Source organism: Protopterus annectens, chromosome 8.part0 (assembly GCF_019279795.1).
Source record: "Protopterus annectens isolate FY-2018-M chromosome 8.part0, PAN1.0, whole genome shotgun sequence".
NCBI lineage: Eukaryota > Metazoa > Chordata > Ceratodontiformes > Protopteridae > Protopterus > Protopterus annectens.
In genome coordinates this window covers 655235196-655780467 of record NC_056741.1, presented here as the reverse complement: position 1 = coordinate 655780467, position 545272 = coordinate 655235196, and the positions used below count along the sequence as shown (strand labels likewise).

Here is a 545272-nt window from a genome sequence, read left to right as displayed (position 1 = left end):
AAAATGGAAATATCAAAGGTGTGTGTGTTTTAAAGACTGCCACAAAGATACAAAGAGAGGTCTCACAAAAATGTAATTTGTTAAATGCCTATCCTTTTTAACCTACTGCCTCAGTCTAGGTAAGTGCACATAATTTGCAGTATGTATGGTGTAGGTATGCACACTCCCTCCCCTTGTCATTCTGATACACTTCTTGCATGCCTATATTGTTTAACTTACCCCCTCAGTATAGATAAGTGCATGTGATGTGCACTGGACTTGTGTATGGTGTAGGAATGCACTCTCCCTACCATGCCATTCTGAGATGCTTGCTGTTATACACTGCTGTTGCAAAAAGAACCCCAGGAGCAAAGTCTCAGCCAGCAGAAGTAGACATACCCCAAAATTGGGAATCTCCCAGATGCTTTGTCAAATGAAGGCAGGAAGGCATCAGCATTTCATTGACCTCCACAGAGCAGCACCCCCAGTACCTCTGCTGGTAACTAAATTTGAGTCATCAAAAGCACAGACAGGCACCTTATTCTAGTAGGATGGCTCTCTAAATGCCCAACTTAAGCAAGTTTCTTATTTTTCTATGTTTTTGTATACCTTAAAGGTTACTGATACCTCTATGTTGACAAGTATTGTATTGAAAGTGAAGATAGTGGAAGAAGTGTGAATGAAAGTTCAAGTTGCATAATGTGCTTCAGTGATAAGCACTCATCTTACATTATGTGCAACCCTGGAGATGATAATATATAATACAAGGAGTGGGCAGTAAAGCCATCTCTCATTATCCTGCATCATGTGTCATTAGGTTATTTTAATTACTCAATTATTTATTTCTTTGACTTTAGTAATAACAGAAGTAAACTGGTCCAAAGACTGTCTTCAGCCACAACCTGGGCTAAGAAGCAGTAATAACTTTTCAAATCAACATTTACAAAACAGATTACCTTGCATGTTATATTTCAAACCAACATTTGCATTCAGGCATCTGGTGCCCTATGCAGTTTCTCCAACTGGTGTCAATTCACCTCAAAGTTGAGGACCAAGAAAAGGTCCTCCAAGACTGAGGACCAAAAAAAGGCTTCTGACCTTCAGTAACTGTAGCAAGATGCTTGTTACAGCTACATCAAATATGTTGTTACAGTGAATAGCGCACACTGTGCTTCACTGCAAGCAGGAATGCTGTATACAAATTCATTAATGAAACCTCACTATTCTCACAGCTTCATAAATGAATGCTGGTGCTGTAATTTTGTCCCCTCATCAGCTATTGACAATGCCCCCAGCAGCTTCTTACCAGGGCAGCTGTTCTAAACTATTAAAGAGTAATAAATTAACAATTGCTAAAATTCATTTATTGACAGGGGTAATTGATTTGATTTTATCAAATTTTTGTTTTTGACACTATCTGCAGGTAAAATGTGAAAGTAGTAACAGGTGCTGCAATGGCAGCAAGTTTTGCAAATTTAATGCTGGCCTTTTGGGAAGAAATATTTTATAAAGTTTTATGGGTGTTTTATTGATGATAGTGGGGAAATTGGAATTGATCATATAATATTGGGAAACAATCACATCCTTTTTTAAAAAAAAAACTTACTAGTCTAACAAGTAAGTATTTAAGTATTTAAATGCATTTATATATAAAAATGTAAAAGATTCATTTCTAAGATCTATAAAAAAAAACAATAGTAATATTTTATTTCATTACAGTATTTTGCATCCATATTTATGAAAAACAATGTGATTTATGGGCAGATGTGTACAGTAGAAAGATATACTACAGATGAATCATTTCTGGAGAAAGAAATAGAAGTGACAAAACAGAATTTTAAAGTCAGAAGTTATCTAGATACAATATTACTAACATCTTCTAATGATGTTTTAAACAAAAGGTTAACACTTGGATAATGAGTCAGTAGTGATGAAAGCTTTGCTGCGGTTGTTAGATGTAATGAGAGAGAAAGAGACAGACCAGTAGATGATAACAGACGGTAAGTAATGAATAGATATAAAGAAATGTTGCTGTCCTGTACTGTACATTTGGGCAGGATTAAATATGTTTTGAAGGAACATTGGAAAATATTCCACATCATCCAGAGGTAATGTAAATGACAGAGTTTTTCAGTAAAGGAGTTTAAATCTGAAAGATTTATTTTAGCAAAAAAAAATAAGAATTGCATTAGCTAATAAAAAGTGATCAGTACGTGCTTTACAGTTGTGGCTATTGTAGGATCTTTTTTTAGATGGTCCCTCTGTATTAATTATTTCAGTAAAAAAATATATGCTATTCCAGGATACGTTGACTACAGTTTTAGAAATGTATTTTATTTGCACAATTGGTTTTATATTAGAAAAACTACAAGAAAGCTTAAAAATAGGATTTACTAGCATGAATAAATGAATATGCTATGATGACATGTCAAAATGCTGTAGAAAAGCATCAACTGATATTTTTTATTAGACATGGTTGATACGGGCTTGAAAATGAGACACGTAAAAGCCTTACTTGAGGTAAAAATGAAGTGGGAAATGTTATTAAATGCCTATATTGAGCTAGGAACTTATAGGGCAGTTAACTATTAATGTGTTTTAAAATCAACAAAACTGAAACACTGATGTTAGTGGGAAAATCAGGTCATATTATTTTGAGAAAAGTGTTGTGTATTTTATTTATTCATTTTGTTAAGTAGTGTTTGTTAGTCTGATGAAGCTTTGGTTTACTGAAAAATAAAATACTTACTGTATTCATTTTATTAAAGTAGTATAAATAATGAAAAGGAAGTGCATGCCTCCGCAGATTAAAGCAAAACAGATTTTGTCAAGATGATTTCTGTGAACTGTTGTCAGTGTAAGGGTTGTTAACCATGTTTGTTGGCAGATGTTTATCAGTCTCTTTTTATCATTTTCTTGAATGATTATACATTCTACAAGATCAATTAAATCCAATTTAAAAATATTTCTTCTCAGACAAGTGCATTTAACAACAGTTCAGTTTCTCATAAATGCAGTAGGTAAATAATTTTGCTTTCCTGCATTCTCTAAACAATCTTATGATTTTTCCATACCAAACATAATACTCGGTATGTGCTTCAAGCGGGACTTAAACAATTTTAAATGGCAATTTATTTCTTGTTTTACTGCACACAATGTCAAAATATGCTACTTTTAGTTTGGGCATCCTGAGTATAAATTAATTTGCGAAATGCAGTGAAACAGCATGAGTACATCCTTCCAAAAGTCTGCAACAAATACATGCTTTTCACTCTTTTGTACCTTTAACACGCTTTTTGATTCTCAAACTATTAAGGAGAAAATTAAATAAATTTAAGATAACAGTCACAGCAACACACAGTGACAGTGTTTCACAGTGGCAGCATGCTATTGTGATGGTATCTGACTCTTACTGTGATTCAGAATTAAGCCAAATACCAAGGGCTGTCTAAGTGAAATGGCCTTTGTACTGCAGAACTTCTCTTCTGGCAGTGATAGTAGCTCATTGTAAATATATAAGTAGGAGGAGTAACTAGAGAACTAGTTGGGTTGTCTACCGTATTAGAATATCAAGATTACAGCAATCTTCCCAACTGCTCTGTTTTGTTAACAAGTTATTTTATCAAGAGAATAAAAAAAAGAAAAGCCAGCTGTTGATCAGCCTTGTACTTGATAACTTCCTACACATGACCTAAACTTCCTTCCAGAACTCGAGCCACCAGTAAGTTCTAAAGAAAAGCAAAATTTGAACAAATGTGTGGTAAGATGGGAGTCCAGAGGATAACAAGATACAGAAAGAAAAAGGAATAAAGTTGGAGGAAGAAGACAAAGAAACTTGAGCATTATGATAATATAGTATGAGCTGAAAGCATTTTATAAGTTGTGATGAAATATTAAACTGTACATTAAATGAGGTTTTGATTTTTGCAGATTGTTATCCTATCATAATGTGCTGCGCAGGTTATGCACATCAAATGCTGACAGAGGGTTCCAGGAAGAAGAATTTCCTTTGCAAATGTCATTGTAGTACTTCTCCTGGTGTTATAATTTTTCTTCGATGTAACATGAAGGAAGCATCAGTGAAATTAAAGAGTTTCCTTTTTCTTTTTCATGGAAGCCATCATTTGTTTCAAAATTCTCAATATTTTGCTTTTTTGTACACTGCTTCACAAATAACAGCTAAAGAAAGAAAATAGAAACTCTCATCTAGTGACAAGAAAAACAAAAAAAAACAGCTCACCTCTAAGTTTATTGTAATGTTATGTCAGACATGGTTTATGGGAATATATTCAAAATAGCTAATGACCAAAACAACGAAGGACAAAATATCAACAACAGAAGGTCAAACAGAAAAAATCAAATACACTACAGACATGTTCTATGCAGGAGGAGACCCTGCACCTCCACACCCCCTAGGGAAAACACAGCATCCTCTGTACTGCAATCTCGTACAACAATATACCGGCTTTTGGATTGGTTTTTTAGTAGTAAAACAGTCAGTAGCAAATGGAATCAACTTTATGTGCTTCAACCTTCAGTCATGCATCATATGGCCACTGACATCTTGGTCAGTCAATATTTTAAATCTATCCTTATCTGTGAGTACTAGGGGCCTGAGACTAGCCAAGCAACTTATTTGCCTCCAATCGGCAATCCTCTGTATCATGGGTGAGACTATTTCTTCTTCATTCTGAATATCTGACACTTGCCTATGAAACCTGTGAATCTGAAAACATGATATGGCATTAGTAATTTCATTAGACACAGCAGGTGTATATCCTAGTTATCTTTCCAATTATGTGTTGTGCTGTAGTTCTTAAAGCAATGGGTGCTTGATAAGCTAATCTATTCTCTGTTTCCCTCACCCCACTCAAAAAGCATGTCAAACTATGCCCATTTGTCATGTTAATTGGAGTGTTATCTAATGCCTCACTCCTGAAACACTAATATCCAAATGACCATCAGTTCCAGAAAAGGGACACCTTTTAGATGTCCCATCTTACTCTACTCTTGTGGCCAAAATCTAACAAACCACAAGTTCTTGAAGAACCCTTGCATTCTAATTCATCTACCTGCATTTGTCTAACTATTGTGAGAGTCGTGACTACCCAGCCAGTATAGCAGCCAGTCTGAAACCAAAAAGGTATACCAGGAGCTTCTGACATTATTTATAGTTGCTTTTAATGTTCACTGTAATTTATATCCATAATATTAGGGTTGCTACCTTTTCAAATGCCCAAAGTGGGACATTTATTTTGGAAACATGATGTTTTACAGTGCATACTACACTCATATCCAATGTAAATGTTTAGTTATTCCTGTAGAATTTGGGTTGTTTATACCAGTGCATACAATATTTAGGTATATCAGATACAAAACAATTGCTTTCTGCAATTATTAAAGGAAACTTAGGAAGTAATGTTATCCTAAAATCACATGACATTGCCATTGTTCATGTTTCTGCACAGGACACAGCTACCTAAATAAGCATTGCCCTGCATAAACAGGGACAGGAGTAGCCCTATGGCCATTAATGCACCTTACTACGTCTGCCTTTACTGAAGGTATTCCCTAGTTTAATTACCCTAGGAAAAAAGGGGGGAAAATGGCCTAATAATCTATGAATGTCTTTAATCAAAATTTTATTCCCTGTTGGTACCTTAAATACAAGTGTGGGCTAAAGCATAGGTTCCTGCTGTGGAAACCTGAAACAGGCTTCTACCAAAGCAAAGTGATCCCGAAAAATTCCAGAGACATGACCAAACACACCTGCATGTCTTTCCAAAGTGGGATGAATATCCTGACAAAAGATGCTGAAATATGACTGTCCCTTCATGGATTCATTCACTGGATTTGCTTAGAAAAAAGAAGTCACCATTGTAATGTAGTATTCAGATTTCTGCGTTATCAACCACCTATACTTTCCATGTGCATTTCTGACTCTTCTTCTTTTTAAATGTGTCCATCATTGACCAATCAACATTACCCAATGTAGTAGTCTAGAGAAGTAAAAAAGACCCAATGAGACAAATCTTCACTTCTGGTTGGGACCAGATTAAATGCAAACTCTGAACAGTTATTTCTCCTAGAAAGGCACCATTTGCCTCTTATAATAGGTACTGTATAATCCAGAGAAGCAGACTTCAGCTCTCTCGCATGTACTTACTGACACAAGCTCTTTCAGGAACAAATAAAGGTTGAATTACCTGAATCATGTTGGTCCCTTTCTCAGAGGCCTAATCCAACAGGAAAACATGAAAATCAGCATTTGTCAGCATTTGGTAGGTTAGCAAAGGTGGCATATTTCCCTACAAATTCTTTTTTTAAATTAACTGCCTCAAGAAACACATTTTATTTTTCTTGGACCAATTTCAAATAAACATATTTATTTTTCTAGATGCTTTTCTGACCTCTTCCTGCCAATCATCAAGCCTTACTCATTGAACTTCAGACCATTTCTCTTTAGTGGTGGGGATTCCCCAGTTCTACTATGGTAGAATCCATCTGGAAGGGCCATCAGTCAGGCAGATACAGGGGAGTTTGTCTTTTCACTAGCACCCCATGCAGTAAAATAACTTGTGTAAGTCCCCAACCCAGTCTTCAACCTCATCCCTGGGTTTGGTGTTGTGCTACCAGTATCACTGTTGGGACCGAAAATGCCCTCCCTGTATGTCTACATGCTCTCATGCACTCACTAATGATGGCTATTATCTGGCATGTTTTGGTAAGTTGTATATCCCCCCCAGCTTTTCCAGGGGTCTATATCACAACATCAAAGTGTCAGAACTTCGAATGTTATAACATCGAACCCAAAACCACGAAAGCTGAAAACCTCGAAGACTGAGAACAGAGATTTTTTTTTCCCGTGGGAATAAAAATCGCTGTTCCAGTGCAAAACATGAAACTCATGAACACTACAAACTATTTCTAATGTGGGGGGCTTTGCTCCACACACACCCCCTACTTAAATATACCAACTCCGAGATTGCACCACAGTGGAGGAAATAGTGAAGCCATGGAAATGGCCCACCAAATTCTTTCCCTGGGAAAGAATTCGATGTTCCGCGGCTTTGATATTTTCAGTCTTTGAACTTTCAAGTTCGAGGTTTTGGCATTTAAACTTTTGATATACACCCTTTTCCAGGACCTTCAATAAAGTACACCCCAGGATGGAGTCACTCATCTTCTCCAACCTACACTAACTGAACTTGGGTCACCTAAGCCACAATCAGGACTTTATTTTTTATGCCACTGGTGCCAACACATATTTTATACATGTTCTCACTGTTCCAGCTATTGAGGTGAATAATAGGAATACAGGTAGGAAATAATTCCACTAGGTCCTTTCACAACTCACTAAGGCCATCCCTGCCCAAATTCCCAAAAGAATGAAGAACATGTGTTTTCTATGAGTGCCCCATCCCCTAGTCAATACTGCATGCTTGCCACTTATGTTCCTTATCTTTCTTTCTTATTTTTACCTTACAGAATGCATTGTCCTTTCATTCCCAACACTTAATTCTCAGTGCTCCAATCAGAAGTGATTATTAAACCAAGGCAAGTATCCCTTTTCTCTGGAAAGCTCTTTGCAATGTCATAGCAATCTCTTGAAGACATTTCCTAAAAAAAAAAAAAGAAAAAAAAAAAAAAAAAAAAACTTGATAAAACATATTGACAGTAGCCATGACCAACTTAAAAGCTGTCTATATGCAAACATGTATCTTGGTGATATACTTGTGCTTTCCCTGCCATCCTCTGGGAACTGTTGTATGTTTCAAATTGATTTCTGCCAAGAAAACCTGAGTCAGTCACAGTGGATTATTAAATGCCCACATTTCAGGTGTCCCACATCAGGCTCTTGCATTTCCCTTTCATTTCCATTAATCTCTGCCATATTCCAGTCAGTCAGTACATAAACTGACACTCGATCTTTGCATGATTCCTTTGTATCCCAGCACTAGGAGTCCACATCAGAAGTCTGTCAACCAACAATGCCACAAAACACCAAAAAGCATCAACACGCATATCCCAGGTTTTCGCCTTTTGCCTTTTTCTTTTCCTTACAGCATACATATTTGCCAGCACAACACTTTTCAAAGAGAGCAAAGATAGCAAAGTATTTCCCTTTTCATAATATTTTCATTGAAGGCTACCAGATATGACCACATGTTTTTTTTCCCATTCCAGCAAAATATGTTGATTCTTCTTCAAATTTCTAGTGACATGTGTTGCCCTTTTACATCCCCTTGTGACCTCATTTACTGTGTCCTAGTAAACAGGATCAATTACCACTGTATGGCTGTTATCTCAGTCAGTGTGGCTCAGCAAAAGAGGATCAATTATCACAGCTTTCCTTGGCCTGGAAAAAGCTTTGTCGGTGTATCTACATCAAGCACAGATGAAATGAGAACAATTAAACCATGGACAACAGAGATATGACTGCTGAATCCTATACAATTGCACTTTATAAGCACTTACACGAGTGCATGGATCGTGCAATCCCTAACAGAACCAAGATGCTATCCTCCAAAAAAAAAGGAAGCCAATCTGGTGGTCCCCTGCTATAAACAAACTCTACAACAGAAGAAAGAAACTGTTGCAAAAAAGAGTAAAATCCCATGATTGGAGGAACTCCATGGTCAGCCTCAGTAAGAAGTTGAGATCCCTCATAAAATCTTCCAAAGCTAGTTACGAAAACAAAATCACCACTGATTCTAAAGGCAACCACAAAGCATTCTATAGCTATGTCAAGAATCTCAATGACAACACTCAGATCTGCTCTGAGTTACAGCACAATGGCACTAAATATACAGAGCCAACTGATATTGCCAACATCCTGGCAGATAAACTTTACCCCTCTCTCATCCCCTAAAGGGCCCATCTCTATACTGGAAGAATGGAAAGTACCTGTAATCACGGCTGCACAGGTAAAAAACACACTCTCCAAAGCCAAGAACATAGCATCCATGGGACCTGACAACATCCCAGGCTGCGTTCTACATGAAGTACAGAACGAACTGGCACCCTACCTAAGTACCATGTTCAATCATAGTGTCACCTCAGGCTTTGTGCCCACTGAATGGCGCACAGCAACAGTTATCCCACTCCACAAAGGGAGAGCCACCACGGACCCCGGGAACTACCACCCCATTAGCCTGACGAGCCTGGTTTACAAGACTATGGAGCATATCATCATGGAACTTATAAACAATGACATTGGTAACCTCCAAACTCTGGACCCTATCCAGTTCGGGTTTGTAAAAGGCAGATCATGTCTCCTAAACCTGATAGACTTCTTTGAAGTGGTCACCAAAGTTGTAGATGAGGGTAAGGTGGCACACACAGCCTATCTAGATCTCGCCAAGGCTTTCAACACCATCCACCACTCTGGAATTAATGACAAACTCACTAAACTAGGTATAAATCCCTATGTTACAAGATGGGTTGCCAACTGGCTCACTGACCGAACCCACACTGTGAAAGTAGCAGAGTCTAAATCAACTTCAGTCCAGTGACAAGTGGAGTACCACAGGGTTCAGTCCTAGGACCTCTCCTGTTTGGTATCTACTTCTCTGAAGTACAGGCTAACACAGAAGGTCTTTGGCTAACAAAGTTCGCAGATGACTGCAAACTAGGAGCCATAATCAAATCTCCTAACGATGTGGACATCCTACAAAAGGGCCTCACTGAGACAGATGCCTGGTGTCAAAGCCATGGCCTCAAGCTCAATGCCAAAAAGTACATTGTCATCCCTTTTGGTAAAAACTCTGTACCCATGAACTACCACAAAGGTGGTAGTCTACTTAACACCGAAAGTGTGATAAGAGATCTTGGGAGACAGGTGGACAGTAGTCTCTCCTTTGATAATCACATCACCACAGTAGTCAGGAAATTCTTCTATGTGGCACACCTCATCACAAAAGGTTTCTCATCCAGGAAAAAAGAGGTCATTGTTCCCCTCTACTCATCACTCATTAGACCCATTATAGAGTACAACGCCCCTTTTGGTATGTGCCTCACAAGACATCTACAACAATTGGACACGCCACAGAAATACCTCACAAAGAGGATTACCGGCCTGAAACAGATGCCCTATGCAGACCGTCTCAAAAAACTCTAGCTTTACTCTGTCGCATATCGCCTACTCAGAGGCGATCTCTGCCTAACATACAAAGCTATGTCAAACCCAGAGCTGTTGGACATGCTCCACATAAAGAAATCCCAATCCCTCCAAGCTACACGCTCTAGGGACCTAAACCTTGTCACCACAATAAAAAGAACATGCTGGAGGGATAGATTCCTATCTCAGAGACTTCCCATACTCTGGAACAAACTACCTATCTATATCAAACAAAGCTCCTCATTAGCACTCTTCAAGAAAAATCTTGATGATTGGATGGGAGATAGGAAATTCACCCCGGGGATCACTTCAAAGGCACAGGAAAATACATTTCTTGGGTGGCAAAAGCCAGGGTACCATTTGGCTAGGCTTATATAGGCCCTAGGGCCAATCGCCTAGTACCTACCTATGAACCTATGAACCTATAAAATAATCAAAATAATCAGCTGCCTCAGTTTTTGTCTTTCACATTCCAAATCCTTACGCTGAGAGAGAATAATTTCCTGAGGCAGTTATTCAGGTGATGTCCTTTGACCAGGCCTCCTCCCAACCAATTTGTATGGGTCTATATCAGAACATCATAGTATTAAAACTCTGAATGTTCTGATATCGAACACTATTCAGTGAATGCTAAGAATAGCGAAGCTGCAGAACAGATAATTATTTCCTTGGAAAAGAATTCGGTTGGCCGTTTCTGTGGCTTCGCTATTCTTAGCACTGTGGTGGAAAGTTACGGGTTGGGTTCAGGTAAGTGTGTGATTGTTTGTACATTAGGGTTAGGGGCAGATTAAGTGAGTTAGGGATAGAGGAGCGGTTTAAGTGAGTTAGGGTTAGGGCGCGGGTTAGGTGAGTGTGCGATAGTGACAGACCTTAGGGTTAGGGTTTGGGTTAAGGTAAGTGGGTAGATAGTACTGAATGTTTAGCTTAGTGTAGCGTTAGATGTAGGAATTTAAGTGTATGTGTGTGGTTGCTGTTTGTTTGATGTGCTTGTGTTGTGTTTATGTATTTCGGAGCAGCGAATTTTTTCCATGGGAAAAAATTTGCTGTTCTGAATGTTTGATATTTTGTGTTTAGAAGTTTTGGGGACGCTGAAATAGCGTTCGCTATTTTCATCTTTCGATAATGTGATATAAATGCGTTTGTACAGTGTGATTGGGTCACCTCATTACCTGTTACTGGCACATTCATTCAGACTCTTCCCCATACCATTTTCTTGCCTAGGTACAGGAATTTCTTCACCTGTGGCCACAGGTCTTAGGCTTCATAGGCTATCCTGGTCTGTTGCCATAAAATTGCCATGTTGGTGTTACCATTAGATTGCCAGTTGTGTGCTTCCATTAGAAGGTTGCAGTTACTCAGTTTCCTAACTAATCAGGAGGTACATTCTGTTCGTTATAGTTTCAGTCGTTCAATTTTACTCTGTAAGCATACACTGTTATATTGCTAGGGGCAAGAGGTTGATAGGCATGACATTGCAGAAGCCATATGAAATCAGGAAAACAGGCATAACATTTTAAAAGCACTGCTTATATAAGCTACTACATCATCTTCATGGTCAATATACTGATATGTTACTGCCCACAAACTGCATCAACAGCCTGAGTAATAAACAGTCCTTTCTTGATATCCTTATTTTTTTTGAACAGTCCTGTTTGCATAATGCCTACCTGCCAGCTCCTCACTGTTGTGATATCTTCAATAAGAACTGGGTTGTTCACATTGCTTCACTGAATCATTCCATCTAGCTGCTTTCTCTTGAACATTTATTTATTTAAATTCTCTCCATCTCTCTTAAAGAAGGCAGATATCATATAATTTCATTATAGCAGTATTTTTATCTAGACTTGTTTTGCTTTGACCTTTCTTAGATGGTACTCTTATTTCAGATTATTCCATTGTTCTACTTTATTTTCCTTACTTTATTACATTGCACAGTTATGTTCTACTGATCTACATTTAAAGTCTACAGTCTTTATCAAGCATGATATTGTACTGTATGCAGTCTCTGTTACATTGGTTTATATTGATCTCTGCTTTCTTTTATTGCTACATATTCTCTAAAGCAGTTTCAAAACTATTTCCTTCGCCATGACTCAGATTGGTCCTTTTGTATATGTACATTTTCCCAATAAACAAATTAAAATCCAAACAGAGAAACAGCTAGATAGACAGACATAGAGATAGACAATATATAGTCTGAGAGAGATACATGTAGGAATCCTACTCTTTAACCTATGACCCTTCAACAAATGAGCTAGCAAAATATGTACTTCCTGCAAGGGAGTAGTAGAGAAGAGCTGAGTGGCCTAGTGGGCTAATGCACTGTGCTGTACATCTGTGTAATAATCATTGCGAGTGCTCTGAGCTTTCTTCATGAACATTTTTCAATCACTGTCTACTTGATTTAACCACTTAACTACTGGAAGATAGGTCTGCAGCTTGACATGATGAAATCCTCCTGGCTCTGAAAATAACGAAGATGCACACATATACCATGAGTCATTATCAATTCACTTTCAATTATAATCACTTTTACTCTGTCAATATGCCATTTGTTGCAATAATAAATTCACAATAAATGTTGATATACATTTTAAATATCATTAAAAACATCATATTAAAATCTGGGAGGGCGTTGAACCTACAACTAGAAGGCAATTTGCAATAAATAAGCTGGCATGTATATGTTAAAACAAGAATATTTTACTTAAAGTTTTTAATGCTACAATGAAAATGCATGGAGATGTAGAATATATATGGTTTATAAGGCAAAGACATCCAAGATGCTATAAATCCATAATGTCACATTACCTGTGACAAGTGTATATTGCAAGTTCTCTATAACATATTAATAATTTGAGATAAGAACTCACATCTAATGTTCAAGTGCATGTTAACAGCCAAGTCAGACCACAGACAAAAGCAAACCTCATACATATGTAAGAAGGAACATTGGCACATGACCTAAGAATAGTGCAGCTCTCCATAATAACCACTTAGAATGAACACAAATTTAGTTAACTAAGTGATGCACAAGCTCAAACACTAGGAATGGAAGTGGGACATCAAAGCTTTTCTGGGACCTTCACCAGAATACTCAATATAATGGGAAGGTTTTAAGGGCTTTTTTTAAAACTTTCAAACTGTTAATCAAACTAGTGCATCGATTTCTGCAAATATTCAAGATGAGTAAGGACTTCAGTACTTTACATCATTGTTTGAACATTTAACTATCTTGAATTTGCCAGGGCACCATGAAACCTGCCTTAAAGTTAACTATATGTAAATTATGTCAATCCATTTGGCATAATATTTCTTGCAATTTTTAAATAAGTATTTTTGAGTAATATGGGTCTTCAGGTTTTTTGTTTGTTTGTTTGTTTGTTGAGGAGGAATACATCTGGCACCATTTTGTCGATGAAGACAGTCATGGATTGATTTAGATTGGGGTCATATATGCAATTTTCCCTAATAAAAATACAAATGTTGGCAAGTATAGAAGCAGTGTTATATCTTTGTGTTTTATAAATCATGCTCTGGAATCCATTAGAGCATTGTGCTTTCCCCCACATTCAGCCTACCAGCTATTGCCATTACTTCCTCTGTACTTATATGTTGGTTTGACTTACTTCTCTTTCCAGGCTGGCTGGAACTACAAAACCAACTGATAGTATCCCAACTCATCATTGCCCACAAGATCTTCTACCAACCCAACAACACTCCTATACTCTCCAATCTCATCCTCCAGTACAAAAATCTTAACTCCCTGCGCTCTTCCAACAAACTCCTTGCCTGCATATGCAAGTCTAACAACCTGGCTGGAGACTCTCTTTTTTCTAACACAGTGGGAAAAAACTGGAACCTACTGCCAAGTGAACTAACATTACTTTCTTCCTTGCCTCTATTTAAACACAACCTCAAAAAACACCTAAATTCTCACTGGCTATGCCCCTGCAGTGATCCTGACTAATCTTCTTCCTCTCTTCTTCTTCTTTTTCTAATCTCACCTCCTGCTACTTCTTATTTCTACTACTCTTACTTCAACTACTTATACTCTAAATGGATTGTTACATGCTCACTCCTTGTTAGACTTACTAACTGTTGTTCCTAATTTGATATGCCTAAAGAGTAATTCCTACTCTATATTATTACTACTTCCTACAAGGCATACTTTTTAATTTTAAACATTATTTACTTGTAATTTTTAATTTTAATTTTTATTTTTATTTAATCCCTGTGGATGATTTTCTAAGTTGTATAACTGCCGGAGCTTTTCTTCCCGGGCCTCTACTGAAAATGGAAATATATCCAGTTAGACTAGCCCGGTTAACAAATATAAAATAAATAAACATTAGAAGGGCCATTTAAAATCTACCAAGAAACTTAATAATTTTATCATTAACAGATGGCTTATTTATTTGTTTAACATTTGCTTACCAGGAAAGTCCGACTGGGACAGAGCCCATTTTCAGCAGAGGCCCCAGGAGAAACATTCCAGGTGTATGCCTTTGGAATGTGGGAGGAAACCAGAGCATGTGGAGAAAACCCACACAAATGCAGGGAGGTCATGCAGACTCCACACAAAAGGCACCTCAGCTGAGCATCGAACCAGAGAACCTCTTGCTGTAAGGCAACAACACTAACCACTGCATCACCATCTGAACCCAAGCCAGTGTATATCTTCATGAAATGGGATAGGATTGAATTTAGATCAGTGTGGCATATATTGCTCTTTACTTCTTTGCTATGTGGTTTTTGACCAATAATTTAATTTTTGGGCAATGGCAAACAGTGTTAATGGGTCTGACGTTGGTGAACATGCTCCTCCAACATTCTTTATTCATAGAAAAAAGATGCGTTTCTCCTGAATCTCAGTGAGTTTATTATTTAATTGTTTTAGGATATCTTATTTTAGTAAACTTCCACTGCATTTACTGTTCAGGTTTAGAAATGGTCATATCTGTTAAATTTAATTCACTTCACAAACAATGACTTTTCTAGACAGTTATTCCCTAGAATAAGAAACATCCATCCAGTCCCCCATTTTCTGGAAAAAAAATTCACCATACACAAGAGAAAGACAGATGAGTCACTTCTATCAAGTGGTAGGCTTGGAAGTTCATAGGTAGTTACTAGGCAAAAAGTCCAGTAGACCAGTGAGGATCTTGGCCCAAATTCTAGGTTGCCTAAAGTACCATCTGATTAAGTGGTTTCCTCAAGCTCGCAAATCAGGCAAATGGAAGCAGAAGGAATCAAACCCTGTACCACAGGAAATAGCCCAATAACAGCACACTGCCTTAATATTCTGAACTGACAGAATGTGAAATTGAAAATACCTCATTATTGTATAAATATATTTTATCTGATTTATAAACACAGTATATAATATCAAGTATAAGTGTACACAAACAGGCATGGAAACTTCCTGTAAGAAATTTAAACCATTTATTTCAAATTTTATAGCACAAACACTGATAGACATTTGTTAAATAAAACACAGTCACACAATGAAAACAGACTTAACACTAACAGTAAATGTCTCTGGCCTTGAAACTCACATTCATTGAAATGGCATTGTAACCCACATTCAAAGAAAATGCATCTGGCCAAGGGCAGATTAAGTTTACCTTTGCATTGTTTTCAAACCATAGGCCCCTTGCACACATTTTTAGGACCTTGAATACATGATTCACCAACCTGATTGTATTAAATTACAAGCTTTGTGTAATACAACATCACTTGTTAACAGTGTGTTTTAAATTTGTAGTTTTGAACATTTTTTCCAGTAAACAATAAAACATATGAACCACACATGACAAAACTGCCCATTTCAGAACATTTCAATCATAAAAGAGCACTCGAACTTTTATCATTACAATCCACTGATATCAGTTAATATGCACAATCTCTGCAGAAGTAAAAGTCGTCTGAATAATTCCATATTAAAGAGATCTGTAACTAATGAACAGGTTGCTCCTAGCAAGCAACTTTATATTTCAGTGTTTTATTTACAAATTCAGTTCATACTGCCCTTGAATAATAATTTGCCTATGTCACATTAAAAAAAGAAAAAAAATGGTAAGCTGTTAATATTACACTACGGGAATTGATAGTGAACCAACAACAAGTTCATATTTATTACGAATTATTCAGGAGTGCTGCAAATCCAACACCCCTTAAAGTACAACCCAGTATCAGAAATCTATCTACATGGTGTGGGACTAGAACCCACAGCCTTCTGCATCAAAATAAGCTACTTATTGTCTATTAACACTGCTTTCAAATTCTATAGCACAGTACAAAACAATTGCACATTGAAAACAGACTTAACATGAGCAGCAGTAAACTTCTCTTTACTTAAAGCTCACTGTTCCATGAAAATGCATTGAAAAACTCACAATTCCATGAAAATGCACTGAAACTCACAATTCCTTAAAAATGCACTGAAACTCACAATTCCTTGAAAATGCACTGAGGCAGTTGGTCTCATACCACTCATCTGTCCAGATTTTCATAAAATGTCCAGATTTTTTTGCCTCATATTTTTGGTCTTCTTCTCTTACAATTTGTGTTTTTCTGGCCAAGTACAGAGAGTTGAAGTCACCAAACAATAACACACATTTGAATTTCAGACCTATATTTTTTAGAAAATGCACGCAAACACAAAACCTGTTATTCTAATAACATTCTAAGTTTATAAGAGCAATATTTAAAATCTGTCCTTATTTTTCGGTCTTTCTCTCCCCATTAATCAAGTCTTTGTCCAGATTTTGTGTGTTAGAAAATTAAGATGTATGGCTGCTGTAGAGGATTCAGGCTCTTGTCTCTTGTAACCAAGGTACATGGTTTGAGCCTAGTTAAATTACCTAACCTTCCATTTCTAACTAACTGGGGCATTTCACACACAAAACTCCTCCCTTTTGCTCCTAATAGGAAGAACCTTACTGATACATTCCTCATTTCACACCGCAGACAACACCCCTTTTATTTGTAATGGGAAGAACCTTACCAATACATTTATCATTTCGCTCCATGGGCAGGAACTTTGTGTATTTAAATTTTGCAGGTGAACTCGGAAAGGAAAAAAAAGAAGCAAGTAACAGCAAGTATGCAGGGATGTAAATTAGCAATGCAGAGGAAATTCTTAAAAAAGAACACCCTTAAAGAAGACATGTAATTAATTTTTCTTTAAATTAAAAAGAAATGTTGTAGCAGTCCCACTGCCCAGCAGGCCACCTGCCAGCCAGCGGAGTTTATGCAACTACTTACATGGCCTAGTGCAGGATCCAGGTGTGTATGTGTGGGTACACACACACACACACACACACACACACACACACACACACACACACACACACACACACACACACACACACACACACACACACACACACACACACACACACACACACGTGTGTGTGTATATATATATACACACACACACACACACACACACACACACATATATATTATATATATATATATATATACACTTCATATGTATATATATATATATATATATATATATATATATATAAAATACATATATATATATATATATATATATATATATAAAATACATATATATATATATATATATATATATATATATATATATATATATATATATATATATATATATAGATATCTAGATCTACTTTGAAACATTGCAGCCCATATCATTGAATTTCAGTTTGCCAAAATGAAAATTGTAAAAACTTAAAAACTCAAATGGCAAAGTTTTCCTTGGGTAAATAGACACGTGCCCTAACTTATACATAACACAAACCGAGGTAAGTAAAACCCACCCCTCCAATTATACATACCAGCTCCGGGATCTCACTACAGTGGGAGAAAGGGCATGTTGGGCAAATATTCACTTACTCTAGGAAAACTTTGCATTTCAGGTTTTTAGTTTTTGCAATTTTTATCTCAAGTAAATGCCATTCGATGATATTGGCTACAATGCTTCAAAGCAGACCCAGATATATATATATATATATATATATATATATATATATATATATATATATATATATATATATATATATATATATATATATATATATATATATAGATATAGATATAGATATATATGTATATATATATATAGATATATATATATATATATATATATATATATATATATATATATAAAAGCACTAGCCTTTATAAATAATGTTGATGATTGGCATAATGGTGAAGTTGTTTAATTCACAGACAAGAGGTAAAGGTTTGATCCCCACCAAGGGAAATTGGAAAGGCTTAAAATAGTCCACAAATGCAGCTAGCCTTGTACTAACCTATTCATAAATAACACAGGGTTTGGAGGTTGACATAATGGTTAAGATGTTTATCTCACTGTACAAGGTACAGGGTTTGATTCTTGGCAAGTATGGCTAGGCTTAAAAATGACCAAGGGGTCATTAGCCTAGTAATCACCTATGAACCTATAATATGAGTCATGTATTTAATTTCCTGCATGGTCTGTGAATTTTGATTGGGGTTCATCTTCCATGGCTCAATGGCATTTCTGGCATTGCCTGCGACATAGAAGTCAAAATATTATATTGGGCTTGCTTCCAGTATGCATGGCAGTTGTCTGCAGAGCCCAATCTGTCTAATGTGTCTACACCTGGCCCTGTGTAAAGTCCTTATGCAGAAATCATTGGCATAGTCAAAGAAAAGTGTTAAACATGTGAATTGCATAAACTTCATAGATGGCACATAAACACATTGCAGATATTTCTAGAACATTAAAAATCACCTGGCAGTTCACAAAGTAGTAGGCCTTCCTATTATGCATCTCTGTGCATCTTGAACAGATGTGGCCTTAATATTAGCATTTGTACAATTTATGGTAACAAGGACTTCAGGGAAGCATGCAGTCTCAGAGAATCTGCACAAAGCATTGGTTTTCTGGACTGGTGTCCTTGGAAACTAGACATGTGCCTCCATATATTACAGTATTATTTTGAAGAATTAGTTAAGTACTCATGAGATGGAAAACTTGTATATACCTTGTGTGCCCCCTGTATGTTGTTGGAAGGTCCCTGTAGCTAGGATGGTCTTAACTACATATAACTTTGTGTCCACAGAAATGGACATACCACACATACTTTCCCAGTCTACTTGTCAGCTACACAGTTCAGTTAGGTTCTGTAGTACATCCTTGTACACTTTGAATTTTTCATTTATATGCTGGTGTGTGTGATTTTTAGTATGTGAGTCATTGACTTTTTAGTTTTCATTAGTGTGGTTAGCTGCAACATGCACTACTACCAATGCATACTGTTGAGATCCTGTTAATGCCATGCCTGACATAGGTCCCATTATATATTTTGTAAATCATTACATTTAAAATGTGTGAGTGAAGGCACAGAGCACCACCATTTAATATGTCTGTGAATCGGTCCATCATCTTGTCTTACTACCTTTGCACACACCATGTTGCTCATTTGCAATAGTTTTCTGTTTTGATGAACAGAAATGCACAAATGATCAATATCCAATGAGAGTTTTAGTTGTTACTATAGACAGAAAGACAAAAAGCAATGTATTTTTTTCTGAAAATGATCCATATGAATCTGAAATATTGAGACAAGAATGCAAACCAGAATGATCTAAGAAATGTCAATTAATGAAAAGATCTTTGAACTTAAACTATACATAAATACATAGTATGTGATTTTGTCTGTAGATGCCCTTAAAGCTTTAGGACTATCCGAACAATGAACTGCATTCATACTGTTAACCTCTTTTGGACAATATATAGAATTGTTGACATGAGTATAAAATTAATTCAATGAGTAAAAGCAAATACTACATGTGTATAGAATCAGCCATGAAACCGTACGGACCTCTCAAATACTGTGTATAGCCATATCAATGTTATCATGCATGAATGTATTGATTTGTAAACAGATTTAAGAATCTCATCAAGAGAATACTGAACATAAATAAATCTTGATGCTTTTCCAATTAAACATATGCCAAGGAAATTGTGAGTAGCTTTCAGAGGCAATGCTGATCAGGAGCTAGAGTGAATAGAAAGCTTAGATGTCATTAGGGATAACACAATTTCTGAATACTGTAGTTACTGTTGGACAAAAAAGAAAGAAAGAAAAAGGAAAGAAAAAAAGAAAATAAATAAATAAAATGAATTCACATTTATACTGAACTAAAATATCTGTAATAAATTACATATTGATTACAGCTTAAAAAGTGGTCCAAACATGCCAAATGCTGTTTCTTAAGTACCAGATTTAAATCCAGAGTTTTGGTACTAAAAAACTTTGTATATATTTAATACTTAATATACCATTAGGAAAGTAGAGATTCCTTCAACTTTTATTTAGTATTTCTTCAGCACCAGAGGTGTTTCAAAGAGCTCTTACACATGCAAATAAAGGTTTAAAGGACATTATAAATATAATTGTATAATCGATTATCTATTACTATGGCATCAAAGCCAAGAACAGCATTACAGGAGACTAAGGCAACTCCTAAACAGATTGACAGCCTAATTTCAACCTAAATAAATAATATAAAATAACTGAGACACATTTGAAATGCATGGGTCATATTTTAAGTTTGAAGGACTGAAGCCAAATGTAGAAAAAAGTACAAGCAATTGTGCACAGACCAAAGTTAGGATATAAGATATTGCAGAAGTTTCTATGAATGATGTAGTATCCTACAAAAATTGCACCTAATGTGTCTGAGATAACTATTCCTCTGAGAAAGTCAATGCAGAATGGTATAGCCTTGGAATAGAGCTATGAAGAAATAAGTTGCATTCAGGGCTTAATGTTCAAAGCTCAGAAAAATAATAGTTCTCAATGGTAGGAAGACAAATGTTTGAAATGATGCTTGAATCTTATCTGGGGATACTAAAATACAAAGAAACACCAAGAGCTTCAATATATGATCAAGGAATGCCAACCAGAAAAAAGCAAGTACTGCAGAGTTGTAGCATCTGCATTGCTTATCATAACAAAAATCCAAAAAGAGCTGTCAGCATAGCCAGTTCCACATCACCCTACAGTGGATGTGGTATGCAGCATGGATATATATATATATATATATATATATATATATATATATATATATATATATATGTGTGTGTGTGTGTGTGTGTGTGTGTAAATATATATATAAATTTTATATATATATATATATATATATATATATATATATATATATACATACATACACACACAGATATATAGATATTTTAATTCAAAGAAATCAAGTATTTCATATGTGTGGAGCAAATTCTCTAAACTAATTGAACACTGACAAACTCACATGTGATCTGTGCATTAAAAAGTATAATATTGAGATAGGTGATGCCTAATATTGTTTTATTTCACAATGGTACACAAAACAAGAATCAGCCATTTAGAAGATGTACTCATGACTGGGAATTCAGAAAATAAAGTCTATTACATACTATTGATGATTTATGTCTTTTGGCTTTTCCCGGTTAGGAGTCGCCACAGCGGAACTCCGGTCCGCTAATGATTGGCAGTGGATTTTTTACGATGCTGAGTTGCCAGCCTGTCGACCAACCTTCAAAGAAGGCACACCCATTCACGCAAGCACCTACCTGCATGTCTTTAAACATCACTCGACTGTGGGGAGGACATGCAGACTCCACACAGAAGGCGCCCCAGCAGAGAATCGAACGGGAGAACCTCTTGCTGTGAGGTGTAAATGTAAAATACAGAAACCTGATCTCACCACGATGTAGTCAGTTAACAAGCTGAAATGCAGATACTGTTCCAAGATACAATCAGCAGCCGTAATAAAAGTATATAAAACTCTTCTTTAATATAGATACAATGGGTAAGTGGTCACAGCCACGCTTCTTCAGACAATGAAAACCCTACACAAAAATGCTTAAATAGTGCATTATTTGAAAGCCAAACCCTATATAATTAAGTACTTCAATCATTATTTAAAACGGCATTGCCATCAAGCAATTATAGGCATTTCGTTCACTGTGGGTAACTATAAAGTCTAAAATATATGGCTGATACGTAACTCATAATACAACCTATGAACAAAAATGTTTAACATTCAGATAATTAATAGGCTTAGTGCATTTCATAGGTGATTCTATGTCTAAACAAACAAACAAATCCTTGCTAGTCTAAACTCTAGCGAATATTTCACAATGGAAATTTTTTTGTAGTTACTATCGTAACTGAAATCACAGTTCATCGGACAGGAAGTAGTTATAAGTGTCTGTGATACAATTAAACAAGAAGAAACTTTTCTAAACTTTTCCTATCTATGGGAATAGCATAAATGCACAATTGCTATAGGCAGTATTTGTGTTTTTAAAAGACATAATAAAATCAGTTAAATTTATAAAAGTAAGCTAAATCTTACTGTGGAAATACGGATAATTGTAGTAAAAGACTACTTGATTAAAACTAAATAACATATTACATTTAAAGTATGTATAAGGACAAAAAACAAAAGATACATATCCTCATAGATGAAAATACAAATCAAAGTCATCTAAGATGTACAAGTGCCTTGAAATGTAAAGGCATCCAATGAACTTAACTTTATAAAATAAAAAGTTACGTGAGTAGTGAGACAATGAAGCTGACTATTTTATGTTAGATTAAAAGTCAGATATATAATGCTAAAAGAGCATGGGGTACCAGTGATGCGTGAATATGGAAATAAAGGCATAAACAACAAAGAATATATGTATATATATAAATAAAATATGTAAATCAATATGTATATGTAGTTGTATGTCTATATTGGTACCTACAGTTAATACAATAATAATTATATTAATAAAGTATATTTCTTTAAATAAAGCCAAATGCCATAAGATATAAAAATTGTGGTAGTGCTATTTCTAGAAAGGTTTTTACTTTAACATAAAATATAAACCTACAGAAACATGTAGATCATATAGATCATATGTGAATGAATAATCAAATCCATTTATTACTCTAATTCCATAAGCTACTAGAGTCTACATATCTATAAACTACTAAGGTTTTTTAAAAATTTTTTGTTATAAAAACCAATTTATTTAAAGGGGTTATCAGAAAATGATTAATAAACACTAAATAGATAAATAATCAATTACTATATAAACCACAGTTTTAGTGGGAATATGTACTTCTTTACAATATAGGTAGATATGTTAAAGATTTTAAAAATCAGAGTAAATTATATCGTTGACATTAATATTATCATTACAACAATGGACTAGATGTTTCTTATATCTTGAAACTGAAGAAATATAATAGTTTAAATTGATTTAATTTGAAACATGTATATATATAAATATGTATATATATAAATATATAAAAATATTAATTTAACTATAGATGCTAATTACCCATGAAATATAAATAGTGAGTGAAAAAATAAACTGATATTATAACCAGAATGCTAAGTTATGTATCTTGTAACAGAGTTTAAAAATTTTTTTTAACTATAAAACATATATCAGAACTTGGTCATAGTATTTAACACTTTCTATTCTTTAAAATAGGTTTAATGGAAACTGAAGTATTCAGTCCAGGATAACTATGAGCATTGAATTTTAAAATCCACCTTAATTCTGCCAGGGCTAGATTATTAATATTATCGCCGCCCCTAGGATTCAGAGTTACTTTTTCAAGTACCCTGAATAAAAAAGTATGTTCTTTAAATTTTACTATATGTTGAGCTAGTGCGTTAGTGTCTATTTCTCTCTTTATCTCATACAAGTGGTCATAAATACGATCAGTTAATCTTCTTTTAGTCAGTCCTATATAGAATGCAGTACATTTTGTGCAAGTTGCTAGGTATACCAAGTTTTTAGTCTGACATGTAGCTGAAACATTAACATAGTGAGTAAAATCTAGTGTAGGATGAGTGAAAGTCAAGTCAGAGCAAGTAAATTTAGACAGTACAATTACCACATGGAATAGTCCCCATATTTGGGGTAGATTTCTTAACATTTGATACATAATCTTTGCATAAAATTTGTTTTAAATTAGAACAATTCTTGTACAAAAAAGAGGGATAGTTACCCACCAAATTAGTTACTAAAGTATCAGTCAGCAATATATTCCAATTGTTCCGTATAATGTTTTCTAAACACTTCACATCACTAGTGTATTTTATAATGTATGGCATTCTTATATTGTCATTGGCTTTTTTAGATATAAAAGAAATAGGTTTCTTAAACATATGTGATGTGGACTCTATGGGATGTATAGTACTGTTTTTAGTGGAGTTAACTAGCTCAGTATCATAGCCTCTATCCAAAAAGAATTGCTCTAATAAGTCAGCTTCTTTTTCCAAAGTTACATTATCTTGACAAAGTCTGGTTAATCTAGTGAACTGGCTCTTAACTATTCCTGGGAACATATGCCTAGGGTGCATACTGCTGAAATGAAGTAGTGTGTTAGTCCATGTTGGTTTCCTGAAGATGGAAGATGTAATTTTTCCATATTCGTTAAGTGTTAGAGAGACATTCAAAAATTCTACTTGTTTCATAGAGGCTTCCACTGTAAATTTTAAATAAGTGGTAGTAGTTTCTAAATGATGTAAGAAATGTGTAAATTCCTCTAGGGTACCCTGCCATATTAAAAGAACATCGTCTACAAAACGTTTGTAGAACTTGATTTTATCAAAAGCAGGATTATTAAACAGATGTTCCTTTTCCCAATTCAGAACTACTAAATTTGCATATTTATGGGGTGCCCATGGCTACACCCCATGTCTGCAAATACGTAATGCCATCAAACATGAAGATGTTATTATTGAGCACTAAATCCAGTAGTTGACAAATTAGAATAACTTTCTCAGTCGAGAAGTGCTCTTGCTGTGAGGTGACAATGCTAACCACTACATCACCGCGGCTCTACTATTACATACTATTGATGATTATATGTTTAAATGGACTGAACAAACAATAGAATCTCATGCAAAATAGCTGTAGTAAAATGTATGGGGATTTTGATCTTCCATTTTTGGACTACAGGAATACTCATCTCCAGGGATTCAACTGCACATGTTTTTTGGCAAAAGGTTGACAAGCAAAATATCTACAGCTACATTGCTAATGTTGGAAATCAACAGAAAGCAAATAAAATGCTTGTATTTATCGGGCTGTGGATTGTGATTCATTACTGAGACTAAACAGAAATTCCTTAAGATTCCAAGAGCAGGATAAGTTATTTTTTACACTTATTTCATTGAATTGCACTTCTGTAACACTTATAATTGTGTTATACAGTTAATCTACTACATTTTGCATTGTTATAAAGCTTTTGTTACTATTTCACTGCATTTATGTACTGTTTTATACTGTTTAAACTGTATTTTTCATTGCTAGATACTGTTTCATTATTCTAGTTACATGTTTACTGAATTACTTAACTGTAAACTGCTTTTTTATACTGAGAGTTGTATTTTCTGTTTGTGAGTGCTCTATCAGTGCTTTTCTGTGAATTTTTGATTTTTTGAGGTTTCTGTGTTCTAGTCAGGTATCATATAACTGATTTGTTTGCAGTTAAAAGCATTCTCTAGAGTCTCCTTGCTCCTTTATCTGTTTAAAACTTTCATTTAGTGGCTACAGCTAGTAGCTGTAATAGTTTGTCATCCCCCTTCCTACTGTTGTCTTGTTCTTATACTTGGTAGCTTTGCAATTGCCCGCCCACAGTGTATATTTGACACTCCTCCCAGTCTAGTGTCATTAGTTCATTCTACCTAACAGAGAAAGAACATTTGTGAAGGCAAACCCACTTAGATTCTTAACCTTGAATTAACTTCTATTCCAGCTTTCTCCTTTTCCACTTTACAAAAAAAAAAAATTCTAAGCTTGTTTCCCCCTTTCCTATAACAAGTCTAGTCCAGATACAGATTTGCTGTATCCAGGACAGTTTGTAAACTCCTGAGCCCCCAAGCCTTTCTGTGCTAGAGGGAAGCCTTCTAGCTTATCAGTGGGAGTGGTAAGCACTGGGTAACCTATCTACCACATAAGGAGTGATTTCTGGCCCAGAAATTGTAGTTATTGACTGCTTGGGCAGTTTTTCCATCTCTCTCAACTTTCTGATTTAAAAGCCCACATGTGCACTTGTTTCCTCCCTTTCCTGTAACTATAGTCCGGATACAGATTTGCTGTATCCAGGACTGTTTGTAAGCTCCTGAGCCCCCCCCCAAGCCTTTCTGTGTTGGAGGGAAGCCTTCTAGCTTATCAGTGGAAGTGGTAAGTACTTGGTAGTCCATCTACCACAAGAGGAGTGGTTTCTGGTCCAGATATGTGGTTTATTGGCCTTTTGGGCAGTTTCTTCCATCTCTTTCAACTTTCTGGCTTAAAAGCCTGTATTTGCACTTGTTTTCCCCCTTTTCTGTAACTAGACTAGTCCAGATACAGATTTGCTGTGTCCAAGACTGTAAGCTTCTGAGCCCCCTTAGCCTTTCTGTGTTAGAGGGAAGCCTTCTAGCTTATCAGTGGGAGTGCTAAGCACTGGGTAGCCTATCTACCACAAGAGGAGTGGTTCCTGGCCCAGAAATTGTAGTTTATTGGCCGTTTGGGCAGTTTTTCCATCTCTCTCAACTTTCCGGTTTAAAAGCCCACATTTGCTCTTGTTTCCCACCTTTCCTGTAACTATAGTCCGGATACAGATTTGTTGTATCCAGGACTGTTTGCAAGCTCCTGAGCCCCCCCAAGCCTTTCTGTATCAGAGGAAAGCCTTCTAGCTTATCAGTGGGAGTGGTAAGTACAAGGTAGTCCATCTACCACAAGAGGAGTGGTTCCTGGCCCAGAAATTGTAGTTTATTGGCCGTTTGGGCAGTTTTTCCATCTCTCTCAACTTTCTGGTTTAAAAGCCCGCGTTTGCTCTTGTTTCCCACCTTTCCTATAACTAGTCTAGTCCAGATACAGACTTGCTGTATCCATGACTGTTTGCAAGCTTCTGAGTGGTGTCGGAGCCTCCTCTTCAATTTTTCCATTAGATCTACTAGTTCTCTCCTCTCCTGCACTTATACTAGCTTATTAGTCTAGCACTTTACCAGACTTCTTGCAGCAATTATTGTAGCACACAAGTGCTACCAGCACTAAACATTCTACAAGGAAACAGATCTAGTACTCATTATCAATGCTCACCCCATCAGGCCTGTCTAAAGGTCAGTTCCCTGTGCTTTCTCCTATTAACCTGGTGAATTTGGGCATCCTGAGGCAATGTAGCAACTACCTCATGTACACAGACAACCCTCTCCTCTTACCTTCCAACACTCAGACTTGACAGAGAGATGCACTTATATATCTAAATTGGAAGCCACCCAGTCTCCAGCCAAGACCAGAATAGCTGGTCAGGAGGAGAAGGTCAACACTTGCACCACACCACAAGGAACACATAGCCCTCTGAAACACACACCAACACTGCCTTCACATAAAAACATTAACCACACACCCACCTTCGCGGAAGCTCTCAATAAAAATCTACCCAAGCAGCAGAGCCCTCCAAGGCAGAAAAGCACTCGACCACCACAACACTAATCACGGGACACATAAATCTCCTAAACAGTGTGCCACTCAACCAAAGCCCCTAAGGCAAATCAGCATGCCCAGCACACTAGTCATAGGTGACTCAATAGTGAGGCACACTGATGCCCCACTCAATAGGTTGAATAAGGAGAAAGTAACAGTCAGCTGCCTGTCAGGTGCCAGGATCCGACACATAATGCATGCACTCAACAACAGGTACAAATATGACTCTCTCATTGTACATGTGGGTGTGAATGACCTGAGACGTACCTCCCTAGACTACATGAAAAGAGACATGGAGGAGCTCTTGGATTATGTAGCCCAGGTGGGTATGACCCTAGCCCTGAGCAGCATCCTACCATCACCCAGAATGATACCATAGTACAGGCAGAAAATGACTGATTTCAACAATTGGTTAGGTTTCTGGTGTCATTCTAAGGGGATCCTGTATCTGTCTGCCTGGAATGACATGATTGACAGACCTCGAGGCTTTGCCAGATATGACCTGCATCTGTCACCCCTGGGCTTCCGGATAATGGCCAAGGCTCTTGCCACCCCTATAGTGCCATTTTTAGGCAGTGTTCCAAAGACAAAATTACCACCATAACAGCTACAAACAAATGCAATCTGAGGGTCATGTTGCTCAATGCTTGAAGTCTAAATCTCAAAATGCACTCGCTCAAGGCACTCCTTAAAATGGAGAACATCGACATTTGTGCCATAACAGAGACCTGGTTCAAGGCAGCAGAAAGCATCCCTGCACTAACAGGCTATAACTCATTGCACACATTTTGGCCCCAGAACTTAGACTGAAGCTCCAAAGGCGGTGGTGTCTCCATATTCATAAAGGATGCACACACCTCCAGACTGGTAGCCCAATATAACGCATCAGAGATACTTCAGTTGCAGCTAGCACTGGGTAAGACAGCAATTCAGGTTGTAGCCTGCTATAGGTCCCCAACCATGTCCCAAGACTCACACTCCACATTCCTAAGCACCCTGGAGAATATTAGGGTCCAACCTAACACTCTCTTACTAGGCGACTTCAACTACCCCTCCATTAACTGGGTAAACTACTCACCAATACACTTGTCCAACATTTCCTGGAGTTCATTTATTCCAGTGCCCTGGACCAGCTCGTTCTTACCCCAACTAGAGGTAGCAACATCCTTGACCTGGTCATTGCTAACATGGATGACCGTTGCTCTACACTAATAGTCAGCACCTCCCTGGTTAGATCCAACCACAAACTAATCACCTTGGAAATCCACATCCCTCCCACCCCCCAGCAAAGGTAACCACCATGAAAAACTTCTCCAAAGCTAACTCTGGGATCCTAAAAACAGAGGTGGCTAACTTCACGGCACCCATGCAAATGGAGAATAGTTGTGTGACTGCAGAATCATATACCAATGCACTGTACGAACACGTACACAAATGCATGGATATCACCATACCCAATTGAACCAAGACACTCTCCTCCAAAAAAAGGAAGCCAATCTGGTGGTCCCCTGCCATAAACAAACTCTACAATAGGAGGAGGATAGTGATGTGGAATAAGGTGAAGTCCCAAGACTGGAAAAACTCCCTTATCTGCCTCAACAAAAAGTTGAGATCCCTCATCAAATCCTCTAAAGCTAGGTATGAAAACAGAATTGCAGCAGATATTAAAGACAACCACAAGGCCTTCTATAGTTATGTAAAGAATCTCCACAGCAATACCCAGATTTGCTCTGAGCTACTGCACAATGGTACCTCCTATACCGAGCCAACAGATACTGCTAGTATACTGGCCGACAGATTCAGTGGCAACCTTACTCCCCTCCCCACACAAGGACCAATCACAATACCAGCAAATTGCCAGGCACCCAGTATTACTGCTGTACAGGTTAAAACAGCACTGTCCAAGGTCAAGAATACAGCTTCTATGGGACCTGACATTATCCCTGGTTGTGTTCTACATGAGCTACAGAGTGAACTGGCACATCACCTGTGTGCTCTGTTCAATCACAGCCTCACCTCAGGCTTTGTCCCTGCTGAATGGCACACTGCTAGAATTATCCCTCTCCACAAAGGAGGAGCAACTACAGACCCTGGTAACTAACGCCCCATTAGCCTGATGAGTCTGATATGCAAAGCTATGGAATGCATCATCATGGACCAAATAAACAAGGATACAGGGAATCTCCAAACTCTGGATCCCACACAGTTTGGTTTTGTGAATGGTAGATCATGCCTGCTCAACTTGGTTGACTTCTTTGAGTCAGTCACCAGAGCACTGGATGAAGGCAAGGTGGTTCATACAGCCTACCTTGATCTGGCCAAGGCTTTTGATACCATTCCCCACTCAGGAATCATACAAAAACTCACTAAGCTTGGCATCAACCCCTATATCACTAGGTGGGTTGCAAACTGGCTCACAGATGGAACCCACAGTGTGAAAGTAGCTGACTCCAAGTCAGACTGCCGATTAGTCACGAGTGGAATCTCACAGTGTTCGGTCCTGGATCCTCTCCTGTTTGGTATCTACTTCTCTGAAGTCCAGGACAACATGAAGGGACTCTGGCTGACAAAGTTCACAGACGATTGCAAGTTGGGAGCTATTATTAACTCCCCAAGTGATGTTGACATCCTACAGAATCGCCTCACTGTGCCCAATGACTGCTGTCAAAACCATGGCCTTAAGCTCAATGCCAAAAAATATGTCATCATCCCCTTTGGGAAAAACCCGGTTCCCATGAATTACCACATTGATGGTAGTCCACTGAACACAGAAGATGTTATAAGAGATCAGGGAACTCAGGTTAACAGCAACCTCTCTTTTGATCATCACATTGCCACTGTGGTCAGAAAGCCCTTCTATGTGGCACATCTCATTACTAAGGGTTTTGCATCCAGGAATAAAGAGGTCATTGTCTCCCTCTACTCTTACCTCATTAAGCCAATCTTTGAGTACAATGCCCCATTTGGCATGTACCTTCCTAGACACCTGCAACAACTGGAGAGGCCACAAAAGTACCTCACAAACAGGATCCTAGGCCTTAAACACTTGTCCTATATGGACAGACTCAAAAAACTCTAACTATTCTCTGTCTCATATCGCCTACATAGAGGCGATCTCTGCTTGACTTACAAAGCCATGCCTGACCCAGCTCTGTTAGAAATGCTACATCTAAATAAATCCCAATCCCTCAGCAGCACATGCTACAGAGACCTCAACCTCATTATCATAATTAACAGAATATGCTGGAGGGACAGCTTCATAACCCAGAGGCTGCCCATGCCATGGAACCTACTTCCCATTAATGTCAAGCAGAGCACCTCGATGACACTCTTCAACAGAAATCTTGATAAGTGGATGGGAAACAGAAAATTCACCCCGGGGATAACACCAGTAGCTCTACTCAACACAGGCACTGGGAACTAAGGTCAGCTGGCACTATGCCAGAGTAATCCTATGGCTAAGCTTGTAAAGGTCCCAGGACCATTAGCCTAGTACACACCTATGAACCTATGAAAGAAATCCATAGAAGTAGAAATACTGCTATGATAGAACCCACAAATGGCTGCCAATTTACAAATTGGAAAAAAGAGTAAGAATGTAAAAATCTATGTCAAAACCCACAAGTGTGAAAATGAAGTTATTCATAAAGAGAATGAACCAAAGTCCTGTGCTATCCTTTACTGTCTGTGAGGAGGAGATGGAAGGGTCTATTGAAATGGTCATAGACATCAGTACATGATGAATACATAGAAAAAAGAAGTTATGTACTCACCATAACATTCCATCTGAGTAGTTGTACTTCATTTGTCTTCAACCTGTGAGAATACAGATCCATACTGGATCTGAGCTGGCAAACGTTACTAGCATCAGTTCCAAGCTCCAGACTTCTCCCCTTACCCATAATACACCTCCACTGCCTTCCGTCCCCAGATCGAGTTTGCTGAACTAATACTTAGAACCCGACCTGATAACATACTTGTGACCTATACTACAGCCTGTAGGCTGAACATGCGCCAAGGTCCAGGGGAAGGAGGGAGGGACGGTTGAAGACAAATGAAGTACAACTATTCAGATAGAACATTATAGTGAGTACATAACTTCTTTATCTGAAGTAGTTTACTTCATTTAGTCTTCAACCTGTGGGACAGAGTCCCCAGCTACTAAATTCCTGGGAGGCCCTCATGGAAGGATATTCTGGAGCATTGCGGAGCCAAAGGATGCACTCCTTCTAAATGTCAAATCCAATTTGTAATGGGAAATAAATGTATGAGATGAGGACCAAGTAGCTGCAGAGCAAATGTCATCCAAAGACACCCTAGACCAGAAATCTGCAGATGTAGCCTTGGACCTAGTGGAATGAACTTTAACCTGACCTGGAGGAGATATGTCTTTGTCCTTATAGACCTGCAGGATGCATGAAGAAATCCATCTAGCTATAGTGCCCTTGGAAATAGGTTTGCCCAAAAAGGGTCTATAGAATAAAACAAACAATTGATCAGATTTATAAAAGTTCTTTGTCCTGTGTAAATAGAATCATAACTGTCTGTGAGCATCCAACATGTGTAGCTTGTATTCCATCCTGTTGGTAAAATTCGGAAAGAACACAGGCAAATTTATAGTCTGATTGATATTGACTGGTGATGCCACCTTAGGAAGAAAAGATGGGTTGGTTCAAAGGGAAACTCCATCTTTATGAAAAATCATGTATGGGAATTTTATGGACAAGGCCTGTAATTCTGAAACCCTTCTAGTAGAGATAATAGCGACCAGAAAAGCTGTTTTCCATGATAGAAATTTTGATCTGCAGTTGCGACAGACTCGAAAGGTGGGGCAACCAGAGCTTGGAGAACCATAGTAAGGTCCCAAAGGGGAACAGGATCTTTGACTGGGGGGTGTAGCAAAAAAGTCCCTTTAATAAAGGCTTTACACATTCTAGAACATGCCAAGGATACAGAATTCTCGCCCACATGAAAATGAGAAATGGTAGCCAACTGAACTTTGACAGTAGAAGAACTAGCTCCATGCTGAAAAATATCAGCTAGAAAATCAAGAGTGGAGGAAATAGGATCTAAACTCCTCTGTGAGGCCCAGAAAGAAAAACATTTTCCACTTGCTGCGATAAACCTTTCTGGTTGAAGACTTATGAGCAGCTACCAAAATAGACTTAACTGAGAAAGAAAGTCCGGGAGTCCTAGCAATCACGGGAACTGGAGCAGCCAAGCTGTGAGCTTCAGGCTGTCCAGACTAAGATCAGGCACCCCTGATGGGTGTGAGATCAGATCCTTAATGGGATCTAGGATCCAAGGTGGAGCCAGAAGGTGAGGCCAGAGGAAGGGAAACCATACCTGGTGAGGCCAGAATGGGGCAATGAGGATCACCTTGCTCCCCAGTCGACAAGCTTTCTGCAGAAACCTTGGGATGAGAGGAACTGGTGGGTAAGCATACAGAAGACTGGAAGGCCAAGCATGAACTAGAGCATCTCTGGGGGACTTCCCCGGCCAGGGGTTCAGAGTGAAAAACCTGCTGCACTTCACATTGGAAGGAGAAGTGAAGAGATCACAGCAAGGTTGACCCCACTCACTGAAGATCTGTTCTGCTACTGATAGATTCAGAGATCACTCGTAAGGCATCAGAATGGTCCAACTTAGCCTGTCCATTAGAATGTTGGACCGCTCCAGAATATGCGTTGTGATGAGAAATCGACCGGTGGAGATCGTCCATTCACACACTCTCATGGCCTCGCGACAAAGGGAGTAAGATCTGGTCCCTCCCTGTTTGTTGATATACCAGACTACTCACATGTCGTCTGACTGAATGGCAATCTTCCCCAGAGGAAGAAAGGCATGAAGGGCCTGCAACTCTAGAAGGACTGACCTCATCTCTAGGACACTGATATGCAAGCTGGTCTCTATGGGGGACCACAGGCCTTGACTGTCCTGCCCAAACAATGCCCCCCCACTCGGGTTGGGAGGCATCCATGGTCACTGTGGTTTGGGCCAGGGCTGAAACAAAGGGTCATCCCTCCAAAATGTCCGGAGAGCTCATCCACCATTTGAGGGACGACCGACACACTTGACTTAGGTGGATAGGATAGGTTAGTGGTACATCCAACAGGGACCACTGAACTGCTAGAGTCCACTGAAGAATCCGCATGTGTAGCCGAGCACATGGTAGAAGAGTTATGGTCACTGCCATCAAGCCTAGAGCCCTCAACACTGATTCTGCTGTTGGAAGGTGAGAACGGTAAATTAGTGAGACATGCATCCTGAGGTTTGAACTCACTCCGAGGTCAGGAGCACTTTGCAATGGAGTGTGTCTATCCTGGCATCAATGTAGTCTATCACTTGTACAGGCTCTAGTAGAGATTTGGATGTGCTGATTGTGATATCCAAATTCAGGGCAAGTGTCAGAAGGTAATCCCTGGCTTGGGAAAGTAGACACCTGGTGGGAAAAGTGAGGAGCCAGTCGTCCAGGTATGGATAGACTTGAATCCCCTGAAGCCTCAGGTGATCCGCCACAACCGCCATCCCTTTGGTAAACACCCTGGAGCTGTGGTGAGACCAAAAGGTAGGGCTAGAAATTGATAATGATTGGCCCCTAGCCAGAAGTGGAGGAACCTCTTGGAGCTTCTGTGCATCTTTATATGATAGTAAGCATCCTGGAGATCTAACAAGCACATGCAGTCGCTCTCTTGCAGGTACGATATGATGGACTGTAGTGTGACCATCTGGAACATTTCTTTGGCAACTGACAGGTGCAGGGTAGAGAGGTCCAGAATAGGCCTTAAGTCCCCCATTTTCTTTGGCACCAAAAAGAACCTGGAGTAAAACCCCGATCCAGACCGAACTGGGGAGAATGATTTTGATGGCTCATTTTCCTAGCAGCATGGAAATTTCTTGTGTTGCTGCCGCCTTTTGTGTGGGTGGAATGTCCGGGAGGTGTTTGGGAGATATGTGGGAATGTACGAAGGGGATAGAATATCCTCTGGATATGATTTGAAGCACCCAGCAGTCCGTTGTTATGGACTCCCATGCCGCTGGGTGCAAGGACAATCATCCTCTGACTGCCTCCAGAGTAGAGCAGTCGGGCAACTCATCAGGGTTGCTTCCTGGGTCTGTCCAAGAATCGACCTCTAGACCCATAGTTTCATGGACCCCCTCGGCCTCTAGGCCAGCATCCATTCTGTCCCCCTCTGCCTCTAGGGGAAGAAGGGGCCTGATTGTCCCAGGAATACTGAGACTTCTGGAACCACATATTCTTTTGCCCTCTGTGGTTCTGGGAAAAGGACCTTTGAGGGTTAGAGAAGCAGACCCCAACAGCAGACAGTGTCTTCCCATCCTTCTCACTGTGGACTAGTGTCTCCTTGATGGTCTTACCGAAAAGAGTCAAGCCATCATAAGCGGCATTGGCAAAGGACGCCTTAAAAGTGTTCGGTAAACTGTCACAACCTGAGCCAGGCGTTATGCCTCATGGACACGCCGGACCCAGCCACCCTAGCCGCTCCTTCCATAGCATGGGAGAGGAGTCGCATGGATGTATTTGATACTGCTCTAAGAGTGGCCATTTTCACGGAGAATGAAGCCTTGTCCTCCTGCGACATGGACTTGGGTGGAGACTCCTCCGGCTCCTTCATAAGGTAGCTTTGGAGTCTCGTGACATGGGCCAAGTAATTCAGCCATAGAAAAAACACTTTTTTTAATCCACAGACATCTAACATGCATAGTGTGCATAGTTCTAATACATCAGGTGGTGAGATCAGACTGTCTCTTTAAACTCAAGAGCTACTGAAAGCATAAATGAGACTGCAGTATCATGTGACAGAGCTCATGTAGAGAGTAATGGAGGCCCAGGAACTTCTGAACGTACTAATGCTCAAAAGTTTAAAGACTTGCCAAGTTTGGTTAACAATAATGCTGGTTTAGTACAAGAATTTGATAGAATGACCACTCATTCAGCTAATAGTAATTTTTTGAGACAGAGGAGCCAGAGTTACAACACCAGGAGTCGAGGGAGAAGCCGCAACAAGAAGTGCTGAGAGAAAACATCAAAAAATAATTACAAAGACTTTTGGAAATGTTTACAATTTGTCTATTGTTTGTTTGTAAGATGTTCATTACAAAATTTTAAACTTAGGCTTGAACTTTGCTCCTAGTCAATGTGCTAATGAAACTAGAACAATTGTTGACTTTAAAAGAATGTTAGGAAGCTGAAATTAAGTTTTATTTTGAATGGCATCAGTTCTAAGATTAAGTCCTGTAAACCTTCCAGTTATAACCCAATTTTATATCACACTATCAAGGTATTTGAAAGAAGTTGTGAAGAAGAAATATGTCAGTGTTGTAAGAATAAATCTAAAAATATGTTTTTTAATTTAAGTTAGAGTGAAATTAGAGCACTACATGATTTAAGGAGTTTTAAACATCTTAGATATATGAAGGCAGATGGGGGGTTGTCATAATGACACAACAGAGTTATGATAATGCAATTGAACAAATGCTCAGTAATGAATTAGAATACACAGAGGTTACAACATGTGATATGTTGAAAAGTCATAGGAATGTATATGACAACTTTTATGAGCTATTAAAGAATGCTGACATTAATTTGGAATTATTAAATTTTTTGCATATTGATGATTCAAAAATAGGTGTACTGTTTGGTATCCTTAAATTACACAAAAACTTTCATAATCCCCCCTTTAGACCAATAGTTTCTATACCTAGATGTAGTACAGAGAATATTTCTCTGTTTCTTGATTGTGGGCTGGATTCATGAAGGCTTGCACGGAGTCTAAGAGTAGAGTAAGACTCCAACAAGCCGACATGTCTGCCGAGCGATCCAGGAACAGCCGGCAGGGGCGTGCAAGAGAGCTCCTAAAATGACTCTTGCACGGACAGGGTTAGTTTATGCAAATTACCTCATTTGCTGCTGAAAGCTATGCAAATGAGGTAAATTTGTGATCCAGGAAACACTAACCTGTCCGAGTAAGAGTAGTGTTATTTGCAGAAATGTACTCGGTTGGTAACTGAGTACCGTTCTGCAAATAGCAAAACGGAGCAATGACAGCTCCAAATAAAGGATGCATCCAGTTGAGGAAGCATGCCAATGGCCAAATATAAGGCCATTGGCATTTACATGTGTTGCAAAAATTTTTAAAAATTAAAATATTTTTTTCCCTGATCCCAGATGTTTAAGCATAGTGCAGCGTTGCACAAACTTGTGGCGCTCTAAAAAACAAACAAAAAAAAAACTAAAAGGCAAAAATAGGGATTTTATTCAAAATATTCACCTGCCATGCAGGTCAATGGCAGGCTGAAGACAACATGGCTACTGAGTAGTGGTTGCTAAGGGGGGAAGCTCAGTCTGAGAGATGTAACCAAGCATTAGTAGGCAATCATATGCAAATGAGCATAAGGATAGTGAATCCCAAATTTCCCTGCCATGTGAACCATGTCCGTAGAGTGTAAGAGTAGGATTAGGGGAATAACAGAGTAGAAGATAGGTGACATCATGAGGGGGTATGTATCAAAAAGACTTTAAGCTTATTGGAGCAGAGTGGCATGTGGTTGCTGTGAGTTACTCAGGACTGGAAGAGGCATGTCTACAGCTGTCTAAACTGAAACACAGAAATCGAAGGTGTACGCCGTGGCTATCACTGAAGTTTCTTGCAAAGCTGCTAACAATGGGTGCGCACGTGTGCGCGCCTGTAAACCGTACTAAGCCTTTGTGCACGTGTGTGGGCCCATGTAAGCCTGTGTAAGGCTGTCTAAGCATGTATGCATGATTGTGCACCCACCTAAGCCAGTGTAAGCATGTGTAAGCCTGTGTGTGCGCGTGTGCACTCATGTGCACGTGTTTGTGCTTGTTTGCATGGCACTGCCCCCTGTGGAAACAGAAATGGGAAAATGAAGGAAAGGAAGTCGTAGGAAGTTAACCAAGGAGAACTAGCAGAGCTGCCAGGTGAAATCAATCAGAATCAGCCAATTACACAGCCAGTACACTAGCCTAGCCCAGCCCAGCACTTAAAACTCTGCAAACAACATTCCCCCATGTATTTCTCAGAAACACTGCAACACTGCAGTCTACAAAGAGAAGTGAAAACTTAAAAAGCTTAATTGAGACAAAAGAATGTTAGGGGCTGCCATTGCTATTATAAGGCGACATGTGCAAGATGCTGAGGGTGGTGCCATTGTGAATGCTGCTGAGCAACTCACAGTGAGGAGATGGAGAAGAGTGTACAGACCCAGGGTAACCTACCAGGGGCTACATGAGCTGGAAATAGTGGAGTACTATAGAGTGGGCAGAGAGCTCCTGCAGCAAATTGTTGAGCTGTGCAAGCCATGCCTTACACACAAAACCAACAGAGTCGAACCCATCCCAGTGGAAACCAAGGTATGTGTTGGCCTAAGAATACTAGCAACAGGTACCTTCCAGAGACCAACTGGTGATATGATGGGGATTTCACAGGCATCAGCATCCAGGGTACTGCACCAGTTCCTGAATGCCATGTCAGCACATGTCAGTGATCATGTATATTTCCCCAATTCCCATGAGGTATTGGCCAGCAATATGCATCTCTTCCAGCAAATAGCGGAATACCCTGAGGTAGTGGGTGCAATTGACTGCGTGCACATACACATCAAAGCACCAGCCGGTGAGCGGGGTAGGGCCTACATCAACTGCAAGGGCTTCCACTCCATCAACTGCCAGGTCGTGTGCAATGCCCAGGGCATAATACTGAATGTGTGTGCTGGTTGCCCTGGAAGCTACCACGACTCCCATATCTGACATCTGATGCAGCTGTACCAGACATTTGCCAATGGGGACATCCCTGACGGTCATCTAGTGGGGGATGCCGGATACGCACTGGAGCCGTGGCTGATGGCACCCATCAAAAATGCACACACACCTGAACAAGAACTCCATAATGAGGCACACGCACAAACATGAAATATAATCGAGCATGTGTTTGGGATGCTCAAGTCACGGTTCCGGTGCCTGGACACATCTGGTGGAGCCTTGCAGTACTCACCAACTACATGTACCCAAATTGTCATGATATGTGCCATGCTACACAATATGATCCTGTGAAAAGAGCTGCAGCAGAAACAGCATGGGGCAGGGCCAAACAGCCCTCCACCATTGCCAAGGCCTGCACAGGCATAGCGTGACTCGGAGGAGGAACAACCTGAGCCTTCCCCAGTAGGCAGAAGGAGGCATGCCCAGTATGCCTTGGCCTTGGCAAAGAGGCAACACATACCACATACACTGGCTCAGTAGGAACCCTGGAAATGATACCTCCCTCTGACTCACACATAAAATAATAGGGATGCCTAACATGACACTACCTGTTTCCAAACATGTATAGAGAGTGTAATATGCGCATCTGACATAGGCAGCCCTGCAGCACCACCTGAGGCATGATTGCCATGTTTTAAGCAATATAAAGCAGTGCTAAGCAGCTTTTACCAATATCTAGTATATGTAAACAAAATTGCTCGTGCCAACTAGCGCAACATCGGGCAACGTTGGGCAAGGTTGGCCAAAGTTGAGCAAAGTCAGTTAAACATGCTCATATCTGCTGTACTATTCCTTAAGCAGTCTGGTCTGCCCAGCATGGCAATAAAAAGCAATGACAGGGCTCGAACCCATAATACTTTGCACTATAGTCACAGTACTGAACCACTAAGCCATGATAGCATTTCAATGGCACAGACACAACAGAACAATTGTACACTAATGCAAACACAAAGAAATGCATGATCATGCCCCTAAAGAGGCAAATGGGTAACCTCCCCCACATGCCTATGCAGACCAAGAACATCAGGCTAGGCGGTGTGATGTGGGTTGTGTAGGCTATGAAGTAGCAGTGTAATATACGTGACATTGGATGCCAACATCTGTAGTACAGTAGTATGCCTCAAGCCACTACGATAGGCAACAGTACAGACTGAAATGGTGTCCTCTACATAGCAGTGCAGGCATAGCAAATGTGTATAAATGTCAGGTGAAACCCACATCCTATGTACACCCACAGTAACAATCAGGTTTGCCCCCGGGTAGAAATGTACAAAGAATAGCTGTTCCCCCTGTATGTAGAAATGTTGGTAAGTCTATGCAAAGTGTTGCATGGAAGCCCTGCAGGCACAGCATGATCCCTGTTGATCTATGACACAAAGGTGAGCCCTGCTGTAAAAATACAACTTGATTTTCCATACACATATAGTATAAATGTCTATACTGGGCATGCTCACACACTCCAACAAATGTAGTGGATTCCATTCAGCATCACACTGAAAGGTCATACTGGGCATGCTCACACACTTAAAGAAACTAACCAAATGTCAGGCAGGAACATACTGAAAGCTCATGCTGGGCATGCTCACACACTTAGGCTAAATACGGATGTGATAATTAGGTATCTATGGACAAATGTGGATAGTGATCTCTACTTCCAGAAACACATTCACAAAGTGATTGGAAAACCATGCTATGTGTTCACACAAACTGCCAAGGTCTGTGCACATAGGTCAAATGAGGTTCCCACTACTCAGCAGTCATCAGACCTGTCAGAGAGTACCACAACACACTTATGATGAATCTGACTAGGCACATTCAGCAGCTAGAAAGACCAATGAAGTACCTCAACAAGAGGATTTCTGGCCTCAAATAGCGACCCCATGTAACAAGACTGAATGTAACCCAATCTGTACTCTGTGGCATACTGTCTACTCAGGAGATCTCTGCCCAACAGACAGGTTCATGTCATGGTTACAGTCAGCTCTGTTCCAAGTTACAGCTCAATGGCAGTAAATGTACAGAGCCAACTGATATTGCCAACATCCTGGCAGATAGGATCACTGTTAACTGTACCCCCCTCACACCCATGAAAGAGCACATCTCCATAATGGAAGACTGCAACGTTGCTGTCATCATGGCTGCACAGGTAATAAACCCTCTCCAAAGCCAGTATCACAGCAGCCATGGGACCAGATAACTTCCCAGGCTGTGTAGTATCTACTTCCCTGAAGTAAACATTAACATGGCAGGTCTGTGGCAGCTGAATTTACCAGAGGACTGCAAACCAAGAGCCATAATGGTAAACACAAAAGATGTGGACATCCTGCAAAAGGGTCTCACTGGGACAGATGGCTGTTGTCAAAGCCATGGGCTCTAGCTCAATGCCAAAAGGTGCATTGTCATTCCCTATGTTAAAAACTCTGTAGCCAAGAACTACAACAGAGGTGGTAGTATACTTTACACTGAAAGTGTGACAAGGGACCTTGGGTCACAGGTGGACAGTGGATACAACTGTGCTAATCACATTCCCACAGTAGTCAGGAAACCCTCCTATGTGGCACACCTCATCACAAAATGTGTCTCATGCAGAATGGAAGAGGACAATGTTCCCATCCACTCATCACTCACTAGAACTATAATAGAGTACAACGCCACTGTTGCTATGTACCTCACAAGACAACTACAACAACTGGAAAGCCAGCAGCAATACCATACAAAGAGCATTAGCGGCCTGAAATACATGCCATACACAGACCATCTCAAAATGTTCCATACGTACTCCCTTGCATATCGCCCACTCAGAGGTGTTCACTGCCTAACATACAAAGCAATGTCAAACACAGAGCTGTTGGATATGGTCCATGTAAAACACTCACAATCCCTCTGACCTTTAGACCCAAAACCACGAGTGAAATACAAAAGGAAGGGGTGTACCCATTTACCCTATGGATACCCACACCTTCAGGTTAGTGGCACAGCATGAGGCCTTGTAGACCATGCAAGTGCAAGTAACATTGGCCAAAGCTGCTCATCAGATTGTAGCCTGCTACAGATCATGCATCTTGTCTCAGAAACCTCACTCAGTATTCCGGAGAACAGTGGAAAGTATAAAGGTCCTATCCAACACCATTATATGAGGAGATTACAACTACCCAAACGGTGATTGGTGGAATTACTCGTGTACAACGTCCTTTACCCAATGTTTCCTAGAGTTTAAAAACCCTACGACCCTGGAACAGCTGGTCACCACATCCACTAGAGGTGACAACATACTGGACATGATCATCACCAACATGGGGTACCAGTGTTCCACTACAGAGATAAACCCCTTGCTGGTAATATCAGATCATGAAGTAATCACACTGGACATCCACATCTGGCCCCCCCACCCAGTCAATGAAACCACTGTGAAGACATTTGCAAAAGCAAACTGCACACTTCCCAAGACCAAAGTGGAGCGTTCCAAAGCCCTCTTGCTATAGGATAATGGTATACAAACCGCAGAATCATTTACAAGTGCATCCTATGAGCATCTACAGGGATGCATGGATTGAGACATCACAAATAAAACCAAGATGCACACCTCCAAAAATAAGACAACAATCAGGTGATTGTTGCCCATAAATAAGCTAGACAACAGAAGGAGGAAATGAACACATGATAGAGACAACTTCACTAAAGGAAACGCATCACTGATCATTATCAGGATGAAACAATGATCGCTCATAAAATAATCCAAGGACAGTTTCTAAAGACAAATAGGAATGTAAGAATGACAACCACAAAGCCTATGGTAGCTATACCAGACATGTAGGTGTCAACCTCCAAATATGCTGTCAGCTACTGAAAAAACAAAAGAAATACACCAAACCAACTATCATTGCCCACATCCAGGGGGACACGTTCAGTGTAAATACCCCCCATCACCCCCAAAAGGGCCTGTGTCCTGCACAGAAGGATGCAGAGCCCCAGACATCATAGACATGCATGTAAAGACAGCCCATACCAAAGCTGAGAACACAGCATCAATGTGTCTGGATGGTGTCCCAGGCTGTGTCATACACTAGGCCCATGAGGAACTGGATCCTCACTCACATTCACTGTCCAGACACAAGTGTACCACAGGCTATGTACCCAAAGAATGGCATACACAAACAGTCATCCAGCTCCACAAAGGGGGTGCCACAACAGAACATGGACACCCATGCCCAATATGTCTACTCAGCCTGGTCTACAGACCTATTGAGCAAATTGTCAAGGAACCCATAAACAGAGGCATTGGAGACCTCCAGACACTGTACTCTCCAAAACTTCACCTTGTTAAAGTCAGATCCTGGCTCCCAAACCTGGTTGACTTATTTCAAACTGTTACCAAGGACACAGATGGAGGTGAAAGTAGTCCACATAGCCCACCCGGACCTCAGGAAGGACTTTCCACACCATTCCTCACTCTGTCATTATGGAAAAGCATACCAGCTAGAACATTAACAGCTACGTCACAGGATGGGTGGCCTTGTGGCTCACAGTTGGGAGGGTGGCCTAATGGTTAAAGTGTTTGCCTTACAAACACAAGGTGCAGGGTTCGAGTCTCACAAGGGATAATTGGCTAGGCTTAAAATGGCTCGCAAGGGCAGTTAGCTTAGTACTAATCTATGAACCTATGAACATGTTCAGAGTTGCTGGTGCCATGCCCAACTCTAAGCCAGTCACAAATGGCATCCCACAGGTCTTGGTCCTGGGACCCCACCTGCTCAGTAGATACTGCTCAGAGGTAGAGGCAAGCATGGGAGGTGTATGGCTGAACAGGTCTGCAGATGAATGGTAGCTGTGGTCCATAACCGACTGCACGGCTAACACAGACATCCTCTAGAAGTGTCTTACAGAGACAGATACCTGGTGTCAAAACAATGGGCTCAAGCTGAATGCCAAAGAATGCATAGTCATCACCTTTGGGTACAGCAAAGTGCACACAAATTACCACATAGGTGGTAATCCAGTATGTACTGAGAAAGTCATTATGGCCCTGGGGACACAGGTAGATAGTACACACCCCTTTGATGATGACATGGCCAAAGTGTGTAGACATTCCATCAATGTAGCCCACCTAATGTCACCTAATGTAACCCACTTTGTATAGTCTGATGATGTCACCATCCTACAAATAACCTGTGGAAAGGATAACTCACAGTAATGTGTATAGCACAGCGTGTAAATGCGTACCTCTGTAGTATCATAAAGTAATTAGGTAGTGGTTTGAATCCTGCACTTGACAAGTGTGTGCATTTGTGTGTGGTCTCCTTGGGAAGGAGCAACCTTTTAGGAGAGTAGTAAAACACCTTAAAAGTGGTAAACCAATCTTTGTCAAGTCTGATGATGTCACCATCCTACAAATATACCTGTGGAAAAAAGAGCCCCCAGTAATGTGTATAGCGTGTCGTGCTAATGTGTACTCCACTAGTATCATGAAGTAGTTAGGTAGGGGTTTGAATCCTGCAACTGACAAGTGTGTATGTGTGTGTGTGTGTCATCTCCTTGCAGAGGAGCAACCTTTCTGGAGAGTAGTAAAACACCTTAAAAGTGGTATACACATCTTTGTCAAGTCTGATGATGTCACCATCCTACAAATATACCCATGGAAAAGAGAACCCCCAGTAATGTGTATAGCACATCGTGTTAATGCATACTCTAATAGTATCATGATGTAGTTAGGTAGGGGTTTGAATCCTGCACTTGGTGAGTGTTTGTGCTCCATGTGTGTGACAGTGTTGGTCAATATGTTGGAGGTTTTGCTTTACTACCGTATGACATATCAGTAGGCATTGCACATGTGAGGTAGCTATGAGGCAAATACATATATGTACATGTCACCTCAAGTACTGCATGTGTGGGAACTCTGCTTTATCCAAGTACACAGTTGGCATCTTTGCCAAACTGTGCTGCTGCTTCACAGACCTTAGTTCACATCTGTATGCTTGTGACAAGGCCGGCCACTGCAGTGATGCCTGGCCTAGGTCATCCGTGTCACACACAGTCATTACGGTTTCTATTGAATTGTGTGTGTGAGGGTTTATGGCCGAGGTATATGTCAGACCTGTTCAAACACAGCAGAGTCTGTCAATGATGACTATTCATTACAGGTGTACAACAACCTTTGTGGACATGCATGCAGACCCCTGATTACTTATGTGATCCACTGAGGGATTCCAAAATACCTTAGGGAATGTGATTATAAAAGGAGAGATGACGTAACACTAGGTTGCATGTACACATCGGTACCTGTTCATGATGTTGGTGGCTATCACCTATGTGGTACTGTGGGGATACTATGTTCTGAAAAGGTGGATGACTACACTTAGTTTCGCCTATAGCTTTACAGCATGGGTTTGACAACAGGTATCTGCTGTACGAAACCCTTGCGGAGGATGTGTGTGTCACCTGGAGAATGCAGTATAGGCCACAGTATACATTAGCACACATGGACAGACATATCCCTACTGTGATTGATTGTACCTAAGAGAGCCATATGCCGAACAGGAGTGGTCTCAGTAATGGGTGCAGCTGAATACCACTGGTTACTGGCATTGTATAGTACCTGAAGGATCCAAATGTTGCTGTGTGTCCTACATCTGTGTGTCAGTCGTTAGGACATCAGCTAATGATCGGTTATGGTCAGGCTGTTGCAGTCATGTATACTAGCAGAATGCGAAACAATGAAGATAGTAACAGTATCACCCACAGCATAGTGTCAAACCATGTCATACACACATGTGTAGTCAGGTTCCAAAATGTGTGTAATAGAATGCATACTGGCCACCAATAGAAACTATGGAGTGTTACTGTGTGATACAGAGCATGTCACCCTGCCCATGTGTCCACTATGCACGTACATGCAGACAGTGCACCTCCACCATTTCCACAACTGTACACCTGCAGATATGTGCTACACACATCCCACATATACTGTCCACTCTCTAACACATGCTGCCAATACAGCACACATCAGCCAAGTGGCACGTGGGCAGACAATATACAGTTGGAACTAACACTGGTGTGAACAACACTACAATGACAATCATAGCTTTAATGCATCATGCGTGCTCAGCTACACTTCAAGCATATCATTATACTCTACTGCTGACAACATGCTAAAATTGCTATACTGCTATAAAGAAACCCTGTGCATCAGCACCATGGTAACTTGTTCCTGCATCGATGTTACAGATGACAGGAGGTGGCACAGGTTTCATCATATGCACAGAGTGTGTTGTTGGTCTGCCAGAGGCCTACAGTGAGCCATCCAATCAACATGTATGTGTGTGTGTGTGTGTGTGTGTGTGTGTGTGTGTGTGTGTGTGTGTGTGTGTGTGTGTCAGGGGCAAGAATAATGGTATGGGCCAATGTTGATGTAATGTGTGTGTGTATGTGTTAGCCCTAGGTGTCTGGATTATGTGTGTGTGTCTGCATGCACACAGTTCCACCATGTGGCTGCCACATATGGGTACTTGTGGGACAGCCACAGATTGTACCTGCGAGGCTTTACAGATCACTGTCTCTGGCCATGGATACGGTACCTGTGCCTGGCAGGGGTGCTACTGACACTATCAGGTACCAAGCCAGACTGGGTACTATCCCCAGAGGTAGATGGATGTACACTGGACCCAGGTCACTGCTGGGACTGTCCAGAGCCACGTGGTCTTTTAGGACATCTTATGGATAGCCCACTCCCAACATTGCTGAGACTGGTACTGGCACTACGGGAGCAGCTGTTGCTTGAGGGGTGTCCGCGGCGACTGCCAGCTGCTGATGTTGCTGGCATACATCCACATCGATGACTCAACCATCCCACACTGTCCTGATACATGGACATGACATTGCAGAGGACATCTAGTGTCTCTCCCCTATGGTGAGTGTAGGACATATTGTGGACATGCCAGTGCCAGCCATGACATGGCATGCTACCACACAACTGCAACATGAAACATCACACATACGCAATGTGTGTCATGTGACCTATACACCCCATAGCATTACAAGACATATGTGTGTCACTTTCTACAAATGGGGATTGCTATGCATATTGCATATAGGTGGATATGTCTGCACACACACAACATTGAGGTGCATAGCAATTCATGATATGTGTAATACTGTGGCCACTGTAACTGGATGGGGTGTAGTACCATGAGCCATCATCATGCAGCACCATGTGATCAATCAAGGCTACTAATGTGTGCCAGACTGGCACATAGCATGCTGTACCTGAACTACAGTACCATGGCTACAGTCACCATTTCACGGCCAGCTGTTACATGGGTTTGTGATGTGCCCAATAGGGGGCATTGCCTAATATGAATGTGTTATGTGTTGAAGAGTGTTGCACAGCCACATGTGAGGCATCTACCCCTCAGGTATATTAAGTGTGCTGTGTGGATGAGGTTTGGGATACTGTAGTGTGACCTTACAGTGGGTGTCTGAATAAGCCATGTGTAGCACATTAACGTGTACTGCGTATGACAAAGGTGTGTATGTTGTGTGCATGTGTATTGACTCTGCCTATCCGATGTCCACTACAGTGTTGCCACAATTATGTGGTATGCTCTGTGTATTGTATGTGTTTTAGGCAGCTACCCACGTTACTAGGATGTGCACAGTCTCACAGCAAACATGCACAGCATGCATTATGCGTAGGTGTATTACGTGTACATAGCCTACACCTCACCTATGACATACACATTTAATTATCAATATGAAAGGTATAACACACTCACCAGCATGGCTCTGCTGCCTTGCTGTCACACCAGAGGGACCTACAAGGATATCAGACACTTTGTTAGTGGCAACAACTGTGGCATTGCTACTGTGTGTTTGCAATCTTACAGTAGTACAACGGTGGACAGTCACAGGCCTACAGATTATATTCCTAATTATTAGTATTGCACAACACTAGGCACCACATTGTCTAACTACACTGTACACATCTCACATAAGCATGCTCTACCAATAGAGGTAACAGTATTCTACAGCTATGCCATGTTACCTGCACGCTCCATGTCAACTTGCTGGGTGGCTCCGGCCTCCATGATGATACATGTTCATTGTTGTGGTTGTGGTTGGCCAGGAGCCACCTGGCTCAGGAGCAGCTCCTCCACTCTGGTGAGGGGGGGGTGGATGGCTACCCCCCCACACCTGTGGCAAGCTGTTGTCTGTGCATATTAGACGCACGCTGCCGGACATGTCTAATTAAATCACTGCAGTGATGGCGAACCTGCTCATATGTCCCATTATGCATGCCTATGTCATTTACCCTACGGACAAGTTCTTGCCACAGCGCAGCCTGCTCATGCTGGTCCTGGCTGGTTCTGGAGAACAGCAGTGCATAGTGCTGCACCAGGCTCGCTGTGATGGCTTCCTCCTCGGCCGTGCTATATGCCGGGTTACGATGGTGGGACATTACCCTGGAAGACAATTAAACAATATGTGTGAGCAAGTCATGTGGCACACGTAACATTCTAAAGTACAGATATAAATTAACTGCCATATATAGCAACCTATTGGCTGTCAAAAGATACATACTTTCAACACCACATATCAGTTCTCAACACACAGATACCTGACAGTGCCTAGCACACTGTATATATCAAACCATGTTTTGCACAGCAACAAAGTTATAACAGTATGTAAGACTATACAACAGTATATGGCACACTGTATGTGACACAATGCACTACCTAGCCACAGGAGGTATATATCATGCTAATGCATCATGAAATACGTAATCCATTGCAATGAATGTAAAGTCCACTGACACTATTACCAGTATACCGCACTAGTCATTGATGGCAGACCCCTGCCTAACATATGTGCACATTCATTAATATAGGTGGCATACTTCTGTACTAGACTATACATGTTGCTAGATATGCAGTTACAACCTGTAACACACATATGACCGAGGCCATGGTACAGGCATAGCCACACACACAGCAGACATACATGACAGACACAAAGGTATGGCAACCCAGGTGACCTTTACCTGTGTGCCTTACAGTACTGTGTGTCAGTAGTTACCAGACCTTATGCCTGAGGTATGTAATCTGTGAGGACTACAGGGAACACACATAACAGTGGTTCCAATAAATGTGCATGTACACCATACTGTGCTGTTTAGGCATACAGCATCAGGTAGTACTACAGTTCATACAGGAGTTGGATTCACAAGTAGTAACACCCAATATGCATACATGTACTGCTTTAGCCCACGATGGGACACCCCAGTCGACAACAAAGGACTACGTCAGACCATATGGCATACTGGTTTTTCTGCCTAACAATTGCATACACATCTTTTGCTGGGATCACAGCTAGGACACATAATACCATGACTGAGACAGTTTCCCACTAAGCTATCACACATATACCGAACTCTGACACATTCACCAACACATTCACCATCACACTCAGTCAACCTCACATATCGATTATTGCAACATGTACATGTGGGTGTGTATCTCTACATAGGTAGGTAAGAGGCTATTGGCCCTAGGGCCTATAGTACTCTAGCCATATGCTACCCTGGCCTCTGACACACAGGTATTTAAATTACACGTGGCCCAGTCAAGCAGAGACACTGAGGTGATTGCCTGGGTGTATTCACTGTCTCCCATACAATCTCCATGATTATTTATGACGACTGCTAATTAGGAGTTTTGTTTGCTATGAATAGTTGGTTAGTTCCAGAGTATGGGATGTCTCTGAGATAGGAATCTATCCCTCCAGCATGTGCTGTTTATTGTGGTCAAAGGGTTTGGGTCCCTAGAGTGTGTAGATCATACAGATTGTGATCTGTTTACATGGAGCATGTTCAACAGATCTGGGTTTGACATAGCTTAGTATGTCAGTCAGAGGTCACCTCTGGGTAGGCGGCATGTGACACAGTCTAGTTTTGGGTTTGTGTGACGGTCTTCATAGGACATCTGTTTGACGCCGGTATCACTGTTTGTGAGGTATGTCTGTGTCCTTTCCACTTGCTGTAGATGTCTTGTGAGGTACATACCACATGGGGCACTGTACTCTATACCAGGTTTTATGTGCGTGGAGTAGAGGGGAACACTGACCTATTTTTCCCTGGATGACACACCTTTTGTGATGACGTGTGCCACGTAGACAGATTACATGACTAGTGTGGCACTGTGACTATTGAAGGGGAGACAACTTTCCACCTGTGTCCCATGGTCTCTTATCACACCTTCAGTGTTGAGTAGACTACCACCTATGTGGTAGTTCATGGGTACTGAGTCTTTGCAAGGAGGGATGCCAATACAGTGTCAACATTGAGCTTGAGTCCAAGGCTTTGTCACCAGGCATCTGTTGCAGTAATTATGACCCTGCCTCTCTCTCTCTCTCTCTATATATATATATGTATGTATATATATATATATATATATATATATATGTGTGTGTGTGTGTGTGTGTGTGTGTGTGTGTGTGTGTGTGTGTGTATGTATATATATATATATATATATATATATATATATATATATGTATATATATATATATATATATATATATATATATACACATACATATGAACATCCATTGCTGTACATATAGATATAGATATAGGCACATATACAGTCCACCTGTCATGGCGGGTATATCAAGTATGGGAAGGTTGTGACATATACAGTTATGTCATAACATTGCACAGTGTTGTGCAGAATGTGTTGAAGGTGTTCTCAGCCCATGTAGCTTTAGCAGGCCTCACTGGCTGCAACACTGTAAACCTGATGAACCATACCGACAGCGTTTAACCACCACATGTCATATACCAGCACTGTATGCTGTCTGGTCTGCCACACACTACAACCTACATAGATATATGCACATAACAACCTTCAACAACATATATATATATATATATATATATATATATATATATATATATATATATCTCCACCTTTCACAAACAGTTGCAGTATGTCCCTTGCTCAATGCACATGTACAGATGCTAATATATCTGACATGGACAGATCTCTCTGTATGTGTGTGCCATACACACACAAGAACCACACTGTTGTAAGTACATGTACCTCACGGCTGACCTGTTGGGCCTTGCTGCAACATGAACAGGTGTCACATGTGAGCACACAGTAATATTAGAGAGTATATACATAGCTGCTAATGCTGAATTAGCATACTAGCCTGATACAGCTGTTGCCAATGCTAAGCTACACATTAATATGACTATCATGCATTTGTTACTCTGTCACATCCATGTTTGCATGACCGTATGGGCTACTACCCCAAACAGACATTGTACACACTACTGTACAGAACACAGATAACATGGATCAGATGTTTGACATTTAATGCTGAACTACATATGTCACTGTCACATCCCACTGCACACAGCAACACACTCATTTCCCCATGCCAGTGGTTATGCAGGGCATCTGTGCATCGATACGTACTGCTGCCACATATGGATGATTCAAACTATACAGAGTACTCTTCATAAACATCTACTACATTCCAGTAAATACATAGCTGTTACATACCTTCCTTTGTATGTGTTCGTATTTGTTGCTGTATATCCTGGTATTCTTTTTTTACCAATATACGTTTAGCTTTCAGTATCTCTTTTACTGTTCAAGATTTTTGTTAAATAGATGTAGATTTCAGAATATATTGTTTTCAATATTTTCTTTTTTCAATAGTTTTTTTTCTATATATTTTCTTTCAAATTTTTTTCCAATATATTTTATTTCAATGATTTTTTTCAATATAGTTTATTTTCAATATATTTTTTTCAATATTATTTCTGTTGTCAGTATACTGTTTTTTTTCAATATATTCTTTTTGTTATATTTCTTAACTTTACATCACCTTTTCTTTTCTTTTTTTTTTTCTGTCTCTCTCTCTCTCCCTCCGTACCTGCAATGGAATGATTGCATGTGTGGACAGCAAGTACAGACTGCTTTTATAGGTATCTGCACATGTGCATGTGATGGCCTCTGTACCAATTAGTGGCCACCATTTGGCAATTGCATGCAGCCTGCTGTGTGCAACTTGCAGTACTCACTGTCATAGCAACCCAGTGCTATAAATTGCTAGGTCAGGTAGGCGTAGCCCTTTCAGAATCCCAGAGTGGGGACCATGCTTGTTTGCTGTGGACACCGTTGTGTAACTCAGAAGGTTGGTATACTTCTTCTAACTGTTGCTAAGGGTGTAGCCAGTTATTTGTATGTTGTACTCAGACCTGAATGTTGCATCTTCCAGTATAGAATTGTACTCACCCCTAGAAATGCTAACACAAGATACATGGGAGTATGGAGTTTCTTTACAACATCCGCAATTAGCTGCCATGAATATGTACTTATTGCGATGTTTTCATTTGGCACATGAACGGTTTGGGAACAGCTATACTGTGGATATTAATGTACTCACTTCTGCACTGTTTGTGCTTTTTATTTTGTTGACATTATCAAAGGATGCTCATGAAACTGGACAATTCCAGTACTGAGTATGCCTACCTACATCCTTGCTGTACCTTGAACACACCGGTATTTTGTACATTTGGGTGGGGATTGTCCTGCTATGATACTGTGTGGGGGTTGTGAAGTGCTGCTGTAACAGTATTTACTGCTAGAATGTCTGGTTCTCTTATTACAGTCATGTAATGCAATTCCACAACTGCTGGTAAAGTTCCACAGAACAGGTTTTATGTTATGGCATTCCTATCTTTCCTTTAGATTCACACATTCTGATGCATGATATATATATTTCAGCAACATCCTTATGTATATCTACTGTGGCCTAGTGGTACTTCATGCAGTCTAGTGTGTCCAAGGTCTGGGGTTCGAGACTGACAGTGGTGTTTTATTTTGTTGCTGAGCAGAACAAGGCCTCTCATATGCAGGATAACTAAGGCACTTTTAAGCAGTTGTAAGTGGGTTTGCATGGGTTTGCGTGATGCTTAGCAATACTTAGCTAAGCACACACATGCGCACACTCGCTCAAACCCGCTTACTGCTGCTTAAAAGTGCTTAGTCCTGCTAACCCCCATGCTCATTTCTTTGAAAGAAAAGAAAATGGGGAGGTAGGAAAGTGGTGAAAAAGGGGCACAAAGAGGGAAAGACAGTAGGGAAAACAGCTCAGGATGTGCAGGACAGGTGTAGGGAAGGTCCATAGCTGCCCATTTCTTTAACAGCAACAGCTGTGCATATACTAGTAATTTGGAGGGAATTTTGAAACCTTCTACCCCTGAGAGAGGGATGAGGACAACAAAGTATGTTGTACTGCCAATTGAGTTTCAGTTTCTGTGTCCAGCGGACATCCGTGCAAAATGGGCAGCTATGTATGGGGTGTAATTTTTTTTTGGGAGCAGATTGCCCATTTTTTTTCTTCAGGTGAGAGTGGAATGTGGGATAGAGGAATTAGGTATGTTTTGGGAGGTAGGTTGGGGAGGTAAACAGACAAGACAAACAAGATGCATACAGGGGCGGAATATGACACATGGGGTAGGTGAACACAATTGATGGGGAAGGATGTTTGGAAATCACAAGCCCATGAGCCCACAGATCGTAACAGTGGAACTGAGATCCCCACCCATGGGCAGTCACCACTGCACCTTCACAGCCCGGAGGGTAGCTGTGCTGGGGGCTGCGTAGGAGGTTCAGGCTCACCCTTGAGTCGCACCACTCTTGTCTCAAGCTGGCGTAGGGGATCAGCGACTGAACACTGGAGGGTGACAGGTGTCCCTCCTCCAGCCATGCTTGCATGGGGGGGGGCCCATCCCCTGCAGCGCTTCCACCCAAAGGTGACACAGGGCCAATGGAGAAGGAGGTCCCGGGCTGGGCACTGGACCTGCTGGTGCCAGGTGCCATTGCCAGCTGAGGTGGGACAGGTGGGTCCGCTGGGACCGGCCTTCCCATACATTCTGTGTTTAGGTGAATTTAATGACATTATAGCCAACAGCATTCCAAATTAGTTGTAACAGCATGCAGTAATATTCCCATTAACTCAACACACCAGAGTTCCTACAGTTGAACAGCAAGCATTACACATGCATATATTGAACGACAGTGGACATTCCAACAGCATGCAGGAATGAATGGTGGAAACAGGCCACCAAGACTGTGGTGTTTGAACAGGGCACATGCATCAAAGTTATGCAGATATTTATAAACCAATAGGACATATGTCCCAACAAATGTTTTGAGATTATACATACCCATTGAGGTGTGGAATTGCATTGTTTATGCACATACAGTAGGGTGTAAAAAGATACCTCCATTAACAACTTATATGAACTTATATTTTACACTACATTCCTATTGACTGCAGGTATATATTCCCCTACATGTATTATTACACTAGGCAATGTCCATTATGTTGTGGGATGTGTTTTGCTAGTTCCTTATGTACCTGACCTGGATCTGTTATACAAACTGTCCAGGATGCAGATCGTACTGCTACATATTTATATATTTTATTTATATTCATATGTCTACATATCTGGATGTGTTCAGGTGACATTATCAGTTATATTTTAACAGCCCCCTACATTTCTGGCAGCACGCTGACATTTCCAGTGCACACAACTACAAGCTACTCATGTGTCAGATTTACCTATACATGCAAGGCTTGAAACTACAGTTGAGGACTGTATATATGCTTAAGAGATACTGGCACTCACTTCGTTCTCTTTCTATGGGCCTACACAAGTGTGGGCTGACAGCGCTTAATACAACACTACTATTTCTGTACTGCAAGAGTACATCAACATTTCAAAGAAAGTGACACGGACACACTACAGGTGTTATACCTTTATTAATTACATTACACACTTTTCTAGTGGCTCTCTCATTTATTTGTTATTACAGTGCATGCAGACATCTTATTCAGGATGTATTATACCTTCATTTATGGTTTACAACACTCTTTTTCTGGCTCTCTCACTTATTCTTTATAACAATGCATGCAGAGAGATAATTCAGGACTTATTATACCTTTACTAATGGGTTACAACACTCTTTTTCAGGCTCTCTCACTTATTTTACATAACAGTTTATGCAGACAAGTTATTCAAGCCTTATTATACCTTTATTATTGGGCTGAGACACTTTTAGCCAAGTTCTCTCACTTATTTTATATAACAGTACATGCAGAAAAATTGCTAACCTGCCTGATGGTGCAGCCTTAGCAGCCTATCTGCATAGGCTTGCTGATTCGTAGCATGGACACCTGCAGCTGTGAAGTAAATGAAGTGATATTGAGACATATACCTATCCATACTACCGACTACACTAGCAATCTTTACATACTTCAGTCCATGGCTACCTACTCAGTAGTGGGGCATTTTGCATCCCACGGGCCTCCTGTAACCATTGGTTCAGTAGGTCCTGCTTGCGTCTCTTCAGGTCTGCATGGTGATGTCTAACCTGCTCACCAGTCCGAGGGACGCCTGTGGCACTGGTGAGTTCATGTGCGAGACGGTTCCAGGCCTCCACTTTGTATTCCGTGCCCTGGAACTGGCCCTGCAGGAGTCTAGCATCATGACGATGGACGAGGAGCCAAACCATCAGTTTTGACTCCTCAATGTCCCACCGTTGCACTCAGAAGTGACAGCCCTCTCCGACACCTGCCATTGCTGCCTGCAGATGGAAGTTGCAACCAGTTATGGCAAGTATTCCCGCCTATGGAGCTTAAATATGCCTCATTTCCCGCACTTATTTGTGATTGGCTAGATTTGAAAGTTCTCAACTGAGTGCACACCTGCTTAGCACTGGGTAAACTTTGATTCATATGTATATGTGTGTTGACAGTCCATGAACATCAAATGCTGTCAAGGCTTAGTGGATTAGTACTGCGATTATGGTGCACACTATCCCGGGTTCGAGACCTGTCATTGCGTTTTTATTTTACAACTGGCATGACCGGTAGTGGGTGTGGCTGGGTTTAGTCGACTTTGCTCAACTTTGCCCAACGTTGCTCGACGTTGCTCTACGTTGCCCGACAGTGCCCAACATTGCGCTAGTTAGCATGGTGTGCACCTCCGCGCAAACATGTTTAGTTTTCACTGGCTGGCGCAATGCGCAGCTCCACGCAAAGCTATTGTGCTAGTTAAAGCAGTGCTTAGCTATGGGCAATTATTCTTAAATGTGTTTAATACTGGTAAACGTTGCTTAGCAGTGCTTCACATTGCTTAAGATAGGTTACTTATGAATTCATTATTATGCATGACTGTTTCACTTTCTTATATATATTTAAAATATCGTTCACTACTACATAGGCCATTTCAATGCATTTTAATGTGATTTAAAAGGTAAATGTCAGGAATTATTTTATGCACGGATTTCCTACAGAAAATGGAAAGGGGAGTGGTGGGACTCGAACAGGGAATGCCTCCTCTTTGTGCGAAGGCTCTACCACTTCACTATTGCTATTTGGCTTAATTTGCATATAAGTGGTTTATTATCCTCTTCGATGTCTAAACTGATAACTGTAGCTAAGCAATGGGCACACCCGCATACACGCGCAAATACGGGCAGCTATATGGTGAATAATAAAAAAAAATTTGTTTTACATTTTATTTCATTTGTACAGGGCTTTTTAATGTTGGGGAGTGTAGTGCTGGGGGTATACACATTTGAGCGGAGTCGCTCATATCTGCTGACATTTGCAGAGTTAGGCACTTGCAGGGGTGTGGATAGTTGGACTGCTCAGCAGTCTGACATGCCCCCTGCACTCCTACATGCTCCGTGTTAGCCTGGGAGTTGAGACAGCACACCCTCATGCATATGCATGATGCACTGACATCTAACTCTTACACGGCAGTCTCCGAGTAGGACTTTGTTCGTCCTACACGGAGGATTACTGAATCTCCCCCTATGTTTTAACCCATTGGTTAAGAAACTGGAATTGCATATCAGTGACTCATGGGATTTCCCTAACCAAATTAGAGAATTTTATGTGAGGACAGAAATTTCTGACAATGCTCCTTCTTTTACCATGATTACAGTGTATACTTTTTCCCTTTATACATCGATTCCTGTAGAAGAAGGGTTAGAATTTTTAAGCAATTTTTTACAAAAATACGGGCATTATGATGCACATCAAGTATATCTATACAGAACTTTAATGGATATAGTGTTAGTGAACAATTATTTTATTTTTAATACTAAGTTTTACAAATAAAAGAAGAGGGTAGCAATGGGGATGAAGTAGCCCCCTCTTTTCCTAACTTAGTTTTAGGATGGTGGGAGAAAGAATTGTTACCACACATTTTTATGTATGACAAGATTTTGATGTACTGCCGTTTTGTCGATTTATTTTTTATTGTTTTAGAAGTTGATTTTGATTTGAATAATTTTATGCTAAAATTGAATAACAGTTGTACTTTTCTAGACTTTATAACTGGAAACTTTGGTCATTGTGTGCATTTTTTGGACATGTATTTAAAGTGGGATGGTGCCAAATTTATTTCTAGAATTCACAAAAAAGAAACTTTTAGTAATAGCTATGTCCACTTTAAAAGTGGGCATCCTATGTACATTAAAAGGAACATTCCATGTGGCCAATATTAGAGCCTCCAGGATGTTCATTGATGACCAAGAATTTTTGAATGAAATAGAATTTATCAAGAAGTTATTCTTGGAAAGAGGTTATAGCTTGGACATAGTAAACAATACAGCGGATGAAATTATTAGTGTTAGAACCAATACATTCCCACCCATTATTATACATGGTTTCACTAGTAAACAGATTACCAATGAAGCAAGAGATGAATCTTTCAACTCCCATTTTGCTTCAAGGTTTTGCTTGGACGTGACAGTGGATTCTATGACCATTAAAAATATTGTCAAAAACAATTGGAAAATTTTGCTAGGACATGAGGACCTGGCAAAAGTAGTGGGGAATACACCCCAGTTTGTGGAAAAGAAAAATGGCAACATCAAACAACTGTTAGAATTTTCAGGGACAAAAATGATAACACCTTGTACTAATAAGGTCTTTGGTATTTATAAATGTTTGAACTATAGGATGTGTAGGTTTATTTCTGAGGGTCACTTCATAGACTTATCACATTGTAACAGAACTATAAAAGTGCCAGGTAGATTTGATTTTTCCTCTACTGGGGTTGTTTATGTTGATTTATGTATGTCATGCACAGTGTTTTATGTTGACATGACTATCAGAAGTCTGGGTGAAAGAATTAGAGAACATGTATATGCTATTATGACATGATGAGAACAATGCACTGTACAAGCATTCTGTAAAATATTCCAGTTTTAAGAAATTAATTTTTCTGTTCTGGATGTGTTACACATGGACTTGAGGGGAGGATATTTTAAGAACAAAGTTGAAAAGAAGGAAGTTGAGTGGCAGATTCGGCTGGCTGCTCACCTTCCTCCTGGTTTAAATGAAGCTGTAAACATTACATTTTTTTTAAAGTATAGAAAATCTGTCATTTATTCTGTTTGATGCATCAAGGGTTAACATCAGTGTTTTCCTATTGGTTAACTGTGCAACAAATTTGGTTTAAATATGGCTGCATTATTATGTGGTTGTTTGTTTCTAAGTCTTTGGACGATTAGCGGATTAATAAATTTGGTTTATGTTAAGAATCATGTTGAGCACCTGTTTCCACCAGTGTACTTTACTGTTTTGGTTGCTTCTCTCTGGTTCCTGGTTGATTCGGTTTTTCGTTGTTAATCTTGCCTCTTGCTTGTTGTCATGCCCATGATGTGAAAATAACCCAAGTATGGCCTTTAATTTAAGGTTCACCTCAAGGATAGACTGTGAGCCTTGAAAAGGGAGAGGCCCTACCTCATTGCCCTGCAAAGAATGCAGCCTAGTTTATTTTAACCACTAGGTTTGCTTTTTTGTATATAGTTTGTGTGATGGCTGAAAGATAAGGTTTTGTTTGGAGGAGGATTTTGTGTGTGCATAACTTTTAAACTGAATAAGATTTCTTCATGACCTATCAATAGTGGGTATATTAACCACTGTTGTGCTTTCAACTTGTTCAACAGAGAATCTGCATTTTAGGACATTGCATACGTAGATTCTCCTGTCTCACTGCTTTCTACACTACAGTGCTGATTAGCAGTGGGAGCTATGGCTCCCTTATGGAGTCACCAGAGTTTTACACCTGTATGTATACAAATACTTAAGATATCAGCAAATTTCAGTATTATCTAGCATAAAAACTTCAATATGAAGCTAAACACTTTTTGTATTTTTTCGTCTTTTCCCGGTTAGGGGTCGCCACAGCGGAACTCCGGTCCGCTAATGATTGACAGTCGATTTTTATGGTGCCGAGTTGCCAGCCCGATGCCCAACCTTCAGTGAAGGCATGCCCATTCACGCATGTCTTTTGGAGGCCACTCAACCGCGGGGAGGACATGCAGACTCCACACAGAAGGCACTCCCCGCACACTAGCTGAGAATCAAACGGGAGAACCTCTTGCTGTGAGGCAGCAATGCAACCGCTGTACCCCCACGGCTTCCAATATGAAGCTAAACACTAAATTAGCTAAACAGGGTGCTGAGGCAAAAAAGCTAAAGTAGGTCAAATGGTCTTAAATGCATACCAGAATGTTCTGCATTGGTTGATGTCTGGAGATAGCATCCTACGATGGTGAGAGAAGCATTTTTTCTGACTTGTACATATCTCTGTAGTTGTTTATGTTATTAGTTATGCCTTTCAATTCGTACTCACACACCAGGGCGTGAGTAAGTGCATCAATCTGTTTACTCAATGTTTCTTAATTTGGGGTTGCATTAATTTTTACTCACTATGGGGTTTGTAGGATATTCCCTGTGTTGTTTAGCAAGAAAAGTTTCAGGAGAAGTTTCTAAGAAAGATAAATAATTTAGTGGATCTGCACCTTAAACTGCACACCTACCTTTATTCTATTGGTAAACATTTAAAGTGGTGATGAGTGTTTCATTAATGTGTGAAGCTGCAATGGAGGGCAACTGACATAATTTAAATTAGGAAAATGGAGGATGAAATCTGACTTGACAAGTCAGATCTACATACTGTTAAGGCCTTGCACATGAGGTGTATTGCAGAATGAAAATTCTTAAGACCAGTCTAGATGATGTTAATACTGACATGCCTGTGAGTAGAATGGACATGGTATAACAAATGTTTGGAGTCCTAGTAATTAAGAAGAATGAATTGCTGGCATGATACTTGACCAAGAAGAAAACAGAAGAGGCACGTCCTGGCCTTGCAGACAGTGACAGGCTTCTAATCCATGATTAGAGTATGATTTGTGGCATGTTCATCTTTTACTCTGTGCAGTTGTCTATTTCAAAGGTGCCATGGGGGAGGTGTAACTTGGAACAAGTGTCAGTGTTTAGAGGGCCTGTCAGTAGCCTCAGTAGAAAGGATGACGTTCTTAGAAGCCCCAATCATGTTGACTGAGATTGATTTAGAAGTTCTGTAGGGAAGGAGAACAAATAGCTGTGACTGGTTAATTGCTCAAATGAAATTTTCAAGCTTTTCCTTCTGCTGGTTTAGTTCATGATCTTTGATGCTTAAGTAGGACCTACTGCCAATGGCTGATTTCCCAAGGTGATGGTAGAATCAAGTATTTTAATTCCAAACCCAATAAGGGTCCCATGATATGTAAAACATTTAGTCTAATCTCTCTGAATAAGTAGAATGCTAAGATACTGGCAAAAGGTCTGCCTAACAAATACCAACCTTAAAATTGTAATAGTAACACCAACAGGTCCTTTGCATCTGGCTTATATAATAGGCACACACCACCATATGATGGTGAGGTACTTGCTAAATAGTATGCCAGTGTATTGCTGACTAATTGTTTTCAAAAAGACTTTGCTAATGTTTTTGATTTCATTATCAGATTTCAAGTGCAAGATACTAGATACTTTTGGCTTGTTTTGTTCATGAGTGGGTGTCTTCCAACAGAAGAAGATGACTCTGCTGCACTAATCTCTTAAGCAACTGAAAAGTTTGATATTCTAGGTGACATAAACAGGGACGCTTGTTCTCCCTCTGCTTTTATCTTGGTGGCACACCTTTTTAATAGAATCCTTAATTCAATCACTTCATATGACCCTGCTGGAGGTAGGTATCCCAATGATCATTTTATGCTAACACATTGTAACTCACCTTGCTAATTTAATCCATGATATTCAGACAATGTTTTCAGGATTCTCTGGTATGGAGCTAAAGTGGGACAGTTCCAACTTTTCTTCTGCAGTGAGACAAAGAATGTCCCTAGCAGTGCTGGCCTATCTTTTACATTTATAATCCAAACAACATAACAAGGTTTTCATGCTACAAAGAAAAAAAATCCAAAATACTTCTGCTTTATGTAACTTTAAAGTAGTGTAAAATTAAACAAGCAGATCCAGCATGGTAAATGTTTTATCCCTCTTACTAGACCAGTAATGATCCATGTGATGTGCATCCCCTATATCTTTAAAGTAATGCAGCAACTGATCATTCCTTACCATATACCTGTTATACTATTCCTCCAGTGCAAAATGCTTGAGCTTCAGCGGCTGAAAATGCCACTTGTGGTTAGTAAGGCTACATTGTCCCTGTCAAAAATGAGATTGGGTGACTAAGCATCATACAGCAGACATAGGTTTATTGGTGTATACTTGGCTAATGACCACTAATGCCATTAAAAGCCTATCCATGCAACCCAAATGTAACTCACAAATTTGACTTATGAGGGTGATTTACTGACTGCCTCAGTCCATCAGATACATAGGAGGCAGACGGGGTGAATTTCGATTATCCATCCATTGGTCCAAGTTGTGCTTAAATAGGGATAGGGAGGAACTCTACTTTTCATGGATGGGAAGCCTATTCCAGAAAACAGAAATTCTCTAAGAAACATATCTACCTCTCCAACATGTCCTATTTGTGTTGCAAGCAAAATTTAGATCTTTTAATCTAGTAGTTCTGATGTTGTTTGGTTTGTGGATGTGAAAAGGATTCATCAATAAATGTTCCAGGGATGCCTTGTATGTCAGGCATAGATCACCTCTCAGAAGACTGTATGATACCAAGGAAAGAGACAGGGCTTTGAGGTGATCAGCATAGGATATTCTGTTTACTCCCTGTATTCTTTTTGTAAGGAACCTTTGTGAACATTCCAGTTGCTGCATGTGTCTGGTCAACTGCACACCGAAGGGGGAATTATACTTTATGACTGACCTGATGAGGGCAAAGTACAGTGATATGATGACCTATCTGGACCCAGATACCATGCTCTTGCTTATAAGTTGAGCATCATAGAATGATTTTCTTACTACCTTGGACACATGTTAGTCGAAAGCTAGGTTACTGTCTACATGAGTTCCTAGATCCCTAACTACTGAATCAACTTTATGGGTGTTTTATTGATGACATAGTTACCCAGGGTGGCAGCCTTCCAAAAGGGTACTATAATGCATTTCTTGGTATTGAGTTTTAAGTCATGGCTTTGCCACCAAGTGTCAATCTGTATTACACCTTACTGAAGGGTGTTCTCATCTCGGGGTGATTCAATGACTACTCCCAGTTTGCAATTATCTTCAAACCTGGTTAGCTAGAGGCTTTTGACACTGGCTTTGACATCCAAGAATTAGATGCCAAAGAGGAGTGGGCCTAGCACACAGCCTTGGGGGCCTCCACAGGTGACCAGCCTTTGTGGAGGTGACCTCCTGGGTCTCATCAGTGAGCCTGCTAGCTATCCAGCATGTTATAAAGGGATTTATACCTAGATCTGCAAGTTTGTTTGCAACGCTTGGGTGGAATAATATATAAAAATGCTTTAGCCAGATCTAGGTAGGCAGTATGCACAGTTTTCCCCCTCACCCATTGCCTTACTGACTTTTTCAAAGACGTCTACCAGATTCAGTATGCATGACCTTCCTTTGACAAACTTAAACTGGGATGGAACCATTGTCTGGAGGTTCTTGTTGATCATTTCCATGATAATTCTTTCCATGGCTTTGCAAATGAGACTAGTCAGACTAATAGGTCTGTAGTTTCCAGAATCTGTTGAAGGTCCTCCCTTATGAAAGGGGATGACAATTGTAGCCCTCAATTCATGTAGCACAAAGCATGTTTAAAGACTATATTTAAATAATCATTCCAGGGGTCCTGGTAAGTCATACTTTAGACTATTCAGGAGGCATCCTGGGATGCCATTGCAGCCTAAAGAGGCTGTGTTCTTGACTTTACTGAGTGCTGCCAGTACATGCTCCTTAGTTATAGCTGTAGGGGTTATACTTAAGGGTATTATTGGGAGATGGTTGGGGGTGAGAGGTGGGAAATGTTGAAAGTGTATTTGTCCTCTAACAGGTTTGCTATATCACCAGGCTTGGTGAATGTGGCGCCATTAACCCCAGCTCAGCACATTGCTGTGTGCTGCTCTTGAAGTTTCTGACATATCTGTAGAAGGCCTTATGGTCATCTTTCACCTGAGAAGATATCTTAACCTCAAAATTGGCTTTGCTTGACCTAATTAGCCCTCTTAGTTGTCTATTTACTTTGATGAGAGAGTTTTTATCTTTATGGGAATTACCCTTCCGGATTTTTGACATAATTTTTTTGCTTTAGTTGTATATCCTATTTAATTTAGGATGCCACCAGGGTGGTTTGTTGCTGCGGCTATTTTTGGGTTTACTTCTGGTAGGTACTCTGGTAGGTACAACAACCTCTATGCAGCCATTGACATGGTATTACAGAGTTTCTGAGAGCAATTCAGCATAGGTGGGTGGGTTCTCAGGGTGTGGAGGGGCATTGAATTTTGACAAACCATAATTTAATAACAGGTAATTTGCCTTGGAATAGTTTCTAACTGTTACTGATTTTAATGGGACTACGGAGATGATTTTGATTGAGACAGCTTTATGGTTGGACCTTACCAGGGAGGATGAGACATGGGTTATGCAGCATTCTCACATATTTGTGAGCACAAGGCCCAGTATGTTGGACCCTCTAGTGGGATGTTTGACCACCGTAGAGGTATGCTTGTTATTGACATATATTGACAGAACTCCACCTTTAGCCCTTGTCTGTAAAGCTAAAAGTGTGGAAGGCACTAAAACCTTTCACTGTCGGGGTATTCTCTACCACTTTCAAGCATGTTTACATAACTGCACAGATATCTATATTCTCAGGGGAGAGGAGGGCTTGGAGGAAGTATATATTTTTTTATTTATGCTCCTGGCATTGAGCAACAATTTGGCATTGACTAAAAAGGCATTATGGAGTGGATAAAGCCTTAGCCAGTATTCAAAAGCCTAGAGGGGGAAAGGCAAGCCATCCTTGGCAAAGTGGTGTGGTCTGTTGACCCTGTCTTCCCAAGCTGACAAATATCAGATCCCTTTAGAATGACACTAGACAGACAGCCAGTTGTTGAAATTAATCATTGATTGCTCATATTGTGGCATTATCTCGGTGATGGCAATATGCTGCTCAGTAACAAGCTCATACCAGCACAAGACACATGATCTGAAAGCTCCATAATGCTAATTGTTTTTTTCTGTAAAGATAGCTGAGTGGTATTCTTTGCAACTACATGGGCTGCTGGGGCCAGATTTTATATACCAAACTTATGCCTCATCTCATTGTGAATGGCCCCAACTCCCACCCAATCTTCATAAAAGAGGAGAGACAAGGCTGTTCCCTCTCACCACTGTTGTTTAAATCATGACATCTCTGTGGACAAAGTGGGTGACTTGTTATTGAAGTTATGACCCTGATTCCTCTGCCTGCAAGCAACTTTGTTGGTGACTGAGTTATATGATTAAAACACCCATGAGAAAACCTGAGTCTTGTGATTGGTCTAATGAAGCAATTTTGCTCCAATTCAGGAATGAGAGTTAATTATGGTAAGTCTTATATCTTTTCTCTAAATGATACTTAAATGACAGAAGTCCTTTCCATTCACCTAATCCTGGTGCCATACAAGCAAAATATATAGGGCATATACTCATCATGAATAAAATAAATTAGCAAAAGAAAACTGATTTCCCTTCCATGAGTTAGCTGAGTATCATTTGGAAAGTTGGAACCCCTTGAAACTGCCCTTACTAACTAACATAAGGGTGGTTAAAATTGTCATATTGCTAAAATACTGCTTGCTCTGCAGGAATGTTCCATATCTTTTTTTCTGAGTAAGCAAGTAAATAAGTTAAAAATATTGAATTACAGCTGAGGAAACAAAGAGCCTAGACTTTCCTGTCATAATTTAATAAAGCTCTTCAGTGCTGGAAGTCATGTAGTACTAAATATTTACTTTGTATGTTCTGTCTGCTTAAATGTCAAATCTTGTCAGATGCCAAAACAAATCTGGCTAGTGACTACCAATGTGATACAGGATGACTGATACTCATAGGAAAAGTAATGTGAGAGATCCAGTAGATAATGAACATGAAGCAATATCTATGACTGGCAAGCTTATAGACATCAGCCTGGCTATGAATAGTGGGATAGGATTTGGGCCGCCACCACAGTAAAAATAGACAGCATACCCATTTAATGGCAGAACTAGATTCACATGAGGATTTTTTGCTAAATCTCTTGCTCCTGGATCTTCTAAGTTTAGTCATCATTCTAAACTCCCTAAAAAGCTGCTCAACTCAAGATATTCACTTATAAAGAAAAGGAACCAAAGACTCCTTTAATGTAACAAAAACTTCTATACTGTTTCTACCATTTCCATTTATAATGCCATGTTGCCATGTCAGCTTGCCTCTTTCAAAGATTAAAGGCTGATTAGTAGTTGCAATTAGGGAAGAAGTGGACTAAAGAGAAATGCGAAGAAACACTTGTGTAATAGTTGGAATAAGAGTTTATTCCCCTTACAACCTGGCATTTACTTGCTTTAGCTTAATTTACCAATAGCAGTTGACTCTTTTAAAGCTGTATAGATTACCTACGACTGTTGCTGAAGATGTTGAACACTGGAAGAATGTTATCTTCATTTCATACAGGATTGCTCTGCTATGAAATGTATATGAGTTTGTATATAATGACTTCCATTCCTTTAGATAGCTGTATTCTGTTATTATTGAAAATATATGACAATAATGAGTTTGGATGTGATGTATTCTATTATAGCAATAACCCACGCCTGGGTGTGGGTAATGCTGGATTTACCCACGGTTGGCGTGGTTTGGTCCTGAGGGCAAAGCCCAAGGGACCAAACAAAGACAACCGTGGGTAAATCCAACATTACCCACACCCAGAAGTGGTTATTATTATTAATGACATTATTTAAGAAAAGAAATAATTACTTTTCTTAAATAATGGCATTGTATAATGCCTCTTTGCTGCCCTTCCGCAACTGTCTGGTGTTCACAGTTCTGATGTAGCGCATGCCTACGCAGTACATCAGAGTGTGGGCAAAAGCAACGGAGAACGCAAGATCTCCGTTGCTTTTATCTCGCTATGTTAAATGGGTTTAACATAGGGACACAGCTTTAAAATAAGCAACGGAGATCTCCGTTGCTTATTTTAAAGCTGTCTCGCTATGCTAAACTCATTTAACATAGCGAGACAGGTTTAAAAGCAACGGAGATCAAGATCTCCATTGCTTTTACACTGTGTCGCTATGTTAAAGGAGTTTAACATAGCGAGACAGCTTTAAAAAGCAACGGAGATCTGCGTTGCTTTTTAAACCTGTCGCTATGTTAAACTCTTTTAACATAGCGAGATAGTTTATAACGGAAAAGTCCGGGCGACCGGACCTTTTTCCGTTAGTATATTGAGGGATTTACAACGGGCATGCTGGTTGGGCTGGCCAATTAGCGTGCACGTTTTAGAGGAGGCATTGTATAATATGGTATTTATTAGTCTTTGATTAAAAATGCTCTGTGTTACACGTGTGAACAGTTTTCCTGCATTTCTAAACTTAAACTGTTGCAATGGTGTTTATGTTCTGTTTAATAATGAGTTGCTAAAAAATCAAGGTAGACATTTTCTTATCTCTTTATAGTGTAATGATTAATAAGGCATGCAGTTACAGGACTTCAAAAATCTGCGGAGCGAAAAAAAAATAAAGCCATAAATAAACTGGGATTGTTAAAATGAATCCTCTCAGAAATAGCATTTTACATTCTGAAGACTATGAGGAAATTCCTAAAGATTCACTATATTTTTCTTTCCTTAATTAATCTGCCCCTCACACAGAAAATAGACTTACTCATTCTGCGGTTACATTTTAGACAGTGCCCATCTGTGCAGTGATAGAGACCTGGTTCAAAGCTCCAGAGAACACCCCTGCATTACCAGGCTATAATTCATACCACACCTTTCGGCCACCAAATCTGTTTCAAACAAATTGTTAAGCTACTTGGTGTCCTCCATGATCATGGCAAACTTAGAACTAATGGGATTTTCCCCTTAGGTACTTAAAACTGAGCTACAAAACTAAAGAAAACAAGGCACAGAAACATGACTGAAAGCATAGCATGTTAAAAGTTTAATGAGGTAAGCGTTCAAACACTCAATATATAAGTTTTTACTCTTTGATGTTTATTGGCTGCTTTGAATCAGAGTGAATATATTAAAAGTGCTGATGTAGTTTTTTGTATGGTCTGATGATGCACTAGTATTTGGTGTGAAAGCGCTTACCTCATCAAACTTTTAACATTTTATGCTTTCAGTCGTGTTTCTGTGCCTTGTTTTCTTCAGTTACATTTGTTGTTGGCTTGCAGGCACAGTTTATTCTTTGGGGATTGCTTTCTTTGTTTTTGAGCAACAAAACTATTTTAACTTAATCCTTTATCAAAGTCCCTTTTTTTTACAAATGAAAATCTGCTTCAGTCTTTCCATTTCTAAAACATCTCTAGGTTCAAACCAACATCTCTCTTACACTTTTTGACTAAAATGATCTTCCTAAGCTCAAAATCTACCAAAATGAGCATATTGATGTGAAAGGGGAAAAGACTTGTCTAGATCTTATCCATGGATGTTTACCCTCTGCAGCAAGCTTATGATCATCTGAGCACTGTCTGTTGTAAACTTTCAGATTTACTACCCAAATCAAGAACATGCACTAGAGAAGGAACCCTGCAAATCCAAATCAATTCAGAATGACTTCTCCTAGTTTTAATACTTTCTCTAAAATTTTGACCTACAAGCCCTCTTAAATTCCATCTTCTGATTTTATAGCCTCTCTCTCAAGAATGGGCATTACTGTCTTACCCTCTGTAGACCCAGTTTTCAATAAAAATGCATTCTGACCTTCTCTTAACTGGACTTTTAAGGTTATGAAACACAGCCTATCCACAAAACTTATTGTCACTTATGGTCCTATAAAACATACCATGTTGCCTAACCTTAACAGAATATAAAAAACTGGACACTGATGTCTTGAACCATGACCAGTCAGTGCCCATCTGTGCAGTGACAGAGACCTGGTTTAAAGCTCCAAAGAGCACCCCTGCATTACCAGGCTATAATTCATACCACACCTTTCGGCCACCAAACCCGGACTGAAACACTAAAGGTGGAGGTGTATCCATATTCATTAAGGATATCCACACCTCCAAGCTAGTTGCTCAGCATAATGCATCCAAGATTATCCAAGTTCAACTAACTCTGGGCAAAACTGCAATCCAGATTGTAGCTTGCTACAGACCCCCACCATGCCCCAGGGTTCCCACTCCTCTTTTCTTGATACAGTGGTAAATATTAAGGTACAACCCAACACTCTAATAATGGGTGATTTCAACTACCCTACCATTAACTGGGAAAACTACTCACGTACCAACTCTTTTGCTCAACGTTTTCTGGAAATCATCAAATCCAACGCTTTGGATCAACTTATCCACACCCCCACCAGAGGCAGCAATATCCTAGACCTGGTCATCACCAACATGGGTGACCGGTGTTCCACACCAGAGGTCAGCTCCTCGTTGGTCAGATCTCACCACAAGCTAATCACCCTAGACATCCACATCCCGCTCCCACCCCCCATTAGGAAAACAACCGTAAAAAAATTCTCCAAAGCCAACTTCACGCTTCTTAAGACAGAAGTGGCAAACTTCATGACACCCATGCAGATGGACAATAGAGGTACGATTGCTGAATCCTACACAAATGCACTTTATAAGCACTTACACGAGTGCATGGATCGTGCTATCCCTAATAGAACCAAGATGCTATCCTCCAAAAAAAGGAAGCCAATCTGGTGGTCTTCTGCCATAAACAAACTCTACAACAGAAGAAAGGAACTGTTACAAAAAAAGAGTAAAATCCCAAGATTGGAGGAACTCCCTGGTCAGCCTCAGTAAGAAGCTGAGATCCCTCATAAAATCCTCCAAATCTAGTTATGAAAACAAAATTGCCACTGAATCTAAAGACAACCACAAAGCATTCTATAGCTATGTTAAAAATCTCAATGGCAACACTCAGATCTGCTCTGAGTTACAGCACAATGACACTAAATATACAGAACCAACTGATATTGCCAACATCCTGGCAGATAGGTTCAGCGCTAACTTTACCCCCCTCTCACCCGCTAAAGGGCCCATCTTTATACTGGAAGAATGCAAAGTTCCTGTAATCACGGCTGCACAGGTAAAAACTTCACTCACCAAAGCCAAGAACACAGCATCCATGGGACCTGACAACATCCCAGGCTGCCTTCTACATGAACTACAGAATGAACTGGCACCCCACCTAAGTACCATGTTCAATCATAGCCTCACCTCAGGCTTTGTGCCCATTGAATGGCGCACCGCGACAGTTATCCCACTCCACAAAGGGGGGGGCACAACAGACCCCCCGAGAACTACCGCCTCATTAGCCTGACGAGCCTCATCTGCAAGGCCATGGAACATATCATCATGGAACTCATAAACAAAGACATTGGAAATCTCCAAACCCTGGACCCTATGCAATGGTTCACACAGCCTATCTAGATCTCGCCAAGGCATTCAACACCATCCCCCACTCTGGAATTATAGATAAACTCACTAAACTAGATATAAATCCCTATGTCACAAGATGGGTTGCCAACTGGCTTACTGAAAGAACCCACACTGTGAAAGTAGCAGAGTCCAAATCAGACTTCAGACCAGTGACAAGTGGGGTACCACAGGGTTCAGTCTTGGGTCCTCTCCTGTTTGGTATCGACTTCTCTGAAGTACAGGCTAACACAGAAGGTCTTTGGCTAACTAAATTCGCAGATGACTGCAAACTAGGAGCCATAATTGAAACTCCTAACAATGTGGACATCCTACAAAAGGGCCTCACTGAGACAGATGCCTGGTGTCAAAGACATGGTCTCAAGCTCAATGCCAAAAAGTACATTGTCATCCCCTTTGGTAAAAATTCTGTACCCATGAACTACCACATAGGCGGTAGTCTACTTAACACCGAAAGTGTGATAAGAGATCTTGGGACACAGGTGGACAGTAGTCTCTCCTTTGATAATCACATCGCCAAAGTGGTCAGGAAATCCTTCTACATGGCACACCTCATCACAAAAGGTTTCTCATCCAGGAAAAAAAGAGGTCATTGTTCCCCTCTACTCATCACTCATTAGACCCATTATAGAGTACAACACCCCTTTTGGTATGTACCTCACAAGACATCTACAACAACTGAAAAGGCCGCAAAAATACCTCACAAAGAGGATTACTGGCCTCAAACAGATGCCTTACGCAGACCGTCTCAAAAAACTCCAGCTTTACTCCGTTGCATATCGCCTACTCAGAGACGATCTCTGCCTAACATACAAAGCTATGCTCCACTTAAAGAAATCCCAATCCCTCCGAGCTACACGCTCTAGGGACCTAAACCTTGTAACCACAATAAACAGAACATGCTGGAGGGATACATTCCTATTCCAGAGACTTCCCATACTCTGGAACAGACTACCTATCTATGTCAAACAGAGCTCCTCATTAGCACTCTTCAAGAAAAATCTTGATGATTGGATGGGTAATAGGAAATTCACCCCGGGGATCACTTCTGTGGTTCTGCTTGACAGGGGCACAGGAAAATAATTTTCTTGGGTGGCGAAAGCCAGGGTACATTTTTGGCTAGGCTTGTATAGGCCCTAGGGCCAATAGCCTAGTACCTACCTATGAACCTATGAACCCATGAACCAACACCAGCCAAACCCAAACCCAAACATTGCTCAAACTATATAAGTATAAAGCAGAGTTATGGGAATCAAATTCACCCACCTCACTCTCAGCCCAGTGACTTTTAGTGCTGTCTTACAAATTGTATGTTCATAATGGTTAAAGTGGCTTTAAATTCACACACTCTTGTACACACACACACACACACACACACACACACACACACACACACACACACACACACACACACACAGACACACACACACACACACACACACACACACACATACAAACTTCTATTCACAAAATAATTACATTATCCTGCTTTTACAGTAACACTCTGCCATCACACCAGCTAATCTGGCACACCAAGATAACAGCTACTACATAAATTTAAAATGTGTTAACTGCACCATTAACCTATGCTAGCTATAACTGAGTTGCCTAAATCTTCAAAAGCCCAATGCCAAAAGTTACAGTCCACCAGTATTGCGCAATTACTCTGCTCTCCATCACTAAGCAGACAATCACAAGCTTTAGCAAGTACATAAAGAAATTATTTACTTATAGATTTTAGGCAAAACATTTTGGAAAATGAACTATACAAATGTATACTTACACTCAGGAATGTAAAATAAAGATTGGATCAGACAAACAGGATAAGAAAATTTCTAGCAGTTAAGTGTTTTTACAGCTGACACTAATTGAAGATAACTATAATCTATACATACCCAAATTTTATGAACATTAGGTAGTATTTAGACCTTAACTATTTCTCATTGATATTCTGTAGAAATTTACAATTAGATTATTTTTACTGATATCAGTTAAACTACTGTCCTACCTCCTTTTCATCTGTACACTTGAATCTCTCACTATTGCTTTACTATAACTTATTATCCTTCTTCTTACCTCTCCACCCACCCAGAAAGCTAACCAGTACACTGCAAGAAGATACCAGCTGGGCTTCTAAGAACCCCCTGATCGCCTCTAAGCCGTGCCAAAGTGGACCATCCTTTGTTACCCAGTACTCTCACCTGTTTTGACAGAACTTACTAAGTATGTTTTCAATATTGACCCATATTGTAAGCTAAATTAAACTTATTATCCCATTATTTGATCTTGTATACTACTCTTGCCACTGAGTCAGGGTCACCAGCAGCCAGACTCCTCTCCTTTAATTAAACACCTCCTTGACAGATTATCCCTCGCCACTTATCTTAGTCTTCTTCTCTTACTTATCTTCAGTGTCACCTTCTGTAGTATCCATTTTGGCCCACTAGGTGGCAGTATATTCTACCTCCTATCCCTACTTGCTCCCCATAATCTAGTAGTCTTATTTCTCTGTACCCCACCCCCAATAGTCTACTAGTCCTTTCTCACTGTATTCCTCCTCTTATATTCTCTCGGACTATTCTCAGCCACCCTCTTTCCCCTCTCTACCCTTGCTCTGCTCATAGTCAACACCTTTCACTCTCACTGATACCTTTACTATTTATGGCTTCTTAATTTCCCCCGGCACTGTCCTCTCTTTTTACCTTCCTGCTTTTCTAGCTGCTACTTACCTCCTCATCTGTCTATCTCCTACTAAACAGTGCTTACTGATTGTCTCTGCTGAATCCTCCACTACTTGCTGTAGCCCGCTCTGTTCGCCCTGCGGGCTCACTCCGCTCCCCTACCCTACCCCCAAATTCCACCCACCCCAACACCTCTACCCTTATTCCCCCTAAACCACACCCACTACCAGTCTACACCAATCATTTTCCTAATACCTGTGACACACCCACTCCCCATCCCACCATAACTGGCACTCATTCTCCTCCCCAAGACTATCTCAACTAGCCAATAAGCTCCACTTTCTCTTTAACCCACTCCAAAACCACACCCCCTCCTAACATAAATTACTCTCCTTCCCTTCCCTACTATTTAACTACTTGCCAATTCCTATATACATATTTCCCCTGTTACACCCATAAATAACTCATCAACAACACTACACCTGTAAGTAAACCCATTTCATCATGCTCGTAAAACTCTCATTCATCCCCTTTCTATTACTACTACGTCTTAATTTATCCTATCTTTTCTACCTCACCCAACCTACTAACTCCTACCACTCACAATCCTTCCATGTAACCAACCATCTTAATACCCCTCTCTCATACTCACACACACCTATTTCTCCCCATCTATATCCTTTAAAAAACCTCCTACTCTTTCAGTACAAACTTATCACTTCTCTAAATCACTCTACCCCCATAATGCCTAATAAATCCTTCAGAATTACACTACAACCCAATATATTCACTAAACTGTCCAATTACCTATCCAACCCAATCCTACATCTGATAACCACTTTATTATCAGGTGATATCCATCCCAACCCAGGCCCCCTTACCTCATCCACTACAGACAAGTCCATATTACTTGCTTCTTTAAACTCCCAAAGTATAGTAAACAAAGTCCCTAACCTCCATGCTTGGCTAATACATAATAAACCAGACATCCTTTCCATCTCTGAAACATGGTTAAAACCCCACATAAAAGATTCTGAAATAACTCACCAAACTATTCTATCATTAGAAAAGACAGGTCCCACAAAAAAGGTAGAGGAGTAGCTCTCCTATACTCATCCGCCTTAACAGTTACTCCCTATAATAAACCTACACCACACTTTAACAACACTGAACTACTCCTCACACTACTGCAAATTAACAAACACAAACACATATGTATAGCCTCCCTCTACATCCCTCCAGGAGATAATATTTCTACTCTAGAAGATATCCTCTCCTGGCTCTCTAACATTAGCAATGAAACAATAATCTTAGGAGACATGAATATTAACTGGGCCACCATTCAGTCTTCTACAAACCCTCTTAACATCAACCTCTACAATTTTACACAGCTAATAAACTCTGTAACACGCCCATCAAAAAACCTCACTAGTGGCAGTATTCTAGATTGGATTCTAGTCTCTCATCCACATTATTTCTCCAACAGTGGCACTCTTCCTGAAGCCCTCAGTGATCACATACCCATTTTCACTCATCGAATCCCCCAACTTCTACAACACACCCATAACTATATTACTATCCGCAACCAAAAAAACTTCAACCCAGCAGTCTTCTCGAAATCTCTAAAAGCAATAAATTGGAATTGTCTAAAAACATTACCTCTTGATGAGGCAGTAGCCCACTTCAACTCAAAATTCTTGGAAGTACTAGACTCCCATGCTCCATTAAGGACAAAGAGAATAAAAATTAAAACTGCCCCTTGGCTTACCAAAATCACACTATCAACAATGCGGCTCAGAGACAAAGTCTGGGCACACTACCAGAAAAACAGGAGTACCCTAGTTCATAATGAATACAAAACACTTCGAAATAAAGTAAAAAAGCTCATCATATCTGATAGACAAAACTATTTCTCCATACTCCAAAATAATAATAAAACAAATCCTCAGAAATTCTGGAAAGGTATCTCTACTCTACTTAACCCCAGCAAACCAGATACCCCCACCCCAGACCCTAATGCTCCTGATTTAGACTTAGCTAACCAATTTAACTCTTTCTTCATTGATTCTATTTCTAAATTAACATCTACATTCTCTAACACCACCACATACTCCAATACTACACCACCCCACCCTACCTGCACTCTACACAACACTGCCACCACTCCCTCATTACCATCTAGTAACTCTCCACCCTCCACCTCATCTTCTACCCTGACCTCCTCAACATCTCCATCTCCCCTTAATAGCCCCCCTTCCCACTCCTCTCTATTCTCATTAAAACCTATACCCACTTCCACTATAAAGAAACTCCTTCAGAAACTGAAGCCATGCACTAATGCTCCAGATAACATCCCTTCTCACTTTCTTAGCATAGCTGCAGAAGCAATCACCTACCCCATTAGCATTCTAATCAACCACTCTATCCAAGAATATACAGTACCCCAAATCTGGAAAAAGGCCTTTATCATACCCTTACATAAAGGTGGCAACAATAACAATGTATCGAATTTCCACCCCATCGCCATCCTGTCTCCCATCTCCAAACTCCTAGAAAAGAGTATCCAACTACAACTCCTACCACATCTCTTAGATAATAACCTTCTAACTCCCATACAACATGGTTTCAGACCAAATCATAGCACTATGACAGCCCTCCTCTCCTTCCTTGAAATTGAAAATAAAGCCTGTGACTCTGGCCAAATGGTTTCTACCCTACTACTCGACCTTTCTAAGGCCTTCAACATTATCTCACACAGCCTTCTTTTAACTAAACTCTCAAAACTCAACCTATCTTCCTCTACATTAAACTGGTTCTCCGGTTACTTATCTAACAGATATCAGGCTACAAAATGGAAAAAGGCCACCTCCTCATTTCTTCATAACCTCACCGGAGTTCCCCAAGGATCCATACTGGGTCCCCTTCTCTTTAATATATTTATAAATGATTTCCACACTGCTATCCCATTCTCAAACATCATCCAATATGCAGATGACTCAACTATTATCTGCTCGGCCACAGCCCTCCCCACACTCCTAAAGATTACTCAAGATGCCTTTGCAATCACGGAGCAATGGATGAAAAGTAATCACCTAGCACTCAATGCCTCCAAAACCAAATTAATGTTATTCTCCCCCTCTAAAGTCTCTTCCATCAATATGAACACATTCTCTATTACTAGTCAAAACAACTCACCTCTGGAACTAGTGTCAGAGACCAAGCTACTTGGGGTCCAAATTGATAACCAGCTCAAATTTAACTCCCACCTACAACGTAATATCAAAAAAAACCATCAAAAACTAGGCATGCTCTACCGACAAAACCATTACCTTACACCTGCCACTAAGATCATAGTTTAGTACTAGGCTATCTGCCCTGGGGCATTTAAAAGCCTAGCCATAGTGATGTGGCTTTTGCCACCCCATGTAATGGTACAAAAGTGTACAGAATAGATTTAGAATACTGTGCCTCTGTCTAGTAGTGGCACAGTGAAGACCCCCTTACATAATAGAATTAGTTTACTGTGCCTCTGTCTAGTAGTGACACAGAGATAATCCCTGGGGTAAACCTACGATCTCCCATCCACTCGTCAAGATTTCTCTTGAAGAGAGTCAGTGAAGCGCTCTGCCTAACATGAACTGGGATTCTGTTCCAGAGTATGGGAAGCCTTTGAGTTATGAATCTGTCCCTCCAGCATGTCCTATTCATATTTGTGCTGAGGTTTAAATCTTTAGCTCTCGTGGTTCTGATGGATTTGGATTTTTTGAGGTGGAGCATGTCCATCAATTCCTGATTGGACATGGCCTTGTACGTCAGGCACAGATCACCTCTGAGTAGGCAGTATGCTACTGAATAGAGCTGGATTTTCTTTAGTCTGGCAGCATATGACATATGTTGGAGACCCTTGATCCTCTTGGTGAGGTACTTTTGGGGTCTCTCTAGCTGTTGCAAGTGCCGGGTGAGGTACATACCAAATGGGGCATTGTACTCAATCATGGGCCTGATAAGGGAGGAGTATAGGGGTACAATGACCTCCTTTGATCTGGATGTGAATCCCTTCATGATAAGGTGGGCAAGGTAGAAAGTCTTTCTAACCACTTTGGCAACGTGGGTGTCAAATGAGAGGTCACTATCGACTTGGGTCCCCAGGTCTCTGATTACTTTTTCTGTACTCAGTGGGTTACTGTCTATGTGATAATTTGTGGGTACTTTGTTTTTCCCAAAGGGGATGACTATACATTTTTTGGCATTTAGTTTAAGGACATGACTCCGGCACCAGTTGTCCATTTCAGTGAGGCCTTTCTGTAGGATGTATGTGTCAGCTGGTGTATCGACTATGGTGCCTAGTTTGCAGTCATCTGAAAACTTTGTCAGCCACAACCCTCCCATGTTTGCTTTCACATCTGAGAAATAAATGCCGAAAAAGAGGGGTCCCAGGACAGAGCCCTGTGGGACACCACTTGTGACTGGCTTTGAGTCTGACATGGCTCCAGCGATTTTGACTTTATGGGTTCTATCCTTTAGCCAGTTTGCAACCCATCTTGTGACATATGGATTTACATTTAAGCTGTTGAGCTTCTGTATGACGCCAGAGTGGGGTATTGTGTCGAAAGCTTTAGCCAAGTCCAGGTAGGCTGTATGGACTGCTTTGCCCTCATCAATGGATCTAGTGACTGTTTTGAAAAAGTCAACCAGGTTCAAAAGGCAGGATCTGCCCTTTACAAAGCCGAACTGGGTGGGATCAAGTGTCTGTAAGTCCCCAATGTCTCTGTTTATGAGTTCCATAATGATTCTTTCCATAGCTTTGCAGACCAGACTGGTTAAGCTTATGGGGCAGTAGTTACCAGGGTCTGTAGAGGTGCCTCTTTTGTGGAGTGGGACTACTGTTGCTGTACGCCAGTGTTCAGGTACATATCCTGTAGTAAGAATAAGGTTAAATATAATTTTTATGTGCGGGTTTAGCTCCTCTTGGAGTTCACATAGCACGCAACCCGGGATACCGTCAGGTCCCATTGATGCTGTGTTTTTAGCTTTGCTGAGGGCAGTTCTCACCTGGACATCTGAGATGACAGGGAGGTTACATTCAGCTGGGATAAGTATTTCTTCTTTTGGGGTGAGGGAGGGGAGAAATTTGCACTGAACCTGTCTGCCAGAATGTTGGCAATATCTGTGGGTTCAGTGTATTTTTTGTCATTGTGAACTAACTCTGAACATATCTGAGGGTTTCCGTCCAGGTTTCTAACATAGCAGAAGAAGGCCTTGTAGTTATCTTTAGTGTCCATAGCGATTTTTCTCTCAAAGTTGGCCTTGGATGTTTTTATGAGAGAACGTAGCTTTCTACTAGTGCTGATCAGAGATGCCTTCTCTTTATGGGATTTTGCTCTGTCATGCAGTAGCTTCCTTCTTTTGTTATACACTTTGTTTATGGCTGGGGTCCACCAGACAGGATGCCTGCCCTTGGTGGAGAGGGAATTGGTTTTATTTGGGATTGCATGATCCATGCATTCTTGGAGATGTCCGTAGAAAGCATTTGTGAAGGATTCTGCATTGTGGGATGTGGTTTCCACTGGCCCAGTGGGCTTAAAGGATACCATCTCAGTTTTAAGAAGTGTAAAGTCGGCTTTTGAGAAGTTTTTCTCTGTAGTCTTTTGTGTTAGGGGTGGAGGTGGGATATGTATATCCAGGGTAATTAGTTTGTGGTCAGATCTCACTAGTGAGGGGTATACTTCCGGTGTGGAGCACTTTGTCCCCATGTTTGTGATGATCAGGTCTAGTATATTATCTCCCCTTGTGGGAGAGGTGACTAGCTGTTCCATTGCATTTGAATTTATGAATTCCAGGAACCTTTGGGCTAGGGTGTTTGGGCTAGAATAATGCACCCAGTCTATATTAGGGTAGTTGAAGTCTCCCAATATGATGGTGTTTGGTGAGACATTCATATCCTCCAATGTCTTCAGGAAGGCTGAATGGGGTTCCTGAGATTGGGAGGGTGGTCTGTAACATGCTACCAGTTGTATAGCAGTTTTGCCTACGGTTAGTTGCATCTGGATAGTCTCTGATGCTTCATGTGTTGCCACTAACCTGGAGGTGTGGGTGTCCTTGATGAATATGGACACTCCCCCTCCCTTTTTGGTTTGGCCCGAGTTTTGGGGCCGAAAAGCATGATACGAGGTATAGCCTGGTAGCGCTGGGGTGCTCTCAGGAGCCTTGAACCAGGTTTCAGTTACTGCACAGACATCGATGTTCTCCATACTGAGGAGTGCTTCGAGAGCCTGCATCTTGAGATTTAGACTTCTGGCGTTGAGCAGCATTACCCTTAATTTTTTCCATTTTTGTTTTCTAAGGAGGTGGGTTTGTCTTTTGAGCCTTGCCTAAAAAGGCACTATGGGGTGGCAAGAGCCTTAGCCAATATCCGAAGCCCAGTGGTGACAGATGCAAGCCGTCCCTTGCGAAGCAGCGTGGCTTGTCCAGCATGTCATCCCAAGCAGACAGACATTGGATCCCCCTAGAATGACACCAGTATTTGAGCCAATTATTAAAGCTGATCATCTTGTCTTTGTATTGTGGCATCATTCTTGGTGAGGGCAAGATGCTGCTCAGGGTCAGGGTCATACCAGCCTTGGCTACATAATCAGAGAGCTCCTCTATGTCTCTTTTCATGTAGTCCAGGGAGGTACGTCTCAGGTCATTCACGCCGGCATGGACAATGACAGAGTCATATTTGTACTTGCTTTGGAGTGACCTGAGTGCGTGTGTTATGTGGCGGATCCTAGCTCCCGATAGGCAGCTCACCGTTACCCTCTCCTTGTTCAGCCTGGTAAGTGGAACGTCAGTGTGTCTGACTATAGAGTCACCTATTACTAGTGTATCAGGCATGGTGTTTGGCCTTAAGGGCTGTGATTGTTTGACACACTGATTTATTGAAGTATGTGTTGCATGTGTTATGTTTTGAGGTGGTGGATTTTTGGATGTCTGCTTTGGGACACTCTGTTGTTTTGGTAAGTTTTTTGTTAGAGCCTCCTAGTATGTCTTTTGTGTTATTATGTGTTTGGTTTGCAGTTGTGGTAGGTCTATGTAGGACTGTGTTTGTTGTGTGTGTGGTTACCTTCTCCTCCTGTCTGGTCTTGCCAGTCCTGAGTTGAGAGAGTTCAGCCTCCAGTTTGGCTATATAGTTGCATCTCTCACATGTATTTGTGTTTGTTGGGAGGAGGAGAGGGTTGTCTGTGTACATGAGACAATTGTAGCATTGTCTCAAGATTCCCAGATTAACCAGCTGAACCAGAGAGGATGCTAGTAATCTACCACTTGACATGCTAGAATATTATAAGGGAGTGCTGTGCCTTTAAGGGAAGTGGGTACTCACAGGGGTGGTAGGTGGATGTAGTGCTTACTTTAGTTAGCGAGTGCTTACTTAGAAGAAAGGTTTTGAGAACAAGTGCTAGGCTTATAATAAAGCAAGTAGACTGAATATTATAAGAGTAGAGCTTTCTTAAGGGAAAATTTGAAGAGCAGACTTGGCGGAGCCAGAAAAAGTTTAACCTTGTTTAACCGCTATGCGCACAAACGCACAAAGCCGTGCAAACGCGGATTTTAAACAGGGAACTTCAAAAGAGCTAGAAATGGTCCAAAACAACCAATTACTACAAGCTCTTGTGCTGAGGTCACTCCTTCAGGGACAGATAGGCTGCTCAAGGCTCCCCACTCCCACTGGTGAGCAAACAAACTTCCTTCTATCCAAGTAAGGCAATGGACAACACAGGAACTACACCACAGCCCAGAATACAGCAAAGCATGTATACTGGTCGAAACTAGTCGAGGAGAGGCGGGAAAACAAGGATTTTTTTTGGGGTTTGTTTGTTTTTGAGATAGAAAGCACACAGAAATGTGGGAAAGAGTAATAAATAAGTTACACAGGCTAGCACACTTTAGTGGGCAGCCTCAACAGTTAAATTTAACAAACAAACAAACAACTTTCGACCAATTTTCGACTAAATGAAACTTTAAGTGCAGATAATATATAATGCAACAAACAGCTAAAAAACAGTTTAAGCTTGTTCAAAGTAAGCAAGAGAAGGTATTTCAGGTAAAAACAGCAAAAAATACTTAAATCAGGAAAGTAGTCTCTTTTCTCAGTTCTCTGCTGCTAGGACCACTCTGCAGGACCACGAGGAGCTGTTTCTGAGTAGTATAGCCAGAAAAAAAACACTCAGAGGCGGATTTTAAACAGGGAACTTCAAAAGAGCTAGAAATGGCCCAAAACAACCAATTACTACAAGCTCTTGTGCTCAGGTCACTCCTTCAGGGACAGATAGGCTGCTCAAGGCTCCCCACTCCCACTGGTGAGCAAAGAAACTTCCTTCTATCCAAGTAAGGCAATGGACAACATAGGAACTACACCACAGCCCAGAATACAGCAAAGCCTGTATACTGGTCTAAACTAGTCGAGGAGAGGCGGGAAAACAAGGATTTTTTTTTTTTTGAGATAGAAAGCACACAGAAATGCAGGAAACAGTAATAAATCAGTTACATGGGCTAGCACACTTTAGTGGGCAGCCTCAACAGTTAAATTTAACAAACAAACAAACAACTTTCGACCAATTTTCGACTAAATGAAACTTTAAGTGCAGATAATATATAATGCAATAAACAGTTAAGAAAACAGTTTAAGCTTGTTCAAAGTAAGCAAGAGAAGGTATTTCAGGTAAAAAACAGCAAAAAGTAGTCACTTTTCTCAGTTCTCTGCTGCTAGGACCACTCTGCAGGACCACGAGGAGCTGTTTCTGAGTAGTATAGCCAGAAAAAAACGCTCACCTCCTTTCTTATCCCCTCCCTTCTCTATGGAGCTCTACTCCTATGTAATCTACAATCATCTCTAAAAAAACAACTTTCCTCTTGCTTCAACAAAATCGCTAAATTCGCTACCAGCCACAAGTCCTACACCCACCACTGTTCCTCTCTCCAAAAACTACAATGGTTAGAACTACCAAATCACCTAACCTACATTCAACTAAGTCTTGCACATAAGCTTATTTTTAACCCCTCCCTATGCCCCTCCCTTTCTACTACCTTTAAAATGCACCTACCAGATAGAGTATTAAGGACCAACAACCAAAATCTACTAGAAGTCCATAAACCAAACCGTCCCCCAGGTAAAAATCTTCTATCCTACGGCCTTGCATGCCTCTGGAGCTCCCTACCATCATCCATTCGCACAACCTGTAACCATTTCATTTTCAAAAAATCTCTTCATTCTCATCTAGTATCCCAGTGGGAATGCTCTTGCTCCCACCCCACATTACAAACACTAATAAAGTCCATCTTCCTCCTCACCAACAATTGCCCTATTTTCCCCCAACTCATACATTATTATTCTTATGGATCTTCCGTAAATGCACTAGGCTGCACCTCTTCATTTGTATGCTTCTAATACATTGACTTCTCAATATCTTTGCAATAGTCCACGTTGTCTGTATCTTCTACAAGTTTCATCTCCAGTCCGTACTACTCCTAATGTTTCTTAAACTAATGAAATTGTTGTCTGTTGTCTGTATCATCTGTAAGTTTCATCACAAGTCTGTATTACTCCTAATGTCTCATGTGCTATTTGAAATTGTATAGTGAATCTCAATTCTTTATATCTGTAAGTTTTATCACGACTTTGTACTACTCCTAATGATACATGTGCTATTTGAAATTGTTTAAGTGATTATTAATTTTTGTTTATCTATCATTAATAAGCTATTGTAACCTAGATTGTTTGGAGTTTTTCTCCCCAGGACTCCATTGAAAACGGGTTCATTTTGGCCCAATGGACTATCCTGGTAAACCAACTGCAAATAAATAAATAAATAAATAAATTTACCAGTGATAAAAGCAATCATTTATCAGTAGAAAAAGGCAGTCAGGTAGGACTATGGACAGTAGTTTGGCTTTTCAAGCTGTTTCACCTCTACAAAAATTAAAATGTTCTGCACAGGTTGTTGCATTTAGATATAGTATACATTCCTTATTGCTGGATCTTTTATTCATCCTGTTGCATATTGTCATTTCAGTATATGAGGCCTTTGTTAGTGTATATTATTGTTACTCTTCTTAATTAATTATATGGTACTGTGTGTCATATATTGCTGTTAATCATGTATTTAGTGACATGGCAATTATTTATTTTACTGCAATATCATCTCTTGGCAATGGTTCTAACAAGTTATTATGGATCAGTCAACCAAACTAGTTGACAAACATTAAATAAACTTAAATAAATGAATAAACAAAATGCTTCTCATATTTTTGATTTTGTGCTGAATAATATTTTGTACTTGTGATGCACTGCTATATACATTTTATTTTTGATAGTGTTCGCATTTGTTTGCATGTAAAATAAGAACATTATGTATTGGGGATATCATTGCCCATATACAAAGCAGCCTCTGAATTTAGTATTGTATTTATTTATTTATTTATGTATTTTACATTTGTTGACTGGGCTAGTCCAGCTGGATATATGTCCATTTTCAGCAGAGGCCCGGGGAGAAAAGCTCCTCGAAAACACAGTATAATTTACAATAAATGACAGTTTTTACAGATGCAGGTACATTACATATTTAAGCAATTCTTTAGACTTCATTACATTTCTGCTTACTGAATCCTAGTATATATCATATATGAATAGTTATAAGAAGATATTGATAATGAGATTCGATTAATATATAAAAGCACATTTTCTTTATGGTTAACAGAAAGCAACTAGTATATACAGGCGTAGTTATAGGTCTTTTGCAATAAATGGGGTAATTAATCAGGGTTCGCACAAGGACATAACCAATGTGATTTAAGGTATAGTTTCAGTTTGTTTTTAAATAGTGTTATTGAGGAAAAGGAGGTCAGGTCACTGGGGAGTGAGTTCCAGGTTTTGTCCATGGTATTACAGAACAAAAAGTCACCAGGCATATTGTTGGTTTTACCTATTTGTACTAGTATTTTATTAGATGAGCGTAGAGTCTTAAGGTTATTACAGAGGGTGATAAGGTTGGTAAGAATTGGTGTATTATTAGGCTGATACAGCATCTTGTGGGCAACTGTTAATTGATTAACTAGTAGTACATTTGGCAATTCTAGCCATCCTAGTTGTTCCAAATTAATACAATGATGGGTTCTGAACACGGATCCTATTGCAAATCTGGCAATATTATTGTAGGAGATAGCCAGCTTGTTTGGGTTATTTTTAGACAGGTTGGTATATATAGAGGAGGTGCAGAGGAGAGTAGAGATTAATTGGGTGTGGGTAATAGTAGCCCCCGCTAATAGGGTCAGAAAGGGTTTGATTCTATAGAGGGAGCCTAGTTTTTGCTGACTGTTTTTATAGTACTGTTAATGTGAGTATCAAAGTTAAGGTTATCAATTAGTACCCCTAGTAATTTTGTAGTTGTATCAGGAGATATGATAGTACCGTTGTTTGATGTAACAGTAAAGTTAAGTGGGGGGGCCCTATGGGTGGGAGTGAATAGTAGGAGTTTTGTTTTTTTTGGGATTTAAGATCAGGCAACAGTGTAGAAGCCATTTCTCGACTGTATTAAACACATTTTGGGTGAAGGTCTGATGGAGAGGTGGCTGAGCATATTAATGTGGAATCATCTCCGTATTGTATACAGGTAGCTTGAGGTATTACAGAATGTTGGTCATTGATAAAAACAGAAAATAGGAGAGGTCTTAATATAGAGCCTTGGGGGACACCGAGGGCAATGGGGAGGTGAGTAGATAAGTTGTTCTCCTACAGTACAGCCTGCTGCCTATTGTTTAAGTAGGATTGAAACCATTCTATAGCCAGCGCATCTAGTGACAGGTTTTTGAGTATGTTTATGAGAAATTGGTGGTTAACCATATCGAAGGCATCGAGAAAGAGGGCTGAGGATAGAGTGTTATTATTGCGATTTGTGTTAATATAGTCAGAAAAGGATAAAAGGGCAGTGGTGGTGCTAAGAAATGGCCTAAAGCCATGTTGGAAGTTAGCTAATAAGTTATCTATTAGGTGGTTTAACAGTTGTCTATGAATGCATTTCTCCATAATTTTTGCCAGTCAAGATAATATAGCAATAGGTCTATAGTCTGATAATTCATTGGAGTTACCATCTTTATGAAGGGGGATAATATGTGAGATTTTCCAGATAGTTCCCTCAGTGATAGTTCTGTTAATCAGGAAGGAGATGGTGTACGCTATGGCTTTTGCAGATTTTTGCAGATATTCTGCAGGTAGTAGATAAGCAGAGGGGGTGGTTGGTTTGAGTTTCTGAATAAGGGTACAAACAAGGGATGTAGGGACAGGTTTAAGGTGAAATGAGGGAGGTAAGCTGCCAGTAGAGGTAGTCAGAGATGAGCTGGCAGGAGATAGTTGATTGGCCAGAGACTGAATGGTCTCAGTGAAGAAATTGTTAAAGGTATTGGCAATTTGCTTGGAACTATCATGGTCAGAGCCTAATGGGGTGGGTGTGACAGAATTACCTAGGTGTAAAAGTGTATTAATCCCTGCCCAGAACTTTTGTGGTTTGTTGGATTTGAATGTAAAAGTTTATTTTATCTGACAGAATGGCTTTTCTTGTATCATTTCTTGGCTGTCTAAATTTTAAGTGATCTTCAGGGCTTTTAGTAGTACGCCACTTGGCCCAGACATTATTTCTAAGGAGCATTTTTTGTTTGATTTTTTTTGAGAGCCAAGGGGCAGGTTTAATCCTAGTTCTAGTGGTCCGTATTGGTGCATGGTAGTCTAAAATACTTAAAAATTTAGTATTAAAGTATTTTGCTGCTTCCTCCAGAGGAAGGTGTTTGAGGGCTGACCAACCACATGCCTTAAGTTCATTTTAGAAGATGTCTGGGTTAAAATTTTTGTTGCTCCGTATGGTCCTATAGGTGCTTGGGCTTGGAATATCACTCATATCTGATTATGAAGGTGAGTGAATGGTCGCTTATATCTTCAGTGAGGGTCCCTACTTTGTAAGTTTGGTGATGGCTATTTATAAGAATCCAGTCCAAGGTGTTTTCATTGTTATTGAGTTTGTTGGTACTTGTGGGGGAGGTACTGGTTTGAGTAAAACCATATAGGTTAATATGAGTAGTGGGCTGTTCAACTGTACAGCTTTTCCAGTTGATATTAAAGTCACCGAGTACTATCGTTTCTTGGGGATAGTTGGTGGAAAGCCAACTAAGGATATCTTCTAGGGTGTTAGAGTTATTCCCTGGGGGAAGATAAACACCGATAATATAGATGGATTTACATTTATTGAGTTGAATCTTGGAGATAAGGATTTCAGCATTACTAGTTAGAGGGGGTTTAGAGTCTACAGAGGTCACCTGTAATCCAGATTTATATAGGATAGCTACTCCACCACCCTTCTTAGCTTTAAGGTCTTATCTCAAGATATTGTACCCTGGTGGAATAACTTCATTGTCTTGTGTTGCTGGCTTGAGCCATGTTTCAGTGAGACACATGAATGTACATCCATGAGAGCATGTAGGTGGGCAACCTTATTATTTATGCTCCTGATGTTATGATGGGCTATCAAGAGTGAGTTGGCGGGTCTGGTAAGGAATTGGGTGTTAGAGGGGGTTGAAGTATGGGGCTCTGTGGTCTTGATAGAGTCTGAGCCGGGATTAGGATGTATATCTCCATCTATTAAGAAGTGGAATTGTATTCTAAGTGTAAGTTTTATAAGTTTACATGTTAGGTTCTGGAATTTCCTAGCTTTTGGGCTATAGTATCCGATGTGAGTCAGTCTATGATATTTTGCTGGTAGGTAGGTTGTTGTGCAGGGTGTGTTTGTATGACTTTGAGAAACTGCTAATGTTGGTGTGGAGGTTTGCTTTGTGGGATAATAAAATCTTAGGCAGTTAAGATGTTTATAGAATGTAAGTAGATAAGGTATAGACAGAATAGGTATGAGTGAAAATAGAAGTAAGATCTTAAGGTGTGGAGAGGTTGTTATGAATGGCATTGTGGCAGAGTTATATATAGTGAAAGATATAGGGGTAAGTTAGGTGGTTTACAATGATAAAGACTTGAGGAAGTAGGTTCTAGCACTTTAAGGACTTGGGACCTATGACTGGTTGTAAGGATGGGGGTGTAGTTAGGGTGTATAAATGTAGGAGCACTGGGGGTGAGTGGGAAATGGGTGCAGGGTAGGGGAGCAGAGTGAGTCTGCAGGGCTTTTTTTACTATTTGGTAACCAGGTAGATGGGCTGGTCCAGTGTCCTTCTTCAGCTGTGACCCAGTCTTAGTGGCAATAAACTGTGCAAACAAACTTAAGTTATACATTTCAAATACATAGCTGCAAAACATTAGAAAAGTTTAGATGCATCTATTATACAGTTTTTACAAAGTAAAATGGTATACAGTTCCTACGCATTTCTAATAAAGTAGCAGGTTTACATTTCATCAGTTTACGTGTATTGCAATAAAGTCAGGCTACATAAAATTACTTCTTAAAGGTTTAAAAGTGAATTTCCTTGAAAAAACTTCTCAAATGGAAGTGAGTAAAAAGTAGAGATTATATAGATAGGCCTTGTAGAATATATATGTGTGTGTGGTCCCTTTCAAAAATATGTCAAGGACTGGATGTGTATATAAATACCAGGCACATGCTATCTCCAGTGCCATTATGAGAGTGCAGCAAGAGCGTGAACATGAATGAGAAATAGTCTGTTTGTAAGTCTATCGAAGTTAAAGTTATTTACCTAATTTCTTGATTTGTTTGTACATAATAAAGCTGCTTGAGCATAACCCATGCCGGTTCGTCTCCTCCATCCTGACAAGACAAGTGAGACGAACGACATGGTGCCAGAACTGGGATACCAGAGACTGCTATTCAGAGATGCAAGGTGCAGAAGCAATGATAAAGGTAGAGTAAGAGAAACAAGAGTAGAAAAAAGGCCAGAAATAAATGGTAAGGAAAACTTGCATGGGCACTTATTTTGTGAAAAGAGGTAACACAGATCATTACAAGGGTACAGAATGCATTACTAAGCAAACGAACAGCACAGAAATGTTTATTAAGCAAACAAAAGGCATGAAAAGTTTGCTACCTAAGTGAAATGTTCAAAGTTAAGTTATTTGATAAAATGATTGCCAGAAAAGTACATAAGAGGTTCAGAGTTACTTTGGAATTGCTAAATGAGCATGTTTAGAGCAAAACAAGCACAAGAAAAGATATTACATGGGCAAAAGGAATATAATAAATGGGAAAATGGAATATTAAATGTAAATAAAGCAAGGCAACTGCATATTTTTTGGCAAATTACAGTGTATTGGCATAAACAGTTATTTTGCATTAATTAAAGCTCTGCATGCATTATTTGAAGGATCGCAAAGTGTGTAAAAGTGCTTACAGTGCGTGTTTATTACTGTGCATTTATTCCAAAGAGTTTATTGTGTACAAAGTACAACTATTTTGTGAGGTGCAGTCAATATACAGCCATTTCAAAAAGTTTCTTGTGCTGGGAGTGTCTGCTTGCAAAGGGGCCCGCCATTACAGAGTGTTTCTTGCACTTTAAAGAATTACTTAGCAAAGTACAGCCATTTTGGAAGTGTTTCAGTGTGTTATGTGCTGTTTATTCACAATGTGCAGTTACTTCGAAGTGTTTCTCATTCTGAGCTTCTTCTGCTGCCAAGTTTACTTTCTATGTGCAGTTACTTTGAAATGTTTCTTAAAATGACGATAAATGGCTTTATAGCACAATAATTTTGAGAATATCACAGTGTCCGGGAAAGTTATTTCAAAAAAGTATTTCACAGAATTCTGTTATTCAAAAGTATTTCACAGAGTTCAGTTACTCAAAACTCTTGTTGTGCTATTGGGCATAGTTACAAGTACTGGCATAAATTTCTGGCATGTGTGTGTGTGTGTGTGTGTGTGTGTGTGTATATATATATATATATATATATATATATATATATATGCACACATATGCATGTGTGTGTGTTCGCACAGTTACAAGTGGACTTAGATTGCATTGTGTTTTACTGTAAGTTGCTGACATGGCAGATAGATTTTGAAAACCCTCACCACTAATATTTGATCAGAAAAATGCAGAGAATTGGAGAATATTTGAGCAAGCGTACAATATTTTTATACAAGCAGCTTACTCAGATAAAGATGCATGCACCAAAGCATTAATTTTGCTAAACCTAGCTGGGTCAGAGGTCATTGATAGAGAGCATTCATTTGTGTATACACCAGCAGTGTATGAAGGTGAGGGTGAAAATCATCATATTGTTTTTCACGCTGAATCAAGGGAAGGTCCTGCATGTTTGAAGCACAAATTCAGAGAAATGTGTAACCCCCAAACCAATATTACATTAGAGAGGCATTTGTTTTACACAAGAGACCAAAGACCAGGAAAAACATTTGCAGCTTACATTACTGACTTGAGAAATAAGGCTAAAACATTCATGTTTGGTGATCTAAAAGATGAGTTAATAAAGGACAGGCTTGTATATGGTATCAATAATGCTGCTGTGAGAAAGAGACTTAACATTGAGCAAAGCTATTGAGATTTGTCAGATCCTGATGTTACAGAGACACACACAAGTATGCTTGCAAGTGAAAAGAGCATGGTTTCAACAAGACCTAGAGCAAATGTAGACAGTATGTAACACGTTGAAAGCAGAAACAGGAGTAGGCATGTGACACCTGCTACCCCTGCAGGCTCCCCAAGGAAAACCCAAAGTTTTCTAGCAAGTTCCAAGACCAGTTCAGTTAAAGGACCATGTTCAGTGCAGAACAAGTGCTGTTCAGTACAGCACCAGGGTGAATCAGCAAAACCCAAGTCAAGCTTTATTGTTAACTGTCACAATTGGGGTGCCAACCATGAGTCTAGAAGATAAAAGTGTTTATCATTTGGTCAGCAATGTCAGAAGTGTAAAAAATGGAATAATTTTCAAAGGTTTTGCATTCAAGTAAACCTCACTCAGTTACAAAGAAAGATCACTCAAAAAAGCAAATTGATCAAGTAGGGTTACAGACAGCTTTATACGTAGATGGTGTATCGGTAATTGGTGAAATGGTCGATGTAGTTGATTTATTAGCCAAGGGAGAAGTGTTTTGTACTATCCGAATCCATGGTAAACCCACTGAGCTCAAAGTAGATACTGGTTCAAAGTGTTATGTGATGTCAGCAGAAACATTTGCTAAAGTAAGAGCTGGTGAACAATTTAATGTGGAAAGTTGTGCGAGACTTGTTGCACATGGAGGTGAAAAAATTCAAACCGAAGCTCAGTGTTGCTTTCATGTTATTTGGTTGGAAACAGTTAGAAGTTGTTGTTTTGCATAGTTTGAAGACCTGTGCAGTCATTATTAGGTCTCAGAGGCAGTTTGAGAATGGACTTGCTTTTCTTTACTAAAGTTCATCATATAAGCACATGTCCCAGTTGCAGCTTCAATGATATATTTTCTCAGAATCTGCTGATGTTTTTGATGACAAGCTAGGCAAGATTCCTGTTGTGTATTCTATGAAGTTAGACCCAGAGGTTAGTACAGTGGTCAGACCAGCAAGAAGAATTCCAATAGTGATGCAGAACAAAGTTAAAGCCCAATTGGATAAAAAATTTAATTTGTCCAGTTACAGAACCAACTGAATGGGTATCGTCTATGGTAGTAACACACAAAAAAGGATTGGATGCAATCAGAGTATGCATTGACCCAAGAGACTTGAATAAGGCATTGAAATGACCTCATAATCCCATGTGAACAGTCAAAGAAGTCCCAGCTATAATATCAAATGCCACTATATTTTCTGTCCTCAATGCAAAGAGTCCATTTTGGTAAGTAATGCTTGATCACAAATCTTCACCTCTGACTACATTCAGTGCTCCATTTGGAAGATATAGATTTGTCAGGATGCCATTTGGAATAAATTCTGCAAGCGAAGTCTTCCAACATGCAATGGAACAGATCTTTTCGCATTATCCCTGTGCCATGTGCCATAATAGTAGACGATTTATTGGTCAGAGGCAATGGTGAATTACAGCATAACAGAAGCCTCAAGAAAGTTTTGGACAGAGCACGTTAAATGAATTTAAAGCTTGATCCTCTAAAGTGCAAATTCAGACTACTAGAAGTCACATATTTAGGTCATTTGTTTACTAGTACTGGGTTACGACCAGACCCATCTAAGCAAGCAGCTATTCTTGAGATGCCTGCTCCAGATAATGTTCAAGCTCTATAGGGTTTTCTTGGTATGGTTAATTATTTGGACAAGTTCATACCAGATTTTAATGAATTAACAGCACCTTTGAGAGGGCTAACATACAAGAATGTTGCATGGTCATGGCTACAACAGCACCAGAGAGCATTTGATGATCTTAAGCAGAAAACTGCCAACCCACCTACACTAAAGTGATGTCAATAGACCAGTTACTCTTTCCTGTGATGCCTCAGTTTTGTCAAGGTGCAGTTCTTCTTTAAGAGGGAAAAGACCAGTAGCATATGCATCTAGAACTCTTACTCAAACTGAAACGCAATATGTTCAGGTCAAGAAGGAACTTTTAGCAATTGTGTTTGCATGTTCCAAGTTTCATGATTATATTTATGGTCGAGATATCCAGGTTGAGATTGATCACCAACCTCCAGTTACTATCTTAAAGACTATGCATTCTGCTCCTGGAAGATTGCAAAGAATGATGCTTAAATTACAAAAGTACAACTTCAAAATGGTCTATATAAAAGGTAAAATTCATTATCTGGCTGATACCTTATCTGCAGTGCCCAGAAATACAACAGAACAGATTGATGTAGAAAATGTTGACTTCGATATCATGGAAGTGTGTAATTTTTCTATCACAAGACTTGATGAGCTGAGAGATCATACAAAAACTGAACCTGTTTTGCAAAAGCTCAACCACTGCAATAAGGTAGGATGGCCATGAAAGCAATCAATTGTGCTGCCCAAACTACAACCTTATTTTCCTTACAGAGATGAGTTGTTGATGAAAGATGACATTATTTACAAAGGTTCTAAAGCTGTTGCTCCTGCTTTCTTACAAGGCGAATATAACCAGATTTTGCATTGTGGTCATCCAGGGTCTGAATCTACTAAAAGAAGGGTCGAAGGACTGGTATTTTGGCCTTCTCTAGCAAAAGACATTGACAGAGTGCTTTCTACTTGTTCAGTATGCATTAGTACGAGACCACATTTGCAAAAAGAGCTGCATCAGCTATGTCAGGTTCCTGAACTTCCTTGGTCAACACTTGCCACTAACATATTCAAGTGGAACAATCAGCATTACTTAGTATCAGTCGATTCTTATTCAAACTGGTTCAGGATTGATTTGTTATCCAACCTAATGTTTATTTCAATAATTACCAAGCTGAGACATAATTTCTCAGTACATGGAAGTCCACATAAGCTGATATTTGACAATGGTCTTAATTTGCTAGTCAATTACTCCAGAGATTTGCAAGAGAATGGGACTTTGTACATATTACTAGTAGTCCTGAATATCCTTATTCAAATAGTCTATCTGAACAGGCAGTACACAGTGCAAAGCAATTACTAGAGAAGTCAAATTTTGAGCGTGACAATACTGATGTCTTTTTGAACTTACTAAATCTCAGAAACATACCCTGTGATGATATACTTGGCTCAACTGCTCAAAGACTTCTATCTAGGCAAACCAGAACAACACTGCCTATCAATTCTAGTTTATTGAGGCCTAAAGCTAAGAACAACAGAGCAATCAAAGCTTAACTACTTAGAAAACACTCTTTTCAGGAGTCCAGTTATAACATGAGCAGATTTCTTCATTCCTTGAAAAAAGGAGAGACAGTGAGGATACAAATGGTGAAAGGTTTCGACTGGATTGGTCAAGTGACAGGTATATGTGCCGAACCAAGATCCTATGTTGTGAAATCTGAGGGTGTGGAGTACAGGAGAAATCGCAGACATCTCCTTGTATCAGAACTGATATTGCAGCATTGTTCATGTGATACAGACTCTAAATCTCAGAGCATCCCAGATGATGTTCCTATTGCAGAACATGTCTTGACTCCAGTTTCCATTCCTGACAATGTTCCTGATATTCCTAAGACTAAACATTCAGCAGAGACAGTCCCAGCTGCTAACCCTGATTCCAGATTTTATATCACACGTTACGGTCGTATCTCTAAACCGAGTGTGAAATACCAGCAACTTGGATGCGATTGTCTATATGTCTTTAGTTTTGTATAACTTCGTGTCAGAGAAAATTATCCTGTATTTATTGCATGCCAGTCAATGTCATAATGATGCATAACTTATTTCTCAAAGAGGGAGGATGTAAATATATGTGTGTGTGGTACCTTTAAGAAATATTTAAAGGACTGAACGTATATATAAATACCAGGCACATGCTCTCTCCAGTGCTATTTTGAGAGTGCAGCCAGAGAGTGAACATGAATGAGAAATAGTCTGTTTGTAAGTCCACCTAAGTTAAAGTTATTTACCTCATTTCTTGATGTGTTTGTACATAATAAAGCTGCTTGAACATAACTAATGCTGGTTTGTCTCCTCCATCCTGACAAGGCAATTGAGACAAACGATAGGGCTGAAGACTAAGAATAGAACACAGGATTAAGAAGTATAAAATGGCAAAGACAGTCTTCATAAATTTATGATTTAGGACCTTGATTCTTTTAGGAAAAAAGAGTTATGGTTGTAACAGTTGTGACAAATTTTTGGACAGGTATACACCAAAAGGGATATTATATTCAATGATCAGCCTCACATGTGTCAAGTACAGTGGAACAATTACATCTCTGGATCTGGATGTAAAACTTAAGCTGTGTAATGAAACAACTTCATCCCTGAACAATTTACAAGCAGCTTATTATTTATTATTTATTTATATTTGTTTACCAGGAAATTCTGACTGGATGCATGTCTTTTTTTAGCGGATGCCCTGGGAGAAAAGCTCCACATCATGTACATGATAGAGATACAAAGGTGCAGCAAGAGTAAACAACATTACAGGTTGTTGGGTTTAATACAATAACAAAATATTGATTATCAACAGTATATACAGAAAATGTTGCAAGTTAAGATACTTTCTTGTCATTTATAATATTAGTAACAAAGTTGTCAGACAATATGTTAAAGTATGTAAAGACAACTAGCTATTTCTGACTGTGGTTAGTAGTGGCGGTAGTATAGTTGGGTTAAGAGTCTAGGTGGGGGAGTAAGGGGTGGGGTGTTAGTCTGGATTAGAACAAGGACAAAGCCATTGCAAATTTAAGTGGAATTTGAGTGCAGTCTTGAAAAGGCTGCTGGAAGGTAGAGTAGTCATAGAGGGTGGAAGATTGTTCCAAAGTTTAGATATGGTAGATGAAAATATGGCTTCTCCTGCTGAGTTTTTGGGTTTGATAACAGTGAGTTGATTTTTGTTGCTTAATCTTAGGGGCCTAGTGGGGTGATAGGGTTGGAAAAGGCTTTGAAGGGAAGGGATGTTAAGGGGGTGGTTAATAAGTTTATGAGCGAGGGCGAGTTGATTAAAGTGAAGGAGTCGTGGGAGTTCTAGCCAGTTTAATTCTTTAAGGGAGATACAATGATGGCTATGGAAGGAGGTTCCAGTGGCAAATTTAGCAATTTTGTTGTAACAAGCATCCAGCTTGTGTAGGTCTGTCTGACTAAGGTTGGTAAGTATCGGGGATGCATAGAGTAGGGTGGAGATTAGCTGGGAATTGGCTATGGAGATTCTAGCTGCCTTGGTTAGGAATTGGCAGCTTCGATATAATACACCAAGTTTCTTGTGAACTTTTTTTATTGAGAGAAATATGTGGGTGTCAAATCTAAGTTTGTTTTCTATTTCTACACCAAGTAATTTTGTATGTTCTGATGGACAGATGATGGTATTGTCTTTGGCAAGAATGTTGAAGTTGGGGGTGTTTTGGGTGGCTTTGGAAGGTTGGAACGGGAAATGTTTTGTCTTACTTGGGTTGAGTAGGAGCTGAGCATTAGATAGCCAGCTTTCTACAGAAGAGAATGATTCCTGTGTTATTTGTTGTAGCTCTGATAGAGTGGGGGCAGAGCAGATGAGAGTAGAGTCATCTGTGTTTGGAAATAAATAAAACACTTAACAAGACTGTCTTCCAGCTGTACCTCCCATCAATAATGTTCATAATAACTCTAACAGTAATGCATCAGAGGATAATTGAAACTTTAATATCTGTTTTATTGAAACCACCATTGACACATTTCTTACCCTAGCTGTAATCAACAAATTACTCAATGTAACCCTAACTAATACACACAGTAAAGTACAATTCCCCTTAAGTGCACACAGAGATCACAGTCAGCCTGGGGCTGGTTGCTCCCTTGCTGTCCAGATCCCCAATAACACTCCCCACTTGCACAGCTATAGGGTCCAGATCTCAGCCTAGCTGGCAAGCTAACCTCCAGTTCCCTCTCTGTCCAACCAGTGCTTCATGTCCCTGCCCAGATAACTGACACACCACACACACACTTTGAGAAGAGGTTATACAACCACACAGACCCTCCTGGGACAAATGCTGGCACAGGTTCTCCAGCTGTGCCCCTTTACCCAGGATATACGGTAGTAATTACTGCCACCACCAGCTAATAAATATCAGCTACTCAAAGGCCCTTAAAAGGCTGTCCAATTATTACTGTGCAATATTATTATCCAATGGTAGTATGACTAACAATCAAGACTTACTTTAGAGTGGCCTATTACAATAACCTCTATAAATATGCAATGTACTCTAGAGCTTACCTCTACACAGAGCAGCCACAGGTAGAAGGTTTTAAAATATTTAATAATAAATAATTAAAACACTAGACAAAACTACTACACCACAGAGATATCTAAGAGTTCAGAGATCACACAGAAACTTAAAATAATACAGTAGGACAGGTCTGATTTCAAAGAAAAATACCTAATTAATCTTTACTAGCTTTAACTATTCCTACAAGAAGTGCAAAAACTTACATGTGAGCATAAGGCAAAGGGCTGGTAAGTTGGATGTCCAAAGTTAAAATGCTTTCAGTCTCTTGTGAGAAATAGTATTTAAACATTACTAACAAACATGTTTGCTGGGTCCCTCCCTAAATTACATCATTTTTGACACTTGGGTTTTCCCAGGCAGACAAACTGCATCATCTTAAAACCTGGTCTGAGTTCTCAGGCCACAAACTACATTATTTAGCAATCTAACACCTACTCGGAAATTTACAACAATAGGCTTAAAAACCTCAGCTTTGACCGGCTAAGAACTTGCTGTATTCAACTGGACGTATAAGAGAATTTAAGTACCTTTATCTGCACTTTTTTTTCAAAAAAATACAGTATTTAAATTGATTTTAACTGTGTGTTGCATTTATATTACCTGAACTGGAAGTTAGTCAGTGTTTGCTGAATTTTGTTATTTGCTAGTAATTACAGGTGTGGGGGTAGCCACATTCTTTGATTTCCTGTCCTTGCCTATTTAAGTGGTACAGTGTGAAATATTTTCTGCTTAAAAACCTCAGCTTTGGCTGGCTAAGAACTTGCTGTATTCAACTGGACGTATAAGAGAATTTAAGTACCTTTATCTGCACTTTTTTTTCAAAAAATACAGTATTTAAATTGATTTTAACTGTGTATTGCAGGAATATTAACTGAACTGGAAGTTTTGACTCTGCTTTTCAGTTTGTCCCACGCACCCTCCCTGTTTTTGTTTTGGTGTTAATCTTAGTGGTCTTGAAACTGCCCGCCCCTCTTGTAAAGTTGTGTTTGGATACTCCTTCTGGGCCCATCTCATTTGCTCACTCAACTGAGTGCAGTGAGATCATATTCTGATTTCAGGCACTCCTACTGTGTACAAAGAGAGCATCTGGGAAACAGAAAAAAAAAATTAAGCTTGTTTCCTGCCTTTCCTGTTAAGTGGTATAGACTATTTGTAGGCTTCTGAGCCCCCAAGCCCTTCTGTGTTGGAGGGAAGCCTTCTAGCTTAGTTTTTCTTTTTTATAACTAGCCAGTTTTCTAGTTTCAGCACTCAAATCTGTTTCTTTGATCTCAGCACTTGTTCAGGAAAAAAAAAATCTGCTTTTACTGTACTTGTGTTTCTACCTACTTTATTTTACTTTTGCATCATCTTAAAAGTATTCAATTGTATTTATTACTGCTTGGTGTAACTCATTCTAAGCCTTTTGGTTTAAACACTTGGGCTTCGGACCAGTTGTTTTGCACTGAGAGGGGTTGTGGTCTGCACTGTAGTGGCAGAACAGGTAGCTAACATCCTTCTAGGTTGGGAACTGCTGATGGAGGGCTCAATGTCTGTTATTCTAAAAGTGTATTAATTCTGGTTTAAGCACTTGTGCTTTCAGGCCAGTTATTTTACATTAAGAGGGTTCGTGGTCTGCACTCTTGTGGGAAGAGAGGCTGGACTCTGCCCTTCTGAGCTGGGAATTTCTGGTTAAAGGCTTATAGTGCATGCTGTTCTGAACTGCTTCTTACTGAAGTTGGTGCACCTTGTTTGCTGTGGCATAGACTGGATTTGGGCCTGCTGGATCTAGCTTTGTTTGTGTAACTTGAGCACTAATCCAGGCATTCTCTAAAGTATTCAATTGTATTTATTACTGCTTGGTAGTAGCTTGATTAAAGTGTAGCTATCATTTTAAGTATTTTGGATTAAGCACTTGGGCTTCAGACCAGTTGTTTTACATTAGGAAGGTTTGTGGCATGCACTGTGGTGGCAGGACAGGTAGCTTTCATCCTTCTAAGTTGGGAACTGCTGATTGACAGCCCAGTGTCTGTTATTCTTAAAGTGTATTAGTTCTGGTTTAGGCACTTGGGCTTCAGGCCAGTTATTTTACATTAAGAAGGTTCGTGGTCTGCAGTCTTGTGGGAGAAGAGGCTGGATTCTGCCCTTCTGAGCTGGGAATTTCTGGTTAAAGGTTTATAGTGCCTGAATATTTGAACTGTATCTTACTGAAATTGGTACACCTTGTTTGCTGTAGCATAGACTAGATCCAGGCCTGCTGAATCTAGCTTTGTTTATATGCTTGTTGTTTGTTTGCTTGTTATTTCCCTGGAATGCTAATTCCACCTAATACGCGGCTTCTCAGCACTTCTGTGGATCACTAGTGATATCTGCATTGCTTACTGTACTTATTTCCTTGTTTCAATTGAAAGAATGTTACTGTTTGTCATTTTTGCATTTAAGTTACCTGTAACACATTGCACTTAAGTTACCTGGCACTTGCCCGCTAAAGCAATTATATAAGTCAGCACTAAAAATTAAAAGCACTACACCCTCACTCCCCACTGGCCACTGTTTTCAATTATTAAGGAATTCCCAATATTATTCTAGCATGTCCAAAGGTCAGTTGTCAATCTCCTCTCTGGTCCAGCTGGTGAATCTGGGCATCTTGAGGCAATGTTACAACTGCCTCATGTACACAGACAACCCTCTCCTCCTCCCAACAAATTCCAACACATGTGAGAGATGCAACCATATAGCCAAACTGGAGGCTAAGCTCTCTCAACTCAGTACTGGCATAACCAGTCAGGAGGAGAAGGAAACCACACTCACTACAATTCCAGTCTCACATAGACCTACCACGACAGCAAACCAAACACATAATCACACAAAAACATACTCGGAGGCTCTAAATAAAGATCTGCCTAAGCAGCAGAGAACTCCAAAGCAGACACCCAAGCAACCGCTACCCCAAAACAAAACACGTGCAACACATATCTCACAAAGCCAGTGTGCCGAACAGTCACAGCCCTTAAGACTAAACAACACACATGATACACTTGTAATAGGTGACTCTATCATCAGGCACACTGACGTCCCGCTCACCAGGCTGAACAAGGAGAGGGTCACAGTGAGCAGCCTGTCGGGCGCTAGGATCCGCCACATAACACAAGCACTCAGGTCACTCCAAGGCAAGTACAAATATGACTCAGTCATTGTCAATGCTGGTGTGAATGACCTGAGATGTACCTCCCTGGACTACATGAAAAGAGACATAAAGGAGCTCTCTGAGCATGTAGCCCAGGCCGGTATGACCCTGACCTTGAGTAGCATCTTACCCTCACCAAGAATGATGCCACAATATGAAGACAAGATGATCAATTTCAACAATTGGCTTAAGTACTGGTGTCATTCAAAGGGGATCCAATGCCTGTCAGCTTGGGATGATATGCTCGACAAGCCACGATGCTTCGCTAGGGGCGGCTTGCACCTGTCACCCCTGGGCTTTCGGATAATGGCAAAGGCTCTTGCTACCCCCATAGTGCCTTTTTTAGGCAAGGCTCAAAAGACAAACCCACCTCCATAGGTATCACAAGGGATAAGACACTAAGAGTAATGCTACTCAACGCCAGAAGTCTAAACCTCAAGATGCACGCACTCGAAACTCTCCTTAGCATGGAGAACATCGATATCTGTGCAGTAACAGAAACCTGGTTCAGGGCTCCCGAGAGCACCCCAGCACTACCAGGTTATACCTCATACCATGCTTTACGGCCCCAAAACTCGGACCGAACCACAAAAGGAGGGGGAGTATCGATATTCTTCAAAGATACCCACACCTCCAGGTTGGTGACAAAGCACAAAGCATCAGAGACTATCCATGTGCAACTAACAGTGGGTAAAACTGCCTTCCAGTTTATAGCCTGCTACAGACCACCCTCCCAAACCCAGGAACCCCACTTGGCCTTTCTGAGAACACTGGAAAATATGAAGGTCTCTCCAAACACCATTATATTGGGCGACTTCAACTACCCAAACATAGACTGGGAGCATTACTCTAGCTCCAACACCCTAGCCCAAAGGTTCCTAGAATTTATAAACTCAAATGCTATGGAACAACTTGTTACCACTCCCACAAGAGGGGAAAACATACTGGACCTGATCATCACCAACATGGGGACTCTATGCTCCAGACCAGAAGTGTATCCCTCACTGGTAAGATCAGACCATAAACTAATCTCTCTGGATATTCACATCCCGACCCCACGCCCTGCCCAGAAAACCACAGTGAAAAACTTCTCTAAAGCAAATTTCACACTCCTCAAAACCGAGGTGGAATCCTTTAAAGATCTCGGGCCTGTGGAAAATACGGCCCAGACTGCAGAATCCTTTATAAACGCATTCTATGAACACCTTCAGGAATGCATGGATCATGCGATCCCAAATAAAACCAAGACCCAATCCTCCAAAGGCAGACGTCCTGTCTGGTGGACCCCAGCCATAAACAAACTATACAATAGAAGGAGGAAGCTACTAAATGATAGAGCAAAATCCCAAAAAGGGAAGGCATCATTGATCAGTATTAGCAAAAAACTACGGGCACTCATAAAATTGTCTAAGGCCAGCTTCAAGAGAAAAATTGTACAGGACACTAAGGATAATCACAAGGCTTTCTTTAGTTATGTTAGGAACCTGGGTGGTAATTCCCAGATATGCTCAGAATTAGTCCAAAATGACAAAAATACACTGAACCCACAGACATTGCCAACATCATAGCTGACAGGTTCAGTGCAAACTCCCACCAAAAGGGCAAATATCTATCCCAGCAGGGTGCTGCCCCCCTGACATCTCAGATGCTCAGGTAAGAGCCGCCCTCTCCAAAGCAAAAAACACAGCATCAATGGGACCAGATGGTGCCCTGGGCTGCATCCTACATGAACTCCAAGAAGAGCTAAACCCAAACATAAAACTACTGTTCAATCTCAGCCTTACTACAGGATATGTGCCCAAAGAGTGGCGTACAGCAACAGTGGTCCCTCTCCATAAAGGTGGTGCCTCAATGGATCCTGGAAACTATCGCCCCATAAGCCTGACTAGCTTGGTCTGCAAAGCTATGGAAAGGATCATCATGGACCTCATAAATAAAGATATTGGGGACCTACAGACACTGGATCCTACCCAGTTCGGCTTTGTTAAGGGCAGATCTTGCCTCTTAAACCTGGTTGATTTCTTTGAAACAGTCACCAAGGCCATTGACGAGTGGAAGGTGGTCCACACAGCCTACCTGGACCTCGCAAAAGCCTTCGATACAATACCCCACTCGGGCATTATAGATAAGCTCACCAGCTTCAATATAAACCCCTATGTCACTAGATGGATTGCAAACTGGCTCAAGGACAGAACCCACATGGTTAGAATTGCTGGAGCCATGTCAGACTCCAAACCAGTTACAAGTGGTGTCACACAAGGCTCAGTCCTGGGACCTCTCTTGTTCGGTATAGGTACAGGCCAACACGGAAGGACTGTGGCTGACCAAGTTCGCAGATGACTGCAAACTGGGTGCCATAATCGACTCTCCAGCCGACACAAGCATCCTCCAAAAGGGCCTCATAGAAACAGACAACTGGTGCCAGAGCCATGGCCTCAAGCTAAATGCCAAAAAGTGTATAGTCATCCCCTTTGGCAAAAACAAAGTGCCCACAAATTACCACATAGGTGGTAATCCATTAAGTACAGAAGAAGTAATTAGGGACCTGGGGATCCAAGTTGATAGCAATCTCTCATTTGACAACCACGTGGCCAAAGTGGTTAGAAAAACATTTTATATAGCTCACCTAATCATGAAGGGATTCACATCTAGATCAGGGGAGGTCATCGTGCCTCTTTACTCATCCCTCATCAGGCCCATAATTGAGTACAATCCCCCTTTTGGGATGTACCTTACCAGACACCTGCAGCAACTGGAAAGACCCCAAAAGTACCTCACCAAGAGGATCAAAGGGCTCAAACAGATGCCATATGCTGCCCGGTTAAAGAAACTCCAGCTCTACTCAGTGGCATACTGTCTGTTCAGAGGCAATCTGTGCCTGATGTATAAAGCCATGTCCAACCCGGAATTAATGGACATGCTGCTACGCGCTCGAGAGACTTGAACCTCAGCACTGAAATAAATAGGACATGCTGGAGGGACAGATTCATAACCCAGAGGCTCCCTTCACTCTGGAATAAAATCCCAGTCCAGGTTAGGCAGAGTCCCTCATTGACTATCTTCAAGAGGAATCTTGATGAGTGGATGGGAGATCATAGGTTTACCCCGGGTATCACTTCTGTGTCACTGTTAGACAGAGGCACAGTATACTAACCTCGAAAAAGGGCATAGCAAAATAAATTTAAAATGGGTGGCGAAAGCCAAACACATTCTGGCTAGGCTTATAAATGCCCTAGGGCAGATAGCCTAGTATGAACCTATGAACCTATGAACAAGGCATTTCACATACAGATTCTAGCAGAAACTAGAGCAATAAAGCACCTTCCACATCTAAATTCTGGTCATAAACTTTAGCCTTAAAACAATGGGCATGAAACCTTCATTCAGCCACACTTGAGCCGAATGGTAAAACATTAAAGAGATTCATAAGATCTTTTCAACTTAAAAAGACACATTTGAAATACTTGGCTTGGTTTTCCTTAAAGAAAATGGCAATGTTGCAACAATCTTGAAGTTCATATTTTACAGTGTTTTCTTACATTTAAAAAACACAAGCCTGTATTTTAAATTTATTTATACATTTGACAGAATGATGTATCAAATTCTATTTGACTAGGCTGGCAGCCTTCGCCCATCTCTTCCCAATCGTCACATCTCTTCCCCCCTGGGGAACTCAAGCAAGTTTTGCAAGTTCCCCTTGAGAAACATCACTTGAGAGTGTCAGGTCTATCTAGGTGTACCTCACCCCATTCCCTGTCTTGAGAGCCCATCTGCATTGGCATTGCTACTCCCACTGTGGTGCTGCACTAACATATCATATGCTTGCAACCCCAGACTCCATCTTAGAAACTTAGCATTTTGCTGGATGGCTCTGTTTAACCATGTTAGAGGGTTGTGATCTGTCATCACAGTGAATTTTCTTCCATACAGATAAAGCTGAAGTTTTTGTAGTGCCCACACTATGGCTAGACATTCCTTTTCTACCGCTGCATAGCATTGCTCCCTGGGTTGGAGCCTATGACTGAGATAAACCACTGGGTGCCCTTCTCCCTCTGAAGAAATATGGCTAAGTACAGACCCACCCCATAGTTTGAAGCATCCACCTGCACAACAAAGTCTTTGCTGTAGTCTGAACTGGCTAACACAGGGGTTCCTCCCAATGCTTCCTTAAGCTTCTGAAATGCCTGCTCACATGCTGGGGTCCATACTACCTTATCTGGCCTGTTCTTCCTTGTCAGGACTGTGAGGGGAGCAGCTATGGTACTATAATTGGGAATGAACTTTCTGTAGTACCCTGCTGTCCCCAAGAATGCCCTCACCTGCTTTTTGGTAACAGGTGCACGCCATGCCTGAATAGCTTCCACTTTGGCAGGTTCTGTCCTTATCTTACCACTCCCCACTCTATGTCCTAGGTAGGAGACTTCTGCCATACCCATCTGAATTTGCTCGGTTTAATGGTCAACCCTGCCCTCTGTAGTCTGCCCAGCACCTCCCTGACATGCTGAAGGTGCTCTTGCCAGGAATGGCTGTAGATAGCAATATCATGCATGTAAGCAAGAGCAAAAACTCCTGCTAAGATATGATCTACCAGCCTCTGGAAAATCGCTGTGGCATTCTTCATCCCAAAGTGCATCTTTGTGAAGTCATACAAGCCAAAAGGAGTCACAAAGGCTGACTTCTCTCTAGCATTGGGAGTCAAGGGCACCTGCCAATAACCCTTGGTAAGATCAATGGCTGTAATATACTTACCCCACCCAGCTGCTCTAGGGCCTCATCTGTCCTAGGCATGGGGTAAGCATCTGCTTCTGTGTGACTATTTAATTTCCTGTAATCCACACTGAACCTGGTGCTGCCATCTTTTTTTGGCACCAGCACCACTGGTGAGGCCCAGGGACTGTTGGACTCTTGAATCACCCCTAGTTCCAACATCTCCTGTACCTCTTCTCTCAGAGTCTGTTTGACTCTCTCAGGCACCCTATAAGGGGCCTGCGTGATAGGCCTTTGGGGTCCTGTATACACCTGGTGCTGCACCAGGTGGGTGCTCCCTGGTTTCCCAGTGAACACGTCCCCAAATTCCTGCAACACTGCTTGGATTTCTTGAACCAGGGTAGGAGACAGCTGCTGGGACATTGCTACCCCTTCCACCGAGGTGTCAGCCCGAGCCTCACTGAGGAGATCAGTCACAAGATCTCTCTCAGATTCCTCCTGCAATCCACTGCAAATGCTCAGCACAAGGGCCTCCCTATCATGGTAAGTTTTCATCATGTTAACATGGTGCAATTTGTGGCCCTGCCATCTGCCTAGCACTTCCACCATGTAGTTAACATCACTTACCTTTCTTGCCACCTTGTAGGGTCCCTCCCAAGCTGCCTGCAACTTCTTTTGTCTGACAGGAATGAGAACCATCACCTGCTGCCCTACAGCATGCTCTCTAGCGCGAGCATTCTTGTCATACCACACCTTTTTCTGTTGTTGGGCTTCTGCCAGGTTCTCCTGGGCCAGGCCCATGAGTTCCCTGAGCCTTGTCCTGAGGTTCAGGACATATGCCACAACAGACTCCTTTGTGAGACTCACACTCACCTTCCCACTCATCTCGAATTAAATCTAGTGGTCCCCTCACCCTAGGCCCATACAGCAACTCAAAGGGTGAAAAACCTGTAGATTTCAGGGGAACCTCTCTGTAAGTAAACAGACGGGGCACATATTTGTCCCACTCCCTTTTCAACTGATCTGCAAATGCCTGTAGCATGGACTTGGATTGTAGAGTTTAACCTCTCAACAAGACCATTAGTCTGGGGATGGTAGGGGATGGTCTTCATGTGCTTCACCCCACAGGACTTTCACAGACAAGCCAGCAGGTCTGACATAAAATTGGCACCTCTGTCAGACAGTATTTCCTTTGGGAAACCTACCCTGCTGAAAATCTCTAGCAAAGCATTTGCCACATTCTCTGCCTCAATGGAGGACAAAGCCACTGCCTCAGGGTATCGTGTAGCATAATCCAGTACCACTAGGATATATTTTTCCCTGTGGAACCTGGGGTACTCAGAGGACCCACAATATCCACAGCTACCCTCTGAAATGGCTCCTCAATCACAGGCAAAGCCAACAAAGGAGCTCTTACCTTGTCTCCTGCCTGATCTACCTTTTGGCACTGCTCACAGGTCCTGCAGTACCCTGTTACATCTCTGGAAATTTCAGGCCAATAGAAGTTTTGCATAATATGCCCCTTTGTACGTTTTATGCCCATATGACCTGCAAAGGGAATATTGTGGGCTATGGCTTGAAGCGCCAGACGGTAAGCTCTAGGCACTACCAACTGCTGTACTTTCTCACCTTCTAGCCCTTCCTCAGGGGTCTACTCTTTGTACAGTAACCCTTTGTACCAGTATACAGATTCCCCCTTCCCTTGAGAATCAGGTGCCTACCTAGCTACTTGCCTCAGGCCTTGCAATGTAGGGTCTGAGAGCTGAGCCTGTCTCAAGTCTCTCCTTGTAACCCTTCCCAGCTCCCCTTCTACAGGAGGTCTAGCATTCTCTGACAGTGGTGCTTCACTATCAGCCTGGGTACTACTACTCACCTCTACCTTTGCAGTTACCCTGTCCAATGAAACATCAGTACTCACAAGTAGCTGTGGCTCACATTCAGTCTCACTGCTACAGCATAGCTCACTCCTTGAAGTATCCACCTCAGCAGTCCAGGCTGCAAGTATGCAGTCTGTCTGGGTCTCCCCAGGCTACCAGACCCACATGCTTCTCTCCTAGCCTCACTTCATGTAACTGTATAAGTACATAGTACTGCCACATCCAAATATTTCCCTCTCAGGGCATCTGCAGGATGGCAGTTCCATACCCCTGTTGTCTCAAGACAACCTACTATTGGCATTTCGTCTTTACCACTTACTGGCTCCCTCACCTTTGGTTCCCCACCTTGCCTCCGTGGACATCTGTATGCCACATGGCCCCACTGGTTGCATTCAAAACATTTAACCCTAGCTCCTGGATGTGTACCTGGACTAGTGGCTTTCCCTGCTACTGGCGGATTCTGTTGGGGCAGTCTGTGCTGCCCACCATGGGTTCCTTTAGTCCCATGAGCAGTACTGGGGGTCCCTTTCCTGTGCAGGGCTGCCCTGCTTGCTAGGTATAGGTCTCCCTTCTTCCCCACCTCCTCTGAAGTAGCAGATTGTCTATCAGCTAACCAGATCTTCATGTCCTCAGGCAAGCTGCTAAGGGCTTGTTCCCTTACCAAAAGGTCTGCCAGCCCTTCAAAAGTGGTGACCTGACATCCACTCACCCAGCTATGAAAATAAGTGCTCAGTTCAGCAACATATTTACATACATTTTCATCTGCCTTGCGTCTATGCTTACGAAACTTTTTCCTATACATTTCAGGTGTTAGCTTAAAACATTCTAACAAGTGTCTTTTTACAGCAGTATAATCAAAACAGTCAGTATCGTGCATTTTTGCTAAAAAAGTTACAGCATTACCATGGAGTAAGGGGGTCATGAACCGTACCCAGAGCCCTTGGTCAACTTTATACTGTTTACATACACGCTAAAACATATGAATGAAGCTATCAAATTTATCCCCCTTTTTAAACTGTGGAAGAAATTTACTGACATTTTGTGCTTCTGGGGTCCAGTTACTCCCTTCCCCATTATTTCCACGACTCTGGCGAAAAGTCAGCATTTCCCTCTCATGCCTCCTCTGCCGTTCATTTTCCACAGCTTGTAGACTCCTCATTTTCTCGGCTGCTTCTAGTTCCATACGCCTGGCCTCCAACTGAAGTTTCTTTAGCTCCAGCTGGATTTTTAATTCCACTGCAGAAAGATTGAGCTGTCCATTCTCTGAGGAATATTGTATCTCCACTGTCAATCTGATTGTCCTCCAGGCTGCTGTTTTCTGATGCAGCTGTAACCAAGGCTGCAATCAGGTCTGCTTTAGCCAAGTTTCCATGCACCAGTCCCCTAGCCTGGTACATCTCTGCCAGCTGGCTTCTTGTCAGCTTTTCATACTCTTCTGCTGACATGCTGCCTGCTCACCCTGACTAACACTAAGCTAACAAAAAGAAATAAAACAATTGTGATCTGAGCTCTGAGTATACACTGCGTGGCTGTTTTAGAGTGCAAAACACTTTTAGAGATCATTGTACATAAGCTACAGGAATTCACTCTACCCACACCACTACAAGCCAATTAGTATGTGAAGTAGATCCCACCACTGCCAAACACATGTGATGACCGTGCCCTGGCCCAGCAATCAAGGAGCCTCAATCCTCACCACTAACACCAGGAAGGTTGTCTCAGAGAAAAAGAAAGAATAACTAATACACACAGTAAAGTACAATTCCCCTTAAGTGCACACAGAGATCACAGTCAGCCTGGGGCTGGTTGCTCCCTTGCTGTCCAGATCCCCAATAACGCTCCCCACTGGCACAGCTATAGGGTCCAGATCTCAGCCTAGCTGGCAAGCTAACCTCCAGTTCCCTCTCTGTCCAACCAGTGCTTCATGTCCCTGCCCAGATAGCTGACACACCACACACACACTCTGAGAAGAGGTTATACAACCACACAGACCCTCCTGGGACAAATGCTGGCACAGGTTCTCCAGCTGTGCCCCTTTACCCAGGATATATGGTAGTAATTACTGCCACCACCAGCTAATAAATATCAGCTACTCAAAGGCCCTTAAAAGGCTGTCCAATTATTACTGTGCAATATTATTATCCAATGGTAGTATGACTAACAAGTGGTCTATTACAATAACCTCTATAAATATGCAATGTACTCTAGAGCTTACCTCTACACAGAGCAGCCACAGGTAGAAGGTTTTAAAATATTTAATAATAAATAATTAAAACACTAGACAAAACTACTACACCACAGAGATATCTAAGAGTTCAGAGATCACACAGAAACTTAAAATAATACAGTAGGACAGGTCTGATTTCAAAGAAAAATGCCTAATTAATCTTTACTAGCTTTTCCTACAAGAAATCACAGTGCAAAAACTTACATGTGAGCATAAGGCAAAGGGCTGGTAAGTTGGATGTCCAAAGTCAAAATGCTTTCAGTCTCTTGTGAGAAATAGTATTTAAACATTACTAACAAACATGTTTGCTGGGTCCCTCCCCAAATTACATCATTTTTGACACTTAGGTTTTCCCAGGCAAACAAACTGCATCATCTTAACACTTGGTCTGAGTTCTCAGGCCACAAACTGCATTATTTAGCAATCTAACACCTACTCAGAAACTTATAACAATACAAGGCATTTCACATATACATTCTAGCAGAAACTAGAGCAATAAAGTACCTTCCACATCTAAATTCCTGTCATAAACTTTAGCCTTAAACCAATAGGCATGAAACCTTCATCCAGCCGCACTGGAGCTGAAGGGTAAAACATTAAAGAAGTTCATAAGATCTTTTCAACTTAAAAAGACACATTTGAAATACTTGGCTTGGTTTTCCTTACAGCAGATGACAATGTTGCAACAATCTTGAAGTTCACATTTTACAGTGTTTTCATACATTTAAAAACACAAGCCTGTATTTTACATTTATTTATACAGTTGATAGACTTATGTATCGAATTCTATTTGACTAGGCTGGCAGCCTTTGTCTATCTCTCCCCAGTCGTCACAGGCACTTTCAGGATAATTACGCTGGAGAAGGGCAGCCCACCTGATAGAGGTCAGATGAGAATCAAGCACTGCATGTTTATGTGGAGGAAAAGGTGTCCGGCCACTATCTGAGGCATAGGTTTTGCAGCTTGGAAGAACCAGTAGGACAGCACTGGACAGTGTCATTTAGGAAGTTTGGAAGACATTCTGAGTTAATGCACTGATGTGCCAAGTTGGTAAAAATAAGATCAAGAGTAAAATGCTTTTGTGTTTTGAGGCTGGACCCGTGCGGCTGTTTTATAAGTTTTTCAAGTTTTTCAAGGTTAAGGTGTTGCAGCATGTTGTTTAGCTGCTTGGCATCATGACCATTATTATCCAAGTTAAACTCCACTAGAAAACAATTTTATTCCTACTATGTGGGAATACTTGGAAAAGTGAGTTGTGTATAGCAGAAACTGAGGAAGGTGGGGAAGTACAAACAGTGGTTATGTTAAGTTGAATATGGTCCCCTATGTGTAGGTTTGCTATCACCATTTGTGGGATTTATCATCAACCTGGCTGCCTTTTGAAAAGTCAGTTATCTGCAGGGAGATATGTTGCTTGATTAGAAGCATGACTCCACCACCAGTTCTTGAAATATGTCTAAAATCATACAGGATACTGCAATTGACTTGTATTTAAGGAGAAGACCAGAAGGAATCTTTAAGTGTATGTTTGAAAAAAATCACTAATTTTGTAGATAATATGTTGAGTAACTTTCATGTTCATGGTTATCTACATTTATTTCTTCTTTAAAAATTATTGACAATTTTTCAAGAAATGAAGTGCAATTTTTTGACATGTTTCTATATTTATAAAAAAGTAGAACATTTATTATATTGATGTTAGCACATGGAATACTATCTGAGCTCATGGCATCCTGTTGTCTTGATCAATATTTAAGCTATTTATGCATTTTAAAATGAAAAAGATTGCATTTTAATAACTTCTTTGCAATTTTACATTTGCTTCAAGAGTGTGTAAAAAATTTCACTGTCTATAAATGCTACCTTTTATTAAATAACATGATGGTTGTAGCATACTTCTCTGTAGAGAGTATACAGAGGAAGAGGCTGGCACAAAAGAAGTGGGATTGTCAGAGAGATGAAGAAAACAGGAGTATAAGGAGATGAGGAGCATGGCAAAGAGAGAGGTGGCAAAGGCTAAGGATAAGGCATATGGAGAGTTGTATAAAAGGCTGGACACTAAAGAGGGAGAAATGGACCTGTACCAATTGACTAGACAGAGGGACCAAGATGAGAAATTAGTGCATCAGGAAAGGGTGATAAAGGATAGTGAGGGAAACGTACTCACAAGCGAGGAGAGTGCGTTGAGCAGATGGAAAGAGTACTTTGAGGGGCTGATTTCTGAAGAGAATGAGAGAGAGAGAGAAGGTTGGATGATGTGGGGATAGTGAATCAGGAAGTGAAACAGATTAGCAAGGAGGAAGTAAGGACAGCTATGAAGAGGATGAAGAATGGAAAGGCTGTTGGTCCAGATGACATACCAGTGGAAGCATGGAGAAATGGCAGTGGAGTTTTTAACCAGATTGTTTAATGAAATCTTGGAAAGTCACATTACGCCTGAGGAGTGGAGAAAAAGCATTTTGGTACCTATTTTTAGGAATAAGGGTGATGTGCAGAGCTGTAGTAATGACAGATGGATAAAACTGATCAGTCACAGCTTGAAGTTATGGGAAAGAGTAGTGGAAGCTAGGTTAAGAAGGGATGAGATGATTAGTGATCAGCAGTATGGTTTCATGCCGGGAAAGAGCACTGCAGATGCAATGTTTGCTCTGAGAGTGTTAATGGAGAAATATAGTGAAGGTCAGAAGGAGTTGCATTGTGTCTTTGTGGACTTGGAGAAAGCATATGATAGGGTGCCTGGAGAGGAGTTGTGGTATTGTATGAGGAAGTCAGGAGTGGCAGAAAAGTATGTAAGAGTGGTACAGGATAAGTACGAGGGTAGTGTGACAGTGGTGAGGTCTGCAGTGGGAGTGACAGATGTGTTTAAGGTGGAGGTGGAATTACATCAAGGATCAGCTCTGAGCCCTTTCTTATTTGCAATGGTGATGGACAGGTTGACAGATGAGATCAGACAGGAGGCCCCATGGACTATGATGTTTGCAGATGACATTGTGATCTGTAGTGAGAGTAGAAAGGTCTGGTGCAAGGAAGATCTCCAAGATCACAGCACTACACTATTCAAACACATGGAAAGAAAGTAGAATAGCTTTGCTTCATATCACTGTGAACCATGGTGTGGCCTAGCTGTGCCAATAACAAGCAAATGTGGGGAACAGATTACAATACATTATGCACCAAGATACAGTTCCTGAGATGTGCAGTACAGTCTCAGACACATACCAATTACATGCAAAATTGTTCCAAAGGCAAATGAGTACGTTGCTAAAGTGATATCAATATATACAACTTGTAGTTCAGAATATTAAAAAAGGAATAGTGTACCCCTGTAGCAATCACCAGTATGTAACCAACCACAGAACTCTCAAAACTCACAATGTTGTGTGTTATCCAGAACAATCATAATATAAATTAATTCTGCAAGGTGCCAAAAAGGATAATATTCAATTATAAAGACGACAACTTCAAATCCAAAATGAGATGCAAATGAATGCTAGTGTGCATGCATGTAAAATGAAGTAGAAACCTTCTTGAATCTATTTTTACTTTTTTCCATCAAAAAACACCCCCACTAAACAGCAGTTGTAAAAAACAAAAACAAAACAACTTTAATTAGTTTAGTACAAACTATATTGAGTATGTGATTTTGTTCTAAATTGAACTTCATATGATTGAATCTCATTCAGCATTGCAGAAATATATCCTCTTCAAAACATATGACACGTTACTTGGTCAGTACTTAAGCTTCCTTTTTCTTTAAGAAAGCCACAAAATTCTCTTTATCATTAATAGTAGGACATCAACATGCATTCAATCTAAGCTGCCAAGAGTATTTTTTCATATCCAAACCTTCCTCAGTATCAAATCTAAAAGGAAAAATGTTAACTTAATCTAAGTCTGTAAACAAAAACATTCTATAGTTACATAATTTGGAATGCCTGAAGGAAATGTTCCTGTCATATCCTGTTTTGAGTACATACACATGTTCATAAATTCTTCTGTGCAACTCCCTAGTGGTTTTACCTATCATTATCATCCCTTTTGGCTTATCTCGCTTAGGGGTCACCACAGTGGAACAACAGTCCGCAGAACGATTGGCAATGGAATTTTACAGTGTAGAGTTGCCAGCCCGGTGCTCAACCTTCCACAGAAGCGCGTGCGCACACACACACACACACACACACACACACACACACACACACACACACACACACACACACACACACCTAGGGCCAATTTAGAGTGTCCAGTCCACCTACAGTATGTCTTTGGGCTGTGGGAGGAAACCGGAGCACCCAGAGGAAACTCACGCGACCACAAGGAGGACATTCAGACTCCGCACCGAAGGCACCCCAGCTGAGAATCAAACCAGAGAACGTCTTGCTGTGAGGTGGCAATGCTAAACCACTGCACCACCGAGGCTGCCCGTTTAACTATATAAAATGTATTGCATTCTGTAATCAAACAATGTAAACACAATTTGGATTTACAACTGAAGGTGCCAGGAATCTGTATTAACATGCTGTTTAATATCAGCTGTATGCAGCAAAATGTTTTTTCCCCATTCTAAGAGTAAGCTTTTGGCTGAAATGTTGAATGTGACTTCAACTTTTAATTTCTTCGAGTCTAACGTGTATTTTTTTCAAACAATGTAATGGCATTGCTACAACGGTGGTTATGGCTCCCAACTATGCTAATATATTTATAATGGGATAGAGAGAATTCAGGTATATTAAGAACAAAGCATTGTAAATATATGTTACTTTATGCTCATTTTATTTATGATATATTCAATATATGGAGAGGAGATCTATCACAGGTAACTAATATAATTAGTTATTTGAACAGTGTATGCAGTTATTTATTGTTTTAAATATGATCAGTTTGCCATTATTTTTTGGATTTGTGTCTTTACAAAAATAATGACTTGCTTTTAATTAAAGACTAGTAAAAAACAAGTGCAAAGCAATTCATACTTTACAGCAGCATGCATTCAATAAATGTGAAAAAGAATACGGTTAAGGGACAATTCCTTCGGGCAAGAAGATTGATGGATGAAAGCAATTTTTTGGGGAAGAAAGCAGAGCATTGTGTACTAAATTCTATCACAGATGCTATCCAGAAGGTCTAGTGGCAGAATCTTTCAAACACATATTCAAACCGCGAAATGTTAAGTATTAACCATGTAGCTTGTCTACATAGTACACCAGGGAAAGGAGAATAATAATTTTACTAAGGCGATGCTATTACAAGTCTCTATTGATGAACGAGATACAAGAAATATCATCTGAAGAAATAGAAAAATATTTGTGGGACTTCCACAGGCTATGAAGATGGTAAGGGACAATCTCATTTTTATTAGGTAAATTTTAAAGGAATGTTTAAAAGGACGACTGAATAATTTATCTAATGAAGTTGCCCCAAGGGAAGCAACTACTGGAAATATATTCATGGAGGTGTCTAGGAAATAATATTAAACAGCAAGTTAATAAAGGTTCCAGGCATCTTCAGTTGTAAACCCAAATTTTTGGTTTACATTGCTTGTTGCACAAAATGCAATGCATTTTATATTAGTAAAACCTCTAGGAAGTAGGACAAAAGAATTTATGAACATGGGTATACGGTTAAAACAGGAGATGACAGGAATGCTTTCTTCAAGCATTCCAAATTATGTAACAACAGAAAGTTGCCATTTATGGTCATGTGATTTCACCTGTGTTTTGAACAGGATATTTATTTGTGTAATATTGAATGAGCTACAGTCTGATATGTTTTATTAGAACGAAAGCTCTTACTCATCAGAGTTTGTACTGAACTAATTAAAGTTGTTTTGTTTTTTATCACTGGCATTTAGTTTTATTTCATCCATTTTTGTGGCATTGTTGGTTTGCTTGTTGAAGCTTTGGAAGTTAATTCTGTGCGTACCGGACCCTGACTAACTATGGTTCTGATCTGCTGCTGTGCTCTTTGTGTGTGTGCAACCTGCTATAGTTGTTATAGTAACACTGATAACACAAAGCACACAAAAGATGAAGACTTTACATCAAGTGTAGTGAGTTACAGAATGCACTCACAGTGTAATGTACACAGCATGCTATACTGTATGTTTATTTTGTCTGTATACCGGTATGAGGGACATCGTTCAATAATCTTGTAAACTGCAAAAACACACACAGATATATACAAACAGCTGTCTGTGTGTTTGTCTTTAGGATCATGGCTGTCATACAAAGCCAACCCTTGTGTATATTGAAAGCATTCTAAATCCCTTTAATGATAATCTACAACTCCCTTGTAGTTTTCATAAAACACACCCCACTCTTCTGATGCACATTGATATTGTATCCTTCTATAAACACAAACACAGAAAATATGGTACTTTTCTGTTATCGGGGCAACAGTTTGAAGGCCCTGGTACGCTCATGCACTGATCGCACAGCTGTTAGCCCTGAAGCGGTTGTTAAAGGGGTTTTTTTTGCATTACGATATCAAATGCTGACCATTTTGTATTTTGCTTCTCAGATCTCTTATTATTAAAATGCTTAACGTGAAATATAAATAAATAAAAATAAGCAATTGGTCCAAAGGCATTTATTTTGGTTATTTATTTATTGGCATGAGGTGTGCCTACATCTAAATATACTATACATAACACATACAAGTCTGAAAGCAAGAGTTTGGAAACATATCACTAATTGTGTGATTGTTAACATGTAAGGCCGCAAGCAATGTTTTAATATGACTTCCCACCCCAGACTGTATAATTCAAGTTCAAATAAGATGTCACTTGTACTGCCTGTTCTACTATGCACACTTAAAAAATAATTCTTGAAAAGCACATACAAATACAAAATCACAACAGCTATTATCTAAAACTCAAAAATCCTTAACAATACCGAGGCAACATCTGGAGGCAGTAAGTACATTTCAAATATTACAGAAGTGAGGGGCAATGCTATACGAGGCCGAAGCACAAAGCAGATTATTTCTGACATCCCTGTCTAAAGAGCATTGATACCCGAAAGCATACACGACTGTCAGTCTGCTAGGAAACAAGCAGATGTTGACAAATTACATCTGCAGTCATTCGGCTGGAATATTCAGTGAGTGCGGCGACCTGTTTCCCTGATAACAGAAAAGTACTGAAAATATATATGCATATTTTATTCATAGTATGTCATAACAGTCTAGCAGTTGTCACAGAGGATTAAGAAGCTGATAACGAGCCATGTCCAGTGGTCCTGGGTTTGATTCCCTCAGTCTCCACTGTGTAACTGTAACTCAGCATGTCACTTAACCAGACAGCACTCCAGGGCTGAGTCTGAAAAAATTCCATGGAAATGTATGCTCTACCCTGGCAAACAAACACAAATAAAATAAATACCATACACCTTGATGGTGTTCAGCAGGCATGCCACATTTGAGTAAGGGCTCAATATGAATGTATGGCATACTCAACATGGTGAGATCTGTATGCTGAAAATTTCCCCAAGGTGCCACAGAGTGTCTTCAATGTGATTCTGTTCATGAACTACATTAACAGCTCTGTGTGTGTGTGTGTGTGTGTGTGTGTGTGTGTGTGTGTGTGTGTGTGTGTGTGTGTGTGTGTGTGTGTTTGTGTGTGTGTGTTGGGTACAATGGTGCAATTTCCCATCAAGGATGGACTCATTGCCTTGCATCCATGGCTTGCTAGGACAGCTTCCAGTTCTCCTATGACACCACATAGGATAAAATGGGTATTGGAAAATGAATTAATAAACTCTGCAAGGCACACCACAGCAGAAGGAGAGCTGATTTTCAGTCTTCCAACACAATGTTTTTGTAAGCCTGCTGATAATGCATCAACCCGCTGCTCAGCCTAATTCCTATTTAATATACTTAAAATAAGGACCATGGATCATTCTTACTGGACTAGAAGTTTCTCTATGAAATAAAGCATAATGGCAAGTAATACTTTCTGAAGATTGCTATGTGATTACTATTTGGGTTTTAGGGCTAGAATTTTAGAATTTAGAGTCACAGCTGAGATTCAGGACTAGGTTCTGTGATTAGGGTCACATTTATAGAGCTAGGGGTAGAGTTTTAGAGTTAGGCTTAGACTTAGAATTTTTTGGTTAGGGATGGGATTTAGGGTAAGGGTTTTATGGTTAAGTTTAGGGTTCTTACCTCAACCTGTGAAAAGCTCTTACACACAGCTTGAAGGTATAAGTTTAACACAGATGCCTTCAGCCTTGAATATATTGAGCAAACCCATTCAGTCAAAGCAAACTGAAATTTTGGGTCTAGAGGTGTACTACTGTATGCAGGACTAGATAGGTATTCCTGCTCTTGACACTGCCTGACTGCCATGCAAGTAATCTTGGTTTTCATCACTTCTTCTCTCTTTTGCACCCAATAATGATCAGTTCTGGGTGTCTGTCCTTTTTCACCAAATGTTGTTGCTTGGGCCATATTACAATATACCAAGGGAGGACTGGTTGAAGTAACTCATATCTTCACATGAGCACCTCCCTCCTTTCCAGGGGACTCTTCCTTACCCAGTAAATCAAATATCCCCATGTCCTCCTGTTCAGATAGTCATAGAACTAGTGCCAGCCAAAAGGACAAAGGATTTAATTCAAATATTTTTCCAGTCTCCCATTCTCACTTCCTTCTCCTCTTCAATAAGTCACAACAAATGCTTTGTAGCTGGCATGGAGAGTGGTTTCCAAAGGTATGAAACTGCAAACATCTGTGGAACAAACAGGACAGACAAAAGCATATAAATGTCAAAGTGTCAAAGTGGTGATGGCAGTAATAAATGCTTTGAAAAAGGAACTTGCAGGTTTTCACAGACAACACCACAGTGATGTAGTACATAAACCTATTGGGGGTGGTGATACAAGATCTTACCCTCTGTGCAGACTTGCTATGACAGCTTGAGCGGTAGCAACTCAGCTCAGTTTGACACTTTAGGTTTCCTACCTTCTGTTAGAGCAAAACTTTGCATCAGACAAACTAAGCAGGAGCAGGGCAGATCACCAATGGAAACTTTACCCTGGAGTTTTCCAAGAACTGAACCAGTTGTGGGGATCACCTCAAGAAGATCTGTTTGCTTCCTGTCAAAACAGACAACTAAAAAAAAATATTCCTGGAATCCTTGCATACAAGCCCTCCTAATTCCCATGGATATGTTTTTTTTCTCTGTATTCTTCCACCCTTTCCACTGATAGCCAGCCTTCTTCTAAAGATCCAGAAGAAACCCCAAAGATTGTGGTGATGACTCTCATTTGGCCCAGGCAACAGTGATTCTCCCTTCTTTTAAAACTGGAAAAGGGTATCATCGAAGGCTTGCCTATTTATTTATTTATTTATATTATTTTTACTTACACTTTGTTGACCAGGTAAGTTCCTCCAGGCCAATGGCCTCTTTTCAGGGGAGACCCAAGGTGGTGTTAATCCTGACTAAGAGAAATTTGGCGAGGGCACCGTGAAACATCCCGTACTGTTTTTGATAAGCGCAGTTGGATCTTTTATATTCATCTGACCTTCCATCCACTCAGGTAGATGGATCTCTGGTTTAACATTTCAATGGTTTTTGGATACACCCCAGCCTGAAAACTCTTTAAGTGATTGCCTAGATGATAAAGTGTTGACACTTTTTAGGCAACTTTCTCCTGAGGACATGTGGCAGGTACTGAAGGAGGCTAAAAAACTTCTTCTGGGAAATCATATTTGTTGTAAGAGGAAAATATTTTGTAGCTGGTGGGCTTCTAAAGCCCAGGCTCCTTTCAAGGCACAGTTGCCTCTGCTTGATAATTATTTGTGTGAGTTAATATTCTCTGGCTTTTCTTACTTCTTTATCAAGACTCATTTGTCAGTCATTTTGGCTTGCTGCCCTTTGGTCCATCCTCCCCCCTTCTTCTGGTTTTACATATCTGTCCTCCTAGAAAACAGGTGGCCCCTCCTTGGAATCTTAACTTTTGTGTTTTGGAAATCATACACTGTTCCCAACTGAACCAGCTTATTAGGCTGATATGAGGTTTTTAACATTGAAGATTATTTTACTCATTGATCTGACTTCTGCTAGAAGAGTACCTAACTCAAAACCTAGTATGATGAGTCAACCCTACATCATTTTCCACGAAATAGGGTTTCTTTGAATACTAGTCCTAATGCTTAAAGTGGTCCCAGAGTTTACCTTGAGCCAGTCTAATCTCCCTGTCTGCTGTCCTAAGACTAACAACAAGGGAATTATTATCCTGATGTCTACAGGCAGCACAGATACTACCTATACAAAACTCAATACCTCAGGAAACTGAGCAGTTGTTTGTCTCCTATGAAGGTATGAAAAAAACACAGCCAGTATCAAAGAAGACAATTTCTAGATGGTTGTCTCATTATTATAATAGTTCGTTCTCCTATTGCCACCTTAACAATCCACTTCCAGGTAGAGGTGGTTCATATTCCTCCAAGGGTGCAGCCTTCTTCAGTAGCATTCTGGAAAGGGGCTGAGAGACAGCACTTGGTCCATTGTACATATCTCTACAGAGCATTAGAAAACTGGATTCCTTTTCTAGGTCCATAAGAGGTTTTGCTAGGACCATTCTCAATCAGCTCTTGGATTCTTAGCATTTTTCCTCAAACATCCCTTTTGTTCTAAGCTAGTACACCCATACAGCTCAGGATACTGTAATAGTGACTTAGTATAAAATACAGTTTTATAAGTAAACTTACCATAACAGTAGATGTTCAAATGATCACTGCTGCAGTAGCCTTAGCTATACTGGGTTATATCCTACCAAGGATATAACAGCTGTCCAGCTTCCAAGGCTTCAGGGCACCTTCTACTTGCCCAAATTGTCTGACAGCTCAGCGTGAGCTGACTAAAAGCCAAGTTTGATTACCAAGCCCTTCAGAGCTTTCCTGTTAACAGAGAGAGAGAGAGAGAGAGAGAGAGAGAAGGAGGAACACTGATCCCTGAAAGAGCAATGCTAGGAGGAACAAAAAATAAACAACCACACCTTAGCATAAACAACTCAAAGAAAAACATGGGTGTGGATGGGAGGGAGTGGCTAATGCAGCAATACTCTTAGCTGTATGGATAGATTACTCTATCTTACTACATTTGGGAGATGGAAGGAGAAGAGTCTAGAAGCCCCTTGTCAATGGTCTTTGCAAAGCATGATCTAGACTAGAGAAGGAATCAAGCTTAGAATACGTCGTAAACCATGTACAGAGGACCAATCAGTAGCTTCTAGAATACTTCTATAATCCAAACGTTTCCAAAACGCCATAGATGAAGTCAAGGGCTTGGCAGAGTGGGCCTTGACCCTACCTGGAGTAGTTTTGTTGTGGTGAGTGTAATAAAGGGTAACAGTCTTAGATGGCCATTTGGAAATAGTCTGTTTTGACACAGGTTGTCCCTTCGTCTTACCTTCAGAAGAAATGAGCAATTGATCCAAAGATCTGAAAGATATAGTTTTGTCAGAATAGTACTGGAGTTGTCTGTGGACATCCAAGGATCAGAGCAAGTATCTCTTTTATATTTATGTATTTGCATCTCTCCTTGGTGTCTCACATACTTTTATTCCCCCTGAAATTGCTTACTAAATAAAATCCAAGGCATATGTGGTGGCTGATTGCTTTGAAACAGAGAGGAGAATAGGAGACCTGGATTTAGGAATATCTGTTGTCTCCAATAGGTGATTTGCCTTCTGACGAACCCCAGTACTGGAATCTGAAAAAACAAGGGGCGTTGGTGCTGGGACCAAAGACACTTCAGCTACCACTGTATCTTGCTCATGTGGAGCCTTGCCAGGGGTACCATGAGAATCATAGAAGCTATAAGACCCAAAATCTTGAGATATTCCCTCACAGTGACCGAAGTCTGAGTGTAAAACCCTAAAAATTGATCTAGATGTAGATTTTTTTTCCTGTGAAAGAAAAGATCTTTGAACTGTGATGTTTAGTTGACATCCCAAAACACAATCCTGTGAGGAGTCAAGAAAGTCTTTTAAATGTTCTCTTGAAATCTCAGTTTGTGTAAGAGATCTCTCACCTGAGAGAGAGATTCCAGAATTTGAAAACACTCTGCAAAGATAAGCAAGTCTAAATATGGAACAATGTGGATACTCTGCAGCCTGCAATGAGCTATAACTGGAGCTATACACTTTGTGAACATTCTTCGTGTAGTGGACAGTCCAAGGGGTTAGGCAGGCAACTGATAATGTGATCCAGACACACAGAACCTTAAGAAGCACCTAGAGTCTGGATGAATAGGAATGTGATAATAAGCATCTTTTAAGTCTAATGTAACAAGGAAACTTGAAAGAGGAAGAAGCGGTAATAGGTTGTGAAGTGACATCATTTTGAATTTAGGCACTATCACAAACCGATTTAAGAAAGACAGATTCAGAACTAGTGTGCAACCATTTTTGTTCTTTCTTTGGCACTAAAAGCATCCTTGAATAAAATTCCTTTCCCACCTGGGAGTTGGAAACTGGTTTTATCACTCCATGGGAGAGCACTTTATGAAGGACATATAGGAAAAAAAGAGCCTGCTCTGGAAGATGAGGAAATACCCTCTGGAAAGATGAAATTTCCTACTACTGCCATCTGAAACCTCAACGAATGATCTTCAGAGCCAATTTGTCTGAAACTATCTGTTGCCAAAGAGAAAAGTGGGGATTCAGACTATCTGGCAGTAAAAAAGGGCCTGCCGTGGTGTGGGTGGGCAGGTGGGAAAAAAGTTTTATAAAATAGTCATTCTGAATTATTGGACTGTCCTTGGTTTTCAGTGTTTCCAGAATTCTCTTGGAACTCCCTTGCCACTTCCTTTTAATTGTCTGTTTAACTTCATTTTGTTAAGACTGTTTGTTTTGTTTTTTACCAAAACTAGATGAGGAGTTAGAGAACACCTTGGAAAACTTGGAAAAGCAGGCATGAAAAATCTTAGAGATTCCCTGTGTCAGCTTACTCATTTCATCATACTTTTTGATCACCCCTGCAGCACAGGGGCCAAAAGTTAAATCTCTCTCTAAAGGAGAATTTAAAATGTTATTTTAATATCATCCAGGAGGTTCTGAGAATGCAGGCCATGCAAACCTCCTCAAAACAATACCAGTGGTTATAGTCCTGATAGTATCAACAGAGTCATACACACACTGTATACAATTAGTAGTGGTTTGAATAAAAGAAATTTAATTATTTAAAGCAGTGTTTTCCCCACAAGAAGAAATTGCAGATAAAACATTCCTCATACTTTCACAATTATCTGGAACAAACCTTAACAAATGATCCTTACAGTTCAAAATTCTGAAAATCAGAGTTGCAGAAATATACACTTTTCCCATATTTATCAATAATCTTCCCATCCTTATCTGAAAGTGTAAGATTGGAATTAACTAAGTAGTTAGTAGCAGACTGATTAACTAAAGCTATAGTTGCTGGATCAGGGTTGGGAAGAATGTATAAAAAAATAAAAGGCTGAGGAATTTTATACACCCTACTTGCCTTTTTAGAGACAGCTGGTTGCCTTACAGGAAAATTGCAGGCAGCAACACACACACACACACACACACACACATATATATATATATATATTTTTTTAACATTTGTTTACCAGAAAGTCTGACTTGGAATGACTTGGAATGAGGCCAATTTTCAGCAGAAGCCCAGGGAAAAACACTCCAGACATATGTCTTTGTAATGTGGGAGGAAACCAGTGCACCGAGAGGAAACCTACATGAATGCAGGGAGGACATGCAGACTCCACATAGAAGGCACCTCAGCCGAGAATTGAACTGGAGAACCTCTTGCTGTGAGGCGACAACGCAACCGCTGCACCACTGCGCCATCCTCCATATCCTCTAAAGGGTCTGTATTACGAGATCAAAATCCCATTTCAGCGAACACCACAAGACCGACACGTATAGCGTGAACTACGGTAACGGCGAATGTTCAAAACCACGAAACACAAAATGTCGAAGTGTCATGGTTGGCCCTTCTCCGGTATAACTCCGTAAGGCAAGTGTGCGATACTTACAGACCTTAGGGGTAGCGTGCGGGTTAAGGTAAGTGCATAGATAGGTAATGTATGTAAGGTTTAGTGTAGGGTTAGAAGTATGTTTTTTTTAAGTGTATGTATGTGGATTATTTATTTTGTTTGGGCAGATGTCTGTATGGTAAGTGTGCGATAGTTATGGACCTTAGGGTTAGGGTGCGGGTTAAGGTAAGTGCATAGATAGTAATGTATGTAAGGTTTAGTTTAAGGTTAGAAGTAGGGTTTGGTTAGTGTATGTATGTGTTTTATTTATTATGTTTGGGTATGTAGTATGCAGGACGCGGTGGTGTTGGCCGACTATGACGGTTTGAGATTTGAAAATTTGCGGTTTAGGGGGTTCGGCGTATTTGCAGTTTAGGCTATGTGTGTCCGTGTTGTGGTGTTCGATGAAATGGGTTTTCAATTACGTAATATAGACCCCCTCCAAAGGTGACAGAAATGGAGGAAAGGGTGCAGTTTCTTGAAATTTCTTCTATAACAACTCATAGTATTTTGTGAGAGACTGAGTATCTTCAGCGTTCACTCACTGAAGACGCTGGCACATTCTACAAACAGTGTCAAAGAAAGAGACACCCTCCTCCAGGAAAAGTCAGAAACTGGGCACTCCTCTGAGTCTGAATCAGAAATCTGAGGAGAAAACCCTGTATCTGTTCCTTCATCTTCCTGCTCAGATTCAGAGTCTTGAATCTCTTGAAGAAAGAAGATATCCCACATTATTTTACCACAAACTACTGAATAAGAAGGATTAATAGCCTGAATGAATCCATGAACATGACAATAAACTACTCCTGTCTAAAGACATTTAACATGCTTAGTTTTCTGTTTCTTTTTGACAGGAAAATTTGGCCAACAGTGTTATTAATGGCAGCAACAGCTTTTTCAGGGATGGACACAACTTTCTGACACAACAGAGGGAGACCTTCCCTGCTCCCTCTCCTGGGACTGACAAGAGTGGCTCTCCCTTGCCCCGTGATGGGACCCCAACAGCCATAGAGGATGTGACTAACCCACTTTCCATAATGGCTGTAGGTGCTACCCCAGAGGGGTCCCTATTAAAAGATGAGTGGTCTGAGGTACAACTAATGGCCACAAAAGAGAGTTACCCAGATATGGACAAGACAGATTGCTAGCCTGCTGTGATGGCAAAATCTGTTTGCTTAACTTTTTCTTATTGTGGCTGGAAGGACCGACAGTGGAACCAACAGATTGCTCCATGAAAGCTCAAACTAGTGCCTCTTTCCTGGGAAAGCAAACAGCAAATGCTGGTAAAAAACAAACGTCTTTAAAATCACTTTTTTCACAGAGAAATGCAGTAAAAAGCACTTTAAAACACTGCCAGATCCACAAAGTAATATAAACACAATTCTCCACAGAAAAATGGCTTTCAGTTACTTTAAACAAGTTTTAAACTGACAGGAAAAAAGAGCACTCCCGTTAAAAAGTGCAGAACAATCTTGTGACAGTCAGCTAAAACACAAACTTGTAGCTTTAAAAAAACTTTCCTAAAGCAGAAAGTATTAATATTAAATTAAAAAATATTGAATGGAATGTTTTTTTTTTCCCCAAAGAGAACTTACCTTTACATACGTCTCAACTATCCAGATTTTCACAGGATGTCCAGATTTCTGCCTCACATGTTTGGTATGTTTCTCATAAAATTGTTATTTTCTGGTAAATCACTGGAAAATAATTGAGGACTGAAGTTAGAAAATAATGAAAGACATTTGAGTTTCAGACTTCATACCCTTCAGAAAATTCATGCTAATGCAAAACATGTTCTATCAATCTTCTAAGTTTGTATGAGCAATATTTAAAAATTGTCCCTATTTTTATTTATTTTATTTATGGTTTTGTCCAGATTCTTTGATCTAAGAGTTTGAGAGGTATGGCCCAGCAAAGGAACACCAAAAGCTGACAGTCGATCCTCAAAAGCCTCAGAGGTGCACACTCCTCACTGGCAGTATAGCTCTGAAGAGCTTGGTGCCTATACTTGTTATTTAGCTAGATCAACTCGAGCTGCCATATAGTTTGGGTGCATGGGAGGTACTCTGAAGCTTTGGTAGCCAGACATCTATTATATCCTTGTTAGAATATAACCTCATATAGCTAATGCTACTGCAGCAGGGATTAATATGATGAGTATCAGTAGATGTTCTAATAGATCACTGTTACAGTAACTGCAACATCATCCTTTTTGTACTAGTTGTTTTATATTGCCAGGATATGGATGTATTTATCATTACATATACAATTACTTTTGTTTTATTTTTCCTATGTTTAGATTTTGCAGAATGTTCAGATTTTTGTTTGAGATTTTTGGTCTGCTCCAAATAAAATTTGTGGTTTTCTGGCAACACATTTATGATAAAGTCAATAAATAACATGCATTTGAATTTCAGACTTTATATCCGTCAGAAAATGCATGATAACACAAATCCTTTTGTTATAGCAATTTTCTAAGTTATAGCAGTAATATTTAAAATCCGTCCAAATTTTTGGCCAGATTTCTTCCACTAAGAGGTTTAGACATATAGCATTTTCCTTTTAGGGCTATTACCTCCTTTCTTGGGACAAGAAAGCTCTGAAGCTTTTGATGTTCTAACTACTTTTATATGGAGTTGTGCTTGAACTCCTGGCAGTTAAGAGGGCTGGATGGTACCCTTAAGCTTTGAAACGCTGGCTTGTTGTTTCATATTCATGGCAAGATAAAATCTATGTGGCTCTGATACTGCATCTACTGTTATGTTAAGTTTACTTACACATTTGTAGTACTGTGGTCACCATTTTGCCTACTTGTTATTGAATATGCAAATACTCAGACTGTTCTTCATTGATGCCTGCTGTGATGGCAAAGGCTGCTCCTCAACAGAACCATTCCTCACAACTATCTCTGATTTTCAAGGACATCCCTAATGTTGACTCATATTTTAGCTCCAACCCTCTTAAAACTAGTGACACCTGGAGAAAAGATGGTGAATTACACTTTTGTTCTTGACTATTCCTGCTGATTCTCTTGCAATTTGACCCTCATTAGTTGAACGCTATGAACATAACAACACAAAGAATTAGAGCTATAAGCTCCTAGTAAGAAAATACTCATTTCATACATACTTCCCCTTCCAAGTACGATTCTTCCAATTTGATGTGGCATACTGTAAGAGTACAAGAAGGTCGGTAGACCAGGAAGTTATCCCAAGTCACCCTAGGAAACATTCAGTATTATATGACTGGGCCTCACCCTCATGACCAAAACACACCAGCCATGGGTAAATCCAGCATTATCCACACCCAACCATGGGTTGTTGCTTTAGTAACAACACTCGTTATAGAATGTCACTTGCAGAAACCTGCCCAGTAGGACATAACATCCTGCTCAGCTGGAGTGGACTTATCTCTAAGAGATAAAATGGGTTGCCACCTTTTCAGCGGGCCAAAGTGGGACATGGAGGTGTGGCCAGTATAACACTGGCCACACCCTCTACCATGACATCACCACAGCAGCGATGAAGGAGATGCTGTTATGGGTACGACGGATGGCTGCTGGAGTGGCTAGCTAGCTGGCTGCTGGAGTGGCTGGTTGGCTGGCTGCTGAAGTGGCTAGCTGGCCGGCTACTGGAGTAGCTAGCTGACTGGCTGGCCAGTTGCTGGAGTGGCTAGCTGGTTGGTGGGAGTAGCAGCTGGATGGATGAATGACTGGATGGATGGCTGGATGAATGGATAGATGGCTGGATGAATGGATAGATGGTTGGATGGATGGATGGATGGCTGGCTGGATGGCTGGAAGAATGGCTGGATGGCTGGCTGGCTGCATGAAGGGATGCATGGCTGACTGCATGAATGGATGGCTGGCTGAATGGATGGCTGGCTGCATGAATGGTTGGCTGGTTGAATGAATGGATGGATGAATAGATGGATGGTTGGCTGGTTGGAAGGATGGATGGATGGCTGTATGAATGGATGGCTGACTGACTGGCTCGTTAGAAAAAAAAATCTCGTTGCTTTTTTTTGTTTGTTTTGTTTTAGCGGCTGTAGAAGCACTTAAAACAAAGCGCTCCAACAGCCGCGATTTTTGCAGGGCTTTTCCTGCCCCAATCCCCACCCCTTTCATGAATTGCAGCCAATTGTTGCACGAATTACAGCAAACGGACCTAACAGGCAGCAGCTTTGCTGGCATGTCCGGGTTGGTGACGTAATTGAATTGCCGTGGAAAAGCCGGCAATGCAGTGCAATTGAAAAGCGGGACTTTTCAAGTCCCACTACTTTCCCAGCGGGCAACGGGATGAGCCCCCTCAACCTGTGAGTGCCTCGCTGTCACAACGGGACTGGTGGCAACTGTCCCTGATTTAGCTCTGTCCCTCTTAATCTCCTAAAAACGGTGACTTTGGGGGAAATGTGAATAGCAATTAATAAATAATGACAATAATTAGAGTTAGACTTATTTTACTTCAGAGAATGTATATTAACTCACGTTTTCTTATTTCGTCAATATCACAAGTAACAGTACTCGTATTTAAAAGTGTCCCTAATTATTTGGGCGTTTGTCCCTGATTCCGTTACAATTTGTCCCTAATTTGTTGAGAGTTACAGTGGACCACTAAAAGAATATTTCTTAAAATAAGTATTCTCAAGATGGAAGTTCATAAGTGTACTGTTAATTAGCCTAGGATATTATGAATATTAACAGCCGTGGGTTTGGCCCTGATTGTGTTTGAATACTAAGGCAGCACCCCTCGTCACAGCAAAGAGATTTTTCCATTTTACAAATGGGGGTGGAGTTCTCTAAATAACGCATACTTTCGCTTTTAACTAAACGTTTGGCACACAGTAACTACATTGTATGGATAATACATTGAAAACATAGTTTTCTTTGTAATGATTGTACTTTCTTGACGCTCTTTCTAATATTCTTTAATTGCTTGCCATATGTCTTTCATCTGGATTAATGGTACTTACCACGTGGCATGATTGTAGTCTGATCATGTAAAGTTGAGTTGTGGATGTAAGCTTTCCCATTCTCTAGAAAAGGAACTAGGAGTGCTTTTCTTGTGTATCTTGGCAGCGTGTCTGTTAATGGGTTCCCCGAAGCTGGTCCTTGTGGTTAGTGGCAAAAGGAAGTCGGGTAAAGATTTTGTGACAAACCTTATACAAGCAAGGTATAACATAACAGTGCACTCTTCAACTTTCAAAGTGTTTAGATTTGCAGTTTATGCAGATTGTTTTCAATTACGAAACGTTTCTGTATTTTAAATCACAACTTCGCATATCTACATATGGAATACTAATTCATCGCAGTATTGGTCTGGGGCTACTGTTAATGGAGAATGGTAGATTCAAAACAGTTGTTTTCATATAATGGTGAAATTCACAGCGAGTATTAAGTAATGGATTTATAATTCTGTGCTTTGCTGTCCACCTTGGAAAAAGTGAAATAGTGAAATAATTTATGCCCTGCCATAGCACTTTCATGTCAACTATGTAGGAGTGAATGAATGAATTCAAAATTTGCCTTTTTCTCCTTGAAGTGTAGTGACTCGTGTTGCATTTGCACCTATTTGTACTTGTAGTTTAATTGTACATGTTGGTTCTGTTTACCATTTCACTTTAGTAACCATGTTTAATGCAACTGTTTGTCATCACCCTATAACACACGTATATATGCATCTGTACATATATGTAGGTAGCAATGGGTTTTTCCCCCTGTAACATATTGCCTTGTATTTCATTATTTCATGTGAAAAAAGGCATAGCAAGGATTTTTGGAATTGGGTTTTTGTTTCCTGATTGTAGCTCTCCCCCAAGTGTAACCCCCAACCCCAGTCAGCATGACACTGCATGTGCACAATACATCTTTTCACTGTTTAACAAATAAAGATCCACCCATCCATAACCTTGTTTTTCTCATTTTTGCACATGGGGTCGGGATGTCACATTAACAGTGATTGTCATATAGAGAATATGTTCACACTGCTGGATGCAGAGCTTGGATCATGGGTTAAATGGGCCTTACGTACAGAAAAGGTCCTGCCCCCCCCCCCCCTTTCTGGCATCCCATTACTTTTCTCTCTCTCCCACTATTCCCATAAAATGCGTAAAACTGGCAGCTTGCATATTGTTTTCTTCTTTACTTTTGAAATAAAGGCAGAGATATGGATCTGATTTCAAACTTTTATTTTAAATATCCTTTTGAACAGGTTAGTCCAACTAGGCTAATAATGTCTTTTCAGGGGAGACCTTTGGTGTTATTTATAGTATTATGGAAAATTTGGCCAGGGCATTGAGGAACTCCTCCCTACTCTTTTTGATAGCTCAGGTGGATGTAAACGATCTCACAGTACCTACTATTAACAGAGATGCATGAGACCTCAGTTTAACATCTCATCCTAAGGATACATACATACATACAAATATTTCAAGTACGGGCATTAACACCCTTCTAGCTTGCCAATATATCAAAACAATTGTTCCCATAATAAGTGTCCAGGCTGTTCTTAAAAATATCTAAACTAGTATTTGCTTTAATGTAATTTGGTAGTCTATTCCGTGCAACAGCTACTGTGTCAGAGAACCAATTAGTGCACTTCTTATTCCTATAGAATCTTCTACATAGGTTGTCTGATGATACTCTAGTACTTTTTGATAGCCACAAACATTCCCAGAGGTAGTTGGCCCTAAATACCCTACATACATGAATAAGATCTCCTCTTAGATCTATCTGTAAGCAACAACTGCACAAGTTTAGATATTTTAGTCTTTCATAATAACTTAAATTTTCACATCCATGGATGCCCTTGGTATATTTCCACTGTACTCTTTCCAGTTTATTCATGCTTGTTTTCATATAGGGTTTCAGTATTGTTATTCCATACTCAAATTTGGGTCAAATGTAACTGAAAAACAATGACTTCTGTGATGCCCCTGCACTGGCCCAGTAATCAAGGAGCCTCAGCCCTAACCACTAACACCAATGAGGGACGTGCACATTGGGAAGATGACAAGTTCACACACAGTAAAGTACAATTTCCCTTAATTGGACACAGAGAGCACAGTAATTCTGGGGATGGTTTCTCCCTCTCTCTCCAGATCCCCAGTAAGACTCCCCACTGGCACAGCTGTATGGTTAAGATGTCAGCCAAGTGGTGAAGCCAAAACCACCATCACCCTCTCTATCCAACCAGTGCTTCATGTCCCTGCCCAAGTAGCTGACGCACACACTTTGAGATTTGATTTATATGCAAACACACAGACACTTCTGGAGAAGGATGGCATAGGTTCACTAGCTATGCCTCCTTCTCCCCAGACTATACGGTAGTACCACATGCCACCAACCACTATTTATCAGTTACCATAAGGCCCTTACAAAGGATGACCAATTCTACTGTGCAGTGTTACTAGTATCGAAATAGTAAGTGTATCCAAGACTTGAAGGTTATTTAGGAGTGGCCTGTACAGTGTTACCAAATACATATGCAAGTACTGTAAGAGCTTAACTATCTCTAAACAAAACCAGCCACAACTAAAAGGTTTAAATATATTTAATAATAATAATAATAATAATAATAATAATAATAATAAAAGCACAAGACAATACTCAATAACTCAGTACAGTGACAACAGAGTTCAGAATCACAGGAAATACTTTAAAACAACATTGCAGGACAGTCTCACATAAATACAGAAAACATCTAGACTGATCTTACTATTTTCCTATCTATGTCTAAGAGAGATACCATGATCTAAGTCGTACTTACAGAGCAAGGAAAAGTGCTGGTGAGAAGATGTTTACAGGTCCAGAACAAGATACAAAATGCACAGACTTTCTCTGAGATCTAGTTCTTAAATTAATAATGCACATTACTGCTGGGTTAGCTAGATAACATAATTCTTGTCACCTCTGCCTTAGTTCCCAGGCTAAGAGGAACCAACAGAATTTAACATATCTCTGCCAAAAATACTTATCTCTCAGATGTACAGCTGCTAGGAAGTCACAAAGCAATACAAAAACACTTTACATGTGAAACCTAGTAATTATCTCTGTCTCAAGACAATAGAAAGAACCTAGACATTCTGTCTCTTAGCTGAGATAAACTAACTTTATACACATTGTAAAACTCTTTACTTATGTTCTTAGAGTTTATAAGTTAACTCTGTATATTCCAGCCTTTAACATCAACATATACATTTGCATAGGCATGTAGTTTATACACATTTCTGCTCTTTTCCAGCAGGGTACACTGTGGTTACATTCTTGAAGCTCAGTGCAGAACATATAGTTTACTTACATTTGTAGAAAATCATGTGGATCATATTAATATTTAAAATTACATAACATTATTTACAAAATTCTAACTAGCTGGGCTGGCAGCTTTCACAACTTCATTATTTTTGATTTCCTAGACTTTATAAATCTTTCTATACAACCTATAGTTCTGTAACTATCATTAACCAATTGATTGATATGATTAGAAAAACTCATAGCTGAAGCTACCCATATACCAGGTCTTTAAATGAGTCTACTGTTTCAGTCACTGTGTGCTGTATTAAATGTTCACCTTTCAATTTATGTCTCCCAAGTCTCATATGCTTAGTTCTTGATGTATTTATCAGCATATTATTCTCCTGTGCCTAAATGGTCAATTTAGTCAAGTTATTTTGCAGACATGCCTTATCTGTAACACATGTAATCAGTTTACCCAATTTCAGGTTGTCTGCATATAGACTGTAGAACGGTTTACCGTCATATGTGTGTAATGCACATGGGCGATTGCAAGAAGGTTGAAAGGAGGTTCCCAAATATCCACAAAATCGAAAAAGAGTTGTCCGAATGTGCAATGAGCGAATGCACATTGGCATTTGCTCATTGCAGAGTTGGCATTTTGGCTGCAGATTGCACTATAGCGGGGACTGGGAAATGGTCCCTTTCCCCACTATAGTGTGTTCTTGGAGTTAGTATATTAAAGTAGGGGGATGCAAGGGGGCTTGTCCCCCTACATTATGATGCATATTCACATTTTTTGTTCGAAAATCATCAAATCTGGTTTTCCAGATTTTGATTTTCGAACTTTGGTGATGTTCAATGTTACTTTTTTCGCAGTTTTGAGTCACACAAGAGTGCATTCGCATATGTAATTTACGGTCATATGAAGGTAAACCCTGTAGAACACCTCAGATGAAATACATAGGTCTGAAAGATTCATTCTAAACAGGTGAGGGCCTAGGACAGAACCCTTTGGGACACCCTGACTGAAACCAAGTATTTTACCTGTCCATTTGCTGTATGATACTTGTCATGTCCTATTTGTAAGTTGTGCAGCTATCCATCTTATCAAGAGTACATCAATACCTAGTTGTACTAATTTATGGATAAGTGTTTGTGTATGACCCTGTCAAATGCTGAAGTTAAATCTATATACATTACATCACAGCACAATTCTTTCATTCATAGATGTTATTGTTATAGAACATTATATTACAGGTGGTAATAGATCTATTTTCAAAATATGCATACTGATATATGGTTTCAAGTCCCAACCTAACTTATCCAGTATTACCTTCTCCTTTATTTTCTACAACATGAAAGTAGACTTAAAGGTCTATATGACTCTGGGTTTGTCCTACTCCCCTTTCCTTAAAAACAGGTGTAATAAACGCATGTGTCCAGTCTTGAGGAATCTCCCCATATTTATATGACCTAGTGAATAGTAGATATAATGGTACTGTAAGTTCTTGCTGAAGTTCTCAGGTCACCATTGCTAATTCCATCTCCTCCTTGTGCTTTCTTTGGATCCAGTTTGCGCAGTTCTTTTTCATTATGATTTAATTTGATTCCAGTATCTGGGGTTACCTGGATGTCAAGAGGACAACTTATCACCCCTTTTGTGGAGCCAAACTGTTTTGCATAAGATTTTGTAAATATATCTATAATCTGTTATGTCTGAGAATAAATTTTAGAATCTGTTAGTTTTACATAGTGACTGTTTTGTTTCCATATAATCTGTAATTAACCTTCTGTGCCTTGGTTTAGATTTCAGTTTGGCAGAATTATCTAGTAACAAATTAACCTATATAACCCCATGATCACTGCACATCAATGGTGGTAAAACTTGACTTGAAGTTACAGTAATTTATTCGGCAACACAAACAATGTCTAGTATGTTCCATCCCCTGGTAGTTTTGTTAGTCTGAAGCAATTGTTGTTCCTGAATATATGCTGTGAATAATCTCCTTACTACCATTGTTAAATCAATATTATTCCAGTCGTTTCTGATAAATTTAAGTCCCCAGCTTATGTTATTCTTCCCACCTGTGTTTCTTGCAAGAAATGTATGAATTCTTCTAGGTTTTCTCAACTTGACTTTGGTGGTCTATACATTCCAACAATTGTTATATGTTCCCGTGTTGTCTTTATTGTCACAGTTACACAGTGTATAGTATTGGTGTTATCACCGAGTAAGTAATAATCACAGGTCTCATAACTATCTTTAATCCCTATTGTAACACCTCCACCTGATTTTTTTTGTTAGAATGTCTGTTACAGTAAAACATTTATACCCTGACAGAACTGGTTTCCAGTCATTGTTCTCAGGAGTGCAGTACTCCCCCCCCCCCCTACATTAAAGTGCACTGTATTATCAGCAGTCCATCTACATGTTATGGGAGCAGAACCCACACAGCCTTCTGCACTAAAGGCAAGTATGATACCTGTTGTACTGCCAACATTGCTTTCAAAATCTATAGCACAAATGCTAATGGCCATTTGCTAAACAAAACATTTGCACGTTAGAAACAGACGTAGCATGAGCAACAGTAAACTTCTCTTCCCTTGAAGCTCATATTCCTTGAAAATGCACTCTCATTCCTTGAAAATTTAAAACAAAATGTAAGAAACTGATAAAAGAGTAAAATTACCAATTTCCAATAAACTCTAATAACTAAGTGAATAATCTGGTTGTTGGTGTAGAGGATTAAGACTCTTGTCACTTGTAGCCAGGGTACAGGGTTTGAGCCTGAGTAAGCTAATTAACTATCCTGCCATTCCTAACTAGGGCATTTTACACACACCATCTCCTGAAGAAAGGGATGAATTATCTCCAAGTGTGTCCAAAAGGATGGTAGAAATGCATCATCTCCCTGTCTAGTGTGTGGTACGGTTGCAAAATATTAAAGGAGCTCTCTGGTTCATGCATCTGAGAAATGGAAGTAATCCTGTGTTGCTGTGAATGTATACTTGTCATAGAGAGTGTCCTTAAGGAAGAAATGCAGAGTGCATTTGGTAGTTCCAAAGTTTAAATGCCGTATTGCTGTATGTGAGTACAAAGCATGCATAAGATGTAGAGTGCGTCCTTAAAGAAGAAATTTATTTTTTAATTGTTTCATTTTAATTAAAAAATTAAATGTCATACCCCCCCCCCCCCCAAGCCAGTGGGCCCTAGGCATCTGCCTAGGTCACCTAGTGCTGGATCCAGCTCTGGCCAGGTGGCTAAAAATGTTTAACAAAAACTCTTGAAATGACAGCCCAAAAACCATGCAGTAAATTTAGGATACATACTCATAATTTCATAAATTGTGAAAAATATGCCAGTTAAAAAAATCCACAGAGTATCTCACTGCACAAAATAAATGAATTATTTTAATAAGTGTACACTGTATTGTGCATGGCGTGCGTCATGGTGTATGCCAGGCTGCATTTACACGTGGAGTTTTTCTGCATAGGCCTGTCCTGAAAATGGGCTATCCCTGGTCAGAATTATTGGCATCAAATGCCTGATATAGAGGAATTTAGAATTTAATCAAAACATTTGTTGGAAAAGAGGGGAAAGGGGAAAGAAAAAAAAAGAATGTTTAATTATTAGAAAATAATAAAAATAAAAATTAAAAGTTAATGTTTTTACTTGCATAAATTTTTTTTTTGAAACAAAGAGGGCATTATTTCTAAATTGAAATTAACATTACTGACATTATTGGCATTGACTGACTGTTTACCAGAAAAAATTTAAAAAACAAACAAAAAAGTGAAAGAAAAAAAAAGCAAAAAAGGGTAAAAAATGAAGGGGCAAATGAGGGATGAAATCAGCCTGAAAGGTATGAGTTGAAGCAAATGGCTTCAGAATTCATTCACTGGAGCATGAAATTCTGGTGCACATCTGTATGGGTGTGTAGGTAGGTACTAGTATGCAAGACTGACTAGGTATGTATAACATCTGAATATGATGCTCGATGCAGCCTTCTTCATTCTTCATCAGTCTTCCCTCGTTTGCATTGAATAATGGTCAGTCTTGGATGTCTGCCATTCTCCACCAGTGTTCAGTTTTTGAACCACCATATACATAGGAGGTTGTGACAAGTTCAAGTCTGTTTGTGGACTGTGACAGACTGTGTGTTGGACTGTCAGCCACATCACATTTTGTTTTTTCTCTTTTTATTTTTTTTTTTACTCTTAGTCCTTAAGAGGAAGGAAGACCTTACTTTTTAGCTTTTTTAAGCAGCATGTCAACTGGATTTTGGTCTTTTCTTTTTCTTTTTCTTTCTTTTCCTCCTTTTCCTTTGCCTCTGTATATCTCATAGCATCTCATCTGAGATTGATATATATGTGACTTGACTATGAAAACCAAAACCACATTGTTATTACCTGAACATCTGATGATTGCAAAATGTAAGTTTTTCTTTTCCTTTCCTTTTCTTGCCTTACATTTTCCTTCCTTTATTTCCTGTAACACTAATGTGGATCAGACTAACGTTACACTTCTGTTTCTTTGGTATACTTTTCTTTTGAAGTTACTTGGATGGGCCTGCCACCCTGCTGTCTTTGGATTTCCTTTTTGTCCTGACCAGTTTGGGGATTTCACTTGTAGATTATACATTGGGTGCCTTCCTTTCTTCTCTGCAGCCCTTGAATAAGATACAAAGGCCTTCTTTGAAACCCGCCTCTAGTACTACTGCTTCTCCTTCTACTTGATTACTATGGAACCAAGGTATTAAACACCCTTTGTTATGTGTATTGGTGAAGCTGTCCTGCTCAATAAAATGACTGTCCTATCTTTTGATCTTAGCCTCAGTTCTTATCACATGTCCTTTTATGGGCGGTTTGCCTTCCCAAATTTAAGCAGTTTTGGTTGAATTTGTTTTTTTCTGTCCTTACTGTTCCTCGAGGAAAGGATTCAAGTTGAAATTATGTTTTATCTTAAGGCCTTTTTAATTTTTTTTCATGGTAATTAATTTTATCTAGTTTCTTTGTTACCAGGAAGCTTGGGATCATCCTTCTGGTCCCATTGCCAATACTTTGACTGTTGGGGACAGAGGACAGTAACATTCATTAGGAGCAGACACATTTCACTAAAAATTATAAAGTTTTTGTTAAGATGAGGTTGTTTCATTTTTGTCATTGACAAAAGTATATGTGCAGCATTAAAACAGATGTAACAAGAAAACATGGAATGATAAAAGCAGCCCAAGCCATTAGAAAATATTTGGAGTGGGCAGCAGTGGATGATGGGGTGAGAGGCAGATGGGTAAAATATTTCAGGAAACTAAACAATTGTGCCTGAAATACTTATTATCTTTATTTAAAAAGGTATGTGTGTTACAAAGCTTGTGTTGGACAAAAACTGACTCTTTGACCAAACATTGTAGCGTCGCTTGTGTTGTATGTTTCTATAACACAATATTGTACATTTATATGCAGCAAGCCTAACTTCATATATTAAACTGTATGTTATTACTTGCTGCTTGCAAGAGTGCAATAATTCAGAACTTTTTTTAGCAATTTTTCTCTTGTGATAGAGGGTATCACAGTGTTCTGAGCTGTTATTTGCTGGAACTGTGCTCACATTGAGGGTTTTTTTTTGTCTGTTGCTTGCCTTTGCATTGTTTTAAATTCTACTGTTTTGCTCAGCCTTGTTCATGTTTGAGTAGAGTTGCTTGGAATTGCTCAATTTTCTGTGGCAAAGATGTAATTCACCGCAATTTAACTAATTTATAAATAATATTTAGACTTGTGTTATCTGCTAGTGTTTCTGAAGGCTAAAACAGTTTTAGTAAATTTTCGGTACTTAAGTATTATCGCAACCAGATTTTGCCAGAGGCATAGTTTATAATTTTTTCTGCGAAGCTATGTCTGTTTATGGAAGAAGGGTAGTATAAAGTGTTAAACAGTAGCACTTTTCAGGCTTGCTAGTTGTTGCCGAAGCACCTACCAAGGGGAGAAAACACTGAGTGAAGAAAAGGAGTCACTTTTGTGATATTAAGTATTTTCTTCTGATTTTTTGTTAAGTTTTACTGCTTTGCCGCCTATTTTTTGGCATTTTCCGGCTTGCTAAAGTTTATATCTGTAACAGTAACAGTAGCAGTACATGGAACACATCTAGAGCCTGTTTACTGCATTTCCTGTGTTGCACTTACTTTAAAATCGTTTTTTTTTTCTCTAAAAACTGCATTTTACCTGATATTGACCTAGCACTCAAGTGTGGGGTCATTTATTGCACTGTTGTGATTATTTTGCTGCTTGTGTATCTCTGCTACCTTTAAACTACAACAAAAAGAAAAAAAAAAACAAATCTTGCTTTTTTTCCCACTTTCTGAAAGTTGAGAAAGTTCATTTACAGATTTGCTGTTCTGAACTGTATGGAAGTTTCTAGAAGGCCAGTGCTTGCTTGGGCTAAAGGGAAGTCTGTGTGTTCACCAGTGGGAGTGGTTAACACTGAACAGCCTGCTTTACCCTGGAGGAGTGGTTAATACCTAGAAGCTGTAGTTTTATTGGCCATTTTGGGTCAATTCAAAACTCCTTGATCTCTCTCTCTTAAAACCCTACAACTCTGTTTTTGCGCGGTTTTGCTCTCTGAGCAGCGTCGGGCAGCTCTGCCTAAACAGGTTTAACCTATTCCAGGCTCCACAAAGTCTGCTCTTCACTTTTTCCCTTAGAACTGTTCAAACTCTCAAAGTAATCACTCTATTCTCTTTCTAAAGCCCTGCACTTGCTCAGCTCTTATAAGGAAACACTAACTAACTAAAGCACTACACCCTCCTTGACTTCTTATAAGTATTAGGCTCCCGATTGGTCCTTCCTGATCAAGTGAAAAATCAGTTCCCTTCCCTAATCTGATCAGTAAAGAACCAGTTCCCTATACTAATCTGGTAAGTCCAAGGGTCAGTTTCAAGGTTACTCTCCAGTCCAGCTGGTGAATCTGGGAATTTTGAGGCAATGTTACAATTGCCTTATGTACACAGACAACCCTCTCCTCCTTCCAACAAACTCTAATACATGTGAGAGATGCAGTTACACAGCCAAACTGGAGACAGAGCTCTCTCAACCCAAGACTGGCACAGTCAGTCAGGAGGAAAAGGTAACCACCCACACCACAAATCCAGTCTCACACAGACCTATTGCATCTGCATACCCAACACATAAACACACAAAAACATACTTGGAGGCTCTAAATAAAAATCTGCCTAAACAGCAAAGACCTCCTAAGCAGATATCCAAGCAACAGCCACCCCTCAACAATACCCATGAATCACATATCTCACAAAATCAGTGTGCCTCACAGTCACAGCCCTTAAGGCCAAACAACACACCAAATACACTTGTTATAGGGGACTCTATTTCCGGCACACTGACGTCCCACTCACCAGACTGAACAAGGAGAAGGCCACTCTAAGCTGCCTGTCGGGTGCCAGGATCCGCCACATAACGCAAGCACTCAGGTCACCCCAAAGCAAGTACAAGTATGACTCTGTCATTGTCCATGCTGGTGTGAATGACCTGAGGCGTACCTCCCTGGACTACATGAAAAGAGACATAGAGGAGCTCTCTGACCATGTAGCCCAGACTGGTATGACCCTGACCTTGAGTAGCATCTTGCCCTCACCAAGAATGATGCCACAGTATAAAGACAAAATGATCAGTTTCAACAATTGGCTAAAGTATTGGTGTCATTCAAAGGGGATCCAGTGTCTGTCTGCCTGGGGTGACATGCTCGACAAGCCACGTTGCTTCACTAGGGACAGCTTGCACCTGTCACCCTTAGGCTTTCGTATACTGGCCAAGGCTCTTGCCACCCCTATAGTGCCTTTTTTAGGCAAGGCTCAAAGGACAAACCCACCTCCATAGACAACCCAAGGATAAAAAAACTAAAGGTAATGCTACTCAGTGCCAGAAGTCTAAACCTCAAGATTCACGCACTCGAGGCTTTCCTCAGTATGGAGAAAATCGATGTCTGTGCAGTAACAGAAACCTGGTTCAAGGCTCCTGAGAGCACCTCAGCACTACCAGGTTATAACTCATACCATGCGTTTTGGCCCCAAAACTCGGACCGAAGCACAAAAGGAGGGGGAGTATCTATATTCATCAAAGATACCTACACCTCGAGGTTAGTGGCACTGCACGAAGCATCGGAAACCATCCATGTGCAACTAACAGCAGGCAAAACTGCCTTTCAGTTTGTAGCCTGCTACAGAACACCCTCCCTATTACAGGAACCCCACTTGGCATTCCTGAGAACACTGGAGAATATGAAGGTCTCTCCAAACACTATGTTATTGGGTGACTTCAACTACCCAAGCATTGACTGGGAAAACTACTAAAGCCCAAACACCCTCACCCAACGGTTCCTTGAATTTATAAACTCTAACGCAATGGAACAACTGGTCACCACTCCCACAAGAGGGAACAACATATTGGACCTGGTCATCACCAACATAGGGACTCTATGTTCCACACCAGAGGTAAACCCCTCATTGGTAAGATCAGACCATAAACAAATTTCCCTGGACATCCATATCCCGTCCCCACCCCCAGCCAAGGAAATCACTGTAAAGAATTTCTCAAAAGCCAACTTTGCACTTCTCAAGACTGAGGTGGAATCCTTCAAAGCCCCTGGGCCAGAGGATAATACAGCCCAATCCGCAGAATCCTTTACAAATGCATTCTATGAGCACCTGCAGGAATGCATGGATCGTGCTATCCCAAATAAAATCAAGACTCACTCCTCCAAAAACAGGAGACCGGTCTGGTGGACCCCGGCCATAAACAAGCTATACAACAGAAGGAGGAAGCTACTACATGACAGAGCAAAATCCCAAAAAGGGAAGGCATCTCTGATTAGTATTAGCAAGAAACTTCGATCCCTCATACAATCATCAAAAGCCAGCTTCGAAAGAAAAATTGCACTAGACACTAAAGGTAATCACAAGGCCTTCTTTAGTTATGTCAGGAGCATGGGCGGAAACTCCCAGATATGCTCTGAATTGTTGCATAACGGTACAAAATATACCAAACCTACAGACATAGCCAACATCCTGGCAGACAGATTTAGCGCAAACTCCCCCCCCTTCCCCCCCAAAGGAGCAAATGCCTATCCCAACTGAATGTAAACTCCCTGACATCACAGATGCACAGGTGAAAGCTGCCCTCTCCAAAGCAAAAAACACAGCATCTATGGGACCGGATGGTGTCCCAGGCTGTGTCTTACACAAGCTCCAAGAAGGACTGAACCCTCACATTAAGTCACTGTTTAAACTTAGCCTTACTACAGGATATGTACGCAAAGAATGGCATACAGCTACAGTGGTCCCACTCCACAAAGCCTGACTAGTCTGGTCTGTAAAGCTATGGAGCATATTATCATGGAACTCATAAACAAAGACATTGAGAGCCTCCAGACACTGGACCCTACCCAATTCGGCTTTGTTAAGGGCAGATCTTGCCTCTTAAACCTAGTTGATTTCTTTGAAACAGTTACCAAAGCCACAGATGAGGGTAAGGTATTCCACACAGCCTACCTGGACCTCGCAAAAGCCTTCGACACAATACCCCACTCAGGCATCATAAATAAGCTTACCAGCTTAAATATCAACCCCTATATCACAAGATGGGTTGCAAACTGGCTCGGAGATGGAACCCACATGGTCAGAATCGCGGGTGCCATGTCCGAATCCAAACCAGTTACAAGTGGCGTCCCACAGGGCTCAGTTCTGGGACCTCTCTTGTTCGGTATATACTTCTCTGAGGTTCAGGCTAACACGGGGGATTATGGCTGACAAAGTTCGCAGATGACTGCAAACTGGGGGCCATAATCGAATCTCCAGCTGATACAAGCATCCTCCAAAAGGGTCTCACAGAGACGGATGCTTGGTGCCAGAGCCATGGCCTCAAGCTAAATGCTAAAAAGTGCATAGTCATCCCCTTTGGGAAAAACAAGGTGCCCACAAATTACCACATAGGTGGTAATCCATTAAGTACGGAAGAAGTAATTAGAGATTTGGGGACCAACGTAGATAGTAATCTCTCCTTTGATAATCACGTTGCCAAAGTGGTTAGAAAGACCTTCTATATAGCCCACCTTATCACGAAAGGGTTCGTGATCTAGATCAAGAGAGGTCATTGTGCCCTGTACTGCCACTCATCAGGCCCATAATTGAATACAATGCCCCTTTTGGGATGTACCTTACCCGACACCTGCAGCAACTGGAAAGACCCCAAAAGTACCTCACCAAGAGGATCATGGGCTACAAACAGATGTCCTATGCAGCTCGACTAAAGAAACTCCAGCTCTACTCAGTTGCTTACCGCCTACTCAGAGGCAATCTATGCCTGACGTACAAAGCCATGTCAAACCCAGAATTAATGGACATGCTCCACTTCAAAATCCAAGTCCCTTAGAGCTACACGCTCCAGGGACCTAAACCTCAGCACAAAAAGTAAATAGGACATGCTGGAGGGACAGATTCATTTCCCAGAGGCTCCCCTCACTCTGGAATAGAATCCCAATTCATGTTAGACATAGCCCCTCGCTGACCCTCTTCAAGCGAAATCTGGACGCGTGGATGGGAAATCGCAAATTCACCCCTGGGATCTCTTCTGTGTCCCTGCTAGACAGAGGTACAGTAAACTAATCTTGAAAGGGTACCTTCTGTGACCTACTTTACAGAGGCACAGTAGGCTAATCTAATAGGGAGGCGGAAGCCAAATACACTCTGGCTAGGCTTATAAATGCCCTAGGGCAGATAGCCTAGTATCTACCTATGAACCTATTGGGTCACATTCTTTAACACATACAAACAGGAATAAAGGCAGTTTTACTCTTTGCAGGTAGCATTCTTGGCCGAAATAGACACATGACTGCTGCTTTACAGTGGTAGTTAATGTCACGACTCATCAAAGTGGACACATTCTCCAGAAGAGAACCGTTGCCTTTCAAAACATGTTCAATGTGTTACTTAGTAGTCCTTACAGTCAAGTTTCATTGTCATGATTTCTGCCGACTAAAAGTCACTGCATATATTCATCAGTAACTTTCCTTTCGTGAAATCTGAATCCGGGATGCATGACTTTTGATGCAGTCTAGCAGTGTGAATGAACGGTATACTGCTTACAGTCACAATGTAGAAAGTGTCATATGTTTGCATTACTTCCAAGTGTTTTGTGTCCAGCTTTTGGCATACTTCCTTTGCTGTATGAACTTGGGTTCCCAATCTGAATAGTAAGCATTTACCAAAAAGTTCCCCCAAAAAGAGCAGTCATTCTTTACCACACTGACAAGTAGCAGGCATCTTGATCGCTGAAATGATGAACTGATGTCGGAAAAGGACGTTACCCACAAAGAGGGTTTTTCCTGTTATTCCTCTACAAAGCCCATTAACCATATCCCAGAAGAGTAGTTAACACTTTACCCAACCATTGTACAGTTAACAGAGATAGTTTGACTGAAACCTGACGAATTACTGCATGTCCCAAATCTGGTTGCGATAATACGTAAGTACCAAATTTTCTATTGCAGGAGAAGGGGAACTTGCTGTACTCTGAGGTATTTGAAGGAAGTGGACTTGCAGTGTGAGTTTCTATTGACTTTTACTTCCTAGAGGATTGTTTCAAATTCTGCCGAGTTGCTCAACTTTGTCCTTCTTTGATTGGAGTTGTATAACATCGCATATTGTGCCCAGTGCCATTTTAGGTGTTTCATAATAGCCAGTGGGTGCTGTTTTTGGTGGCGGTTAGCAGTCAGTGGGTTGTTTTTTTAGTTTCTCATTCTAAGTGACTTGTCCAATGTTTTTTGTTTCTGCTGTTGGCTGGCATATTCACCTTAGCCTTTATTGTATAGTTTTGCTATAGGTTGGGCATATTTGTGTGGGTCTGATCCTTGCTGCCTTCTAGCTGCGCTCTGAACAGCCATGCATTTGTAGTTCTCTGTTGTTATTACTGTTGCTGTACCTGCCATATTATTTTCTCACATTTATTGCTATCAAATTAGCCCTGATGGTTGCTTTAACTGCACATAGACTTATATGTTTATTACTGACATCACTGATGCATTGATTATTGTAGTCTGTTTTACTTAAGTTTTTGTCCTGCTTGCTTAAACTTCTTCTAGGCTTCTTGCTTACTTCTGTCATTGCTACTGTTTTGGTTATTGTGACCTCTTGCACTTATGAGCTATGGTACCTGTTGACTATTGGCTTCTCTTCTGAGTATATTTGGTGTACTTCTCCTTAAGATTAGACATACATGGATGAAATGGATGACCAACTGATTTGTATCCCTTCTATCATTAACCTCATAGCATTTGCTATTCTTAAGCAGTGTAGAATCTACCAAAGCGCACAATCAATGAACTAGTACTTTACATTGATACTATCAGTGAGAGTTGTAACATGGAAGCCACCCTTTCTTCAAATAAGATAATCAGTGGCTTATTTATACTGCCATATATACCTCAGATAAATACCAAACCAGCATATACTAAGGTTGTCAGAATGTCACTTCCTCAGCCTCCTAGAACCAGGAAGATAAAGCCTCAGCAGAAATCTACAGGTAGAACATCACAACTCTCACATGTGGTAGAGAGTCACCAGGCTGTTGACTGTAAAACACTGACAACATTAAAACTACATGTGCAAATAGAAATACCATAGTGATTGGTGACTTTAATGCCAGGTACTCTGATTCCATGCTTACAGAGATGGGCAAGGAGAGGGTGTTAGCTACTTTTCTGTATGGCATCCAAATCTGTGATGTTACAATGACTCTTCATTCCTTAAAAATAACCAAATATGAATATGACCTTGTGGTTACCAATGTTGATGTGAGTGACTTGAGGTTTTTGACCGTGAAGGACATGGCAAAAGACATACTGGCTCTCACTACTCATGTCAAATTCAGGTAAGACATTACTCCTGCCTTCATGAAGATCGATGCCTCCATTCTGAGAAAAAATAATAAGCTTTAACAGTTGGTTAAGTAGTTTTGAGGCTGTCCATCCAATTACCTAGGTTTACCTTGAAGGTGGAAAGAGTGCTGCTGTGCTTGACATGTAGTGGAGGTTTGTTCTAGAGGCTAGAGCTGAGGAATATGTTGGGATATGAACCCATTGTGCCAAGATAACTTATTTATCTGCTGATGAAGATTTAGTTCCTTTATTTGAGTATTTGAGTACCATTAGTTCTGTGAAGGAATAGGAGGTGAAATAGGATTGGATTTTTCATGGCTCGAAAGGCTAGACATAGATCTCCATGGAGGAGTATAGAGTCCAGAGAAAAGACTGACAGTCTCTTGTGATAATTAAGATCTCCTGATATTTTATACTTTTGAGGCCAGTGTTCTTTTTTAGTTATGACTGTCTGAGGTCTCTCAAGTTGTGTGATATGTTTAGACAAATACGTTGTTCCCTTTTCTCTTTAGAAGTTGATAGCTCCAATATAAAACAAAGGAGGAAGAATGTAATGCTATCATGAAAGAGTGTCACAGGAGGCAAAGGATCGTCTCCCATAAGTGGGGTATTCATACTGTATATAGTACTGAACTGTGCATCTTTAATGGTATGTGTAAAATAAGTGGGTGTTCCTTCTGCAGTTCCAATTGTGATGACAGAGTAATAGTGGCAGTCACCTCAACCTTTGCTGGTCAGTGCCTCTGGTACTGAGTCACCAGTGTTCAACAGGCCTGCCTCTCAGCAGAGGGACAGAGGTCATCCTGCTGAATGTGACCTTGAGGACATCTGTGGCCACTACTCGAGAGTAGAGGAGGATGCTGTTCTGTTAATGGGCTGCATAGTTCTTGTGTGTTCTCCAAGTGACATCTGCATTTTCTGTCATCTTCTGGGTGTATTCCAACAGTTGAACACCTACCTCACAACTGTGGAACACCTTCTTGTACTGCTCCATGTGTTGTTTGACTGGCAGGCCCTGACTATCAAGATTGCACTTGACATCACCAAAATGCATCTGTCTGCACTGAGAATTTTATAATTAAGAATGATGAACTGTGAATATCTTTTGTACAGTTCAGACACTTTAAGTTATCAGAGTTTGCAGGGTGTCCATTTTTCCACTGTAATCAGAAATCAACGGAATGGATGGAGGCATGATTTGCAGTCCTGTGACGGAATGTCTGGTAGGGAGAAACTTAGAGACTTCTTAGAGGCTCTAGCTATAACATTTTTTTTTAAATGAAGATGAAATGACTTGTTTTGCTTCACTTCTGACATCATGTAACATTTGATATTTGAGGATATGAAAGAATGAGTTCAACATAAGTAAATGTACTACCAGTTCCTTTACCTTGACTTTTACTTTTAAACTGCCCGACAGTGCACAATAAACTAGACCATTTGATTCACACATTAGACCCCAAATACTGCTGAAATTACCACATATTTGGAAGCATTCTCATTATTTTACACACTATGGTGATAATTCTATCTGGTCTTGCCTTACCTTGTGCAGTGTTGGATCTCCTAACATCATGTCTCCTGCATTCCTTCTTACCCCTCCTGGCCAGCTAATGTCCCACACTGTTTTCCTAGTCTTGTACTTTTTGTTAATGCTATATTCAATGAAGTACCCCCTCCCTTTTTACTCTTCACATCTTCCCTAGGGGCTTCTTTGTAACTCTTTCACCCTGCACTAGAGTAATACTTCATTTCATTTAGTATCTTCCCTGTCTTATCTACTAACCTTCTATTTCATCCCTGAGGCACAGTCTCCTGCCTCACTCTCCCAGCATTAGTCTTTCTTTAGCTGAACCTCCTGTTCCATTTTATCCTTTACTAACCCATGCCCTGTACTTTCATCTCCTTACTTTCCATCCATTTTCTTTTTTCATTCCCTCCTGTTTACATCCCACACCTACCACTTATGCTTCCTAGCACTACAGGACCCATCCATGCATTCCTTCGAACACTGGCGGTCTCTTTCTGTATACCACCTGTACTTGACACCAATGCTTGTCTATGTTCCTTTATTTTATTATGCACCCACCTCCCATGGTAAGCTCCTCGTCAGTTTTCCATTCTGTTTTCCTTTTCCGCTTGCACTGCCATTCACTGCCAGCTTATACCTCATCCACCTGTTCCTTCCACCTCTCCTCCATCCCCCACAGTCATAGCCAAGGTTAGTAATCTGCATGACTGGCATTGGCACAATAAAGAAGAGCACATCTTGTATGGCCCAGCTGGGTTTACACTTAACCTCTCAACTACAGTAGATATGAAAAGTTTACGCACCCCTGTTAAAATGCCAGGTTTTTGTGATATAAAAACATGAGACCACAATAAATAATTTTAAAACTTTTACCACATTTAGTGTGACCTATAACCTGTACAATTTCATTGAAAAACAAACAAATTTGTTAGGGGAAAATATAAAAAATAAAAAAACATACAATACACTGGTTGCATAAGTGTGCACACCCTTAAACTAATACATTTGTTGTGTGTGCACACCCTTAAACTAATATTTTGTTGAAGCACCTTTTGATTTAATAACAGCATTCAGTCTTCTTGGGTAGGAGTCTGTCATCATGGCACATCTTGAGTTGGCAATATTCGCTCACTCTTCCTTGCAAAAGCGCTCCAAATATGTCAGATTGCGAAGGCATCTCTTGTGCACAGCCCTCTTCAGGTCACCCCACAGATTTTCTATTGGATTTAGATCTGGGCTCTGGCTGGGCCGTTCCAGAACTTTAATTTTCTTCTGGTGAAGCTATTCTTTTGTTGATTTGAATGTATGCTTGGGGTCATTGTCATGTTAAAAGGTGAAATTCCTCTTCATCTTCAGCTTTCTGGCAGACACCTGAAGGTTTTGGGCCGAAAAGTGACTGGTATTTGGAACTGTTCATAATTCCCCTCCACTTTGACTAAAGCTCCACTTCCAGCTGAAGAAAAGCAATCCCAAAGCATGATACTGCCACTACCATGCTTCGCCGTGGGGATGGTGTTGTTTTGGTGACGCAAAGTGTTGTTTTTGCCCCAAACGTACCTTTTGGAATTGTGGCCAAAGAGTTCAACCTTGGTCTCATCTGACCATAACACATTTTCCCACATGCATTAGGGAGTCTTGATGTATTGTTTTGCAAGTTTTAGCTGGGCCTGAATGTTTTTCTGTGCAAGAAAAGGCTTCCGTCTTGCACCCTTACCCCATAGTTCAGACATATGGAGAATACGGGAGATTGTTGTCACATGTAGTACACAACCAGTACTTGCCAGAAATTCCTGCAGCTCCTTCAGTGTTGCTCTAGGTCTCTTGGCAGCCTCCCTGACTAGTTTTTGTCTTGTCTTTTCATCAATTTTGGAAGAACGTCCAGTTCTTTGCAACGTCACTGTTGTCCCATATTTTCTCCACTTTTTGATGACTGTCTTCACTGTGTTCCATGGTATATTCATTGTTGTGGAAATTTTTTTGTACCCTTCTCCTGACTGATACCTTTCAACAATGAGATCCCGGTGATGCTTTGTAAGCTGTCTGCGAACCATGGCTTTTGCTGTAGCAGGCAACTGAGGAAATGTCAGGAAAATCCTACTAAGACAGCTGAACTGTATTTGGGGTTAATCAGAGTCTTTTTAATTGATGGCAGGTGTGTACCCAAGAATACTGAATACTGTAATTAAATCAAAAGGTGCATCTACAGAGTATTAGTTTAAGGGTGTGTGCACACAATGAAGTTATAGTTTGAAGATGTGCACAGTTATGTCACCAGTGTTTTGTATGTTTTTTTATTTTTTCCCCTAACAGATTTGTTTGTTTTTCAATTGAATTGTACAGGATATAGGTCACATTAAAGGTGGGAAAAGTTTTGAAATGATTTATTGTGGGCTCATTTTTTTATATCACAACAACCTGGCATTTTAACAGGGGTGTGTAAACTTTTTATATCCACTGTATATATCCTTTGTATACCAGCAGCTAACTCACTGGCCATTACTTGTGTAACCTGCACTAGAAAGGATTGTGGTCTTTTAGTTCTTGATATGTTTTGGTGTTTAAATGCTGGCTAATAGTATTTCTTGAGCCTGTTTAATTTCTGATAATATGGGCTGTTTCAGTGGGTTTAACGATTTTACATGACTATAATACATTGGTGCCAAATAGTGTGCAAAGGGTGGATTATGATTTAACTGGACCTTTTTGTACAGTAACATCCTTTGCTTTTTTTTCTATTTTTTATTTAATAATTTTGTTTCATTTTTGCCAACGCACACAGTACACTAATCTGTTTAACCTGGCCTTAAAGGACTTGACGTGGATCAAACTTTCACTAGTCTGGCTGTTCTGTTTAAATGTGATGTCACTGGCTTCTAGATCTCTTGAATGGGTGAGTAGGTCTGTCTACTGATAGGTGTTTTTCTGTACAAGAAGCTCACTGACTAGCTACACCTGCTTTACTTAGAGCTGTATCACTATTCTTCCCAGATGCACAGTAGCTTTAGATCCAAGGCTGAGCTTGTCCCACCTTTAGGGAATCTGGTCTCGGGTACTGGTGGACATTTTTATCTTGAAACTTGCGTTCCACCAAGGCCTTTGTTCCAGTACTGATTTGCACAGGCATGCAAATCTCTGGTTGTTTGGCTGCCTGGACCTCTGGCTTTCTTTATCTTTGTGGTACCTTGCTATACTACAGCCTCCTTTCTCATCTGTTCATTTATTCTGTTTGTTCTACTCTCTGCTGCTCCCTGCCAAGCTTCTTTCCAGTAGTTAGATCTGGTTAACCTGCCAGAGTAGTAGCATCCTACAAGAACAGCATAGCAGTATGTTGCTGGCCAGCAGAAATGTAGACAATAATTGTGTTTATAGGATTTGAGAGAGCTATGAATCCTTTGTCCCTGCAACCATAATGATGCTGCTCTGTGCAATCCTGTACTGAATGTTTTTATAACTTACTTTCTAATAGACATTAAGGATGAGTTGTGCACCACGACTGTGGAGGCCAGTTCCACAGACTTCATGTGCTGCGCGGTTCTCCTTTGATAAGGGTGGTATAATGTGTGGACATATTGTGCAGGGTACATTTACAGATCAAGACACTGATGAACACCTGCAGACGTAGATTTTAGATTGTACAGCAATCACTTGTGTAAATATGGCATGCTTTTAAGGCCTTTTAGTGTGTGTTGTGGTGTGGAGGTGGTAGTGAGTCCAGCTGCCTGAAATAAAACCCAAGTCTCATATTTGGTGGTAGGAGGCTAGAATATGAGGAATAGTTTCCTTATTACATGAATGGACATGGAACATTGTGCAGCTGCCTTTGTTCCAAAAGAGGGGAGTTGGAAGTGATAGTCAGGGCACTTCCAGTGTGACTCTGTAATTGTATATAAATGTGGAGGAGTTGCCATATAGACCAGTGTGCTAACCAGCTTGTAAAAAAACTAATCACATTTTTACAGTCTTCTGGAGTTGGTTCACTCTGAAGTTATGTAGCTTTCCCTCATTCTTAAAACACCATCTTGCTCCTTTCTTAGAAAGCTTTTGGTGACAGACATTCTGTTCAAGTAGAATGTGTGATATATTTTTATACTGTATATCTGTGCAGAATATTATATATGCACACCTTGGTGACTGCTTATGACAAAATCCAATCCTTAACTTCCTCCCATATACCAAAGAGCCAAAGGTAGTGTTGGAGAAGGTCACATGACCTTCTTAGTCACCCAGATTCCCTGTAAAGGTGACTAATCGCCTTTATCTGTCTGTCCCTTATTGGAACTACTATATTCCTGTGTCACTGATTTTTGAATCTACTGCCTTCTATAAGAAGCTGCTTCATGTAGTTACCTCTTTTTTTCTCTAGCTGTTTCTACTGCCTTAAAAAAATCTCTAAATTATGCTTCCTTTTCCTAAAGCATCTCCTTTCTAAAGAAAGATCACATGCATGACAAGTTTCAATCATGCCTCCTGCCATAATGGAATATACATATTTAGCTATTGTACTGTTTTTCTTTTTTTTTGTGTGTGTGTGTGTGTGGGGGGGGGCGGGGGTACACATTGCGTGTTCTGCCTTATATTAGTTGTCATCCTCTGGGCTCTGCATTTTATGGGTATTGTTTATAGGTTTTTACAGTCAGAATGTAAAAAAAAGGGTTCCTATCAGCATCTCGAACGTTGACAATGTCGAATGCGATATTGTCGATGCGAGAATGCCGAAAGTGCAGAACATCAAACGGGTAAACGGAAATCTCCGTAAGGGGAGATTTCCGTTTACTACAATGTAGTGCGGTCACAGAGTTGGTATATTTAAGTAGCGGGGGGTGTGGGGGTGCAGGGGGGCTTGCCCCCCTGCCTACACCCTTTAGTTTTTTTTTGTTTGTTTTTTTTTATATCGGCATTCGAAAATTTAATAGTGCGATCATTTCAGTTCGATATTTTGTGATTCGAACTATTACATTTTCGAAATGCTGATATAAACCCGTAAAAAAACATTTTAAAGGAGGTTCTGATGCAAACCAGTGTCAACCATCTCTCACAAAATGTGCTAGCTGTCTTTAGCATTCACTCTTGTATATCACAAATAGTCTTTCTTGTTTTAATGTGTAACTTGCATAGTGGAGCACTACATCTTAATATCTGTAAGCTCCTTCATGCCTAGACAAAATGCTATGTAATGACATTTAACTGGAATCAGTGTGGTGACCTGTCCTGCTCATGGCTGAGGTAGTAAATAAAAATGAAAGGTGTCACTTAGATGGATAGTGAGATAAGGTCATAAAATAATATTACAAGTTTAGAGTAAAAATCTGAACACTGCCTGCATTCTCCTAACTTGGACTAATGCCACCTCTGAATCACTGCAGTTTGTCCTTGGCCATGGACATTTGCTTTCTACAGTCACAATATTTTGTCATTTTGTGGTTTAGTTAAACTTATCCAGTATGCAGATGATGCATTCGTTTTTTTCTCAGCTCCATCCCTATCCGATTTAAATACTATTCTTCATTTGTGCTGATCTCCTTCACAGCTGGCTCAGCAACTGTAATCTTATATTTACTATGAACTAAAGTAATGCTCTTCTCCAACATTTCTGGTGAATCCACAAATACTAATCTTCAAATATGCTCAGATGACATTTCCTTGACTCAAATAGTGTCTTTCACCAAGTTTCTGGAGTTTGTAGTTGAGATGGTTTTGATGTCCTTTTCAAATATGTTGACTTATGTATATATATGCGTCCTTTAATAAGCTTGCAGTCCTCTAAGCTCTTGCTGTTAGAGTACAGATATCTAATATAAGATCTGGCCAGTGTATTTTATCCTCCCATATATTTTGTACTATCTTCAAAACATTGCACTGGCTATAATTTTTTTCAATATTTGAATGTTTGTTCTGTGATATGTTTTGTCTGTCCTCTTCTAGACAAATGGATATCCTATTATAAAGGCAGTAATCGAGTGGTACATATGTGCAAGCTAGAATGCAGCTAGAAAGCTTTTGTCAGAAAATCTGCATTTAAGTCTCCACTTCTGTAAGTCACTGTGATTCACTGCTTCCAGATGTAGACTCAAAATTATGGATGCCTTTTCCACTTGCTTTGCACTAAAGCCTTCTCACATTTAATTTTTGCTATGCACTTGGGGAATGTTTACAAACGGAATTTGTCCAAGTAATGTATAACTTAAATTTTGACACATTTTGTTTTTCACTACTCATCCTCACCACGCCTATGGTTTACTAGAGTCTGTATGGCTGTAATCACTTTTACTGTTTCATGTCTGCCATTGAATCTACCTAAATATTGTTTGTACAGCATTGCGTCTTAATAACATTTTCTTGTTTGTTTTTGTTTGTTTATTATACATTTTCAGGGTACTGATGTATAATATAACGTTCTTCTTTTTTTATCAGCTGTTGTCATAATTTTCCATTCTCTCTTTTGTATTTGTTGTGGAGCTTTTCTCACTGAACCTGTGCTAAACTGGATTATCTTGCCAGTACTTCATAGTAAAAATAAATGAACAAATTTAAAATTATTTTCGGTACATTTATCCCAACTCTGGAATGCACACATTCTTTCAGAGACCCTCATAAGTGTAATAACTGTCACTTTTCAAAAGCATATAACCAAAATCAGGATATTACTGATATATCACTGATATGACAATAAAACTGTTGGCCAGATATTTCAGTAAATAGTATAGTTTCAGCTAGTTTTTTGGCAACTGTGCATTTAAAACTATGGACAGAGACCGTAATGGTTGAAAAAAAATACAAGAAATCTGCATATTCGGAAATGTGTTTCTTTGATATCTAAACAGTTAAAGAATAAGTTATGTATAAAATTCTGTAAATTAAATAGAAAGTTTAGATAAAGTGTAGATAGTACTGTTTAATGTTATTCATCTGTCTCACCTCATTCCTGTTTGAGAAGTTTTATAATAGTTGTCTTTAAGCCCCTTTGAATATTGTTTGCTGAAGTGCAAGGAATTTTTACTGTGCCATATTACTAACGTGCTTTTTTTTCTGTATGCTGTATTGTGGCACTTACTAATTAAAAATAACTGGTTTTATTTCTAGGTTAGGAACAGAAACATGTGCCATTCTTCGTCTGTCTGGACCACTAAAACAGCAATATGCAAAGGTATTAACAATGCAATCATCGTTTTTAATTATTTCTACTATTTGTTGATCTCCAACAGGCTGGTTCTAGTTTGTCATCACTATTTTTAATTATTTCTTTCATCTGCTGATCTACAAGGTGCTGTTTCCAAATAAGATGCTTATCACCATTGTTTTTAATTATTTGTCCAGAAGATGCCATTTCTAACTAACGTGTTTATGTTGCAAAGACTGCATTTTCTGCTAGTGTCTTCAGGTTTGCTATAACTTGTACTGAGGTACATTGCCTCCTTTCCTGTAATATGCATGCCAGTCAGACACTGAAATTAAAGTTTATATGCATTAGCAAGAAAGTTGATTGATGACCAGTGACCTGAACTCCATCAACAAATCATTTCACATAGAATTGTCTGTATAAGAGTTTTTTATGTTTTGTTTTCTGTTCATGTTAGTAATGAAAGTGTTTTTTCAAATGGGTCCTGAGTGTGCAGGTGTTATCTGTTAGCAATGGTACAAATTTGATTGGGTGTCTTTCTTTCTTTCTCTCTCTCTCTCTCTCTTTTTTATGCATTTTTCCTAGACTATGCTCTTTTTCCTGTCATGGACGCACACATATGAATTTAAGTCTGCTATGAACACACTTTCATTCATATATGCCCATTTTTCAAATGTTTAGAGTTTAGGTGATAATGGAGAACACAGAATTGAACATAACTTTTGTCTGTGAATATGAATGTAAGTTATGCTAAGTCTAGTGTTTTCCATTATCGCTGTAATGTACTGTGTTGTAATAATAAACAAAGTGTGGCCTTTAAAACACTGACTATTTCCTCAAAGAAGGGAATTGACAGCACTTCAGGGGACAGGACCTAATAAATGGTGTTTTCAAAGGGAAACATCAACACTGTCTAACATATTGTACCAGCCTTCTCAATGCTTATTTTTTAATTTATGTCCCACATCAAACAACACTTGAGATGTGACGTGCCTCCTGGATATGAACTCCCCATCCCTAATGCTGTTTCACTAAATTTTGAAAGAAGGACCGATGGCTGTTTATCTAACTGCCTGAAAGAGGAGCTCACTTACAGAATGTAATTTTCAGTTGTTCCCTTAACTAAAAATAGCCTCACATGCTTCTTTACTGTTTATCAGTCACAATTGCAAGAGTCTTATGATTTAAAATGTTACGACAGCAGTGCACATGCATACTGCTATGTTTCTGCCGTAACACTTCAGCCGTCATGCAAAGACACTATTTCAGTCCAGTGTTCTCCATTATTGCCAGAGTGTCTAATACAGTGACTGGAATGGACCCCATTCCTGAATCAGGGTGCAGTTAAAGTTTATGAAATTAGTATTGCTTTAGTTTTTGATGTTTGCAAAAAGTGCTTATCTCAGCAACCATGATGTACCCAGAATTGCTTCCTTCTGCACATCATAAGGTGGTTACATGTACTGGAAGTATATTTAAGTATGCCTAAAAATCTTTTTTATTTGTCCTGTTGCTCCTACTACTGTTAGAACTGTTAGTGATGTTTATCCCACATTGCTGTAGTTTGTACTTACAAATCCTGGTATTTTATGACTTTGCGTCTCTCATTATATAAGACATTATAATTACTGGCTATAGCCGTATCCATGGTGAATGCTTCTTTTACCTTTTGTTTGTTAGATTACTATACCTGATTTTCTTGCATCTGTTTTCTGAACTGTTAGGATTGGGTGATCCCATACGATCCAAACTTAATTACTGACGTTAAAGCTATGTGGTTAAAAGTTTTCTGCCCTTCTCAGGTACTTGCGTATTGCAGTGTTTGCATAATTCCCTGTCTAGCTGACTTGTCACATTATTGTGTGTTTTGCTTTACAGACTCTCAGCCATTGAGTGTTTCACAACCAGCAATAAGATGTGTAACTTTTTCCTGTGTTTATGTCCTACTGTCATAGGCTACCATTATTAACCTTTCAACATTTGGTTTACATGCATCTTTCCTTAGACTACTGTGACAAATGTTGGCCAGTGTGTCATTGTCCTAGGAGCTCTCTGCACTTGCCAATATTCCTATAACCTTTCCAATTGTATTTTCTTATCTTCTGGATCTTTCTTTATAATCTTTCTTTTATTTTTGGCACTTTCTTTTGCTGTCTGATTCTCGTCTATTTCTGATTTGATTTCCCCTCTCACTCCTTTCCAAAATGGTACTGTTAAACTAAGCAAAGATGTCCTCTTAGACTCCATACTTTAGAGCTTTCACTACATTTGGATCTGATGAGCTCAACAAACGTTTATGCATTCCCACAATATGTAGACCTATTACTTGGAGTGAATTTCAAGGAAGCCCATACTTCTTTTGGACTGAGGGATTTATAATCTTGCGGTGCATTGCTTCTTGTATATCATTTGATAATTATGTGGAGCATTTTTCTTGTTTTCTTGTCCAAATGATTCATTGCTGTTTAAAGCCAGTCAATGATACCAAAGCTGAAAGTTAGAACAGGAAGAGCAATTTGATTTATAGCCTGGATTTTATTTCTTGATCCCAAAGTAGTTTAGTCTTCTGAAGTATTTATTTCATTCCTTTTTGTTCTCATATGTACATGCTGTATATGTACATTTATTGCCAACCCTGCATCTATTCCCAAATGTTTATATACCCCCCTCCTGTTCAAATTCCTTTGTATCACATTCCTGTCCCAGGGTGATATTTTCTTTTATTGGTGCTGCAACTTTCCTTTTACAACTGTTGTTTTCACATATTTATCAGGACAAAATGACATTCTTGTATCATCTGAGAATGTTTTAACCATTTGTACTTGTGCTTTCAGATCCTCATCTGATGAACTGTATAATTTTAAACTGACCACAAAAAAGCAGACAAGGTGTCTTTGAACAAGGACTATTTCAGGAAGTTATGCTGTAACCGTAGAGTAGTTTGTTAAGTAAGCAGCTTAATGGGTTACGGGCAAAACAAAACAGCAATGATGACAGACTCACCCTGGAATATCCCCCCTTTGAATTTTTATGCCTGGAATGATAATTTGCCCTTTGACATGATTTAGCTGCAAAGTGATTTGTTACTGTTTTATAGTCACTGCAGTGCAATTAATTGTTCAGTTTAGGTTGGTGCATCTTGTACATCTGTAAGGGTTCCATAATCTATGAATGGTGGAGTGCTGTTGAAATGTTTTTTTTTGTTTGTTTGTTTTAATCTATCCATGTTATATATAGAGCTGTTAAAAGGGGAAGAATCTCTTTTGCTTTATTAAGCAATCGATGTTCTTTTGTTCCACATAACTTTCTTTTGTTCAGGTTTTTGTTCGAGTGCCATGAATGAATTGTTATCATGTGGCTACAAACTGTTTCTGCATCAATTCCAGTATATAATGTATATGTTGTTGGAAGGCATATTATTGGTCTACAGTTTTTAGGATGGTTTGCAGGTTCAATTAAGGCTGAGTATGTTTTTTTCCTGGTATTAACCAGTTTGGTGCCTGTTCAGGATGTGCATATAAGTTCATTTTTATTTGGAGCTAAATTTTTGTGCAAAGATGTTAATACCTTTCATAAGTTCATATGTTTATACTAGGCTAATGACCTCCATGATCTTTATAAACCTAGTCACGCAACCCAACACAGTTTTCTCCCCATGTATGTTGGACACCTATATTGTGAGGTATATTAATTGGGAGGTAGTTGTGGGTTATGTGGAGGGGGGGGTTAGTTTGGGATTAGTTTACTTACTGCCAACCTATGTCCATCAGAGACAATGGGTCCATATTTGGGGGGGTGAATTTGTGATTTTTCATCAGATGATCAAGGTTTCATTTAAATAGTATCAGGGGTGAATTCTGCTTTACATGGACGAGGAGCTTATTCCATAATGCAGGCATCCTTTGAGATACATATTGGTCTGTCCAGCATGTTCTGTTAGTGTTGCAGGCAAAGTTCTGGTCCTTGGATGTAGTGTTCCTGGTACTGTTTGTTTTGTGGATGTATAAGAAATCAATCAGAACTGGATCTGAGGATGCCTTTTATGCCAGGCATAGATCGCCTGTCAGTGGCCTGTAGGAGAAGGAGTACAGAGACAGGACTTTAGGATAATCTGTGTAGGGCAGGGTATTTATTCCTGGTGAGGGGCCTTTGAGGGCAATCTAACTGTTGCATGTGCCTGGTTAAGTACATGCTGAAGGGATCATTTTACTAAATGATGGGCCTGATAAGGGCTGAGTAGAGTGGTACTACAGCTTCCTTGGACGTGGAGGCCATACTCTTGCTTATAAGCTGGGCAACATAGAATGATTATCTTACTAAATTGGATACTTGTTGGTCGAAGGCCAAATTGCTGTCTACATGTATTTCTATATCCCTAACTACCTTGTCAACTCTTAGGAGAGTTTTACTGATGGAGTAATTAGCTTGGTTGGAAGATTACCCAAAGGGCACTATAATGCCTTTCTTTGTGTTGAGCTTTAGTCTGTGGCTTTGCCACCAATTTGTCATATTCTCTTGTAGGATGTTGGTGTTGTGGGGTTATCTATGTTCACTCCCAATTTACAGTCATCTGCGAACGTAGACATCAAACAGGAGTGGGCCCACCACGGAGCCCTGGGGTACTCTGCTGGTGAACAGTCTCCTGGTAGAAGTGGTCTCACCACTACTGACTTCCTGGGTCCCATCTGCTTGCTAGGGAGCAATCTAGCATATTATGTAGAGATTTATAGCAAGTTCTGAGAGTTTGGCAACAATACCTGAGTCAAGTATTTTATTGAAAGCCTTGGCCAGGTCAAGATAGAGGGTGTGTGCCATTTTTCACTTGATCTATATCCTTGGTGACCCTCTCAAAGATGCCTACCAGGTTGAGTAGGCAAGACCTTCCCTTAACAAAGTCAAAGTGGGATACGTCCATTGTCTATAGGTTGCCAATGTCTTCACTGATCATTTGCATAAAAATTAATTACACAACTTTGTATGTTACACTTGTCAGACTGATGGGTAAAGCTAAATTAACTCTGTCTCATGCCTACCTCCTTCCTACACTAATGTATAGCTGTCACATCCTTACTAATCTAAATTCCTCTCTTAGCTAAACTTGAATCAACCTACAACAAGGTGGCCAGATTTGCTGCTAATCAATCTCATAGGTCCCACTACTATATCTCCTTAAGACTCTTAGAATGGTTAGAATTACCCCACCAGTTCCTCATCTCTCAACTACAGTTAATGCACTCTTTCTGTCCTAGACTCACTCCTATAATCTCTAAATACTCCCCAACTAGATCTCTATGCAGCTCTGAATAAGAGCTGCTACAGATATATAAACTCAAGACCAAAACTGGCTGCAACCTTTTCAGCCAGAACCCAGCCATATCATGGAACAAACTCTCCCTTGAAATTAGATCCCTCACGCACCCAAAAAAATTCAAAACCGCTACCAGAAAATACATTCAAGCTCACTGGTCCTGCCACTGCACTCACCCTCCTTAAACTGCTTCCCTAGGCTACTTATGCCCCCCATTTAAGGACTCCCCTCATACACACACTCTCTTCCTACTTAATCTCTCTAGCCCCTTTTTCTTGAGCTTTTATTCAAAACTGCCTCCTTTACCTTACTCTTGCTACCTTACTCTTCCTCTCAGTTCTTCTCCCTCCTTTTACCTCTACCTAATCTCCAGGACAATTTTTGACAACAGTTTATGTTTTGTAATTCAACAGCCTTGTATATATGTATATATTGTATTTCTTTTTGTTTCTCCGTCTGCAATTGTTTGCTTTATTATGATGCTTTATTATAACATCTCATTCCTTGAATATGTTGGATTTAATAACAGTATTGTTTTTCATACTAATATTATATTTCACTGTTGGATCTTTTCTCCCTGGGACTCCACTGAAAATGAGCCGCTCAGCTCAGTTGGACTAACCCGGTCAACAAATGTAAAATAAATTTAAAAAAAAAGGGTCTGTAGATCCTGAGGTTGGTTGATGGCCCAAGCTTATAGAGAGGGATCATCATTGAGGCCCTCTATTCTCCTTGAAAGTAAACTGTTTTCAGGCTGTAATTGAAGAGTGCCTCTAGTGGTACGTCTAGGTCATATTTTGTACTATTTAGGAGGCAACTTGGGACATTGTTGGAGCCCTTTGAAGCAGTGTTTTTGGCCTGAGCAAATGTAATCAAGACCTAAACCCTGTTGATAGTTGAGATATGTTAGAAGGGATTTTACATTGGGATGGTGGGGAGAATGGAGGGTTGTACCTAAATTTCTCAGCCAGAAAATTCGCTATGTCTTAGAGATTGTAAAGTAATGGAATGGGAAGGCCAAGAATTCATTTGGACTGCAGGCTGAAGATTGCCTTCCCTATCAAGGATTGATATCAGAGTATAGGCAAGGAGAAAATCATAGGGGACAGTAAGTGAAAAACCACTACTGGTAGGGTTTTTTGTAGAATCTAGAACAGAAGCTGATGTTAAAAAAGGGATAATTACCAGGACATTTAAAATATTGCATGATAATTATAGGAATCAATCGGAGGAGATTTGTAAGGATTGGGAAGAAAGATGTGACAGGCAGTTCATGAAGAAACATTGGGAGGATATATGTATGGCTCCCAAGTATACAACAAAGTCTAGAAGATTTTGGATCTTTGCTTGGAAGTGTTTGCGTAGGTATGTTTATACCCCAGGCAGATTCCAAAGAATTTTTCATCAGGTAGATTGTAAATGTTGGAGGTGTGATGGGGAAGAAAGAGGTAATTGGGGACATATTTTTTGGGAGGGTAATCAGTTGACAGACTTTAAAAATTCTCTGCAGACTACTCAGTTAGAAATACTCTTTGAGCATATTGGGTAACTAAGAGTGTTCTTTTTTACCAAGTCCATGAAACGTTGTGCTTGTGAGTTAGAGGCAGTGTGTATATTTCCCAGTCTATAGAAGGCAGTTAAAAATCTCCCATGAATAGGGTACCTGTTTGGATGTTGAGTGCCTCAAGTAGGTCTAGGTGCAAGTTGTGAGCTTCATTAGTCATACAGGTTGACGTGTAGCTGGCCAGGACATGGTAAGGAGCCTTGTGTATGGAGACTTGTATGTGGAGGAACTCCAGAGCATCATCCTGTTTAACGAGCCTGGAATTGTATTTGCTGCTAAAGTAGATTGAGACACCACCACCTTTAGTCCCATCTTTGTTGCTGTGGTCTAAATGTATGAAAGGCACTGGAGCCTTGCTCTGCCAGAGTATTTCCTGTGACTTTAACCCAAGTCTTGGTAACAGCACACATGTCTACATTCTCCAGGGTTATGAGAGCTTGTAGGGTGTGGAGTTTCTTGTTTAGGCTCCTAGAATTGTGCAGTAACACCGTAAGATTGCTATAAGTTTTCTTTGCTAAGTTGCTAGTTTTGTCATTTTGACATTGCCTAAAAAAGGCTCAAAGGGGGTGGATAAAGGTTTATGGAATTTCCAAAAGCCCGGGGTCACAGGCGCAGACCATCCTTGACAAAACACCGTGGTCTGTTAACCATGTCCTCCCATCCTGTGATAGATATAGGATCCCATTGCAGAGGCACCAGAAACTAAGACAATTTTTAAAATCAGTCATTTTGTCTGCATACTGTGTTATCATCCTTTGTAAAGGTAGAATGCTGCTTAATGCAAGATACGTACCTGTCTGTGACACACATACAGAGAGAGCCATAAAGTCTCTTTCCATAGTGCCCAGTGATGTACATCTCTGGTCATTTATACCCACATGGACTGTGATAGAATCCCCTTGGTACCTGTGGTGCAGTGACTTGAGGGCATGTGTGATTTTTGCGGATCCTAGTTACAGATAGGCTGTTAACCATTCTTTTCTGTTTGTCCATCCTGGTGAGAGGGACATCTGTGTCATACAGTTGAATCCCCTATGACATGAGTACTAGGTAAAGTGTTTATTTGCCTTATGTGCTTTGTTCTTTTGGGACAATTAGGTGTAAGTTTATGCATGTTTTTTGGCATTGCATTTGCTATGTGCTTAAGTGATTGCTGAGGATACGTGTTGCTATTTGATGGTTTAAGAAGTCTTTGAGGTTTGGGAAGGTGTCTTTTAATTGCCTCAGTGAAAGAAGTTCTGTGTTGTATGGTGAGCAGTATATGTAAATGTAGTGTGTGTGTCTTTCACAACCATGTAAGAAAGCGAGATATTTGCCTCCAAAGAAGTTATGTTTGTAGTCTCTTTAAGGAATAAAAGGTTGTCCAAGTACATGAGACAATTGCTACATTGTTTCAGGATGCCCATGTCTACCAACTGGCCACAGAGACATTAAGAAATTGCATATTCATGTTGTCAGGACCAGTATTAGGGTTTGGTTATTACAGTTCGGGGACTTGGTTTTACCAGAGCTAAACCCTGAGTTTTTCAGTTAAGAGCTTTTCTTAATTTTGCCTCAGTTTCTCCAGCAGTTAATTTCTTCCATGTCATATTCTCTGTTAGAACTTGTTACTGATGCTTTTAACTTTTCTATCCATTTGGCATCTTTGTTATGTATAAACAGGGACTTCAAAAATGTTTCTGAGACATGTACCTATCTCTTCTTCTTTTTTTTTTGTTTTTTTTTGTTTTTTTTTGTGAGTGTTTCTTTTGCTACCCATTTCTTTGCAAAACATTTTTGGGTCAAACATGAAATGCTTGTTTGTACTTTTCTATATGTTTATCTGCATATCTTCTAAGTTTTTTTCTGCTTGTGCTGATATATTTAGTTTATTGTTGTAAATAGTGTAAGATAGATCCTGTTCTGTTTTAATATTGTGCTGCTTTTACTTCAGCTATCTTTCTAAGAGTTTTGATGATCTGTCCTATTTTCTGAATTCGTCTAAAACAATTAAAACAAGGTATTAGTGTTAAACGATTTTTCTGTTCAGTGCTTCCGTGGTGGCATTCTACTTGGTTCCCTTACATTTCTTTGTTACTCTACATGTTTGTGGTAGCACTTCATCTGTTATTAGTCTGTTCGCACAGTAGTATATTCTGTTTATATCACATGCATGTTTTTTTCTCTTGGTAGTCCAAATTACTGTGTTTATCTGTCTTACCAGTCTTTTAACAAATTTGAATCTAATTTACTTTCTTTTATCTTTATCAGTCATTTATCTTACTACATCTGTCCTTCTGTATTAAAAGAAGCAGATCTTTCCTTAATTAACTTTCTTCTTGAATGAGAACATCTTCTTTTCTTTCTGTTTTGGGATCTGAATGGAGGGAATCTGCAAGAAAAATTGAGTTGTATTGCAGGAAATGAGTTCATCCTAAAGTCATGCCGAGCACATTAATGTGGTGAACCTTGGTTTTACAAAATATTACCAAGATTACACAGAAGTATTGACTGTACTTTCTATGTCAAAAGGAGATATGTCAAAAAATAAAAAAAAGATTATCCTTTTACCTGTGCAACCAAAGAAGTTCCCAATCCTAGTGTAGACATTAATGTCAGGACTGGACAAAGAACATGGAAAAATTCCTACCACAGGGTAACGTTAGGCCGAGTGTGAGGGTGACCCTCCCCCATACACTATAGAAGGAAGTAGTAAGTCACAAAAAAAAAAAAAAAAAAATGATAGACCACACAAGTGACAATAAAATGGACTATAGAGGATAAGGAAGAAATTATGTATATTATCTTCTTAATGTCTAGGCCTGTCTCTGTAAATCGTTTTTTCATTCACTTCCATTTGAGGATTTTTTTTGGGGGGGAGGGTGTGAGGAAATTCAATCATAAATCTTTTAAGAAGCAATTTCTTGTAGCCAAACTGTGCTGCAACACATATAAACTGATAAAACCTAATGTAAACATGCTACATGCTACTTTATTAGAAATGTATAAAAATGTGTAACATTCTATTTTAAAAGGTTCCTAAGCAGTTATTGTAGAATATGTGCATGTGTTGTACCTTTAATAAGCATTTCCAAGGATAGCACTTGCTAGCTTCAGTGCCATTTTGAGAGTGCAGCCAGTGTGTGAGCATGTATGAGAGGGATAGTCAGTTTGTTTATAAGTTTATCTAAGTTAACGGTACTAAGCCTCAATCCTGATGTGTTTGTACATAATAAAGCTGCTTGAACAGAACTCACATATGTTCGGCTGTTTTATCCTGACCAGACAAGCGACATGGTGTCAGAAGTAGGATTCCAGAGACTGCTCTACAGAGCTATGAGGTGCAGAGTTAACAGTGAAGGTAAATTAAGAAAACCGAGAGCAAAAAAGAGCCAGAAACAAGCTAAAGGTAATGAAAACTTGCACCAGAGATTACTTTATTAAAAAGATAAAACTGAGCATAACAAGGGTACAGGACACATTATTAAGGAAAAGAATAACACAGAAACATTTATTAAACAGACAAAAGGCACAAAAGTTTATTAATTAAACAAAATGTTTGAAGTTAAGATATTTGATAAAATAATCCAAAAAGCACATAGGAAATTCAGTCTCACCTCAGAATTGCAAAATGAGCATGTTTAAAGTAAAACAAGCACAAGAAAAGAGATTAAATGGGCCAAACTAATATAATAAAGGCAAGAGAGGACACAGTAAACAATAAAGCAAGGTGACTGGATGTTTTTTGGCAAATTACTGTGTTTTGGCGTAAACTGCTATTTTGTATTGAATGAAGCAATTCAGGGCATAACTAGAGTTGTTTGAAGTATTGCAAAGTGTGTAATGTTGCTTACAGTGAATGTTTATTACTATGCATTTATTCTGAAGAGTTTATTGTGTGCAAAGTGCAACTATTTTGTGAAGTGCAGTCAAAATACAGCTATTTCGAAAAGTTACTTGCGCTGGGTGTGTCTGCAAAGGGCTGCCATTACAGAGTGTTTCTTGCATGCAAAGAGTTATTTAGCAAAGTACAGCCATTTTGGAAGGGTTTCAGTGTACTGTGTGATGTTTATTTGCAATGTGCAGTAACTTTGAATTGTTGCTTATTCTGAACTTCTTCTGCTAGTGCAGTTATTTGAAATGTTTCTTACACTAATAAGAGGAGATTTCTCAAAGTACAGAAATTTCAAGAGTGATCTTGTACCACGGAGACTTATTTCACAAAGTGTTTCACAAAGTTCAGTTATTCAGAGGCTTATTGTGCTGTTGGGCATAGTTACAAGTACTGGCATAAATTTCTGGCATATGTGTGTGTGTGTGTGTGTGTGTGTGTGTGTGTGTGTGTTTGTGCAGACTTGCAAAAGCCTTAACTGATGTGGTAATATGGCAGTGGCATTTCGTAGACCAGGTCCACTTGTATTTGATCAAAATATTGCAGAGAATTGGAGAATATTTGAGCAAGAATACGATATTTTCATACAGGCAATTTATTCTGACAAAAATACACACACACCAAGACATTCATTTTGCTAAACCTACCTAGGTCAGAGGGCATTGAAAGAGAGCGTTCATTTGTTTTTGTACAAGCAGTATATTAGGAGAGGGTGAAAACCATCATATTGTTTTACAGGTTGAATCAAGGGAAGACCCTAAGTGTTTGAAATGCAAATTCAGAGAAATGTGCAACCCCCGAAATGTAAAATTAGAGCCAACTAACTGGTACACTGAAGACTTGAACAAAAAGCCAGTATATGAAGATACAAATCCACCATCAGAAAAACAGACTTTAATGCAGCAAATCTTTCAGTTAAACAACCTTTCTCAATGCTAAAACAGTACATATCACATTACAATACATTTAAATAAGATCCAAAAGGTAATGTGACCACAGCCAACAAATCACACTATACCATCAATTAAAACTTTTCTAAAACATCCTTAAAGGTGTACATTACAAATCTGCTGTTGTATTTTGACAAGCACAGGTTTAATACTGTCTACATTGTTTAAGCCAGGTTCAAAATCTGCATGGAACCTGACAATCCACTCATATTATTTATTCAGATCACCACCTCTAGGTCCCTTCTGTACACTATTTGTCACGCTAAATTTAAAACTATGATCCACACCATTGTACATGATGTGCTTAAACAGTGCATTATTCTCATTATTTCTTCTTATTTCTAACTTATGCTCTGTTATACGCTCTTTTAGTTTCCATGTGGTCTTTCCTATGTGAAATGAGTGACATTTTGCACATGTAGCAAGACAGACCTTGTTAACACTATTACAGGTAGCAACACAGTTAAAGTTAAACTGCTTATTGGACACTGTGTGGACAAATTTGTCACTGTTGTGCTTAATAATGTCATCACAACAACTACAGCGCATATACCCATATGTACCAGGTTTATTGCTCAACCTTACTTTTTTTATATCCTTGAAATCAACCCCCGAAATATGCAACCCCCAGACAAATGTTACATTGAAGAGGCATTTGTTTTACACAAGAGCTCAAGCCAGGAGAAACTTCTGCAGCTTATATTACTGATCTGAGAAACAAAGGTAAAATGTGCAGGCTTGGTGATTTAAAAGATGAGTTAATAAAGAACAGGCTTGTATGTGGTATTAATAGTGCTGCTGTGAGAAAGATTTTGCTTCATGACAGAGATTTAACGCTGAATAAAGCTATAAAGATTTGTCAAATCAATGAAGTTACCGAAAGGCACAGAGGTATGTTTGCAAGTGATAAGAGCATGATTTCAGCAGGTTCCAGAGCAAATGTAGACAGCATACAGCATGTGGCTAGCAGAAACAGGCCTATACACATGGCAGTTGCAGCCCCTGTGTGTGTTGCAAGGAAGACCAGTAGTCTTCCAGCAAGTTCTAATACTAGTTCAGTTAAAGGAGCATGCTCAGTGCAGTACAAGGGTAAGTTAGCAAAACCCAAATCCAGCTTTATTGTTAACTGTCACAATTGTGGTGCCAGCCATGAGTCTAAAAGAGAAAAGTGTTTAACATTTGGTCAACAATGCCACAAGTGCAAAAAATTGAACCATTTTCAAATGTTTTGCAAATCAAGTTGTTGTTGTTGTTATTGTGTCTTTCGGCTTTTCCCGGTTAGGGATCGCCACAGCAGAACTCCGGTCCGCTAATGATTGGCAGTAGATTTTTACATGCCGAGTTGCCAGCTCTGACATACAACCTTCAACGAAGGTACGCCCATTCACGCATGCCTCCACACAGAAGGTGCTTTAGCTGAGAATCGAACAGGACAACATCTTACTGTGAGGCGACAATGCTACCGCAGCACCACCATTGCAGTTGCTGTTTTGTAAATCAAGTAAACCTAACTTAAATAAATAAATATAAATTAATATATTTATTTATTTATAAATAAAGGTCACTTAAAAAGCAAATTGATCATATAGAAAGCTTCAACTACTTTCTGTACAGATGTTGGTGAAAAGATTAATGCAGTAGCTTTATTGGTAAGGATGAAGTGTTTTGTACTGTCCTGATCCATGGTAAACCCACCGAGCTCAAAGTAGAGACTGGTTCAAAGTGTAATGTTATGTCAGCCAAAACATTTGCTAAAGTGAGAGCTGTTGAGCAACTTAATGTGGCCAGTTGTGCGAAACTTGTTGCTTGTAGAGGTGAAGAAATTCAAACTGAAGGCTCAGTAGTGCTTTCATGTTATTTGGCTGGGAACAGTTACAAGATGTTCTTCGTCTTCCCTTGCTGCAGTCCTGCGCCATTTCAGTCTTTTCTTTTTTTGCATGGTCAGAAGCAATTTTGTGCAGTGCAGGTTGGGCGTGTTTTTTTTTTTTTTTCCGAATTTTTTTAGACCGACAGAGTTGAGAGTTATAAAACCCTGGGGAACATTTTTTTTTTTTTTTCTTGCCTCAGTATATACGGGATGTCGAAAAAGTGAATAACTGTATTTCATTGTGTATACCCTTGTTTAGGCCTGAGCACGACGTTGTAGGCTTGGATTGTGCTAGGTTAGTGTTTGGGACAAAACAGTGAAGTCTAGGGTGAGGAACCCTTCTGTTTCCAGAGCTTCTTTAGAGGAAGGCCAAGTTCAGCTGGCTGAAGATTTGATTACTCTGATTAGAGGTTCTATGCCCCCACCTGATAAGAGGCCTAGGGTGGAACAGGAGTTTGATAGTTTTGAACAGTGTTCACAGGCTTCAGAGTCTTCTGTGGAAGACTTGCAAGAGTTTCCTGCTTATTCTGATTCTGATGTGGATGATTCCACTCCTTCAGCTTCTCCTCCTGAGGATTTTTCATTTTCAGAGACTCTTCACTCCATGAGGGAGCACTTTAAATGGGAAGGCCAAGATTACTCTGACTCCAGAAAAGCTATTCCTCCTGTGTTGAATGTGGTGGAGGATGTTTTTGCAGAGGCTTCTCTGAACCCTGATTCCTTGCCTCCTGCTCCTGTTAAACCTGATAGGTATTATAGGGTGCCCGAAGCTCATAAGTATTTGTTTAAGAGTCCCAGGGCGGACCCAGAAACTGTTTCTCAGGGGCCTAAAGGTGTTAAAGCTTCTGTTGTTAAAAATCCTGTACCCTCTGATAAAGAGGCAAGGGCTTTGGATAGGTGGGGTAAGAAAGTATATACTTCTTCCACTCTAGCCATGAGGAATTGTCAATTTCATATGCTGAAATATCAGAATTATCTCCTTTCACAATTGAAATCTAAGGTGGATGCTAAGGTATTGAGTGTAAAGAATTGCTGGATTTGGTTCATGTGTCTGAACAAGTGGGTAAGCATTCTTTGCAGTGTGGTTTTGATGCTGTTCAGGCCTCCTCGAGGGTGGCTGCTACTAGTTCTGTTCTTCGCAGACATGCATGGTTGAAGGATCAGAATTTGGCTGAGCATGTTAAGACCAGGATTTTGGATGCTCCTTTACAGTCTGATGTGTTGTTTGGACCGCCTGTGGAAGCAGTTTTAAAGAAAATGGAGGACAAAGCTAAGTCTATGCAGACTGTTAAAGATTTTTGCAGGTGCAGCCTCCAAGTTTAGTAGAAATTGGCCTGCTAAGGGGTGGACATATCCTGCTTATGGTTCCCAGTCTAGGGGTAGATCTAGATCAGACAGTTCACCTGCTCAGACTTCTGGTGAGGGCAGAACCAATGACCTGCTTTTTCAGCTGCCAGTGGACTAGGAAGATTGTCTCTTTTCAAAGAAAATTGGGATTTAAAAACTCAAGACAGATGGGTGCTGGATATCATTCATCACGGTTACAGATTTTATTTCCACACAATGCCCCCTTTCAGAGGCATGCCAGATGTTCCTCCTCCACAGAGAAAAGAGGCTCACATGCAAATTTCTCAGTTACTCCAGATAGGGGCCATTCAGCCAGTCCCTGTATCAGAAAGGAGACCAATTTTGGATTTATCTATCCTCAACACTTATCTGGACATTCCCAAGTTCAAGATGTTGACGTTACAGCAACTGTTACCTCTGCTGGGCAAAGATCACTGGATGGTAACTTTGGATCTCAGGAAGCTTACCTTCATGTGCCTATAAGGCTAAGTTGCAGAAAGTATCTGAGGTTTCAACTGGAGATTTTCATTATCAGTTCTCTGCATTGCCTTTTTGCTTATCTACTGCGCCCAGAGTATTCACAAAGGTTCTGGCTCCAGTGATAGCTTACTTCAGGCTTCAAGGCATTCAAATCTATCCTTACTTGGACGACTGCCTGATTCTGGCTCAAGAAAAGGAACACCTTCTACAACATCTGGAATATGTCATAGCAGTGCTAAGATGCCTAGGAAATAAAGTCCAGTCTAGTACCCTCTCAAGACATGTGCTTTCTGGGTGTGAGACTGAATACAGCAGCCCAGATGGCCTTTTTAACCCCGGACAAACAAAAGAGTCTGTCACTTTACTTCCATCAACTATCTCATCAGTCTGACTGCAAGGACAGTCCTTCTAGCATTAGGGTTCATGGCATCTTGTATTCTGGTGCTTCCCAATGCCAAACTGCATATGAGGAAGCTGCAATGGTATCTCAAAATGTATGGACACAGCACTGCCAAGATTTGGACACTGTCATTCAAATAATACCTTGCCTTCAAAAGGAATTCTTGTGGTGGGCTCAGGAATGTCACCTAAACAAGGGACTCTCTGTGCCAGAGGCAGAGTTCAGATTTTAACGACATGATGCTCGACACACTGCTGGGAGCTCATCTAAATGGAAAGTGGATACAAGACAAGTGGCCTGCCAGACTACAGCATCTACATATCAATATGAAGGAGATGTTAGCAGTCCAGTTTGCATTGATCCAGGGCAGGTGTTGATTCTGACAGACAACACAACTGTCATGTGGTACATCAACAAGCAAGGGGAACACATTCTTATCCTCTATGCAGGCAAGCAATGATTTTATGGCAACTGACTCTTCAGGCAAGGTTTCTGCCAGGAGCACAGAACTCCTAGCAGATGTATTAAGCAGACAAATCATGGATCCCCACAGTGGAAACTGGATCTTCATGTATTTCAGAAATTGACAGTGTCCTGGGGGAACCAGAGATGATCTGTTTTCTTCTCCACTAAACCACCAGCTGCCAAAGTATTGCACAAAAGGGTTTCATCACACAGCTTGGAAAGTGGATGCTCTGTCTTTCAGTTGGAAAAACCTTCATGTCTATGCCTTTCCACCTCTACCTCTTCTTCCAAAGGTATTACTAAAGGTCAGACAAGACAGGCCAAGGATGATTTTGATAGCTCCAGATTGGCCTCAACACTGGTACCCACTTCTAAGGAGTCTTGTAAAGAAGCCTCCATGGCCTTTACCTCTGATTCCTCATCTGTTATCTCAGAAGGACGGTCATCTGCTCAATGTCAAGCTTCAATCTCTTCATCTCACAGCTTGGCATATTCTGTGTTGCAGCTTCCTCAACAAGTTTTAAATGTGATTATGGAAGCTAGAAGGCCTAGTACTAGGAGAGTGGAAGAGATTTTTATTTTGGACAGCAAAGAATTTGGAGATTTCAGAGCCTAATTTGAGTGTGGCTCTTCAATATCTTACTGAATTATTGGACAAAGGTTTGTCCTTCTCTTCCCTAAAGATTCATGCTGCAGCAATTTCAGCTCACTATGATTGTGACCCACCTTTGTTATCCTTTGTTCAAGCAGTTTCTTAGAGGGGCAAAGAATATAAGACCCCCGGAGCTCCTACTCCTGCTTGGGATCTCAATTTTGTGTTGGAAAAGAGCCTGCAGCTACTGCTGAATTGAAATATTTGTCATGGAAGACTGCTTTCTGTTGGCTATTACTTCTGCAAGAAGGGTGGTCTGAGTTGCAGCCCTTATGGCAGTAGAGGCCCTTTTGATTTTCCATAAGGACAGGGTATCAATCCTTCCTTTATGCCTAAGGTGGTTTCTAGTGTGGCTTTAAACCAAACTATTCATTTGGCAGATCCTCAAAATAAAGGGGAAAAGATTTTGCACACTTTAGATGTACACAGGCAATTCGTTATTATTTGAGCAGGACTAAAGATTTTAGGCAGTCTCAGCAGTTACTTGTTTCTTTTGCTTTGAGTTCACAGGGCAAGCCTGTGTCAAAACAAACTATTTCTAGGTGGATTGGCTTTTGCATTACATTTTGTTATTCCCATCATGGCAAACAGGTTCCAGCTGGGATTAGGCCTCATTCCACTAGGGGCTACCGCCACTTCAACAGCATTTCTAAGGGTGGCAACTAAGGATATCTGGAAGCAGCTACTTGGAGTTCAGTGCATACTTTCTCTAGGCATTATCACCTGCCTATATACTCTAAGTCTAGAGCTGGTTTTGCCACAGCTGTTTTACAAGGCATGTTGTCAGCTCCTGCTACTTTATAATTTGCCAGCCTCCTTTCCTCTGCTTTGATTCTACCCAATTGTGGGACTGCAGCAGGGAAGAGAAGAAACATAGTACAGTTTTGTACCTACCATAAATGTAGATGTTCTGTGTTTCAGGGGTTGTGTAGGTGAGTTTACATGTTTATATTTTTGTATATATTACTGTATATATTGTACATGTTTTTGGTGCAGGTTGTTTTGGGACTTGTCTTTTGGGTCTTCTGACATCTGGGGGACTATACCCAATTGTCAGGACTGCAGCAAGGGAATCCTCGAACATCTACATTTATGGTAGGTACAAAACTGTACTTTATTATTCTATGTAGTTTGAAGACCTTTCAGTCATTGTTAGGTCTCAGAGACAGTTTGAGAATGAATTTGCTTTCCTTTACCAAGGAAGTCCATCATATACTCACATCTCTCAGTTCCAGTTTTAGTGAAGCTATTTTCTCAGAATATGCTGATGTTTTCGAGGACAAGCAAGGCAAGCTTCCTGTTGTATATTCTATAAAGTTAGACCCAGAGGTCAGTCCAGTGGTCTGACCGGCAAGAAATCTTCCAATAGCTGTGCAGAGCAAGGTAAAAGCTCAGTTGGATAAAATGGTGTAGCAAGGTGTAATTTGTCTAGTTACAGAACCTACTGAATGGTTGTTGTCCATGGTTGCAGCTCATAAAAAAGGCTTAGACAAAATCAGAATATTCATTGACCCAAGAGATTTAAATAAAGCATTAAAGAGACCTCATCATCCCATGCGAACAGTCAAGGAAGTCGCAGCCTTAATACTGAATGCCACTGTTTTTTCCATCTTGGATGCAAAGAGTTAATTTTGGCAAGTGATGCTTGATCACAAATCTTCACTACTGACTACACTCACTATCCCATTTGGAAGATATAAATTCCTCAGGATGCTATTTGGAATAAATTCTGCAAGTGAAATCTTTCAGCATGCGATGGATCAAAAATTTTCAGATTTTCCATGTGCCATAATAATAGATGATTTATTGGTCAGAGGCAATGGTGAAGCAGAGCATGACAGAAACCTTAGGAAAGTTCTAGACAGAGCACATGAAGTGAACTTGAAGCTCAATCCTCCGAAGTGTAAATTCAGACTTTTAGAAGTTACATGTAGGTCATTTATTTATTAGAACTGGCTTATGACCAGACCCGTCTAAGCAAACAGCCATTCTTGAGATGCCAGCACCAGATAATGTTCAAGCTCTACATTGTTTTCTTGGTATGGTCAACTATTTGGGCATGTGCATATCAGACTTCAGTGAGTTTACAACATCTTTGAGAGCGCTTATGCACAAAAATGTTGCACAGTCTTGGCTGGAACAGCACCAGAGAGCATTTGAAGACCTAAAGCAGAAAATTGCCACTCCACCTACATTAAGATCCTATGATGTCAGTAAACCAGTCATTCTTACTTGTGATGCTTCAGAATTTGGCCTTGGTGCAGTTATTTTTCAAGAGGGCAGACCAGTAGCTTATGTATCTAGAACTCTTACCCAAATTGAAATGCAATATGCGCAGATTGAGAAAGAACTTTTGGCAAATGTATTTATATGCTTGAAATTTCATGATTATATTTATGGTCGAGTTATCAAGATTAAAACTGATCATCAACCTCTTGTCACTATTTTAAAGAAGCCTATGCATTCCACTCCAGCGAGATTACAAAGAGTGATGTTCAAATTGCAAAAGTACAACTTCAAAATGGTTTATACAAATGGCAAACTTCTTTATCTGGCTGATACCTTATCCAGATCACACAGAACTACAACAGAACAGCTTGATGCAGAAAATTTTGACTTTGATGTCATGGAAGTGCGCAATTTTTCTACCATGAGACTTGATGAGCTAAGAGATCATACAAAGACTGATCCAGTTTTACAAAAGCTCAATCACTACATCAATGTAGGATGGCCGTCAAAGCAATCCAGTGAACCGGCTGAAGTACAACCTTATATTCCTTACAGAGATGAGATGTTGATGGAAGATGGCATTATTTTTAAAGGTCCTAAAATTGTTGCTCCTACTTCCTTACAACGTGAATATATCCAGATTTTGCATCGTGGTCACCCAGGTACTGAATCTACCAAAAGGAGGGCGAGAGGAGCAGTATTTTGGCCTTCTCTAGCAAAAGACATTGCCAAAGTGCATTCATCTTGTTCAATATGCAATAGTACTAAACTGCATTTGTAAAGAGAACCACTTCAGCTAAGTCAAGTTTCTGATCTACCTTGGTCAACTGTAGCCACTGACATATTTGAGTGGAACAATCAGCATTACCTAGTGTTGGCAGACTCTTATTCAAACTGGTTTGAGAGTGATTGACTACCTAACCTAAAGTCCACTGCTGTTATCACCAAGTTGAAATGTCATTTCTCAGTCCTTGGAAGTCCACAGAAGCTTCTCTGACAATAGTACCCAATTTACCAGTCAGTTGTTTCAGAAATTTCCAAAAGAATGGGACTTTGTGCATGTTACTAGTAGTCCTGAAAACCCACAGTCAAATGGACTAGTGGAACATGCAGTGCAGAGTGCAAAACAATTACTAGAGAAGTCAAAGCATGACAATACCGATGTCTTTTTGAATTTACTCAATCTCAGAAACATACCCAGTGATGATATACTTAGCTTGCCTGCTCAGAGACTTCTGTCTAGGCAAACCAACAACCTTGCCTATCAGTTCCAGTTTGTTGCGGCCTTAAGCTAAAAACAACAGAGCAATCAAAGCTCAACTATTCAGAAAGCTGTCTTTGCAGAAGTCCAGCCATAATAAATTGAGCAGATTTCTTTATCCATTAAGAGAAAGAGTGACAGTAAGGAGACAAACAGTGAAGGTTTTAACTGGATTGGTCAAGTAACAGGTATATGTACTAAGCCGATATCGTACTTTGTAGAATCTGAGGGTGTGGAGTACAGGAGAATCCGCAGACATCTTCTTCCTGTATCAGAACTGATATCGCAGCATTGTTCTTGTGATGCAGTCTCTAGATCTTGGAGCAATCCAGACAATGTTCCTGTTGCAGAACATGTCTTAACTCCTACTTCCATTCCTAATGATGTTCCTGATGTCCCTAAAGTTGAACATTCAGCAGAAGCAGTCCCAGGTGCTAGAACTAATTCTAAATTCTATTTCACAGGATTTGGTCGTATCTCCAGACCTAGTGTGAAATACACAGCAACCTGGACATAACTGTCTGTATGTATTTCGTTCTATATAATTGCATCTCAGAGAATTATTTTGTATCAAATTGCATGTCAATCAATGTCATTAGTGGTGCATGACTCATTTCTCAAAGCGGGAGGATGCAGAATATGTGTGTATGTTGTACCTTTAAGAAGCGTTTCCAAGGGCAGCACGTGCATATAAATAGCAAGCACATGCTAGCTTCAGTGCCATTTTGAAAGTGCAGCCAGAGTGTGAGCATGTATAAGAGAGAGAGAGTCAGTTTGTTTACAAGTTTATGTAAGTTAAAGTTACTAAGCCTCAATCCTGATGTGTTTGTACATAATAAAGCTGCTTGAACAGAACCCACAAATGTTCATCTGTTTTATCCTGACCAGACGAATACATTGTAACTATGTAAGCTTAATGCTCTTATCATAACTGTGTAATTTAAGCTTGTGTGCACTTTATATTGCCTTTTAGCTACGGTCGTGAGTGAAATGAGTCTCTGACAATAAATTTACATTAAGCATTTTTTTACTCAGCCTAAAAAAGGCAGTGCGGGCAACAGATTTCTTATTCAACATGGATGACCCTTGAGAGTAGAGGTGAAACTCATCACTTACATAGCAGAATGGTGAACCACTCACCTCCATCCTGTCAGATAAACACTAAATGTTCATGGATGACCCTTGAGAGTAGAGGTGAAACTCATCACTTAGAAAGCAGAATGGTGAACCGCTCACCTCCATCCTGTCAGATAAACACTAAATGTTCTTTGACATGCAACGGCTATGTAGCTTTACATACAATTTAATTATCCTTTCTCTAAATTGCGGTATGACCGGTAAAGGAAGGATGCCATTCAATTTGCATGTATTTGAGTATGAAAAGGCCATGCAAGGGTATCATATCAGCACCCATCCTCAAAGTGGAAATGCCATACATCATTTTCTCCCATTTGAGCAGTGTTTAGGAGAAATTTGTCATAGTATCCTTGAATCATTTTAGTGTCATGAACACACTGAAAATTTTGACAGCACATAGGCAGATGACCACAACTCACTCTTTATCTAACTTAGTGTGATGTTCATGTTTTGGATTACTGAGCAAACAGTGATGATGTCATTATGTTGAGAAAAGATGCTGTCAGTCATACATCTTTGTGTAAAGATGTTAAGACCCTCAAGAGTCTTTATGTGCTGGCAATACCCCCTTAAATGTCAGACAAATATATCTGGTTGTTTATGAATGTCTTCAAATGCAGAATATTTTGGCCCTAGCATATTGATATATTTACTCTTCTTGAATATAGTCTCAATGTGAACAGTAAGCAAGCATGAGACAGTTTCTGTACTGACTCAAAAATGTCATTAAGATGATTGTGACAGAAAGGCTCATTAAGTGACTGCATCTCTCCTGCTTGAGTACTTAGTAACAATGGAAAAAAATGAGCCTTTTGATATAGGCTCATAGATATATACTAGGCTAACGACCACCAGGGCCTTTATAAGCCCAGGCATGCAAAACAACCCAGTTGCATCCACATGTAACATGTGCATCATAATTGTGTTTGTGGGGGGTATGTTTGTTAGGAGGTTGCTAAAAAGCTATGTGGGAGGGTATGTTGATAAAGGAATGTTTACTGTCATCCTGTATCTATAAGAGACATGAGGACAGTCTGGGGATGAAATTTATGATTACCCATCCAGTGTTACTTAGGGAATGTTTACTGTCAGCCTGTATCATAAGAGACATGGGGGCCAGCCCAGGGATGAAACTTTGGTTTCACATCCCTATATGGGATGCTTACTAGTTGTTTACAAGTTATTTATTTTAGAAATTAGGTTTCAGTAGTTTTATAATCCATTATATTGGATGTATTAAAACATCTTTGTTTAAAACAGAACTTCAAACATCATTTCACTACTTTTTCTAGTAAAGTCACTCTAAAAGAAGTTAAGAAGTCATATCTCGTGCTTTACTTATTTGTCCTCAACCATGTCAAAAATCTTTTTCAAAATGAAAAACATTGTACTGCTCTCAGCAGCTTAATTTTCTAGGGAGGACATCCTTGTCTATGCACACATTGTCACACTCGCTGTACTATACGTCATAAAGAAACCGTAAATGCATGCCAAATGCCTGTCAGGCATGGGTCATGGTGAAAATGGTCTGATGACCAGACCCCAACCCGATTAACAAATGTAATTAATTAATTATTAATTAAAAATTACCTAATTTAATTACTCATGATTTATAAAATCTTTGCTTCTGTCAAAATCAAGTGATGATGTAGTGATAGCTTCCATTAAAACTGATGCTAAACTTAACAACTTATTCTTTCTTTTCTTCTTTTTCCTTTCTTTTCTTCTGTTTAACGAGGCAGTGGTATTTTCATCAAAGCAAAGGCTAATCTCATGTGAGGTATTGTTTTATTCATTTTCTCTCTATTATTTTTTAGCCAGGAATATCCAGCTGAGGCTTCCTGTTTTTCAGTTGTCTCAGGCATGCAACCTCAGTTACAAAGAGCTACAATGATAATTTGATGAACTGTGAATAATATAATGAAGAGTACAGTGTATTACTTACCCTAGAGAAGGCAGTAGAGGGTCCCTATCAACATCTCAAATGCTGACAATATCAAATTTGATATTGTCGCATCGAGAATGCTAAAAGGGCAGAATGTCGAATGGGTAAACGGAAATCTCCGTAAGGGGAGATTTCCATTTACCTCAATTTAGTGCGGTCTCGGAGTTGGTATATTTAAGTAGCGGGGGTGAGGGAGGTGCAGGGGGGCTTGCCCCCTATCTACACCCTTTAGTTTTTTTTTTCTTTTTTTTCTCGGCATTCGAAAATTGGATAGTTCGATCATGTCAGTTCGACATTTAGTGATTTGAACTATTCAATTTTCGAAATGGTGATATAGATGTGGCAGTAGAATACTGTAAATGCTAGACAGTGAATTACTGAACTATTTCAATGTTAGACCTAAACCTCTCAGAGGAGATTATACATCAAAATTGTTTCATTATAGCAAGTGTATAGCATGTGTTAAATAGGCTGTTGAGGATAAACTGTAAACAGCAGAAGAGAGTTGCAGGTAAGAAACGTTGATTCTGGTTATAAAGTATGTTTGCTGAGTAGAGTTTTTTCATGATTACATTGGATTATTGATGTAGAATTGACAATGTTCTGATATGTAGCATGCAACAGTGTATGAATGCTTTACTATGATAGAATATCTCGGGAGATTATGAGTATGGAAGATAAAGAATGTTAACTTATGCAGTATGACACAGAGGAACATAATCCATCAACAGTTTGAATTTGAAGATAAGTGGCAGTAAGCGTAGCAGATTAAGGCTATGAGCTGTAGTTCCTGTAGTACAGGGTTCAATTTCCTCAGCCCTCATTTAGCTACTGTGTGACCTTGAGCAAGTTACTTAAGCAAACATTGCTCCAAAGTCGTCCCTGAAAAGAGACTGTGTGTCCAGTGTGCCTATCTATTTCACTAACTGGTATTATTATTAAGTGCATATCTGGAACAAATTAGGCTTTTTGGAATGACCTTAGCAGGTACTAAGTACTGACAGTTTCAGATCAACTGGAAAATGTTTAATTCAGACTAGAAAGCATTGTTTTCTTGGGGATGTACCTGACTTAATAGGGGAAATGATTCCAAACCTTTTCAATAAAAACAAAGTAGTAAGAATAACAATGTTGGTGTAGACAAATAAACCCAGGTAAGACTCAGACAAACCATGTTTGAGTAATGTCATGGGCGCCTGCTGGAGCTGGCTTAGGGAGCATGGATATTCTTAACTTGGGGGGGGGGTGTCAGAATGGTCCATCTATGCTTTCATTCCTCAAAGGAGGAGTGGTAACAGTTGGAGTATTTATAGGGCATGTATTTGGTTCACGAATAGTAGCCTTCCTCTGCAGGTGCACAAAATTATGCACATGCATGAGTAGGTATAGTGGCCATCACAGTTCATAGATAAATATTAGGTAATCAGTCTGAAGGCTATCACATGCCTAGTCAGTAACCAGATGGTGATCAAAGGCAAGAATCAAACCCTGGTGCCTTGTGTCTGTGAGGTAAACACCTAAACAATTATGCCAACCCAGTGGTGTGGGTCACATGTACTCTGCCCAAGTTGAGGGACTAGGACTCAGAAAATTATCCTCATTGTTAGGATACCAGCAAAGGCACAAGCAAACCCCGTGATGGTTTACCTACAAGTCAGTGACGCACTCTCCTTTGACCAAATGTTTTTTAAAAACTTAATATGAAAACAGACAAGTCAAAAACCCACTACAAGTCAGTGATGCACTCTCCTTTGACCAAATGTTTTTTTAAAAAATTAATATGAAAACAGACAAGTCAAAAACCCACTACAAGTCAGTGATGCACTCTCCTTTGACCAAATGTTTTTTAAAAAATTAATATGAAAACAGACAAGTCAAAAACCCACTACAAGTCAGTGATGCACTCTCCTTTGACCAAATGTTTTTTAAAAACTTAATATGAAAACAGACAAGTCAAAAACCCACTACAAGTCAGTGATGCATTCTCCTTTGACCAAATGTTTTTTAAAAACTTAATATGAAAACAGACAAGTCAAAAAACCACTACAAGTCAGTGATGCACTCTCCTTTGACCAAATGTTTTTTAAAAAATTAATATGAAAACAGACAAGTCAAAAACCCACTACAAGTCAGTGATGCACTCTCCTTTGACCAAATGTTTTTTAAAAACTTAATATGAAAACAGACAAGTCAAAAACCCACTACAAGTCAGTGACGCACTCTTCTTTGACCAAATGTTTTTTAAAAACTTAATATGAAAACAGACAAGTCAAAAACCTACTACAAGTCAGTGATGCACTCTCCTTTGACCAACTGTTTTTTAAAAACTTAATATGAAAACAGACAAGTCAAAAACCCACTACAAGTCAGTGATGCACTCTCCTTTGACCAAATGTTTTTTAAAAACTTAATATGAAAACAGACAAGTCAAAAACCCACTACAAGTCAGTGATGCACTCTCCTTTGACCAAATGTTTTTTAAAAACTTAATATGAAAACAGACAAGTCAAAAACCCACTACAAGTCAGTGATGCACTCTCCTTTGACCAAATGTTTTTTAAAAAATTAATATGAAAACAGACAAGTCAAAAACCCACTACAAGTCAGTGATGCACTCTCCTTTGACCAAATGTTTTTTAAAAACTTAATATGAAAACAGACAAGTCAAAAACCCACTACAAGTCAGTGACGCACTCTTCTTTGACCAAATGTTTTTTAAAAACTTAATATGAAAACAGACAAGTCAAAAACCCACTACAAGTCAGTGACGCACTCTCCTTTGACCAAATGTTTTTTAAAAACTTAATATGAAAACAGACAAGTCAAAAACCCACTACAAGTCAGTGATGCACTCTCCTTTGACCAAATGTTTTTTAAAAACTTAATATGAAAACAGACAAGTCAAAAACCCAGTACAAGTCAGTGATGCACTCTGCTTTGACCAAATGTTTTTTAAAACTTAATATGAAAACAGACAAGTCAAAACCCACTACAAGTCAGTGATGCACTCTCCTTTGACCAAATGTTTTTTAAAAACTTAATATGAAAACAGACAAGTCAAAAACCCACTACAAGTCAGTGATGCACTCTCCTTTGACCAAATGTTTTTTAAAAACTTAATATGAAAACAGACAAGTCAAAAACCCACTACAAGTCAGTGATGCACTCTCCTTTGACCAAATGTTTTTTAAAAAATTAATATGAAAACAGACAAGTCAAAAACCCAAAGAATTTTTTTTTGCACCCATGTGGAGGAGTCTGTCCTCTCAACACCCCTAAATTATATACACCAACTCCACAACTACATCACATTGGAGAACAGGGGAACACCCCCTGAAAAGTTCTGTGCCAGCTTACCAGTGCAACACACTATGTGAAACCCACTGCAACATTAAAGTTTTGAAGTAAAAACTCCTCATTAGAATCCTGTGGTTGACCTATACCATAGCCCCCTATGGCTACCTGGGGCTCTTCTAGTTTTGGGTAGGGCTTGATGTTTGGGACAGACAGGAGAAAAAAATGCATATAAAAAGTATATTATTAAAATAACCATATATTTTTTGTCTGTTGAAAACCATCAAGCCTGTCATGTTAACATTTTCAGGAAGGGGCGGTCAGAAGTCTATAGGAGTCTGAGTGACTTTCAGCTCTGACAAGAACAGTTGTTGCTTTAATTCATGCCAGTGTAAATGATGTAAAGTATAAACAGTGAGTCCTACTGTGGAGGGTTGGGAAGAAGAGAAACTGCACTAAGGTATAGTAGAGATGTAAGAAAATGTGTGTTATCTGTATAGAGCCTAGTTTTTTGTGTGAGAAATATTATTACTCGTACGCAATTTATGAAGTTTGATCGTGGTCCTCATATTGCCCTCATGCTTGTTATATTTGATTATATATCAGTGATAAATCCAAGGATCTTAAGATAACTCCATCAGTGAGAACAGACATTGTCAAACCAGGGCTGCTACTGATTCTAAATACCATCTGTAGTAATAGTAGAGCATTACAGAAGACTGTGGCTCACAAAGTTTGTCTATTCCCCCCACGCACAGTAGTCCAAATGAAGGGGTTGAAGTTATACCTGTGGCAGAAATAGTAGCATGGGATTCTGTGTTAACAAATTTAAGACAGAAATGTATGGAAAGTGGGTAATTCCTTCTACCTGCAGTACTTGTGTTGTGCTAGTGTGAATGTGTAGCTTACCTTTGACCTACATGTTGCCACTATAGTAAAAATGGTCTTCAGTTTGATGCTTATATGCTATTGTAGGGGGATTATTATCTGCTCCATGGAGGTCATCTTTCCAGTGTACATCTCACTCATCTGGCTGACATTTTTGACATATAATTCCCACTTTAGTCTTGTAACCAAACACCTAAATTAGCTTGAGGTTGTTCAGGAGCTCTTTAGAGGGTAAATGGACTTGATTATCCGAGTTACTGAGATGGACTTTAGAAACTGCCCTCACCAAGATATCAGACTGTACCTTGAGGGAATATCTATACTTTGTTTTCCGACACACAAAAGAGTTTCTCTTCTTTTAAGAGTGTCTCTGTGTAGAGTATCATTGTGAAGGCCAATTCACATATGTGTCAGCCTTAAAATATTCAAAAACATTTGTAGCAGACATGGCAGAGTTACCATTTAATTTTTTATTTTTTTTTTGGCATTCTGAACAAATTTCGCATGTCGTTAAAATCTCACTGCTTTCTTGCACAGATGGCACATTGATGGATACGTGAATATATGGATCCCTATCATGTGATAGAAACCTCATTTGACTGAAACTCATTTGACTGAGACCATAAGACTGAAATTTCAAAGGACTGTGAAACCCATAAGACTGAAACCCATAATACTTAATTTCAACATACTAAATTTTAAACTGGACCGTATAAAACCAGACTAGATGGGGGGCTACACCCCCTAACTATATATACTAACTCTAGGATTGCACTACTCTTGTATGAGATCTTTTGACTGTCTGAACCATGTGCTAGCTGCTATCAAGTGATTTGCCAGACAGAAGTCTAAAATGGGCTCGTCTTTATTCCTGTTGCCCCACCCATGTGGACCCAGACAATCCTCGTATCCTGTTTTGTCTATCCCGATATGTGCATTCAATTCACCTATTATTAACATCAATTCATGGTGTCCTACTTTATCTAGTAGGTCCTGCAACTGTTATCTGAATGCATTCTTTTCTTCATTATCACAACCCTGCCATTGGCCATAGGCTGAGATTATGAATACTGACCTATCATTGGGCTGGAATCTAATTGCCATGAGTCTCACTAATTCTTTTTACATCCCTTGCTGTCTTTTAAAGCCTCTCCCTCACCACAATTCCCACACCATTTCTAGCCTGTTGTGCTCCTGAATAGTAGACTGTGGATCCCCAGTGGCTTTGCTGCATTGCCCTTCAATCTTAGTACTTGGATGTATAGCATGTCCAGCCTCCTCCTTACCATCATGTCAGCCACTTACAAGCTCCATCCTGTCAGTAAACTTATATTGAATGCAGTAATTTTTAGTTCATGCTTAGCAGATTGATTGGTTTTACGTCCATCATTCACTCAAGAGAGCTATCACAAGTAGACCAAACTGGGAAACTGGACACAGTCCAGCAGCTTATTACTGTTGGGCTTTATGGCTGGCAAGTAAATTGGTAAATACTAATGCTTATTTAGCAACATTAGTCAACTCAACCAAATCACCTAGAACTATATCTTACACCACTGCGTGGTGAGCCTTGCCACAGCATGCAGTCGCAGTAGATGTCCAAAGTGGTTGGTATATACAACTCTTCCCCTTACATGGCACCATGTAGAGTCTGTGCAGCTGCTGCCTACAGCACCATTCATTTTGGCGAGTTTGAGATGGAAACACTCATCACCCAGTATACTTTACCCTTGCACACTAAATCTATACCTACTGATATTAGAATAGGATTGGGTAAAAATAGGGATATTAGTCCTCAACTTATCATACCAGTTTCCATCACCTCTTTACACCTCATTATCTTCATCCATATTCCCAACATCTCAAGCTACCCCACTTTAACAAACTACTAAACTGTGCAAATCGTTGTAATTTTCCTCACGGCTTTCAGTTTACTTCTACGCAGTGGAGGCATCCACCCAAACTCAGGGCCATCTCCCCAACAATCAGCACCTCATGGAAACACTCAACCTATGTACACTCATTAAAACTCTTTCATTTAAATGCTCAGATCATATGTAATGGGATCTCCTGTCTACACATCTGGATGGAGTCAAACAATCTTGACATTCTAGCTATAAATTAGCTAATTTTGCCATCTGGTTATAGCTTACTATGCCTTGAGCTCACAAACAACAAAGGGGGTAGCATTACACTCTTTTTAGAAAAGAAACCTCCAGCTTTCTCTATACTAGAAATCATTTTGATCTTCCTCAAAAGCAGAAATCCTGATCCCCCTCCAAAAGATTAACAGTGCCACATTTATTTGCATAAAGGGTCTCTATATCCTTCTTTCTTATGCCTCAGACTATAGCATATTGAAAGACATTTTGTCCTGGTTGTCCTTCAATATACCAGTTTAACTCGGTAACACCTATGTGGAATGTCATACCTCCAGCAGCCTACATGCATTTTGCATTCCACAACATTTTTAGAAAAATAAACTTAAAAAGGATAAGAAAAACAAATTAAATATTTTGTAAACAATAAAGGCTATTAAAACTTTACAAATTGCAATGTCATCAGAAAGATAATGGTCAGTACATTCATAGTTTTTCCTTAAAAACTATAATATATTATAATAAAGACAAACCAAAAATTATATTTTTTGCTAAACTTTCACAAACCGTTTATCATATCTTGGAAACTGTATCACCTAGGTAGTAACAGAAAGTACACCCCTGGGATCACTTCATTGGCTCTGCTTGACAGAGGCTCAGTTAATTAATCAATGGGGCGGCGAAAGCCGACACACTCTGACTAGGCTTATAAATGCCCTCGGGCAGATAGCCTAGTACCTACCTATGAACCTATATAGTATTTGAACATTTTTATTAATCAGACATAGGCTTCCATATGACAGCAATAAATTTCTCCGTGAGTGCATGTTTATTTACAAAAACATGAAAACATATGCTAAACTGTAATTAGCAGAATAAGTAATACTGAATATTTAACCACTCCAAAAGCTCTCCGACTCCAAACACCCACCAAAACCAAAATAAAGAAAAAAAGAAAAAAGTCAAGAAAAAAGTCTGCTGATCAGCACAATAAAGGTGTATCCTCCAATAAAGTCCAAAAAATGGCACCCTTAGCGTTTCAGGTAGTTCCGGTTTCGCCCATTACATCCAGTCAGGCCTGTGAGCATTGAGCAGTGGCACTGGCTCATTCAGGAGTTCTAACTCCTGAATGAGCCAGTGCCACAGCTCGATGCTCACAGGCCTGATTGGACGTACTGGGCAAAACTGGAACTACCTGAAATGCTAAGAGTGTCGTTTTTTGGACTTTATTGTGCTGATCAGCGGACTTTTTTCTTTAATACTGAATATTTCTCAAGATGTACAACTGCAAATTCGAAAGACAGTTTTCTTCAACAATATCTAAGGTTTCACCTGATGTCATGCAACAGTTTGTAAGTTACTTGTTTTTTTTCAGTATTAAGTACATATGAAAGTATTGTTTATTTTCATAACTGCTTAAAAAAACAACTAGCAATATGTCAGGTGTAGTGTAATATATAAGGACATTGACAGTGATTTTTTTATGTTTCCCACCATGGCATATCACATCATACCAATCAATAACATATAGGGCGGTCAGTTATGAAAATATGAATAATAAGCAATGACAAGCAGTGATTAATTTCTCTACTGCAGTGTTTCCTAGATTAACGAACTTAGTGTCATTTTGTTAAGTCCTTGCATTTTCTAATGTTATAATTGCTGATTAATTAATTAAAGAACCCAGACCCAAAAAAAGGTCTAGACACCATAAAGAGCTGTGGGTGTTAAGTGGAAATATACAGAAAGGTACTATAGGCTTAAATGAGTTAAGACAAAAAATATGACACCTGACAGATTGCCCAGTTTAAAGGAACAAAGAAGTAGTTAAACAAATATGGGCAAATGAAATTGTTTGCATGTTCCTTCTTAGATCATGTTGTGACTATTTTACAGGGTCAGTATATTGTTTCTTTGCAGAGTGGATTCCCTCAAAATATTTGATATGGTCAACAGAGGACATATTTTAAAGCTTCTTAGGAGTACTAAACTCCAAGGTCAAATATAGAGTATTGTACCATGACCCCCCCCCCCCCAAAACGTGCACGCTGATTGGCCAGCGTGCACATTGTAAATCGAGTTATACTAATGGAAAAAGGTCCGGTCGCCCGGACTTTTTTCCATTAGTATAACTCTACTTTTAAAACAGTCTTGCTATGTTAAATGGGTTTAACATAGCGAGACAGCTTTAAAATAAGCAACGGAGATCTCCGTTGCTTATTTTAGCTGTCTCATATGCTAAACCCATTTAACATAGCGAGACAGGTTTTAAAAAAAAAGCAACGGAGAAAGCAAGATCTCTGTTGCTTTATTTACTGTTTCGCTATGTTAAATGGGTTTAACATAGCGAGACAGTTTTAAAATAAGCAACGGACATCTCCGTTGCTTATTTTAAAACTGTCTCGCTATGTTAAACCCATTTAACATAGCGAAAACAGTAAAAAAAGCAACGGAGATCTTGCTTTCTCCGTTTCTTTTGCCCACAGCTCTAATGTACTGCGCAGGCGCGCAGTACATCAGAACTGCCGCGGATGCCAGACATCTGCGGAAGGGCAGTAAACAGGCATTATACTATGCCATTATTTAAGAAAAGTAATAGTTTCTTTTCTTAAATAATGTCATGGTATAATAGCAATAACCCACTTCTGGGTGTGGATAATGCTGTATTTACCCACGGTTGGCTTTGTTTGGTCCCTCGGGCTTTGCCCTCGGGACCAAACCACACCAACCGTGGGTAAATCCAGCATTACCCACACCCAGGCGTGGGTTATTGCTATATTATAGTCCGAGACTAGAGATAATTTCCAGGGGCATACCCTTTTCTTTGGATGTTGTCACTTCTGTGTTCAGTCTAATTTCTTGAACACACATCATTATTACAGCAAGCATTAATAAACAGAGTAGTGTAGTTAACTTTGTTTTTTGATCATTTGCTTATATTTCTATCAATGTGATGACAAGAATCCTTTTTAATTAAGGACTGAATATGTGTACTCAACTTTTATTAATTTTACTGATTTTTAAATTTGATTACATATTTGCAACATCTTAGTATATATAATTAGCTGTATAACTTGTATAGCATTTTATTTACAAAATAGTGTGGATGCTGACATGACCTTATGTTAATTTTTACATAATATTTTACTTTTCTAGTTGAATTGACTCGTGTAAGCAACACTTCTTTGGAAAGTTAAGAGCAGTCTTTGTGTTGGGTTTTCTATGTTAATTAATGCATTCATTTTCAAACTGTATCACTTGTCTTTTTATTTCTATTTTTTCATCATAGCAGTAATATTTAAGGATGAATTCTGGTTCTCCTTTGTCTTAATTGTTATTGTTAGTTTAAAATTATTTAGATGTATGATTTCAAATGTGTATGTGAAGTGTGGTTATTTTATGCATTAGTTATCACTGTTTCTCTGTCCTGCTGGCCCAAGCCTAATTGAAAATTAATTCCATTAAAAATTGTTTCGAAATTAATTTGCTTTAAGACTGGGTTCATTGTTATGGTATTATGGTTACTGGAGGAAAGGGGCACAGACTGGAAACTTATCCATCCAGCCATAACCCCTTTTACCCATTTTTGCACACGGTTTTGGGGTGTCACCTCAACAGTGACTATCATTTAAAGTCAAGGTTCACACTGTTGGATGGCTAGACTTCCCATGGTTATTCTTCCATACCACACACTTGCATGCACTCTCACACCTAGGCTAATTTAAAGTCTGCAGTCCAGCTGCTGCATATCTTTTGGAATGTGTGGGAAGAAACCCACAGAAACACAGAGAGGACATGCAGAGTCTGCCTAGAAGGCACCCCAGCCAAGAATCGAAGGTAACAATGCAATCTGCAGCATCACTATGCCACTTATTGATCCTGATGTTAAACATTTTTTTGTATTTTTTGCATTCAGACAATTTCTTTCAAAACTTTCAGCATTCCTTCTGCAGTTTTTCCATTGAACACATGGCTCCAGTTAGTTTTACATAGTGACTGTTTTGCTTCCATATAATTTATTAATCTTATGTGCATTAGTTTGGATTTCAATTTGGCAGAATTATCTAGCAAAAAATTAATTAAATTCTTTGTGATGCAATTTAAGCTGATTTCCAAGCTGAATCTTATATTTAGGGTATTGAACAGGGGCACATGGATTACAGTTACATTAGTGCCTGGTTCCACTAGGGGTCACCTGCTTTTCCATTTCTTGAGGAGTAATTGGAAGGAGGGGTCTAGGTGATCTGATGTTTTAAGCTGCTGATACAAAGAATTAAAACAGTAAGAGAGAACTTAGATGTTTAATGTAGTGGGAGTTCTATAGGCTGTGATATGTCATTCTAGTAAATTCTTGTTTTACTGTGACTCCCTGTATTTGGTTTAATTTCATGCACACATATGATTACTTTTTGCTGTAATAATGCACAGAATAGTATAATTAACTCATTTATTTATGCTTGCTCGTGTTTTTGTCAAGCATGTTTAACATTTTCCTTTGCAAAGAGGAGGTATTTAACAGTATTTGGTAGTTATTTATGAGGTGAGTATTCTTCAGCTTGAAGATGGCTGGAAAGATGGAACTCAAACTAAGTATTTGAAGTTTCATGAGACAATGGTACAGTCAAGGATTGTCTGCATAATGGGCAATGGAGGTATTGGATTAGAAGATATGACTCAGTTTTGCTCTGCTATATGCTTCTCCTTACATAATTAAGGTTATGCAGATTGGTCTTTATTTGGTGGCGATTAAGTTATTAATACTAGAAAATGTGTAGTATGTAGTTGCAAGATAGAATGGGGAGACAGAGGTAATAAAGTAATGTATTTGAAGTTATCATCCAAAAAATTAAGTGTGCAGTTTTAGATACACTGATGTGTCAATGACATTGACGATTACCAGTGACGAGAAGGTTATGAAAACTTAAATTTCCTAAAGTGATGATTATGGGGTTAAAATATTTGTGGTCAGTATAGAAGGGGAAGATTGTGTGTTTTTGGTAAAAGGTGATTGCATTTCTGTCACAGACTGCATTTCTAGAAAGTAAAGTAACATTTAATTTTAAAAGTTTTACCATTCAAAATATTAACTCGTTTGCTGTCATTGTTTATATTTTTAGTTTAGGGTGTATGACTGGAAAGCATGTGCACATTTTTGTTTACTGATGCAGGAAAAAAAATGTACTTGTTAACAGACTCCACACCCAAACACACAAGTAATTATATCATATTGGACTGCAACTTTGACTTTGGAACTTAAACCACAATAATAAACAATTAATTCAGTCATTTCTTATCTCGTGATCACATCAGATAATTGTTCTGGAATGCATGCATATGTATTTTTGCTTTGTTAAATTTGATTTGCGTAAAATAATGCTCACATAAAAAATTCTGTTTTCTCCCTACTTTGGCAGTCTTGTCCTTCAGTTCCTGCAGTTGTCAGTATGCTTCTGTTTAGCAGCCTTTCCCCCCCAGTTCCACTAATCTAGTCCAGTTTGCTATCTCTTATGCTTGCTTCCTTCCATGTGCTGTTCCTGATCTCTCTCACACTTCTGTTTTAGATTTTTCCCCGAAAAGCTCTAACCACTGTTTTTCATTTCTTAGGCTCTGTTCTCTTATTCCCCTCATTTAGCTCCGCTGTTCCTGTCCTTCCCCTCAGCCTTCTCCTGCTGATTCCTCCTTTCTTGTATATTTATTTTATTTTTTATTTGTTTTACATTTGTTTATCAGGAAAGTCCAACTGTGCAAGTTACCCTTTTTCAGCAGAGGCCCGGGGAGAAAAGTTCCATCATTAGTACAATATGTATTACATTGCCATCGATAAAAACAGAAACTGAGTAAGATAAGAAACAAAAACACAAAACATTATACATTAGTGATGTTCTATCTAAACACAGCTCTAGGTTTTGTACAAGATAATGTCAACATTTACGCAGGACTATTACAAGATTTAGGCAAGCGATCAATTACAGTGTAAGTACATTCTGAGTATATTTTAGTAAGATGCTAGAAGAGGAAAGAGGATAATTCCATGGTTTTAAAATGAAAGGGTTACAGAAAAGCTTGATGCACAATGATTGTGCAAAATCACATGAAGTATGAGCACCATAGAGAGAATACATTTTGTGTACAGAGTGATAGTACATTATGAAAATAGGTAATGCTTTAGTTTAGAGAGAAAAAGTAAGTTCAGCAACTGGCTAATGGCGTCAGATTTATGGGGTGTGAGAAGGTGGAGTGGAGAGCAGCTGGGGGGGGAATATTAGTTTGAGTTAAGTAATGGAGAAGAGAAAAGTGTTATGGTTAACCTTGATCGGTGCAGGTGCATAGCCAGAAATTGATGAGGTGGGCCTTGATGAGATGCTTGAAGTTTTTTAAGTTAGCTGTAGTTCTGATGTCAAAGGACACTGCATTCCACAATTTTGGAATGTAAGAGAAATATAGGGAATCTCCAGAGTTGTTTTTACTTCTGATTACTTCTATTAGTGCTTTGTTGTTGGACCTTAATAGTCGATAGTTTGTGTGAGGGATTAGGAAGCCTTGTAGGGCTGGTGTCTTTTCAGGTTCAGAAAACATTTGGTGGGCCATGGAGAGTTGCTTGAGGGTGAGCTGGTTGGGTAATTCCAACCAAGATAGTTGCTTTAGGGCCTGACAGTGGTGGGTTCTATAAGGGGTGTCTGTGGCAAATTTTGCTATCTTGTTGTAGCAGATGGATAGCTTGGCTAGGTCGGTGTTGCAAAGGTTAGTAAGAATAGGTGATGCATACAGTAGTGTTGATAGAAGATGGGTCCTAGCAGTGATGGTTTTGGAGTTATTGGTCAGGTAGTTTCTGCATCGGTATAAGGTGTTTAGTTTCGTATGGACATTTTTTATTGTTTGGGCAATGTGTAGGTCAAATCTCAGGTTTAGATTTATAATAACTTTGAGTAGCTTAGTGGATGAGACTGGTTCCATTATTGTATTGTTGCTAAACATAATTTAAAGCAAGAGGTGTGGTATTTGGTTTATTGGGGTGGTAAAGGATACGTTTAATTTTATTGAGGTTAAGGATTAACTGGGCATCAGCCAGCCATGTTTCAATGGTGTTAAAGGATTCTTGGGTTATGTTTTGAAGTTCTAGGAGGGTTGGAGCAGAGCAGATTAGTGTCAAATTGTCTACATACTGGATCAGTGTGGCTTGAGATTAGGCAGTGTGGAGGTTGTTGGTGAACAAGTTAAAAAGAAGAGGGCTGAGGATGGACTCCCGAGGGACACCCTGGGTTACTGGTAGTAGGGGTGATGAGACATTATTCCACCAGACAGCTTGTTGCCAATCAGTAAGGTAGTCCTGGAACCAGGTTAAGCTGGAGTAACTTTGATTAAGCTCAGTCATAGTGGTTAACCGTTTATTGTGGGAGACTGTATCGAAAGCTTTCAATAGATCTTAAAATGTAGATGACACCAGGTTGCCTTTGTTTCTATACTGATTGATAGTGTTTGTGAATCTAATTAGGGCTGTTGTGGTGCTATGGTTGAGTTGGAAGCCATGCTGGTTATTGGTATGGAGTTTATTATTTCGGAGATGGTTTTGTATTTGAGTGTGAATGTAACTTTCAAGGATTTTTGACAGTGGAAATAAGATTGCAATTGGTTAATAATTGGAAAAAAATCTGTGGAAAGTCTGCCTTTGTGAAGGGATATGATATGTGCAATTTTCCAGAGGGTTGGAATGTGTTGTTCAGGTGTGGAACTTTTGAATAGCAGGGAAACTGGGTAAGAGATGGTTTGGCTGTTATTTTTAGATATACAGTGGGGAGGTTGTCAGCTGCAAGAGTTGTGGGTTTTAGCTTGACTAAGTGTTTGAGGATGGTATGGGTTGGGACTGGTTGAAGGTGCTGTCTCTGTGGAGTAGGGGAGCAAGACTTGGTGGTAGTGTTGGGCAATTTTTGCTTGTAAGAACTTGTATGGATTCAGTGAGGTATTTGTTAAACTGGATGGCATTATTTTCAGAGGGGTTGGAAGAGGTTGGTTGGGAGAGTTTGTCCTGGTTTTAGTATTCTGCTGATTTGCAGTCCAGAATTTTTGAGAGCTGTATTAATACCTAGGTTGTATGTTGGTATAGTAATTGTTTCTGTCCAGTCTTATTTGGCTTTTTGATTTGTTTCTTAGTTGGAAGTATTTCTGGTGATTTACCATTGTTTTGTTTTGGGTCCATAGGTACCATACTTCGTCCCCTTCCTTTAGGAGTACTTTTGTTTGCTTGGAGAGCCAGGGGGAATAATTAGCCTTTGTTTGTATTATTCTGAGGGGGACCATGGTATTGAGGATGTTTATGAAGGTGGAGTTGAAGTAATTGACTGCGCTTTGTAAGGATAGTGTTTTGAGGGGTTTCCAATTGCAGGCTTTGAGATAGCCATGATGAACACTGCCTTCTAATCCCAGTTGCTCACTGTCCTTTCTGTGTGGTTGAATGTCTTTCTTTGTCCGTTTTTCTCATTCATTCAATGTAGTACTGGTTCTTACATGATCGCACTTGGGACTGACTCCATTTTGTCACTTGATGCTGCTGTCTGGCTCACTCCTTACACCTTGACGTCTTTCTCCTTGTCATCCTTTTCCTGGCTGCCTATCCCATATTTTTCCTTAATCTTGCTGTTTGCTGCTAAACTTGTCTGTACTCCTTTGACAACTCCTATCTGTGCTCCTCTTTTACCTATCTTTCTTCTTTCCTGTTTTGTAGCCTCCATTTGCCCCTTTCTGTACAGTCACACACTGCTGTTCTCAGATGATCAGTCATTCCATTACCAGCTCTCACGATTTCTTCTCTTCTGGGGCCCTCACACTCTCCTGAAGACCCCTTATTTTCAGCTCCTCCAAAATGCAATGAAACATATGCTGCTCAACAAACTGAACATCTCCCTCACCTCCATCCAAGCTATATTATTGCTTTCCTCATTGGCCTTTCTCTCTCAACTTTGTTCTAGGAGCTGCTTAACAAGTACTATGCACATTGACAAGTGCTTAAAAGATACCAGGTAGTCAGGCAGTTAATAGCAATTGTATATTTAAGAGTATCTAACCCAAAACAATATATAAATATACTTATTTCCAGATTTACAGGTCTTAAAGTTCCAGATAAGCAGCCAACACTTAATTCTATTTGGTTTCCTACCTTGCACCAAAAGAAAGATTACTTTATACTTTAAACCTGACTTCAGGAGTTAACCGAAATTAATGTGGAAGAATAGCATGTCTCTGTGTTGGGGTACACACACACACACACACACACACACACACACACACACACACACACACACACGTTTCTTTCTAAATCTTTATGCAAGCAGATGTGTAGATGTTGAGAGGACAACAACATCTAAATCCCTACCTTTGCAAACTAGCAATCATAACTGAGCTCTTCTTGATGTGGAATATATTTTGTACATTTAATTATTAAAAAAAAAAGTAAAAATATATATCTAAAAATAATATATTTTCAAATACTCTACATGACATTAAACATCTTAATTTGAATTACAAAATACCAGATTTAAACTGCAAGCCAGTATGCTGGGATTTAAAAAAAAAAAAAACACCATTTTGGTTTATTGAAAAAAAAAATTCATGGTGTGGAACAACCCAGTTCACACATCTTTCTGTGCCTGCTGCTCTTACCCTTGCCAGTATAATCTGTGTTTAGTCATATTTATGGCATTTTATTTATTTCCGTTTAATGTTTTTCTTTGTTTACTAGGCATGAGAGCTATACAACTTCTTTGATAGTCCTTTTACAGTGCTCTAGGAACCCTGGGTTTACTTAATCTCGGAGAACCATAACCCAGGGCAAATGAGTGATGGATAGTATACTATAAGATGCTATAACCCAGCTAATTAGTTCTTGTAAAATATTGATTAGTATTCAGAAGAATGTAGTACACAGCTGTAGATACATGACAACTCGTTTATTAAACAGAAACAATAAAATGCACTTCAAGCCTTAAGTAGTTTTATTCTTGAATTTATCAGAAGGTGTAAATGGACAAAGCATTCAGTTGCTTAAATGTCAGATTTTAAATTACATCTCCAATAATAAGACCATATGATTGGTGCTTTAAATACTTCACCAAATGTTTATTTTACAGAATCAGTAGAATACACACTGTTTCTTAAATGTTTTGTTAGTTGTCAATTTAAAAACACTTTTAAAATATGCTTCAATTCTTTTTATAAAACTATATTTCAACTTTATGGAAGAAAATGCTCTATTGTAATTTCAGCTAGTAGATGACATTGCTAAATACATATCTGGTAACTTTGCAGTGAGAAGAACCTGTGTGAGTAGATCTGTAACAATTTTACCAAATTTATATAAACACATCTATTTTAGTAAATATTTAAAAAAAATTAGCTACACTTTCTTTTGCTTTCTCTAGTTACTTTATTTCTACCATCTCATTTAGACAATATTCCCAGGTAACTTTCAGTTAAAAAAAAATCTACATACTTCTTTAAATTTATGTTGTTATCTAGGGCTTCCTGTCTTTGATTCTTATACATAGCTTTGAACATAAACTTACAATGAGTCATTGTACCAAATGTTTGTATAATGATATCCTGATAGTGACACCCATTATATCAGAAATGTGTTTAGTAACCCCAATTTTAAATGCTGTACCCGTCTTTATCTATGTGATGTTGCTCCAAAAGAGCAAGATGTCATACAGATCACCCACTTTGATTGCCAGATGATAAATGGATTAATGGCGAAAGTGATAAGTCTTTATTAACTGAAAAGACATAAAATGCTCCATGTTGTACATTAATTCACCCAGCACAATGCTGGCACATGTGACATCTTACTGTGTAACAAAATAAAATAAAACAAAGGTAAGTGAAGTACTCCAAAATAATCCTTTATATGAGTGTTTTCGTTCACTTCAGTGATATGAACTTCTTCAGACTGAAGAAGTTCATATCACTGAAGTGAACGAACGTGCTCATATAAAGGATTATTTTGGAGTACTTCACTTGCCTTTGTTTTACTTTTACTTTTTGCTTATCTTGCTGTGTCATCTTTATTTCTTCTCACATCTATTTCATGGCTCCTGATGGTTGCTGATGCAGTACGTATATTTTATAGTAGCAATAACCAACTCTGTCCTGCACTGTGTCTTGCATCCTTCATAAGTTCATTGCAGGTTATAATCTGTTTTCCTGAACTACTTCATAGACTGCACCTCAGATATGCTTTCAGTTAGGCCATATGTGCCTTATGGAATAAACAATGGATGTTCTACTTTTTAAACTTTTGCTATGCTTTATTCCTTCCCTAGAATAGTGTGTCTCAGCCCAAAGCCTGGAGAAACGCTTACTTTCACCTACTTTCCTCAGTTCATTCACTGATATCAGATACAGGGTCTGTTAGAGAATATTGTAGAAACATTTCCATATCAGTGTCCTTAAGCTTCAAGGTATGTTCTTAGCATTGCAGGTTCTCAGTCTGCACCTAAGGCCTGGGCCATTTCTGGTGAGATTAGATAGTTGTGTGGTGGTATGGTACCTGAACATGTGGGCTGTGGGAGACATATTCCTATTCCCTTTACAAAAGCTGCCCAGATGTGTCTGGGACTGGGGTGTCGGGTGTGGCATTATCCAGGTGGAGGTCTACACTCTGGCAGAATTTGATACCTTGTTGGAAATTCAGAGATCCAAGATTTGAGTTTTGTTGAGTAGGTTGAAGTCTGTATCTTCACTGCAGATGACAACAGAGATCTACTTCTTTTTGTTTTTCTTCTGCAGAGCACAGGTGAAGATGTTTTCATTCAATTGAAAATTCCTGTACTTGTTTTCCCATCATGTTTATTTTTTACTTGCTACTGAAATCCTGCTGGGAAAGATCATGACTTGGTTTCATTGAACTGTGGGGGCTGAGAATAGCAGAGTCCTAGGACCTTTAAATGTTGGCCTTATTGGGCATAATTTTGGTCCAAGTTCTAGGAGCTTGAATGTGATCTGGTGGGCTGACTGCATTTACTGGGATTCTTCTGGCTGCTTCAATAATTACTGTTTAGCTTGCAAATCTCCACAGGTAGACAGTGGAGGTTGACAAGAAGCCTTTTGGTCAGGTGGCTTTCATTGCCATTAGGAAAAGACTCTGAACTGAAATATATCGTGTTCCTCTTCAGTTTGCAAATCTTATAACCTTTCCCTCATGTGCTTGTCATTTGTTTGGTCTTGGCCTTAATAATTTCACCATCAAGGTACATCTATCAGCCATCTTGATATGTCATAGTTAGTAGGCATGTTGTTCAGTAATTGAATGTCTAGTCCCGAAATCCACATTCTGTAGTTTGGTCTCTTTGTACACATTTGGGACACTGGTTGGGACCCTGCTTCAGTGTTCCATCCCCTGCAGGTGTCTCATCAAAGTAAAAAGTAGCAGGTATACAAGTGCTCATCCTGTCAGCATGTTTCCCTTGTCCAGTACACTGCAGCTGCAATATAATAACAGCAGAACCTCCTGCAAATAGTTCTACAACCCTGACAGAATGTCTGCTTTCAGGTCTTTCCCTTGTTTTAGTATGTTGTAAACACTGGGGAACCCCAAGAACATGTATCTTACAACTCAGTTGCAGGAATGGCATATGAGGGCCAAAGGAAGTATGAAGAATTCATCTTGGGTGTCAGGGCACTAGTTAGAAGGAACCCAAGTGAAAGCAATACAATGGTGAACCCAAGTGTTATACCAACCACAGAGGTCTGACTCTGACAAAGGTCAGCCAATATGGTGAGTACTCTCATATCTGTTATTTGCTGAAAGTATGAAAAGAAAAATGGTTAAGAAGGATGGAGATGCAAAGTACCAGGATAAGAAGCAAGAAGTAGTGGAGAACAGAGCATAATGATGGATGTATGACTGTAGGATGGAGGAAAGCATAATAGGAAAGACTGTGATAAAATGCTTGTAATTGCACAGCTATGTGGTAATAAGTTTAGTAGAAACAAATCCAAGGGAATTAAGCTGGGTTATGACAGTACTGGGAGATTTATCAGCTAAGGAATATGTAATTAATTGTAGGAAATGCATAAAGTGATTTGGAGGTGATTATTGCACCTAGATTTGTTCATCAGGAGCAGACTGAATAAGCTGTTTTTTTTTTCCTTCCTGCTGCAGTGGCGTAGAGTGATAAAGCCTTAACTACAGCCCTGGCGACCCTGGTTCAATTAGCAGCTTATGTGACTGACGGATTGCCAAGGAGGGATGGTGTTACCATCCTGAAGGGGAGACTGGTGACATAAACATCTATTGCAAAGATCCCTGGTGGACTCCATCAATGTCCTGTGATAACATGTGGTCCAATGAAGAGGCGAAGGGTGGACATGGATGAACTGCTCTGGCATTGGGCTCGATGTCCCCAGTGCACACCTGTCCCTTAAATGTAACCATGGACACCAAGAAAGAGGAGGGTATAAGTAGGTGTCATGAAGACTCTCTTTGACTTGAACCAAGAAAGGTTAAGGGAGATTGTTTGAGTCTGTGACAATGTCAAGGAGATCTGATGGGATTGCTGTGCATAAGAAAGAAAGAACAAGGAGTAAGATGCAGGGGCTAACTTCTCTTTAGATTTGAGAAAACATTTCTTCACAGACTAAGTTGTGGAGTCCTGGAATAAGTTTGCAGAATATGTTGTGAAGAAGGAATCCTCACAGAGTTTCAAGATCACCCAGATTTTGTGGCCAAAGGGAAAAAAACACAGAAGGGTGTAGAAATAAATGAGCAGTCTTGAATAAGCTATTAGTAACTTTCAACAGATACAGAAATGCTGTTTGGTATCATAGGCAATGGCTGAAGTATTGGGAACATTATACCAAAATGAACAGAAGCATATATGTAATTCATACTAAAATCCCTAAGGAGTGGCAAAGAATGTAAGCAAGCTGTAATCACATGATGTTAGACTACAGTTGGCATAATATGTGGAAGAGAACAGGAGTAGGAATATTGAGTGAATATTATATATGATGACTTGTAGTAATTTGTACCAAATTAAAAGCAGAAGGCCACAATCTGTAGATGTGCTTACCATCTAGATTTCCTGTGGTAAGACCTGATGCTTTCTTTGAAGCAGTTTAATAAACAGTGTAAATGTTCAGAAGTCTCCTGTCATTAATTAAATGGGATGTGCATGCTTGTTTTTTGTGCAGTAGTTCAAGTTTGCATTGCTGAAGTCCTGGCCATCGAAAAATAGTATGTAGAAAGATGAATAATGTAGAATCACATTGCAAGTACTGAATAACTTCAAGAAGTTTTTCTGGAAACTGCACTTTGCTTAATTCAGGGTAGTGCCATCTGCACTATGTTATCCTAATGTAGACAATATCAGCTTAATCACTAGAGTATGTGATACTTGTAGTTAGGCAATAAGATTACTTTTATCCTGGTGCATCCTGCATTGGCCAAGCTGTAGAATTTTGCTTTAGTAACCATTCTTTCAGCATTTACCTTTTTGGTTTCGATTTTCTTTATACCCATTTAGTGTTGATCCTGTAAAGAAGCCTGTCTTGTCTTACCTTTTCAGTTGAGGCCACTGTGACAGAGGAGCACATTGATGCATAGTCTGCCTATTCCTATATTCCTACAGGTTGCAATGCCAATTATACTGGCCTGCAGTGCAAGTGTGCTAGTGACAGCAGTATATGTATTTCCTCTGCCGACTTGTGGTGCAGTATCACAAGCTGAAGGGCTTCCACATCACAAAACATCATATGTCCTTAGTGAGTTTGAAAATGTTTTTAATTTACTTTGTGTGTGCAGCAGAAAATCTATATGAGGTATACTGATCAAATTTCTTCCATGATGTTGCCATAAAAAGTGCGTTTCTCCTGCTTATCCCATCTTGGTTACCCCTTAAAGATGGGCTGAGCTCTAGTTCCAAATAAAGGCTAAGCTGAAGTATTGCTTTTTATTATATCCTCTAAGTGGTTAAGAAGAGTGATTCCTCTTGTGGTACTGTTGGATAAACTGGTCATGATTCTTTTCAACTATTCTGAAATGTCTGTTTTTTATGTAATTACAGAATTAATTTTCTGTGAGGTCTTGTATGAGCCTGGTAGAATGGATTTGATACATTGATCTGCTTGATATACTTGATCTCCTTGAAAGACTTGAAAGTGTTTTATTGTTTGAAGTGATTTAGTTTCATCTGTGTGTGAGCATGAACATGTGCATGCATATGGATGTATTTGTTTATAAAAAAAAAAACAAAAAAAAAAACACTGATTAGTGATGTAAAATTCCTGAAAGGTGAATGTCTTTAAGGGATGGTAGAGCTGAAGCCTACTAAAACCACAGCCTCTTGTGGACCCAGTGGTTAGAGGTGTTGCTTCAAAACACTGAAGGTCCTGCTCTCAAATTCCAGGAGTGACCACCTTTTCCTTTCATTTTCCATCTTGTTGTAAAGCTAATTTTTCATTTTATCTCTTGTACATAGTGTGCATTTACAGTTTTATTTGTATACCCTTTTTTGCATGCATGTGACCATTTTTTTTAGTTTATCTTCGTAGTACTATATGTAACTTTTTGAACCCTAATATCTTTTAAGTCACTGTACCTGTTCTAGCATGTTTTTTTTTTTCTGTTACAATTTTGTCATACCCATTAACTCTATAAATGTGTTTGTTGATTCTGTCATTTGATTACTTTTGTTACTTCCACAACTTGAAGCTTTTCTCCTTGGGTCTCTGCTAAAAAAGGGCTGCTGCCCAGTCGAACTAACCCGTTAACAAATATCAAATAAGTAAAATAACTAACAATTTTTCATAAATGTTGTTTGTCTTTTTGGCTTTTCCCGGTAAGGGGTCACCACAGCGGAACTCCGGTCCACTAATGATTGGCAGTAGATTTTTATGGTGCCGAGTTGCCAGCCCGATGCCCAACCTTCAACGAAGGCACACCCATTCACGCATGTCTGTCGAACGCCACTCGACCGCGGGGAGGACATGCAGACTCTACACAGAAGGCACTCCAGCCGAGAATCGAACAGGAGAACCTCTTGCTGTGAGGCAACAATGCTATCGCTGCACCACCACAGCTAAGATGTTACATTTTATCCTAATGTTAAACCCGAGACAGGGGTGCAACCAGTCTGTATCTATACCAAGGGTCTATATTAGATCACCAACCACTTAAAGAAGCGAACGGTGATTAATCGACCCTATGTAAGAGAAAGCTTACAATCTTGAACTGTCAGAACAGCGATTTTTTTTCCTAGGGGAAAAAAATCGCTGGTTCAAAACATATACACACAACACAAGCACACCAAGCAAACAGCAATCCACACACATGCACCCAAAATCTTACAACTAACCCTACACTAAACTATACACACACCACTAGCTATCCACTTACCTTAACCCAAACCCTAACCCTAAGGTCCGTCACTATCGCACACTCACCTCACCCGCTCCCTAACCCTAACTCACCTAACCCGCCCTAACCCTCATGTCCACACAATCGCAGACATACCTAACCCGCCCTAACCATCACATCCACATAATCGCACACTTACCTGAACCCGACCCATAACTTTCCACCACAGTGCAGAAAATACCGAAGCAACAGAAACAGACAACCAAAATCTTTCCCTAGGAAAGATTTTGGGTTTCTGTTGCTTCGATATTTTAACTTTAAACTCGTAGGTTCGATATTAGAACATTCGAAGGTTTTAAACCTCGATGTTCTAATATAGACCCCTGTACCAATCACTTTTTTTATCTATACTCCAGGCACATCATCAGAAGTTAATCTACATCCTAGCTGAATCATCAGTGCTTCTAAAATTCCTCCAAAACCTACCAAATATATATATATATATAACTCACTAAAAACTACATTCAAAGTTTATATATCACACATGAAAAATACTCTAGATGACCTATAACAACCCCAACCCAAATCTACATTTATTTTAAAAAACAGTAGCATAAAATTACATAATTTAAATCATATACTGCATTTCTCAGTCAGTTAAATGTTAAAAAATAACTTTACACTGCATATAAAACACATACCATAACCTCCAAAATAAAACACAGACACCTAAATCTATCCATAAAATCCATTTCTAAAATTTAAAAAAGTTAAAATACATATAAAACTATCATAACTATAAACTTAACAGATCCTAATAGAACTGTTATTCTGCACTACTAAAATATATTAAACATGAAATGACACCAAATAACAATATTTATTTATTTATTTATTTATTTAACATTTGTTGTCCAAGAAAGTCTGACTAGGACAGAGCCTATTTTCAGCAGAGGCCCGGGGAGAAATGCTCTAGATGCATGTCTTTGGAATGTGGGAAGAAACCGGAGTACCCAGAGGAAACCCACATGAACGCAGGGATAACTAAATAATAATTTTTCATTTTGTTTCAGGAGCATGGCTTGGATTTCCAGCTGCTGCTGGGGACATCAGAGTATAAGGAGAAGTATCGAACTGACATGATCCGATGGGGTGAGGAAAAACGTAATACTGACCCAGGATTTTTCTGCAGGATTATTGTACAGAATGTAGTAGAGCCGGTGTGGGTAAGCATGGACTTTTCACTCTTGCATCATTGCTATGCCTCTCAATTTCTTGCATCTAAATCTCAAGGCATAAAGAAAAGAAACAAAAGTGGGTATCTGACATTAAAATCAATTACCACTGTTTAAAGCACAGCTATCATAAAAGCAATGCTGACATTATGTTGACATTATACATTCTAGTTATCCAGAAACTTTCTGTGGGATTGACTGGTATCGCCCACCCAGAGAAAGAGGCTTGGCCTGAGGGATGGTCCTGGCAAGACCTACATGGTCATAAGACTTAATAGCCTTGGAATATCTTTTAATCTATTACTCTGTTCTGTGCAACAAAACAAGTCTGTAGGTTTACTTTTGCTATAGTTGTGTGACTGTAGTCGCACAGTTCTGTCACAGAAACTCCAATGTGGGGGACAGAACAAGTTTTGTAACAAAATCATTGATTTGTTCATTTATTTTTCCTGACAACCACTGTATCCATTTCAGGGTACAAGATAGCTGGAGCTTATCCCAGCCCTTTATTAGGGTGGGAGGAGAGAAACCAATTTTGGGTAGGAGGCCATTCCATAACAGTATTTAAACATACTCACCCTCATAGATTGATGGACTGTTGATTTACATGTGACATTTATTTGAGATATGGGAGGAAACTAGAGCACTTAGCAAAAACCCATATGGATACATGAAGTACATGTAGACTCCACACAGAAGGCAATATTACCAAGAAGAAAACATGTGCAATACTGTCAGTATCGCATGCTATGTTTGTATTCTGTAAATATACAGATGGAAAGATGAGCAGAAGGTCAAAAGGCTTAAACTTTGGTGGAAAAGTGGTATAGGTGACAAGTGCAGAGTACACATGCAGAGTTAGTGTATTTGACTATTTTAGCCTTAAAATAATTATGACTAAAGCAAAAATATGCAGTTGTGCAGGGTAAGTTTTTCTGATACCGCTTGCTTCCTCAGATGGTCAGTACATTTTCTTATTTGTGCCCCTTCATTCTGTACCTTTACATGTTAATGTGTCATTTTTTTTTTCTTTTTACTCCACTGTTGAGTGCATAACTACGTAGCCTTGAAGACTTCTTATCCTGATGTTCTTCCACATACTCACAAGAAACCCTTATTCTGGGGGATTTCAACCTAGATTGGTTCATCTGCATATCAGAACCACCTAGTAATCTAATAAATCTCCATGGCTACCAGCAGCTAGTCCAAATTCCAACTAGATGTGATAAAAAATCTAAAAGGGAATCCATCCTTGACTGGGTCCTAACAACCCCACATTGTACCCCCACACAGGCAGTCTATCAGACACCCTAAGTGACCACAACATGATATATTTCATACGTAGTAGAACAAGCATATGCAAAACCACTAACTATATATCCACTAGAAACACAAAAAAATTCTCTCCTGAGGTCCTCAACACTTTACTCTGTAACTGTGACTGGACCCCCCTAAAACTCTCCCACTTGACCAGGCTGTAGCATATTTCAAGAAAACATTTCTACAACACCTAGACACTGTCGCTCTATTGCTCAAAATCAAGGTTAGAACCTCTACAAACCCCTGGCTCAGTAAAGAAACCAAACAAATCCTCAAGTCCAGAGACACTGCATGGCGTTACTGTCAAAAAAAACAAAGAAACACAAAGCCTAACTAAGTACCAAGAACTGCGCAACCGTGCAAAAAATATGCATTAGGCTGGACAAAAAAAAATCCTACTTCACGACATTACAAACTAAATACCAACACAACCCCCAAAAAATTTGGAAAAATGTAAACCAGCTACTAAAACCCACCCAAAAGGCTACCCCCAAACCAACCACCCCTGACACTAAAGTTCCCATCGAAACACAATTCATCTCCCACTTTGTGAACTCAATTCTATCCTTAGTATCACAGGATAGTTCCTTCCTCACTATCCCCCCCAACACAAATAACACTAATACAAGCTTTACCCTCAAAACAGTTTCCACCACTTCAATCAAAGGCATGCTCTCCAAACTAAAAACCTCATCAACAGCAGCCAACCTACTCCCCAGCTATTTCTTGAAACTCACAGCAGATGCTATTGCTATCCCAATCTCCACTCTCATAAACAGATCAGTTGTTGAAAACTATGTGCCCAAACTCTGGAAAATATCCTATGTTACACCCATACATAAAGCCGGGACCTCCACTGAACTTAATAACTACAGACCCATTGCTTTACTCTCCCCCCTGGCCAAAATCCTAGAAAAATGCATCCATACCCAGATGCTAAAATATCTCCTAGGCACCAACATCCTGTCACCTACTCAGCATGGATTCAGACCTGCCCATAGTATCACTACAGCCCTCCTATGCTTCACAGACATAGTAAACTGTCTCAAAAATGAAGGCCTGCAGGTGTCAACTCTATTTTTGGATATGTCTAAAGCATTTGACACAGTTTCGCACCAAATCCGACTAAACAAACTAAACCAGTATCACCTATCAAATTCCACTCTTACCTGGTTACAAAGCTACTTAACTGACAGGTACCAAGCTGTGAAATGGGAAAATTCTCTCTCTCCTCAGCTGTCCCTAACTACAGGAGTCCCACAGGGTTCTATCTTAGGACCACTACTATTCACAGTCTTCACAAATGACCTCCATACCTCCACACAGCATGCATCTATCATTCAGTATGCAGATGACACTACCTTAATCTGTGCTGCACAAAACATTCCCACCCTCCTGCAAACAACTCAACTAGCATTCTCTGATGTGGAAAGCTACCTTACCAAAGCCCAACATATCCTCAGTCCAAAGAAAACTCAGCTTATGATTATAACCAGTTCTAACAAAAACAATGATAACAGTCAATTCACTATCTACTCCACAAATGCTACTCCAATTGCTCCAGTGGCACAGGCTAAGCTACTGGGAATAACCATAGACTCCCACCTAAAACTTGATAGTCATCTCAACTTAACTGTTAAAAAAGTACATGCCAAACTGGAATCACTCTACCGTATCAAACCATTTCTTACCAACAACACAAGATCAGCCATTGCTCGCTCCCAAATTCTATCCACCCTAATCTATGCATCTCCCATTCTGACTAATCTCAACAAAACTGAACTAAATAAAATGGAAGCCTGCTATAACAGAATTGCCTGCTTTGCTGCAAATTGCTCATATGGAACTCATCACTGTACTGCTTTGAGACATTTCCACTGGCTTGAACTGCCCAACCTCCTAACCTACAATCAGCTCTGCCTCTGTCATTCGATCTATTACCTCCCCAATAAGTGTCCTGCCCTCAAAAACCTAGTACAACATCACTCAGCCAAAAGGTCTCTTAGATCATCAAGCAAACTACTACTAGAAGTCACCAACAGCTACAATAGCTTAGGAGATGCACTATGTAGTAGTTCAGTGGCTAAACAATGGAACTCTGTCCCCACTAGCATTCAAAACACATCATGCAAAACCTCCTTTAAAGACTTCATCAGGCAACATCTCAAGCGAAGTTGGCAGTGCCATGATTGCTCCCCAGGCTAGTGAAAGCAGATAAGGTACACATACTAAACCTAGAGTACTTGATAATAGTTTTCAGTCTTACTCACAACAAACACTGGCTAATCTACAATATATGTACTGTACCTGTGTACTATGTATGTATTCTACCTCTGTTCCAAATTTCAGCTGTACACCACAGATCTATTAATTACCTTTATTTTTAAATTAATATTTTTTGTTTGTTCTCTCCACTGTAACTGTTGATGTGTTGCATACCACTGTAAAAACATGTCTTTTGTAATGTGTGTGTATATTGATCATATCTAAATAACTAAATATATCTAATATTTTTTCTATGTGGAGCTTTTCTCCCCGGGCCTCTGCTGCAAAAGGGCCTTTTCGGCTCAGTAAGACACCCCCGGTTAACAAATGTAAAATAAAATAAATAAAATAAAATAACCAATGACTTTCTTGCACAATTGAAACTCTGGCAAAATATCAAATCAGTTATCCCCCAAATCAAAGATGGCTATTGCCAAAATTGTATTAATCCCATCTAATCCCAAAGCTAGAGTATGTCCTGCTTATTATTGCCCTAATTCACTAATGTATCTTTACTACAACCACTAACAGTAGTATCTGCTACTTTATAATAGTAATACCTCTAAATTTATAGTACTATAGCCACTCCCCCACTTTCTAGATCCTATCTGCTTTCATCTGGGATAATTCCACCCACCCCTATTTTACTATCTACATTTAATAGCACCTATTAGCTTTCATCTGGCATTCTCCCATCCCACCTTCCAGTACCTTTACCTCACCACTCTATCTTCTGGTGTTGCATCACCAGGTAAAACAGTTCCTTCACTCACTAGCTGAATCACATATAATGATATACTCCTCTTTACTACCCCTCTTGTTCACACCCCTCTTGTTCACACCATACTTCCTTACCTTGTATGAAAACCAGTTTCTTATGGGATTTCAGGTCCCAAAAGGCCATACTATCACCCCAGCTGTAAATCCTTCCACCTTCAACCATACTTACAGTACCAGATCCTATCCAACATCTTGTTCAGTCTATCAACATCTCAACCCCAGGCACATTAGCTCTATATCCAAACACTACCACAAACTAATAAACAAATTCCTGAAGTTCATCACCAAGTATAGACTCAACCTAATACTTGGTGGTGATATTCACCCCAACCCTGGCCCACTCACTTCAGATACACATACCCCCTCTACTTGTAATCTAAGCTAAAAACCTACAATTAATAGGCCAACTAACTCTCTCCTAGTCTGTCATCTCAATATTAGAAGCATTAATAACAAGGTACATGAATTGCATGCACTTCTGGATGTCCACTCCCCTGAGATTCTCTGTTTATCTGAAACCAGGTTAAAACCTAACATTAAAGACAATGAAGTGTTACCACCTGGGTACAACATACACAGGCTGGATCCTGCTTCGAGGAAGGGGGGTGGCGTAGCTGTACTCTATAAATCTGAGTTGAATGTCACCATAGATGTAATACAACCACCTCAGATTAATAACTCTGAGATTCTTGCCACCAAATTGCAACTTAATAAAAATAAATGCATTAATATCATCTGTATGTACATTCCCCCAGGTAACAATATATATACATTTGAAGATATCCTGCACTGGTTATCATGTCACTACCCCCAAGAAACCCTACTACTTGGAGACTTTAACATAGACTGGGGCACCTGTTCCTCAGAATCCCCAACCACCCATATTAACCTGCATGCATTTACACAAATCATATCCACCACTACCAGGATAGGTAAACCCAACCAAAAAGAAAGCATACTTGACTGGGTACTCATAAATAGTCACCCCCAACTGTACACCTCTGGTACCCTCCTTAATGGCCTAAGCGATCACCTTCTCACATATGTAATTAAGCACAAAACCATTAATTCCCAACAACCCTTACTCAGAAAGGTTAGAAACAATAAAAACTTTGACCCTGCCAAATTCCAACAAGAACTGAACTCATGTAATTGGTCTATTCTAAAACACCTCCCCTTAGAGGAAGCAGTAGCATACTTTAACAACAAATTCCTTGAGATCCTTGATTTGCATGCACCTGTTCGTTCAAAGAGATCCAAGGCAAAAAGTGCACCATGGCTTTCTATAGAGTCTAAACTCTAAATTACCCTTAGAAACAAAGCATGGGCTTTATGGTGTTCTTCTAAAGACCCTCAAGATCACATTAAATGCAGGCAATCCAGGAACGAAATCAAAAAATCAATTTTACAAGACAAAAAACAATACTACTGTAATTTACAGACAGTAAATCAAAATAACCCTCAGAAGTTTTGGGCAGGTTTAAATAATCTACTACATCCTGGACAAACTTCAACCCCAATCCCTGCTGCTACTATTGATAAAACTCCTGAAGATGTTTCTGATAGTTTTAACCAATTCTTTACTGAGACAATTCAAGCCCTAGCTAGCCAACTACCTCCTAGCTCCCCTGGTCCTGAAAGTAGCACCCCTAGAAACCTACTTGAGTTCAGCTTCCAACCAGTCACCACTTCACTTATCCGTACCTTGATCAAAAAATTAAAACCCACTACACTTTCTGCTGATCAACTCCCTGCCGAGTACCTACAAAAATCAGCTAATGCTATTGCTTACCCCGTCTCAATACTAATCAATCGAACCATAGTAGAAGCTAAAATTCACACCATCTGGAAAATATCCTATGTAATCCCACTTCACAAAGGAGGCAGCTCTACTGAATTCTCCAATTATAGGCCAATAGCTATACTCTCTCCACTTGCAAAGATTATGGAAAAATGTATTCATAGACAATTCATGCACCACCTAATCCAAAATCGCCTTATGGCAGACACTCAGCATGGCTTCCGTCCTCATCACAGCACTACTTCAGCCCTCCTAGCCTTTACTAACACCATAAACCATAATCGCAACAATAATTATATATCCTCAGCCCTCTTTTTGGATCTTTCCAAGGCATTCGATATGGTTGATCACCAACGTTTAATCCACACCCTGCAAACATTCTGTCTAGATACTGGAGCCATCCAATGGTTTCAATCCTACCTGAATGGTCGACAGCAGGCTGTCCTCTGGCAGAACAAACTCTCTAACCTTCTACCTAACACCCTCTGAATACCACAAGGCTCTATACTAGGGCCCTTGCTGTTCTCCATCTTCATTAACGACCTTTATACTGTCATCCCAGAAGTCAGCTCTATCCAATATGCTGATGACTCTACTCTGATTTGCTCAGCCACATCTCCAGTAGAGTTATGGTCAACTACCCAGACCACCTTTAATACAATAGAAAACTGGCTTTCTGAATATCGTCTGATCCTAAATCCCAAAAAAACTAAAATGCTGTTATTTTCACCAACACGTAGGTCTACCGCTTTCATCTTTACCATAAAATCAAATGATGGCACAATAATCTCCCCTGACCCATCTACAAAACTATTAGGTGTCATCATAGACAATAATCTCAAATTTGACCTACATGTTAACCAAACTATCAAAACCATCAATAAAAACTAGGGTCACTTTACAGAATAAAAGCCTTCCTAACCCCTCCAGCTAAAATTGCCATAGCTCGCTCTCACCTTCTTTCAACCCTTCTGTATGCATCCCCTCTACTCTCTAATTTGAACAAGACTGTCCTTAACAAACTCTCAATTTGCTACAACCACATTGCCAGGTTTGCCACTGGGCTGCCTTTTAGGACACATCATTGCATCAATCTAAATCAGCTTGGTTGGCTTGAACTACCTAGCCTAATCCAGTATAACCAACTGATTATGGCCTATAAAATCCTCTATAATCCGGATAATACTCCTGCACTTAAAAATATTATCACCCTCTATAACAATCCTAGACCGCTTCAATCCTCTAACAAACTACTAATTCAGACTAGCAAAATTAATAACACAGCCGGTGATTCTCTCTTTGCAAACTCTGTAAGTAGATCCTGGAACTCACTTCCAGCTGATATTACCTTACTTTCCACCTTAGGTCAATTTAAAACTAGACTCAAACAACATTTGTCACTTAACTGGCTATGTCAATGTATCAAGCCTGGCTAACTCGAATGTGTAAAAATCTGTTAACCAGTTTACTGTGTAATTTAATTTAATCCTGACTTGTGCTCAGGACTAACTTTAACCTGTGGAACTTGTTTAACTTGCTTACTTATGTAATCTCTGTAAATAGTTTGTTTGTAATATGTAATGCTGGTATTATGTAATGCTGTATCTGCTTACCCTTGGAGCTTTTCTCCCTGGGCCTCCGCTGAAAATGGACATGCATCCAGTCGGACTATCCCGGTCAACAAATGTAAAATAAAAATAAAAATAAAATAAAATAATTATCTTGGATCCTAAAATTCATCACTACTCTGATGTAATAACTAAATGGTGTCCTGTAATAGCATGAGCCACATTCCCCTTGTTCACCTTTCTGTTCAGACTTCTTCTTCTTTCGACTTTTCCCGGTTAGGGGTCGCCACAGCTGATCACCTGTTCACTCATGATTGGCAGTGGAGTTTTACAGTGTCGAGTTGCCAGCCTGGCGCCCGACCTTCCACAGAAGGCACACACACACACACACACACACACACACACACACACACACACACACACACACACACACACACACACACACACACACACACACACACACACACACTCACACCTAGGGCCAATTTAGAGTGTCCAATCCACCTACAGCATGTCTTTGGGATGTGGGAGGAAACCGGAGCACCCAGAGGAAATCCACGTGACCACAGGGAGGACATGCAGACTCCACACAGAAGGTACCGCAGCTGAGGATCAAACCGGAGAACCTCTTGCTGTGAGGCAGCAATGCTAACCACTGCACCACCGTGTCCGCCCTACCTTTCTGTTCAGACTAGTTGTTAAAATTAAATGTGTCAAAGGAAAAACAACTTCAAAAAGATCAACACACGGCAGGTTCAGGTTAAGACATTTTAATCTTGCAGCAAGGAGACAAAAACGTGCTAATACAGAATTTGTCTAACTAGAATCAGGAAGTGAAGCTATTCTTATACATTTCTTACAAGACATTGCCTACTAAGCTGACGTAATAAATCACAAGTTCTTTCAATATTATTTTATAGCAGCTGTTTGTCCATGATTTTCTGCTGGCACATCAAGTTTACAAAAAAACTTCCTAAGAAAAACAACGTGGCCTTGATGACCACCGGTCAGATACAACTTCTCACTATGCAATGTTACCATTCAAGGTACTATGGCTAATTCGAGCACAAAGCAAGTACAGATTATAGTTCATTTCTTCAAGCAGTCTTTGTTCGATGTATCTTTCGTTTTTGCAGCTGTGCATGTTCTCATAAGACGAACAGAGCTGATTGTTCAATTTCAGTAACATTATAGAAAACAGTATTGTTCTATTCATTATTTTTCTGACCTAGCAGATAATCACCTGCTTCTCAGTAAATTTCCAAAAGGCATAAACATGAATTTTGCTGTGCTAGCAAATACTAGGTCAGAGAGCATATTGCAATTTCAGAAAGCATACTGCAGTTTGAAAAGCATCTTGTAGTTTCATACAGAATTAAGCTGTACACAAAATAGAATGAAATGTGTTAACCCTTTTAGCTTCTAATAAGCACTAAACATATACATTAATACATATTTTCTAACAAAATGTCTTCCCCTCTCTTCCTGACTAATAGTCAAAACCTATACCTACCAGTTTAGAGGCATTATTGAGGAAGTAATCTTTTTTAAAAGACCCCTCCCTTTAAATCTTCTGCTGAAGAAAAAACCTTCTTTAATACTGCATTCACATGCTGGAATAACCAACAATTGGCCGTAAGAAAGGAATAAACTTCTACCCCCCCCCCAAAAAAAAAGGAAAATGTCTTATCTGAAAATAAGTGCATATGATTTAGAGATACTGGATGGTAACATTTCAGATTAAAACTTTCACTGTAATATTTCTTTGTCCACTCCTTACAAAATATTCAAGTGTTCTGTATTACTAAGTACTCTAATTGTATTATTTGAATATTATGTATTGTATTAATATTACAATCCCTACATCTGTTTGTGATATTTTGTGTTATTGCTCTCTGAGCCCAGAATGTGGTCTAAAAGGACCTTTGGTCCAGCCACTTACCCAGTTAACAAATAAGTGAATAAAATTAAAGTAAAGGATGTTATTGCTAAGCCCCTCCTCTTAATCTTAAACTTTTTAATCTCACTTTCTCCTTTGGTTATTTGCTTGAGCTATGGAGAACAGTGATTATGGTGCTTCTTCATAGAAGCACTGTTGTAACTGACATTTGTTGTTATTGTCTCACTGGCGTTACTGTTATTATCTGTAAAACTGTAGAGCAGATTTTATTCTCACTAACAGCCAAGTTGAAAACATGCAAACATTCAGCCCTAGTCAGAATGGTTTTGTGAGGAGCAGAGTTTATTTGCTTAACTCGGATGGCTATTTTTGAGGGTGTGACTTAAGCCACTGATGAGGGCTATGCTGGCCATGCCTTTTATTCCAAGTTGGCCAATGAATTCTGTATAATTTTACATGCAAGCGCTGTTGATGAACTTGTTAGACTAAATATGAATCCCTGTATTATTTGATGGATTGCTGACTCTTTAATCCTCCACACAGGCGGGAATTGGGAGCTAGTATAATGGTTAAAATATTTACTCAGCAGACAAAAGGCACAAGGTTTGATTCTCACTTTGGAAAGGGAAATTCGCTAAGCTTATAATGGCCCAGAAGAGCAGCTAGCTAGTTCCTAGTCCTTGCCTATGAACCTGTGAAGTTGGGGCACTGTCTTATCCAGTGCATTTAGCATTAATGGAGTCACTCAAGGCTGTATGCTGGGTTGGCATTTACTTCTCTGATGTAAAGACAGAAGACCAAAAGTTGCCATTGACCACATTTTTAAGTGACCGTGAACTGGCTGTATTTATTGATTCTTCTACGGACACACGTATTCTCCAGACTGCCTAGATAACGAGGCAGCAGCTACTGTTCTAACTATGGCCTTGTTTCTAATGCACACATTTAGTGTAGCAGCTTTAAGAAACAAGCTGTTTCCTCTGACTGTCACTTAAATGGATCCTGTTTAATGATAATGCAGTCATTGGAGATCTAGGCACTTGCATTGACAGTGAACCATCTTTAGATAGTCAAGTATGTCTTACAATAAGGAAATCCTTTTTTTTTTTCATTGCCTAGCTAATTACCAAAGGTATATGATCAGAATCCAAAGATGTCTTACTCCCCTTATATTCCTCCCTTATTAGGCCAGTCATTGAGGATGATACTCCATTTGGAATGTTTTTGCTTATATGTATCCCAGCTTGAAAGACCTCAGAGAGAATCATGTAGTTTAGGCTGCATTAGTTATCTATATAAATTTAAAATGTTTTCAGTTTTTTGCCCTCTCGTAGAGGTACCTACATAAAAATGTCTGTCTTGCCTTTTGGGCTATGAAAGACCACTCTTTAGTAGAGCTTCTCCACCACAGAAACAGTGGTAATGTTAGAAGCACTTCCCCCACAACTTTCAACTTGTATTCCAATATAAATATGACTGTATGGAGGTATAAGTTCATTAATCACTGGGGTCTCTACCTATGGCTCAAACCTCCCTTGCATGGTAATCTATGTAACACTTTACCCTTCTTCAGGTTAAGTTGTGATGATTGTATGGGATCTCAGGTTTACCTGAGATTTTGTTATACTATGTCCATTATCAAATGTAGAGATAAATCTACTTGCTGTACTTGTTAGAGTGGTATGTATGGTTGTACCCCCTCCCAACTATCAGAGCCAGGTCTACCACATGGTGACCTAGCCAGCTGTCTATGACCCAGTGCTGCTGCTGGTGGGGGTGCAGCTTAGCTTTCAAAAAAAACTATCTCGGAAGCACTCAGAGAGAGAGAGAGAGAATGAAAGAGAGAGAGAGTTGTTTTTCAGGCCAGAAGACATCACAGTAATTGAGCAGAGGAAGATATCAGCTGGATGCAGAGGTTAGTATGCTGAGCACTGGAAAATGCCAGGTACATTGAACACAGGAATACATCAGCTATGTTAAACACAGATGCATGCTGATGTCAGAATGTTGAGCACAGCACAGGAAGATGTCATCTGGGCAGGAGAATTGAAACAGGAATTTGCTGGACTCTATCACCCAGAGGACTTTTTGTTTTAAAGCAGAGAAACTTCAAATTTGCTTCACAGGAAAGAGAGGTTTCGCTTTGCAGTGCACGGAGATAGTAGAGAATTAGAGAATCTCTATTTTCCTTTTTTGCAGACTGAGGAAGAACGCTTTTGCAAAAAGCATACAGATACACAGCAGTTTAGACCCTTTATCTGTGTAGTTCATGGGAGGGAATCTATGCATTGAGAGGCAGCACCATGTTGGAATTTCCAATTCAGCTAAGTAAACACATACACCTGTATTAAAGGGTAATGGGAGTGTATGTGTGTGTGTGTATGTGTGTGTGTATGTCTGCATCTGTGTGTGTGTGTGTGTGTGTTTGTTGTCTGCATTTGTGTGTGTGTGTGTGTGTGTGTGTGTGTGTGTGTGTGTGTGTGTGTGTGTGTGTGTGTGTGTGTGTGTCTGTGTATGTCTGCATCTGTGTGTGTGTGTCTGTATCTGTGTGTGTGTGTTTGTTGTCTTCATTTGTGTGTGTGTGTGTGTGTGTGTGTGTCTGCATCTCCATGTGTGTGTGTGTGTGTGTGTGTCTGCATCTGTGTGTGTGTGTGTGTGTGTGTGTGTGTGTGTGTGTGTGTGTGTGTCTGCATCTGTGTGTGTGTGTGTGTGTGTGTGTGTCTGTCTATGTCTGCATATGTGTGTGTGTGTCTGTGTATGTCTGCATCTCTGTGTGTGTGTGTCTGTGTGTGTGTGTTTGTTGTCTGCATTTGTGTGTGTGTCTGTGTATGTCTGCATCTGTGTGTGTGTGTCTGTGTATGTCTGCATCTGTGTGTGTGTGTGTGTGTGTGTGTGTGTGTGTGTGTTTGTTGTCTGCATTTGCGTGTGTGCGTGTGTGCGTGTGTGTGTGTGTGTGTGTGTGTGTGTGTGTGTGTGTGTGTGTGTGTGTGTGTGTGAGAGAGAGTGTGCACTTCAGTCCCGCCAGGGGGGATTTTGTACACTCAGATGAAGGGATATGGGATTCTGTACATTCAGATGACTGAGATGGAATATTGCATGACTGGAATGGAATATGATAGAAAACTCAGATGGATTTAAAACTGGGCTGGATTCACAGTTATGACTGGGTTGGATTTGCAGACAGACACAGAAAATTCAGATAAAGTAATTTACTGAGGATTACTGTTAGTCATTAGATTGATTAAGTAACATGTTTAAAGTCACGCAGTAAGCAATTAGAACTAGGAAAAATCAGACCCTGTATCCTTGATCGCTCATTAGGAACTTAGAGCCTTAATCCTCCACACTAACAGCCAGACCTTTCTTAACATCTTTGTATTCTGATAAATCATTTGGCATGATGGTCAGCCAATAATGCTAGCAGTTTCACAGCTGTTGCTCAAAAAATGCATTTCAGGTTAATTAGAGTCGTCTGACATTTCTGGCTCTGCAGTATTAACAAACTGCTTCCTGATTGGAAAGTATAAGGTTTGAATTATTTCACCTCCATTTGCCTATATGTCTTTGAGCAATTCACTCAGTGCCCCTGGGTCATCTCCAAGAAGGGGCACTTTGTACAGTAAGGTTACCTGGTCAGCAAATAGATAAAACAAAACTATATTAAAAATTTCATTTTGTCCAGAATTCTTGAGCAAAGACGTTGAGAGGTATTTTTTTTTTAAAAATGTGTTTTTCTGGCAAATTGTTGTGGACTGCAGTCACTAAATAATGGCAGGCATGAGTTTCAGACTTTTTGTATCTTTTAGAAAATCCTAATGCAAAATTTATATTATGGCAACTTTCTAAGTACACGAGAGAAACATTTCAAATCTATTACTGTTTTTTGGGGGTTTTGTCTCCTATTTGAGCTAATAAGTTGAGCAGGCAGAGTGGGTAGTAAGTGGGTCTCTTGCTCATTATTTATGAACGTATGCAAGTCACTTGCTATCAAGTAGATAGATGTACAGTCATGCAGATGTTTGTAACTGTTTGTGTGTATCAGTAATTGGTTCCTTCTACCTACACTAGTTATGGTGTAAAGGAAGGAATTGATTGTAGTAAACAGGAACACTATCTTGTGAGCCATCCTCTTTGGGGTACGATCCTTGTTTTTTTTTTCTTTAACTGTTGAGGATATGTTTATTATTTTGCTTTGAGTAAACTGGACAGCATAAAGTCTACAAGTTTAATGTTAATATTTTAACTATGAATACATTTTAATTAAGTTTGTTCTTTATTTGTTTATTTCTGCAAACATGCACAGGTGTGAAATGCACTCTTTTGGGCTTCAACATTGTTTGGTACTTAGTACAGATGAGTAAGGCTGTGAGCTTCTGTAATGCAGAGTTTTTTTGATGAGTCTTTGTTTATTGTATAACTCTGACCACTTCACCAGACAGTACTCCTATGCTGCCACTGAAAAGGGACATTTACATCCAGTGGAATGTTCCAAGCTGTTATCAGATTCATTGCACATTAGTCTTTTGAATTCCTGCACCTTTCACCGATGCTAATTAGTGCTTCTTTATATACTGTTTAACTATTAGTTCCAGCATATGTCTTGTAGGATAGTGGATTGCCAGATGCATTTTCAATAAATGTGAGCTTTAAGAGAGATCATAGGTTCATAGATTAGTACTAAGCTAACTGCCCTTGCGAGCCATTTGAAGCCTAGCCTATAATCCCTTGTGAGACTCAAACCCTGCACCTTGTGTTTGTAAGGTAAGCACCTTAACCATTAGGCCACCCTGTTCTTGTTGATCTTCATTCATTCCTTACTGATAGGTGTCTGTTCCATCCTCAGAACAGAGTCGGCCTTATACCAAGCTCTCACCAGCCAAAAACTCTCGAGCTAAGCTTTACCCATAGTGCCCTTCTCCCAGTTACCTATGATCTCATTTGCTGCATTGCCGAAAAGCTGTGTCAAGCCAGCTCTCAACTAAGCCTAGGTAAATAAATACATTTTTCTAACTTTCTGAAAATCCATTTCAACTGTCTTGTTAGTCGCTAGTTTACCCTCTTTCTTGGACAAAATTCCGGATGGTCACTGTTCAGTCTATTCTTCCATTCTTGGAAAAGGACGATTGGATGTGCTCAATGGACCTTCAGGATATGTATTACCACATAAAAATGGACAAGCGCTCCAAAAAGTTCCTTTACTTCTGGCTAGGAGCCAATCATTACCAATTCCGGGTTCTGCCCTTCGGACTCTGTACAGCCCCCAGAGTGTTCACAAAATGTATGGCAGTGGTTACAGCTCACTTGAGACTACAAGGATTCTGAGTGTTTCCATACTTAGATGATTGGCTTCTCACTGCCCCCACCAAGTGTCTCCTGGAAAAAGCCCTGAACTACACCCTGACATTGACAGAAGTCCTGGGGATCTCTATAAATTGGGGGAAAAGCAACCTGACCCCTACTCAGAGCTTAAATTTCATAGGAGCGGTTTTCAATACCCAGTCTTGCCAAGTGTCCCAGTCAAAGGGAATCAGCAGCTGTAGAGATAAAAAGCTGTGTCAAAAATGAGTCATCTAAACAATCCCACCAGATGAAATAGCATCCGGATTCTACTCAGGATTCTTTTTAGTGCCAAAAAGACAGGGGCTCTTCTGGATCACAGATTGCAAAAACTAAGGGCTCAACTCTGAGTGATACTCTGTCAGGATGTGACCTTGGCTCGAGAGGTCTTCTGATTTCTAAGTTCAGTGGCTGCAGCAATCAACATTGTCCCATTCGCAAGATTACACATGAGACTCCTTCAGTGGCTTCTTTTGTCTCAGTATTACCCGAATCATCATCCATTATCTTACCAAATACGGATAACAGAACAGGGCAAAACAGACCTTTGGTGGTGGATGAAGCCAGATGCAGATCTTTGGAGGCACCTTTTTCCCCTCCTCAGCCCACAGCCACTGTGACCACAGATGCTTCCCTGAATGGGTGGGGGTGGGGCACATTTTCAGGGTATGACTTTCCAAGGCACATGATCATCCATAGAGGCCAATCTGCATATAATTGTACTAGAACTGAGGGCAGTGCTTCTAGCATTGCAGGCATTTCACTCTGTCCTTCCATCTGGAACATTTGCCATTCAATCAGACAGCATGGCAGTTGTCTGGTGTATTAACAAACAACGGGGAACCAAGTCCTACCCGTTTTGTCGAGAGGCCATGAGAGTGTGGCAATAGGCGATAGCTCACAACCGTTTTCTGATTGCAACGCACATTCCTGGGGATCCTAATGTGATTGCAGATAAACGGAGCAGATGTATCCTTCTGCTTCACGAGTGGTCCCTGAACTTAACCATAACGGTGAAAATCTTCAGCCGTTGGGGCCAGCTTTGCTGTAGTCTTTTTGGCTCTCCAACAAACCAAAAGTACAGCAACTATTTTGCCCTAATCGCCCACAGGGGGAGTCCCCGAGGGATGCTCTGATTCACAATTGTCCCACAGGACTTCTATACGCTTACCCCGCTTACCCCCCTCTTCCCCTAATCCCAAAATTTCTGAAGAAAGCCCTCCAGTTGAAAAGCAAAGTGATCCTTATTGCACCCTTTTTGCCCGGCCAAGTATGGTTCTCCTTTCTTTGGCCTCACCTGCTAGACACAATATTGGATCCTGGATCCAACTCCAGATCTAATTCTCACCCCCAAGGGTTGATTCACCCAAACATAGCCAATCTCAGGCTGACAGCTTGGTTTTCCCACTTCCAGTATTGCCAGGCAGAACAATATTTCTTCCCCGCTCTGTGACATTATCCTAGCTTCACATAAACAATCCACTAGGAAAATTTACTGTAGTAAGTGGAAAATATTCTTAATATGGTCCGAGCAAAGAAAACTTGACCCTTGTTCAGCTGCAGTTAATACAGTTTTGAATTATTTGCCAAATTTCTTCAGAGCAGGAGCTGCAGCATCAACCATTTGTGTCCATCTAGCTGCCATCTCCAATTTTCATAATGGTTTCAAGGACTCTTCTTTAATCTCCCATTGTCTTTGCAAAACTTTCCTAAAAGGGATATCTCATATTAGACCACCCTTTAAGGAACCCACCAAACCATGGAATCTCACATTAGTTCTTCAAGCTTTAATGCAACCCCCCTTTGAACCTGCTGCTACCTGCAATATCAAATTCTTATCCTGGAAGTCCTTATTCCTAGTGGCCATTACCTTAGCTAGATGTATTTCCGAGCTTCAGGCCCAATGTATTAAACATCCTTATATAATCTTTCATAAGGACAGAGTGTCACTTCGGACAAATCCCTCCTTCCTACCCAAAGTTGTTTCAGATTTCACAGTAAACCAGTCTATTGATCTACCAGATTTCTTTCCCAATTTCTCAAACAAAGGAGAATATTGCCTCCACCTTTTAGATGTACATAGACAATTGAGATTTTATCTTGATAGAACAAATGAAACCCGCAAATTAGACCAATTATTTGTATCTTTTTCAGGCCCAAAGTATGGGAAAGCTGCCTCTAAAGTAACTCTATCCAAATGGCTAAGAGATTGTATACTCCTGGTGTATCAATGTTCAAAAACCCCTATACCAGGCAAAATCAAAGCACATTTCCACCAGATCTGTGTCAACTTCGATAGCTTTTCATTCAAGGGCATCCATGGATGATATCTGTGCAGCTGCAACATGGGCTTCTCCCCATACCTTTATTTCTCACTACAAATTGGATCTGGTCTCCAGGGGAAGAGCTTCCTTTGGTTCGATGGTGCTCAGGAATAGTCTTCCATAGGGGCCCCCCAGGACATTTAAGGTAGCTAGGGACTCTGTTCCATTAGTAAGGAATGAATGAAGATTAACAACATGAGATAAAGAAGTTATGTCTTACTATAATGTTCCATCTGTGTTGTTCATCTTCATTCATTCATTACTTCCCACCCTCCTTCCCCCTCCTAGAGGCTCCTGGGGGATTGTCTATGTCCAATGTCACTCTAGGGAACTTGCCCAGATATAGCCTCTGCTTTTCTTGTCATGGTCAAACTCGATCTGAGGTAACTGGGAGAAGGGCACTATGCGTAAGGCTTAGCTCGAGAGTTTTTTACTCGAGCAAGCTTGGTATAAGGTCGACTTGATTCCAAGGACGGAACCGACACCCATCAGTAATGAATGAATGAAGATGAACACCACAGATGGAACATTATGGTAAGACATAACTTCTTTTTTACTATTTTCATGCCAAGTACAGTTTCAGTGTGACTGTTTTGTTTAGCAAAGGGTTGTCTGTCTTTGCTGTAAAATCTGAAATAGTTTTAAATTAAATCCAAATCTCTGCGACTGTTGTAGAAGTAAAAAAAAAAAAAAAAGGAAATAGTACGTGCACTGGATATTTTGGTAATTGAGGAGAGACAGATAAGTAATGGGATAGTGCTATGGCTGCGGGGGGGGGGGGGCAGTGGGGTTCATTCCATTACCCTACCTAGGGCCCTGTTTGAATATGATCCAGCTCTGCTGACTAGTATTAACTGCCATCTAGTGGACTAGTGTCAAGTAGCTTTTACAGCTTGAGGTATACAGTGACTAATGCTAGAATGTTTTTCATTTGATGTAAAACTAAGTAAATTTATTGTCATTTAAAAGACTGTATTAAAATAACACAATAAAAGTACACTTTAATATTGAATTCATATATCAGTATTATTCAAGAGGTTGTAATTCAGAGTGAATGACCAGCTGAAAGATAATGCATATCACTTTTTGTTGTCTGCAGAAAATTAAAATGTATCCCAGTTCATTTATTTAAATTTTTTGAATGCTGATGTATGGATTAAAAGTGTATTAAAAATACACACCAGATCAAGTAAAATGTTTAGTACAAAAAAACACTTCATCACTTTAGCTGACCGTTATGTTCTACAGAGTAGCTGTGGCAAATCTATGTAATATAAAAATTGTGTTTCTTACAATTTCTCAGTAGAGCAACAATTCATCCAGGCTGTTTAGTTATCTTTTCTGATATTCAGCTTGGAACTGTTGTGGCAGAATCATTCATTCTGTTTGTTAGGGAGGTTACCCTGCTATAACTTAAATTAAATAACAGATTACTATAGGTGTGTTACAAATGCAGGTAAGACACAAGTCCTGAGTAGAATCCTTCTTTCACCAAGAATAATGCCTAGATATATGGAAAAGATGACTGGCTTCAATAGCTGGTTAAATACCAGGTCCCATTCCAGGGGAATTCAGTATGTGTCAGCATAGAATGAGATGTTTGATGGCCCAGTTTGCTTTGCTAAGGATGACGTGCACCTTTTAGGATTTTCCCATACTGGCTAAAGCCTTTGCTGCTTGTGAGCACCTTTTTTGGCAGAGTCCATTTGATATCAGTCCCCAAACCAGATTACAATTGCATTAAGGTGGTTCACCTTAATAACAGATGGATGTCCAAAGAAGAAATTGCCTGATCTTGAGGTACTCTGGCATTTAGAAAGCATCCATGTCAACAAAATTATTGAAACTTGGTTTAAATTTAAATCGGGCATTCCCTCTGTACCAGGGGTTTGTGCTTTTCATGCTTTTAGGACCAGTGGAAACTGTGATGAAGTTTTCGTATTTGTCAGTGAAGATGTTACATCCAGGCATATCCCTGGGTACTTCCAAAATGAATCCCTTGAACTACATATCACCCTAGATAGGATTAACTAGTAATTTGATGCAGGGCACCAGTTTTGTCCCATGATCACCATGTAAGATTTGTCAGTGTTCTAAATAATCTCCCTTTTAGAAAATAATTCTCTTATTTGGGTATCTTTAACTACCCTTCAATAAACTGGGATACCTATACATCCAGGGAAAGATATGCCCCAAAATTCCAATATTTAATAAACAAAAATTCCCTTGAGCAGCTGGTAAATAAGCCTACTTGAGGGCATATTAGTCTAGATCTAATTCTTACAAATATGGCTACCTCTTGCAGTACTCCTCTGGTGTCTCCTTTCCCAGTCAAGTCTGAATATAAATGCATGACCTCTTTTACATTCCCCAAAACTCATAAAGAAATTCCACTGAATTTAACAAATACACTGTATCCAGTACTGTTGGTAAGCTTCTGAGCCCCCCTAGCTTTTCTGTTTTGGAGGGAAGCCTTCTAGCTTATCAATGGGAGTGGTAAACACTAGGTAGCCTATCTACCACAAGAGGAGTGGGTTCTGGCCCAGAAATTATAGTTTATTGGCCGTTTGGGCAGTTTTTCCATATCTTTCAACTTTCTGGTTTAAAAGCCCACATTTGTGCTTGTTTTCCTCCCTTTCCTGTAACTAGTCTAGTCCAGATACAGATTTGCTGTACCCAGGACTGTTAGTAAGCTTCTGAGTCCCCCAAGCCTTTCTGTGTTGGAGGGAAGCCGTCTAGCTTAGCAGTGAGAGTGGTAAGCACTTGGTAGCCTATCCACCACAAGAGGAGTGTTTTTTTGGCCCATAAATTGTAGTTATTGGCTGTTTGGGCAGTTTTTCCATCTCTTTCAACTTCCTGGTTTAAAAGCCCATGTTTGCGCTTGTTCCCTGCCTTTCTTGTAACTAGTCTAGTCCAGGTACAGATTTGCTGTATCCAGGACTGTTGGTAAGTTTCTGAGCCCCCCAAGCCTTTCTGTGTTGGAGGAAATCCTTATAGCTTATCAGTGAGAGTGGTAAACACTAGGTAGCCTGTCTATCACAAGAGGAGTGGACTCTGGCCCAGAAATTGTAGATTATTGGCAGTTTGGGCAGTTTTTCCATCTCTTTCATCTTTCTGATTTAAAAGATCGAGATTGCGCTTGTTTCCTGCCTTTCCTGTAACTAGTCTAGCCCAGGTACAGATTTGCTGTATCCAGGTCTTTTTATAAGCTTCTGAGCCCCCAAGACTTTTTGTGCTGTAGGGAAGCCTTCTAGCTTTATCAGTGGGAGTGGTAAGCACTAGGTAGCCTATCTACCACAGGAGGAATGGTTTCTGGCCAAGAAATAGTAGCTTATTGGCCGTTTGGGCAGTTTTTTCCATCTCTTTCAACTTTCTGGATTAAAAGTCCACATCTGCGCTTGTTTCTCACCTTTCCTGTAACTAATCTAGTCCAGATACAGATTTGCTGTATCCAGGACTGTTTGTAAGCTTCTGAGCGATGCCAAAGTCTGCTCTTCAAATTTTCCCTTAGATCTGCTAGTTCTCTCATCTCCTGCACATTTACTAGCTTATTAGTTTAGCACTTTACCAGACTTCTTGTAGCAATTATTGTAGCACAATAAAGTGCTACCAGCACTAACTGTTCTACAAGGAAACCACTCCAGTATTTATTAATGCCAACCCCTCCAGGCATGTCTAAAGGTCAGTTCCCTGTGCTTTCCCCTATTAATCTGGTGAACTTGGGCATCCTGAGGCAATGTAGCAACTGCCTTATGTACACTGACAACCCTCTCCTCTTACCTCCCAACACTCACACTTGTGAGAGATGCACTTATATATCCAAACTGGAAGTCATGCACTCTCCAGCCTAGATCGGAATAGCTGGTCAAGAGGAGAAGGTCAACACTTGCACCACACTGCATGGAACACATAGCCCTCCAGAACATACACCAGCACTGTCTTCACATAAAAACCCAAACCACACACCCACCTTCATGGAGGCTCTCATTAAAAATCTACACAAACAGCAGAGACCTCCAAGGCAGAAGCGCACCTGATCAGCACAACACAACACTAATGACAAGACACATAACTCTCCTAAACAGTGTGTCACTCAACCAATCCCCCTAAGTCAAAACAGCATGCCCAACACACTAGTCATAGGTGACTCGATAGTGAGGCACATTGATGTCTCACTCACTAGGGTGAATAAGGATAAAGTAACAATCAGCTGCCTGTCAGGTGCCAGGATCCGCCACATAACACACGCACTCAGATCCCTCAACAACAGGTACAAATATGAATCTGTCATTGTACATGTGGGTGTGAATGACCTGAAACTTACCTCTCTGGACTACACGAAAAGAGGCATGGAGGAGCTCTTGGATTATGTAGCCCAGGCAGGTATGACCCTAGCCCTGAGCAGCATCCTACCATCACCCAGAATGATACAACAGTACAAGCAGAAAATGATTGATTTCAACAATTGGCTAAGTTTCTGGTGTCATTCTAAGGGGACCCAGTATCTGTATGACTGGGATGACATGACTGACAGACCTTGATACTTTGCCAGAGATGGCCTGCAACTGTCACCGCTGGGCTTCTGGATACTGGCCAAGGATCTTGTCACCCCTATAGTGCCTTTTTTAGGCAGTGTTCCAAAGACCAAATTATCACTATAACAGCTACAAACAAATGCAATCTGAGAGTCATGCTGCTCAACGCTAGAAGTCTAAATCTCAAAATGCACTCGCTTGAAGCACTCCTTAAAAGGGAGAACATTGACATATGTGCTGTAATTGAGACCTGGTTCAAGGCAGCAGAAAGCAACCCTGCAGTACCAAGTTATAACTTATTTCACACCTTTTGGCCCTAGAAATTGGACCAAAGCTCCAAAGGCTGTGGTGTTTCCATATTGATAAAGGATGCGCACACCTCCAGACTGGTAGCCCAACATAATGCATCTGAGATACTTCAGGTGCAGCTAACACTGAGTAAGACAGCAATTCAGGTCATAGCCAGCTATAGGTCTCCAGCCATGTCCCAAGACTCGCACTCCACGTTTCTAAGCACCCTGGAGAATATTAAGGTCCAACCTAACACTTTCATACTGGGCGACTTCAACTACCCCTTCATTAACTGGGAAGACTACTCATCTACCAATACACTTGCCCAGTGCTTTCTAGAATTCATTAACTCCAATGCTCTGGACCAGCTCGTTCTTACCCCCACTAGAGGTAGCAACATCCTTGACCTGGTCATTACTAACATGGGTGACCGTTGCTCAACACCAGTAGTCAACTTCTTTGAGTCAGTCACCAAAGCTGTGGATTAAGGCAAGGTGGTTCATACAGCGTACCTTGATCTGGCCAAGGCCGTTGATACCATTCCCCACTCAGGAATCATAGAAAAGCTCATTAAGCTAGGCATCACCACTAGGTGGGTTGCAAACTGGCTCACAGATAGAACCCATAGTGTCAAAGTAGCTAACTCCAAGTCAGACTGCCGACCAGTCACGCGTGGAGTCCCACAGGGTTCAGCCCTGGGTCCTCTCCTGTTTGGTATCTACTTCTCTGAAGTCCAGGCTAACACGAAGGGACTCTGGCTGACAAAGTTCACAGACGATTGCAAGTTGGGAGCTATTATTAACTCCCCAAGTGATGTTGACAGCCTACAGAAAGGCCTCAATGACACCAACGACTGGTGTCAAAACCATGGCTTTAAGCTTAATGTCAAAAAATGTGTCGTCATCCCCCTTGGGAAAAACCTGGTTCCTTTGAATTACCACATTGATAGCAGTCCACTGAACACAGAAGGCGTTATAAGAGATTTGGGAACACAGGTTGACAGCAACTTCTCTTTTGACCACCACATTGCCACTGTGGTCAGAATGTCCTTCTGTGTGGCACATCTCATTACTAAGGGTTTTGCATCCAGGAAGAAAGAGGTCATTGTCTCCCTCAACTCTTCCATCGTTAGGCCAGTCATCGAGTACAATGCCCCATTTGGCATGTACCTCACTAGACACCTGCAACAACTGGAGAGACCTTAAACACTTGTCCTATATGGACAGACTCAAAAAAACTCCAACTATTCTCTGTCGTGTCGCCTACTTAGAGGCGATCTCTGCTTGACTTACAAAACCATGTCTGACCCAGCTCTGTTAGAAATGCTACATCTAAAGAAATCCCAATCCCTCCGCACCACATGCTCCAGAGACCTCAACCTCATTACCACAATCAACAGAACAGGTTCATAACCCAGAGACTGCTCAATCTATGGAATAGACTTCCCATACATGTCAAGCAGAGCATCTCACTGGCCCTCTTCAAGAGAGCTCTTGATGAGTGGATGGGAAATAGAAAATTCACCCCGGAGATCACTCCAGTGGCTCTACTCGACAGAGGCACTAGGAACTAAGGTCGGGTGGCATGATGCCAGGGTAATCCTATGGGCTAGGCTTGTAAATGCTCCAGGGCCATTAGCCAAGTACACATCTATGAACCTGTGAACAATCATGCCAACCTTAACTATGTGATAAAATATCAAAATTCACCTATGACTGCACCTCTGCTGACCTTGATATAGCAGGAAGCTTCACTTAGGAATTCTGCACCCATTTAGCAAAATGCAGAGAGTTAGCAGTCACACTTCCAGAATCAAGTTTCATGGAAAATTCAGAATAAAATGATATCACGATCATGTTACACTTAACTACCAGCAGTTTGGTTTTGTGAAAGGACGATCCTTTCTATTTAATGTGGTGAATTAATTTGAAAGGTTTAGGGGAGGCTTCCGATAGTGGCAGTGCAGTGCATGCAGTGTATCTTGATATGGCTAACGCCTTTAACACCATTCCTCATGCTGGCATCACACTCCTTTATGTTTAGCATTGAGCAGACCAGTTACTGAGTACAATATCCCGGGGGGGGGGGGTCGTATCTCTCTAAACATCTTAAACAATTAGAAAAAAAACTTTCAGAGCCATAAATCACTTAGCGAGCACTAACAGAAAGGCAGTATAAAAGCCTGTTATGTGTACACTCAACTTGCTATGCCTCTAAACTGTCCAGATTTTCACAGAATGTCCAGGTTTTTGCCTCATTTGTTTGGTAGGTTCTCATAGTGTGTGGCTTTCAGACAAATCACTGAGGGCTGAAGTCACTGAATAGTGACATGCATTTGATTTTCCAAGTTTGTGTCCTTCAGAAAAAATGCAGGATAAGACGTATCCTGTTATTCAAGCTACTTTCTAAGTTTGTAAAAGGAAGGGACTCCTTGTCAGTACCAACAGCATGCAGAGCCAAATATTTTATTGTGCCACTGTCATTTGCTAGTCAGTATTGACAGATTTTACTGCCTAGTGTGAGACCCGAACTTAACATCTTAATCATGGGGTGCGTAGCATTTGTTAAGTTCAAGCCTTGTGCCACTGCAGTGCTAAACTAATTTGTCTTTTTCCAAATTTTGAGAGTAATTACCATTCTTCATGCAGTACGATTTTGTTATGATTTGAGATGTGACTGTAATCATCTGTTACTGATTATAATTTTGGCATATAATAGCTCTAAACTTTATTCTCTTGTATTGTAGATTTTATGTGATTTTACATTTTCCTGAAGACACGGCCAGCAGTGATAAAATGAGGAATGATAGAAATCTTGAACCAAGTTTCATTAACATTGTAGATTTCTTTGTCTGCCAGATCTCAGAAAGTTTGATTCCGTACATATTTTTTATAGTATTAATGCTACAACCACCCACTTATTCTGATTTAATAATGAATTTGGGTCTTTCATAAAGTTGGAAAACTCATAAATACACTACTTTGGTGGTACGTTCCTTGTTTGTTACCTGCACTCTGTGGAGACAAAGGTGCAGCCATTCAGATGCAAACAAAATCAAGCAAACTTACAGAACTACATGTGTTATCCATGCCAATAGGCACTGCATTTCCTGTTTGTGACTCCAACATATTAGCCACTAATTGAAGGCTAGAATATTGTTTTTATATTCTGGTACCATTTAAAGATGGGACAAGATTTTTGTAGGCAACTGGATTTTCCAGGGGTTCTGAGTACATTTGAAATTATTTCCACATTTTTTTCATTTCAGAGAAGGAGGATCTCTCGAGATTGTCTGTAACCACATAGATGATTTCCATGTCGGATGTTGTCATTCATAATTTTAGCACTTGGTAGGCAGGTAATACTGCCTTGCTCATTATGGAGACCTGTAGGTATACCTCTCAACCTCTTTGTGCAAGAAATCTGGACAAAGCCTAAAATAATGGGAGACAAAGTCCCAAAAACAGGGGCGGATTTTAAATATTACTCTTAACAGTTGTTAGAGTAACATGATTTGTGTTTGCATGCATTTTCTGTAGGATACAAACTCTGAAACTGAAGTGTATGTCAGTATTTTTTGACTCCAATCCTGAGTGATTTCCCAGAAAAACAGAAATTTTATGAGGAACAGACCAAAAATATGAGATGAAAATCTGGACAGTTGAGAGGTATGCCTATAGGTATAATATCAGATCTGAAGTAGGCAGACTTCATTCGTCTGCAACCTGTGGGTATCGGATCTAGCTCCTCCCTCTTACCCATAACCTGACTGACCTCAGATTTGGTTTGTTGCTTTTCAGAAAAACGGAATTCTAGAGCTCCTGGCGTGGTTTTGAGATAAGTGTAGTTTTCTGACAGGAAAATTGTTCAAATTCTCTTTTTTTGTTATAAATATAGTTAGAGTTGTGTGTGGTTAAGGCTTTCCTCCCTCTTTAGTTAATTTTTCGGTTTTAAGTAGTTTGTTTGTGTGTGTGTGTGTTTAGGCCTTAGGTGTAATGTCTGAAGCCCCTAAGGCTGTTTTTAAAATGTGCAGTGTGGCCATAAGCTGTCCCCAGCAGATGGCCACCGGTGCATTATAATCTTGGGGGTTGAACACCTGTCTTTGGTTGTACCATTTGTGCAGGGTTCAACGTTGGTGCTGTGGTCTTGGCCTCTGCCAGTCAGCAACTTGTTGCTGTGAGTTCTCCCCTCCGGCTGGGACTCAACCTCCCTTAAAGTTGCCGGAGGAAGGATTCTTCTAGGGAGAGAGAGAGAGGCACAGGAGAAGCACCACAAGAGGGAGGCAGGCTTCCAGCTCGGCTCCTCCATCAGCGGCTTCCCCTGTGCCTCCTCCTCCTCGGCTCCACTCCCTCGGTTCTCTCCTGGACCCGAGGAGGAGGCTAGCTACAGGAGAGGTCACCGAGCGGGCTCTCTGGGGTCGCCCGGTGGCCTCCTCTAGATCGACCTTTTCTATGGCGAAGCTGATATGGACGGATGATGAGGAAATTCATCCAGGCCCAAATGCAAAGCGGATGGGATGGATGTCGGGGTGGGGATCGATCGATTGGTCGCATCCCGATCATCCATCCCATCCTTGAGTGCTGCGGACCGCTCGGGCCCGACCGAGGGCGAGGCCGAGATCGAGGGGGATCCGTGTCTTCGGCTCCCGTCCAGGTCGGAGCACTGGTCTCTCGGATCCGGATCCGGCGCCCCTCCGACGATCCGTCGTCCGATCGAGGTGGGGGTCGGCGCTCGGCTTAGAGAAGCTGGCTCCCCTCGGCTTTCAACGTTATGGAACTCCATTGCAGTTGGGCCAGGCCCCACCAGCGGTCCAGGGACAGCCGCCTCGATGTCCCAAGTGGTTCCTTGGAACATCCATCTGCTGAGATGAAGTACGGGGCGCAAGTGCAAGAGGAGGCACATGGACTCCCTGAGTCCGTCACTGAAACACGGACTTGGATGAAGGATTTGGAGACATCATGGAGATGTTAAGGATCAGGGGGTCTGTGTTCTTGGAGGCATGGGGGGGCCCTTCTACCTCTTGGGTGTCCTGCTGACCCCTGGTAGATCTTATATCTATCAGGATTCTTTCTCCTCCATCAGACCGCACCAGTAGATGCCATGATGATGGCTGCAGTCCGTCATCCTCCGGGCAGAGGAGTCCGTGGATGGGGATCGCATTGGGTTGTTTAGTTCAGCGAGACCTTCTTCTTGAGAGCTGAAACTACATGCACATGTCATTAGGATGCAGCGAAATCTGATTAAAGAATTCCATCTCAGTGAGGATAAACAGGTTTAAGATCTGTATCCAATACATCTGTCTCATGCTACTGAGGGAGAGCAGGCCTTGTCATGAGAGGCCTCGCCATTGTGATTTTGCTGAGCCCTTCAAGCGAACGCTGAAACCTTTTCGATGGTTCTGCCTGCTCCCAGAGGTCCTTCTCTAAGAACCAAAAGGGACAGAAGAAACCTGCTCCGGATAACCAGTCCTTCGTGGCAGAGGAGAGCGGGGGAGTCGTCGTGCCAGAGGCAGGGGCTCCTGGCAATTTTCCAGGTCTCTGGAGGCAGTTGCACCTGACTTCTTGGGAGTCCATAACAACAGACAGTTGGGTGCTTGACTTATATCCAGAGGATATTCAATACCCTAATCAAGATTCCCAAATCGCCTCCCAGATGTTCCACCCCAAGGGCGGGGTAGCGGCTAATCGAAGAGCAGCTGCTAAAAAAACCATCCAGCGCATCCCCTCAGATCAAGCGGATTAGGGTTTTACTCCAGGTTCTTTTGGTGCCAAAGAGGGACTTAAGACCAATTTTAGACCTTTCCCTGTTGAACCTGTCAGTAAGTTCGGATGGTCACCCTGCAATCTATACTCCCCGACTGGATGTGTTCCATAGACCTCAAGGAGGATGGACAGGCGATCCAGGAGGTTTCTGGCTGGGAGCCAGTCATTATCAGTTCAGGGTCCTCCCTTTGGTCTCACCTCAGCCCCAGGGTGTTTACCAAGGTGTTAGCGGTGGTAGCGGCCCACCTGAGGCTCCAGGGATTACAGGTCTTTCGACTGGCTCCTGGCGGCATCATCAAGGCATCTTCTGTGCTCAGCCAGGGATTACTTCCTTCAACTAGCACCAAGGCTGGGCATCACGATCAACTGGGAGAAATCTTTTCTGAATCCAACTCAAATTATAGATTTCATAGGAGGAAGACTAGACACCAGATCAATGCGAGCCTTCCTCACCCCAGACCGTATCGTCAGCCTGAGGTGTCATGTGACAGCAATCCTTCAACCTTCACCAACTGGGTCCTGAGGGCCCTAGGTTCTATGGCGGCAGCTATCCGCTTCTAATTCATGCCCGTTACGCATGCGGGTTCTTCAATGGACCCTTCAAGTTCAGTGGTCTCCTCTTTTTTTCTCGTCTAGCGCTCCGATTGCGGTCAGCAGGCGTGCAGGGACTCCCTTCTGTGGTGGCTTCTTTCTCTGGAGCCCCTAGCAGGAAGACCTTGCTGCATTTCCCGAGCCACAGTGACCCTTCTTGCCTCGGGTGGGGAAAGATTGTCCAAGGCACGTGGAATCCCACAGAGGCGTCATTGCATATAAATGTCCTGGAAATGAGGCGGTGCCGTTCTTCCTACAGGGACTATTGCGATTCAGACAGACAATATGTCCGTAGTCTGGTATATCAACAAGCAGGGAGGAACCAGGTCTTACCGCCATGAGAGTCTGGGAATGGGCAATTTCCACCAAAAGTCCAACATCCTTGCGGACAAGCTCAGTCGCACCATCCTTTCTCCGTGGTCCCTCAATCTTCAAGTAGCGAAGAAGATTTTGGGGCAACCCTGTTGCGATCTTTTGCTTCTCCCTCATCTGCTTCCCCACAGGGGAGTTCGAGGATGCTCTGGTGCATGCTTGGCCTCGGTCTCCTTTATGCCTACCCTCCACTTCCTCTGATGCAGAGGTTTCTGCAGAAAGCCAACAGTTTGGGGAGCAGAATGATTCTCATTGCCCCATTCTGGCCTCGACAACCTTGGTTCCCATGGTCTCACAAAATCAATCCACCATGGATTCTGGATCGGATCTCATCTCTCACCCTCTGGGAATGCCAGTTCCCAATCTGCGAACCCTGAAGTTGACAGCTTGGCTGCTCCAATTCCAACCTTAATTAGGACTCGGTATCTCTTCACGGTCAAAGCCATTTTGGTGGCTGCTCATAAACCTTCCACCAGACAGGTTTATCGGAGTAAATGGAAGAGGTTCTCTATATGGGCAGGACAGAGAACTGTGGATCCTTTTCAGCACCTATCTCTGCGGTGCTAGATTTTCTAACAGACCTCTTTCATCAAGGGGCCAGTTCTTCCACGATTAAGGTACAATTGGCTATCTCGCATTATCACATTGGACAGGACACAGCTCCCTTATGACAGCGAAATTATGCAAAACCTTTCTCAAAGGAGTTTTTGTTAAGGCCTCCAGTCAAGGAGGTTGTACCGCCTTGGGACTTGTCTTTAGTCCTGCAGGCCTTACTGCTCCTCCCTTGAGCCTGCAGCTTCTGCTGATTTAAAATTCCTTTCCTGGAAGACTGTCTTTCTGGTAGCTATCACTTCAGCCAGAAGGGTGTCTGAGCTTCAGGCTCTTTGTGTCAAACCGCCTTATCTTTCTTTCTTCCCTGATAGGGTGTGCCTCAGGACCAATCCATCTTTTCTTCGAAGGTCTCTTCTGAATCAATATTAACCAGTCAATCAATTTGCCTGTCTTTTTCCCAAGTATTCAAACAAAGGGAATACAAATTGCATTCATTGGATGTTCATAGACAATTACGTTTTATATTAACAGGACAGCTGGCCACAGGAAATCGGATCAGCTGTTAAATTTGCTCTGGGTAAAGCAGTGTCTAAAGTCACTCTATCTAAATGGATTGCTAATTGCATTTTGCAGGCATATGACACTTCAGGCAGACCTGCTCCTCAGAGGCTCATTCTACTAGGGCAGTTTTCGTCAGCCGCTTTTAAGTAAGTATGTTTTTTGTTGGATGATATCTGAGGCGGCAGCTACTTGGGCCTCGCCTCATACTTTTATTTCTCATTACAAGGTGGATGTTGTTTCTAGAGGAAGAGCATCCTTTGGCTCAGCGGTGCTCGGAACATCCTTCCATAAGATTCAGGTAGCTAGGGACTCTGTCCCACAGGTAATGAAGTCTGCCTACTTTCAATTAGAAGTTATGTACTCACCATAGCGTTCCATCTGAGTGTTAGTGTTCGGTCACGGATCTACCCCTCCATCCCCCTGACCTTTTATAGCGAGTATTTATGCTGTTTTAGTATACTGTGGTCAGTATTTGAGGCAAACTCAATCTGAGGTCAGTCAGGGGATCCGATACCCACAGGTTGCATCCGAATGAAGTCACCTACTCAGATGGAACGTTATGGTGAGTACATAACTTCTAATTTTCCTAATCATGGAATCGCTGATTACCAAAACATTTTGAGAGTTTCCTGCTTTTGGATGGATGTTTCGAATGAAACTTTGTTTTGATATTAATGCTGGTTTCCCAGATATTGTTGCTAGGAGACACCTCCCTTTTCTTGTAGTAGCGGCTCTGTATGCACTTATTTACTAGAAGCCGAGGAGTTATTTGTTGTACATCCAGTTCATTCTGTCTAATTAGAGCTTATAGCTCTCATGATGGTATTATTTAAGTAGTGACTTATTACTCGTGTAAAGTCACAGATATCCCTGCCTTTTGATACTTTTGCCTTTAGGAATTCAGTGTGTTTACATCTCACAGTTTTTTTTTTCCATGTGGGGCTAGAACTCACAGAGAATTTGTTCATAGGTAAGTACTGGGCAAGCTGCCATTGTGAGCCATTTTAAACAGTTACCTTTTTTGTACTTAAATTAACCTAACCCATTTGTTGTTAAATTGGCCTATATTACCCCTGGTGAGAAAAATTGGAATCATAGCATAGATAATGTGCAGGGACCCAAACATGGGCTAAAGGATTTAGGAGATGCCTCTGTCCATTAGTTGTACTGGAGGGAGTCATGGGGTAATTCCTGATTTTTCCCATCTGCAGATTATAGCTGCACTTGAATATGGACATGGATGAGCTTTGTTTTACATGGATGGGGAACCTGTTGCAGAGCGACTGTATCCACTATAAGATAAATGTCTCTCTCCAAACCATTCTGTTGATGTTGCTGAAGAGATTTAGATCCCTAGACTGAGTATTTCTGATGTCATGTGACTTGGTGATGTAAATCCATTAACATTGGGTCAGAGGATGCCTTGGGTAACAAACACAGGTCACCTCTTAGCAATCTTTAGGATACAGGGTATAGCGGGAGGGCTTTGAGACTGTCCATATAGGACATATTATTTAGCCCTTTTTATTGTTTTAATAAGGTATCTCTGTGGAAGTTTCAGTTGTTGCATGTGTCTGGACAAATACATGCCAAAGGAAGCATTATACTCAATGATTGCCCTAACAAGGGCTGAGTAAAGGTGGAGAATGACATCTCTAGATCTAGACACAATCCCTTTGTTTCCAGGCTGTGCAATATAAAAGGACTTACTTATAATGATGGACACATGTTGGTTGAAAGTTACGCCACTCTCCACATAATTTCCCAAATCCCAAATAACTGGGTCTACTTTTTGGGGTGTATTGTCAATATGGTAGTTCCCCAAGTTATTGACTTACCAAAAAAATATGATGATGCATTTTTTTTTTGGTATTTAGTTTCAGTCCATTTTGGCACCAGTTGACATCATTGAAAGTGGAGAAACCTTCATGAACTGATCCCACAGTCAAATGGCCATGTGAGTTTATTCAGTCATATGAAGACAGTTGTTATGAAGACCCAAAACTAGATACCAACAAATAACTCAGGGCGAAACAGTTGGGTGGGAGGTAACTCAGCGGCACTCCTAGAAGATGACAAAAATGATCTGAACTCAGTTTCTAGTGAACCAACTCTTTGGTTGACAACATGCTGATGTGGAGTAAGAGTGATATCTGTGGTATCACTGCAGTGACGTTATGGCACATATTAATTTCCTGGCACTTGGTCCATGCCACAGTATCCACCTAAGTGCACTGTATAGCTGGTTGCATGCTGCATTGTCCACTTAGGTGCACTGTACAGATGGTTGTGTGCTGCATTGTCCACTTAGGTGCACTGTACAGATGGTTGTGTGCTGCACTGTCCACTTAGGTGCACTGTACAGATGGTTGTGTGCTGCATTGTCCACTTAGGTGCACTGTACAGCTGGTTGTGTGCTGCATTGTCCACTTAGGTGCACTGTACAGCTGGTTGTGTGCTGCATTGTCCACTTAGGTGCACTGTACAGCTGGTTGTGTGCTGCATTGTCCACTTTGGCACAATGTACTGTTGGTTCCATGCTCCACTATGATGCACTGTACAATAGAGATGCCCACCATGCTACTTTCAGCATACAGTGTCACTGCAGTGAAATGAGACTCTTACCTTCATTGACAGTTATGCCAAGTTATATTGTATTATCTATTGCTGCTGTACATCTCTCCAAGAGCTAGGTCTTCATGGTAGTTGCCTTTGCATGGCAGCATTTGTTAAAATGTCCATCTTGCTGTTCTGTTTCATTTCTAACTGATTTCTGCCCCAAGATTGTAGTCAACATGTTTTCCATCTTCTACCCCAGATCCATACTGTGTAATGTTAAGGCTTTCTGAATACTGCCTCAAATGTTCATGATATGTAACATCTTGGAAGGTTTACTTATGTAATAGCTGCATGTCTAGAGCTGATAACTTTGTTGCAGTAAGTATTATTTTGTTTTCTTTGGAACAGTTTAAGAGTAACTGTTCACCAGTTATTTTTGGACTTCATCTGATGGAATTGGTAGGACTTCTCCATCTGCAGATGTTTTAGACTGCTCAACAGTCAGAATTTTGCTAAGTTGTATAGCCTCTCCCCACATTATCCTATAATACTTGGTCTCTCCATTCCTTTCTGGTTATTGTCCTCTGTAGAATGATCTAACAAAATAAAATGTCTGCAGGCTGCATTTATCAGTCATTGGCAGGTTTTAAAGTAGTTTTCTATACCAGATACATTACCAGAGCTGCTTTGCTCAGGTGCGTACATTTTCCATGGTTGACGATCTTTCATTTAAATTTTGGGAGCTTTCTTTCCCTGACTTTAATAGATCTAACTCAGTCATAGTGTACTGTCTAGACAAGTATGCACACAGCAAGTAGATGCCGCTTGCTGACGGATACACCTATTGTGTTGTTTAGGTCCAGACCACAGCACTTGCTACTTTAAAAATTTGTTTAACATTCAATGATTCCAAAACAAAGTTTACAAAGCAAGAAGAAAAATACTTTACTGCAGAGACTCCAGTTTGTGATTCCAGCTGTAAACAATCTCAGAAAACACTCAAAAGCTGTTGACATGTTCACAGGCTTAGATGTTCTATTAATTCTGGTGATAGGCAGGACAAGTGTCTTCCCATTCTGTGCCATGTCCTAGCGAATCCACTTTTAGACATTTAGGATTCCCTGTCCAGGCCAATGTACTATGTGTGCAGAACTCCAGTTCTCTCATACAGCCCCTAACACTCCCCTGTACAGCAACTACTTCATTAGATTTGCCTTATATTCATTTTCCAGACTCCTTGGTCTCCTTTTTTGCCCAGACCCTAAGAGCTTAAAAAGTTTATGACAAAGATGAGATACCTAAAGCAGAAACCCAGAATAGAGTCATATTCAAAGACATGAAGGAGGAGAGCATTTTGTTTCTCCGTCCCCTACTGAAGGTACAGGTTCACTCAGGTCATGAAGCTAAGTCAGAAAAGTGGAGCTGGTATTCTGAATCCATTTCCTTCCCCTAAAGAAGGTAGAATAGGGTCTGTAATACCATATAGTTGATTGTCTGGCAGTTGTCTCTTATGGATATCCTTAAAGACATAAAAGAATGCACATGAGGACATCTGGCTCCACTGGGCTTGCACCCTTTCAAGTAGTACAGTTTGTGAGTAGATATTCTTAAGGTGGAATTGGCTGTCTTGACAGTACTCCTGAACAGGAGCCATTGTCCTTTTTCCTTAGCAGTCCTTACAGCTAGACAAGGAATACAAGATTCTGGACCTCTTCAGGAAGCATGCTTTAGCATCCTTCACCTTAACATTGAGATGAATTAAATTTATTTTATGTTCATGACTTTTTTTCCAGAAGATTATTCCTGACAAATTATATCATGACAAAAAGGAGTGTGTGAAGGTCCTTTGAGAAACTGTCAAATGCTACCTGTTTCATCAGCACCATGGTCAGTATGGCAGAATCTAGCATAGCTATTCACAAGTACATCTGACTGAGCCTCACTGTTGTTTTCAAGATCACTGCATCATACTTTAGTGATAACCTATTTAAAGACATACTGCTGATATATTCTGTTGAGATACCCTCAGTGCCATGAAGAAGAAGGAACAATACCTTTCCGCTGTCAGTGTAAAATGTGCAGCTTCATCAAGGCACAGCCGTGAAACTTGACTTGTTAATTTCACTAAAACCAGCAGACACAGCAACGCTGTGTGTGTGGCCTCTGTTTCACCAAATTACTGTGGCTTATTTGGATCAAAGTTGAGAGTATTTGGTGCTTCCAGAGAGGTCTCAGGCAGAACCGTTGGAACTTGTAGTACCACTGACTCTCAACTTGGCCATTCTCAGTCAGAAGTGGTTGGATGAAATTGTTACTTCTATGCCCCACAGTGGTTCAGAATCTCAGTAGAGGTATGAGCAAGGGTGGCTATAAATGAATGTTATCACTCCATGTTGTCTTCCCTTCTTATCCCCGGCATTCTTTTTCTTATGTTCTTTTTTATCAAAAAGATCTGCTAAGAAGGGAGAAGCTTGGACAAGCTGGGACTTCTAGTAAAAAAAAAATAGCCATCCAGGAGCCCCTGCCCTACTGTCTACCCAGGCCATCAAAGCCCATGATATTTCTGATTGTTTTTTTTGTGTAGAAGAAATCCAGGGAACTATGCCCATTCTAATACCTTACCAGCCTAATAGTCTTCATAACTAGAGATTCCTTTCATGTTCTTAGTCTTCAGTAGCTCCTACCATGCTTAGCCACAGGACACTGAATGTGTTGTTTGGATCTTCAGGATCCTTTCTTTACTCATAAAGATAAAAAAGTATTCCAGAATATTTTAGCTTTTTAGAAACCAGTCACTGCCTGTTTTGAATGTTCCTGTTTTGCCTCAGAAAAGCCAAAGTGGACCTTAAACAAACCAACGTATTTGGTAGTGGCTCATATCCTGTTAGTAGCATCCAGAGTCTTCTCCTGTCTGGATTCTTGCCTTCTAGTGGTTGGATTCCATGATAGACTGCTTCTGCTGGGAGAGTACCTCCTGCCAACTTTTACATCCTTTGGGGATCACCGAATTTTGGAGTCACGAGTAACTCCAGCATAGCTTCTGATCTTCATAGGCTGCACCCATGATGCCAAGACCTTTTGGGAGTTTTTTACCCCTTGAATTCTTCCTAAACAAGTGATCTAAAGTGTACCACCATATTGCTTGTTTTGTAATCTGAAAGTTCACTAGTTTAATAAATGGATTAACTGAGAGTCATGATTAGAAGAATTATGTGAGTATACAAAAACAGATTTGAATGCAGATGCCCTCCAAATAGCTAGTTGGAAGGCATTCATATATATACCTACACGTGGACTTGGTAACCGCAGATGCCTTATCCAAAGACACCACCAGGAGAATTCTGTGTAAGACATATGTTTTGAACAGAGTGAAAGGGCGCTTGAAGGAGAATTCTGTGCAAAGTGTGTGTCAGAAAAAGAGTCATAAGTGCATACTAATGATGTCTAGTTAGGAGGACACCTCCAGGAGAATTATGTGTATGGTCTGTGTTCAGAGCAAGAAATGCAGGTATATGTAAATGTTAGTGAGATGAGAGGACACCACCAGAATTTTTTGCAAGGTTTATGTTCAGAACAAAAGGTACCTGTACATATAAATGATCTCAAGATGGAAAGACACCTTCAGGAGAATTCCCTGTAGAGTCTGTATTTAGAAGCAGCAGCCCCATGACGTAGAAGGAAGAAGCCCCACCTATGACTCAGACGAGCAACATTTGATTAAAAACCTTGGCGCTGGAGAAGCTGACAACAGGAGGGAGCGGAATGAAGTGCTATGTCTTCTGTCTTTTGGGGTGAAAGAATGGAGATTGTGTGCCTTGGAAGAGTGTAGCTACTGTGTTGCTGGGGTTGCAAAGAGTACAATGGAGTACAAAGTATATTGATACAGAGAGGGGCTGCAAAAGGTGTGAGGTACATCTTTGGAGGTGGAGGGTGGCATTGTAGTGAAACACTGCGTACTTCTGGAGTGTGAGGCCCCAGATAGACATGTCACAACAGAGGTGGAAACATTCATTTCACAAGTCTGAAAGCCCAAAGATGAACCTGGTTCTAGCCTGCAGCAATTTGGTCTCTCTCTGCAGTCATCCTGACCCTTGAGCGTCCAGACAAGAAGTGCTGCTGGTCTGCTACAGGGAGAGGACAGGCAAGAAAAAACAAATCTTTGCTCAAAACAAGAGGCATGGGTACATATAAATCTTCTTGAGATGAAGGCAGTCCTGCTAGTGCTCCATTGGCTCCAGCATCTTCCCCCACAAAGGTACCATTCATACTGCTAATTTGGCAGAGATATTGTACGTAATAAGCAGAGAAAGACTTTGCTAATATCTCCTAGGCACAGGAACCTTTAGAGTGTTGGAATGTGCCTTTGAGAATAATCGTTTACTTTCTGCAGCCCACATTGGGGAGCTGTCTAATTTGCTACTCAACAAAAAGAGCATGCACATGATGATGCCTTCCTCAAGAAGAAAGATTCCCTAACAACACTACCTTCCTCAAGATTCTAAATTAAGAAACACCATTCCCCAAAAATCTCCAAGGAAACAAAACCAAACCATGGCTCTCAAAGGAAAACCAAACAATGCAAAATCTAGAACTCAACACAAACTCCCAAAAAACCTTCTAAAAAAATGAAATAAAAAACTACCTATCTAAAACCAACAAAAAAACCTTAATAACTTCCCACAAAAAAAAAAATAAAAATTTAACAATCTCAGGCAACCAACCCACCAAACACCTCACAAATCCACTAAAATTCAAACCACCACAAAAACAACTTGGTAGCAACCCACACCCCATAAACATTGCACAACACCACAACAAAAAAAACAACAACAAAAACAAACAACCTAACCACACAGAAACAAACAAAGTAACCACCCACTCCACTACCCACACCAGCAAACAACTACCATCCCAGCAGAATACTACAACTACATCAGATCATCTATCCTTTTCAGATCATCTCTTTACCAAAAAAACTACCCCCTCCTTTTAAAAGCTCTTCTCTTAATCCATAAAAAAAAACCCCTAGCTAATCATAAACTCTCTCCATCATCATCATCATAAATCCCCCATCGAAAAGTATCCATTATTATCCGTCTCCATAAACACTCAAGCCCACTCCTCTCCCATATATGGATCCTCTCACCCTAACCTTGGCACCCTGGCCCTCTCTCATCAAAATTATAATAACAAGCTAAACAAAAGAAAAAATAAAATTCTCTAAAACACCAAACATGGCTTCAAAAAAAAACCACAAACCAACATAAAACCTAGCCAAACTTCAAAATACCATCAGCCATCTACCACATCCAATAAACCTACTATCTGCTCCATCAATAATCCTTTCTCTCTAATACCATCAACTCATCTGCTCTTTCCTATCCATACATTTCTTTTTTGATATGGTTCCACCACATTCAACTCCTCAGCAATTTAAAAACTCTCAACCTTTCCAATCTATCTCTCTACAAACTTCCAGGCCTGAAAATGTTTACACAGGCTGCTCTCCCACAGGACCTATTCTATACATGGTTCCCCCTGTTCATTACACTCTTCCCCCCTTCTCTTCCACCCCTTCACCCTCTTCAATTCATGCCATTCCTCATAATATCATCCCATGCATCACATGAGGGCCCTCTATGCTGATGATTCAACCAACCACACAACCCTCCAACCTAGCAGACCTCACTGCTTCAACCAAGAAAAGCTTCAAAGACACAACAAAAAGTTCTTCTCAAACCTGACAACTCACAACAAACCCCAACAAACAAAACTAACACTTTCTCTACTTCCCCCCTCTACTTCTCTTCCCCTCTCACTACAGCTCATCCAAATCTATTAGGTGTTACCACCAGTCACTCACATTTACATTACATACTCAAAACAATCCTGATATCCTTAAATTTGACACCCATTAAAACTCTCAACAAACAAAAACTAGCTCTCTTGGCTCTCTCTATAAACACCTCTCACCTCTTCTACCCTCAGCTAACTCTCACACACCCACACACAAACTTTTCTATGCTCTCCCCCCTGCCTCCTCACCTAAACTAAACAAGACAACCAAAACTTGCTTCTTGTTACAATCAAATAACTAGATTTTGCCACAAATTCCATTTAGAACACCACTAACCACTGCACCAACCAGAAGGGTTAGAAGTTTCCAACCCAACTCCATCCATTTCAACTCACTCAAACTCACAGATACTGAAACACCCAGAGAAAACACCAGCTCTGAAAACATTAACAATTAATCCTATATTAACCTGCAATCCTCTCTCACTCAAACAATAAGAAACTAGCTCAAAAATAATTTTCTAATAATTGGGATTCTCTATTCTCAAACTTTGTAGGTAAAATGTGGAACCCCTACGACCTCACCTCACCTCAATTCCTCCTAAGCTCAAAAAAAAAAAACCCCATCTCAATGCTCTCCTGGCAATGTCCCTCCCTGTTCCTAACCTGACCTATCATTATTACCTCTCTATCCTCACTATCTTCTTAACAAGTTTAACAAGCCTGCTTGCTGTATAACTTTTTTTGTTTTTTTTATATTTTTTTTGTTTTTCCCAAGATGTTGATGATATTTTATATATTATTTTAACTCAAAACTTTCTTTTTTGCATTAACAATGTTATGTATGTGTGTATGTACTGAGCTTTTTTCTCCCGGGCCTGAAAAAAAACATGTATCCAGTCGGACTCTCCCGGTTAACAAATGTAAAATAAAATAAATAAAATAAATAAATAAAAGAGTGTTTCTTATATCCCACTATGGACATGTGCAGTCCTCCACTGCTGGGGCATCCGTTGTGTGACCTTTTTGCTTTCTCTATCAGTGCCAGATGCCCTCAGTACTTCTGCCTGACCTCATTAGGCAATGACTCCGACAGAGCTTCCTTGGTCAGTAAGTGTCTAAAATAAATTATGTATGCATTTTTTCTGTTTTTGTGATATCAGAGTGCCTTCTCATAGCCATAGTTGAATGCCAAGCTAACTTTTCTGGCAGTATGATAGCCACAATAAACACTGATGGGTTCAGAGCCGATCCATCGGCTCCAACACGGCAGTTTGCAAAGCTCAAGGTTTACCCGTAGCTCGAGACCAAGCCCCTTATCCCATGATGCACTGCTGGAGTTACCCCAGATCTAGTTTGCTACGGCACAGATCTCAGTGGTTCCAGTTTGCTCGAGCCTTTTTTGATCAAAAAAATCGCTTTTCGCAAGTTATTCCTTAACTTTTTTCTAATTCTAGTTAGATTAGTCTTATAATAGCTCCTGTAGTTTTTTTTCTATTAGACTTATTTCCCTTGATGCCTTTACTATTTAGTATAGTTGTAGTGGCCTCGTGTTGGGCCTAGTTACTTAGAGTGGGGACCTATTTTGGACCTCAGCAGACTCAACCAATTTGTGAAGAAAGAGAAATTCCGGATGGTCACGCTACAGTCTATACTTGCCTTTTTAGGGAGAGACAGTTGGATGTGCTTGATAGATCTCAAGGATGCATACTACCACATAAAAATGGCCAGGCCATCCAGAGATCATCTGCGTTTCCGGCTGGGAGCCAATCATTATCAATTTCGAGCCCTGCCTTTGGTCTCACTACAGCCCCCAGAGTGTTCACCAAATGCATGGCAGTGGTCATGGCTCATCTGAGGCATCTTGGATTCCAGGTGTTTCTGTACCTAGACAACTGGCTCCTTACCTCCGCCACCAGGCATCAACTGATTCAGGCAAGGGAATACACTCTGACACTCTGCCATCAATTAGGCATTACAGTCAACTCTGAAAAATCTGCGTTGTTGCCATCGCAGCATATCGTCTTTATAGGGGCAGAGTTAGACACTTCAACCACCACTCTACGACTACCAATCTAGAGGGTCTTTCTTCTTCGTCAGCATGTCAGTTCATTAGTGTCGAAGGATAGAGCACCAGCCGCAGAAGTCTTAAAAGTATTAGGTTTTATGGCTGCAGCGATCTTGGCCATACCATTAGCAAGGATGCATATGCGGATTCTTCAGTGACTGCTGTTCACTCAGTGGTCCTATCAGGAACTTCCAATGAGTCATATGATTTTAATTACAAACTCTTGCAAGAGAGATCTCCAGTGGTGGTTGACATCTCTTCATGTAACCATAGGACGCCCCTTTGTACTACCCCCTCCAGTAGCCACTGTGACCACAGACACTTCCCTGATAGGATGAGGGGGGCATTTTCAGGGAAAGACTGCCCAAGGCACATGGACGGATCAAGAGTCACATCTGCATATCAGTGTTCTGGAGATGAGAGCAGTACTTCTGGAGTTGCAGTACTTTCAAGACTCTCTTCCTCTAGGGACGATTGCAGTTCAGACAGACAATATGTTAGTAGTCTGGTACTTGAACAAGCAAGGCAGGACCAAGTCTTACCCCCTTTGCCGAGAAGCCCTCAGAGTTTGGCAGTGGGCTGCCTCATCCCAGCACTTCCTGTTGGCAACGCACATTCAGGGGAGATCCAACGTGACTGACAAACTGAGCAGGGCAATTTTGTTGCCGCACAAGTGGTCCCTCAAACAAGAGATTGCGGACAGAATTTTCTGCAAATGGGGCCAGCCTTGCTGCGATCCTTTTGCCAGTCACATCAACACAAAATGCAGAAGTTACTTTGCCCTGATTCCCCCTCCGGAAGAACCCCCGAAAGACACACTTGTACACGATTAGCCCCCGGGTCTCCTCTATGCATTCCCCCCAATCCCTCTAATACCCAGACTTCTACAGAAATCAATGTCGCTGGGAAGGATTATCATTCTTATAGCCCCTCATAGGCCTTGGCAGATTTGGTTCCCATTTCTTCATCATCATCTACTGGAGGATCCATGGTTTCTGGACCCAGTTCTGGACCTTCTGACACATCCGTCGGGGGACCTCCATCCTTCATTGCAGTCACTGAAGCTAACAGCTTGGCTGCTCCAGTTCCCCTCAGAGCCAGGCTTCATGACCTTTCTAATGAGACAAGGCAGATCCTCTTGTCTTCCCATAAGCTGTCCGCCAGAAGATTATATCTTAGTAAGTGGAAGAGATTTTCCATAAGGGCCTCTAAGCAGAATATTGATCCTTATCAAGCCCCTTTGACGTCCATTTTAGAATTCTTGACTATGATCTTTAATAAACAAGCTGCAGCTGCTACAGTGTGGGTCCAGTTGGCTGCTATATCTAACTTTCATCTCAGAGTGGACAGGCTAAACATAATGCCCCACAAGTTGTCCAAGGCCTTTCTCAAGGGACCTTTCACATGAGGCCTCCAGTGAAAACTCCTTATTCTCCTTGGAGTCTAAATTTTATTCTGTCTCATATAATTCTCCCCCTGTTTGAACCAACATCATCTTGTGATCTCAAATTTTTATCATGGAAAACCATATTTCTGGTGGCTATTACTTCCGCCCGCAGAGTGTCAGACCTTCAAGCTTTATCTATCAGCCCTCCTTATTTGTTTTTTCATGCTGACAGAGTATCTCTTAGGACAAACCCCTCCTTTTTGCCCAAAGTTTGTTCGGAATCTAATACCAACCAAGTCATTGAGTTGCCAGTCTTTTTCCCTAACCAGTCCAATAACCTTGAGTATATGCTGCACAAATTTGGCATTCACAGACAGCTCAGATATTATTTGGACAGAACAAAAGATGTCAGAAAATCAGACCAGCTTTTTGTATCATTCTCTGAAGTCAGAAAATGTAGACCAGTGGCTAAAACAACACTTTCGAAATGGCTATCTGATTGTATTACATTTGTTTATTCAGCTGCTAATATGCCCTTACTACACAAGATTAAAGCTCATTCTACCAGGGCAGTCTCTACATCTTCTGCATTCCAAGCCAAATTGCCCCTTAATAACATTTGTGCTGCAGCCACTTGGTCTAAACCTGATACTTTTATCACTCATTACAAAGTTGATAAGACCTCCAGGGACAGGGCTTCCTTTGGCTCTACGGTCCTGAAGAATGTACTCCCGTGAGCCACCCGAGATTGAGGGTGCTAGGAAAGCTACCCATCAGTGAAGAATGAACTGTGAGATTGAACAACTTCACATTAAGAAGTTATGTACTCACCATAACGTTCCATGCGAGTTGTTCCATCTCGCCTTCATTCTTACGTCCCTCCCTCCATCCCCACCTGGCTGATAGTTGACCTAGAGGCTGGTCTCATTCTGGTTACTCAATCCTTCTTCCTCTCTATTGGAAGGTAGTTCTCTTACATGGATATAGTACACGCAGCAAACAAGATCTGAGGTAATTCCAGCAGTGCATCATGGGATAAGGGGCTTGGTCTCGAGCTACTGGTAAACCTTGAGCTTTGCAAACAGCCATTGGCTCTGAACCCATCAGTGAAGAATGAAAACGAGATGGAACAACTCACATGGAACGTTATGGTGAGTACATAACTTCTTATTCCGTTAATAGCATAGTTATGAGTAGCCATTTATCTGAGACTGCCTCACAATCATCAACTCAAGGTCTTCTCAATAAGGCGGCTGTACACAGGCCTATACACTGCTAAGCTGTCTGCATGACTTCTCCATTTCTCTTGAATATATGTTTCCAGGAACTCCCTGGGTAGGTGGGGTGATGATCATCAGCTTTCCTAAGCTCGGCACCCCTCTACCCAAAAAAATGCCCAGGTACAGCTGGAAGCAGTTTTCCATCTCGGCAGCCAGCAAGGGTGAACTTGGTCCTTATTGCCATGGTCCTTTGTTCCCTCTCAGAAGTGTCTGTTTCTCTTCAGTCAGAGTACATGTGGCTACCATTTCAAATTTCCATAAAGGCCAGTCCTGTTAACACCAAGCATCACTCAAGGAGTCCCTCCTCCATATTATGACATCCTGTGCCTCCATGGAGCACATTCTTCGTGCTGAAAAAACACTGCTGCCATTTGGGCTGGCATAATTGGAAATGTATCTTGAGGTAAACTCTCTTACTGTTCACTGTCATTACAGCCACAACAAAATCAGAGCTGCAGGCCATGCTGGAATGTCTCTCCTGTCTCACCTCCTACAAGGACAGAGTCTCTTTCTGTATAGTCCTTTATGTCCAGAGTGACTGCAGAAACAGACTACTTCTTTTAGTTCGATTCGTTCGGCACTTCAATAAGGGGAGGGTGCCTGCTGTACTGCATGGTGTACATAAAGTTAGGTACTGGTATTTAGAAAAAACAGACTCCATTAAAAGGATGACTAGGCCTTTGTCTCATATGTCAAAGAGTAAAAGGGAAAGAAAGTCATCAGCATTAGTTCTTGATAAGGCTGTGTAGCTTCATCAGTTTTTGCTATCTAGAATATAAGTAGCTGTATGCCCCTCTGAAGGAGCACTCATCTAGGTGGTGTCTACATCCAAAGTCTCCTCAGTGCCTCCTTGGATGGCGTTAATAACATAATAAAACTGATCAACCCTATATGTGTTTACAAAGCAGTGTAAATTAGATGTGACCTCTAGATATCATCCTTTGAATCAACCATAATTATAGGACTATTCCTGTAAGAACCCACCAAATAGCTGTAGTTTGTGGATTCAGTCTCAATCTCTTCTGGCAGCTGGAGCTCTTCAGTATTGGATATGAAAGTTAGCTTGGTTAGGATGAAGGGGCCTTGTTGCAAGCTGACATGGGTCTGATCAGGTTGAAGTGCATTAGTGACATTCATTCATTCATTCCTTTGGAGGTGGGGGATGACTTAAAGGTTAAGGTGTTAACCTAGCAGACACGAGGTAAAGGGTTTGATTCTCAGTTTTGATCATTATCTGGTTATTGGCTAGGTATGTAATAGTCTGCAGACTGTCTAGTAGTTACCTATGAACCTAGAATAAGAAGTAAACTGTGCTTGAGGGAGGGGTTGTTATGGATTTTGACCTCACACATACAAGGTACAGGGTTTGATTCTGAAATCTGGTTTTTGGCTAGGCTTGTAATAATCTGCAGACTGACATGCTAGTATTTACTTATAAACCTATAAACAGTCATAACCCGGTGAAAATGTGCTAGAAAGGGCAACTTTTCACGTGTGATGTCTACACTTGACTGGCCATCCAGCCATTGGAAACATTTCAGAAACAAAATATGGGCAAAAACTAGGAAAGTTGAGTATTCTCAACATTACAGAATATTGCTGATTGTTCTGTGCATCCAAAGTGAGATCTGATAAAGTAACTTGCCTCAGTTTGTCTGCTGTGCTGCAGTTACACTGGCTGCCCTCCATGCATATCTTTTGAAAGATGTGCCTGAAAGCACAGCCAAAGAAAAGGCCATTAAGCTTCAAAAAGTGTGTTAACATGAAAATGACATTACGTGGGGTTAGCTGATTAAATGAAGTGGTCCTTTGTGGACTTTAGACCTGTAAGGCAGAATTCTTAAGCACTGATCTTGTCTGATTTCCTAATTAAGATGAGTAGGGAATGTAGCTGCAGACTTATCTGTGATCATCGACTCCTGTTGGAGTTCTGAAGTTGCCTTACAGCCCCAAGATCTGGGTTTCAGTTCTGACCTCTAGTTAGTTTGTGTGGAGTGTACCTGTTCTCTCACTGTCCTCAGTTTTCAGTAGGTAGTCTTGTTTTCTCCCATCTCACAAGCTGTATCTGCTTGATGACTACTGTAAGCTGTCTGTATAAAATAGCTACCTCATGACAAAAAAGGTCCAGTAAAGAGCAACTCATTTACCCAGTACAGCTAAAAGAAAAAAACGTAATGGAATGTTTTTGTTGAAAGTTCTATCTGAAGTATAAATATTTTTTTGTTAATGTTGTAACCATTTTTTTGTAATTATCAGATTGCAGATGTCAGTATGAACATTTGTATACCAATTATTAGTGGACCGGAGTTCCGCTGTGGCGACCCCTAACCGGGAAAAGCCAAAAGACACAAACAAGAGGGATAGCCAGTCACTCTACTAAAAATCACAACAGAAAAATATATACTTCAGTTGTTATTTGCTGTTTGTCAATGCATAGCCATCTGTGACCACCAGGTGGCAGTATTACAACAGAGATGATGGATTTTCACCATAGAATGTTCAGACCGTGAGAGCAGTGTTGTACCATTTTGTGAATCAGCAAATATAATTGTAAAAGAAAAAGAGAGCCTTAATCAGAAAGCCATTGTTTTTGGACCAAAGTATCTATGTAACCTGGAATTTATTGGATATTCTTTTATTTTTTCATGTTAGTCAATTGAAAGGTATCAGGAACTATAGCAGCAAAACATTTTGTTGCTTCCTGCTCAAAAGCCCATATTATCCTCAGGGGTGGTCTTTCATTTCCCCTTGCAAATTGATGACGCAAATCTCTTTCTCTATAGTAGTTGAAAACAATACATGATAGCTCTAGTGATGTGCTTATGACATCTTCATGATGAAGCAAGCGTAGATCTGGCAAGCCCAGTGCCTGAGAGGCTATGAATTAGTTAAAGGCAGTTTGACATAGCCAGATAAGATAACAAATACCATGCTTGCAGTACTTAATTGCTGTAATCGTGTATTCTGTACAGCACTGTGCACTGTACTATATCCTGATAAACATGTATGTTAACGTTGTGCGTCAGTTAGTCTTTCATGTCGGTTCCTTCACATGTGCCCTGTTCTATAAAAGTTCTCATGCACCTACAGATGGTGTCACCAACTCTGCCTCATAACTCCAGAGACAGAGCTGCATTTAATCTGTGAACTGTGTTTCACTGATCTGAACAAAATCATCAAAAATGCTCAGAAACAAGTTTCATCTAGAAGGAATAGTATAACCGGAGTTTGTAATTTAACTTATGAAAATATCATTTTATCACCGGTATTTTTCTTTCTAATAATGTTACCTTAGTAGCTCATTGTTGATTTCACCGCTCACTAGTTTACAGGCTCAAGATGCAGAGAAGGGGGATGTATTTTTTTGAATGGTGTCATACTTCCTATATGTAGAGAGTGCTGGATAAGTTTATCTACTGGAATCATTGCTCTTAAAGTGCTTGCATTGCTAAGCATGATTATCATTATTCTGCACTCTGCCTAACTGCATTGTCATAACAGAAATAGGAGGGTGGTTGGAGTGCAAGTACGAGTGGCAGGGAGTCCATCTACAAGTTGGCAGGCATCTTCATTGTTAAACATTCAGGCAAAACGGGTATACATTGAGGGACATCACAGTCAAAACAGAGGATTAGCAGTACATTTACAAAGTATCCATAACCATACAAGTAAATGGAACAGTGGTGCAGAGAGGGCAGCCATCTCTTTATATAATTATACAATAACGGTAGCCTTCCTAAATTTGAAGTTATATTCACATTGCATTAAACCAGTGAAAAGCTTCCAATCGGCATATATTCCCTGACTTGGTATATATTTTTTATGTGGGTTCTTTTGTGGCATGAGCTGGTACCACCTCTGAGTTGTGGCATTCTCTTACTTTTCTTGTTCCAGGCATTTTCTGTCTCTCACCAAACCAGCTGCGTCCTGCCATCCAAACATGTAGTGGCCCATATGTCCTGTAGAATTCCTAACATATTGGATACCCTGCCAATGATATCTGAATGTTGGCCAGCATACCAAAGCCATTACACCTTCCAGGAGCTGTATGTCAGACATATGTCCCATGTCCAAATCATAAGGTACATATGTGGCATACAAGTGCCTAATCCTCAGAACTTCTTTGCCACCAGTCCGAATGCTGTTTTGATTTCTGTCTGCAAGACGTTCGCTGAGTTGGTTCAGCTACTGAGCCTGCTAAAGATAAGTATGCCATTGGGGTTTCTTCCTTCCTGTTTCTTTCTTTCTTTCTTTGCCTTTTACATGTCATCCAGGAAGGGAAAATGTGACTGTGTGAAGCAGATTCCCCATAAAGATAGTCACGAGAAGTACCTTTTTTGTTTGGGTGCTACACATGATCATAACCAGTGTGAGATCTGTCAGGCAATTGTCCCTAAGACTTTCCACAATCATTTCTTATCTTTTTCCATGTAGTTCGAGAATCAGCATTTAAAACTCATGACTCAGAGTACCATGGCTTCCAAAAAAACACCCACCCTGATGTTCAACAGCAGTTGAAGAAAAAAGCCAAGAAGGCATATACTGAATCTGTGGTTGTTTAGCCTCTTCTGGATGTTTTCATCTGGTTGGATGAAGAACCCAAGGACTGCTCAGTGCTTATGTCAGCTCCCTCTGTCCAACCCAGTTGGAGGCTGACACAGAGATGTGGCACATTCGCCAAGGCTGTGCCTATCTCTGCTACAGATGTGGAGGGAGAACCACAGCTGATTATCTTCGAGGTGCATAGGGAGATTACCCATTTTCTTATTAGGGGAAGAGGTGCCTTATACCCATATTGAATGGGGTCATACTCTCCTAGACTGATTAAAGCTGATGTTCTATTAAAGAAAACACAGAAGACCAGCCATATGGCCCCTGTGGCTAAGGATCTTCTCCAAGAATACCAGGACTTTACTCAGGGACTGTTTAATGGCCTTATAGCTCTAGAGCCCTCAAGGATTATCTGTAATTGCTTCTGTTTGCTGGTCCTGTACTCCTTCAAGGTATCTCAGGGAATCTGTTTCCTCTGAAGATGAGGTTGATTTAGACTCTGGTGAGGAGTCATTGACCTGGTCCTCTCAGATCCACTTTCTTCTTGCCCAAGTTTCATTATTTCCTTATTCCCTTAAGGAAGAATTATCCTTTGAGGATACTGTGCCCTCTATGAGGGAGCATTTTAAGTAGGATTATTCCCAAGTGTCTGACATTTAGAAGACTTTAGAAAAAAGTATTACAGATTATTACAAGTAGATTATCGTAGGCCTTCTGCAGTCCCTCCAGTTTTGGATGCTGTTTTTGGATACTTTCCATTTGGCTTCTCAAGCCCCTGATTCCCAATGTCCTTCCCTTAAAAAAATATTGACAGGCTCTATAGGGTCTCTTGTGTCTCAGAAGGTTTTGTATAGAAACCCTTCCTCTTACCCTGCTGTTATTTCTATGGCTACTGATAAGCCATCTAAGTAATTGTCTTACTCTAAGATATTACCTTCAGATAAGGACAGTCACACTATGGACAGATATGAGAAAAGTATACCGTTCTGCTACACTAGCTTTCTGAGCCTTAACTGCCAAACCCATATAATTATGTACAGTGGATATAAAAAGTTTACACACTCCTGTTAAAATGCCAGGTTTTTGTGATGTAAAAAAAATGAGACCACAATAAATAACTTCAAAACTTTTTCCACCTTTAATGTGACCTATAACTTGTACAATTCAGTTTGAAAAACAAACAAATCTGTTAGGGGAAACAATATAAAAAAATAAAAAATGTACAATAAGCTGGTTGCATAAGTGTGCACACCCTTAAATTAATACTTTGCTGAAGCACCTTTTGATTTAATTACAGCATTCGGTCTTCTTGGGTACATGTCTATCAGCATGGCACATCTTGACTTGGCAATATTTGCCCACTCTTCCTTGCAAAAGCACTCCAAATCTGTCAGATTGCGAGGGTGTCTCTTGTGCACAGCCCTCTTCAGGTCACCCCACAGATTTTCTGTTGGATTTAGGTCTGGGCTCTGGCTGGGCCATTCCAAAACTTTAATTTCTTCTGGTGAAGTCATTCTTTTGCTGATTTGGATATATGCTCGGGGTCATTGTCGTGTCGAAAGGTGAAATTCCTATTCATCTTCAGCTTTCTAGCAGATGCCTGAAGGTTTTGGGCCAAAAGTGACTGGTATTTGGAACTGTTCATAATTCCCTCCACCTTGACTAAAGCCCCAGTTCCAGCTGAAGAAAAGCAATCCCAAAGCATGATACTGCCACCACCATGCTTTACTGTGGGGATGGTGTTCTTTTGGTGATGCAAAGTGTTTTTGTGCCAAATGTACCTTTTGGAATTGTGGCCAGAAAGTTCAACCTTGGTCGCATCAGACCGTAACACATTTTCCCACATGCTTTTGGAAGACTTGATGTATTGTTTTATAACTTTTAGCTGGGCCTGGATGTTTTTCTGTGTAAGAAAAGGCTTCCGTCTTGCAACCCTACCCTATAGCCCAGACATATGGAGAATACGGGAGATTGTTGTCACATGTAATATATGACCAGTACTTGCCAGAAATTCCTGCAGCTCCTTCAGTGTTGGTGTAAGTCTCTTGGCTGCCTCCCTGACCAGTTTTTGTCTTGTCTTTTCATCAGTTTTGGAGGGACGTCCAGTTCTTTTCAATGTCACTGTTGTCCCATATTTTCTCCACTTTTTGATGACTGTCTTCACTGTGTTCCATGGTATATCCAGTGCTTTGGAAATGTTTTTGTACCCTTCTCCTGACTGATACTGTTCAACAATGAGATCCCTTTGATGCTTTGTAAGCTGTCTGTGAACCATGGCTTTTGCTGTAGCAGTCACCTGAGTAAATGTCAGGAAAGTCCTACTAGGACAGCTGAACTTTATTTGGGGTTAATCAGAGTCTCTCTAATTGATGGCAGGTGTGTACCCAAGAAGACTGAATGCTTTAATTAAATTAAAAGGTGCTTCAACAAAATATTAGTTTAAGGGTGTGCACATTTATGCAACCAGCTTATTGTATGGTTTTTATTTTTTATATTTTCCCCTAACAGATTTGTTTTTCAATTGAATTGTACAGGTTATAGGTCACATTAAAGGTGGGAAAAGTTTTGAAATTATTTATTGTGGTCTCATTTTTGTATATCATTAAAAACTTGCATTTTAACAGGGGTATGTAAACTTTTATATCCACTGTATGTTCTGGATCTTCTAATCTTGGGGACACTCTGACTGCTATGCTTGATTCTGAGGCAAAGTCTGCTGTTTCCCTTCTGAGTACTGCTTCCTAGGTGGCTCATGTTAGGATCATAGGATGTTAGTAGGCTATTAGCCTTGAGGCCCTTATAATCCTAGCCAAGAATTTAGCCCATATTTAGACAAATCAACACCCGATGCCCCTGTCCAGCAGGGACACAGGTGGAATCCCAGGGGTATATTTTCTGTTTCCCATCCAGTTATCCAGGTTGTGCTTAAAAAGGGGTAAACAGGTTCTATGCTTGATGTGGAAATGGAGTATATTCCATATATAGGGGAGTCTCTGGGACACAAATATGTCCTGCCAACAATTCCTGTTGATATCACAGACCAGGTTGAGGCCGCGCGTGTGGGTTACTTGTGGAGCTTGACTTGCAGATATGCAGCAGTCCCATCAAGTTGGGGTCCGTGATCACCTTGTATGCCAGACAGAGGTCACCTCTGAAGAGTCTGTTTGAAACTGAGTAGAGGGATAGGGCTTCTTGCCTATCTCTGTATGGTAGATGATTGAGGCCCTAGATTCTCCTGGTGAGAAACCTCTGTGGTCTCTCCAACTGCTGCATGTGCTTTGCAAGGTACATGACGAAAGGGGCATTGTACTCAATAATGGGCTTTATAAGGGAAGACTACAGGGATGTTATGACCTCTTTGTCCCTGGATGAGATACCCTTACTTATGAGGTGGGCCATGTAGAGGACTTTCCGTACAGTGGAAGCAACATGGTGGTCAAAAGTCCTGTTGCTATCAACCTGGGTGCCCAAATGCCTCACGACTGATTGCGTGCTTAGGGTGTTGTTATTAATGTGATAGTTGGTGGGGACGTCACTCTCCCCAAAGGGGATGATGATGCATTTTTTAGTATTCAGCTTGAGGACATGTTTCTGGCAGCAGTCATTTATCTGAATGAGACCCTCTTGAAGGATGTCCACATCACCAGGGGAATTGATGACAGCACCCAGCTTGCAGTCATCTACAAACTTGGTCAGCCATAGCCCACTGGTTTTGGCCTGCACCTCAGAAAAGTATATCTCAAATAACAAAGGCCCAAAGACCGATCCCTGGGGGTACGCTGATTGTTACAGGTCTACTGCTTGAGGTGGCTTCCCCTATTTTGACTATGTGGGCTCTGTCAGTGAGCCAGTTTGCTACCCATCTGGTAACATATGGATTGACGCCTAGTTGACAGAGTTTATTTATTATGCCTGAGTAGGGAATAGTGTCAAATGCTTTGGCCAGGTCAAGGTAGGCGGTGTGCACAGTCTTCCCCTCATCCATGGCTTTGGAGACTGTCTCAAAGAAGTCAACCAGATTTAGCAGACACGACCTCCTCTTGACAAAGCCAAACTGCGTGGGATCAAGGGTTTGGAGGTCGCCAATGTCCTTGTTAATGAGATCCATGATAATCCGTTCCATGGCCTTGCAGATCAGGTTAGTTAGCCTGATGGGTCTATAATCTCCCGGATCGGTTTATGCTCCAACTTTGTGTAAGGGATGACAGTGGCTGTCCTTCACTCAGCTGGGATGAAGCCAGTACTCAGGCCTTGGTTGAATGGGGTGCCTAATGGTGCTGCAAGTTCCTGCCTGAGTTCACATAGGATGCAGCCTGGGATGTTATTTGGTCTCCTGGTGGCTGTATTTTTTGCCTTTAAGAGAACAGTGATGACCTGTTCCCTAGATATAATGGGAAGGGGGCAGGTACTGGGGATGACCTGATTTACTGATGTGGGGAGGGGGGGCAGAGGGGTAAAGTTTTCTCTGATTCTGTCAGCCAGCAAGTTTGCTATATCTACAGCATTTGTATATGTGGTGTCCTTGACCATCAGTTATGAACAGATTTGGGTGCTTCCTTTGAGGTTGTGGACATATGTGAAGCCGGCCTTAAGATTGTCTGTAGTAGATGTGGCCAGTTTGGACTTGAAGTTTGCTTTGGAGGATTTCACTAGTGCTCTTATTTGCTTGTTGAGGCTAAGGAGACACTGCTTCCAATTGGGCACCTGCTCCTTCTTGGTCTTGGACAGCAATTTTTTCCTTTTGTTATAGAGTTTATTTATTGCAGATGTCCACCAAACAGGCTTACTCTTCCTTGCGGAGGATGATTTAGTCCTGTTGAGTATTCTGGATTGTATGCATCATTATAAATTCTCGTATAGTGCTTCAGTGTAGTTTTGAATATTGTTGACATTTCCTACAGAGGGAAAGAGCTGTGAAGCTGTTTATACTCTCCCTCAGGAGGCTGTAATTAGGTTTGGAGAAGTTTTTAATGTCTGATCCTAGCTAGAGAAGGGTTGGGGGAGATGGTGACTTCAAAAGTGACCGCTTTGTGGTCTGATCTTACAATCAGAGAGGATGATACTATAGGGATGCTGCAGTGGTTACTCATGTTGGTTAATACCAAGTCCAAAATGTTATCACCTTTTGTGGGGTATCGACTAGCTGTTCCAAGGCATGTGCATTGACAAAATCAAGGAATCACTGGGCATTTGTGTTTTGGCATGAGTAGGTCCTTCCAATCTATGTTTGGGAAGTTAAGTCACCCAAGATCAGGGTAAAGAGTTGAATCTTGATAGATTCAAAAAGGTCCAAATAGGTGGATTGGGCATCTTGAGTCAGATTTGGGGACCAGTAGCTAGCTGTGATTTGAATAGGGGTCTTGTCAATGGTTAACTGCACCTGAAGTGTCTCCTGTGCATCATACTGTTTGAGCAGCCTGAAGGTGTGTATGTCTTTAATGTATATTGAAACTCCACCTCTTATGGCTTTACTGCCCAAAGTTTGGGGTTTGAATGTATGCCTGGATGAGTAATCAGGTAAGGCTGGGGTGCTCTCCGGAGCTTTGAACCAGGTTTCTGTGACTGCTCAAATGTCAGCATTTTCCAGGGTTAGGAATACTTGCAGTGAGTGCAGTTTCATGTTTAGACTCTTAGCGTTTAGCTGCATGACCTTTGATTTGTGTTTTCTTGAAATTTTTATGTTGGTAGTTTTAACCTCATCACTTTTCCTAAAAAGCAAGAGTCTTTGCCAGAAGCCTGAATCCCAGGTGAGACAGATGCAGGCCATCTCTGGCAAAGCATTGTGGTCTGTCGATCATATCTTCCCAGGCTGTCAGGTACTGGATCCCCCTGGAATAACAACATAAACTAAGCCGATTGTTAAAGTCAATCATTTTCTGTTTGTATTGAGGCATCATTCTGGGTGACGGCAGAATGCTGCTTAAGGCTAGGGACATACCTGCCTGGGACACATATTCAGTGAGCTCAATCATGTCTTTCTTCATATAGTCGAGAGAGGTACATCTCAAGTCATTCACGCCAGTATGGACTATGACAGAGTCATAACATTTCCTATTGTTGAGAGACTTGAGTGCATATGTGATCTGGTGGATTCTGGCACCTGACAAACAACTAACTGTAACTTTCTCCTTATCGTGCCTGGTAAGAGGCACATCTGTATGTCTCACAATGGAGTCTCATATGACTAATATGTCGGGTTTATGGTGAAGCCTTAGTGGCTGTGAGGCACAGATGTGTGGACTATACATAGTATGTGATGTGGAGGGCTGTGGAGATTGCATGTGTTTTTTAACTCAGAGGTCTACTTTGTTTGGGTATGTTTATGTGGAGGACCTTCACATATCTAGGTGTGTGTTGTGTAGGTGTGGGTGGTGTTTGAGGTGTAGTGATTGTGTTGAGAACCTTTTCAGTGCCAGATATACTGGCTTGAGGGAGAGAGAGCTTGGAATAAAGGTTCCTAATGTAATTGCATCTCTCACAAATTGTGTTCCTAGTTGGGAGTAGTAGATGGTTGTCCGTGTACATGAGGCAGTTGCTACACTGTCTCAGAATGCCCATATCAACCAGACTGGCAGGAGAAACTGTAGGAAATTGTCCATCCATATTTGTCAGAATCTAAGGGAGAAAGGTCAGGGAGAGCTAAGGGGTGGGCCTAAAGCCCAAGTGCTTAAACCAAAACCTAAGCACTTAGAATAACACTTAAGAATAACAGTTAATTCAGACAGGCTATAAGCAAGCAGGAATAAATGTAACAGAAAAGATGCAGTTGAACACTTTAGAGAATAGGCAGCAATTAGCAAGAAAAAGTAAAGCAAGATGAAGTAACAGAGTAGTAGGAAGAAACACAAATTAGAAAAATATAAGCAACTGAATAAAGTGTTTTTTTTATTTATAAAGTAAAAAGGGGAAAGCAGGAACAGAAGATAATTCAAAGCTAAGGGACTTGGCCTTCCCAAATGATCTCTGTATTAGGTAGAATGAGCTAAAGAGAGGGGACTGGGAGGAGTGTCCCAGATCAAATTTACAGTAGGTGCGGGCAACTGCAAAATCCACCAACTTTAAGAACACAACAGCAACAGGGTGGGATGGTGGGAGATAAAAAGTTTCAGCACAGATCAGAAAACAAAATTCTGCCAGGAAATATATAAATAATTCAGTCAAGCAAAAATAAAGACAGTGCAGAACTCTGAACAGTTAAAGTGCCAAAAAATATACTTATCAGCTGTATATTTCCAGATTGTTCGAGAAGCACTCTCAGTCAGAAAATAAGAAGATTCTAGCAATAATATGCAGGAATTTAAAAAAAGCAATATTTTTTATACCAGCAGACAAAAGCCAAGCCTTGAGACAATCAGGTAACACAAAAGCTGTTAGACCACTTTTACCAACTTTAAGAACACAACAGCAATAGGGTGGGAGAAAAAAAAGTTTTAGCACAGATCAGAAAACAAAATTCTGTCAGCAAGTACATAAATAATTCAGTCAAGCAAAAATAAAGACAGTGCAGAACTCTGAACAGTTAAAGTGACAAAAAATATACTTATCAGCTGTATATTTTCAGATTGTTTGAGAAACACTCTCAGTCAGAACACAAGGAGATTCTAGCAGTGATATGCAGGAATTTACAAAAAGGCAATATTTTTATACCAGCAAGACAAAAGCCAAGCCTTGAGACAATCAGACAGACAAAAAGCAAGCCTTGAGACAGTCAGATAACACAAAAAGCTGTTAGACCAGTTTTACCAAGGTTAAGAACAAAACAGCAATAGTTCAGCAGATCAGAAAACAAAATTATGCCAGCAAATATGTAAATAATTCAGTCAAGCAAAAATAAAAACAGTGCAGAACTCTGAACCGTTAAAGTGCCAAAAATATATTCATCAGCTCTATATTTCCATATTGTTTGAGAAACACTCTCAGTCAGAACACAAGGAGATTCTAGCAGTCATATGCAGGAAGTTACTAAAAGGCAATATTTTTATACCAGCAAGACAAAAGCCAAGCCTTGAGACAATCAAATAACACAAAAGCTGTTAGACCAGTTTTACCATACATTAGACCAGAGCTGTTGGACATGCTACACCTAAAGAAATCCCAATCCCTCTGAGCTACACGCTCTAGAGACCTAAACCTTGTCACCACAATAAACAGGACATGCTGGAAGGATAGAGTCCTATCCCAGAGACGTCCTATACTCAGGAACAAGCCACCCATCTATGTCAAGCAAAGTTCTTCATTAGCACTCTTCAAGAAAAATCTTGAGTTGATGGGAAATAGGAAATATACCCCGGGGATCACTTCTGTGTCTCTGCCCGACAGTGGCACAGGAAAATAACTTTCTTGGGTGGCATAAGCCATGGAACCTTGTTGGCTAAGCTTATGTAGGCCCTTGGGCTGATAGCCTAGTAACAACCTATGAACCAAGTTTAAGAACACAACAGCAATAGGGCAGCAGATCAGAAAACAAAATTATGCCAGCAAATATGTAAATTATTCAGTCAAGCAAACATAAAAACAGTGCAGAACTCTGAGCAGTTAAAGTGCCAAAAAATATACTTATCAGCTCTATATTTCCAGATTGTTTGAGAAGCAATCTCAGTCAGAACACAAGGAGATTGTAGCAATGATAGAGTGGATATAAAAAGTGTGCACACCCCTGTTAAAATGCCAGTTTTTTGTAATTTATAAAAAATGAGACCACAATAAATCATTTCAAAACTTTTTCCATCTTTAATGTGACCTATAACCTGTACAATTCAATTGAAAAACAAATCTGTTAGGGGGAAAATAAACAAAAAACATACAATATGTGGGTTGCATAAGTGTTCACACCCTTAAACTAATACTTTGTTGAAGCACCTTTTGCTTTAATTACAGCATTCAGTCGTCTTGGGTGCACACCTGCCATCAATTAAAGAGACTCTGATTTAGTATGATTTTCCTGACATTTACTCAGTTGCCTGCTACAGCAAAAGCCATTGTTCACAGATAGCTTACAAAGCATCAAAGGGATCACATTGTTGAAAGGCATCAGTCAGGAGAAGGGTGCAAAAAATTTTCCACAGCATTTGATATACCAAGGACCACAGTGAAGACAGTCATCAAAAAGTGGAGAAAATATGGGACAACAGTGATATTGCAAAGAACTGGATGTCCTTCCAAAATTGATGAAAAGAGAAGACAAAAACTGGTTAGGGAGGCGGCCAAGAGACCTACACCAACACTGAAGGAGCTGCAGGAATTTCCGGCAAGTGCTGGTTGTGTACTACATGTGACAACAATCTCCCTTATTCTCCATATGTCTAGCCTATGGGGTAGGGTTGCAAGACGGAAGCCTTTTCTTAAACAGAAAAACATCCAGGCTCAGCTACAATTTGCAACTCAATACATCAAGTCTCCCAAAAGCTTGTGGGAAAATGTGTTATGGTCTGATGAGACCAAGGTTGTACCTTTTGGCCACAATTCCAAAAAGGTGCATTTGGCACAAAAACAACACTTCATATCACCAAAAGAACACTTTCACCATGGTGAAGCATGGTGGTGGCAGTATCATGCTTTGGGGTTGCTTTTCTTCAGTTGGAACTGGAGCTTTAGTCAAGGTGGTGGGAATTATGAACAATTCCAAATACCAGTCACTTTTGGCCCAAAACTGTCAGGCGTCTGCTAGAAAGCTGAAGATGAAGAGGAATTTCACCTTTCAACATGACAATGACCCCACGCATACATCCAGATCAACAAAAGAATGGCTTCACCAGAAGAAAATTAAAGTTTTGGAATGGGCCAGCCAGGGCTCAGACCTAAATCCAATTGAAAATCTGTGGGGTGACCTGAAGAGGGCTGTGCACAAGAGATGCCCTCACAATCTGACAGATTTGGAGCGCTTTTGCAAGGAAGAGTGGGCAAATATTGTCAAGCCAAGATGTGCCATGCTGATAGACTCCTACTCAAGAAGACTGAATGCTGTAATTAAATCAAAAGGTGCTTTAACAAAGTATTAGTTTAAGGGTGTGCAACTTATGCAAGCAGCTCATTCTACATTTTTTATTTGATATATTTTTTCTCCTAACAGATTTGTTTGTTTTTCAATTGAATTGTACAGGTTATAGGTCACATTAAAGGTTTTGAAATGATTTATTGTGGTCTCATTTTTTATGTCACAAAACCTGGCATTTTAACAGGGGTGTGTACACTTTTTATATCCACTGTATTACATGCAGCTGTGATGCTGCTGATGCTTCTTCTAGGACAGCTACATCAGGTTCTATGATGAGGAGGTATTCTTGGTTGCGTCGACAGGCTGCTCCTGAAGACATCAAGGCTGAATTGCTTAATTCTCCTCTAGACAGCTAGAATCTTTTGGCACTGAAGCTGCCAAATTTTTTTAAGACTCTAAAGATAAGACTAAAGTAATGCATGTTCTGAAACAAATTTTTTTATCTCCTGTTCCTTGGTTTCATGAAAATTATCCTTCTTAGCCTGCTTTTTTCTGAAGGCTATCTAGACAGCCTTCTCATGGTAATTGAGCCTCCAAGAATGTTTTTCCTGACCAGCCTTCTCAGGGTTCTGATGGTCAAAAGCCTTCATTCCCTGCCAAATTTGCTTCTATTTGACATTCAGTCTTTTCTATCTCTTGGCCAGATTCCTCTGTCCCTCAGGTTGACCCTGTGTTTCGATTTTGGCAATAGATAACCACAAACTCTTGGGTTCTTTCCATTATCCAAAATGGTTACTTTAGTATTTGGAAGTCCCTTCCTCCCTTCTTAGACATTTCCTAGCTCTTTTTTGCCAGCTTCCTCATTTTCCTTTGGTCTGTTAGGATATTTTGACACAGGAAACAATCCAACCTGTTTTCCCTTCTCAGCAGGGCACAGGTTTCTATTCCAGGATAATTCTGGTTCCAAGGAAGGACAGGGCTTGGATGCCCATTCTGAATCTTTCTTTTCTCAACACCTCACCAAAGATCCCTTCCTCAGGATGTTGTCTTTCCAGATTATTTGCCTCTGTTGCTTCTTTAAGCTGCTTTTCTGGTATCCCTAGATTTGAAGGATGCTTACCTCCACATTCCTATTCATCCTCTTTTTGGAAGTTTTTATGTTTCTGTATTTCTTCCTCATGTTATCAGTTTTCTGCTTTGTCTTTTGGTCTTTCTACAGCCCTGAGGGTCTTTACCAAATGTCTGGTCCCAGGGGTAGCCTTCTGCAGGCTTCAGTAGATTCTGATATTCCCGTATTAGGATGAAGTATTGATTCAGGTGCCATATCAGCAGCCTCTTCTTCAAGGTCTTCACTTCACTATGGATCTTCCTTGCACTGTGGGCTCAGTCTAAATCTCAAAATGTCTATGCTGACCCCCTGTCAGGATAAAATCTTTCTGTAATGCAGGATTCTGACCCACCCATTGATTTCTTTCCTCCTGCCTTCCAAGGTTCTCTCTCTGTCCATTTATTTTCAGTCTCTTCTCCCTCTCCCAGTCCTTCCTGCAAGGGAATTTGGGCGAACTCTAGGGTCCACTGCATTCACTTTTCCCATGGATCCCTTTACCATGGTCCATATGAGAAAATTTCAGTGGTATCTCAAGACTGTCTGCCATCAGCATTGCCATCCTCTGGATTTTCCTATCTCCTTTTTGCTTTGTCTCAAGCTCAGGTTCCACTGGTGGGTTCATCAGATTTCCCTGGACCCAAACCTGTCTTTTCAGGTTCCTGTCTCCACTCAACTGCTGCATATGGATGCTTCTGATCAAGGTTGGGGAGCCTCATCCAACAACCTCAAATTCCAGTATCTCTGGTCCCCTCAACAGCTAACAGACCATATCAACATCAAGGAGATGATAGCTCTGCTTCTGGCTTTTTATTCTGTCCACTCCCTTTGGGTTCCAGGTCTTCTGGGGATCTTCAATGACAATACCACAGTCATGTGGTACATCGACATGCAGAGGGGCACAGACGCTTACCTACTTTGCAGGTTGGCTCTTCAGGCATGGGATTTTGCAGTCCACCATCAATCGTTTCTTCTGGTGGTTTATATTCCCTCCGAGCACAATCTTGTGGCAGATTCTCTGAATAGATCCGGGACAAACCTCATGAATAGATGCTTCACAGTGAGATGTTCTGGACATTGTACATCAGTGAGGTATTCCTCAAGTAGATCTATCTAACTCCATTCTGAGCAACTCCCCAAGATGTTCATCGTGCATTACAGCTGCAGTAATCACATATGGGTTTTCAGCCGGCAGGCGGTCCCTCGGTCGGCCGAATTCCAAAGTCTTGGTCCGGCGTCGGTTGTTGTCGCGTACTCTTCTTACGTCAGGAAGGCTGGAGTATAAAAGACACAGCCGACGCCATCTTCTTCAGTCTTTTTTGCCGCGCGGTGCCCGAAGCAGAAGCAGTTCGCAAGTGCCGGTCGGCCAGCTCCTGAATTACGAAAAAATTTGGAACCGAAGTCTTCATTAAAGCTAAGTACCCCATTGGGGAATCTTTTCTCGCCTCAGACCGATGTCAGAAAAAGTTAATAATTGTATTTCTTGTGGGAAGCAAATACCGCATAAGGATTTCCATTCCCTTTGCATACCTTGTTTGGGCCCAGACCACGACGTCTCGGGCTGCCGCTTTGTGCTACCTTCAATAAGCGCACTATCAAGGCGTGAGTTCGCCCAACACTATTTTGGTAAAGCGTTTAATTATAAAATGTCGCCGGATTCTCCGACTACCGCTATGTCTAAAAGAAAGAAAAGGACCGCCAGTCGAGAACCGCGGTCTCCACCGACACCACGCCGAAACAAGCTCCACGCGGTCTGGTTCTCAGTGAGACGCCTTTGCAGTCCCTGACTACCGACACTCCTCGGCGGGGTCTTCTGTACCGAGACCGCTGGTTCTTCGGCCCTTTCCCAGACTACAACCGAAGCCCCTGCTCATGCCGAGCCTACCAATGTGGATAGATCTACATCCACCCATGGTGTATTTAGGCCTTCATCATCTTTCTCTATCAAGGCCTTCACTAAAGCCAAATCAGCCAAGCAACTTACTAGGCCTGCTACACAAGGCCCAAGACCTGGGCCCACGCCTAAGCACATGCTTAAAATGGCTGAAGACCTTATCACTCTTATCAGAGGCTCCCAGGCCCCTCGGACAAGAGACCCAGAGTAGAGGAGGATTCTCCTACTTCTGACCAAGAATCCATTTTATCAGAACATTCTGATGCTGAAGAACACTCTTATTCCCCTTCGAGGATTGGATGCAGAGCAGTCTATTCCTTCTGTATCCCCTGAGGATTTTTCCTTTGGGGAAACCTTACACTCTTTGAGAGAGCACTTCCACTGGGAAGGCCAAGACTTTTCAGACTCCAAGAAAAGGCTTAGGGAATTTCTCTGGTTACCTCAGCATAGACCTTTGGCTATTCCTCCTGTTTTGGAGGTATTGGATGATGTCTACTCGGAGGCCTGCCTTAATCCTGATTCTCTGCCTCCTGCACCAGTTAAGCCGGATAGGTATTACAGAGTACCTAATTCTCATCAGTTCCTCTACAAAGGCCATAATGCAGACCCTGAAACTATTTCTCAAGGCCCTAAAGGAATTAAGGCCTCCACGGCCAAGAATCCACTTCCTGCGGAAAGGGAATCTAGATCTCTAGAAAGGTGGGGTAAGAAGGTCTACACCTCGGCCACCCTAGCCATGAGGGCCTTAAACTGCCAGTTTCATATGATTAAATATCAACAATTCCTGCTATCACAATTAAAGACCAAAATGTCACAGCCTGAACAACCAGATTTAAAAGAGTTGCAGGATATGATGCATAGTGCTGAACAAGTGGGTAAGCACACCTTACAATGTGGTTATGATGCCCTAGAGGCCTCCAGCAGATCGGCCGCTACCGGATCAGTCATTCGCAGACATGCATGGCTAAGGGAACAAAATCTGCCAGACCAGGTGAAAGCAAAAATTCTGGATGCACCTTTACATAAGGATGTTCTTTTTGGTGCTAATGCTGAGGATATATTACGTAAAATGGAAGAAAAAGCAAAATCTATGCAAACTGTCAAAGCTTTCTTACAGGTTCAGCCACCAAGGTTCAGCAGGAATTGCCTTCAAAAAACTGGTCCTTTCCAACCACTGACAAGACCCAAAGAGGCAGATACAGACGCGGAAGGGGCAGAGGACAACCCCAAGGGTCCTACAGAGGCAGACAATGGCAATCACCAGCACCAAGAGGTGGTGACGACAGTGCACAGCAGTTCAGAAAGCAGACTCAATGACTCCCTCATTTCCATGCCAAGCAAAATTCAACTGGCAGCACCTTTGGGAGGAAAACTGGCACTATTTGCAAACAATTGGCATATTGTCACAACAGACAAATGGATTCTGGACATAATAAACAGAGGCTACAAATTCCATTTTCACACTCTTCCAAAAATGAGAGGCATGCCAAACCTACCACAAAATCAAAGGGTAGAGGCACAACTACAAATTGCAAAGCTCCTAAACATGAGGGCTATACAAAAGGTACCCTCGCTACACCAACAAGCACAAGGTTTTTATTCAAGGCTTTTCTGGTGCCAAGAAAAGGCGACTGGAGACCCATACTGGACTTATCCATTCTAAACACATTTCTTCTCGTACCAAAATTCAAGATGCTCACATTACAGCAACTCCTTCCCATGCTGGGCAAGGGGTTTTGGCTGGTGACATTGGACCTCAAGGAGGCATACCTGCATGTCCCAATCAGACAAAGTTGCAGAAGATACCTCAGATTTCTTGCAAGTTCAAACCACTATCAATTCTCTGCATTGCCCTTTGGCTTATCTACTGCGCCCAGAGTATTCACCAAGTGCCTGGCATCAGTGATTGCATACTGCAGACTTCAAGGGATACAAATTTACCCTTATCTGGATGACTGCCTGATCCAAGCGGACAGCAAACACGTACTTCTGAAACACCTGGCATATGTGACACGCTTACTGCTTTCTCTGGGATACACCATCAACAAGGAGAAATCAAAGCTAACACCCTCTCAGAAAATTTCCCAAAAAAAATCCCAATCCCTCTGAGCTACATGCTCTAGAGACCTAAACCTTGTCACCACAATAAACAGGACATGCTGGAAGGATAGAGTCCTATCCCAGAGACGTCCTATACTCAGGAACAAGCTACCCATCTATGTCAAGCAAAGTTCTTCATTAGCACTCTTCAAGAAAAATCTTGAGTTGATGGGAAATAGGAAATATACCCCGGGGATCACTTCTGTGTCTCTGCCCGACAGTGGCACAGGAAAATAACTTTCGTGGGTGGCATAAGCCATGGAACCTTGTTGGCTAGGCTTATGTAGGCCCTTGGGCTAATAGCCTAGTAACAACCTATGAACCAAGTTTAAGAACACAACAGCAATAGGGCAGTAGATCAGAAAACAAAATTATGCCAGCAAATATGTAAATTATTCAGTCAAGCAAAAATAAAAACAGTGCAGAACTCTGAGCAGTTAAAGTGCCAAAAAAATATACTTATCAGCTCTATATTTCCAGATTGTTTGAGAAGCAATCTCAGTCAGAACACAAGGAGATTGTAGCAATGATAGAGTGGATATAAAAAGTGTGCACACCCCTGTTAAAATGTCAGATGTTAAGTTGTCTATCTCGCCTTCATTCTTGCTGGATGGGTTCGGAGCCGACCTCGGCTCCGACTCGGCCACTTCAAAAGCTCGAGAGTTGGTTCCACCGGCTCGAGGCTCCCCCTATATCCCACAATGCTAGGCGTGAGTTACCTCAGATCTCGTTTGCCGCTACAGCGATCGAGGTGTTGGTTTTCTACCGGCTTCTTGGTGAGTAAACTTTCAGTAAAGTTAGTATACTTAAACCCCTTTATTTTTAATTTTAACTCTTGTTTCCCTTAGTTTAGTGGAATTCTCTCCTTTTCTCTAAAATCCCGTTTCTTCCCCACAAGAACTTATAAGTTCTTCCCTCGGGCCTTCAGGCCTTCTTCTTCCATTCCCTAGTGGTGTGTGTGTGTGTTGTTTCTCTTAAATTAAAACCTTGATAGTTGTTTTATTTTTTGAGTTTAAAAATAAGATAGGGTGTAATCAGTGTGTTTGACTGGGTGTGTGTGATTACACTTTTTTTTCTAAGATGTCTAAAGACATAAAGGTCTCAGGCTTCAAGAAGTGTGATGCGTGCTGTCAGAAAATGTCTCTGACAGACGGTCACACTTCTTGTGTCTACTGCCTGGGGCCTTTGCACCTGCAGGACTCCTGTGCTGTATGCCACGGCTTCAGTCCCAGGGTCCTGCAGGAAAGAAAGAACAAATTGATCCTAAGAGGTTTACTCAAGCCTGAGGATTCCCTTTCTGTCTCTGGGAAGCCCTCCAAGGCTTCTAGGTCCTCGGCTCCAGCTACTGAGCCGAGACCTAAGGCTACTAAACCTCCGTCTACATCGGCTCCGGCTGGAGCCGATGAGTCTCAGTCTACAGTTTCTGGGTATTAGAAATTCCCTTGTCGGCTCCGACCAGACCTTCGGAGCCGACATCTAGGAAGAGATCTAGATCACCATCCCTTGGCTCCGTTCATTCGGCTCCAGCATCTCCTCTGCTGTCTGAACGGAGCCATAAATCTCACTCCTCTAGGTCATCGAGGCTGTCGGATCATGACCTTCAGAGGGTAGTGAGTCGACTTCTTAAGTCCGAGGCACTGGCCCAAATGCTTCAGAGCCCGACTCATCAGTCGATGCCTGCCCCTGTCCATCAATATGTTCCTCCTCCGACCGCTGAGCTCGGAGCCTGGTCGCTTCGAACCGAGACTGTGGTAGCATCGGAGCCGACACAATTGTCTTCGGCTCCATCGTCGGCTCCGATTTCTTCCTTGGAAGAATCTCGGCGCGGACTTCCATCGTCGGCCCGAGGGGTGAGTGGCATCGGACCCTTGTCGACCCTGCTCTCCCTCTCGGGGCTCGGCGCTGGTTCGGCTCCGACATCGGCCGGAGCCATCACTGTCGGTGCCGAGGAGGTTTTAGCTTTTGAGCGGGACCTCTGGCTCTGCCTGACAGGGGTGCTTCGAGGTCATGCGGAGTGTGTTAGAACCTGGTTCTACACCACAGTCGGCTCCGCCCCCCTCTTGTGCCTCAGGTCAAGTCGACTCACTCCCTCATCCCGGACCGCAGAGAGCCAGCTCCTCAGGAATCCCCTGTGGGGATCTCATCCTCTTCGAGGCCTCTCCTGTTTTGGCAGAAGAGCCCTCGAAGAGAAAGTAAGAGGAAACACATAGACTCACCTGAGTCCGTCACCTCTGACACAGATTTAGAGGATTCGAGGGTTCCCCCCTCCCCTTCTGAAGATGTCTCCTTTGCAGACATTCTGGAAATCCTTAAGCAGAGGGAAATTGGCCAGCCCTAACCCTTCGGAGGATGAATCTGTGTACCTTGAGGCATTTGGCTCTCGTCCTTTCCACCTCCTGGGTGTCTCCCCTTGACCCCCTCATGCAGGTGGCAGCAAAAGGCATGGACGGCTCCTGATTCGGTGGACCCCACTCCCAGGAGACCCTCAAAATTCATAACGGCACCAGCAGATAAACAGTTTTGACAAAAGGAGTTTCTGTGGATGCTATGGTGGTTGCTGCTGCCACTAAGAAGGAACTAGCTGATCCTTCAGTACCTGTCCATCCACCTAACAAGGAATCTAGGTCCATGGACAGGTGCGGAAGCGGATGTTCTCGTCAGCGACATTTGCAATGCGTTAGCTGAACTACCTATGCCATTTTACTCGTCTTCAAAGGGACTGGAGCAAAGAAGGGAGTTACATGTTGAAGGATCCTACAGCCGCGGGTTTTCAAGATAAGAAGAACAGTCAGCTGGCTATCCTGAACTCCATAGCCAACTCCTCCATGCGCCTCCTTTCTATGCGGCTGATGGAGCGAGCAGGGCAGGGACAGGTGTGGCCTTACGTAGGCATGCCTGGATGCGGCTATGCAATTTTATGGACCCCTTTAAACGCGTCTTTCACTAATTCCCCATTCGATGGATCATCTCTCTTTGGTCCTCAAGTGAAAGAAACCTTGACTAGGTGCGAGACTGATGGCAAGACTCTTTCTGCCGGAGTCCATTTTCTACTCCTTCTAGGCCTTACCCCAAAGGCCAGAAAAGTGGGAAAATGTGGTTCCGTAAACAATCTCAAGGGACTTCGCCTGACGCACAGAGTCGGTTCTCGCCAGAGGCAGAGGGGAACAACAATGGTAGACGCCGCCCTAGAGGCAGGGGGTCCAGAACCAGGGCAATCGAGAAACTTTCTCCGATAAGCCCTTTCAGCATCCCTGAGGTGTTGCCCGACTGTCCACCTTCGGAGGCAGTCGGGAAGATTGTCACTGTACCCAGAAGCCTGGCTATCCCTAACTCGAGACAAGTGGGTACAGTCCATCATTTCGAAGGCTATTCCATTCCCTTCGCTCAAGATTCCAAACCGATCAAAAAATCCCTTCCAGATGTTCCACCGCTCAAAGGGATCTTGCAGCTTTGGAAATTTCAAAGCTGCTTGCAAAAGAGCAATTCAGCCAGTTCCAGCAGACCAGCAAGGATCCGGAATCTACTCCAGGTTCTTTTAGTTCCAAAGAAAACAGGGGACTGGAGACCAATTTTGGATCTCAGTATCTTGAACAAGTCGGTCAAGAAAACAAGATTTCGGATGGTCACGCTGCAGTCCATCCTTCCCCTTTTGGGAAAAGGAAACTGGATGTGCTCTATAGACCTTCAGGATGCGTACTATCCCATAAAAATGAACAGACGCTCCAGAAGATTCCTCCGCTTCAGGCTGGGAACCAGTCATTTTCAATTCAGGGCCCTGCCCTTTGGTCTCACCACTGCCCCGGTGTTTACCAAATGCATGGCCGTGGTAGCTTCTCACCTGAGACGACAAGGATTCCAGGTGTTTCCATATTTGGACGACTGGCTCCTCACAGCTCCCACCAAGCATCTTCTTCTAATGGCCAGGATTACACCTTTCGCATTTGTCAAAAGTTAGGCATTTCAATAAATTGCGAAAAGTCTGTTTTGTCGCCTTGTCGTACTATTACCTTTATAGGCGCAAATCTAGACACAGTCGACATGTCTGCGAGACTAACAGATCAGAGAATAACAGACATACACAAACTGGTCTCACTCCTCTTCAGCAACAACAGAATCAAAGCCAGGTTAGTTCTGAAAGTGTTGGGAATTATGGCGGCTGCCATACCTCTGCTTCCATTAGCCAGATTCCACATGAGAATCCTTCAATGGATGCTCTTTGCACAATGGTCATACCAGCAACTTCCAATGTCCCACACCATTATGATCACGCAGGTGTGCAGAAATCATCTTCTGTGGTGGATGTCTTCCCCTCAGCTCTGGTTGGGAAGACCCTTTGTTCCTTCCCCTCCGGTTGCTACTCTGACAACGGACGCCTCCCTGATCGGGTGGGGGGGGCATTATCAGGGCAGGACTGTCCAGGGCACATGGCAACCAGACGAATGCCACTTGCACATAAATGTTCTGGAGATGAGAGCAGTGCTTTTAGCGTTGCAAGCCCTTCAAGACTCTCTTCCCTTGGGAACGATTGCAATCCAGACAGACAACATGTCTGTAGTGTGGTATATCAACAAACAAGGCGGAACCAGGTCCTACCCCCTGTGTCGAGAAGCACTCAGACTGTGGCAATGGGCGATTTCTTCTCAGCGGTTTCTGATAGCAACGCACATCCCGAAGTCCAATCAAATCAAGGACAAGTTGAGCAGAGCTATCCTCATGCCTCACGAGTGGTCTCTGAAAGACTCTGTTGTGAGAGAAATTTTCTCAAGTGGGGTCAGCCTTGCTGCGACCTTTTTGCTACTCCCCAAAACAGCAAGTGCAGAGATTTTTTTCACACTATTCCCTTTACCAGGCCAGCCCAGCAGAGACGCTGTAGTCCAAGTTTGGCCCCGGGGACTTCTGTATGCATTTCCTCCTTCCCACTAATCTCTCAAGTGATACAGAAAGCTATCGCTCAGAAGGCCTCGTTGATCCTCATTGCTCCTTACTGGCCTCGACAGGTGAGGTTCCCCTTTCTACATCATTTTCTATTGGAGCGACCTTGGCATCTGGACCTAGTTCCAGATCTTTTGATCCATCAGTCGGGTCAGTTTCATCGCTCCCTTCCCTCTCTGAACCTCACTGCTTGGTTCCTCCAGTTCCAACCTTAGCCAGGCTTCCTCAATTATCTCACTCTGTTCGAGATATTTTGATAGCTTCCCATAAATCTTCCACTCGAAAGATTTATTTGAGTAAGTGGAAACGCTTCACATATTGGGCTCAAGGAAGGGACATAGATCCTTTCACTGCTTCCATCCAAATGGCCCTTGATTTTCTAGCTGAACTCTTCCATGCGGGTTCATCTCCTTCTACTCTTAAAGTTCAATTGGCAGCTATTTCTAACTTTCATGTGGGTATTTCAGAGTCTGCCATAATGTCCCACAAGCTTTGTAAAGCCTTTTTGAGAGGAGTTTTTCTACTCAGACCTCCTATAAGAAATCCTCCTCCTCCTTGGGACCTAAATTTAGTTCTTACTTCTTTGATTCTTTCCCCTTTCAAACCTGCAGCCTCTTGTTCTTTAAAATTGCTATCATGGAAGACTCTCTTTCTGGTAGCTATTACTTCAGCTAGAAGAATTTCAGAACTTCATGCACTCAGCTGTCGACCTCCTTATCTGTTGTTCCATAAGGACAGGGTATCCTTACGAACCAACCCGTCCTTTTTGCCCAAGGTAGCCTCGACGTCTAACCTAAATCAAAGCATTGACCTCCCTGTATTTTTTCCAGAATATTCCAATAGGTCTGAACAAAAATTACACTGGCTAGATGTTCATCGTCAGTTAAGGTACTATTTGGATAGAACAAAACAATTCAGAAAATCTGACCAGCTGTTTGTCTCCTATGCAGAAGGCAGAAAGGGACTTTCAGTTTCAAAGGTATCATTATCTAGATGGCTAACATCTCTGATTTCCCTTGTTTATGAAATTAGACACCAAAAGCTGCCTAATAAACCTAAGGCCCATTCCACCAGAGCTTTGGCTACTTCTATAGCCTTCCAAGACAGACTGCCTATTGACACCATTTGTGCAGCGGCTACTTGGGCTACTCCTCACACTTTCATTTCTCATTATAAGTTGGATTTAGCTTCTAGACATAGAGCTAACTTTGGTTCCACTGTTCTCAGGAGTCTGTTCCGTTAGGCCACCGGGACAAGGTGCTAGGACCGGTCCCATACAGCAAGAATGAAGGCGAGATAGACAACTTAACATATAGAAGTTATGTTCTTACCATAACGTTCCATGTTAGTTGTCTTCTTCTCTTCTGGCCCCACCCTCCTTCCCCTGGCCTGGACAGACCTAGAGGAGTTGTGATTGTGACCTCTCTTTCTACCACCTCTTTTCTTAGGCATATGCTGTTGTGCATATTTCCTGGATCAGGATGTAGGTCACCCTTCTTTCTCCCTGGTTTTTAGAGGTGGACTTTGTTTATAGTTATTCTGATACTATTATAAGCTGGGGTTAGCTTACAAACGAGATCTGAGGTAACTCACGCCTAGCATTGTGGGATATAGGGGGAGCCTCGAGCCGGTGGAACCAACTCTCGAGCTTTTGAGGGAGTCGGAGCCGAGGTCGGCTCCGAACCCATCCAGCAAGAAGAAGGCGAGAAGAAGACAACTAACATGTAACGTTATGGTAAGAACATAACTTCTATTTTTTTGTAATATATAAAAAATGAGACCACAATAAATCATTTCAAAACTTTTTCCATCTTTAATGTGACCTATAACCTGTACAATTCAATTGAAAAACAAATCTGTTAGGGGGAAAATAAACAAAAAACATACAATATGCTGGTTGCATAAGTGTTCACACCCTTAAACTAATACTTTGTTGAAGCACCTTTTGCTTTAATTACAGCATTCAGTCGTCTTGGGTACACACCTGCCATCAATTAAAGAGAGACTGATTTAGTATGATTTTCCTGACATTTACTCAGTTGCCTGCTACAGCAAAAGCCATTGTTCACAGATAGCTTACAAAACATCAAAGGGATCACATTGTTGAAAGGCATCAGTCAGGAGAAGGGTGCAAAAAATTTTCCACAGCATTTGATATACCAAGGACCACAGTGAAGACAGTCATCAAAAAGTGGAGAAAATATGGGACAACAGTGATATTGCAAAGAACTGGATGTCCTTCCAAAATTGATGAAAAGAGAAGACAAAAACTGGTCAGGGAGGCGGCCAAGAGACCTACACCAACACTGAAGGAGCTGCAGGAATTTCCAGCAAGTGCTGGTTGTGTACTACATGTGACAACAATCTCCCTTATTCTCCATATGTCTAGCCTATGGGGTAGGGTTGCAAGACGGAAGCCTTTTCTTAAACAGAAAAACATCCAGGCTCAGCTACAATTTGCAACTCAATACATCAAGTCTCCCAAAAGCTTGTGGGAAAATGTGTTATGGTCTGATGAGACCAAGGTTGTACCTTTTGGCCACAATTCCAAAAAGGTGCATTTGGCACAAAAACAACACTTCATATCACCAAAAGAACACTTTCGCCATGGTGAAGCATGGTTGTGGCAGTATCGTGCTTTGGGGTTGCTTTTCTTCAGCTGGAACTGGAGCTTTAGTCAAGGTGGTGGGAATTATGAACAATTCCAAATACCAGTCACTTTTGACCCAAAACTGTCAGGCGTCTGCTAGAAAGCTGAAGATGAAGAGGAATTTCACCTTTCAACATGACAATGACCCCACGCATATATCCAGATCAACAAAAGAATGGCTTCACCAGAAGAAAATTAAAGTTTTGGAATGGGCCAGCCAGGGCTCATACCTAAATCCAATTGAAAATCTGTGGGGTGACCTGAAGAGGGCTGTGCACAAGAGATGTCCTCACAATCTGACAGATTTGGAGCACTTTTGCAAGGAAGAGTGGGCAAATATTGTCAAGCCAAGATGTGCCATGCTGATAGACTCCTACTCAAGAAGACTGAATGCTGCAATTAAATCAAAACGTGCTTTAACAAAGTATTAGTTTAAGGGTGTGCAACTTTTGCAACCAGCTCATTCTACATTTTTTATTTGATATATTTTTTCTCCCAACAGATTTGTTTGTTTTTCAATTGAATTGTACAGGTTATAGGTCACATTAAAGGTTTTGAAATTATTTATTGTGGTCTCATTTTTTATGTCACAAAACCTGGCATTTTAACAGGGGTGTGTACACTTTTTATATCCACTGTATTACATGCCGCTGTGATGCTGCTGATGCTTCTTCTAGGACAGCTACATCAGGTTCTATGATGAGGAGGTATTCTTGGTTGCGTCGACAGGCTGCTCCTGAAGACATCAAGGCTGAATTGCTTAATTCCCCTCTAGACAGCTAGAATCTTTTGGCACTGAAGCTGCCAAATTTTTAAGACTCTAAAGATAAGACTAAAGTAATGCATGTTCTGAAACAAATCTTTTTATCTCCTGTTCCTTGGTTTCATGAAAATTATCCTTAGCCTGCTTTTTTCTGAAGGCTATCTAGACAGCCTTCTCATGGAAATTGAGCCTCCAAGAATGTTTTTCCTGACCAATCTTCTCAGGGTTCTGATGGTCAAAAGCCTTCATTCCCTGCCAAATTTGCTTCTATTTAACATTCAGTCTTTTCTATCTCTTGGCCAGATTCCTCTGTCCCTCAGGTTGACCCTGTGTTTCGAGTTTGGCAATAGATAACCACAAACTATTGGGTTCTTTCCATTATCCAAAATGGTTACTTTAGTATTTGGAAGTCCCTTCCTCCCTTCTTAGACATTTCCTAGCTCTTTCTTGCCAGCTTCCTCATTTTCCTTTGCTCTGTTAGGATATTTTGACAGAGGAAACAATCCAACCTGTTTTCCCTTCTCAGCAGGGCACAGGTTTCTATTCCAGGATATTTCTGGTTCCAAGGAAGGACAGGGCTTGGATGCCTATTCTGAATCTTTCTTTTCTCAACACCTCACCAAAGATCCCTTCCTCAGGATGTTGTCTTTCCAGATTATTTGCCTCTGTTGCTTCTTTAAGCTGCTTTTCTGGTATCCCTAGATTTGAAGGATGCTTACCTCCACATTCCTATTCATCCTCTTTTTGGAAGTTTTTATGTTTCTGTGTTTCTTCCTCATGTTATCAGTTTTCTGCTTTGTCTTTTGGTCTTTCTACAGCCCTGAGGGTCTTTACCAAATGTCTGGTCCCAGGGGTAGCCTTCTGCAGGCTTCAGTAGATTCTGATATTCCCGTATTAGGATGAACTATTGATTCAGGTGCCATATCAGCAGCCTCTTCTTCAAGGTCTTCACTTCACTATGGATCTTCCTTGCACTGTGGGCTCAGTCTAAATCTCTAAATGTCTATGCTGACCCCGTCAGGATAAAATCTTTCTGTAATGCAGGATTCTGACCCACCCATTGATTTCTTTCCTCCTGCCTTCCAAGGTCCTCTCTCTGTCCATTTCTTTTCAGTCTCTTCTCCCTCTCCCAGTCCTTCCTGCAAGGGAATTTGGGCAAACTCTAGGGTCCACTGCATTCACTTTTCCCATGGATCCCTTTACCATGGTCCATATGAGAAAATTTCAGTGGTATCTCAAGACTGTCTGCCATCAGCATTGCCATCCTCTGGATTTTCCTATCTCCCTTTTGCTTTGTCTCAAGCTCAGGTTCCACTGGCGGGTTCATCAGATTTCCCTGGACCCAAACCTGTCTTTTCAGGTTCCTGTCTCCACTCAACTGCTGCATATGGATGCTTCTGATCAAGGTTGGGGAGCCTCATCCAACAACCTCAAATTCCAGTATCTCTGGTCCCCTCAACAGCTAACAGACCATATCAACATCAAGGAGATGATAGCTCTGCTTCTGGCTTTTTATTCTGTCCACTCCCTTTGGGTTCCAGGTCTTCTGGGGATCTTCAATGACAATACCACAATCATGTGGTACATTGACATGCAGAGGGGCACAGACGTTTACCTACTTTGCAGGTTAGCTCTTCAGGCATGGGATTTTGCAGTCCACCATCAATCGTTTCTTCTGGTGGCTTATATTCCCTCCGAGCACAATCTTGTGGCAGATTCTCTGAATAGATCCAGGACAAACCTCATGAATAGATGCTTCACAGTGAGATGTTCTGGACATTGTACATCAGTGAAGTATTCCTCAAGTAGATCTTTCTGACTCCATTCTGAGCAACTCCCCAAGTTCTGTTCCACAGTGCCAGATCCTTTGGATTGGAGAATAGATGCCATGTCTTTTTCCTGTAAGGGGATGTTTCTGAATTCCTATCCCCCTCTTCCTCTGCTACCAAAATTCCTGCACAAGATCATGTGGGACATTTTGCCACTGACTCCCTTTTGGCTCAGACAGCTGGTTCCCCTTCTGTTTCATTTGGCCAAGGTAGTCATCACAAGTTACCTCATAGGAAGGATCTTCCCACACTGGACAAGAGATTTCTCATTCACCGTTACTTGCCCACTCTTCAGTTGATGCTTTGGGTGCTAGGGTTTTGATTCCTTTAAGTTACCAATTTTCTGAGGATGAACTTTGGGTTTTGCAGGAGGTCAGAAAACCCACTACTATAAACTCTAAAGCATGACCTGGAGCCTTTTTCTGTGGGTATTGCTCAGTACTTTCTTACCTGCGTAAGTTTGCTCATTTCTGGTCTGACATTTCTGTTTGTCTGACTTTGAAATTATTCCTTGTTTCTTGTTTTGAAGTCAAACAATTTTTGAAAGGTGTCCTTCATATTAGGCTCCCAAGAAAGCTTATTCCTCTTTCTTGTGACTTTAATTTTGTTCTTTAGAAATTACTGTACTTGGAAACTGGTATTGTTTGATGGCTCTTACCTTTGCTAAGAGTGGCTAAGAACTGCAGACACTCATGGCAGTTCCTCTCTTATTTGGTTTTGATTTGTCCTTAAATCAAACAGTTTATTTTCCCTCTTTTCCCTCCTCCTCTCCACTGAATGCCAATAAGAAGATTCTTCGCACCTTAGAAGGTATTTCCTGTGCAAGACTAAACATATCAGGAAATGTGAGCAATTTTTTTGTTTGTTTTCATCCCAGGACATTGGGATTGATTGTTACTAAGCAAACAATTTCCTCCTGGATTTCTACTGCCATTTTTTTTTTTTTTTGCTACCACTTTCATGACAAGCAGCTTTCTTCTTCTGCTCGAGCTCATGCTACCAGGGCAGTAGCCTGTTATGTTTTTTTCAAGGGTATGGATAATAGATCCATTTTGGAAGCTGCTACGTGGTCTTCCATCCATGACTTTACTTAATATTACAAGTTGGATGCCATTTCTATGGCTAGTACAGGTTTTGCCAGGGCCATCCTTCATGGGTTTTTGGAGGGCTCCTGTGTGGCTTTCTCCTTCCATCCTCTTCTGTAGGTTTTGTAGTCTCCCAGATATTAGTAATACTGGAAGAGTGATAAGGAAAGGCCATAGTACAGTTGTGTAAAATATTACCATAACAGTTAATGTCCTGCTTCTCACTGTTGCAGCATTCTATCCCTCCCACCTTCCCTGTTTTTTTTTTTTTCTGCAGAGGGATTCTTCTTTCTTTCTTTCTTTTCTTATTTCCACTTGTACTGGGGCAGTTCAGTTCTGATTATTAGGTACTCGTATGTCATGCAATAGACCTAGGAATTATAGTGCCTGGAAGGTGTGTAAAAGCTTTGTTGTGCTGGCTGGATGTGTGGCTATCCTCAGCAGGATATCCCAGATGTTAACAATAATGCAACAGTGAGAAATAGGACACCCACTGATATAGTAAGATATTACGCAACTGTACTTTTTTTGTCTTCATGCTACACTTAACTCCTCCTGTTTTTCTGACACCCATCTATATGGGACTGAGTGAATGGCCTTGGTGAAGTCCATGTTCAAAACACCTACTTACACTCTTCTGCACATTTTTCTGTAACTAAGTCATAAAACTAGATCAGAATTGACTTACAGCTTCTTCTGGCCTTGAACTTATGTCACTGTCTTGAATATTGTTCCCCTCTAGAAAAATAATCATCCCTTTCCATAGGATTCTCTCCATGGTTTTCCCTGCCACTGATTTTAAAGTGTCAGGCATGTTTTCTTGCTGCCCCTAATATAAGGGTGTGACAGTTGCAGTCTTCCAGTCCTGAGGTCCTGGATCATTTGAAACCCTCCTTCAAGGGATATGTCAGCAAAGTCCCACAATTTTTATGACTGTGAGAGGCAACCCAACTGGTCATTGTGCCTAGCCTTCTCAAACAAGCTCCCTATCAAAATCCTCAACCTCTGTCCTGATGTTTGTCCGCTGTTCTTTCCACCGTGCCTTCCTTCCTTCACAGCATGGCATCATTTTGCTTTCTTTGATTGTATTTGTGGCTTGTGTAGCCAGTTTGTGTCTTCCTCCATCTTTCTGATACGGACCTAAAGAAGACATAGTTTCCCACATTTGACTCCTTCCGACAACTACTTTCCTGTGTATTTTTCCTGTTTTTGGTGCACTCCCTCTTAACTTTGATAAGCCTGTTCTGGTCTGTCCCTCTCTTTCTGCTGTATAGTTGCTGATCCCTTATTCCCATTTTGACTCTACTCAATGTGTTTTTGCACGTGATTGCTTCTTCAGCTCCTTTCATGCTTTCTGCTTGCGTTCTTGTACTGTGGCTCTTGCATTTCCCCATCCACTCCCATGTCTTGTATGCCTTGCCTTTTGCCCTAACCACTAGCCTTACTTCCTATATTATGACATTACCTTTCTTGTTCTTTTGCCTTTTCTTCAAACCCTTTTCCTGTGCCTGCAGTGAGGCATCCTTGACCCATTCTTAGAGTTTCTTTACCCCACACCCTTAGTTTGGCTAACTCCCTTAATCATCTTTGACCCTCCACCCTATCTCTTCATAACTCACTCCATTGGAATCGCACACCATTTTGTCTTTGTTTCTGATCCTCTGCCGGCTTCCCCCTTGTAAACCACATAGCACCAAGAGCAGTATTATCTGGAGGTATTTTTACCTGGACAGCTCTGACACCCCCTGGCCTTGCTATATACAGATGTTTTTAGGGTGCAGGCCAGCACTAGTCCACTAGACCCTTATGGTCCAAAAACTCACTGAGCTCTTTTTCCATGTCTTTCATATTACAAATAACCACCCAGCTTGTTTCTGGCAGATTTGAATCTCCCACACTATTTTCCGTTTCCTTCTACCCTATTCTTTGTCTCACCTGTAATCTGTCATCCTCCTTTGACTTCTTTGGGGGGGGGGGGGCATCCAACTACATTTCTCTTGTTCCTCTGCATTCACACCTCTGCTGCTTACATTAGTTTGTGATCCTGTCTACATCTTTGTCCCATTCTTGGGGTGACATGCCTCCTTCTTGTCTGGCCTCGCATTTATGTCCTCCTTTATGTAACTTGCTTATCTATCTCTATCCCTTTCTTCTCTGTCGTCCTGAGCATCTTGCACCTGACATCCCCATCCCCACATCCCAGCAAATATGTCAATGTCCCAGGTTTATGTGATATTGCCTCTGCCTACCCTTCCTGCATTCCTGCTTACCTTACATTGCATAGTAGTACTAGACAACAATGTTATGACTTAACGTTTGTTGGATCCTCTGCCATTTTCTTCTTTCTACTACTTTATACGTATCCCCTGATCTACATATTTGACTCCCTTTCCCCCTTTATGTTAATTTAGTGGTACAGTAATTAAAATATATCAGTCCCAAACCCTTTTTCCTTGTCCAGGCTTCCATCCAGCTACTATGCTCTTTAATCCTCCCCTTTCTTGGTGCTCTAGTTGCTGGCACCACATTTCTGTTTCAGAAAGTGATACTTTTTCGTTATTGCAATCTGTCAGTGTTATTTTTGTCTGCTTTGCTCCCTTCTCCGTTTCTATCCTTTCTTCCTTGAAACTACTACTTCAGAATTCACAGTTGTTTGGATTTAATATTCCTTCCTGTTTAATGGACGGCTGAAAGTTATTGTGGATGGAGTTGAATTCAGCTGAAGTCGGACATCTTTGCTGAGCTCACTAATTCTTCATCCACACTTATGAAGATATTAAATTACACTGGCTCAAAAATGGAAATGTGTGATACCTGCTGGCCAGGCTATCTCTGTATATAGCCCATTGGACTCCAGTCCCTAACATTCTACCCTCAAATTGCAATAAGGACCAGTATCTTATAATTATGGATCCTAGATTATTTCTTTTTAAGTCTGCAGTGTGGTGCTGTATTAAATGGCATGCCAAAATCCAAGGTGCTGTAAGCTGCGTTCACTGTTTTTCTCCATCTTCACTTTGGTAATTGTTTAGTTAAAGAAGTCTGTCAAAGCTGTAAATAACTCTTGACAACTGTACGAGTAAAAATATTCTGTAGCTCTTTCTCACATTTTGCATTTCTCCTGTTTACAGTAGCTTCCTTTTTAACTTATTCTGTCCTGTGGTTTTGGCTTAATTAATACAGTAGGTAGTCAATTATCCTAACAGTCAATTATCTGAACGCAGCCTTCCAAAGTTTTCGAGTAGGAAAAATCCTAAAATGTGAAAATGTAAACGTTATATGTATTCACTTGTGTATGGTTTTTGAGCTTGTAGCCTGCTTCTTTGTGAAAAAATATTCTTTATTGTCCACTGGAATCACTTAGTGGTTGAAAAGTGTAGTCCATGCGTGCAGAAAAAACGAGATTTTAGAAGTTTTTTATCTGGTTCGATGTACGTTTGTTTATCTGAACAGTCTGATTATCAGAACTACCCTAGGTCCCATTTAGTTCGGATAATCGACTCTCCACTGTACTGTACAAACCATATTTTGGAAAGGGAGTTACAATTGTGCATAATTAACATGAAGTAGAACTCCCAGTTGGGTAACAATTACTTTCAGTGAGATTAAAACATGGTCTGGCAACTTCCACTAGAATGGTCTGGAAGGGTCCAGGACCAGTCATATTGACACCCTTAATTTTTTAAAGCTGTAAAATAAAACATTGAAAATTTTCACAAGCAGAAACAGAACATTGTAAAGGTTTTTAAAACTACACTCTCACGGATCCTTAAAATTAAAATGTTCAACTGTTTACAATAAACCAGTGAAAGAGAAATAACACACTGTCTGCAGGTGGCTTGGAGATGGCTGGCATGTGTTTTGTGAGTCTTCTGTTAACGAGTGTTCTTCTCGTCATTACGGCATGCTGCCTTCTGGAGCAAACCATGCCTCTCAGTATTAACTCCCACCATACCCTGCACTCTTGCTGTAAATGATCGTTTGTCTTCAGAACCAAACCTTGGAAATAAGTAGCAAATTCCACACCTCTCCCCACAATGAAATGATATGATTGTGTCATTTTATTACTTAACTGTTTTTGGATCTGTGTTGCTCTGCTGACTTGGTTTGCATGGGTACTGTTGCTGTTATTATTAATTGTATTTGTTATGACTGGATCTCCTGGACTGCCCATTGTCAAAGCTCTGCCTCAGCAAGCCCAAAGGCACCAGTCCCTCTCAGTGGAACCTGAAACCTTAAGCTCCTAAGGCAAGGAAGCACACTTCTAAGGAATCTCATCATAGGAGACTACATGGTAAGATATACTGATGTCCCACTAACCAGGCGGAACAATGAGAAGGATAACTATTAGTTGCTTATCTGGAGCCAGGATCTGCCAGATCTCACACACACTCAAGTCATTACACCACAGATACTAGTATGATTCCTTCTTAGTCCATATAGGTATAAATTACCTTCAATGTACTTCCCTGGACTATGTGAAGAGAGACATTATGGAACTTTCAGTCTGTGTGTCTCAGGCTGATATGAGCCTAGCACTGAGCAGCATATTACCATCACCATGGATGATGCCACAATATGAGCAAACAATAATTGATTTCAACAACTGGCTGCCTTTCTGGTGTTATTCTAAGGGAATCCAGTATGTGTCAGCTCTGGGGGACATGGTTAACAGAACACATTGCTTTGCCAGGGAAGGTCTGCACCTTTCCCTTCTAGGCTTTCAAATATTGGCTAAAACTTTATCCACCCCAATAGTGCCTTTTTAGGCAATGCCAAAATGACAGCCCTATCAACAACATAGCAGAATCAGCTCAACTGAACCTCAAAGTATTGTTGCTCAGTGCTAGGAGCCTAAATAAAAAAATACACTCCCTGCAAGCCCTCCTCACACTGGAGCAGTTACTGAGGCATGGTTTAAAGAGGCAGAGAGTACCCCTGCAGTGCAAGGTTTCAGTGCGTTCCACACTTTTAGACCATTATCTGCAAAGACAAGGGATAAAGGTTCAAGTGTCTTGATATACATCAGTAGCAAGCATACCTCTAGGGTGGTCAAACAGGATGACGTGCTGGACTTTCTGTATGTGCAGATCAACCACCATAGACAAAATCCCCTACCATATCCTAGTCAACTATAGGTCACCCTCCATGTCCCAAGAAGCTCAAAATGCATATCTGGACTAACTGGAGACACTTATCATCCAACGTAATATATTAATCATGGGAGACTTTAATTACCCCTGTATAGACTGGAAATCCTACATGGCCTCAAACCAGCAGGCACAGATATTCCTGGACTTTGTAAATGCAAACACGCTTGACCAAATAATGAGTACTCCCATTAGAGACTCCCAACATACTAGACCTTGTGCTAAGAAATATAGGAGAACACTGCAGCCCCCCCCCCCCCCCATGTGTTGTCCTCCCTGGTAAGTTCTGACATTAAAGCTGTCTCCTTTGAAATCTAAATCAAATCTGTAATCCCATTAAAACCAGTAACACTTAGGAACTATTCCAAGGTAAATTACATTTTATTAAGTGATGTTATGTCAAATTCAGTGCCCTGCAAACCAGAGAACACAGCAGCCTATGCTGCAATGCTGTCAGAAACTGCATGCAACCATGTCAGTGGCTGCATAGAGGTTGCTTTACCTACTAGAAGTAAGCACAAGACTAGCACCAGAAACAAACCACCCTGGTGGAATCCCAAATTAAACAGAATGTACAACAAAAGGGAACAAAATATGGCAAACATCATGAAGGGTAGTTCCCATAAAGACAAAACCTCTCACAACTAAATAGGCAACTAAGAGGGTTGATTAGGTCAAGCAAAGCCTTCTTTGAGGTTAAAATATTCTCCCAGTTTATGGACAACCATAAGGCCTTCCTCAAACATATCAGAAACCTCAAGGGTAGCACACAGCAGTGTGCTGAACTGGTTGCTAATGATGCCACATTACCTGAGCCTGGCAATGTAGAAAACCTGTTAGCAGACAAATTAAGTATTACCTCCCTCTCACCCACAACCAGTCCCCAAAAAATACCCTGAAACATAACCCCTCCAACTGTAACTAGGGAGGATGTACTGTCTGTGCTTGCAGAAGCCAAGAACGAGCTTCAGATACCTCCCTGGAGTCGCAGTTTAACTATAGTCTTTAAACAGGCTTTGTGCCACTAGAATGGAGGACAGAGACTTTCATCCCCCTTCATAAGGGAAGGCTGTCATGAGATCCTGGAAACTACAGACACATTAGTCTGACTAGTCTTATTTGCAAAGTCATGGAAAGAATTATCATTGAATTTATCATCAAGGATCTAGGAGACCTCTGGACACTGGACTCACCCCAGTTTGGCTCTGTCAAAGGAAGGTCATACTTACTGACTCTGATGGACTTCCTTGAAAAGGTCACTAAGGAAATGGATGACGGCAAAACAGTGCATACTGCCTACTTCAATCTGGCTAAAGCATTTGATATAATGACTCACTCGGGCAGTGTCTCACTGATACGACCCAGGAGGTTAGAATTGGTGAGACCACTTTCACAAAGAGGCTGTTCACCAGTGGAGTCCCCCAGGGCTCTAAACTAGGCAGAGTCCTCTTTGGCATCTACTTGTCAGATGTCAAAAGTCAGTACTGAAGACCTCTGGCTAACCAAGTCTGCAGATGCTTGTGAACTAGGAACACTCATAGCAAATCTTCCCAAGATCAGAACACCTTACAGGAAGGTTTGACACAGACAAACACCTGGTGCCAAAGCCATGGCTTAAAACTCAATACTAAGAAATGCATTCTGGTACTTTTTGGGAAGTTGACCAATCCATATAACTACGTCATCAATAAAATACCCCTAAAAGTTGATTTAGTAGTCGGGAATCTGGGAATCCATATAGATAGCAATCTAGCCTTCAGCCAACATGTGTCCAAGATAATAAGAAAGTCTTGCTATGTTGCTCAGCTTATAAGCAAGGGCTTGGCATCTAGATCCAGAGAGTTCATCATACCATTATATTTTAGCCATCATCAGACCCATCACTGAGTATAAAGCTCCCTTCTGTATGCACCTGGCTAGACACATGGAGCAACTGGAACGTCCACAAAGGTTCTTTACAAAAAGAATAGAGGCAGTAAACAAAATGTCCTACGCTGATTGCATCAAAGCTCTGTCTCTTTACTCGGTATCATACAGATTTCTGTGTAGTGATCTTTGCCTGACATACAAAACATCCCTGGACCCTGTTTTGATGAACATTTTGCACATTCGCAAAATAAACATCAGAACTACTAGATTAAAAGATCTAAGCTTTGCTTACAACATAAAAGAGGACATGTTGGAGAGGCAGATATGTTTTCCAGAGAATTCTCATTCTCTGGAACAGAATCCCTATCCACGTGAAGCAGAGTTCCTCCCTATCCCTGTTTAAGCACAACTGGACTAATGGATGGATAATCGGAAATTCACCTCCTGGTCTGGCACCTATATCTCTGATGGACAGAAGCAGACAGTAAATCACCTCATATATAAATCAAATTTGTTGGCCACATTTAGGTTGCACGGCTAGGCTTATAAGGGCCCTAGCGGTTGTTAGTTTAGTACATACCTATGAACCTATGGATGATGTTAGTAGATTAATATTTTTCTTGCTGTTAGCAATACGTGAAGGATTCCACAGCAATATTTATATTTAACTGTAATGAAGTTTGTTATTGCTATAGCAAACTGAATTTTACTTCACTGTCCTAAAACTTTATTACTGTCTGTTAAATTTGTTTTTACTATATTTTAATTTTTATTCCTTTGAGAGCTGAAATTTGTGTTTAATTGTTGTTCCATTAAACACTGCATTTGTTCTCTGTTCATATTTATAATTACAATGGTAACATACGGTCACAATAGTACCCATATTCATATCGCTCAACTGTCCAGATTTTCACAGAAATTCCGGATTTTTGTCTCATATTTTTGCTCTGTTCCTCATACAAATTGTGGTTTTCTGACAAATCAGTGAGAATTGAGGGCACTGAATAATGTCATACATTTCATTTTCAAACTTCACATCCTTCAGAAAATGCATGCTAATGCAAATCCTTTTATTCTAGCAACAGCCTAAGTTTATAAAAGCAATATTTAAAACCTGTCCCTATTTTTAGGTCTTTCTACCCCCATTATTTTAGGCTTTGTACAGATTTCTTATGTTAAGAGGTTGGGAGGTAGGGCCATATTATAATTTTGTATGTACTGTCATGAATATTACCTATGATAGAGTTGTACTTTCTGTCTTTTATTGTACCTCTGACTTGAGCCATGACTGAAGTGTTTGTTTCTCCATCTACATATCTGTCAGATAAATAAACTTGTTTAATATACATCACAGTTTATTGGATCGGTAGTGACCTTTATTATTATTATTAGCATCATTCCATTCTATTCTTTCAGTGTTTCATTTTTTTTTATCATCAAACTTATAGCCTATACTAGGCCTTCAGAGATTTTGTTGCATATTAAATTGGGATCATAACTGTTGTACCTATCCAATTATCCAAATAATTTTTAAATGGTATAAGAAATTGCAATTTTCTAAGTTTGTGTTAATGCATCCTTCCATCTATTTGATCTGTGGTGAAATGTTTTGCTTAGGAGAGGAGATCTAGCCAACCTTTTGTCAAATAAGTTGTTTTTAGTCACCAATTTCTGTTTTTAATAGTAATCCCCATAGGTGCCCCATATGCCTCATTATGTATATATTTAAAATTGTAATGAGATCACCTGCAATGCATACTGTATGTATTTAATTGAATGCAAACTTAAATTCTGCATTTGATTCATATAACAGTTAATTTGTCTCATAAAACAGTTCTGAATTCTTTCTAATCTAATTGGGAACAACTATAACAAACTAAAGTTCCAAACTATAATTAGTCTGATCATTGACTTACAAATTAGAATTAGTACCAAACCATCCCTACTTGATATTTTCTGAAGGAAAATTTCCTTATAACATCCATTAGGTACTGACTAAAAGAAAACAGCTTATTGGTCATAATGAATAAATCCTGTTCACTAACCTTTTTAGTGCTTTGTAGCATAAGGATATGAATTCAGATTACCACAATAAATGGCATTTGATTTCTTAGTGTTAAGTGGTATATTACAAGAGACAGACAATCTCTGCAATCTGTCTTCCTGGCTTTGCATTATATGATGGTGTTTAACATTAACTACTGACCCACTCATCTGCAGATTTGCTTTTCTAAATTTATCTTATGAGGAAACTAGACATGAAGATAGTGAATAGCGTAAGCCCTAAAATGGACCCCTGAGTCACCCTGAGGTAACTCCCTTATTTTTAAAGTATGTCTTTCCAACTTTAGCTCTATATTTCCTATCCAGTAACAATTATTTAGTCTATCTTACAATATTCCTGTTAACGTTTTCTTCTAACATTATTTTAATATTTCCCACTATGACAGTGTGCCAAAGGCTTTTGCAAGGTCTAAATAGGTAATGCCACTGGAAGACCTTCATCCAAAGATTCCCCATACAGATTGGTGAAAATTCAGGAGATTAGTTTGACAAGAGCACCCCACTGTAAAGGCATGCTGATAAATGCCCAACATAGGTGATAATTGTATTAGAGATTAGTGAATTTATCACCCTCTTGAAGCTTTTGCCTAGGTTACTTAGGTTTAAAAGTCTGAAAATGTCCACTGATGTTTTATCTCCTCCCTTAGGAATTGTGCTCCTGGTGCTTCTAACCATATTTTTGGATCAAACCCAGATTTTGAGGTTTCCTGAAATAAAGAAATGTAAACACGGGATAATGGTGTTAATAACAAATCTGAAGTAGTTGACTTCATTTGGTCTTCAACCTGTGGGTATTCGGATCCGAGACAGATGCATCACTAGCATCTGATCCTATCTCCAAGCTCCTCCTCTTACCCATTATGCTGCCCTGTCTCTTTCCTTCCCTTAGATCTCGTTTGCCATTGAAAAGCTACGCATCATGGTCGCTGTGCTCCAGGCTTTTTTGGGTAAGTTTACTGCCTTTTCCTTTCAGGTGTGATTGTAGGTTCTTCCCTTTCTAAACTTTTAACCTCCCTATACCTGCATTATCTGTCAGTGTTTTCTAAGTAAAAAAAAAATAAGTAAATAAAATAAAAAAAGTAAAGTAAGTAGTAGTTTTCCCTTTGGCCTTCCTGTTTCCTCTCCTCCTTGAGCGAGTGTGTGTGTGTGTGATTGTCTGTGGAGCTTTGTTGTGTCCTAAGATGGCTGAGACCCCCAAGCCAGTCTTTAGGAAGTGCACGGAGTGTGGCCATAAGCTCTCCCCAGTTGATGGCCACACTCTGGGTGTAGTGTGTTTGGGTACAGCCCACTTACTTACCTCCTGCCTTATCTGCGCGGGCTTCAATCTGCGGGCCCAGAAGGACAAGAGGGCTAAGTTAATCATGAAGGGTTTGCTCCCTTCATTGGGGACAGCTCTACCCATAACTTCTGCTTCGGCGGCATCTCCCACTGCCGCATGTACTTCTGCTTCTCCCCAGACCTCTGGGACTCAAACTCCTGCCACTGGGTCTAGGGAGGGAGACAAACACAAGAAAGACAAATCTAGAAAAAGGTCTCCAGACCACTTGGCTCTGGGAGGGCCTCCAGCTAAAGTTAAGAACCCTCCTAGGCCTTGTTCTACTCAGCTTTGCTCACCCAGATTCTCCCCGGAGCTGGAGACATCTAGGCCACCCTCAAGGGCTTCCCCTCACCGGTACTCCCGGCTGGTGTCAGTGGCTTCATCTTCACGTTCAACCCGTAGTCGTAGTAGGCCGAGATGGACAGGATGATGCAGAAGTTCATCTGCACCCAGATCCAGATGTGAGTCTTGCTAGCTCCCTCTCCCTCTGGAGTGGGGAGCTCACAGCCTTTCTTCACCCCTATAACTCCTTCTCCAGTCCGACCATCCATTTTGTAGTCTTTGGATCCGAATTGGAGGGTCAGCGCTGAAGGAACCCTGTACCTCGACGCCGGCCATTGCCTTGAGTGTGTCAGATCTGACCGGATCAGATCCGAGCTGTTGGAGCTGTAGCCTCAGTGTCGGATACGAAGGGGTGCTCTTGGGTCCGAGCTTGTCGGAGCGTAGTCTCCCTCTTGGCATCTCGGCTCCCACAGTCTGGGATCTGACTCCCCCACCGGATCCAAGGGGAGCAGCTCCTTTGCTCATTTCTCAGGAAGTCTGCTCTCCCTCGGCCTTTGACATGGTAGAGAGGTCCTCTCGAGTGCATTGAGACCTCTGACCATCTCGTTCTTTGACTCTGTCCCGACTCCCTCGGCTCTGGGTACAACCCCAACTCTCCTGTCCTCTCAGGGACAGTCTGTGCTTGATTTGCTTGGGGAGCTCCCATTTGAGAACAACTTGTTTGCAGGTCCCATCCAGAGAGTCCCACTGAGGAGGCTTCTCGAAAACGGATGTGCAAAAGGAGGCACCTGGACTCCTCTCTAGAGTCCCTCACGGATGACACCAACTTGGAGGAAAGGAAAGGTTCCCTCAGCTCACCCCCGAAGATGCCTCCTTTGGAGACATCATGGAACTCCTTCACCAAAGGGAGGGGGGGGTGGTCCACCCAAAAACCAACCCCGGTGTTCCTAGAGGCATTCAGCATGGGCCCATCTACCTCCTGTGTGTCCTCTCCCATGGATCCACTTGTGGACCTGATAACATCTCGGGCATAGAAGGAACCAGACACCATGGAGCCTATTCCCAAGTGTCCAGATAAAATACTCAGTCTCCCACCAGACAGGACTAGCTGGAGTAAGGGGTCCCCAGTAGATGCTATGATGGTGGCAGCCGCCACAAAGAAAGAGCGCGCACAGGAGAACTCTGTGGTCCATCCTCCTGATGAGGAGTTGAGGATTATGGACCATTTGGGGAAGGGGGTGTATGCTTCAGCAACCTTTACCATAAGGGAGCTTAACTATATGGCACATGTCATCCGACTGCAGCGTGACCTGGTTAACAAATTCACTGAGTTGCCCCTTGAATCCATGTCGGCGGAGGGCAAGATGGCATTCTCTGCATGAATGGCCACTCTAAAGGCAAGGCATCCGTGTGCCTCCTTTCCCATGCTATGGAGGCAGCCGGTTCCTGCGTTGCTGTGAGGCACCACGCCTGGCTCCAGCTGTGTCAATTCTCGGAATCCTTTAAGGTGTCCTTTGCTATTGCCCCCTATGATGGTTCTTCCCTATTTGGGAAGTCTGTACATGAAACGCTGGTCCAGAGTGAGAAGGACAGGAAGACACTGTCTGCTGTCGGGATCTGCTTCTCTGCCCCTCAAAGATCCTTCCCTGGAATCAGCAAGGGGCAAAAAGGATGTGGCTCTGGAAATCTCAGTTCTCCCGGGGCACTCAGGACTCATCTTCCCCCAGAGGCAGAGGGGGTTATGATAGTATGATAGATGCCGGTCCAGAGGCAGAGGGGGTTCAAGAAATTTCGGGTCTGGAGAACCATTTTCAGACAGGCCCACTTAGCAGCCCTGAGGGGCTGCCCAACTGCTTGTCTCTGGAGGCAGTCGGGGGTCGCCTCTCACTACACCCAATGGAGTGGGAGTCCGTAACAACAGACCATTGGGTGTTGCAAATCATATCCAGAGGTTATTGTCTCCCATTCATAGAGCCATCTCTCGCACCAAAACACCTCCCAGCCATTCTACCCACGCAAAGGGGGGTAGCAGCACTGGAAAGAGACAAGCTGCTAAGAAAAAGTCATCCAAACTGTCCCCCCCAGACCAATCTGGACTGGGCATTTATTCCAGGTTCTTTTTAATGCCAAAGAAGACGGGGGAATTAAGAGCCATTCTGGATCTTTCCACCTTGAACCTTTTGGTAGCCAAGGAGAAATCCAGATGGTCACCCTTCAGTCCATCCTGCCCTACCTGCAGGAAAAGGATTGGATGTGCTCGATCGACCTCCAGGACGCGTACTATCATATCAGAATGAACAGTTGCTACCGCAGGTTTCTCCGCTTCTGGCTGGAGGCCAATCATCAGTTCAGGGCCCTCCCCTTTGGTCTCACCACAGCCCCCAGGGTGTTTACCAAAGTGATGGCAGTAGTAACAGCTCACCTGAGGCTTCAGGGAATTCAGGTCTTTCCTTACCTTGACAGTTGACTCCTTGCTGACCTCACCAAGCGTCCGCTGTGCCAAGCCAGGGACTATTTCGTGGTATTAGTGAACAGTCTGAGCATTACTGTAAACTTCAGCAAATCGTCACTGACTCCAGTCCAGATCCTAGACTTCATAGGAGCTCAGTTGGACACCATACAAATGGAGGTTTACCTCACCCCAGAAAGGATATACAATTTAAGACTTCATGGTTCTTACATTCTCCAGGCTCATCTTCCCTCAGTGGAGACAGTTCTGTGGGCTCTGGGTTCTATGGCAGCCACAATTAGTCTTCTGCCCTTTGCACGACTTCGCATGCGAGTTCTACTGTGGACGCTAACAGTTCAATGGTCTCTGCTAGATCTACCCTTGTCTCATCCAGTTTGGATTTCCTGGGCTTGCAGAGTCTCTTCACTGGTGGATTCTCTCCCAAGACATTGCCAAGGGACAAGGGACATCCTTTTGTTCCATCCTTTCCCACAACCACAGTGACCACAGACACTTCCCAGCTGGGGGGGGGGTATTGCTCAGGAAGAACTGTTCAAGGCACATTGTCCCCTTTCGAGACCAATTTGCATATAAATGTCCTGGAGATGAGGGCAGTTCTTCCAGCGTTGCAGGCCCTTCATGCCCATCTTCTTCTAGGGACTATTGCTGTTTAGTTAGACAACATGTCAGTAGTCTGGTACAGCAACAAAGAGGGCTGAACCTGATCTTAACCCCTTTGTCGCGAAGCCATGAGAGTGTGGGAATGGGCGATTTCCACCAGCAGGTTTCTGGTGGCAACGTACATTCTGGGAGGGTCCAACATTCTGGCGGACAGACTCAGCAGAACTATTCTGATGCCTTACGAGTGGTCTCTGAATTCTTCACTAGCAGAACAGATCTTCCTCAAGTGGGGTCGGCCTTGCTGCGATCTCTTTGTATCTCCTTCCAGTGCAAAATGGACTGAGTTCTTCGCTCTGAACCCCCCTCAGGGAGAAGCCCCCAGAGATGCACTGGTCCATGCTTGGCCTCCCAGTCTTCTTTGTGCTTACCCCCTGATACCTCTCATTCAGACGTTTCTTCAGAAACCTCGCAGGTTGGGGAGCATGCTAATCCTTATTGCCCCATTCTGGCCTGATCAAGTCTGGTTCCCTTCCCTTTGGTCTCACCTGGCAGTTCCACCATGGATCTTGGATCTGGTTCCGGATCTTATTTCGCATCCCTCGGGGATTCCTCACCCAGACCTGGACAGTCTGAAACTCACTGCTTCGCTGCTCCATTTCCATTCATGATTAGGAATCTTGGTTTATCCTCTCTGGTTAAAACCATTTTGGGGGCAGCTCACAAGTCTGCTACCAGAAAAATATATCGTAGCAAGTGGAAACAGTTCTCTATATAGGCCTGTCAACAGGACTTAGATCTGTTTACGGCTCCAGTTTTGGCTGTTCTGGAATTTCTAGTGGGTATCTTTCACACAGGTGCTAGATCTTTTACCGTTGAAGTCCAGCTGGCTGCCATCTGTCACTTCCATGTGGAGAACATCGATGTCTGTGCAGTGACTGAAACCTGGTTCAAGGCTCCTGAGAGCACCCCAGCACTATCAGGTTTTACCTCATATCATGCTTTCCGGCCCAAAACTTGGACCGAACCACAAAAGAAGGGGTAGTATCCCTTTTCATCAAGGATACCTACACCTCCAGGTTAGTGGCAACCAACGAAGCATCGGAGACTATCCAGGTGCAACTAACCATAGGCAAAACTGCCTTACAGTTTGTAGCATGCTACAGACCACCCTCTCAAACTCCGGAACCCCACACAGCCTTCTTGAAGACACTAGAGAGTATGAATGTCTCTCCAAATACCATCATTTTGGGAGATTTCAACTACCCAAACATAGACTGGGAACATTACTCAAGCCCCAACACCCTAGCCCAAAGGTTCCTAGAATTCATAAACTCAAATGCAATGGAACAACTAGTCACCATTCCCACAAGAGGAGACAATATACTAGACCTGATCATCACAAACATGGGGACAAAATGCTCCACACCGGAAGTACATCCCTCCTTGGTAAGATCAGACCATAAATTAATCTCACTGGAAATCCACATCCGCCCCACCCCATGCACAAAAGACCACAGTGAAGAACTTCTCAAAAGCAAACTTCACACTTCTTAAGACTGAAGTGGTATCTTTCAAGGCCCCTGGGCCAGTGGAAACCACAACCCACACTGCTGAATCCTTTGCAAATGCCTTCTATGGGCACCTTCAAGAATGCATGGATCATGCAATCCCAAATAAAACCAAGACCCATTCCCAGTCTGGTGGGCCCCAGCCATAAACAAACTTTACAACAGGAGGAGGAGGAAGCTACTACATGACAGAGCAAAATCCCTAAAAGGGAAGGCATCTCTGATCAGTACTAGCATAAAATCATCCAAGGCCAACTTTGAGAGAAAAATAAAAGACACAAAAACAATCACAAGGCCTTCTTTAGCTATGTTAGAAACCTGGGTGGAAACTCCCAGATATGCTCAGAGTTAGTCCAAAATGACACAAAATACACTGAACCCACTGACATTGCCAACATTCTGGCAGACAGGTTCAGTGCAAATTTCTCCTCCCAAAAGGAGAAATAACTATCCCAGCAGAGTGTAGCCTCCCTAACATCTCAGATGCCCAGGTGAGGCCCTCTCTAAAGCTAAAAACACAGCATCAATGGGACCGGATGGTGTCCCGGGCTGTGTGCTACATGAACTCCAAGAGGAACTAAACCCACACATAAGGCTGCTGTTTAATCTTAGCCTTACTACAGGATGTGCAAAGAGTGGCGTGCGGCAACAGTGGTCCCACTTCACATGCTTCTACGGACCCTGGAAATTACCGCCCCATAAGCAGCGAGCCTGGTCTGCAAAGCTATGGAGAGGATCATTATGGAACTCATAAACAAAGACATTGGGGACCTACAGACATTGGATCCTACCCAATTTGGCTTTGTCAAGGGCAGATCCTGCCTTTTGAACTTGGTCGACTTTTGAAACCATCACTAAGGCCATTGATGACAGTTCACACAGCCTACCTTGACCGCCTTTGACACAATACCCCACTCGGGCATCATAGACAAACTCACCAGCTTAAATGTAAACCCATATGTCACAAGATGGGTTGCAAACTGGCTCAAGGACAGAACCCACAGGGTCAGAGTTGCTGGAGCTATGTCAGACTCTAAGCCAGTCACAAGCGGTGTCCCACAGGCTCAGTCCTGGGACCCCCTTGTTCGGCATTTATTTTGTACAGGCAAACATAGGAGGATTGTGGCTGACAAAGTTCGCAGATGACTGCAAACTGGGTGCCATAATTGATACTCCAGCGGACACAAACATCCTTCAGAGAGGCCTCATAGAAACGGATAATTGGTGCCAGAGCCATGGCCTTAAGCTGAACGCCAAAAAATGTATAGTCATACCCTTTGGGAAAAACAAGGTACCGACAAATTACCACATAGGTTGTAATCCATTAAGTACGGAAGAGGTAATCAGGGACCTAGGGACCCAGGTTGACAGTAACCTCTCATTTGACACTCACATTGCCAAAGTGGTCAGGAAGACCTTCTATATTGCCCACCTTATCATGAAGGGTTTCACATCTAGATCAAGAGAGGTCATTGTGCCCCTGTACTCTTCTGTTATCAGGCCAATGATTGAGTACAATGCCCCATTTGGGATGTATCTCACCCGACACCTGCAGCAGTTGGAAAGACCCCAAAAGTTCCTCACCAAGAGGATAAAGGGTCTTAAACATATGTCATATGCTGCCCGACTGAAAAAACTCCAGCTCTATTCAGTCGCATACCGCCTACTCAGAGGTGATCTGTGCCTGACGTACAAGGCCATGTCCAATCCTAAATTAATGGACATGCTCCACCTCAGAAAATCCAAATCCATCAGAGCCACAAGAACAAGTGACTTAAACCTCAACACAGAAATAAATAGAACGTGCTGGAGGGACAGATTCATAACCCAGAGGCTCCCTACACTCTGGAACAGAATCCCAGTCCATGTTAGGCAGAGCCCCTCACTGACTCTATTCAAGGGAAATCTCGACGAGTGGATGGGAGATCGTAGGTTTACCCCGGGGGTCATCTCTGTGTCACTACTAGACAGAGGCATAGTAAACTAAACCCTAAAAGGGCGTAGTATTCTCATCCTAAGGGGTGGTGTAAGCCACATACACTCTGGCTAGGCTTATAAATGCCCTAGGGCAGATAGCCTAGTACGAACCTATGAACCTATGAACATATGAGAAAACATGGCTTCCCTAGCTTCTTCCAGACTTTGCAAGACCTTCCTTAAAGGTACCTTTCTTTTAAGATCCCCGACAAAAGATCCTACACCTCCATGGGACTTCACCTTTGTACTCTCCCCTCCCTTTGAGTCCACGGCATCAGTAGATTTACAATTCCTATCTTGGAAAACTGCCTTTTTGATGGCTATCATTTCTGCTAGGAGGGTATCAGAACTTCAGGCATTGTCCATTAAAGTTCCTTACATGGTTTTTCTTAAAGGCAGGGTTTCCCTCTGCACTAATCCTTCTTTTCTTCCCATGGTGGCTTCAGAAATCATTATCAATCAAACTATCAATCTTCCTGTTTTCGTTCCAAATTTCCAAAACAGGGGTGAATACAAGTTACACTTGTTGGATGCACATAGGCAACTGAGGTTTTATTTACACAGAACAAAATCTTTTCGCAAATCTGATCAGTTGTTTGTCTCCTATTCAAAACCATTTCTGGGCAAGCCAATTTCTAAAATGACTATTGCTCACTGGATTTCCCAGTGTATCATTCGAGCATATTCTGATAAAGGCATTTCCCCTCTTGGTCAGGTGAAAGCCCACTCCACCAGGTCCTGGCCACCTCAGCAGCTTTTTGGTCTAGGGTGTCGCTGGATGACATTTGTTCTGCAGCTACTTGGTCCTCATCTCATTACAAATTCGACATTGTATCCAGGAATAGGGCATCCTTTGGCTATGCGATGCTCCGAAATATCCTTCCATGAGGGCCACCCAGGTGTTGGTAGCTCGGTACTCTGTCACACAGGTTGAAGACCAAATGAAGTCAACTACTTCAGATAAAGAAGTTATGTACTTACCATAACATTCCATCTGAGCAGTTGTACTTCATTTATCTTCAACCACCCCCCTTCCCCTGACCTTGTCACTATTGTTCTAACCTTATATATGGGAGAGGAGCACTATAGTGGCTCTCCTACTTATGTTTGGCTTAGTTTTTGTGAGCCATGAGAGGTAAGGTCTGATTGGGTTGGGCTTATGTTTTCTTGAGCAGCAAACTCGATCTGAGGGAAGGAAGGAGACAGGGGAGCATTAGGAGTAAGGGGAGGAGCTTGGAGGTCAGATCATATGCTAGTGATGCGGCCGTCTCAAATCTGAGTCGGATCTGAATACCCAGAGGTTGAAGACAAATGAAGTACAACTACTCGGATGGAATGTTATGGTGAGTACATAACTTATTTTTATCCAGAAATACCCATTAATCCCATCAAGCCCATCTGCTGTTGTAGGTTTGATAGGCCTAATAGTCTCAGCTAGCATATTGTTACATATTAAAAGACATCATTTTTTGACAACTAATGATATCATCATAGTGTAAACACTCCATTAAACCATTAAGGTTAGTTAATTTATTTAACAAAAACTTCATCTGAAGAGCAGGGTCAAGTCACAGGACTGACATTAACTATAAGATGTATACCAAGCTGATTATCTTGTCTGTATTTTCTTAAGTGCTTAAAAAAGCGTTTCTATTATCTGCAGTGTGCATAGCTAAATTTTTCTCCTGTTGACTTCAGGTAGAATGTAATACTTTCCAAAGTCCCATGTGTTATTTAAATGGTCAAACCCAACAACACAGGCTCAATAGAACATCTTGCAACCAAGTAAAACTTCTTCACCCACACTGTATCTAGTAACTTTCCCATTCTGGTAGGCTCAGAGACTATAAGAAAATAGCCATGTTCATTACTAATACTAACTAGTTCTCTCAGGGATCCTATAGTCTTGGTGGAATAATCACAATTAACTTTGGCTCCATTTAAGTCTGCTGCAGTGGTATCAAAACTATTCTGAAAGTAAGTATTAATTTATAATCCCTGTTAACTAACCCTTACTTTGCTTAGCAGATCTCTAGAACAAAACAATCATCTATATATATTTTTTAAATCTGCTCAAAAGAATTATTTCAAAATCCTGGCTAACATGAATGTAGGATGAATGAAATAATTAACAAAATGGAGACATGCTTTCTTCTTCTTCTTCTTCTATTATTTTGGTACCTTTGATAATTTAACAGCAATATGTTTATATTCTGAAAACCAAGTTTTTGTAACTAAGATAACATCTAGTAACTCTTTCAAAATTCTACCTTCCAGTTCTGCAAGTTTATTATTTAAACTTCTGCCATTGCACATAAAGATTTCAATGTTTCAGTCTTATCTCAGGTGATCCATTTCCATACGTTACTCTAAAAAGTTTCATTGTCTTAGTTAATTTGCCTAGTAACAGAAATACTCATATTTAATTACCATCTCTTCCAATAGTGAGGAAAAACAAACCAAAGGCTGGCAAAGGTAGCTCAAGACAAAGTGCAGAAAGCAAACAGTATTTCATGAGCTTACCACCACAGATAGAGTCCTTTATCAGTGTTCAAACACACTTAAAAACTCTATTTATTAAAGACTTCTTGTATAAAAATCCACAATCAGAAACACAGAGCATGAAACGAGCCTGTTAACTTTAGTACGATAAGTGCTTTCGGCCTTCATCAGATCGTAAATCATTCAGCTCTTTCTCATGAATTAAAGTAAAATCCACAAATCATTGACCTTTTTCAGGGGTGACGCCTCCTTTCCAGCCAGTCATAAGATTAACCAGTAGAAACCCTTAAATAGAACCAAGCTGTCATCTCTATCTTATAGAGATATGTCTTCCTTTCAGAACGGGCTTAAGAGGTACTACCGCATTCAGACCAGGGCTGCGATCAGCTCTTAAATCGATAATCCAATCAATTTCAGCTTTCTCTGTGTGATTACAGATGTCGCTCCCCTCTGACCTGCTCAAACACCCATTCACTAGCTTTAATCCTAAAAGAATGTGATGGGTGTACTAAAATGTGATTTGCCAAATCATTCTGTTGATCTTTGTTATAAATGTCCCCTAAATGCCATAAAATTCTCTCTTTGAACTGACGGTCCGTTTTCCCTACATAATATGCAGGGCATTTCAATAAGTAGCCAGATATACCAAGTGTTTAGTATTACATGGGACATTACTGTTAAAATGAAATTCTGTACCAGTTAAATGATGTTGAAGAAGCTCATAGTATCAATATAGGAGCATGCTTTACATCGCCCACACTTAAAAAGGTCCCTTTTCTCTTTGAATCTATTCAATGCGTGTTACTAAATCCATCTTTGTTGCGTAACAATCTCTTGATGTTCTTATTTTTAAAAATAAAGCTTGGCTCCTTGCCTACAATATTTTTTATTGTCTCATCTTCTGTCAAGACCGGCCGATATTTGCAGATAACTTTAAAAATCATGGGTGTATCAGTACTGTAGGTAAGCATGCAACTCAAGGTTTGACGATTATCTATTTTGGGGATTCTATCCAAATCCATATCAGTTATTTTAGAAGAAAAATAAGGATGGCCTTTGCCTTTCCTAATCCTTTTCAACCATTCAGGATCAATAGATGTATCCTTCTCTGTGTATCCTCTGTCATGGAACAAGGACCATAGTCTCTCACTTTCCACTTCAAAATCTTCATCCTTGGTACAAAGTCTAGAAGCACATAATATTTGGTTCTCCATGATGTTGTTAAACATATATCTCGGATGCGTACTGCTTTTATGTAAATAGTTGTTCCTCTAGATATCCTTCCTGTACATCAAAGTCTTTATTCCATGAGTTGGATCCAGCATCAACTTGACATCCAGGAACTCTGTTTCTTCTTTTGAAGAATTAACAGTGAACCTTAAGAAAGTGGTTGTACCATTCAAATATTCTACAGAACTTGACAGATGCAAGCTATCACCTCTACAAAGAATAAAGATATCATTCACAAATCGCCCATAGAAAATCAAATTGTGCTCCCACAGATTGGTAGCACTGAAGATCTTGTCCAGTTCCCATTTAGCTAGGACTAGGTTAGAATAACTGTTAGTGCAGGGGGTCCCATGGCAACCCCCCCCCCACAGCATTGCCAGTATATATCATTACCATACACAAGGACGTTATTCTCCAATATCAGATCAAGTAGTGCACATACCAAATCTAAATTCATGTTATGTGAAGATGCAAAGCCTCTGATCGCTTCCATACCATACTGGTTGGGTATAATGGTAAATAAACTGTTAATGTCCATGGTGACAAGTAAGATATCAGAATAGTCATTTATTTCATTCACAACCAAATGTAAGCTCACTAGAAAACTGGCAGTGCCTTTTAAGATGGTAGCCACTTTAGGTAATAGTTTTGTTAGTTCCTTTTCTACAAACATGGATAGATGCTCAGTAATCCATCATTTACCTGAAACAGTAGGACACATCGGAGTGTCATCTTTATTTTTATAAATTTTAGGTAGACCACTGATGGATGGAATCATAGGATCAGACAATTCAAAAAAGTCAAACAATTCTTTGGACAACCATCTGTCCATTAACTTTCCATGTAAGGTATCGTGTACATTCATAGTCATCTTTTCAGCTACCTTTTTAGATACTTTTTGTATGTTTTTAAATCATTTAACATATTCTCCATTTTTGTCCAATGTCTCATTAAGTCCATTATCACAATCAGCTCCCCCTTTGTCAGCTGTTTTGATCACTATATCATCCCTTTCCCTCATCTGACTCAGGGCTCTTTTTTCACCAATGATTATATTATAAAAATGTCTATCCCCCTTTCCTTGTCTCATTTCAGCTACCTCATTTTCACTTAAACTTATGAAAAGTTCTACTGCAGGATGGTTCACTGGAACAAAGGTACTAGGCTTCTTATATACACTCTTCATCTGTGTTTGGTTTTGGCCAAAAATACTTTTCAAGGTAACATTTCTTCTAAAATATTTTACATCCAAAGTAAAGTCACTCCATCCTGAACGTACCGAGGGTATGAAAGTCAAACCTTTGCTTAATAGCTGTACATCTTCCTCACTCAAGGAAATCTCTGAAAGGTTAACAACCAATGTGTTAGGAGCCTTATCTACTAAGTAATTTTCTTTCTCTTCCTTTCACAGCTTAGTGATCTTGGTGTTCTGCCCTGATTCTGCTTGATAAAAATCTGAAGGTTCTGAAAGATGGGGCCGTGTACTGCTCCTTCTTTAGGTCTTGTACCTAAGGCTATGCAAAGCCCAGCTACATATTTTTCTTTACTACTATCAGATATGGAAAAACTCTTAGGGGGTATCAAAGAGGAAGTCATGGCTGCAATTACTTCTTTATCAATTCCTTCCTTCCTCTTTAAAACGTATGACGACATAGAGGGGAGATTCGGCCTGCCTGTATCCATATTAGATTCATTTTTATTCCTGTACAAGGGATTCATAGAGTTTGAGTGGCCTCTATGTTCTTTGGGTCAATCAAAAATTTGGTCTTATTTAAAATCCTGAAAGTCTCTCGTGAGTTTCGAGTTTTCTGTTCCTTTAGTTTGTTGTCATAGAAATTCAAATCCACTTGCAGAATCTCTAGTTTAATGCTGTCTTCCAACAGAGCCATTTGCTCCATCTCTGCTTGTTTATTCTTGATTACTTCTGCCACACTCATTTCTTCAGGCTTGAAAAAAAATCTATTAATAATCTTATGCACATGAAGCTAGTTTTGAGATTAATGGCTTGCCATTTCGCTAGTAATTCAGGAAAGCTATTCCCATAGCTCTGCATACATTTCACTCTCATGCCTCTAAGTATAACTTGATGGTAATAGCATGCTTCTAGGTGAAATCATTGCCACTGTAATCTCTTCAAGCGATAGGCAGCATTCTCAACTTCATTAAAAACTTTCTCAAATGATTTGGTATCTTTATGACAGTCCACAAAAGTATTCTTTTTCCTCTCTTTCCTCTCCTCCACTAGAGTGATTTATTTAAAGTTTACGCTGTAACTTTCCCATATAATAAGATTAGTAAGCATTCTTGCAACTTTCAACAACTTTTTGTTGAATCTTGGTACATGAAGTACATCACACATAACTATAAAGCTCTTAGTTTTTGCTCAACGTGATAATTTATTTTACATCATTTCCAAAGCTTAAAATGTTGATCTTACCTATATCATTTGCCCACAGATCACTACCACCGTTTTATATTTTTTATTTACAGAAAATATCCTTTGTAGGCACATAGGCTATTGTGCAGGCCTTTAATATTATTCCCCATGCCAGCAATTGTTGATAGATTTGTAAATCTGAATATAAATCATTATATTTTGCAATAGATAGCTAACTGGTTATCAGAAAAAAAAAATAATGTGGTTACAGTCGCAGGTGTCCCTTGCTAAAGCAAAACAGTTACCAGTGGTCCATGGTTAACTAAGTTTGCAGATGGCTGTAAATTGGATGTTGCTGTTTGATCTTCATCTGACTCACAATATGGCTTACACCATGTTAACAATTGGGGTTTGTCTCAAATTAAATGCGAAAAAAAAGTAGCATAGTTGATTTTGGTAAACAGAACAGTTTCACTTGCCATACAGGAGATGTACTACTCTAGTCAGGCACAGCTATAAGGGATCTGGGTACTCTTGTTGATAATTCCTTATCATTTGACCACAATGTCTCTACAGGAGTTCAGAAAGCCTTTTTATATGGCCCATCTAATTTCCAAAGGCATCTCCACTAGATTCAAAGAAGTCTTAATTCTCCTTTACTCGTATTTTATCAGACCCTTTATTGAACACAGAGTGCTTTTTGGGATGTGTTGATTTAAGCATATCACACAACTTGAGAGACCTCAGAGATTCATAACTAAAAAGATTAGTGGTCTCAAGCATCTTGGTTATCAGGAGAGTCCGGGACCCCTTTCTCTGTATTCTATCTCGTACAGACTCCTCTGTGGAGATCTGTGTCTAGCCTTTCGTGCCATGAAAGATCCAACCCTATTTGATCTCCTATTCCTTCCCAGAGCTAATGGTATATTAAATACTCAGTTTAAGGAACTGAACCTTCATCTGCAGATAAGTAAAACACATTGGCATAATAGGTTCATATCCCAACGTCTTCCTCAGATCTAGAACACACTTCCCTTACATGTCGAGCAGAGTAGAACCCTTGCGAATTGCATGGGTTGCCTCAAATTCTCTCCCAGTCTTGCTCTTCTTGAGGCTAGTGGAGAAATTTTGAGCACTTTTTTTGGCTGGGATTGAAAGGCAGACCATTTGCGTAGTACTTAACTATGAACCTATAAATTCACTTACCACTGAATAGCCCTCAGTTCAGATACAGCAGAGTACACATCCAGATTACTTTTATCAACTCTTCTTTCTAAATTATCAAATATAAACTGGAGGTTTGTTTGTTTTAGCCTGGTTTACTGCCGTATCCTCATTTTACAAGTGTTTAATTCTGATTCAAGATAAGACTTTTCTTAGAATGTAGAAAACAGAAGACATAAAGCCATCAAAAAACTTTAACAACCCCCATTAAGGGCAATATTAGGCAGTGTGCTAAGACATGTAAGTAATGGAAAAAAATAGATATTTAACATATGTAGATATTAACTACTTCTACCTCAAACCACGAGTAGCATAACTACAAATGTGACTAATTAATATTTTAGAGGTGTAACCAAATAATCTATTTAAGCCGACCAAAATGTTTTTTGTCTAGAGCTTTTATTGGTTTCCAAACCATCTTTCTCTGCTCTGACTCTAAAAACATTTAGGCACATGCACCTTAAATTATTTTAAGGACCTAACAGATGCAACATTTTTTCTTCCAGAATGTTTTCCTTCCCAACTACAGACCCATCTTCCCAGACCAGATAGAAAACCTTCCCTTTTACTTGAATTGTTTTCATCAGAAAAATGTACATGAGCATTTCATGAAGGAAATGCAACTTTAATTTTCTGTCCAAATACTGCATCACATATTTCTGAAGTTTTAGTCCTGCCCTATCAAAGCCTCTAGCACAATTGTTTTGTCTTTTTCTACCAAAAAGAGTCTCCACTTCACTTTTAAGCATGCACTAATCAGGCTTCTACTCAGTCCTTTGTCTATCAGACACTAGACTTTAGAACAATTGTTAAAATTTGTCTTTGCCTGAAGTATTAGAAATGTAGTCTTGTCAGTAAATTCTGGATTGTGTAAGCACATTTTATATATTATCCCAAAATCAGCATGGCTAAGTACAGTACACTGGCAGAGATATACTCTGTCACTGACCACATTTACTGAAATTTGGTGATGAGATTATTCACAGCAGCCCTTTTTGTTGATTTAAAATAAGTATTTGTATTCTTCTTCATAAAATGCCTTTTTATGGTTTTGCTGATGATGGCATTAATTTGGTGGAATGTTACCTTCACTGTAGGACATTGCAAACAATTTCCGGTGATGTAGGTCAGATGTCAGTTTAACTCTTGAGGTATTCCATAAGGTGTAACGTTGCACCTCTTGTCATTCTCCCTAGTATCAACAACTTAAAGTTTGATTTGCAAAACTGTAACTAGACTCTGTACAGATCATAGTAAAGACAGGTCAGACAATTAAAGGATTGCAAGCTACCTTTCAACACGACTTTAAGCTATTCTGGAATTGGTTAGTTATGAACAATCTAGTCAGTAACTGTTCTAAGGGTAATGTCATGCTCTTAGGGAAACCCCCTACAGCTGGCTGCAAGTCAGGGAGTATCAGTTAGAGACACAAGTCAGTCCTCTTTCTGTAGTTACATAACACATTTATCTTGGTATCTTGATTAGGACCTGTCTTTCCTTTACCATGCAGAAACCATGGTGGACAAGGTTTTAAACCATTTGCAATTCTCTAAGAAAGTCTCACCTGTTAAGAGAAGCGTGAAAAACTGTAGGTAAGCATTTTAATTCTTCATCTAGAATATGTAGTACTAATTATCATAATAAAACCCCCACATACCACATCACTTTCTAAGTAGCTGAAAACAGATTCATCCACTTTGCACTTCTTTGCAGATACAGGAATCATCTTTGCCAGTGTATATATAAAGCTTATTTCCTACCTATATCTGCTAGAGCTGCCTTTCTCCTAAACTACCACTTTGCTCAATAGTAAGTCCTATTCTCCTCTAGTTAGTGTGTTTAAGGCAAAAGTGTGTCATATTCCATATATAGGTAAAGCAGTGGACTTATAATCAGACATTTCTTTAATCTTTCAGTAGGTAAAAGATTGATTTGCAGTTACCCCTGCAAACTGGAATCCCCTACCTCAAAAATGTTGAGTACAGTGAATTTAGAGCGCTGTTAAAAAAGCCATTTTTTCGAAACTTATAAATGTACTCGCTTTCATAATTCAGCATAAACAACAGACCCTCATTCTAGTGTTATATTATCTAGTCCATTAATTGGGCTGACATTTGCAATATTAAGTTCCCAACATTTTTGAATACTGTACTCTGATTCTGCACATATAATATGAAGGCCTTGCATTTCATTATTGTGATGATGATGATGATGCACTAACCCTCTCTCTCTTTCTTTGGGTTGTGCAAACTATTAGTAACTGCAGCCCTGCAATGCTACTGATACTTCATATATGTATGAAACTGTAAAATTTGTAATTGCTGAAATATTTTGACGTCTATATGCAAACATCCTGTATATCTGTAATACTTGTATTGTTCGTTACTGATGCCTCTTGGTATTGGACATGACTGAAAAGGTTACTTGGATCAGTTTGCGTACCCTGTTAACAAATATGAATAATTACTTAAGCAAGCCTCTGGTTGCCATGACCACCTCACCCAGAAAGGTCTGTCACCCATAGACCACATGGGGTGATTAGCCTGTCTTCTTTGCGCCATGGTGACATGAGCACATGTCTTGGTCGTGATGTTCTTTGTGCATATATTTTGTTTATACATGCTTTGTCATAAGTGTTCTTTCTTTATTTCTGCATTTAATCTTTAATTGGTAATTGTGCATTATACTGGATGTAAGATGGGAACAACAGCTGTGTAAGACCGTTTCTCAGGGGCATTGTCCTGTAGTCCTTTATGTCACAAGCATTATTCTTGTGAAGTTATCACTTTGGCCGTCATGCGTTCACTATTGTTTCTGTTAAAAAAAGTGGAAAGGCAAAAAGAAATGCTTTGCCAGGCTGCACTCTGCTTGGCAAGGCCTCTGTCTGTAAGAATATATATATATTTTTTTCTGTCATGGGTGATTTCTACACAGAGTCTAAGAATTGGGCTTCTGTTGGAAGGTACAGATGTGTATAATTTTGTTAATGCCCCATAAATGTTTAAACTTTATCTGCAGATATGCAGTTTGATTTGCATGTTATAACTTCTGAAGTTCTTTATGGTGTATTTTGTGTCTGTCTTATTTAAGAACATGCCAGAACAGCCTAAGTTAAAGAACAGAGGAAGTTTGTGTGCATTTGTGTGCTCAAGAGTGTGCAGGATGAACACAGTACTGCAGCCTCTGACAGCCTGGATAAGGGCAGTGAGAATTCTAATATAAATAATGTGAATTTGAGTCACAAATCATGTTCCCCAGAAACTTAGAGCACTGTCCACTTTCTCTTCTTTCTTTAGCCAAGCCCACTTTGCCACAACTGAAACATTTGGTGGCATTTGGAAGCAAAATTGTAGGATGTCTAAGCAGTTGAGAATGTATTTTGACACATTTAAGGGTGCACATATTGTGCAGTGGGAAATTCAGGAATAGAATTTATCTTAAAAATGAACCAACAGCATATCCCTATGAGAGGTCTATATTAGAAACACGAAAATGCTTCTGAGCGAATATGGAAACAGCCACACATATTCATCGAATCGCATTTAAGCAATTCAATGAATATGTCATAGGGCAAGGAGATAGTTGGCCAACTTCACAGAGTTGCCCTTTCCTCCCCTATAGTGCGATCTCAGAGTTGGTATGTTTAGTTAGGGGGGCCACCTGTTTATGATGTTAATTTTTTTTTTAACGAACGGCCGCGTTAAGTTATTTCCCTAGGGAAAAATTTGCTTACGTGGCCTTTCGCTATTGTTAGGTTTCGTGCATTATGTGTCGACTTTTATGTATTCACACATATGCACTTTCGGTCTTATAATATAGACCCCCCCCCCATGAGGGCCAGCTGACCTCTGGTCAGGGCAGTTCCTCTGATAAAGTTTGTATTGAGAAAGAGAGGGTACAGAAAATAACCCCCTCTCCTTTTGAAGGAAAAATAAATATTATTGCAGATTATTTCTTGCGCCCAAGGTACAATTGATTGAAAACATACAACACAATTAAAACAGACTGAGAACCTTAAAAGTCACACCTGGCTAGTTAAGTAAACATTTTTTCAAGCTTTTCTCACCCCATGAACACTTGCTAACTCTATGGTCACACTACAGTGGGACAGGAGAAAGTATCCCCCCAAGAACCACACAGCTGTCTTGCAAAAATAGCAATTCTGCACAGGCTCAGTATTTAGCCTTCAATCTCAGCAGCTGGTCCGAGAATAGAAGAGAGCCGTTTGTGATCTGTTCAAACTCAATAACTTTTTAAGGGCAAGGAACTTCAGAAGTTTGCATTCCCTTTTGCCTGTATTTCCTTGAGACCACTGAATTTTGACTCTAGATTTGAAAGATTACTATTGGCAAATTCTGTATCGCACACCTTATAGAAGACTGATTAGGTTTCGGTAGGATAGTCAACATTTGTTGCTTTTAGGTCTTACTTTTTGTAATGACATTTGGTGCCAGGGTATTAACCTACAGTTAGAACAGCATTATAGCGAGTGTTTGGCTCAGTGGCACTTGCATTTTTCCACATCCTGACGACTGCCTGTTGCTTAAGCAGGGTCTGGGTCAGTGACTTGAAAAATAGAGGATGATGATTTCCTTCTGTACTTTCTGAGGTTTACAGTCATTGAGAAGATGTAAGGCATGTTGCCATATCGGTAGGTGGTCTTCCTAGGAAGTGTATTGGACACAGAGAGAGCAACATGTTCCTTCTCACCAAGGCAGGAACTGGCAGACTGTCCCAAACTTTGTGTATAGTGAAGCTGCTGTTTCTGTAGGCCAGGTCAATCCTCCTGTTTCTGTGTTATGTCAGAGAGCCCATTGATGTTTCAGAATGTCAGGTTATACATGAGAATAATTCAGAATTGTCTGTGATCCCTTGCGGACCTGTCCCTGCACTCTGTACATGTTATTGCCATTGGTGTCATGTTTAGTTTGGGAGATTCTTTTCCAAGTCTTAAATGTTGAAATTAACTTTTATAGATCCTTTAGTCTTCTCATGCCTGTTTACTTCTTGTGAGTAGATGCATTATGAGGAGGCTGGGAAAAGGGCTTGTCTTTAAAACTGCTCAGTGTGGAGTGTTTAGTTCCTTTTTCACAGAATACTGCACATTAAGAGTTAAAGATGTTGGTATTTCTTCTGGCCTTCAGAACAGTCTGCACAAGGGGTTGGGGTGTCTTCCAATGATTTTTGGACAATACCATAGCATTAAGTGCATAAAGAAGCAGATTGTACCTACACTTATCCCCTCCAAAGGTTTTTTTTGAAGACAGAAAAAATGCGAAGATTAATTCTGGCAATTCCATAATGGCCATTAGAGCTTTGTTTGCTTAATGAGAATAGGACATGAACCCTACGAATGATTCTTGAGGTAGACGTTTTTGCTGCAGCATCAGAACTGAGTTATATATTCCTCTATTTGCAGATTGCAGTAGAGCAAAGCTCTCTGCCCTTTCTTTCATTGTTTACACTAGAAAACAGTACTGACTTCTGTTATGTAATATGGGTCTGTTTACTTTTGAGGTTGGTTGGATCATGCAGTTGACAGAACGATGTCTGCTGAGTATATCTGTATGAATGAAAGAGTCTTTTTCCACACAGATGGAGTTTGATGAAATGTATGGTTTTCCTAAATAAAGAAAAAAAGATTCTGTATGTGTTGTTTTACCAGCTTGCTTGTCATGAGAACCTTATGGTAACTTGACCTTCTACAGTGATGCATTACATTAAGATGTAATTTGCATCTTAAGCCTTCAAGGAAGGTGATCAGTCCTTCTCCGATTCACATTTTGCTGTTGAAAAAATGACAACCACTTCTTAAACAGATTTATTAGATTCCATTCATGTTCATGTCTTTGAAAATAATACTTATGGGACTGTTTACCTTGGCAAGCAGAACATTTAGGATGTTTACTGTTTTTTGTTTTTTTTCACAAAGATGTGATATGGTGGTCATATCGACCAGCCAATCTCATATTGCTTTGAATCACAAGATTCAGTTGCTTTTTCTTTTGATACCCTTTTTCAGAGTATGGGCTAAAAGTTGTTCCTTTTTATGATCACGAGGAGCCTGCTTTGGATACCACAAGAGATGTATCAGATCCACTTTTTATTTCCCCTTGCCCTGAACAGACTGGACATTCTGGTAGAAAATGCAGAATTTCCAGGAGTCTGCCTGAAAGTATTTTGACTTGCTGTGATGATACCGAGAGGCTCATACTTGGTCTGATTTTGCCTCATTCCATTCTGTGCGTAAGTCAGGGGAGCTGCTTTGTAGGATTTTTACAAAGGTTTCTTCTTTTGCACATGCCATGTGCAAAATGGGAAAAAGGGGTAGGGGAAGAATGGATGGATGGATGGATGGATGGATGGATGGATGGATGGATGGTCTTCCTGTGCACTGATATGATCTTCTTTGTCACCTTGATGAGCTGTAATGTCAGGCTAAGACTAGGGACAGCTTTGCTGCAGCAATCCTTCAAGGAATGGTTAGATGACATCTCCTTTCATTTTATACATTCATGCCTTATTATCCTACACAGATGTAATGAATTCTGTAGACAAGAATAAGGGAACTATAGTATTCACTAAGTGTGTAGATAATTTTACATCGTCAGAACGCTTTCAGTTGACTGCCACTCATCTTTTCCGAGATATCTGTACGTGTTATACATTATCTGCTGCATATGCTATGGTCTTTGTTTTTTATTGATTTAATAGTTGGTTTATGGGTGTTGAGGGGATCAAACAGCTTCTCAGGTCCTGCATTTATGGAGGGCTGAGAATGGAAGCTACTACAGAAGGGTAGGGTTGACTTTGCATGTTTCTGCTGAAGTTTGGTTTTTGGGTATTTGTGAATACTTTTTGAAGAGAGAATATCTTGATATCCAAGACTGATTTGAGTGCACACTGTTAAGTTGAGCTGGGGGTGGTGGTGTGTGATACACAAGAGAACTGGTTGTTAGGATGAGGCTTTTGGTCCAAGTACTGAGAAAAGTCTCACTCTGCTTTCTGGTGAAAATCCTTTGTGTCAGGTGCAGTCTGAAGCTTGCAAGGAGGGATTCCCATTTTTTTACTTAAAACAAATCTGGAGCCAGTAAGTGCCCCTTTTAGCACCCAAAATGTGCTGAATTCTGGAGTTAGCTGAATAGCATGAAGTGTCAACTGTTATCATGATTGCCTCACACAGCTATATCTCTTTATTAAGCCCTTAAAAATCAAGTGCTTTTATTAGACCCTTAAACATCAAGTGCTGTGCAGCAAGAACATGTGATACTTGGGTCTTGAAATGTGTCATCAGAGTCATTCGTTGAATTTCCTTGTTAACTGGGACTGGCTGACTGAACCAGTTTTAGGCCTCTTCTCAGTGGCAGCATGCTCAGAAAATCTCCAGTCAATGAAGACATTCAAAACAAATTATATAACACATTGTAAAACATTCAGTAATACAGACAATCAAATGTAATATACATAGCAGCTTGCAGAAGTATAGATTCTTGAGTAGAGTTGCAGGACCTAAAGTGGTATTAACTCTTATGTTAACAATAATGTTTTAACAGTGATTGCTGCTGTCTTAGAGTTCAGTGTCTGCAACATTCATTGACCTCAGAATTAGAATAAGTAAGCCTGGGGATGAATTATAAAGGAGCTTTCAGTGTTTGATCATCAGTCCTCTGGATACCTGTGAATTCTGTTCATTGTATAGTCATCTGTTTAGCCATATTGTAAAGCTAATAAAGCACATTCTCGGTATTTCTGCTGTTACCTGTCCACATCCTGTTTCACAAAGTTATCTTAACGTAATATGTGGTAGAATAACAGAATCACCGTGCTGGGCTGTCATTAGTGGTTGTAGGTACAAGTATGTTGATACAAAAAAATGTACTTGCCGTTATACTGTAAAATACGATACAACATGACCATGCCTTTCCACTTCTCTGCTGCCGCAGTTTAGCATTAATACTTCTGTTCACAGAGAATATTTTATTATGGAATGACAATATTGTTTTGTTGTTTTATGTCATGAAATTAAATGCGACAAATAAAATAAAACTTTTAACTCAGAAACCCACCAAGTTGGAGCTTCATTCTATTTGAGACTATTAGGCAGAAAATGGAATACCACCTCATGGACAGAACTGATGAAAATTATTGAATTAATTGAATGGAGGCAGCTGAGAAATATGGTTGTAGTCATAAGAGTTTATGTACTGCCTGCTTTTAAAATGTACATTATGTAGGTAGTCATTACTTAACTTTGCCGCAGAAGCTCATATCAGTAAACAAATTATACTGCAGAATCTAAACAACCTTGAGAAATCTGTCTTAGTTTCAAAATCTAATATTTTGTAAAAGAGCACATGTAAATAAGTTCACAGTATTGTATATTACAGTGTATATTCAGGGGATATGCAACATCATATTGTAATATGTAATACATTTCATCACTGCTAGACTCTCAGTTGACCATGAAAATGAAGGAAAAGTAGCTTGAGGCACAAACATTAGTCAGAGATTCATAACTGAATGTTTATTCAATGGATAAGGTTGCATGCAAGGGAGTGCTGAAGAACAATTATGTTCTGCGGCTGTTGATAAATGTTTTTACAGAATGTAAGTGGAGTGCAAGGCTATATATCTACTCAAGAATGTAAATTTCAACTTCAGGACTGTAACTTGCAATAGCAACATAATATCAAGTTCATTGTTAAATATAAGTTTTTCATTGCATAACTCGTGTGTATTTGCTTATGTAGCCACCTTATTTCTAAACTAGCATGCAGTTTAGAGTTGAAAAGTAGTGTGTTTTATCATTCTCATGTTTAATAGTAAAATGCATAACAGATGAGTTCATCGTATCTTTTTAACATCACTCTTGTATGTGTCTGTATATGTACCTTGAGTTTGTATTAATTTGTCTATTAGTAATGCAAGCACTGGATCCCTTAGATACGTCATGGTATTATCGTTGCTATTTGAAAACTAGTAATACCAAGTTTTGATTCCTGTTCTGGTCCCTGTGTTATGTTTGCATACAGAGCAGTGTATCCACCTTGGAATGTGCCTGTCGGTGGTACCAGATTGACCATTGTAGTGAAAGTTTGGCATATTGACAACATTTAATTTCAACTTGGAATTCTGTGAATAGCTTCCAATTTAAAAGAAATATTTGCAAGGTTCATTAACAGCACTTTCAGACTTGGGTGTGTGGGAGGTGTTTACCTCTCAGTCCTAAGGTAGCTGGTTTGATTCTCACCTTTGAAAGGAAAATTGACTAGGTTTTAAACAGCCCACACGGACAGCTATTCTAGTACTTATCTATCAACCTATCAACAGTGACTGACCAGAATATCACTGTTGTTTGCACTCACTTTTACAAGTTACAATATCTGAATGGTATGCAAAAAAATACAACTCTTTGAAGACAGTTTATGTGAGAGGCAAAGCACTCCATACCATACTTACATGAGCATCATTTCTCTGACTCCTGTTTCAGTTTTCTGCAACTCGGAGGGAATAAGCCATCACAACCAACTCCATTAAGATTTTGTGGTTTTCCCAACCCTACTTAAAATCATCTGGAGGGGCAGTCCTTTTGAACAACATCAGTAGCAAAAACAATTCACATGTACAAGGATGTTTTGCACATGTCATGCTATGTTGGTGGTTCAAGAATCCTAGAGGTGACCCCCCCAAATATTACCTCAGCTAATAATGGCATATTAAGAGGAAGAGGGAGTCCCACAAGGAATGTAGGTTGTGGAGATACAGAATAAGGGGAATTGAACTGACATAGGAAGATGAGCGAGAGGCAAAGAAAAGGGGTGAAAAATATAAGAGAGGGGGATGAAATGTTCAGTCTGTTCACTTGGAGGAGGGGAAGTATAAAGGAGAGAACTCTGCTAAGATGAGAAGAGGAAGAAAGATACTGACTAGGATGAGCTTAGGGAGCTTGATTTTTTGGAAAAGAAGAGGAAGAAGTGTGTAGTAGATGGAGTGCTTTGAAAACCAGTATATGAGTAAGAAATGGAAATTGCAGAAGGAAAGAAGATTGGATCACACTGAACTGAGATACCACAGAAAGACATGCCAGTGACTAATGGAGTATGGTGGCAGGCTTTCTGTCTCTGTCAGGAGTTGCTATAGTTATTTGCCGATTTGGCTGTCTCCCTCTTTGTTGTTTTTATATGAGCTTTCTCACTGACCACTGGACAATTTTATCACATGAAATTAAGTTTGGGGAAAGAAAAGGCTTTTGTGAGGAGGAATAAAATCAGAATATAGATGGCAGCTGATCTTGAAATGGGTTAAAGAAGAAAATAACGTAGCCATACAAAATTTATATATTAAGCTATATTATACAATGACTGCCCCATTAATATGCTGAAATGTGCATGCTGATTGGCCAGCGTGCCCATTGTAAATCCCACAATATACCAATGGAAAAAGGTGTGGTCGCCCTAACTTTTTTTCTGTTGGTATAAAGTGTTCAAAACTTTTTTTTTTTAATAAATTAAAGGGAAAAAAGTGGAGCAACGGAGACTTTCTTTTCTCCGTTGCTTCCTTTTCAAAGCATTGATGTACTGGGTATGCATGGGAAAGCAAGCCCCATATGCATGCACAGTACATCAACACAAGGAAGCAGTATGCCACCACTGGCAGAAGAACAGTAATGTGCCATTATACAAAGACATTATTTAAGAAAAGTAAGTGGGTTTTTTCTTAAATAATGTCATAGTATAATAGCAATAACCAACTCCATGGTTGTGGCTTATTGAAGATTTAGCCACAGTTGGCTTTATGTAATCAGTCGAGTTTCGCCCTCGTGATTAAACCACTCCAACCATGGGTAAATTAAGCAATAACCCATAGATGGTGTGGGTAGTGCTGGATTTACCCAGGGTTGGTGTGGTTTGGTCACGAGGGTGAAGCCCAAGTGACCAAACAAAGGCAATCGTGGGTAAATCCATCATTGCCCACACCCAGCCGTGGGTTATTGCTATTATACAATGACATTATTTAAGAAAAAAATACTTACTTTTCTTAAATAATGTCATTGTATAATGACTCCGTGCTACCCTTCCGCAGGTATCCTGGGGCATTTCTGAAGTACTGCGCATGTGTGAGGGTCGTGTTCCCATGCTTACGCAGTACATCAGTGCTGTGCAGAGGTAGCAACAGAGAAAGGAAGATCTCCGTTGCTTTTTAAGTATCTCACTATGTTAAATGAGTTTAAGATAGTGAGATATCTTTAAAAAAATCAACCGAGAAAGGAAGACCTCCGTTGCTTTTCTTAAACTCGTTTAACATAGCGAAATTAAAGCAACAGAGACCTTCCTTTTTCTGTTGCTACCTCTGGACAAGAAAAAAAAAAAATCAGGGAATATACTAACAGAAAAAGTCTGGGTGACTGGACCTTTTTCCATTAGTATATTCTCGGATTTACAACGGGCACGCTGGTTGGGCTGGCCAATCAGCGTGCTCGTTTTTGAATGTTTAGGGCCAGTCATTGTATAATCTTCAGTACACCACACCACATCGTCGGTTATTCCTTAAATATTGTTATGGTTTTCATGGAATATAAACAATGTGATTACTAGGGGAAGATACGGGGGAGCTGAAAGTTAAACAGGTAAGGGTGCTATATATACAAGACATGTCAGGGAGCTAAGCTACTCAGAAACAGCTCCTCGTGGTCCTGCAGAGTGGTCCTAGTAACAGAGAACTGAGAAAAGCGACTACTTTCCTGATTTAAGTTTTTTTTTGCTGTTTTTTACCTAAAATACCTTCTCTTGCTTACTTTGAACAAGCTTAAACTGTTTTTTAGCTGTTTGTTGCATTATATATTATCTGCACTTAAAGTTACATTTGGTCGAACATTGGTCGAAAGTTTGTTTGTTTGTTTGTTAAATTTAACTGTTGAGGCTGCTCACTAAAGTGTACTAGCCTGTGTAACTGATTTATTAGTGTTCCCTGCATTTCTGCATACTTTCTATCACAAAAACAAAAAAAACCCCAAAAAATATCCTTGTTTTCCCGCCTTTCCACGACTAGTTTAGACCAGTATACAGGCTTTGCTGTATTCTGGGCTGTGGTGTAGTTCCTGTGTTGTCTATTGTCTTAACTTGGATAGAAGGAAGTTTCTTTGTTCACCAGTGGGAGTGGGGAGCCTTGAGCAGCCTATCTGTCCCTGAAGGAGTGACCTCAGCACAAGAGCTTGTAGTAATTGGTTGTTTTGGACCATTTCCAGCACTTTTGAAGTTCCCTGTTTAAAATCCGCTTCTGAGTGTTTTTTTCTGGCTATACTACTCAGAAACAGCTCCTCGTGGTCCTGAAGAGTGGTCCTAGCAACAGAGAACTGAGAAAAGCGACTACTTTCCTGATTTAAGTATTTTTTTGCTGTTTTTTACCTAAAATACCTTCTCTTGCTTACTTTGAACAAGCTTAAACTGTTTTTTTAGCTGTTTGTTGCATTATATATTATCTGCACTTAAAGTTACATTTGGTCGAAAATTGGTTGCATGTTTGTTTGTTAAATTTAACTGTTGAGGCTGCCCACTAAAATGTGCTAGCCTGTGTAACTGATTTATTACTGTTTCCTGCATTTCTGTGTACTTTCTATCACAAAAACAAAAAAAAAATATCCTTGTTTTCCCGCCTCTCCTCGACTAGTTTAGACCAGTATACAGGCTTTGCTGTATTCTGGGCTGTGGTGTAGTTCCTGTGTTGTCTATTGCCTTACTTGGATAGAAGGAAGTTTCTTTGCTCACCAGTGGGAGTGGGGAGCCTTGAGCAGCGTATCTGTCCCTGAAGGAGTGACCTCAGCACAAGAGCTTGTAGTAATTGGTTGTTTTGGACCATTTCCAGCTCTTTTGAAGTTCCCTGTTTAAAATCCGCTTCTGAGCGGTTTTTCTGGCTATACTACTCAGAAACAGCTCCTCGTGGTCCTGCAGAGTGGTCCTAGCAACAGAGCACTGAGAAAAGCGACTACTTTCCTGATTTTAGTATTTTTTGCTGTTTTTTTTACCTAAAATACCTTCTCTTGCTTACTTTGAACAAGATTAAACTGTTTTTTTAGCTGTTTGTTGCATTATATATTATCTGCACTTAAAGTTACATTTGGTCGAAAATTGGTCGAAAGTTTGTTTGTTTGTTAAATTTAACTGTTGAGGCTGGCCACTAAAGTGGGCTAGCCTGTGTAACTGATTTATTACTGTTTCCTGCATTTCTGTGTACTTTCTATCACAAAAACAAAAAACAATATCCTTGTTTTCCCGCCTCTCCTCGACTAGTTTAGACCAGTGTACAAGCTTTGCTGTATTCTGGGCTGTGGTGTAGTTCCTGTGTTGTCCATTGCCTTACTTGGATAGAAGGAAGTTTCTTTGCTCACCAGTGGGAGTGGGGAGCCTTGAGCAGTCTATCTGTCCCTGAAGGAATGACCTCAGCACAAGAGCTTGTAGTAATTGGTTATTTTGGACCATTTCCAGCTCTTTTGAAGTTCCCTGTTTAAAATCTGTGTTTGCGTGGCTTTGCGCGATTGTGCGCATAGTGCAGCGCCAGTTACACAGGGTTAAACTTTTTCTGGCTCCACCAAGTCTGCTCTTCAAAATTTCCCTTAAGTGAGCTCTACTCTTAGAATTATCAGTCTACTCGCTATATTATAAGCCTAGTACTTGTTCTCAAAACCTCTCTTCTAAGTAAGCACTCTCAAACCAAATTAAGCACTACATCCAACTACCACCGCTGTGAATACCCACTTCCTTTAAAGGCACAGCACTCCCTTATACTATTCTAGCATGTCGAGTGGTGGATCACTGGCATCCTCTCCAGTTCAGCTGGTTAATCTGGGAATCTTGAGACAATGCTACAATTGTCTCATGTACACAGACAACCCTCTCCTCCTCCCAACAAACACAAATACATGTGAGAGATGCATCTATATAGCCAAACTGGAGGCTGAACTCTCTCAACTCAGGACTGGCAAGACCAGACAGGAGGAGAAGGTAACCACACACACAGCAAACACAGTCCCACATAGACCTACCACAGTTGCAAACCAAACACATAATAACACAAAGACATACTAGGAGGCTCTAACAAAAAACTTACCAAAACAAGAGAGGCTCCCAAAGCAGACACCCAAAAATCCACCACCTCAAAACATAACACATGAAACACATACTTCAATAAAGCAGTGTGTCAAACAATCACAGCCCTTAAGGCCAAACACCATGCCTGATACACTAGTAATTGGTGACTATAGTCAGACACACTGATGTTCCGCTTACCAGGCTGAACAAGGAGAGGGTAACGGTGAGCTGCTTGTCGGGAGCTAGGATCCGCCACATAACACATGCACTCAGGTCACTCCAAAGCAAGTACAAATATGACTCTGTCATTGTCCATGCCGGCGTTAATGACCTGAGACATACCTCCCTGGACTGCATGAAAAGAGACATAGAGGAGCTCTCTGATTATGTAGCCCAGGCTGGTATGACCCTGAGCAGCATCTTGCCCTCACCAAGAATGATGCCACAATACAAGGACAAAATGATCAGCTTTAATAATTGGCTCAATTACTGGTGTCATTCTAGGGGGATCCAATGTCTGTCTGCTTGGGATGACATGCTGGACAAGCCACGCTGCTTTGCAAGGGACGGCTTGCACCTGTCACCACTGGGCTTCCGGATATTGGCCAAGGCTCTTGCCACCCCCATAGTGCCTTTTTTAGGCAATGCTCAAAAGACAAACCCAGCTCCTTAGAAAACAAAAATGGAAAAAAACTAAGGGTAATGCTGCTCAACGCCAGAAGTCTAAATCTCAAGATGCAGGCTCTTGAAGCACTCCTCAGTATGGAGAGCATCGATGTCTGTGCAGTAACTGAAACCTGGTTCAAGGCTCCTGAGAGCACCCCAGCTCTACCAGGCTATACCTCGTATCATGCTTTTCGGCCCCAGAGCTCAGGCCGAACCACAAAGGGAGGGGGAGTGTCCATATTCATCAAGGACACCCACACCTCCATGTTAGTGGCAACACATGAAGCATCGGAGACCATCCAGGTGCTACTAACCATAGGCAAAACTGCTATAAAACTGGTAGCATGTTACAGACCACCCTCCCAATCTCAGGAACCCCATTCAGACTTCCTGAAGACATTGGAGGATATGAATGTCTCACCAAATACCATCATATTGGGAGACTTCAACTACCCTAACATGGACTGGGTGCATTATTCTAGCCCTAACACCCTAGCCCAAAGGTTCCTGGAATTCATTAACTTGAATGCAGTGGAACAGCTAGTCATCTCTCCCACAAGGGGAGAAAATATACTAGACCTGATCATCGCAAACATGTTGACAAAATGCTCCGCACCGGAAGTATACCCCTCACTAGTGAGATCTGACCACAAACTAATCGCCCTGGATATTCATATCCCTCCTCCACCCCCAGCAAAAAAGACTACAGGGGGAAACTTCTCAAACGCCGACTTTACACTTCTCAAGACTGAGATGGTATCCTTTAAGCCCCCTGGGCCAGAGGAAACCACATCCCACAATGCTGAATCCTTCACAGATGCTTTCTACGGACATCTCCAAGAATGCATGGATCATGCAATCCCAAATAAAACCAAGACCCTCTCCACCAAGGGCAGGCGTCCTGTCTGGTGCACCCCAGCCATAAACAAACTGTATAACAAAAGAAGGAAGCTACTGCAAGACAGAGCAAAATCCCATAAAGGGAAGGCATCTCTGACCAGCACTAGCAAAAAACTACGTTCACTCATAAAAATATCCAAGGCCAACTTTGAGAGAAATATCGCTAAGGACACTAAAGATAACTATAAGGCCTTCTTCAGCTATGTTAGAAACCTGGGCGGAAACCCTCAGATATGCTCAGAGTTAGTTCATAACGACAAAAAATACACTGAACCCACAGATATTCCCAACATACTGGCAGACAGGTTCAGTGCAAACTTCTCCCCTCGCTCACCCCCAAAAGAAGAAATAGTTATCCAGATGAATGTAACCTCCCTGTCATCTCAGATGTCCAGGTGAGAGCCACTCTCAGCAAAGCTATAAACACAGCATCTATGGGACCAGACGGTATCCTGGGTTGCGTGCTACGTAATCTCCAAGAGGAGCAAAACCCGCACATAAAAATGCTGTTTAACCTTAGCCTTACTACAGGATATGTACCTGAACACTGGCATACAGCAACAGTGGTCCCACTCCGCAAAGGAGGCTCCTCTACAGACCCTGGAAACTACCGCCCCATAAGCTTAACCAGCCTGGTCTGCAAAGCTATGGAAAGAATCATTATGGAACTCATAAACAGAGACATCGGGGACCTAGAGACACTTGATCCTACCCAGTTCGGCTTTGTAAAGGGCAGATCCTGCCTTTTGAACCTGGTTGACTTTTTTGAAACAGTCACTAGAGCCATTGATGCGGGCAAAGCAGTCCATACAGCCTACCTGGACTTGGCTAAAGCCTTCGACACAATACCCCACTCAGGCATCATAGACAAGCTCAACAGCTTAAATGTAAACCCATATGTCACAAGATGGGTTGCAAACTGGCTAAAGGACAGAACCCATAAAGTCAAAATCGCTGGAGCTATGTCAGACTCAAAGCCAGTCACAAGTGGTGTCCCACAGGGCTCTGTCCAGGGACCCCTATTGTCCGTCATTTATTTCTCAGATGTGAAAGCAAACACAGGAGGGTTGTGGCTGACAAAGTCCGCAGATGACTGCAAACTAGGCGCCATAATCGATACACCAGCTGACACATGCATCCTACAGAAAGGCCTTACTGAGACGGACAACTGGTGCTGAAGTCATGGCCTTAAACTAAATGCCAAAAAATGTATAGTCATCCCCTTTGGGAAAAACAAAGTACCCACAAATTATCACATAGGCAGTAACCCATTGGGTACGGAAAAAGTAATCAGAGACCTGGGGACCGAAGTTGACAGTGACCTCTCATTCAACACCCACGTTGCCAAAGTGGTTAGAAAGACCTTCTACCTTGCCCACCTTATCATGAAGGGATTCACATCCAGATCAAAGGAGGTCATTGTACCACTATACTCCTCCCTTATCAGGCCCATGATTGAGTACAATGCCCCATTTGCTATGTACCTCACCCGGCACCTGCAGCAGCTGGAGAGACCCCAAAAGTACCTCACCAAGAGGATCAAGGGTCTCCAACATATTTCATATGCTGCCAGACTAAAGAAACTCCAGCTCTATTCAGTAGCATACCGCCTACTCAGAGGTGATCTATGCCTGACGTACAAGGCCATGTCCAATCAGGAATTGATGGACTTGCTCCATCTCAAAAAATCCAAATCCATCAGAACCACGAGAGCTGAAGATCTAAACCTCAGCACAAATATGAATAGGACATGCTGGAGGGACAGATTCATAACTCAGAGGCTTCCCACACTCTGGAACAGGATCCCAGTTCATGTTAGGCAGAGCCCCTCACTGACTCTCTTCAAGAGAAATCTTGACGAGTGGATGGGAGATCGTAGGTTTAGCCCAGGGGTCATCTCTGTGTCACTACTAGACAGAGGCACAGTAAACTAAATCTATACTTTTGTACCATTACATGGGGTGGCGAAAGCCACATACACTATGGCTAGGCTTATAAATGCCCTAGGGCAGATAGCCTAGTACTAAACTATGAAACTATGAAACTATAAGGATATTGAGAAATGTGAACTGGATTAATAGTAATGGCAGAGGAAAGTTGTGGTGCTAGGTTAGAGACTGAGTGAATAAGAATGATAACTGGTAAAGAGTTTTTTTATACTGAAATTCTCCTTGCTTGCTTTCTTTATTGAGGAACAGTGGAGGTATAAAATGAGCCAATGATTGGGGGAGTAACTGGATGCTTTATAAGATAATGCTGTAGTAGAAGAAATGATTCCAGATATAGAGTTCAAATCCTGGTTTCTTTACTTAATTGAATGCAATTGGATATTTTTTGGTGCTGATGTTCTATTTTACTGTATATTTTCACACCTGTATGTTTATGGGTTTTGCTACTTTAAAAAACTAATATAACTGATAAAAAGAAAACTCAAATTGTGGGTTAACTACTTAATTATATTTTCTGAAATGTTCTTTTTTCAATCCCTGGGAAAGTATTAACTGCTTGTGTAAAATTACTTGATTTTGCTATATTTCTGAGTTTTCCAAGCGCTGCATTTAACTTAATGCTGCAGATATAGCAACTCCATCACTGACTTACTATCAGTTATGTAACAAGACCCCCTTTTTCCTGATTCAACCATAAATGCTTACTATATGTGAGTGTTTCTTTCTTGTCTGTGGCCTTGATCGTGGCTAAATGGATCTTTATACTGAGAAACTTACTTGTCTATCAAATATATAAAGTAAATGAACTGTCATAATTACACACCTAGAGGGGAGTAAAATTAAGAATTTGAGAATACAGAGTAACTTTGCAGAACAATCACCATCCCACCATCACTGTTTCTGTCTATTCTCTAACACCTACATCCATAAAATTCGGCTATCTAAGAAACCACTCAAAGTTCAGTAGAGAATATTTTTGTGAATCTTTGCCTACACAACTGGAATATAATAAAAACTTTCCCACTCGACGATGCATTACATTTCAACCACACTTTTCTAAAAATTCTAAGTGCACTGTAGAAAATAGTCAAATCCAGCCCAGCCCCCTGGCGGACTTCGTCTACCAGACAACATATGAACAGCATGATAAAGCCTTGATTTCCTGGAAAGCCAACAAATTCCTCTCTTCTCTCCAAATAAAGGGTAAAAAAAAAAATTACACAGATGAACCATTCAATAAGAACTGCAAGAAAGATTCAGCCAAGCTAAAGTTTTCACTGTGTGGCCGCTAATCACCACCACCCCTCCCATCGTCATCATCATCCCCCCCCCTTTTCCCATTTTCTACATGGGATCAGGGTATCGTGTTACCTGTTGCTGTCTTTCTCGATTCAATGCCACACTCTTGCCTTCTTCAACACGCATGCTTGACTGTTGCAGATCTTCTATCACACAATCCATCCACGTCTTTGGTGGATGTCCTTGTCTCCTTTTACCTTTTGCCTGATTATCCCAAATCTTCTTTACCAACTTGTCTTCTGTTTTTCTGCATATGTGTCCAAACCACTGTAATCTGTTCTCTTTGAGCTTTTCTTCAGTTGGAGATACTTTGGCTTCTGCTCTTATGTCCTCATTTCTTTGTCTGTCCCACAGTCTGCATCCTACCACCCTTCTCAGACTCTTCATTTCCATCACCTTTAGCTTCCTCATCTGCTCTGTCTTTACTGCCCAGGTTTCTGTATTATACAGTAGTACTGGTCGCACCACTGTCTTGTGCACCTTACTTTTCAGCTTTTTTGGAATTATTCTGTCATAGACTACACCTGAGACTCTATGCCAGTTGACTGCAGCCCCTCTGATTCTAGCTTTAACCTCTTCATTCAGACTTCCATTCTCCTGAAACATCCCTCCCAGATACTTGAATCTATTTACCTCTTCCACTATCTTCCCTTCTATCTTAATTCTCAGCTTCTCCTGATTTCCCCAATTGTTGCCATTATCACTGTTTTATTCTGTGCTTAGTTTCATACCATGTGCCTTCAGTTTTGTATTCCATTCCCCTATCCTTTGCTGAAGTTTTTGCTCAGAGTCTACATGTAATGCCACATCTTCTGCATACAGCAACTTTGATGATGCGTCCCCTCCAAACTGTTTGCTAATGTAGTCCATCACCAATATGAACAGCAGTAGGCTCAGAGCTGAACCCTGGTGCACACCCACTCCCACTGACAGCCCCTCTGTGAGACCGAACACTGTTCGTTCTTGAGTCACTTAGTGCTTGTACATAGCCTGCACTAATTCTGCCAATGTTTGTGGGACTTTGAACCACTGTAGTACTACCTAAATCAGCTTTCTTGGGGCCTTGTCATATGCTTTCTCCAAGTCTAGGAATGTCCAGTTGGAATCGTCTCTAGCTTCTTCTCAATTATCTGTCTCCCTCCAAACATTGGGTCAGTTGTGCTGCATCCTGATCTAAATCTGAACTGCACATCTCCTTTCTTACATTCTACTACTCTGAGTATCCGTTTATCAATCACCATCTGCAGACCTTTCACACAATGTGACAGGAGTTTGATGCCCCTGTACCGCCTGCAATTATGGATATCCCATTTGTTCTTGTACACTGGCACAAATATGCTTATTCTACTGTCATTAGGGATACTCCCTTCTCTCCACACTGCTATGAGTACCCTCAGGAACCATTCTCCCCTGTCTCCCCCAACATCTTTATCATATCTGCTGTGACCTCATCTGAGCCTGCTGCATTCCCTGACTTCATTTTCCTTAGTGCTGTTCTTTTAAGGTAGGCTCCTCTTCTTCTCTTATCGAAGGCTGTTTCTAGGAAAATACAGCTTCTGTGGGGTTTTCTTCATTCAGAAGTTGCTGAAGATACTCCTTCCATCTGCCGTTGATGTCCTGTGGACTGGTGAGTAAGTTGTTGCTGGCATCCGTTATGAAGGGTGTCTGACTACCTTCTTTATCTTTTTGTCTTTGCCTTGTAACCTGATACAGTCTCTTTGTGCCACCTACTGAGTCACTTTCCAGAAGGTGGTAGAGTGCCTCCAATGCCCTGTTCTTTGCTATTGCAACTCCTTTCTTAACTTCTTTGTTAGCCAACCCATATTCCTTCCTAGCATGGTTGGTCTTTTCTATCTCCCACTTTTTCTTGCACTCCTTCTTTCTTTTGATGACTTCCTGGGCTTCTGCATTCCACTACCAGCTTTCCTTATGTACCTTATTTCCATATCTGGCTCAGCCACATATCAGTTCTGTAGTCCTCACACATGCTGTTTTGAGGTGCTGCCATTTTTCTTCATCTTCTTCACCTCCACTTATTTTCTCCTCCTCTTTGGGGTGCTAGAGCCCTGAGTAATTCCTTGAACTGTTGTACTTTTTCTCCAGTCAACTTCCAGATCTTCAGCGTGGTCTCTGATGACCTTTGAACCTTCTCTGACCACTGCTTGCAGCTGATTCTGGCAACCAGTAGTTTATGCTGTGGGTTGATTGTTCCACTGGGGATAACATTGCAATCATTTATTCTACCCCAGTATCCTTTCCGTACTAGGAGGAAGTCTGTCTGAGTTGCATGTTGGCCAGTCTTGTATGTGATCTTGTGACTGTCTCTCTTTCTGAACTATGTGTTGGCTACTGTCAAGCCATTTGGCAGACAGAAGTCTAGAATGGCCTCCCCCTCTTTATTCCTGTTGCCCCACCCATGTGGACCCAGACAGTCCTTATAGCCTGCCTGTCCTGATGTATGCATTCAAGAAACCCATTATCAACACCAATTTGTGTTGTCCTGATTTATCTAGTAGGCCCTGCATCTGATATATGAATGCACTCTTCTCCTCACTATCACAACCCCTTGGGGGCATAGGCTGAGTTTATGAATACAGCCCTAGCATTACACTTGAGTCTGATTGCCATGAGTCTGTTACTGATTCTGATGATATCCCTCACTGCCTTCTGAAACCTGTCACTCACCACAATTCCAACACCATTTCTAGACTGTCCTCCTCCTGAGTAGTAGACTGTGGATCCCAAACCAAGTGGCTTAACTGTACTGCCCTTCCATCTTGTCTCTTGGATACATAGGCTATCCACCCTCCTCCATTTCATCATGTTATCCACTTCTAAGGCGTGTCCTGTTAATTATAGCAGTTCTCAGTTCATGTTTGGCAGATTGATTGGTTTTATGACCAGGTATCCCTCAACAAAGCTATCCCAGGTAACCTTGGCTGGGCAGCTAGATACTGGCCGGCCAGTAACTTATTGACCAATGCCTGCTGGGCTTTATGATGGGCACACACTGGACAATAGGGCACATACACCCCTCCCACTGCATGTGTCCCTGCCACAGGTCAGAATAGGCTGGGTCCGCAACCCACTTATCACTGGTAACTACCCATGCCATTTTGTCGACATTAGTCAAAATGACTGAATCACCTAGAGACATATTTTTACACGTGGCTAACCCTGCCGTGATGCACAGTTGTGATGTGTTATCCTATCTTGAGGATACTATGCACCACAGTAAATGCACAAAGTGTTTGATCTGTACATCTTTTCCTCCTATAGGGCACCATATAGAGTCTGTGCTGCTGTCCACAGCTCCATTCATTGGTGAGATTGAGGTGGAAACATTCAGCATATTTTTTTTGGAGGTGGGAAGAGCCCCTCAGGGACAGGGACAGGGACAACATGCAAACTCCAAACAGGCATTGGCCTGAGGTCAAAATCAAACCTTGTTCCCTGTGTATAGGAGGTGAAGACCAAGACCTTAATCATTATGTATTTATTATTTATTTATTTGACATTTGTTGACCGGGTTAGTCTGACTGAGTCAAAGCCCTTTTTCAGCGGAGGCCTGGGGAGAAAAGCTCCACAAATAAGTATGAACATGTACAATGAGAAAAGTTTAACAAGAACACTGACAAAAGCTGAGATACATAATAATGGTAAAAGTGATTAAAGATCATATCTAATACATGGTTAAATCTCTTGAGTATTTACAGTCAACATTATTCATGATCTTCTGCACAGTAATTACAGAGGGTAGGACTTAGGTTCAATTCTTAGCTGCTTTACTAGTAAAGTATTAAAGTAGACTAGACCTAGTTAGGTCAATGTTGATGCACAGTTAGGAGTACAGAAAGGAGAAGAAAGGTTAGGAGAGAAAGAGAGGTGTATAGTAGGGGGAAGTCAGTTGAGGGTGGTTACAGTGATAGATCCAAGTTTTGTTTAGGTAGTTTTTAGTAGCTGTTTTGAAATGATGTCAATGATTGATATTTCAAATGTCCATTGGACGTTTATTCCATGATTGGGTCAGGGAGTAGCTGTAAACGTTTTGTCTTATTTTAGTTTTAGGCTTGTAGAGTGAAAGAAGGTTTTGTTCAGTGCTATGAAGAGATCTTGGTGGTGGGTAAGAGGAGATAAGAGGAAATGCTGGGACAGAAGGAGGGCAGCTACAGAATAGAATGTATTATTTGAAGCTGAGAGAGGAGTAGGCTGTGAGCAAGCTCTAGCCAGTTTGACTTTTTGATAGCTAGGCAGTAGTAGGGGTGGTCTGCAGCAAATTTAGACACTTTGTTGTAGGTGGATTCTAGTTTTGATAGGAGCGTGGTTTAAAGGTTAGTGAGGATTTGTGAGCCATAGAGTAGGCTGGAAAGAAGGTGAGTATGGGATAGGGCGATTCTAGCTTTATTGGATAAGAATTTTTTTATTCCTGTAAAGGAGTCCTAGTTTTTGGTGGGTTTTCTTAATGTTGTTGAGAATGTGCAGGTCAAATTTCAGTTGGTCATCAGTGATGACCCCAAGTAGTTTGGTATGCGACTCCATGGTGATAGGAGTGTTATTGTGGGATGTAAGTGAGAAGGAAGATTTAAGATGATTCATGGTTATAGCAATGAATAGCAGGAATTTTGTCTTTTTTGGATTTAGTATTAGCTGGTTCTTGGTGAGCTAGTTCTCAATATATAAGAAGAATGTCTGGATTGTAGAATTTAAGTCAGAGAGGGTATCTGCTATGGTAATAACAGTAAAGTCATCTGCGTATTGAACAAGAGATGACTGTGGGCAGGATGTAGACAACTGATTGGTGAAGATATTAAATAGTAATGAGCTAAAGATTGATCCTTGAGGAATACCCATCTTTACTGGTACAGCAGGAGAGATAGCAGAAATCCATTTAACAGATTGAAGTTGTTATGCAAACTGGTCTCTCTAAACACCCCCACCCCCCTCACAAAGTACTTTAACATTGGAACTGATATAATTGCCTACTCTGTAGATATCCTTATTAATAGATCCACACAAGAATGTAATTTTTGCAGTGCTGGAAACAGTCCTACATCCTTCTACTACACAATGGTGGATCATCTGAAGAAATTAATAACTTCAGGCCTATTGTTACCCTTTCACCATTGTCCAAGATCCTGGAAAAATGTATGCACACCCAACTTCTCGACTACTCATTAACATTCTATCCCCATCCCAGCTTGGTTTCTGTCCTGCTCATAGTGCCGGCACAGCTCTTCTATCCTTTTTGCACACAGTTCACCTGCTTAGAAATAACATTTTGGTACCTGCAATCTTTCTTGATTTCTCTAATTCTTGTGACACAAACCCTCAGCATAAACTTACTCAAAAACATTCACATTTCGGTCTCTCAGTTTCTTTCATCTCTTGGTTTAGCTCTTACCTGTACAACAGAATTTAAAAGGTTAAAGGGTTACATCCAGCTCCACTCCACTTGCTACTCTTAGAGGAGTTCCACAGGGATCCTGTTAGATCCCATCCTTTTCATCATTTTTATAAATGACCTTCCTCTTCTGTCCAGCAAGTCTGCCATTATTCAGTACCCATAAAACTCCACTATTATCTGCTTTGCCAAATCCATGCATGAATTACAGTTACTAACCCAATGGTCCTTCTCTTCTGTAGAATCTTAGTTCAGTGACTCCAACCTTGTTCTTAACCCCCCAAAAAAAAAAAAAAGTAAAACGCTGCTCACCCTCACTAAAGCCCAACAAAATTCTGCAACTACCTTCACTGTAACCTCTTCAAGCAGGGCCTCTATCAAACAGGTGAATTACATTAAACTGCTAGGACTAACCACAGATCAAAACATAAAATTTGACTTCCACAGCCAACAATCCCTCCCCTAAAAAAGAAACCTTTCAGACTGAATCCACTGGAAATTTTATTGCAACTGCTTTACTTCTCACAACACTACTCTCTGCTGCTTCCATTTTCTCCAACTTTCAAGGCTTTCAACTCTGTACACAGGAGCAAGCCTATAATAAATCAAATTCACATTCAAAGTACCTTTATACACCCATTATTGCACATACCTCATGCAGTTAATTATGTCTTATTAACTAAAACTCATAAAATAGAACACTTTCCCAACAAGTGTCTATCACTGTCTTTACTCATGTCATGATAATCCCCTTCCAGAGCCGTTAGATCCTCTGGCAAACTTCTGTCTAGCATCATCTTCTTCACTAACTCAGACAGGAACTTCCTGTTCTCCTCCAAAGTAGCTAAACTCTGGAACAATCTTCCTTCGTCTGTGCGGGAAACTACAGACCCTCACTATGTAAAGTCAAAATGAAAACATCACCTTTTCACTAAATGGATTTGTCACTGTGCATCTCCACCAGAGTGATCTCTCAATACATCTCTAAAAGTCCTTACCTCATCTTCTGCTACTTCGCTCAGTCATTCACAAACATAATCTCACAATTGCCATAAATATTTATTTGCAACCATCCCCTTAGTCCTGTTATATCCTCCATCTAACACCTGCTGTCTGTTCAACTGTCTCATCATTTTCACCTGAATCCTTTCAAACCCAACTATTTCTTCCATTGTCTCCTACTTCCACCAAAACTACCTTTTCAACTTTCTTAAATTTTTTCCATCAGAAGTACTAATTAATATACTTCTGATGCCTCATTTGCTGGAACACCTGCTGAACACTGCTCATATCATATGCATATTTCTTCTTTAATTATATTCTGTATTCTTTTTTCAAATCCTGTCGTGGCATGTTTTGCTAATCTGTGATTGTTTTATTTTGTTTTATTTATATTTGTTTTCAGTATTACTATTAATCTCTACTTGCATTCTCTGTTGGAGTTTCTCTCTGTGAGCATGTGCTGAAAGGATGCCTTTCCCAATCAGACTTTCATAGTAAAGAAGGAAAATAAACAAATATAAAATAAATAAATATACAGTTTTAGCAGCTGTTTTTCCTGACATTTTGACTAGGTGGATGTTACTGTTCATAGAGAGCAGAGTGACATGAGAATCTTTTTCTAATTATCATCTTAGATGTCTTGTTAGCCTTCTAAGTATAACATAGCATGTTTGTTTTTTGTGCACTACAGTTAGAACATTTATGTGCTTTTCAAATGCATGTAGTTGATTTAAAAGAAAGCTGTCCATCTGTTCTTTAGCCCCATCAGCATTAAAGTTATCTTTGAGTAGGTGCTTACAGGTGAGCAGTGACTATATTCTGCAGTTTTCTGACTTAAGGATAGCCACTTTTTTTGTGGCAATGTGGCTGTTGCTATGTACAATGAGATGTACAGTGTCCTCTAGGCTACCCTTAATATTGATTACTTTTGCTTGCATATTTCCAGCATGTATCATCAAACTGTGGCCTACACATGTATCGGAAGTTTTATTGTCATGTTTATCACTGTCATACAGCAGCAGCATTTGTGTCCCTCTTGCACAAGATGACTGATTTTTTTCTGCTATACCTGCAGCTGTTTCTAAGTTGATAGCCCCTGATAATAAGACAAGATGTCCAAGACATGATGTTAACATCAAAGTGCAACAGTAATGCAGTGGCCAAATTATCACTTTCTGGTTTGCTTATGTGCACACTATGGTCATTGTTGAAGAATGTTTTGACATTCGGCCATCACAGACAATGAAGTGGATCAGAAGGTGCTGCAGTTTGACTTAGAACACCAAGCCTTCCTCGACTAGTTTAGACCAGTATACAGGCATTGCTGTATTCTGGGCTGTGGTGTAGTTCCTGTGTTGTCCATTACCTTACTTGGATAGAAGGAAGTTTCTTTGCTCACCAGTGGGAGTGGGGAGCCTTGAGCAGCCTACCTGTCATTGGGGGAAGTGACCTCAGCACAAGAAGCTGTAGTAATTGGTTGTTTGGGACCATTCCTAGCTCTTTTGTAGTTCACTGCTTAAAATCCGCCTCTGGGCGTTTTTTTCTGGCTATACTGCTCAGACAAGCTCCACGTGGGTTTACAGAGTGGTACTAGCAGCAAGGAACTAATCAGCGAATACCTTCTGGATTTAAGTATCTTTGCTTTTTTTCACTGGAAATAGCTTCTGTAGCTTACTTTGAACTAGCCTGAACTGTTTTTTACTGATTACTGCATTTATTTTAAAAACTGCACTTAAAGTTATATTTAGTCGAATTTGATCGAAAGTTTGCTTGTTTGTTTGTTTAATTTAACCAGGAGGTGGGCTGCCCACTAAAGTGTGCTAGCCTGTGTAACTAATTTATCACTGTCTCTGCATTTTCTGTGTGTTTCTATCAAAAACAAAAAAAATAATCCTTGTTTTCCGCCTTTCTCGCCTAGTTTAGACCAGTATACAGGCATTGCTGTATTCTGGGCTGTGGTGTAGTTCCTGTGTTGTCCATTACCTTACTTGGATAGAAGGAAGTTTCTTTGCTCGCCAGTGGGAGTGGGGAGCCTTGAGCAGCCTACCTGTCCTTGGGGGAAGTGACCTCAGCACAAGAAGCTGTAGTAATTGGTTGTTTGGGACCATTCCTAGCTCTTTTGTAGTTCACTGCTTAAAATCCTCTGGCTTTTTTCTGGCTATACTGCTCAGACAAGCTCCACGTGGGTTTACAGAGTGGTCCTAGCAGCAAGGAACTCGAAAAAGCGACTGCCTTCTGGATTTAAGTATCTTTGCTTTTTTTCACTGGAAATAGCTTCTGTAGCTTACTTTGAACTAGCCTGAACTGTTTTTTTACTGATTACTGCATTTATTTTAAAAACTGCACTTAAAGTTACATTTAGTCGAATTTGATCGAAAGTTTGCTTGTTTGTTTGTTTAATTTAACTGTGGAGGCTGCCCACTAAAGTGTGCTAGCCTGTGTAACTAATTTATCACTGTCTCTGCATTTTCTGTGTGTTTCTATCAAAAAAACAAAAAAATAATCCTTGTTTTCCCGCCTTCCTCGACTAGTTTAGACCAGTATACAGGCATTGCTGTATTCTGGGCTGTGGTGTAGTTCCTGTGTTGTCCATTACCTTACTTGGATAGAAGGAAGTTTCTTTGCTCACCAGTGGGAGTGGGGAGCCTTGAGCAGCCTACCTGTCCTTGGGGGAAGTGACTTCAGCACAAGAAGCTGTAGTAATTGGTTGTTTGGGACCATTCCTAGCTCTTTTGTAGTTCACTGCTTAAAATCGCTTGCCGCCCGGCTTTAGAGTCGATGGTTAAACAAGGTTAAACTTTGTCTGGCTCCGCCAAGTCTGCTCTTCAATTTTTCCCTTAGAACTTTTCTACTTGCAATCTAAACAGCCTATACTCTATCTGAAAAGCTCAGCACTTGCTCCTAAAGCATTTTTTATATAGGTAAAGCACTCTTAAACAAAAGAAAGTACTTCATTCACCTAAATTCTGTTGAGTAGCCATTTCCCTATAGGTCCTTTCTGACTCAGTTACACAGCAATCTTTTTCACTATTTCTAGCATGTCGAAGGGTCAGTTGCTGGCATCCTCTCCATTTCAGCTGGTGAATCTGGGAATCTTGAGGCAATGTTACAATTGCCTCATGTACACAGACAACCCTCTCCTCCTCCCAACAAATACAAATATATGCGAGAGATGCAACTATACAGCCAAACTGGAGGCTGAGCTCTCTCAGTTCAGTACTGGCAAGACCAGTCAGGAGGAGAAGGTAACCACACACACACCAAAAACCCAGTCTCACATAGAACTATCACAACTGCAATCCAAACACATAAACACACAAAAACATACTCAGAGGCGCTGATTAAAAATCTACCAAAACAACAGAGGCCTCCAAAGCAGACACACAAGCAACCACCACCTCAAGACATAGCACATGCAACACATAGTTCACAAAGTCAAGGCCAAACAACATGCCAGCCACACTTGTAATAGGTGTCTCCATAGTCAGACACACTGGCGTCCCTCTCACCAGACACCAAAGGAAAAAAGGTCACAGTAAGCTGCCTGTCGTGAGCTAGAATCCGCCACATAACACAAGCACTCAGGTCACTCCACAGCAAGTACAAATATGACTCAGTCATTGTACATGCCGGTGTGACGACCTGAGGCGATACCTCCCTGGACTACATGAAAGAGACATAGAGAGAGGGCTCTTTATGTAGCCCAGGCCGGTATGACCCTGACCCTGAGCAGCATCTGACAAAATGAACAGTTTAATTACTGTGTCATTCTAAGGGGATCCAATGTCTGTCTGCTTGGGATGACATGCTTGACAAGCCGCTGCTAGCCAAAGGGATGGCTTGCACCTGTCACCCTGGGCGGATATTGGCCAAGGGCTCTGCCACCCCATAGTGCCTTTTTAGGCAAGGCTCAAATGACAAACCTACCTCCGCTGCTCAATGCCAGAGTCTAAATGCACAAGATGCACACCCTCCGAAGCCTCCTCAGTATGGGAGAACATCATGTCTTGCAGTGACTGAAAACCTGGTTCAGGCTCCTGAGAGCACCCCAGCACTATCAGGTTTTACCTAATATCATGCTTTCGGCCTTTGAAACTTGACGACAAACAAAAGGGGGAGTATCCATTTTCATCAAAGATACCCACACCTCCAGGGTTAGTGGCACACAAGAAAGCATGGAGACCATCCAGGTGCAACTAACCATAGGCAAAACTGCTTTACAGTTTGTAGCATGCTACAGACCACCCTCTCAAACTCAGGAACCCCACACAGCCTTCCTGAAGACACTGGAGAGTATGAATGTCTCTCCAAATACCATCATTTTGGGAGACTTCAACTACCCAAACATAGACTGGGAACATTACTCAAGCCCCAACACCCTAGCCCAAAGGTTCCTAGAATTCATAAACTCAAATGCAATGGAACAACTAGTCACCATTCCCACAAGAGGCGACAATATACTAGACCTGATCATCACAAACATGGGGACAAATGCTCCACACCGAAGTATATCCCTCTTTGGTAAGATCAGACCATAAATTAATCTCACTGAAATCCACATCCCACCCCACCCCTGCACAAAGACCACAGTGAAGAACTTCTCAAAAGCCAACTTCACACTTCTTAAGACTGAAGTGGTATCCTTCAAGGCCCCTGGGCCAGTAGAAACCACAACCCACACTGCTGAATCCTTTGCAAATGCCTTCTATGGGCACCTTCAAGAATGCATGGATCATACAATCCCAAATAAAACCAAGACCCATTCCCCCAAAGGCAGGTGCCCGGTCTGGTGGACCCCAGCCATAAACCAGCTTTACAACAGGAGGAGGAAGCTACTACATGACAGAACAAAATCCCTAAAAGGGAAGGCATCTCTGATCAGTACTAGTAAAAAACTACGATCACTCATAAAATCATCCAAGGCCAACTTTGAGAGAAAAATCGCAAAAGACACAAAAGACAATCACAAGGCCTTCTTTAGCTATGTTAGAAACCTGGGTGGAAACTCCCAGATATGCTCAGTGTTAGTCCAAAATGACACAAAATACACTGAACCCACCGACATTGCCAACATTCTGGCAGACAGGTTCAGTGCAAATTTCTCCTCCCTCCCCAAAGGAGAAAAACTATCCCAGCAGAGTGTAGCCTCCCTAACATCTCAGATGCCCAGGTGAGAGCCGCCCTCTCTAAAGCTAAAAATACAGCATCAATGGGACGGATGGTGTCGGGCTGTGTGCTACATGAACCCCAAGAGGAACTAAACCCACACATAAGGCTGCTGTTTAATCTTAGCCTTACTCCAGGATACATACCCAAAGAGTGGCGCACGGCAACAGTGGTCCCACTTCACAAAGGCGGTGCTTCTACAGACCCTGAAATTACGCCCCCATAAGCTTGACGAGCCTGGTCTGCAAAGCTATGGAGAGGATCATTATGGAACTCATAAACAAAGACATTGGGGACCTACAGACATTGGATCCTACCAATTTGGCTTTGTCAAGGGCAGATCCTGCCTTTTGAACTTGGTCGACTTTTTCGAAACAGTCACTAAGGCCATTGATGAGGGTAAGGCAGTTCACACAGCCTACCTTGACCTTGCAAAAGCCTTTGACACAATACCCCACTCGGGCATCATAGACAAACTCACCAGCTTAAATGTAAACCCATATGTCACAAGATGGGTTGCAAACTGGCTCAAAGACAGAACCCACAGGGTCAGAGTTGCTGGAGCTATGCCAGACTCTAAGCCAGTCACAAGCGGTGTCCCACAGGGCTCAGTCCTGGGACCCCTCTTGTTCAGCATTTATTTTTCCGAGGTACAGGCAAACATAGGAGGATTGTGGCTGACAAAGTTCGCAGATGACTGCAAACTGGGCCATAATTGATACTCCAGCGGACACAAACATCCTTCAGAGAGGCCTCATAGAAACGGATAATTGGTGCCAGAGCCATGGCCTTAAGCTGAACGCCAAAAAATGTATAGTCATACCCTTTGGGAAAAACAAGGTAGTGACAAATTACCACATAGGTGGTAATCCATTAAATACGGAAGAGGTAATCAGGGACCTAGGGACCCAGGTTGACAGTAACCTCTCATTTGACACTCACATTGCCAAAGTGGTTAGGAAGACCTTCTATATTGCCCACCTTATCATGAAGGGTTTCACATCTAGATCAAGAGAGGTCATTGTGCCCCTGTACTCTTCTCTTATCAGGCCAATGATTGAGTACAATGCCCCATTTGGGATGTATCTCACCCGACACCTGCAGCAGTTGGAAAGACCCCAAAAGTTCCTCACCAAGAGGATAAAGGGTCTTAAAAATATGTCATATGCTGCCCGACTGAAAAAACTCCAGCTCTATTCAGTCGCATACCGCCTACTCAGAGGTGATCTGTGCCTGACGTACAAGGCCATGTCCAATCCAGAATTAATGGACATGCTCCACCTCAGAAAATCCAAATCCATCAGAGCCATGAGAACAGGAGACTTAAACCTCAACACAGAAATTAATAGGACGTGCTGGAGGGACAGATTCATAACCCAGTGGCTCCCTACACTCTGGAACAGAATCCCAGTCCATGTTTGGCAGAGCCCCTCACTGACTCTATTCAAGAGAAATCTTGACGAGTGGATGGGAGATCGTAGGTTTACCCCAGGGGTCATCTCTGTGTCACTACTAGACAGAGGCACAGTAAACTAAACCCTAAAAGGGCGTAGTATTCTCATCCTAAGGGGTGGTGAAAGTCACACACACTCTGGCTAGGCTTATAAATGCCCTAGGGCAGATAGCCTAGTACGAACCTATGAACCTATGAACCTAAGACATAGATGAGCCCACCAGTATCACTGTTTTCCACAAATATAATCTCCTTCAAGAATTGCAAATAGTAGTTTGAGGCTGCATCAGACCCCACTGATAAGGTTAACTTTTACATTCTGGTTCCCAGTGGCATATTGCACTATACCTTAACTATGCTCTTTACCTCAATCCTGTTTGGCTGTTTGGGTGGTGCAGTTGTACAGCGGTTAACGTTGCTACCTCACAGCAAAAGATTCCCTTGTTCGATTCTCAGCTGCGATGCCTTTTGTGTGGAGTCTGCATGTCCTCCCTGCTTTTGCGTGGGTTACCTCCGGGTACTCCAGTATCCTCTGACATTCCAAATACATGCCTCTGGAGCGTTTCTCCCCGGGCCTCTGCTGAAAATAGGCTCTGTCCTAGTTACACTTTCCTGGTCAACAAATGTTAAATAAAATAAATAATAGTTTTTTGAATGCATGGTATGAGAGAAGTTTGAATGCTGCTAGTCATTAGTTTCCAAGACTTCCCATTTTTGAAGAGACTGCCATCAGAAAATATGCATGGTTGAATAGGCTTGATAATTGCATGATACAGCAGGACTGGAGAGTTCCCTTGGGGTAGGGATGGAAAATTTTTGAAATGGATAGATTTTGTGTGCTTGGAAATGAGGATGGCACACTGTCAGCAGTAGATTACTCAACACTACCACCATTTTCCAATTCCATTATCACTTTCATCACCAACCAGCCCTTCCTGTAAGTAGATATACACCAGCTTCAACAGTGTACCATATGGTGAATGATTGTACTTATTGATTTTCACTCTGCTGACAACAGACACTTAGTCATGTGCTTCTGGTTTTCAAAAGTTTTCAGACTACTGTTTTCTTCTCGTTAATCTAGTTTTGTAGAGTTTGCAAATACATTGAGTGCTTGTTGTGGTCAGAGAAACTCATTATTGTAATTTTTTTTTGGGGGGGTGGATTTGCATGTACTGCTTAGTGATGAGATACAAATTTGAAAATTCTAGCCCTGTGTTCAGCTGTGACAGCAGTGTAACCAGTAAGGATTGTAATGTTGACACGCTTTGTCTTCATGTTGAACCTGCTGTGTAAAAATGGGGCTTCTTGCTTTTTCCCGTGAACATCTCAACCCTTCCTTAAACCATTTTTGGGTGTTCAGAAGTTAGCTAACAGTGGTGATTTGACCTACTGTTTCTTCTTTAGTTTGTATGTCAATGTCTGCTTTAGCTGCTTTGTTGCTTGGTTTTGACATTTAAACAAATATATCAGCAGGCAACATTTGAAATTGCAGTATTATTGTTTAATGGAGATGGGGCCCTTCTTTGAGGTTGCTTCCCTAGCAGAAGCAGTAGACATGCCGTTGTTAATGTCCATTACATGCTAAATCCTTCAGTGTGTATGCGTATGGAACTGGGGAAGTGGTAGGTATATACCTAAAAGAAAAAAAAGATCAGCTGAGGCCTGAATTACAACTGCACAGCTATTGGCTTTAAAACTGGTTAAGAATTGAATAGGTGGAGTCCTGATGGTCAGTTAGAAGGTAAGCAGGTCTGGAGATACCAAAAACTATTTATTTAAAAAAAAATCCTCTCCATGCTGTATTTATTACGTTAAAATTCACAGAATATATGTTTATTTCATACATTCATATCAGATGCAGCAGCAACAGCAAACCATGCAGCTTATGATAACTAGCTGAATGCAGTCTCACTTATCCCAAGTCTATTAAAACACAAGTCCTGAATTCATTGGCTGCACTGTGAAATTCATAGGATCATAGGGGGTTACTAGGCTAATGACCCTGGAGCCCTTACAAGCCTAGCCAAGAGTTTTAACCCCCCCCAAAAAAAAACCTCAGTCAGCATCTGTCACCTCTTTCAATAATTGAACAGGTGGAACCCCTGGGACAAATTTGTGGTTTCCCAGCCACTCATCAAGGTTGTGCTTGACGATGGTCAGCGAGGCATTCTGTTTGATGTGTATGGGAAGTCTATTCCAGAAACGGGGCAGCCTCTGAGACACAAACCTGTCTCTCCAGCATGTTTAGTTAATGTCACATATTAGATTTAAGCCTTTTGAGCAGGTTATGCGTGTGGAGTTAGACTTATGGATATGGAGCATCTCTAGTAGGGCAGGGTCTTAGACTGCTTTGTAGGCGAGACACAGATCACCTCTGAGCAATCTGTGCAATACCCGAGTAGAGTGATAGTGATTTGAGCCTGTCTGCATAGGACAGGTGTTGGAGGCCATGGAGTCTCTTTGTGAGGTATTTCTGTGGCCTTACCATTTGGTGCAGATGTTTGGAGGGGTACATACCAAACAAGGTGTTATATTCAATTATTGGCCTAATGAGGGAGGACTACAGAAAGGTGGTAGCCTCCTTTTTTCTGGATGCAATCCCTTTACTTATGAGATGAACCAAATAAAAGGCTTTTCTGACCACTGCTGCTACATGATGGTCGAATGTGAGATTGTTGTCAACCTGGGTACCCAGGTCTTTCAGCACAGGTTGTATGCTTTGGAAGTTGACGTTGATGTGGTAATCAGCAGGGGCCGTGTTTTTGCTGAATGGTATGATATATTTTTTTGCATTTAACGTGAGGCCATGACTTTGGCACCAGTCATTTGTTGCTGTGAGACCCACTTGCAGTATGTTAACATCATTTCGGGAGTCAATGACAACACTCAACTTATAGTTGTCCACAAACCTGGTCAGCCACATGCCTTTTATCTTTGCCTGGTGGATGCCAAACAGTAGGGGTCCCAGGACAGATCTCTAGGGAACACCACTAGTGACAGGTCTGCTGTCAGAGGTGGAAGCACCTATTTTGACCTCATGGACCCTATTGGTGAGCCAGGTGGCCACCCACCTGATGAGACAGGGATTTACATCAAGTTGTATTAGCTTCTTAATGATGCCCGAGTGGGGGATTGTGTCAAAGGCCTTGACCAAGTCAAGATCAGCTGTATGTACTGACTTTCTTTCATCCAGGGCCTTGGTGACAGGCTCAAAGAAGTCAATCACATTCAAGAGGCAAGATCTGCCCTTGATGAATCTAAACTGGGTGGGGTCAAGTGCTTGGAGATTGCCTATGTCCTTGTTTATGAGATTCATAATAATATGGTCCATGACTTTACAGATCAGACGTATCAAGCTAATGGGGTGATAGTTTCCAGGTTCAGTAGCGGCACCACCTTTGTGCAAAGGGATGACAATGGCAGTTTTCCACTCTGCTGAAATGAAGCTTGTACTTAGGCTGTGGTTGAATAGGGTGCTCAATGGCAAAGCTATTTCTTGCTGGAGATGGTGCAGAATACAGCCTGGGACACTGTCAGGTCACATGGAAGCTGTATTCTTTGCCTTGGATAGGGCCTTTAACACTTGATCTACGGAGATGTGAGGTGTGGGACAAGTATTGGGGATGTTGAATGGGCCTTTGGGGAGACGGGGGGGTGAAGTTTGCACTGAACCTACCTGCTAGCAGGTTGGCTAAGTCAACAGGATCAGTGTAAGTGATACCATTAAGTAGTCATTCAGAAAAAAAACTGGGCTTTGCCATGGAGGTCCCTGATATAACTGAAGAAGGCTATGTGGTTTCCCTTTGTTTTGGAGGCTAGTTTTGATTCATGATTGACTTTAGAGGTTTTCACTAGTGATCTAATTTGCTTGTTGAGGCTAAGGAGGGAGTTTTTCCAATTTGGAATTTGTTCCTTTTTACCCTTGGACAGCAGTTTCTTCCTTTTGTTGTAAAGCCTGTTGCTAGAGGATATCCACCAGACAGGTTTGTGCTTCCTTGAGGAGCAGGTTTTAGTTTTGTTGGGTATGGCTGAGTCCATGCAGTTATACATGTGCTTGTATACTGCGCTGGCATACTGTTCAGCATAGTTGTCTGCATGCTCTGAGGGGGGCAGTGATGTGAAGCTACTGATACCCTCCCTTAGGAGGTTGTAGTCAGCTTTTGAGCACTTTTTTCGCCTGGTTATGGCTGGGGATGGGGGGTTGGGTGGGATAGAAACTTCGAATCAGAGAGACCCATGATCTGATCTCACCAGTGAAGAACATACTGTGGGAGTGGTGCAGTGGTCACCCATGTTGGTGAGAACTAAGCTCAGAATGTTATCTCCCCTTGTGGCGATGAGATGAGCTGGTCTAGTGTGTTAGAATTGACAAAGCCAAGGAATCATTGAGTAAGTGCATTAGTGCAGGAATAGTTGTAGTTGGGAAAGCTGTTTCTGACTATGGAGTGACTATATGGAGTACCACAGTATCATGGGGGGAGATATATATATGTATATATATATTTTTTTCTTTCTATCACCCTTAGTTTCAGCAGTTTCATCCAGTTTATTGTAAGTGGGTTATGTTTTCAATTCTTGTTGTGGGTTCAAATTATAGGTCTATGAATTCATAGATTACCATTACAGAGCCTAGCCCAGTTTCCTAATTGACCCTCTGCACCATCTGGTTAACTGACTTGCAAAGGGCTGTGTGGTAGGCAGATGGTGTTTGAGAGAATCTAATCCTGGATTACATGAAGCATCTTATTAACAGTTCATAGCTTTAGTCTTGTGCACTGCTAACTGTGCTAATTCAACTAGGTACAGTATGTGATTAGCACTTTGGTCAGCATACCATGATGGGAATATTTAAATGTATTTTCCCACAGTACTGCTGACTTTGAGCCACCAGTCTTTTTAATATCAGTATTTAGGTATATTCATTTCATCATGTAACATTTTCTCCAGAAAGGACAATAACTTAGGACATATTGGTATCACGCTATTTAACAAAGACTTGCTAATGAAGCATTAACGAGACTATTAATTCATCCTTGACAAGTAACAGGGGTCGTTGTCTGCACTGAAGGGATTTCTGGATTTTCTTGCAAAATTTCTCCATCCACAACTGTCTGAATAAGGAGTGTTTTTTAAGTGTCCTCTGTTATCTTGCAGTCTCTGTAACTCAATGGATAGCACATGATTTTGGTTCATAGGTGTTTACTAGGCTGACAACCACAAGGGCCTTTTTAAGTCTAGCCACACATTCCAAATCTCTGATACGTTCTGGTATCCTTGATAAGAGTGAACAGGGGCTTGAGAGATGAAACATTCACAAGCAGGGGCCTGGGAGATGAACCATTTGCAGACTGCCTGTGTCCATTACAGATGTAGGTGCCAAAGCAGGGATGACTTTACTGTTGCCCATCCAATTGTCCAAGTTGCACTTGAATTGGGTTAGGGAGGAGCTCTGTTTCACATGGATGGGGTGCCTATTCCAGAGAAGGGGTGGTCTCTAGGATACATAACTGTTTTTCCAGCAGGTCCTGTTTGTATCACAGGCAAGGTGCTAGAAGATCAGAAGATTGTGTGTTTTATTCCCACCTCAGGTGTTTGTTTTAATCTTCCAGTACTGATACTGCACTGCCCTTCAGATGAGAGATTAAACCAAGGCCCCATCTATCTGTGTTGCAGGTAGTTCATTTCAATGGCACTTATCAAAAAAAAGAGTAGGGGAAGTTGTTCTTCATATTGATCACTGCTACGTGGGTTATATCCTGAACAGAATATAACAGCCATCTATCTTCCAAAACTTCAGGGCACCTTCCATGCACACAGACAATTAATCAGCTCAAGCCAAGCTGACTAAAATGACAGGAGTGGTCACCAGGAACTTCAGAGCTTTCCTGCCACTGAGAGGGGTGCTTCTGTGTGGGCTTTCAAGAATAGACAGGCAGCTAACACTGTTCCATTGAAGGACAGATAAGTTCTCTTTGGGGAAAAAAACGTCCACATCATGTTTAATGTTTAAACTAACTTTTTGTGAGAAACAACTAATTTTAAGCTGGGAAAGAATATTGTCCTTGAGTGTACTTGTTTACTTTTGAGGTAAAAAGTTGTTAAAAGTTGTTTGGCTGTTTTTTTTTTTGTTTATTTTACTTTTGGGGGTTGGGGAAAATGCTTAAAGTGCTGAATTATGTGTTAGAGAAGCTAACTTTTGCTTTGTTTGAACCAGCTCATCTGGCTGACTTGATGCCCATAATATGGAAACTATTTTGCTGATTGCTCTGAACTCTGTAAGAAGGGTATCTTTGTTGCAAGCTCTAATGGTGGGTTAACCTTATCTCATTTTTTTACAGAGGCAGGGTTTATTTTGAGAACTAATTCTTCTTTTATGCCTAAAGTGGTATCTGAGTTAAGTTTAAGCCAATTTATCCATCTCCCTGTGTTATTTCCTGAAGAAAAAAATGAGAGACGAGGGATACTTCATACATTGGATGTCCACAGACAGCTCGGGTACTATCTTGACAGAACAAAATATTTCAGAACTTCTGATCAGATGTCCTTCAAGGATGCATCTGCAGTCCTAACATATGGGTTGTCCTGCCTCGGGCAGCCCTTCGGTCGGCCGGATTCCAAAGTCTGGGTCTGGCCTCGGCTGATGTCGCACTTCACCCGACGTCATAGCTGCTGTCAATTGGGTATAAAGGCATCAGCCGACGCCATTTTCCTCAGTCTTTCTTGCCGCGCGGTGCCCGAAGCAGAAGCTGTTCGCAAGTGGCGGTCGGTCAGATCCAGAGATTTCTACTACCGAAGACTTCTTAAAAGCTAAGTACCCCGTTGGGGACTCTTTCTTGCCTCAGCCGATGTCAGAAAAAGTAAATAATTGTTTAACTTGTGGGAAACAAATACCTCATAAGGATTTCCACTCTTACTGCCTTCCTTGCTTAGGCCCAGACCACGACGTAGCAGTTTGTCTAGCCTGTGCTTCCTTCAACCGACGGACACTTAGATGTCGGTCGGAGTTTGCGGAGGAGTTTTTTGGTCCCGCTTTTGCTTACAAAATGCCGTCGGAGACTCCGACTTCACAATTAGCTAAAAAGCATAAGGAAAAGGACCGACACTCGCGGTCCGCGGTTTCGGACGAAACCACGGTTAAGCCAACCGCAAGTGTCTCGGTTTCGGCTGAAACCGAGTCCTCGGTTCTTCCTTTGGCCGAAAGCATACCTCCGACAGCCGAGGCCTCACACAGCATGGCTGAATCTGCCACTGAAATTTCTCCTGCTGTAGCAGGCACCCAGGATTTATCCGATACTATTCCTTTAGACATATCTACTCCTGCACGTGGAGCTGCTAGGCCCCCTGCATCCATGTCTATCAAGGCTTTTTCTAGGGCTAAAGCAGCTAAATCTTCCAAGGCCTTACCTGCTAAAACCCCCTCACACAGGCCTAGCTCTAGTTCCCAAATGCTCAGCCTGGCAGAGGATCTCATTTCTTTGATCAGGGGATCCCATACTCAACCTGACAGGGCCTCTCATCCCCCTCCAGAGAAGAGGCCTAGAGCAGAGCCCCCTGAGCCAGTTTCTTCAGATTTTTCCTCTGATGATTCAGAAAACTCAAATCCTCCAGAAGGCCCTTATTCTCCTTATGAGGACTCTGACGCAGAAGACACCATTCCTTCTGCCTCTCCTCCTGAGGAATTTTCTTTTGGGGAAACCTTGCATGCTATGAGAGAGCATTTCCAATGGCAGGGCCAGGATTTTTCAGATTCTAGGAAGAGGCTAAGGACCTTTTTACACTTGCCACAGCATAGGCCTTTAGCCATTCCTCCAGTACTAACAGTTGTGGATGATGCATTTAATGATGCTTGTACTGCCCCTGATTCTCTTCCCCTGGCCCCTGCTAAGCCCGACAGATACTACAGGGTCCCGGACACACATTATCACTTGTATAAGGCTCCTATTGCAGATCCTGAAACTATTTCACAGGGCCCCAAAGCTGTAGCCACTGCCTCTGCCAAAAACCCCCTCCCCTCTGAAAGAGAATCTAGAGCATTAGAGAGATGGGGTAAAAAAAGTTTATACTTCTGCTACTCTTTCGGCTAGGGCCTTAAACTGTCAATTCCACATGATTCAATACCAGGAATTTTTGTTAGATCAGCTAAATAAAAAACTATCCTCTCCTGAACCTATAGACCATAAGTCCCTTCAGGATTTGGTACATAACACTCAGCAGGTCAGTAATCATTCTTTAAAATGCGGCTATGATGCACTGGAGGCTTCCTTTAGATCAGCTATGACTGGTACAGTGATCAGAAGGCATGCATGGTTAAAAGAGCAATCCTTACCAGACCATGTAAAGTCAAAGCTCCTAGATGCTCCCATGGAGAAACACAGTTTGTTTGGCTCCCCTGCACAGCAAGTGTTAAAGAAGGTGGAAGAACAAGCAAAATCTGTTCAAACAGTCAATGATTTCTTACAGGTCCAGCCTCGGAGGTTTAGTAGAAATTGGCCTTCGAAGAATTGGTCCTTTCCAGACACCACCAGAGCACAGAGAGGCAGAAATAGAGCCCAAGGGCAGAGGTCTATCCAGAGGTGCCTACAGGGGACGTCAGTGGCAGCCTAACAACCAGAGAAGTACTGCCACAGACCCAGCTACTACCACTACCACAGGACAGTCACAGTGACTTGGCTCTGATACCGCCTACCAGGGAACAACTGGAAGCACCCTTAGGCGGAAAGCTAGCCTTATTTTCAGTAAACTGGCATTACATTACAGGAGACAAATGGATTTTACAGACAATAGACAAAGGTTACAGGTTTCACTTCCATACTCTACCAAGGAAGAGAGGAATGCCAAACCTACCACCAAACCAAAACAAAGCTCTAGAACAAATCAACCACTTACTAAGGATGAGAGCTATAGAAAAAGTACCGCCTATGGAACAAGGACAAGGATTTTATTCCAGACTTTTCCTGGTGCCAAGAAAAGAAAACCAATGGAGACCTATTCTCGACCTGTCCGCTTTGAACACATATCTCATTGTTCCAAAATTCAAAATGCTGACCCTACAGCAACTTCTTCCCATGCTGGGCAAGGAGTCTTGGCTGGTGACTCTAGATCTCAAGGAGGCATACCTGCGTCCCTATCGACCAGATTGCAGAAGATACCTCAGATTTCTTGCAGGATCAGAGCATTATCAATTCTCAGCATTGCCCTTTGGCTTATCTACTGCGCCCAGAGTATTCACGAAATGCCTGGCATCAGTAATTGCTCATTGCAGGCTTCAGGGAATTCAAATGTATCCATACCTGGACGACTGCCTGATACAAGCGGACAACAAGGTCAAATTAACAAAAGATTTGGAAAAGGTTATTCACCTATTGCAAGCCCTGGGATACACAGTCAACATAAAAAAGTCAAGGCTGGTACCATCCCAAAGGATAACATTCTTGGGTGCAGAACTGGAGACATCACATCAAATGGCATTTCTCACAGCAGAAAAGCAAAAGCAACTACCACTCTATTTCAGGGCATTAACAACGCAGAACCAGCTTACAGCAAGGAAAGTCCTGCAAGCCCTGGGTTACATGGCATCCTGCATAATACTGATTCCACATGCCAGACTACATATGAGGAAGTTGCAATGGTACCTAAGGAATTTATGGTCTCAGCACAAGCACAGCCTAGAAACCCAAATTCCAATAATTCCATGCCTGAAGCAAGAATTCCTGTGGTGGGCTCAGGCCTGTCAGTTGAACAAAGGACTGCCTTTCCACAGCCCTCACCCAAGCCAGACTATCACCACGGATGCCTCAGACCTCGGTTGGGGGGCACACATGGTAGACAAGTGTATACAAGGCCTATGGACACAAGACCAGCTGAACCTACACATAAATCAAAAGAGATGCTGGCAGTGAAGCGGCAATTCAGACATTCAGACCGTTTCTTCAACAAGGTCATTTGCTGATAAGGACGGACAACACCACAGTTATGTGGTATATCAACAAGCAGGGAGGCACACATTCATATCCTCTATGCGGATGGCAATGGACCTGTGGAATGTGGCCCTGAACCTCAACATTCAGCTCCAGGCTATATTTGTGCCAGGAAAAGAAAATATACTAGCAGACACCTTAAGCAGAACTACCACGGATGCCCACGAATGGATGCTGCATCCAGACATCTTCAAATCCATTACAAAGAAATGGGGGCTACCAGAAATAGACCTGTTCGCATCCCACACAACCACCAATTGAGAAAATTCTGCACAAGGACATACCACCCACTTGCTTGGAAGGTGGACTCCCTATCCTTCAGTTGGGAAAACCTAACAGCATATGCATTCCCACCTCTTCCTTTGATGCACAAAGTGCTACTGAAGATCAAAGAAGATCAACCAAAAATCATCCTGATAGCTTCAGACTGGCCGAGGCAGCATTGGTACCCGCTATTGAGGAGTATGTCTCGAGCACACGCATGGCCTCTACCTCTAGTTCCTTTACTGCTAACACAGAACAACTTCAAGACCCTGCATCCAAACTTGAAAACACTGCAGCTAGCTGCTTGGAATCTTACATAAAACAAAATAACCCAGATTTATCTCAGAGGGTTAAAGACATTATCCTGGAGGCTCGCAGACCATCCACAAGGAAAACTTATTCAGCAAAATGGAAAAGATACCTCATTTGGAGTGCAGCAAAAGGAGAAAATGTATCATTGGCAAACATAGCTAACATCCTGGAATATTTAGCAGAACTCTTCCACAATGGCCTGTCTTACTCCTCCATTAAGATTCATGCATCAGCAATTTCAGCAGAATACAACATGGATCCTCCAGTCTTCTCTCACCCTCTACTCAGGCAGTTTCTAAGAGGTATTAAAAATGTAAAGCCTCCAAGGAAGCCACCTTTGCCTACATGGGACCTGAACTTTGTGCTAGAAAAGTTAACACTTCCCCCTTTTGAACCAGCAGCAACAGCAGAATTACAGTTCTTATCTTGGAAAACTGCTTTCCTGCTTGCAATCACTTCAGCAAGAAGGGTATCTGAATTACAGGCATTAATGGCAGTACAGCCCTTCCTTATCTTCCACCAGGATAGAGTATCCTTGAGAACTAACCCTACTTTTATGCCAAAGGTGGTCTCCAGGATATCATTGAACCAAGCAATCCACCTACCAACATTCTTCCCCAGCCCACAGAACAGGGGGGAAAGACTACTGCATACCTTGGATGTGCACAGGCAATTGCGCTACTACCTGGACAGAACCAAGAACAATAGAAAAACTGACCAGCTTCTGGTAGCATATGCGACAGGAATGGAAGGAAAAGCAATTTCAAAACAGACAATCTCAAAATGGATAGGAAATTGCATTAGATTTTGTTACTCTTTTCATGGAAAGACAACTCCAGAGAACATCAGACCTCACTCCACAAGGGCTACAGCCACTACTACAGCTTTCTTACGAGGAGTGGCTACCAAAGACATTTTAGAGGCTACTACTTGGAGCTCCGTGCATACATTTGCCAAGCATTATAATCTACCTTTATACTCCAGATCCCGAGCAGGTTTTGCCACTGCTGTTTTGCAAGGGATCTTAACTTCACCATAATCTTCTTAGTGCCTCCTCCCCCAGTTTGGCTATGGTATTCTACCCATATGTTAGGACTGCAGATGCATCCTTGAAGGACATAGTACAGTTTTGTACCTACCATAAATGTAGATGTCCGAGAGGTATGCATCTGCAGTCAGATTACCCACCCTCCTTCCCTCTGTGGTACTCCTAGGGTATTTGCCCACCTTGTAGCTGGCTGGGGGAATCTGTTATGGTGTATTTGTTTGTATATATGTATATACATGTTATTTTGTTTGCTCTCTACTGTTTGGAATCATTTGCATTTATCCAAATTTAGCCTTCCTAGAGGGCACCTGGCATCTGGGGCAAGAAACACTGAGGAAAATGGCGTCGGCTGATGCCTTTATACCCAATTGACAGCAGCTATGACGTCGGGTGAAGTGCGACATCAGCCGAGGCCAGACCCAGACTTTGGAATCCGGCCGACCGAAGGGCTGCCCGAGGCAGGACAACCCATATGTTAGGACTGCAGATGCATACCTCTCGGACATCTACATTTATGGTAGGTACAAAACTGTACTTTCTTTATTTCTTGTGAAGTGTAAGGGACAACCTGTGTCAAAGCAGACAATTTCCAAATGGTTGTCTCAGGCTATTACTTTTTGTTATTCCCACCACAACAATTCCAGGCAGGGCCTTGGCATCATTAGTGGCTGTTTGGAAAAGGTTGGACTATAGAAATATTCTAAAAGGAGCAACTTGGTCCTCTGTGCATATTTTTGCAAAGCACTACAAACTGGATTTCTTTTCCAGGTCTAGGTCAGGCTCTGCTAGGACCATTCTCCAGGGACTCCTGGACCCTTCCTCTTCCACCTCCCAGTTATTTTAAACCATGGTAATCTAACCATGTAACATATTCTTCAGCAGTGATCAGTATGAATAACCTAGTCAAGTTCTGTAAGTAAGCTTAGCATAACAGTAGATGTTCCAGTGATCACTGCTGCACTAACATTGCCTCCCTCTGTCCCTCTTTTTATGCCAGGGTGTGGACTTGTAGTTTATTCTTTTCCTACAAATGTCGTCGCAGAGCTTGGCCTCACTCTGCTAGTTGGCATGAAAGCTTTGAAGGACATGATGCCCAAATCTGTCTTTTAGTCAGCTCAGCTTGAGATGACTAATGGTTTGGGTGTGTGGAAGGTGCCCTGAAGCTTTGAAAACTGGCTGACTGTTACAACAGCCTTTATCTTGCATAGGATGTATCCTGTGCAGGATATAACCCATATAGCTTAGGTGACTGCAGCACTGATCATTCGAAAATCTACTGCTATGATAAGTTTGCTTACACAGCTGTACTTTCCCAAGTGTCTTAACCTAATTTCCCCTTGTCAGTATGAATACCACTTTTGGTCTTCCCTAAAAAAAAGGTAATTTGCCTAGTGGAAGTAACCTGGTCAAAATATAAATAAAATAAATAAATCTTGTCAATGGATCCATAGTGATATAGGAAGGCTTGTTTCACCGAGTAATACATATTAAGAGACAGTCTTATTAAACATTTCTTTTGTGGTACCTTTATACTCCTTCCCTCCCTTTTAAGAAAGGCAAATTCTTCACCTTTCTGTCTTCACAGTTTCCTTCTCCTTTCTTGTTGTTCAGTCATAGATTGTTTAATGTCTGTAACTGCCTGTTACATTTGGAATTCAATTGTTAATTTTTTTGGTATAGGCTTCTACCTGATCAGAAGCTGAACTGGAGATACCTGTATAAATGGTGATGGAGAATTGTAATATTCAGAGGTGGATAAATAACAAGTCACTGTAATGGGAATTTTCACGTTTCTTAATGCAGATTTTTTAAGCAGTTTGTCCAGTATGCTCAACCTGTCCACTGATTTAACAGTATCTAGAACATGATGTGGTCATATATTGAAATTCATTTTTTTTTTATCAATTGTATGAATTTCTTGACTGGAAAACTGTGGCTTATTGTCAATGACTGCTTCCTCTGGTTCCTTCTATCCCACAAAAATGTATTTAAGGACAATTATTAAAGATTGGCTTTTTGTATGTGTAGGTTGTACAGCTGCAGGAAACATAAAATATCAATAATAAATACATATAAAACATGCAAGCTTTTAGTGCTGAAACAAGTCTCTGCTAGCTTTAATTTAGGCTGAAGGCAAAATTTCATGAGGTATGAGTTCTTTACCTTTCTAGTTCCCGTGTAACTTAACAGACTTCACAGTTTCTGATCATGTGTTGTTTTATTTGCTTTGTCATATTAGGCAACTATGAAACATCAAAATCCCCTTTTTATATTAGTTTGAGCTAAATATGATTAATGAATTCTACGAAGTATATTTTCTCATAGTTGTTTTAGAATTATCAGTCTGAATCCTATAAACAGTAAAACTTACAATGCTGACACTTTATTTCTGTACAGAAAGTAAGTGGTTATTGAAGCTTGCTTTGGTTTTTATATGGCCATCCTGATGTAATGACATGACATAGCATTTGTAAGCATTCTGATTACAAGTTTTGAGCATTTGTCGTTTCTGTGAAGAGGCTGTCAATTGAGAAACAACCCATAATACTTATAGGTCTGTTTCTCAAAAAAATATTTGATCTGATGTTGTCCTTTTCATTCTTCCTCACGAATGGGTCAAGAATCCAATCCTCTGATCTATCACAGCTACACAGACAGTATAAGACTTTGGATCCAAGCCTCAAGTTCCTCCATCTACCCATAATTTATTTATTTATTTGCTTTTGTTGACCGGGAAAGTCCACTGGGCTGAAATGAGCCCATTTTCAGTGGAGGCCCGGGGAGAAAAGCTCCATAACTGATTACAAGATAATAGAAAAAGCTCTATAACAGAATACAAGGTAACAGAAATATGTTAAACAAGAGTATCTAATATATAGCTAGGTTACAAAATGTGTATAAGCATGAGAGTAAATTGGAATATTGTACAATCTGATGGCTGTTAGTTAAGGTATGAACATTGACTCATGGCAGGGTATCAATATATAGAGAGTTTACAGATAATACAGGTAAGCATACACATATACAAAAATATAATGCATTTTAAACAAAGGGACTATTCAGAGTACCTTATATAGAATGCGTAAACAAGAGTAGGTAACTTGGGTAATTTTTGTATGCCAACTGAGTCAAAATTCGGTATACATAGATTTCCAAGGGTGACATATCAAGACAGGAGAAAGAGGTGAATGATGGGTTTGAGGGGGTCAGTCAGGAATCAGGTTATTGAGGAGTTGGAGATGGTACATGGGCAGAGCCACTGAGAAGAGAGATATTGATGTCAAGACTTTTTGAATAAGGGGGCACTATTTATGGTCCGGAGATGAGATGGAAGAGCGTTCCACAGTTTGGCTACAGTGAAAGAGTAGAGATACTGACCTGCAGGGAGTTTTGGTCTATTTACTTGGATGAGAGATTGATTTTCAGATCTGAGATGCCGGCTTGGTTGATAGAGAGTTAAAAGTGAGGTGAGCACTGGGCATTCTAGAGGTTTGTATATAAGTTTGTGTGTTGCAGATAGTTGTATATATGTGAGGCGTTGTGGTAGTTCAAGCCAGTTCAATGATTGTAAAGAGTGGCAGTGATGGGAAGAATATTTTGCACCGGTGACAAACTAAGCAATTTTGTTGTAACAGGTGTCCATCTTATTTTTTAAGCAGGACTAGATGTTTGTGAGAATGGGGGCACCATAGAGGAGAGAGGGTAGGAGTAAGGTATGGGCGAGTTTTTGTCTCAATTAGTAGTTTAAAAAGTGTTTATGTCTGTAAAGGGTACCAAGTTTTTAGTGTATTTTTTTAATATTATTGTGGATGTGTTGGTTGAAAGTTATCATCCACAGTAACACCAAGTAACTCGGTATGGGGTACTATCTCTGTGGGGGTTTAGTTTGAGGAGTAGATGATAAAGTTTGATTTGGTGAGAGTAGTGTTTTTTTTTTTTTTTGGTGTAAAGATCAAGAGTTTGGTTTTGTTGGAGTTAAAGGCAAGGTGGTTATTGGTCATGTAATGGAGAAAGCATTTTGGGTCAAGGTCAGAAGTTCAGTTTCTGAGGTTCCAGAGCAGATAATAGTAGAATCATTTGCGTATTATACTACAGATCCATGAGTGATAGCAGAATGAAAGCTGTTAATGAAAAGACTGAAAAGAAGGGGTCCTAGGATAGATCCTTGGGGAACTCCAGTGGCAGTAGTGAGAAAAGGTAAGAGGGAGTTTAGCCATTTGGTAGATTGTTGTCTGTTTGTGAGATAGTTTGTAAACCAGTCAAGAGTGGAAATGGACATACCTAGGTGTGAGAGCTTGGAAAGGAGGAGAGAATGGGAGATAGTGTCAACGGCCTTTGAGAGGTTGAGGAATAGTGCTGAGACGAGTTTACCATCATTATGATTGAGGTTGACAGTGTTCAAAAATGATAGGAGAGTAGTTATGGTATTGTGACCAGGTCGTAAGCCATGCTGAGTGGTGGGTAGCAGTTGGTTTTGTAGTAGAAAGTTCATAAGTTGAGTTTGAATGCATTTTTCCATTATTTTAGAGATGGGGGATAGTATGGCAGTAGGGCAGAAATTTGAGATTTCTGTGTTGTTGCCACCTTTATGTAAGGGTAAGATGTAGGCTTTTTTCCAGATGGAGGGTACACAGCATTCTTGAATATATCTGTTTATGAGAGTACTGATGGGGTAGCTCTTAGATTTGGCTGACATTTGTAGGTATTCAGGGGTGAGTTATCTGGGGCAGTACTACCAAGTTTGAGTTTTAGTAAGAGCTTAGGTATAGCGGAAGTAGGAATAGGAGAGATAGTAAATGGCTGATGAGAAGAGTTTGTTGATGACGGATGAGTTACTGGGTTGTTGTTATGAGTAGTTTTTAGGAAAGGAGGCAGATAGTTTGGATGTAGTCTCTATGAAGTAGGAATTGAAAAGTGAAGCAAGTTCGGATGGAGTTTTATCAGGATTCGGGCAGGGGTTGCTTTTGGTGCCAGGGTTTAGTAGAGTAGGTTCCAGAATCTTTTGGGGTTATTGTTATAGTCATTTTGGAGATGAAGGTAGTTGAAAGAGCTGGAGTTCCCTGGGTTTTTTTCTTTTCTGCCATTTATTCCATATTCTATCTCTTGTAGTCATGAGTTGTTTGGTTTCTCTAGAAAGCCAGATTGCATAATTTGTTTTTATTCTCTTGTTTCGAAGGGGAGCCATCTTATTAAGGATTCTTAGGAATGTTGAATTGAATAATTCAACAGCTTCATCCAAGGGTAGGGATTTCAGAGTACTCCAGTTAATTCTACTCAGTGTTTCATTGAAATCTGTTAGGTTAAAATTAGCTAGCTTTCTGGTAGGTTTATACTGCTTATGGTTTAAGGCTGAAGTGATGTTGCGTGTTATGTAAGCAGGCTGATGGTCACTAATATTACAGGGGAGAGTTCCTGCTGAAGAACCTTTGCTAGGGTCAGAAACTAAAATCCAGTCAAGGATGAAGCCATTGTTATTGTTATTACTTGGTCAGGTTATGCTAGTGATGAGCTGAGTGTAGATATAGATGTTGATGGATGCATTAGGAGAGGTAGTCAAGTGATCTAGCCAATTGATGTTAACATTGCCTAAAATTATTGTTTCGTTATGGATATTGTTTGAGGTCCACGCTAAGATTTCTTCTTGTATATGGATATTATTACCAGGTGGGATATATAGGGCAATCAAGCAGATACTTTTGAATTCATTAATTTTTAAATAAGCTATGCTCTATCCCATCCCCAAGTCCTCAGATCTCATTTGCTGCCATAGCTGCAAAATGGAAAGATCCAGTCTAAAGAGTAAGAGTAACTTTTTTTGAATCTTTTCTCAGTTAATTCTACTTCTACGTATTTCTTCACATTATTACCTTTAAACTTAATTCTCCTCCCTCATCTATTCACAGATGTTAGGGCTTGTCTCTAATTACTGCTGTCTGTTCCTATTGTAGTACCACTCATGGTATTGTCTTGCTCTCTATTTCCCATTTACATATTTCGCCTATGGGTTTTAAGGAGTGCACTTCTTGCGGGCATAAAATTCGTAACTCCGATGCCCACAAGAAGTGCATATTCTGTATAGGAGTGACCCACCTGGATACCCCATGAGCTGTGTGCACTATCTTTAATCCTATGGCCCTCTTTGACTGCAAAAACAAGCTGATCCTGAAAGGATTCATTACACCTGGGGCTCAAACCCCCCCCCAAAACCAGCTTAATTGGTCTCAGAGCCAAGAAAGAGACACCATCCAAAATCTGCAAAGACTTCCTCAGAGACATCTGAAAAGCTTCAAAAGGTCTTGGATCACACTCCCATCAGGTCTAAAGCCTCTCAGGCAACCCTCAGATCTGACTGGCTCAGCCCCTACTATCAGGTCTCCTCTTCCAGCCACCTTTGTCTCAGATCCCAGGCTATCAGATCCGATGAGTAGACAAAGTATGCCAGAATTTGTACTAAAACCTGTCTCTATGGCATTACCCTCCAAGTTATTTCAAATGCCGACCAAGCACTCTAGGCCAGAGTTTACAACTTCATCTAGGTCTTCAAGGAGCTTGTCTGAGGCTGACATGGACAGGATAATGCAGAGATTCCTTAGTGCTCAAATCTAGATGGGGGTCCTGCCAGCTCCATCCCCTCCCAGATCCATGAGCACACCTGCCCAACCACTACTGTCTGCTTCCCTGATCAGACCTGTGGTTTTGGAGTCCCAGGATCCTAGATTTCCATGAGGCTCTGCATCGGATCCAAGGAAGCTCCCTTCCTTAACTCCGGTAACCCTGACTAGCCCTGCTCTGACACCTTTGGATTAGGGTGGGTCTCTGATCCAAGGGGTCAACATTGGGTCCTACTTTGTCAGATCCTTCTGTTCTTCTATGTGACTCGGCTCTCGACAGCTCAGGCCCTCTTCTCTCCAGAGGGCTCAGATCCAGGGTTTGCCCCAACATTCCTTCTTTGGCTGCTTTAACTTCAAGGAAGGGGGAAGAGGGTCCACCAGTTCCATCAGCATTTCAGATTGTAGAAAGGGCTTTCTCTCTCTGCATAGAGAGCCATCCTCTGATCCTCTCCCTCACCCCTCATCGGGTCTGAGCTTTGAGCCCATCATTACTGCTCCTCAGGGTCAGCCTGCACAGGGAAGCCTCCATACATGTTCCCCAGAGGGAATCCCCCTTTCTTCCAACACCTCTGCCAAGCACCCCATGGAAGAGGTACCTCAGAAGAGAACATGCAAGAGGAGGCACATAGACTCCCCTATGGAGTCTTCTTTGGAGGACATTGATTTTGATGAAGAAGAAGGATCCCCCAATTGCCACCTGACAATGTCTCCTTTGCGGACATCCTGGAAATCCTCAAGCAGAAAGGTGGCTGGTCCTCCCAAAATCCTTCTTCTGAGGAATTGGTGTTCCTGGAAGCTTTTTGGGCTGGCTCATCTACATCTTGGGTGACCCCCCACCTGCGGATGAACTTATTGAACTTGTTTCCTGCTTGGCTTGGAAGGAACCGGACGCTATCAAGCCAATCCCCAAGTGCCTGGATAAATTCGTAGTTCCCCTGTCAGACCAACCGCACTGGAGCAAGGGAGTCCCAGTTGATGCCATAGTAGTGGTGTAAGCCACTAAGAAGGAATTAGCAGAACAAAGCTCCTCTGTCCATCCACTGAACAGGGAGTCCAGAGCGATGGACAGGTTTGGAAAGTGCATGTACGTCTCAGCCACTTTCGCACTGAGGTCATTAAATTACCTGGCACATATTACTCACTTACAGAGAAATTTGATGAAGGAGCTTTCAAACTCTCTCTCTGAGTCCATGTCTGCTGAGGACCTCAAGAATGTTTCTCCTAAGTGGCTACTCTCTCATCCATTGCCAATTCATTGATGAGGCTAATTTCCCATACAGAGGATGGTATCTCACGAGCAACCGGTTCAGGCTTAGCCTTTAGAAGACATGTCTGGATGTGGGTGTGTGACTTTGCAGAACCCTTCAAGATGTCTTTTGTTAATGCCCCCTTCGATGGCTCCTCCTTGTTTGGGTCATCTGTAAAAGATACACTCACCTGCAGCGAGTAGGAGGGAAAGACCTTGTCTGCCATTGGAATCCAGTTCTCTATCCCTCAATGTACATTCTCCAGGAACCAGAGAGGTGGTAAGAGACCTTTTAAGGACTCACACCTGGATACTTCCTCCAGAGGCAGAGGAGGAGGCTTTAATGGCAGACGCCAGAAGCAGAGGGGGCCCACAAAACCAGGACTCGAGAGATTCCTTCTCTGATGAGCCCTATAAGCACTCCTGAAGTGTTGCCCATTTGTCTACCTCTGGAAGCAGTTGGGGGTTACCTTTTCTTGCACCTAGAAGCCTGGTCACCCTTGGCAGACCCCTGTCTTGCAGGTTGACAGTGGACCACATTGTAGACAGATACATAGATGTATTGTGGTGCCTCCTGGAATATTTTTTGCCAGTCATGTACGTTCACCCTTCAAACATACCATGCCAGTAATGGGTTCAAGTTGTCAGTTATGCTGGCCCACAGTTCCCTGAAAGGATCAGATATGGCAGCAGGAGACAGAAAAACTATGGCTTCCATTTCCTCAACTTAAACTTTTACATCACTGAACTAGCTGTATGCTTCTATTAGGCCATGACAATGCATTTATTTTTAGATAGCTTGCTTCAGATGGAACTAGTAGCCCTTTAAAACAGTATCTGGAAAAAAACTGCCTCCTCCGCCCTTTAGAGATTATGAAGTCAGTCTTCAACTCACAATCACATTTTACCTCCAGTTGTACCACTGTGCTATGTTGAGTAGGGTGCCATAATATGCTTTCACTTTAGAAGTCATTAGAGCATACAGTGAAGGGAGCATGCAGATATTGCTGCTGTCCCCATCTATTCCGTGGATGGAATAAAGCTTGTGACATACAGAGGACCTGATGGACAAGTGCTATCAGTTATCCACATCTTAAATGTGTTTAGGTCTGGCATGTTATCTTTCATGGTCAGAATGAGTATATCATTATCCTCATGCTTTATAGTGTTTTAACATTTGCACTCCTGGGGTCTCAAGCTCAGAAGTTCAGAAGTCATTTATGGTATAATCTAGGTGGTATCTTTTACCTCAGGCAGTCACTCACATCGCCCACTGATATAGTACCTTTGCAGATAGTAGATTTAAGCAGACATGCACTTGCAGATTCTACTTATTGACAAGGAGGCTTCATTGTATTCTACAGCTAATACTTAATTTTCTGTCAACCAGTCTCCACTTCCAATGCTGAAGCAGTCAGACCATAGCAGTGAGTCATATGCATCAGTTCCTCTATTTCACTTTCAGTCATGGTCACCACCCATCCTTAGCATTTGTCAGTCGGTTTGAGAACTATAACATTAATGCTTCGCATTTGAGAAATTATTGTGCTATACAACTGGTCTGTTCCTAGGGCCAGTTGACATTAACGTTCCACACTGCTGTGCTCCTGTGCCATCAGGATAATTGCAACCTACAAGATATTATGCTCTCAGCTATTGCAAGTCAACAGCAGCAGCAATGCATCAAGTCACTAGCTGTCAGTTAGTAGCAATTAACAACATTTTTCACACATCTTTCATTTTGTTTAAAAAAAGATTTACACCTCTCAAAGATATGTAAAATACATCTTCTCACACTTTTTATCATACAGAGATTGCAGGATGTGCATTGCCTGTTGAAATACTGCTGCTCCCTTTATGGTCACAAGTGTAGACTCCATTATTTGGATGTACATACACCAATAAGCACGTTCACAACAAGTTGCACTTGACCAGTGTGCGCTGTTAATGTCCTTGTTCTGTCTTCAAATGGTTCACACTGAGCCCAACCTGAGATTAAAAGTCATCCAGCCATTCCACATCACCCTTTAGAAGCTTACTTAAGGGAACTACCACAGCTGATGATAATTTTTGATTAAACTTGGACAGATATTGTACAGTTGTTATGAATAGCATTAAAATGCTACTTCATGTGTTTTTGCATAATAAAGTTTGCCTTCTCTTCATCAGTGGTAAATTTAAGCTGTTCTGAGCAAAAAGTATGGCCTTTGTGTTTGGAGTGGTTATACAGATAGTCTGCCTGTTTCAGCTTTAAGCTTTTCTATCTCAGTTTGTCTAGTAGTTTATTAGACATTGATCATGTTCCATTTTTGTTATATTACAGACCTAACTATCATCACTGATGTTCACATTACAATCTAGTCCTTCAATAGTATTAACTATAGCGCTTTGAAAATCTTCTGGTCCTGATGAAATTGCATATGACAATCTGTATCCATATCTGCATAGAAATGTAGCTTAATTCCCATAACCTTTGGCTTTCGTCAGCCACAGAGAAATGTTTTGCACAGGACTTTGTTGTTACTTCCTTGTCTGTTGCTGAAGTTGCTAGTGTTCAGTCTGATCCCCATATTTAAATAGTGAGGATATACATGCATATCTTTAAATTGTCTTGACAGTTGTTGACATGGTATTTAGTCCCGCACTACATTCAGTTTGTTTCCCTACAACTTCCAATAGGTTCCATGTGCTTTAATTCTTCTTTTAGTCCTGGATCTGAGTGCAACAGGAACTGTCTTTGGAGCATGAATTACATGTGTTGTTTCATATGAAGTCTTAGTATAATAACCATTTTCCAGACAACTTAATTATTCAAACAAATCAGAATATTTCCTTTTCCAAAATATAAGAAGGCTGATTCTGACTTCAGATGATTACATATTCTTAACCTTATGTTTCTGCACCCCCAGCAAATAGTAAGCATATACTAGAACACATACTCTAAGTTATACAAATTGAAATGACAGATTACCAAATGTAATTTATTGAGAAATATTAGCTGTATAAAAATAGTGCTAATAAAAAAGCAAACCCTGACTATAAACCTAAAATTAAACAATACTACAATGTAACTTAAAACATAAATTGATCACAACATTTTTTCAATCCTAAATTTCTAATTTAAACCTTAAATTTACAAATTAATCCAATAATAAAATACATTAGTATAGATTCCCTTTTATCAACTTCAGTGAGACCTTTTGAAGGAAAAAATGAAACACTTGATCATCTTTGTGCTTTCACTGACTTTATTTACACTTATTAATGCTTGTTCACCATTCAGCCATTTATTCCTTAAAAAATAGAAGTACTTAAATTTATAAATGTAACAGTTCAGGTACTTTCAAAAATTCAGTTAAGTTAGTCAGTCAGTATCAGCTTTTCATATAGCAGCTATCATTACAAAGTACCACTGCTTATAAAATGTACCACGCCACAGACACTTATCTACTATAACCCATTCTATAATCAAAAATTATCCTTTCTGCAAACTTAACTCATCTATGCAAGCTATAAATTCAGAGTTCCATGAATTTTTGAGGTATATTGTTCAGCTATTTCAATCATTACTGAAAACGTAGCTCAAAACATAAAAAAATGATCCTAAAGAATATAGTGTATTTCATAGTGCAAATCATGTAAAGGAGTCAGAGGTGAGGCAGTATTTACTGAGGAACATCTAAATTAACCCTTATTTGGGAGGCAATATCCCTATGATGAAATTAGGGAATCTCTCCTCATTAATTTGCCTTTACGAGCCCAAATCTTTAATATTGCCTGAAATTTACAGCCCCCCCCAAAAAAAAAAATTGAATGCTGTGAAAACCATTCTGACTTTGTTATTGAACAGCACAAAATGTTGGACCAGTAACATAAACTTAGAGTGGGTCAGTTCTGTTTTATCTCGTATACCTTCCATGCTGCATGTACTAAATCAGGAGATGACTTTTCTAGTTAGGGTTGATAAGACCTCGGGAAAGGCACACTACACTGTTTTTTTATCAAATATAGAAAAGTGTGTATTGTAGATTACTGACTTCAATAGCTGCATGGTTGTGAAAATAAAAAGGAAAACTACAAACTTTGTCTTACCTGGATGTGATACCCTTACATTCATCAGGCTGCGACAGTATGCTCACTAGTAGTGTCATAAACAGACATATTGCTGAAGATAAAGTCCCAGAGATATGGAAAGAAATGTGTTCCATCCTCATACATAAAGGTGGCACCTATGCTAACCCCAAAAACTTTAGGTCAGTAGTTCTTCTCAATCTACTGCTCAGAACATTATAAAGAATTGTCCATCACCAACTGTCTATCTGCATAGATAAATCAGTCCCCACATCCTTGTAAATGCAGTGGTCCAAAGCCACAGTCCATCCCCCCAAGATCGACAGGCTGGCAGGGATCACTCACTCCCATCCTCCATGCCTACTTCTCCAGTTTCTGGGTCTGCTAATTGAAACCAAATCTTCTGGGTCACTATCAGAACTGGTATAACTAGAGACAGATTTTTTTGTGGTATCAGAAATAAATCAGTGGAAGACTGATAAGAGAAGCAGATCTGGCAAGGGGAGAAGCCACTGATATGTACTCTATACAGTGTGAGCAAATTAACACTCACCTCAAAAGTATAAATGAATACATGGCAGGAAAGATGGCACCCAACAATAAACAATCAGGAAGAAACATCCAGTGCAAGAAATGTAGCTTCAGAAATGAGAAACTATGCTGTAAATCTTTTAATATGATTGTGTATGTTTTACAGATTTCATGTCCATTTTCCAAGAGTTTGTAAAAGGTGACATAAAAATAATGTCCCTCATGAAGCTGCAAATGTTGTAGAAACAAATGGGCCTAACAAAGAAGAAACATTTACTGAAATGCATGCAGTGAGCATAAACAGTGCTAATGTAAACTGCAGTGGTGATAATATGAATGACATTCAAGTTACTAGCATAGAAAAATTAATCACCAGACAGAAACACTGATGGTTAAAGACATGTATGTAACATTAGCATTAGATACAGAGGTTCAAAGCAGCACCCTTTTCGAATTGACACTGATATTTTTCAATGTTACATGACAACTGTTCATTTCTCTGTGTTGACGTCTGTCTTATTCTGGGGCAGATTAAAGTATATGAGTTACCTTTGGCTAGATTGTGTGTACAAATCTGCCTGCATAATGGTCATCCATGGGATGCTGTTACCCAGTCTCTTCCACATGCCTTGAGTCTCTGTGATGCAAACTTCATCTGAGTATAAGGGGAGCCACCAAGAGATATGTAAGTTGTGGGTTCGATGGAATGGGATAGTGGACAGAATGGGCATCTCCAAAAAATGGCTTGACGGTGGACTGGCATGAAGACAAAAAAAAAGGCATTATGGAAAAAATGTAATCTGTCTCTATAGAAATTACCAAACATGCAGTCTTGTGCTGTTAATTTTAAGTTCAATCACTTATTCATATTTTGATTCTTGGACTTCTTGATTTCTTCTAAAGAATAAATGCCTGATATGTAATAACTTTCTCATTCACTCACAGTATGCTTTCAGTTTACATTTAAGAGCTGAATCTTTCCTCTGTCTTCCTCTGTAACACTTTCATTATCACAATGCCAGTGAAGGCAGAAAGCTCCCTCATGGCTTCCTGAATGACAGCCCCCTCCAGACAACTCTCACCCCAACACTGGGTAGAAACAGAAGTCAGATGGAGACCAACAGCACAGATCTATTGTAATGGTAGGTACATAACTTTCATTTTGTGTGAATGAACTGGCTGTATCCAGTTGGGGTATACGTACTGATTTCCAGGCACAGGGGAAAAAAGCACCTAGAAAAAAAGCACTTCATGGGTAGACTACACATGAGTTGTCATAAAGTGAAAATACATGCTTCATAGCAGAGTAGCCTGCAGACTGTATCTGGATTGCCTCACAGATGTACTGAAATACCTTTTGTTTTCCTTCATTGTATTGCAGGTAATCAGTGATGCCCGTCGCAAATCAGATGTGGAATGGTTTCAGACTTACTATCCAGAAGTGACACAGACAGTTCGTATAACTGCTTCAGAAGAGATAAGAAAGCAAAGAGGATGGGTCTTCACTCCAGGTAATTCTTTGAAGGATGCTATTTCCATCAAATTGTGCTTACAGAATGGGAGTGGAAAGTGCTCATTTAGTAGGGTGGTTTGAATCTGCTGCTTCTCTAATTTTAGAGTTGTACCAGAAAACATGACAACACTGGTATAGAGGGCTAAAACACTGACTATGACCCAGACATCCTGAGACTGAGTAATAGCTCAAGCACTGGAGGAGATGACTATGGAGAGAGAAGTGACAAGGCCGTAGCTTTTCACCTTTTCTCTGAAGGGCAGTCAGGAGATACATATCTGGAATATGATCTCTACTTAGCATCTTCTGTGGAGACAAGGATCAATAGAGGTGGTGCTAGCTTTCAGGAGGGTAGGGTCTGTCAAGAGGATATCACCTGCAGAAGCTGCCCTCAATAAACACCAGTTGCATACCAACCCCTTAAGTCTTTGCAGGCATGCACAGTGGGGAATAGTTGGATTTGTGATAGAAAACCTGGTCCCCAATGAATGATGGCATCTCTCCCACAGCTCAAGTCATATTTCAGGAAACAAGTGTATAAAGCTCTACATATGAATGAACAGCCTAATGGACAGAGGAGGAAGAATAATTTACAGTGTTGGGAAGCCCCCAAAAAAAAAAAATATATATATATATATATATATATATATATATATATATATATATATATATATATATATATATATATATATATACATACATACATATATATATATATATATATATATATATATATATATATATATACTGGGCTGGTTACTCTTAAAGAATTTTGTTTTGCATTCCTTCATTCTCTTATACCTGCTTTATCCCGTTCAGGGTTACTAGGGATTGGATCCTGTTAGTGTGGCAAGATAGAAAAACTAATTATTCAAAGGATGCCAGTGTAATTCAGGACATTCATACACACACACACACACACACACACACACACACACACACACACACACACACACACACACACACACACACACACACACACACACACACACACACACACACACACACACACACACACACACCTCATAGACTCTTCACAGACACTGGCAATCTGGTGGATCACCTCTTTATACAAGTTGGCTTTAGAGTATAGGAAGAAACCAGAAAAAATGGAAAGCACTTGCAAAATCTCTGCTTAAATATGAACTCTTGAGTTCACCTGACTTTCATCTGTTTTTGTTGCTTTTATTTTTAGAAGTTGTCATTTTTCTGTTACAGTTTCATTTTACAAGCAAAATATCTCATCCAGTGTATCCATCTGTTTAGGGACCAACTATATATTATATTTCTTGATATGTGTCCTGTGCAACATTAAATTTGAAAAAAAAAAAACATTTGTCAGCACCAAATGCTGACTTGCAGTACACTTGTGGTGTTTGGTAGTCTTACGTATGTCCATCAGGTGATATGTTAAACCATGGCCCCATCTGATTGACTTGGTGGTAGACCAGGTGCATGTAAAAGATTCCCCGATGCCTTGGCCAAATTTCCCCTGGTAGTAAAAATTCCACCTGGGTTCACCTCTAAAAAGAGACTGCTAGTTTTAGTGAGACTAAAATGGTCAACAAAGGATGGTTACATAGATACAAAGAAAGAATGATAGATAGATAGATAGATAGATAGATAGATAGATAGATAGATAGATAGATAGATAGTTAGATAGTTAGATAGTTAGATAGATAGATAGATAAAAATTAGAGTGTGGTGGAGTAAAGTGGTATTAGTAATGGGGGTAGGAGGTCCTTTGAGAAACATGCAGTGGAATATATTCATTCAATCATTCTCCAGAATGTAGTAAAGAAAAATGAGTTGTATCAAAAAAATGCATCTTAAACTTAGAAAGAAACAATTAATTATATATTTAGGGAAAAAGTCAGTGGAATACATCATTTGATCATTCTGTGTTATTTAGTACTGAAAAGTAATGGCATTTGTACGAAAGTTCATTATTTTCACAACTACTTTCAGAAGCACTGACAATCACATTGGAACCAGAACCACAAGTAGAGTGGCCTCTGGCATAAGTTGTCAAGGATCACTAAAGAGTAATATTATTATTTCAGTCATTGCATATTGCAATTCAGCACTATCATTCAGACGATGTAAGTTCTTACAGGTATGTGTGGGCATTTAAATGTCTTCAGTGAGCTTTTTTGCTCCTCAGTTTTGCAAGAGAAGCTTTTTTGTTTTTGCTTGTCAGCTTTAGTTTAAGGGGGCTTGGGAGTCTGCTCAGGTTCACCACTTAACCTTGCAACTGCAGTGTTTCTGAGTGCTGATAAAAGCAGTGCATTTTTTTTTAATTTAACTGGATTTTTTTTAGCACCAGTAATTTTTTTTTATGTTGTGACATTATCGGTGATTGGATATCTCAATACTTATTGACAGACTGCACAGAAAAAGCCAGTGTATGAAAATCCATAACTCTGTGATTGTTTGCCTGAGGTGTCCTGCAGTAGCCTTGTTTAACCACTGCTGTTTTAATGGTAAAAGAGCTAGGGAAGGCATAGCATTCACAGCTTTGGTGGAGAGAGTTTGCAGCAACAGGACAAAGGGCAGGACAAACACTGCATCAAATGATGTTTATAACCATGAAAAATAAACGTAAATATTTATTGTGCCTATATGTGGCTACTGCTCTTTACTGTTGAGAATCAGAGAAAAGTGCTTGTCACTGCATCAAGACCACAGTGCTTTTATGTTGCTTCCATATTATCGACAACTTTTACATGTGTACTTTTGTGTAGTAGAGCTAATAAAGACTCCAGATACTAAACAATACTTGGGGAAGCTGCATCTACCATTATATCCCTGATGCGTTCACATGGTCATCTTTTTTCTGCAGTGAAAAGTCTTTTATTATTAAAAATTCATAAACTGCAAAACAAAAATGCAAACCTCTTTAATTCACATGTATAACTGAACCAGATGATATCTGCAGTGACATTAAAGTAAAATATGCCTTTTGCCTATATTCACCTATTTTTTCTAACTATCTGGTATCAGAAGAGTGCTTGTCAAAACATCAAGACGATAATTTTGCACATTGTTTCCACAAAACTGTTTTTTACATACTGAACGTCGCGTAGCCTCTAGATGCTGTATTTTACTAGTTCACATTGCCATACTTTGCATGGTTGAGTAGATACCAGCATTAAGCAACTCAAAGGCCATCATAACATCTCAGTCAAGGAGTTAGAGTGCTGTAGCATTAACAAGCAAACAGTGCAGTAAATTTATTTTTATTAATGATTTGTTGACTGAGTTAGGCCCACTAGGCCTGTAACGTCTTTTCCGGGAAGACCTGAGGTGGTATTCACACTGACAAGGGGTAATTTGGCCAGAACACTAAGAAATGTCACCTAGGTTCATAGATTCGGTTAATAAGTGGTTACTGTGCTATTGACCCGAAGGTCTTTATAAGCCTAGCGGCGTGTACCCAGTGTAATACTAGAGAAACCCAATATAAAGGAGCTTGCCTAAACTCAAGATCTTAGTTGGCAATGACTGCCCATATCTAGGAGGGTCATAGGTGAAATCCCCAGCGGGAATTTATGGTTTCCCATCCAGTCATCCAGGCTATGCTTAAACAGGGTCACATAGGGGACTTTGTTTGATGTGAACTGATAGCCTATTCCAGAGGAGTGGTAACCTCTGAGAGACGTATCTGCCTCTCCAACAGGTCCTGCTTTATGTCGCAGGACAGTTAAGCTCCCTGGAGCGGATGACCCTTGTCCCATTTGACTTGCAGATGTGCAGCATTTCCGTTAGGTTTGGATTCAAATTGCTCTGTAGGCCAGGCACAAGTGTCCTCTAAGTAGTCTGTATGCTACTGAGTACAGTGACAGTGACTTCAGTCTGTCAATGTATGACATGTGCTGGAGACTTTGAATTTTCTTGGTTAAAAATCTCTGAGGTCTCTCAAGTTGCTGCAGGTGCCTGGTAAGGTACACACTAAAGGGGGCATTGTACTCAATTATTGGCCTAATCAGGATTGAGTGTAGGGGTGTTATGACCTCTTTCACTCTTGAGACACTGTCTTTGTTGATGAGGTGTGAGATATAGAATGCCTTCCTTACCACAGTAGACACATGGTGGTCAAAGTTTAGGCTACAGTCATCTTGTGTTTCCAAGTCTCTCACTACTGAGTTGTTACTTAAGGTATTATTTATATGATAGTCGGCATGGATATTGTTTTTATTGAAGGGGATGATAATGCATTTTTTTTTTAGTTTGAGTCCATGGCTTTGGCACAAATCATTGGCTTGTGTAAGTTGCTCTTGAAGTATATTGACATAATTTGAGGAGTCAGTGATTGCACCTAATTTGCAGTCATCAGCAAACTTAGTCAGCCACAGCCCCCTCTGTTTTGGCCTGAACTTCTGAGAAGTATATTCCAAACAAAGGGGGCCCAGCACTGACCCCTGTGGAACCTCACTGTTGATCGGTCTGCTGGTTGAGGTAAAAAACGCCAACTTTGACTGAGTGTTCTGATGACATAAGGATTGAAATTCAACTTGGAGAGTTTATCAATGATGCCCGAATGTGGGGTTGTGTCGAAGGCCTTGGCTAAGTCAAGGTAGGGTGTATGCACAGATTTACCTTCTTCTATAACTCTGGTGACATTTTTGAAGAAGTCCACCATGTTTAACAGGCATGACCTGCCTTTGACAAAACCAAAATGTATCGGATCGAGGGTTTGGAGATCATCTATATCCTCATTTATAAGGTCCATGATGATTTGTTCCGTGCCCTTACAGATAAGGCTGGTTAACCTTATGGGTCTGTAGTTCCCAGGGTCTATGCTGTACCCCCTTCATGAAGGAGGATGATGGTTGCTGTTTTCCATTCAGCAGGGACAAAACCAGTACTCAGGCTGCGGTTGAAGAGAGTACGTAATGGAGTTGCAAACTCATGTTTAAGATGCAACCTGGGATGCCATCCAGTCCAATAGAGGCTGTGATTTTGGCCTTGGAGAGAGCATTAATGACTTACTCTTTGGAGATGCAAGGTGGGGGAGGTGTAGACAGAATGCTTTGTGAAATGTTTTGGAGGGGACAGGGGGGTGAACTTTTCACCAAATCTTTCAGCTAATAGGTTAGCTATTTTCACAGGATCAGTGCATGTGATGCAATCCACAGCTAGTTCAGCACACATCTAGGTCCTACCGTTTAGATTGGGTCTATGTTATATAATCGACCTTTTGGAATGTCGAACACAGGAAGTTCAAATGGAGAACTTCGAAAAATAGAAATGTCAAAGCTGCGGAGATTCAAATTCTTTCCCAAGGAAAGAATTCGGTTGGCTGTTTCCGCGACTTTGACATTTTCTCTACTGTGGTGCGAAAGTTACAGATCGGGTTAAGGTAAGTGTGCGAGTGTGACGGATGTTGAGGTTAGGTTGCGATTAAGGTAAGTGTGCAAAAGTGACGGATTGTAGGGTTAGGGTGCTGGTAAGGTAAGTGTGCGATAGTGACGGACGTTAGGGTTAGGGCATGGGTAAGGTAAGTGTGTGATAGTAACGAACTTTATGGTTATGGCACGGGTAAGATAAGTATGCAGTAGTGATGGACTTTAGGGTTAGGGTGCGGGTAAGGTAAGTGTGCAATAGTGACGGATCTTAGGGTTAGGGCACAGGTAAGGTAAGTGTGTGATAGTGACGGACTTTAGGGTTAGGGTGCAGGTAAGCTAAGTGTGCGATAGAGATGGACCTTAGGGTTAGGGTTTGATTTAAGGTTAGTGCATAGATAGTTGTATATGTAAGGTGTAGTGTAGGTTTATTAGGGTTTTGATGTGCTTGTGTTGTGTGTGTGTTTTTTGGAACAGCAAATTTTTTCCCTGGGAAAAAAAATCGCTGTTCTGAGGTTTCGATGTTGTCATATTTCGAATTTCCAAGTTCGAACATATGGTGTTTGAAATTTTGGAAGTTCAGTTATATGACATAGACCCTTTAGATTACGGATATAGCTGTAGAATGCCTTATGGCTATCCTTAGCTATGGTTGCTAAATTATTTTTGAAGTTGCCCTTAGAGAATTTTACAAGCTGTCTTATTTGTTTGTTCAAGCAGAGGAGGGTGTTCTTCCAATGCTGGGACATCTCTTTTTTATTCTTAGGCAGCAACTTTTTCCTCTTATTGTATAACTTATTAATGCTAGATGTCCACCGGGGAGGCATGTTTTTTTCTTGATGATCTTGTTTTGATCCTATCAGGTACAGCTGTGTCAATACATTTGTATAAGTATTTGTACAGGGCATTTATGTACACCTTAGTATCGATGTCAATGCCATCTGTGGGAACAGGAGCCTGGAAATTATTTATGCTATCCCTCAGGAGGGTATAATTAGTTTTGGTGAAATATTTTAAGCTGATTTCACCTAAGAGGGGTTCAGGTGTTATAGCTACTTCAAATGTGACTGGTTTGTGATCAGATTTAGCCAGTGAGGGTCCTATACTTGTAGTAGTACAGTGGTCACCAGGTCAAGAATATTTGAGCCCCTTGTGGGGTAGCATACAAATTTTTTCAGGGCATTAGTGTTAACAAAGTCCAGAAACCTTTGCGTGAGCATGTTGGTACTCATACAAGTTTCCCAGTGAATGGAGGGATAGTTAAAATCACCCATGACTAAAGTATTTGGTTGTAATTTGATTGACTTGAGTTGGTCCAAATAAACAGCGTGGGTATCTTGGTTCATTGAAGGGGGCCCATATCTAACAATGACTTGAAGGGGGGTCTTTACCCTCAGTTAGTTGAACTCCATAGAGTTTTCCTATCTAACCAGTCTAGAAGTATATTTATCTGTTTTGAATAACGATACTCCTCCTCCTCCTTTGGTTCTCACACGTTCATTTTGCGGTCTGAAAGTGTGGAAGGCATCATAGTCTTACAAGGCTGGGGTACTCTCTGCGGCCCTGAACTAAGTTTCTGTGACTGCACAGACGTGAACATCCTCCAGCGAGAAGAGTGCTTCCAGAGAGTACAGTTTCTGATTTAAACTCCTAGCATTTAGCAGCATAACCTTTAATTTATTTGTGAGCGATATTTTCACATCAGAAGTCTTGTTCTTGAGACCTTGCCTAAAAAGGCACTGTGGGAGAAGCAAGTGCCTCTGTGATTTGGCCCTGAGAGAGCATTAATGACGGGAGGTCAGAAATGTTTCGAGACGGAATTTTGTGAAATGTTTTGAGGGGACAGGGGTGAACAGAAATGTCAAAGCTGGATTCAAATTCTTCCCAAGGAAAGAAGAGAATTTATTATTGCTGCTCACATCATATTTTTCTACTGTGGTGCGAAAGTTACAGATATGGTTATGGCAAGGGTAAGATAAGGTGTGTGTTTTTTTGAAGCAAAATTTTTTCCCTGGGAAAAAATTGAAATATTTTAAGCTGATTTCACCTAAGAGGGGTTCAGGTGTTATAGCTACTTCAAATGTGACTGGTTTGTGATCAGATTTAGCCAGTGAGGTCCTATACTTGTAGTAGTACAGTGGTCACCAGGTCAAAATAAAGCGTGGGTATCTTGGTTCCTTTGGTCACACCGTTCATTTGTGGTCTGAAAGTGTGGACTGCACAGACGGTGAACATCCTCCAGAAGAAGAGTGCTTCCAGAGAGTACAGTTTCTGATTTAAACTCCATATATTTGGGAGAGAGATGCATATACATATATATTTTTTAAAAAAATTTTGAAACTTTTGTATTTTAAATATGTCATGTGATTTTATTATATGTTTGTATTCAGTATTGAAAATTTTGTTCCTGTTATTGCTCCTGAGAATGGAAAGGTCAACTTGGATAATTTACCTAAAGGTGACATTGATACTTTTAATTATAAAATCATGCTTTTGAACGTAAAGTAGGTTCATTCAAATGTTTTCAGTGGCAGAGGTTCAGTTTCTCTGCATATCTTAAAATGGGATAGTTCCTCGGGTCTAAGGATCCTAAAATGCCATCTTATGGGAATGTGTATCGTTACTTAAAAGATGGCAGCAAATGAACTTAAAGCTTAGCTTAGACTACATGTCACTGATGAATGAATACTTTATCTCTGTTGAACAAGAACTTAAAACTGAGATTATTAAACTAGATGAAGAACTTAAATCCTTAACATGCTTTTCTGAAATGTCGCAAAGATATAATTCTTTATTTAGTAAATTTCGTGAATTAGATGACAAACTCTAGATAGTCAAAAAAAGAAAAGATATCAATGATTTACATCTTCTTGCCCAAGGAATGACCCAAGAGATTCAATATTAGAAGTATCAGCACTTCTGTGAGAGCGCTGGATGTCTTTCAGTCTTCTGTTTCAAATTTGACTATTGGCGCCGATTCTCCATTGAAGGACACTGTTACTTTAAATTTTACTGAAGCTACAACCACTCCTTCTTCCACTAATGTCAACGCTGACACTGTAATGGCACCAGTGATGGAAATTCCAGCTAATGCCTTGACTTCGGTGATGGATGCACAACAAGTAAATAAAAACCCCATCAGTCTACTTTAAACTTCGTAGAAAAACGATTTCAATTAGAGAGGAGCCTCTCAAGAAACCTCTTTACGAGGCAAGAAACTTTGTCAACGAAGCGCAAACATGACAGCCCGTTGAGGCAAGGCAAGAATGCCCCCAAACAGTAAGAGGAGTTTTAAACCTCTCTTCTTTCGTTTTGAATGACTTTCATGTATCCCTTCTTTCTAAGGGGTTAAGTTTTATACCTATGGGTAATTTAGACTTGGTTAGCATCATTACTGACCTAAAAGTGTTTGTGAGAAATTTAAATTTAAAACTGTTGTTTAATACTAATACTGATTCTAACAGTGTTCTTAAAAAACGTAGTGTTTTTATACCTTTAAATGCACCTATTACTACTGCCTTTCACAATGTATGTGAAGCTGACTTTAGACAACAATATAAAGTTCATGATAGGATGTTTAGTTACAATATGACTTATGAACAACATCTTGCATTAGAAAATCTTAAACGAAATGATGAGATTATTATCAATCAGGCTGATAAAGGTGGTAGTATTGTAATTATGGATAGGGCTTGGTATAATTCATTGATGGAGAAGTTATTGGTGGACCAACTGTCTTTTAAAAAAATTAGTCTGTTAGATGTTAAGAAACACATTACTAGTGTTAATTTGTCTATTTATGATATGCAGTTTAACAATAATATTAATTTAGAACTGTTTCATTTTTTCTCTGTGCCATGTCCCATTACACCTCAGTTATATGGACTCCCAAAAATACATAAATGCCTGTTGGATCCTCCTATGAGACCCATTGTCTCTGGCAATGGATGGGTCACCGAACCTGTTTCGGTGTACCTCCAGAAACAACGTTTTCCTTTTTTAGATAAGTGCAATTTTGTTATCAAGGATACTGGTGATTTTCTTTCTAAACTATCAACTTGGTACTATAGTGAGCCACGGAATTTAGATGATTTTTTATTTGTTACCTTAGATATTGTTTCACTGTTCACTGTCATTCCTAATTTATATGGTGTAGAGTCTATAAGAAAATTTCTAACAGCTGAACAATCTTTAACCTGTGATTCCATTCAAAATATATGTCAACTATTGGACTTGGTGCTTAGTCACAATGTATTTATCTTTAATCAGCAACCATATCTACAGGTCAACGGGGTTGCCATGGGCACCCATGCAAATCTAGTATTATATCAGTGGAACTGGATAATATGCATGATGGTGTTAACTTTTGGATATACATGTTGTGTTTTATCAGTGTTTCGTTGATGACTGTTTTTTAATTTGGAATGGATCTAGGAATAGTTTGGAACAGTATCTTTTAAATTTGAATAGTACCACAGCCTTTTTAAAATTTAAATCAACTATTACTAGTAAAGAGGCTTCTTTCCTTGATGTTAGTATTTTTCTAAAAAATGGAATTCTTAATACAACTGTTTTCAAGAAAGAGACACATGTAGGCAGATATGTACATGCAGAAAGCATGCATGCCCCGCATGTTTTTCGGGGTGTGGTTAAATCACAACTAATTAGAGTGAGCAGACTTAATACAGATGATGCTACTTTTAGTGTACAGCTAAATGAAACATGTAAAGATTTTCTTGATTGTGGTTATGCTGTTACCATTTTGGATGAACTAAAAAAATTATGTCTCTGATAATAGACATTCATTATATGTTCCTTACTTTAGAAATCCACAACCTATAAATCTTGACATTACAACTAATATAACCTCTAATACTGATAAACATCAGAGGTTTAGATATGTCACTGGTTTTGGTAGTAAGGTTACTCTTGTTAAACATACAATTTATAAGTATTGGCCTATTTTAATGGCATCGCCCGAACTCATGAAATTGTTGGGTGATAAACCATTTTTTAGTTTCAGAAATATGAGAAGTCTCAAAAGTATGCTATGTTACAAGGATTTTCGTCCTCCCTCTAAATTATCTTTTGATAGACCTCTGTGTTCTGAATCTCATTTTGGTACCTATCAATGTCATCACTGCTCCTGTTGTTCTGACTTGGTCAATGGTTTGGAATCTGTTACATATGTACATTTGAAAACACATTATACATAGTATACATGGCATCATGTGTTGCATGCCCTGCATACAGACTTAAAGATAGAATTATTGAACACAAGTCAGAAATAAGGAGGCAGTGTGCTCAGAATGCTCTATTTAAACACATTGAGTCTCATGGGGACTTGCATACATTTAGATTTAGGGTTATAGATTTAGTTGTTCCCTCGAGTAGGTGTGGTGATATTAACAACTATCTTGAGACTAAAGAGTATCAATGAATAGTGCGCCTAGGAGCTGACAGCCCCCCTGGCATTAATAGCACTGTCAGTATTAAACCTATCCTTGTTGGTTTGCAACGTAATTTGAAATTAATATTTTATTTTGTTTTATTCTATCACCAACTTGATTGATTTACTGTCATATTTTATATGCATTATATGTATTTGTATATACATATATTTTTTATGTACTATTGTATTCATATATTTGGGAGAGAGATGCATATACATATATATTTATATATATTTTTTTAAATTTTGAAACTTTTTGTATTTTTAAATATGTCATGTGATTTTGGCTGCAGTCACATGACTTCTTGGCTTGTATAAAAGCAGTTGCTTATTATATGTTTGTATTCAGTATTGAAAAAGGGTTATACCCGAAAGCTTTGCGTCTTATAAAGTTTTGTTCTCAGCATTCCTTGTGTGGATTTTTTAGAAGCAAGTGCCTTAGCCAGTAACCGAAAGCCTAGAGGTGACAGGTGAAGACCATTGCTGGCAAAGCAGCATGGTCTTATCAGCCATGTCATCCCTGGCTGACAGGAACTGGACCCTATAGAATGACAGCAGAAACTAAACTAGTTGTTGAAGTTAATCATTTTTGTTTATATTGCGGTATCATCCTAGGTGAGGGTAGAATGCTGCTCAAGGCTAGGGACATACTTGCCTTGGACACATATTCATAGAACTCCTTTATGCCTCTGTTCATATAGTCTAGTGAGGTAAGTCTCAAGGCGTTCGCACCAAATGAACTATAAAGGAGTCATAATGGTACTTGTTGTTGAGAGACTTGCGTGCATGTATTATCTGATGGATCTTGGCACCCGATATACAACTGACTGTAACCTTCTCCTTGTCCAGCCTGGAGAGAGAGACATCTATATGTCTCACAATGGAGTCACCTATGACTAAAAAAACTTGTATAGATGTGCTTTGTCTTGTGTTTTTATGTGTATTTATTGTTGTAGGTGCTGTATTAGTTGTAGCATGTTTGTGTTTGGAAGGACTCTGGTGTTTTGGTAGGTTTCTGGTGAGTACCTCCGCATATGATGTTTTATGCATTGAGTGTTTGATTTACATAGGACGTGTATTATGACAACCTGTTCATTGTTACTGTTCTGTGCATGAGAGAAAAAGGACTCCAGATTCTTAGCTTTATTGGTTATTGTATTCCACCAGGAAACAATATTCCCACTTTGGAAATTTTACTTCACTGCACCTTCATGTACCTTCCACAAGAAACAATCCTGATGGGTGATTTCAATATTGATTGGCTTAACTGCTCCTCACATAATCCATCTTCCCATACTAACCTCCATGGATTTACTCAACTCATCACATCCTCTACAAGGAGAGACAAATCTTTAAAATGTTAGTCACTCTTCGACTGGATTTTGGTTAGTAACCCCTGCCTAGCATCTCATTCAGGCTGTCTCCCTGACAGCCTAAGTGACCATCAGCCAACCTTTCTTCTTAGAACCTTGTACTCACCAATCCATGCAGACAATCAAAAACAAAAAAAAAAACTTCAACCCAAACAGTTTCATATCCTCTCTAAATAATTGCAACTAGGAACCTCTCAAATACCTACTTCTAGACGATGGAGTAAACTCCAACACCACCTTCCTAGACATACTAATCTACCAGGTACCCCATAGAACTATTAGAATTAAAACTAATTATGCACCCTGGCTAACTACAGAATGTAGAGCCCTACTCACGGCTACTGACAAAGCTTGGGAGCAATTTCACAAAAACAAAACCCAATTCACAAGGAAAACATCTAGAACTGCATAACAAAGCAAAAAAACTAGTAAGATTAGATAAAATCAGTTACTGTCACAATATCCAGAATAAAAATGCAAAACACCCTCAAAGCTTCTGGGCAGCAATTAATAACATACTTCATCCAGGTAAATCAGCTACTCCCAGTCCAACATTAACTAATAATTCTGACAATATTGCAACCCAATTCAATAAATATTTTACAAAAACTATTGAAGCTCTAGCAAACTCTCAAGGCATCAACAGCATATCTACCCCTTTTGCATCCCAGCACAGCACCAGCTCCCAAGATGGCACCTCCCAATTTAACTTATACCCAGTGTCTGTTAAATTCATGAAAAAATTACTTCAAAAACTGAAACCAACCACCCTAGCTGCAGACAACCTCCCATCTGTCTTTTTACAAATTTCAGCAGACGTAATAGCCTATACAGTTGCTATACTCTTCAACTGCTCAATACCTGAAGGCCAGGTCCTTGTTATTTGAAAGACCTCCCAAATTATACTACTACACAAGGATGGTAGTTCCACTGAACTTGCAAATTATTGCCCAGTTGCTATCCTGTCCCCCTTATCCAAAATACTAGAAAGAGTAGTGCACACCCAACTAATGGACTACCTTCTCACATACAGACTACTGTCACACACCCAACATTGTTTTCATCCCTTTCACAGCACCACCATTGCACTAATGTCCTTTACAAGTAGAGTTAACCACCATAGAAACAATGGACGATATGTATCTACTATATTTTTGGACCTATCCAAAGCCTTTGACATGGTAAATCACAATAAACTCATCAACATTCACTCCACCCTAAACCGTAGCAGTTCCTCTAGCACTTGGTTCCAAAGCTACCTTGCAGGATGACTGCAAGCCATCCAATGGCAACACCACCTTTCTCCACTGCTCCCGGTTGCCTTAGGAGTTCCACAAATCTCCAACCTTGGCCCTCTATTATTCTCTCTATTCACCAACCAGCTCAGCACCTCCACACCCCACGCTTCTGTAGTACAGTGCAGATGATTCAACCTTAATATGTGCAGCCCTCACTCTACAAGACCTCCATACCATAACCCAAGATTCCTTTCTATCTGTAGAAACATGACTCGCCATCTCCCAACTCATTTTGAATCCCAACAAAACTAAGCTCCTCCTTTTTAGCTTAACTAGATCCCCCTCATCCTCCCAGTCTTTTACCATCCAGAAATCAAACTATGATTACCCCAGTAACCCACACCAAACTGCTTGGGTTAGAAATTTACAATAACTTGCAATTTGACATTCACATAGCCCAAACCACCAAGAAGGTCCACAAGAAACTAGGTCTCCTGTATAGGAACAATTTCTTACAAAAAGGACAAGAGCTACTATAGCCCACACACACCTCTTATCATCTCTCCTGTATGCCTCCCTAATACTAACCAACTTCCACAAAACTGACTTAATCAAACTGGAATCCTGCTATAACAAAATAGCAAATTTTGCTACTGGTGCCTCCTATAGGTCACATCAAGCAACTAAACTGGCTCGAACTCCCTCACCTTCTACACTTTAATCAACTAACTTTTGCATACAAAATTCTCCATCAACCTGATAAAACCCCTGCTCTCCAAAATACTATACACTCATGTACTACCTCTAGATGTCTTCGATCTGGTAACCTGCAATTTCTAGACACAATCAAAGCCAACAATTTAACTGGGAATTCTCTCTTTTAACTACATGCCAAAAATATGGAATAAGCTGCCACCCCAATAACATCAATCAGCTGGATCATACAAATGAAAAAGCTGTTTAAGTCACACTTAACAGACACCTGGGTATGTTCCTGCATCTCACAGCGATAGACTTCCCTTAGTCATCTTGCCAACTAATTTCCTTCACAAAAATTAAAAAAAACTGCCTTATGGATGCTTTAAACTGTATTTTACTCGTGCTATAAAACTGAATGCTTTGAGAAGAATGCTTTGTTTCCATTATGTACCTGTAATTTGCTATCAAGGTAGTAATTCACAGATGTTTGTTAAGTTATGTGTAATTACTACTTCTGTATTCTTACTGCATGTTTGTTAAACTCTAATGTGTCTGTACTGGAGCTTTTCTCCCTGGGCCTCCACTGAAAAAAAAAATTCTGTCCAGTCAGACTTTCCCAGTAAACAAATAAAAAATAAAATAAATAAATTAATAAAAATGAGTGTAGATGCATCTCTCACAAATTGTACTTGACTTCTTTAGGAGTAGAGGGTTTGTCAGAGTACATGAGGCAGTTGCTACACTGCCTCGGGATACCCATGTCAATCAGGCTGGTAGGAGAAGTGGAGGGAAACTGACGTTCCATGCTTGGTTAAATGCTGTTCCTGTTTTCATTGTGGGGAGAGAAAATGGAGGGTGTGGTATAACTGGGTGCTGTAAACAGGGTGTATACTAATGGGGTGGTCTATAAAGAGTCTATACTACCGGGAGATCTCTGAATGGTATGAGACTGTTGTAGTTTTTTTTTTTGGTTTTAGGACTGTTTAAGGGCCAAAAACACAGCTGAGGTGCTCTCTGAAAAGCAAGTGCAATTGAAGGACTTCTCAGCCAGATCACAGGCAGCTACTAAGGGAAAATGTTTCTGCTGAAGTTTTTGCATCTGTAACCTTTGGAAGTTACCCTCACTGTGCAATAGTGCGCGGGGGTGCATGGAGGTGTGTTATGTGTAAACAGATGAATACAGCAGAGCAGTGGCTGGTCACCTAACTCTGTGGAGCTGTATTAAAACAGTGAGCAAACTGAATTAAACAATTTAACCAGTAAAAAAACTCAAAACTGAGCACTGTGCTGGAAACCTTAAATCAGATGAGCCCTAAACTGCACTCTGCTGCCACAAGGATGCAGAGGGGCCCTCTCCAACAAAAGATAGCCTGGTTTAGTGCTCATTTTAACAAACACTGATGCTAAACAAGGCTTATGAAGGAATTAAGAGCTTGGTGCTGTGCACTGCTTCTCCGAGATCAGTCTTAGAAGTGCGACTTTCTAAGATATTACTGGGATTATGTCTTGATGCTGAACAGAACTTGTGAAACCTCCAAGACAAGAATATTGTGTGCTGATTCCCTGAGAACACCTTTTTTTGTATAGTAGGGCATTTCCTATGCTAAATATAAACAAGACCTGCAAGGAAAGATTAAGTGAATTCCCATTTCCATGTGGGAACACTGCACCAGATGATGACTGCAGTCATGTGAAATGATGTGAAATATTCCTCTTGCTTGTATTTAGCTATTACTTCTCACTATTGAATATCGGAGAAGACTACACTTCAAGGCATCAAAACCATAGTGCTGTATGTGTCTTACCCCAGTTACCTTTCTTAACAGATATACTTGTGAGGTGAATTAATACAGATTCCAGATGTTGCACGTTACAAACCACTATATTGAAATTTGTGTAGTTGAATGAATGGAGAATTCAACTATAAAAAGACCTGTGTTACAGGGCAGTGGAGATGAACTGGTTTTCCAAGCATTAAAGAAAAATGTGACTATGAAGAAGCAGTATGCAGTATTATGCTTTTGATAAAGTAATACAGTGGTTTCCTTAGTGAGCCTTTGCTTGACTGAATTAATGCAATACCCAGATGCTGTTAAATGGGCACAGCATGAACATGCCATTCAGCCTGGCAAAGTCCAGCATCAGGGTGTTTCACATTACTGTAATTTTTGCTTGCATAAGTACTACAGCACTTTTTTCTTTTGACAACAGTTTACTCTTTATTTAAAAAATACATTGCTTTCACTAGTGCGCCATGCCACATTTTACTTTAAAACTCCAGGTGCTGCACTTTGCAGAGGTGAATGTAAAAAATATTCAGCTTCGCAAGCACCAGCATCACACAGTTTTCCACTGTATTACAGTATTTGTTCACATGCTGCAGTAGCTTTTTACTTTAAGCTTTTGTATTTGTTAATAGATTGGTTTACTGCTGTATTTAAGTTAAAAGAAGCAATGCACCTTTTTGCTATTTGAAATAGTTAGTGAATAAGAAAATGGTGGAGATTTGGCTTTGATTTTTGTCGTAGCAAGACATGCTTCCTTTTCATTATTGCTCATAACATGACGTGCATAAGCTCATTGATAGTCATGGAACAGTGTTTTCCTATTGCTCTTACTGGTGGCAGATTATATTGATCTTTTCATTTGCATACTTTCCTACCATCTGCAATTGAAGTAATAGTCATTTCTGCTATTGTAGAAGGATAAAGGCCTAGTACTGAAGAGACATTGAGTTTGACTACAGATTCGGAGATGGCACAAGGAGGAGAGAAATGGTAAACGTTAAGCCTGCTCCCCTCTCGGTGGGAAGAGAAGGAGCATATGCTTTGAGGCACACACTTCATGATAGACTCCTCTGTGGAGGAGGGGCCAGCTTACCCCATTGCACAGGGACATGACTGTGCATTGTTAAGTCCTATTGCATTGTAACCCCTTGTATGCTGACAACAATAGAGTGGGTGACATAGGACCTTAAATTGTAAACTCTGATCATCCTCATGAATGACAGTGCTGCTCCCAGTTTGCTCAAACTTTGCCACCTAGGCAATGAGAGAACTCTAGAGTTGTAACCCCATGGGGGATCAAACTGGTCAGTAGAGCAACTGTGGTAATAGACTCAATGCTCAGAAGAGGACTGAAGGAAAAAAAATTCTTCAGCTGAAGTAGTTGCTTGTTTGTGCAGGGCAACACAAAAAACTTAAGAGAATTACTTCTTAGAATAGAGGCTTGTTAAAATAGAGACCAGGCCATTTAAGGGAATGGGACCAAGAATGGCTCAAATTTTCTTCATACTTATTGTATTCTAAGGAACACAGAAAATGCATGGACACATAGGAAGTCTGACAGCCTGAGAGACCATGTCAGTTGTTTTCTAAATCCTGATTCCATTCACCAAGGCTTGACCCTAAGGTTGATCACCAATTGCTATGTTAAGAATTCCGAGCCAAGCATATTGTGTATCCCAGCAGTGGGTGACATATCACATTTTTGAACATTGTTCAGAGATCCTCATTACTATTTCAGTTTGCTGCTTTTCATCTTTGGACTAAACATGTTTCTTCCTTAACTGTCATCAGTGCTGCTGATACAGTCTACAAGATTTGAGTTTTTCAGACACAGTAAAAATGTACTTCTCCTCTGCTGATACAGTGCAATCTGGAACTGTTTGCAGCCCTCATGCCTCCTGTTTGGCTACTGGGATAAATTAGTAATATAGCCTCCTGGTGATGACCCTTAAACATCAAAACTTGGTCATATTTCAGATGTTCATCGTGTTTCACTGTTGCAGTCATTACTCTTGGGTTATCCTGCTGTCAGGCTACCTGTAGTTGGCCAGAATTCCAAAGTCTAGGTCTGGCGTCGGTTGCTGTCGCCTCTTCCCTGACGTCAGTGCGCCAGGGGTATAAAAGATGCAGCTGACGCCATTTTCTTCGGTCTTTCTTGCCGTGCTGTGCCTGAAGCAAAAGCAGTTCGCAAGTGCCGGTTGGCCAACTCCTGAGATTTTCAGATACAAATTTCAGAACCGAAGTCTTCATTAAAGCTAAGTACCCCGTTGGGGAAACTTTTTTCTTGCTCCAGACTGATGTCAGAAAAAGTTAACAATTGTATTTCTTGTGGGAAGCAAATACCTCATAAGGATTTTCACTCTTACTGTATTCCTTGCCTAGGCCCTGATCACAACGTTGCTAACTGTAGGCTTTGTGCTAGATTTAACCAACGCACTATCAAGCGTCGGTTCGATTTTGCATTTCATTACTTTGGCCGAAGATTTAATTATATAATGCCGTCGGACCAGCCGACAACCGGAGTTTACAAAAAAATGCAAGGACAAGGAAAAGGATAGGCATCCGAGGTCCAAAACCGACGACGAAGCCTGTGCTAGGCCACTCGCCAGTTCGTCGGTTCTCAGTGAGGTGCTTTCGCAGCCCCTGGCGCCCACTACCTCAGAGCCACAGGCCGCTTCCGACTCCCAAGTGGAGCCGACTGGGCCTCTGGATACTCAAGGTATTGGACACTTGGAAATCATTCCCTCTGATGGGTCCGGAGCCGCTGAGCAGGCATCGGCTTGTGAGGGTGTTTTCAGACCTACACAACTATATATTAAGCCATCTTAGCTTCAAAGACAAAGACTAAAGCAGCTCTAAAGACAAAGAAACAAGTACAGCATTCTCCTACTCAGACTACCATGCCTAAAAAACAGATGCTCAAAATGGCCGAAGACCTAATTACTTTGATCAGGGGCTCCCATCCCCCTCCTGATAAGAGGCCTTGGCAAGAGACAGAGTATGATTCTTCTGATCAGGTTTCTATTTCCTCTGATTCCTCTTCTGAACAGGATTATTCCATGCTTCCCTATGAGGATTCTGATGCTGAAGAATCCATCCCTTCAGCCTCTCCTCCCGGGGACTATTCTTTTGGGGAACCCTGCATACCATGAGGGAGCATTTCCACTGGGAGAGCCAAGATTATTCTGAATCTAAGAAAAGGCTCAGAGACTTTCTGCTACTTCCTCAGCACAGACCAGGGTCCCAGATTCTCATAAATTCCTGTATAAAAACCCCGCTGCTGACTCAGAAACTATATCTCAGGGTCCCAAAGGGGTTAAAGCTTCCACTGCAAAAAACCCTGTCCCCTCTGATAGGGATTCTAGGGCTCTAGACAGATGGGAGTAAAAAGTCTATACTTCTGCTACCCTGGCTGTAAGGGCTTTAAATTGTCAGTTTCATATGCTTAAATATCAGCAATATTTAATGTCACTGCTTAAACAGAAATTGTTGACAAATACTGAATGTTCAGAGAACAAGGAATTGCAGGATTTATTGCATGCAGCTGAACAAGTGGGAAAGCATACTTTGCAATGTAGTTATGATTCACTGGAGGCCTCTTGCAGGGCCGCTGTTACAGGTTCTGTTATTAGAAGGCATGCTTGGTTAAAGGAACAGAATCTGCCTGATCATGTTAAAGCAAAATTATTAGATGCACCATTACAGTATGATACTTTGTTTGGTACTAAAGCAGAAGAGGTGTTGAAAAAAATGGAGGATAAAGCAAAATCCATGCAGACAGTCAATGATTTCTTACAGGTAGAGCCACCCAGGTTTAGCAGAAACTGGCCTTCTAAAAATTGGTCCTTTCCAGTGTCAGACAGACCACAAAGAGGCAGATACAGGCATCCCAGAGGCAGCTCTCAGCCCCAAGGCTCATACAGGCCTAAACAATGGGGTGCTCCTACCTCCAAAAGTGGAGAAGACAAATCACAACCTTACAGGAAACAGTCCCAATGACTTTCCTCCACCAGATTTAAGCACTTTTCTTTTAGCAGCCCCCTTAGGGGGAAAACTAGCACTTTTTTCATCAAATTGGCAAAGGATTACCCAAGACAAATGGGTCCTGAACATTTTCACACTCTACCAAGGTCAAAAGTTATGCCAGACCTACCACACAATCAATGGGCAGAGGCACAAAAACAAATTACAGCCCTCATGTACATGAGAGCCATTCAACAAGTACCACAACAAGAGCAGGGGCAAGGATTTTACTCCAGACTTTTCCTAGTACCCAGAAAGGACAAAACCTGGAGACCAATACTGGACCTGTCTATACTAAATACGTTTCTGGAAGTTCCAAAATTCAAAATGTTGACCCTACAGCAGCAACTGCCCATGCTGGGCAAGAAGGCTTGGTTCGTAACTTTGGACCTAAAAGAGGCATACCTGCATGTCCCAATCAGACAATCTTGCAGAGGATACCTCAGATTCCTAGCTGGCTCAATGCATTACCAATTCTCTGCACTGCCCTTTGGCTTATCTACTGCACCCAGGGTCTTCACAAATTGCCTGGCACCAGTAATTGCGTTTTCCAGACAAAAAGGAATTCAAATATATCCCTACTTGGATGACTGCCTAATTCAAGCAGAGAACAAAGACATTCTTCTACAGCATCTGGCGTTTGTAAAAAGATTACTAATTGGCCTAGGGTACACACTAAACGAAAAGAAATCAAAACTAATGCCCTCTCAAGAGATAATATTCCTGGGTGCAAGCCTAAATACAACTGCCCAGATGGCTTATCTCACGCCAGACAAACAAAAGCAAATGACTACTTACTTCAAGAATTTGGCAACAAAAACCCACTTATCTGCAAGGAAAATCCTGCAGGCCTTGGGTTTCATGGCATCCTGCATTCTACTAATTCCATATGCCAGACTGCATATGAGGAAAGTACAATGGTATCTAAAAAGTGTTTGGACTCAGCAGTGCGACAGCCTGGAGACAATAATTGCACTCATTCCCTGCCTGCAACAGGAGTTTTGATGGTGGGCAGAAGCCTGTCACCACAACAAGGGTCTGCCATTCAGTTTACCCACAGTCAGACAGACACTGACAACAGATGCATCAGATTATGCCTGGGGGGGCCCATATGGCAGGAAAATGTATTCAGGGCACATGGCCTTCACACCAGATGCATCTGCACATCAATCAAAAAGAGATGCTAGCTGTTTAAAATGCACTGACAGCTTTCAAGGACCTGCTTCATCCAGGACAGTTACTGATAAAGACAGACAACACTATGGTCATGTGGTACATAAACAAGCGGGGAGGTACACATTCCTACCCCCTCTGCAGACAAGCAATGACCTTATGGGACACAGCATTGGCTTTTCAAGTTCACCTACAAGCACAATTCCTGCCAGGAAAAACAAATACTCTGGCAGATGAGCTAAGCAGAAACCTCATGGATCCCCACGAATGGAAACTGGATCCACAAGTCTTCAGCATGATAATAAGGAAATGGGGATGCCCAGACATAGATCTATTTGCCTCCCATCACAATGGCCAATTGCAGAGATTTGGCACAAGGATTTATCACAAGCAAGCATGGAAAATGGATGCCCTATCCTTCAGCTGGAAAAAACTAACAGTGTATGCTTTTCCCCCACTGCCTCTCCTTCCAAGGTACTCCTAAAGGTCAGAGAAGAGAAGCCAAAAATGATACTAATTGCACCAGACTGGCCACGCCAGCACTGGTACCCAATTCTAAAGTGCTTGTCTCAAGGTCCAGCATGGATACTGCCTCAAACTTTTCATTTGCTGACCCAACAAAACAATCAGATCCTGCACAGCCAACTCAGGACTGTAAGTCTGGTAGCATGGCGGATAATGTAGCCATTCAGAACACTCCTCTTTCAAAAGCTGTTATGTATGTTATCTTGGAGGCCAGGAGGCCCAGTACCAGAAAATCTTATGCAGAAAAATGGAAGAGATTTTGTGCTTGGAACCAGGAACAAGGCATTGGCACGTGTGTACCAAATATCCCTCAGATTTTACAATACCTAACTGAGATGCTAAACAAAGGCCTTTCTTTCTCATCTATTAAGATTCATGCCTCTGCCATTTCAGCCCATTACAATACGGAACCACCTATCTTTTCTCATCCTTTAATAAGACAGTACCTCAGAGGGGCCAAAAACATTAGGCCTCCAAGGAGAGCCCCAATTCCGGCCTGGGACCTCAATTATGTTTTGGAAAAACTCACACTGCCTCCCTTCAAGCCAGCATCAACAGCAGGTATAAAATTCTTATCCTGGAAAACAGCTCTGCTCCTAGCAATAACCTCTGCAAGGCGAGTCTCAGAGTTACAAGCACTCATGGCTATGGAACCTTTCATAATTTTTCATCCAGACAGGGGTTTCTCTGAGGACAAACCCTACATTTATGCCTAAGGTGGTATCCAGTGTGGCCCTCAACCAAACCATTTACTTGCCAACCTTTTATCCTAATCCACAGAACAAGGGTGAGAAAATTTTGCATTCTTTCAACATACACAGGCAGTTACGATTCTATTTGGACAGAACTAAAGCTTTCAGAAAGACTGAACAACTTTTAGTGTCATATGCTGCAGGATCACAAGGAAAGGCTATCTCAAAACAGCCTATTTCTAAATGGATAGGCCATTGCATCCATTTCTGCTATTTTCAACATGGCAAATCAGTGCCTAAGGGCATTAGGCCTCATTCCACCAGAGCAGCAACCACTTCAGCAGCCTTCCTCAGAGGAGTACCAACTAAAGATATGTTCGAGGCTGCAACTTGGAGTTCAGTGCACACCTTCACAAAGCACTACCATTTACCTCTTTATTCTAAGTCCAGAGCAGGCTTTGCCACCGCAGTTCTGCAGGACTTCATAACCTCTCCTAATCCTATTTAGTCCAGCCACCCTTCCTCAGCTTTGGGATTCAACCCAAGAGTAATGACTGCAACAGTGAAACACGATGAACATAGTACAGTTGTGTACCTACCATAAATGTAGATGTTCGAGTGTATTCACTGTTGCAGTCCAGGTTACCCACCCACCATCCCTCTTTTCTTTGCTGGGACTTATCTGCACTTCTCTATTCTATACAACCTATTTGGTGTATTTGCTTGTAGATGAAGGACATGTTATTTTTGTGCATGCATTTTTATTGGCATATTTTTCAGCCTTCCAATTGGGGGCACCTGACATCTGAGGCAAGAAAAAACTGAAGAAAATGGCATCGGCTGCATCTTTTATACCCCTGGCGCACTGACGTCAGGGAAGAGGCGACAGCAGCCGATGCCGGACCTAGACTTTGGAATTCTGGCCGACTGTGGGTAGCCTGCCAGCAGGATAACCCAAGAGTAATGACTGCAACAGTGAATACACTCGAACATCTACATTTATGGTAGGTACACAACTGTACTTTTCCTTAGTTGATGTTGACCATTTTAATCACTTTTCAGACATGCAAAGTCCATGTTTGTAGGAACACATTTATTTGGCTTAGTAGTAATTGTCTTTTGGTGGCCATTACAGCACAGATCCCACCTTCTCATTTTGGGCTTATGTCAGCCTTACCTGTAGATGTCCAACAGACATGCTGGTTTTCCTCACACATAGCCTGTGTAGATTCTAGAGAAGGAATCGGTGCAAGAGTAACTACTAGTCTGAAAGCAAGTATTGTATTCTTTCAAAAGTGTATTAAAGTTTCTTGATTGCTACAGACTCTCTCTCTCTCTCTCTCTCTCTCTCTCTCTCTCATATTTATCTTTTCAGATTTATGTACACCACTCTCTAATGCCAAAGTCTTTATTTTATTATTTTTATTACTGTTCTCCCTGTAATTTTGTTTATTGTGAAAATATTATTTGTCCATCTGTACTATTTTTGTTTATGTAAAGAATTTCTCTGTTCATTCATATCTGCCTGTATGTATAATTATTGTATATTATACAATGACTGGCCAGTAACATTCAAAAAAGAGCACGCTGATTGGTCAGCCTGTTATAAATCGAGCATATACCTATAGAAAAAAGTACAGTCGCCCTGACTTTCTTCTGTTAATATATGCTACCAAAATTCTAGATGTTATGTAGTCCAATCTCGCCTTCATTCTTACCCGTGGGGTTTGGAGCCGAACCTCGGCTCCGACTCGGCCATACTCTAGCTCGAAGTCTTCAATTGGCTCATGGCTAAGAGGTATCCCATCGTGCAACAGGTCTATTCCCCAGATCTTGTTTGCCGCTCATGAAGCTCAGACGTGGTCTCGCTTTTGGCTGTGGCTAAGTATATTGTTTATAAGATTTTTATAAACTTTTGACTTGTTGTTGCTCAAAAAAGCTATTTTCATAGCTGTATTTGTGTGATACTGGTATTTTACCGCCTGTATTTGTTTCTCTGGCTGTTTTTTGTGCCTTTGTCTGGCTGTTTGGGTATCCCTTTAATTTCCTTTTCCCCACGGGCTAGGCCCATTTAAGTTAGAGGACCTAGACCTCCCCATTGTTTTCTGTGTGGTTTTTGGTTTGGTGCTCCATTCTGCAAGAGTTTAGTGTTGTGTCTGGCTAGTGGTGCTTTCCTGCCTTTGTTTCCCCGGGCTAGGCCCATTTAAGTTAGAGGACCCAGTCCTCCCTGTTGTTTTCTCGCCGGTTTCTTGGCCATTTGAGTTAGAGTCTCTGTTTCTTGTTAGTGGGTCTAGTGCATGTATGTATTAATCTGTTCCTTTTAGTATGTCCAAGGATCCTAAGGAACACAGGCCTTCGGGCTTTAAAAAGTGTGTTGAATGCAACGATAAAATGTCTTTAACTGATGGGCACTCTGTGTGCGTGTACTGCTTGGGGGCTATTCACCTCCAAGAGTCCTTCTTGTTTTGTCATTCCTTTAGTCCCCATGTGCTACAGGAGAGGAAGAACAAGCTCATTTTGAAGGGACTGCTTAAACACTCCTACGAGGAAGACTTGGCTAAGTCTTCCAGTGCATTACCCTCTCCAGCTAAAAAGGACAAAAAGACTTCCAAGAAGCGCTCTCTGGCTCCATCTGTTTCTTCGGAGCCGCCAGAGAAAGTGGCTAGAACAGCTTCTCCTTCTTCGGTTTCATTGCCATCGGTGCCGAAAGAAGGTAGTCTCTTGACTAAGTCCGTATCGGCTCCCAGCCTTTCGGAGCCAGTCACGGATATTTTGGTTCGGAGCCAGTCTCCAGTTTTTCGACCGGGTTCTCCTTCATGCAAGTCCCCTTCTGTAGGGAGATCCAGATCTCCAAGTTTATCTTCCAGATCTTCCAGGACCCTTTCTGATGAGGACGTTGATAGAGTGGTGAAGAAACTGCTTCAGTCATCGGTGTTGGCCAAATTGATTTCGGCTCCGACCCAATCGGCTCCGGAGCCTATGGCCTCTTCATCCTTTGTTGTTCCTCCTCCGAGCCTTTCTCGGCCCTCGGAGCCAGAGTTGTCAGTTCCGTCGGGTGCCATTAGGTCGGTTCTAGTAGCCTTGCCTTGCCTCTCGATTCCGATTTCCACTCCGACCCTGTCGGCTCCGTCCACGGGGTCGAGGGTCCACGGTTTTCCGGTCGGACCCGAGGGGGGAGGGATCTGATTGATCTTCATCAGTTCCGAGCCTTCCTCTCGGTGCTTCAGCTCAAGTGAGCTTGGATCCGACATCTGCTTCGGACCTCATCTCCTCAGAGGGATACTACTGTTTTCACTACAGTTAGCATTCGAAGCCAGAGGGATCAGGCTTTGAGGTTATGAGGAGCGTGCTGGCCAGGTCGTCAGCTGCATCCTACGGCACCGATACCCTGCCCCTTCCAGCACCGGTGTCAGTTTCGGTTCACATTCTATCCTTGGGCAGTGGAGGCCCTAAGCCTCAGGATACCTCCATGAGCGGTCCCCAACATTCTGACGTCTCCCCAGAGTTTTTGCCTGAGGAGTCCGCCAGAAAGAGATTGTGTAAGAGGAAACACCTTGACTCCTCGGATGAGTCCCTAACATCAGACACTGGCCTGAAGGAGTCAGAGGGGTCCCCCAAGTCATCTTCTGAATATCTCTTTTCAGATATCCTGGAGATCTTGAAGCAGAGAGGCGGCTGGCCCTCCAAACCCCCTTCTGATGAAGAGTTGGTGTTCCTGAAGGCTTTTCGGGTCTCAACACTCTGCCTCTTGGATTTCTCCCCCTTTTGATGAGCTATTAGACCTTGTCTGTCGAAATGTGTGGGAAACTCCTGACACTGTGGAATCGGTCCCAAGGAGACCCAATAAGTTTTTGTCCACCCCCTCTGACAATGAATATCTATCTAAAGGCGTTCCAGTAGATGCCATGGTGGTGGCAGTGGCCACCAAGAAGGAACTTGCTGAAACTTCGCCTACTGTCCATCCATCTAACAAGGAGTCCCGGGCTATGGACAGTTATGAGAAGCGTGTTTTTACTTCAGCGGCCTTTACACTGCGATCGCTGAACTACTTAATGAGGCTCCAGAGAGATCTCCTAAAAGAGCTAGGAGATTCTCTACAGGGTAACATTTCTGATGCCGTGGCACAGAAGGTCAATGCAAAGATGTCTACCTTAAATTCCCTTACCAACTCCTCCATGAGACTAATCTCATATGCAGCTGACAGAGCGAGTAGGGCTGCGGATTCCAGAGTCTCTCTTAGGAGACACTCCTGGATGCGCCTGTGCAATTTCGTGGAGGCTTTCAAGTCTATGTTCACCAGTGCTCCATTTGATGGTTCATCGTTGTTTGGAACCAAGGTGATGGACACTCTCACTAGGTGTGAGCAGGAAGGAAAAACCCTGTCTGCCGTGGGAGTCCATTTTTCCTTGCCTTCTAGAACTTACCCCAAGGGCCAGAAGGGTGGGAAGATGTGGTTCAGGAAGTCGCAGAGGTTTTTTTCAGGGCGCACAAAGTGATTCCCCCTCCAGAGGCAGGGGAGGGGGTGGAAATTCAGGTAGATGCCACCCTAGAGGCAGAGGAGGCTCGCATAACCAGGGGGACCGTGATTCCTTTCGTGGTTCTCCCTACCAGCACTCCTGAAGGGAGGCCCGACTGTACGTCTCTGGGGCCGGTCAGGGGTCGCATTTCTTTATACCCAGAAGCCTGGCAAGAAGTCACCCAAGACAAGTGGGTATTAAAGATAATTTCCAGAGGTTATCATATTCCCTGCTCTTCTCCTCCCCCACCATCCAAGAGAATCCACCCAGTCACAGGGATTCCGCAACTTTAGAAATAAGAAAGTTGCTTTCAAAGGGAGCCATCCAGCCTGTCCCTGCAGACCAAGTAGGATTAGGACTTACTCCAGATTCTGTTTGGTGCCAAAAAGAACAGGGGACCTGAGACCTGTCTTGGATCTCAGCCGATTGAACCTTCATGTACAAAAGTCCAAGTTCCGCATGGTCACCTTACAGTCAATACTCCCTCTGTTAGGGAAAGATGTGTGGATGTGCTCCATCAACCTCAGAGATGCTTACAACCATATCAAGATGGACAGGGCATCGAGAAGTCATTTACGCTTCCGGCTGGGAGCCAGTCATTTTCACTTTCATGCTCTGCCCTTTGGTCTCGCCACAGCCCCCAGGGTGTTCACCAAATGCATGGCAGTGATAATGGCTCACTTGAGACATCAGGGATTCCAAGTGTTTCCGTACCTGGACGACTGGCTCCTTTCTACCACGACCAGGCATCTACTGTTACAGACCAGGGGCGCCACCATTACACTGTGCCAGTGGTTAGGAATTACTTTAAATTGGAAACAATCTGCCTTGTTGCCCTTGCAGCGTGTCACTTTTATCAGCACCAAACTAGATTGGGTGCTCATGAGGACCTTCTTACCAGAGGAGAGAATTCAGGCTCTACAACAGCAGGTCTACGCCTTACAAGGTCAGGGCAAAAGTGGTCCTCAAGTTATTAGGGACCATGGCTGCCACGATCATGCTAGGTTCCCCTTGCCAGACTACACAGGAGGGTTCTTTTTTGGCTGCTTTTCACCCAGTGGTCACTGCAGTATCTCCCACTCTGCCATTTTATTCTGATTATGAAAACGTACAAGCGGGGCCTATGCTGGTGGCTTCAGGTCAGCAATCTCAACGTGGGCAAGCCCTTTGTCCCATCTTCTCCAGTTGCCACAGTGACCACAGATGCCTCCCAGATCAGGTGGGGGGAATTATCTTGGCAGGGCTGTCCAGGGCACGTGGCAGGATCACGAGACCCATTTGCATATCAATGTCTTGGAGATGAGAGCAGTGCTATTAGCGTTGCAAGCACTTCAGAGCTCTCTCCCTCTAGGGACAATTGCAATCCACTCAGACAACATGTCGGTAGTGTGGTACCCAAACAAACAGGGAGGAACCAAATCATACCCCCTTTGCAGAGAGGCACTTTGAGTTTGGCAGTGGGCGGTGTCTTCCCAATGCTTTCTAGTTGCAACGCATATACCGGGGAAGTCCATCGTGATTGCCGACAGGCTGAGCAGAGCTATCCTAATGCCTCACAAGTGGTCCCTGAACAATTATGTTGCGGAAGAGATATTCCACAGAAGGGGTCAGCCTTGCTGCGATCTATTTGCCAGTCCCCTCAATGCCAAATGCAGCAACTACTTCACCCTTATCCCTCCAGAGGGGGAGACACCCAGGGACACTCTGGCTCACGAATGACCCTCCGGTCTTCTCTACGCCTTTCCACCGTTACCTCTGATATCAGAGGTCATTCAGAAAGCACAGTCTTTGGGGAGCAAACTGATCCTCATTGCCCCACACTGGCCTCGTCAGATTTGGTTTCCCTTCCTTCAACCCTATCTAATGGACAAGCCCTGGATTCTGGACTCTGTTCCAGATCTGCTGATTCATATGTCAGGACAGTTCCATCCCTCCGTCCAGACCCTCAGGTTGACAGCTTGGCTGCTCCAGTTCTGCCCTTAGTCAGGCTTCATGATTTTTCCCCGGAAGTGGTCCATATTTTATCATCTTCCCACAAGCCTTCTACCAGCAAGATTTATTCCAGTAAATGGAAGAGATTTTCTATTTGGGCCCATGAGAGACATATTGATCCTTGTACAGCGCCTATTTCGGCAGTACTGGAATTTCTTTCACAACTGTTTAGTCAGGGTTCAGCTGTGGCAACCTTTAAAGTGCAATTGGCAGCAATTTCTACCTTTCACATTGCTAATGAGCCCAACCTTATGGCTCATAGGCTTTGTAGGGCTTTTATGAGAGGGTTATTGTTACTCTGACCTCCAGTCTTTGATCCAGTGATGCCATGGGACCTCAGTTTTGTACTACAGAAGCTCACCTCAACTCCCTTTGGGCCCACAGCTACGTGTGACATTAAATTCTTGTCATGGAAGACAGTATTCTTGGTAGCCATAACTTCAGCTAGGCGGGTCTCTGAACTCCAAGCATTATCGATTAGGCCACCTTATTTGGTGTTCCATAAAGATAGGGTCTCCTTAAGAACCAATCCTTCCTTTGTTCCAAAGGTTGCCGCTGTTGTCAGTATCAACCAATCCATTGAGTTGCCTGTGTTTTTTCCTGAATTCTCCAACAAGGCAAAATTTAAGTTTCATCAGCTGGATGTTCACCGACAATTGCGTTTCTATTTACATAGGACAAAAGATTTCAGGAAATCAGATCAAATGTTTGTCTCATTTTCAGACACTAGACTTGGGGTTCCGGTTTCTCAGGTAACCTTGTCTCGCTGGATCTCTGATTGCATCTCATTTATTTATGCTTCCAATGGCAAAGAATTACCCTTTAAAGTGAAGGCTCATTCTACAATTTCTGTGGCTACCTTAACTGCGTTTCAGGCTAGGATGTCTATAGATGACATTTGTGCTGCAGCAACATGGGCTTCGTCTCATACTTTTATTAGTCACTACAAATTAGATCTGGTCTCTAGAGGCAGATCTTCCTTTGGTTCCACGGTGCTCGAGTATTTTTCACTGAGCCACCCAAGATCAAGGTGCTATGGACGCTGTCCCACGGGTAAGAATGAAGGCGAGATTGGACTACATAACATCAAGAAGTTATGTACTCACCATCTCACCTTACATTCTTACTAACCCTCCCTCCTTCCCCCTCCTGGAGGTATTGTCTCTAGATATCAGTAGTCCTTTCTGTTGAGGTTGTTGTTCTTCTCAGTGTGTATGTGTGTGAGCTTGCAGCAAACAAGATCTGGGAATAGACCTGTTGCACGATGAGATACCTGTTAGCCACGAGCCAATTGACGACTTCAAGCTAGAGTATGGCCGAGTCGGCTCCGAACCCACGGGTAAGAATGTAAGGCGAGATGGACTACATACATCGAACGTTATGGTGAGTACATAACTTCTTGTTTTCTTTATTTTAAAAAAACAAAAAAAACTTAGAAATCCAGAGACTTCAAAAGAATGAGAGAGATGGGACAGACAAAATACAAAGATAATCAGGTATGTTATGCAAAACTAGAGAAATGTACCCGATTATCCTAATATTTTCTCTGCCCCTTTTCTCTCAGACATTTCCGGATTTCATTTTTTTTTTTTTTTTTTATTAAAAACCAACAACAAAAAAAAGCAATGGAAATCTTCCTTTCTCCGTTCCTTTCTTTCCATAGCACTGAAGTACTGTGTAAGCGTACGCATGTGCAGTATATCAAGAAAGCCCCATGATATCAGGAAAAATGCGGAAGAGCACCACGGCACCGTTATACAAGGACGTTATTTAAGAAAAGTAAGTAACTTTTTTTCTTAAATAATGTCATATAATAGCAATCACCCATGGCTGGGTATGAGTATTGCTGATTTACCCACACCCAGCCATGGATTATTGCTATAATGTGTGTTATCACTGTTTGTGTAATTGTCTATAGGTCCATGAAATGACTGAAACAGGTCCATGGACCAAATAATTCCACCTGTTAATAAATATATGCTCAATTTTTTTTTGTTCAGCCATCATTAGAGTGAGGCTCTTTGGGAGTTGTTGACCGGTCATATCTATGGAGCTGGTTTTAGTTACAACTTCTGTTATTTGAATTACTCATTGTAGGTTCTACAGATGCTTATTATCCCATCATAGAATCAGTAAGCTCAGGTCCTATTAATGCTAAGTTGACAGCAGTCTGTCCTATACTTCTTGAGCCAGCATTGGCTTAGCTGCTTCTCCTTTCTCATTCTTCACCACTGTCTTGATATTCAGAGCAGTCATCGTGTTACTGCACCCTCCCTGTAATAAATGGTCAGTAAAGAAGTATACCTGTTGCTCTGACTTATTAGATCAGAGCTAGAAGAGGCATCCAAAGCAGAATCACAGAGTGAGTAACAGGAGCCATTCTGCTCCCTTCAACTCCATTTCTGCTAAACAGTATGATGAGTAGCATGAAGCTGGCTCCCTGACTTCCATTTATAAGGCCTCTACATTTGGACAGCTATGGAGAACAGTACAATACATGGAGTACTGGATTCAGGAAACCCTCACTGTGCAGATGTGCAGACTTCAGGAGGCTTGTTGAAATCTGGACCAAAAGACACACTTGTTGGTTTGTTTTAGGCAGACTTGGTCTATAACCCCCCCCCCCCCCCCAAAAAAAGACAGAGAATGTATTAAGTACATGAAAAGACTGTTGCTTATTGGATGTCAATGTTAAGCCAAACTTCACCATTAAGATCATTGTAACTATTGTAACTTTATTTTTGTATTTGGAGCTTTTCTTCCTTGGCCTCTAATGTAAAGGGGCTTTGTTGCCCAGTCACACTGTCCTAGTAAACAAATGCAAGATACATAATCTATTGGGTGATGTGTCTGTGCCATCAGGTATCTGTAACAGAAAGAGTATGTCTGCTTTTAAAACTTCTAAACACAGTGATGGTTCACAGTGCTGGTCCGAGACTGTTGACTATACAGTAGACCTGATGATGAGGACTCAGGTGGCAGAACTTGTAATGGTCAAGACTTAGTTAATTCTTCATTTGCAGCAGGTGAATCTGAAGAGTCATCAAATGAATGCATTTAGCAGTAAAATTGTTATTGAGTTAAGCTTTCTATACTATGTACTTATTTAAACAAGACTCATGCATCCATTAGTTATTTCTCCATGCCAGTCCTGTTGGAGTAGAACTGATGTTATTTTCTCACTTGACAATTCCAAAGTATGGACTACAACTACAGCTGAAGACATATATTATAGGTTCATAGGTAAGTACTAGGCTATCTGCCCGAGGGCATATGTAAGCCTAGCCAGAATGTGTTGGCTTCCGCCGCCCCCTTATATTAGTTCCCTGTGCCTCTGTCCAGCAGAGCCATTAGTTCCCTGTGCCTCTGTCCAGCAGAGCCACTGCAGTGATCCCCGGGGTAAATTTTCTGTTTCCCATCCACTCGTCAAGGTTTCTATTGAAGAGTGTTAGTGAGGCGCGCTGCCTAATATAGATTGGAATCCTGTTCCAAAGCATGGCGAGTCCCTGGGACAGGAATCTGCCACTTCAGCAAGTCCTATTTATCGTTATGGTGAAGTTTAGATCCCTATAGCGTGTGGCTCCTGGGGATTTGTTTTTTTTTTAGGTGGAGCATGTCCATCAATTCTGGTTTGGACATGGCCTTGTAAATCAAGCATAGATCACCTCTGAGTAGGTGGTATGCAACCGAGTATGGCTGAAGTTTCTTCAGTCGGGCTGCATAGGGCATCTGTTTGAGACCAGTAATCCTCTTGGTGAGGTAGTTCTGTGGTCTTTTTAGCTGTTGCAGGTGTCTTGTAAGGTACATCCCAAATGGGGCGTTGTACTCTATGATGGGTCTGATGAGTGATGAGTAGAGGGGCACAATAACCTCTTTTGTTCTAGATGTGAGCCCTTTTGTGATTAGGTAGGCCACATAGAAGGATTTTCTAACCACTTGCAATATGATTATCAAAGGAGAGATTACTATCTACTTGTGTCCCCAGAACCCTTATTTAATTTTCTGTGTTTAGGGGACTACCACGTATGTGGTAGTTCACGGGTACTTTGTTTTGTCCAAAGGGGATGACTATGCACTTTTTGGCATTTAGCTTGAGGCCATGATTTTCACACCAGTTATCCGTCTCAGTGAGACCCTTCTGGAGGATATCTCTGTCAGCTGGAGAGTCAGTTATGGCCCCCAGTTTGTAGTCGTCTATGAACTTGGTCAGCCATAGTCCTCCTGTGCTTGCCTGTACCTCTGAGAAGTATATATCGAACAGGAAGGGTCCCAGGACTGAGCCCTGGGGGACGCCACTTGTAACCGGTTTAGAGTAGGACCTAGAGCCTGCAACTCTCACCGTGTGGGTTCTATCCGTGAGCCAATTGGCAGCCCATCTCGTGACGGAGGGGTTTATGTTCAGGCTGGTGAGCGTGTCTATAATACCAGAATGGGGAATGATGTCGAAAGCCTTTGAGAGGTCTAGATAGGCTGTGTGGACCTCCTTTCCCTCGTCTAAAGCCTTGGTAACTGTCTCAAAGAAGTCCACCAGGTTTAGCTGGCATGCTCTGCCCTTAACAAAGCCAAATTGGGTAGGGTGCAATGCTTGGAGGTTCCCAATGTCTCTGTTAATGAGTTCCATGATGATGCGCTCCATAGCCTTGCAGACCAGGCTAATCAGGCTTATAGGGCGTTAGTTCCCGGGGTCCGTTGTGGCTCCACCTTTGTGGAACAGAATAACTGTTGCTGTGCACCGCTCTATGGGTACATAGCCTGTAGAGAGGCTGAGTTTGAACAGTGTGTTTAGGTGAGGGGTTAGTTCATTTTAGAGTTCATGTAAGACACAGCCTGGGACACCATCTGGTCCCATTGAAGCTGTGTTTTTGGCTTTGGATAGGGCTGTTTTAACCTGTGTGTCAGTGATTGCCGGGGCTCTATATTCTTGTGGTATGGTTATGAGCCCTTTAGGGGTTAGAGGGGGACCTGTCTGCCAGAATGTTGGCAATATCAGTCGGTTCAATGTGTTTTGTGCCATTCTGCACTAACTCAGAGCAGATCTGAGAGTATCCACTTAGGTTCTTGACATAGCTAAAGAACGCTTTGTGGTTATCTTTGGAGTCCTTGGCAATTTTTCTTTCTAAACTAGCCTTGGATGATTTAATGAGGGATCATAGCTTCTTGCTGATACTGATCAGGGATGTCTTTCCTTCTTGGGATTTTACTCTTTTCTCTATTAGTTTCCTCCTTCTATTGTATAGCTTGTTTATGGCAGGGGTCCATCAGACTGGTTTCCTTTTCTTGGAGGAGTGAGTCTTGGTTTTGCTTGGGATAGCATGATCCATGCATTCTTGCAGGTGCACAGAGTGCCTTTGTAAGGGATTCATCAACATGGACAGCATTGCCATTTAGCATGGGGGCTGTGAGCCTTTCTACCTTGGTCTTACGTAACGTGAAGTTTGCTTTTGAAAAGTTTTTTATGGTAGTTTCCTTGATTAAGGGTGGAGGCGGAATGTGGATATCCAGAGTGATTAGTCCATGGTCTGATCTAACCAGCGAGGGGTTGACCTCTGGTGTAGAACACCGGTCGTCCATGATGGTGATAACCATGTTCAATATGTTGTCACTTCTGGTGGGGGTGTTGACCAGTTGATCCAAGGCATTCGAGTTTTTAAATTCTAGGAAGCATTGGGCAAGGTAGTTAGTACTTGAATAGTTCTCCCAGTTAATGTTTGGGTAATTTAAATCACCCAATATTAGGGCGTTTGGTAGGACCTTCATATTTTTCAGTGTCTCCAGAAATGCGGAATGGGGATCCTGGGTCATGGTGGGTGATGTGTAGTGAGCTACAATTTGAATTGCAGTTTTGCCCATTGTTAGTTGCACATGGATGATTTCTGAGGCATTGTGCTGCGCCACTAACCTGGAGGTGTGGGTATCCGCGATGAATATGGATACACCCCTGCCTTTTGTGTTTCGGTCCGGGTTCTGTGGCCGAAAAGTATGGCATGAGTTATAGCCTGGTAGTGCTGGGGTGCTCTCTGGAGCCTTAAATCAGGTTTCTGTTACTGCACAGATATCAATGTTCTCCATATTGAGGAGTGCCTCAAGTGCATGCATTTTGAGGTTTAGACATCTGGCATTGAGTAGCATTGCCCTTAGTTTTTGGTTACTTGTGCTATTTACGGTGGTGGGTATGTCTTTTGAGCCTTGCTTAAAAAAATGCACTATGGGGGCGGCAAAAGCCTTGGCCAGTATTCGAAAGCCTGAGGGTGACAGGTGCAAGCCATCTCTTGCGAAGCAATGTGGCTTATTGAGCATGTCATCCCAGGTAGACAGATACTGGATCCCCTTTGAATGACACCAGAAACTTAGCCAATTGTTGAAACTGATCATTTTTTCTGTATACTGTGGCATCATTGGTGAGGGCAGGATGCTACTCAGGGTCAGGGTCATACCTGCTTGGGCTACGTGATCAGAGAGCTCTTCCATGTCTCTTTTCATGTAGTCCAGGGAAGTACGTTTCAGATCATGGGCAATGACAAAGACATATTTGTACTTGTTCTGCAGCGACCTGAGTGCTTGTGTTATGTGGCGGATCATAGCGCCCGACAGGCAGCTAACTGTAACCTTCTCCTTGTCCAGCCAAGTTAGTGGGACATCAGTGTGCGTGACTATAGAGTCGCCTATTACTAGTGTGTTGGGTATGTTATTTTGCCTTAAGGGCTGTGATTGCATGGCACACTGATTATGTGAAGTATATGTTTCATGGTTTGTGATGAGGTGTGGAGGTTGCTTGGGTGTCTGCTTTGGAGGTCTCTGTTGCTTTTGCAGATTATTATTTAGAGCCTCCGAGTATGTTTTCATGTATTTATGTGTGTTATTTGCCGGTGTTGGTTTAGTAGGTCTTTGTGAGACTGGTGTTGTGTTGCAAGTATTTTCCTTCTCCTCTTGACTGTCAGTTCCAGTCTTGGGTTGTGAGAGCTTTGCCTCCAGTTTGGCTGTATAATTGCATCTCTCGCATATATTAGTGTTTGGTGGTAGGAGGAGAGGGTTGTCTGTGTACATGAGGCAGTTGTAACATTGTCTCAAAATGCCCAGATTCACCAGTTGAACTGGAGAGTACACCTGAAACTGCCCTTTGGACATGCCTGAATAGGTAAAGTGAGCTGTTTTACTGATTGGCTGGTAGGGACGAATAGAGATCCTTGTCCTTCTGGACAGTATGGGGGGGGGGTCTAGTGCTGCGGTTAATTAGTGCTTGCTATGAGTTTTGAGCAAGTGCTGGGCTGTGAAATTAATGGTTTTAGTGCTTAAGTTAAAAGTCTGTCTAGTTACCAGGGAAAAATTGAAGAGTAGACTTTGTGGAGCCGGAAACAGTTTAACCCTAGCTAACCGGTGCTGCCTGGCGCGCAAAACCACGCAGATGCAGTTTTTATAGCAGGGAAATGAAAGAGATCGAAATTAGCCCAAAATGGACAATAAACTACTAACGTCTGGGCTGAAACCACCTCCAGGGACAGATAGGCTGCTCAAAGCTCCCCTCTTTCACAGGTAAACAGGAAAAACTTCCTTCTAACCAAGTAATGTATGGGCAACACAGAAACTTTTAACATAGCCCTGAATTCAGCAATAACCTGAAAACTGGACTATACTAGTTCAGAAAGGTGGGAAACAAGTATATTTTTTTTTCAGAAAATAAAGCAGGTACAATAAAAAAAAAAACTTTAAATGCACAGAAATGGCTATTGCACTTTAGCATGTAGCCTACAACAGTTAAACAGATTATTTAAACACAAAAATGAGTTCAAATGCAGGCAGCAAATAAGTACAATATGTAGCAGAGACATGCTTTTTAAATCACAGAAACTCTAAAAAATTGGAGTTTTAGGCAGAATTAGTTAAAGACAGCAGGAAAATGAAGGAACATGATACTTAATCACTCCAAATTCTCTCTTTTGTCTCTCAGCTGCTGCAGGACACCTGGCAGGCATTCGCTGAGCTGAATACAAGCGCAAAAAGCCACGCAAATGCAGTTTTTAGTTGCAGGGAAATGAAACAGATAGAAATTAGCCCAAAATGACCAATAAACTACTAACTTCTGGGCTACAGCAAACAAGGCACACAAATTTTAGAAATAAACAATTCAAATAATCAGGCACAATAAGCCTTCAACCAGAAATTCCCAGCTCAGAAGGGCAGGATCTAGCCTCTCCTCCCACAAGAGTGCAGACCACAAACCTTCTTAATGTAAAATAACTGGCATGAAGCCCAAGTGCTTAAACCAGAACTAATGCACTTTTAGAATAACAGACACTGAGTCTTCAATCAGCAATTCCCAACTTAGAAGGATGTAAGCTACCTGTCCTTCCACAACAATGCAGTCCACAAACCTTCTTAATGTAAAACAACTGGTCTGAAGCCCAAGTGCTTAAACCAAAAGGCTTAGAATAACAATTACAATTGAATCAGGCTACTACCAAGCAGTAATAACTGCAACAGAATAATACAATTGAGTACTTTTAAGAAGCACAAGCAAAATAAGGTAATAAAGTGGGAAGAAACACAATTACAGTAAAAGCAGATGAATAAAGTACACTTTTTTTATATTAAGACATTACAGTATTATCATCCATATCTAGATGTGCTGAACATCACAGCATTCCACACAACAGTAATGGATAAAGGTCAATTATCATATATACAGTACAAACATGCAACAAGGAAGAGATAGGAAACATGGACTCAGCACAGCCAGCAGCTGTTTGATGGTATAAATGTCCACAGTCATGTCCTTACCATTATGGTGTGCCGTCTTTCTGCAGATGACCTCAGTCATAATTACAACTGCTAAATACTTTTGTTGAAGAAAAAATAATTTTGCAGTTTGGGATTTACTCAAAAACTTATTTTCTAGAACAGGTTGGGTCACACCCCCTCCATACAGGATAGTATAGCAATAACCCATGCCTGGGTGTGGGTAATGCTGGATTTACCCACGGTTGGTGTGGTTTGGTCACGAGGGTGAAGCTTGAGTGGCCAAACAAAGCCAACCGTGGGTAAATCCAGCATTACCCACACCCAGAAGTGGGTTATTGCTATTATACAATGACATTATTTAAGAAAAAAAATAATTAGTTTTCTTAAATAATGGCATTGTATAATGCCTTCTTGCTGCCCTTCCCCAGCTGTCTGGTATTCTGTGGCAGTTCTGATTTACTGCGCATGCATATGCCTACGCAGTACATCAGAGCTGTGGGCAAAAGCAACGGAGAAAGCAAGATCTCCGTTGCTTTTTACAAACTGTTTTGCTATGTTAAATGGGTTTAACATAGCGAGACAGCTTTAAAAAAAGCAACAGAGAATCTCCGTTGCTTTATTTAAAGCTGTCTCGCTTTGCTAAATGACTTTAACATAGCGAGACAGTGTGAATCAACGGAGATTTTGCATTCTCCATTGCTGTAAAAAAAATTATAATAATGGAAAAAGACCGGGCGACCGGACCATTTTCCATTACTATAACTCTGATTTACAACATGCACGCTGACCAATCGGCATGCACGTTTTTGAATATTAATGTGGGGTTGTTGTATAGTTTGCTGTTTTCAATCCCTTACAACTGTTGATTGCCCTACCTCAGGATAAGGGGAGTTTTACCCCACCCCCTACTGTGACCTTATGTGACAGGACTATACTTTATCCATTTGGGAATTATTGCACAATTGGCTGCATGCAAAATGCTCCCACCCAACAGTATGGTACTGTGCATGCAATGCATCACTGGGTCAATGGTGAAAAAAAAAATAGACTGAGTTGAACAGTTTTGTAAATGGGAATAACTTCATGTCCAGAAGGCAATATGTTGTGTGTTTGGTGGTAAAGTCTTGGAGATTTGCAATCCCTATTTCCTGTGCTTCTAGACAAGTCTTAGTGTAAACATATGGCAATGGAAGGATATTTCATTCTTTTTCTTCATAATCCCCCCAAAAGCTGTTTTGTCCTATTACACTGTGCTTATAGTAACATTTGCGTATGTTTTTTTCAGGTGTGGATGATGGAGTCTCTGAATGCGGTTTGGATGAGGGAGTGAGTTTTGATTGGATCATTCATAATGATGGTGAACGACAGTCTCTGGAAGAGGACCTTAGAAAACTGATGGAACACATCTGTACTTTGATTTAGCTGTCTTTGTCTTCCAGAACTGGATCCTTCCTCATTTCCAGACTTCGCAAACAAGGAAGTTACAGCTCTTTAGCATGCTAAGGAATGCTGTCACACCTTCCAAGGAATTCCACAGTTTAACTTGGACCAAGACCATAGTACATGACAAGGTGCATCTGTGGACATCAAGGAGCATCTCCTTTTTATGCAACTACTTTTTGTTTATGTATCTCTTCTGACCTATAAAGTGTCTGTCTTGGGATGTTGGGAATGGAAGGAAAACAGTCTTCTGGATGTTTATAATATGACTGTCTTTTGACAGTAAATTATTTTAGCACTGTAAAAAGAGCTTACATACCCTGAGAACAAGAATACACTTGATGCTGACATGCTGATATAAAGATACAAACTAAAATTTCAGTGTGTCTGCAGACGATAAAAAGCACATTGTTGGTATTGCTGGGGTGCTGCCACAGCAATAAATGTGTTAGTTTTATTTTAAAATAACTATTTCAGGAAAATTTATTTTCAAATCATGTTTTTAATACTCGTCCATCCTGACCCATCTCAGGAGAGACTGATGCAGTCTCTATTTATTTAGTGCCATTTTTATGACGCTATAAGAATAAACTGGCAAGGTTGACCTACGTCTGTGACTGACAGGAGGCGACAGTCACACATGGGTTCAGCTAGCTGCTATGGTACAGTGAGATAGCCACAGGTAGGAGTATTACATTTTGGGCCGGGTTTATCACACATTATTCACTGAAGGTTAGAAATAGTGGAACTGATCTATAGGGGACAAAAAGATTTATTTTGTGATATTGAGGGTCTAGGAATATAAGCTGATGTTTGTGGTCCTCTGATGTTCAGCTGTACAGAATGAACTGATGCTAAATTCAGATGCATATTTATTTGAGCACCTGTCAGCTAAGCACTATTACAAATGTAATGACAGAGTAAGCTCAGGCATCCAAATGAAAAAAAAATTGAGTAAGAGCAAGTAAAAACAAATATAAGGTTAAAACGGATTAATCCCTGGCCTAGCTGCTGGCAATATTATCAGTGACAGCAAATGTAGGAGCAGTTCCAGAAAGATAGATGATAATGTTAGGTTATTCCATTTTGAGAAAGTCAGGAATTGACTTTATCGTATCTGTTTCATGGCTGACCATAAGTGAGTTGGTTATATGTTAATATGTGCATAATACAGCTTGTTCAGCTGATCATTTTATTTTAAATGTACAGTATAGTGGGGATAGTAAAATAAATATCTGGGTGGAATATGTGATACTGCAGCACTTGGCAGTCACACACAATGAGAGAGACCCCTCCCCCTTAAAGTTATCAATATACTTTACCCAATCAAGTACCTTAATCAAAACCTTCATAAAGGAAAGTAATAAGAGGTGATAATAACAAGCAAAGATTAATATCACTTGTATGAAGTTGAAGCCCTGCCCTCACAAAACTGCTTGAATTGTGAAGTGGGTATTAAAACTATGTCAGTTTTTGCCATGATGCGGGGAGGGGTTGTGATGCTGGTATGTCAATAAAATTACAGTATTTATTATTTTGCCTGTTTTTTTTCCCCTGTGAGTAGTATTTCCCCATACGTGTATATGTACATATGCCTTATCAGGTGACAGAGTGATGGAGTCTATATAATGCCTTTTCAGCTGCAGGCAGGTATAAGGAAATGATTGGTGATGGGAAATTTGCAGTATGGACATGACAAATATTAAGAGTCATAGTATAGGAAACACATGATATGTTCAGCAAAAATGTGAAAGTCATGTTTCATTTAAATTTAGTATAATGTACTGTTTAAAGAAGTCTCAGCATAACATGCATGCTCAGTAAATATGAAATCTTTACTGAACCTTGGTTAAATGAATAAACTTGTGTTTTCAAAGGCTTTCTGGCACTTCTGCTTTCATTTTGCAGCCAGTACTAGACGATAAAAGACATTTATTTAGTCATTTCCCCTTAAAAACAGAAGGCCGTGCAAAATTCTATTTAGACCACAAGGCGGCAGTAGACACCTACCAATTATTATACAATAAATCACATGTTACTTCATTTATTTCTCACAGATGCAGCTTTTGAAAACGGTGTCAGTTCTGCATTTTGACAACCTTGTAGCTTTATATTCAGATAGCTGAGACACTAGTTCTTCTGTCACACATTAAAATGCTTTTCTTTTAGTCCGATTTCTTGTTTTTAATACTTTTAATTTAATTTTTTTTGTTTTTATTTTATATGTAGTAATGAAATTTTCTGTGAAGTCTGACTGCTGGAGAATTACCCTCTCCCTCGTTGAAGAGTTTTCAGCAGCTTTGCATTTCTCTTTAATTAGTACCATGTGAGATAGTCTCAGGTGATGTCCTTCTATATCACTGTTGCAGTATTGATTACTTTAGGGATCCCCAGCCAAGGGCAGCCCGACGTCTGACCAATATATCAAAGCCTTTAGGTTGCTTTAAGGTACGCTGTACGTCACACATATGCTCCTTGTGTACTGTAGGGAATAAAGGTGACATCCAGATGTACCATCCTCAGAACTTCTTTACCACCAGTCTAAATGCCATCATTTAATCGTTTGTCTGAATGCCCATTCCATAGCTGGCTCACCTACCCATTGCAGATAAGTGCCCAGTTGGGCTTCTTTTTCACTTATCTTTTTTTTTTTTTTTTTTTTTTTTTTCATTGTTGCTTGTGGGGTTTCATGTCATCTCAGAAGGGTAAATGCCAGTGTGGGAGACAGATTCCCCATAAAGACCACCACAACTAGTGTCTCTTTTGCTTAGCTGCTTCTCATGACCATATATCCTGTTCTGCAGGCTTTTGTACCAAAACCTATCATAGTAGACTATCTTCTTTGGTGCTTATCTTGAAAATCTTTGTCTTAAGCTTCTTGCAAAAGACAAGATGGAAGGTACTTCCCGCTCCGTGGGACAGCCATCAGTGAAGAAGGCAAATAAACCTAGACTGGAATCTTCCACTGTTTAGCCTTTGTCAGATGCCCAAAGGTTCGCCTGGTTTTGTTGTTGGATTCCTCTACCACAGCTGGGTTGGAGGCTGGTGGGGATCTGACTTTAAGCATGTCCGAGGAGGTTTTACAGATGTCTACTTCGACATTCAGAGTGAATTATGGCTGATTATCTCTGAGGGGCCTAGTGGTGTTCAAATTTTAGTCAGATAAGAAGTTCCTACTACCATCATTGAATGCCATCCTGGGTCAGAGCATTCCAAATTTTGCTGACGTCCCACTAAAGAAAAACAAAGGACTAAACATATTTCTCCTGCTCATAAGGACCCACTTCATGGTTTATTTCGTGCTTTGATGGCATTGAAACCTTCTCAGGTAGTTTCTGTTCCAGTCCTCCCTTAGTCCTCTACTCCCCTAAAAAGACCCAGGGAACAGGATTCCTCTGACAAGTAGCTGGATTCGGATGTGGAATCCCTTGCTTACCCTCCTCAAATTCCCTCTTATTTGGACTATGGATCAGAGGAAGAGGAATCTACCAGATGTTATGTGATCCTATCTCGCCTACATTCTGTACTGATGGGTTCGGAGCCAATCTTCGGCTCCGACTCGACACGCTATACTATAGAGCGAAGTCTCTTATTGGCTGAACTATTCTACATCCCAGGATGCACCACCACAGCTTCCCCAGATCTCGTTTGCCACTTTACAAGCAAAGACGTGGTCTCGGACTTGGCTGAGCTAAGTGCTTTTTCTTCTAAAAATTTCTGTCAGAAATTTTTGATTCTTATACCCAAAAGCTGTTTTAACAGCTATCGTTGTTGTGTGACTGAGTTTCGGTGATTTTTTCTGGTAAACTTGTCTTTAATTTGAGGGAAAGGATCCCATTTCAGTTAGAGGGGCCTTGCCCTCGTGCGTGTTAAAATATTTAGTGTGAGTGTTTTTTCTAGTGTTGTAGTTTAGTTGGACAAGTAATCCCGTTTACGTTAGAGGGATTTTGTCCTTATTTGATCTTCTTTACTCTTCTTAATAAGTTTTGTGAGAGTTTTTTTGAAGTGAGTAGTACTGTTTTGCGTAAACATGTCGAAAGAGCATAGACCTTCTGGGTTCAAAAAATGCTCCAAGTGCAGCTACAAGATGTCTATAACAGACGATCATTTGTTGTGTGTGTATTGTTTAGGCCCTAAACATCTTCAGGAGTCATGCAGCGTTTGTCACGCTTTTTCCTCCCGAGTCCTCCAAGAGAGGAAAAATAAATTGATTCTAAAAGGGCTTATTACACCTTCTTTTGAGGAGGCTTTATCATCTTCCTCTTCTCCATCGAAGAAAAAGAAATCGGCTCCGACCAGCCCGTCGGAACCGGCCACAAAGAAATCTCGGCAGGCTTCTCCATCGGCTCCACGGACTTCGGAGCTGAGGGCGGAACGGTCTGCCTCGATGTCTCTAGCCTCGACTCCTCTGGCTTCAGAGCCGATGGCTAGAGCTTCGAGAGGCGGGTCACCTTCATCGGCTCCACTGCCTTCGGAGCCGATGAGAGTTGCCCGCTCAGACTCTTCCCCTTTGGCGCCGAAGTCCACTTCGGCTCCGAGGGAAATTGCTATGGTTGTGGAGTCTCCCTCGGCACCGATATTTATCGAGACGATTCGGAGCCGGTCCCCCAGTCCTTCGGAACTGGTGGAGAAGTCGACTCGAACCCGTTCGATCTCTTCTCGGTCTTCGAGAATGTCAGATTCGGACATAGACAGGGTACTTCAAAGGCTGTTTCAGTCTCCAGTCTTCCAAAAGTTAGTTTCGGCTCCAGCCCAGTCGGCTCCGGAGCCGATTCTCCACCCTGTTGTCTTGGTTCCTCCTCCAACAGCCTCAGCACCGTTGGAGTCAGTGCTGGTGGAGCCGATAGAGGTTTTCGGGTCGGCTCCGACCCTTACTCCAACCCCGACCTTCGGGTCGGAGTTCGGTACATGGACCTCCTCGGTCGGCCCCAGGGGTGACGCTTCAGGACCGATGTTTTTGGTTCCGAGCCTCCCTCTCGGTGCGTCGGCTGCGGGAGTGCCGTCTACTGTTGTGGCCTCGGGGGTCGGACCTTCCCAGGATTCTGGGGGTCCGGCCTTCAGGGCCATGAGGAGTGCTTTGGCCAAATCTTCTTTGGCTACCTCCACCGTCTCTCCGGCACCTTCCCTTGGCACGGAGACTGGTTCCTTTGTTGTCCCCCTGTCTCAAGACAGCGGAGCCCTGGGGCCTGAGGTCACCCCCATTGGGGGTTCCCCCCTTCCTGGAGGGTCCTTCCGAGGCTTCTTCGGAGGAACCTCCCAGGAAGAGACAGTGCAAGAGGAAGCACGTTGACTCCCCGGATGAGTCTCTCACCTCGGACACCAACCTCGATGATGCGGAGGGGTCCCCCAAGTCGTCCTCGGATGATGTCTCCTTTGCGGACATCTTAGAAATCCTGAAGCAACGAGGCGACTGGCAGTCCAAACCCCCTTCTGCTGAGGAGTCGGTATTCCTCAAGGCCTTCGGGGCTCAGCCCTCCGCCTCCTGGGTGTCTCCACCCTTCGATGAGCTTCTAGATTTGATCTCTCGAAGGGCGTGGGAGCACCCGGATTCTGTGGAACCGGTGCCAGCTCGCCCCAATAAATTTCTTTCAGCCCCCCCCCGAAAAGGAATTCCTCTCTAAAGGTGTGGCTGTAGATGCCCTGGTGGTGGCATCTGCTACCCAACAAGATGTGGCAGAGGCGTCTACGTCCGTCCATCCTCCTAATAAAGAGTCTAGGAACATGGATCGGTACGGGAAGCGCACCCTTACTTCAGCAGCCTTTACGTTAAGGTCTCTGAATTATCTGACGCACTTCACCAGACTTCAGAGGGATCTGGTCAAGGAACTTTCAGATACCCTCTCTGGTAACCTACCTGAGCAGTTGGCCCAGACGGTTAGCTCTCAGTTGGCTACCTTATCATCATTATCGAACCCGTCCATGAGGCTCATTTCGTATGCAGCCGAGGGGGCGAGTAGAGCAGCAGGAACAGGTGTTGCTCTAAGGAGACAAGCCTGGCTCCGCCTGTGTCACTTTGCGGAGGCCTTCAAGTCTTCCTTTGCTGATGCTCCCTTTGATGGGTCCTCTTTGTTTGGACCCAAGGTAAAGGACACCTTGACCCGCTGTGAACAAGAGGGTAAGACTTTGACTGCCGTAGGGGCACGCTTTTCCACTCCCTTCCGGCTTTATCCCAAGGCTAGAAGAGGGGGGAAAATGTGGTTCCGTAAATCTCAAAAGACTTGCCCCTCACAGCAGGATGATTCCCCTTCTAGAGGCAGAGGAGGGGGAAATTTTTCAGGAAGATGCCGTCCCAGAGGCGGCAGAGGCCCCCGCAACACTGGAGACCGCGAGTCCTTTCGTGGCTCCTCAACCTTCCAGCATCCCTGAAGGATTGCCCGACTGCTCTGCTCTGGAGCCAGTCGGGGGTCGTTTTTCGAGGCACCTAAAGGCCTGGGAGAATATCACTCAGGACCGATGGGTGCTCCGAATCATTGCCGGAGGTTACACCATCCCTTTTGCTCAGCCCCCCCCACCGTCCCGGAAAATCCCGGACCCACCACCCAGTCAGCGGGATCTCGCAGCCATCGAAATCTCAAAGCTGCTTCAAAAAGGAGTCATCCAACTGGTCCCCGAAGACCAGACCGGATTAGGGACTTACTCAAGATTCTTTTTGGTGCCAAAAAAGACCGGGGACATGAGGCCCATTTTGGATCTCAGCAAACTCAACCGTTCTGTCAAGAAGTCCAAGTTCCGGATGGTCACCTTACAATCCATTCTCCCGCTGCTGGAGAAAGGTGTTTGGATGTGCTCCATAGATCTCAAGGACGCCTATTATCACATTCTGATAGATCAGGCGTCCAGGAGACACTTGCGCTTCAGCCTGGGAGACAGTCATTTCCAGTTCCGTGCACTGCCCTTTGGTCTCACCACAGCCCCCAGGGTGTTCACCAAATGTTTGGCGGTGGTGACTGCTCACCTGAGAAGTCTAGGATTCCAGGTGTTTCCATACCTAGACGACTGGCTCGTAACTGCCACCTCCAGGCGTCTACTCTTAAAGAACCTAGCAGCCACTATATCTCTAGGCAACTCCCTAGGAATCACCTTCAGTTGGGCAAAGTCTGTGTTGCTGCCATCTCAGCGCATACGGTTTATCGGAGTAGAGATAGATTCAAAGCAAATGCGGGTCTATCTTCCTCCAGAGAGGATAGAAATATTACAGTCTCAAGTTCGAGCATTGCTCCTCAAACGCCGAGCCCCAGCCAGGATGGTCCTACAACTGTTAGGTTCCATGTCGGCCACCGTTCTCCTAGTTCCCTTGGCAAGATTGCATATAAGGATTCTCCAGTGGCTCCTGTCAGTCCAGTGGTCTTATCAGGATCTCCCTCTCAGTCACCTCATTCTGATCACGGAGACGTGCAAACAGGACCTCCGTTGGTGGCTTCTTTCTTCCAACCTGGATCAGGGGCGACCCTTCGTTCCTCCACCTCTGGTGGCCACTTTGACTACGGATGCCTCCCAGATGGGGTGGGGGGGACATTACCTGGGCAGGTCAGTCCAAGGCAAGTGGCTCTCCGACGAGAGTTTCCTCCACATCAACATACTGGAAATGAGGGCGGTGCTTCTATCGCTACAAGCACTACACAGTTACCTCCCCCAGGGCATGATTGCCATTCAGTCCGACAACATGTCAGTAGTCTGGTACCTGAACAAGCAGGGAGGGACCAGGTCCTACCCCCTTTGCAGAGAGGCCATGAAAGTATGGGATTGGGCGATTGCAACCAAACGTTTTTTGGTAGCAACACACATTCCAGGGAGATCCAATGTGATAGCCGACAGACTGAGCAGAACTATTCTCTCCCCTCACGAGTGGTCTCTGAACGACAGAGTGGCAACTCAGATTTTCAGAAGATGGGGAACTCCTTGTTGCGACCTCTTTGCAACTCCTCTCAATACGAAATGCCAACAGTTCTTCTCTCTCACCCCAGTTCCGGGGGAGTTTCCCAAGGACGCCCTAGTCCAAGCTTGGCCCACCGGCCTGCTGTACGCCTTTCCACCGGTTCCCCTTCTTCCCAGGGTGATCCAGAAGGCGATTCACTTGCAGAGCAAGATGATATTACTTGCCCCATACTGGCCTCGTCATGTCTGGTTGCCCTTTCTTCGGAAATATGCACTGGACGGTCCATGGTTCCTGGACCAGGTTCCAGACCTCTTGATCCACCAGTCGGGACAACTTCATCAGTCCCTTCACTCGTTGAGGTTAACAGCTTGGCTCCTCCTCTTCCGACCATAGTCAGGAACCATGTTTTGGACTCGGAAGTCATACATATCTTGTCCTCGGCCCACAAGACTTCGACTAAAAAAATGTATAACAGCAAATGGAAGAGATTCGCTGTTTGGGCCCAACTCCAGGGATTAGATCCCATTACTGCCCCGGTGTCAGAAGTTTTGAAATTCTTAGCTTCTTTATTCAATCAAGGTTCTTCGGTCTCTACCATCAAGGTTCAATTTGCAGCTATTTCTAATTTTCATGAAAGTATAGACCCACCTTTGATGAGCAATAAGTTGTGTAAAGCCTTCATGAAAGGTGCTGGGCTACTAAGACCTCCGATTTCTCATCCCGCTCCACCGTGGAATCTTAATTTCGTATTAGGTGCTTTGACCTCTTCCCCCTTCGAACCAGCAGCAACTTGTGACTTGAAATTTCTTTCTTGGAAGACTGCTTTTTTGGTGGCAATTACATCAGCCAGAAGAGTTTCGGAACTTCAAGCCCTATGTGTCAAACCACCGTACCTGGTTTTTCACAAGGATAGAGTATCCCTCAGGCCTAATCCATCCTTTGTTCCCAAAGTTTGTTCTAGTTTTTGTCTTCAACAGTCATTGGAACTTCCAGTTTTCTTCCCAAACTATTCAGACAGAGCAGAATACATCTTCCACTCATTGGATGTTCACAGGCAATTGCGTTTCTATTTAGATAGGACGCACCAAACACGGAAAACAGATCAGTTGTTTGTGTCCTTTTCGGACAATAAATTGGGCAAAGCTGTCACGAAGGTCACTATTGCCAAGTGGATCAGGGACTGTATCAGCCATACTTACTTCCTTTCTAATAAAGAGCTTACAACCACAGTGAAAGCTCATTCTACAAGGGCTATGGCTACCTCGACAGCCTTTCATTCTAAGCTTGCCATTAGTGACATTTGTGCTGCGGCTACCTGGTCCTCTCCTCACACATTTATTTCTCATTACAAATTGGACGTGGCATCTCAGGGGCGAGCTGCCTTCGGTTCCACAGTTCTCAGGAGTGTTTTCCAGTGAGCCACCCAGGAATCAGGTGCTAGGGACGCTGTCCCATCAGTACAGAATGTAGGCGAGATAGGATCACATAACATCTTTTAGTTACGTACTTACCATAACTTTAGATGTTTGGGATCCATCTCGCCTACATTCCTAATAACCCACCCTCCTTCCCCCTGCCTTGGAGATCAGAAGAGACCGGACGGTTCAAGTTTAGCCGTTTCATCTTGAAACACCTGGCAATATTATATCAACAGTCTATGCGTGTGTGCATGTGTGCGGACAAACAAGATCTGGGGAAGCTGTGGTGGTGCATCCTGGGATGTAGAATAGCTCAGCCAGTAAGAGACTTTGCTCTATAGTATAGCGTGCCGAGTCAGAGCCGAGGATCGGCTCCGAACCCATCAGTACAGAATGTAGGCGAGATGGATCCCAAACATCTGAAGTTATGGTAAGTACATAACTAAAAGTTCTGATACTCCCTTTGAAGAGATTTCTTTTGGGGTCACAATCTGCAGGATGGTGAATTCTTTAAATGGGATTGTGCTCAGGTTTCTGAGGTGCATAAAAAATGCTGTGAGTTGCTGCAGATGGGTTCTCCTAAACCCTCTTCTGTTCCTCCTGATTTGGCTGCCTTGTTGATGCATTTTCTAATGCTTCTAAGGCTCCAGACTTCCAGCCCCCCTGCTCCCGAGAAACCTATTAGATTCTGTAGGGCACCTGAGGACTGTACATTTTTGTACAAGTGCCCTTCTGCTGACTCCTCGGTAGTGTCTGTAGCTTCTGACAGGCTCTGTCAGTAGCTTTCTTCTCCCAAGTTACTGCCCAGTGATAAAGATAGTAGGTGCATGGAAAGGCTAGGCATCAAGTTTACACCTCTGCTTCTTTGGCTTTTAAGTGCTGTTAATTATCAGACCCATCTGTTTATGTATTTGTTGGCTCTCCTATCCCAGGCTTGTCAGGTTATTTTGGATCTTCCAGACTCCTTTTGCTCTTTCCTTTTTAGGGTCTTCCTCCCAGGTTGCTCGTCATTCCATCAAGTGTGGTTATGATGTAGCAGATGCTTCCTCTGGAGCTGCTGCTTTTAGGTCAGTTATGAGGAGGTATTCTTGGCTTTGGCTTCAACATTTGCCTGATGATAACAAGGCTAAGTTGATGGATGCCCCTTTTGAGAGTAGACACTTGTTTGGAGAAGGTGCTGCTGCTATTGCCATTCCCCCTTCAGGATAATGGTAAGGCTTTACAGGAACTTAAAGATGTGTTTGTTCTCCTGTGCCTAAATTTCAGAGAAACTACTCTAATAAGCCAGACTTCGTTCACAGGCAAACACGCCTTCCTCCTAAGGACAATAAGTGTGGCAGGCAGGCTCCTCCTGCTAAGGCTACTCAGACTTCTGTGCCTCAAAAGTCTCCCTTTTCCAGATAAACCAGGTGATTTATGACTATCCTATTCTTCCCAGCCACCTTCCTCTTTCTTTGCCTTTCTCTCACTCTTCCCTTTTGACTACAGATTACTCAGTATTCCTGGGTCTTGTCCATTGTTCGTCAGGGCTATTTCATGGTTTGGAAATCCCTTCCTCATTTTATGGGTATTCCTCTGCCCCCTCAGGAACAACTCTCCTCCTTCCCAGAGGTGCTTTGGGACATTTTGACTCGGGGTACTATTCAAGAGGTACTTGTGTCCAAAAGGGGAGGGGTTTTAGTCCAGAATGTTTTTAGTAACCAGAAAAGAGAGTACTTGGAGACCAATTCAAGACCTCTGTCATCTAAATACTTTATCAAACGTGCCCTCCTTTCAAATGATTTCCCTTCAGACTTTGCTCCCTCTTTTGCTTCCTCAGGCTTATATGGTGTCTCTGGATCTCAAAGATGCTTATCTCCATATCCCGATCCATACCATTTTCAGGAGGTTTTTATGTTTCTCTGTTGCTTCCTGGCATTTTCAGTTTTCTGCTTTGCCCTTTGGCCTTTTTACTGCCCCAAGGGTATTTACCAAGTGCCTCGCTCTGGTGATTGCCTTTTGCAGGATTCAGGGAATGCAAGTATTTCCTTACTTGGACGACCTCCTGTTTCAGGCATCCCCTCCTGAGATACTGTTGTAAAATCTTTATTTTGCCATTTCCTGTCTGCAAAGCCTGGAGTTCACAATAAACTTCAAGAAGTCTTTTATGACTCCTTCTCGGGACCATGTTTTTCTGGGGTGCAGGATTCAGACGGTGCCTATGGTGGCATCTCTGCTTCCTCCCAAGGCTTTGGGACTCATTTCTTTCTTTCAAACTCTTCTTCCTTTGACATCTGTTACAGCCTGAGTTTCTGAAAGCTCTGGGATTCATGTCATCCACCATCCCTATGCTTCCTCTGGCCTAACTCCACATGAGAAAGTTTCAGTGGTTTCTGAAATCAGTTTGGCTTCAACATATGCATCCCTTAGAAATTGTAGTTCCTCTTCTACCTTGTCTCAAGAAGGAACTGCACTGGTGGATCTAGCAGTTATCTCTAACTCCTGAGCTCCCTTTTCCTCCCCCTCTTCTTTCTCAGGAGCTGTTCACAGAGGCTTCAGACGTGGGATGGGGAACAGCTTTTTGCTTCCTAAAAGTGCAGGGGGTGTGGTCACCTCTTCAACAGAAAGAGCACATCATTGTCAAAGAGATGAGAGCTCTTCTGCTGGCACTTCTGACTTTTCATCCTCTTTTCTCCCCAGGACCTCTCAAGGTATTTACAGACAATACCACAGTAATGTAGTATGTAAACAAACAAGGGGGGACAAGATCTTATTGTCTTAGCTGGTTGGCACTCCTGACGTGGGATCTTGCTGTCCAGTATTAAGTGACTCTTCAGGCAGTTTACATTCTGTCAGGTCAAAGCATTATGGCAGACACACTGAGCTGGACCTTAACTTAGTCCTACAAATGACTGCTTCACAGGGATGTGTTTCTTGACATTTTCCACCAGTGGGGTACTCCTCAAATAGCTCTATTTGCCTCCCCTCTGAACAGACAACTCCCTCTATTTTCTGCCAGAGACCCAGGTCCTCTTGTGTGGAAGGTAGATGCCCTCTCTTTTTTTTTTTTTGGAAGGAGATGTTTCTTTGTACTTTCCCCTCCCCTTTCCCTAATTTAAGAAGTCCTGTTCATAATGCAACAGGACACTCCCAAAATCTTGTTGGTGACTCCCTTTTTGCCAAGAGATCATTGGTTCCGTGTTTGTCTGCATATAGCCAAGGGCAATCATCACAGTTTACCTCACAGGGTGGACCTACTCACACAAGACAAGGGATCTCTCATCCATCCCCACCTGTCCACTCTTCAACTGACACTGTGGGTGATAGGAGTTTTTCCATATAGACACCTTTTTTCTGAGGACATGTGTAGTGCCTTACAGGAGGCCAGGAAACCCAATACTAGGAAATCCTAATTATCCAAATGGAAGAGGTTTTCTGTTTTGGTGTCTTTCTTATAACAGGGATCCACTTTCTGTGGAAGTTCCTTTGGCTCTGTCTTATTTATATGAATTGCTCAATGCTGGGTTGGCTTATTCTTCTGTTAAGGCCCACTTATCAGCTGTCTCTGGATGTCTGCCTTTATCTTCTCCTTTACGTTTTAGATTTGAGGCTAAACAATTCTTAAGGGGCGTCCTTCACATTAGGCCTCCCATGAAGCCTGTTCCTCTTCCCTCGGATCTTAATTTTGTTTTGGAAAAATTGTCTGAGGCTCCTTTTGAGCCTGCAGCTTCAGCTTCTTTGGAACATTGCTCTTGGAAGACTGTTCTTTTGTTAGCTTTTACTTCTGCCAGATGGGTGTCTGAGCTTCAAGCCCTTATGCCTTGTCCTCCTTTTTTAGTGCTTCATAAGGACAGGGTATCCTTGTGTTGTAATCTTTCTTTTATTCTCAAGTTTGTGAATGAGTTGTCCCTTAGTAATTTCTCTACACTCTGCCAGTGAAAAGGTGCTGCATAATTTATATGCATAGACTACTCAGATTTTATTTGGATAAGACGAAGACTATTAGGAAAGCTGATGAACTCTTTATTTCTTTTCATCCCAGGTCCTTGGTATTAGCTGTATCCAAGCAGACAATTTCTTCTTGGATCTCAAAAGTTATTTCTTTTTGTTATTCTTTTCATGGCAAGAGCCTTCCTTATTCTGTTAAGGCTCATTCTATTAGGGCTGTGATTTCTGGTGCTGTTTTTAAGAGTTTGGATGCTAACTCTATTCTTGGGACAGCTACCTGGACTTCTGTGCACATATTTAACAGGCATTACAAGTTGGATGGAATCTACAGGGCTAGAGTTGGTTTTGCTAGGGCCATCCTTCATGGCTTCCTAGGGGGTTCTGCTGGACTTCCTAAGTTTCTTCCTGAGCCTTGGTACTCCTTCTAATGTAATGAATACTGTGACAGTGAAATGGAAGGGCATAGTACAGTTGTGTAAAATCGTACCATAACATTAAATGCCTTTCGCTTCACTGTTGCAGTATTCATTCCCTTCCTCTACCCCTGGTCCATTTCTCTTCTGGGTGTACTGATTACCTTTTCTTTTCCTTGGGCTGGTGTTCCTACTGGGACTCTCAGTTCTGAGGAGGATACATCTGGACATCACCTTTATGTGCTACACTATGCAAGGAGCGTATGTGTGACATATGGTGTACCTTAAAGCAACCTAAAGGCTTTGGTATACTGGCCGGATGTCAGGCCACCCTTGGTAGGGGATCTCTAATGTAATGAATACTGCATCGATGAGGAGAAGAACATCTACCATTATGGTAAGATTTTACACAACTATACTTTATCATTAGTGATAGGATGTAGAATAAATTACAGATGTTAAAAAATGGACACACATTTCATATAAATTAATGAAAACAAAGGAGCTGTGTACTGCTCTCTGGACATTGCAAGAGCTTGGTAAACAAAATGTATTAAATATTAACAGAATAAAACAATCAAACAAAATTAGTTTGATTTCTCTTAAAGACTCGAGTATACTGCATGTTCATAAGTTCATAGTTGCTTTCTAGGCTGTCGATCTGTGAGGATCTTAAGAAGCCTAGCCTTACATTCCAGTGGTATATTTTAGCTTTTATATTTTGCATACACGTAACACAGAGGATGTAAAACAAGGATATGTTGGAACATTGCTAGTTTGCCCTGTCTGTGAAACACGAGTGCTAAAATGAAGATGAATTTGTGGTTTCCCATCCATTCATCCAAATTGCATTTGAATAGATTGAGAAGTACTTCTCTTTATGTGGTGTGGAAAATGGTTTAATTGAACAGGTATTCACTGTGACACATACCTGTCCCTCTAACATGTTCTGTTTATGTTGCATAATAGATTAAGATTGTTTGAGCAAATGTTCACACTACCATTGCACTTGCAAATGTGTACTAGGTCTGACAGGATAGGGTCTGCCAAGCACTGTGCACAAAGTAAAAGTCAGCTCTTAGTAGCCTGTGTGACACTGAGAAGAGGGATGAAGTTTTGAAAAGGTCTGCATAGTTTTTGTGATTCAGGCCTTTAATTTTTTTTAATGAGAAAGCATTGTGGTTGGCAGTTGTGACAAGTGTTTGGATAGGTATGTACTGAATCAGGCATTATATTCAGTTAAAAGCATGATAAGAGCCAACTACAATGGCATGAATGCACCCCTGGATCTAGACATTGTACCTTTAGATATAAGCTGTGCGGAGAAAAAGGACTTCCTTACAATAGTGGATAGGTTGTGATCAAAATATAGTTCATTGTTGACATAGGTTCACAGGTCCTCACTACTAGATCAACTTTCATGGGTGTGTTGACAGTGCAGTAGAAGAGAAGTCATGCTTGCCAAAACATACAACTATATATTTCTTGGCATTAAGTTTTAGTCCATGGTTTTTACACCAGCTATTTGTTTGGGAAAGGCCCTTTTCATAGATTTTGGTGCCCTCTGGGAAATTTGTGATGACATGAGGTTTACAGTTATCTGCAGACCTGGTCAGCGATATACCTTTCACATTTCCTTTGACATCTGAGAAGTAAATGCCAAACATGAGTTGCCCAAGGATGAAACTTTGGGGTACACTGCCGGTGACAGGTCTTTTGGAGAAGGTAGAGCTATCTACCCAAATTTCTCAGGTACTGTTTACCAGTTAATTTGCTATCCAATGAGTTACATAGTGATTTACATTAATTAGGAGATTTTGTCTATGAAACTGGAGTGTGGGATGGTATTGAATGCCTTTTTCAAGCTCTAGATATGCAGTGTGTATTGATTTGTCCTCATCCATTGTTTCAGTAATTTTCTCGAAGTCGTCAACCAGGTTAAGTAGGCATGATCTGCCCCTGACAGTGTCCTTAGGAGAAACAAATGTATTACTCAACACTACCCTGACACTGGAACAAACTTACCCTGCAGGTTGAACAAACTAACACTCTAGCATTCTTCAGTTTAAATCTGGATGATTGGATGGGCACTTATAAATTTACTCCAGGACTGACCTGCTTTTTCATCCTTGAGAAAAGGGGGGGGGGTTCAGCATGACAGTAGTTCCTGCCAAGGAGTGTATCATATAATTGATTTGTTTGCAGTTAAAAGCATTCTCTAGAGATTCCTTGCTCCTATATTTATTTATTTTATTTTTATTTAACATTTGTTGACCAGGAATGTCCGACTAGGTTCCACAGAGCCTGTTTTCAGTGGAGGCCCGGGGAGAAATGCTCCAGATTTATATCTGTTTAAAACCTTAATTTAAAGGCTCACTGCTATTTTTTCTGCTATGATAAACATTTCTGTAGTGTTTTCTGCCTAAGTAGTGTAGGCAGTAGCTGTAGCATTGCCCATATTCAGGATTGTGTTTCCAGGCATACTTGGTTGTTTGCAGAGGCTGTGTGTCTGAGCAGATTTTCCAGGCCATCTTAATTTACCAAAAGCCATTGTACATTTCAGTGAGAGTGTAGTGTTTATGGTCATTGGCTGATTGGGGTTACATGGACTATGGCTTGGAGTAAGCACCTCATTGGTTCTTTTGAGCTTTTTTTTAAAGTTGTTTCAGGTTTCAACCTTCTGTTACTTAAAAAAAGTTACCTTGTGAGTGTTTCTGCCATTAAACACAGGGCCAATCGGAGGAGGGGCACTGAACAAAACTCTGATCTGTGATATATAACAAGTATCCTATTTTTTGCTTATTTTTACTAGTTATTGCTTATTCTAAGATATTTGTAGCACTTTTATTGTCTGCTGTATACTTTTTACTGTATTTTATAGCTATAAACTAATCTGCATGGTGGTACTAAAATTGTCTGCTTCACGGGGCCTAAATAAGGTTTTTACTGTCACACTGTTTGTAAATCTTTTCTAGCTAGTTTCACTGTGTGTAAGGTATTAACTGGAAATTTTCTCCATTTGTTAAACATCTCTCCATTTGTTCTGGTTTCCTGCCAAGGAGTGTATTATATAACTGATTTAGTTTCCTACCCTCCCTGCCTGTTGGTGTCTTATTGTTATACTTTGTAGCTTTGCAGCTGCCTGCCCCTACTGTAAATTTGATCTGGGACACTCCGAGTCTAGTGTCATTGGGTCATTCTACCTAATACACAGAGAACATTTGAGAAGGCCAACCCACTTTGTTTCTTAACCTTGAATTATCTTCTGCTCCTCCTTTCTCCCTTTCCAGTTTACTAAAAAAAAAAACTTTGCTAGAATCTCCCTGTGTTCTGACTGAGTGTGCTTCTCAGCAGATAAGTATATATTTTTTGGCATTTTTTAACTGTTCGGAGTTGAATAAAACAATAATTAAATTCAGTTCAGAACACATTTTGAATAAATTGCATTTATTGAAACTGTATTTGCTTTAATACTGCTACATACTCAAGTATGTTAGCTTGCACTGCACTAGAATTGTATTTAGTGCTGTTTTAGCTGCTTTTCTGTAAAAAAAAATTCTAAGCTTGTTTCCTACCTTTCCTGTAACTAGTCTAGTCCAGATACAGATTTGCTGCATCCAGGACTGTTTGTAAGCTTTTGAGCCCCCCCCCCAAGCCTTTTTGTGTTGGAGGGAAGCTTTCTGTCTTATCAGTGGGAGTGGTAAGCACTAGGTAGTCTATCTACCACAAGAGGAGTGGTTTCTGGCCCATAAATTGTAGTTTATTGGCCGTTTGGGCAGTTTTTTCATCTCTTTCAACCTTCTGGTTTAAAAGCATGCATTTGCACTTGTTTCCTGCCTTTTCTGTAACTAGTCTAGTCCAGCTACAGATTTGCTGTATCCAGGACTGTTGTAAGCTTCTGAGCGGTGCCAAAGTCTGCTCTTCAAATTTTCCCTTAGATCTGCTAGTTTTCTCCTTTCCTGCACTTTTACTAGCTTATTAGTCTTAACACTTTACCAGACTTCTTGTAGCAATTATTGTAGAAAACAAAAGTGCTACCAGCACTAAATGTTCTACAAGGAAACAGCTCCAGTACTTATTATTAATGCCTACCCCTCCAGGCATGTCTAAAAATCACTTCTGTGTGCATTCACTTATTAACCTGGTGAACTTGGGCATCCTAAGGCAATGTAGCAACTGCCTCATGTACCCTGACAACTATCTCCTCTTACCTTCCAACACTCAGACTTGCGAGAGATGCACTTACATATCAGATTGGAAGCCATGCACTCTCCAGCCAAGACCGGAACTAGCACCACACCACATGGAACACATAGCCTTCCAGAACACATACCAACACTGCCTTCACATAAAAACACAAACCACTCACCCACATTCGCAGAGGCTCTCAAGAAAAATCTACACAAACAGCAGAGACCACCAGGGCAGAAACGCACTCGACCACCACAACACAACACTAATCACGAGACACACAACTCTCCTAAACAGTGTGCCAATCAACCAAAGCCCCTAAGGCAAAACACCATGCCCAGCACTCTAGTCATAGGTGACTCAGTAGTGAGTCACACTGATGTCCCACTCACTAGGTTGAATAAGGAGAAAGTAACAGTCAGCCACCTGTCAGGTGCCAGGATTCGCCACATAACGCACGCACTCAGGTCCCTCAACAACAGGTACAAATATTACTGTCATTGTACATGTAGGTGTGAATGACCTGAGACGTACCTCCCTGGACTACATGAAAAGAGACATGGAGGAGCTCTTGGATTATGTAGCCCAGGCGGAATGACCCTAGCCCTGAGCAGCATCCTACCATCACCCAGAATGATACCACAGTACAAGCAGAAAATAATTGATTTCAACAAATGGCTAAGTTTCTGGTGTCATTCTAAGGGGATCCAGTATCTGTCTGCCTGAGATGACATGATTGACAGACCTCAACGCTTTGACAGAGATGGCCTCCATCTGTCAACCTTGGACTTATAGATACTGGCCAAGGCTCTTGCCACCCCTATAGTGCCTTTTTTAGGTGGTGTTCCATAGACCGAATTACCGCCATAACAGCTGCAAATGAATGCAGTCTGAGGGTCATGCTGCTCAACGCTAGAAGTCTAAATCTCAAAATGCACTAACTCGAAGCACTCCTTAAAATGGAGACCTGGTTCAAGGCAGCAGAAAGCACCCCTGCACTGCCAGGCTATAACTCATTCCACACCTTTCGGCCCCAGAACTTAGACCGAAGCTCCAAAGGTAGTGGTGTTTCCATATTCATAAAGGATGTGCACACCTCCAGATAGGTAGCCCAACATAACACATCTGAGATACTTCAGGTATAGCTAACACTGGGTAAAACAGCGATTCAGGTCGTAGCCTGCTAAAGGTCCCCAACCATGTCCCAAGACTCACACTCCCTGTTCCTAACCACCCTGGAGAATATTAGGGTCCAACCTAACACACTCATACTAAGCAACTTCAACAATTCCTCCATTAACTGGGAAAACTACTCATGTACCAATCCAATTGCCTAATATTTCCTGGAATTCATTAATTCCAATGCCCTGGACCAGCTAGTTCTTACCCCTGCTAGAGGAACCAACATCCTTGACCTGGTCATTACTAACATGGGTGACGGTTGCTCTACACCAATAGTCAACTTATCTCTGGTTAGATCTGACCACAAACTAAATACATTGGAAATCCACATCCTTCCCACCCCCACCCCCCGCAAAGGTAACCACCATGAACAACTTCTCCAAAGCTAACTTTGGGCTCCTAAAAACAGAGGTGGCTAACTTCACGGCACCCATGCAAATGGAGGCTAGTTGCATGTCTGCCAAATCATCCACCAATGCACTGTAAGAACAAGTACACAAATGCATGGATCTTGCCATACCCAATAGAATCAAATGCTCTCCTCCAAAAAAGGAAGCCAATCTGGTGGTCCCCTGCCATAAACAAACTCTACAACAGAAGGAGGAAACTGATGCAGAATAAGGTGAAGTCCAAAGACTGGAAAAACTCCCTTATCACCCTCAACAAAAAGTTCAGATCCCCCATCAAATCTTCTAAAGCTAGCTATGAAAACAGAAGTGCAGCAGATAGTAAAGACAACCACAAGGCCTTCTAATGTTATGTAAAGAATCTCTATGGCAATACTCATATTTGCTCTGAGCTACTGCACAATGGTACCTCCTATACTGAGCCAACAGATATTGCCAATATACTGGCCGACAGATTCAGTGCCAGCTTTACCCCTCTCCTCCCCAAAGGACCAGTCACAATACAGTAGATTGCCGGGCATCCAGTATTACTGCTGCACAGGTTAAAACAGCTCTGTCCAAGGCCAAGAATACAGCTTCTATGGGACCTGACAATATCCCTGGCTGTGTTCTACATGAACTACAGAGTGAACTGGCACCTCACCTGTGTGCCCTGTTCAATCACAGCCTCACCTTAGGCTTTGTCCCTACTGAATGGCGTACTGCTACAGTCATCCCTCTCCACAAAGGAGGAGCGACTACAGACCCTGGAAACTATCGCCCCATTAGCCTGACGAGTCTGATATGCAAAGCTATGGAACGCATCATCATGGACCTAATAAACAAGGATATAGGGACTCTCCAAACTCTAGATCCCATAGTTTGGTTTTGTGAAGGGTAGGTAATGCCTGCTTGACTTGGTCAACTTCTTTGATTCAATCACCAGAGCTGTGGATGAAAGCAAGTTGCTTCATACAGCCTGCCTTGATCTGGCCGAGGCCTTTGATACCATTCCCCACTCAGGAATCATAGAAAAACTCACTAAACTAGGCATCAACCCCCATATCACTTGGTGGGTTGCAAAGTGGCTCACAGGTAGAACCCACAGTGTGAAAGTAGCTGACTCCAAGTCACACTGCCATCCAATCACGAGTGGTGTCCCACAAAGGTCGGTCCTGGGTCCTGTCCTGTTTGGTATCTACTTCTCTGCAGTCCAGGGCAGCACAAAGGGACTTTGGCTGACAAAGGTCACAGACAGTTGCAAGTTGGGAGCTATTATTAACTCCCCAAGTGATGTTGACATCCTACAGAAAGGCCACACTGAGACCAATGTCTGGCGTTAGAACCATGGCCTTAAGCTCAATGCCAAAAAATGTGTCATCATCCCCTTTGGGAATATGATGGTAATGCACTGAACACAGAAGGTGTTATAAGAGATCTAGAACCTCATCAGGGTGACAGCAACCTCTCTTTTGATGACCACATTGCCACTGTGGTCAGAAAGTCCTTCTATGTGGCACATGTCATTACTAAGGGTTTTGCATCTAGGAAAAAAGAGGTCATTGTCTCCCTCTACTCTTTCCTCATTAGGCCAGTCATTAAGTATAATGCCCCATTTGGCATGTACGTCACTAAACAGCTGCAACAACTGGAGAGGCCGCAAAAGTACCTCACAAAGAAGATCCTAGGCCTTAAACATTTGTCCTATATGGACAGACACAAAAAACTCCAACTATTTTCTCTCTCACATCGCCTAAGAGGCGATCTCTGCTTGACTTTCAAAACCATGTCTGACCCAGCTCTGTTAGAAATGCTACATCTAGAGAAATCCCAATCCCTCCGCACCACACGCTCCAAAGACCTCAACCTCATTAGTACAATCAACAGAACATGCTGGATAGACAGATTCCTCACCCGGAGACTGCCCATGCTCTGGAATAGACTTCCCATGCAAGTCAAGCAGAGAACCTCACTGGCCCTCTTCAAGAGAAATCTTGAAGAGTGGATGGGAAATAGAAAATTCACCCGAGGGATCACTTCAGTGGCTTTACTCGACAGAAGCACTGGGAACTAAGGTTGGGTGTCACGATGCCAAGGTAATCCTTTGGGCTAGGCTTGTAAAGGCTCCAGAGCCATTAGCCTAGTACACACCTATGAACCTATAAATGGTCTTGTAACTCATTTGCTTTATATTTCCTATGATCCTCTGAACCAGCTAAGTGCCTAGATTATAAAGTGCGCTCTTTCTCCAGGTATATTCATTCATTAATGAAGCTTCTTTTCTCTGTGACATTCCCTTGTGTGAGACTTCTTGGTGCACTGGAGGGTGACTACAAGTAAACTTGCTTTTCCTAGCCCTCTTTTAGCCATCTTCTTTCTCATGTAATAATTGTGTATAATATTTATTATGATGCTTATAGAACTAAGTAAACAGTATTGAGCCCAAAAATATTTCCAGGATTCTGTAGGTAAAAAGTCTTAGGCATATTTTCAGTTTACATATGGCTTTCAAAATGTCTGTCTCTGTGTTAGGAAGATGAAGGGTCAGATATGCTCATGAGCACAGTAGATCCCTGCCTATAAGTAATTGAAAATAGATAAACTATCCTTTCCCATTCTACTGTCATTTGTTTTTTAATTCCATTTGCATGTTATTGCCATGCTTCTGTGGAATTACACCCATGTACATTTATCTTCTGCACGAAATGTATCAAGAAAGGCCTCTCAATGGTGTATCAGATGTCACAGGTGGCAACAGCATGGCTTATGTTGCGTCAGTTGCATTAATACTGCAACTTTCACTTAAGCCCAACAGACAGAGGAGCTGAATCCAATTGACTCTCTTATTAAGAAATATTATGATAGGTTCAGAATTCCTAACCAGTTTCAACATCAAGCCTTTTAAAGAACAGAGCATAATACTGAAAGAACTCTGTTTTAAATATATACTCTTTTAAATGATAAAGTTTTGACATGTGCGTATACTGTAGTGATGTCTGTATATAAAAAAACTGCTGACTGCATATGCAATTATTATTGTTATATATTGCTTTAAGTTCAAAGATAGCATTATGCTGTAATATGATTTGAATATCTTCAAAGATATATTTTAAACCATATTGTGCCACAGCCAGTATTTTAAAATTCCAAAACTTTTCTCTTCTGCTTAGGGTTAATTGCCAGTTGCCACCTCTTAATAATATGTTCTGCAAACTGTATTAACTTATTATGTACCCCCCTCCAAACCATAAATTTGTCACTCAGGTTTCTAGACTAAAAAATGTATGATGGGAAGGAATATTTTCCAGGTAGAGGCAGCAGTTTTATATGATGTTGCAAGGAGTTCTTCACTGTATAGTTTGATTTTTTTGTGTAGATATGTGGGCGATTCATGGATGATTTATAAGGAATGATAAAATTAATTTTACAGTTTGCAGACTATATTATCAGTATAAATGTATTTTTTTTCTTCTTATGTGCAGGTTACTCAAATGGGACTGTATTAGGTAAACGAAAATTTATCTAAACGAATGCTGCAATGATCAAAATCCAGGACCTTAATATGGTTTTTGTGAGATTGCGGTACAGTGAAGATCAGAATATTTGCCCTTTCCTCACTGTAGTGTGATCTCAGAGGTGGAATATATATTTAGTGTATCAATTGCGAGTTCGAGGTCCGGGATTTTCGATCATTGCATTGTTCGTTTAGATAAACTTTCATTTATCTAATATAGACCCTATTCAAACCAGTATTAACTTTTTGGACTTATTGGTTACCAGCTCACAAGGTAGTATTTATCTACATCTGTGTATAAGCAGGAAATTGAAAAAAAATACTGCCCTCCATACATACAGCTATCACCCGAAACATAATTTATGTTTCATGATTACATTTTAAACAGGTCAAATGAAAAAGCATTGTGTCCATTGCAGATGAATTACTGTTTATTTAAAATGCAAGTCAAATAAGCAAAGGTGTGGCTCCAGAATCAACTGTTGTATGAATCCAAAGTAACAAATGTACAAGACAAATCCGTTGCAACTCAGCTTTAATAGTAACACAAGCGCTTTCACATACAGCTTCTTCAGGTGAAAGCTCTTGTGTTACTATTAAAGCTGAGTTGCAACGGATTTGTCTTGTACATTTGTTACTTTGGATTCATACAACAGTTGATTCTGGAGCCACACCTTAGCTTATTTGACTTGCATTTGGATTTTATTTTTATTGCGAAGGTGTTAGGTGTTTGTTTGGTGAGTTTGTTTTTGTATTGTTTATTTAAAATGTTCACAAAAGGTTTGATTAAAATTGATATGATGCAAGAGTTTTGGGTTAAGAGAAAAAAAAAACTTGTGGCCGTTGATGGGGAGCACCTGCTAGATAACAGTTTGTACTCAAGAGCAAGTCTGATTAGAGGAATTTTAAATAAGGACTGGAATTCTTTGATATCACATACTTCATTACATAATTTGTTAGGATAAGGCATGGGTTAGATGCACAAAAGTAGATGATCTGTAAATGGTTTCTTCATGCATAACGATAGTTTATCATACCAAGTAAAGGTTTTAATGCTGATTAGATAATGAGTGAATTGTACATTGATGCCCTATTGAACAATGAACATTCTCCAACAGTTTTAATCTGTAGGTATTTGGTAATAAAACAAGTCTGTCTCTCCACAGCAGCATATTAAGCTGAACTGAAGCATGTACTGAAAAAGTGAAAAAAGGCCACCATTTCTACGTTCATTAAATGTGATTTTGCTGTTCAGCAAGTATAAAATTAAAAAAAAGTAAATTAAAAAAGTTATACGTCTGTGTGTGTCCATGTCCAGTGCTCATGTGTGAAAGACCAAGAGAGATTCAGCAAATTAGCGAGAGAGGGGAGTGAATGAGAGGCTCAGCACATACCTTTCAGCTACTTTGATCAAGAATTCTGGATAAGCATAAAATAGACATAAAATCAGGGGCAGATATTAAACATAACCCTTATCAAATCACATTTTCTGTGCAATAAGAAGTAAGAAATTATAACGTTGGACTTCCATGACAGTAATCTTCACTGATTTACCAGAAAATTAAGACATTTTCAAGGGAAAGAGACAATTAAGAGGCATTGGGGATTACAGTGCATTGTACTGTATGAAATCTTTCATTTATTGTATCATAATGAAACATCTAAAGTGTACTCTTGTCAAGAAAGCAGTAACTACTGGATGTGTTTGTGTGTATGGGAACTCAGTCAAGAAAGTTGTAACTGCTGGGGATGAATGTGCATGTGTTTGTGTATTTATGTGGGTGTGTCTCTCTGTGGCTTTGTGTGTGTGTGTGTGTGTGTGTGTGTGTGTGTGTGTGTGTGTGTGTGTGTGTGTGTGTGTGTGTGTGTGTGTGTTTCTTTCTGTAGATGTGTGTCTGTCTAAATAAGTTTAAATAACTTGTATTTTAAATGTAAAAGTACCCCCCCCCCAACAAAAATGGGATATGCTACAAGTCTGAAACATCAAATGGAGGAACTATTTTTACAGAAAAAAATAAATAAAACAATGTATCTACTAAAGAAAATTGAAAACAGTTTAACAGCCCATTATCTAAGCACAGTAATGCCCTCAGGTGTTGGCATTATCAGGAAATAATGTGTCTTCCAGCAGTGGAGAGGCCTGATGACTATAGCGTCTGTCTTCAGAACACCCCTAAGTGATCAGTCAAGACCCATCTTGGAGCACTGTGTCCCAGTTCCAGGTATATGACACACACACTTGAATATCTGATTTTCCACACACACACACACACACACACACACACACACACACACACACACACACACATCTGGGAAATGCTGGCACAGATTCACCAGCTATGTCCTTTCTCTCTGCAGACTATAAGGTAGATTGCTGCCACCAGTGAAATACTCTAAGGCTCTTACAAAGGGTAGCCAATTATAGCATGTCAAATTAATATTGAGATAAATGGTAGTGTGTGATGGAAGTAGTAAGGCTTTTCAGTGTTGTCACAGTGTCACTAAAATAAGCACAAGTACTCTGAAGATGTTAAAAGTATTTTCTAAAAGATCATCCACAATATTTAATAATGGATAATAAAATAGAAAGCAGGAGAATCCTTAGTTGCAGTAAACAGCAGAGTTTTCAGTCACAGGAAATATTAAAATAGAAATAAAGACTCACTGACACACAAAAAAATACTAAACTAGTCATACTGTATTATTCCTAAGTGAACTAAAGAGAAACTCCTTGGGATTCATGAAGCTTGGCGCAAGGGCGGCGTTAGCCTTGCACCGACTGTGCGGCGTAGACATGGCACAGCAGCACCACATGCATATTAATGAAGGCGCGCTGCTGTAATGGCCACGTGCATAGGGAATGTGCACGAGTGTAGGGGGCGTGTCCAAATGCTGCACGGAGGCGTGAACATGTCGGCTGCATACGTGCAACCTGAAATGCTGACTAGTACAGCCTGCCTCTAATAGTAATCAATCCTGTCAGTGTCCGTGGATACTGAAATGTATGCAAAGCATACAAGACAGTTTTGTGAACACCAAAATAAAAAGTAAACACAAAGGCACGTAGCTGAATATTGAGTCCCCATTCCTCGAACAAATGATATTTAAAACCCCGTGCCCATATTCCATTGTAGTGTCAATAGTTATACCAAGTGGAAGCGAAACGCATCATGGTAGCGTGCTGCCAATTGCTAAGCCTAGCCCAATGGTTAGTGTTGCCACCTGTCCTACATTGTGAGGGACAGTCACCCTCTAGGCAGTTGTGTCCATACCAAAACCATTATAAATGTCAAATGTCCTGCGATTGTAGGACATAATTATGTCCCATATTTTATGTAATAGTCCCATACAATACTTATTTCCATATATAAAATACCTAAATGTTACAAGAAACAGAATAAGCAAGTAAATGAAACTGAATAAGCAACTACACCGCTACAACAATAAAAGCTTATATTTAGGCATAAAACTAAAGTACTATCCTTTGTACTGACCGTGGGTATGTGTTGGCCTGTAAACTCTGATGTGCGTCCCGTAAATGTCCCATCCTGGTCATATGAAATGTTGGCAACCCTACCAATGATCAGAGCATTCGCCCAATATCTGCCCATTCGCGGTCCAAGACGTTCTTGTCAGGATGGCCCATAGATGAACAGGTATTACCCAGGTCTGCCTACCTTGTCATGAAAGATAAGTATTTACGTGTACCTATGTGCGTGAAGTACAGCATGTGGATGATCAGAAATGCTAGGGTAGTCCTCACAACCATATTGGTACCAGAGATATGTAGTGTACGCAATGTGTTCTGTTGACTGTGCCATGGGCCATCAACTAGAGAAGGGATGGATAGTGTCTGTGGAATATGGGGGTGGGGGGTGATGGGTAATGTAATAATACGCCAAGGGGAGACTCGGATGGATGCACAATAGGTGAACTGGAAGTGTACGAGGGAGCAGTAGGTGAATCAGGAAGATAACCAAAGAAAAATATTCACATCTGCAATACAATCCCACAAACATATGAACATTAAAAAGTGCAATACACATGTACAGAAACATTACTGGCACATACCCACATAATGGTCTGGCCTGAACTGAGCCATCCAACCTCAACACACCTGGATACATAACTGAATACCCATAATCCCCTTCACAGCACACCCCCCCCCTTCCTCAACGTCCACCAAAACCACCTATACTCGGGCTGCTAGATAGGCGCAGCCATATCTGCACATAGTGAGCCCTACCCATATCTAGTAGGCAGCCTCACCCTAGGCAGTCTCAGGATTGCAAACTATGTATCCCTTGCATGTATAACCCTACCTTATTTTCATAAAGCCAAAGAAGGTCATCAGTCCCCACAATTTTTGGATATCCCTCATGGGATAAGTATCTGTTCTAAATGTTAGACTTGGTGTCACAACACGACGTCCAGTCCTGTATACATCTGGACACAAGTTGTATGAGCAGTAGTTGTCCACAAGACTGCTCAGCTTCCGGCCAGACCTGCAGAACCTACGACCCGGAATTAAACAGCTGACCATGATGCACGTCTCCCCATGTGCATTATCAGGCATATATACCTTACACATTCACATCGTGGCAGTCGGATATAGGGTGATTAAGGCACTTTAAAGCAGACGTAAGTAGGGTTACCAACTGTCTCACTTTTTGAGGGACAGTCCCTTTTTGGGCAGTTGTGTCCTGACCAAAAATAATACAGTGGCAAATGTCCTGTGATCGTAGGAAATACTTACGTCTCATATTCCATGTAATAGTTGCATAAAACAGTTATTTCTGTATGTAAAATACTTAAATGTTACAAGAAACAGAATAAACAACTAAACTGCTACAAGAATAAGCTTTCATTTAGGCAAATAAGAAAAGTTCTAACCTTTGTACTGACCGTGGCTATGTGTCGGCCTGTAAAATCTGATGTGTGTCCCGAAAATGCCCCACTTTGGCCATTTGAAAAGGTGGCAACCCGAGACGTAAGCGGGTATCCAAGCGTGTATGCGCAATGGTAAGTGGCAGTGATTCGATGGTATGGGAAATGGAAATAAGCATGTAGGTGTATTTGCATGTGTATGTACAGACCAATATATATATATATATATATATATATATATATATATATATATATATACACACACACACACACACACACACATCTATATATATATATATATATATATATATATATATATATATATATATATATATATATATATATATATACACACACACACACATCTATATATATATATATATATATATATATATATATATATATATATATATATATATATATACATGAAGAATGAACATGGTTACAATGTAGCAGTCATAATGAATGTGAAAGGAAACTGCAGCAGAAATCCCTATAATGTTTAGTGCTGTTATATATCAGGATGGCCATAGGTGAGCACACCTCTGCATCCCCAACCACAGGTAGGATGCTAAAAGTGGAACGAACGATCTCCCCATGCTAAGTCTGACTGTCAACTAAGTACAGGGCTGTCCCAGTCCCCAGTCGGACAAGCCTAAACCCAGATGACCATATGAACACCCTGACAATCAAACACACGTATGTGCCAGGACTATAGGCTTTGAAGGTCTGAATATCCTCGGAGTGAGTCAAAATGCGGCATGGGTTCAGAGCAGTAGGGAATAGGGAATGGCGCCTGTGTAGTAGTGCGGTTTTCCCAACAGGAAAATGGATGCCTGCTGTGTAAGTGAAGTGCTGAGGCGTGTATTCGGGTAACTGTGAACCATGGGTATACATATAAATGAAGCAGAAGACCAATAGTGTAGTGGTTAGAGCATCTGCCTAACGAAATGGCATTCACAGTTCAAGTTCTACAATAGCACATATCACTTTCCTTGTGGAATGAATGTTGCTCTGCTGTAAAGCCGACATTTAAACATGTAAAGGTGAACGTGTGTATTGCATGCGACTATTAACCAGATCCTTTCAATCAAAGTGGTACTGTCATAAGGAATAAGGTACAACTAAATACAAATAAGCGGCAGTAAACATATGTAATGCACAGTAAGCATAGGCGAATGTGCCTGCGCGGGTGTAAGCAGCTCCCAGCATAGGAAATGTATGTTTGTATGTACACACACACATGTGTATGTATACATATATATATATATATATATATATATATATATATATATATATATATATATATGTATTTATATATATATACACACACATTAAATATATATATATATATATATATATATATACATATATATATATATATATATATATATATATATATATATATATATATATATATATAAATAATGGATGTTGTAACAATAAAGCATACACAAGGGATGTGAAGGGAATCAAGAGCAATGTTGGTATTATATAGTGCTTTCAGCGTATGGTCATAAAAAGCTGCCCAGGAGTGAGCAGAGCGCCGCTACTCACACCACAGGCAGGGTTTTACCAGTGGGAGTAACATCATTGAACTGCTAAGTCTACTTTACACACAGACGGAATGTAGTCCCATGCTGGGACCTCCAAAAATTGGAAAGCACAAATGGCCGGATTCCATAATCCCAGGAAACGCACGTATGTGCAAATATACATGGCGGGAGACCCTGTGAATACACGAGGTGGGACAAAATGTGTGTAGGGCCCCAAAAGCTTTGGAGAGGGCAGTGTGTAAAGGTGTGTCATGGCTGTGATAACAAGTGGATAATGGATGTTACGCGTGTAAATTCAACATGGGTGGGGTGGAGGAACTATGGGTATGCAATTATGGATCCAGGCATGCCAGGGTTGGATGGGCCGGTTCTAATGGACCGTCCCATGGAGGTCAGCTAGATCATAATAGGTATATATGCGTACTCACATGCAGACAACAATATTGAAGTGCAAATTCTGTAACACATGCATTCCATTTGTTGACAAAAATAATAGGAATTTGCCCATACAAACATTGACAGTAGATGGAATAATAGGCTGTGCAGAAGAGGGACAGGTCAAATCACACTATCACATTCCAATTACCATCGGTAATCCGTACATGAACATATTGCGACATCTGTCCACTGTATAATGTGCTACATACCAATTACAAGATAACTGGAGGGAAGTGTCGGTGGTATAATGAATCAGGCACTAGTATGCTGGTGAAGCATATATAAACACCATTATGCATGTGTAAATGCGTATGAGCGAGGAATGTATTGATACACAGATGTGTATATATATATATATATATATATATATATATATATGTGTGTGTATATATATATATATATATATATATATATTAAACTATATATGTATATTTATATATAGACATGTATATATGCACACACACACACACACACACACACACAAAAAATAAAATATATATATACACATATATATATATATATATATATATATATATATAAACAGCAAGATATGAATATACATGTATGAATACATATGCAGCTATATCTGTATATATTAATGTAAATATATATATATATATGTTACAGTAGATATACACATGTATATACCTAGGTTATGTTACAGCAGTTATGGGTAACATATGTTCAGACCAGGCATATTTTGGTGGGAGGTCCAATCAACAAATGTCTACCCCCCCCCCCCCCCAACTAGGCCGGTGAGACATACAGACACACAATAAAGGTAAATACAACACTGCTTCCCAGACCACCAGCAGGAAACTACAAGTGGGAGAGATCTACAAGGTCTACACTTTAAACATAGACAGCGACGTCCCTTGTGGGATACCAAAAACTCTGTTCTTCCAGGCAATGTGAGTAAAGACTACTGCGACCAGGATGTAGCTGTACACGGAACAGTAGGTTGTGCAAGCCTGATAACACATGGGTTGACACAACGTACAATGTGTCCCGTCACGGGGAGAGTGGGCAGTGTGTAGGGGTGTGTTCATATCCCACCTGCGCCCACCTGCTCCCACAGTAAGGACGAGTGCTATAGAGTAGTGGCAGGTAGGGGAACTATGGGTAGTAGTGCAGGTGTTGGCTGGCAGACACATATCAGGACCGCCCCATGGGTGTAAGTAATATTCTGATGTGGGTATAGCAGATGACCATACCTCTCAAACCTTAAGAGTACATCCACTGGACAGTCCATAAACCACTGGGGGAACACATAGGGACCATATCATTGAACTGTCCCCGATTACCAGTGACGGCCGTGATTATGAATCAGAATCTAACACAGTCCCAACTAAACCCTCCTAGAACTAGTGATATTAGGAGGAAAGGTGGCGGAATACACGTAATGAATAATAACAACATGTAAGAGTCCTAAACAGCATGTGCCTCAGACAATGTGTATGAATACATATGTGCTCTGGGTCCGTCAATGTGTCAGGTTAATAGCACCAACCTTCTAAATGTGTCCCTGAGGTTGTTATGCAGTGTCCCTGATTCAGCGTTCATTCTTCCCCGTTCGTATGAGAGGTCTGATAGTGAGAGAAAGCACATGTTCCGCCGACTACCTTAGAAATTTGATAGAATAATAGGGTTGTGGTTACCACCTGTCCACCTTTGCGAGGGACACTCCCCTTTGGGCACTTGTGTCCTGCAAAATAAATGTAATTATGGCAAATGTCCTGTGATTTACGACAAAGATTACCTATATTGTCTGTAGTAGTTGCATAAAACAATTATTTTGTACCTGAAACACCTGAATGTTATAAGTAACAGTATAAGCAGTTATAATGCTACAAGAATAACCTTTTATTTAAGCAAAACAGTAAAGTATTCCCCTTTCTACTGACTGTGGGTATGTGTTGCCCTGCAAAGTCTGATGTCTCTACATACAGGTCCTATAGGATTGCCACCTTTCCAAATGGCCAAAGTGGGACATGTTCTGTAGAAATGTCAGACATTCCAGGACAAAACATACCTTCAGCCATGCATAGTACAGGATTATACTTATTTGCACAAATAAAAGATTAATCTAGTTACATTTTGAATTGCTTATGCTACTTCACATAACATATAGAAGTTTCATATATAAAATAACTGTTTTATGCAACTATTAAGGAAACGTAGTATATAATCATGTCCTGTAATCAGGACATTTGCTATGTCTTGATTATTTTCACAGTGTCCCTCGCAAAGTGGGACAGGTGGTAACCCTAAAGTCCCACCTTGGCTAATTTAAAAGGTGGCAAACCTATAATAGGTATGCGGTAGCATGACTCAGCCGACGGATGTGGCTCCCACAACGCAACTACTTGTATGTATTGAAGAGTCTCGGTTCCCATGTATCAGCCAGATGGGAGCAGATTGTATGCGGAACACACAAATATGATTAATTCACTGTACAGGCTGCTGATTCCATACAGTCGAATGCCATGCCGTTGCCTAATGGGCAGCAATTCTTGATACTGTAGTCATGTAGTCTGATGTAATAGGCTTCACAAGGTGGGAGCAGATTGTATGAGGAACACACAATTAATATGATTAATTCACTGGACAGGCCACTGATTCCGTACAGTCGAACACCATGCTGTCGCCTAATGGGCAGCCATTCCCGATACTGTAGACTACTGTAGGAGCGGCCTTACGTCAGCTGGTGCCCTAGGCAAAAGGGCACAATGGCACTCCCTACCACACCTCCCAGTGCCCCCATCCTGGTCTGCCTACACCAAATAAATACTGGTAAAGTGCCCCCACTAAAGCGGCGCCCTAGGCGGCCACTTAGTTGACCTATGTCTAAGGCCGGCTATGACTGTAGTCATGTAGTCCGATGTGATAGGCATCACAAGGTGGGAGCAGATTGTATGAGTCACACACAAATATGATTGATTCACCAGACAGGCCACTGATTCCGTACAGTCGAACGCCATGCCTTCACGTAATAGGCAGCCATTCCCGATACTGTATACATGTAGTCTGATGTAATAGGCATCACAAGGTGGGAGCAGATTGTATGAGGTACACACAAATATGATTGATTCACTGGACAGGCCGCTGATTCCGTACAGTCAAACGCGATGCTGTCGCCTAATTGGGCAGCCAATCCCGATACTTTAGTCATGTAGTCCGATGTAATAGGCATCACAAGGTAATATTGTGGTCCTCACTCCCACCCAGGGGTGTGAGTGACAGATGCAAGCACCAATGTTGGTGCATTTGCAAGTGCAGGAGCTAGCGGGTGTAAGCGTGTTTGGCTACCATTATGTGAGTATTGCACTGGTAATGCAATGTAGAGGCTAACCGAGTATAAGAGGTTGTAACCAGAGGTTAGCAGTGCTTAACACTTTGCAAACCCATGCACACCCTTTCCCAACTGCTTTAATGTGCCTTGCTCCCTCCATATCCAATGGGCTTGTTCTGCCCTACAACCAAATAAACGTCCTTTGCAAGGGTCTGAACCAGGACCCTGCACACACAGCTAATGTGTATTACCAATACGCCATGGTAGATGTATAGACAACGGACAGTACCACAAATATATCATACATAGCAGTCATTCAACAGTATAAGAATGTATTCCATCATGTAGATGTATATGTGAGTGTTTATGTCCAGCATGTAGGTACATACATATATAGAGATGTACCAGGAACATAACATGTGGCAACAAAGCATTACAAAAGAATAAAACGGGAAACACCAGCGACGCCTATATTATGTAGTGATGTTGCTCTATGTGAGCACAAGACTCCCTCAGACAGACATGTGTCAGTCATACACGCAAATAGTTGTACATTGGCCGTATACATCACTTTGTGCATGTAATGTACATTAACACAACAGTACCTCTCCAATCATTATGTGTGAACAGTACTCTTGCAAGGTGCTGTGTGAAACATCATCATCATGATAAAGGTAAATGGGGTAACCATAGAGGGACCAGTAGTGTTGTGTGTACAGTAGGGTCGTCCTCATCACGTGTACCTGGACCATGTAGGAGTGATGTGCATACCAGGATCGTGCGCCTGAGGGACAGGGGTGAGGATAACAGGAGTATGTTGTGATGCATATTACAAGGGTTTCCTGTGTCTAGTGGGCACGTGTGTGTAATGGACAGCTATGTATAGGGCAGATGTTGTCCTTGGAGCCAATTGGCCTTATGTATCCATAGGTGAGGGTCAGATGTTGGGGAAGGAGTGTAGGTATGGCCGTGAAGGATAGGTAGGATCACAGAAAAGACAGCATGCAGGGTTGGTATATCACACCTGTGGGGGGATACACCCTGGACGGGGATGGGTTTTCAGCATTCAGAAGCCCATGGGAACAGTGGGACGGAGGTCCCCAGCCATGGGCAACTGCCACTGCACCTACACAGCTGTAAAGGAGGCAGTGCTGGGGGCTGTCCAGGAGGGGCAGCATCACCCTGTAAATGTGACACTCCACCCTTGAACTGGCATATCTGACTTCGTAACCCCTTAGGGAGCCACCAACGCAACACGTCCGGGACCGCACGATAGCAGATATGTACCTGTCTGGTCCTGCTCCCAGGGGGGACATGCTCCATCCTCAGTGGTGGTACCACCAGAAGGTGGTGCAGAGCCAACAGAGGTTGATGTCTATGGCTGGGCCCCAGATGTGCTAGCGCCCGGTGCCATGGTCAGCTGAAGTGGGACAAGAGGTTCTGCCAGGACCTTCCAACCCATTCAGCCTATGGTGTTGCATTTTAAACCCACGTATGGCTTAGTGATAGACAACAGCATACAGGATTACCTACGACAGTATGCATAGATATCACCTGCAACACAACACAACAGATGGTATACATTTGCAGAGGGAGCACAACACATGCATATATACTGCATGCTAACTGCATAATGTGTAGTAGACGTGTGACCGCAGCTATGAACAGTTGCCCATCATTGGCTTGTCACCAGGAACCGCACACAGTCTGTCATACCACTGTCTCATGTGACATATGTCCAGTCAGGGATGCAATGGCAGTAACACATCCCTATCATCATGTACTGTCTGCAATCCTCACACCATGCTGCTGCTGTACACAGATGTGTGTTCAGTGTGTAACACATGCAACAAATGGTTGCACACACTGACCAGTTCACAGATGGCCCTACATATGGGGGTCCTTCATGAACAGAGTACTGTCATGTCTGTATTATAATGTGTAGAATAGCCATTACCACACACATGTTAAACAGGCAGTAGTCTCAATGCAGCATAGCTACACTTACATGCTGTAGTCATGTGTGGCACATCACCCTCCTGTCTTTAGGCTATTTCCCACTGTGGAAAATGATTGAGGTACATCCAGATATCTGTGATGCCGTGTCAGAACACAACATCCCGGTACCACTCACAGCGTCTGTCATGGCCAGATAACATGTTTCCCTAGATAGTGTACTGTGTTTATCATGCGGATGGCTATGAGAACACCATCACAGCTGTACCACATGCAATCAGCTAGAGGAGGACTGCAATAGATGCAGAGGCCATCAACTGACCATTTCCATCACTTACAATACACATGCTGCTGTTGTACAGGTGTACACCTTCACATCCACCAGAGAAAGTGTGGGTGGGACAGGCAAAGTACACCAGGGAAGGGCTTGGAGACTTAACCATAAGCATCATCTGCCACACGCTCAACAGTACAGCGGTCAAACCCCTGACTACTCATTACTATTACATGTGTATGACATTACTACATGTGCCACAAAGGTGACATGTTGCTGTGCTGTAAGAACATGTGTGTAGGTGAGTGACATCTGCAACAGATATAGTAGACATACATTAGGTGTAGCACACATGTCTGTCCACGTGAATGGATGCCATTGTCACCACAACCACACTCTCTAATGGACACGCATTGACACCTTTGCCAGGGCCACAAATACACCATGTAACTACTTAGTTTTCCCCACTGCAGTAATGCTCAGGACCACATGCACCACAGGGGATACACACACACACACACACAATCACACACACACACACACACACACACACACACACACACACACACACACACACACACAACAGTGGTGGGAATGGAACACCTGCCTATTTACAGATTGCTATTACAATACTACATACTTATGAGTCGGGCCACACAAACTACACATTTCAAGGCTGTCATTATGACCTTCTAGGAATGTGGACATCAACAGGGATACTGGCAGTTAAGATGTACATACCTGTGAGTCTGTGTTGTTTAAAGTAGGAATCCATCCTGACCTAGAGTATGCCCATCTGTGGAATGGACGACTAGTACCACTATACAGGGTTACAATGGCCATGCCCATACACAGAGGCACATAACCGACACAAGGTGTCACTGGGCATGCTCACACACTAGCACAGGGCTGTTCGAAATGCACTATGTGTCCATCTACACAAGGATATACTGAGCATGCCCATACACTTAGTAGCACAGGGGGCATGCTGACACACTTAGTAGCACAGGGAGCATACTCACACACTTAGTAGCACAGGGCTGTTCGGAATGCACTCCTATATGTCCATCTACACAAGGATATACTGGGCATGCTCATACACTTAGTAGCTCAGGGCTGACTGGGATGCACTCTGATTCTAAACACGGAAGGCCACAGTGGCCATACTATTACAGGTAGACGTAAAGAACACATTGTAATGGACTCTGGTGTTAGTAGTTGTCATTGTTAGCAGGAATGCTGCTCTACATATATTTGACACCGGTCTTTTACACAACGTCTGCTGTCATTCTGGGATGACATGGATAATAGTAGACAGGCCTTTGACACATATCACATGCATCCATGATTCAAGGGAGTGGGGATAGTACCCAAGTCGCATCCACCCACACAGTGCCATTCGAAGGCAAATGTCCTAAACACAGGATAACACCCTGACACCTACAAGACAACTGCATTGTTTTCTTATGCTAACCAGTGTTAGATGTGTAGCGTCCATAATCACAGCTGGTCACTATAGATCCAACAATGGGGAGTACTGACATCTGTGCAGTGAGGAACACCTGGCTGATGGCTCTGTAGTGCACAATAGCACTACCACCATATACCTCAGAACCTAGCACTACCACCATACACCATATACCTCAAAACCAGACATGTGGGCCATAACACAGGTACAGACCACTCCAGGTGGTGTACCCACATACATAAAGGCCACTCACATGTACTGACCGGTACCCCCACGAAAGGCATTACAAATGAGTCATGTGCAGGACACAGTGTCACATGCTGTAGTCTAGGATGTAAACCTCAGACAACACCATGCCATCAGACCACCAACACGCATCCATACATATTGTAGGACATATAAGAGTACACCACCATGTGATCCTTGACCTGTGGACTGTACCAAGCTCTACATCAACTGTAGAGAGTACCCATGTACTGACACAGTTGTATCATGTGTTATGCAATGCAATGATACCACTGTCTGTAACCAGGTCAGTTGTACACATACCAGGGGCCCTCATACTTTCCAGCATTAGCAGACAATGCTGCTGTACACCAGTACACACCCTCATGTATGGATATGACATACATGTACCTGCCCTGGGTATGTGCATGTTACACACACACACACACACACACACACACACGCACACACACAAGACATACATGTAAATAGCATAGCTGTTGTTGTCCTTTGTGTGCAGTTGCTGCTATATGCAGGCAACGTGTATACTAGTACATCATGCAGTTGCAATGCAGCCTCAACATTGCCAACTGTACATGGTGATATGCTGAATGTACAGAAAAATGTACCTCAGGTATGGACAGATGTGTGGAAATAACTAAGTGGTGAGAAATCTTTGCAGATGGATGTTTGCTGTGGACAGCTCACAGGTGTGTCACAAGCGGTCCTACAATACCTTGTGTAACCAGTAAGCAATGGTTTAGTTAAGTGAAGGACATAACACACAACTTAGACAGCGGTCAGGGTGACAGCGAAGGTAAATCACTTGAAACCTGTTAATAGTTAAGATGTCCCATGTGCATATATCAGCACTGTTGCTACAGGAAGCGTCGGTATAGTTTGTAACGCATACAATACTGCTGTACGTCTGTCATACATATCATGAGCTAGGCAGGTGTGAGATTCACAGCACTGGCATGTGTGGTTGCATGTGTGTCCAGATATGTCACGTATGGTGGGGAATAAATCTCAATTGTTACTCACTCTCCTGTACACTAGTGTACACATCTGTACAGACTGCAATGTAGAAAGCAGGACATAGGCAGGGACGTGTATCTTACACATGTGATGTATCTGTATGTGCGTGACATAGGTGTATTCAATACTGAATGCCACAGTGTGTGTATGTAGGGCTGTCTGGTCCCTGGGGTGAGGATGTATGTTACCATACTGAACTTATAAGACCCCTCCCCCCATCCAGGTGATGCATTCTACTATCCATGTTGATGTCCCTGATCTTAGGCCATACTGACTACCTGTACATGTGTATTCTCTGTAGTGCATCATGTAGGTGCACAATACTGTAATGATGATTTGCACATAGGCAGGGGTCCTCACCAGTAGCAACTGTGTGCGAGTGTGTGTTACTGTGTCTGTGAATCTTTGAGTGTGTGGGTGTGTTACTGTGTCACTGAATACATGTGTGTCAATACCTGAGTGTGTGGGTGCAGTTGTGTGTTGGCATCCTGTCATGGGAATGTGTATTACTGATTCCCAATGAGGCAGCACACTTCCCACTGGCCTCTACCCTTGTAATCATCTAGACCACTCTCTTACCTCACCACTCCATGTAACTGTACCTCTGATGTCACCTTTTATAGATGTCACGTCTGTAGCCACAGTAGCTTAATACACAGCTATCATGATCTTGGATCAGTAGACGTGTTTGGAACATGGGACATTCTCACTGGTATGTGGCAGCTACACGGTGCATGCTAGTATATTCATACATACCTGTGAGTAGTCCACATTAACATATGGGACTCTAACTGCAAACACTGACATCCACCGGCACGTGCACTTAGACCTGAAGGAGGACAGCAGAACATCATGACCAACATGCAGTTACTGTTGTTACACAAGACACATACTATTAGCAGTACGAAATGCATTGTACACCTGTAGTACATGGTATTTCTGCTGCCTGCCAACAGTACTCAACAATTGTACACTACACTTGTCTTCCTAGTCTGTTCACCCTGTGCATCAGACCATATGAACGTGTCCCTGCACCAATGCTGTGGATGTGAGGGATGCGGCACAGGCATCATCATATGCACAGGGTGACAGTGTTTGCCAGGGGCCTAGGCTGCACCATTGGATGACATCATGTGTGTGGGTTAGGGCCTTTGATCTAATTGGGCGTGTGTGGATGTTATGCATGTGTGTGTTGCGGTGCCCTACATATGTTTCCAGTGTGTGCGTGTATGTATGCACACAGTTCTGCCATGTGTCTGGCCTACACAGGGGTATTATTGACAGCCGCAGACTGTACAGGTGAGGTTCTACAGTTCACGGTGTCTGGCCACGGACATGTGACCTGTGCCTGCCAGGGGTTGCACGGGCACTGCCAGGCAGAGGTGGAGATTGGGTACTGTCTGATGTCACTTGTCCACTGGAACCATGTCCCTGTTGGGACCATCCCAGGCCACGTGCACGTGTCCTGCTGTGTCATGGTGTGGACAGCACAGCACCAGATTCACTGCTGCTGCTACTGCCACTATGGGAGTGGACATGTTAGGTAGCTCATACACGTAGACCTGAAACAGGTGATGTAGCAGGCCTACATCCACATGCCCGAAGCCTCACTCCTACCAGATGTTCCAACACAGACAGCTCATGCTCACAGATTGTCATGCCACGGTCAAGGACTCCAACCATGTCACCCAGCTGTCTATCCAAAGCTTCAGCAATCTGCTGTTGAGCATTTACCATTGCCTGGATGTTGTTGTTTAAAGAATGGGCAGCAGCCCTCTGAAGCCTCTGATCTTCTCTGTTGTGCCATTCAGCACGTGCCTATGTTTCCATTACAGCCTGAAACATGCGTCTGGTGACACCAACTGCTGTGCTCTGTCTTGCAGGAGCATGTTGGCCAGAGGTCCTCCTACGAGCAGCACTGGCCATGTGCCAGTGTGGGGCACCACCAGTCAGTTGTCTGACACCATGGTGTGCTGGCACACCTTCCATAGCCCCCACACTTTTCTGTTCCAAGCTACCAACTGCCAACTGTCCTTCCTCTATGGCCACTGGTGATGGGGTATGTGCAGGCATGGGATCTGTGTGCGGCGATGAGGGGGATATAGCTGGAATGTTCATAGGTTCATATGTTCATACTAGGCTATCTGCCCAAGGGCATTTATAAGCCTAGCCCATAGTTATGTGGCTTTCGCCACCCCTTTAGTTTGAATAAAACTATGCCTATTATTTTGCTGTGCCTCTATCAAGCAGTGACACTGAAGTAATCCCTGGGGTATATCTGCGATCTCCCATCCATTGGTCAAGATTCCTCTTGAACAAGGCCAGCAAGGTGCTCTGCCTCACATGTACTGGGATTTTGTTCCACAGCATAGGGAGTCTCTGGGTGATGAATTTGTCCCTCCAGCACGTTCTATTAATAACCGTGTCAAGGTTTAAGTCTCCCGCCCTTGTGGTCCTGAGGGATCTAGATTTTTTGAGGTGAAGCATATTCATCAAATCTGGGTTTGACATGGCCTTATATGTCAGGCACAGGTCACCTCTGAGCAAGCGGTATGAGACTGAGTAGAGCTGGAGTTCTTTCAGTCAGGCAGCATAAGACATATTTTTGAGACCCTTTATCCTTTTGGTGAGGAACTTTTGGGGCCTTTCCAGCTGCTGCAGGTGTCGGGTCAGATACATTCTGAATGGGGCATTGTACTCAATCATAGGTCTAATGAGTGATGAGTACAGGGGGACGATGACCTCCCTTGATCTAGATGTGAATCCCTTCATGATCAGGTGGGCAATGTAGAAGGTTTTCCTAACTACTTTAGCAACATGAGTGTCAAGCGAAGGCTACTGTCAACCTGGGTCCCCAGATCCCTGATGACTTCTTCTGTGCTCAGTGGATTGCCACCTATATGGTAGCTAGGGGTAACCTTGTTTTTCCCGAAGGGTATGACTATGCATTTCTTGGCGTTTAACTTTAGGCCATGGCTCTAGCACCAGTTATCCGTTTCTGTGAGGCCCTTCTGAAGGATATCTGTGTCAGATGTGTTTTCGACTATGGCCAGTTTGCAGTCATCTGCAAACTTTGTCAGCCATAACCCTCCTGTGTTTGCTTGTACTTCAGAAAAGTAGATGCCGAACAAGAGTGGACCCAGGACTGAGCCCTGTGGGACACCACTTGTGACAGGCTTTGAGTCTGACATGGCTCCAGCAACTCTGACCCTGTGGGTTCTGTCACTTAGCCAGTTTGCAACCCATCTTGTGATGTATGGGTTTACATTCAAGCTGATGAGTTTTTCGATGATACCTGAGTGGGGTATTGTGTCGAAGGCCTTTGCCAGGTCGAGGTAGGCTGTATGGACTGCCTTTCCCTCATCAATGGCCTTGGTGACTGTCTCGAAAAAGTCAACCAAGTTTAAAAGGCATGATCTGCCTTTGACAAAGCCAAACTGGGTTGGATCCAAAGTCTGCAAGTTCCCTATGTCTTTATTTATGAGTTCCATTATGATCCTCTCCATGGCTTTGCAGATAAGGCTTGTCAAGCTAATGGGACGGTAATTACCAGGGTCGGTGGAGGCACTGCCCTTGTGAAGTGGGACCACAGTCGCCGTCCGCCACTCCTTGGGTACGTATCCTGAGGTGAGGCTAAGATTAAACAGCTGTCCTAACTGCGGGTTTAATTCCTCATTGAGTTCGTGGAGCACACAGCCGGGGACACCATCCGGTCCCATGGATGCTGTGTTTTTTGCCTTGGAGAGGGCAGTTCTCACCTGGGCGTTGGAGATGTTTGGGGGGCTATAATCCTCTGGTATAGATATCTCTCCTTTTGGGGGGAGAGGGGAGAAATTTGCACTGAATCTGTCAGCCAGTATGTTGGCAATGTGTGTAGGTTCAGTAATCTTCACATCATTTTGAACTAATTCTGAGCATATCTGGAAGTTTCCTCCTAGGTTTCTAACATAGCTAAAGAAGGCCTTATGATTGTCTTTTGAGTCCTTGGCGATTTTTCTCTCAAAATTTGCCTTGGATGATTTTATGAGAGCCCTTAGTTTTTTACTTATAATGATCAAAGGTGTCTTACCTTTCAAGGATTTTGCTCTATCTTGTAGTAGCTTCCTCCTTTTGTTGTAGAGCTTGTTTATGGCTGGGGTCCACCAGACTGGACGCTTGCCTTTGGTACAAAGAGTCTTAGTTTTGTTTGGGATTGCCTGATCCATGCAGTCCTGTAGGTGCTGGTAGAAGGCATTTGTAAGTGATTCAGCGGTTTGAGTAATGTTTACCACTGGCTCGGGGGCCTTAAAGGAGACCACGCTAGTTTTTAGAAGTGTGAAGTCGGCTTTTGAGAAGTTTTTCACTGTGGTCTTTTTATTTCAGGTGGGGGCGGAATGAGGACCTCCAGCGAGATTAGTTTATGATCTGATCTCACCAGTGAGGGGTATACTTCCGGTGTTGAACATTGTGATCCCATGTTCGTGATGATGAGATCAAGTATGTTTTCTCCTCTTGTGGGGATGGTGACTAGTTGTTCCATGGCATTTGAGTTTATGAACTCCAGGAACCTTTGGGCTAGAGTGTTTGGGCTTGAGTAGTGTTCCCAGTCTATATTAGGGTAGTTGAAATCACCTAGTATGATGGTGTTTGGAGATACATTTATCCCTCCAATGTTTTCAGGAAGGCCATGTGAGGTTCCTGAGTTTGAGAGGGTGGCCTGTAACATGCTACAAATTGCAGAGCAGTCTTGCCTATGGTTAATTGCACCTGGATGGTCTCCGATGCATCGTGCGTTGCCACCAACCTTGAGGTGTGGGTGTCCTTTATGAATATGGACACCCCTCCTTTCTTGGTGTTGTCCAGATTTTGGGGCCGGAACGCATGATATGAGGTGAAACCTGATAGTGCTGGGGTGCTCTCAGGAGCCTTGAACCAGGTTTCTGTCACAGCACAGACATCGATGTTCTCCATACTGAGAAGGGCCTCGAGTGCGTGCATCTTGAGATTGAGACTTCTGGCATTGAGCAGCATTACCCTTAGTTTTTTCCTTTTTGTGTTCTAGGGTGGTAGGTTTAGAATTTGAGCCTTGCCTAAAAAGGCACTATGGGGTGGCAAGAGCCTTTGCCAATATCCGGAAGCCTAGGGGTGACAGGTGCAAGCCGTCCCTTGCGAAGCAGCGTGGCTTGTCCAGCATGTCATCCCAGGCAGACAGACATTGGATCCCCTTTGAATGACACCAGAATTTAAGCCAATTATTAAAGCTGATCATCTTATCACTGTATTGTGGCATCATTCTAGGTGAAGGTAGGATACTGCTCAAGGTCAGGGTCATACCTGCCTGGGCTACATAATCAGAGAGCTCCTCAATGTCTCTTTCATGTAGGCCAAGGAGGTACGTCTCAGGTCGTTGACACCAGCGTGGACAATGACTGAGTCGTACTTGTACCTGCTGTTGAGAGACCTGAGTGCTTGCGTTATGTGGCGGATTCTAGCGCCCGACAGGCAGCTTACTGTGACCTTCTCCTTACTCAGTCTGGTGAGCGGGACGCCAGTGTGTCTGACTATGGAGTCACCTATGACAAGTATGTTTGGTGTTGTATTTGGCCTTAAGGGCAGTGACTGCTTTGCACACTGATTTTGTTGTTTATGTGTTGTTTGTGTGGTGTATTGAGTTTGCAGTTGCTTGGGTGTCTGCTTTGGAGGCCTCTGCTGTTTAGGTAAATTTTTACTCAGAGCCTCCAAGTATGTCTTAGTGTGTTTATGTGTTTGATTCAGTGGTGTGGTTGAGTTATGTGAGACTGGTATTGTGGTGTGTGAAGTTGCCTTCTCCTCCTGCCTGGTCTTGCCAGTCCTGAGTTGAGAGAGCTCAGTCTCCAGTCTGGCTAAATAGCTGCATCTCTCACAAGTGTTAGTGTTACGTGGGAGGAGGAGAGGGTTGTCCGTGTACATGAGGCAATTGTAACATTGTCTCAGAATTCCCAGATTCACCAACTGGGCAGGAGAGGATGCCAGCATCTGACCCTTCGACATGCTAGAAAGAATTATGAGTTGGTATGAGACAGAAAAGTAGTGGGCTTAGCAGGGAAGTGGGCACTCCTGGGGGGTTTTGCTAGTGAGAGATTTGTATAATATAGGAGTGCTTGACCTGCAAGTAGAATGCTTATAAGACAAGGGATATGCTTATAAGACAAGTGCTGAGCTTTTTGAGAAGAAAAAGCTATTTGGAACAAGTGCTGCACTTTTTAGTGAAGGTGTAAACTGTTTAGGTTCCTAACAGAGCAGTTCTAAGGGAAAAATTGAAGAACAGACTTTCTGGAGCCAGAAAGAGTTTAACCTTGTTTAACCGGCGCTGCCCGATGCTGCTCTGGTGGCAACTCCGTGCTAAATCGCGCTAAAGCACGTTAAAGGGTGCTTGATAGCAGGGGCTGGAAAGAAGCAGGAATAGACCCAAAATGGACAATAAAACTACAGTTTCAAGTCAGTAACCACCTCTACGGGGGGCAGGGAAGCTGCTCAATGTTATTCACTGCCACTGATCACAGAGAGACCTTCCTTCAGCCCAAGCAAAAATGGCCTCACAGAAACTTTCAAACAGTTCAGGAACAGCAAGCCTGTAACTGAACTTTTTTAACTCTCAGAAAAGTGGGAAAAAAGCAAGATTTTTTTTTTTTTGTTTTGTTTTTTACAGAGATAGCAGAGGTTCACAAGTAATATCAAGTTATAACAGTGCAGTAAATGACCCCACACAAGAGTGCTAGGTCAAGGACAGAAAATATGCAAGTTTTAAGAAAAAAACGATTTAAAATTAAGTGCAACCAGGAAATTCAGCAAACAGCTTTTGGTTGTGCTCTAAATACAGCTACTAATACAGAAATCAAGTTTAACAAGCCAGAAAATGCTCAAGCTAGGCAGCTATGCAGAAAAACTTAGCAAATAAACAGAGAAAAAATACTTAAAATCTCAAAAGTCGCTCCCTTCTTCTCTCAGCGTTTTTTCCTCTTGGAGGGTGCTTCACCAACAGCCAACAAGCCTGAAAGGACGCCCAAACCACGAGGCAACTAGGTTTTAAGAGAGGAAGATGAAGGAGTTTTGGAAATGACCCCTAGTGGCCAATAAAACTACAGTTTCAAGTCAGTAACCACCTCTACGCGGGGCAGGGAAGCTGCTCAATGTTATTCACTGCCACTGATCACAGAGAGACCCTCCTTCAGCCCAAGCAAAATGGCCTCACAGAAACTTTCAAACAGTTCAGGAACAGCAAGCCTGTAACTGAACTTTTTAACTCTCAGAAAAGTGGGAAAAAGCAAGATTTTTTTTTTTGTTTTTTTACAGAGATAGCAGAGGTTCACAAGTAATATCAAGTTATAACAGTGCAGTAAATGACCCCACACAAGAGTGCTAGGTCAAGGACAGAAAATATGCAAGTTTTAAGAAAAAAACGATTTAAAACTAAGTGCAAACAGAAAATTCAGCAAACAGCTTTTGGTTGTGCTCTAAATACAGCTACTAATACAGAAATAAAGTTTAACAAGCCAGAAAATGCTCAAGCTAGGCAGCTATGCAGAAAAACTTAGCAAATAAACAGAGAAAAAATACTTAAAATCTCAAAAGTGGCTCCCTTCTTCTCTCAGCATTTTTTCCTCTTGGAGGGTGCTTCACCAACAGCCAACAAGCCTGAAAAGATGCCCAAACCACGAGGCAACTAGGTTTTAAGAGAGGAAGATGAAGGAGTTTTGGAAATGACCCCTAGTGGCCAATAAAACTAAAGTTTCAAGTCAGTAACCTCCTCTACGGGGGGCAGGGAAGCTGCTCAATGTTATTCACTGCCACTGATCACAGAGAGACCCTCCTTCAGCCCAAGCAAAATGGCCTCACAGAAACTTTCAAACAGTTCAGGAACAGCAAGCCTGTAACTGAACTTTTTTAACTCTCAGAAAAGTGGGAAAAAAGCAAGATTTTTTTTTTTGTTTTTTACAGAGATATCAGAGGTTCACAAGTAATATCAAGTTATAACAGTGCAGTAAATGACCCCACACAAGAGTGCTAGGTCAAGGACAGAAAATATGCAAGTTTTAAGAAAAAAACGATTTAAAATTAAGTGCAAACAGGAAATTCAGCAAACAGCTTTTGGTTGTGCTCTAAATACAGCTACTAATACAGAAATCAAGTTTAACAAGCCAGAAAATGCTCAAGCTAGGCAGCTATACAGAAAAACTTAGCAAATAAACAGAGAAAAAATACTTAAAATCTCAAAAGTAGCTCCCTTCTTCTCTCAGCGTTTTTTCCTCTTGGAGGGTGCTTCACCAACAGCCAACAAGCCTGAAAAGATGCCCAAACCATGAGGCAACTAGGTTTTAAGAGAGGAAGATGAAGGAGTTTTGGAAATGACCCCTAGTGGCCAATAAAACTACAGTTTCAAGTCAGTAACCACCTCTACGGGGGCAGGGAAGCTGCTCAATGTTATTCACTGCCACTGATCACAGAGAGACCCTCCTTCAGCCCAAGCAAAAATGGCCTCACAGAAACTTTCAAACAGTTCAGGAACAGCAAGCCTGTAACTGAACTTTTTTAACTCTCAGAAAAGTGGGAAAAAAGCAAGATTTTTTTTGTTTTTGTTTTTTACAGAGATAGCAGAGGTTCACAAGTAATATCAAGTTATAACAGTGCAGTAAATGACCCCACACAAGAGTGCTAGGTCAAGGACAGAAAATATGCAAGTTTTAAGAAAAAAATGATTTAAAATTAAGTGCAAACAGGAAATTCAGCAAACAGCTTTTGGTTGTGCTCTAAATACAGCTACTAATACAGAAACCAAGTTTAACAAGCCAGAAAATGCTCAAGCTAGGCAGCTATGCAGAAAAACTTAGCAAATAAACAGAGAAAAAATACTTAAAATCTCAAAAGTGGCTCCCTTCTTCTCTTAGCGTTTTTTCCTCTTGGAGGGTGCTTCACCAACAGCCAACAAGCCTGAAAAGATGCCCAAACCACGAGGCAACTAGGTTTTAAGAGAGGAAGATGAAGGAGTTTTGGAAATGACCCCTAGTGGCCAATAAAACTACAGTTTCAAGTCAGTAACCACCTCTACGGGGGGCAGGGAAGCTGCTCAATGTTATTCACTGCCACTGATCACAGAGAGACCCTCCTTCAGCCCAAGCAAAAATGGCCTCACAGAAACTTTCAAACAGTTCAGGAACAGCAAGCTTGTAACTGAACTTTTTTAACTGTCAGAAAAGTGGGAAAAAAGCAAGATTTTTTTTTGTTTTTGTTTTTACAGAGATAGCAGAGGTTCACAAGTAATATCAAGTTATAACAGTGCAGTAAATGACCCCACACAAGAGTGCTAGGTCAAGGACAGAAAATATGCAAGTTTTAAGAAAAAAATGATTTAAAATTAAGTGCAAACAGGAAATTCAGCAAACAGCTTTTGGTTGTGCTCTAAATACAGCTACTAATACAGAAACCAAGTTTAACAAGCCAGAAAATGCTCAAGCTAGGCAGCTATGCAGAAAAACTTAGCAAATAAACAGAGAAAAATACTTAAAATCTCAAAAGTGGCTCCCTTCTTCTCTCAGCGTTTTTTCCTCTTGGAGGGTGCTTCACCAACAGCCAACAAGCCTGAAAAGATGCCCAAACCACGAGGCAACTAGGTTTTAAGAGAGGAAGATGAAGGAGTTTTGGAAATGACACCTAGTGGCCAATAAAACTACAGTTTCAAGTCAGTAACCACCTCTACGCGGGCAGGAAGCTGCTCAATGTTATTCACTGCCACTGATCACAGAGAGACCCTCCTTCAGCCCAAGCAAAAATGGCCTCACAGAAACTTTCAAACAGTTCAGGAACAGCAAGCCTGTAACTGAACTTTTTTAACTCTCAGAAAAGTGGGAAAAAAGCAAGATTTTTTTTTGTTTTTGTTTTTTACAGAGATAGCAGAGGTTCACAAGTAATATCAAGTTATAACAGTGCAGTAAATGACCCCACACAAGAGTGCTAGGTCAAGGACAGAAAATATGCAAGTTTTAAGAAAAAAAATGATTTAAAATTAAGTGCAAACAGGAAATTCAGCAAACAGCTTTTGGTTGTGCTCTAAATACAGCTACTAATACAGAAACCAAGTTTAACAAGCCAGAAAATGCTCAAGCTAGGCAGCTATGCAGAAAAACTTAGCAAATAAACAGAGAAAAAATACTTAAAATCTCAAAAGTGGCTCCCTTCTTCTCTTAGCGTTTTTTCCTCTTGGAGGGTGCTTCACCAACAGCCAACAAGCCTGAAAAGATGCCCAAACCACGAGGCAACTAGGTTTTAAGAGAGGAAGATGAAGGAGTTTTGGAAATGACCCCTAGTGGCCAATAAAACTACAGTTTCAAGTCAGTAACCACCTCTATGGGGGCAGGGAAGCTGCTCAATGTTATTCACTGCCACTGATCACAGAGAGACCCTCCTTCAGCCCAAGCAAAAATGGCCTCACAGAAACTTTCAAACAGTTCAGGAACAGCAAGCCTGTAACTGAACTTTTTTAACTCTCAGAAAAGTGGGAAAAAAGCAAGATTTTTTTTTGTTTTGTTACAGAGATAGCAGAGGTTCACAAGTAATATCAAGTTATAACAGTGCAGTAAATGACCCCACACAAGAGTGCTAGGTCAAGGACAGAAAATATGCAAGTTTTAAGAAAAAAACGATTTAAAATTAAGTGCAACCAGGAAATTCAGCAAACAGCTTTTGGTTGTGCTCTAAATACAGCTACTAATACAGAAATCAAGTTTAACAAGCCAGAAAATGCTCAAGCTAGGCAGCTATGCAGAAAAACTTAGCAAATAAACAGAGAAAAAATACTTAAAATCTCAAAAGTGGCTCCCTTCTTCTCTCAGCGTTTTTTCCTCTTGGAGGGTGCTTCACCAACAGCCAACAAGCCTGAAAAGACGCCCAAACCACGAGGCAACTAGGTTTTAAGAGAGGAAGATGAAGGAGTTATGGAAATGACCCCTAGTGGCCAATAAAACTACAGTTTGAAGTCAGTAACCACCTCTCCGGGGGGCAGGGAAGCTGCTCAATGTTATTCACTGCCACTGATCACAGAGAGACCCTCCTTCAGCCCAAGCAAAAATGGCCTCACAGAAACTTTCAAACAGTTCAGGAACAGCAAGCCTGTAACTGAACTTTTTTAACTCTCAGAAAAGTGGCAAAAAAGCAAGATTTTTTTTTTTGTTTTTTACATAGATAGCAGAGGTTCACAAGTAATATCAAGTTATAACAGTGCAGTAAATGACCCCACACAAGAGTGCTAGGTCAAGGACAGAAAATATGCAAGTTTTAAGAAAAAAACGATTTAAAACTAAGTGCAAACAGAAAATTCAGCAAACAGCTTTTGGTTGTGCTCTAAATACAGCTACTAACACAGAAATAAAGTTTAACAAGCCAGAAAATGCTCAAGCTAGGCAGCTATGCAGAAAAACTTAGCAAATAAACAGAGAAAAAATACTTAAAATCTCAAAAGTGGCTCCCTTCTTCTCTCAGCATTTTTTCCTCTTGGAGGGTGCTTCACCAACAGCCAACAAGCCTGAAAAGATGCCCAAACCACGAGGCAACTAAGTTTTAAGAGAGGAAGATGAAGGAGTTTTGGAAATGACCCCTAGTGGCCAATAAAACTACAGTTTCAAGTCAGTAACCTCCTCTACGGGGGGCAGGGAAGCTGCTCAATGTTATTCACTGCCACTGATCACAGAGAAACCCTCCTTCAGCCCAAGCAAAAATGGCCTCACAGAAACTTTCAAACAGTTCAGGAACAGCAAGCCTGTAACTGAACTTTTTTAACTCTCAGAAAAGTGGAAAAAAGCAAGATTTTTTTTTTGTTTTTTACAGAGATAGCAGAGGTTCACAAGTAATATCAAGTTATAACAGTGCAGTAAATGACCCCACACAAGAGTGCTAGGTCAAGGACAGAAAATATGCAAGTTTTAAGAAAAAAACGATTTAAAATTAAGTGCAAACAGGAAATTCAGCAAACAGCTTTTGGTTGTGCTCTAAATACAGCTACTAATACAGAAATCAAGTTTAACAAGCCAGAAAATGCTCAAGCTAGGAAGCTATACAGAAAAACTTAGCAAATAAACAGAGAAAAAATACTTAAAATCTCAAAAGTAGCTCCCTTCTTCTCTCAGCATTTTTTCCTCTTGGAGGGTGCTTCACCAACAGCCAACAAGCCTGAAAAGATGCCCAAACCACGAGGCAACTAGGTTTTAAGAGAGGAAGATGAAGGAGTTTTGGAAATGACCCTTAGTGGCCAATAAAACTACAGTTTCAAGTCAGTAACCACCTCTACGGGGGGCAGGGAAGCTGCTCAATGTTATTCACTGCCACTGATCACAGAGAGACCCTCCTTCAGCCCAAGCAAAATGGCCTCACAGAAACTTTCAAACAGTTCAGGAACAGCAAGCCTGTTACTGAACTTTTGTAACTTTCAGAAAAGTGGGAAAAAGCAAGATTTTTTTTTTTTTTGTTTTTACAGAGATAGCAGAGGTTCACAAGTAATATCAAGTTATAACAGTGCAGTAAATGACCCCACACAAGTGCTAGGTCAAGGACAGAAAATATGCAAGTTTTAAGAAAAAAATGATTTAAAATTAAGTGCAAACAGGAAATTCAGCAAACAGCTTTTGGTTGTGCTCTAAATACAGCTACTAATACAGAAACCAAGTTTAACAAGCCAGAAAATGCTCAAGCTAGGCAGCTATGCAGAAAAACTTAGCAAATAAACAGAGAAAAAATACTTAAAATCTCAAAAGTGGCTCCCTTCTTCTCTTAGCGTTTTTTCCTCTTGGAGGGTGCTTCACCAACAGCCAACAAGCCTGAAAAGATGCCCAAACCACGAGGCAACTATGTTTTAAGAGAGGAAGATGAAGGAGTTTTGGAAATGACCCCTAGTGGCCAATAAAACTACAGTTTCAAGTCAGTAACCACCTCTACGGGGGGCATGGAAGCTGCTCAATGTTATTCACTGCCACTGATCACAGAGAGACCCTCCTTCAGCCCAAGCAAAAATGGCCTCACAGAAACTTTCAAACAGTTCAGGAACAGCAAGCCTGTAACTGAACTTTTTTAACTCTCAGAAAAGTGGGAAAAAGCAAGATTTTTTTTTTTGTTTTTTACAGAGATAGCAGAGGTTCACAAGTAATATCAAGTTATAACAGTGCAGTAAATGACCCCACACAAGAGTGCTAGGTCAAGGGCAGAAAATATGCAAGTTTTAAGAAAAAAACGATTTAAAATTAAGTGCAAACAGGAAATTCAGCAAACAGCTTTTGGTTGTGCTCTAAATACAGCTACTAATACAGAAATCAAGTTTAACAAGCCAGAAAATGCTCAAGCTAGGCAGCTATACAGAAAAACTTAGCAAATAAACAGAGAAAAAATACTTAAAATCTCAAAAGTACCTCCCTTCTTCTCTCAGCGTTTTTTCCTCTTGGAGGGTGCTTCACCAACAGCCAACAAGCCTGAAAAGATGCCCAAACCACGAGGCAACTAGGTTTTAAGAGAGGAAGATGAAGGAGTTTTGGAAATGACCCCTAGTGGCCAATAAAACTACAGTTTCAAGTCAGTAACCACCTCTACGGGGGGCAGGGAAGCTGCTCAATGTTATTCACTGCCACTGATCACAGAGAGACCCTCCTTCAGCCCAAGCAAAAATGGCCTCACAGAAACTTTCAAACAGTTCAGGAACAGCAAGCCTGTAACTGAACTTTTTTAACTCTCAGAAAAGTGGGAAAAAAGCAAGATTTTTTTTTTTGTTTTTGTTTTTTACAGAGATAGCAGAGGTTCACAAGTTATAACAGTGCAGTAAATGACCCCACACAAGAGTGCTAGGTCAAGGACAGAAAATATGCAAGTTTTAAGAAAAAAAATGATTTAAAATTAAGTGCAAACAGGAAATTCAGCAAACAGCTTTTGGTTGTGCTCTAAATACAGCTACTAATACAGAAACCAAGTTTAACAAGCCAGAAAATGCTCAAGCTAGGCAGCTATGCAGAAAAACTTAGCAAATAAACAGAGAAAAATACTTAAAATCTCAAAAGTGGCTCCCTTCTTCTCTTAGCGTTTTTTCCTCTTGGAGGGTGCTTCACCAACAGCCAACAAGCCTGAAAAGATGCCCAAACCACGAGGCAACTAGGTTTTAAGAGAGGAAGATGAAGGAGTTTTGGAAATGACCCCTAGTGGCCAATAAAACTACAGTTTCAAGTCAGTAACCACCTCACGGGGCAGGGAAGCTGCTCAATGTTATTCACTGCCACTGATCACAGAGAGACCCTCCTTCAGCCCAAGCAAAATGGCCTCACAGAAACTTTCAAACGTTCAGGAACAGCAAGCCTGTAACTGAACTTTTTAACTCTCAGAAAAGTGGGAAAAAGCAAGATTTTTTTGTTTTGTTTTTACAGAGATAGCAGAGGTTCACAAGTAATATCAAGTTATAACAGTGCAGTAAATGACCCCACACAAGAGTGCTAGGTCAAGGACAGAAAATATGCAAGTTTTAAGAAAAAAACAATTTAAAATTAAGTGCAAACAGAAAATTCAGCAAACAGCTTTTGGTTGTGCTCTAAATACAGCTACTAATACAGAAATCAAGTTTAACAAGCCAGAAAATGCTCAAGCTAGGCAGCTATGCAGAAAAACTTAGCAAATAAACAGAGAAAAAATACTTAAAATCTCAAAAGTGGCTCCCTTCTTCTCTCAGCGTTTTTTCCTCTTGGAGGGTGCTTCACCAACAGCCAACAAGCCTGAAAAAATGTCAACCAATGGCACAGTTTCAGCCCCTGACAACTCTGCCTGTGACTCAATCATATGTTCATCATCACTGCTATAGTCTGTGGGGACACTAACATCAGATGTACCACAGGAGGGCAACGCACCTACATCACCTGTGAGGGCAGACAAGAACAGTACATTACGATCTATACAATAGACACACACACACACATGTGATATGACAGAAGGCATGCAACATGCATGTTATATGGCAGACGGCATGCAGCGCAGCCAATAATAGTGATAGTTATCATACATCCCTGGGTTGCACACAACAGCATGCATGTGTCATAGTAGATGGCATGCAAATTACACAATCATAGTAGTAGTTAGCATACATCCCTGTGTTACACCATGTAGACAGGCATAGGTTAACAGTACACCTGCCTGATGTGTGGCATATGACCTTGACAATCACATATAGTATGACATGCAATCTGCTGACGTGTGCAATGACATGCATACATGTTTAACACAATTATGTCATGTCAAATATACAGTGGGGCAATTGTGTCCCAATGCAGTGTTGTCTGTCCACCCTACAGATATACTGCACATTTAGCTGATGTGCATGGCCATTGCAGGGAATCATGAGGCATCTCTATTGCTATACAGTGTGAGTTACAGACACAGTTCATAGTCATGACTGTGTTCAGATACAATACATATGTACTGTGGAATGTGACCCATGTCATTGAGGTGTATACACACTAAACCATGATGTGGAAGTTGTGACACAGGTCACTGATGGGTATACGGATGACACCCCTGCACATCTGCAACCATATTGCTGCTGCCTGGCAACTATGGCCAGGCACGGCGAACACATCGGTACGCCATGTCCCACATGACATCTGTGTACCACACACACACACACACACACACACACACACACGAGGAGCAAATATGACATAATGTCCGACACCAGCAAGGGGAATGTACTGTATCTGTGGGCTGATGTGGATACTGTACAGGTGACTGCTGTCATGTTGTGACACCCTCAAGATGTTCAACACATATTTTGTGGTGGATTGATGTTATGCTTACACAAGATGTGCACAGGTCTGTAGGATGTCTAGTGTTCCACATCTACAATATAACCATTACACAAAGGCCATAGTTGGACCATGTGTGGCCATTGTACAACAGGATGTACACACAAGCACATCACGTCTACTGTGTGTGTTGCTCCATGTCTCTGGCCATCCTACATGGCCATGTGTGTACATGTGTTGGCCAAATTATTGTGACGGGCATCTATTTCACATGTCTGTGTTGTCCCATATGGCATGCACCCATAGATGTCATATGCTCCACTGACGGCAGGGTTATGCAGACAAAGGGTGGTAGGTGGGGTATGTTTTCAGGTTAGGTAGGTAGTGTTGCAGCCAGGTCACTAGATGTCATGGATATGTCAAGATAGCACATCACATTGTGTGAAATTCATTGCGGGGCTATGATCCACACCAGTGAATCCTGTGGGCTGACCATACTCCAGCCCACTGTGTAGTACTGCTTGTATTCCCCACATGTGTAGGTCTGATCTGTAGTACATGTCCCTACAGTAAGCAGCACCTTCACCATTGTAGCACAGCTGTCCACACATCTGGCAATGACAGTTTGTGAGGACTCACGTCAGTGAGATGATTCACATAGTTTGCAAGTGTTGCACATGGGTAGGCATTGTGATGCATTGCAGGTCCAACCTATATATTGAGACAGGGCCAATCATTATGTGTACATGTTGTAAATGGCCACATGGCAGATAGCTCTGTGCATTATGATTCCTGATAAATAACAGTCTCACCTGCAACAGGCTGCTGTCGTAGCGGAACACCAGAGATACCTAAATAGGAATAACACAGCAGTATGAGCATGATCCATGCCTGTATGATGGCTACAGGGTGCAATGTGCATGTTAACACATACACCAGTACATTAGACTATACTATATTGTATGCACATGTGTGCATACACAGAGTAGCATACTATAGTATGCGACATGTGTGTATACATGCCTTGCATATGATGTTACATTACATATTGTACAGTGACACATGGAACTATATGGAATATAGTTGTTATAGTTGCAGTACTGACTTACCAGGCAACTCCAGGCTCATTTGTTGAGAGACACCCCCTCCACAATATCGGCTATGGCTTGTGGATGTGATTCTGCAGGTGTCCCCAGGTTGGCCAGTAGCTCCTCGGTACGTGTGAGTGGGGGCTGGGTTGGTAGTCCACCACCTGTTGCACCTAGTTTCTTGTTGATTGCATTTGCATGCTGTTTTGCCCATCTAATGAGGTTTGTACAGTGTCTGCGCACCTGCTGGTATGTGCGGTTGTGGCCAGCCACATCATTAATCCTCCTGTGAAGTTCCATCCACAGGGCATCCCACTGCTGTGCATCCTGTGGCACATGGCTGAACAGGATATCATGATTGTCAAGAAGTATGGGATGAGGGCCTGATCCTCCAAGCGGGTAAAAGGGGATAGCCTTGTATGCGGCATACCTAGAAGACATAATGATGGAGAGAGGTCACAGTAACTCACAGAGACATACAAAGCTACAGCTGAACATACATGTGTATTGCATTTATTATGTTTAAATAGTTGTATTTGCAAACCTACATGACAATGACATGTTTGTGTCACACACATGTGACACTCAATGGTAAGTGGATATTATCACCATATATGTCTGTGTGTCTCCTGATTACATTGCTCAAAATCCATGTGGATGCTGTCTTGATGTGGGCATGTCTGTTTGCCTGTACTGGTGTTCGTACCTATCAGCACATGGCTGGATGTGTCCACATTAATGCAGTCGACCTTGATGCTGTGTATATGTCACATATAAAGACTTACACTGCCTTAACAGGCATGACCTGTGACCCTGCAGACTTGCTCACATAAGGTTTTACATGTATGTATTCAGCCATATACATCTACACGGCACTGTACAGCAATTTAACATCCTGCCATTATCACCTGTGTTGCACATGCGATACACATGGGACACTGGCTAGCCAGATGGTATTTGCAGGGATGGATATCAACTATAGCATGTACAGTCAAAGTCAACTAGTGGGCTTTATGCCATGGGCCATGTATGAGTGTAGGATGAAAGGTTACCTGGCAGTAGCCGACGGGCGGGGCTCTGGGGCCAGGTGGGGCAGTACCACATTACTGATCCACAGGGTTAATGATACGTTTACCATGCAGTCATCACACCATGTCTGAGAGGGGAGCGATGTGCAGCTTTGACAGACAGGAATGCATAGTATGGCAGGACTATGTAAAGTGTATGGGACAAGGATCTGTCCAGCATGTGGAAGGTGGATGTCCATGAAGTATGTGTTTGAGATCAGGATGTGTACATGTAGCATGTCCAACATCACTGGGTTGGATATTGATTTATTCAGGGTATGCATCATGCTACATAGTGGAGATGGGGAATGGGAAGGCTGGTGTAGGTCATCTGAACATGGTCAGTACCCCTTAAAGGAAATATGTGATCTGATATGGGTCACTTGAGTTTTGTGTATGGCTGGACAACAGTCTCTAAATTCATGGATGGCACCCTGTCATTATTAGGGTTGCCACATATGACTACCTGACATGTGTGGTGACGTAGCTATCACAGGAAAGACAACTGCTCAGCTGCATCCCTTACACACAAGTGTCCATTATGTTGACCACTGCCTAGGTGGTAATTCATGGGTACAGGGTTATTAACATAGGGGTGACAATGCAATATGTAGCTGTCAGATTGTGGCCATGTGTCACACACACCTCACCCACAAAGCCCCTTCTGTATGCAGTCCACAACACTCCTGAGTCGGCTATTGCTCCTAGGTCATAGTCATTCTCATACTTCAAAAGGCAGATGCCTTCTGTTTGTCTGTGAGGTATGGACTACAATGAGGGGGAATACAATTCATTAACCCTGACTTACTGTAGCTGCCACTGGTGTGATGAGCATGTATTATTCAGACACCTTCTGTAGTGTTGGTTCTGCCAGCAGTCCCGTTGCAAAACACTCCTGTGACATAGGAATATACATCTAGTTTACCGGGTGTAGGTGGTACACAGTATGGATAATGATGTCCTATGACCTGGCACGGTTATGATATGCAGTGTGAAATCAACCTTACTGTCATCTACATCTGTACTGCTGACATCAATTATTTGATCAAGGTTCATGGCCTTCCAGACCAGACACAGCAGGGTAGTAATGCAGTACTTCCCATTATCAGTGGTGTCTCCCCCTTTGTGGGTTATGATACCTGTTGGTGTGCACCATTCAGTGTGTACACAGCCTGACATGGAGCTATGTTTCACATGATGTGTACATGGAGAGCATCTTGTTTTGCCATATGTGTATGATACAACCTGTGATGTAGACAGGTCTCATGCAGCTTGAGTGCAGCTTATACCTGCATAGTTGTGGGTACAGGGGCCCTGTGGTGTACATGGATATATGATTGTGTACCTGTTTGGGGGGGGGGTGGCAGTGTGTTTATGTTATCCAAGACCCTATTTGGATTGCTTATTCATGCTCAGCACTTGTTCAGAACCTGTAAGCACTACGTAAGCTAATAATTACTATGGCACTCAATCTTCCTCATTACCTAGAGGTAAACAGGTTTTGTACATACTTTTCTCACTTGCTTAGAGTAAAATAGCTCTTGTACTCACATTTCTCACTTATCTAGGGGAAAGTAGTTCTATATTCAGGCATGTCCAAGAGTCAACTGCCAGTGTTCTCTCCTGTCTAACTGATGAATCTGGACATCTTGAGGCAATGTACACATTGCCTCATGTACACAGACAAGCCTCTCCGCCTACCACTCAACACTACAACCTGTGAGAGATGCACTTATCTAGCTAAACTGGAGGTAAAGCTCTCTCCAACCAAGCCTGACTCTGACAGTCATGTGGAGAAGGTAAACATTCGCACCACACCACACTCATCACATAGTCTCACTGAACCTACCCCACCATTAACTGAGAAAACTATTTGTGTACCAACTCATTAGCTCGACGCTTTCTGGAATCCATAAACACCAATGCCCTGGATCAACATATCCACATACCCACCAGGGGCAACAATATCCTAGACCTAGGCATTACCAACATGAGTGACCGGTTCTTCACACTTGAAGTCAACTCCTCTTTGGTCTGATCCGACCATGAGCTGAACACCGTTGATATCCACATCCCACCCCCAACCCCCATTAAGGGAACCACAGTATAATATGTCTACAAATAAAACCAAGACCCAATCCTCCAAAGGCAGACGTCCTGTCTGGTGGACCCCAGCCATAAACAAACTATACAATAGAAGGAGGAAGCTACTACATGATAGAGCAAAATCTCAAAAAGGGAAGGCATCTCTGATCAGTATTAGCAAAAAACTACGGGCACTCATAAAATCGTCTAATGCCAGCTTTGAGAGAAAAATTGCAAAGGACACTAAGGATAATCACAAGGCTTTCTTTAGTTATGTTAGGAACCTGGGTGGGAATTCCCAGATATGCTCAGACTTAGTCCAAAATGACAAAAAATACATCGAACCCACAGACATTGCCAACATCCTAGCTGACAGGTTCAGCGCAAACTTCTCCCCCCCTCCCCACCAAAAGGGCAAATATCTATCCCAGCAGAGTGCTGCCCCCCTGACATCTCAGATGCTCAGGTAAGAGCCGCCCTCTCCAAAGCAAAACACACAGCATCAATGGGACCAGACGGTGTCCCGGGCTGCGTCCTACATGAACTCCAAGAAGAGCTAAACCCAAACATAAAACTACTGTTCAGTCTCAGCCTTACTACAGGATATGTACCCAAAGAGTGGCGTACAGCAACAGTGGTCCCTCTCCACAAAGGTGGTGCCTCAACGGATCCTGGAAACTATCAATCCATAAGCCTGACTAGCTTGATCTGCAAAGCTATGGAAAGGATCATCATGGACCTCATAAATAAAGATATTGGGGACCTACAGACACTGGATCCTACCCAGTTCAGCTTTGTTAAGGGCAGATCCTGCCTCTTAAACCTGGTCGATTTCTTTGAAGCAGTCACCAAGGCCATTGACAAGGGGAAGGTGGTCCACACAGCCTACCTGGACCTCGCAAAAGCCTTCGATACAATTCCCACTCGGGCATTATAGATAAGCTCACCAGCTTAAATATAAACCCCTATGTCACTAGATGGGTTGCAAACTGGCTCAAGGACAGAACCCACATGGTTAGAATTGCTGGAGCCATGTCGTACTACAAACCAGTTACAAGTGACATCCCACAAGGCTCAGTCCTGGGACCTCTCTTGTTCGGTATATATTTCTCGGAGGTACAGGCCAACATGGAAGGACTGTGGCTGACCAACTTCGCAGATGACTGCAAACTGGGCACCTTAATCGACTCTCCAGCCGACACAAGCATCCTCCAAAAGGGCCTCATAGAAACAGACAACTGGTGCCAGAGCCATGGCCTCAAGCTAAACGCCAAAAAGTGTATAGTCATCCCCTTTTAGCAAAAACAAAGTGCCCACAAATTACCACATAGGTGGTAATCCATTAAGTACAGAAGAAGTAATTAGGGACCTGAGGACCCAAGTTGATAGCAATCTCTCATTTGACAACCACGTGGCCAAAGTGGTTAGAAAAACATTTTATATAGCCCACCTAATCATGAAGGGATTCACATCTAGATCAGGGGAGGTCATCGTGCCTCTTTACTCATCCCTCATCAGGACCATAATTGAGTACAATGCCCCTTTTTGGATGTACCCTACCAGACACCTGCAGCAACTGGAAAGACCCCAAAAGTACCTCACCAAGAGGATCAAAGGGCTCAAACAGATGCCATATGCTGCCCGGTTAAAGAAACTCCAGCTCTATTGAGTGGCATACCGCCTGCTCAGAGGCGATCTGTGCCTGACGTATTAAGCCATGTCCAACCTGGAATTAATGGACATGCTGCACCTCAGAAAATCCAAATCCCATCAAGCTACGTGCCCGAGAGACTTGAACCTCAGCACTGAAATAAATACGACATGCTGGAGGGACAGATTCATAACCCAGAGGCTCCCTTCACTCTGGAATAAAATCCCAGTCCAGGTTAGGCAGAGTCCCTCATTGACTCTCTTCAAGAGGAATCTTGATGAGTGGATGGGAGATCGTAGGTTTACCCCGAGTATCACTTCTGTGTCACTGTTAGACAGAGGCACAGTATAGTAACCTCGAAAAAGGGCATAGCAAACTCATTCCCTCCAGTAGACCTCTTTTAATGGTGTACCTTTAAGTCCCAGTGGGTGTGGCTTCAGCCTTTTAAAAATTAAGTTATCACCTTAAAATTCTAACAAATACTAATTGACAGAGGTCATATATCAGTACAATTCTGTTTGCCATCATGTATGTTTCAAGATAAAATATTCTGATTCCATGTATGTAGCATGGTTTTGGAATTATTAAAATAAATATGAACAGGCAATATGTGACGCCTAGAGGCGCAGTAGGAGGTAACTGCAGAAACACCTGGAGTCGTCACTCGGATGTATTTAGTTAATGGGTGGCGAAAGCCAAACACACTCTGGATAGGCTTATAAATGCCTTAGGGCAGATAGTCTAGTATGAACCTATGAACAAAGCCAACTTCATGCTTCTTAAGATAGACATGGTGAATGTCTTGGCACCCATGCAGATGGACAATACTGTTACAGCTGCTGAATCCTACACAAATGCACTCTATAAGCACTTACACGAGTACATGGATTGTGCTATCCTAAACAGAACCAAGACGCTATACTCCTAATTAAGGAAACCAATCTGGTGGTCCCCTGCCATAAACAAACTGTACTACAGGAGAAAGACACTGTTGCATACGAGAGTACAATCCCATGTGTGGAGGAGCTCCCTGGTCAGCCTCAGTAAGAAGGTGAGATCCCTTATACGATCCTCCAAAGCTAGCTACGAAAACAAAACCGCCACTAATTCCAACAACAACCACAAAGCATTCTATAGCTATGTCACATATCTCGATGTCAACACCCAGATGTGCTCTGAGTTACAGCACAAAGGCACAAACATTACAGAACCAACTGATATTGGCAACATCCTGGCAGATAAGTTCAGTGCTACCTTTCCCCCCACCCTCTCAAATCTGCACACTCTAAAGCCAATATCACAACATCGGACAACATCCCAGGCTGCATTTTACACAAACTTCAGAACGTACTGGCTCCCCACTTATGCACCATGTTCAATAATAGCCTCACATCGGGCTTAGTGCCTCGTGAATGGCACAGAGCAACAATTAACCCACTCCACAAAGTTGGCGCCACAATGGACCACGGGACTTATTGCCCTATAGGCCTGACTAGCCTGGTCTGCAGGGCTATGGAGCAGATCATGGATCTCAGTCACAGAGACATTGGGTACCTCCAAACCTTTGACCCCTCCCAGTTTGGCATTGTTAAGGGCAGACCATACCTCCTAAACCTGGTGGACTTCTTAGACAGTTACCAAGGCATTAGATGAGGGTAAGGAGGTCCACACAGCCTACCTGGATCTCTCATAGGCTTTCAACACCATTCCTCCTTCTGGTGTTAGCAACATACTGTTGATTCAATCCATTTCAGTTTGTGTTTCAATCTTCTTTGTAACGTTCTGCCGGTATATACATATGGTTTGAATGTGTGATAGCCCATCCTTTTCTAGTTAAATGTCGGTAACGTGGTATCCTGACCACCAGTTGGTGCTCCAAAGTAGTTAATTAGATGCACATCAGCTGTGCAGCTACTCCATTAGTCAATACCATGGCAACAATGGTGTATAACTGAGTACTCCTTTTGGGCGTTGTCCGTTTGCCTTACTTTTGAGGAAGACGGCATGGATGTGTTGTTTGTGATGTATTTCAACAGCTATATGGAGACAGACAGAGATATATTAGCTTCATGACTCCCATGGATTGTGTGTAATGGCTAGATGATTTTGTTCTACATGTGAGTACAGCTGTTATATTTCAGAACATTGCTACTTATGCAGGGTTTGTTTGTACCTGGCACATGTTTAAGTCTGGCAAGGATGTTTGGGCAGCTCAAGGCTGTATGGCTATGCACGAACTGTTATGTGGTTTACGGTGTGCTCACCAGACATCCTTGATTTGGTGTACAAGTGTAGTATATTGTGCTGTTACTCAGTAATTGCTAACACATCCCAGTGTACACACAACCCTCTGAAATGGGATTAGTGCAAACAAACCTTGTAACATCAGCAGCTGTTCCATTGTATAACCGCGACTATTTCACATAGCGTCATGTTAGTATGTCTCTGACAAGGTATGTTAAGGCTTCTGCAGATGTCGTACAGTGAGTGAATGATTTATGATGTTATTACAGTTTGTATTATAATTTGTTTGGGCATGGGGGCGATGTTGGTGGGTGTGCATGGCAGATGCAGGTGTGTAGGAACTGCTTTTATACATAATCAATATGTGCGTAAGGGTTCCTTCCCTATTTGAACACCTATCCTTTAGTGGACTAATACTATGGTAATTGCAGGCTGATTCATTAAGACACTGTTATGTGGTTCCTGTATAGCATGCAGGTGATGTTAGTCCTTAAATCCTTTCGGAAATACAGAATGTAATAAAGTGTTGCTACATGAAAGCTGTGTATTTCTGATATAGGTATTTGCAGTCATTGTAGTTGTGTTGGTGACTGACCCTCTTTGGCTAGGGTTGCCACCTTTTCATATGGCCATAGTGGGACATTTTCCGGACACACATCAGAATTTACAGGCCGACACAAACCCATGGTCAGTACAAGGGATAGAACTTTCCTTTCTTGCCTAAATATGAGCTTATTCTTGTAGCAGTTTAGTTGCTTATCCTGTTTCTTGTAACATGTAGGTATTTTAGATACAGAAAGAACTGTTGTATGCAACTATTATATTACATATTGGACATAATTATGTCATACAATCCCAGGACATTTGCCATGTTTAATATATTTGGTCAGGACACAACCGCCCAAAGAGGGACTGTCCCTCACAAAGTGGGACAGGTGGTAACACTATCATTGGCTCATGTCCATAGCAAATATTTGTAATAGTGTATAGGCATATACTCTCCATATCCTTTGTTCATAAAGGTTGGTCATGGTGGAATGTATGATTGCTATGGTCCATGTTATACACATATATGAACACTTCATCTGCTGTATACGGAATACCTATGGAATAACCACACAATTCCAAAGCACACAGTACCGGGCCCAGACTCCCATACCCCACATTACCGACAGCGACAGTAACTCGCGAAAGTAACACGAACATGGAACACACACACACACTGCTACCCACCACATCCAAACAAACCATCCTACACTATGTATGAGCAGGTGGGCAAACCCCCCTACACCCCCCCATGTAGGTGTCTTCACCCCCCACACGCCCTACTTTAATATTATACCTCCTAGATCATGCAAACAGGCGCACAAAGCTAACTCACACCCACACATTACAGTCCCCCAAAAACACTCACTACACCCGGAATACACACTTACACAGATTACAGCCCTCAGAAACAAACTTACACACAGTAACCTACCTGGACCACAACACCAGAAGCACTGACTAACTGTCCCTTAACATCGTGATTTTACACCTCGCACATCTGGTGTTTCGGTACTGTGTTCTTTCGGATCTTAAGCCTCGGGATTACGCTCGTCGGTATGTAAAGCAGTCGGTATGTGGTAGGTATCCCATTTATATGTACCTCCATGGTTATGTAGCTGTTGTTAACCTATCTATACATCTACATATGTATATCCCCGTATATTGACATATATCTATCTACATATGTATATCCCCATATATCGACATATATCTCTCCCTCTCTCTCTCTCTCTGTCTCTCTCTCTCTCTGTGATGATGTATATATATATATATATATATATATATATATATATATATATATATATAACATACACGTTTCATTGAGTACATGCCGGTTTGTCCTATTTCAACACATTCCTACCTTTTGTGTTTTATCATGTCAGTATACACGACTGCCATTGGTACAGCTCAGGTAGCTTAGTGGTATGTTATTGTGAAGATTGTATACATGGTTGCGTGTTCTAATCCTGGCAGTGATATTTTACCTCTCAGAGCAGGCACTGGTAGTGCAAGGGTGATTAACGCACATTTCAGCGGTTGTGTGTTCCACATGTTTATTATTGTATGGAAAACTGCCTATATATGCAAGCTGTGTTTAAGGTATACTATGTAACATGTAAACATCTGAGAAGATTCCTGTCAGGGATACTCCCCATTATTTGGAATTACATCCCTGATTACATTATACAAAACCCCTCACTAACACTTCAGGGAATCCTTGGAGAGTGGGTGGGGAAGAGTGGATACACCCCAGGGATCCCGCAATTGGCTCTGTTCCACAGAGGGACAGTTAGTTAATCGATGTGGTGGCGACAGCAGACACTTTTTGCCTATGCTTATGAGTGGCCTTGGCAGTTGGGCATGTACCTACCTATGTATCTATGAACCTCTACATACAGTATGGACACATGCTGATAGCTTAATTTACTGTTTAGGTATTGACTTACCGTGTGCCACTGGTGGTTGTGTGTACAATAGTTGAGGGCTACCTATGTAGGATGCACACAGTAGACCACCTATACATGACAAATTACATGTGGTCGTGTGTGTGTGCCATCCATGTTTGCTGTGTGTGCAGGGGGAGAATAGTGTCAGTCCATGAGTGCCTGCACTGTCAGTGTGTGTGCTATACATTCCCTCTTTGCCAAGGCATGGGCATACTGGGCACACCTCTGTCTGCCTACTGGGGCTAGCACAGGATGTTCGTGGTCTGAGTCCCTCTGTGCCTGTGGGTCCCTTGGCAATGGTGGTGGGCTGTGAGGGCCTTCACCATTCTGTCCTTGCTGCAGCTGTTTCTGCAGGATCATATTATGTAGCATGGCACATAATATAAAGATGTAGGCACACGTGCCTTGAGAGTACTGCAAGGCTCCACCAGATATGTCCAAGCAATGGAACCATGATTTCAGCACCCCAAACACGCTCTCTATGATGATTCTGGTTTCTATGTGTGCCTCATTATGGCGTTCTTGCGTGGCTGTGTGTGCATTTCTGATGGGCATCATCATCCACGGTTCTAGTGCATAGCCAGCATCCCCCTCCAGGTGGCCATATGGGATGTCCCCCCTGGCAAATACCTGATACAGTTGTGAGGCATGCCAGATGCGGGAGTTGTGATAGCTTCCAGGGCTGCCAGCACACACATCCATGGTAATGCCCTGGGCATTGCACATGACCTGGCAGTTGATGGAGGGGTATCCCTTGCGGTTTATGTAGTGCCTACCCTGCTCACCGGGTGGTGATGATGTGTATGTGCGTGCAATCTATTGCACCCAGTACCTCTGGGTAGTCTGCCACACGGTGGAAGAGACGCATATTGCTGGCCAACTCCTCCTGCATTTGGGGGAAGTATATGTGCTCATTGGCATGTGGTAACATGGCATCCAGGAGCTGGTGGAGTACCCTGGATGCTGATGCCTGTGAGATCCCCATGATATCCCCAGTTGGCCTTTGGAAGGTACCTGTGACTACTATTCTCAAGCTTACACATACCTTTGTGTCCACTGGGATGAGTTCCCCTCTGTTACTTCTGGCTCTGAGGAGTGGCCGGCACAGCTCAACAAGTTGCTGTATGATGTCCCTGTCCACCCTGTAATGCTCTACTATCTCCAGATCATGTAGCCCCTGGTAGGTTACCCTGGGTCTGAACACTCCTCTTCTCTTCCTGTGCCTGAGATGGTTGTCAGCATCATCCTTCACACCACCGTCAGTCTCCAACACATGCTGGTGAATCAAAACTATGGCGGCCCCTAACATGTACATATTAAAAGTTCCCCGTCTGTATACACCAGTGGTGCAGAGTGTCTGGGAATACACAAGTGTGTGTTGGGGGCTTTCACACCTCATACTATTGTGCAATGGATGATGCTGGTGTAATTGGGTGTGTTTGTGCTATTCCAGCTGCAAGGTATCTTAATTATTGGTTTTACAGCAGGTACTGCTATTGTGGGGCCTTTGGTGTTGACTTACGCTTGGCTGCCACGATTCATCTATTACCCTTTACTTTAATTTTCAACCTGATTCCCCTCCCATTGTCAGGCATGCATCCAGCTGCCAGCTTCCATGTTTTGTACTTTCACAACCCAGGATTATGTTGGGATATGTGTTATGTAGCTGATCTACTGCAAGTTTGCTTTGTTCTGCTGTGACAGTTCTCTTTTTTTGCTGTACGGCACCTCCCCTTTCCTGTTCTACAGGTAGCTGCTAGCAGCCTTGTTAGCTGTTGTCTATGGCCCACTATGAGTTCCTAGGTGTTAACTACTAATTTGTACTCCAATTACCATGCTGCAGCATTTCCTTATTGTCTTCCCGTATCCTGCCTGTTTCAGCTGTGGTGCGCTCTGCACACTGCTGTTTCCTGGGTTTCGAGCATGTTTTCATCCACATTCACATGAAATTTTGGTTACCTTGTGTGCTCTCAGCTAAGCAAAGCTATGGCTACTTCCACACCCCTATCCTGCGGCTTTGCTTAGCAACAGGCAACCCGGATTAGCAATGATCCAATGTGCTTACAGCTACGGCGGCGCACCCCTCTCTTGATGTCATGTTTACCTCCAGGCCACTCCTCGGTGTTGTACCGCTACGCCGTGTGGTACATCCTTATGCCGGTGGGGCATTTGCGATTCAGTATTACTTGACTCATTTGCATGGCATTGACTACTAATTCCTTGTTACCGCACAGAACACTGTCACAGACCCTTAGCAACCCTTGCGCCATGGTTGTGGTGTAGCATGTGTGCCATTGACTATTATGAGGATATCATGAATTGTGTTACATTGCAGTTTTATGACATCTAAATATATTTTCCTTGTGATTCCGTTTGCGCACAGATTCACTGCTGTTTTACTTTGCATTAGTGTGTCCATGACATTAAATGTTATTTTTTATGTATTGTGCATGGCTTTTTATGCCATTGGCTGTATATTTAGCCATTGGCATATATTAATATTATAATACATAAGTTTGGTCCACTTTCATGGCTCCAATTTTATGTTTGACAAAATGTAAACTGTCTTTTTTGGTTTACATTTCTTCATGCTTATGCTATGCCTGCACCACTTCATGAATCGCTATATACCTTCATTTGCATGCTACACTGCTGCTCATGGGATAATTAGTATACATGCGCTGGGAGCTGCGCAGCTCTGGCGTATGCTGGTAATGCACATGGTAACAGCTCGTACCTGAATCACTCGGCGGCCATATTTGGTGTTAGATTGCCGACGCTACTCCGGCGCCTGGTGCAAGCTTCATGAATCCCGGAGACTGCCTCTAGTTAACTCAGTATCGCAAGGCAAGATGTACTGCTAAGATGCTTACTTCCACAAGGTGAACTGACTGAACTGTACAACTGGCATAGATCTTTTATATCAGATTCCAAAGAAAATCAAAAGCAAACAATAAACTGCTGCTGCCATAATTCTGTCCTTCAGCTAGTTATAGAGTGACATCACATCTAGTCACCTAACTCTGGCACAATGCAATTTCGGAACTCTTTTTAAGATTATATTGCAGCATTTTTAACATAAGCAAATTTTACAAATACATTTTAATACAAGCATCTGTACAAATCAATGTGACAGTCAAATGACATGATTATTTACAAAACTTCAGCCAGCCATGGTTGCATGATACAGGACGGTTTACAAAACGTCAGCCAACTATGCTGGCATATTCTACACATGAAATGTTCTACTTCTGCTGGTGCAGCTGGCAGTACCTGACAGTGTCACATCTCTCCTCCAAACTGAAGACTAACGCTAGTTTTTCAAGTGACAATGGAAAAATGTTGCTTGAGAGAAATGGGCTTGTCTGGGAACACTTTAACCCATACCCTGTCTTGAGAGTCCGTCTGCGTTGGCATTGCTGATCACACTACAGTGCTGTACTATCATATAATCTACACCTGCAACCCTAGGCTCCACCTTAATAACTTGGCATTTTGCTGGCTGACACAATGTAGCCATGTTAAGGTATTATGATCTGTAACCACAGTGAATTTTCTTCCATATAGATAAGGTTGAAGTTTCTGCAGTGTCCATACTGTGGCTAGACATTCTTTTTCTACAGCGGTATAACCTTCCTCCCTAGATTGAAGTCTACAGTTCAGATGTACAACCGGATGCTCTTCTCGCTCTGAGAAAACCTAGATGAGTACAGCCCTTCATCCCATGGCTTGAAGCATCCATCTGCACAACAAACGGTTTGCTGTAATCTGGACTGGCTAGTACAGAGGGTCCTCCCAAAGCCCCTTTAAGTTTTTGGAAGGCCTGCCCACATGCTGGGGTCCATACAACCTTATCTGGATTATTTTTTTTCCTTTTCAGGTCTGTTAGGGGAGAAGGTATTGTATTATAATTGGGAACAAACTTTCTACAGCACCCCTGTGTCCCCAAGAATGCTTTCACCTGCTTTTTGGTAATAGGAGCAGGCCATAACTGTATAGCTTCCACTTTGTTAGGTTCTGGCCTAATCTTACTACTCCCTACTCTATGTCCTAAGTAGGAGAACTCTGCCATCCCCACCTAACACTTACTGGGCTTAATGGTCAACCCTGCCCTTTGCAATTTACCCAGAACCTCTCTGGCATGCTGAAGGTGATCTTGCCAAGAATGGCTGTAGATAGTAATGTCATCCAGGTAAGCAAGGGCATAATTTCCTGTTCCTGCTAAGATACAGTCTACTAGTCTATGAAAAATTGTAGGGGCATTCTTCATTCCAAAGGGCATCATTATCAACTCATATATTCTGAAAGGGGACACAAAGCTTGATCTGTTTCTCTAGCGGTGGAAGTCAAGGGCACTTGCCAGTAGACCTTTGTCAGATCAAGAGTGATAAAAACACAAGGAAACCAAATAACATAGAAAAACACACCAATTGGAGCCACTGAATACTACAATATAGTGGTCAGATACATAGCCGCACCCAGCTGCTCTAAGGCTTCGTCTGTCCTAGGCATGGGGTAAACATCTGACTCTGTGTGTCTGTTTAATTTTCTGTAGTCCATACAGAATTTGATGCTGCCATCTTTCTTTGGTATTAGCACCACTAGGGAGGCCCGGAGACTGCTGGACTGCTGGATTACCCCCAGTTCCAACATTTCCTGTGTCTCCTCCCTCAGAGTCTGTCTGACTCACTCAGCCACCCTGTAAGGGGCCTGCGTGATAGGCCTTTGGGGTCCTGTATCCACATGGGTGCTGTGCCAGGTGGGTACACCCAGGTTTCCCAGTGAACACGCCCCAAAGCTCCTGCAACACTGCTCAAATTTCTTGAGCCTGTTAGGGGATAGCCGCTGGGATATTTCTACCCCTTCACAGAGGTGTAAGTCCAAGCTTCACTGAGGAGATTAGTTAATGTATCCCTCTCAGACTCCTGCCATTCACCTCAGGGCTTCCCTATCATGGTAAGGCTTCATCATGTTAACACGGTGTACTTTGTGCCCCTGCTTCCTGCCTAACAGGTTTACCATATAATTAATATCACCAACCTTCCTTACCACTTCAAAGCTTATTGTGTGTGAAAGGGGTGAGCACCATAACCTGTTGTTCCACAGCATACTCTTGAGCTCAAGCCTTCCTGTCATACCAAACCTTTTTCTGCTGTTGGGCTGCTGCCAAGTTCTCCTGGGCCAAACCCTTGAACTCCTTAAGCCTTATTATGAGGCTTTGGATATATACCATGACAGATTCCTTGTGGGATTCATACTCACCTTTCCACTCATCATGAATCAAATCTAAAGGCCCCCACACCCTATGCCCATACAGTAACTCAAAGGGTGAAAAACTGTGGACTCCTGGGGTACCTCTCTGTATGTAAACAGTAGATGGGGCAAATATTTGTCCCACTCTCTCCTAAACTGGTCAATAAATACCTGCTCTAAATGGTCTTTAGTGTAGAGTTTAACATCTTCACAAGCCATTAGTCTGGAGATGTTAGGGGATGATCTTTATGTGCTTCATCCCACAATGTTTCCACAAACAAGCCAGCAGGTCTGATATGAAATTGGCACCTCTGCCAGTCAGTATTTCTCTCGAGAAACCTACCCTGCTGAAATCTCTGACAAAGCATTTACCACCTTCTCTGCTTCAATGGAGGACAGATCCAAAGCTTCAGGGTATCTGGTAGCATAATCTACTACTGCTAGTTATATTTTTTCCCTGTGGAAGTTGGGATACTCAGAGGCCCCACAATATCCACAGCTACCCTCTGAAATGGTTCCTCTATCGCAGGCAAAAGCATCAATAGAGTTTTGGCCTTGTCTCCAGCCCTGCCTACCTTTTGGCACTGCTCACAGGTCTTGTAATACCCTGTTACATCCCTTGCAGTCCCAGGCCAATAAAAATTCTCCATAACACAACTCTTGGTACGCTTTATACCCATATGACCTGCAAAAGGAATGTCATGGGCTATGGTTAGAGGAGCCAGATGGTAGGCTGTGAGGACTACCTGCTGCCATATTACCGTACCCTCTAGCCCTCTCTTCAGGGTCCACTCTCTGTACAGTAACCCTTTGTTCCAGTGTACAGACTCCCCATTTCCTGGAGCATCAGGTGTCTTCTTAGCTTCCTCCCTCAAGGTTCGTAAAGTAGAGTCCAAAAGCTGAGGCTGGCTCAACTCTATCTTTGTAACCATTCCCAGCTCCCCCTTCCACTGGAAGCCTGGTATCTTCTGACACCAGTGCCTCATTGACAACCTGGGTACTGCCACTTACCTCTGTTCTTGCAGAAGTTCTTCTTGTTTCACTGTTGCAGTCATCACACTTGGGTTATCCTGCCAGGGGTAGCCCTCAGTCGGCCCGAATATCAGAGCCTTAGTATTTCTGCATTGGTTGCTGTCAGTCCGGGACTGACATCAGGTCATCAGTGGTATAAAATCAGGTAGCCAATGCCATTACATCAGTCTTTCTTGCCGAGAAGCCCAAAGCAGAAGCAGTTCGTATGAGTGCCGGTCGGCCACTACCTTAATTCGTTTCCTTATTGAAGTTGAAGTCTTCTAAAGGTAAGTACCCCGTTGGGGATCCTTTTTTCTTGCTCTAACTAGTGTCAGAAAAAGTTAACAATTGTCTTGCCTGTGGAAAGCAAATACCACACCGAGACTTCCATTCTTACTGCGTCACCTGGTTAGGCCCACACCACGATGTCCCTCGCTGTTGCTTTTGTGCTTTGTTCAACTCCAGAACTATACGTCTGGCCCTTATTGTAGATAAATATTTTCACTCTCAGTCCTTGTATTCCGATGTGGCTTCAGTACCAATCTTCCAAAAAAACATAAGGATAAAGACAAAGACAGACCGCGCAGGTCCAAAACTGTTGACGATGCTTCCATTAAGCTAGTCGTCAGTTCTCCTGTCCTCAGTGATGCGCTTTCTCAGCCCCTGATGCCCGCTTCTGTGGATTTACAGGCTGCTACCGAGACCCGTTCGGAGTCCGGTATGCTGTGAGACTCTTCTTCGACTAAGGATCCTGCGGATGTCTCTACCTTGGATGGGTCTGGAACCGATAAGCAGGCATCGGCTTCCAAGGAAGTTCTTCGCACTACCGATACTCGACACAAACAGATGGCTTCTTTCACGTCTTCAGTTCTTTCTAAAACTACCGAGTTTCTAAGGCCCAGGGTACGAACTACGCCTAAAAAATGACGATTTAAGCTCAGGCACCTGCTTCCATGCCTCAATCTCAAATGCTCAAAATGTCGGAAGACCTTATTATGCTTATTACGGGAAGCCAGGCTACCCCTTCCAAAAGAAAAATAAATTTGTCCCCAATAGTTTTATCTGAATAGGAGGCCAATGACTGTGAGGATTCTGAATATGAAGACATGCAACCCCTCTCTGCTTATGAGGATTCTGATGCAGAGGAATCCATTCCTTTTGCCTCTCCTCCCGAGGATTTTTCATGTGGTGAAACCATACATACATTTCCAATGAAAATGTCAGGACTATCCTCAGTCAAAAAAAGCGACTCAGGAAATTCATAGATTTACCACAGCAAAGACCTTTAGCCATTCCTCCTGACACCCTTCCTCCTGCTCCCAGGAAACCTGACAGATACTACAGAGTCCCTGACTCTCACAAATTTCTTTTCAAAAATTCTACTGCTGACCCAGAGGTCATCACCCAAGGACATAAAGGAATTAAAGCAAATACAGCTATGAATCCCACACCTTCAGACAGGGATTCCCGAACTGTAGACAGATGGGGCAAAAAAGTGTACACCTCTGCAACTCTTGCTGTTGGAGCACTAAATTGTCAGTTCCACATTCGGAAATATCAGCAGCATACCATGGAACTCCTCAAACAAAAATTATCTTCCTTTCCTGCTTGTGCAGAAAGTAATGAATTGCAAGAGCTTATGCATTCTGCAAGCCAAGTTACTAAGCACACCTTGCAATGTGGCTTTAACGCCCTAGCAGCATCTTGCAGGGCAGCAGTCACTGGTTCTGTCCTTAGAAGGCATGTTTGGCTTAAGGAACAGACCTTGCCAGACCATGTCAAATCAAAATTATTGGACGCACCATTGAACAAAGACAATTTGTTTGGCACCAAGGCAGAAGAGGTCTTAAAAAAGATGGAAGAAAAAGCTAAATCTATGCAGACAGTTAAAGACTTTTTACAGGTCCAGCCTCCGAGGTTCAGTAGGCAGTGCCCCTTCAAGCACTGGTCCTTTCCGGCCCCCTCCAGGCCAGCTCAGCCGGGACCCAGGGGAAGCAGACCCCCCCAGACAGCAGTCCCAGGGAATGCAGAGATCTAAGCAATGGAGTTCCTCCTCTTCAAAAACAGGGAGTGCTAAGTCACCCCCTTATAGTAAGAACTCACAATTACTTTACACCTTCACCCTTTACCTCTGCTCACCTGCTTGTGCCCCTAGGAGGAAAACCTCTTCTTCCATGCAAACAACTGGGCCTCTATTACCAATGACCGATGGGTCCTCAACATAGTGTCCCAGGGATACAAATGTTTTTCCACACTCTGCCAACCCCAAAAGGGTTCCCCAAAAAGCAAGTCCTTTTCCTGCTCTCCATTAGGGTAATACAGCATGTTCCTGCAGACCAGATAGGCCAAGGTTTCTATTCCAGACTCTTCCTGGTACCCAGAAAAGAGGGCACCTGGTGCCCAATCCTCGATTTATCCATCCTAAACACCTTTCTGGTGATACCAAAATTCAAAATGCTCACCCTCCAACAGCTTCTTCTTGTGCTTTCCAAGGATGCTTGGTTAGCCACCCTACACCTAAAAGAGGCCTACCTGCACATCCCAATCAGGGAATCTTGCAGGAAACATCCACATTTCAGGGCAGGATCTATGCACTTTCAGTTCTCTGCGCTTCCCTTTGGATTATCCACTGCTCCCAGAGTTTTCACAAAATGCCTGGCTCAAGCCATTGATTTTTGCAGGCAAAGACATATTCAAATTTACCCCTACTTAGACGATTGCCTGATTCAGCCAGACAGGAAAAGCTGTTACAGCACCTGACCTTTGTAAAGGACCTACTGACCTCCCTGGTGTATGCTATCAATGAAAAGAAATCAAAACTAGTCTCCACACAAAAAATTGTATTCCTGGGAGCAAAGCTGGACACAGCATCCCAGATGGCATTCCTTACTCCAGAAAAACAAGCCTACCTGACAGGCTACATCTCTCAACTAGCCACCAGAACCCAGTTATCCACAAGGAAAATCCTGCAAGCTCTAGGGTTCATGGCCTCCTGCATTCTACTCATTCCATATGCCAGACTGCATATGAGGAAACTACAATGGTACCTAAAAGGCCTTTGGTGTCAACACTCTCAAGACCTGGAAACTATCATACTTAAGATGCCCTGTCTAAGGAAAGATTTTCTTTGGTGAGCAGCAGCATGCAACCACAACAAGGGACTTCCCTTCTCACAACCCCATGCCACCCAGACCCTCACCACAGATGCATCAGACTATGCCTGGGGTGCACACTTGGAAGGCAGTTGCATTCAGGGCCATTGGAGCTCAAATCAAATACATCTGCATATCAACCAAAAAGAGATGCTAGCTGTTCAGCACGCTCTGACAGCTTTTAGACCCTTACTCTCTCTGGGGCCTCTAGTGATCAAAACAGACAACACCACAGTGATGTGGTATATCAACAAGCAGGGAGGGACTCACTCTTATCCTCTCTGCAGGCTCGCCATGACCCTTTGGCACACGGCCTCAGCCATGCAACTACACCTGCTAGCACAATTCCTGCCAGGCTCCCTAAACTCTCTGGCAGACAACTTAAGCAGAAACCTGCTAGACCCACATGAGTGGCAACTAGACCACAGAACCTTCAACCTTGTAACTCAGAAATGGGGCACTCCGAAGGTGGGTCTCTTTTCCTCCCTCTTCAGTCATCAGCTCAGCAAATTCTGCTCCAGGGAACCTCACAACAAGGCCTAGAAAGTGGATGCTGTATCCTTCCAATAGGTAAACCTCTTGATCTATGCATTTCCCCTTCTACCACTCACTTCAAGAGTACTGCTCAAAATAAAGGAGGAAAAACAAAGGACAATCTTGATTTCCCCAGACAGGCCACGCCAGCAGTGATACCCACTGCTGCACAGCCTGTCACCCTTGCCGCCATGGCACCTACCTCAGATCCTAACTCTCCTGACCCAGAAGAATGGAGAATTCATGCATCCACAATTGCAGACCCTGAACCTGGCAGCCTGGCTTATTCCTTGACCTCTCCTCAAGCTGCCAGCCTAAGCAAACAAGTCCTGGATGTTATACATGAGGCCAGATGCCCCAGCACTAGAAAATCCTATGCTGACAAGTGGAAAAGGTTTTGCACTTGGATCCAGGCTAAGGGAGCCAAAACAGCACAGCCATCCCTACCTCTCATCCTGGATTACCTAGCAGACCTACTATACAGGGGTCTATCCTTCTCTTCTATTAAAATTCATGCCTGTGCCATCTCTGCTCATTACAGCACAGAGCCACGTCTTTTCTCACTCCTTCTCATCAAACAGTTCCTAAGAGGGGCTTACAACTTATGGTCACCCAGAAGAGCCCCTACCCCAGCTTGGGACCTTAACTTTGTGTTGGAAAAGCTCACCCTACCCCTCTTTGAGCCTGCAGCTTCAGCAGAGTTAAAATTCCTCTCTTGGAAAACAGCCTTGCTTCTGTTCTGGCCATCACTTCAACTAGAAGAGTTTCTGAGCTACAAGCACTCATGGCTGTAGAGCCCTTCATCATTTTCAATGCTAACAGGGTCTCCCTCAGGACTAACCCATCCTTCATGCCTAAAGTGGTATCCAGTGTGGCTCTCAACCAATCCATTCATTTGCCCACCTTTCTCCCTAACCAATAAAAATGGGGAGAATGGATTCTGCACTCTCTAGATGTGCATAGACAGCTCAGATTCTGTCTGGATAGGACTAAATCTTTTAGAAAAACTGACCAATTGCTAGTCAGCTTTGCAGCAGGAGCAGAGGGCAAGGCCATATGCAAACAAACAATCTCCAAATGGATAGTACACTGCATCCACTTCTGCTACAAACAGCATGGGAAACCACCTGCAAAGGGGGTCAGGACGCATTCCACCATGGCAACCTCCACCTCCGCAGCTTTTCTCATAGGGGTCCCCACCAGGGACATCTTGGAGGCTGCAACATGGACTTCTGTTCATATCTTCACCGAGCATTACCACCTGCCTGTCTTCTCCAAATCCAGGGCAGGCTTTGCCACCACAGTCTTGTAGGGCATCCTAGCCAGCCCCCAGTCTTCTGGACTGGCTCCACCCTTTTCTTCAGCTTTGGGAATCAACCCAAGTGTGATGACTGCAGCAGTGAAACATGAAGAACATAGTACAGTTGTGTACACTTACCATAAATGTAGATGTACGAGTGTATTCACTGTTGCAGTCCTGGTTTCCCACCCTCCATCCCCCTTGTCTCTCTCTCTCTCTCTCTTCCTCTCTCCTTACAGGGAATTGTTGGTATTTACTTTCTACTAGTGGTGTTCTTCCACCATAACCTAGCTCCCTATTTGGGAGCTCCTGACAGTTGGGGAAAGAAAAACTGATGTAATGACGTCAGCTGCCTGATTTTATACCACTGACAACCTGATGTCAGTCCTGAAGCGACAGCAACCAACTCAGAAATACTAAGCCTCTGGTATTCGGGCTTACTGAGGTCTACCCGTGGCAGAATAACCCAAGTGTGATGACTGCAACAATGAATACACTTGAACATATACATTTATGGTAAGTGTACACAACTGTACTTTACCATGTCCATGGGAACATTAGTACCTACCAGCAGCTGTGATTCACTTTCAGGCTCATTGCTACTAGGTAGCTCACTCCCTGAAATAACGACATCACCAGCCCCAGCTTCAGCATGGGGTCTGTCTGGGTCCCCCAGGCTATCAGACCTACCTGCCTGTCTCCAAGCCTGACTGCATGAAACTGCATACACACAAGGTACAGTTATCAAAATTATTCCATATTAAGACATCTGCAGGGATATCCTCAAACACAGCTACCTGCTTGTTCCCATTTCCACCTTCCCAGTCAAGGTGAACCCTAATCAAAGGTGTTTAGAATGGGGTCCCTCCTAAAGCTCTAACTGGTGTGGACTGCCCAAGCTAGTACTGCTGTTCTTTAACCACTGCAGGCTTCACAATGGTTATGTCAGAGGCTGCCTCTGTCTTAGCAGTGGCATGTCTTCCATCCACTAAGGTAGGATACAAACTCTGGTGATAGTTTGGTATTGTCTCAAGACAACTTACCACTGGCAGGGTTTTATTCCCCCTTACTGGTTCCCTCACCTTTTGTTCCCCACCTTGTTTCAGTGGACATTTGTATGGTACGTGGCCTCTCTAGTTACATTTAAAACATCTAACCATTGGTCCTGGCCGTATACCTGAACTAGTGGTTTCCCTGTTACTGGTAGACTCTGTTGGGGTGATTTAGGAAGCCCACCATGTGTTCCCTTATATCCATGTGTAGTGATGCCCTGCTTGCTAAGTAGAGATCCCCTTTTCTCCCCAGCTCATCTGCAGAGTTAAATTCTCAGTCTGTCAACCAGACTCTCATGTCCTCAGGCAAAGTGCTAAAGGCTTGTTCCCTCACCCCAAGGTCTGCCAGCCTTTCAAAAGTGGTGACTTGACACCCACTCACCCACCTATAAAAGTAAGTGCTTAACTCAGGAATATAATCACATACATTTTCATCTGCCTTGCATCTATGTTCACAAAACATTTTTCTGTAAGCTTCATGTGTTAACTTAAAACGATCTAGTAAATATTGTTTGACATTTTATAATTGAAACAGTCAGTATCACACAATTTAGAAACAGCAGTTACAGCTTTGCCATGGATAAGGGGATCAGGATTCGTACCCAGAGCTCTTGGTCAACATCATACTGTTTACATACCCTTTCAAATATATAAATAAAACTATCAAAATCAGTATCATCTTTAAATTGTGGAAGAAATTTACTGACCTTTTTTGCTTCTGGGGTGTGGTTACTCCCTTCCCCATTACCTTCATGACCCTGTCGAAGAGTCAGTATCTCCTTTTCATGCTGATGCTGCTTCTCCTTTTCTTCAGCCTACTAACAATGCAATTTCTCTTCTGTCTCCAAACGTTTGGCCTCCAGTCACAGTCTCACTTTGGTATCCAAATGTCTCGGTTCATGCAAACACTGCTTTTTCCTTTCTGCAGCCTCCAGTTCAAGTCTCTTTAACTCCAGACAGATTTTAACTCCTTTGAGAAAAAGGTGAACTGTCCTTTTTCTGAAGGCTGCATATTCCCATCACTAGACTTTCTCTTGTTTCTGGACTGTGCTGCAGCTGCGATTAAGGCTGAAATCATATTCTTTTTAGTCAGGTTGGCATGCACCAGTCCTTTGGCTTCACACACCTTGGCCAACTGGTTCTTTGTCAGCCTGCTATAATCTTTTGCTGACATCTTTGTCTGCTTTCCCTGACTAAACTAACAAAAATAAATAAAACTCTTGTGAAACTAAAACAGAATCTGTACCTTGTGGCGGTTGAGAGTACACACACCTTCACTGACAACTGCTTACAGGCTACTGAAGTTCAATTAAAATTCCACTGCTCTGACACCAATATGTGACGGCCTCTCTCTACCCCGGGCCAGTAATCAATCCTCACTACTGACATCAGTGAGAGGCTGTCACTAAAAACAGGAATGAATTTACACCGTATTTCAAATGCAGCTCTCTGCATCAAGCACAGTTTCCCCCAAGACCACACAGGAACACATTACACTGGGACTAGATTCTATGTCTCTGCAGATCCCAAACAAGACCGCCCTTGGAGCAGTGTCTCAATTCCAAGTATCTGACACACACACATGCACACAACTGAGAAAGGTTGGCATAGAGTCGCCATCTGTGTCCTCTCTTTCCAGATTATAAGTTAGATTGTTGCCACCAGTCAAATACTCTGAGACTTTTACAAAGAGTAACCAATTATAGTGTGTCAGATTAATACTGATATAAATGGTAGAGTGTGACAGTAAGAAGTTTAGGAGTGGTCACAGTGTCAGTAAAATAAGCACAAGTACTCTCAAGATGTTAAAAGTATTTTCTGAAAGACCAGCCACAATGAAAAGGTATACAAATATTTAACAATGGATAATAAAATACAAAACAGGAGAATTTAGTTACAATAAACAACAAGAGTTTTCAGTCACAGAAAATATAAAAATAACACAGTTGCATAGTATATCACAGATGCAAAACAATAAAAATAAAAAATAAATAATACTAAACTAATCTCACTTTATTATTCCTAACTGAACTAAAGAAAAACTGTCCCCAGTTAACTTACTTATTATCACAAGGCAAGATGTACTGCTGAGATGCTTGCTTCCACAAGGCAAGATGAGATGTTACACACTTACTGAACTGTACATCTGACATAGATCTTTATATCAGATTCCAAAGAAAAACAAACAACAAACTGCTGCTGCCAGAGTTCTGTCCTTCAGCTGGTTATAGAGTAACATCACTTCTAATCACCTGACTCTGGCACAATACACATTCGGAACTCTGTTAAGCATCTGATGCAGCATTTTTAACATAAGCAACTTTTACAAATACATTTTTTAATACAAATATCTGTACAAATCAATGTGGCAGTCGAATGACATAAGATTATTTACAAAACTTCAGCCAGCCATGCTGGGATATGCCACACATGCACTGCTTTACTTCTCCTGGTACAGCTGTCAATACCTCACAAAGTCACACCCCTAGTTACCTTATATACCTCAGATCTTGTTTGCCACCATAGCGTTTGCATGTGGGTTGGGAAACTTGAGTGAGCCATTAAGAGTTTTTTGTGAGTTTAACTACTTTCTCTTTAATTCTTTTAGTTCTTATACCTTTCTGTCTTTTCCTCCCTTTAACCTTTTTATATCTAAAGTTATAATATTATCCTTTTGCTCTTGGAGTAGCCTTAATTACCATCACTGGTATATTGTCCCTTTGTAGTACTTTTTAGTAGTCCTTAGCTTTACCATTATTGGTAATTTTCCCTTTCTTCATACTGTTAAAAAAAAGCTTTTCTTCCATATTCTTTTATATTTCTGTATCATCTTTAAAATGTTCAATAAACCTTCAGAGTTTAAAAATGTGTGGCCGGAGGCAACCAAATTCTCAATTCTGCCCCACATTCAAAGTGCTTGTACTGTTTAGGACCTTCTCATCTAGATGCTGACTGTGACATTTGTAAGGGATTTAATTCCTGTGCCTTAACTCACCATAAAAATTAACAATTCTTAGGGGCTTGCTGCCTTCAAAACCTTCATCTACAGCCTCTGGGGATCAAACCTCTAAAAGACTGGAGAAAAAAAGAAGGATCTTACTCAAAAGAATCTCATAAGAAATCTCCTAATTTGACAGCTGCTTCTACTTCCACAGAGCCACCCAACAAATAAGCTAAAAAGTTGGATCTGACTATTTTGGATCTGAGACCCAGATCCGACAAATCATCCTGGATCTGTTCACCTCGATTATTGTTGGAACTGATCACCTCTCAGCTCCCATCACCCTTTTTGGGATCTGCTCATCATCACTGAAGACCCTCATCCATGGCCTCATCCATTCGGTCTTCCAGGAACCTATCTGAAGCACATGTGGACAGGATGATGAGGAAGTTTCTCAGGACACAGATACAAATGGGAGTTCTCCTAGCTGTCACCCCATCCGGTCTTGAAACCATTGTTAGTACGACACCTCTGATATTAGCTCCTTCTCAGATCTGACCTTGGGTTTTGGAGCCATCAGATATGAAATTCCTAGAGTTATCTGCCTCGGATCCGAAATTGTTGGCATCTTCAACTCTGATGGTCTCTTTGAGCTGTGCAGCACCGAATACTTCAGAGCCAGACAACTCTCGGAGCTATAGCCTCGGTTCTGGCTCCAGGGTGTTGGATTCGACTCTGAAGTTGTCAGTCCTCGAGTAGTTTGCCTGATGGATGAAAGGAGCTGAGACTCTGTAAGCCTGCTTTGTCAGAGGTGTCAGTTTCTCTTTCTCCTGGGAGTCTGAGGTAGTGGAGAGAGCCTTCTTTCTTCCTAGGTTTCAGACTTCTCTACCTTCTTCATCTCTGACTCCAAAATCCCATTTGATTGTGTGTCCAGAGCCTCAGTCATCCATTCCACTTTGACAGCCAGCTCGAACCAGTCTGTAGACCACCCAGCAGGGTATAGTTATCTCTTCTGACACCTCCCTGGAGCATCCCACTGAGGAGTTTCCTTGGAAGAGGAAGTGCAAAAGGGGGCACTTAAACTCTCCACAAGAGTCTGTCACCAAGGACACTAACGCTGATGAAGGGGAAGGGTCCCACAGATCATCACCCAATGATGCCTCATTTGGAGATATTTAGAACTCCTAAAACAAGGTGGTGTCGGTCCCCCGATAACCCTTCCCAGGAAGAGTCGGTGTTCCTGGAGGCCTTTAGCCAGACACAAAGTCTGCTTTTCAGGACTGATGTACAAGTTATACATTATTTGGCTACCTCCTGGGTGATTGTGTCCACTGATGAGCTCATTGATTTAGTCTCTTGACAGGCATGGAAGGAGCCTGACATGACTGAGCCAATCCATAGGAGACCAGATAGGATCCTGCCACCACCTAAGGATAGACCCCACTGGAGTAAAGGAGTACCTGTTGATGCCATGGTCATAGTGGCAGCCACTAAAAAGGAACTGGCAGAACAAGGTTCCTTTGTCCACCCCACTGACAAGAAGGCTAGTGTGCTGGACAGGTTTGGGAAGCATGTCTGTTTTTCAGCAACTTTCGCCCTTAGGTTGCAAAATTATTTGGTTAATTTTACAAAACTCCAGAGGGATTTGATCAAGGAACTTTCCAAATCCTTCTCTGGGACCATATCTTCCAAGGTAGAGATTGCTATTTTCTTGCAGTTGGCTGCCCTTCAGTCTGTTTCAAATTCATCTGTGAGGCTAATTTTCCATGTGGATGAAGGTAACTCATTGGACGTGGGTTCAGGCATTTCCATCAGAAGACTGGATGCGCTTATCTGACTTTGCGGAACCCTTCAAATCTTCTTTCTTCAGTGATGCCTTTGACGGAACCTCCTTATTTGTCCAAAAGTAAAAGACACTCTCTCTAGGTGTGAGCAGGAAGGGAAAACCCTGTCTGCTGTGGGCATAGATTTTCCAACCCCTCAATGGACTTTTTTTAGCAACCAACAAGGTAGACAGAAAGTATGGTTCAAAAAATCCCAAGGTCCCCTGCAAGATCCATGTGGAGACATATCCCCCAGGGGCAGAGGGGAGAACTCAAATGGAAGACACCATCTCTGTGGCAGAGGTGGTCCATAACCAGGGATCTAGGGATACTTTCTCTGACAGATCCTATCAGCGGTCCTGAAAGGAGGCTGTACTGTCCATCTCTGGAGGCACTCAGGGGTCATTTATCCCTGCAAAAGGGAGCCTGGCTAGAAATTAAAAAAGATTAATGGGTGCAGAGGATAATATCCAGAGGTTATATCATACTATTTCCCATTCGCCCCTCTAGTATCAAACAACATCTGCAATATTCCACCAAGTTAGAGGGAAGCAACAGCGCTAGAAATAAACAAACTGCTAGAAAAAAAGAGTCATCCAGGAGGTCCCCCTGACCAGAAAGAGCCTGGAACTTATTCAAGGTTTTTGTTAGTGCCAATAAAGACAAGAGATTGGAGGCCAATATTGGATCTCAGCAAATTAAATCGATTGGTTCAGTATACAAAGTTCTGGATGGTCATGGTTCAGTCTATTCTGCCATTTCTGCACAAGGATGACTGGATGAGCTTGATAGATCTTCAGGATGCATGCTATCACATAAAAATGAGCAGATAACCCAGGAGATATCTATGCTTCCTGTTGGGAGCCTGTCATTATCACTTCAGAGCACTACCCTTTGGTCTCACCACAGCCCCCAGTGTGTTTAACATGTGTATGGCTGTAGTTGCAGCTTACTTGAGACTGAGGGGAGTCTGATTATTTCCGTATCCGGATGATGGGCTTCTAACTGCTCTGACCAGACATCAGTTAATTCAAGCTCAAAACTACTTACTCCAGTTGTGCTCTTGTCTGGGAATTTCTGTCATTTACAACAAATCTCGATTCAAACCAACTCAGATTTTGGAATTCATCGGTGCTGTTTTCAATACATTCACTCAAATAGGTTCTCTGTCCCAGATTCAAACAATTCAGTCCCAGGTCAGAAAGATCATTCAACGCTCTTCTCTTTCAGCTCATCTGATACTGCAAGTATTGGGATCCATATCAGCGGCAATCATGATTGTACCACTGACAAGGTACCATAGGATGTCCTTCAATGGACACTCGCAACCCAGTGGTCTTTTCTCCATCAACTTTTATCCAGTTAAGTCAAAATAATGTAAGTTTGCAAAAATTATCTTCTATGATGGATCCATACCAATAAAATACAAGAAGGCCATCCCTTTGTTCTCCATCATTCCAAGACCACAATGACCACGGATGGCTCTCAGATTGGTTTGTGGAGCACTTCTTGGAAAGGAGATTCCAAGGCACATGGTCTTCCAAAGAGGTCAACATGTATATCAATGTCCTCCTAGCATTACAGGCCTTACAAAGCATTCTTCCATCTTGGACTATTGTGATTCACACAGACAGTATGTCATTGGTCTGGTATATCAATAAACAAGGGGGAACCAAATCAGCCTTGTCGAGAAGCTGTGAGAGTATGGCAATGGGCGATTTCATCCAATTGCTTTTTGATAGCAACGCACATTCCAGGAAGTCCACCGTAATTGCAGACAAGTTGAGGAGGTCTATTCTAATGCCTAATGAATGGTCTCCCAACATGAAGGTGGAGTATTTTTCATTGATGGGGCCAACCATGATGCAGTCTCTTTGCACTTCTTCTCAACAACAAGTGCAGTGGATCATTTGCCATGATTTTCCCCAGTGGAGGAGTCTCTGAGGGACACTCTCCTTCATAGTTGGTCCTGCAGTCTCTTTTATGCTTACTCTCCATTACCCACAGTACCCAAATTTCTACAGAAAACATCTCGATTGAGGAGCTCAGTTATCCTCATCGCCCCTTATTGGACTCGTCAAATCTGGTTTCCCTTCCTTTGGTCTTATCTTCTACATTTACCCTGGAATCTGGATGCAACTCCAGACCTACTGTCTCAGCCAACAGACTTGACTCATCTAGACATTCCAGGCCTCAAGTTGACTGCTTGATTTCTCCAGTTCCACTGATTGCTAGACAGCCAGGCTCTCCTCCCCTGTACATAGGTTCATAGGTTCATATGATGATACTAGGCTATTGGCCTGGAGGCCCTTATAAGCCTAGCCAAGGATTTTGCCCATGTTTCCACAAAGTCAGCATCTGTTTCCCCTGTCCAGTAGGGACGCAGGTAGTATCCAAGGCATGTATTTTCTGTTTCCCATCCAGTTGTCCGGGTTTCTCTTAAAGAGGTACTATGCTTAACATGGAGAGGGAGTCTAGTCCATAAATGGAGAAGTCTTTGGGACAAAAATATATTGCGATAAGTTCTATTAATGTCACAGACCAGGCTGAAACCTTACATGCAGGTTGCGCAAGTGGAGTTTGACTTACGGATATGCAGCAACTCCATCAAGGCTGGGTCTAAGATGGCCTTGTATGCCGGACATAGGTCACCTCTGAGCAGTCTGTACGAGACTGAGTAGAGGGACAGGGATTTTAGCCTATGAGTATAGGACAGGTGTTTGAGACCCTGAATTTTCCTGGTCAGGAATCTCTGTGGTCTCTCCAGCTGCTGCATGTCCTTGGCAAGGTACTTGCCAAATGGGAAATTATACTCAGTAATGGATCTGATAAGGGAGGAATACAAGGATATTATGACCTCCTTGTTCCTGGATGAAATACCCTTACTTATGAGGTGGGCCATGTAGAAAGCCTTCCATACAATGGAAGCAACATGGTGGTCAGAAGTTAGGTTGCTATCAACCTGGGTGCCCAAGCCCCTCATGACTGATTGCGTACTTAGTACATTGTTATTAATGTGATAATTAGTGGGGATTCCATTTTCCCCAAAGGGGATAATGATGCATTTCTTGGCATTCAGTTCGAGGCCATGCTTCTGGCACCAGTCATTTGTTTGGGTAAGGACCCATGGAGTATGCTCACATCACTAGAGGAGTTTAAGACAGCACCCAGCTTGCAGTCATCTGCAAACTTGGTCAGCCACAGACCACTGGTTTTGGCTTGCACCTCAGAAAAGTATATCCCAAACAGTAGAGGCCCCAAGACAGACCCTTGGGGTACACCGCTCATTACGGGTCTACTGCTAGAGGTGGCTTCCCCTATTTTGACTGAGTGGGTTCTATCAGTGAGCCAGTTAGCTACCCATCTGGTAACATATGGGTTGATGCCTAGCTGGGAGAGTATCTATTATACATGAGTGAGGAATACTGTTGAAGGCTTTGGCTAGGTCACGGTAGGCGGTGTGCACCATCTTTCTCTCATCCATGGCTTTGGTGACTGTTTTGAAGAAGTCGACCAAATTTAACAAGCACAATCTCCCTTTGACAAAATGAAACTGTGTGGGATCAATGTCCTTGTTTATAAGGTCCATTATAATGCATTCCATGGCCTTTCAGATCAGGCTAGTTAGGCAGATGGGCCTATAATTTCCTGGGTCAGTGGATGCTCAAGCTTTGTGTAGCGGGATCACAGTGGCTGTCCTCCATTCAGCTGGGATGAAGCCGGAGCTCAGGCTTTGGTTGAATAGGGTGCCTAATGGAGCTGACACCTCATGCCTGAGTTCATGTTATCATCCCACAAAGCTTCCACTAGAAAAGTTTACAAAAGTAAATGGAATATATTTATTTTTTAGGCGCATAAAAAGAATTTACATCCATTTTCAGCACCAATTGCTAAGGTTCTTTATATTTTAGCTATGATTTTCAGTGAAGGGGCTTGCTGCTCGTCTGTTAGAGTACAATTAGCAGCCACTTCTAACTTTCGTATAGGAGTAAATAACTCAAATTTAGCTTCTTCCAAGCTTTGCAAAGCCTTTCTAAGAGGAACATATTTACTTAGACCTCCTGTAAAGGATCCATCTCTTCCTCAGGATTTAAATGTTCTCCCCCTTTGAACCATCAGCTAAGTCTGAACTATGATTTTTAACCTGGAAGACTATTTTCTTAGTTATCCTTACTTTTGCCAAACGAGTGTCTGAACTTCAGGCTCTTTCTTCTAAACTTCCTTATTTAATTTTTCACAAAGATAGAGTGTCTCTATGGACCATTCCTTCCTTTCTACTTAAGGTGATGTCAGAATCTATATATTAATCAGGTTATCAACTTTCCAGTCTTCTTTCCATATTTCTCAAACAAAGGAAAACCACTGTTCCTTTGTTTGAGTTCCAAATTCCATTATTTCCTGATTCTCCACTAATCTGCAAGTCTGTGAGCAGCAAACTAGATCTGAGGTATGTAAGGTGACTAGGGTGTTATGGGTAAAGGAAGGCGCTTGACAGTTTTAGTGTTCAGCGATCTGGAAGAAGCAGCTGAGTCAGATCCAGGGATTAGATACAAACTCAACAGTTGAGGAGGAATGAAAATGGACAACACAGATGCAATGTAATGGTGAGTATATAATTTCTGTATTTATACAACAAGGGTTGTAACTAAAGAGGGTTCCAACTATCAGACCAAACAATTTAGTTACTTGCAATTCATAGCAAAATGGGTGGGGGGTGACTGGGGGGACTCAGTCTTTAGCCAGACACAAAGTATACTTTTCTGGACAGATGTACAAGTGATACATTATTTAGCCATTTAAGGATGGGTAACCTCATGTGTATGTTAAGTTTCTAGTCATTGGGAAGGATTGACAAACATGAGCTGCCTAGCAATTCATGACCTGCACATTAAAAAGTCAGATATCTGGATTACCAAGAGTAGCTTGGTAATCCAGATATCTGAATTACCAAGAGTATCTTGGTAATTCAGATATCTGGATTACCAAGATACTCTTTAGATTGTAGTAAGAAGAAGAGTTTTTTCAGGCAAAAAAAAAAAAACACTTGACTGATCAGAAGACATGTGAAGAAGAAATATGGACAGGGGAAAGGAAAAGAGATTTAATATGGTGTAATATTTATGCAAAGGAGAAAGCAAAACTAACCAATACAAAAAGAGCAGCACCAAAGATACCTGAAGAAAAATATAGGGAAAGGAATCCGGATATGGAAAACTTTACAGTACAAAAAACATGGAGATTAAGAGGAAAAGTAGAAAAAGAAATTAGTAATAGAGAAGTCAAAGAAATAGAAATTGAGGTTATGGAGCAGCTGCAAAGAGAAGGATTTAGTGTAGAAAATTGTATGCAGAAAGCACCACAACAGGATAGAGCAATGGATATCCAAATTAAGGGGGAAACCAGTGGAACTGGAAACAACAATTGGTCAGGTTCCATATCAAGATATTTTGGAGCCTTCCACAGAAAACCAGTATAAACCTTCACTTGAAGCTAGACAGCAAAGGAAGGAACAGGGAACTGTGGAAATTCTGATGCAGTCAATGTTGAGGAATGATAGGCCAGTGAGTTCCCATATGATACAGCAACGGATGACACAGGATGAAGTTGAAGAGAATGTGCCACAGGAAGATTTTATAGAATCTTCTATAGAATGCCCACAGGAAACAGAAAATAACTGATGTGCCCTCAGTTTGGAAGAAAATGAGTTAAGAGAAGAGTTGCTTGATTTAATAGACCTAGACAGATATATCAAGATCAATCAAAGAAATAGACTGCAGAAGGTTAATAAAACCCCAAAAGTCAGAAGTTTGATAAAACAAATGAACGCAGTAATTAGGACTGTCCATAGAGATCCATGCGATGTAACAGAACTAAACAGAATATATTAATGTGCTGCTAAATTGATAACTGATAAAGTTCTACCACAGGAACGCAGGGTAGCGAGGTAAAGGAAGGGGCAAAAGCAAATACCATCATGGAAATATTGAATGGAGAAAACTGTAAATTAGCTAAGACAAGAAGTGTCACTGTTAGAAGATTATAGAAGAAGGAACAGATTAAAAAAAACACTAAGAAAGGTAGATGTGATAAAAGCAATGTGCAATATTAGAACAGACCAGGATCTATCATGTACTATCACAAATTTCAGCACAGTAGGAAAGACTTAGAAGATATGAAGATAAATATAAAGGAAAAGTACAAAATAAGCGATTTAGTGATGATCCAAAAATATTTTATAGAGAATTGGGAAATAAGGTAAAAGGAATTCAAAGACAACCAAAAAAAGAAGAAATGAATACATTTTGGAGAATTATCTATGAAGATCCTGTGGAACATACGAAAGATGTTAAATGGATAGAAGAAGTAAAAGAAAGAATAAGAGGGTTAAAGGTACAGGATATGAAATGGGATGAAGTAACAGCCAGAGAGATTGAAACAAAGTTAAGAAATGCCTCTAATTGGAAAACCCCAGGCCCAGATGCAGTACCTAACTTTTGGCTGAAAGTATTAACATCTTTGCACGATGATTTAGCCATGAGCAAGAACTATTTATATGTGCACCCCAAACAGACACCACACTGGTTAACAACAGGAAAAACAATGCTATTACTTAAGAGTGAACCTACAAGCTACCCTAAAAATTATAGACCAATAACTTGTCTTCCAACGACGTATAAACTATACATGGGAATTGACGCCGACAGAGTTTATAGTCATTTAGAAGAAAACTCAATTATGGCAGTAGAACAAAAGGGCAATAAAAGAAAGTCATATAGAACAAAGGATCATTTGTTGTTAAATAAAGTTATAGTGGAGAACTGTAAAAAGGGGAAGAATCTAAGTATGGCATGGATTGACTACAAAAAAGCATTTGATAATATCCCACATTCATTGATAAAAGAGTGCTTCTTCATTTCTTTGACCACTATATCCAGTTTTCTCCCATCTATCTTTTGAACTGTTGGTAATGGATGATCCCATGTGATATAAACCTCATACTTTTCTATGATGCTTTGTGGCTCATGTTTTCAGTGTTTTTCAGCCACTTGTATATCATAATGTTTGCACAATCTCCAGTGCAACAATCTCGCCACATTATTATGCCTTTCAGTATACAGTCCTTCTGCCATTAGTGTGTCGCAACCATCAACAAGATGTGTGACTGTTTCCAGTTCGCTTCCACTTATCCTACATTTGTCTGTTTCTCCCACATGTTTAATGGACTTTGTAAACCAGCGTTTATGTAGCCCACTATCTTGGGCTGCCAATATTAACCTTTCATTTCTTGATTTGAATTATCCTCTCCTTAACCATTTCTGCATTCGTTCCTGATCAACATGAGGCTCTTCCAGAAGTTTTCTATACTTGCAACTATATTTGATTTTTTCACATTTCTTGCCTTCTCATCTGGTTCTTCAACTTATATTCTTTCTTTTGTTTTTTGGTACATTTAGTTGCTGCCTGTTTTTTATCTATTTTGGTTTGATTTCCATTCCCGCTTGACGTCAATATGCTTCTGCTAAATTAAGCAGATAAGTCATTTTAGATTTATTCTCCTCATGTTTAAAAACTTTCATTACATTTGAATCTTGTGAAGTCAGTAGATATGTGTGGAGTCCCACGATTGCAGATCTTTACAATGTAATCAATTTCAAGGAGGCCCATCCCTCCTTTGGAATGGGGAATATATAATCTTGGTATACACTGATTTTTATAAATCATTTGGTGAGCATGAAGCATCTTTCTTGTTTTACTATCGCCTATCCATCACTTTTTGGAGCCAGTCAATCACTCCAAAACTGTAATTTAGGATCTGTTCCTAGATGTCAGTGCTGTTCTCAGGATTGATTTAAGTCTTCTAAAGTATTCCTTACTGAGTTTTATTCACATTTGTTAGTGTTTTATTGCTGATCCTTTATCATTTCCCAAGTATTTATGCACTCCCTCTTGCTCAAGTTCTTTTATATCACATTCTTGCCCCAAACTGATGTTTCCTGGTGCTGCAGTTTTCCTGCTTTAAAGGTTGCTTTTGCACATTTATCAAGACCAAATTACATTCTAATATAATCTGAAAAAGTTTTGGCAACCTACAGCTGTGCTTTCAGTTCCTCATCTGATGAGCTATACAGTTTTAAATCATCGACAAAGAGAAGATGAGAAGTCATTAGACTTTGTTGTTTTCTTGGAGCCAAATGGTAGCCATGGCCTAAGCTGTTAAGTAAACAGCTTAATGGGTTAATGGCAAGGCAGAATAGCAGCAGTGACAGTGAGTTACCCTTGAATATCCCCCTTTTAATTTTTATCCCAGGTATAATAATCTGTTCTTTATCATGGCTTAATTGCAAAGTGGTCTGCCATTGTTTCATGGTTAATGTAATGTAGTCAGTCAGTGTAGTGTGTATCGTATACATTTTTAAGCACTCTTTTATCCTTGAATGTGGGATACTATCAAATGCTTTTTTGTACTCAATCCATGCCATACTTAGATTCTTCCCCTTTTTACAGTTCACCACTATAACTTTATTTAGCAACAAATGATCCTTTGTTCCATATGACTTTCTTTTATTGCCCTTTTGTTCTACTGCCATAATTGAGTTTTCTTCTAAATGACTATAAACTCTGTCGGCGGCAATTCCCATGTATAGTTTATACGTTGTTGGAAGGCAAGTTATTATTCTATAATTTTTAGGGTAGCTTGCAGCTTCACTCTTAAGTAAGAGCATTGTTTTGCCTCTTGTTAGCCAGTGTGGTGTCTTTTCGGGGTGTGCATATAAATAGTTCTTACTCATGGCTAAATCCTTGTGCAAAGATGTTAATACTTTTAACCAAAAGTTAGGTACTGCATCTGTGCCTGGGGTTTTCCAGTTAGAGGCTTTTCTTACTTTGTTTCAATATCTCTGGCTGTTACTTCATCCCATTTCATATCCTGTACCTTTAAACTTCTTATTCTTTCTTTTACTTTTTCTATCCATTTAGCATCTTTGTTATGTTCCACAGGATCTTCATAGATACTTCTCCAAAATGTATCTAGTTCCTCTTTTTTTGGCAGTCTTTCACTTCATTTTACCTTATTTCCCAATTCTCCATAAAACTTTTTTAGGTCATCAATAAATTGCTTATTTTGTACTTTCCCCCTATATTTATCTGTGTATCTTCTAAGTTTTTCCACCTGTGCATTACTTTAATCACATCTATCTTTCTTAGCATTTTTGCTGATCTATTCCCCCTTTTATAATCTTCTAACAGTGACACTTCTTGTCTTAATTCCTTTATTGTTTTCTGCATTCAATACTTCCATGATAGTATTTGATTTCTCCCCTTCCTTTCCCGCACTACCCTGTGATCTTGTGGTAGAACTTTATCAGTTATTAATTTAGCATCACAGTAATGTATCCTGTTTACTTCTGTTATATCACATGGATCTCTATGGACAGTCCTAATTACTGCATTCATTTGTTTTATCAGACTTCTTACTTTTTGGGTTTTATTGACCTTCTGCAGTCTATTTCTCTTATTGATCATACTATATCTATCCATGTCCATTAAATTAAGCAACTCTTGTTTTAGCTCATTTTCTTCCAAACTGAGGCACATCCCTTGGCCCCCTGACTCATCTGATGTCCTTTCAGATCCGCATAACAAACCAATGTAAATAAGATTTAATTTGATGGATGAAGCCAGAAAAACACCTATGGAGTCACCCTTTCTCCCCCTCTCAGCCCAAGGGCATAGTGACCATGGACGCTTCCCTGATGGGGGAGGGGGCACATCCAGGGAAAGACGGTCCAAGGCACTTGGTCTCCTCTGGAGGCCAATTTGCATATCAGTATTCTAGAACTGAGGATGGTGCTTCCAGCGTTGCAAGCATTTCAGTCTGTTCTGCTGTCAGGGACAATTGCTATCCAGTTCGACAACATGTCGGTGGTCTGGTATATCAACAAACAAGGGGGAACCAAGTCCTACCCATTGTGTCGAGAGGCCATGAGAATTTGGCAGTGGGCGATAGCTTCCTACCACTTTCTGACAGCAACATACATTATCGGGATTCCAATGTGATTGCAGGCAAACTTGAGAAGATGCATCCTTCTGCCTCACAAGTGATCTATACAACCATAGCGGCAAAGATTTTCGGCCACTGGGGGCAGCCTTGTGGCGACCTATTCACCTCTCCAGCAAATCACAAATGCAGCAGCTATTTTGCCCTAATTCCCCCACAGGGGGAGTCCCCGAGGGATGCTCCTATACACGATTGGCCCACAGGTCTTCTTTATGCTTTCCCTGATCCCACAATTTCTAAAGAAGACTCTTCGGTTGAGAAGCAGAGTAATCCTCATTGCACCCTACTGGCCCCAACAAGTTTAGTTTCCCTTCCTTTGGCTTCACCTAGTACAACAACCATGGATTCTGGATCCAACTCCTGAATTACTGTCACACCCACAGGGGTTGATACATCCAAACATATCCAGTCTCAAGCTGACAGCTTGGTTTCTCCACTTACAGTAATCACCAGGCAGAAAGATCTATCCTCCCCTGTGACTTCACACATACCATCCACCAGGAAACTTTATCTCAACAAGTGGAGGAGATTTACCACTTGGTATTGACAGAGAGGACTAGACCCCTGCTCAGCCCCAATTAGTGTTGTATTGGACTACTTGTCAGATCTTCTCCATTCAGGAACGGCAGCCTCCACTATCCGAGTGCACATGGCGTCTATTTCAAATTTCCACAATGGCTTTCAACATTCATCCTTGATTTCCCGCTGTTTCTGTAAAACCTTTTAGAAAGGTGTCTCTCACATTAGATCTCCGTTCAAAGAACCAATCGAACCTTGGAATTTGGCATAGTTCTGCAGTCATTGACTTGATCCCCTTTTAAACCTGCTGCCACTTGCGACATAAAATTTTTATCATGGAAATCCCTATTCTTGGTAACTCTTACCTCAGCAAGACGAATTTCTGAACTACAAGCCTTATGCATAAAACATCCCTACATAGTGTTTCATAAGGACAGAGTATCACTCCAGACTAATCCCTCCTTTTTGCCCAAAGTTATTTCAGAATTGACAATTAATCAAACAATCGACCTGCCGGTCCTTTCCCCAATTTTTCTTCTAAAGGAGAATACTGCCTACATTTATTGGATGTTCATAGACAATTACAATTCTGTTTAGATAGAACTAAATCATTAAGAAAATCTTACCAGTTATTTGTTTTCTATTCAGGACCAAATTTGTGAAAATCTGTTTTTAAGGCGACTCTTGCTAAATGGTTGAGGAATTGTATATGCTTCACATACCAACAAAACATAATTCGCCTACCAACTAAAGTCAAGGCACATTCAACCTGATCAGTGGCTACATCTGTTGCCTTTCATTCTAGGGCCTCTATGGATGACATCTGTGCAGCAGCTACATGGGATACTCCTCATACCTTTATCACTCATTACAAATGGACTTAGTCTCCAGGGGAGAGCATCCTTTGGTTCAATGGTGCTCAGGAACATCCTTCCATAGGGCCATCCAGGACATAAAGTAGCTAGGGACTCTGTCCCATCAGTAATGAATGAATGAAGATTAACAACATCAGATAAAGAAGTTATGTTCTTACCATAATGTTCCATCTGTGTTGTTGGTCTTCATTCATTCATTACATCCCACCCTCCTCCCCCCCCCCTATGGATCCTGCAGGTTTGGATTTGGTCCATATCCTATTTTTAGTGAATTTGTTCAGAAAAAGCCTCCACTTTCTATGTCTTATGGACAAACTCGATCTGAGGTAACAGAGAGAGGGGCACTATGGGGAAGTTTAGCTCAAGACCTTTTTGGCTGGCACAAGCTTGTTATAAAGGTCGACTTGGTTCCGAGGATGGAACCAACACCCATCAGTAATGAATGAATGAAGATCAACAACACGGATGGAACATTATGGTAAGAACATAGGTTCATAGGTGTGTATTAGGCTAATGGCCCTGGAGCCTTTACAAGCCTAGCCCATAGAAGTTCCCTGCCATTGTGCCACCCATCGTTAATTCCTAGTGCCTCTATCAAGTAGAGCCACTGGAGTGATCCCTAGGGTGAACTTTCTATTTCCCATCCACTCATCAAGATTTCTCTTGAAGAGGGCTAGTGAAGTGCTCTGCTCGACATATATGAGAAGTCTATTCCAGAGCATGGGCAGTCTCTGGGTTATGAACCTGTCCCACCAGCATATTCTGTTGATTGTGGTAATGAGGTTGGGGTCTCTGGAACATGTGGTGTGGAAGGATTGGGATTTGTTTAGATGGAGCATTTCTAACAGAGCTGGGTCAGACATGGCTTTGTATGTCAAGCAGAGATCGCCTCTTAGTAGACGATATGAGACAGAGAATAGTTTGAGTTTTTTGAGTCTGTTTGTGTAGGACATGTGTTTAAGGCCTAAGATCCTCTTCATGAGGTACTTTTGTGGCCTCTCCAGCTGTTGCAGGTATCAAGTGAGGTACATGCCAAATGGGGCATTATACTCTATGACTGGTCTAATGAGGGAACAGTAGAGAAAAATCATGACCTCTTTCTTCCTGGATGCAAAATCCTTGGTAATGAGATGTGCCACATAGAAGGACTTTCTGACCACAGTGGCAATGTGGTGGTCGAAGGAGATGTTGCTGTCAACCTGTGTCCCCAGATCTCTTATAATGCCTTCAGTGTTCAGTGGGCTCCTATCGATTTGGCAATTAGTGGGAACTGCACATTTTTTGGCATTAGGCTTAATGCCATGGTTTCGGCACCAGTCATTGGTCTCAACTTCGTTTTTCATCAGATGAGAAACTGAAAGCACAACTGCAATTGGTCAAAACTTTTCAGATGATGTAAGAATGTCATTTGGTAGTGATAAATATACAAAATCAACTTTTAAAGCAGGAAAGCTGTAGCACCAAGAAAACATCAGCCTAGGACAGGAATATGATATTAAAGAACTTGAGCAAGAGGGAAGAGGTTAAACATATTTGAGAAGTGATGAAGGATCAACAATAAAACATGAAAAAATGTGAATAAAACTTAGTAAGGAATATTTTAGAAGACTAAAATTAATACTGAAAACAGTGCTGACATCTAGTAACAAAACTGAAGCTATAAACCAATTTGCTCTTTCTGTCCTAACCTACATTTTTGAAGTTACTGAGTGGCCCCAAAAGGTGTCGGATTGGTTGGACAGGAAAACGACAAGGATGCTACATGCTTATCAAATGATTTATAAAATTCACTGTATACCAAGACTATATATTCCCCATTCTGAAGGAGGTATGGTCTTCCTCAAAATTGATTACATGCATAGATTTGCAATCATAGGACTTCATACATATTTGCTGACCTCACAAGACCCAAACATAGTGAAAGTTTTAAAACATGAGGAGACTAAGTCTAAGACGACTTCCCTGCTTAGTTTAGCAGAAGCATACTGGTGTCAAGTAAGAATGGAAATCAGACTAGAAGTAGATAAAAATCAGGCACCAACTAAAAGCACCAAAAAACAAAAGAAAGACTATAAAGTGTAGGATCACATGAGAAGGCAAGAAATGTGGAAAATGCATAAATATCGTTGCAAATATAGAAAACTCTTGGAACAAATTCATGTTGATCAGGATCAAATGGAGGAATGGTTAAGGAGAGGTGAATTTAAATCAAAAGACGAAAGTTTAATATTGGGTGCCCAAGATAGTGGACTACATACATGTCGGTTTACAAAGTCCATTGAGCATGTGGGAGAAACAGGCAAATGTAGGTTTTGTAAAACAGAATTGAAAACAGTCGCATGTCTTGTTGCTCGTTGTGATGTACTAATGTTAGAAGAACTATATACTGAAAGGCATACTAATGTGTCAAGACCATTGCATCGGGGATTGTGCAAACATTATAATACTGAAGTAGCTGCAAAATATTGGAAACATGAGCCACAAAGCATTATAGAAAATGATGAAGTTTGTATCACATGAGATCACCTATAACAACAGTTCAAAAAAATAGTTGTGAGAAAACCAGATATAGTAGTCCATGAAAATAAGACAAAAGTAGCATTGATCATTGACATTGCTACATCCAGTGACTACAGTGTCTTACATACAGAGAGACACAAAGTCATAAAATACCAGGATTTGCAGGCAGGAATAAGGGCAGTGTGGAAGAAAGATTACCTAGACAGTTCCAATAGTAGCAGGAGCAATGTTTCTTATAGAAAATAATTTACAACCGTACTTAGATATGTTACCAATACATGTAACTTTGTATGAATTGCAGAAGGAGTCAGTGCTGGGCGCATTGCGGGTGCTGTGAAGAGCAGTTCTGGCTAACATCAAAGACTGAAGCAATACTAATTTCATGAACTTTAGTCATACTTTGACTTAGGAATGGGGTCCATTCCCATTATGGTATTAAAAGCCAAGAAACTTGTAAAAATTAAAAACAGAGAAAAGGGAATGTTGAGAGAACAATTTTGGACTTAGTGTATGGCTCAAGGAGATATCCTGCTGCAATGCAATTTTTTGCAGTTGTTTTTTTTTTTTGTCATTGAGCTTCTACATAAGATACCCATAGAATGATTTATGAATTACTTGCACTGTGGTCACTTCACTTACAAACATAATCCCGATGGAAAAGTGTCAGGATCATTCACAAAGAACAGTTCCAGCAAACCAAGCCAATGTATTCTTCATAAGGCACTCTGCAGGCAGGTTAAGGAATGGTAGACTTTCCTACTGGTGTACATATCCCTTTGTGGGCAAGCTAGTGCCTTTATTGCAATGTGTGCATTTAGAGGCACCCAAGACTGAAGTGAGAAAAGCTATATCAGAACAACCAGACCTTGGGAATGGCTGTCTGGTCTGGGGTCCTGTGAAGCCAAGGATGATCCTACATGTCTTGTAGGCACAGATTGTTTCTGTATCCTGTCCATATAATGAATGCATGCATGGTAGACTGAAAAGTGAAGAGTCAGTCTAGATTTAAGTAGGAGAGAAATCTTTTGGATTGTAACTTATTGACTTACGGTATGATGTAGCCTGAATGTGAGTGTGAGATTCAACCTTATTTTCAACGTTGCATATGTGGTTAATTTCGCATTGTTGTTTTATATACAGACACTATTGCATGCATGTAGTATATTGCTTTAAGGGAAATGCCAGGCAAATTTATTGATTTGTACAGCATGTATTTAAGACATAATTCTTGCAGCTTTTTTCTCCTTGAAAAACTATGTTGGCAAAACAGTTTGAGGATCCAAATTTTATTGTAATAAGCACAGTATTAAAACTATGTCTGTGTGTATATTTCTGCCTGTGTATGCATTGTGAATGTTAAATGGGAAATATGCTGTTTTTCTTTGTAAAACACTGTTTTGATGCAAACAAACTTTTTCTGTTATGTACTACTAACCAGGTACTGAAATAAAAATGCAACTTAAAACATAACACTTTTGAACTGGGTTGTCTATACTTGGTTGTTTAGTAGAACAGCACACAGAATAGCAGATATTGCCTACTGTGATGCTGATAAAAAGAGAGGACTATATCCAGAAAACAGAGAAGACTGCTTTACTAGGAGTCAGAACACTTGGAAGTTGCTAGCTTGTGTATTTTCAGCATGACAGAAGACCATGACGTAAAACAAAGAATCCAGAAGACCCATGTAAGAAATGTTTGAATACATCAGAGAATGTTTTGAGTAATCTTCCAAGGTGGAAACCTAAATAACTTGCAGGGATTTATGCTTGTTGATAAACAGGCAAAATAAAATTAAATTTTCCCTTGTAATCAGTGTAATACAGTCGACTGAGCCTGTGAAATCTGCCTCCAGTGTATTCTACCCACAATGATATGCATGCGTAGTTAAGTACATATGTGAAGCTTTCCTCCTAGGCCTGTGCTGCAAATGGGTCTTCAGTCTTGATACAAAATACTCCACTGCTTAATCTCAACACTGTTACCTAAATGCTGCCAAAGTAAATGGTTTTGCCGGGGTTCGGGGCAAACTCTACACATACCATGAATTTATGTTAACTGCACTTACACCACAACAGAGAAAGGTGAATCTCCTCATTCAAGCTCTTTGATTCACATTTTCACAGTCTTCAGAATCGCTCCCTCTTTTTGCTGCAGATGCGAATAGAGTGTAGATGCTAGCCTCATGTTTATGTTTCAGTGTTTGCAGACCAGTTACTTGGGCTGTAATTATCCAAACACAGGTGGACAAGGTAAAAGCTTACACAGATACAGTGTGTAGGTTTGTTGTTTGTATGGGGGAAGGAGGGTGGGATGTAATGAATGAATGAAGACCACCAACACAGATGGAACATTATGGTAAGAACATAACTTCTTTATCTGATGTTGTTAATCTTCATTCATTCATTACTGATGGGACAGAGTCCCTAGCTACTTTATGTCCTGGATGGCCCTATGGAAGGATGTTCCTGAGCACCATTGAACCAAAGGATGCTCTCCCCTGGAGACTAATTCCATTTGTAATGAGTGATAAAGGTATGAGGAGTATCCCATGTAGCTGCTGCACAGATGTCATCCATAGAGGCCCTAGAATGAAAGGCAATGGAGGTTATGTATTTATTCAATTCTGTATCTACCATAAGTATAAAGAGCATTTACTGCCCTACTGTAATGTGTAGAGAAGCAGAAAATTTGAAAAGCAAAGTAGAAGTCAGTCTACTAAACAATGAATATGGGGAGTGATAGGCTCAGAATATCAAAGTTCATCACTGAATTGCTTTTCTATATTTCCAGTCCATTTTTATTTCTGGTAGGAAAGATGGCCTTTTCTGGTTTAAAATTACCATAAGTAGCAAAGTGAGTTTTTAACTGTGTACCTCATTTTAATTTTGCATGACTTATTTTTCTGTGGCTGCACCTAAGGTCAGTTAATATTCTCCAGCTTGGAGCACGGGAGCTGAAGTATTCATAAAATTATCCCAAAGCTGCCTTGAAAGCCTCTCACTGACAGTATACAAGTTATATATTTACATTGATGCTTAATCATAATACAGATTATACGTTTATATTGATGCTTAATCTGCAAATCCTGAAAATCAAGTATTAGCAAACCACAGGATGCATGATGTGCATTTTGACTTGTGTACTAGTGATGTGCTTTGCTATAGTTATGAATAATTTAGTAGCTACATAATAAATAACTTTTTTTAATTTGATATGATATTGTCATTTTCATTCATTCCTCAACCGGTGGGTTTGGATCCCACTCTCAGATCTGACTTGGATGCTTTTTACAACTCGTGGAACCCTAAAAGTTTTCAAGCTCCCTCTCTTACCAGTAATGCACTGGTCCGCTACCATACCTCAGAACTTGTTTGCCATTTTCAAGTTCGGACATTGGTCGCTGTTAGCTCTCCAGTTATAGCTAGAGTTTCATGAGTAATACTAAAACCTACTTATTATAACTTTTTTTTTTATTATTTTTTGCTTATTATAACCTTTTTTTTTGCTTATTATAACCTTGTCAGTTTAACTTAATCCTCTCTTGCCCTTGGTACACTTTTTAGTGGATTTTTCCTAAATACCATTATTGGTATTTTCTCCTTTTTTGTTCCCTTTCCACTACCTTTAAGGTAGTTACTTTGAGTTACCATTGCTGGTATTACTTCATAACTAGTGTGACGCCCGTGCCCTGGCCCAGCAATGAAGGAGACTCAATCCTCACCACTAACACCAGTGAGGGGCATCCATAAAGGGAAAGGATAATAAATACACACACAGTAAAGTGCAATTTCCCTTAAGAGCACACAGAGATCACAGTCAGTCTGGGGCTCGTTTCTCCCTTTATCTGCAGGTCCCCAATAAGACTCCCCACTGGCACAGCTATAGGGTCCAGATCTCAGCCTAGTGGACAAGCTAAAACCTCCAGCACCCTCTCTGTCCAACCAGTGCTTCCTGTCCCTGCCCAAGTAGCTGACACATACACAATTTGAGATAAGAGTTATATACAACCACACAGACACTCCTGGGGAAGACTGGCAAAGGTTCTCCAGCTGTGCCCCTTTTCTGCCCAGTCTAAAAAGTAGTACCAGCTGCCACCATCCACTAATATCAGCTACTCAAAGGCCCTTCTGAAAGGGTGTCCAATTATTACTGTGCAATATTATTATCCAAATGGTAAGTGTGACTAAACAGTCAAGGCTTTTTAGAGTGACTTGGTACAGTATCACTATATACATGCAATGTACTCTTAGAGCTTAAATTATCTCGGCACAAAACAGCCACAATTGAAAGGTTTAAAAATATTTAATAATAAATAATAAAAACAGAAGACAATACTTCTTACTACACAGTGCTAGTCTAGAGTTCAGAGATTACAGAGAAATACTTAAAATAATATCGCAGAAAAATTCTGATATCACAGAAAACAAACTAGTCGTATCTTTCTATTTCTTAGCTATATCTAAGAGAAAACACAGTTCTAAATAGTTTACATATAGAACAAAGCAGTGCTGGTGATGTTGGATGTTCTAAAGACAAAATGCTCTGAGCTCTCTGATTCTCTCTCTTTAAATTGATAACACAGAGCTGCTTTACATGACATCATTCTTCACACTTCTCTGGAGTTCTCAGGCTAACAGAAAATACATTTACATTCTTTACACCTAGTCAGAAACCAGAGCAATAAAGGACATTTTTACATGCAAATTCTAGCCATTAACTCTGGTCTTAAAACAATAGGCAGGATGCCTCCTTCTAGACATATCGGTTCCGAATTTTGACATCAAAGCATTGACTTATTAGCTTTATTACAGCAGAGTGCACTGTTACATTTTTGCAGTTCAATATCCAATGCAGTCTTTTCACATTTAAGAGAACAAGTCTGTGGCTTACATTAATATTTACAAATGACAGAATTATCTACACAATTCTAAAATTCTGTCTGGCTAGGCTGGCAGCCTTTTCCTATATTCACAACTAGTTTAAAGTTGGAAAAAAACTTCTCTCTTTTTTTTTCTTTATCTTTTGATGCTGTTTATATAGCAATGTCTGAAAAACCTTTGGGTTTTAAAAAATGTAAGGACTGTGGCCATAAAATCTCTTTGTCAGATGCACACAAGTTGTGTGACTATTGCTTAGGTCCAGCCTATCTAAACTCTGCATGTAAATGAAAAATCAGAATCAACTAATGATTGATTAAGGTGGAGGTGTGTTCTAACACGTAACAGCTATATATTTGATTTTAAAACTTGTATGCATTGGTTCTGAGGATGTCTAGTCATTTAGTAGACAAAAGTGCTTAACCTTGTTTTACATGTTTTTAGTATTAAAGCTATTGTTTATTGAGCTCACATACAGACTTCTGTTTTTTATTTGTTTGTTTTTATTTTATCATCAGTAAGTTTGTATTTTTTGATTTTTTTAAAACTCTGCATGTGATATATGTAAGGGCTTTAATCCAAGGACCCTTACTGACTCAAAAATAAATTAATCTTAAGAGGATTAATGCCATCATTGTCCTCTGATAATGCATCCGGGGCTTAAACAGCTAAGAAAGGTAAAATAAATGAGGCTAAAAAGCATCCATTGGACAAATCAGGTTCCTCTGCTCTGAGCTTGGAGCAGCCTTCTAAAATATCTAAATCATCAGATCCAATTCAATCAAATTCACAGAATAAACCTTCCAATCTGATTTATTCAAATCCAGAATCTAAAACGTTGCATCTGATCCCCTCAGATCTAAATAAATGCAAAGATAGCTCTGCTCGGATCTGGTCTTCTCAGTCTCTGGATCCAATATCTTCCCATCTCTCATCTCCTTTCCTGGAGAAACATCACCACTACAGGACCTTGTCTATTGCTTCCTCTTCCTGATCCTCTAGAAGTTTAACTGACGCAGATGTGAATAGGATGATGTGGAAATTTCTCTGGATAAAAATTCAAATGTGGGTTCTCCTGACTTCTAACCCATTGTGTACAGAGACCTTCATTAGTACTACCCCACCTATTTTGTCTCCTTCTGCAATCTGACCTTTGGTTTCAGAGCAGTTGAAACCAAGAATCCTGGATCCTTCCTTATCGAATTTGAAGATCCTTGTATCTTTTATGCTGATACCATCTCTGAGTGGACCAGCTCCAAACATGTCAGAGACAGATGACTCTCGGAGCTGTAGCATCAGTGCTGGATCCGAGGTGTTGGAGTCATCTATATCTCTTCGAGCCTCTGCCCTTGGCAGCTCGGCTCTGACCCCTGCTTTGAGTGATTTGCCTTTGGGTCTGAAGGAGACCACTGTTCGGAAGCATGTCTTCTCAGACCAGTCTGTTTCTTTTTCCCTGAGGCATTCTGCTTTTGAGGTAGTGGAGACAGTTTTAGGTTCATAGGTTCATAGGTAGGTACTAGGCTATTAGCCCTAGGGCCTATATAAGCCTAGCCAAAAAGGTACCCTGGCTTTCGCCACCCAAGAAAATTATTTTCCTGTGCCCCTGTCGAGCAGAGCCACAGAAGTGATCCCTGGGGTGAATTTCCTATTTCCCATCCAATCATCAAGATTTTTCTTGAACAGTGCTAATAAGGAGCTCTGTTTGACATAGGTAGTCTGTTCCAGAGTATGGGAAGTCTTTGGGACAGGAATCTATCCCTCCAGCATGTTCTGTTTATTGTGGTGACAAGGTTTAGGTCCCTAGAGCGTGTAGCTCGGAGGGATTGGGATTTCTTTAAGTAGAGCATGTCCAACAGCTCTGGGTTTGACATAGCTTTGTATATTAGGCATTTGTATGTTTTTCTCTGCTCCAAGAGAATGGACACATCCACCTTCCTTGGCTCCTACTTCCCTAACTCAGTTGCTCTTGCATCTTGAGCCTCAGCTTCCAACTTTACATGGACATCCAGCTCAAAGTCTCCAGGATACCCCTCAGGGTATATTGATTTCTTCCTATACTTCTCCAGTACATCCCGCTGAAGAAGTTCCTAGGAAGAGAAAGTGCAGAAGGAGGCACTTAGACTCTCCTCAAGTGTCTGTTACAGAGGATAGAGATTTTAATGAGGGGAAAGGGTCCCCAAGCTCACCACCTGACAATGTCTCATTTGGAGATATATTGCAGATCCTCAAACAAAGGGGTGGTTGGACAGCTGACAACCCTTCCCAAGAGGAATCAGTCTGGGGTGGCCTGTCTACCTCCTAGGTGACTCCACCCACCGATGAACTCATTGATTTGATCTCTCTATGAGTGTGGAAGGAACCTGATTCCATTGAAATGATCCCCAAGAGAGCAGACAGGATGCCTTTCCTCCCAAAGACAGGGAGTACCAGTTTTTGACATGGTCTTAGCAGCGGCCACAAAAAAAGGAACTTGAAGAATAAAGTTTGTCTGTGCATCCCCCTAACAGGGACTCTAGGGCACTAGACAGATTCATGAAGCATGTATATGCTTCAGCGACCTTTGCACTTCGGTTGCTGAACTGTTTGGCACACTTTACCAGACTCCAGAGGGATTTGATTAAAGAGCTCACCAAATCCCTCCCTATGACCATTACTTCTGAGGTAAAGAGCTCCTTTGCCTCACAGTTAGCTACCCTACTGTCCTTTTTAAATTTATCCATAAGGCTCATCTCACACACAGCTGAAGGTACCTCAAGGGGGGAAATTTCAGGCATTTCCATCAGGAGACATACCTGGATGTACCTGTGTGATTTCATGGAGCCCTTCAGGTCTTCCTGTGTCAATGCTCCCTTTGATGAATGCTCATTATTTGGCCACACGGTTAAAGACACACTGTCCAGGTGTAAGCAGGATGGTAAAATCCCTGTCTGCTGTGTGCATACATTCTTTGAGTCCTCAAAGGACCTTTTCTGGGAATCAACAAGGTAGTTAAAAAATGTGGTTCAAAAAGTCAAATAGTCCCTTCCATGATCCACATGGAGATAGTTGCCCCAGGGGCAGAGGGGGTAACTCTAACAGAAGATGCCGCCCATCTGAGGAGGCCTGCAGAATCAAGGGTCCAGATCTAATTTCTGTGACAAATCCTACCAGTGCTCCTGAAAAAAGGCACTATTGTCCACCTCTGGAGGCAGTTTAGGGTAATTTGTCCCTGCACCAGAGAGCCTGGGTAGATACTGCAAAGATTATTTCCAGAGGTTATATAATACCCTTTTCCCTCCCTCCTTAACAGAAAAGAAAATTCCTGATGTCCCACCCAGTCAGAGAAAAGCAGGAGCACTAGAAATCGAAAAGCTGCTAGAAAATGTAATCCAAGAGGTCCTCCCAGACTATAAAGAGTCTGGAACTTACTCAAGATTCTTTTAGTGCGAAAGAAAACAGGACTGGAGACCAGTTTTGGATCTCAGCAATCTGAACAACTCAGTTCAGTACAGGAAGTTCTGGATGGTTATGGTTCATTCTATTCTGCCTTTCCTGCACAAGGACAGATGGATGTGCTCAATAGATCTTCAGGATGTATACTATCATATAAAAATGAACAGACAATCCAGAAGATACCTACACTTCCAGCTGGGAGCCAGTCATTACCAATTCAGAGCTCTGCCCTTTGGTCTTACCACAGCACCCAGAGTTCACCAAGTGCATGACAGTAGTGGCAGGTCATTTGAGACTGCAAGGATTCTGGGTGTTTTCTTACTTGGACGACTGCCTCGTAAACACTCAGACCAGGCATCATCTGATCAAAGCAAGGGATTACATACCCCAGTTATGCCCCCACCTGGGAATCACTATTAATCACAACAAATCTTAACTCAAATCATCTTGAATATTAGAGTTTATTGGAGCTTTGTTTGACACAGTATCCTTCACAGCTTCCCTTCTCTTACCAAGGGACAAACCATACAATTCCAGGTCAAAGCGATCATTCAAAATTCCTGTGTCTCAGCTCAATTGATTCTTCAAGCTTTGGAGTCATTGTCTTTTGGGATAGTCTTGGTTCCATTAGCAAGACACCCCATGAGAATCTTTCAGTGGACCCTAATAACTCAGTGGTCTATTCTACATTAACCCTTATCCACCCAAATCAAGATAATTCAGGTTTGCAAAAGTTACCCCCTTTGGTGGATTGATTGCTGTCAGATAATGCAAGGTTGCACCTTTATTTTCCATCAGCTCAAACCCATAGTTATCCCAGATACTTCCCAGATTGGTTGGGTGGGTGACACGCCAAGGCACGTGGTCTCCTGAAGAGGCCAATACACATATCAATGTCCTAGAAATTAAAGCAGTCCTCCTGGAGTTGCAGGCCTTCTAAGACACTGTCACCTCTGGGACCATTGCAATTCAAACAAAAATGTCAGTAGTTTGTTGCATCAACAAACAAAGAGGAACCGAATCTTACCCCCTATGTTGAGAAGCTTTAAGAGTTTGGCAATGGGTGATCATATCCAGTCGATTTCTGATAGCAATGCATATTCTGGGGAAATCCAGCATGATAACAGAGAGATTAAGCAGGTCCATTCTAATGCCTCACGAGTGGTCTCTCAGTCTGACAGTGGCAAAAAGATATCCTATCTATGGGACCAATCTCGCTGTGATCTTTTTGCATCTCCCCTCAACAACAAGTGCAGCAGGTTCTTTGCCCTGGTCCTCCCACTGGGTGAATCACCAAGAGATACTCTTTTCCATGATCGGCCCCCTGGTCTCCTCTACACCTTTCTTCCGGTACCTCTAATCTTGATTAAAAAGCACAGTCATCCTTATTGCTCCTCATTGGCCTTGTCAGGTTTGGTTCCCTCTTCTTTAGCCTCATCTACTTCACCCCCCCATGGTTTCTGGATCCAGTTCCAAACCTCCTGTCTCATCTGACAAACATGATACACCCAGATATCTTTGGCCTAAAATTAACCACATGGTTTCTCCACTTCTGTTAATAGCAAGACAGTCTAAGTTGTCTTCCCCTGTCTGCCAAATTGTTTTATCCTCCCACAAAGCTTCAACTAGAGAAATTTACAGAACTAAATGGAAAATATGGGTGCAGCAGAATGACATTGACCCCTTTTCAGCACCAGTACCTTTTTAGCTTTTAGCTACAGTTTTTAATGAAGGTGCTAGATCTTCAACTGTTAAAGTACAACTAGCTGCCATTTCTAATTTTCACATTGGAGTAAACAATTTGCCTTTAGCTTCTTTTAAACTTTGCAAGGCCTTTATAAAGGAAAGCTTTCTTCTTAGACCCACTTTTAAAGATCCAGCTCCCCCATGGGATTTGAATTTAGTTTTGCAATCTTTGACCCAATCTCCCATTGAACCATCAGCCAAATGTGAGTTGAAAGTTTAACTTGGTAGACTGTTGTTTAGTGTCTATTACATCTGCTAAAAGAGTATCCAAACTTCAAGCCCTATCTTCCAAACCTCATTTGACTTTTCATAAGAATAAGTTATCTCTATGAACTAACACATCCTTCCTTCCTAAGGTGGTGTCGGAATCCAATATTAATCAAGCTATCAATCTTCCAGTTTTCTTTCCAAATTTTTCAAACAAAGGTTGGATGTTCATAGGCAGTTATGGTTTTACCCATACAAGACAGAAATCTTCAGGAAATCAGATCAATTATTTGTCTCATTTTTGCATTCAAAATTGGGTAAACCAGTTACCAAAGTAACCTCAATCAAATGCTTAACTGATTGTATTTCATTACTTTACAAAAAAAATTGGGTTTGTCTAAAAGCTCATTCTACCAGATCTATGACAACATCTTCAATATTTTTATGTTGATCTCCCTCAGATGATATTTGGGCAGGTGTAACATGGGCTAATCCTCATACCTTTATCGCTCATTACAGATTGGATCTGGTCTCAAGGGGAAGAGCAGCCTTTGACTCAGCAGTGCTCTGGTATATCCTTCCTTAGGGTCCTCCCAGGATGTAGGTAGCTGGTGACTCTATCCCAACAGTTGAGGAATGAAAGAAAATGAAAACATCATGTTGTCCATTTTCATTCTTCCTCAACTTCCATCACTGCAACCCCCTACCAGTTTGACTTCTGGAAGGATCGGAAGATGATAGAGAAACTAATGCTCCTTCATTTGGAACTCCAGATACTTGTATTTGTTATTTTCTGTATCAGCTAAAAGTCAGCAAACAAAATCTGAGGTATGGTGGGAGACCACTGTGATATGGGTAAGAGAGAAGCTCGAGAGCTTTCAATGTTCCACCAGTTGCAAAAAGTAGCCAAGTCATATCTGAGAGTGGGATCCAAACCCAATGGTGGAGGAATAATGAAAATGGACAACACAGATGGAACTTTATGGTGACTACATAACATAACTTCTTTTTAATTAGTAGTAAAACATTTTAGCTAATTGCCTGCTAAATTGAAATTGAATGCTTAAGATGACAAACAGAAAACACAACACATTTTAATTCACAGCCAAATCTGTACATATTATAATAGGAGCAATATGCTTTAAGCACCCACAGAAGACTGCATAATCTAGAAAACAGTGTTTAAAAATACTTCCTGTGTACAAACAATAGCCAACTTAAAAAGAATACATACACAGTGCTGAAGTGTTATGGAATTAAAACAGCTTATAGTATTTTTACAGGTGGCAAATATATAGTTCAAACCACTTTACCAGGTGGAAGTCAGATGACAGAGGACTTGTCCAGTAAGGAAGTTAGGGATGTCATAAGGGACAATATTTTGCCCAGTAAGGAAGTTAGGGATGTCACAAGAGACAATATTTTTCATACCAGCATTTCAGTTTACTTATTTTCTGAGAACTTCCTTTCTGTATGCAGGGTGTGATGATATGGGCAAGCGCCAGCATAGCCAACTGTAGTTTTGTAAAGAATGCTATGTCCTGTGAATATCAAACTGTGTGTTACAAATGTATTAGAACTGTATGTCATTTGTATATCAAACTGATTTATACAGATGATTGTGCTGAAAATGTATTTGTGAGGTTTGCTTGTGTTAAAATGTATCAAAAGTGCACTCTGCTGAAATGAAAAGAAATGTACATGTATTATTGCAACTGAATTAATTATATATATTTTAATAGAGGACACTGGGACAGCAAAGGTTAACTTTTAGAAGAATAAGGAAAATGTAAATAAACTGTTAAATCATTAAAAGGCACCCCGCAGTGCTGAATTGGACTGGAAATGCTGGGTCTAGGATAGAGCCTTTGTCCATTAGCTCAATGAAAAGAGGGGAGGCCGCAGACACTGCCATAAACATTTGGATGTGTATTGTGGCTGTCTGTGCTAAATTTCTGTCTCAGCTTCAAAGGGGAATACTGTGAGAAACTAGAGTCAGGAGACCAGATGAGGTCATTCTTTCAACCTTCTTGGAAATTATATTTTAGATATTAAAAAGAGAAATCTCAGAGTATTGAGGATTCTGTTTGAGAAGCCAGACTAGAAAGACCCTTACCCATAGCACCATGCCGTGCGGTAGTGTAGAGCAATATGTGTGTGTATACCTTTAAGAAACTATCCACGGGCTTGCACAAGTGTATAAATACTGAGTATGTGTGAGCCTGACTGCCATTTTATAGTTACCTGTTGAGATGTAAGCATGTATGTGTGTGAGATCTGTCTGTGAACTAGTCCATTCATATTTAAAGATGCTGCTATCCATCCTGATGTGTTTGTATGTATTAAATCATCTGAATGAAACCCCATGCCTTCTTGTTTTATGTGTTAGAGATGAATGAGTGACATGGTGTCAGAAGTGGCATGTCTAAAATGACATGTTGTCAGAAGAAGTGTATCTAAAAGGCATGGAGTCAGAACCAGCACATCCAAGGGACATGAAGTTAGTAGCGGCTTGGCTAAAATGACTAGAGGTACTTGTTTAGATGCTGATGGATTATACAGGAGTGGATCATTCCTAAATGTGCAAACTTCGTAAAACAGGTCAGAAACAAATTTCAGGTATTAAAACTTGCTCAGCTCTATTTCTTTTCACATAATATGAAATGAGGCATACAGAATGTTCTAAATAATATTCCCATAAACCGATATGTACAATATTGATAAACTATTTGAATTACTATGGAAAATGTTTGAAATAAAGTCCAGATTGCATAAAAATGAATAAAATAAGGGGAAACAACCACATTTTCACAAAGCATGTGTATTTTTCATATTAAGCAAAGATATTCAAGTTATTATAGGTGTATAAAGTGTTCACATGTTTGTGCAGTGTTACAGTAAAGATATTTCACAAAAGTACAGCTATTACAGAGCATATTTTGCAAAGGACAGCATTTTGAAGAGTTTATTGTGCATTTGAATGTTGTTACAAGCTCACAGAACAGTTTGCTCATACATAATTACAAGGGCGATATTTTCTATGTGTTTGTGTATACTTTGTGGGCATGGCAGATGGATTTCGAAAGCCCAGTGCACTTGTGCTTGATGGTAATATTGCTGGGAATTGGAGAGTATTTGAGCAGGAGTATGACATTTTCATATGGGCTGCATTTTCTGATATAGATGACCATACAAAGGCATTCATTCTGCTTAATTTAGCTGGGTCAGGAAAAAAAATGAAAGGGAGCATTCATTTGTGTATGCACCTGCTGTCTATACAAGAGAGGGGGGAAATTGTCATATTGCAGTACTGGCTGAGTCAAGCAAGGCCACTGAGTGCTTAAAACGTAAATTTAGAGAAATGTGTAATCCCCAGACAATTTTTACTATGGAAGGGCACTTATTTTACACAATGGATCAAAACCCTAGTGAAACTTTTGTAGCATATGTAATTGGCCTGATAAATAAAGCTAAAATGTGCAGATTTGGTGATTTAAGGGATCAGTTGATAAAGGACAGATTTGTGTGTGGCATAACATATGATACTGTGAGAAAGAGTTTGCTTCATGACAGTAATTTAACTTTGAATGAGGCCATTGAGATTTGTCAGATATATGAGCTCACAGAAAAGCACACAGATATGATTAAAAATGAGAGTAGCTGTAGAAGGCACAGTGGTAAAGCTCATGTTAATAGTATGCAGCACGTAGTTAAAAGAAACGGACCCAAGCACACGACAGCAGCTGTAACCCCTTTAGTAGTCCCTGGTAAACCACAGAAGTTTTTAGTAAATTCCAGTAACCGCACACTCTTAGTGAAGTATAAGAGTGAGTCACAAACTCAAAGCATGGGCCCCCACCCAGTTTCATTGCCAACTGTTGTAATTGTAGTGGAAGTTATGAATCTAAAATGGAAAATGTTTAGATTTTGGTTAACAATGCCACAAGGCAATAAATGGAATCATTTCAAAAGATTTTGTAAATCAAAACGGCAAAATTCTTTTACTAAAAGGAAACTTTTTAAGAAACGAGTTGGTGTGTCAGTACTTCATGAAATGTTCAATGCAGTAGATTTAAGGGCAAAGAATTAAGTATTTTGTACTGTTCGGATAAATGGCAAACCCATAGAGCTCAAAGCTGATACAGGTTCCAAGTGCAATGTTATGTCTGCAGAAACATTTGCTAGAGTATGTCATGGTGAAAGGCTTGATTTAGCAAGGTGTGCGAAGCTTGCTCCTTATGGAGGTGAAGACATTGAAACCAAAGGTTCAGTAGTGGTTTCATGTTACTCTGTTGGAAGAAGCTACGACTTATTATTTTATATAGTCAAGAGGCACATCCAGTCAATGTTAGGGCTCAGCGACAGTTTGAAAATGGGGCTGCCTTCATTTAATAAGGAAGTCCACCAAGTTAGCTTGAAAGAACGAAAAGTATTTCACCAACAACACAAACCACTAGTAAATATGATATCCAGAGAAACAAAAGAAGTGTCCAAAGCAATGGTAGTTTATTAGGCAAAACGAACTCACAGAAAATTAACGCTCTTTTAAGACAATTGCGTTTTCGTCCAACATAAACCAGGACTTCATCAGATTCTAACCAAAAAAGACAATTAGCAGTTTAAATACTCATAAAAATTTAAAACAACCTATCCACTAAGATGCATTTCAATTGACTAATCAAATGTCAGTGCGTCTCATGAATCATGAATTAAAACATACGCCTATCTTTCTTGTTGAATAAAAATCTCATTTGCCTTTCAATGTGTGTGGTGTGGTATTACATTATATAAACCATGTCAATAAATAAATATATGTTATTTTGTTACTGTTAAAACCCAGTTTTTTTATATAAAATATATATGTATATCTCTCTATATGAATAAATAATTAAAACTAGATGTTATCCAAGGTGTATTACCCTATTTGTACTATTTACTCTAATCTAAGTTAATGCTGCCATCCAGTGGTTCTGTCCAGTACTACACTATAGGAGGGGGCGCAGTTTTTATGGATAATATTTTATACGAAGGAAAAATGAACTGCATGTTAAGGGACACTAACAGATATTCAACTGTCTCCATAAACGAAATGAATGTAGCATATTACAAGATAGACAAACAACTTTACGATATGCTATTAGAAGAAACTATAGATAGAAAAACTTATGAATTCTTAAAAGTGGCCAAACCTAAAACTCCCATCATTTTTGGAATACCCAAGATCCACAAAAATGTAGAAGACCCACCGCTGAGACCTATTGTCTCAGCGGCTGGTTCTAAAACACTTCCACTAGCAAAATTTGTGGACAATAAAATTAAACATATTTGTACAGAAAATCCGTACATACTAAAAGATTCTTGGGATTTATTGAGGATCATAACTACTGAACTGTTTGACGACAATCTTATTTTTATCACCATTGATGTGATAGACCTATTTACATGCATTCTGCATAATGAGGGTCTGGCTATGTTTGAGGACAAAATATACAGTGATACCAAATTAACTCTGTCAGATAAAAGTGCCATCATGAATTTAATTGATATGGTATTAAAATATAATTACTTCATGTTTAATGGCGAATATTATCAGCAGGTGCAGGGCATATCTATGGGGGCCGCGTGTGCACCAACATATGCCAATATTGTTCTAGCCAAATGGGAAGAGGATTATATTTTGAATTCTGAATATCAAAATAATTGGTTACTGTATAGACGCTTCCTAGATGACATAGTTATTTTTTGGATAGGTGACATGAATAAGTTTGAAGAGTTTTTTACCTATATTAACAATACAACAAGTTTCCTAAAATTTACTTACACTGCATCTAAGGAAAAACTTCAGTACCTGGACATAGAAATATATAAAAAGACAAAAGATTTTGAGTCCAGGATATACAGGAAAAAAACATTTTGTAATTTGTATCTCCACTATAGTAGCGCACACCCCTCACATTGTAAAAAGAACATTGTCAAAGGACAATTTGTGAGGGGTAGTCGTATGACTAGTTCAAATGAAGACTATCATTTGGAATGTGAATTTCTTGAAAAAATGTTTATAGAAAAAGGATATCCTTTATTATTTGTCCAAACAATAAGGAAAGAAGTTGACAAGGGTAGAAACAATAAATTTCAACCTATTAAAGGGAGAAAAACAGACTATTATGTCAATGGTACACCATCCGTATCAAGGGATACTAACAATTATGAACAAGCCCTAGTCCTAGAATATAATATGACCAACATAAAATTTGGTGACATTTTTAGAAACGAATGGGAAAAATTTTCAATGTTTGTAGATATGGAAAATATTAAGAGTACTACTCCAAAATTAGTGTATAAAAATGCAAGGAGTATGAAAAATATTTTGGAATCAAACTCGAATAATATAATTAATAATGTTAGTGGAAACACAAGAGGCACAATAAATAGGCAGATTAGGATGGGAAATTTTAGGTGCGGCCACTGTAATCAATGCAAATTCATTTTAAATACGGATGAAATATGTATAGTTAACAGACATATAACTATAACAAATACAAAACTTTATACTTGTGAGACTAAGGGAGTTATCTATTTGGCGCAATGTAAAACATGCAGTTCATTTTATATAGGTAAAACGGAACGCGCCCTGAGAAGAAGAATATATGAACACAATTATGAAATTCAGAAATGTAAAGATACTAATGCACTTTATAGGCATACAAAAGAATGTCCAGAGGCTAAATTTGGATTTTTTGTGCTTGAGCAGGTTAGTAAACAATTGAGGGGAGGTTTATGGGAAGAATGGTTAGCCTATAAAGAATTATGGTGGCAAATAAGGTTAGATGCCACGAGAAAACCTGGTCTTAATGACCATATATCCCTAACACCGGTGTTAAAATTGAGAGCTGCTGCTATTTAATATAGTGTAGTACTGGACAGAACCACTGGATGGCAGCATTAACTTAGATTAGAGTAAATAGTACAAATAGGGTAATATACCTTGGATAACATCTAGTTTTAATTATTTATTCATATAGAGAGATATACATATATATTTTATATAAAAAACTGGGTTTTAACAGTAACAAAATAACATATATTTATTTATTGACATGGTTTATATAATGTAATACCACACCACACACATTGGAAGACAAATGAGATTTTTATTCAACAAGAAAGATAGGCGTATGTTTTAATTCAAGATTCATGAGACGCACTGACATTTGATTAGTCAATTGAAATGCATCTTAGTGGATAGGTTGTTTTAAATTTTTATGAGTATTTAAACTGCTAATTGTCTTTTTTGGTTAGAATCTGATGAAGTCCTGGTTTATGTTGGACGAAAACGCAATTGTCTTAAAAGAGTGTTAATTTTCTGTGAGTTTGTTTTGCCTAATAAACTACCATTGCTTTGGACACTTCTTTCGTTTCTCTGGATATCATATTAGCTTGAAAGAACACTACTCTAATTTTACCCAGCACATTTTTTTCTACCTTTGTTGATCTTTTCCAAGATAAACTAGGCACACTTCCAGTTGTGTACTCCATGGTTAGACCCAGAGGTCAGTCCAGTTATCAGGCCAGCATGCAAAGTTCCAATAGCCATGCAGGATAGAGTCAAAGCTGAGCTAGATAAAATGGTGCGACAAGTTGTGATTTCTCCTTTTGAAACTCCAACTGAATGGGTATCTTCCATGGTGATAGCTCATAAGAAAAGCTCAGATGAGATCAGAATATGTACTGACCCACTAGATTTGAACAAAGCATTAAAAAGACCTCATCATCCAATGCACACAGTCGAAGAAGTTGCAGCTTTAATGCCAAATTCCACTATTTTTTTCTGTCTTAGATGCAAAGAGTTCATTTTGGCAAATTCAGCTTGACAAAAAAATCCTCATTACTCAATACTTTCAGTACTCTGTTTGGCAGGTACAGATTTTTGAGAATGCCATTTGGGATCAATTCTGCAAATGAAGTATTTTAGCTTGCAATGGAGCAAATTTATTCTGGGTATCCTTGTGCTATTATAGTAGATGACATACTAGTAGGAGGTCATGATGAAACTGAACATGACAAACCTCAGAAAAGTTCTAGAAAGGGCACATCAAGTGACTCGTAAGCTCAACCCACATAAATGCATTCAGGAGAAGAGAAGTTACTTATGTTGGTCATTTTTTTACGAGTACAGGCTTACAGCCAGACCCTTCAAAGCAAACAGCCTTTCTCAAGATGCCAGCTCCAGACAATGTTCAAGCCCTGCAACATCCTTATGGCATGGTCAACTACCTAGGCAAGTTCATTCCAGACTTGAGCCAACTTTCAGCATCATTCAGAGTGCTGACACATAAAGATGTATCCTGGTCTTGGTTACAGCAACACCAAAAAGCATTTGATGTCTTGAAATAGAGAATTGCTAGTCCGCCTAAGAGCTTTTGGTAATTGTGATTGCATGTTCGAAGTTCCACAGTTATGTTTATGGTAGACCTATTGAGATCGAAACAGAGCACCAACCATTAGTCACCATCTTGAGAAAGCCAATGCATTCAGCTGCAGCCAGACTGCAACGTATGATGCTGAGATTGCAAAAGTAAAATTTCAATCTTGTCTACAAGAAAGGCAAACTTCTTTATCTTGCTGATACATTATCCAGCTCACCCAAAAACACCACAAAACAGCACAAGAATGAGAACCTTGATTTTGAAGTCCTGGAAGTGAGAAATTTGTCTTCCATACGTCTTGATGAGCTGAGAGATCGCACAGCCACAGATCCAGTTTTACAGAGGCTGAACCACTTTTATCAATCAAGGATGGCCGTCAAAGCAGTCTAGTTTACCTCAAGAAGTGCAACCTTATTTTCCGTATGAGATGAGATTTTTCTGATAAAGGTATCATAATGATAGTTCCGAAAGTAATTGTTACAAAGTCCTTGCAACCAGTGTACATTAGTATCTTGCATTGTGATTACCCAGGAACCGAATCTACCAAAAGTATTTTAGCATTCTGTGTCACAAGACATTGAGAGAGCACTATTATCTTGTTCAGTGTATAATACATGTCAACAGAAGGAACCACTTCAGCTTAACCAGATTCCCGGCCTACCATATACAAGTCTACTCAAAGTTATTTTTGACAATGGCACACAGTTTACAAGCCAACAGTTCAAAAGATTTGCTGAAGAATGGGACATTACTCTTGTCATAAGTGGTCCAGAGTATGTACAGTCAAATGGTTTGGCAGAATGCGCGGCTCAAATTGCAAAGCAGTTACTTGGGAAATCAAAATGAAATAATAGTGATGTTTTCCTGAATCTCTTGAATCTCAGAAATATTCGTCATGATAAACATCTTGGTTCACCTGCTCAGAGACTTCTGTTGAGACAAATCAGCACCACATTACCAATCTGTAGTAAATTGGTGGTTCTATGTGTCAAGAACAACAGGTCAGTGAAACTCAATCTGTTGAAGAAGTGTATAACCCAGAAGTCCTACTAAGAAAAGACCAACAAACCACTCAATCCATTACAAGAGGGAGAAGTGGTAAGGATGTAAATGTTCAAAGGTTATGATCAGATTGGTGTCGTGAACAGTATTGGTCAAGAGCTGAGATCATACATTGTGGAATCAGAAGGAGCAATCTTTAGGCAGAATTGGAAACATCTGAGACTGGTGTCAGAGCTTATACCACAGCACGTAGCCTGTGAGAAAGACTGTTTATTTCAGAGTGAGTTGTCCGGTGTCCCAATTCTAGAGGAAGTTCCAGAGGACATTCCAGTTCTTATGACGAATTCAGGAGTTCCTGATACGAGTTGTGCACCACAGACTGTCCCTGTTGCTAAATTTGGTCCCAGCTGTTATGTTACAAGATATGGTAGAATTTCTAAACCCTGTAGCAGATATGAAGCAACTTGGACATGGACATTGTGTTTTGTTTCCAATGTATCTAGTAATGCATGACTAACTCTGATATTGTTTTGCATAAAGGGCAATCTTTTTAAGAGGGAGGATGTAGATCAGTATATGTGCATATACCTTTAAGTAGCTATCCAAGGGCTTGCAGAAGTGCATAAATACTGAGCACGTGCAAGCCTGACTGCCATTTTGTAGTTAGCTGTTGAGATGTAAGCATGTATGTATGTAAGGTCTGTCTGTTAACGAGTTTCTTCATATTAAAAGATGCTGCAATCCATCCTGATGTCTTTGTATGTATTAAAGCATCTGAACAAAACCCCAAGCCATTTTGTTTTATGTGTTAGAGATGAACGACCAACTGGTAGTAAGTAACTTAAGTAGGAAATCTTAGATTCAGTCAGGAATATAGTGAAGTTTAGCTTAGAGAGTGTTTTTCTCTATTTGTATGAGTCTGTCCATCAATGTTAATTTCAATATTTTTTGTGATTTGAACTCTGTGGTTTACTTTGAATATATATTAAGTATGTTCATGCTCTTTTATTATTTATTAATAAATATATTTAACATTTTTATTGTGGCTGGTTCTGTTAGAAAGTATCTAATCTTTGAGAGTACTTCTATTATTTGGTGACACTGTGTGGGCAACTCCAGAAGGCCTAGCCATTTTGCTGAACTACTACAATTTGTATTAGTATCAATATTACACAGTGTAATTTCACACCCTTTGTTAAGGGCCTTAGAGTAGCTGATTGGGGAGTGTATGGTGGCAGGGATAACTACCTTATAGTCTGGGCAGAAGAGGGCATAGCTAGTAAACCTGTGCCAGCCTTTCCCAGGTGTGTGTGTGTGTGTGTGTATGTGTGTGTGTGTGTGTGTGTGTGTGTGTGTGTGTGTGTGTGTGTGTGTGTGTGTGTGTGTGTGTGTGTGTGTGTGTGTGTGTGTGTGTGTGTGTGTGTGTGTGTGTGTGTGTATGTGCGTGTGTGCAAATCAAATGTCTCAGAGTGTGTGTGAAAGCTACTTGGGGCAGGGACAAGAAGCACTGGGGTACAGAGAGGGCGCTGGGGGACTTGGCTTGGACACTTGACTGAGGACCTAATGCTCCAGCTGTACCAGTGGGGAGTCTTATTGAGGATCTGGAGGGAGACAGATATAGACACATCCAGACCCCAGGCTGAGTGTGTTCCATGTATGCTTGCAAAGGAAATTGTATTTCATGCAGATAGGTCTGCATTGGGAAATACTGAGTGTATCCATTTGTATTCCAAGTGCACGTCCCTCTTCAGTGTCAGTGGTCAGGGTTCAGGTTCCTCAATTACTGTTTCCGTATGGGGGTGACACATATTGGTGGCCATCACATATTGGTAGCAGTGGTGTGCATCACATATTGGTTGGCAGTGGTGGGACCATCAAATGCTCACACATTGCTGAGCAGCAGTGTGGTTATTGAATTCCTATAAGCAGTTGGCACTAAAGAAAGATGTAGTCTCCGCAACCACACAGTAGACATTCAGCATTTCATATCACAATAGTTTTATTTATTTACTTTTTGTTAGCTTAGTTAGGGAGAGCAGGCAAGGGTGTCAGCAGATGATTATGGCAAGCTGATAAGGAAACTGTTGGCTGAGATGTGACAAGCCAAACAACTGAGGCATGCCAACCTCACTAAAGAGGAAATTACTGCAGCCTTAATCACAGCTGTATCACAGACCAGCAACCAGGAAGACAACCATACTGGCATTGAGGATGTACAGCTCTCAGAAAGAGGACAGTTCAACTTTTCCTCAGAGGACTTAAAAATCTGTCTGGAGTTAAGGAGACTTGAACTGGGCTCCAAACATTTGGAATTAGAATCAGCAGAGAGACTGTGGTGTTTGGAGGTCTAAGTAGAATCAGCAGAGAGATTGTGGCATTTGGAAGCCAAAGAAAATGAGAGGCAGAGGCAACATGAAAAGGAAATGCTGACTCTTCACCAGGGTCATGGTGGTAATGGGGAAGGGAGTAATTGTACCCCAGAAACAATAAAGGTCAGTAAACGTCTTCCTCAATAACAAGAATGTCATAATTTTAATAGTTTTGTTCATATATTTGAAAGAGTATACAAACAGTATAATGTTGACCGAGGGCTCTGGGTACAGTTCCTCACTCCCCTACTCCATGGTAAACCTGTAACTGTTGTTTCTAAATTGTCTGATACCGATTGTATAGATTATGGTCAGGTTAAGCACTGTTTATTACAATATTTTAAGTTAACACTTGAAGCTTACAGAAAAAAAGTTTTGTGAGCATAGACACAAGCCAGATGAAAGTGCATGTGATTATATTGCTGAACTAAGCACTTATTTTCATAGGTGGGTGAGTGGGCGTCAGGTCACCACTATTCAAGGGCTGGTAGACCTTTTAGTGAGGGAACAGGTGCTTAGCATTTTGCATGAGGACATCAGCATCTAGTTGGCAGACAAGGAATGTAACTCTGCAGATGAATTGGAGAAAAAGGGAGACCTATACCTAGCAATTAGGGCACCACTGTACAGGAACAGGAAAAGAATACCCAGTGCTGCACATGTATATATGGGAACCCACAGTGGGCAACCTAAAACACCCCAACAGAGTCTGCCATTAACATGAGGAAGCCACTAGCTCAGGTACAGCCAGAATCAAGGATTAAGTATTTTAAATGTAACCAGTGGGGCCATTTAGCATATAGATGTCCATGCAGGCAAGGTGGGGAACAAAAAGTGGGGGAGCCAGCAAGTGGGAATAACAGAAAGCCAGTGGTAAGTTGTCTGAAGACAATAGGCGTACCAAACTACCAGCAGAGTTTATATCTGATCTTGGTGGATGGAAAACAGGCCACTGCCAAGAGAGACACATCCTCAGATATAATCATTGTGAAGTCTGCAGTGGTTAAAGAGGAGCAGTACTTGCTTGAGCAGTCCACTCCAGTCAGAGCTTTAGGAGGGATCCCATTCCAAATGCCTTTGTCCAGGTTCAACTTGACTGGGAGGGTGGAAAAGGAAGCAAGCAAGTAGTTGTGTTTGAGGATATCCCTGCAGATGTCTTGTTAGGGAATGATTTTGATAATGTGTGTGCAGTGACATGCAGTCAGGCTTGGAGACAGGCATGTGGATCTGGTAGCCTAAGGAAGACCCAGACAGACTGCACACCTGAAGCCAGGACTGGTGATGTGGCAACTTCAAGGAGGGAGCTACCCTGTAGCAGTGAGACTGAAGGTGAGCCACAGCTGCTGGTGGTGACTGATGTTCCATTGGACAGAGTGACTGCAAGGCAGAGGTGAGTAGTAGTACCCAGGCTGAGAGTGAGGCACCTCAATCAGAGGATACCATTCTACCTATGGAAGGGGAGCTTGGAAGAGTTACAAAGAGAGAGTTGAGACAGGCTCCGCTGTCAGACACCACACTAAGAGGCTTAAGGAAGGTAGCTAGGGAGGCACTTGATTCTCAAGGAAAATGGGATTTTGTATACTGGAACAAAGAGTTACTGTACAGTGAGTGGACCCCTGAGGGAGGACTAGAAGGTGAGGTAATACAGCAGTTGGTTGTACCCAGAGCCTACCATCTGCCACTTCTAGTCATAGCCCATGACATTCTCTTTGCAGGTCGTATGGGCATAAAGTGTACCAAGAGACGTATTATGCAGAACCTTTATTGGCCTGGGATTGCCAGAGATGTAACAGGGTACTGCAAGACCTGTGAGTAGTGCCAAAAAGTAGGCAAGGCAGGAAATAAGGCCAAAGCTCCTTTGATGCCTTTGCCTGTGATTGAGCAGCCATTTCAGATGGTAGCTATGGATACTGTGGTGCCTCTGAGTACCCCAAGTTTCACAGAGATGAAGTATATCCTAGTGGTAGTAGATTGTGCTACTAGATAACCTGAGGCAGTAGTTGTGTCCTCCATTGAGGCAGAAAAGGTGGCAAATGCTTTGCTAGAGATTTTTAGCAGGGTAAGATTTTCAAGAGAAATACTGACTGACAGAGGTTCCAATTTCATGTCAGACCTGCTGGCTTGTCTGTGGGAGTGCTGTGGGTTGAAGCACCTAAAGACAACCCCCTATCACCCTCAGACTAATGGTCTTGTGGAGAGAATAACTCTACACTAAAGACCATACTACAGGCATTTGCAGATCAGTTTAAGAGGGAGTGGGACAAATATTTGTCCCATCTATTGTTTGCATAGAGGGAGGTGCCCCAGGAATCCACAGGTTTTTTACCCTTAGAGTTTCTGCATTGGCATAGGGTGAAGGGGCCTCTAGATTTGATTCCTGATGAGTGGAAGGGTGAGTGTGAATCCCACAAGGAGTCTGTTGTGGCATATGTCCTAAACCTCAGGACAAGGTTTAGGGAGCTCATTGGTTTGGCCGAGGATAACTTAGCAGGAGCCCAACAGCAGAAAACGTTCTGGTATGACAGGAATGCTCGAGCCAGAGAGTATGCTGTGGGGCAGCAGGTGATGGTTCTCATTCCTGTCAGACAAAGTAAACTGCAGACAGCTTGGGAGGGACCCTTCAAAGTGGTGTTAACTGTATGGTAGAACTGCTAGGCAGGAGACAGGGGACAAACTGTACCATGTTAACATGATGAAATCTTACCATGACGGGGAGGCCCTTGTATTTGGAGTGAATGGTAGGAGGAGTCTGAGAGGAATCTGGTGACTGATCTCCTCAGCGAGGCTCGGATTGATACCTCAGTGGAAGGGGTAGCAATGTCCCAGTGGCTATCACCTTCCCACTTTCGAGAAATCCGAGCAGTGTTACAGGAGTTTGCAGACATTTTCACTGGGAAACCAAGGTGCACCCACCTGGAGAAGCACCATGTGAATACAGGGCCCCAAAGATCTATCAAGCAGGCCTCTTACAGGTTGCCTGAGCAAGTCAGACAGACTCTAAGGGAGGAGATAAAGGGGATGTTGGAACTGGGAGTAATCCAGGAGTCCACCAATCTCTGAGCCCCCCAGTGGTGCTGGTACCAAAGAAGGATGGCAGCACCAGGTTCTATGTGGAGTACAGGAAAATAAATAGAGTTATATGTTTATCCCATGCCTAGGACAGATGAAGCTTTGGAGCAGCTGCATGGGGTTAAGTATCTGACCACTATTAATCTTACCAAGGGATACTGGCAGGTGCCCTTGATTCTCAACGCTAGAGAGAGATCAGCCTTTGTGACTCCTTTCGGCTTGTATGAGTTCACAAAGATGCCTTTTGGGATGATAGATGCTCCAGTGACTTTCCAGAGACTGGTAGATCGTATCCTAGCAGGAGCAGGAGATTATGCCCTTGTTGACCTGGAAGATATTGCTATCTACAGCCATTATTGTCAAGAGCACCTTTGCATGTCAGGGAAGTTTTGGGCAAACTGCAGAGGGCAGAGTTAACCATTAAGTGCCGTAAGTCTCAGGTGGGTATGGCAGAGGTCTTCTTCCCGAGACATCGAGTGGGAAGTGTTAAAATCATCCCAGAACCTGCCACAGTGGGAGCCATTCAGGCATGGCCTGCTCCTGTTACCAAAAAGCATATGAAGACATTCTTAGGAACAGCAAGGTACTATAGAAAGTTTGTCTCCAATTATACTACAATGGCTGGTCCCTCACAGACCTGGCAAGGAAAAACAGGACAGAAAAGGTAGTGTGGACCACAGCATGTGAGTAGGAATTCTAGAAGAATAAAGGACCTTTGGGAAGACCCCCTGTGTTAGCCAGTCCAGATTACTGCAAATAATTTGTTGTGCAGGTGGTTGCTTCAAACCATGGTGTGGGGGCTGTACTTAGCCAGGTTTTCTCAGTGGGAGAAGAGCACCCAGTAATATATTTCAGCTGTAGACTCCAATCCGGAGAGGAATGCTATGCAGCTGTAGAAAAGGAATGTCTAGCCATAGTATGGGCACTGCAAAAATCCCAGCCACATCTGTATAAAAGGAAATTAACTGTAGTTACAGACCACAGTCCCTTAACATAGCTACATAGATCCAGCCATCAAAATGCCAAGTTACTAAGATGGAGCTTAGGATTGCAGGCATGTGACCTGACAGTACAACATTGCAGTGGTGTCAGCATGTCAATGCAGTTGGGGTCTCAAAACAGGAAATGGAGTAATATATTCCCAGACAGGTTTATTTCTCTCGAGCTACATTTCTCAAGGGTCACTTGAGAAACTAGCTTGAGTCTCTGATGATATGGGCAAGTGCCAGCATAGTCAACTGGAGTGTTGTAAAGAATGATATGTCCAGTGAATATCAAACTGATTTATACAAGATGCTTGTGTTAGAAATGTAATAGAATTGTATGTCATTTGTATATCAAACTGATTTATACAGATGCTTGTGCTGAAAATGAATTTGGGAGATTTGCTTGTGTTAAAATGTATCAACAGTGCACCTGCTGAAATGAAAAGAAATGTACATTTTTTATTGCAACTGAATTAAATGTATATGTTTTAATAGAGGACACTCGGACAGCAAAGGTTAACTTTAAGAAAAATATGGGAAATGTAAATGAGCTGTTAAACCATTAAAAGGCACCCCACTGTGCTGAATAGGACTGAAGACACTAGGTCTGGGAAAGAGCCTTTGTCCATTAACTCTGAAAAAAGAGAGGAAGCCCCAGACACTGCCATAAACATTTTGATGTATATTGTGGCTGCCTGTGCTAAATTCCTGTCTCAGCTTCAAAGGGGAGTACTGTGAGAACTTAGAGTCAGGTGACCAGATGATGTCATTCTGTCAACCCTCTTGGAAATTATAATTTAGGTATTAAAAAGAGAAATCTCAGGGTATTGAGTATTCTGTTTGGGAAGCCTGACTAGAAAGACGCTTACCCACAGTATCTTGCCTTGCAGTAGTAAGTAACTTAACTAGGGAACAGTGCAATTATTTGAGATTCAGTCAGGAATATAGTGAAGATTAGTTTAGAGAGCATTTTTCTTTATTTGTATGAGTCTGTCCATCAATAATATTTTCAATATTTTCTGTGATTTGAACTCTGTGGTTTACTGTGAATATATAGTATTTTATTATTTATTATTAAATATATTTAAAACTTTTATTGTGGCTGGTCCTTGTAGAAATTATCTAATCTTTGATAGTACTTATATTATTTGGTGACACTGTGTTAGCCATTCCAGAAGTCCTAGCCATCTTGGTGAACTACTACCTTTCATATTAATATTAATATTACACAGTATAATTGGACACCTTTTATTAAGGGCCTTAGAGTAGATGACTGGGGAGTGTATGTTGGTGGTGATAACTACCTTATAGTCTGGGCAGAAGGTGGCATAGCTAGTAAATCTGTGCCAGCCTTTCCCAGATGTGTGTGTGTGTGTGTGTGTGTGTGTGTGTGTGTGTGTGTGTGTGTGTGTGTGTGTGTGTGTGTGTGTGTGTGTGTGTGTAAATAAAATCTCTCAGTGTGTGTGTGTGTGTGTGTGTGTGTGTGTGTGTATGTCAGCTACTCGGGGCAGGCTTACAAAGCACTGGGTTTATAGAGGAGGTGCTGGAGGACTTAGCATGGACACTTGGCTGAGGACCTAACCCTACAGCTGTACCAGTGAGAAGTCTTATTGGGGACCTGTAGGGAGACAGATATAGAGACATCCAAATGCCGGGTTGATTGTGTTCCCTGTGTGCTCTTAAGGGAAACTGTACTTTGTACAGAAAGTTCTGCATCTGGAAATAGTGAGTGTATCAGTTTGTATTCCAAGTGCACGTCCCTCTCCAGTGTCAGTGGTAAGGACTCCGGCTCCTTAATTACTGGCCCAGCATGAGGACAACACATATTGGTGGCCATCACTTATTGCCTGAGCTTTCTTGGCAAAATAAGCCAGTATAGGTATATAGAACTTTGTGATTACCTGAAAATATTAGAGATTCTAGAACAATCAAGTTGAAGAGTAAGCAGTACAAGATAATTCTCAGTGAGAATTGTAAAACTGCAGTCAAAATACTGGTTAAAAAGAAAACAGACAAGTTAGAGAAAATTGTGAAGCTACTGTTAAAAATAAATTGTTAAGAAGAAAATCGACACCATACACTATTTGAATCACTGAAAAGGATCAGTAGTGTTCAGATTCTGTTATGATTTCCTATATGAAGTATCCCTAGCTATAAATTGCCATCAGGAATTGTTTGAATGTAAATTCTCAATAGTTTCATAGGTTCATAGGTAGGTACTAGGCTATAGCCTACTAGGCTAGGGCCTATATAGGCCTAGCCAAAAGGTACCCTGGCTTTCGCCACCCAAGAAAATTATTTTCCTGTGCCACTGTCAAGCAGAGCCACAGAAGTGATCCCCGGGGTGAATTTCCTATCTCCCATCCAATCATCAAGACTTTTCTTGAAGAGTGCTAATGAGGACCTTGTTTGATATAGATAGGTAGTTTGTTCCAGAGTATGGGAAGTCTCTGGGACAGGAATCTATCCCTCCAGTATGTTCTGTTTATTGTGGTGACATGGTTTAGGTCCCTAGAGCATGTAGCTTGGAAGGATTGGGATTTCTTTAAGTGGAGCATGTCCAAAAGCTCTGGGTTTTATATAGCTTTGTATGTTATACAGAGATCACCTCTGAGTAGGCGATATGCGATGGAGTAATGCTGCAGTTTTTTAAACGGTCTGCGTAGGGCATCGGTTTGAGGCTGCTAATCCTCTTTGTGAGGTATTTCTGTGGCCTTTCCAGTTGTTGTAGATGTTGTACTCTATAATGGGTCTAATGAGTGACAAGTAGGGGGAAACAATGACCTGTTTTTTCCTGGATGAGAAACCTTTTGTGATGAGGTGTGCCATGTAGAAGGATTTCCTGACTACTTTGGCGATGTGATTATCAAAGGAGAGACTACTGATCACCTGTGTCACGAGGTCTCTTATCACACTTTCGGTGTTAAGTAGACTACAGCCTATGTGGTAATTCATGGGTACAGAGTTTTTAACCAAAAGGGATGACAATGCACTTTTTGGCATTGAGCTTGAGGCTATGGCTTTGACACCCAGGACTGAACCCTGTGGTACTCCACTTGTCACTGGTCTGAAGTTGGATTTGGAGTCTGCTACTTTCACAGTGTGGGTTCTTTCAGTGAGCCAGTTAGCAGCCCATCTTGTGACATAGGGATTTATGCCTAGTTTAGTGAGTTTATGTATAATTCCAGAGTGGGGAATGGTGTCGAAAGCCTTGGCGAGATCTAGATAGGCTGTGTGAACCACCTTACCCTCATCTACGGCTTTGGTGACCGCTTCAAAGAAGTCTATCAGGTTTAGGAGACATGATCTGCCTTTTACAAACCCGAAAAAGGTGGGGTCCAGAGTTTGGAGATTACCAATGTCATTGTTTATAAGTTCCATGATGGTACATTCCATAGCCTTACAGACCAGGCTCGTCAGGCTAATGGGGCAGTAGTTTCCGGTGTCCGTGGTGGCTCCCCCTTTGTGGAGTGGGATAACTGTCGCTGTGCGCCATTCAGTGGGTACATAGCCTAAGGTGAGGCTATGATTGAACGTGGTACTTAGGTGGGGTGCCAGTTCGTTCTGTAGTTCATGTAGAATGCAGCCTAGGATGTTGGCAGGTCCCATGGATGCTATGTTCTTGGCTTTGGAGAGTGTGTTTTTTACCTGTGCAGTCATGATTACAGGAACTTTGCATTCTTCTGGTATAGAGATGGGCCCTTTAGGGGGTAAGTGGGGGGTAAAGTTAGCACTGAACCTATCTGCCAGGATGTTGGCAATATCAGTTGGTTCTGTATATTCAATGTCATTGTACTGTAACTCAGAGTGTTGCCATTGAGATTCTTGACATAGCTATAGAATGTTTTGTGGTTGTCTTTAAAGTCAGTTGCGATTTTGTTTTCATAAGTAGCTTTGGAGGATTTTATGAGGAATCTCAGCTTCTTACAGACCTTGAACAGGGAGTTCCTCCAGTCATGGGATTTTACTCTTTTTTGCAACAGTTTCTTTCTTGTGTTGTAGAGTTTGTTTATGGCAGGGGACCACCAGATTGGCTTCCTTTTTTTGGAGGATAGTATCTTGGTTCTGTTAGGGATTGCACGATCCATGCACTCATGTAAGTGCTTATAAAGTACATTTGTGTAGGATTCAGCAGTCATACCTCTATTGTCCATAAGCATGGGTGTTGAGAAGTTTGCCACTTCTGTCTTAAGAAGCGTGAAGTTGGCTTTGAAGAAATTGTTTACTGTGGTTGCCCTAATGGGGGGCGGGGGAGTGATGTGAATGTCTAGGGTGATTAGCTAGTGGTCGGATCTGACCAATGAGGAATTGACCTCTGGTGTGGAGCACCATGTTGGTAATGACCAGGTCTAGGATATTGCTGCCCCTGGTGGGATGTGGATAAGTTGATCCAAGGCATTGGAATTTATGAATTCCAGAAAACGTTGAGCACAAGAGTTGGTACATGAGTAGTTTTCCCAGTTAATAGTGGGGTAGTCGAAATCACCCATTATTAGGGTGTTAAGTTGTAACCTAATATTTTCCAGTGTATCAAGAAATGAGGAGTGGGAATCCTGGGGCATGGTGGGGGATCTGTAGGAAGCTACAATTTGGATTGCGGTCGTGCCCAGAGTTAGTTGTAATTGGTTAATCTTGGATGCATTACAAATTAGCAAATCTTTTTTTCTGTAACCTTTCAGGTGATAATATAGAGGATTATGATTGTGTCTCCTGCCATAACTAACTTATGAGTTTGAGACATGGATGCCAACATGTTCACCTCTTGAACCAAGCAAAGTAAAGCCTGAGAGGTGAATCTTGGAATCCACATTGAGAGCATGTAATAAGCTGGCTATGATCAGAGACTTTGTCATAATTCTTTGTAGTGCATAGGCTTTATTGGCTCCAGTCCTTCATAAAGAAAAAAAATATATACATACATATACATATAGATAGATATATTTAGCACTGTTGGCACAGTGGACTGAAGAAAAGTGCTCCTGTAGAACACTTTGCTCTATCACATTTTTTGTTTAAAATCGTGGTACAAAATGTTTACCACCTTTAAAGTTGTTCTAGAGTGTGTCTCTGTTCTGTTTTGGTCGACATTAGCTGCTGTTAACCTCTTGTGTGAGACCCAATGTTAAAACAGCTTAAGAATGCTTAACAAAAGCTTGCTAAGCATCTTTCTGATGCCCCATGTTTGGAACATAGTCATGGTGCTCCATGCAATGCATTGTTGTTGAATCTGCCCTATATCCTTTATTATACATTATCAACTGCAAATCACATATATACAGAACAAGTACAATATGTGAAATGGATTTGCAGGTTTGCACTACTAGTCAGCTGACTTTCAAGGAATGCTAGGTGGCAGCTTTACGGCTGATACAGAAGCAATGATAAGTGTAGTAAGCGCCACTGCCAGCTTGAAGGTGGCACACAACTGGTTTATGGATGAAATATCTGTACAGTCCTTACGGGACTTGTCCTCTGTGAGCTCCCTTAAAAGTGCTCTCATGTCTAGGACACCTTGCCTTCCAAACCTGTTACTTTTCAAGCATCTGTTTTACTATTTACTGTCACATTTAGACAATATTATTTTAATATTTTGCATAATATGTAGATGTGTACCATCGTAGACAGGAGATCAATGAGAAGCTTTGTAATTACTACAGTTTTTGAAATCTTTTTCAGTTTTAGATGATTTTCATTATGTTTAGTTTTATTTACTGATATTTCTGTAGAGTATTAAAAGCCCATTAAGCTATATCCTACTTTAATTGTTTTGCTGTAGTATTACCATTTCATTAACAACATGTTGATCTGTTTACAATTTGTAGAAAAACTCAATTGATAGACTAATCTGGTTACAAAAGTACAAAATGTTCACTACAGTTATTTTGGAAAATGCTTTGTTTTCTGACCAAAGTTGTAATCAGGACACAGTTTTTTTATGCAAACTTGAAAGTGTTTATAAGAACAGTCTGCCTATTGTAATTACCCTTTAGGTCACCACGTAACACTAAAATAGAGATATCAGATTAGGTAAAGTTTCAAACTTTTTTCCTTTCTCATGCATGCAGATGCAAGTACTGTTGTCTGTAATTTGTGTGACTAGCTAAGAAATCTTGGAAAAAAGAAAACAGACAAGTTAGAGAAAATTGTGAAGCTACTGTTAAAAATAAATTGTTAAGAAGAAAATCGACACCATACACCATTTGAATCACTGAAAAGGATCAGTAGTGTTAAGATTCTGTAATGATTTCCTATATGAAGTATCCCTATCTATAAATTGCCATCAGGAATTGTTTGAATGTAAATTCTCAATAGTTTCATAGGTTCATAGGTAGGTACTAGGCTATAGCCTACTCGGCTAGGGCCATTATAAGCCTAGCCAAAAGGTACCCTGGCTTTCGCCACCCAAGAAAATTATTTTCCTGTGCCACTGTCAAGTAGAGCCACAGAAGTGATCCCCGGGGTGAATTTCCTATCTCCCATCCAATCATCAAGACTTTTCTTGAAGAGTGCTAATGAGGACCTTGTTTGATATAGATAGGTAGCTTGTTCCAGAGTATGGGAAGTTTCTGGGACAGGAATCTATCCCTCCAACATGTTCTGTTTATTGTGGTAACATGGTTTTGGTCCCTAGAGCATGTAGCTTCTAAGGATTGGGATTTCTTTAAGTGGAGCATGTCCAAAAGCTCTAGGTTTGATATAGCTCTGTATGTTAGACAGAGATTGACTCTGAGTAGGCGATATGCGATGGAGTAAAGCTGCAGTTTTTTTAAACGGTCTGCGTAGGGCATCGGTTTGTGGCTGCTAATCCTCTTTGTGAGGTATTTCTGTGGCCTTTCCAGTTGTTGTAGATGTTGTACTCTATAATGGGTCTAATGATTGACAAGTAGGGGGGAACAATGACCTATTTTTTCCTGGATGAGAAACCTTTTGTGATGAGGTGTGCCATGTAGAAGGATTTCCTGACTACTTTGGCGATGTGATTATCAAAGGAGAGACTACTGATCACCTGTGTCACGAGGTCTCTTATCACACTTTCGGTGTTAAGTAGACTACAGCCTATGTGGTAGTTCATGGGTACAGAGTTTTTACCAAAAGGGATGACAATGCACTTTTTGGCATTGAGCTTGAGGCCATGGCTTTGACACCCAGGACTGAACCCTGTGGTACTCCACTTGTCACTGGTCTGAAGTTGGATTTGGAGTCTGCTACTTTCACAGTGTGGACCCTTTCAGTGATCCAGTTAACAGCCCATCTTGTGACATAGGGATTTATGCCTAGTTTAGTGAGTTTATGTATAATTCCAGAGTGGGAATGGTGTTGAAAGCCTTGGCGAGATGTAGATAGGCTGTGTGAACCACCTTACCCTCATCTATGGCTTTGGTGACCGCTTCAAAGAAGTCTATCAGGTTTAGGAGACATGATCTGCCTTTTACAAACCTGAACTGGGTGGGGTCCAGAGTTTGGAAATTACCAATGTCATTGTTTATAAGTTCCATGATGGTACATTCCATAGCCTTGCAGACCAGGCTCGTCAGGCTAATGGGGCAGTAGTTTCCGGGGTCCATGGTGGCTCCCCCTTTGTGGAGTGGGATAACTGTCGCTGTGCGCCATTCAGTGGGTACATAGCCTAAGGTGAGGCTATGATTGAACGTGGTACTTAGGTGGGGTGCCAGTTCGTTCTGTAGTTCATGTAGAACGCAGCCTAGGATGTTGGCAGGTCCCATGGATGCTATGTTCTTGGCTTTGGAGAGTGTGTTTTTTACCTGTGCAGTCATGATTACAGGAACTTTGCATTCTTCTGGTATAGAGATGGGCCATTTAGGGGATGAGAGGGGGGTAAAGTTAGCACTGAACCTATCCGCCAGGATGTTGGCAATATCAGTTGGTTCTGTATTTTTAGTGTCATTGTACTGTAACTCAGAGTGCTGCCATTGAGATTCTTGACAGCTATAGAATGTTTTGTGGTTGTCTTTAAAGTCAGTTGCGATTTTGTTTTCATAAGTAGCTTTGGAGGATTTTATGAGGAATCTCATCTTCTTACTGAGCCTGAACAGGGAGTTCCTCCAATCATAGGATTTTACTCTTTTTTGCAACAGTTTCTTTCTTCTGTTGTAGAGTTTGTTTATGGCAGGGGACCACCAGATTGGCTTCCTTTTTTTGGAGGATAGTATCTTGGTTCTGTTAGGGATTGCATGATCCATGCACTCGTGTAGGTGCTTATAAAGTACATTTGTGTAGGACTCAGCAGTCATACCTCTATTGTCCGTAAGCATGGGTGTCGTGAAGATTGCCACTTCTGTCTTAAGAAGCGTGAAGTTGGCTTTGGAGAAATTTTTTGCGGTGGTTTCCGTAATGGGGGGTGGGGGAGTGTTGTGAATGTCTAGGGTGATTAGCTATTGGTCGGATCTGACCAATGAGGAATTGACCTCTGGTGTGGAGCACCATGTTGGTAATGACCAGGTCTAGGATATTGCTGCCGCTGGTGGGGGTGTGGATAAGTTGATCCAAGGCATTGGAATCTATGAATTCCAGAAAACGTTGAGCACAAGAGTTGTTACATGAGTAGTTTTCCCAGTTAATGGTGGGGTAGTCGAAATCACCCATTATTAGGGTGTTAAGTTGTACCCTAATATTTTCCAGTGTATCAAGAAATGAGGAGTGGAAATCCTGGGGCATGGTGGGGGATCTGTAGGAAGCTACAATTTGGATTGCGGTCTTGCCCAGAGTTAGTTGCACTTGGTTAATCTCGGATGCATTACAAATTAGCAAATCTTTTTTTCTGTAACCTTTCAGGTGATAATATAGAGGATTATGATTGTGTCTCCTGCCATAACTAACTTATGAGTTTGAGACATGGACGCCAACATGTTCACCTCTTGAACCAAGAAAAGTAAAGCCTGAGAGGTGAATCTTGGCATCCACGTTGAAAGCATGTAATAAGCTGGCTATAATCAGAGACTTTGTCATAATTCTTTGTAGTGCATAGGCTTTATTGGCTCCATGCACTACCTTCATATACATATATAGATAGATAGACAGATATATTTAGCACTGTTGGCACAGTGGACTGAAGAAAAGTGCTCCTGTAGAACACTTTGCTCTATCACATTTTTTGTTTAAAATCATGGTACAAAATGTTTACCACCTTTAAAGTTGTTCTAGAGTGTGTCTCTGTTCTGTTTTGGTCGACACTAGCTGCTGCTAACCTCTTGTGTGAGACCCAATGTTAAAACAGCTTAAGAATGCTTAACAAAAGCTTGCTAAGCATCTTTCTGATGCCCCATTTTTGGAACATAGTCACGGTGCTCCATGCAATGCATTGTTGTTGAATCTGCCCTATATCCTTTATTATACATTATCAACTGCAAATCACATATATACAGAACAAGTACAATATGTGAAATGGATTTGCAGGTTTGCACTACTAGTCAACTGACTTTCAAGGAATGCTAGGTGGCAGCTTTACGTCTGATACAGAAACAATGATAAGTGTAGTAAGCGCCACTGCCAGCTCGAAGGTGGCACACAACTGTCCTCTGTGAGCTCCCTTAAAAGTGCTCTCATGTCTAGGACACCTTGCCTTCCAAACCTGTTTCTTTTCAAGCATCTGTCTTTCTATTTACTGTCACATTTAGACAATATTATTTTAATATTTTGCATAATATGTAGATGTGTACCATCGTAGACAGGAGATCAATGATAAGCTTTGTAATTACTACAGTTTTTGAAATCTTTTTCAGTTTTAGATGATTTTCATTAGGTTTAGTTTTATTTACTGATATTTCTGTAGAGTATTAAAAGCCCATTAAGCTATATCCTACTTTAATTGTTTTGCTGTAGCATTACCAGTTCATTAACAACATGTTGATCTGTTTACAATTTCTAGAAAAACTCAATTAATAGACTAATCTGGTTACCAAAGTACAAAATGTTCACTACAGTTATTTTGGAAAATGCTTTGTTTTCTGACCAAAGTTGTAATCAGGGCACAGTTTTTTTTTATGGAAGCTTGAAAGTTATAAGAACAGTCTGCCTATTGTAATTACCCTTTAGGTCACCATGTAACACTAAAATAGAGATATCAAATTAGGTAGAGTTTCAAACTTTTTTCCTTTCTCATGCATGCAGATGCAAGTACTGTTATCTGTAATTTGTTTGACTAGCTAAAAAATCAGCTCTATAGTTTATAATTGGCTTCATGTCCTGCAAAAATATACTGAAAATAGATTCCAGAATGGTAAAACAAGTTGTAAAAGAGATTGCTTACTCATATAGTTTAAGTATTTGAATTCAGATTAGGTAAATATTAATGGTAAAAATATAACTACTGCAATTACATAGACTTCAAATTATTATTATTTTTCATCTGAATCATTTGAAGCTCTGACTTATCATCCTATGACCACCTAATCTAAAGTCATTCCATTAATTTTCCCATGGCTATCCCAAGGGAAAAAGTAATCTTTTACTGCTTAAATTATAAAATGAATCCCTGTCTGTCTGCAATGTTTTTAATAAGTGCACCTGCACTCGCAAAGTTATAAGCAGTCTTTCCTGCAACAAGAGTCTCAAGAACTGTTATGCACAGTCACACACACACACAAGCAGGAGGTGCTGCACAGCAGGTCCATCAGACTGCTATCAGCTCAGCCATTATGATGTCTACTGCTACCAAAGGAAAAAGCACGGGACTGTGACTTCAGCGTGTCATTACACAGCACAATACATGTATGTGTGTGTGTGTGTGTGTGTGTGTGTGTGTGTGTGTGTGTGTGTGTGTGTGTGTGTGTGTGTGTGTGTGTGTGTGTGTGTAAGGTTTAAAAGCCAACAAACATAAGCACTTTGAGGCTAAGTAGTAATAGTGAAAGTGAAAGAGTTGGTTCAGGAAGTGCTGCCAAATAAAATAAATGCATCCAAGAAGGGGCTTCTCAATTTCTTCATTCTAAAAGTAAAAAAAAAAAAAATACCTAATAGATACTCAGAACAAATAAAGCTGATCATTTAATGTAATGATTGAATGAGCAGTAATGCGTCTTCCTTTTCATTCAAATTATCAATTTGGGGAAATATTCCATCTCAAGTCTTACTCTGTATGAACAGAATTAATCAGACTGTGAAATAAAGCCTACAGACATTATGTTACTCTGTTGACTTTGGAGCTGTCCTTTTTGGACTAAGTAATCAGTTTGGATTGCTGTTATGACCAGATTATTGCCCTCTACATTGATTGTACATAGCTCTGTCTTCATTGTTGTTGATACATAAGTACACCCATGATTCTTCCACCTTAATAAATAACTCACTTTAAGTGTTATTGCATGCCTTATCAGAACACCAAAAGCTGATCTGTAAGTTGTCTCTAAATACACATATACAATTCTTGGTGCATGTATAGACTAAAATACTTTAACCACGTCTTTTGCATTATCTTTTTAAATGAGAAATACAGCATCAGTCAGCTCCGAATGTGTGACTGTATTTTGTCATTTGCAGGGTGCAGTGCTTCCCAAAGGTTGTCACATTTGTCTGAGAATATGCGTTGCTTCTTTTTCACAGATGAATAAGTGTACCTTGGCAAATTCATTGTCAATATTTTACACTCTACTTCTATTTGAGTATGGCACACAGTACTCAACTTATAATATTAAGTGAGTAATCGTGTCTGTAAAAAATAATTTTTGTACTGTCTGACCTCTGTTTCTGTAGTGCTTTATAGACAAATGTTTTAGACCCGCATGCTGCTACCTATATCACTGTATAATTGTTTCTGAATAAGAACGGTCCTTTCATAGCCTACTAAGTAGGAAATACCAGCAGTAGGGAGAGAACTGCCAACTTTCTTAGGCATCAAACTACCCCTATTTTAAATACATATTTTGTTGAGGCTGTTGATGCAATTAGAACTGTTATTTTTTTCCTAGTGGATTTTTGAAGTGCATAACAGAATACCACAATGTTTGCATTTTTTTAAGCTATTATCCCATGTTGTTTTTTCCATCTGTATTCAACCTGTGGGTTACTGTATCTGACAGCAAAAAATACCTGTACTGTGGCAAACTGCATCCAATACGAACCACAAGACCAAACAAAGAAAAAAAGGATGGCAGAAGCACTCAGTTAAATTCTCTTCACTTTATTTTCAACGACAGCAAAGCTTTCAGGTTTCCCCTTCTTCAGTGCTAACATAACAGATCAATTATCCATTCAGATAAATAGTAGCAGCAATAAAACCTGACACCGCCCATCCAATGTAAAATAAACTAAAGACAATAATTAGTTAAAACACAATTAACACAATACAAATATTTCACTTATATAGTTAATGCAACTTTTGTTGCTTTTTGCATAGAACTGGTTTAATACTTATCACATTATTAATGCCAGGATATATGTCTGCTTGCAGCCTTGTATTCCAAGCATATTCTATATTTTCAAGCATGTTATTAATATCACCCCCTCTTATATACTAACTTAATCACCCTAAATTTAAAAATATGGTCACTACCTTTCTCATTTACATGCTTAGCCAGTGCATTAGTGAGTATATTTCTTCTGGTATCAGATCTATGCTCAATTATACGATCTTTCAACCATCTAGTACTTTTCCCCACATAAAAACAGGAACATTTTTGGCACACGGCTAAGTATACAATCTGTGCTGTATTACAATTTGCATACCATTCAAATTTATAAGTGTTTTTTTGTGAGTGGATGCACAAATTTAGTTTCAGTGATATCAGCACAACAGCTGCAATTTGTACAAGGATCAGTACCTTGTCTATGTGACTCATTCCTGATTTTTCCTAAATGTAGGTCTTTATAGCACAGCCTCCGTTTCAAATTCCTTTCATTTTTATAGGCAAAAGAGGGGGATTCCCCAATAACATGCTTCAATTCTGCCATGGACATTAAAACATTCCAGTTTCTATGTATTATAGCTTCCACTTCCTTAGACTTACTATTAAAATTCATTATGTATCTAAATTTATTAGCATCTCTCCCACTGTCAGTCCTTACATTAATCCTATTACTAAAATAGGGGGTCAGGCTGGTATGCCTTTCATCCCTAACTTCATCCGCTATACTATTTAAATCAAAACCATCATGGTATCTATCAGTAAATTCACTCATCATTACTGCCATCTGACTTTGAAAGGTACATTCTGTTTTATTTAGTTTGCTGTTTCTACTCAGCTGACTTTTCACAATCCCCCTAAAAACATGTGGGGCATGCATACTATGCCGATGTGTGTATCTATTTACATGCACCGCCTTTCAATGGACACTCATATGTAAGCCATTTTCATCTCTCATCAGGTTGATATCTAGATAAGTGATTGATTCATTTGAATAAGATAGCTTAAACTTCAAGAAACTGGTGGTGTTGACAAATATGCAATGAATGCTAACAACTCATTAACATTCCCTCTCCAAATCAGGAAGCAGTCATCGACAAAGCGTTTATAAAACAATAATTTAGAATTAATAAACCCTCCACGGTTTTATATATATATATATATATATATATATATATATATATATATATATATATATATATATATATACTGCTCTTCCCACTGATTCAAGACAAGGTTAGCATAAGTATTGGCCATGGGCGTACCCATGGCCACCTCTGATACTTCCAAGTATGGTTTATTCTCAAAAAGAAATATATTATTAGTAAGTACAACATCAATAATTGCACATACATTTTCTTTTTGTCTAGCGTACATCTCAGTATTAAGATTTAAAAACTGTCTTATTGCTTCCAAACCATATTCGTTCAGTATCATGGTAAACAAGGAGTTTATGTCAAGAGTTACTAAGAGGAAATCAGTCCCATCATGTTGGTTAAACCACACATATAGTTTTTCCAGAAAGTCTCCTGAGTCTTTGATATAACTCTTGCATAAATGTAGATATCCACTCAGTATTTCCTGTAAATACATAGACAATGGTTCAGTTATCCATCCCCTCCCTGAGACAATAGGTCTCGGGGGGGGGGGGGGGGATTAATAGATTTATGTATTTTGGGCAAGCCGTATATTATAGGCAAGACCAGACAAGGTGCAGTGAAAAAAATTAAACTGTTCCAAGGTTATATCATTGTGTAACTGTAATTCATACACCATCATATTCACATTATAAATACATTTCCTCACAGTGTCAAAATCTATCAGTTTAAAAACTTCTTCAGTCTCCAAGAAAGATTTCATCAAATACATATAGTGTGATTTATCAAACAGCACAATGGCACCCCCCTTGTCGGCTAGCTTAATTACCAAATCCTGATTGTTCTCTAACCTTTTCAGGGCCTCATTTTCCTCTTTACTTAAATTATAATATTTATATACATTTTTATTCAAAAAAGCTTTGCGAATATCACGCTCCTGAAAAGCTGTTAACACAGGATTGTTGTGTGGAACAAATGTACTACTTCTCTTGCATTTTGAAAGATTGTTACATACCTGAGAATCTTTAAAAATAACTTTCAGACTCAGTCTGCAGACAAACAGTCTTAAATCTGTCAAAGCATCCACAATGTCCCCATCCCTACTAGGTATAAATTGCAGGCCTTTATTTAATACTACAACATCCAAATCTGTTAGCATATAGCTAGATAGATTCACAATGTTAGAAGTATTCATTTCTGACATACTATTTTGTTTTTCATTAGCGGACTGTTGTTTTTCCGCTTCACGGTCTCTGGTCTTTGTCTCGATCTCCCCCTGGACCCTGACCTGTTCCTTATATTTATTTTGGCCGGCAAAGTTATTTGGAGCATTTTGAATTGTTTCAAAAAAGACTGCATTCTGTCCAGAATTATCGGCTGTATCTTTAAAACCCTCTTTAAGGGAATTGCAGAAACAGGTTTAATTAATTGCTGTGTCATGTGATTTTAAACTGTATAAAAAAGGACTGGTTTTACTATTGCAGTGTTATGCCTAAAGAAGCCATGCTGGTGAAAGTTTTTACTTGTGTTGTTAAAGCATTTCATTAAAGCTGAGTCATTGTATCCTGCCTTGGTGCCAGTGTTTTCTGCTATTTTACTTTTGGATTAATTTGCCAGCTGTTTCTTTCTACATTTGGATTTGTTTTGCATGCTAGCAGTGAAGGTGAGCAAGGCTGGGACAATATCCTCTACAAATAATTGACCTGTTTGGCCTCCATTCATACTTAGTGATTTGATGGATGTTCCAAATAACCCTTTAATAGGAATGATTGATTGAAATATATCTTCTGAAACTGCTCCAGCTACTGACTCATTTGAACTTTTTAAAAATAAGTTAAACCGCTTTGAGGAGTTAGCTATTCAGTTTAAATTACTTAAATGATGGTAGTGGTTAAGTTTAAAGTTTTATTTAGCGTATAAAGTGGTGCCTTGGAGACTTTGGATTCTTAAGATGCCTACGTTTCGAGATAGATATCTTCCTGACATTTTGAGAAGATGACATCTGCTAAATCTGAGTTGTTCCTTTCGCTACATGGAACTCATGAATGTATTCTTTGAACCCACTGAATCCGAGTTACGTAGCGAAATGGAAAATCTATACTCAGATTTAGTAGAACTGAGTATGCACTCTAGTTTGCTGTACAAAGCAGTTGATCACATTACAGCCTTTGAAAAGAGGCTGATGGAAACTAAGAAAAGAAGCTGCAAAGGGATGTCAATGACTTTAGAAATTGTAATGTTTTCGTGTTTACCAACCACCGGTTAGACAGATTCACACGTCATGTCAATCCTGAAACTGTTCTCACTGGATCTGAGCAATCACATGACAACGATCCCATTCTTGCAGCTGCTTCTGCTGTTGTTACTTCTGCTGCGGCTACTTTTATAACACCCATACAACTTTGAATACCTATTAATAAGAGCAAGAATCCAGAGTCAACGATTACTTCTAAAAAGAAAAATAGAAATGTGTAGACAGAAGTCATTTTTGAGCAGTTAAGCACTACAATTGATGCAGACTTTTTTAGAGTGCTTGACCCAATTGATTTTCCTTTTTTGTTAGAGTAGCCACTTCCAAATGACACAACATCATCCCCAGCGAAAATGCTCATTCAGCTACCATTGGAGGGTGCAACATTGACCTATAACTTGCAGCCAGATGAAGACTTGTGTCAGCTTGTGTTTAATTTATCTAAACATGTTTTTTTCAATAGAGGAACATTCAGTTCTCAACAAAGGCTTGACTTTTATTCCTGCTTGTTTACAGGATGTTTCAAAAACACTATCTGAGTTTAAATATTTTATTAGAATGCTTAATTTGAAAGTATTATTTGGTAATAGCAACAAAGGTCCCCAAACATTCTAGCATGTTTATTCCATATAATCACAATGTGATGCAAGTTTTTGATAGGTTAGTTGAAAAAGAGATATACAAATTGTATAGTAAACAGAAAGTGGGTGACTTTTATAATCTCACTCTAGGAGAATATGACGCTATCTTTTCCCTAGTCAATAACCAAGAAATTGTGATAAAAAATCCTGATGGGGGGTAGTGGTTTTAGATAGGACTTATTATATTAGTACAATGGAACAAATGTTAAATAACAAATCCTATTTGAAGATTAGTCGGAGTGAGTATAATATAGAAGATAATGAAGTTTAGAAAATATTAGATGATTTGCATACACGAGCCAAGCTAGACACCCAACTGTTAAAGTATTTGGTAGTAGGGACCCAAAAACACCTTTCATATATGGCATCCCCAAGTTACACAAGTCATTAAAAGTTCCACTGTTAAGACCAATTGTTTCAGCTAGGGGTAGGTCACAGAACCCATATCTAAATTTCTAGAGAAATATTGAAAGACATGACTGATTTTTTACATCAGTTATTTGAGTGGTCACAAACAAATGATTTGAAAGAGTGCCATTTTGCTACAATGGATGTCGATTCATTATTTACAGTCATACCAAATGATATCAGCATCCAGTTTGTTAAGATGTACCAACCTGAATTTACCAAATATACGCAGGCTTATGTTAACACTCTGTTTCATGCTAGAACTTGTATTAACAAATCAGATATTCTTGTTTCAGCAACAATTATACAAGCAATTGTGTGGTGTGGTGATGAATGCTCCCATCACCAACACTTATGCGAATATAATCATGTATATTTGGGAGCAAGAATTTATCTTCTCAGGAGTGAATCCATTCTTAAGCAAAGTTGCTTTTTATCATTTGTGGATGACATGTTCTTAGTTTGGCGAGAAGATGAACATAGTTTTAAAAAGTTTTTTTAGTATCTAACACGGTGTGCTTTTGAAATTTAAGAAATGTTTTGGAAATGATGGGATGGAATTCCTGAATGTTGCTATATTTATCAATGAGCATTTTATGACTGACACTGCTTTATAAAAAAAATGTTAAATGCGATGCCTATTTGCACTGTAATAGTATGCACCACAGTATATGTTCAACAATGTTGTCAGAAATCAGATGCTGAGGGTCACTAGGATTGAACACCCTGTACTCAAATATAGATGTCCAGTTGGGCACTATGGGATTCAGTTTTAAAAGTAGGGGTTACAAAGCATGTGATGTTGATTCTGCTGTTATGGAGAACAAGCTGTTACATCACACATCAGGAAAGCCACTGTTTTCTGGTGAGTATAATGGTGGGAACAATAATCAAAACAAGAACAGAAATGAGCCTAGGAGTCTTTTAACTTTTAATAAAAATACTAAGGCAGTTAAAGAGATTATAGGCAGGCATTGGCACATCCTTACAGATATTCCAGAGCTGAGGAGTGTAATTTCATGAATTCCTATCACGTAGTCGAACTTTTACAAGTTCGAACCACATATGGTCGAGACTATACATTCGTATTTGTAAAACTTCGAGCGTTTGAATGGAAATCTCCGTAAGTGGAGATTTCCATTCACTTCAATGTGGTGCAGTCTCGGAGTTAGTATATTTAAGTAGCGGAGGGCGGAGCGTGCAGCCCCCCCACATGGGGGGGCAAAAGGGGCCTGCTTATATCAATTTATTTTTTTGTACATTGTGTTTTTATTTTTTTTTTTTTATGTAGTTGAAGTTGTGAAACTTTGAACATAAGGGTTCGACCATTAGGTGTTCGAAGTTACGGAACTTCGACTATCTGATATAGACCCTAATTTCATCACATCCCAACTTTGGACATAAATGTAGTGCCAATCTGAAACAGCTCCTATGTTACAAAGAACAACCACACGCTTTTTTTTTACATATGAAGACAGTTAAATAAGGCACGTATAGATGTGGTTCATGTGTGTTTTGCAAATATAGTAATATGAATAAAACATTCAAGCATCCCTTACATGGAAAGAATTTAGAGTAAATGTATATGGCAATTGTAGATCTAAAAATTTAGTATATTTAGCAACTTGTGACCAATTTAATGCTTATTAAGTTGGCAAAACAAATCAGAAATGTAAGGACCATATCAGTAGCCATGTGTCTGAAATTAAAAGGAAGATACCCACAAATGTACTTTATAAGCATTAAGCAGAGAGAGGAGCTAATCATGATTTTAATTTCTTAGTTTTAAGTTTTATTCATGAGTCCCTGAGAGGTAGGACTATAGTACATACTATTGAAATGAGTGAATATCAGTGAATTTTACATTTGAGAGCACACATTCCTCATGGCTTGAATTACTCTTTATCTTTAAAACCCTGTTTAAGGGAATTGCAGTAACATGTTTAAATAATTGCTGTGTCATGTGATTATAAACTGTATAAAAAGGACTGATTTTACTATTGTAGTGTTATGCCTGAAGAAGCCATAGTGGCAAAAGTTTTTACTTGCGTTTTTAAAGTGTCTCATTAAAACTGAGTCATTGTATCCTGCCTTAGTTATTGTGTTTTCTGTTATTTTACTCTTGAACTTAGATTGCCTCATATCTTGCTTGCCACCATTCCTGGACAGCAATTTGATTGTTTTCTCCACCAGAGTGTATCCTTCTTTCCGGTAGTTTGGAGTGTGGTTTACATAGCTTATTCTCTACCATTGGTTTTCTCATGGGTTGTTGTTTGTAGCTTAGCACGTCTTTTGCTTGTTGTAGGTTATTGTAGGTTTAGGGTTAAGTGTTGTCTCATTAGTGAGCTCTTCATGCTTAATGTATTTTTCTAGTGGTTAGTGTTTGCTGTGTGCTGGTGTTAGGAGTTTTTCTTATTAGTCTGTTGTGGTGTAGTGGCCAGGTTTCACAATATGGATAAAAGCTTTAAAACATGTGTAGCCTGTAGTCACAAGTTCCCCATCACAGGACATCCATGACTGGTGTGAATACTGTCTGGAGACTGCCCATCTCAAGTGTCTTTGTGCTAGTTGCAAGAGCTTTGGCACTCACACCGTCAACAGAAAGATGGACAAGCTAGTCCTGAAAGGAATGTTGCTGACCAAGGACTCTTCTTTGGCTTCTTCCAGCAAAGAGGAGAAATCTGATCATGGTCACAAGCAGAGATCTAAGGACCTCAAACCTTCCAATTGGGACCAAAAACAACCGGTCCCATCTTGTTTTGGTCCACCAGATTGAAGGTCCCAAGAGCCTCGGCTCCTCTGTTTCAGCACCATTGTTGATTCTGACACCTTGGAGCTGATCTCCTTCAGTGCTGATTAGAGGTTAGGCTCCATCTCCCATTCTCAGTGCTCCTAGCCCCTTCTTGTCTAAGGGAGCACCTTTGAGTAGAACATTTTCTCGCTTCTGTCCTTCTACTCTGTTAGAGTCCTTGCCAGAGTCATCCCCATTTCTGCCCTGGATCTGAGCTTCTCCTGTTCAGATCTGGCCATCCAAGCTGTCATTCAATAAGTGAGCCACCAAGCCTCTTTCAGTGGATTTGTCAGCTTCATTGTCCAGGTCAATTGCGAGTCCAAGACCCACAGAATTGGAGCAGCTGATTCAATCCTTTTTACAGGCACAGATGCAATTAGGACTTATCCCATTGGCTTCAGGCCCTTAACCTGAAGTGTCAGCTTCTCCCTTTGGCCCTATGGTTCTGAGGTCTTTGGCACCAGTTGCCTTTTCTCCCCCTAAGTTTGGATCTGATGGCTTCACCAATTTCGGCTCCTATCCCTGCCTTGATTTTCTCAACTTCTCATGAACCAAATGGGCCTCGAAGCCAATACATTAAGACAGGGGTGTCAGAGTCATGTTTGATTGAAGCAGGTTTGGAGTCCAGTGTTTCCTTAGGATATTTGGATCCTAGGTCCACGGAATCCAGGTGGCCTGCTTCAGTTAGTGCCTTTGACATTTTGGAGAGGATATTCTCCTGTCAGGAGAAGGTGCAGCCAGCTACAAGGAGAAAGAGTGATCAGCTGAAACCGTTCTCCCTCCCTCTTTGACATCTGCGCCTGTGGACATGCTTCATTCTGCTCCAGGACATCTCACCCCTAGTCCCAAGTCTCCCCTACCTTCAGGGCTACTGGCCTTTTCTGCCTGCCTCCCAATTCTCTAACATGAGAAATTTCAGGCAAGATGCAATGCAAGAGGAAGCACCTGGATTTTCCTGAAGATTCCCTCACCAAAGATACTAACTTCAAGGAAGGAGAAGGGACTTCTAAATCCCCCCCACAAGGATGCCTCCTTTGGAAATCTTTTGGACCTACTTTTCCAGCATGGGGTTGGACTGCCAAAACCTCATCCCCAGAGGAGTAGGAATTTTGGCGGACTTCAGGGTGTGTCCATCCTTGACCTGGGTAGGTCCTTCACAGGGTCCCCTTATTGACTTGGGGTCAGAGAGGGTGTGGAAGAAGCCCAATATGGTGGAAACAAACCCTAAGATGTCGGTCAAGATTCTCATCCTCCCAATGACCAGAAACACTGGAGTAATGGTCCACCCATGGATGCAGTTGTGCTGCCAGTGGCCACTGAGAAGGACATCTTGGAAAAGAGTTCTTTGGTTCATTTCCCAGTTAGGGAATCTCAGATGTTGGACTGGTTTGGGAAGCAATCCTTTGTCTCAACCACATTTGCACTGAGGGCATTGAACTGTCTCACTTACCTGACCAGACCTCAGTGTGACATTTTGTCAGAAGTGTCAAGGATAATTAAGACACAACAGACTCTGGAGTCTCATGACTTTGGAGACTCAGATGTCCACGTTACAGTTTATTGCTAGTGTGTCCATGCACCTGCTGTCTAACTTGGCTGATGGCACATCATGAACTGCTGGTGCTGGCATTGCCATGCATCACTATGCTTGGCTGAGACTGCCTAATTTTGCAGACTGCTTCAAGGTGTCCTTCATTAATGGCTGTTTTGATGGCTGTTCACTTTTTGAGCCTGAGTTTAAGAGCACTTTGACCAGGAGGGAGCAGGATGGGAAGACACTATCTGCTGTTGGAGACATTTTGTTACCCCTAAATGGATCTTCTTGCAGAACCAGAAGGGAGGAAAATGTCTCTTTTTTTTAGAAACACATAGCAGTCTTTTCAGGAAGCTCCTTATGAGGGTTCATCCTGTGGCAGGAGGGGATAACCACAACAGGTGCTGTCCTCATGGCAGGGGTGGCCCAAACAATCCGGAACCTTCTCTGGGAGGATTTTCAGCAAACTTGAAGGGTTGCCTGAATGTCTTGCTCTGGATGAAGTCGGGGGTCATTGACTCTTCATTCAGAAGCCTGGGAGGACAACACCTCAAACACATGGGTGTTAAGAGTTGTTTCCAGAGGCTACACTGTTCCATTTTGGAAACTCCAACTTTAAATCCCAAATATCTCCTAGATATGCCATCCCATCAGAGAAGGGATGCAGCCATCAGAATTTAGAATGCTTTAGAAAATTGAGTTATCTAAGATGTACCACCAGACCAACTCTGATCCAGGGTATTTTCTAGGTTATATTTGATTCCAAAGAACATGGACCTCAGGCCAGTTTTGGGTTTGAATCTTTTTGTAAACAGGCCAAGTTCTAGATGGTCATGGTGCAGTCCATTCTGCCTTTGTTGAGGAAGGATGACTGGATGTGCCTAATCAACCTCAAGGGCACCTACCATCATGTAAAGATAGTGAGGCAGTCCAGGAGGTTTCTGAGCTTCTAGCTGGGAGCCAATCATTACTAATTTTGAGTGCTACATGTTGGTCTCACCATTGCCCCATGGAAGTTCACCAAGTGCATGGCAATCATGGCAGCCTAGCTGAGATTGCAGGAGTTCCAGGTCTTTCCTTACCTGAAAGATTGTTTCCTGTATGCCTTCATGAGAGCATCTTTGTCCCCAGGGACACCATACTCTAGCCTTTTCCCTGTGCAAATGATAGAGTTCATAGGCTGCCACTTGGACACCATTTCTCAGACTGCAAGACTCCCAATTTTCAGAGTATTGTCTTTGTGAGATCTAGCCTTTTCCTTGCTCTCTTACTCAAAACTCCCAGCTTATCTTAATATCAGGCTCTTAAGACACAAGGCAGCCACCATCTTCTTAGTTGTTGTAGAGAGGTACCACATGAGGGTTCTGCAGAGGACAGGGTGCAGCTGCCTTACTTGACACATCCGATGGAGTTCTCATTGTGCTAACAAAAGTCTGTCGAAATCAGAGCATGTGGTGGTTGGAGTCTTCTTGGTGTCCATCAGGAGACCATTTGTTCTCCCCCTCAGGGCATGGTCAAGACAGATGCCTCTCTTTTCAAGTTGGGGGCTTTTTAAAAGGAGAACTGACCCAGGAACATCATCATCTTGGAGATGAGGGTGGTCTGCCTTGCATTCAGTACTTTAAGCACATTCTTCCCAAGGGAGTGATTTCATTTCAAATTTACATCATGTCTGTTGTTTGGTATCTGACCAAGCAAGAAGGATTCCATACCTATCTTGTTTGTCAGGAGGCCATGACAATCTGGCAGTGGGTGATTTCATCTCAGTGGTTTCATGCCTGCAGTACACATCCCGGGAATATCCAACATATTGGCAGACAGTTTGAGCAGGAATATTCTCTTTGCATAAGAGTGGACCCTGAATTTGAGAGTTGCTACTTGGATTTTCTGTGCCAGGGCATACTGTGTTGTGATCTGTTCACATCCCTATGCAGCATCAAGTGCAGCAGATATTATGTCTTAGTCCCTCCTCAGGGTCAGTCACCCAGTAATACTCTTCTATATGCTTGGCCCCTGCGATTAATAACATTTCTTTATAAGGCAGCCCATTGCAGAGTGAATGTAATCCTCATTGCCTCCTTTGGTCCAGCCAGTTCTTTTCCCCTTTCTTTGGCCTTTTCTAGAGTACCTTCCTTGCGTCCTGGATCCCATTCTGGATTGGATCTCTAACCCAGCAGGTCTGAACCCTCCAATCCTCAAACTCTCAAGTTAACCACATGATTTCTCCAATTCCATTGATGACTGGAAATCCCAAGCTTTCCAACAGAGAAGTGCATATTTTGTCTTCTCAAAAATTCTGTACATGTAGGGCGTATGCTAGCAAGTGGAAAGGTTTTGCATGTTGGGTTACCTGTAAGGATTTATTCCTTTTCATCCCCCTTTGAAGTTCATTCAGGACTTTGAAGCAGATTTGTGTAAATCAGGATCTAGTTATTCTACTGTTAAAGTACAGTTGACAGCTGTTTCTAACTTTCATATTGGTAGGGACAATATGTCTTTGGCTGCTCTCAAAATTTTGAAGGCATTCCTCAAGTGTACTCTTTTTTTTTTTTTTTTTTTGCCTTCTTCGGTCCTAGACCCTGTCCCTCCATAGGATATACCTTTCATGCTTTAGGTATTGGATGTACCTTCATTTGAACCTTCTGCTTTGGTTGACTTGAAGTTATTGTCTTAGAAGAATTTATTTCTAGTGGCTGTTACTTCCACCAGTGGGTATCAGAACTGCAACCCCATTCCTCAATACTACCCACACTTGTTTTTCATAAAGACAGGGTGTGCCTCTGCATGGATCCCTCTTTTCTTCCTAAATTGGCTATGGAGAACAATTTGAGTCAGTCTATTCATTTACCAGTGTTCTTTCCTGAATTTTTCAACAAGAAGAAATATTTACTGCATTGTCTTGATGTACATAGACAATTGAAGTTTAACTTGGACAGAACCAAAATTTTCAGAAATTCTGAACAGTGGTTTCTTTTCTTTTCCAAGGCCAAGTTAGTGATTCCAGTGTCTAAGGTTACTCTCTCTAAGTGGCTATACAATTGTATTTCCTTTGGGTATAGTTTGAAAGGAAAGCCCTTGGATTGTAAACTGAAAGGTCATTCCATTAGTGCTATGGCTACTTCTGCAGTCTTTTTCTCTAGAGCTGCTTTGGACAATGTTTGTACAGCTGCTGTTGTGCTGGGTCATCACTCATTTGTGTCCCAGTACTAGTTTGACATTCAGTCAAGGTCAAGAGCTTATTTTAGTTCCTCCATATTGCACAGTATCCTTCTGTAAAACCTCCCTGATGTTTTACATGGCTGGGAACTCTGTCCTACAAGTTGAATCCAGACAGAAAAGACAGCATCAGATAGAAAAATGATGTACTTATAACAATAGATCCATGTTTTCTCTTTCAATTTCGTCCCAACGTTACCTCCTTCCTGCCCCTGCAGTTATGATGAGTTTCTCGATCACGGTATGACCAAGATGTGGAGGCTGGATTTCATCTTTTATTGGGGTTCTTAATATTTTTCTGTTAGGATTGAGCAGTGTTCATTTGGGCAGTGTGGGGCAAACTCAATTTGAAGTAATCTTAGTTGAGCAAGGGATTATGGGTAGAGGAGGTGGAGCTTGGCAGGCTGAAGTCTTTGGAATATGGCTGGTCTTGGATCCAAATAGGATTTGGTAACCAACAGGAATATTCAGCTAGAACCTTACTAAACAAACATGCTCTGTATAGAGTTGCAGTACCTCATAATGAGAAAAATGAAGGAGAGTAATGTAGAATTGAAGCCATGGGTGTGTTTAAGAAAGATAATGAACCTAGTGGTTTGGGTTTATGGCATGCTTACTGTGGATAAATATGACTAGATTTGCAAATGGTTAGATTTGGAAGATATGACTAAAACTAAACTAAAGCTATAAAAAGGAGCATTGGCTACTTTATACTATAGGACAAGGTGCAAGTGGCATGCCAAATGCAACTTCTTTCTCCATACTTGATGTTAAGCAGGGATTTTGGTAAGTCAGTCCAGATGAGAAAGGTTGCAAAAAGTGTACATTTATTGCAATTATAGAAAAACATAGATTCCTTAGTGCAAAAGTTAGTGTTTTGTGAAGACCCAGAGTTTATCAAAGAGCTGTTGGACGTCTTTTGGGAGAGACTGTATGTGTTGACATCATGGATGGTATACTTATTTTGGGTCTAGTCAGAGAAGAGCACAGCATATTTGCTTACCTCTGAGAATCAAAACAGGATCTGATGCAATCATTTTTACTTGTTCTTCAATTGATGGGTCTTTAATCCAACCTTGCACATGGCTCGGTCACTTCACTAGATTCGTGGATCATACTCTTGAACTCCTCCCTTACCCATAATGCCTTACCAACCTAACATAATTCAGATCTCATTTGCCACCATATTTCTGAGATGCAGATCTCTTCTGTAGAGCCTTAGAGTGACAAAGAACACTGGAGTAAACGGGTCCCAGTATATGTTATGGTTGTAGCAGCAGCCACCTAAAAAGAGCTTGCAGAGCACATCTGTCCATCCCCCTAAAAGGGAGTCTAGGGTCTTGATCAGATTTGGGAAGCATGTCTACACCTTAGTGACCTTTGCCTTGTGGTTGTTAAATTACTTGGTACATTTTACCAATTTGCAAAAAGATTTGATAAAGGAGCTTTCCAAAATCTCTTAATGGGTCCATGCCTGTGGAGAACTAGAATAGGGTTTCTTCAGAACTGGCCACCCTTCAGTCCATATCTAATGCATCCATGAGGTTGATTTCCCATGCTGCAGATGACATCTCAGGGGCAGAGGGTCCTGGCATAGCCATCATAAGACTTGCCTGGATGCACTAATGTGATTTTTATGGAGCCCTTCAAGTCTGGGTTCATCAATACTCCATTTAATGAATCATTTCTGTGTGGCCAAAAAGTGCGGGAAATGCTTTCCAGAAGTGAGCAGGAAGGAAAGACCTTGTCTGCTGTTGGGATATGTTTCTTTATGCCTCAGAGACCCTTTTCATGAAATCAACAAGAAGGTAGAAAATGTGGTTTCGTAAAAACTAAGGTCCTTTCCAAGACTCATGAGGGGATGGTTCTCCCAGAGGCTGTAATGGAAGATGCTGTCCTTACAGAAGAGATGGCCCACAAAACCAGGGTTCCAAGATTCCTTCTCGGAATAACCCTGTCAGTGGTCTGGAAAGGTTGCCCAGCTGTTTTTCTCTGGAGAGGGTTAGAGGTGCTTGACTCTGCACCTAGAAGCCTGGGCATCTATCACAACAGATTATTGGGTGCAGAGAATCATATCCAGATGCTATTTCATACCATTTTCTCAAATCCCCACCCCTGTTATAATGAGGAAAGTCCTTGATGTTCCACCCGATCAGGGATGCAGCAGCTCTAGAAGTAAGAAAACTGCTTGAAAAAAAGAGTCATCCAAAAAGTCCCCCCAGACCAGATAGGATCTGGAATTTACTCAAGTTTCTTTTTAGTGCCAAAGAGACAGGGAACTTTGGACCCATTCTGGACCTCAACAAACTAAATCAATACATAAGATACTTAAAGTTCTGATGGTCTCAGTTCAGTTCATTCTACAACTGTTGCGAAAGGACGATTGGATGTGTTCGCTAGATCTTCAGGATGCCTACTATCACATAAAAATGAACAAGTGCTGTAGAAGATATCTGCACCTCCAACTGGGAGACAGTCATTACCAATTCAGAACATTGCCCTTTGGTCTTGCCACAGCCTACAGAGTGTTTACCAAATCCATAGCAGTGGAGCAGCTCACCCAAGACTGCTAGGATTCTGGGTGTTTCTGTATCTAGATGACTGGCTCCTGACTTCTCCAACCAGGCATCTACTTCTCCAAGCAAGGAACTACTTGCTGCAGTTGTGCTACCATCTGGGCAACACAGTCAACTACAAAAAATTGTATCTCATTCCTACACAGAACCTGGAGTTCATAGGTGCTCATCTAGACACTATCAATCAGATAGTGTCTGTACCTCCAACAAGAGTACAGACCATCAGATCCCAGGTAAAAGAAGTGGTCTCACATTCAACTCCACTAGCATGATTGTTTTTTTTTTTTTGCAGACCTTAAGGTCAATGGCTGCAGTGATTACTCTAATCCCATTGTCCAGATACCTGAAGCGGATTCTACTGTGGGCCATATCAGTTCAGTGGTCTGTTCTTCAACAGTCCTTCTGCACCCCGGTCAGGATTACACAGATGTGCAAGGAATACCTCTTGTGGTGGATCCATCCAAACAGAATCTCTCAAGAGCTGCCCTTTTGTTTTACCTCTCCCAGTGGCCACAGTGACCACAGGCACCTCCCATCTGAGGTGGGGGCAGTTCTTGAGTAGGACAGTCCAAGGCACATGGTCTGCTCAAGAAGCCAATTCACATATCATTGTCCTGAAGATGAGGGCTGTCCTTCTAGCATTACAAACCTTCCAAGATGCTCTCTCCTCCAAGATGATTGCTATTCAATCAGACAATTTGTCTGTGGTCTGCTACATCAACAAACAGGGGGTTAACCAGGTCACGAAGCAATGAGAGTGTAGCCGTGGACGATTGCTACCAGTTGCTTTCTCATTGCAATGCATGTACAGGGGAAACTCAGAGTGCTTGCAGACAATCTAAGCAGGTCCATTCTGATACCTCACAAGTGGTGTCTCAATGTCAGAGCTGTGGAAACAATTTTCTGTGAAAGGAGCCATCCATGTTGTAGTCCTCTTGCTTCCCCCCTCAACAACAAGTGCAACAAGTTCTTTGCCCTGATCCTTCCTCCAGGGGAGTCACGAAGAGATGCTGTAGTCCACAATTTGTCCCCTGATCTCCTCTACGCTTATCCCCCATTACCTCTACCTCCCACGTTTCTACAGAAAACCTAGCGGTTAAAGCGCTCAACAATCCTCATTTCTCCTTTTTGGCCCCCTCAAATCTGTTCCCTCTTTCTCTGGTCTCATCTTCTGTATCTTCCCTGGAAACTTCATCCCAGTCCAGACCTCCTGTTTTATACTATGACAATATTACTTCCAGATATACCAGGTGCCAAGATGACTGCATGGTTTCTCCAATTCCAGTGATGGCTAGATAGCCCAGACTTTCTTCCCCAGTCCAACGTATAGTTTTGTCCTGTCACTACCAACTAGGAGAATTTACAGAAGTAAATGGAAAAGATTTTCTGTCTGGGCCCACCAAAGAGATTTGGTACCAACTTCTGCTGTCCTAGATTCCTCTTCCAAGAAGGGCTAGTTTTTCTAATGTCTAATTTTCAATTCTGGCAAAAACACACTTCTTTGGCGTCTTCTAAATTGTGCAAGACCTTTTTAAAAGGCACCTTTTTACTTAGGTCCTGAGTCAAGGACCCTACTCCTCCTTGGGACTCTATTTTACTTGAAAGTTTGACTCAAAGTCCATTTGAACCTTCCACCAAATCAGACCTAAAATATTTGTCCTGTAAGACCCTTTTCCTAGTTACCATTACATCAGCTAGATGATAATCTGAACTCCAGGGCCTTTCTTCCAAGCCTCCTTACCTGGTCTTTCATAATGACGGGGTATCTTTACATAATAACCCATCCTTTTTACCTAAAGTGGTTTCTGAGTCTAACATTAATCAGGTCATCAACCTCTCAGTTTTCTTTCCAAAATTTACAATAAAGGTGAATACATGCTGCATCTCTTGGACATACACAAGCAACTTCATTTTTCTCTTCATTGAGTCAAAGATTTCAGGAAAACTGACCAATTGTTTGTCTCCTTTTCTCACAACAGATTGGGCATGACAGTTTCCAAAGTGACATTAGTCAAATGGTTTACTGATTGCATATCCTTTTTCTTTAAACAGGGAGGTTTTTCTTTGCCTAAGCTGCCAAGAGCACATTCATTGAGGTCTGTGGCGACCTCTTCAGCTGTTTGGTCAACAGCTTCAATAGATGACATCTGTGCAGCTGCCACTTGGTCCAATTCTCATATTTTTTATGTTTATTACAAACTGGATTTTATTTCTAGGAACAGAACTGCCTTTGGCTCTGCAGTACTCTGAAATATCCTTCTTTGAGGACCAGCCAAGATTCATCTTGTTGGGCACTTTGTCCCATCATTTGAGGAATGAATGAAAATGAATACATCAGACACACAAGTTATGTATTCAGCTTCCCACCCACCTAATTTTTGTTCCCTTTCTTTCTGGAGGACACCTAAGGGATTTTTATTTGGAAACCCCTTCTTCCTTGTTTGACCTCCAGTTTTATCTCTGCTGTTTCTTGATTTATTCTGTGTAGAATAAACTATTGTTTCTTGTTTCTGGAGGAGAAGCAAACTCGATCTGATGTATGTTACGTTGGTGGGGCTTTATGGATAAGGGACAAGCTCAAGAGTTAGATCCATGAATCTAGTGAAGTGGCTGAACCAGATCCACCCATCAGTTGAGAAAGAATGAAAATGGATGACACAGAACCCTCATTATGGTGAATACATAATTTTAGTTTCAACATAGATTGAAATAGGTGTCAAGCAAGCCAAAAATTCAACTACGTGATTTTTTTATGGTTTGAGGGAAGAAGAGAATGTGTGAATTCAGCAGAGTTAATGAGGAAATCTGAATCAGCTGTTTTATGGGGAAAAAGAATTTAAGAAACCTTCAGAAAGTAAACTGCTGAGAAGAAGCAGGACACATTTGTTGAAAGAATGAATTGAATCTCTAGGTGACTGTAATTTACCTTTGGAGTATTCAAGAGTGTCCACAGAAGTGTCCGGTAGAGTCTAGGCCAGACTGAATCATCAAATGTGTTACCATAAGATATAACCAATAAGATCAACATTAAACCAGGAACAAGTGAAACAGAAAACCTTTCCGGTCCAAACGACAAGGACTGGTGCTTCAAATTAAAAGTTTGAACAATTGAACAGTTGAATATCAGCCAGCAATGCAGCAAAAGTTTAGTAATCCAAGTAATACGTTAAATGACAGCCCAATGCAGTTCTAAACTCCAGTAAAACGATTTATTGTCGACACAAAAACAGAAATTAACACGAGCGCTTTCGCCTGGTACCTACCAGGCTTTTTCAAGTGAGACAAAAACTTGAATCAATGTGCAACATTTATACAGCTGGGTAATGCAGCTAATTAAGTAATTAACACTACTGTGTGCAATCTTTGATTTTCACCTTTACTTTAAAATTGCCTAATAAGCTTGCCTGCTATTTTCTTGGCAAATACCTTTTAATGCATTTCAGTAGTGTTTGCAGACTGCAAAAAAGCACATGTAGGAAACAGACATTGCCCACTAAAATGGTTAAAAAATATATACACTTGAATTTACTTAACATTAATTAAATAAGACTTTAAAAACCATGCTTGCAATCCCAAAAACATTTTTTTATGTAATATACAGATCTAAAAATCCAACAACCAGTTAGTATGTTAATAAATATATAAAAACCACTTAGAAAACAACTCAAATGGGTGTAAGCCACCTAAAAATGATGCTGATGCATTATATATTACAAATTTAATATTCTTAGCATTTGCATCACCATAAAAATACAACCTCAAAGTGTATAATATGCTTATTGAATGGTTAAAAACCAAAATACGTTTAGAGTTTATTCCTTCTCTGTTTAAGAATAGGTGCTAAAC

The 545272-nt window shown here is 41.1% G+C and overlaps 1 protein-coding gene across 2 annotated transcripts; it reads left to right on the top strand.

Annotated features, from left to right (window-relative positions):
- Positions 1-125787: 125787 nt before the first annotated feature.
- On the top strand, positions 125788-394840 carry PMVK (phosphomevalonate kinase). 2 transcript variants are annotated; one of them, XM_044080130.1, is made up of 6 exons: positions 125788-125960; positions 150574-150637; positions 197789-197941; positions 353838-353967; positions 384449-384564; positions 392807-394840. In XM_044080130.1, the coding sequence occupies exons 1-6, from the start codon at positions 125878-125880 to the stop codon at positions 392849-392851; spliced, it is 591 nt and encodes a 196-aa protein (XP_043936065.1). In that variant the 5' UTR covers positions 125788-125877; the 3' UTR covers positions 392852-394840. The 2 variants fall into 2 exon arrangements, with proteins under 2 accessions (XP_043936065.1, XP_043936066.1); XM_044080131.1 differs by lacking the exon at positions 384449-384564.
- Positions 394841-545272: the final 150432 nt, after the last annotated feature.

Coding starts and splice junctions, on each gene's coding strand:
- PMVK (XM_044080130.1), top strand. CDS start 125,878: ATGGGTTCCCCGAAGCTGGTCCTTGTGGTTAGTGGCAAAAGGAAGTCG. Junction 150,638..197,788: donor TAAAACAGCAATATGCAAAG/GTATTAACAATG, acceptor ATTTTGTTTCAG/GAGCATGGCTTGGATTTCCA. Junction 353,968..384,448: donor AGGATGGGTCTTCACTCCAG/GTAATTCTTTGA, acceptor TTCTTTCCATAG/CACTGAAGTACTGTGTAAGC.